The 540,947-nt window shown below is 43.5% G+C and overlaps 83 protein-coding genes, 1 long non-coding RNA gene and 1 other non-coding gene across 129 annotated transcripts in view; 40 read left to right on the top strand and 45 right to left on the bottom strand.

Annotated features, from left to right (window-relative positions):
* Stat92E (Signal transducer and transcription activator Stat92E) overlaps window positions 1–8,342 on the bottom strand; it is a 16,534-nt gene extending 8,192 nt beyond the window's left edge. For 4 of the 7 annotated variants that reach the window (XR_001770636.3, XR_011445353.1, XR_011445354.1 and 1 more), the window contains exon 1: window positions 8,150–8,342. The gene's annotated coding sequence lies outside the window, so the exon portion shown is untranslated. Of the gene's footprint in view, window positions 1–7,197; window positions 7,557–8,149 lie in introns of those variants that run through there. The other 3 variants (XR_011445356.1, XR_001770635.3, XR_011445355.1) reach the window with 3 other exon arrangements.
* Window positions 8,343–8,653: 311 nt separating this feature from the next.
* Window positions 8,654–13,727, bottom strand: DPCoAC (dephosphocoenzyme A carrier). The gene is made up of 6 exons (XM_017164747.3): window positions 13,552–13,727; window positions 10,617–10,850; window positions 10,026–10,329; window positions 9,695–9,960; window positions 9,446–9,632; window positions 8,654–9,383 (listed from the first exon to the last, which is right to left on the bottom strand). Exons 2-6 carry the CDS (start codon window positions 10,825–10,827, stop codon window positions 9,230–9,232), a joined length of 1,122 nt encoding a protein of 373 aa, XP_017020236.1. The 5' UTR covers window positions 10,828–10,850; window positions 13,552–13,727; the 3' UTR covers window positions 8,654–9,229.
* Window positions 13,728–13,975: 248 nt separating this feature from the next.
* Window positions 13,976–15,584, top strand: LOC108072984 (uncharacterized). Its single transcript, XM_017164431.3, has 3 exons — window positions 13,976–14,372; window positions 14,437–14,983; window positions 15,044–15,584. Exons 1-3 carry the CDS (start codon window positions 14,179–14,181, stop codon window positions 15,359–15,361), a joined length of 1,059 nt encoding a protein of 352 aa, XP_017019920.1. The 5' UTR covers window positions 13,976–14,178; the 3' UTR covers window positions 15,362–15,584.
* Window positions 15,524–15,972, bottom strand: LOC108073056 (uncharacterized). The gene is made up of 2 exons (XM_017164527.3): window positions 15,736–15,972; window positions 15,524–15,674 (listed from the first exon to the last, which is right to left on the bottom strand). Exons 1-2 carry the CDS (start codon window positions 15,883–15,885, stop codon window positions 15,600–15,602), a joined length of 225 nt encoding a protein of 74 aa, XP_017020016.1. The 5' UTR covers window positions 15,886–15,972; the 3' UTR covers window positions 15,524–15,599.
* Window positions 15,973–16,789: 817 nt separating this feature from the next.
* On the top strand, window positions 16,790–28,436 carry LOC108072968 (fatty-acid amide hydrolase 2). Its single transcript, XM_017164405.3, has 5 exons — window positions 16,790–17,154; window positions 17,268–17,322; window positions 22,221–22,401; window positions 26,132–26,179; window positions 26,491–28,436. Coding segments are annotated over exons 1-5 (1,683 nt in total). The 5' UTR covers window positions 16,790–17,153; the 3' UTR covers window positions 27,889–28,436.
* On the bottom strand, window positions 18,102–19,875 carry LOC108072976 (succinate--hydroxymethylglutarate CoA-transferase). Its single transcript, XM_017164417.3, has one exon. It carries the CDS (start codon window positions 19,582–19,584, stop codon window positions 18,244–18,246), a length of 1,341 nt encoding a protein of 446 aa, XP_017019906.1. The 5' UTR covers window positions 19,585–19,875; the 3' UTR covers window positions 18,102–18,243.
* A 3,332-nt stretch (window positions 28,437–31,768) lies between the features above and the next one.
* Window positions 31,769–33,323, bottom strand: TFAM (mitochondrial transcription factor A). Of its 3 annotated transcripts, none has more exons than XM_017164451.3 (3): window positions 33,021–33,318; window positions 32,358–32,954; window positions 31,769–32,148 (listed from the first exon to the last, which is right to left on the bottom strand). In XM_017164451.3, the coding sequence occupies exons 1-3, from the start codon at window positions 33,086–33,088 to the stop codon at window positions 32,022–32,024; spliced, it is 792 nt and encodes a 263-aa protein (XP_017019940.1). In that variant the 5' UTR covers window positions 33,089–33,318; the 3' UTR covers window positions 31,769–32,021. The 3 variants fall into 3 exon arrangements, with proteins under 3 accessions (XP_017019940.1, XP_017019949.1, XP_017019932.1); XM_017164460.3 differs by having other exon boundaries at window positions 32,358–32,936; window positions 33,021–33,316; XM_017164443.3 differs by having other exon boundaries at window positions 32,358–33,323.
* A 107-nt stretch (window positions 33,324–33,430) lies between these two features.
* Window positions 33,431–34,562, top strand: LOC108073011 (esterase CG5412). The gene is made up of 2 exons (XM_017164472.3): window positions 33,431–33,992; window positions 34,052–34,562. Exons 1-2 carry the CDS (start codon window positions 33,545–33,547, stop codon window positions 34,447–34,449), a joined length of 846 nt encoding a protein of 281 aa, XP_017019961.1. The 5' UTR covers window positions 33,431–33,544; the 3' UTR covers window positions 34,450–34,562.
* Window positions 34,563–34,674: 112 nt separating this feature from the next.
* On the bottom strand, window positions 34,675–36,572 carry EloB (elongin B). The gene is made up of 4 exons (XM_017164514.3): window positions 36,054–36,572; window positions 35,730–35,823; window positions 35,478–35,622; window positions 34,675–35,296 (listed from the first exon to the last, which is right to left on the bottom strand). Exons 1-4 carry the CDS (start codon window positions 36,054–36,056, stop codon window positions 35,182–35,184), a joined length of 357 nt encoding a protein of 118 aa, XP_017020003.1. The 5' UTR covers window positions 36,057–36,572; the 3' UTR covers window positions 34,675–35,181.
* Window positions 36,573–36,627: 55 nt separating this feature from the next.
* Window positions 36,628–37,347, top strand: Srp14 (signal recognition particle 14). Its single transcript, XM_017164503.3, has 4 exons — window positions 36,628–36,763; window positions 36,820–36,892; window positions 36,961–37,061; window positions 37,121–37,347. Exons 1-4 carry the CDS (start codon window positions 36,740–36,742, stop codon window positions 37,250–37,252), a joined length of 330 nt encoding a protein of 109 aa, XP_017019992.1. The 5' UTR covers window positions 36,628–36,739; the 3' UTR covers window positions 37,253–37,347.
* A 10-nt stretch (window positions 37,348–37,357) lies between these two features.
* Window positions 37,358–40,054, bottom strand: LOC108073021 (uncharacterized). Of its 3 annotated transcripts, none has more exons than XM_070286359.1 (4): window positions 39,583–40,054; window positions 38,010–38,136; window positions 37,686–37,954; window positions 37,358–37,632 (listed from the first exon to the last, which is right to left on the bottom strand). In XM_070286359.1, the coding sequence occupies exons 2-4, from the start codon at window positions 38,066–38,068 to the stop codon at window positions 37,358–37,360; spliced, it is 603 nt and encodes a 200-aa protein (XP_070142460.1). In that variant the 5' UTR covers window positions 38,069–38,136; window positions 39,583–40,054. The 3 variants fall into 3 exon arrangements, with proteins under 3 accessions (XP_070142460.1, XP_017019972.2, XP_017019980.1); XM_017164483.3 differs by having other exon boundaries at window positions 37,686–37,959; window positions 39,583–40,048; XM_017164491.3 differs by lacking the exon at window positions 39,583–40,054 and having other exon boundaries at window positions 38,010–38,152.
* Window positions 40,055–46,403: 6,349 nt separating this feature from the next.
* sqz (squeeze) lies at window positions 46,404–53,375 on the bottom strand. Its single transcript, XM_017164691.3, has 3 exons — window positions 52,521–53,375; window positions 48,442–49,060; window positions 46,404–48,326 (listed from the first exon to the last, which is right to left on the bottom strand). Exons 2-3 carry the CDS (start codon window positions 48,826–48,828, stop codon window positions 47,067–47,069), a joined length of 1,647 nt encoding a protein of 548 aa, XP_017020180.1. The 5' UTR covers window positions 48,829–49,060; window positions 52,521–53,375; the 3' UTR covers window positions 46,404–47,066.
* Window positions 53,376–54,489: 1,114 nt separating this feature from the next.
* Nsun5 (Nop2/Sun-like domain containing protein 5) lies at window positions 54,490–56,706 on the top strand. The gene is made up of 4 exons (XM_017164587.3): window positions 54,490–54,647; window positions 54,714–54,963; window positions 55,639–56,136; window positions 56,192–56,706. The coding sequence occupies exons 1-4, from the start codon at window positions 54,525–54,527 to the stop codon at window positions 56,620–56,622; spliced, it is 1,302 nt and encodes a 433-aa protein (XP_017020076.1). The 5' UTR covers window positions 54,490–54,524; the 3' UTR covers window positions 56,623–56,706.
* On the top strand, window positions 54,959–55,602 carry LOC108073126 (uncharacterized). Its single transcript, XM_017164628.3, has one exon. The coding sequence runs from the start codon at window positions 55,005–55,007 to the stop codon at window positions 55,386–55,388; it is 384 nt and encodes a 127-aa protein (XP_017020117.1). The 5' UTR covers window positions 54,959–55,004; the 3' UTR covers window positions 55,389–55,602.
* nanos lies at window positions 56,651–59,656 on the bottom strand. Of its 2 annotated transcripts, XM_017164606.3 has the most exons (4): window positions 59,371–59,655; window positions 58,902–59,313; window positions 57,886–58,367; window positions 56,651–57,819 (listed from the first exon to the last, which is right to left on the bottom strand). In XM_017164606.3, exons 1-4 carry the CDS (start codon window positions 59,404–59,406, stop codon window positions 57,556–57,558), a joined length of 1,194 nt encoding a protein of 397 aa, XP_017020095.1. In that variant the 5' UTR covers window positions 59,407–59,655; the 3' UTR covers window positions 56,651–57,555. The 2 variants fall into 2 exon arrangements, with proteins under 2 accessions (XP_017020095.1, XP_017020087.1); XM_017164598.3 differs by having other exon boundaries at window positions 58,902–59,656.
* On the top strand, window positions 56,960–61,928 carry LOC108073078 (mitochondrial import inner membrane translocase subunit TIM44). 2 transcript variants are annotated; one of them, XM_017164556.3, is made up of 4 exons: window positions 56,960–57,265; window positions 60,369–60,458; window positions 60,522–61,062; window positions 61,126–61,928. In XM_017164556.3, exons 1-4 carry the CDS (start codon window positions 57,164–57,166, stop codon window positions 61,788–61,790), a joined length of 1,398 nt encoding a protein of 465 aa, XP_017020045.1. In that variant the 5' UTR covers window positions 56,960–57,163; the 3' UTR covers window positions 61,791–61,928. The 2 variants fall into 2 exon arrangements, with proteins under 2 accessions (XP_017020045.1, XP_017020065.1); XM_017164576.3 differs by lacking the exon at window positions 56,960–57,265 and adding an exon at window positions 59,909–60,252.
* Window positions 61,929–63,919: 1,991 nt separating this feature from the next.
* LOC108073118 (uncharacterized) lies at window positions 63,920–69,813 on the top strand. The gene is made up of 4 exons (XM_017164616.3): window positions 63,920–64,260; window positions 66,576–66,706; window positions 68,828–69,228; window positions 69,294–69,813. The coding sequence occupies exons 1-4, from the start codon at window positions 64,203–64,205 to the stop codon at window positions 69,418–69,420; spliced, it is 717 nt and encodes a 238-aa protein (XP_017020105.1). The 5' UTR covers window positions 63,920–64,202; the 3' UTR covers window positions 69,421–69,813.
* A 463-nt stretch (window positions 69,814–70,276) lies between these two features.
* Window positions 70,277–77,752, top strand: Ppcs (phosphopantothenoylcysteine synthetase). The gene is made up of 5 exons (XM_017164679.3): window positions 70,277–71,014; window positions 72,244–72,687; window positions 76,847–77,032; window positions 77,136–77,273; window positions 77,333–77,752. Exons 1-5 carry the CDS (start codon window positions 70,889–70,891, stop codon window positions 77,378–77,380), a joined length of 942 nt encoding a protein of 313 aa, XP_017020168.1. The 5' UTR covers window positions 70,277–70,888; the 3' UTR covers window positions 77,381–77,752.
* Window positions 77,753–79,817: 2,065 nt separating this feature from the next.
* Window positions 79,818–82,181, bottom strand: LOC108073159 (Cytochrome P450 12a4). Its single transcript, XM_017164669.2, has 4 exons — window positions 82,063–82,181; window positions 81,409–81,899; window positions 80,901–81,348; window positions 79,818–80,843 (listed from the first exon to the last, which is right to left on the bottom strand). Exons 1-4 carry the CDS (start codon window positions 82,135–82,137, stop codon window positions 80,244–80,246), a joined length of 1,614 nt encoding a protein of 537 aa, XP_017020158.1. The 5' UTR covers window positions 82,138–82,181; the 3' UTR covers window positions 79,818–80,243.
* A 434-nt stretch (window positions 82,182–82,615) lies between these two features.
* Window positions 82,616–85,095, bottom strand: Cyp12a5 (Cytochrome P450 12a5). Its single transcript, XM_017164661.3, has 4 exons — window positions 84,991–85,095; window positions 84,313–84,803; window positions 83,802–84,249; window positions 82,616–83,744 (listed from the first exon to the last, which is right to left on the bottom strand). Exons 1-4 carry the CDS (start codon window positions 85,060–85,062, stop codon window positions 83,145–83,147), a joined length of 1,611 nt encoding a protein of 536 aa, XP_017020150.1. The 5' UTR covers window positions 85,063–85,095; the 3' UTR covers window positions 82,616–83,144.
* Window positions 85,096–86,192: 1,097 nt separating this feature from the next.
* On the bottom strand, window positions 86,193–124,420 carry LOC108073135 (streptococcal hemagglutinin). 3 transcript variants are annotated; one of them, XM_017164640.3, is made up of 8 exons: window positions 123,781–124,420; window positions 106,434–106,494; window positions 91,204–94,446; window positions 88,450–89,157; window positions 88,239–88,384; window positions 88,040–88,177; window positions 87,200–87,966; window positions 86,193–87,139 (listed from the first exon to the last, which is right to left on the bottom strand). In XM_017164640.3, the coding sequence occupies exons 3-8, from the start codon at window positions 94,394–94,396 to the stop codon at window positions 86,719–86,721; spliced, it is 5,373 nt and encodes a 1,790-aa protein (XP_017020129.1). In that variant the 5' UTR covers window positions 94,397–94,446; window positions 106,434–106,494; window positions 123,781–124,420; the 3' UTR covers window positions 86,193–86,718. The 3 variants fall into 3 exon arrangements, with proteins under 3 accessions (XP_017020129.1, XP_070142383.1, XP_017020138.1); XM_070286282.1 differs by lacking the exon at window positions 123,781–124,420 and having other exon boundaries at window positions 106,434–106,529; XM_017164649.2 differs by lacking the exons at window positions 106,434–106,494; window positions 123,781–124,420 and adding an exon at window positions 94,569–94,690.
* An 844-nt stretch (window positions 124,421–125,264) lies between these two features.
* VhaAC39-2 (Vacuolar H[+] ATPase AC39 subunit 2) lies at window positions 125,265–126,594 on the bottom strand. Its single transcript, XM_017164705.3, has 2 exons — window positions 125,791–126,594; window positions 125,265–125,733 (listed from the first exon to the last, which is right to left on the bottom strand). The coding sequence occupies exons 1-2, from the start codon at window positions 126,474–126,476 to the stop codon at window positions 125,364–125,366; spliced, it is 1,056 nt and encodes a 351-aa protein (XP_017020194.1). The 5' UTR covers window positions 126,477–126,594; the 3' UTR covers window positions 125,265–125,363.
* A 33-nt stretch (window positions 126,595–126,627) lies between these two features.
* ATPsynD (ATP synthase, subunit D) lies at window positions 126,628–127,753 on the bottom strand. 3 transcript variants are annotated; one of them, XM_017164725.2, is made up of 2 exons: window positions 127,687–127,753; window positions 126,628–127,310 (listed from the first exon to the last, which is right to left on the bottom strand). In XM_017164725.2, exon 2 carries the CDS (start codon window positions 127,293–127,295, stop codon window positions 126,759–126,761), a length of 537 nt encoding a protein of 178 aa, XP_017020214.1. In that variant the 5' UTR covers window positions 127,296–127,310; window positions 127,687–127,753; the 3' UTR covers window positions 126,628–126,758. The 3 variants fall into 3 exon arrangements, with proteins under 3 accessions (XP_017020214.1, XP_017020206.1, XP_017020224.1); XM_017164717.2 differs by having other exon boundaries at window positions 127,646–127,717; XM_017164735.3 differs by lacking the exon at window positions 127,687–127,753 and adding an exon at window positions 127,612–127,628.
* Window positions 127,754–127,976: 223 nt separating this feature from the next.
* On the top strand, window positions 127,977–128,514 carry mRpL55 (mitochondrial ribosomal protein L55). Its single transcript, XM_017164307.3, has 2 exons — window positions 127,977–128,244; window positions 128,299–128,514. The coding sequence occupies exons 1-2, from the start codon at window positions 128,068–128,070 to the stop codon at window positions 128,446–128,448; spliced, it is 327 nt and encodes a 108-aa protein (XP_017019796.1). The 5' UTR covers window positions 127,977–128,067; the 3' UTR covers window positions 128,449–128,514.
* A 1,047-nt stretch (window positions 128,515–129,561) lies between these two features.
* On the top strand, window positions 129,562–179,022 carry cdi (center divider). Of its 2 annotated transcripts, none has more exons than XM_017164536.3 (8): window positions 129,562–130,109; window positions 135,923–136,795; window positions 164,019–164,140; window positions 173,650–173,848; window positions 173,909–173,994; window positions 174,056–174,311; window positions 174,377–176,175; window positions 176,549–179,022. In XM_017164536.3, exons 2-8 carry the CDS (start codon window positions 136,376–136,378, stop codon window positions 177,378–177,380), a joined length of 3,714 nt encoding a protein of 1,237 aa, XP_017020025.1. In that variant the 5' UTR covers window positions 129,562–130,109; window positions 135,923–136,375; the 3' UTR covers window positions 177,381–179,022. The 2 variants fall into 2 exon arrangements, with proteins under 2 accessions (XP_017020025.1, XP_041630446.1); XM_041774512.2 differs by lacking the exon at window positions 176,549–179,022 and adding an exon at window positions 176,344–176,400.
* Window positions 179,023–189,049: 10,027 nt separating this feature from the next.
* On the bottom strand, window positions 189,050–200,598 carry LOC108084629 (uncharacterized). Its single transcript, XM_017180918.2, has 3 exons — window positions 200,297–200,598; window positions 191,521–193,995; window positions 189,050–191,465 (listed from the first exon to the last, which is right to left on the bottom strand). Exons 2-3 carry the CDS (start codon window positions 193,984–193,986, stop codon window positions 189,381–189,383), a joined length of 4,551 nt encoding a protein of 1,516 aa, XP_017036407.1. The 5' UTR covers window positions 193,987–193,995; window positions 200,297–200,598; the 3' UTR covers window positions 189,050–189,380.
* A 1,114-nt stretch (window positions 200,599–201,712) lies between these two features.
* LOC108084540 (uncharacterized) lies at window positions 201,713–202,640 on the bottom strand. The gene is made up of 2 exons (XR_011445374.1): window positions 202,207–202,640; window positions 201,713–202,151 (listed from the first exon to the last, which is right to left on the bottom strand). It is a non-coding gene; the product is annotated as an uncharacterized lncRNA (long non-coding RNA).
* An 888-nt stretch (window positions 202,641–203,528) lies between these two features.
* LOC108084531 (coiled-coil domain-containing protein 124) lies at window positions 203,529–204,503 on the bottom strand. Its single transcript, XM_017180768.3, has 2 exons — window positions 203,965–204,503; window positions 203,529–203,889 (listed from the first exon to the last, which is right to left on the bottom strand). The coding sequence occupies exons 1-2, from the start codon at window positions 204,420–204,422 to the stop codon at window positions 203,703–203,705; spliced, it is 645 nt and encodes a 214-aa protein (XP_017036257.1). The 5' UTR covers window positions 204,423–204,503; the 3' UTR covers window positions 203,529–203,702.
* Window positions 204,504–204,616: 113 nt separating this feature from the next.
* Prp18 (pre-mRNA processing factor 18) lies at window positions 204,617–205,870 on the top strand. The gene has a single exon (XM_017180912.3). It carries the CDS (start codon window positions 204,817–204,819, stop codon window positions 205,837–205,839), a length of 1,023 nt encoding a protein of 340 aa, XP_017036401.1. The 5' UTR covers window positions 204,617–204,816; the 3' UTR covers window positions 205,840–205,870.
* Window positions 205,841–207,061, bottom strand: P5cr (Pyrroline 5-carboyxlate reductase). The gene is made up of 2 exons (XM_017180913.3): window positions 206,069–207,061; window positions 205,841–206,009 (listed from the first exon to the last, which is right to left on the bottom strand). Exons 1-2 carry the CDS (start codon window positions 206,845–206,847, stop codon window positions 205,946–205,948), a joined length of 843 nt encoding a protein of 280 aa, XP_017036402.1. The 5' UTR covers window positions 206,848–207,061; the 3' UTR covers window positions 205,841–205,945.
* Window positions 207,062–207,414: 353 nt separating this feature from the next.
* GatA (glutamyl-tRNA(Gln) amidotransferase subunit A, mitochondrial) lies at window positions 207,415–210,227 on the top strand. The gene is made up of 4 exons (XM_017180904.2): window positions 207,415–207,571; window positions 207,625–207,872; window positions 207,934–208,176; window positions 209,183–210,227. Exons 1-4 carry the CDS (start codon window positions 207,539–207,541, stop codon window positions 210,183–210,185), a joined length of 1,527 nt encoding a protein of 508 aa, XP_017036393.1. The 5' UTR covers window positions 207,415–207,538; the 3' UTR covers window positions 210,186–210,227.
* NP15.6 (NADH dehydrogenase [ubiquinone] 1 beta subcomplex subunit NP15.6) lies at window positions 208,296–208,990 on the bottom strand. The gene has a single exon (XM_017180906.3). It carries the CDS (start codon window positions 208,863–208,865, stop codon window positions 208,404–208,406), a length of 462 nt encoding a protein of 153 aa, XP_017036395.1. The 5' UTR covers window positions 208,866–208,990; the 3' UTR covers window positions 208,296–208,403.
* LOC108084619 (F-box/WD repeat-containing protein lin-23) lies at window positions 210,205–211,553 on the bottom strand. Its single transcript, XM_017180905.3, has 4 exons — window positions 211,519–211,553; window positions 211,227–211,441; window positions 210,607–211,155; window positions 210,205–210,541 (listed from the first exon to the last, which is right to left on the bottom strand). The coding sequence occupies exons 2-4, from the start codon at window positions 211,341–211,343 to the stop codon at window positions 210,314–210,316; spliced, it is 894 nt and encodes a 297-aa protein (XP_017036394.1). The 5' UTR covers window positions 211,344–211,441; window positions 211,519–211,553; the 3' UTR covers window positions 210,205–210,313.
* Window positions 211,554–211,686: 133 nt separating this feature from the next.
* On the top strand, window positions 211,687–213,210 carry LOC108084546 (WD repeat-containing protein 91). The gene is made up of 3 exons (XM_017180794.3): window positions 211,687–212,008; window positions 212,070–212,210; window positions 212,274–213,210. Exons 1-3 carry the CDS (start codon window positions 211,765–211,767, stop codon window positions 212,861–212,863), a joined length of 975 nt encoding a protein of 324 aa, XP_017036283.1. The 5' UTR covers window positions 211,687–211,764; the 3' UTR covers window positions 212,864–213,210.
* On the bottom strand, window positions 213,188–253,030 carry gukh (NHS actin remodeling regulator GUK-holder). 3 transcript variants are annotated; one of them, XM_017180792.3, is made up of 6 exons: window positions 251,931–253,030; window positions 226,662–227,029; window positions 223,947–224,287; window positions 222,537–222,818; window positions 217,114–219,911; window positions 213,188–214,754 (listed from the first exon to the last, which is right to left on the bottom strand). In XM_017180792.3, exons 1-6 carry the CDS (start codon window positions 252,550–252,552, stop codon window positions 213,649–213,651), a joined length of 5,517 nt encoding a protein of 1,838 aa, XP_017036281.1. In that variant the 5' UTR covers window positions 252,553–253,030; the 3' UTR covers window positions 213,188–213,648. The 3 variants fall into 3 exon arrangements, with proteins under 3 accessions (XP_017036281.1, XP_017036282.1, XP_070142281.1); XM_070286180.1 differs by lacking the exon at window positions 213,188–214,754 and adding an exon at window positions 214,777–216,745 and having other exon boundaries at window positions 216,779–219,911; XM_017180793.2 differs by lacking the exon at window positions 217,114–219,911 and having other exon boundaries at window positions 214,587–214,754.
* A 199-nt stretch (window positions 253,031–253,229) lies between these two features.
* Window positions 253,230–254,303, bottom strand: LOC108084580 (very long chain fatty acid elongase F). Its single transcript, XM_017180854.3, has 2 exons — window positions 254,018–254,303; window positions 253,230–253,963 (listed from the first exon to the last, which is right to left on the bottom strand). Exons 1-2 carry the CDS (start codon window positions 254,231–254,233, stop codon window positions 253,415–253,417), a joined length of 765 nt encoding a protein of 254 aa, XP_017036343.1. The 5' UTR covers window positions 254,234–254,303; the 3' UTR covers window positions 253,230–253,414.
* A 91-nt stretch (window positions 254,304–254,394) lies between these two features.
* Ndc1 (Nuclear division cycle 1) lies at window positions 254,395–256,458 on the top strand. The gene is made up of 2 exons (XM_017180850.3): window positions 254,395–254,918; window positions 254,984–256,458. The coding sequence occupies exons 1-2, from the start codon at window positions 254,521–254,523 to the stop codon at window positions 256,323–256,325; spliced, it is 1,740 nt and encodes a 579-aa protein (XP_017036339.1). The 5' UTR covers window positions 254,395–254,520; the 3' UTR covers window positions 256,326–256,458.
* Window positions 256,363–257,648, bottom strand: LOC108084581 (putative OPA3-like protein CG13603). Its single transcript, XM_017180855.3, has 4 exons — window positions 257,452–257,648; window positions 257,224–257,392; window positions 257,021–257,163; window positions 256,363–256,960 (listed from the first exon to the last, which is right to left on the bottom strand). Exons 1-4 carry the CDS (start codon window positions 257,591–257,593, stop codon window positions 256,656–256,658), a joined length of 759 nt encoding a protein of 252 aa, XP_017036344.1. The 5' UTR covers window positions 257,594–257,648; the 3' UTR covers window positions 256,363–256,655.
* Window positions 257,649–257,803: 155 nt separating this feature from the next.
* Window positions 257,804–258,403, bottom strand: LOC108084583 (putative OPA3-like protein CG43998). Its single transcript, XM_017180857.3, has 2 exons — window positions 258,093–258,403; window positions 257,804–258,032 (listed from the first exon to the last, which is right to left on the bottom strand). Exons 1-2 carry the CDS (start codon window positions 258,401–258,403, stop codon window positions 257,882–257,884), a joined length of 462 nt encoding a protein of 153 aa, XP_017036346.1. The 3' UTR covers window positions 257,804–257,881.
* A 67-nt stretch (window positions 258,404–258,470) lies between these two features.
* LOC108084582 (putative OPA3-like protein CG13603) lies at window positions 258,471–259,208 on the bottom strand. The gene is made up of 3 exons (XM_017180856.3): window positions 258,925–259,208; window positions 258,701–258,869; window positions 258,471–258,642 (listed from the first exon to the last, which is right to left on the bottom strand). Exons 1-3 carry the CDS (start codon window positions 259,064–259,066, stop codon window positions 258,471–258,473), a joined length of 483 nt encoding a protein of 160 aa, XP_017036345.1. The 5' UTR covers window positions 259,067–259,208.
* A 25-nt stretch (window positions 259,209–259,233) lies between these two features.
* LOC108084586 (uncharacterized) lies at window positions 259,234–259,903 on the top strand. Its single transcript, XM_017180859.3, has 2 exons — window positions 259,234–259,393; window positions 259,491–259,903. Exons 1-2 carry the CDS (start codon window positions 259,304–259,306, stop codon window positions 259,824–259,826), a joined length of 426 nt encoding a protein of 141 aa, XP_017036348.1. The 5' UTR covers window positions 259,234–259,303; the 3' UTR covers window positions 259,827–259,903.
* On the bottom strand, window positions 259,823–261,427 carry Rpt2 (26S proteasome regulatory subunit Rpt2). The gene is made up of 2 exons (XM_017180852.3): window positions 261,272–261,427; window positions 259,823–261,213 (listed from the first exon to the last, which is right to left on the bottom strand). The coding sequence occupies exons 1-2, from the start codon at window positions 261,272–261,274 to the stop codon at window positions 259,897–259,899; spliced, it is 1,320 nt and encodes a 439-aa protein (XP_017036341.1). The 5' UTR covers window positions 261,275–261,427; the 3' UTR covers window positions 259,823–259,896.
* Window positions 261,428–261,453: 26 nt separating this feature from the next.
* On the top strand, window positions 261,454–262,526 carry LOC108084579 (uncharacterized). Its single transcript, XM_017180853.3, has 2 exons — window positions 261,454–261,831; window positions 261,891–262,526. The coding sequence occupies exons 1-2, from the start codon at window positions 261,550–261,552 to the stop codon at window positions 262,476–262,478; spliced, it is 870 nt and encodes a 289-aa protein (XP_017036342.1). The 5' UTR covers window positions 261,454–261,549; the 3' UTR covers window positions 262,479–262,526.
* A 20-nt stretch (window positions 262,527–262,546) lies between these two features.
* RpS19b (Ribosomal protein S19b) lies at window positions 262,547–263,758 on the bottom strand. The gene is made up of 2 exons (XM_017180858.3): window positions 263,453–263,758; window positions 262,547–263,393 (listed from the first exon to the last, which is right to left on the bottom strand). Exons 1-2 carry the CDS (start codon window positions 263,756–263,758, stop codon window positions 263,244–263,246), a joined length of 456 nt encoding a protein of 151 aa, XP_017036347.1. The 3' UTR covers window positions 262,547–263,243.
* A 636-nt stretch (window positions 263,759–264,394) lies between these two features.
* LOC108084596 (uncharacterized) lies at window positions 264,395–267,561 on the top strand. Its single transcript, XM_017180871.2, has 5 exons — window positions 264,395–264,660; window positions 264,751–264,924; window positions 265,202–265,570; window positions 265,682–265,950; window positions 266,985–267,561. The coding sequence occupies exons 1-5, from the start codon at window positions 264,627–264,629 to the stop codon at window positions 267,252–267,254; spliced, it is 1,116 nt and encodes a 371-aa protein (XP_017036360.1). The 5' UTR covers window positions 264,395–264,626; the 3' UTR covers window positions 267,255–267,561.
* Window positions 267,548–274,658, bottom strand: Gdh (glutamate dehydrogenase, mitochondrial). 2 transcript variants are annotated; one of them, XM_017180867.3, is made up of 6 exons: window positions 274,158–274,658; window positions 269,772–270,206; window positions 269,390–269,709; window positions 269,101–269,305; window positions 268,692–268,730; window positions 267,548–268,238 (listed from the first exon to the last, which is right to left on the bottom strand). In XM_017180867.3, the coding sequence occupies exons 1-6, from the start codon at window positions 274,570–274,572 to the stop codon at window positions 267,967–267,969; spliced, it is 1,686 nt and encodes a 561-aa protein (XP_017036356.1). In that variant the 5' UTR covers window positions 274,573–274,658; the 3' UTR covers window positions 267,548–267,966. The 2 variants fall into 2 exon arrangements, with proteins under 2 accessions (XP_017036356.1, XP_017036357.1); XM_017180868.3 differs by lacking the exon at window positions 268,692–268,730 and having other exon boundaries at window positions 274,158–274,657.
* Window positions 274,659–275,697: 1,039 nt separating this feature from the next.
* On the bottom strand, window positions 275,698–281,085 carry LOC108084593 (putative fatty acyl-CoA reductase CG5065). Of its 2 annotated transcripts, none has more exons than XM_017180869.3 (6): window positions 280,974–281,085; window positions 278,836–279,071; window positions 277,060–277,454; window positions 276,753–276,862; window positions 276,233–276,683; window positions 275,698–276,168 (listed from the first exon to the last, which is right to left on the bottom strand). In XM_017180869.3, exons 2-6 carry the CDS (start codon window positions 279,055–279,057, stop codon window positions 275,751–275,753), a joined length of 1,596 nt encoding a protein of 531 aa, XP_017036358.1. In that variant the 5' UTR covers window positions 279,058–279,071; window positions 280,974–281,085; the 3' UTR covers window positions 275,698–275,750. The 2 variants fall into 2 exon arrangements, with proteins under 2 accessions (XP_017036358.1, XP_017036359.1); XM_017180870.3 differs by lacking the exon at window positions 280,974–281,085 and adding an exon at window positions 280,827–280,902.
* Window positions 281,086–286,079: 4,994 nt separating this feature from the next.
* GluProRS (Glutamyl-prolyl-tRNA synthetase) lies at window positions 286,080–292,911 on the bottom strand. Its single transcript, XM_017180817.3, has 6 exons — window positions 292,754–292,911; window positions 291,662–292,579; window positions 291,429–291,600; window positions 290,307–291,372; window positions 287,359–289,206; window positions 286,080–287,293 (listed from the first exon to the last, which is right to left on the bottom strand). The coding sequence occupies exons 1-6, from the start codon at window positions 292,794–292,796 to the stop codon at window positions 286,205–286,207; spliced, it is 5,136 nt and encodes a 1,711-aa protein (XP_017036306.2). The 5' UTR covers window positions 292,797–292,911; the 3' UTR covers window positions 286,080–286,204.
* A 429-nt stretch (window positions 292,912–293,340) lies between these two features.
* Window positions 293,341–297,357, top strand: AP-1sigma (AP-1 complex subunit sigma-2). Of its 3 annotated transcripts, none has more exons than XM_017180908.3 (5): window positions 293,341–293,499; window positions 293,742–293,920; window positions 293,985–294,093; window positions 294,160–294,297; window positions 295,674–296,477. In XM_017180908.3, the coding sequence occupies exons 1-5, from the start codon at window positions 293,497–293,499 to the stop codon at window positions 295,716–295,718; spliced, it is 474 nt and encodes a 157-aa protein (XP_017036397.1). In that variant the 5' UTR covers window positions 293,341–293,496; the 3' UTR covers window positions 295,719–296,477. The 3 variants fall into 3 exon arrangements, with proteins under 3 accessions (XP_017036397.1, XP_070143629.1, XP_017036396.1); XM_070287528.1 differs by lacking the exon at window positions 295,674–296,477 and adding an exon at window positions 295,216–295,656; XM_017180907.3 differs by lacking the exon at window positions 295,674–296,477 and adding an exon at window positions 296,899–297,357 and having other exon boundaries at window positions 293,342–293,499.
* A 151-nt stretch (window positions 297,358–297,508) lies between these two features.
* LOC108084573 (diacylglycerol kinase theta) lies at window positions 297,509–319,365 on the top strand. Of its 2 annotated transcripts, XM_070287526.1 has the most exons (18): window positions 297,509–298,361; window positions 301,126–302,091; window positions 308,607–308,686; window positions 308,749–308,851; window positions 309,310–309,416; window positions 309,490–309,574; window positions 309,643–309,843; window positions 310,519–312,081; window positions 313,102–313,383; window positions 313,457–313,886; window positions 313,949–314,270; window positions 314,334–314,563; window positions 314,633–314,781; window positions 314,873–315,154; window positions 315,851–316,136; window positions 316,204–316,360; window positions 316,437–316,544; window positions 318,202–319,365. In XM_070287526.1, the coding sequence occupies exons 2-18, from the start codon at window positions 301,980–301,982 to the stop codon at window positions 318,454–318,456; spliced, it is 4,752 nt and encodes a 1,583-aa protein (XP_070143627.1). In that variant the 5' UTR covers window positions 297,509–298,361; window positions 301,126–301,979; the 3' UTR covers window positions 318,457–319,365. The 2 variants fall into 2 exon arrangements, with proteins under 2 accessions (XP_070143627.1, XP_070143628.1); XM_070287527.1 differs by lacking the exon at window positions 310,519–312,081 and having other exon boundaries at window positions 297,612–298,361; window positions 314,873–315,052; window positions 318,202–319,358.
* A 4,985-nt stretch (window positions 319,366–324,350) lies between these two features.
* Window positions 324,351–325,640, bottom strand: LOC108084571 (transmembrane protein 179). The gene is made up of 4 exons (XM_017180838.3): window positions 325,449–325,640; window positions 325,243–325,386; window positions 324,922–325,165; window positions 324,351–324,862 (listed from the first exon to the last, which is right to left on the bottom strand). The coding sequence occupies exons 1-4, from the start codon at window positions 325,556–325,558 to the stop codon at window positions 324,659–324,661; spliced, it is 702 nt and encodes a 233-aa protein (XP_017036327.1). The 5' UTR covers window positions 325,559–325,640; the 3' UTR covers window positions 324,351–324,658.
* Window positions 325,639–327,874, top strand: LOC108084570 (uncharacterized protein CG5902). 2 transcript variants are annotated; one of them, XM_017180834.2, is made up of 3 exons: window positions 325,639–325,764; window positions 326,113–326,339; window positions 326,402–327,874. In XM_017180834.2, the coding sequence occupies exon 3, from the start codon at window positions 326,595–326,597 to the stop codon at window positions 327,339–327,341; it is 747 nt and encodes a 248-aa protein (XP_017036323.1). In that variant the 5' UTR covers window positions 325,639–325,764; window positions 326,113–326,339; window positions 326,402–326,594; the 3' UTR covers window positions 327,342–327,874. The 2 variants fall into 2 exon arrangements, with proteins under 2 accessions (XP_017036323.1, XP_017036324.1); XM_017180835.2 differs by lacking the exon at window positions 325,639–325,764 and adding an exon at window positions 325,779–326,037.
* Window positions 327,875–327,927: 53 nt separating this feature from the next.
* Window positions 327,928–332,195, bottom strand: Epp (Ecdysteroid phosphate phosphatase). Of its 4 annotated transcripts, none has more exons than XM_017180831.3 (8): window positions 331,961–332,195; window positions 331,577–331,817; window positions 331,324–331,519; window positions 331,039–331,140; window positions 330,302–330,471; window positions 329,927–330,239; window positions 328,832–329,713; window positions 327,928–328,765 (listed from the first exon to the last, which is right to left on the bottom strand). In XM_017180831.3, exons 1-8 carry the CDS (start codon window positions 332,071–332,073, stop codon window positions 328,527–328,529), a joined length of 2,256 nt encoding a protein of 751 aa, XP_017036320.1. In that variant the 5' UTR covers window positions 332,074–332,195; the 3' UTR covers window positions 327,928–328,526. The 4 variants fall into 4 exon arrangements, with proteins under 4 accessions (XP_017036320.1, XP_017036319.1, XP_017036322.1 ...); XM_017180830.3 differs by having other exon boundaries at window positions 329,912–330,239; window positions 331,961–332,194; XM_017180833.3 differs by lacking the exon at window positions 331,039–331,140 and having other exon boundaries at window positions 331,961–332,193.
* A 60-nt stretch (window positions 332,196–332,255) lies between these two features.
* On the top strand, window positions 332,256–334,827 carry Rab7 (RAS oncogene family member Rab7). The gene is made up of 4 exons (XM_017180839.3): window positions 332,256–332,411; window positions 333,149–333,395; window positions 333,466–333,822; window positions 333,896–334,827. The coding sequence occupies exons 2-4, from the start codon at window positions 333,216–333,218 to the stop codon at window positions 333,980–333,982; spliced, it is 624 nt and encodes a 207-aa protein (XP_017036328.1). The 5' UTR covers window positions 332,256–332,411; window positions 333,149–333,215; the 3' UTR covers window positions 333,983–334,827.
* Window positions 334,828–334,950: 123 nt separating this feature from the next.
* LOC108084567 (actin maturation protease) lies at window positions 334,951–336,838 on the top strand. The gene is made up of 4 exons (XM_017180827.3): window positions 334,951–335,252; window positions 335,320–335,567; window positions 336,399–336,495; window positions 336,546–336,838. Exons 1-4 carry the CDS (start codon window positions 335,019–335,021, stop codon window positions 336,765–336,767), a joined length of 801 nt encoding a protein of 266 aa, XP_017036316.1. The 5' UTR covers window positions 334,951–335,018; the 3' UTR covers window positions 336,768–336,838.
* Window positions 335,675–336,313, top strand: LSm3 (U6 snRNA-associated Sm-like protein LSm3). Its single transcript, XM_017180829.3, has 3 exons — window positions 335,675–335,834; window positions 335,888–336,001; window positions 336,059–336,313. The coding sequence occupies exons 1-3, from the start codon at window positions 335,814–335,816 to the stop codon at window positions 336,233–336,235; spliced, it is 312 nt and encodes a 103-aa protein (XP_017036318.1). The 5' UTR covers window positions 335,675–335,813; the 3' UTR covers window positions 336,236–336,313.
* An 819-nt stretch (window positions 336,839–337,657) lies between the features above and the next one.
* On the bottom strand, window positions 337,658–375,272 carry KrT95D (phosphofurin acidic cluster sorting protein KrT95D). Of its 3 annotated transcripts, XM_017180823.2 has the most exons (12): window positions 375,126–375,272; window positions 373,458–374,000; window positions 353,433–353,777; window positions 353,076–353,323; window positions 345,282–345,571; window positions 343,023–343,380; window positions 341,765–341,890; window positions 339,417–340,032; window positions 338,870–339,353; window positions 338,243–338,807; window positions 338,065–338,181; window positions 337,658–338,002 (listed from the first exon to the last, which is right to left on the bottom strand). In XM_017180823.2, the coding sequence occupies exons 2-12, from the start codon at window positions 373,727–373,729 to the stop codon at window positions 337,872–337,874; spliced, it is 3,552 nt and encodes a 1,183-aa protein (XP_017036312.1). In that variant the 5' UTR covers window positions 373,730–374,000; window positions 375,126–375,272; the 3' UTR covers window positions 337,658–337,871. The 3 variants fall into 3 exon arrangements, with proteins under 3 accessions (XP_017036312.1, XP_017036314.1, XP_017036315.1); XM_017180825.2 differs by lacking the exon at window positions 341,765–341,890 and having other exon boundaries at window positions 375,126–375,271; XM_017180826.3 differs by lacking the exons at window positions 353,076–353,323; window positions 353,433–353,777; window positions 373,458–374,000; window positions 375,126–375,272 and adding an exon at window positions 346,087–346,277.
* Window positions 375,273–375,570: 298 nt separating this feature from the next.
* Mettl3 (methyltransferase like 3) lies at window positions 375,571–377,711 on the top strand. Its single transcript, XM_017180876.3, has 3 exons — window positions 375,571–375,790; window positions 375,854–376,147; window positions 376,200–377,711. Exons 1-3 carry the CDS (start codon window positions 375,652–375,654, stop codon window positions 377,597–377,599), a joined length of 1,833 nt encoding a protein of 610 aa, XP_017036365.1. The 5' UTR covers window positions 375,571–375,651; the 3' UTR covers window positions 377,600–377,711.
* Window positions 377,712–378,364: 653 nt separating this feature from the next.
* On the bottom strand, window positions 378,365–381,947 carry Miro (mitochondrial Rho GTPase). 3 transcript variants are annotated; one of them, XM_017180872.3, is made up of 4 exons: window positions 381,002–381,947; window positions 379,536–380,740; window positions 379,264–379,326; window positions 378,365–379,037 (listed from the first exon to the last, which is right to left on the bottom strand). In XM_017180872.3, exons 1-4 carry the CDS (start codon window positions 381,623–381,625, stop codon window positions 378,902–378,904), a joined length of 2,028 nt encoding a protein of 675 aa, XP_017036361.1. In that variant the 5' UTR covers window positions 381,626–381,947; the 3' UTR covers window positions 378,365–378,901. The 3 variants fall into 3 exon arrangements, with proteins under 3 accessions (XP_017036361.1, XP_017036362.1, XP_017036364.1); XM_017180873.3 differs by having other exon boundaries at window positions 379,288–379,326; window positions 381,002–381,946; XM_017180875.3 differs by lacking the exon at window positions 379,264–379,326.
* A 338-nt stretch (window positions 381,948–382,285) lies between these two features.
* spas (spastin) lies at window positions 382,286–386,843 on the top strand. Of its 2 annotated transcripts, XM_017180893.3 has the most exons (6): window positions 382,302–383,467; window positions 383,898–384,068; window positions 384,236–384,439; window positions 384,658–384,824; window positions 385,127–385,385; window positions 385,452–386,843. In XM_017180893.3, the coding sequence occupies exons 1-6, from the start codon at window positions 382,711–382,713 to the stop codon at window positions 386,195–386,197; spliced, it is 2,304 nt and encodes a 767-aa protein (XP_017036382.1). In that variant the 5' UTR covers window positions 382,302–382,710; the 3' UTR covers window positions 386,198–386,843. The 2 variants fall into 2 exon arrangements, with proteins under 2 accessions (XP_017036383.1, XP_017036382.1); XM_017180894.3 differs by lacking the exon at window positions 384,236–384,439 and having other exon boundaries at window positions 382,286–383,467.
* A 1,213-nt stretch (window positions 386,844–388,056) lies between these two features.
* Window positions 388,057–393,451, bottom strand: Rox8 (TIA1 cytotoxic granule associated RNA binding protein Rox8). 2 transcript variants are annotated; one of them, XM_017180802.3, is made up of 5 exons: window positions 393,313–393,451; window positions 390,647–391,672; window positions 389,439–390,356; window positions 389,284–389,377; window positions 388,057–389,207 (listed from the first exon to the last, which is right to left on the bottom strand). In XM_017180802.3, the coding sequence occupies exons 2-5, from the start codon at window positions 390,872–390,874 to the stop codon at window positions 389,044–389,046; spliced, it is 1,404 nt and encodes a 467-aa protein (XP_017036291.1). In that variant the 5' UTR covers window positions 390,875–391,672; window positions 393,313–393,451; the 3' UTR covers window positions 388,057–389,043. The 2 variants fall into 2 exon arrangements, with proteins under 2 accessions (XP_017036291.1, XP_041630503.1); XM_041774569.2 differs by lacking the exon at window positions 393,313–393,451 and adding an exon at window positions 393,171–393,304.
* Window positions 393,452–393,499: 48 nt separating this feature from the next.
* LOC108084556 (splicing regulator SDE2) lies at window positions 393,500–394,572 on the top strand. The gene is made up of 2 exons (XM_017180808.3): window positions 393,500–393,755; window positions 393,827–394,572. Exons 1-2 carry the CDS (start codon window positions 393,660–393,662, stop codon window positions 394,436–394,438), a joined length of 708 nt encoding a protein of 235 aa, XP_017036297.1. The 5' UTR covers window positions 393,500–393,659; the 3' UTR covers window positions 394,439–394,572.
* Atg6 (Beclin-1-like Atg6) lies at window positions 394,453–396,091 on the bottom strand. 2 transcript variants are annotated; one of them, XM_017180807.3, is made up of 3 exons: window positions 395,824–396,091; window positions 394,722–395,769; window positions 394,453–394,657 (listed from the first exon to the last, which is right to left on the bottom strand). In XM_017180807.3, exons 1-3 carry the CDS (start codon window positions 395,936–395,938, stop codon window positions 394,552–394,554), a joined length of 1,269 nt encoding a protein of 422 aa, XP_017036296.1. In that variant the 5' UTR covers window positions 395,939–396,091; the 3' UTR covers window positions 394,453–394,551. The 2 variants fall into 2 exon arrangements, with proteins under 2 accessions (XP_017036296.1, XP_041630504.1); XM_041774570.2 differs by having other exon boundaries at window positions 394,722–396,091.
* Window positions 396,092–396,165: 74 nt separating this feature from the next.
* Pisd (phosphatidylserine decarboxylase) lies at window positions 396,166–399,028 on the top strand. 4 transcript variants are annotated; one of them, XM_017180806.2, is made up of 2 exons: window positions 396,166–396,307; window positions 397,174–399,028. In XM_017180806.2, exon 2 carries the CDS (start codon window positions 397,452–397,454, stop codon window positions 398,805–398,807), a length of 1,356 nt encoding a protein of 451 aa, XP_017036295.1. In that variant the 5' UTR covers window positions 396,166–396,307; window positions 397,174–397,451; the 3' UTR covers window positions 398,808–399,028. The 4 variants fall into 4 exon arrangements, with proteins under 4 accessions (XP_017036295.1, XP_070142403.1, XP_070142402.1 ...); XM_070286302.1 differs by having other exon boundaries at window positions 396,170–396,307; window positions 397,248–399,028; XM_070286301.1 differs by having other exon boundaries at window positions 396,173–396,307; window positions 397,099–399,028.
* A 444-nt stretch (window positions 399,029–399,472) lies between these two features.
* On the top strand, window positions 399,473–400,509 carry LOC108084557 (rhodanese domain-containing protein CG4456-like). Of its 2 annotated transcripts, XM_017180810.2 has the most exons (3): window positions 399,514–399,624; window positions 399,690–399,856; window positions 399,910–400,509. In XM_017180810.2, the coding sequence occupies exon 3, from the start codon at window positions 399,961–399,963 to the stop codon at window positions 400,429–400,431; it is 471 nt and encodes a 156-aa protein (XP_017036299.1). In that variant the 5' UTR covers window positions 399,514–399,624; window positions 399,690–399,856; window positions 399,910–399,960; the 3' UTR covers window positions 400,432–400,509. The 2 variants fall into 2 exon arrangements, with proteins under 2 accessions (XP_017036301.1, XP_017036299.1); XM_017180812.2 differs by lacking the exon at window positions 399,690–399,856 and having other exon boundaries at window positions 399,473–399,624; window positions 400,043–400,509.
* A 242-nt stretch (window positions 400,510–400,751) lies between these two features.
* On the top strand, window positions 400,752–401,412 carry LOC108084558 (rhodanese domain-containing protein CG4456-like). The gene has a single exon (XM_017180813.2). The coding sequence runs from the start codon at window positions 400,849–400,851 to the stop codon at window positions 401,338–401,340; it is 492 nt and encodes a 163-aa protein (XP_017036302.1). The 5' UTR covers window positions 400,752–400,848; the 3' UTR covers window positions 401,341–401,412.
* Window positions 401,413–401,501: 89 nt separating this feature from the next.
* LOC108084525 (heat shock protein 68-like) lies at window positions 401,502–403,786 on the bottom strand. Its single transcript, XM_041774568.2, has one exon. The coding sequence runs from the start codon at window positions 403,665–403,667 to the stop codon at window positions 401,664–401,666; it is 2,004 nt and encodes a 667-aa protein (XP_041630502.1). The 5' UTR covers window positions 403,668–403,786; the 3' UTR covers window positions 401,502–401,663.
* A 1,641-nt stretch (window positions 403,787–405,427) lies between these two features.
* Window positions 405,428–407,688, top strand: LOC108084560 (heat shock protein 68). Its single transcript, XM_017180815.3, has one exon. It carries the CDS (start codon window positions 405,543–405,545, stop codon window positions 407,571–407,573), a length of 2,031 nt encoding a protein of 676 aa, XP_017036304.1. The 5' UTR covers window positions 405,428–405,542; the 3' UTR covers window positions 407,574–407,688.
* A 241-nt stretch (window positions 407,689–407,929) lies between these two features.
* On the top strand, window positions 407,930–412,360 carry SMC1 (structural maintenance of chromosomes 1). The gene is made up of 9 exons (XM_017180814.3): window positions 407,930–408,446; window positions 408,501–408,649; window positions 408,709–408,877; window positions 408,935–410,527; window positions 410,598–410,853; window positions 410,907–411,321; window positions 411,379–411,882; window positions 411,963–412,140; window positions 412,206–412,360. Exons 1-9 carry the CDS (start codon window positions 408,048–408,050, stop codon window positions 412,266–412,268), a joined length of 3,726 nt encoding a protein of 1,241 aa, XP_017036303.1. The 5' UTR covers window positions 407,930–408,047; the 3' UTR covers window positions 412,269–412,360.
* Window positions 412,361–414,239: 1,879 nt separating this feature from the next.
* Window positions 414,240–462,737, bottom strand: eIF4EHP (eukaryotic translation initiation factor 4E homologous protein). 4 transcript variants are annotated; one of them, XM_017180781.2, is made up of 4 exons: window positions 462,221–462,732; window positions 460,512–460,971; window positions 415,587–415,735; window positions 414,240–415,080 (listed from the first exon to the last, which is right to left on the bottom strand). In XM_017180781.2, exons 1-4 carry the CDS (start codon window positions 462,256–462,258, stop codon window positions 415,056–415,058), a joined length of 672 nt encoding a protein of 223 aa, XP_017036270.1. In that variant the 5' UTR covers window positions 462,259–462,732; the 3' UTR covers window positions 414,240–415,055. The 4 variants fall into 4 exon arrangements, 3 of the variants coding, with proteins under 3 accessions (XP_017036270.1, XP_070142851.1, XP_017036271.1); XM_070286750.1 differs by lacking the exon at window positions 414,240–415,080 and adding an exon at window positions 415,116–415,322 and having other exon boundaries at window positions 462,221–462,734; XR_011445168.1 differs by lacking the exons at window positions 414,240–415,080; window positions 415,587–415,735 and adding exons at window positions 417,938–419,754; window positions 454,595–455,338 and having other exon boundaries at window positions 462,221–462,737.
* On the bottom strand, window positions 417,938–459,606 carry Syx1A (Syntaxin 1A). Its single transcript, XM_070286749.1, has 3 exons — window positions 456,938–459,606; window positions 454,595–455,338; window positions 417,938–419,754 (listed from the first exon to the last, which is right to left on the bottom strand). Exons 1-2 carry the CDS (start codon window positions 457,807–457,809, stop codon window positions 455,320–455,322), a joined length of 891 nt encoding a protein of 296 aa, XP_070142850.1. The 5' UTR covers window positions 457,810–459,606; the 3' UTR covers window positions 417,938–419,754; window positions 454,595–455,319.
* Window positions 462,738–463,055: 318 nt separating the features above from the next.
* LOC108084614 (ADP-ribosylation factor-like protein 6-interacting protein 4) lies at window positions 463,056–463,738 on the top strand. The gene is made up of 2 exons (XM_017180899.3): window positions 463,056–463,308; window positions 463,387–463,738. The coding sequence occupies exons 1-2, from the start codon at window positions 463,110–463,112 to the stop codon at window positions 463,626–463,628; spliced, it is 441 nt and encodes a 146-aa protein (XP_017036388.1). The 5' UTR covers window positions 463,056–463,109; the 3' UTR covers window positions 463,629–463,738.
* LOC108084613 (E3 ubiquitin-protein ligase RNFT1) lies at window positions 463,654–466,490 on the bottom strand. Its single transcript, XM_017180898.3, has 3 exons — window positions 464,619–466,490; window positions 464,072–464,287; window positions 463,654–464,009 (listed from the first exon to the last, which is right to left on the bottom strand). Exons 1-3 carry the CDS (start codon window positions 466,230–466,232, stop codon window positions 463,776–463,778), a joined length of 2,064 nt encoding a protein of 687 aa, XP_017036387.1. The 5' UTR covers window positions 466,233–466,490; the 3' UTR covers window positions 463,654–463,775.
* Window positions 466,491–467,030: 540 nt separating this feature from the next.
* On the top strand, window positions 467,031–467,114 carry TRNAL-UAA (transfer RNA leucine (anticodon UAA)). Its single transcript has one exon. It is a non-coding gene; the product is annotated as a tRNA-Leu (tRNA).
* A 1,504-nt stretch (window positions 467,115–468,618) lies between these two features.
* LOC108084622 (uncharacterized) lies at window positions 468,619–470,761 on the bottom strand. The gene has a single exon (XM_017180910.3). The coding sequence runs from the start codon at window positions 470,595–470,597 to the stop codon at window positions 468,957–468,959; it is 1,641 nt and encodes a 546-aa protein (XP_017036399.1). The 5' UTR covers window positions 470,598–470,761; the 3' UTR covers window positions 468,619–468,956.
* A 3,539-nt stretch (window positions 470,762–474,300) lies between these two features.
* Window positions 474,301–484,241, top strand: Root (ciliary rootlet coiled-coil, rootletin). 2 transcript variants are annotated; one of them, XM_070287141.1, is made up of 9 exons: window positions 474,301–474,445; window positions 476,255–476,752; window positions 476,819–478,087; window positions 479,134–479,285; window positions 479,343–480,719; window positions 480,780–480,955; window positions 481,017–483,433; window positions 483,498–483,673; window positions 483,738–484,241. In XM_070287141.1, exons 2-9 carry the CDS (start codon window positions 476,255–476,257, stop codon window positions 483,799–483,801), a joined length of 6,129 nt encoding a protein of 2,042 aa, XP_070143242.1. In that variant the 5' UTR covers window positions 474,301–474,445; the 3' UTR covers window positions 483,802–484,241. The 2 variants fall into 2 exon arrangements, with proteins under 2 accessions (XP_070143242.1, XP_017036309.1); XM_017180820.2 differs by lacking the exons at window positions 474,301–474,445; window positions 476,255–476,752; window positions 476,819–478,087 and adding an exon at window positions 478,496–478,564.
* On the bottom strand, window positions 484,081–486,312 carry GatB (glutamyl-tRNA(Gln) amidotransferase subunit B, mitochondrial). Its single transcript, XM_017180822.3, has 8 exons — window positions 486,156–486,312; window positions 485,954–486,098; window positions 485,780–485,893; window positions 485,408–485,723; window positions 484,929–485,353; window positions 484,729–484,865; window positions 484,550–484,673; window positions 484,081–484,485 (listed from the first exon to the last, which is right to left on the bottom strand). Exons 1-8 carry the CDS (start codon window positions 486,215–486,217, stop codon window positions 484,258–484,260), a joined length of 1,551 nt encoding a protein of 516 aa, XP_017036311.1. The 5' UTR covers window positions 486,218–486,312; the 3' UTR covers window positions 484,081–484,257.
* Window positions 486,313–486,342: 30 nt separating this feature from the next.
* On the top strand, window positions 486,343–490,794 carry Tsc1 (tuberous sclerosis 1 protein hamartin). Its single transcript, XM_017180821.3, has 7 exons — window positions 486,343–486,470; window positions 486,554–486,784; window positions 486,855–487,111; window positions 487,180–489,493; window positions 489,556–489,713; window positions 489,873–490,002; window positions 490,066–490,794. The coding sequence occupies exons 2-7, from the start codon at window positions 486,691–486,693 to the stop codon at window positions 490,476–490,478; spliced, it is 3,366 nt and encodes a 1,121-aa protein (XP_017036310.1). The 5' UTR covers window positions 486,343–486,470; window positions 486,554–486,690; the 3' UTR covers window positions 490,479–490,794.
* Window positions 490,795–490,932: 138 nt separating this feature from the next.
* On the top strand, window positions 490,933–493,804 carry Sec10 (Exocyst complex component Sec10). The gene is made up of 6 exons (XM_017180901.3): window positions 490,933–491,084; window positions 491,145–492,049; window positions 492,112–492,699; window positions 492,756–492,945; window positions 493,150–493,467; window positions 493,531–493,804. Exons 1-6 carry the CDS (start codon window positions 491,052–491,054, stop codon window positions 493,627–493,629), a joined length of 2,133 nt encoding a protein of 710 aa, XP_017036390.1. The 5' UTR covers window positions 490,933–491,051; the 3' UTR covers window positions 493,630–493,804.
* Window positions 493,805–494,080: 276 nt separating this feature from the next.
* On the top strand, window positions 494,081–498,292 carry Npc2f (Niemann-Pick type C-2f). Its single transcript, XM_017180902.3, has 4 exons — window positions 494,081–494,465; window positions 496,435–496,542; window positions 497,281–497,450; window positions 498,157–498,292. The coding sequence occupies exons 1-4, from the start codon at window positions 494,318–494,320 to the stop codon at window positions 498,241–498,243; spliced, it is 513 nt and encodes a 170-aa protein (XP_017036391.1). The 5' UTR covers window positions 494,081–494,317; the 3' UTR covers window positions 498,244–498,292.
* Window positions 498,293–499,237: 945 nt separating this feature from the next.
* Kal1 (Kallmann syndrome 1) lies at window positions 499,238–506,258 on the top strand. Its single transcript, XM_017180916.3, has 7 exons — window positions 499,238–499,378; window positions 503,823–504,485; window positions 504,545–504,663; window positions 504,855–505,048; window positions 505,119–505,495; window positions 505,564–505,630; window positions 505,983–506,258. The coding sequence occupies exons 2-7, from the start codon at window positions 503,854–503,856 to the stop codon at window positions 506,157–506,159; spliced, it is 1,566 nt and encodes a 521-aa protein (XP_017036405.1). The 5' UTR covers window positions 499,238–499,378; window positions 503,823–503,853; the 3' UTR covers window positions 506,160–506,258.
* Window positions 499,359–513,426, top strand: LOC108084534 (luciferin 4-monooxygenase-like). Of its 2 annotated transcripts, none has more exons than XM_070286858.1 (3): window positions 499,359–499,378; window positions 511,734–512,411; window positions 512,463–513,426. In XM_070286858.1, the coding sequence occupies exons 2-3, from the start codon at window positions 511,741–511,743 to the stop codon at window positions 513,424–513,426; spliced, it is 1,635 nt and encodes a 544-aa protein (XP_070142959.1). In that variant the 5' UTR covers window positions 499,359–499,378; window positions 511,734–511,740. The 2 variants fall into 2 exon arrangements, with proteins under 2 accessions (XP_070142959.1, XP_017036259.1); XM_017180770.3 differs by lacking the exon at window positions 499,359–499,378 and adding an exon at window positions 511,332–511,399.
* Slimp (Seryl-tRNA synthetase-like insect mitochondrial protein) lies at window positions 506,231–507,710 on the bottom strand. The gene has a single exon (XM_017180917.2). It carries the CDS (start codon window positions 507,668–507,670, stop codon window positions 506,285–506,287), a length of 1,386 nt encoding a protein of 461 aa, XP_017036406.1. The 5' UTR covers window positions 507,671–507,710; the 3' UTR covers window positions 506,231–506,284.
* On the bottom strand, window positions 507,852–509,107 carry p38c (p38c MAP kinase). The gene has a single exon (XM_017180769.3). It carries the CDS (start codon window positions 509,082–509,084, stop codon window positions 507,990–507,992), a length of 1,095 nt encoding a protein of 364 aa, XP_017036258.1. The 5' UTR covers window positions 509,085–509,107; the 3' UTR covers window positions 507,852–507,989.
* Window positions 509,353–510,900, bottom strand: p38a (p38a MAP kinase). The gene is made up of 2 exons (XM_017180763.2): window positions 510,766–510,900; window positions 509,353–510,699 (listed from the first exon to the last, which is right to left on the bottom strand). Exon 2 carries the CDS (start codon window positions 510,621–510,623, stop codon window positions 509,523–509,525), a length of 1,101 nt encoding a protein of 366 aa, XP_017036252.1. The 5' UTR covers window positions 510,624–510,699; window positions 510,766–510,900; the 3' UTR covers window positions 509,353–509,522.
* Window positions 513,427–540,947: the final 27,521 nt, after the last annotated feature.

The following is a 540,947-nucleotide window of genomic DNA, read 5'->3' as shown; positions in this document are numbered from 1 at the left end:
GGGTTATCAATGCCAGGCATAGGGGACTGCTTGTCAACAAAAAGAATAGCCTCGGGCGCGTGTTTTGATTGCTCGGATCGATTCCGCCGGCTTTAAGCTGAATTCTCCCTGATCCCCACCAGTCAGCCAGCCAGTCCAGTCCTGATCCCAGTTGGGTTATCGGAGAAGAGCAGAAGCTGTCAGGTGGGGCAATCGAGCAGACTGTTTACAAACAAACTCTGATCGGAGCAGCAACAATATTAAATCTGTGACATCGGGGGGATCGCTTTTCAATCAAAACAATAATATTAAATCGCGGGGAAAAACAAACAATTAAATGTTATATTTTAATAATGGGAATGATTAACCGGGAGACTTTACCGATCGATCGAAGGAACTCAACTGAAGGCTTTGCCAATTTCATTTGTGGCTTTTATACCGCCCACCTTCGCGACTGTGATAAGGCCGAAACGTGAATGGCCAAGAAGGCAAGAATGATATGAAAATTACGCTGAAGTAGTTAGAATAATCTGGGTTTGTTGGAAATTCAGCATATTCCATATATTTACCATGTTCCGATAAGGCGATGACCAAAAGGCATCGATGAATCAATTGCCGTGAAAGATTGCGTATGGATTAGGTGGAAAACTCATAGCACTTATCAGGACAATTTACAAACTTTAAATAGCGCCTTCTTCTAGTGCTTCTAGGAAAAGCTAATAGAGTAGAAACTTTTGCTTAGCAGGAACTGAAAAAACCCCAAATAGTTGCCAAAACACAAAGAGAAAAATGTGTTCTGCTCATAAACTCATAATATTATACTATTATGAAATTCGGCTAATGGCATTATTATGCAAATTCCGGCACAGTGACTCTTCGAGGGTCGTATAATTGGGTAACGCAGGCGTATATTATCAGCGAAAATAACCGACCGAAAGCCATAATTAAAGTTACCAAAAAAATGCATGGATGGATGGCGCCCTTGTCGACTTTCCTCTGGGACCGAGGAAATCCCACCAGCACTCCATATCACACCAGCTGTGGACGACGCGAGTCGTAGTCATAGGGGACCGTAACTACATACACATACGGACATCCACTAAGCCAAGGGAATGCTCTTTCTGAAACAAAGCTCTTTCTGGAGTAATTTTATGATAAAAGTCGGAGCCCTAGCTAAGGGAAACCATCTATAGTATGCTTTTAAACAAGGCATAAATCAGAACCAAGCTGATACCAAGCTAAAAACTTTCTGTGGATCGTTTGGCTTGTTGTTCTGTTGCCCCGAAATCAAATCCAGTTTTGGTTTCGCTATCCGCACGAGCAGCAGAGAGCTTAATGAAAGCAAAACAAAACAAAATAAAAAAAAAACAAAGGTAGACGCTATAAAAAATATGTTGTGCGGCCTTTTTAAGTTTTCAGCATGGACGCTAAAAGCGTTAAATATCTTCGACAACAAAGACTCACTGCAAAAAAAATAGCAACTACAACTAAGAAAAATAATAAAATATGTAACTCTACTATTTGCAAACTATATAATTACATACTTCTTTAGTTAAATTTTAAGTTAAATCTAAGTTTAAAATCAAGAGCTTCCTCTAATCGATTTTAATAGCATTATTATTATTGCACAAAACCCAAACACATTTGTGTTTATGCTGGGGTAACCTTAAACAAAACGCATTTTGAATTAGATTCTCCGAAAAAGTTGTAAGATAAATACCAGCGAAATAGGTCAAGCGAAAATGATTTCAAATTACGAATCACAAAAGAAGCCATTTTTTATAACAAAGCATCTTTTTCTTCGATTTTATGCCATGAATGAGCCAAGATACAACATCGGTTGGATTTGTGTTTACCGCAAAAGCCGCGATAACTGGTAGCCCCAGCACATACGCGATTTATAGCGCAGCAATACGAGGGCGCAGATATATTTACTTAGTTGCAGCCGTACACGGCAGATAGAGAGTGTTATTTATACCCAGTTGTAAATGTACACGCACATGTCCAATCCAAAAGGGCATCATGGAGGGGTAATTTGCCACTGGCTGGCCTCAGAGGGTTAAAAACGTGTATACAGCAGAGACCCCAAAGCACGTCACACAAAACACAAATGTGTAACGAAGCTTTTATTTTTTTTTTTTTTTCATTTCTTTTTAAACGTATGTATATAAATTCATTTCGATCTCGCGTCGGCGAAAATGTTTTCAGTTGCAAAACTTGAATTTGCATTGACGTCTGGCCTTTTGGTGAGTATTCGGAGAATCGGCGATTATCCCAATAGCTTATATCGTAGCATTCTCAGTGTCAAAAGAGGCTAGCAAATCGACTTCTTTCCGCCCGGAAATAATAAATAATGAAATGTTACAAATCTATTGGTATTTAAATATATTAAATTGATAAAATATAGATAAGGCAAATTTAAATTCTGAGAAAATTCGGGAATGTGCTCAGCTAACGCTTGCCTCAGTCTAATCTGTATCAGCGAATTTTTGCCACCATGTTGCAATTGCCCATGTGATGCAGCCAGCAACCTTGAAGTGCAATGAAAGTGGTTTGGAAAAGCGAACTGGTTGGGCGGCTTTTGTACATCCGTTTGGGTTGGCCGGGGCGGGGGGCGGTGGTATGTAAAGCAGATCCAAGAAAAATATAAGTCAATAGGGGAAAACCCGGAGTGCCTAGCAATCTCCATTGGCAATTGGGTGCCAATTGTTATGGCATACACACATGTTCGTCTATTAAACCGTTTGTTTGTCGGTATGTATCTGTATCTGTATCTGTATCTGAATCTGAATCTGTATCGTTAAATGTATTTGTATATCTGTGTATCTATGCTTGTATACGTATCTGTATCTCAACGAGCTTCGCTGCCGGCCAGCTGCCCACACAGAAATTGTTTTTGCTGCCGCCAGCGGCAAACAAAAAGCGAATCGCAAACAAACAGAGAGGCAGAGGTGCAGAGAGAAAGAAAGGGAGAAGAATAACAAAACAGGCGAATTGCACATTTAGCCGTGTGATTAATGCTGAGCCAGAAAATAAAAGCCGAATAGGCGCGTCTTAGATAAGCGTTTGACTCGATGACTCATGGCCAACAAAAGCCAAATGCCAAAAACCAGGCAGATCTTATCCCACACGCCAAGCCACTTTGTTTATCTTTCTATGTACGTAGTATATATCTGGGATAAACAACAATCTGCAGATACAGATTGGATATAATCCCCCAAGGTGGTATTATAGTAGGCCATACAGACGAATTTTGGCGTATTGCCACAGCGAAAATTCTGGAAAACGTGTTATCTGCAGCAAAGTGGGCGTATAAACAAGATAGAGCCAGATAGATATAGAGGAGATCCCAATTTTCATGCGAACTGAAAAGCTCCAAGGAATCCAAATGCCGCTAGTGGAAAGTTTTATGGCAGCAACCATACCAACTCGGCACTGATAAGTCAGCTCGAAGTTAAGTACATATCATAAAGCTAGAGACTACAAGGTGGCACAGTGATACCTGAGGGCAATCGGACGCTACCTAATCAAGCAACAGTTAAGGTATAAGAGTGCATGAAACAACTAAATTCAATTACTACGAAAAATCAATTAAGATTAACTTTATTGTTACCTTTAAGTTTAAAAAAGGATAGAGTATTTTAAGAAGAGCAAGCTAATAATTCTTTCAAATATTTAAAACTAAAAATGTTATACAATAACGGCAAACGATAGAATGATTAAATGGTATTGAGATTACCTAAAATCTGATCAAAATGTGTATTTAATTGCTTCAGTGATCGTATATCATTTATCAGAACAAGTAATTTCCTCAAATCTAATCTTTTGAAATCTAGGTGCACTGCTTCTTAGAAGTAGATTGAAGGAGTTTCTATACAAGTCAAGATAACAATAAATTTGTATTACTAATGGAATTACCTTTGGGTAAATCTTTTGATATATTATATAGAATTCTAAACCGTAGATAATTATAGAATTTACAGTTGGATGCTAAGTTTAACTTTATTTGAAGTATTCAAAATAAAACAATGTATTCTTAGTACTATTCTAAATTTAAAAAATTAAAAAACTAACTTTGGAATGCACTAATTTTTATTAGGTTAGAATTTCTATAATTCGTAAAGTTTGAAATTACTCCTTTAGGATTTACAAAATGGTGGCATACATTGCATGTTAGGGCCCTGCTTTAATTTTCACGGTACCTTAGTAGATTCTAACTTCTGTCCAAAACAGAAACTTCCAAGTTTCAGAGCGTCCTCGGTTCTGTTATTCTTCGCTGTCCGCCTTTTGCTCTTTTTGCTTTCTGCTGCTTCGACATTTGTGCCAGCCGCACATTTCGTATTATCTTATTCAATTTTTTATAAACAACGCAGACACACTCGCATACACTGGCACACACAACCGCCTTGTGGTATTTGTTTTTGCACTCATAAAAGTTTAATAAGCATGCCTCAGTGTTCGGCCCCGCCGGTTGTTGTGTGGGTACACGTCGTACGTCGTACGTCGTTCGTCGACAATGGACCCCGCTTCACCGTCACTGCAGCTACGGCCCCAACGACTCGAAGAACCCCAACAACCCCAGAGATGCCGCCTCCCCTAGTGCTCTTCACCCCGCCAAGTGTTATTTAAGTAATCATTTATCGTTGCTGCCTGCCTGACATTTTGCACAATGTTTGTCGGCTATCGCTTCCCATGCTGAGGGGCACTGGAACATTGAGCGAGGTATATTCGGCTTGTTACCAGTTGCCAGACTCATTTATTGTTTCCCCAGAATCCAGTCTTATCACCTGAACCAAAGGGTTTTCGTCAGAGTATGGGATTAAGCTAAAATGCCAGGAGGCTGGGAATTTTGCTTGTGTCTTATCAGTTGCTTGCATATAGATTCTGCAGAACTTCAATTAGCGATGCATTTGTGCATTAATAAATTGATTTTTAGAAATTTATTTGTACATTTTTGCGCAATATATTGCCCCTGACGACATTCAGTGATTTAAGATTGGCATGTGTCGAAGCTTTAGCCAAGGAGGTCAGCTAGGTTATCAAAGTCATACATTAATGGGGGACAACGCTATATTTTTTTGAGAAGCTCTATAAGTTTCTTAGAATTTTACTTATTTTTCGAAGCATTTTTGTGAGATTTCTAAACATCAAAAGTCTTATCAGTAGATTGGCACAAAACCTATTATGCCTTAGTGACGAACTTAATGACAACTGATCTGTCAATTGACGTTTCAAAGATTGTTTCCATGAACAGAAAACTAAGAACTGTCTAAATTATGGGTTTTTTAATGGTTTTTTTTTTTTTTATGAATGAAAAGACTAATAAAGCACAAAAGAACACTATAACTATATATTAACTATTTCGAAAATGGTTTCTGCCTGAGTTAGTTAAATTTCTGAATTTTCTGCCTTGCGAGTCAGAGCTTAGGGCAACTTTGCTTTAAAGGAAATTCACGTTCCTGGTTGTCAAAAATAATATTGATTTAGAAAATTATTTACTAAAATAATAGGGTATCACTGGGTGTCTTCTGTCTGTTTTATTCGCATTGTCATATCAAAAGAGGAAAGTTATTTCCTAGACACCACAAACACTCGAAATCGGCTGATGTTTGAGTGTTATATTTTTGCTTCTGCCAGATTTATTCTAGCTCTAGAGCGAGCACAGGGCCAACGACTATCAATACAGGAGAGCATTAAACGGACCTCCCCGATAAGCGGGCGTAAAAAGTGTAAGTACAGTAGATTGGCCACCCCAATCAACGGTTGCCTGTAAATATTGTCTATCGTGTAGTATAGCTGGGGACTGCTCCATTTACAATTAAATGCAACGCAATAAGCTGCTTTTTGATAAGGAGGTGGGAATGTAACCAAGTAAATAAGGGGGAAGAGAGGTGTGGGCGATAAGGAGCAACTCTGCAATTGCCTTTGAAGAGACTGTTTCGCATAATCGCAAATTAATTAGCAATTCCTAACCTAAGGTTCAGAAATAACTCAAGGCGATTGGATTTGTGGCGATAAAACGTTTACGCATATGCTGGGATTATAACATCAAGGAAGGAAATATTGAGATTTCGAATCGAATTGGTATCATGCAGTATAATAATTTTGAATAATGAAACTATATATACATAAATATTTAAGCATACAAAATATAAGAATTTCAAGTTAAAACTTTTGAAATTTTTGGTAATATACGTTCTCAAACCTTGAGATCTTAACAAATTTAGTTATTAAATCGATCTTAACCCTCTATAAATAATATATCTCCCGACTAGTAAGCTATATATTAGGTTAATAATAAGCTATATATTAATTCATAGCGCGTTCGCTTTTGCGATTTATCAAATGTTAAACGCAACCTGCGGCCAAAGGCGTTTAACCTTAGCGTCGCTGACAATCGTAATTTGTCCGAAATGGTTAAAGGCAGCCGCGTTATAGCCAAGTTATGTCCAAGAAGTCGTCAGTGTGAGCAGCGAACGAATAAAGAGGTGAAGAAGGAGAATGAGGAGGAGGACGCGGAGGTGATAAAGGAGGGGATGTGGGGGAGCAGGAGGAGCGGCGGCGGTGGCGGCCAACGACAGCGAGCAAGATAAAAGTGTTGAGCGCGCAGAAGTCAGCGACGTACAACACAATATGTTTGTATGAAAGCAAGAGTAGCATGTGAATATGAGATTGTTAAGGGGTGGGAGCAGGACGGGGAGCCCTAACGGGGCACGGACACAGAGGAAGGGAGACAGAGACGGAGAGAGCGAGAGCGGCTAATATACTCGATAGCTGTGTTGTTGCTGTTATTTGTGCTATTGCACTCGAAATTCTTGTTGCCTTTGTTTTTATGGATTTTCCAGGAAATAACCATGAACGAAAAAGAATAAGAAACAGGAGCGCGGAAAAACAACAACAACAAGAGGGCGCAACACATGTGTGTTTGCATTAGCGTATGTGTGTATGTGCATAAATAAGGCCTCAAGTGGAAACACATGATGGCTGCATTTGATTCTTGGCTAAAATGCAAAGACCCTTCGTCGCCCTAACCTTCGAGAAGCCTTCTATGGGAACCCGATCACCCATCCACCCACCAGCCCTACGCCCACACACATCGTGTTGCGCAGCAAAGAAGTGCAGTGGAGTCCACGTCCTTCCCCAGGCAAACACTCACGCACACACAGCAAACTGCCCCCCATGTTTTTGCTCTTTTTTTCTTCTCTATTTTCCATTTACCTTTGGTACACAAACACCAACGCACAACAAAGTGTAAACACACACGGCTGGTGTTTGTATTGGTTCGTTCGCTGCCGCCGCTGCTGTTGCTCTTCGATAATTTGTTATGTATTTGCCGTTTTATTTTTAAATCGCGCTCACACACACGCCGCGCGAGACACGCACACGGCACTCGCACTCATACACGTACGCCCACGCCCTCGTACTTAAAGGAACGCGTCCCGAATCCTGGCTTTGAAGGTAAATTCAAACTGGAAGCAAGTCCCAGTCTTGTGCACTTGCAGGGAAAAAATACAACTGTTGCGCACCCGAAACAGCCTCCGCTTCTAAAATCACCTTTTAAATTGAGCAACAAATACAAACTGATTCAAAGTGTGCGCTAGAGGTGGACGTCGATGAAATAAAATCGATAAGCCGATGCTTTTGGTATTTCCTTGTTGGTCACACTAATCTCAGTTCTGTTAACGTGTATGTTATCTTGCGAAATATTTGGCTTATTCAACACTGGAAAAACTAAAACTATAAAATATGAATTGTTTATAAAAGGAATTTGCGTTTCTGAGAATTGGTGTTAATAAATAATGGGATTTACATGTGCAGTTTTGGCGGCTGCTATTGACGATATTTTGTTTTCGACTTGGGACGGATAAGTTTATTACATTTAATTTATCCACTGCGTCCTTTATGTCAAGGTTAACAATTTACAAGAGTGCATGTGTGCTTCTGCGCTTTTATGTACTCTGAAAATTGCGATAAAGAGACTTTCAAGTTCAAGTTCACCTGTTGTGCGCAGCAACAGGCGACCCATCCCATCGGTATCCTGCCCCCAAGGATGCGGGGCGGTGGGCGTGGGCGATAGCAACAGGGGGGCATTGGAAGACCTCTCCCACCCGCAAAATCAATAGGCCTTAAATAATTAATTTTTTCCACTCTTGATCCAAAGAAGACTCACCTTTCCGACTGCTTATTGGTTATGGCCCTCTGCTGCAGGTGGAAAACGTTGGCACCACTTCAGCGAATGCAAAGACCGCATGCAGTACGCGACCGTGTTGGTGGCGATTGCAACACAACTTTACTTTAATATCACTAAAACAATTAAAATAATTTGTTTTCTTTTTTTGCGAATCGAGTGCTTGCGGCAGAGTGACCGTAGCTGAAGCGCTTAAATGCTAGCCATCGAAAAAATACCGAAATGCAGGGCTGGGAATACAAAAATACCAGAAATGTTAGTTTAACAGAACTCTGTTTACTAAAAATAAAATTTGGCAACACTGGATAACTAGAGCTTTTTAAAATGTTCGTTAAAGGATCGAAAATTTGATTTAACATGTTGGATTTTACAATTTTAACCAATTTAAAAATAATAATTGGTTCTACATTTCGATTAAACATTTTTTTTAAGATTCTGGTTCCAACAGTTTTTTTTTTTTTTTAATTTTTCCCAAAAAGCCACCGCTTTAAACAATTTTGTAAATTTATTTTAATAATAAAAAACACACTAACATACAATAATTACAGTAGTATATGCATAAGATGATTTCGCTGGTGAACACCCATAAATTCATGGCAATTTTTACAGTCGAAGCATATTGACATCGAGAGGGGGAAGGAAACATACACAATATACAAAATGTTCAATTAATTCAATATTCTAGGAGTAGACGAGTGGCGTGGTAATAGGGTTAAGTTATTGTCCAAATAACGCCTTTGAAAACGAACTGGAGCTCGCGGAATCGGGATCTAGGGAGTAGTGGCGAGTCCAAATTTTTTATTGGCTTATATACTTTCGGCTTAAAGCGATAATAAATCCATTATGGTTAATAACAAAAGGTAAGCGCTTCCGGGTGCATTATTCTCCTATCGCCTGTCTTCTCTCACAACTAACGTCTAAAAATATCTAACAATTAGAGCATGTCGTCGGTGATGCACTCCTCCTCTCCTATTCCATCGATTATGATGAGACTTAAGAACAAAGCAGTGCGTTTTTGGTGTGTTTTGTGGTGGATGGGACTGGGTGGTGGTTACATATGGGCTACTGCTCGACTCGACCGCGCTTCAGATGCGACAGCTCCATTAGCCAGGCCTTGATTAGATCGTAAGTGGAGAAGCTAATGCCCACCGCAATGGGGCCCTTGATCCAGTTCATGCTAAGTCCCTTGTAGAAGCCATTCTTAATACCCTCCTCGCTGGAAATCGAAAAAGTATAAATTAATTCAACTCTTTACGCTATAATACCACTCTCACGCACCGATAGATCTTTACGAGCGTCTCCAGGATGGTGGGGTAGCGATCTCCGTTGGCCGTGTTCACTCGCATCGTCTGCATTCTTCGCCGCACAATGTCCAGCGGATAACTAGCCGTTTGACCGGCGGCACCTGCTGCAGCCCCGAAAACCAGCGAGACCAGAGTATTGTGTTTATTGCTGCCAACCATTTCTGGAAGCAAAACAAAAAGCTTATTAATTTAAGTCAAGTAAGTGAAACATATGAATCCTCACCATAGTACTCCCGTTTAAGCGTCTCGTACGTGAAGAAGGAAGTTCCCGCATATGGAATCACACCTAGGACTGTGGCCCAATAACCACGATACAAGGTTCGCGGACCCTCCTCCACCCAGATGTTGGTAAAGACCTGACGCAGCGTTCGATAGCCCGTATACCGATCTGTGACAGCCATGCGGGCTCGAGCCAAATCCAGAGGATACGTCAGCGATTGCGAGGTGATGCCCGCCAGCGAACCCGCCAGGAAGCGACGACCCTTGGTGCTGGAACAAGAAGGAACCAACTTAGTACTTATACTCTACACTTCCAGCAGAAAGCCAACACTTACTTGGATCCATCCTTGTCCACGTGCAGGATGCGGCGCCACTGCTCGTGCGCCGTAAACTGAATGGCTGCATAGGGTACAATCCGGGCCATGGTGGCCGAGTTCCCTCGCCACAAGGCCAGCACGCCCTCCTTTTCATAGGTGTTTTGCAGGTAGCGCAGTGATGCGCCGAAAGAGAAGGGAATATCGTTTCGGATCTGGAAGTTGATCTTGGTGCGGTCCAGCGGAGCAATGACCGTTTTGGCCAGTGCACCCGCCGCCGCTCCGGAAACCAGGCTGATCACGACCTGGTCGATTTTCTGGCGGACTTGAAAGGAAACAAAGAGGAGCGATTAATGCAGAGTCACGCATGTGATTTAAATACTAATGACTTCATTTTTTAAATTATTTATTTCTTTGTACAATTTTATATTTAAATTGTATTCATTGAAAACCATAAAGTGCACGAAATGCTAACCATTACAAGCATATAATGGGAGATAATGATACAGTTACAACAACAGTTGGGCTTTGATTTGATGGTAATAATTTGTAATTACAAATTAACGATACAAAGATACTAATACTGAGTTAAACATCTTTCTAATTACTTACTGGGCGTGACTGTAATGGCGGGTGTGGTATTGGCTACTTCTGCTGCGGACACTGTTGCTGTTGCTGCTGAGTGAGTGCGCAATGTGTCCGCATCCCCCACGTCCGACGATGGCGGTGTCCCTGCAGCTGTCGTGGCCACCGTGCTCGAGAGCTGACTACCCGTTGACTTGATGGACATGGCGATGTTGGGCTTCTCCAGGAGACGGCTCATGGCAGACTCTGGCTCTGGGGAACCTAAAATCAATTTGAATATCAATTCGAGCTGGCTATATTGAGGGCTTATCGCGACAGCTGATAAGAGACCAATATGGCCGAAAACTAATCGAAATCTATCCGCAAATTGCTTTGCGTTTATAAGTCTTCGCCGGCAGAGACATTATATGATATGTGGGGCACACATAAAGAGACAGCATAGGTCAAAGTAATAGTTAAGTATAACTATTTTGTTCTTTAGAATATTATTACCCTAAGAAAGCCGAAAGTAAAGAAGGTTTAGGTTAAGGTTCCTCATTATCAATATTCAGACTATTATAATCAAATCCTTAATAATAAACCATCTCTAGTTTCTTATATAAAAATCTCTTTATCAATATATTTATTTAATAGTTCGTATTAATATTCAAACTAAACTGTGTTAAACAAATAATTAGAAAGTAATTTGCCATTTATTTTAGTTTTTATTTAGCAAGTTCATAATCTAGGTAAGAGTTCAGGTTGGCCTTTGTTATTACTTTTGTTCGGTTTGTTATCAACTTTGAAATTCGGGTGAAAAAGATGTCTGTGAGCACTGATTAACACCTGAAGTAAACAACATTACCTGACCTGATACAAAAGGGTACAATTTAATAATAAAAACTTGATTTTCAGTGTTTATTGTTATGTGCAAACAGCTGTATTTATGGAGCCCAGCAATCTAATGTTGGAGCAAGTGTGTTTGTTGATAACACAAATAATTTCGCAAGTCCATGCAAATTTTCATCTCTCACAATTGTTTCGTAATTGCAAAAAGCATTTCGACCCAATTTGGCATAGGTTCAGAAATAGGCACTTTAATTGCTTTGAGCAGGAGTTCTATCTACCGGCTGCCCCTTTAGAACTTGGCAATTGAACTTTGCTTGGGACAGGCCGAGTCGAGTCATGCTGCTAAAGTTGGTCAGCGAGGCCCAAGTTCTCCGCTTAATCAGCTGGAATTGATAAGTTAGTGGCCGGGCAGCCAACTGCGTCTTACGATAGATAGGAGATGGATCGTTCTGGGTTGGCTCCGGCTCCCCACTTGCTGTTCGTTCGCACCAGCAACTGGTTTGTGTTCGCCGCTCATTATAAAAAGCAAACAGCACTGAATTATCAGCGGTTCGAGCATATGAGTATATAAAGCCGCCACCTGTCTTTGTATGGCACACACCTCCAAAACAATTATCATGCCGAATATTGGAAACGGCAACGGACCCCGCGAAATGCGAACAGAAACACGTGTGCTCTGGGGGGGCGCCTAAGGTGAGCGCTACTGGTTAGTTTGGTTGGCGGAGTCAATATGCTTTCTGGGCTACGGGCACTTTTCCAAGTTTACCAGCTGATCGGGGCTAAAATTAAACGCATTTCATTGAGCAGTCGACGACGCAAGCAGGGAAACCGTTAAGAGCGAGAGCATTCATCATCAACGCAATAGAAAATGAATAGAAAAGCCGCGGCCTTGAACGTGATTGCGGCCATACTTAGATTCTCAGACAGTACAGTGGTCATTGGTAAGAGGGATAAATGTTTAAGAAATATACGTTTACAATATATAATATAATTATTTAATATTATAGTATGTAAAATTTATGATATTATCAAAAAAGAAAAAATTGTAATAGTTCGGAACTTTCGTCGTTAATGATTTTACTTATCGATTGTTCACTATATATTAAAAAAATATAAATTTATCTGCTCTACTTTCACATTAAGAATTTAACTTTAAATAATGATTACTAGTATTTTAATAAAAATGTTTCACTGTCTCAACTTCCTTGTAGTTGTCACTATCTTGACATGTTTATCTCCAAAAATGTAACAAATATTCCACATTTTGTGTTTGGATAACTTAAGCTCTCACGTAGTGGTGCCGGTTATATACTTTTTTCCGATAAGAACAAAAGTAACTGGGATTATAGGCAGTGTAAACCGCTTTGTGACCACTGTGCGTGCACTGGATGCTGTTGTTGCCGGCGCTGAATAAACGTAAACAAGCTCGTTAGGCGTGTGTTTGTTTGTGAGTTTTATTTGTCGCTTTTTGCACTCAGTCAAGGTTGAGGATCCAGTTGATCCAGCATACATGCTTATATTTATATGGCTGTAATGTTTCTTCTTTCCATTTTGGTTCTAGCATTGAAATTTGTTTGTCCGCTGGTCTATAAATAGACTTTAATAGGCGAGGGAGGGGAAGGGTGGCAGATAGTGGGCTCGAACGTGGAGATTGGACTTTGTACCCGGCAGCGAAAAACAACTGGAGGCAATGCAAATTGAGGTAAATAATAAAGAAATTTCATACATATGCAACTTGGCAGGAACTACTGGCACTGGAATACATTGGAAATAATTCGATTTTTTTGTTGTTTACAATTCCAAGCTGAAAGTCTGGTTAGTTGTTTACAATTCCAAAGTCGGGCTACGTGACTTAATTCTGATTGGAGTTGAGCCAAGGAAGAACAGCTGTTGCTCAGCTAGCCCAGTTGTTGTTGTGTTTGTATCAATGGAGGAACAGAGACAGACATGCTGCCGCCCTTCGCCCTTCTCCTTCTCCCACCTTTGCTTTTTGCACATTGCCTCTTTGATATTTTATCAATTAGCGCTCTTGTTTACGCCGAATTAAGCGGTTGCAACATCCCCAGCACTCACACATGGACACCTTATATAATTGGGCAAAACGAGAAAAACAAATTGTAGCACACACACGCACCTTTTTGTTTTTGTTAGCACTGATTCTTTTTCGGCCACTCTTTCGCTCCAATAATACAACAATAACACCGAACCGCTGCTGCTCGCTCTCGCGGACTTTGAAACACTTGCTTCGTGCTCGCACCGTACTATTCTTTTTTCATTCGCTCAAACAATAAAAACAATAACAAAATGAGACCGTTGTCTAGAATTGCAAAAATAATTATGGTGTGGCTGTATTTTTGACTGAATCCAGGTTTAAAACTTTGATAAAACGAAAGGTGCGAAACTTTGCTTTAAACAAAAGCGTAATCAAACAGCGCGATAATTAAAAAAAATTTTGTTGATGTAAAGTGACGTTAAACGAAAACTGTGTGATGTACTTAATTGTAATGATCCTGTAATACGTTTATTTTCCTATTCTGACATTGAATAATTACCGTTAGCAAGAGAACGTGACAACATAGCGTAATATCACGTAAGCTGGTTGGCCAGATCGACAAAAAAGTCTCGATAGCGTCATCCCATTCGCTACCACCCCCGCAATGAAAGCGATCTGGCAATCTGGCGGGCTGCCGCAGCCAACTTCACGGGAGACGCACCGAAAACAAAACAGAAAATTGAGGGAATCAAAGAAAAAACACTCAAAATGAACGTCGATCTGCGATCGTACTCGCGTCACTGGTTAACCGAGTTCATCGAGCAGTACCAGGAGGAGGAGTGCCTCTGGCAGCCAAAGCACAATGACTACAGCAACCACGCAGCGCGCAACAAATCTTACGATCGACTGGTGGAGAAACTTAAGGAAGTGGAGCCGAATCCGGATCGGGCGATGGTCGTGAGGTATGTGTCTGGTAACCCAAATCCTTTGGCTTCGCAGGGGGTAACTTTGTTTTTTGCCGCGCAGGAAAATCAATTCGCTACGCTCTGCTTTTCGGCGCGAATTCCGCAAGACGAGCAGCAAAAACGACTACGAAACCCGTTTGTGGTACTACGACAAGCTGCTATTTATCGCCGAGCACAAACCCAAGCGCCACGAGCTGGGCAGCAAGCCCAAGCGGGAGCTGCAGATCAGCTTCGACGACGAGGAGTCCATGGAGTTCGAGGAAGAATCGCATCACACAACCACACAGTCGCAGCACATCGACAGCATTGTGCCCGCGTCCTCAGACGAAGTGGAGGAGATCCCAGCCACGGCCAGCAACGTGGTGGTTAGCAGTCAGGGTGCCACCCTCAGCACCATATCAGTGACTCCAGCGGAATGCGTGGCTCTCGTCAAGAGCGAGGAGCATCAGGCTCACGAAGCGGCGGCGGCTGCAGCACAGGCGCACCAGCAGCTTGTGGCACATGCGGCGGCTCAGACTTCCATAGCGGCGGCGGCGACACAGGGTCATGCCGTCAAGGTTCTGGAGATCACATCACTGGACTCGAACTCCCAGCGCGAGATCCAACAGGTTGGAAAATCGCAAGTGTAATGGAAGTTCCTAACTTAATGAAACCCTCTTCCTCTTCAGGCTGTCAACTCCCTGGAACAGCACCAGCAGCAGATGCACCTTCAGCAGGCCAACGGGCACACCCAGATGCCCACCATCCAGATAGGACGCGATCATTACCAGCCACTGTTTGGCAACGCCAGCACGACCGCATACACCACGACGGCGCCAACGTCACATCGGCACGATGATGAGTACGACGCCATTGGCGTGAATGTGGCCAGCAAGCTGCGCGCCATCAATCCCACGCAGCGGATCATCGCCGAGAAGCTGATCAGCGATGTCCTGTTCAATGCCCAGCTGGACAACCTCACCGTGAACTCAGCCCTCACGCAGTAATCTCAATTGTATTTAAAGTTAGTAAAGTAGAAGTTTCTGTGTCTGTCTTAAGTAGCCTGCAAAGTGTAGTTTCTGTGTCTGTACTAATCTTTTTAGTCGGTCTGTGTCTCGTCCCCCAAACCTGGCCGGCATTTGCCGCCTGGCCAGTAGTTGATTGTACCATACCGTTTACATGTAGTTTTAATTTATCTATGCAATAAATATATTGTATTTCTTAAGCTCATCCCAAGGTGTATCGTCATTCCGTCGAATTGCCGCTAGCCTTTGTACTCGCTGTCGCTCCCGTCAGCTTGTTCCACGCAAATTTGGCGAACTGCAAGAGGATGCGGTGTTAGAGGATCTCCTCCAGCTTGGGAATCTAAGTATGTACGTACTGTAACCGGCGGCAGGTCTATCTGTTCCGATTCCGTGACCAGTTTTCGGTTATTCTGCATGTAGCTCCAGCCCAGGTGGATGCCCACCAGGCTGGGTATCATCACGATGGCCACGAGGTTGCGCGACACGAACGAGGGCTGCTTGGGCATTTTAAAAAAGATAAATTAGTAAAACTTAAATATTATTTAACAGCAGATCAAAACATTGGTAGAGTGACCAAACTGGGAAAATTAAAGATGCTGCCTCACTGTCTTACTTCGCTTGCCCAAGTTGGCAGGGCCGTGCCAACTGCTACTTGTTTGAATCAAGTTTTTATCTTTTTCCAAGCCTGGTTCAAAGTCCACGTCTTTTTGGGAATAATAATGGGAATCTTAGATGACTTTGATTTTTTTTTGTATAGGCTTACAGCTGCGGTTGGCTGTGGAAGATAGGGATCTGTCATTACCTCGTTGCGGTTTGGTGGCTTTGATAACAAAGTATAGAGTGAGACGAACAGAATAGTTAAATTACACCGTGGAAAATGGAATACTCGTAGAGTATATTAACTATTACGTTGATTTGGTTTCAAGTCAAACGTTAAATGAGGGCAAATACCTTTGAATAGGTATAAGAAAAGCTTAAATTACGCGAAATAAATCATAATAATAAACCTTTAATGATAACTAACTATTATTGGTCAATATGGATTTTTATTTGAAATTAATAAATTAAATTTAATAAAATAGTTTTTGGGAATTTAAAACTCTAATTTAAAAACCTCGCTCTGGTCACACTTCTTTGGCAGAATAAGGGGTACTTGAGCATGGGCGTAGGGGCAATGGATAGCAACCAATTTTCAGCACAGATTCTATTTATCACTTTTAATAACATATGCAACTTAATATTTTAAATTATAATTAAGGTAAGTCCGAATGTTGGTAAAAATAAATATTATTTAAATCCTAATACCGCTTCTCTGAGCTCCCCAATCACACTGCTGACTACGCCCATGTAACTAACTGTTAATTGACTAGCCATTGCGCCTTCTAACTAATATATTCCTTATATTCTTAGCCATTAAGTGCGAAATCCACACCTGCGGCGGAGGCGGGGACTGGGACTTGGCTGGAGGAGCTTCACCTAGAGATTCGGATGCGGTCTATGCACTTTGCACACAAACACGGCGCACACACCGCAGCAACAAAAGCAAACACACGGCCCGCAATCTGTTATTGACGCCGACGTTGTTGTTATTTTTTTCGGCAGCACTTGCAGTGACAACTACAACAATGACGCCAACACCGACAAGAATAGCCGGACGCCGCTCCGTTCGGATTTAGTTTTAGTTGTACCTTCTCGGCGCTCGGACGCGCCTCAAAGTAACCAGCAGAGTGTCATTTGATTTCCATTTAAATCTGTTTATTTTGATTCATTTACAAGTGAGTTTTGTTATTGGTTTTGCCAGTTCCTTTATTATTTCACCACCTTCCTTCCTCCTCCTTGTCCTTTTTGTTCTCCTTCTGTTGCTGCACCTGATCCTTGCATTGGCCAGTGCTTAAATCGATACTTACCGTGTTGCTGCTGCACCTGGAGGAGCTGTTGCTCAGGTAAGCCAAGCGTTCGTGTCCATCTTGCGAGACGCTGTACTTCTCGTCATGCCGATACACGCACAGATACGCCACCCAGCCCACCGCGTTCAGCATAACAAACAGAATCAGGGCGAGGAAGGTCGCAATTATCACCTTTTGTCGACGGCTACGTTGTCTCCAGGGTATGTGCTGGAAGCTGGACTGGGGCCAGCACAGAATAGGAATGGGATTTGGAATCAGGATCAGTGAAGTTGAAGAGTGATGATAACTCCGGCTTACCGGCATGTACAGTGCGGAGAGCCTTTTACAGCAGCAGCACATGTCGATTTCAGGGTTTTGTGGGAACAGAAACATCATTGTTTGCTATTCTCCCCACAGATATCTCGATAGAGATTGTAGCCTAAGCTTGGGTTTCAAAATCTCTTCTACTATATATAAAAATCTCTGGTGTCTGAAATATTTTTTTTTAGTGACAATTCTTGTGATGGGATTCAGAACACCTCAAGATTGTTTTAAACTATTACCTAACCGTGGTTAATCTTTTGAGGCCTAAGACCTTAGACCTGCTGTAAAATATTTCACTTTAATGAATAATAAAATTAGTTAGGCTTAGTATTTGAGGTATAACCTTTGTCAGCCCAGTCTTCAAACCTAACAGGAACGAATTAAAAAAGATAATTACAGTATTACCTAACAGTCAATTAGCTGAATAATAGAATCATCTCAACTTAAACATTTAAACAATGAAGATACACAAATATGCTTAGTACAAAGATTATATATTTGGTAAAGCGTATAAGATTTTTAATGATTATTATTAATAATATTAGATTTTCCTAAGGTTTTCAAAGGAAAAACAACTGAGATTTGTCCATAATTACATTTTATATTTTACCTTTACCTCTAAAAACATTGTAGATAAAAGGAACACTGCCTGACTCACTCGATAATGTCATCTTCCCTTAGCTTGGCTATCTCCTCCCGGCCGTAACCCAATAGTTCCCCCAGCACTTCATCCGTGTGCTGTCCCCGCATTGGTGGAGCTGTCCGGGCATCGTTGCGAGCTTCGCTAAAAACGACTGGTGGACCGACTACCTTCACAAAGTCATCTTTCGGGTGCGGCAAGGTCTTGACCAGACCAATAGCCTGGATGTGCTCGTCCTCGAACACCTGACCAATGTTGTTTACGGGTCCCACGGGAAAGGGTGCCCCCTCGAAAACCTTCATCCAGTTGTGGGCAGTGTCCTTGGAGAGGATTTTCTCCAAGATCGAAACAATCTCCTCACGATTCTGGACACGATCCTTGTTGGTCTTGAATTTCGGATCCTCGGACAAGTGTTCCACCTGCAAGCGTCGGCACAGATCCTTGAACTGAGCATCGCTTCCGGCGCCGAGTGTGAGATACCCATCCTTTGCCTTGAAAGCCTGATACGGGACAATGCTGGAGTGGGCGGTGCCCCATCGCTTAGCTTCGGTTCCAGCATTCAAGTAATTGCTGCCCACATTAATGAGCAGCGAGCAGCAGGTGGAGAGGAGGTCCACATCAATCTTCTGGCCGCGTTGTGTGCGCGTCCGCTGATAGAGAGCTGCCAGGATGGCGCCGTGGGCGTACAGTCCAGTGGAAATGTCCGTCACGGCCACGCCCACCTTGCTGGGCGGTCCATCGCGCTCCCCTGTGATGTGCAGCAGGCCGCCAACGGAAGAAGCTATTACATCGTATCCCGGCCGCTTGGCATACGGCCCCACAGAGCCATAGCCGGTCAGAGAGCAATAAATCAACTTGGGATTTACCTTACGCAGCTGCTCGTAGCCCAAGCCGTAACGATCCAAAGTGCCGGGTACATAGTTCTCCACCAGCACATCGCTCATCTCGGCCAGCTTATGAAGCATTTTCGTGCCTCGCTTCAGGTCGATGCAAACGCTCCGCTTGTTGCGATTGGGCGCCAGAAAGTAGGCTGCATCCTGGCTATGCTCCAGAAAGGGTGGACCCCACTTGCGGGCCTCGTCGCCATAGTGAGGCCGCTCCACCTTGATGACCTCCGCCCCAAGATCCGCCAGCACCATGGTGCAATAGGGGCCGGCGATAATGCGCGTGAGGTCCAAAATCCGGATACCCTGCAGCGGGTGACGTTCGTCGACGCTATCATTGCTGCTTTTGTTGTTGTTGTTGTTGTTGTTGTTATCATCGCCAGCAGCGGCTGCAAAGTTTCTCAAGCTCTGGCGGCCGCTAGCTCCGTAATTAACCAAACCCCGGCCAAGCCGCAAACGCTGTGACAACATGGTGCTCAGTGGTTCTCGCTTGGTGTTATTGTTGTTGTTCTGCCAGATGGGGTCAACTTATCTCTGGCGGACTATCTATGCGTGGCGCTGCCGGGGTGTGGAAAGTTTTGCGACCCAACTTGATCCGCGGGCACTTTTATCGTCACTGACAATGGCCCTCCATCCAAAAGTAGTTCGAAGCTTACGGTCTTATCTCTTAGGCGGCTCTCTTAAAGACTCTTACAGAAGAGTGGAAGCTTTTGACTATCTTTTAACTTGGCGATAAAACAAGTCTCAACTCTCCCAAAAAAAAAATAAACAAAAATAGTACACAGAAACGCTTTTCTTGAACTCACCTTGGGGAGTTTCCCCCGAATCCTTTCCGATTCGTAAGGGGAATCGCCAGCTGAACAAGCTCTGGGGTTAATAATCCGCGATGCTATGTCATTAAAGCCATTATCATGCCTCTTTGTTTTGTTCTCTGTGCCCTGATTATATCACCCAGCCTGACATCTGGGATTGCGTGATCTCGAACTGGGCGTTTTGGCCACCTAAGCGATCCGGCTAAGAGGCGGCTGAAAGGCGCTTATTATTCTAACAAAACAACACGCGCATTTCGCTTGTCTTGGAAAACTGACCAGCTAAGAGAGTCGGTGCCTAATGTGGGGCAATTATACCCTAATGACCAGCAAAACACAATTAAAAAGCAATTTTTGTGTCGAAACTGGATAACCAACGCCTGAATGCTCACTATAAGTGTCAGACGGATCAGTGATCATGCCATAGCAACTTGCCATGTTCTCTAAACGCCAACATTAGTGATTTTAATTGAGGGATCTGTACTAACTAGCAACTGATTCCTCAATTAAGATGAATGCAGAGAAAATTGAATTTATTCAAATTAACGGGGATATTTGTTTTATTGAGGGTTTAATGATATTTATATTTTAAAAGTGTACTTTTTACTATTTTAAATTAGGTAACTATGTGAGGATTTGAGGCTGTAATAAGTAGTTAATAGGAAAAGTAAAAAAGTTTTAAAATAATAATATTAATAACAGATTTTTTAAAGGATTCCTATAGGAAAAGGATCTCCTTGACATATTATTAGACTTGAAAATATTTTCAACACCTTCAGTCACCTTAGCTCAAATACCTTTTCATTTTCCTTTGTTCTTCAGCAAAGAACACTTTGACTAAATCAAAGCAAAATCGGCTGCCAAGACTAGAGATATTAACTAGGACAATGTAAACACTTCTCCAGAGTCTTAGGGTTTGACAGAAAGCTGTATATAATTCAGGAATTAAGTCTCTTACAGCTGCCCTTATTATGAAAGAACATAAAGTAAAAACTTTATGTAAGCTGTTCCTTGACTCCGTTTCATTCTCTGTGTGTATGTTAACTAACCTGTTACCAAGTCATTAAATTGGGTTCAAGGTTCTACTAAGTTCCTTGTAAATGTTTTTCAAGCTCTGGGCTTTCCCCCGGAAACCCCGCCTCGTGTTGGGCATTCGCGAGTCAATGTTTGTTTTCCGAATGACGCTGCAGTTTGGGGCGGCGATGGATGATCTCAGGCTAAGCTGGAACACGAGTTAGCATACATTCGGAATTGCTAGTGCCCGATGTGAACCCATAACCCATTGACGTTCACCGATTTGTGTAATTAATGCCCGGAGGTCCTCATCCCTTTGTTAACGGTTGTAAACAAGACGCTTGTCATATTCTACAATCACATCTAGATGCAATTTTAATTGCAATTATGGGGAGATCAAGAGTTCAGGCTTATTAATTGTTGCTCGGTCTGTGACGCACTTGATCCATTTCCTTAGGGCCAACTCTGGGAATCACAGCTTAAAGCAGCGGCTTAAGAGAGCCACTCCATGCAAAAGAGAAAGAGCGAAGCTTCGAAGTGAGCTTCGAGGAGAGAGAGCAGTGCTTTAAATACTCTGTGCCAAGCTGTTCGAGCGTTTATTTACTCAGCTCGACTCGTTCGCGTCGGTTCGCCTCGTGCAGATCCGCCAGATACAGATACGAATACAGAGACAGTAGAGCCACCGATTCGAAACCGATTGCGATCCCAAACTCAGGCACTCGGTGAGCGTGTGTGATAAGGCTTAAGCTTGTGGAGTGCAACAAAATGAAAGCCGGCCACAGGCTGCGCATGCGTCGGCAGCGCCCCAACCCAAGTTCTCCGCGAGTGCCCGTCGTCGTCGTCCATCCCGCCGCAGACACGCCTGCCCTCTATTAGCCGTCGTCCGGTGGTGGCCAATGCAGCCAAGAAAGCCATTGCTACTGCTACTGCCCCCCTCGACTATTAGCCAACAATCTCTGACCAAAAGCATCTCGCCGCAGGCCGAGCCGAGCTCCGTGCTGCTCCATTGCTGAATTGTGCAAGCGAAAAGTCGCTGCAGTCGCCGCTGCTGCTGCTGCTGCTGCGGATTGCGAACTGCTGACTGCGGACTGCGAATTGCAGATTGCACAATCCTGGCAACCTGTTGGCTGCTGTGTGCTGAGTGCAGTGTCTACCGTCGTCGCTTAGTGCCGTGTGTGTGGTGTTGTGGGGCGTATCTGGTCGATACGCAGATATATTTCGATAGTTTCCTTCCCGCCCGCGTCAACCGAAAACCGTCAAAATTGCTGTGCTACTCTGTTCCAGGATCCTGGGGTACATCATGCGCCGCTTCCTGCGCTCGGCCATGATCGTCTTCAGCTGGTTCGTTGTCCCCTACAGCCGCTACACCAACATCAAGGTGATGCGGCGCAAGCTGCCGCCCATCCGTAGCCACCTGCTCGAGATTCCCGCCGTCGACCTGGCCAAGCTGATTCGCACGAGAAAGGTGAGTAAACAGTAATACACACATACACCTAACTGCATTTATTCCCAGCTCCATTCCCCCAAATACTCACACACAAAATTGGGTCACTTACGCAAAAGATACGGCCTGGCCGAAATCTTGCCAAATCAATAGAAAGAGAGATTGACTGTTTGGCGCCATAGCCGTGATTGTTGCCACATTTCTTATAGACACTCTGTGGCAATCAGCTCCAGCACGGGACTCCTTGGGTGTTGTCGGGAAAGTGTGAAACCTCTGCCTCCAGCCAATGACATTAGTTTCCATTTTTCGTTGAGATGCGGGCAATGGCCCCTTACATTTCAATAAGACAAAAAACTGGGCAATAAAAATTTCGAGGAGTAAAGGTTAAGGCCAGTTGGCAAAGGGTTAACTGCCCTTATGAGCGTATTAAATTGCTTTAAGCAGAAATAAAGAACCATATCTAATTTTTAGGTAAAGATTTGTGGATTTTACTAGAGAATTAATTTTTACATAAAAAAGTTTAAGATTTCTAAATACTTTAAATTATGTTTACAAAAATTTGACTTTGATTTTAAGTATTTAGTTTTTTTTTGTAATTAAAACACAGTTAATTAAGTCCAAGTACTGTTTTGTGTAATTAAAAGGTCACATTTGCCTGAGATTACAGCAATTGTCTTGATTATATGTGATATACCGAAGTGTCTCAAGTTTATAAGCTTTATAAAAATCTATATGTCAGTAAACAAACCCCCAAAAAGTGCCCAATCATTCCGCTTTGTATACATTTTCTTGTCCAATCAATTAAAACTTGCAAAACGGCTTGAAAAAATTCCTCTTGTGAAATTAGCAAAAACTTCAAACTACAGATTTTAAAGCCTAATCCTGTTTTTAATGCGTCACTTCAGAAAACATAACACATAGCATTATATGACCCTAAGATGAAATCAAAATCAATTTGGGTTTTTTTTCGCCATTTCTACTTTGTTTACGTCGCAAGGCGGGGGCACTTGAGTCGGCAATTGGCCCACAACAGAGGGATATATAGACGCGAGGCATTGAAGAAACCAGCCAGACAGCGCGGGTTAGTCATCTAAAAAATATTAACCAAGCACTTTTTTATGATGCGAGCAGAAATTTCGCAAACCAAATCTCAAAATACATACATTATTCACACACACAAGATGGTAACGAAGGCCTAGACTGGGTCTTGTCGTCTGTTTATCGGAGCTTTATCGCAGAGCGTATCCATATCCCAAGAGATCCGAGGTGGTCCCATCCATTACATGCCTGCTTGTAGCTCTGGGTTTCTGTGTAACTCCGAGATGTGCAAGATTATGGTGTGAGGTCACCACTTGACAGACCTTATCGGATCACCCTCTGTTGGGTTTTATCGCATTTGCTGCATGCACTTGGCTTGGCTTAAATTTGATTGCACGTTCGTTGGTCTGAAGTACAAAAATTTAATTTTTTTAAATATTTTTTTGTGGCTTTTTTAACGGCTTTTGTCTTCTTTCGGCAAGCGTCATGTATGGTGCGTATGACTGCTAAATATTATTATTTTAATTACGCCTTTTTTATAAGTTTTTTTTTCCAGCTTAATTGCTGGCTTGTTTCATTGTCATAGGTTAAGCAGCGTTACCTCACTTCGAGCCAAGCCAAGCTAAGCGTAATGATTTTGTAATTGGCATTATATCAGAACCAGTGTATGTATACTCGATATCTGTGGGGATATTAAAAGATAATCACTGGTTGTTGTGCGCTTAAGAAAGTGGCATCGCTGGGCTAATTGGTCCTGTCCGCCGCAGTCTCTAAATTGGATTTATTAAGTCTTTGTCTCAGAGTGGGCAGCTCGGAGGTTCAAAGACCGCCGGACTAGGTACTAGATGTGTAAGCTCACATGAAATTTGTACGTACTTGAATCGCACAATTCGTGTTTCGTTTTCATTTTCGTTTTTTTTTTTTTTGGTCGGTTTGTTTTGCTTTTGCTTTGAGAGCTCCAAGTCTTTTTAGCACGTACTTCAGCATACAGCGTATATATAGTAGCATCGGCGAAACTGTGTCTGTGTGTCGCGATTTCTTTATGCCATATAGTGGTGCCACAACATCCATACACACACACACTCTTGCCGAGATCTTTTCCACTTGGCAAACATCGATCGCTGCTGGGATGGTATCGGAGTCGCAAGCTTTTCGGTCGCTGATTTCGCTCAGAGCCCTTCTACTCCCCGCGAAACCCTTGTTGCATGTTGCCTTACACTGTGTTTACCTGTTCTCCGCCTGCCTCTGATTTATTATTACACTGGAAGTCATTGAAAAAGTCAAGTAGCCTTAATTTTAATTATACATACACACATACGCTGCTGGTGCATCATTTGTGAGTTGCATTCGCCTGCGCTTAAAGGCAAAGTAAGGCAATTTGTGTCTCAATTCAGGCAGCACTCGGCATTGAAGGCCTTCTGCCTCGGATTACCCGTATTAACTGGGGAGATCTTGAGAGATCTCAAGTTCAGAGGTTAGACTCTAGCTTTTGTGGTCTGAATTGGTTACGAAAAAAAAGGTGAAGTTCATGGCTTTTACATTGATTGATAGCTTAGTAAAGGCCTGAATGCTGAGCTCTAGACTCTGTTTGATTGATATGTGGTTCCCACCATCAATTAACTAATAGAATCTTGCCATTATTGCCGCTGAGAGTGGGAATGTAATTAATTATAATATTATATTAGCTACCGCTTGCAAGAGAGCTTATTTTGACACTGCATTTTAATTATTATTGATGAGTTCAGATCAGTTCCCAGAAATGTGACTCAGAAGGGATCTAAGTGATTGATGCATACGTGCTTTGATCTATTGATGGCTTTATTATTGTGATAAATCATCCTTATTAAAAGGCTTTCTTTATTTTCATTAATTTATTTAATTCCAAAATGTGTTTATTTAGAGGCATTCTCCGCTTGTTGGGAAAATTTAATGGATTACGTGATTGACTCTATGGATTAGCTATTGTGGGGTTTATTATTTGCTTGCTGTTTTAATTATATATATCAAATTTCATAAAGAAATGCATTATAAGGAAACAGGCCTTTGTTTTCTTCTTATTTTATTTAAGGTGAATCGATTTGTACCTGATTAATCAGATTGATTCATATATTGTTGTGTTATTACAATTATTTCTACAATTATCAACCATAAATTCTTATGCCTTAACTAGTTTGTTTTGTTTAATTTAATTGTTAATTTGTTTTAGATAAATACCTTTTGTTAAAGCTCAATTTATTAAGATCTGAATAGTTCCTGCATCAATGCGGAAATTCAATACACTTGATTGATATATCCCCATTCAAGACATTACCCTGACCGTCCCCCCATTCATACTTGACTTTAGGAATGTCTCTTTATTTTCCCCCTGAACTCGAAATAGTTTATTCTCTACCCCTATGCATATATTTATACATATATCGTTTGGACATTACTCATACGACAAGGGGCCGCTGATCGTTGATCGCTGATCACTGATCGAAAAAGTGCACGCGTCACGAATGCAAGCTGACCGCTGTTGGCTTTGTCTTTTTATTGATTTTAATTTAACATAAATTGCCTCTGCCTCAGTGACACTGCCACTGTCCCGCGTCTCAATAGACGAGAATTGCCTGGCTGGGCCCTGGGAATCGGGGTGGAATGTGAGCTCTCTGGGCGGAATGCCGTGAAAACTGCGGAAATAATCGAAACATTCTTCTTGGCTTTCCATTTCCAGATTAAAAGCGAAGAAGTGGTGGAAGCGTACATCGAGCGATGTCGACAGGTGAGTTTGAATATGAAACCAATTAAGACCTTTCATTAGAGTATAAAATCACAAAAAATCATTTTAATTAATTAAAATTATAGCATGCACTTAAATAAAGTAAAGTAACTGGCAGCTAGATATATATTTTGTATATAATCTCTGCTATTTTTGAGGTCGTTGAACTTTGCTGAGGAGTTCTATAAGATCAGAGATTTATACCTGACTTTATATTACAAGTTTTTGTGCATTCCTTTAAAAATGATTTTATTATGAAAAATTAAATATAATGTATTTAAAATTGAACTTATGTTTTTGTGTTCTCCCTCCAGGTAAATCCCCTGATCAATGCGATTGTTCAGGACCGCTTCGAGGAGGCTCTGGAGGAGGCTCGCGAAATAGACAACGTGATTGCCATGGGCATCAACAGCGTGGAGTCTATGGAGGAGCACACTCCCCTGCTGGGCATCCCGGTTACCGTCAAGGAGAGCATAGCCGTCAAGGGGATGACCAATCAGGCGGGTCGCGTCTTCAAGACGCCGCAAATAGCCAAGTCCGATGCACCGGTGGTAGAGCAGATCAAGCGCAGCGGTGGCATTATCCTGCTGGTGTCCAACACACCAGAGCTTTGCCTGCTCTGGGAGACGTACAACAATGTTACGGGCCAGACGAAGAATCCGTATGACCTAAAGCGCACGCCTGGAGGATCGTCTGGCGGCGAGGCTGCTCTCCTGGCTAGCGGTGCCTCCCTGCTGGGCCTCACCTCGGACATAGGTGGATCTTCCCGCCTGCCCGCCATGTTCAGTGGCATTTGGGGCCACAAACCCACGCCTTATGCCGTCTCCTTCCGGGGCCATCACCCGACGAGTGACTTTCCGAAGTGGGGCGACTTCTTCACCATTGCACCGATGACCCGCTACGCCAAGGATTTACCATTGCTGCTCAAGTGCATGAGCGATCCCACGGGTCCAAAGCTGACGCTGGATCGGGCGATCAGTGTTAATGGCATCCGGTTCTTTTTCATGGACAACGACGGTCCATCGGGGATGATGCGGCCGCTCAGCAGGGATCTGCATGCGGCCATCAATCGTGTGGCTAGCGACTTCAACGCCAAGCGGGTGAATATCCGCAAGATGAAGTGGTCGCTGGACATTTCGCTGTCGGCGATGCTGACCATGAAGAACATCGAGACCATCTACCACAAGACGGAGGAGGGTGAGCAGCCAAAGACCGTGTGCAAGGAGACGGTCAAGTACTTCTTCGGATGCTCGGACAGCATTCTGCCGTCGGTGATCTTCGGTCACCTGCAGAACTTCATGAAAATCATACCGAACTCACGCCACAAGCACCTGGCCAGCATAATCGAGGCGCTCAAGACTGAATTCAAAGAGATGCTGGGCAACGACGGCGTCTTCCTCTACCCGACCTTCCCCAACACGGCGCACCAGCACTACCAGATCTATCACAAGCTCCTCGAGCCCATGTACATGGCCATCTTCAATACGCTGGGCCTGCCGGTGACCAATTGCATGATCGGCCTGGACAGGCGCAATCTGCCCATGGGTATCCAGGTGGTGGCCAATCCCGGCCAAGATCATCTGTGCCTGGCAGTGGCGCGTGAAATGGAGCGCCGCTATGGCGGCTGGGTGCGTCCGCCGTCGGAGGAGAGTCACAGCAACAGCAACAGTAGCAACAGCAGCGGCACCGGAAGCAGTAAACAGCGTGGCTAGCTGGGATCTTCACCTGGAATGGCTTTATCCCGTGCTTCGTCGTGATTCTTGTGTACTTTGTTTTGTTTTTTTTTTAGCTAATTGTACGGTCGATCAGTTAGGGAATTTCGGTGAGACTTTGTAGCGATTTTAGTCAAATCACTGTTATCCGGATCCGGTTGAATGAAAGTAAGGAATCCCTGAAGAAACCTCTGTATCTTATCCACACACATCACACACTGGAGCTAAAGAGTTCTCCCCGTTCGCAATTGAATTGAATCCTTTTGTTTCCTGTCTCGCATCCATCTTTCCCACATTGTATTAAATTATTGTCGAGAACTCCGAGCTTGTGCATTGTATTTGTATTCGTAATCGTATTCGTATTATCTGTACCTATACCATATATGTAAATATTCGTCTAGTAACTAAGTGTTAGGTTTATGTCGTCGCGTCCGGCAAGATCGTAAAATATCCAGTATGTGTAATGTATCATCTCTTTTTCGTACAAACTCTTACGACTCTTGCAAAAAGAACCAAATTCGTTGAATAAATACATACGTAACTGAAAATATTAACCGAAATTTCAACTTGTGTGGCGCAACGCTGCCGAAAAGCAGTTGGCCTCCACTCGCAGCCGCTTAGCTGAGCACCAGGGCGGGCGGAGGGGAGGAGGAGAACGAGGCGGAGGTCCGAGTCGAGTGCATTGAAATTGGGCTCACCTGAGCAGCGGCGGCGAACCCGAAGACAAAAAATAAAACAAGTATTAGACAGCAACTAGAGACAATACACGCTCGGGTACATGTACCACTTAAGGGGGGGGTAAGGTTAATTCGGTGCAAAAATGCCCACTTTTCAAAAAAATGTTGTGGCGAAACGGCTAAAGCTAGCTTAACGAATTAAATACCATATAATAACACAACATTTGAACAGTTTGTGATAAATTTTGTATTGAAAAATATTTAGAGGTAGAGGAGTTATAGGGAATCTCCCGAGTCGCCTCCAAAAAAAGTTGGTTTGCGGTGTACATCCTAACTGTCCACAGAATCATCCGATCTACAAAAATTATACCTCATTCGTTAAAGGATAAGTGTCCCGAGGTATTCTCGAAGCGTTTTTATTTTTAAAATTTTTTCCCTATTTTTTATCAAAATTTGAAGTCAAAACCCCGATTTTTGACTAAAAAATTAAGTTAATTTGTTAAATAAAAAATATAAGAAAATTAAAAATTAAAAAAAGCTCGACGAGAATACCTGTAGAATTATCTAAAGAAGTTATGTTCCAAATTTCAAACCGATTGGTTCAGTATATTTTTAGTTATCGTGTACACCGATTTTCAAAATGGCATTTTTCAGGAGAGCGCTTTAAACTTTGTGATTCTCATGCATTGAACACCTACCGACCTTCGTTCAGCTCCGCATAACTTCGTCAATTTTACTATGATTGATGTAAAACTTGGACACAATATTCTTAAAATATTGAACTTTTAAAATAAAAAATAAAAAAAAATTTACGAAAAAAAAAATTAAATACCTTACCCCCCCCTTAATAAATGGTTCCACCTGGCTGCCTCCCCTTGGATTGGAGAATCTTACGGGTGCACAACAACACGGAGACCAACACATTTTAGATGGATTTGGAACTGAGTATGATTTTTGGCCTAGAAACTAGGAAACTTCTTAAAGTTTAAACTTTATAGTTAGTATATTTTTGGAATATATTTGAGACTTAAATCAAACCAAGATCGAATTTACTAGATTATTGTATGAAAAAAGGTTTTAAATAACTTCTAGACCTAAATATTTTAGTTGGTTTTGGAACTGAGTATGATTTTTGGCATAGAAACTACAAACTAGGAAACTTCTTAAAGTTAAAATTGTACAGGAAGTTAATTTTATCCTATACATTAGAGTAAAAAAAATAAGCAATATTTTAAATGGCCGATTGTTCCTATGACAACTATATAGTCAACAGAGCTGACCTGTTCTTACTCTTGTATACTTGGAAAAAAGAAGACGATTCGCTAGGTTTTATTCAGATAACTGAGACTCGTTAGCAAATATTTTTCAATGCGAAACCAATATGTTCCAATATATTCGACTAAAAAACATAATCTCTCTTAGAAGGGTATTCTATCAGCCTTTAAATGAAGTTTTAACTTATAGAACTTCCTCTACACTTGCCAACTAAATCACAAAACCGGGGAAACCACAAATCTATGGGCGACTTAAAGGCCTTAATCGTGCTCAACCCGTCTCCCAGCTGCCTCTATTGGCCGTCTAATGCATTTTTGTCATTCGAAATGCCGAATTTTGTGCACATTTTATTGGCCAGGCTAAGAGGCGTATTAGGAGTTGTGTTTGGAATTCATTCGTTTTGTTTTCGCTGTTTGTTTCTATTGCAAAAAAAAAAATAGATATATATATATACCCGTGTGCGTGTGCAGTGCTTGGTTTTCGGATTTCGGAGTAGCAGTTGCTAGCAGTAGCCCAAGGTTGCGCCAAAATGGCTTGCGCAATTCCGCTGCTGGCGGCCCGAACGTGGTGTTTTGGCCAGAAGCACGGAGGTAACTCGGATTCTTACCCAAGAATGTGGCGGTCGTTGGCGTTTCGAAGTGCTCTGGCCAATGCCAGGCCAATAATGCTCTATTGCTGCCACGAAAATTAGGTGAAAACATTTTCATTAGTTTAGAGCACAAAACCCAGGCGGCATGACGAAAATTATGGAAATCTCAAGACAAGTATGTATATACACATATGATGCGAATGGCCTACCTGTTGAGCTGCATGAGGGGTTTACTGGAAGACAGAGCCTCTCTTTTTCGGCGGCCTTTTCTGCTCTCCCACTGGCTACCTGAGATATTTTGAGCGTTCTCCGGAGAGCCGAAATTGTTTCAAAATTTAGCTCAAAGAGGCACTGGAAATCGGAACACCGGGCCTGGAAAACACAGGTGAGGAGTAGAGGAAGTTTACAATAGAAAATATTATGTTGGGATTATGTGAATATTTCTGTATAATTTTAAAGCATAAAAACTGAAATTTGGAGACATTGTAATCCGAATTTTTATAAATTTTATCATGTTTATATACATAAAACCCTTAAATTAAACTTATCTTATATTAGTTTCATATTCAAAAGTTAATTGTTCAATGCCTTTTCCTGTAAATAATGGAAAAGTTTTTATATTAAAAGAAAATTGCTTTTAAAATAATTATTTTCCGCTTGGGAATTCTTATCTCCTTAACCTATTAGACCCGAAACGTGGCCCCAAAAGTGGGGCTCTGTGCCCATACTCCGTCCCTGATTAAGCACTCAAACGGTTATCGCCGAATTCCCCGAAGTCAGCAATATTTCAGAGCGATATAGAGAGGGAGAGCGCTGACCAAAGCAGCGGAAATATCATTCCAGCCAGGCCAGACCGGACCCAGCCATACTCCGGCCTCGGAGCGATGCGTTCATTTGGAAACTGAAGCGAGAGGCGAGCGGTTGTGTTCGCTCCGCAGCTTAAATCCCACTGTAGTTCCAGTCGAAGGCTGACTGTACCCATTACATATAGCTTTGATATAACCTTTGTAATCTGCGCATTTGAGGTGACAAATTTAACGCATATTTGTTTACCGTGATCTACGCAGAGAGATTAAAACTGTGTCGATTACCGTGTTAAATCAACTAGAAATCAAGTGTGATGTTAACCCCGTAAGACTCAGACACGTGTTTGTCCAAAGAAGACCCCATTCTTTGGTCAGCTCGCCTAGAAACTTGGAAACGGCCAATGCCACGTGCCTGCTCCACACGCAGCGTGTTGACAAAGGCCAGAAATTGTACAATACATTAGGTTAGTTTAGGGTTTTACAGAAAAAAATGCCCCTTTTATCGGTTGAAAACATGCACATGGCTTTGAAAATATTGAAAACTGTCTTTATATTTAATGCTGAAGCTATTTACATAGTCCAGAAAGTGACAAAAGTTACTCTTGGTAAACTTAGCAGCAGGAACAGAGAAATATAAGTTATACTTAAGCGGGCGAGCATTTATTCTATAATGCCTAACCTTAACAAATTTGCGATGAGAGCGAGGGAAACGTAGGAAAAACAAAATGAAGAATGAAATTATATGTATGTGATGGCGGAGGGCTGGTGCCAAGCAGCTACATAGCCCTATTTCTCTTTGGCAACGTGCGACTTGCGGCTCTTGGGCTCTGGCGGATCGATTAGATTGCCATGACGCACAACGTCGATGTGGCCCAGGCGTATCATCTTCTCCTCCCACACGGAAATAGCTTTTCTGCAAGGAAAATATGAATATTGGTTACAAGTTGTGGTTGCTTTTGGTCAATTTTAAACAAAAAATTAGTTTAAATATGTTGTCTAGAGATTTCTTTCTGCGTTAGAAAATGTGGTTATTCCAGAAAAACGTTCTTAAGTCTTCTTTTAAACTAAATAGCAATAAATATTCCCATTTTAAGACGCTTATTCCCAAAAATCCCTACGCACCTGTAGATCTCCAACTCCTTGCGCGACTCCTGCATGTAGGACTCCTTCTCCGAGTCCGTAAAACGCGTCCACTTGGCCGTCGTCTTCTGGTGCCACTCGCGGTAGGTCTGCTTGGGGCCCTGCGGCGAGTTGGTGCGCTCACTGGCAATGAAGCGCAGGAAGGCGGAGGCAGGCTTCTTGGGACGACCAAGCTCTTTGACTCGCTTGCGCAGCTGCCGGCGCTCCTTGGCATCGACAAGGTCCTGCTTGAGCTGCTTGATCTCCGCCCGCTGATCGTCCGTAAGCGTGGCATCGTACTTGGTGCGTTGCTCCACATATACCTCCTGGTCCTTCTTGTACTCGGCCTGCAGGCGTTCCTTTAGCTTGGCGTCCGCATCTGACCAGCTCTTGGACAGCTGTCGCACTACCTCGATGGTGGTGATCTTCGGATTGGCGGCCACCAGCTTGGGACGCTGCTCGCGCATGAAGCGGAAGTAGGGGGTCAGCGGCTTCTTGGGCCTCGGCGGCAGGCCCACCTGCTCCTCCAGCGTTTTCGACTGCACCGCCGGACTGTGGCTGATGCCGGCGGCTGCCAAAGGCCTGTTGGGTGTGAGTGGTCTGTTGTCGGTGTCATTGGGTGGAGGAGGACCAAAGCCGGAGGCCTGCTCCTGGGCTACAACTTGCCTGACTTTGCTCATCAGCGAACCGAAGAGGCTGCCGCGCGCGGACTGTAGCGTTGTGGTGAAGATCATTCTCTGGCTGGTGCTCCGCAAAGGTTCAATATCCAGCGATGTCGAAAGGAAAAGCTCGGAAAACTTGTTGCATTTACCAAAAATAAGTTTTACGTAAAAAATGCGGCTTTTCTGGCTAGAGTTGCCACATAGTGCGTTTATTTATTAAGGCGCTGCCAACCTGTACAATAGTTTTTGGTATTTTTTAGCAAAACTAGACAAATAAATAAATTAAATTAAATAAACAACCAATTCTTTGAATTAAAATTACACAAATATTTGATAAAGTAGAAAACTAAACATCAACTGGCTGTCAATCACATGTGTAATAACAGATTTTGCGGCAGACAGTTTGCTGTATATTTTGGTATTCTTTCGGTGCTGGGTATATTTTAACGGTCGGTCACACTTCGGCACCCTCTCCTATTGTTTTTCATAGTTTTAATTAAAAAATCTAAGATAAATCCCGCCGCCAGGATGACCAACAACGATGCAGCAGTCGAGGCTGCTGGCTCCAGTGGTGCCGGAGGAAGCAAGCAGCAAACCAAGCTGGAAATCACAGAAAAGGTGCGCGTGCTCTGCCTGCATGGCTACCGGCAGAACGGAGATGCCTTCAAAAACAAGCTCGGCTCCTTCCGCAAGTTTGCCTCCAAGTATGCCGAGTTCGTCTTCATTACGGCGCCGCACGTGGCCGCAGCCCTGGAATCGGCGGCAGAACCTGTGCCGGAGCAGCGTAGCTGGTGGGCCAACAAGGACGACGGCACCTTCAAGGGCACTAACAGGGGTGGACCGGCTTTTGGTTTCCAGGAGAGCCTGCGTTGCGTGGAGGAGGCGTGGCGGACACAGGGACCGTTCCAGGGACTGTTGGGTTTCTCGCAAGGTGCCTGCTTCGTGGGTCTGATATGTGGACTGGCCAAAAAGAAGCGTAAGTTGTAATAAAGAGTAAAAACTAAGACGACTTATACTGCTGTTTTTCCCCCATAGTAACCTCCATTCGGCCGGAATTTGCTGTGCTCGCCTCGGGCTTCCTCTCCGGCAGTTTGGTGCACATGAGCGCCTACGAAGAGCCCATCAGTATACCCACGCTCCACATATACGGCCAAACGGATGAGATTATACCCAAGCAGATGAGTGAATCGCTGGCCGCTCAGTTCAAGAACGTCGAGGTTCTCGAGCACAGTGGCGGTCACTACTTTCCCGCTACGGCGCAGCAGAAGCAGACGTTCATTAACTTCTTCCAGGATCGGCTGCAGGAGTACCTCGAGCACCAGGAGCTGCAGCAGAGCGGCAACGCCTCGTTTGTTGATGAGGACGGCGGTGGCAGTGATGCCAACGACGCGGAGGTGGCCACCATGACTGCGGATCTGGATGAGAGTGATTAGCTTGATGGCGGGGGGTTTCTTTGTTTGTTTTTAATAATAATTAAATCTTATTATTACAAAAATAATGATTTGATTATAAATTATAATATAATTAGATCCCAATATTCATTAAATATTCACCGTATTTCTCTCTGCTTACGAAGGATCGTGCCGGGAAATCCGGTTATGGGCTTGCGGTGTCGGGAATTGAAATTTCTGCAGCATGCGGCATATTTCGCACATTACTTTGTTTTTATGACTGTGTATTTTTCAACAAATTCGTATAAATTCCATAAAAAAGAAACAAACAAGAGTGGGGGTAAAGTTAAAGCCGAATATTATAGATCCCATTCCAAAGTACAATTTGTTGTTGTGTTAGAATCATAGTGAATTGTTCCTTGCTATAAACAACGAAAAAATGCATATTTAGCTATTGCGGCTGCAGTTGTTGCTGTTTTGCGTTCTGACCAGTCGGACTCGAAGATATTCGCAGCCCAATTCGAAGGAATCGAGCACGGATATCGCCCTTCCGTTCGGCATTTCATTTCATTAATTTTTCGTTTGCGGGGGACAAAAGCGAGCGACAGTAGGATTGAGTCTCTGGATATTTAGCGGATTTAGTTTGTCTCGTTTTGCCACACACTTCCTGTGGCATAGTCGATGCGGCTGCTTCTGCTGCTGCTTTTGATGATGTGGTTGCTGCTGTTTATTGTTTTCGTAGGGGTGATTGACTGACTGACTCTGACTGCTCCTTTATGCAACTTGCTCCTGTCCGTTCGAGGCCTCTTGGTTTTTCATCACTTCAGGTAAGTCTGGTGGTGCCGAGTATGGTGACATGTCCAGTGTCTCAAAATCGCCCACTTCGTTTCTGCAAGGCAAAAAAAAAGGTCATTAGGATCGTGTGCCCAGTTAGCATCTGCCTGCAACCCATTGAACGGGACACGTGCCGGCTGCGAGCTGCGTCCGCTAGATAACCCGCGCAGCTCTAGCTGCTTATCAGCTCAGTCTCAGTCTCAGAGCAGCAGCAACAACAACAAACGCTCGCTCACCTGAATGTCAAGCCCAGCTGCGCCGGAGACTGCGCCTTGGCCGTGGACACCGTCACGCCGTAGTCCTGCAACGTGCTGTCGTCCTCCATAACATCGTTGTCCTGATTGTATAACCGCTGGTCCACGGGCTGCACCTTCAGTATGCCTGCGGGAGTAAGCCAATCATGGAATTACCCAATATTGCCAATCTATAAATAGGGGAACACGCACACTCAGCCACCGGCTGGCTGACCGTCGGCTCACCGCACTCACCTTCAATCATTCGCTTCAGTTCGGCCACTGTTGTGTTCTCCTTGGCGTCCGTGAAGATGGTGGTCTTCTGTCGCCTGATCATAAGAAACACGTCCTGCAAGGGGAGTGGGAGAGGGAGAAGTGCGTGTGAGTGAGCGTTTCATTTTGCTTCGGTCAAAGTTCAGTGCTGGCGTGTGAGTGTGTTACGCTGGATCACCGAGCACTTGCTGCCGGTGGCTTTAGTTTCCACGGGCAGTAAGGCTATTCCAGGGACACACCGATAGGTTGGTTTCAGCCTGGCCTGATCACCGAGGTGACCGGCTTGGAGCGTTGCAAATTGCTCACCATGTTGCCGAGTTTGTGGCGCTGACTGGAGCTTCGTCGAGCACTGGATTGATGTGGTGGCGAGCCAGGGGCTGAGTGGGGCTAATTCACACGCTAGTGCTGATGACGGCGTGGGCGGCGCTTCCTTTGGCTGGCGCGGATTTCGAGCGGCTGGAATTTTCCTCTTCGCTTGCACCACCGCTGCTGCCGATTTCGGGCTGCTGCTGCTGCTGCTCTTGTGGTGGCGACGGACGCGGGCACGGGTGTTCGGAGAGCGCGGATAGTGGTCCGGCGTGTGTGCAACAGCTTCCTCGGTTGCCCCGCACTTGTAGGTTTTCGTAGTTTTACGATTTTTTCTCGCCTTTTTCCTTGCTGCTGCTTTCTCAACCAATCATTTGGTGGTGCTGCCAACTCGATCCGAAGGCGATTTGTTATCGATATGGAAAACAAAGGGGTTTTGTTTAAAAGGTACTAATTTCGGCATTGGTTGCCATGGCAAATATTAATTAGAAAGCAAACGTTTTTCTTGTATGATACTTTTAAGCTAATTTTTTAAATATATTCCACAAATGGTTTTCGCTTGGTTTTCTTCTAGAATTGTAAGGCTTTTGGCAGCCCTGGTTGGCTCTACGGAAAATGTCCTAAAAAATCCAGGCTTAACTGTCAGTGTCACTTCGCCCATTTCTCTCTTTTTTATTTGCCACGAAATGGTTTTGCTGGACAATTCCAACGTAAATAAACCGAAAACAACTGCTTTAAATAGAAAATTAACCGTTTCTAATTGCAGTTCATCCTGCGCCTGGAGAAGATCGCCAATGCGGCGAAGAAGGACTCCTCCTTTACGTTAACATTCAAGCGCTGTGAGTAGAGCTCCCCATTAATGGCATCGTGTCCGAGGAAAACAACAATAATAATAATATGTTTTCAGATGATGGCCACGACAAGCCCGTGCCCAGAGCCGGCAGACCGCCATTGCCCAAGCCAGCTACCTACATGTGCCTAATTCGAGCCCAGTCCAAGTCGCAGAAGGTAACACCGCCCCGGTTCCACCTTGAAATACCTTTGCTATATCCCAATGTTTCTTGCAGATTTCCACCGTCGTGCGCCAGGAGGATGTGCCCACAATGATGGGCATGTACTCGCAGTTCATGAAGAGCAAAATGGATGGCCTGAAGCGCGTGAAGAAGGTGAAAAGCAAGGCCAAGGCGACGAAGGGATAGTGTGTGGGGCTGGGAATATGAGTTCGTGGGTCTTAGGTAGATTTTATTTGACTGTTACCAGGTCTTTCGTTTTAAATGCATAATTTTCTACAACACTCTCGGCTTTTATTTAATCGGCTTGTAGAGATCTTTCTGCTGGCAGAGATCAAGCAGCCACTTGGGCAACTCTTTCTGCCGCAGTCCGTAGATGTGCTTCGGTCTTATCAGGTGAGCGAGAGCGTAAAGATCCTCATTTAATGGCGCTCCATCCAGAAGTCCTTCGTCTACATACATTACATCGATTCCCTGGCCAAGGCCCCGATGAAAGGATAAATTGCCTTTGGGCAGGAAGTCCAAGACGCCTGAAAGGCGGTCTACAATGAGAGCTCTCGTGTGGCCATCTAAAAAGAAGACCCCGTTAGTTTACTGGACATGATTTCAGGGAAAAACTAACTCTCTATGTAGTATAGGTGCATTTCCAAGGCATCTTTGCTTTTTCCCACTGGTATCAAGGTGACTGTGATCTCGGTTTCACCATGCTCTATTTTCGTGGGCTTATTGGGCCTCAACGTTTTCAATGTGCAGTTCGCAAATTTGGAGCTTTTAAAAGTATTCTGCAGTCTCAGACAACAGAGATCCGCCTCCGATCCAACGACGACTTTAGACCATTTTTCAGGAACAACATGATCTTTAAAGGCGACAGACGACAGGAGCAGTGCTCCACTGTGCTGGAGAATTAATTTAATTTATTGTTTTCAATAAATTATTGAATCCTCACCTCCTCAAAGGGACCATATTTCTTTCCAGGCTCCAATATAAGGGGCTGTCCCAGGTCATTTAAAAACATTATCCGCCAAATGTCCTTTTTTTTTAGAAATTCACTGAGTTGGTGTGAACAATGCTGGCTGACGGAGAAATCCAATTTGCGGCGAAAATAGTATCACTTACGGTAACACTGTTTCGCCGCTGAAAGAACTTCGCCGTTGAGTTTGAAACAACGCGAGTAATTTTAAAAAAGCAAAGCCATGATAAAAATATATAATTAATAATTATTATTTATATATACACTACAGTGCGTTAACTTTTCCGAATTATATAATGGCACGATTATCATTGATTTGTATGTTTATTATATACCCTTGTACGATTAACAATGCAAAAGATTCAGGATACCTTCGGGACCCGTTTTAAAACAGAGACCAAGAAGCCCCTACAAGTTCTTGGGATATTAGAGAAATTAACTTGACTAAAAATCGATTTAGTTTTTTAACTATTTATAGTTAATTAACACAATTCCGGGGCGTTCTATATAGTTTTTTTTAAAATAAATTGTATAATAATTAATTTATTTATTAATAAATATATAAATCATTATATATAATAATTAATTTATTTATTAATAAATATATAAATTAATTATTATTAATTACTAAATGTTACTAAAATCTTTTTAAATGAAACTTCACAGATGGTATTCTTCGGATTTTTATTTGTAAGTCGTTACGGGCCCGATCGGATTACTATATCACATATGTAGATGCCATATGAACGATTGAAAAATTTTTAGAACAAAAATTATAGCTTCGCTTTTTTATACCCTTGCAGGGTATTATAATTTCAGTCAGAAGTTTGCAACGCAGTGAAGGAGACGTTTCCGACCCTATAAAGTATATATATTCTTGATCAGCATCAACAGGGGAATCTTTCTAGATATGCCAGGAAGAAATCGATTTTTTTTTGACCATTTTTGCAAAATTTTATAAGGGGTTATTAAAATTATCATAAAAATGTTTGATTTTGATAAAAAATTGAATTTTCAAATGTCAAATTTTAAAATGAAGTATGCAGATTTATTAACTGTAGGAAATCTTGCACAGAACAGTTTTCCGATTTAAAATTAATGCTCTTTTGGCCGAGTTATGATATTTTTAATTTAAAAAAAATCAAGAAGTTTTTTAATACAAAATAATATTTTTCTAAGTCAAGAAATCATTTCCGACCCCATAAACCATATATATTCTTGATCAGCATCAACAGGGGAATCTTTCTAGACATGTCCGGAAGAAATCGATTTTTTGGCCATTTTTGCGAAATTTGATAAGGGGTTACATCATTAAAATTAGCAAAAATTGTCAAAAATTTTAATTTCTTAAAATTTTAAATTTGGTATGCAATTTTTTTTGGCTTATAAAAACTAACACAAAACCGCTTTCCGAATCGAATTTAATGGATTTTTGGCTTTTTTATGATATATTTTAATTTTAACCTGCAAGGGTATACAAACTTTGGCTGGCCAAAGTTAGCTTTCTTTCTTGTTTTTTATTATTTTAGTAATACATTAGAATACATACATATATAGTTCCCTAACAAGCATCTGCCCCTTCTGCAACATCTCGGCGATAAACATCCAGCATATTCTAAAAGACTGCACTGCACTTTCCCTAATTAGAACATTATCCTTTTCCCACGATAACCCAATCCATCTCCTTGCGAATCAAACAGCAGCGAACACTAAGAAAGTCGACTTCTTTCTACACATAACATAAATACTTCAACAATTTATTAATACACAGTCGGAAGGCACAGCAACTAATAATTTACTCATGTAAATAAGTTAACTCTTAGTTTTTAACCATTAGTTAGCTTTATATAAATAAAATTTATAAAATATATCAATACAACAAATTAAGATATAAAAAAAGTTGAAAATAAAGACTGAAATCAAAGTAAAAAAAGAAACTCATCATCCAAAGAAATATAAACGACAGCCTCTACTTTAGCTTTTAACATCTTGCTTTTATAAAATTTAATTTAAAGTATAACCCAAGGGCTGCTAGGTTTCTTTATAAAATATTCTACATTTAATTTACAGTCAATTTCCACTGGGCTACCTATCTAACTTATTTAACTAAATAAGTAAGTAAGTATTTTAAAAAGTAAGAAAGCTATTTCAAGTTCCAGGACTAGATTCATAATTATAAGTGCTCTGGATAAGCTGGGATGTGCTAAAAGATATCTATTCTCAAGACCCTTACCTTGGTGTTAGCCCGTATTTGCAAGAAAGACTTACAGATTCCAAAAAGCAATCGCGAGTGCCAACCGGTTTGGCTAGAAGCCGAATCTTCACTTAAATTGCGTACACACAAAAAACAACAAATACAGAAGGTAACTACAAATTTAATTCATTTGGCTGAGAACAAAAATAACCAATAGAAAAAAAGAATTAAATGCTTAATGTTCGGCTCCTCTCTTCCACTTTACGCTTTTATTTTTTTGTCTTCGTCAACAATTGGCACACGATCAATCATTATGTCGCTTCTACCAAAAAATTTTACTTGCCAAAAAAAAAATCAGCGGTGTGGTTTGGATAATACCCTCTGAAATAAAAAGCTTGGGATTGTCTTTGTTTGAAAATACTTTTTCCAAGGTACAACCATTGGCGAATACTGTGAATATGATCCCCAAATTCAACTCCCACTAATGGCCCACAGGTAAACGTTTCGTAAAAAAAAATTGGTTTTGGCACAAGTCAACCTGTTTGCAAAAGCACAGGTGAAGGGGGAATCGATCTTTGCCCATCTCTTGTACCAGTAATTAAGTAACTTAATTAATTTCACGCAAAAACAAAGCTAACAAAAAAGTTGCCTGGCTTTTGCAAAATTTCTATTTCAGCGACGGAATATATTTTGCATAATTTTACGTTCGCCGTATACATATTATAGAATTTGATGGATATTATTTTGCTTATCTCCTGAAAGGGTATAATTTGATTAATTTTCTGCGCGAAGCTTGGCATATTTCGGGGCTTAGTTCATTTCGTTTTGCTTTGTGATGAATTTGGCTATCTGATTTTAAATCTTAAACTAAAGTGTTTTTATTACGAAAAAAATTTAATCGGGCATTAAGCCATTAATAAGAAGGTGTTGCGGAAAAGGCAAGTGATAAAATAAATATGGGAATTAATTTTTAAAGTAAAGTTGGAAGACCAAGTAGTCTGAAAAGACTTTAAAAAATTTCTGAAAGTATCTTCTCTACATTTTTGTATCCTTTTTAGTTTACACAGCTGCTCTGGTTCATAATGCCCTTTCAGAAGATTTAAATTATAATAATTAAAATTATTACTTGTGACTAATGAGCAAATATTGATTTAGAATTCTGCCAAAGGCGTTTCAAATCGATAGAGACAATGCTGAAATATGCAAAATAGATCAACAAATAACCCAAGGAAAAAGGATTCATCCTTAGGAGGACTAGAGAGAGGTCTTTACTCCCTGCAGGGGGATCTTGGGTTGTTTACCTAGCCGGCTGACCCAGATGAGCGTCTTTGCAGCTCACAGGACACACCTTGGTCCTGCGCATTAACAGAAATTTCAGAAAAAAAAAACGTAATTTAAATAATTTACGTATTTTTCTGTTTCAAAGAGTATACGATTTTTTTTTTTCGTTTAGACCTCGTTTTTTTACGGAGGATAAATGAAAAATGATGTTTGACCCTGTCCTGCTTGGCGACGCACCCTTCTGCCTTGATCACGTATGCAAATGCGAGACGTTGTCCCGGAACCGTGCATAGCTCTCTCGGGTTCTCTCAACCCTTTGGGCGTCCGATCCGCGAACGTGTTGTGCATAAATTAAGGCATCCTTTCGTCCTCTTTTGTCCTCTCGCCCTTGGCGGTTCGCGCAAGGAAACGCTTCCGCATGGAAATGAGGTAAAAAATCCGGATTTTTTTACTCCTTGTCTTCTGGGCCCGTCTGTCGTCCTTGTGCTCGAGTCCTTTCATTATCCTTGATCGTCACCCTGAGCCTCGAGAGCCCTGTGTGTGTGTGTGTCTTGGGCTGTGGGTAGCCTACAAAAAAAAAAAATCGTGAGAAAATTTCCAGCGCCAAATATTCAAATTAGGTAACCAAATGCCGCTCGTTGCATACTTTTTTGGGTGATTTTTTATGTCATCCTAAAGGAAAAAAAAATCCCGGACTGTGAGCTCATCCTTGCAGCCCTTATTGTTGGGCTCTGCAGTTTTTTAACCCATTTTTTTTCCTTTTTGTATTTTTTGGTCCCTAATTTTTTATGCTTGACTACCGAAAAAAGTCGTTTATAATTGCATCGAGTTCAGCTTTTTTGCCGCGTATTTTTTCACTATTTTTAAAATGTTCAAATCCCGTGTGACAAGTTTTTTTTTGGTCGTTCGTTTTGATTGTAGTTCTTGTAGTAGCCGTTTTTTATCCAAATTTTTTGTGGGTACTTTTTTTGTCATGAGAGTCGAAAAAAGCAGCTTCCCGACAAAGGGCGGTGCGAAAATGGTAATTAAATGTTTGTTAGTGCGTCATTTCATGGCGGCATCCAGCTCGCAATGTCCTTTATTTCAATTACGCAGTTAACATTAAGTTTTTTGCCATTTTATTTTTTTTTGTATTTAACACGTGTTGGTTGTCAAGGATTTATTTTGGAAATCGTAACAATTTGAAGGGGGATACAAGCTAGGGTTTGGTTCGAGTAATTGTAAACATTGTTAAGTGCTTGATAAGCTTAAAAAAATTGATTGTTCATGAAAAAAAACTTTATAATTGGATTTTGAATTTAATAAACTTACGATTTATATAATATGTAAAAAAACAAGGTCGTGAGAGCATGATGTAAGTAAAAATATTGTTTGGAATCATAAAAATATATTAAGTAGGGTGTAGTCCGATATCTTGAAATAGCTTAATATAAAATATAATATTTTATTTATCATATTTCATTATTTTAGAAAGCAGAAATGATAATGACAATGAAGGAACTACCATCTGTGAGGTATTACTCAACCTTCATCCAACATATGTTGATCTTTTATAATGAAATACTATCTCGAACAAGAAATATTTATCAGACAACTAAAAGCAAGGAAGTGAAACTCAATATGTAAAACACTCACAGAATGCATTAAGTAAATGGAATCGCATTTGGGATGCTGAAAGTCAAACAAATGCAAATATGCATTAACCACTAGAGCCTTCAAATCGTCTTCGATTTACTCATAAAATTCGCAATCAAAACGCTTAATTAAAATGCCTGCAAACCTTCCTTTTTTTTGGCAATGTGCCAATATTCGCTTAAGTATCAATTACGAAACAATCGAAATGATAAAGGGGAAATCAATCCAAACACAGGAACGGCCCAGAAAAAGAAACCTCAACCTCAACAATAGGGCCATAGAGTGTGCCCTCCAGTTTTGGGTGTGCGAATATCCATTCAGATCAAAGGGTGCAAATATGGTTATAAGAATAGCTAACGAAAATCGCATCAAATTTCACAATATCGCACCTTATTAGAATCGAACAATACGTTGGTATCACAATTGGCAAGGAGCTCAGTGTGTCTATCGACTGAGAAAGGATGAAATGCAAATGCCACAGGAACAAGAAGTTATGGGAAAAACATACACACCTTCGTGCCATTCTCTTTCGAACTGTTCAAAGCCCAGGCTAATCGGTGGAGTGTATCCGCATATTGTGTGCATTGTATAATAATTTCATAAATAGTTTATCCAAAAGAATCGCTGAATGGCGAACCGACTAAATGCCATACCGGGGAACGGGTTGCACGAGAGAAAGAATCCCTCTTCGAGTCCCTTTCAGTTGCTAAGAAGAACGAGTCCTTCTCTGGGGTGAAAGGTTTTTTTATTTCGGCGGATGTTTTGTGTGCAACCCCTGATGATGATCGGTTCCTACTATCTCTCTTTCCCTTGCTTTGGGTGTGTGTTTTGATTTCGGGTCTGGAGTTTAGAAACCATAAATCTATTGATGGCTTTGATGACGCCTTTCTGCAGGCACCAAAATGATCTCTTGGCATTGAAACTGCATAGACAATATTCAAATGAAAGTAGTTTTGCATAATGCCCTTTTCGAAAACTGATAAATGAAGTAAAATGCACTGAGAGAAAAGCTGAAGAGGTAGTTACATATTAAGGTTTTTTTTATAAAATTTTAGTCAGCCTTTGATAATGTTTTAGAAAATGGTTTTTAAACTTGAAATCAAGTAGGAAGAGGAAAATCTATAATGAGTTCTTGTTTAGTTAATGATTACAATTTGAAAGGTTATTTGAATCGAATAATTTGAGCACATATTTCATCTTTAATTTAAACTCTGTTTGCAGGGTAATGAATAAAAAATAACAGATTAATTTTGTAATATTTCTAGAGTTGTCTTAAGCTCTTTTTTTTAGTGCCCACTCGGGAGGTCTTCCTAGACAGATGCCACTCTCAGGGAAGAGCTGCCTGTCTGGCCTCGGGCACTGCATTCTAATTATCATATCGATCAAGCTGCAAGTAAAAGTGACAGTCCCAGGACCAAGAACCCAGCCGGGACATAGTCCTCATTTTTTTCTCATAGTTAGCATAACAAAGCCTGATGAGACTCTTCCAACGGGAACGAAATCGTGATGATTTCAGCACCCAAAGACAAGACAGACCCGTAAGAAAGGGAAAAGGAGACGGAGAAGAGCCACCCCAAAGATCGGGGACAATAACCACCAAACAATCCCATGATCATTAGTGCATCTATAATAATGCGCATTGATATGCTAATCGCGCGTAGACAGGACTTCGATGCCTTGAATGCTCCTCTATGATCGATGGCGATGGCTGGCAGAAATCAAATCATTTATCAATTAAATTATTGGCAAACATTGGGTTGCAGAGCCCTCAAAAAAAGGAAAAGGGTTCGCTGATGTGCTAAAAAGATTCCTTGCCCCCTTCGCCTTATTTTTGCATTGTGGAAGCCTTTGTTTTGCATTTTGCACAACTGCCAAATGATCGATTATCGATCGCAAAATCCCTTTTATCCCTGGGCTTTGTCCTTTGCGGTGTGTTTGCCAATTCTACTTTGATGATTTGTTGGTTTCTTGTCAGCGATCCTTGTAGCTGGCTCAAGGGTGTCCTGCCCTTTTTTGTTTTCTTTTTTTTTTTTGCCAAAGGATCGTGCCGAATTTTGGCAAAGACACCGATCTTTGTTGACAAACAAAGAATCCTTTTAGCGAGTTTATGTCTCTATCAACCTCTTTGTTGGCTGCCCTAACTCCTTTTGTGGGTGTCTATTTATTTCCAACAATCGCTATTGTTATGAGCTATTTAGGAGATTTTATTTCGTTTTTATTAGCGGCATAAAAAGATCATAAAAGCAGTTTTTTTTTTTTCTTTCTTTTTTTGTTTATTTAACAAAATTTGCTGCTATTTATAATCCCATTCAAACGCTGCGCTAAGCACATACAGAGGGAGTCAAGAAAAAAAAAGCGATATAAAGAGAGAAAATATAATATAATGAATACAAAAACACCTGTTAACAACTTAAACTGGTTTTGTGTGGGATTTTTAAATTTATTGTTTTATTAATTAGCTATGAAATTCGTTTTTGCTTGAAGATATTTCAGATAAACCCTAAACAGTTGGTCATATAACTTGGATATCAGCTTACTAATCCGTCAAAGGTCTTAAGATATCTGTAACTCCATCACCCTTCAGTGTAAAAATCTCCAAGTTCAGTAATTTCTTAAGTAGATCGAACTCTTCCGACTTCAAGTTGCAAGTCGTGCAGAGTGAAGAAGTCTTGAAAATTTTAAGCGACGCTGAGCTAGTTTTTTTATATCAGGTAAAAATACCCGCGTATATGCAAAACACATCGAAAAGAACTCAAGACAAAATCCAATCCAGTAAAATGAATCATTCTCATTAATCTCCCAGTCGATGGGCCGACCAAAAAGTTTCAAGACTCAATCAGTCATCAATCATTAATCGCCATTCGAGCGCAGCCAAGCATTTTGATTCGAGGGAACCTACATATCTGACAGAGCACTTTTTTGGCGAGGCCAACCCCCCCTAAGAACTACGCCAGTGTCACGTCTTGGGCCAAGCGACCGAGGCAGCTGCCAGCGGCGAGAAGAGACTCAAAGATAAGCCTCGATCCGATTTCCCTGTGGATACTCCGATTATATGGGGTGAACATAAATCTCTTATGTCGCCTCTCTCTGTGGCACAAAAGGAGTTCCTTCTTCTTGAGGCTGCTAAGCGGATTAGGTTGCAGTTTTCTGGATCGTTGCATATTCGTACCGCTAATTAAAATGCTAATCCTGCGGCTGAATTAGAAAATGAATGTCTAGTTTTATTTTATAAATAATTTCCAAATTTATTAGGGTTTGAATTTTACACTTTCAAATCGATTTCTCACTTTCAGCTTGCCTAACAGGTAGAAAATATCCTTAAGATACTAATTGGTTGATAAATTAGAAAGTATCTAAAGTAGGTTTACAATACAGCACACATTTACATACATCTATGTACAATCTAGGATATATATATTATGTACTTGGTACGTCTGCTTATACTAAAACTGTGATCTATTCAAATTAAGCTCATTCGAACAGTTCAGAGTTTTACTTTACATATTGCTTAGTGATAAATCTAAAAGGGAATTGGGAAATATAAATATCGTATAGAAAATCCTGAGTTGACCTAGATGAAATATTCTTGAAATCGCAGAGGCATGAAGCTAAAGCATTGCAGTTGGTTTCCTCTTCGGTCTTGGGCAGTGATAAGAGTTGTTCTTTGCTTCTGGCTGAATCGTATACAACATTAAGGTGTTTTTGGATATGTGAAAAGTTTGGGCTTAGGAAAACCAGCTGCAATGCTATGCTCCACTGCCAATTTGCGCCTAACTAACTTCTAACTTACTGTTAGTTCTATCGTTTCAATTGGTTTGGGTTCGAGGATTAATTTAGTGTAACCTCGAGTCCAAACCAGTTTAAACGGAAGCCTTAAACTAGTGTCATCGTTGCTGCCTCTTTTGGCCACGAACCGGCCTGTACTATTGCGCCTTCTCCTTGGCCGCATTCACGGCACTCAGGCCCAGGGTGAGGTGATCGCCTGCGATGAGGCCCGCCGCTCCTGGCTGGTGGGCATAGTTCCGGATCTGATGCAGCGAAATGAGCTGAGTGGGAAAGGCGGCAGCTGCCGCAGCCGCATTTTGCTGATAAAGATATGCGGCAGTGGCCGCCGGCGGCCCGCGATGTTGCTGGAGATGAGGAGGCGGCGGTGGTGGTGCCACTGTGGCTGCCAGTGGAGTAAAAGCCGACGATCCGGGCCCAGGCGACGGCTGGTGTTGCGCCGGATGTTGTTGTTGCTGCTGCTGCTGCTGTTGCTGCTGAAGGTGATGCTGTGGCGTGGACTGTCGCAGGACAAGATCCTCGCCTGCGGCCTCCTCATGCGGACTGTGCGAGTGACCGGGCGTGTCCGCCAATCTCTGATGATGCTGCTGCAGCAGTTCCTGTTGCTGCTGCTGATGCTGTTGCTGCAGGGAGGCAAAGTTCCCGTAAGGCTGACCGGTGGCCTGCGGCAACTGTTGCTGTATGGCCTCCGCCAGCGAGGCCGCCGCACTGTCCGCCCCCATCTTGGCCCAGTAAGCAGCGTTAACGTCATTCATTGCCTGGCGTTGCAGATTCAAACCAATGCCGCCGGTCGGAACATGTTGCTGGTGGGCGGCTGTCACCTGGGTTGTGGGCCGATGCTGCTGCTTCTCCGCCTTTTCGGCGTGCTTCTGCAAATGCTTTTGCAGATAGGTCTCCTGCGTATAGGACTTGCCACACAAACTGCAAATGTGCGTCTTCAGGTGCTTGGAGTCCTTGTGCTTGGGTATGTGCTCCAACAGGGTCATCTCGTCGCCAAAGCACTTGTAGCAGGAGTTGCACTTGAACGGTTTGTCCGTCTGATGGCAGCGGGAGTGCGACTGCAGGTTCGAGAGCTGAGAGAAGGCCTTCGGGCAGCCGGCATGCCGGCATTTGTACGGTTTGTGCCCTGTGTGCGTTCGGATGTGCTGCTGGAGGTGCGACAGCTGCGTGAACTTCCTCTGGCAGATCTCACAGCGGTACGGCTTGATACCTAGATGAATCCGCGTGTGCTGCGACAGGTACGAAGAGTTGGCAAAGGACTTGCTGCACGAGGCACACTTGTATGGCTTTGTCTGGTCACCGTCGCTCCGTCGGCCCTCCTCCTCCGGCGAGGAGCCGTTACTGCCGCTTCCACTGCCGTTGCTCATCTGTTGACGCGCCGGCGATCTACTCGGATCATACTGGAAAGAAACGAGAAGTAAGTTCAGATAAGTTTATATTTTAATTGGGTTCTTGGTGCTGTTGGAAAGGGATTTGGGATTTGAAGACTTGACTGAATTTCTCTAAGGGACTCACCTTTTGCTCCGGCTGCTCGTGGGGCGTGGGCGGTGAGTTAGGTGGACTGTAACTAGACTTCACTTGCTGCTGGTGATGCTGCTGCTGCTGTTGTTGGTGATGCAAATGTTGCTGTTGCTGCTGCTGTTGGGGATCGGGTTGTTGCTGCTGTTGTTGTTGTTGCTGCTCCATAACTAAATGCTGCTGCTGATGCTGCACCAGACCGCTTTTCAGCGAATAGTCCAGCCGTTCGGCAACATTCTGGCGGAACTCAGTAATGTTGAAGGGCTTGTACTCGTGGACCAATTGGGCCGTGGTCAGATGACCCAAAGATCTCAGCTGGTCGATGGAGCGGTGCAGGTAATCGCCGCTTGGGACGCCGTTCGGCGCCGTCGGCAGTTCGGCCATAAGCGTCGGCTGGTGGCCGCCAAGGGTTAGCGGGCGGTAGGCGATGGTGCGAGCGTCCAGTTTGGGGGCGTGGTCGTCGAAGGGTCTAAGCCGATCGAGCGGTGTGACGAGTGCGAGCGGAATGGTATGGAGGGAATGGGAATGGAACAGCGGTGCTCGTCGCCGTCGTCGTCGTCGTCGGCAAGTCGACACTCCACTACTGCGGGCTTACACAACTGGTCGCTGGTTTGTGCTGAAAGTACAGAAATATTGTAATTCTTGAATCCAGTAAATTGTGCCTAGTCGGCACAAGTGCTTAAACTACTTTTCGATTCCGCTTCGCGCTCCCTTCGCCTCTTCGCCACTTCCCCACATGGCCTCCTCGCCCTTCCCTTCACCGCTTTGCGGGGTACATTAATTTCTGCACATTAACATAAATGTGCATGAATTAATTAATTGTTTGTGAATTAAACGTGCTGCGCTCTGGAACAAAAGTCCAGCAGCACAAGCAGAGCCGTAAAAGAAATAGCAAGCAGCAACCCAGTAAAAAAGTTGCGAGTGTGGCGCAAAAAGCGAAAAGAATTAATAACAATGCCGGGGCAAAAAACAATAAGTCAACGGAAAAAAGTCACAAGATAAACAAAAAAGGCGCTTGCGGCCAAAAATTGTTGGTGACAACAAGATGGAAAGCGAAATGGATTCTTCGTTTTTCGTTCTGCTTGAAGAATCGAAAAATCGCAATCGCGGTTACCGCGGCTCGGCGGTGATGATGGCCTGGCAAAAAAAAGTCAGGGGCGCCAACGGAACGTGTCAACAACCTCGAGAACTCGACCCAAACGCAGCTGCTGCAACTACACACATCTCAGACAATTTTTGGGGCGTTGCAGCAGTTCTTCCAATGGACCAATGCTGTTGGCGTAGCTTTAATATTTAGCTTGTAGTTGGTAATGTGATTGGCCAGAGATACCGCCAAGATGCAGCTTTCACAGTGAAATGCGAGTAAATTGAATTCTTACGTTATCCTGCCAGTAATATTTTTAATCTATAACAATGCTATTTGTTTTTTTTTTTTTCTTGCAAATTAAAACAGTAAGTACATTTAGAGATTTATAATCGTAGTATATTTAATAGGCTCTATAAATATAATTATTTTATAACATTTTAAAAAATTTTCATTTCATTTCAAATATTGTGCTGCATTAAGCACTTACATAAGTATATTTGGAATTTGTTCAGATACTATTACGTTATCATTTCTAACCATTAAGATACAACAAAAAGACCTATATATTGATAACGGCTTTTACAAAAACAAAGTGTACTCTATTAAATCCGTCTAATGGTCTAAATAAGAGGTCATGCACCCACAATTACCAGTTGTGAAGTAAGATTTAGGGGTTCGTTTCTTTAAGCCGTGAATAAATAGGTACTATGTATGGCTCTTACATATAAAGAGGATCGTAAATATGCTAAAGCCACCCACATTAATATTTTGTGAATAGAATTAACAAAAAGTTTAATTAAAATTACATTAAATAGGAAATAAACATCACAGCTTTAAACTGTAGCATTTCATGAATTGTTTTATATGAAATGTTAGAAAAGTTTCAAGATAAATCGAATGTCAAATAAGTAGAATTTGTGATTAATAAATAAAAACAGCAAAAATACAAAATTTGTCTAAGTGTAAACTTTTGAGGAAATAACCATTTTTGTGTTAGTTTAAAATTATATTTACAATCATTTTATGTCCATTCAAAAAATATATAGGTGCAATTAAATAACTTCAATAAATAATATTGTAATACAATTATTTTAATATTTAATATTCGTAAAAACAATTTTTTTTTATAATTTAATGGAAATGCATTGGACTATCTTTAAGGAAAACGTTTAGATCATGATAAATATTATTACTTATAAAAATGCATAGTTAATTCATTATTGATGGGCACTATATAAAGTCCATACAAAGTGTTTCATAAAATTATTTAACTCTTTCTTGGTGTTATTGCTTTATGGAGATAAATCGCCTCAATAGTCTTATGTAAATCCCCGAAAGTTTAATGCGCCACATTGATTACGACCTTTTGGTCGGGTGGGTGTTGACGTCAGAGGTAAATTCAGATTTTTTTTTTTGTTTTTTGGGCTGCGATTTGTTGTTGTTGCCTGGCCAAAATAACCGGTTTTTTTAGTTGTTGTTGCTGACGTTGGACAATTGAACACTAGGAAAAATGTAAAGGGAAGAAGAGGAATGACAAGGTAATGGTTAATGTAAAAAAGGACTCGCTTGTTGCGCACATTGGGAGCGACAAACATGTTTGCTGGTCAAACAATCGCAAGTAAAAACACCAAACAGCGAAAGTGGGGATAAAAAAAACAACAAATAAACAGACGAAAACGAAACAGAACAACCATCGTGTAACTACAGATCCAGAAACACGGAAAATTGGCCACTCAACCTGATAAAAATGCAAATGGGAAATACAAAAAAAAAAAATTGAAACGCAATCGGTCAGCCCCGAAAAAAATTGGGGGAAAAAAAGAGAAGCCCAAAAAGCATATAAATAAAATGGTATACACAAAAAACCAACACACACACTGGCACAGCAACATGGGCCACAAAAAACGAATCAACGAAAATTAATTGAGCGCAAGCAGCTGAAAACAAAAGAGAGCAAAAGAGCGAGCAAGAGCACAACATAAACAAACGCCGGACTCTCTCTCCCCCTATCCAACTATCTCTTTCTCGCTCTTGCTCAGTTGGGGACATGTGTGCGAAAAAAAGCAGCGAATATTTGATGAATACAAAAAAAGTGGAAGATAAAAAAAAAGACACCGACACACAAACATACAAAAAAAAACCGCCACCGAATGAATGGGGAACGAACAATAAAAGTCAAAAAGAAGCGACAAAGCGGACGGTCAAATAATTGTGTCCGTTTTGCGAAATTGTTTTTTGAAAATATTCTACCTTAATGACGTGTTAATAGTCAAAATTGATTAACAAAAAAATATTATTACAAAACGGGCATTAAACAAAAATGTAACTTATGTTACAGTGGGCCAGTTTACTCAAGATTTGTGTTACCTTTAAAATAAAACTATTTAACGACACGGTAGCTTTCTAACTTATTTCACCTAGTACAAAAATTGCAAGTTTTTAAGAAAAAATAGGTCATTAATACTAATTTGAAATATTTGAAAAATGAAACGATCCCAATGTTTCTTAAAAATAAATAAATGAATAAATACAAAAAGTAACATAACAAATTATGAATAAAAAAATAAGCAGCTAATATTTGTTTAATTTAATCACAAGAGTCAGTAAGAACACTTCTATCAGTAATGTATTTCTAAGAATCGAGTATAGAGTTTCAGAAACTTTGTGTGTTAATTTATTCTATTTATTTTCGAGGCTTGCAAACAAATCCCGTTCTTAGGATTTTCACATACTTATTAATCCTTTACAAAATTTAAGAACTTTAAATTTACTTTTCCAAGTCAACGAAACATTCCCAAAAAAAAAACCTAGATTAACTCATATTTTCTACATTTAGAAAATCTTTTTAAGATGATATAATCAAGATAGCAGAATTAAAAAGAGTTTTCGGGAACATATCCCACCGTACGATGAGCGCGGGAAGCAGAGCGCTTCAGTTTGTTTGTCCAATAAGGCAAATAAATAAAACATATGTTGTGAAAGTACTAACCAATTTAAAGGAGCCCTTTGTGTGTCGGCCAGTGGCTGACGCTGATGCAGTTATTGCCCTCCTCTATCGGCCAACTTTTGTTGATATTTTAGCCGTTAATGCACGAGCACGTGTTCGCTGCCGGATTGTGGGTGAACGAGCGGAGGGGGGTTCGCACACACAACACACACACCCGCGCGCTCAGGTAAGTTGTTTGTGGTTTGCGGCACTCTATTTTTGTACGTTTGTTTGTTTGTTTTCGGCGCCCCTGCGATTGATTTATTTTCCGCAAATTAGCGAATCTAGTGGGGATTTGCGTAGTTTCTGCGTTCTTTTTTTTGGTCGGGCCTCTCTTTCGAAGAGACTCTCGAGTAGCAACAAGAAAAAATGGCCGCGCACGCCAAAAATACACACACACCGACACCAACGCACGCACACACAGCCAGGACCAGAGTTCTGGCAAGTTTCTGTTTTTTCTGCACTTGTGCTTTTGGCCCGTTTTTTGCCAGGCTTTTTTTTTCGGCCACCGAATGGGATTAATTGCAATTACAACTAGCACGTGGGGCGAAGGGGGCTGGGCGGCGCTGGAATGGCGGGGTAATCCGCACAAGCTCTTCGGTTGTTTACGTCGCGGGCAGCAACAAAAAGCAGAAGCAGAACGAAACGGAACTCGCAATAAGAAGAGCAAGAATGAACCGTTCGTTCGGCAGCGCGGTGAAAATTCGACTGAAAAAAAATCACAGCCGAAGCGAGTTTTTTCAAACAGGCGGAGGCAGGGAGAGCGCGATGAGTGAGCGAGATGGGGTGGCGGGCGTTCTCGTGCTCTCTCGCACACATGATGAAAAAAGGCTTGTTTATGTTTTTTATGTGTGCACTTTTTGTGTGCTCTCTTAGTGTGCTCGCTCTCGCGTTCGTTCGTTCTCTTCGGCTCTGGCTTCGAATTCCGGTTTTTTGTTCCCGGCTCTGTTTTTTTTGTGTAATTTTTGGAGAGCTCCTTTTTTTTGAATACCGAATTTAATTGGGCCAAATGTTGGCGAGAGCGGCGCAAAGGAAATAAAAAACAAGAAAGGAATCTAACTTCGGATAGCCGAAGTTTCTATACCCTTGCAGTTAGCAATTTTATCATCAAAAAATTTACCTAGTTCGGTAAAATAAAAAACCTAAAAAGAGAAGTATAACACATTTTAAGGTAAAATCACCAAACTTTTGCTGATAATCCTAGACTTTTATATACTAATCGTTTTTTTGTTGTGTTTTGGACTCATCCAAATTGCAAAATTTGAACGGAAACGATGATTAAAAATTAATTAGCATAAAATAATATTCAAACCTGGCTTAAACTCAACCGAAATAATTTCCGATTGTTATAACATTAACAAAACAAACAATCTATGTATATTTTTTAATATTGTTGCAATCGTTTGAATGGCTTTTTGAAATATAGAAGACTCTTTAAAATATGAGACAAGTTTTTGTTATATTTTTAATAGCTAATGATTAAAGAACTGAATTTTATAAGTTATTATAAATATTAAAATTTTTGTTGCTTATATCGATCGCTGTATTTATTTATTTTTTTTTTTTTTTGCCTTCATGCAAATCTTGCAATCTTTAAACTTTTTGTAAGCTTCCCTAAATAAACTCTAATTACACCCAAGATACACATTACGTTGCGTTTTTAAATTGCGCGCTTTTCGTCCGGACTTCCTAAATGTTGCACAGATGGTCACACTGTCGGCAAATTGGCCTTCGTAGCGTTTATTTGCCCTTTACATGCCTTTTAATAGGTTTTCAGTGAAAATTTAAATCCATGCAGGCCTCTAAAGGTTGTGCACAGGACGTAGGTTGTAAAAAATTATGCAGGGCGGCGACAAAAGAGTAAAACCGGCGGTTTTCTAAAAGAGTACGGCAACGCCAATGTCAATTAGCCATATCAGTGTGGCCAGTTGCGTTGGAGGCGAAATTCCTAACTTTTTCTGACGAACTCTAGCATTATAAACACAAAACCTGACGCACGTGACGAAAATGAGTAAATTCAACCATTCCGTAAAAGTTCCAACACAATACAAGGCGACGGCGAAAATTCTGAAGACGGCCCTGGATAAACAGAAGTCCATAAAGTCCCTGATTTTCGAGGAGAAGCATGCAGTGAGTCCTGGGAGCGAACGGGCGGTAGAACACCCGAATAACGCATGTTTTTCTCCCCAATCACAGCGTGTTCGGAGCTTGCAGGCGGTACTGAAACATTACAGCGACAACCGCGGCGCCGTGGACAACGCCATCGAGGAGACAGGACTCCTGAAGGACAACCCCAATCTGGATGCCTGTTTGGCCAAGGTTCTAGTCACCGAACTGATTTTTGGGCGAAAGCAGCTCAACGGAGAGAGCAGGCCGGTGCAGACAGTGCGGAGTTATCAGGAGAAGCTACAGCAGGCTATCACCGGCTCCGGAATCCAGAAAAAAGGCAGGTTCACCGATCCACTTGCAGTATTAGCCGGCTGAGTTATGGCCAAAAAGAACAAGAAGCTACAACAGGTGGAGGCTGTCGCAAATACGCCTGCGAGCTTTGAGCCTGAACCTCCGGTAAAGTCCCGTCCCCAAGAGGAGGACACTAGTGCCGAGGTGTTCCTATGGCTACTGGCTTACAGTGTCTTGATGTTCACCTTGCCTTTTTTGGGTTTTTACGGCGTGCGCAGCTGGCTGCAGGAATCTTTTCCCCATTTGGACGTCTTCACGGTCAACTGCTGGTCTGTTCTCACGGCAGTTTTGGTCGTTAATCTAGTGGTGGCCATGTATGTGCTGAAGGCGTTCCGCGAGAAATCTCCACCGCCCTTAGAGCAAGTGGAGGAGGATGAGGATGAGGTGGACGAGTCCAAAAAGGAACAGTAACCAAAATGAGATGAAAGTTATATAACCCAAGATCTACCAATAACTACCATTGAGATCAACCTTATTCCGAAATGTTCACCCTAAAATCAACCAATCTTTTAGAGACTTTTGTGTGCTTAAAGGCAACGTGTGGAGGAGCATCTGAACCTCGAAAAGGATCATTAACTTAGTTAAAAACTACTTTAAATAAACCAACCTATGACACACTTTTAAACGATGCTTTCATTTGTCTTTTCATCCGCCAAAACAGAACCTAATCCCCGCTATGTACGCATCAATACCAATCTACTCAGTCTGTCGGAGGCCCTGGAGTACCTGGCTGGAGAGGAGTGGCGGCGCAAGGAGCTGCCAGCGGATGCCAGTTACGCAGATTTCCTCAACGCCATCAGGGCCTTGGAGGAGGATGAGTTCATGACGGATTTGCATGTGGAATGCGTGCTGATTTTTCATCCCAAGTGGGCCCACTACTGGGCCGGTCATGACTTTGTGCATGCCAAGAAGTTTATACTGCAGAACAAGGCCACCTGCTTGGCCGCTGAGCTCTTGGCTCCTCCAACAGGATCCACGGTGCTGGACATGTGCGCAGCGCCTGGAATGAAGACATTGCACATATGCAACGTGATGCAGAATAAAGGTCGCATCTACGCGGTGGAGCAGTCCAAGGAGCGATATAAGGCGCTGTGCGACATAACCAACGAGGCTGGTTGCGAAATTGTGACACCTATTCTGGGCGATGCTCTGACCATGAGTGAGTTATTGCCAGTTGAGATACGTATAAAAACTAATCTGTTCAATCCCTGCAGCTGCGGAACGCTGTCCGGACGTGGAGTACATTCTCGTGGATCCCAGTTGCTCTGGCAATGGAATGCAGAGTCGCATCAGCGTGTGCGACGAGCAGAAGGATGACAAGCGACTGTATAAACTGGCTGGGTTACAGATCAAGATCCTGTCGCACGCTATGAGCGCCTTTCCCAACGTGAAGCGGATCGCCTATTGCACTTGCTCGCTGTGGAAAGAGGAAAATGAGCAAGTGGTGCAGCGTTGCCTGCAGCTGAATCCATCCTTCAAGCTGTTGAGCTGCAAGAAGGCGCTGCGCAACAAGTGGCAGAATGTGGGCGACAAGGAATATGCCAAGATTGGCAAGAATTGCCTCTACTGCTTGCCGGATAGCGATTTGACCGATGGCATTTTCCTGGCCCTCTTTGAGAAGCGACGAGACGGAGATGAGGATTAGAAAAAACACAATTTATAAGCTTAGAACGTAAGGGAAATTAGATTTTTATTACATTTCCTTCAACTTCATTATGTACATCATTACAAAAAAATAAAAAATTATAGTTATAAAAAAAATGATAAGCTCAAAAGTAATTTTGATTTGGTGATTCGTTGGCAATTACATTTTTGAAAATTGAGACGGGGTGAGAACAAAATCTAATAAATATATATTTTACTTATATAAAGATATGAATGTGTTTGGAATGTATATAAGCGATACAAGTAGTAAAAAAATGATTTTGATTTATCAAAATATTAAGAAATGTCAAAAAATAAAAAAACTTTCACAATGAAAATGTTAGTGTCGCCGAATTGATCGAAAGTGTTCCTTGCTCTTTCCTTTACCAGGCTTCAATTTAAATTGTTATATTATATTATGATTGGCAGTTCGATATTCAAAGTGCTCTCTCTTATTTCAAAATTTTAGTACACACTGTATTCCAATTACAGATACATATACCGAAATCGTGTCGGCCTGAAACGAACAACATACGATTAAAATGTTTAAGAAATTTTGTAGGCCGGCAGTTCCTTCCATTAACTTTCGGATCGCGAGATGTTTTTATCGACCACGACGACGATTGAACAAATATTATGATATCGTGAGTACCTTCTATTACAAATTTTTGTTTCTTTTCACAGAAACGAACATTTTTTTGTATACTTTTTGCTTAAACTTTGAGTGATGAGTTGATGACTACTATACTATGGAAATATAGGCACGAGACAAGTTTAAAAACTTTATAAAATCGAACGCGCCAGGCGCTATGTTGTTGTGTATTAAGTCTAGCACTGCATCCAGCTTCGATCGGAACGCGTATATATATTTCAGTTTATATAAACGCTGCAAAAGCTGCCAGAGCCTCTGCTCCTGCTGGACTGCTCGTAGCATCTAGACCTTCATTTGCTGCTTGTAGTAGCCACTCTTGGTTAAGCGAAAGGACTCTGCCTTAATCGCATCCTCCATGGTAATAATCGGCTTCTTGGGGCAGTATTTAATGGTATGTGCCGAGTCCCCAGATGCCCCACATATGGGGCACACGTAGGTGCGCAATTTTGGGCACAGCACTCGGTTGAAGCTGTCCCGCACTGTGTGGCTATTGACCACCGCCTCCGGCTCGTTATTGTTCTCACAGAACACGCAGTGGCGGCTGATCTGTACGAGTGTAGTTAAACGTATTACATTTTAAATGTTTTTGTTCGTTAAGAATTATGATCTCACCTCTTTGGCCTTGTTGTTAAAGCGCTTGTGCATCTTGTTCGCATTGTTGGTATTGAGGCTACTTCCGTTCCGCACTTGTTCCGGCTGCAGTGGCAATCCCAGATTCACTCCCACCCCTAAATGGGGAGACATGGGTGCCGTGGCCTGTGCTTGTAGTCCCGATACGCTGGTAGCGACAGGCATATAGGACATGTGACGCCATACATTGTTCAGCTGCTCCCTGTAGGTTTGCAGCCAGTGGGCGGTGAGTGGTGCCGATAGCGGCATCACAATCCCATTGGCCGGCGGCTGGGGATTGCGCCCAAGGGGCAGGTGCATCTGCTGCTGCTGCTGCTGTTGTTGCTGCTGCTGCTGCACCGCCGGAGGTGGCGTCTGGGCGGCCGGCGGAGTAGTGGCGTACGAGAAGCGGTTGATGTCGTCGCTCACATAGCCGTTGGTCGCAAACTCCTGCATCGCATCCTGCATGGTGCAAGCCGCGTCTTCTGCAAGTTGATAATTTCTCAGTATTACTTCCGCATTGATCAGCGACATTTTGATTCTTAGTACGAAATTTTCACATTCAAATCATGCAAGAACTGGCTTAAATCTATTTCCAACAATACACGAATAAGCAAGAGAGTAAAGCGCAATCGCAACAGACCGCGAAAGAAACGGTAAAACGAATTTCTTGAGTGTTGAAAAATTGATGCGCAAAAGTGTTGCAGAGTTCAATGGCCGGGGGGCATCGGCTTAGGAAGAATAAGGAAAACAAGAGGATAAGGGTCTAAAACAAAATAAAAATTAAACAACAAAAACAAAGAAAATTACAGAAATAGTCAACAGGTTGACTTAAACTCGCCATTTTGTTTACAAATATACTTTTCAGAGTCATTGCACCTTTAACTAAAGCCCCTCAATCTACGCCCATGATCATTGCCTAACTGTAGTTGGACATCAAGACATCTCTTTCTCGCCCGCTAAGTTTTGTACTTAGTTGTCCGCGGCGCCATTTTGGTGTTCCCCCTCTCGTTTCTTACCTGCTGCGCCCGGGGTCAAATGTGCGAATCTTTTTAAAGATCGAGCAATCTCGTCCTGCTGTTGGTGATTTGCATTGGCAGCCGCCGCCGATGCCGCCAGCGCCAACTGGTGCTGCGCCAAAGCCAGTTGTTGTTGCTGTTGCTGGAGCAGCAGATGGTAGTGGTACTGCCGCTGGAGCAGTAAAGTATTGGCCGCGGCGGCGCTGTCAGCCAGCAGAGGGAAGTGCGTCGTCTGCGCAGTCGGTTCGGGGGTCAGCGGTGTCAGGGGGGTACTTGGCGGACTGAGCGAGGCCGACGAAATGGACGGGGTGGGCGGCAGGCTGCTGTTTCCTCCGCCACTGGTGTCCAAATAGATGTTCTGCAGACCCAGCAAGTTGAGTCCTCCTCTGCTGTGGAAAGCAGCAAAGTTGTCCTGGAAAGGAGCATCGTCAGCGGGGGAATATTCCCACCCGGTATGGGGGGCACTCACGGATGCGGCGTTGCCTTCCAGATTGCTGCGAAACATGGCTGACGTTCAAAGGGGCGCACAAATTTACCGTAGCGGCGCACTCAGCTTTCAACAGTTCCACGAATAACCAAGCGGAGTTTTACTTTATGAAGTATTCTTGTTACTTCTTTACTCTGCACGTTTAGGCTAGGTTTCAGGGAATTCGGGGTCAGGACGCGATATAAAAAAAATAGAATAAGTCCCGGAGACAAAGCAGAACGGAATAAAGTTTTCAGATTTCGATGCAAAGCTGTGCGCGCCAAGTAACGGTTGTTGGCTACAGGTGGCATGAGATCGATAAAAGCTATTAGAAATATCGATATTTTAATTTTTCGCTAAAATAAAATAAAAAATAAAATAAATAGTTCATAAAATAAATCCCAATATCTGGTTTAAAGAAATAACCATTTATAACATTTTATTAGATAAAGTTCTTCGTTTTGATACCAGCATTAAACCCCTTGAAATCAGCGCATTGCATATAAATACAAAAACACAGCAAGTGAGCTCTACTTATCAACGAAAAAATATAAACATATCCCCAAACGAATCACCAACACGCCACACGCGTCGTCTCAACCAGTGTCCATTGCAGACAAATTTAAAAATCGCGCACACCGACGATACCGCGTGAGACTATCGGATTACCGACCAATCGAACAATTGAACAATCGAATGCGCGCCAACGATCTAAAGACGTTGTGCAACACCGGCGCGCGCTTAACGGAAGAGAACAGCTGACTGCTGATACGTGCGTGGTTCGCGGCAGGAATTACATAAAGTTTTGAGCTTCTGACGCGATACTCGCGAACATTCGCCACCGGTCGAAACCCCAGCAAAAGGTCACCAGTCACCGCCACCATGGTAATTTCACTCATCATTCGAGCTTTGCGGCGGCCACCAGCAACGAACTCCCCTTACCATACATGTGCCCAATTTTCGAGGTTAAACCTTCGTCTAAATGATTTTTCTCATTGCAGTACAGAGTTGTTGCTATTGCGCGGGAGCGCGCTGGCCTCTTCACGTGCCAGCAGTTTACGCAAACCCCGCAGCAGCAGCAGCACCAGCAGGTGAGCCTCCGGCTGGTTAATCTCCACGGGGCGCTCGGGTTAAGTCAGCCTTTCACCCCGCAGCCACGATTTTACAGCCAGCAGGCAGGGCGCAGGCCCGGCTTCTTCTCGCAGTTCATCGACAACATGCGCTCGGAGATGGATAAGAGCAAGGAGATCAAGGACAACATTCGCAAATTCCGGGAGGAGGCCCAGAAGCTTGAGGAGTCCGACGCCTTGAAGTCGGCGCGACAAAAGTTCAACATTGTCGAGTCGGAGGCGCAGAAGTCGTCGAGCAAGCTGAAGGAGCAGCTGGACGCCATCAAGGATAAGGTGGGCGACGTTCTCGATGATGCCAGCAAGTCGGATCTGGCCAAGAAGGTTACCGAGGAGTTGTCGAAGAAGGCCAAGGGCGTTAGCGACACGATATCGGACACTAGCGGCAAGCTGGGCCAGTCCGGTGCCTTCCAGGCCATCTCTAACACGACGACGATCATCAAGAAGGAGATGGACATGACGAGCATAGAGAATCGCGTCTATCGGCCACCTGCCCAGCTGCGTAAGCGCGTCCAGCTGGACATGAGCGACAGCGATCGCGTTGTAGAACCCAACACGGAAGCAACTGGTTAGTAAGAGAGGTCAAAGTTCAATGGAATATAAATTACTGATTCCCACCATCACTTTTCAGGTATGGAGCTGCACAAGGACTCCAAGTTCTACGAGTCATGGGAGAACTTCAAGAACAACAACACGTACGTGAACAAGGTGCTCGACTGGAAGGTGAAATACGACGAGTCGGATAACCCCATGATCCGTGCCTCCCGCCTGCTAACCGACAAAGTTTCCGACGTGATGGGCGGCCTATTCTCAAAGACGGAGCTCTCCGAGACGATGACAGAGCTCGTCAAAATCGATCCGAGCTTTGATCAGAAGGAGTTCCTTCGAGACTGCGAAACGGACTTCATTCCCAACATACTGGAGGCAATTGTTCGGGGCGATTTGGAGATATTGAAGGACTGGTGCTTCGAGAGCACATACAACATTATCGCCACGCCCATTACGACGGCAAAGAAGGCCGGCCTGTATCTGGACTCGAAGATCCTTGACATCGAGAACATCGAGCTGGCCATGGGCAAGGTGATGGAGCAGGGCCCTGTACTGATTATTACGTTCCAGGCGCAGCAAATCATGTGCGTCCGGGACCAAAAGGCCCAGGTGGTCGAGGGCGATCCGGAGAAGGTGATGCGGGTGCACTACGTCTGGGTGCTGTGTCGCGATCGCAACGAACTCAACCCGAAGGCGGCATGGCGGTTGTTGGAGCTGGCCGCCAACAGTCAGGAGCAATTTGTTTAGCGCGCGCGCTATTGCCAAGCCCATATGTTTTTTTTAACGAGCAGTTTAAGTTTCCCGCATTCACCACTACAAAAACGAACGAAAAAGATCACTGGACACTGAGCTTTGACGATGAAATGACCACGAACTCGACGACGATGACCCGCAGGACTCTATCCAAATGTGTGTACAAAGGTTTCGCTTTCGATTGCTTTGAAAGTTTTGTCCGCTTCTAGTCGACTGCGTCCGCCCGGCAGGGGCTGCTGGTCGGTCCCGCGAACTTTATCCCCCCGAATCACCGGACCGGGCGCAGCAGTCTGCCGGCACGGCTCGTCCCCTTTCAAAAAGGACGCCTCCGGTCGGCCGTTCCTTGCGGCCACGCCCCGCACCGGCCCACGTCCGACATCGTTCGCGAACGGTGCGGGTGGTGGCCATCGGGATCGTGGTTCTCCGCTGGTGTCTTGGCCAAATCCAAATCATTGAAGCTTAACGTGCAAGCGCCCTATGCCGTCGCAGGCATAGGCATAGAATCAGTAGTGAGCATAAGACAAATTGTTGAGTATAGAAGTTGTGTTTAGGTATTTTAAGACCCCAGACCCCCCCGCATCATCCCGATCCTTATCCCGATCCCCCCGTCCCTTGTAAATACGGAATTCGCCCTGGTTAGCTTGGGCATCGGCAAATTGACTGTACACACGGAATCCAAAGAGTTGTACTGACGTCCCCAAAACGCCGAACTCAAAATGTCTAGAAAAAAAATAAAAATCTTCAATATTTTTAGATATAGTCGACCGATAAAGCAACTGGTGAATTCTTGAGATTTAAGTGTTATTCCCTTACCCTGTCACAGACATCCAGGTCTATGCTTGCTCATTGGGCAACCGTAGGCGCCACCTAGAATGTGTAGAAAATAAAAAAACTCCAATACTTTTACGAATCTGCTTAAACTTATTTTAACATTTGGAATTTTTCGATGATGAGTAAGTAGTCTTTGAAATAATATATGTAGCTCCCGAAGGCAAAAGATTAAAAATGTTATATTACAAGTTGAGCAACTTATAAAAGTAATTTACATATTAATAAGAACATTGCATATTGATTTTTATCTACAGATACAAAAATATTCATATGTGTTAATGAATATGTACATATATTTTTGGACATTTTCATGTATTTTGTTTTGGTTTATTGGAATTCAAAAATGTTTAAGAACTAATCAACGTTTTGAAAATAAAAATATTACATTTTCAAGTTTTCATGAATGATTTATTCTTTTAGGGGTTTAATTAAGTAGTATGTTTAGCTTCATTTATTTAAATTAGGAAAATATAGTACTTATTGAGGAATTAAATTTTTTAACCTTCAGAACCTTTACAGAATTAGGTTTTAAAACTTAAAAAAAAAAATCAAACAATTCTTAAAGTCTTTATTTAAAAAAAAAAAAATGATCTTACTTTTACCTCACCGTTTTTTAATTGACAAAAAAAAATATTTAAAAGAACAGCCATTATGAAAAACTTTTTACATATAAAATATAAACTAGAAATCTAAATTCGTACAGTTAAAAAAAATTTATATCTAGAAAATAGGGATATTTTTACAGTAGGATACATTTTCTTACAATTTGAGTACCCTCAACTGTTCATGTAATGTAATGTAATTCAGCCCTGCTACAATAACAGTTACTGCCTCGAACCTTAATCGGTTAACCCAGCAAACTTAACATCGAACCGAGAGCTTTGGCAACTCAAAAGAGGTCAAATATCAATCAAATATTTTTTAACGAATTATTGTAAATATGTATACTTATATGATTTTTATATCTATTAATTTAGGTTTTACTCAAAGGAAGATCCACAAATCGTCCTTCAACAAACCCTAGGAAATGTACATACATAGACTCATTAACAGGTAGTTTAATATAAACATAAATACATATTATGTAAAATATTAAATAAAACTGGCTTACATTATATTTAATTAGAAAGCTCTTTAAAAGTAACAAATTTGTTGTGATCAAACAAAAAATATAATAATAAATAAATAAATAAATAAACAAATCACGATATTTTGTGTCATAAGCAAATAAATATAATAAGAAATCTGATCATTTGTAAATATCAAAATACGATCGATCCACATACTTTTTGAATATCTGACAACCCTACAACTCAACCTAACTGAGCAAAACTTCGTGATTCGCCGCTCAAATTTCATTTCAGTCCGAAAGCTTGCCGCGACAGCAACGTACAAAACACGGCTGGCGGAACAACAAATAAATTCTCGTAAAAAAAATTGCTAACACCCGATCAACGCTTATTCACCTGGCAAAAAATACACCAGCGATCGAGGGGCGCGTAACTTGTGCGTGTGTGATAAGAGAAGCAAATAAAGGAAGTGACGGAACCCGCATATATCCAACAGAATCGTGAAATGGGCACCACAAAGAGTTTGGCATTGCTACTGCTGATGGTACTGCTTCTGGCCGAGTGTAAGTACCTCCACCGCCATGTGTATCCGCAGTGACAACAACGCAAGCCATAAAAGATAGATAACCGAGCAGAGCCAAGGCGAGCCCGATCTCGATATTTCCACTTCTGCAGGGAAACTAGTTTCGAGCGCAGCTGGATGAGATGGCGATGACGATGGCGATGGAGATGGAGGAGCCGCCACTCGGCTAGACAGTTAACAGTTTACGGTTCACCCTTTTTGCCTTAATAAGTGGCCTGCCAAGAGCAAAGAGCCAAGAGCCAAGACCAGGCCCGGTTCGGTTCGTTTTGCCTTTGTAAGCCAGGTTTACGGGGCATAAATATGGGGGCTTTATTGTTGGGGAGACCGCCTGCCGTCCTCGTCGTCGTCCATCAAGGTTCCCGTCGCCGCCAAGTCGCAAAATTAAATTGCAAGACTTTAATTCCACTGGGGGACTCCAGCTGGCTCACATTGCAGATAAGATTTCGCCAGGGCTTTTTTCCTGCTATATGGTTACATGATTGATACGCAGTTATGGTACCAGGAACAGTTGTGGTTAAAATAATGGGTTTTTTCTTTAAGTGTTTATGAGGGAAAATAAACATTAAGGACTTTAGAGACACCCTGAATTACCTTTGAAATTTTAAAATGGATTAGAATAGATCAAGATTAATTTAAAATATTGAACCATCTTATCCATTATCTTTATTAAACAATTATGTTGTAGAATAAATAATTATTTTGAATCGTTATGCAATAAATGATCCAAAATATTGATCTAATCTAGGAAATTATTAATTTTGAGATTATTAAGATTTATGTACCCCAAACCAGGATTTATATTCAAATAATCTTAATAAAAAGTCTGAGAAGTAATATTTTTGTGAGAAGAAATGAAAACTTCATTGAAAAATCAACAAAAATCCAAATTATGTACCTCAAATAAGGATTAATGTTAAAAAAATGTTAATAAAGAATAAGAAAGTTATTATTTTTGTAAGAAAAAATGAAACTTTATTAAAAAATAAGCAAAAGTCCAGCAAAACACTTCAATAAAAATGTTTTCTTATAGGTAGCAAGCCATTCCTTCATCAGTATCTTAACTATCTATATACATATACATAAATGTATATCTTAATATGCTAATTACGCTTACTAAAAGTTAAATTAGTAGACGCTTTTCTGGAACAAACAATAACCAACATCTTTCTTGAATTCTTTTATGACACGTCTACACGCTTTTCGCATAAAACGAATGCATTTTCATTATTTATTATCTGAGTATATTAGTTTATAACGAATTGCCAAAAGATACACCCGGTCTTAGGTGAGAGATTATGAGGTGTCAGGTTCTTATAAGCAGAGCATTAAGTTATATTATTTCCCCTAAAGATGTGAGTCCCAGGTGTTAACTGATAAGACAAACTCTGGACGCTTCTTTGGCAGTTGTCAAAAAAAGTGGATCAAGTCTTCACTGGGACAAGGCTTTAACCATTGTCACGTACTGAGAAATCGAAAAACTGGTGGACTTATGAATGTCAATTGCAATGAAATGCAAGATATTGCCGCCATATCATGTGCTTTTAGTGGAATTTTTTGTTTGTTTGTTGGGAGCTTCCCAGCCAGCAGCATGCTATTTCGACGCGATTTATGCGAATCGCATGGTGATTCCATCGGCATTGGCAAAATCGTTGGTGGCATTAGAAATGTGTGCTTGTTGCTTGGTTTTGTGCTATATAGTATATATGAACAGGTTTGATAAATACCACATAGAGACCCACAAAAATACAGTACAGCTGAGGCAGGCGTTATAGAGATCATTTATGAATTTAAAATAAAATAATGAAAAGTACAATTTCTTTGGCCTAACGTTATTTTATTTCTTTGCCAAAATAGTTGTAAAACTTTATCCTTTTCAGTCACCTATATTCTCTTAATTAAACTCATTTATGCTATTATTTTGAACGCAATTGTGCTAATTTATGCCTGCTTTTTAAGCTCCAACACGCTTTCGTTTTGTTTGCCAAAAAGCATTGCCCAAGAATCCGTGTCAACTGATAAAATGACCGGGGGGAATAGCGATCCGTATTGTCTGGGTCTGGTTCTGAATAAAATCAGAGTTCGTAACTGCGACTGCGAGAGATAAGCAAACATATCTTAGCGTGTGTTTTTTACTGGCTGAAAGGTGCTAGTCTCGGCACAAATATTTGCGATTCCCCTGAAATGTAGGAAGATCTGCGGCGTTCAGGTAGCCCGATAAGCTGTAACCAAATACAACCGGCTAATTCAACCGAACTCATTATCTCTGATTTTCTGGTTAATTGCTTTCTCTTTTAGCCCGAGCCAAGCCCTCGCAGGATTTAACGGAGTTAAGTGATCTGAGAGGAAAAGGAGCTGAAGCCGGAGCAGCAGCAGGAGGAGTCAGAGCTACAGGAGATGTGTCCAAAAATAAGACAGCTGTCGTAAAGGTGAGTTGGCCAAAAAGAATCAAAGCCACACAAGGGGGAGTAACTGGGCCAGGCTAAGGACCGGACAAAGCCACTCAGCCTGAGACTGACTGACGCACATGGAGTAACGAACGCCGGTTGAGTGAAATATGAGCCAGTGCATTCATTTTTTTTTTTTTTTTGGTTTATTTTTACACCAAGAACCGGAAATTTACGCTTTAAAAATGTTTATTTATTTTCACTTTGATTAAATGCAAAAGCCACAAGAAGACACGCGCGGCGTTTGCCTTTTAAGGCTCCCAAGAAATGCTAAATGAGGAAAAGAAAAAGCGCACGCAATGAAACTTTGCATAAAATTTAAGAAACCCCAAGCGTTGAGGGTTTAGTCACGAAATTCCACGGAGCCGGGGGGGTTATAATTGAGACAAAAAAGAGACTCCCAAAGTGCTTAGGTAGGTGAGTCATTCCATGGAATTCTAGGTAATTCCTCGGCTGCCGTGACGTCTCTGGGAGCTCGGAGCTTCGTGATCTCCAATCTCCACTGGAAAATCCCCCCTTTGTCGCTGAGCAGATTAGGCTGATTACGAGATATTGGAGATCTCGATCTCGTGCTTGTCACCTTTTTATAAACCTATCAGTTGTATCCATTGTTGGTTGTAAAAACAAATCGAGCAGTTACACGAGAAATTAAGTGCTTGCCTGCCGTTGGAGACAGAGTCAGAAACCAGTCACGTAGTCGTAAGATATTGTTACTGCCAATTACAGAGTTCACATCAAGAGACCCCTTCAGTCATCGAGGTCAGGCAATCTCCCAAGATTTGCTGTGTAAATAAACACAGCAGTGAGAGTGATCTTGCCAGTGATCTCTTACCTTAAAAACATCTTACTAATTAGCATTATTTTTGTGGAAAAAGATGGGTAAACAGATTAGGCCAGATAAGTGGTGACCTCTCTGATAACGTCGAACAACAACAGCTGTAGGTTGAGCGAACTTCAGCTGCGTTTCACAATTGTCGTCTCAGGTGTGTTTGGCCATCGAAAGTGTATCTTTCAGTATGTTATCACCTCAAGTTGGGTAATTGAGATATATGAAAGGTGAGACCGGGCTTTAAAATGATGATTAATGTGCGCAGAGAGAAGTTTGAGTTTGGCTTACGAAAAGTGTTGAAATGTTTAGTCTATGAGTCATAGCAAGTCCAATTTCCTGATGGGTAATATTATTTATAATTGTTGCCAGCCAACTTTTAGACATAATTGTGTACTTGAATAAAGAATTGAGTGTTTAAAATTAAAAAATAAGATATTTAATTGTAATACCTTCCTCTACAAATTTCCTAAAATTAGGTTTGTAGTTTCCATTAAGAATTTAAGGTTTAGAGTTAGTTAAAGCGGATATTTAGTCGAAATACTACTTAATATATTTCCCCTAACAAGTTTAAAAACTTTAAAGTAAATAAATTTCAACTGCCTACCTACTGAGTTATTTATATTCTTTTTAATGGTTCCACCAGTCGTATGCGTTATTTCAAGCTTCATGGTTTTTACTAAATTCAAATACTTTGTCATCTGAACTCCTTAGACCCACTTACTATAGAGATAAACAATTGTTTCAAAAGTAAAAAATGAAATTTGTCAACTGGCTCGTTAAGTTTTTTTTATTACACTCTTAAAGGTTTTTATGGTGCCTAAAGTATAGTACTGTGAAAGTCTCTTCAATATCTATTATTGTTATGTCTTCACTGCAAACTTAGAGCCAAAAATGAATACTTTCGTCTAGCACCTGTCTTTTAAAAGTGTTATGGGTTACTTTTTATGTCTAACTGGCCGAGGGATGACCTCAATAGTTGATGAGCCACTGGAAAACAGTTGCTAAAAAACCGTCCACCCACTTTCAAATGTGTTTGTTACCAAATTCGGCATAGAACTTGCATAGAATCACGTGCCAGGGGGAAATCAATTACTCAACTGCCAAGCGAAAGCCGCATCGATGACAAGACCCGCCTTTTATTTGGTGACGTTTGTACACTGCAAACAAATAGGTTTAGTTTTGAAAGCAGACTATTGATTAGAACTTTATTCTCAAATAAATTTCCATGTATTGTTTAAATATATTTAATAATTTTATTTATTTTTCCCTTCCAGGATACCGCCTTGGACTCCGATTCAGCTGAGGAATCGGAGGAATTGCCACGGCAGGCGTATCCCCACCGTGACGAGGATCAACTGAACTCGGCCACTAATCTGGTGCTAGCCCACAACTACAAGTACGATGTGGAGATCCTGGAATCAGGAGACGAGGACGACGAGCACGATAGCGGCTCTAATGACTCAGAGGATCTGGAGGAGCGTTTCAAGGGGCGCGGTGTGGTTTTCAGTACGGACACAGACACTTTTGCCTCTGAAAATATCGAAATGACGCCGGTGGACGTGCAGGCGGATGCTGTCAGCGAGGGTCACGTGCTGCTTGGCATTGTGGTGATGGCACTGGCCTTGGTCTCCCTGGCTTTGTACGCCGGCCTGGTCATATGGCGCTCGCACCTGGAGTAAGTCTTAACCTAAGCTAATTGTTCTAATTTTCGCAGTGCTAATTTTTTTTGCCAACTTTTAGGCAACGGTATGGAATGCGCGAGCGACTGGTGAACCGGGATCTCGAAGAGGAGGAGGCAGCCGGCATCGACGACGTCGATTATCATGTCTACGCCCCGACAACGACGCCGGCCACGCCCCGGGCGTAGTCCGGGCGCAAATCTGGTCCGATTTGATCCGATGCAGTGTGTGTTTACGCGACCTGGACCTGGCAGCGGATTAAAGTGCGCACTCACGACTCGTATCCAGATGGAGAGAACGGGCAGAGGAGCCGGCGCACTCGTCTAATGAATGCCATAAATTTCCACGACAAGCTGAAAAGCATTCCACTTCCCAATTGCACTTTAAACGGCGATACTAAAGGTCGCCCGCCATTACCGCCGATTTCTTAGTAGCTGGCGCAGTTGACAGCGCCAATTAGTTAATAAGTTTCTGTGATATTGTTCTAGAGATTCTTTTGTACGTCCCTTGCACTAACAATATGCATAGAGCCAAGCGTTTGTAATCGATAATAAAACAACTATATGTTAATTTGAACCAAACGTGTTAAGATTCGAGCTTATTTACCTTTTAAACGGGTTCAGATATGGCATATTAAGCCTGAAATATGAATAATAAAAGTCACTGGTCGGCCAGATTCTCTATAATTAAGTTTATACACTTCTTTTAAATTTAAATTCAATTAAATGCGCGCCTTTTATAAGCTTCCAACACTGAAAGCTAACCTGAACCGCAGCCAACTTTGCTTTTACTGATTCAACAGAGCCACTAAATTGTGAACTAGTTCATGAAACTCTAAATTAGGCCAAATACCTCACTGCTGACTGGAAACACAGGAAATGTTATTCTTTACATAGTCCCTAATACTAACTAATTAGTTTCTCAGGTATTTTACCCCTGTCATACGTTGTTTACGTTGTTGACAAGCAACAAGTATGCTGCAGCAGCCGGAACCAGTTGCCCACCGCCCCCACTCGGTCGCTGACCAACACTGCCATCAGCTGTTTCGTGTGTCTTGCGTGTTTTTTTTTTGTGGCCTGCACTTTGAACCTGCTACAGCCTCGTTTCGTGCGAATAAAGATACGAATTTAAGTGCGCCTGTCCGCATTCCGGTTCGTCCTCAACCGTAGTCCGTCGCATTTTTCGGTTTAGACTCCCGCGGAACTCGCTGCCGTGTGCACGTTAGTAGCATTTTAAGCTCTGCGCCAGCTTTCTCGTTTGGCTCTCTCCGGAAAGAGCGCCTCCGTTCCGTTCCGCCGCCCCGCTTCCTTCGCGCGCCGTGCTCTCTCCGCTGTCTACAACTCCATTGATAAGCAGCAGAGCCATCCCCCGTCCCCAACCCACTAGGCCCACGCTTCGGTTTTTAATAAAGTTCGGCTTAAAAAAGAAATAAAATAAAACAAAACAACAAACAAGTCCAAAAAGCCAAATCAATCAATTAAAAAAATACGTGCGTGTGGCGAAATTAATTTGGTTTGCTTGCCGTTCCATCGGCTGTGTGTTTATTAATTAGCAGTGCATAGTTTCCGGCGGAAGGCTGCCGCTTTCCGTTTTTTGCGAGCTTCCGTTTACGCGGCCAATTAGCAGCAGCAGTAGCAGCACCAAAGGATTGTTAAAATGACGCACTGGGAGGACTTTTACAACACGCACCTGCCGCCCGCAGACTTTGAGGACAATCGCTCCCTCTTGAAGGAGTTCTGCGAGCGCCACAACACGCTCCAAAACCGCATCGTCCTTGTCACGGTAAGCTGGGAATCCGTTTCTGAGTTGGGTTCTGTTAAGAAATCTTGTCAGCAAATGCTGATTTGGGGTCAGCGACAAGGGTTAAGCTGACCCCGCCAACTGGTGAAAGCTTTAATGGGGAACGCGAGGTGTTCTCCGGGCTTTAAAAGCGGGAATTATGTGCATAAATTAAACTCAGAAGTTAAATGTATACAAACGGTGTTTACATAAATTTCTAGGCAGCTTAAAATTTGTAAAGGGAAGGAAACAATATTACATAAATGTTTAAATTACAAAATTGTAAGCGTATACGAAAAGCCTTACATTGTTGCTATTTTAACGAAACTGCTAAGACTTTTAAAGGCATACATTACACTTTTTCTATTTGTTTAAAATATTTACTTTGTTTCGTAAAAAATGTATAGAATTTTAACAAGTCAATACCAAAATACCAATTTTAATTTGATGAAATTTTATAAATTTGCATTCCTGTAATTGGATTTTTTTTTTTAAATTGAATTCAAATACATCTTTGCTCTCTTTTTGTTTGCCCAAACAACGAATACTGAGAATTTTGCAGTAAAATTGGTTTATCAATCAACTAAAAATACATATTTAACTTAAACAAGGTCATGATAAACTAGAAATATTCAAGGTTTACTTAGGTACTAGGTGAAAAAAAATATTAAAGTCACAGGGAATATCTGCAAGTAAGCGAAAATTTGGAAAATATATTGGGTCTTCTGCATTTTACATCTTGGTCCCTTAATCCTTTTATGATTTATGCCAAAGTTGAGCAATAAATTCTTAAATACGAGTATTACTTTGAATGATTTATGGCCAATGTAAGGAGATTAATCTGAATCAAATGATTAACTACCTTAGAGGAAATATCGCTGCCAATATATGTATTTATCTGTCTCTTTTCCAAGCCATTGATTTTGCCCCAGGACAGACACAGTCAAAGGAATGTATGTAAAGCTCATATGTTTGCTAAATAAATCAATTAAGTTGGATACCTTACAGTGTTGTCAGGGTTTTCCGGGCTTAAATCGGTTAAACGATTTATTGCAGTTAAATTCCAGCTGTTGCATACTTTGGGGCATAAGTAAATATTAAAGAATTATTTATGGGTCTATAAAATGGCTGATTTCACACATAATAAGCTTATAGATAGTTAATTGCATACTCCCTCTGGCTTAAACTTTAATTTCTCTTTAAAATAACTCTTCTACCCCTTTCATTTCCAGTCCGGCGGCACAACAGTTCCCCTTGAGCACAACACGGTGCGATTTGTGGACAACTTTAGCGCCGGCACGCGTGGCTCTGCTTCGGCAGAATACTTCCTGGACCACGATTATGCCGTGATCTTCATGCACCGCCACAAGTCGCTGGAACCCTTTACGCGCCACTTTACCGGTCAACAGTTCTTCGACATGCTGGACATTGCAGACAATAGCCTAAGCTCGACGATAGCCATCAAGCCGGACTCGGTGGACGTATTCGCTCCGGTTCTGGCCAAGTATAAGATTGCCCGCGAGACGCAGATGATCCTGTACGTGAACTTTACCAGCGTGGTGGACTACATGTGGCTGCTGCGCGCCGCCTGCGAGTGCCTGGCTGCCTTCGAGCAGCGAGCAGTGCTCTATCTGGCGGCGGCCGTATCCGATTTTTACATACCCGAGGACATGATGGTAAGTTGAGAGTCCGGAGTTCGGATTATGTGGGATGTTCGAAGTGGGGCGGCCATGTGGGAAATCTCGTAATTGATTGCGCTTGTCAGTGGGCGAGTGCGGAGTGAGTGGAAATTGGTTTTTATCGATTCTCAAAGCTGCACAGAAACAAAAAAAAACAAAAGTCGTAGGGAAATAGAAAGACATGGGTGTTACAGAAATAACTAGGGTTTTTAAAATACCTAAAAAGGTGTCCAAAATTAGGCTTTAAAAGTTTATATTGTAAAGAGAAACAAATTTACACTGAATTAGTTACCATAAAAATAAAATCGCTTAATTTTTTACAGATTTTTAAGAGTTTTAAAAACCTTAGTAAAAATAAGAAAAGTATAATAAATTCTTTAAAGAGAAAGACATCAAGCTTACCTCAATGATTTAACAGAAATAAATTCTAAAAATACTATTTATGGCTCTTGATAGTTTTTCACTGTGTGCACTGCCCTTGAGCCTGGCGCTCCATTCGATTCCCAGTTGTTGAGGATGTCCCCGGTCTGCCCGTGACACATTTCCTCTCCACATTATTGACGTTCGACTGGGCTAAGTCAACTATGGTGGTTGCTACTGATGCCCTAGTTCCACCATCTCCTGCTGCTGGCCACAGGAGCCTTATCACAGGCTGTCAGTGTCACTCGCAACGGCCTTGTGGCCTTGTCCGCCAGCCAGCAGCCTTAACATTGTCATCGTATAATTTGATTTGCATAATTTCGCTTGTTACCGTGTTTCTGTGCTACGCTTCACTTGGATTCGTGCCACCTACGCCACCAACGCTGGCGCTCCCTTCGTTTTTCTAGTATCCCTTCACCTTTAACCACCGCCCACCCAACCCATCAATCCATCCATTCATTCAGTCTTATATATCGAGTGGGTGGGTGGGCTGGCTGGCTGGCTGGTGGTGTTTACTTGTCACAATCCCCACGCTTCAGCCCCCCGAGCAGTCTGTCACCTGACTTGTTGGCGCATATTCAGGAGGAGCAGGAGCGACAGGATGGGTAGGAGCAGCGGGAAAAGGCTTTCAAGTGCATCAAATGTCCATTGGTGGGGCGTGAATGGCTCTGGCTGACAGCCCTCTTTATTTACCTGCCCGTTTGCATTTGCATACCATCCCACATGCACTTTGTATGAACATACGGCTGGGGTCAAAGAAATAAAAAGAAACAAATCTACTACTATTTTATAGGTTGCCTTGACTTATTTGAATTTTGACAGAAAATAGTAGTAGATAATCAAACCAAAAAAGCGGTTTTATTCGTTTATTAAATCCAATAAAATGTCCTCATGAAAACGCTTTAAACCGAAATTAAAGAATACAATGAACAATAGATTCAATGAATATTTAAAATTAGTTCCATATAAGATTTAATTCTCAGAATTGTTTTTTCATCACAGAAATGTTGAAAATTTTGGGAGTTTCAACTTTGGCGTCGAATTCCAAAGACATGGGCAATGGTCCACGATTGGGACTATTTTTTAGTAGTGCTGTGATGTATTGAGAGTAGGTCCTACCAAAAATAATAAAGGTAAGTCCAATTATATAGGCCACGTAATTCAAAATGTCGGCAAACATAGGTTTTTTGTATTCTTAGGTATACCGCGGAACCTGTAGGTGATGGAAAATAATTTTGTATGGGACTTTTACTCAGGAGCACCCAAATATCATGGAAAACTTGAAATGGTTCGTGGAAATTTCACAAAGTTTAATTTTGTGTTCCTGTGTAATAGGTTTAAATTGAGAAAGAAACTACTGCTTAATAGCTGTGGATATTTTTACATTTTTTAAATAAAATAGGGACCTCTTAAAATCATTCAATATTTTTTACAAAATAAGCCGAAAAGCTCAAAATATCTCAACTATCTAACTATTTAATATTAATTTGAAATATATATTAAATAACCTTTTAGAACGGAACTGTCCGTCAAGGGTTCCTATTTAGCTCTTGAAAACATAAAAACAAACTATAGTATCCTGGTAATTTCCCAGATTTGCTCCCTTTTTTTTATCGCCATCTTAAGTGCTAATATCTTGGCCTGTATCTGTATATAACATAGTAGATGCTATGGCTGGTAAACACGAGAAACTTTTCCAGCCAACCGCCTGAGCCTGATTGTGATTCCGATGCCGATGCCGAGCATCGTCGTAGTAGCATTTCCCACGCCCTGTTTCCGCTCAACTCGTGCATTTCCCGTTCGCCATTCTGCTCAAGACACTCGCCCATTTTGTCTCAGAACATGCTCGTCCGTGTGTGTGTGTGCTTGGTGGGCGTTCATGGGTGTTAGCCACAAATCGTCCGCTCACTTGATTAAATTGTTTGAAGCTCTCACAACGGCAGCCAGTAACCTTTGGCGGAAAGGCAGAAGAAAATGCCGAAAATGCCCTAAATGGCGAGAATGGCCTGTTGATGTTTATGCACGTGTCTAGCCCAAAATATATGCGCATATTTGTGGCCTCGTCTTTGGTAAGAGCTGCCTGGAGGAAGTCTTATTCCCGGGGCTACACGAATTGCCTGCAAATCGATTTGGATTTGCATAATAACCACTTGGCACTGTATAAATAGAAGCAGTCAAGCTGGCTGCAACTACCTTTGAGTTAGAGCTGCTGCTCTTTGACTACTTGTGCTTCAAGGACTTTATATTTCTTGCTTTGTACTGAAAAGTAGGCTACTAAAATCTATTTTTCCCCATTAACAAAAGTTTCCCTTTGGCGAATTGAAAACTCATCCAGCCAGCTCCGTGGGGCTTCAGGCCAAGCCAAGGTCAGCATTCAAGCCAGGCTGAATTCCAACAAGTCAAACCACAGTCGAGACACGTTTCCCGAAGCCACTTGCCAAAAGTTTGTCGCCGCTAACATACATACATATATAAACGAGTGTGGGTGTGTGTATTGGGGGGCACTTCAAGGGAAGACGATACTAAAAATTCAATTTCACAATCGCATCATCACGAAGACGACGACGACGCACACGCCCTCGAGAGAACAAGGCCTAAAAGCCTTTACAAATTTATGCAAGGACCCACTACACTATACACAATTTGAATTAATTTGGGACAAAGCGGTAGGGAGACCAAAAGCAAATTGTAATAAGTAAAAACAAACAGAGAATTAAAAGAGTAAACTTTCGAGGCAGGCAGGACAAAAAGGCGACGTGCCGAAATCCGCAAATCAAATCAAAAGATTTTACAAGAGCACGCATCAACGCACAGCACACAGAGACTACTACAGCTGGGCCCTAGTTGCTGGAGGGAAAGGAAAAAGAGGAGGAAAGCGAATTCAATGTCAACAGCTGCTAGCATTTCCCAGCAAAACCGAGAGCCACAAAACTTTTTTTCCCTGCAAAAAGCTTAAAGTCCCTTCCTTTCTCTTTTAGATTCGACTTCTTCCCTTCGCTTGTTTCGTTGTCGACTTAATGCCTTGAGCTAAATTTTTCATTTCTCCTCTCAATGCACAATGTCGTCGTCCCCCCGGCTACTTAGGCGTGGTCTGTCGTCTGGCCTGTCCATCCGTATTGTCCTGGACAAAGGCGGTCCCGGATAAATGAGACTGGTCAGCCAGCAGCTTAGAGCAGCTTACGGGCAGTTAATGAGAATGGAAGCGCTCAACAAGTTGTTCTCTTAGTGGGTGGCCCACGCGGCGTATGTGCAATATAAATATACGTATTTTGAAAGGCTTTAAAAAAGAGCCTTGTGGTGGAGAATGTGCAGCCAGGCGTTGCCTTTAGCTCATTACGGCTGAGTTATGCTTTCAATTAGTTGTAATTCATATGCCACGTGGCGGCAGCACTGAAAAGGGAGAAGGAAATAAGAAAAAAAAGGAAATAACCAGCCCTGGCCTTTCATTTTGCCGTCAGTCTGTCTGTCTGTTTGTCTCTCTGTTTATTTTGCAAGGACACTTTGCTGCCCGAGAGAGTGGCTGTGACTGTGTGTTTGTGCTGCATTGTGTGTGCGGTGGCTTCGTCCTTTCCATTTAAGAGGATGTTGTGCTATACGTCGGTGGCTTTTGTGGCCAACGAACCAGCGAGCCATATTACATCGTGTATACGCATCGTGGGCGCGGAGCTCATCATTCCATTAAAAACACTAACCGCTGTCAACATTGGATTTCATCTCTCTTTCTTTCCCTTCGCAGCCCACCCACAAAATGCAATCGGGCGACGGAGCGCCGACGATTTCACTGCAGCTGGTGCCAAAAATGCTAGCACCCCTCGCCAGCCTGTGGGTACCGCACGCCTTTGTGGTATCCTTTAAGCTGGAAACGGACGAAAGCCTATTGATTGTGAAGGCACGTGACAGCCTCAACAAATACAAGCACAAGGTGAGCGCGGGGTAGGGTGGACTACAACCACAACCAGAACTCTGTAATTCTAATTTCTTCCGCTTCCGCTTTCGTCTCCAAATCCTCATCCTCCATCCTTTAGCTGGTCATTGCCAATGTGCTGCAGACACGCAAGCATCGCGTGGTGTTCGTCACGCCCACGGACTCCTATGAGCTGCACTTGAGCCGCGAACAGACGCTGCAGGGGCTAGAGATCGAGGAGCCCATTGTGGCCGATGTGGTAAGTGACGGGGTTAATTCTCTGGGAATACAAATCCTTTGTGACCTTCCTTTTTTCAGGTGCAAAAGCATGGCGAATTCATCAGTAATGCCCAGCAGCGTCAATGACCGTTGTCTATGCGCCGCCGTCAGACTCAGCCGCAGCAGCATCCGCATCAACATCAACACCATCTGCAGCAGCAGCAACTCCATCAACAGCTGGTTACTGACGACGACGACGACGACGAGGCTGGTGATCTGGATTTGGATCGGGATCCTTATGGCGTGACCAGTTCGCATTATTGTCGCGTGCTCAATCCGGGCACGCCAAGCTTTGCCCGCAAATATTGAGCAGGGACTAGGATAGTCGATACGGTGAATATAGAGGTGGTTTGCATATTCCTCAACGTTTTGGTGGATCTATTTATGGTCACGCCTCATAATTGATGTGGCCACACTCTATTGTTTTCATACATATACATATATATATATATTAGTTAATGTATTTTCTGTTTATTGTTGTCGCAAGAAATGATGTCACTTGTATGTATACGCCGTGCCGCGGTCTCCCATCCTTGTTTCCTTTGTCCCTTTTGTTTAGCGGCACGTTTATGTCATCGAGTATACGCCACCGCGTGTTGCGCAGACATCAATAAGCGATTTTGATTTATGTACGTACGGAAGAGCTTATGATTTCCTATATATATATTTAATGCAGCATCGATCGGGCTTTGTGGAAATTAAATCCCCCAAAAGGGACGTGTTTGAAATGTGTTTAAAAGTGTAGAAAGCTGCATGCAATGGCAATTTGCTGTCCCTGGACAGGCGACGCGACAATTGATTTGCCTGTTTTGCATATATATAGTATATATAAAGCAGGGTCTGTCTAATGTCCTTGCCGGTTGAAATTTATGGCGGCTCAAGCCTTGGCGCTTGTCTGTCCCAAGCAGGTCAAGTGCCAGCCCGGCAAAGGTCAGCTTAAAGCACCTCAAATTGAGTTTCAAAGCGTTGTAACACAAACCTAATTAACACACACATACACCGACAACACACTCCTTTACCCGAAACTGAGTTATTTCTTGGCAGGCTGTCCGTATCCTCAGGGTCCTTTTGGCCGACGCCGCCACTGCCGCCTCTGCACATTTTTATTGCACGTTATGCTGTGTTTTCCTTCCCCCTAAACTGGCCTGCGGTGACGGGGGCTGTTTCGTATCCTCCTTTCCATGGAGTTGTAACCACTTCCGTCCCGCCCGCATTTGTGGTTTTGTGCTTTGTGCAGCCCCGAGAACTATACAGTGTTTTTGCGCCCTTTTTTTTTTCTGGGTGGAAAAAAATTTGAATTTTTTCCCAGGCCGTTTTGTGGGGGCTGGCCGGGGTCTTTTGTTTGTGCCTGCATCAAATTAAATTTTATTGCGCTCGCACGCACCGCAAACACTGGGAAAAAACGTGGCAACAGATACGAAACGAGCAGCACAATCACACTTGTGGCTTAGGATTTAAGCCAGGCTCCGTTTTCCGTTTCCGTTTTCATACGTTTTCACTTTCATTTTCTTGGCTGCGAGGCTTTTATTGCCACACCTACACACACACACACCCCGGCGCACATATCAAGTCTCCCTCGTGCTGAATTCTGCCTCGTATCGATTGCGCATTAAAGTATAAACATAAAAATTCAGTTTGCCAACAAGAGTTGCGTACAATAAAATATGTATAACTAGCCAAGAGGTGGTGGTTGGACAAGGACTCCTCCTTGGGATGGTCCCGACCGAGGGAGCCAGATGATATTTGCCTTAATTGGCAAACAGTGTATGTTTTTTTATTCCCGTTTTCTGTGAGCTTAAACCACGAGGATATTTGCCAATAGCAGTGAATTAACAAAGAAAATACTATATAAACGATGAGTATTCAGACCTTGGAGAAAATCTCTTCATATCCCCGACTTAGGACTGAATTCCAATTGATTTTTAGCAAGCAACTTACAACTTCTTACTTGATCATTAATCTCTCTAACCGAAAAAAGCAAGTACTTTTCGTCTAAATAAATTATGATAACCAAGAGCGGACTATAAGGAAAACCCAAGTGAACCAATTTGTTAAAGTTTCAATATCCAATTCGGACCAAACACATACGATAAATCGAACAACTTAATTGATATAGTAAACATATATATATATATACAATATATCTCTATGTATACCTTCAAGAAAGAAAACAAAAAGAAACCGAGGAATTTCCATTGAATATTTACTCTCTACAAAAAGCATTTTGCCAGTCAAGCTAGATAACTATTTTATTGTTGAAATTGGCCTAAAAAAAATCTTAAACTTAAAAATAATGCAGTTATAGTTGCTGCATCCTGCCCCTGTCCTTGCCCCTCTCTCTAACCGGAATCCAAGAGCTGTTAACTGTGTAAAACCGTTGTAAAATGTTTACCACAAATGTACCATATATAAGTATATATATATACCTTATTGAGTGTACTCATCTATACATACATCTACAAAAGATACATTAAATATATATATATTTGAGTGTGTATTAAACTGGAAATGAAATAGCTTTAAATGTGTAGATAAACTCAAGTGTTTTATTTCTTATCTTCGGGGATTTGGGGCTTAGTTTTTCTATATATACAATATAAAATATAAAAGGAGGAATCTCTGATGCGAAAGTATACATTATCGACAATAAAATTAATGTTGCTGAACCAGTTGATATGTTGCCAGCGTCTATGGATGTTTGTCAACATGTTCCTAGCAACATTGGCCTAGCAACATGTTCTTTGTGTTTTTCGCCATATTGAAGGCTAGTTTCAATATATATAAAATATTACACAATTTACAGGAAAATTACTCGTTTTTATTATTAACGAAATATCACATAGTTATAGTTATCCCTTTTTTAAAACCTGTACAAGGTAATTTCTTAATTATTACTTTACTTTCGATCTTTACAAACTGTAAATGCCCTTTGTGATTATATATTAATTATTTAATTCTGCAAATCGGTAAACTTAAACTTGAGCGGTATGTTCGGAAGATTGATTAGGGCAGACTTGAAGGCGTTCTCCGTGGGATAATTGAACTCCACCTTGAAGTTGCGAATGATTCGGGCAATGCCCAGCTCCAGTTCCATCTCCACAATGCGCTTCCCAACACACATCCGGGGTCCAAATCCAAAAGGCAGGAACACGAAGGGATTCTTGGACTTGAGCTCATTGGCTGGGCACTTGGACTGGTCATCCTTAGGGGTGCGTAGCCAGCGCTCAGGCAGGAATTCGGAAGCTTGTGGGAAGTATTCATCGTCGGTGAGCGGATGCAGCGGAACTATGGATATATAGGTGCCGGCAGGCACTTGATAGCCACTAAGAACACTGTCCTTGGCAAGGACACGGGCATTTCCAACGATAAGTGGGCGGACACGTTGCGACTCCTTGATGCAGGCACGCAGATACGGGACATTCTTCATCGAGGCCTCAGTGAACTCCGAGTCCTTTTGGGGCAGCACCTTCATCACCTCCTCTCGCAGCTTTTCTTGCTTTTCCGGATTTTCGGCGAGGCACAGCAGCAGGGCAGCAAAGGTGCTCGAAGTCTGGATAAAAGCATGAGTTATATTCGGAATCTAGAGATCCCTCAACCAAATACTCACCGTATCCACTCCGGCCATCAGCATGTCCATGGCCATTACGGTGGCCACCTTTTTGTTCACCTTTAGGAGTTTCTCCAGGACACTTTGTTCGTTCTCCGGCCGCACCACTCCCTCCTTGGCCTCCTTCTCCAGGCGCACGATCGCCTCCTCCACATAGGCCGATGTCACCTCCTGGATGCCATCGAGGGCGGTCAACAAACGCTTCAACTTTGGTGTCTTGATGTACCGCCACGGCGAGGGCTTCATCTCAAGGTCAGCGGCTACTATGAAGAATTCATCCAGGTAGTGGAAAAGCCTGAGGGCTTCACTCTCCTTGTTCACATCCTTGAGCAATCCCAGCTGCTTGTCCAGGGCCACCACAGACACAGACTCGAGGGTCCACCGGTTGACGGTGTCTATGAAATCATCGGGCACCTCCAACGTATTGGTATCTCTGGTTTCCCTAATGCTAATCCAGGAAGATGTTGTATTAGGAACTTTAAGTTTATAAGATTAAAGAGGTACCAACCGTTGCACAAACTCCTGATTAACCAGGGACATCTTCTTGTAGTACATCCTCACATTCTTGGGTTGCATGAGGACCGGATTCACCGTGGTGCGGAAGTCACCCCAGGACTTTCCTTGCGAGGGAATGATGCCAACGACGCCGTCGTAGAAGTCTTTCTGGTACACCTCGCGATGATAGCGCAGGGTGTCGTTGCCGGGACGATGGGGCCACACGCCCTCGTTGCGAAAGACCACCTCAAAGTCCTCCGGATTGTGGGTGCTCAGGAAGGCGGGGCCTCCCATCATGCCGGGCATGAAGAATATTTCCCCATAATCCCGTCTCATGCTCTTAAAAATATCCATCAATTCCATATTTTTGTATTTGCCGCCGGGCATGGACATTTTCATCATCAAAGACACCATGTTTATGCGGGGGATTTCCTCAAATGGCTTGGCCTGCAGCCATTCGGAATCTCCCCTGGCCTCAGCTGTGGCCACATTGGTTTGCCAACGCTATTAAAAATTTAATAATAATTATTATTATATTTTATGTATAAGAATTTGTTCTATGTATTTCTAATTTCTTTTAGCAGATATTATAAAAAGTTCACACCACTTGATACGCCCGCCTGATAGTTCTCTAGATTAATTGTTTATATTTAAAAAAATTATTTACCTTCTGATTGCCGAGCGAGAGAGCCGCTTTTTGCGACTGAATTAATGCTGATAGTCCACTGCGCACTTTCAACATTTTTGCAATGTCTACGAACTTGTCTCGTTCACCGCCAAAACAAAACTGTGTGCTCCCGCAGGCGGTCGTTCCTAATAATTACTTGATTTTCCTAAGGCTGTGAGAGCTTTGCGGCTTAATTGGACGATAACAACCTACACCAGCAGAGAGATAGCCGTCCGTCCAGCAGAGAGAAAATGAACTAAACAGGTTTGCGAGAACTGAAACACTTAATTTATTAAAACATGAGAGCATTCCTGCTCAGAGAAGCGGTGGGGTGGTATCATATAAATTGTAGCTACAAAGAACACACATAGAACTGTGTCATATTTTTTATCTGCCCCTAAAAAACATTCACCCACACAAGAGCTTAATAAACTCGAAACAAATTAAATGCTAGATTGTCGCATCGTATCGGTCAGTGTCAATGGCATTGAAAACTAAATGTTGTCAGCATGACAAGCAAGTAGTCCAGAGGTTGGGCAAACAAGTAATAAAATACATATATATACATTTATTTAGAAAATACAATAAACAGAACATTTAGCTACAATTTCTATAATGTTATAGCTTGCAGAATTTATTATTTGATTTATTTAATTTATTTACAAGTCTAATATAACTTATCCAATTTATCCAAGTTCTCCTGTTCTTCCTTTCGTTTAACCTATAAATACCTTGATTTCAGATACTATAAGAGTAGAGTTCTCTACTTGGTGATTGTTGTGCAACATCGAAATGTTGCCAGCAACAATAGATGTTGTTCCACATATTCTTAGCAACATTTTCATGTTAAGTTAAAGCTTTTAAACAAAAACACCCTTTTAGTAAAAATAAAAATTAAAATATGTTATTTAGTCCGGATTTTAATTTAATGCACTGAAAGAAATTGCTTCCTTAATAGTTGGATCTCACTTAAGGCATAATATATTAACAATTCTATAAACTTAACAATAAAAAAAATATACTATTCACACACCTATCTTATCACAACAGAAAATATCAAAATCCATTCAAAATTGTTTCAATTAGTTGGGTAAATCGGTGAACTTAAACTTAAGCGGTATGTTGGGTAGATTGACTAGAGCCGAGCGGAAGGCATTCTTGGTAGAATGGTTAAACTCCACAGAGAAGTGCCGCAGGAGTCGGGCAATGCCCAGTTCCAGTTCCATCTCCACGATGCGCTTGCCCACGCACATCCGGGGTCCGAATCCAAAAGGCAGGAACACGAAGGGATTCTTGGTCTTCAGATCATTTGCTGGACAGCCGCCGGCAGAATCGTTGGCATTTCGCAGCCAGCGCTCGGGTAGGAAATCGGAGGCTTTTGGGAAGTACTCCTCACTGGTCAGAGAACCTATGGGAACCATGGACACATAGGTACCAGCCGGAACCCGATAGCCACTAACTACCGAATCCCTGGACAAGCCGCGAGCGTTTCCGACCACCAGGGGATAGATCCGCTGGGATTCCTTAATGCAGGCACGAAGATATGGGACATTCTTCATGGAGGCCTCGGTGAACTCGGAATCCTTTTCGGGCAGCACCTTCATCACCTCCTCTCGCAGTTTTTCCTGCTTCTCCGGGTTCTTGGCAAGACAGAGCAGCAGGGCAGTAAAGGTGCTTGATGTCTGCATAAACGTACAAGTTGATTTAGGATTCTAGAGATTCTATAACCAAATACTCACCGTATCCACTCCAGCCATCAGCATATCCATGGCCATTACGGTGGCCACCTTTTTGTCCACCTTTAGGAGCTTCTCCAGGACACTTTGTTCGTTCTCTGGACGCACCACTCCCTCCTTGGCCTCATTTTCCAGTCGCTGGATCGCCTCCTCCACATAGGCCAATGTGATGTCCTGAAGGCCGTCCATGGCCGCCAACATTTTCTTCAGCTTAGGGGTCTTGATGTAACGCCAGAGCGATGGCTTCATCTCCAGATCGGCTGACAGCACAAAGAAATCCTCCAGGTGCTTGAAAAGCTTAATGGCCTCGCTGTCCTTGCCTTCCTCCGTGAGCAAACCCAGCTGCTTGTCGAGGGCCACCACAGACACCGACTCGAGTGTCCAGCGATTGATCGTGTCTATAAAGTCACCAGGAACCTCCTGAGTGCTGGGATCCCTTATGTTCTTAATACTAAAAATAGGATATTAAATTGAGTTGAAAACTTTAAACTCTATTTTATTAAAAGAGTCTTACCGCTGCACAAATGCCTGATTGACCTGGGACATCTTCTTGAAGTACAACCTTACGTTCTTGGGCTGCATGAGTACGGGATTCACAATGGATCTAAAGTCGCCCCAGGGTTTGCCCTGCGAGGGAATGACACCCTCTACGCCCTGGAAGAAGTCCTTTCGGTGCACTGTTCGATGGTAGCGCAGGGTATCGCTGCCAGGCCGGAAGGGCCACACGCCTTCGTTACGGAAGACCACCTCGAAGTCCTTCGGATTGTGAGTCATGAGAAAGGCGGGGCTGCCCAGCATGCCGCCCATGAAGAATACATCACCATAATCCTCTCGCATGGCCTTGAACATCTCCATCAATTCGAGATTTTTGTACTTGCCACCGGGCAGGGCGATTTTAGCGAATAGGGAAAGCATATTGGCCCGTGGTATCTCCTCGAAAGGCTTGGCCTGCAGCCATTCCGGATCGTCTCTGGTTTCAGCGGCAGCCGCATTCGTCTGCCAACGCTGGAATGTATCATAAACATAAGTTTTTCCCACAGCCATATGGTTTTTTGAATAATTTTTTCGAAAGAGCAAGTCGATGTAAGTAATTCTTATGGGGGAAAAATTATTATCTCATAGTTTTATTTGAATTTCCGAACAAACTCCTAGTTTTTATAGCTTTTGTCTGCATAAAAAATATGTTGTTTACCTGTTGACTGGTGGAAAAGAATGCCGCTCTTTGCGACTGAATAATATATAGACCGATCCGCCCTTTCAGCATTTTTGCCACGCTATGAACTTTGCTCGCTCTCGGCCAAAGTGAAACTAACTCATACCAGTGCTGGGGTCTATTAGTTTTATATTCCTAAGGCCGGCGGCACTTTCCTGCTAATTTCGGCGATAACAAATTAAATACAGAGAACGAGAGAGGGAGCGCCAAACAGGTTCCCGAGAGCTTTGCAAACAAAATCATATGGCAAACAACACTCATTCAATAACACAAAAAACTTACGAATAATATGAGGGCACATCGATAGGAATATACTTCTTACTCTGGGTCTTGTCTGTAAATTTTTAAAATTATATAATAAATAAAATCAAATCTAAGAACTATTCAAACTAGATTCTAAGAAGGCTTAATACAATTTCCCATCAGTATCCAATGTTCCATGTTCAACATTCAACATATTCAAGTTGGGAATTTATTTAGAATTATTTTTAACTTATATACCCCGACTCTTATCATATAAATTAAGCGGTATTATCGCTAGTATTATTGGTCAGTTCCTTTGGCATAGGTTCAAAAATATTGGGACGCAAAAAATGAGAGAATATATTGGGAATACATATATATGTATATTGCGCCAATAGTATTTTATCTAATCAGCTGTGAATGAGTTTGCACCAAACTTTTGACTGTGGCAAACAATTTCGTGACTGCGAGGATACCATTGCATCAGACTGATGGCACCTGGTAATAGGCAATTGTTTACTTTGTAGAAACTATAAAAAATACAACTAAGAAAGAAAGCTACAGTTGATAGTACCTAGCCTTGAATTACCTGGTATTTAAAGCTCAGTGAGTTAAATTAATTAGTTCTTGAACATGACCATTAATCTCTAATTTACTTGGTATTCAATCTAACCTGACGGAATGCTCAGAAATATGTTGCTAAGAAAATGTTGTTAAGAAAATGTTGCTAAGAAAATATGGCTAGCAACATGGTGAACAAACATTTGAGGCAGTATCAACATCTTGAAGTTTCAGAGATACTTTATTATCCAATTAATCCCATTATTAACCAATTTTACTCAAATTTTAAAAGCACAATTACTAAAGACTATTTATATAGTATTTATAAACTTTATACAGAAATTCACAATACCCTAGGAGTACAAACCACAATCAAGTGCTTATAGGTTTCCATTTATTTAGACTGTATTTTGTTTAGGTTTACCATATATATTTATATGTATAAGTATTTGTTCAAACACCAAAGAGTTTTGTTTCGTTTTGCTAATCAAATTGTTGGCATACTCTCTCATATATAATAGTTGATTGCAATCCGATAAAGTATACAAACGTATGTACGCTTACAGGAAAGTATAAATATATTCGTTTATATTAGGTGACTTACAAGTAGATTACAAATTAATTAAAGTTGCACAAATCGCTTGATATAGGCATATATTTTTACATGACAATTTCCGCGCGAAACAATTTGGCACGCTGGGCAAAGATATATAGATATATATATATTATATATATGTATTTTATGCGTAAATGGGGCGATTGAGAATATATTTATATATGTTTCATTCGTTGACGCTATGGACTAAGTGTCTATGACAGTTTCGTATTCGTATAGTATGGTTAAGATAATTCCTTTAGCCTTGTGTTGTGTTCGGGTTTAACTAGAAGAACATCTATCTGGAACTAATCCTGGCTGGCCGGTCCGCTGGCAGCTGCCTGCTGCTGGTAGCTGCACACGATCTTGGCCGCATCGTTCATCATCTTGGCCGTGGAGCGGACGAGGAACATCAGATGACACTCGTCGTACACGGTCAACTCCACCCGGGTGCGCACTAGTCCGTGAAGCACCGTGGCCCTTTCCAGATCCAGCCAGCGTTGCAGAGCCAGTTCCCGCTCCTTCACAGAACCCGTGAGCGCCACATCCGAGGGACCCCACAGCACAAACTCCAGCACGGCCTTGGCCTTGGACAGCGACTCGGCTCGCTCCTGCTGAAGGATGTCCGCCAGAACGGGCGTGATCTTGGTGGCGGGCAGCATGTCGGTCAGCGCGGAGTGGGCGCACTTGCACAGCGTGCCCATGGGCTCATCATCGTCGTTGTTGTTGCTACGAAAATATAAATTCTATTAGTAAAATTTCTCGACTTCAAAGTGGGTTTCAACTCACCCCTGCAGCACACAGAGACGTGCCTGGGCATCCTTGTTGTCCATGTCCTTGGACAGTACCACATTGGACAAACTAAGCGGCGTCTCCTCGATCGCCTTGGCCTGCAGGTTCTTCATTCCATTGACCAGCTGCAGCATTATGAAGGCCACCTCCCGCGTCATTACATCATCGAATGCGGGCATGGCATTGGCATTGCTGCAACCATCCTCTCCAGAGCCTGTAATGCTCGGCGATTCCTCGTTCAGGGTGCTCAGATTCTGTACGGAGACCACGTTCCGTAGATTTCCGGCGCTCGAGCCATTACCATCCTTCAGGCCACTGAGATTGGGAATGGAGCCGCGGAAGTTGAAGTTGCTCTTGTCCAGCACCTGCGACTTGCCCTTGAGTATTGCTCCGATCGACTGCAGTGTCTCCAGCTGCAGTCTGGGCAGCACCGAGATGGTGGCCTGCAACAGGGTCACCTCGGTGGAGGGCATCAGTGGCAGCTGGTAGCTGGGCACCAAATCGCAGAACTCGGTCACTGGATTGAGCACATCACTTACTCCGCCGGTCAGCTGGCTCAGCTCGCCACCCACGCCGCCCAACTGGTTACAGTCGGCGGACAGGGCCAGGGTCACCGGCGATGAGCTCCACAGTGCTGCATGGAAGGCCTTCTTGCCCACCACAAAGGCCTGGGCGCCCTCCAGTATGGAGAAGTCCTCGTAGCGCAAGTTGATGGCATTGGCCAGAGGACGCAGGGCTGTTGGCACCACGGGAGTTTGCTGGAGCTTTGATTTGAAAGAGAGAGAGATATATATATATAAGTTAGTCTTATTCCTGGTTTGGATTTTGGTAACTCACCTGATCGAGCACTTGGGCTAGGGCCTCGTGATTGGCCACCACCACGGCGGTGTAGTTGTCCTCGATGGTCTTGTGCACGACACTGCGTCCCTTGCGCATGCGCAAACGATTCGTGGCCTTGCTGCGGTTCTTATTGCCCTAAAAATCAAAATTAAAGTTAAAGTATATATCTTCCAAGTATATGTCTTGTATAATCCACCTGTGGCATGCCCCAGACGCTGTCGTTGATGTCCGTTGCCACATCGCCGCCTGCCTCGCTGCCGTAATAGCTATACGGAGCATAGATGTCGAACTCGCCCACCTCACTGCCGGCATACGAGGCGGAGATGATGCGTGGAATGTTCGCTGAAAAATTATACAAAATTAAAATGAAGAATATATATAGATTATCTATCAGATCTTAGACCTACCCAAACTATTGTTCAATCCATAGTTCCGCACTGGACCATATTCGCTGCGCGTATAGCTGGCAATGGAGGCCGTGTCTGAGTAGATGTTGTTGTTGTTGATATTGCGCCTCGTGGCCTGGGTTAATCTCTGACCAGCCACGGAAGCCAGATCTAGATTGCTGCGCGTTGGCGGCGGCGGAGGCGTTGAAGTGGAGGCAGAAGTGGGCGTGGCTGGGCCATTAGCCGTGGTCGGCGGCGGCGAACCCATCTTCACAAACTCGTACATATTTTCATAGTCGCGCTTGTCCTTCAGGTAACTATCAATGGTGCTGTTGATCTTGCGCACTGAATCCTTCAGGCTGCTCCTCTGGGCTGTGTCCGTGGCATCTCCAGAGTTCGAACGCTGCTCAAAGATCTCCAGTTTGCTGGAAATGGACATCTTCGGCTCGCTCTTCTTTTGCGGCATGGTCCGCTCAAAGGTGCTGGTCCGGCTGTTGGCCGAAGATGCGGACTTTCCAGAAGCTTCTGGCTGGAGTCCAGAGCCGGTGGCAGTTGGCTTAGACAATTCCTTGCCCTGATCCGTAGCTACATTCTCACCGTTTGACGAGCAAATGGAGATAGTGTCGGTAAGGACACCGCGCTTGCGCACCAGTTCCAGCTGAGCCTCACGCTCCCGCATGCTGGCAGTGCGCTCCGGCTTGCGCGGGGCGATTGAGGAGCGGATTTCTCCTGGAAAAAGAGGAGGGAAAATGGAAATTAATGAAGGGAAAATAGGAGTTCATCGTGAGAGGGTCATGTAACCTGTCATTTAACTAAAGACTTTCAAGTATTGTCTGTTCTTAAGTTTAATAAATAAACCTATTTTTAAAAGTACTTTGCATAAAAAATGAAGTATTAATAAAATAGGGAAGCGCTACTGAGTAAATTATATCATATTATCATCAGGATCATTAGATCATATTATCGAGGAAGTAATATGGTAAGTCCTTTAAATATATTTAGAATATACAACTAGAATATACAACTAGACTTTTATACTACTGTTTGTATAGATTTTTAATATATTAATAATGGAATTTTTATGTATAAAATAACTTAATTCTAAACCTAATTTCGGAATCTTTTACATCTCAAAAATCTCCTAGAAAATAATTTTTTAACTGTGAACTTTCCTATTTCATATTATAATTATACAATATATTATACAAATATTTATTTAACTTATTCTACTTATTAGGAACTTGCCAGCTTTTAGTTATTTATCATGAACTGCTTAAATAGCCGATAAAAGTATCTATTTTTCAAGGCGATAAAGAGTTCTCATCTCTCTCTTTTTCTCTAACCTGTCTTAGCCTTAATTTATTCATGAGATTTCCCACCAGGCTGTCCTCAAATTTGCTTGGCCTTCATGGGGCCATGCCAAATGTTTGCCAGGCGCCAGAGAGTGGTGTGTTAAAGCCAACACAGCTCACCTGTCCGGGTAGAAGTTGGACAACCTGCGAGTACTAATTGCGATTTTGACCCAAATTCGTGCCAAATTACAATTCGCACTGGCGGCTGGTCGGTTAGGTTGAATGTGTTTGCTCTCTCTCTGGTGGATCTGGGATGCGAGATGTCTAACAAATGGTTCTTGCTTTGGTCGTGCCTCTGGATTGCCAGTTACCAGGTTCCAGGTGCAGCAGCAAGAGCAGCAGGTGTAACAAGTTCTGGCCATAGTTGACCGCAAAGTGTCAGGCCGAAAGAAATGGGTCTCTGGTCCAGTATTTTCACCAGGTCTACAGTTTTCCAGTTCTCTAGCTCTCGGTTCTATTCCTGCTCTGGCTAAACCAGCTAACCCGCAAAAACCAGCAACATGTGGTTACCTCATTGGCCTGGCCTGGTCGCTTGGCTTATTTTCATTTCGATTTGTTTTCATCTGGCCAACAAACTATTTTGCTCTCTGGCTTTGGCCACTTAACCCAGTTCGAGCAAGCTGCGGCTCATCACACTCGTTTGGATGCGGCGGATATGGTCATGAGTGGCCTGAGTTACCTGTATCCCCGCGCTTGTACCTCCGTTATATTGATTAAAATGCGTAACTTGTTCTGCGTTTGGATTCGGGTTCTAGCCGAGTTGTTGCTCTCGCCATTTACGGTGATTTTATTCGTGTTCTTGTTTCGCTTGTGGCCCCTTCCGATTGGAGTCAACGAGTCAACGAAGTGGGTGAAGTGCCCGGAGACCCTTCAGACCCACATATATCTTTGTAACATACAGACATGAGCTGGCTGTTTTTCTGAAGGTCGCCCTGAATTTTTGTATTTTTTTTTTTTTGAGGCGCTGTCAGGGAACGTGATTTGCTTACGCTTTCTTTTGGAATGCGATCGCTCAGGGGGAGAAATTTCTGGCGGGAGATGAGGGAGGACCCACGCCCACACCTCACGGATTTGGGTCAATGGAAACGAGATTGAAACTAGCTTTCAAGATTGGCGGAATTTCGCTAACATAAAATGCCAACTTCTAGGTGACCCAAACAAAAAGGAGTACGGGTATGAGAGCGAATTTTAATAAAAGAAACGTTGGCTGAAGTCTTTACATTCATGACTCACAATAAAGCCTAGTTGTTTGACCTTTGACTAACAAAAATGTATAATATTTCAAAGAATTAGCGAGTTAATTAGACATACTTTATGAAATTTAAGATTCTTTTTGAGTTATTTATGGGTATCAAGGATATCCCCAATTATAAGTGCCAAAATATTTTAATAATAAACAAGATAATTCCTCTCTTTAACTTACCCAAATTGGCATAGACATTGTCGGCCTTCAGCTTGACGGATCCGGAACCATTGCCCGAAGCCAGGACTGTGGACTCCACGCTGCTGGCACTCAATGTGGCCGTCAGTTCCGTCTTCTGCTTGCGCCGCAGCTCGGCACTCTTGGGCGGCGGAGGACGCGCCGGTTTGTTGGCCTCATGGGCGCGCTGTCCCTCGCTGGCACTGGAGCGTAGCGGCGGAGCTGGTGGCTTCGCTGTGACCACGGCCACGGTCTGAGCCGACACAGAGTCACTAGTCTTGGTGATGTCCTTCACCACCTCCACGGCTGTGGGATTGATGTCAATGGGATGGATAATCACCAGGCGAGGCTTGCCAGAGGCACTGCCCTCCTCCGTGCCAGTGCAGATTTCCGTGTAAATACTCGACTCTTTCTTGTTAAGAGATTCTCCGGACTTGGCGCCACTGCCACTGTTGCTGCCCATGCGCAAAAACTTCTTGATGGAGAATTTAGACTTTTGCTTCTGCGGCGGCGAGGCCGAGGGCGACGACGACTTCTTGTCGAGACCAGCTGCGGCCAGGCACTCCTCCGACATGGACAGGTGACGCTGATTACGGGGCGTTGGCTCTGGCGTCATCGGTTGCTTCAAGCTCAGCACCGAGCTGGCAGACTGCAGCTGCAGCTGCTTGGCGGCATTGGCACGCTGCATCACGAAGGTGTTGAGGCTGCGGAATTTGGGATTGATCACGGCCCGCTCTCGCTTGTCCTTCTCCCGGATGACCGGTGCTGCTCCGGCCGCCGGGAGGGCGGCTTTCCTGGTGTACAGACTGCTATTGTTGGCAGAAGGTGAGCCTGTCACTGTGGCAGATCCTGAGACTGCTCCTGGAGCAGCTCCAACGGGTGCTGATTTATCTCCGGATGGTGAATCACTCGAGCCCGGTGACGTGGTCTTTTCCGCTGGCTTTGCGGCCGCTTTCGTAGCCTGCTCGAACTCAACTACCAGACTGTAGTCCCGCTCCGGCGTGGGCGGAGCGCTCAGCTTCGGCTCCGGCGGCGGATTCGGGGCCTTGCCCTTTTTCAGCTTGGCCTCGTCAGCGGCTAGACTCTCTTTGGCCAAGAGCAGACTCTCGCTGGACTTGGAGATGGCCGACTGCAGCTGGCTGATGAACTGCTGCTCGGCGCAACTGGGCTGTCGCTTGCCCAGAAAGCTCTTCAGCGGCGAGTGGTTACTGGAGTTGGTGCCGGAGACGGAGCTGGAATTGCTGCTGTTGGTCACCAGTGGCTTCACTGGTAGCTCTGGCTTCTTGAGGCCATGCAAGAACGAGGGCCGGGCATCGATTTTCATTGGCGGCGGCGGTGACTTGGGCAAGGCGGGTAGCACCTGCTGCTCTGGCTGCTCCTTCTGCTGCTGCTTCAGCTCCAGGCTGTTGTCCGGATCGGCGCTGCCATCGGGCTCACCGTGGAGCTCTCGACTTTTGACTGCCGGCTTGGCCCCCGCCTGATCTCCCACTTGGATGTCCTCGTAGTCCGAGTTGTTGGTGCTCGCACTGAGTTTCTTCTCCACCAGAAGCTGCTGGTTAGCCGCTCCCTTGGCTGCGCCCAGGTTCTTGTACTCACTGCCCAAGCTGATGCCGATCCCCGAGTCCGACTCGCTGCGGATCATGTTGTAGGCATTCTCCTCGTCGGAGCTCCCATCAAAGCTGCTGCCCGTGGAGTCGAGAGCATCATCCGAGCTGCACTTGGTCACGATCAGGCCATCGGAGGTGATCTTGCTGGTCATGAAGTTGCCCTCGTGCAGGTTGTAGCTGGCTGCCCGCGTCTTCGAGCTGAGCAGCATGTCCGTGATGTACTGCGAGCTGGAGTAGTGCGAGTTCCCAGAGGCATCCGTCTGGGCGGCAGTGGCCACGCCCACCTGCTCCGAGTACTTGCCGTCGGGCAGGTTCTCGTAGCTCAGCTGAGTCTCCACCACGTCGTAGTAGGCGGACACCCCGTTCTCCGTGTCCGAGCAGTTGCTGTCAGTGTCCGAGTACTTGTGGCACACGTTCACCTTGGGTTTGGTCTGGTCCCGGGTGATGGGTGCATTCCGTGCGATGGGCTTCTTAAGGTCAAGAAATGGCTTCGGCGCGTCACTCAGGGCACTCAGCTCAAACTTGATTTTGTTGCTGGTGCCGGTAACGTGGCTGCTAACGCCTCCACTTCCGCTGGCAGAGGCTCCGCTAGTGGTTCCGGTCTCGCTCTGCTTGTGGTTCTGCTCTAGTGTCTCGGAGATCTCGTCCAGCAGGGACTTCTCCATGGCCCGCTCAATGGGTGGACTGTCCTTGCCATCTCGCGAGGATGTGGTTGTGGCCACTGTGCTGGCTGCTACTGTGGTTTTGCTGCTCTTGGTCATGGTCAGCGTGGGCGTCAAGGTGGTAGTCACTTTTTTGGTGACACTGGCTGTTCCTGTACTGGTGGTGGTGGTGCTGCTGCTGCTCTTGATGGCGGTTGTGGTCACGGTAGCAAGCTTGGCCTTGGCTGGCGTTGCTCCTGCAGAGGAAGTGACTGCTGTGGCGCTGGTACTCTTAGCAGCAGTGGAGGCAGCACTCTTTCCTAGGGGCTCCCCGAAGGGCATCACATTGATCGTGAGGGTTTGCTTCTTGCCCTCCTTGTCCACCTGCGGAGCCCCCAGCTTTAGAGCAGCAAAGGACTTTTTGATATTGTCCTCGGCATCACCCAGCAGGTTGCCATTGTTCATGTTGAAGTCAGTGTTGGCCCGAGTGATCCTCTTGAGTTCCACTGTCTCCTCATCATCCGTCTCCGTGATGGCCATGTCGTCGTGCTCATTGCCCAGGTTCATAAAATCGTGATCATCGTCGTCGTCATCATCGTCTGACCACTCGCCCCCATAGCCAATGATCTCGTGCAGCTGCTTGGGAAAGCACACCTTGCCAGTCTTGGAGCTCCCAGACTTGCTTGAGCTGGAGCTGGAGCCGGAGCCTGAGCTGGAGCTGGTCAGTCTCACGCCAAAGGCCTTCTTGATGATGCTCTTGGCCGGCGTCTTGTGTTTGTTGGGATAATCTGTCTTCACTTGACTCTCAGCCTTGTGGCTACTGCCACCGGACTTGGAGGCGGCTGCTGCGGCGGCTGCCTTATGCTCGTCCTTGGATTTGAAGCAGTTCGAACAGAGGTCCTTCTTCCAGGCATTCTGGGTGAAGTGCGCACAGATGGAGGACGACATCGTGGAGGCTTCTCGTTGCTCGTTGTCGACGAACAGCCTTAGGCCATATTCTGTAATGGAAAAAGCAGTCGTGAGTTATGGCTTACAGATGATGATGGTGATGACGCGATGGTTAGTTCATAAACCTAAACTTTCGTTTGCAAAAAAAAAACAAGAAATTGCGCAATCTCACTTAAGTTAACTTAACTTTCCCTGCCTGCAACACAATTTCTGGCCTGGCTTCTGCCGCATGACTCAATATTGATTGAGTGGAGAAGCTGGGCCTTCTGGTTGTGGCCAAATCATGGGCACAGACTGCCATTTGGTCAGGCGGCCGGCTTATCAATCAATCTTCATCTTGATAATGGAATTATTGAAATTTAACCAACGATGATGATGTGGCTGCCTGCTCCCTCTCTGGGAAATTGCTTTCTGCTGGGGATTTGGTGGCTCGATAGTTTGGCACTGGGAGTGCACTGTGACAGCCACATAATTAACTCTGATTGTCAAGCATTCGACAGGCGGCGGCGGAGGCCCTCGATTGCCGTTGGGTAATCGCAGCTGCCACCGCACTTGGCAGATTGTGTTGTTTACTTTGTTTTTCCATGAAAATGACTTTCTAAATGCAACAACCCAACCCCAAGCTGCACATGCTGTTGGTGCATGTTGACTCTGTCACAGTTGGTGTTCAGCGAAAAACCAAGGAAGTTCCACAAATCAAAAGGCGGACGGACGGACAAACTCATTTATGGCTTTGGAAGTGACTGCTTTATTTGGCCAGAGCGACGGTAGAGCTTCTAGAAATGATTCAAAGGCAAACTGGTTTCCTTCTAAGGAGTTAAACCATAAATTTTGATAATTTCCTAAACAAAAATAGAGAACGATTTGTAATTCCGTGAAATTTCCTGTGTAGAACTTTATTGGGGTTAATTTAATGAGTGTAGTAGTTTCAGAGATCTTTAATGGACAGCTTTTTATTCTTCCAAAAACTTAATGGAGCTTTGATGATTACTAATTTTTTGAATGTGAAACGGAACACTAGTTGTTTACACTGAAAATAAACTTAAGGGAACGCAAGAGTAAAGCAGATCTGATTGGAATACTTTTATTTTATATTTTAACATTAAGAATTTATTCTAAGTCTATCAACTTTAATTCAATGTAAAATAGTTTTCATGAAAAAAACTAGTCTAGTATTTAATAAGCTAAGTTTTTTTTGCTGAAAAATACCTCTAATATTAAAACAACTGTACTTCCTAGTAAGAGCAATATAAGTTACAAAATCTTATAAAGAAATTTTCATTCCTACACATTTTTTCTCCGTGCTTATAATGATCTGTATACCGTTCTTTAACGCCTCCCAAAATTCTCACTTCTAGATTCTTGTACTCTTTCTTGTGATTATTCCAGAGGGCATATCATTCGGGAAGATCACATTACACTTTACCAATTTATGACTGTTTAGCCGGAAGATCTTCTGCCAGATTACCAAACCCAACGCTTCTTTTGGGTGTTTCTTCCGAAACACTTCACACAACGAACCGAAAGCCAAACAATGTAACGATTTTGAGGTCTTTAAGCCATTAACTTCCCCATATGGCGGCCAGCATTGGGACGCAAGTGTGTCACATTGGCCAAAACACGTAGTTAAGGTGCCTAATTGGGAAAGTGTTGCTGGTGCGGTGATGATGTTGCTGCGACAACACCCACAGCGGAGCAACAATGGAGATGACAACAGCAGCCGGCACAGCAACAGCAACAATAACACTTTTTGACAGCTTTCGGTTAACATTTATCAACGCCAGCAGAGCGCCAAGGAAAGTTGACCCATTGTTAACCCATTGTTGCCGGCGTGCTCGACTTTTGTTGCTATTTTGCTGGTTCAGAGATGAGAATTTGTACTTTTTAGAGACTAAGAGTAATAATGTCAAGCATATTCTGTAGAAAAATCTCATCTAATTATTTTTAAGAATTAATATTCCTTTTTATTAGTAACATTGTCGCTAAACTATTGGTACTTCGAACCGGATAAGAAGGGCGGTCGGGCTAAAATCACAATTAGTCGTTAAACCAAGTATTTTGTATTGCATTTTGGCAAGAAGCTTTTTCTAAACATTGTTTATATTATATTAATTTAATAATCTAAAACCTTTTTGAGTATTTTTGAATGGTTTTTAAATACATTTTTTGGCAGCACTATTGCCGTTGTTGCTGCTCTTGCTTCTGTTGCTGCTGGCTGTGGCACGCTTGATTTCTGCATCTGCATCTGCTGGTAGATTTGCAGTTTTGGGTCAGCGTTTTGACTTGACGTTAATATGCATAAATCTCGGCTTTGTGCAACTCGGTCGCAGAAACAATTGGCATCGCATGGAATGGGGGATGAGGGAAGGGTGCCTCTCGGCCTAGCTATAGCGAATTGCATAACTGCGCGGGCTAAATGTTGCTACCGTGTTTCTGTGCTTTTTGTATTTCTTTTTTTTTGCCCGCATTGTTACACATAAATTTTAGCCTCTGCTCGCGGTTTTCGTTACCGTTTGTTTTTCTCTCCTCGGCAGCCGCTGCTTTTTGTTAATTGTTTGCATTTTTTCTTTCACTCATTTGCATTCGATTGCGGCATCGATTGGCCATTTATTTATGGCCACAACAAACAGCATAAAAACCAGGCGAGAGAGTTGTGCCCATTCTCATGGAAAGCAAGTGGAGCGGCGATCTCAGAAGGAGGAGCATTGAGCGAAAAACATACACAATTGAGTGAAACGAAGGCGATTTGGAAAACTGTCAAAGGCATAAAAGAAATGCAGAAAATGCCCAACAAATTGTACAGCCCATTTGACCATATAAAAGCAGTTTTTGCCAAGATGAAGATGGTTGTGTGGCATCGTCTTCCACTCGAATTGGAATGCAGCAGCAACATCGCCGCCAGTCGACAATCGGACAACATATCTCTAAGCTATTTTTTTCAAGTTTGGCTTGAGCTGTTTGCTGTGGCATCAGGAATGCTGTTTCCCCCGGTGAGATTGGATGGCCGGCGAAAAGAGAGATATCAGAGGCGTGTTGCAGCAAAAGTGTTACACAAATAAATCTACATAAATTGACCGAAAGCAAGCACTAAACTCCCGAACAGGACGCGCCATCAGCTCGTTAGCCATGTTTGCTGTCCATCTAAGGCGGAATGGATCACCTGGCAAATGGTAGGATTGTCTTGTCCTGTCCGTGGGCGTTACAAATTAATTGATGCCTCCGTGTGGATCTGGATTTGCATTTTGCATATATAAACAATCGATACCCGCGAAAATGGCCGTTAACGAAACCCGTTTCCATTCGTTACGGCGGCAACCCATTTTGTTGTTTTGCATTCTGGCGGCGCTCTCTACTATATATATATATTTGCCTTAATCTCTGATCGGATCGGATATTGTGTATGCCGCAAAACACAGTTAGCTTGACCGCAGGCGGCAGTCGGTCGAATGAGGCCAACAGGTTTTTTTTTATTATTTTTTGGCCAACAGCAAGGCAAAAGTTCTGCAGACTATTCTAGCCATCATCATATCCTAGTTCTAGTCGCGTGGAATAAAAAGTATGCTGCCTTTGGGATGAGGTTTGTAAGCTTAAGAATAACGAAGTTTATGAACTTAAGAAATTAATTTAAAAAAAGTTTAGGATATAGAGAAAAGCAATGACCTCTTTATCTTATTCCGTTTTAATATTAATTATATGAAAGTCAAGGTTTGGAGAGGCTTTACATCCTAAAAGCCTTAATAAATTAAGAAAAATTTAGAAACAGGCAGGATTTGACTTTCTTTTAAATATATATCTAGTTTTATAAATATTTAAAAATAGATTTAAGTTTTCTTAACTTAAGAAGTAATTAGATCATTTCATCACAATACAAATGCAATTGGTTGTTTAAAAAGTCTGTTTCTTTTTTATCACAAAAACTCCATAGGAAACTTCTCTACCGATCGGATTTCCACATTTTCCTGTATATTTTATGTATATAAATTGTATATTATATATATTTTTATAATCAAAACTGTTCCTCTACCTCTTTTCTTAATAATATTTGCCTCAGTTAGCTACCATTTTTTTTGTAGAGAGAGAAAAGGCATCCACGGAATTCGGGTGCTAAAGAAAAAGTAGGTTAAAATCGCGCTTGACTCACGGCTCACAATCGGTCGAAACCGCAGCAGAAGAAGTATTTCCAGAACCGAATTTAAATTTAATCACCTGGTGTTGATTCCCATTAAAGTTGCGCACAAAAACAGGAAAGCGAAAAGCGCAAACACGAAATTGAAACGATGTGAAGCGCGAGATGCGATGAGATGGCCATGGCCGGAGATGATGCTGATTCTGTATGGTTTTGTGGGGGGAAAGGCGAGGTTCTCTCTGATTCCCGATGAGCTTTGTTCCACATTTGCACGTGAGATTTATGCGTGGCTCTGCTCCGGCCACTGGGGGAATGGCCCCTTCTGGTGTTTATTTATACATTTATCGTTATGTGCGTACGCACATATTAATGGATCTATATGTAAATGTACGGCAGTCCCTCAGTCACCTGCGTTCCGAGATTATGCAAAGCAGGAGGAGGAACGGAATGCTCTTTGGCCTGTTTACATCCGCTGCCGTCGAGTTATGCGATGAAGTTTTTGGCTGAAAGAATTTGCAATGGGTTGGGCCCGAAAGCCCGCACGAACGGATGTTGTGGGCGATTCAGCCAAAGCCAAAGCCAAATCCAAAATGTCAACTATTCGCTCCGGGCCTTTAAAGGCAAAGCTGCCAATTAGGCTTTGGGGGAGAGCTCAGCATCAAAAGGTGGATTGGCTAATCCGGCCATAAGCCATAAGCCATAAGCTGGCAACTGAGCCAACAAGAGCAGGAGTTCAAAGTTCAAGTTCAAGTCGGTGGCCCGCACTTGCTGCAACATGAGCCGCTGCTGCTAATGCTGCTCTCATGCATTTGGTTAAGGCCTCATTAAGCTTTCAAATGTAATCAGCTGCTTATTGGTAGCTCTCCAAGTGTGGGAAAGTCAAACATTGTGAGCAGCAATAAATTATGCGGATTGAAATTCAAATATCATACACTGAGAAATTAATCAAATTTAAAGAAATATGATTTGGAATGATGTTCAGTACCATGATAGAATTATACAAGGTAGTCCACTCGGCAAAATCATAGTCCCCTGATGTAAGTGCGAGTGAAATAGCATTCAATAGTTAGTGTGAGTGAAATGGCAACATAGTGCTTCGATTAACCCGTACACGGTGCATGGGGCTAAAAGTTTCCTTAGTTATGACAAGAGTTGTATTGTTTATAATTTTATATTTATAAGTTTTGAATTTGACATAATTCTTTGTTTTTGTTGTTTAACAGCCATTCTCTTGTTTAAGCTTTTAATTCCAAAGTATATGCGTATCTTAAAATAAATAATAAATAATAATACATATAATAAAATAATAAATATAAATTCGAGTTGATTTATTTTGTTTTTAAATGTCGATGATGGTTTCATCAGACCTCCATGCGAAACCTCATCTACGTATGTAAATGTAATTTTTTTCTTGGCCACTTAAGGGTTAAAGCTCTGAAAAAAAAAACCGTCCACACACAACCTTTCAGTTCGACAAGCAGGCCATGCACTGACATTAATGGACCAAAACCCGAACGACTTCGGCAGTCGAGTGGACTACCTTGTATAATTCTATCATGTTCAGTACATGGGAAACTTACATATGTAGTTACTCAATGACTTGACTTCAAAATATATACAAAAATCTACAAATATTGACTTCACATTCCTAATAACTTCTTTCAGTGTTCACTATTCAATGCCAAGCCAAATATCAAATAGTGACTGCTGTTCATATGTATGCCAAATATTTATACGTTTCCCTGTTCACACGCTCAGGCAAAACACACAGAAGTTTAGTGCGGAGATTGTTTAATTAAAGCCAAGTCAAAGTTGCCATTAACTTGGCTAGATGTTGCTGTGGCTGCTGCTGTGCTTTTCGAGAACTTGCCGGATGTTGGTGCAGGCAGCAGGGCAATTTTGTCAACAGGTAATACAACAAACTTGTGCGACCACAATAATAACAACAAGAAAGGCAGCAGCAACAATAATAGCAGCAACACTAGCAGCAACTACAATACTAGCAGCAGCAACATCAACATCCCAGCTGCAATTAAAATGTGAAGAAGTTGTTAGTTGCTCGGCAAGCGCGTGAGTGGAAATTACTAATGTTTTACACAGCTGCGATTAAAACGCAAAGATTGGTTACGCTTTTGTTTTTCTAGAAGCTGTTAACTGGGACTCTTTGAACCCAGCATGAAGATTATATCTTTAAAACTTTATACGAATTTAAGCGCCGCTTAAATCTCTCAGATTTCACAGCTCATATGGCATTAGGCGGCCACCCAAGACCCGACTTGATTTCCTGATGTCTTGACACATTCTGCCAATGGTCTCCGAGTCTACTCCAAGTCACTTGTTCCGCTGTCAATTATGTTGAGTAACGAGCCCGGGCTCTGGCTGTCAATACCGCAGCCTGTCATGCCCCTGGGCTATCCGGGAGCGGCAGCATATCATGTCGGGTTAATTGAAGTCGCGTTGCCAAAACTCGCTAAGCCGATAAACCGATGAGCCCCTAAGCAGTGTTTATTTTTAGCAGCCAGTTGATTACATAGAAATGTTTTATGTTCATTTTCGCCAAGGAAATTCCAGGAAAATGCGCATGGGCGAGGAGGCGCAGGAGATGGCGGAGCTGCTTTAATCAAGCAAACTCTGCAAATGGATGGCGTACAGTGAGGGTGCCCAGCGCCAGCACCCACATCATTCTTTCACTTGGAAAAAATTCGCAGAATATTTGGAAAAATGTATAAAGAAATTTAGGAAATAAATTCAAGAAGAATTTTCTATTATGTTATTTATTTGGGTTCTTTTTAAATTAACTTAACATTTCTTAAGAATTTTGATAGAACACAAGCTATTAAGAATACAGAAATAATTTTAAAATTGAACTTTAATATTGTTGAAAAAATCCATGAGAGTAATCTTCACATGAATCAAAGAATTTTTATGAAAATAAATTAAGACTGCATCATTTTTCTAATTGAGAAAAGGGTTTCTCTGTCAACAGAATCTCTATGAAAATATTCTGACCTCTAAAAGTTGTTAACAGAATTTAAGACAAATTAATAAATTTAAAATTAATAAATACCCAAGCTTATATAACCTTTTAATATTATTCCGGATATATTTTTTCAAGTGTAATTCTGTATTGCAGAATATAAATAAGGCATAAAGTTCGGAGGAGGCATGGGTGCCCGACTAAAAGAAACATGTATTTCAAGGTTAGGTTCCCATGTCGTCTTCGTTTTCATTTGCTGTTGCGTGACGCAGACAAAGACTACAGAGACCAAGGCGGCGCTGAGAAGGAAGCTGAGGAGAAGGCACCTCCATCTCCACTCCTCCAACGGAAATTGCAGAAAAGAAACCGGCAAGCCAGCAACAAGAGAGTGCAAATTAATAAATGAAACGCATCCATTGATGCAACTGTTGCCAGGGGACCAAGTTAATGCCGCAGCCTGTTGCTTGTTCTTTTCTTGCTCCTTTTTTTATTTATTTTTTTTGCCAGCACGCACATGTGTTGCCGCAACAGCTTGCTTAATTACAAAAAAAGTACTAAGTACATCGCCTCTCGAAATGTGTCGTACTGGATTTCAACTTTGTATTCCTCCGTTTCCCCGGAACAACAGCTGGAGATCGTAACTTTTTTACCCCCTGTTCTCCTCTCGTCGTTGCTTAATTTTTAATAACTTGCCATTAAAATATTTTACGATTTTTCGGGTCCACAGTTAGTTAATGACGGCGAGTGGTTGTGGTGGACAAGAACTTTTCCATTTGGGGACACATGCGATAAAACGAGGCGAAAAACCTGTTGCGTGGGATAGTTTTTGGTTTCAGGTCAGGCCACAATTCCCCCAATTTGCTGGCCAATTTGTTGCCTGTCAGGAGTTGCAAGTTGCAACAAGACAGCTAGCAATGCTGTAGCTGTGGCAACTGCCATGACTCATGCGGCAGGGACACACTTTTTGTTTAAATGCGGTTTCCACACACAGCTGCTGCTGCTGTTGCTGCTTTTTTTGGGGCTTCGTCTGCGGATTTGGCAATGAGATCTTGACCAGAACAATAAACGCCCAAAAGGCAGAACAATTGCTGCCTCTGTTGTGCCTCCACCACCACCACCACCTGTTTGCCCCGAAATGGGTTTCGGGCCAACTCATTCCGGTCGCGGTCTCCTACGTCCCATTGGTGAATTATGAATGCCTGCTTGTGCTTGACTTTTATTGCACAATTAGAATATGAAATAGCAAATACAAAATGCAAACCATTCGCCAGCCGAGCTTGAGTCAGAGAACAAGTGAGGTGAGGCAGCAAACACGGCTTGTCGAAGTCTAGCAATTGCCTAAGTAGAGAATCCGGGGAGTGAAGGGTTTGCCGCTGTAATTGTATGCCAAAGGTCAACATCTGTATTGAATTTGGTTATTCGGAAAAGCGAAATACTGCCGAAAACAAATAAAGTTCATACAAAGCCACAACAGGTTATATATATGTATATGGAGTTAGCTCAAAATTTGATGTATGTATTCTTGATGACGTTTAACCACTCAATACTCATTGAATTGATCTCTTGAAATGCCATTGGAATACTTCTTGTTGGCAGAGTGATGGTACCCACTGGTTATTAAGCACAAATTGCTTGCAACGTTTGGTAAAACAATGGCCTGCACATATTACGTATACGCACTGTTGCAAGGCCAAACAATGTCTGGGTAGAGACAAAAGACAGGGGGGCAAACACACACACACACATGCTGGATGGAGTGGCAGCTGCCGCAATTGCTCTTGTGGCTGCCGTTAGGTTTTAGTCGTTGCAAGTTGCCAGTTGCACGTTGCACGTTGCACGTTGCAAGTGTTGTCAGCTGGCGCGATGAGAAACAAAAGAAAGTCAGTAAACCACTGCAGGGCCTCCTGGCCAAGTTCAAAGTTCAATGGAAGAGCCAACAAAAGAGAGCAACAGCAGCAGCAACATGTTGACAGCGACAAGCAATTAGCCAAGTTAGCAGGAAAGGTTGGCGGGCTCAACTGCACGAATCAATTTGCATTCGCATTCGCGTTTGCCGCGTTTTGTCTTTGGGCATTGAACCTGCAGCATCAGCCAAGTTGCATTAAATAATCATAAATAACCCTTTTTTTTGTTGAACCAACGTCTAAGGGAGGCAGTGGTTTTCCTCCTTTTGTGTGTTGGCCGTAGAAAGTGCAGCGGACTCTTGGCTCTTGGGAAATTAAATCAATTGAACCGGCTGGTTGTGCTGGTTGGGCTTTGAACCTGGCTTAATTAATCGAAAGTTTGGTCAGCAAAATTGAATTGAATTTGCAGCAGGGACACGCCCCAGTACAATATTATTTGCTTCTGTTGTTTGACATTTAATTGGCATTAATTACCCCAGCAACGCCTCACCATGTCCCCCGATCATGGCCACAACTTTCACTGTTTCGCCTACACCAAAATTGGTAAGGCGGGGAGAGTGAGTGTGCCTGGCCAACTGCAATTGACAGTTTCAATTGAACCGTTCGAGCGGAGTCTGGGGCTAGTTGGGGAACTTATCGCGGCGCTCCATCCAGTGGCAGCTATACCAAAAAACCCATTATCATTTTGACAGGCAACAGCCATTAGACAGAAGCGGTCTTAGCTACACTCGAAAAAAACTATTGTTTTGAATCCAAGAAAGGTTCATTTGTAGTTTGTTTTTTTATAGGTACCTTGGTGTATAGCTTATATCATACATAAGCAAACTTCACTCAGCTTGTACATATCGCTGTATTTAATGTAATATTTTTTCCATATATATTAAATTCAAGAAGAATTAAGCAGTATTAAATATTAATTTCAATGAACTTCATTACGTTTCTATAAATTCCTCATATATGAGTTATAACTGGTCAAGGGATTACTGTCATACAATCAATGAATATTATAAGCCCTTTACATACACTCAATATAAAGCATAATTCAATTATTAATTTTAAATAAATAAAGGATTGCATAGAGGAAAAGACAAGTAAGCCCAGACTAGTTTTAATGTCTAAATAGATTCATTTATATTCATTTATTTATTCCCCAGAGAAGCCAAGCTCTGGATATAATTTTGTTTATTTGCTTTGCCTTTTCACTACCTAACTTAGGCTGATTAATTTCAAATTAATCACCGATAAATGTACAGATACCCAATAAGTTTTCATTATTAATAGGATTACCTAATGGCAAACATTCTTAACTTGTTCCCCTATAAGTTATACGCTTATACCCAGCATTTAATATCTTCTCTTAGCGAATTGTTTATGCAAATTCCTTATAAACACTTTCCAAGTCATTACCTTTTATCTCCTCGTGTTGTGGGATTACCTAATGCTTTCCCTATTAAAGCTTGCAGATATATGTATGTATATAAAAACTTTAAAAGCATTGTGTTTTGGCTTTAGTTTTGGTATGTGCAATATATTATGCACCATTTTCAAAACCATTACCTTTCATCACCTGGAGTTATGGGGGAAAATACTATATATGCTGCAGCTGATTGAGAACGTTGCATGCCAGCGGCTCATTTAGCCCAATTAACATTAGCTGGGCCAACACAGTTTAGCACCTAATGGAAGGCCAGAAATGCCGACAGAATAAGGCCAAAATGCGCTCGTTAATTAATAAACAGTTCCGCCACATAAACGGTGCCACAAATCAGCGGGGCAGCGGCTGTACATCGGACATCAGATAGCACATAATGTGGTGTGTGGTGTTGGTTGCCACACACGTGTGCAACATGTCACCTGGGGGAATGGAATGGACGGCGACTGGAATCGGAATTGTGCCACATGACATGCAACATTTACGAGCATGTTGCTGCCGCTGTCGCTGCTGAGATTTCCATGCGAGTTCCCCGAGTGGGAGTTGTCGTTGCGTCGCAAAAAATACACCAAATTCCTGAAAACAAATTCCCCCGTCAGATGGGAATCAGCGGGGCAGCAGGCTAAGGTAAGTGGAGTGACGAGGAGATGAGTACGGCAACATCAGATAACTGGATAAATTTGTCTGGCTTTGTCTTCGCCGAGTCGTCGTCGAGTCGTCTCGTCTCGAGTGTAATTTTGTTAGAAATGGAAAGTTTTATTGTTCGCCATCAGTCGAAAGCAAATCTCTGAGACTAAACGCTGTCGAATGCAGCCCGGCAGCTGCCATTTCTTCTGCGTCTTCCTCAGTTTCGTTTTCTTCTCATTTTATATACAATATTTGGTTTTTTTGTTTTGGAAAAGTAAATCTGAAAATCTGTTCAGTTGTGACCGCGGACAGCGGTTGCTTCTGTCTTCATCATCAACAATGGAGTGGCATTTCTGCCGCTTCTACAGCTTTTATGGTCGAGTTGTACAATAAATATGGTATGAAATTAGATTTATCTTTGCATTATAGGATATATGTATATAGTGGAGAGACCTGAAAACTAGCCTTCTAGCACAATGGAAAGTTTCTCAAGCTTTAAGTTTCTGGCCCAAAACAATCCAATTTTCGCAGCGAAAGCGATTTTCTGAAGCCGAGTTCGTTGGCATTTGGCATTCGCATAATTTCTGCGTCACTTAACATACACACACACATGGCTTTTGCCAATTATAGTCGATAATTAAAGGCCAACACTGGCAGCAACAGTTTGGCAGGCGTTTAGGACAACTTGCCGTGTTGCCAAAGCCATTGTTCAACAGGTTGCCAGTTGCATTGGCAATCTTCTGCATGCCATTTCCTGGTCCCTCCACCCCCACTAAGACACCTGACAACACCTTGTTAGCCGCCTCGAATTACCAGTGTTTTATGCAGCCTGGGAGCCTGCAACTCCTCCTCCAATTGGCATGCCAATTGGCCCCACAACGAAAGTGTAAATTATGGAAAATACCAACGAGCTTACCAAGTTACATTTTGCGTTACGCATTTCTGCACACTGTGTGAATTTCCCCGCTTACCTGCTTGAACTTTGGCTCCTTCGTGTGGTTTTCCTCAGCTTCTAATTTGGATTTTTACAATCTGCAAGATAAATGAGAGGTTTTAGTTAGTATTAATGCTTTTGCAAACACTACTAAGGTTTATATTAAAGCCTACTGGTCTATACATTTTACTTGTATTTCTGAGCACAGTCTTAATTCTATCCTAACTTAGCATTCTTTTTAATAGTAATTTATTATTTTACAAATCTGATTTATGCAACCCCTTACCCGTCCAAATGTTAAGCAATTGTCGGGAAAATAACATAAAAATTGTGACCGCTGGACTGCAGTTCAATGGCCTGTGGGCGCGCATGCAAAATTAGCCAATTTCGCTTCGCGTAACTCAAAATCGAATTACAAAACGGCGCCACCTTAACTCCCTCTTCCACCTCCACGGGCAGCAGTTTTTGGCCAACCAATGACCCGAATTCAATGCACGTCGAAAGCTCGTATTTTATGAGCTGCAGTTGGCCGGCCAACTCACCGCCCCCTTTACGTGGCTAGCAAAATGGTTGGCATTTCGGGGCATTTAATCGCCGGCAAAATCGCGACTGGCTGAAATCGAGCTCTGCATAAGCTACAAAATATTTATTGTCATTCTCTTGTCTTGGCCGGTTTGGCTTGGCTTGGCTTGTTTTGACTTGGCCAGAACAAGTTGCAGCCGGTTTTAAATGCACTCGAGCGGGAGGTGACTGCGGCGGAGGCGAAGGCGGCGACTTAAGCGATAAAGGAGAGCTGCGCTGCTCCATCAAGGTTAACCTGGCCAACTTGGCTGGCTTTTATGGCGCACTTGTCCGTTCTTTTCTTGGGTTACCGGGCACTGGCAGGCAGACTGGCTGAATTCTATTGTCAATTAGCACCAAGTGATAAAAAGTGACCGCTGCAAGGTCGCCCCTGAGAGTGATCAGACCTGAATATGGCGGAGTTAATATTTATTAGCATATTTAGCGAGTAAAAAAGACCAATTAAATGGGATCAGAGATGCGGGGGCGTATAGAAAAATTTATGAACAAAGCACGGACAGGGGATTAGTTGGAATATTTATTACAGCTGTGGATAATTGTATATTATTTTATTTTAATTAAGATTTTAAAGCATGATTAGGATATTTTATGAGAACTTTTAATAAATTATTTGTGGGTGTTAGGGAAAGGTTTGTTTTATAAGAGAATGTACTAATCAACCCAAACAAAGCACTCAACAATTGTCAAACTGCTAGACCCTTTTGGTAATGATAAGACTACGAAAGCATGTCTTTATTCATAATTTTCTGTGCTTTTGGATACTTTTAGAATCTTCCAGCTAAAGAAAGATACTAATATGCAATGAATATGAATATTTCTTAGTCCTGCATTAAAAATATGGCTTTATTCCTTACTTAGTTTATAAATGCTTGCCATATCTATTGATTTTTCAGCGCTTTCTTAACCCTCTGCTGCCCACTGTAGACTGCCAACATAAAGCCAATCTTAACCGCACCCCTGGGAGCACTTGTTGTTTCTGCTTACAGCCATTGAATGCAAATTGCATGCAGCATTATAATGTGGCTTATCGATTCCGATTCGAAAGTGGCTTTTAATTAACTTCTCAGCAGCGCCCCGAGCAGCAGCCACAGTTCAGCTGTCAATCTGCACCGATTTCATATACATATACTACCAAGCTTTATTGTTTGTATATATATTCTTAATGGAGTTAGTGAGAGAAATTCTGCTGCTGCCTGCTGTTGGCTAATTAAATTGAAATTGGCAAGACCGCACTTGCGTTGGACTTGTGAGTTAGCCCGAAAATGGTAATTGAAGCAAACACAACTGCGTTAACCTGGTCTTTCAGCGGAATTTCAGAGACTGGCCAAGAGCGGGGGGAGGAGCAGCTGGGAGCTGGAGCGGAAGCGGGAGTGATAATAAAACAACACCGAAGGTCATTACTGGAAAAACGGGTTTTTCTAGCCAAGCTCCCAGCTCTGCAGCTTGAAGTGAGTAAGCATTTAGCATTAAAATACCGTTGGGATTATGGCGTTTGAATATGCATGGGCGAAGCAGACCCGGGTCCCCCTGTGGAATCTCTCCCCTCTTTTCCACTGCCTTCATAACAAGTTCAACGCGTTAAAAGCAGCTCCAGTTGCTGTTTTGCCGCAGTTGCAGTTGCATCTGCATAAATTATGCACCCAGAGCCATTTGCAAATTGTCATTCATCGTTGGGGACAGACGGACGGCAACCAGCGGCGACATCTCCGGAGATGATGACGCTGATGGAGATGGAGATGACGGTGGAGATGGCTCTGGCTCTGGCTCTGGCTCCGGCTTTGAGCCCACGCCAGGTTAACGCCTCGTTCGCAGCTCTGGCTGGTAATGGCCAGCGGGGAGATGGTGGCGCAGATGCCATTAAAGGTCAACTGTTGCAGTTACGACTAGATAAGATTGAAACTGAACCGGAAAGAGACTGGCAGAAAAATAAAATAAAATAGAAACGAAAAGCAAAGAGAAGAAATGTAATAATGAAATTTTGCTCGGCTTGTTATGAACTTCTGAACCCAAATGAACCCCAGAGAATAATGGCAAGTCATCAACGAATTTAAGCAATTCAATAATAATAATAAAGTCTGTTTCTTGACTTCTTTATTGATGAACTTCTTCTTAAAAGGCATTTTGGCATTTCTGTGAATACCAGTGAGTTTTTTGGCTTCATCTTTTGCATAAATTTAAGGTAAACGTTAAGGGAAAATATAGGGATTAGCGAACTCTTGGTTAAATGTGATATTTTCTTGAACTTATGATTTAAATTAGCTTAAATTCAACCTATTTCTGAAGCCTTTTCCAACAAATTTTCTTTACATTTTTGTTCTGCTTAATTATTTTATTTAAGTCTATATTCGTGTCTTGTTATTTAATTGCAAATTTTATTTTATATTTACTAAAGTTTTTTGAAATAAATTCTCTTCTTCTTAAACTGTTTTCCCCAGTATTTGTCTTGTTTAGGCCCCTTGGAATTCCTCTAACCCCCAAAAACTTTTACATAAGTCACAGATGCCAACGTCTTCTCGCTGGCTTTTATTTGGCTATAACTGTAAGTGTCATCAGAAAGCAGTTAACCGGTTCTAAAACTTCCTCTGCAAGGCAGAGAGCCAGAGGCTTAGACAAAAAGGGGAACTCCTAGCTGTGCCATTGATTAAGACTAGTGGAACCTCATCTTACCGGCTTATAACTTGGCTTGGAGGTATCCATCCATCCCCATTAGCTGCCGCTTATGACACCTTTTTTGTGTGTGGCTAGCTACCAAACCCGTTGCCGTTCTCTTCTAACTGTTAGGTGACCAGGGTCTCCTAGTTCCCCATGCGATTCAAATGCAGATGAGTTGGTGTCTCCCCATCATCGCCGCTGCAACTGCAACTGCAATAGCAACTTTGGCTGCCACTGCAACTTTCTACTTCGCTCAATCGAATGCTTCAATGGAGCAGAAAACTTTTGGTGGCATCTCTCGGCCCGCTTCCAAGTCCCGAAATGAAGTTGAGTTGAAGACAATTTACTCAAGCATTGACATTGCAACTTCTGCAGCAACGGTAGGCTTTCCACTCGAGTGGCATGCAAATTGGTTACATCTTGTATATATTTACAAAGATATATACATAATATTTTGGGGCCGATAACCAGAGCAACTTAATTGCCGCTTAGCCGCACAATTAATTTGTCAAAAGAAATAACGAAAAATTCGCGGCCTGCCAAGAGCAGAGGCTGGGGGTAATCTGTCAAGGCTGGCTTCGTGGCAGGTGGCGCAACTTTCACCTTGACCGAAACTCGATCTGAGAGCCAAGTTGCACTGCAGAGCCGGAGCCGGAGTCAGAGTCTAAGCCAGGAGGCCAGCATCATTAAATTCGGCACATTTAATTAGACATTTTGCAGATGCTGCCGCCGTGCTTTATTCGTATTCAGAATCCAAGCCCGAGTCCGAACAAAGAACTTCCCTTCACTGTCCATCACGCTTTGTCCGTCTTTACTTTTTTAGATTTGCTGCGATTTTTATTTTGCTTCTCTTTTTTTTGGTAATTTGCATTTCTAAGCTTGGCCAAATTGGACAAAGAGGCATTGAGGAGTCTTTCGCATTTTTGTGCGCTGTTAATTAGCCGCGAGAAGCGTAATGCGCATAATGGCTATTAAAAGATATATAACTCTGGATACAGGAATGTGTAGAAAGGAGAGTTGGGAATATGGTTGGGAATATCGTACGCGGTTGTAAACAAAAGAAGTGAGCCAAGTGAGCTCAATGATTGATCGAAGGTTGAATGACCTTTTAGAGTCCAAGATCCAGTCGGGGCCAGAACATAATTATGAGCTTATAAATAAAATAGACCTACACGCCGAGGGCAGAACCTAATTAACAGATACATGCCAACTCTCTCGCATATGTATATACAGTGATGACGCGCAGCGTGCGTGGCCGCCAGTGGAAACCTCTCATTTTGGCCACACAATCTCCGCCAACTCAATTAAAGTCGAAAAGCAAAAGTACCGAAATATTTCAGTTTCGTTGGCCAGCCAAGCATGCCAAAAAAAAGGGGCTAAGTATATATACATACGGTATGTAAGTTCAGGTAAAGATACCAAGCTGTAAAAACGCATTTCTTGAACATTTAAATTAGCCCCGACTACGGCTAAAGGTTAGCTTTCTTCTCCGTCATATCTTTATGACAATCCTTAGTTGCAATCATCTGTTTTTGGGGAGTGCAGCCATAAATCACATGATCATGCAGCACGTGTGTGTGCTTAGTCCCCCAAAATGGGTGGGTTTTACAGCACTGAGAGGAATATTGTTAAAGAAGAATTCAATTTTAGATATCTTTTAGGAAATAAAATGTTTAAATAGAGGTTATTTTTTAAATCAAATGATAGAGAGATAATTAAAAGGGATTTAGATGGATTAAACAACTGAATAAAAGGTTTTTTGTCACTTTATTGATAACTTTAATACTCCTGAATACTAATTTTAATAATAGAGTTCTCAAATTTAGTTTTTCTTTCTTCTTATTATTATTTCTTCAATATTTTTAAAGTTAATTTTACTTTTATGCCGTACCTCCTACATTAATAATTTAAATAAAACACATTTCCAGTGCATACCAAGTCCAATCAAAGCGCTTTCGCTGGGTGAGAAAACGGCCTGCAGGAAAACGCATATACATGCATTTTCATAGCATTTCCATCGCATTTCCAGCATTTGTGGGGGAGAGAACACACAATGGCATGCTGATGATGATCGCTCCTCACTTATGCGCTTCCTAAACATCGGTAGCAATAGCGAAGGGGCTTGAGCTGGGCTGCATTCGCCGCTGCATTTTACATATATAATTAGACTTGGTGTGCGTACCCCTTGTGGCTATTATTAGGCTCTCTCTCACCTCCCTCTAGAGTAGCCTTAAGTGATCAGTTCCGCTTGCACTGAAGATCGTATCCCTCTTCCTATTCCAGATATACCCGTGCCCAGTCGCATATATTATATATACATACAATATATGTATATTCTCCATAAAGTGCAGCCGCCATAAAATGGGAGACAATTGCCTAATAAAAACGAACCAAGAGCCAGAGCCGCCGCCCCGTATGCATCATGCATCTTTTCTGTAAAGAGAAAATGTCACCTTGTCCGGGGCATTATGCAATTCACGTAATCGCCATCGTAATTGACTGCATCCTGCAGATTTCCTTCTCGCCGTGCATAAGTGATAACATTTCGATTAGCAGCCAGTTGGCGTTTAGCCCGACAAACAAGTCAATCTGGATTCAGCGTCTTTAATCAATTCTGTTCTGCCGCGGAAAACAAATTGGCCAGAGATTTGTGTCTGTTTTTCTTTTTATGCACCACTCGAGTGCTCTGATAAATGAGATCATAGTCGTAAAATATAAAACAGATGGCGGATTTTGTCACACAAACTATGTCTTTGGAATTATGTGAATTCTGTCTATAATTTCCATAACTTTAAGTTAAATCTTCAAGATTTTTTGTAAGTGAATTTAAGTTTAACATACAGTTTCAGCTTATTTTTATGCTTTCGAATGTGAGTTGGTTAAGATTTAACTTTAACTAACACAAATTTCCCTTCTTAATTTGAGGATTTTTAATAAATTTCCCTTTGATCAGTCTTGAAAATAGTTTGGATAACATTTTCTGGTTTCGTTCAGGGATTTTCTTTTGATTTTTCCTCTGTTCTTTATGCTTATGAGGGAAATTAGAAAACATGAGGATATTTTGCAAGTTAAAACTGCAACAGGTTTGTAAATTCATTAAGCACAACTTAAATGAAATTTAGAATGTTTTCGATAGATATCAATTAATATACAAACAAATTATGATTGATTATCAAAAAGCCTTAGCTTTAAGTCATAGGAAGTGGGGTTCCCCATCATAGCCCTGCTTAAACAGCTCTTCAGCCCCTTCTATAGCTTATTACCGTAGATGACACTCACTTGTATCGATGTCTTTTGGCTATTTTTGGCCTAGGGCATAAGCACTATCAACCGGCTTTCATTGCCAGTGTTGCTTTATTTTTTGCAGTGTTTGTTTACTCAACGCCACTTAACATTGGCCCCAACATGCGCTTTAACATTGAGTTAACAGCGCCCACGCGTGCCATCTCTTTCTCCGCGGATGGCCTTAGCCTTCGTGGTAATTGTCCAAAGTAAATAAGCCCCAGTCGGAGCCGCATTCAAATAACTATGAATGTTAAATGCTGGCCAGCGGCAATATGAAGCATTGACCATTTTTTTTTTTGCCACAAACACCGCGTGCCTCGGGCTGAGGTTAATGGGCCGCTGGCATGATACCAGCAGCTCCCAAATCTCAAATCTCAGTTACGGTCTCAGTTTTCCAGTAGCCGGGGCTTATTTGATTGCACCTTTATCGCCGGACTCACCCCTTGACCTCGTCGCATTGCAAAATGTTCCGTTTTTTCTCTGTTTAATATGAGTATTTCTCTTTTTCCACAGTTTGGCTTCTTGGGAGCCGGCAACTTGTTGCCTCTCCTCTTGGCCGTATTTTCAGCGGCTGTTCGATAGCTGTACAAACCGGTCAAGAGCGAGACATAAAACGCTCCGCTGCCGAGCATAAAAAAGCATAAAAAAAGCGCACAAAAGCCGTTGTTCGGCGATAATGAAGTGGAGTCCCGCAGTCAAAGACAAAAACTATAGCTTGGCCTGAACTCTCTCGGTCATTGGCTGATGCCGATGACGATGATGATGATGATCATCGTAGATGAACGATGTATTGTACATGTGCATATTCATGAATATCATTGGGAATATTGCGAAATTCCATAAATGACCTCTAGTTGGGCTGCCAAAAGCCTTCCCCTTGATAATGCCCAGCCATTGTTTATTGTTTTTCCCCTCTGTTTGGTTGGCTTTTCCCGCTAACATGTGCGTCTCCGTTGCCTTGTGCTTGAAAATGTGAAAATATTTTGATTGTTTGGCCTTTTTGCCAGGGGAAATGTGAAAAACGCCTCGAACTGCACGCATGCAAGGCAGGCCAATCAATCGAGAGCATTCCTCCACTGAGCAAGAAAACTGGATACTAGTCGGACTTTAAATTAATTTTTTATATTTTTAAATAAAATATTAAATAAAATTAGTAGCAACCCTGAAACTCCTTGTTTAATTTAATGTAATGAAGATCCTCTGGAGATTTTTTAATATCTTCAAACACATACAATGTATATTAATCTCTCTTGTAAAAGATACAATAAACAAATTAATGGCAAGTACCGGTGACAGTTTTTCTCGATGTATCCCAGGGACAACCTCGAGTAGCTCCAAGTGCATAATTGCAGTCGATGGCCTGAATGGATGACTCCAACTCCGACTCCAACTGCGGCAAAGGGCCAAATGCATTAAGTGCAGTAAACGAGGCAGGGCAAGATAGAAAAAAACCCGATGAAGATGATGCTAATGGCCAGCCTGGGTCGCATTCCCTCCAGTGGCAATTGAAAACACTCAAGTGCCGCCGGCTACCGAGATGATCCCCATCCCGTGCTGGCTTCCCTTCCAACTGCAACCCAATCCGGCAGAGAAGCCCTCGTCATCGAGGTCGTTCATCTGCCGGAGGAGAAGGAGTGGGAATCCAAGACAGAATCATTTGCAATCTACGCTTCTGTCACTCATTGGGTGCTCAGTGCTCAGTTTTGCATCAGTTAGTCTCCACGGGGATGTGGGTCTATGGGTCCATGGCTGATGTCATAATAATGAGCAGGAAGTTCGAAGAAAAATACACCCAAATCGGCTTATGTCGGGCGTTATGTGAGCAGCAGCCACAAAGTAAATTAAAAAAATAAATGAAAATAAATAAAAAACGCAGGAGGGAGAGCTGCTCTCGCACACTAAGCCCAAATCGAGATTCATGAATGCAGCTGTATCTTTAAGATACTTTCGGTGCGTTAATTAAATTTCAAGCCAAAGTTGGGCGTTTTTTCCAGCCATATAACACTTGCATAATTTCCAGTTGTCGCTCTCAATTACAAACTGCTCTAATTGCAACAAATCAGTTTTGATTGCTTAAATGCTGCGAATTAGCCACACCAAAAGGTAATAGACGAAAAACGAAATTGGTTTAAATTTAATGCGTTTGATTAATTACAAAATATTTGTTTCAGCTGGCTCTAAGTTCATTCGACAAGCTCAGCGTGGCAAAAAAAAAACGGAAGCCAAAGTCTATTGAGTTTCATCAAAGATTCGTTAGTTTCGACGCTCTCGGAATTGAGGAAGTCGGCGGATATTGTAAAGTTTCCTACATGCGGCAAGAGCAAACAAGTTTTCAATATTTAATTGCTCAACTTGGTAATTGTGCCTAATTGTTGGGTAAACAAAAGTGAGCAACAGGCCGGAGCTGACTCAATATTATGCTTGGGCGTTGCATTTGGCCATGTTTCAGATACAGAGGAGCGTTGGCAGAGTTTGCTTGAATAATAGGCGGCTTATATTATGCGGAGAATAAAGTTTCCAGAGTTTAAACTAATTTTCCAACATGCTGCCACTGCTTGAATTGTAATCAAAAAGTTATATATGACCCTGACCCCAAACGAAACTTGGTAATTATTTACCACCCCAGACTGCCTGCCATAAATCAACGCATTTTGCACATTTTTGAAATGGAAAATTACTCCATGTTAGCCGGCACTCACACCCACAGGCGGAGGATTGCAGTCGAGAACATGGAAAACATTTCCATGTGCCACTTAAAACGACTTTCAAAATGTTTTCACTTGCCACAATGAGAGCAAACACCCACAAAGCACCGAGAGAAAAGGCTAATAACTAAAAGATTAGGGATTATAAAATAAAAGAAGCTTTAAAAAGTTACCAGACGCTCTGGAATCTTCTAAAACCAAAATTTTCAAACTATCAATCAATAACTTAAGCCCTCTTTAAGGCGCTTATACAAGTTTAAGAACGAATGTTAAGGCCTAAGCTTACAAATAATAATTATACTTTTATATAGTTTATTTTACAGTATCAATAAAACAAATCATTTACTAAACCTTTGGTGCTGATTTAACATTTTTATCCTTGTGGATTTCAATGATAAATTGATTTTAACGTTACTATATCATGGCTTGAAGTTAGTTGCTTATAAATTATAATATATATTTCTTAATATATAATTACATGATTTTCTTCCTGTGCCAAGCCTCATTTGAAATAAGCTAGAAGCGGCAACAAAGCCAAAAAAGTTTGCTAGCCCAAAGTCCAAGACCGAATTCCAGGCCAAGAACACCACCATTACAACTGCAGCTGGGACTGGGATTGGGGCTTTGCCTCTGGCTCTGCTTCTGGTTCTGGTTTTTCCTCTACCTTGGTGGAAAGTCGAGTGCAAGCCGCAGTCCGGAATTATGCCAGGGAAATTCGCCAACGCCATCGGACGCCTTGCGATTCATGCTCGAGTGCTGCACGTGCCGCCAGAGGGATTTGGAAGGCATTCACTAAATCACGAATTTGATGTTCGATTTGGAGCGTTTTGGAAATGCCAAAGTAGAGCCGAGCGGAGCATCTATAACTTAAGCGACCGGAGACGTGACTCTGGAGGATTTACTCACACGCCGGACCATAAATCTTTGATCCTCGATTGGATCTGGAGCGGCGCAACGATTGCCAAGCCAATCGAAGCTGTTTTTCTCATTGATTAAGCGCGCTTTTATTGACGTCCATTGCCGTCCATCACATCACTCTCTCCGCGAAATCGTGGCCAGCAATTATTAGCCATTACCATGCAGGCCAGTTCAGTCCAACTCCAGCCCAGCACATTCACCAGGCGGCAGCTAGCTATTGAAGCCGGAACTGGTACGACTCCGAGGTGGACTTCGCCGACTCCGATCGGGCCATATAAACAAGGAAATCTGGCCGGCAGAGCATGGCTCAATGGCTGGTAATTATGCGAATAAATATTGCATTGTGGCAACACGGCAAGTGCAACACTTACCCGCATTAATTCAATTTTCTGTGAGGCAAGAACCTTTATGGTTCGAGTTGGCTAATATAAACGAACTGATATCTCCGCAAATTGGCAGCTGTTTTCGGCCAATTAACACAACTTGGCTAAGAAATCGACGGGGCAATCGGAAATTCTAACGAAAACCAAACCTGACCACAAAACCTGATTGCGTTTAGTCATCGCACATTGTGGCGAAAATCATAATGAGCCGCCGAGCTGTTGACAAGTTGCTGGGTTTTCGTTTCGTTTTTTGTTTAATTTTATATTTTTTCTTTGCAGCTCGATGAAATCACCCAGACCTCGACCCAAGTTGACCACAATTCAAGGCCATAAATGCCGGAGTAAATGCGATTTGGCAAGACCGTTTCAGCCACAATTGAAAGTGATTTCTGATAGATAGCTCATCTGTCAAGGGGTTACCTTATTCAGTGCACCAGCAGTAGCAGCATCTGAGGTTTCCCAAGCCGAGACGCACATTATGCAACTGTCCCATCCTCCGGACAAAGATGCATTCATAAAGCATTACCACATATATCTCCTCAACTATGTCGCACGATTGACAGCTCATTTTTTATTATTTATTATTTACGACAATCGCTGGTGACCTGACCCACATGGCGGATGAGCTTTTGGGGCTCGCACTCGCCACTCACTAACACCACTTGGCCATTAGGCGGCCATTAAGGCTGGCCAAGATGGAGATTGGGATCGCGCTGGGCCCGCGGGTCAGCTAGAAGCGCCTTACTGTTCTTCTTGATTGACATGCTTAGCACTCTGTGGATGTTGTATCCGTATCTTTGTATCTGTATCTGCGACCACGCAGCCAACCTCATTTACAGTTGCTCCTAGCCGCTCAATGGGCGCTTTGTTGTTGCCTGGCTTTTCTTCCGCTTTCAACGGTTCATAATTGAAATTATAATTCAATTTGCCCGCCGCACACTTTGCTTTTCAATTATTAGAAAATGTCTGGAGTTGAGAGAGAGGCAGGGAAGTGAAGAGTTGAGAGTGAGGAGCGATTGCAGTTGCAGATACATTAATCATCTGACGAATGCAGATGAACACTGGAAACAAAAGGGTAAACTGGTCACGATAATAACGAATTTTCAAGTAGCTTTTGGGGATTTTGAAATGGAAAAAAGAAGTTGAGTTTCAGTAAGAAAATGAAAATATACAAAGGGTATATTTTTATATTTTAATATTGATTAAATATTATTATTCCCCATTTTTTATTATATTAAAAATATACATAAACTTTCAAATTTTCTCCCTGTGCAGTTACAAATACCTTGGATAGCGTGCCATCCGCTGCGCATGCGCATATAAATTTTCCAATTTGATTGCGAATCCTTCGCTGATACGTATTTCCATTTCATGTCCACATAAATACGGCAAGTGAGTGTAGGAGAAAATATCTCTATAAAAAATCCAACTTTACGCTGCCGTGTCGTGTCGCCTCGTTCGCAATTAAGAACGCTTTCATTTTTCATTTTCCACCTTCTTGCCTTTCCTTACCGCCACGGCTTTTCGGCACGCCGAAGCAGGGAATTACTTTTACTGAATATAATTGAATTAGCATTAGGCATTCCACCAGCTGGCTTTAATGGTTAATGGCCTTCCCTTGTAGATCGGCAGCTCTGAGATATAGATATGTATGCGAGAAATATTTATTTATTAGCTGCTTGAATATCTTTCCTAATTGAAATCCCTTCCGTCTGCTTTTCTGGGACGCAGATAAATTGTAAAACTAATTCAAACTTTTTCTCCCTTCGCCAACAAAAATAGAAATGAAAAATTGGGAACTTGAAATGTGTCTTATGTGTGTGTGTTTCCAACCAAAATCAAGGCGCACTTGAGAATGCTTTCACATTTTTCCCCCCATAAATAAGAAGTGCTGCAGCTCCCTCTTTATTTTTATTTTGTTCCCTCTCGGCTGATAAAGCAATAATGAGGGTCAGCCTTGTCTCTGGGGTTGCTGCCTCAATTATTTACAATTTCGTAGTGGTATTGATTTGCCGGGGGAGCAAAGTCCAACCTAGAGAGCCACAACTCCAATTATTGGCCTTTATCAGTTAATTATGGGGCAGAGAGGCAGAGGCAATGGCTTTGACCTCCTCCTCTATGGGTCACAGACGACTCCGAATCTGATGTAACTCGCCGGGGTCTGCTCTGCTTTCGCTGCACGCGTTTTGCATGCGTTGTTTAAAGCGTTTTAAAAACTTTTTAAAAACAAAACTGACTTACGCAAGAATCGCGTTTAGGTGGGGCGTCGTCGTTGCCAGTAGAAAGTGCCGCTCGACGACACATTTGTGGCATAAATTAAGTCATTTACTTTGATGGCCATCCGTTGCCAAAACAGGTGGCCAAAACACCTGAAGAGCCGCCTGCAATTTGCCATTCCCCCCATTCAAACTTTGTGTTTACTGCAGATATCCAAGAGTGTCATCTACTTTTGATTCATTCGCCGTCTGCTGTTTGTTTTTCTTTCTTTTAACAATTAATTGTTATGCGTTTTTAAGCCCACAGACAATATCTTATATAAGTATATATCATCACATGTTTGCATTGCACACTTTACAGTTTGCTTGCGTTTTTTCGCTTTTGTTTGCATTTTATACATTTTGGCGTTAATTTTTTCGGTTTTTTTTTCGAGTTTGGCAAAGAAAAAGAAAAACTTTCTCCCGCCGCCGCCTGTCGTGCCAACTCTTGACGCACAAAAAAAGCAGAAGACATATAGAGATAGAGGCAAAAAATTAACAACAAGCCGATGATTTACTGGCAAAAACCAAAGAAATGATCATTGGTGGGCATTTCGAGTTATTTATTTACCTTGCCAAAGAGCACAAGAAAACGAAAATGAAAAATAGAAGCAAAGGTGTCAGAGGAAATTGAACTTTTAGCACTCGGAAGCAGCCATAAATAAATACGAAAAGACAGTGTCATCTTTGCGAAAATGCTGGTGGCAAATAATAAAAGTAAGCTCTTTAAATTAACAAAAGAATAATTGTTTATTTGGTTTATTTTTTGTAAAGGAGAATAAGTAATTCTTTGGGGCTTTAAGTTCTTTTTGGATATTTTCTTTTGTATTTAAAGATGTGATTAACTGATTTATAAAAGCAATCATAAGTTGAATGCTTTATTTTGTACATAAATATGTTTGCCTTTTAGCTTGTTTATATTTTACAACCTTCTTTTTAGGTTAAAAATTAAATAAATTGTCTAAAACCTTATTATATCTTATCATTATCATTATCAAACCAAACCTAAAGTTTGTATCTTAGAGTCTCAGATACAAATTTATCTGCAATTGTTATTTATTAATGAAAACCCACCCGAAAGCTGCGATAAATCAGCCCGAACAGGGTCAACTGATAAGGACCAGTCCCCGAGAAACACCGCTGGACTCCGACCTGAACCCAAACCCAAACCCAGACCTCCTCAGAACTGAGTCCCAGACGGAGCTGTCATATCTCATGGCTGGCAGCTCGTCGCTTCCAATCAATCACGTTTCGGTTATCGCCTCACTCGGCATGAGAGGAACACCGAGACGAGACGAGACGAAATGATGTTGGTGAAAAATATGGAAAACAAAGGGCAGGGAAATCCATGACCACAGACAGTTTAATCTGCAGTGTTTCGATTATTATGCAAACAGCAATGAAAGCTGGCAATTTAAGGCACCTATTTGGTAAACAATGAGCAGCGGCGGATTGTAATAGAAAAAAATACATAAACAAAAAAACCTAGTGCGTGCCTTGAAAATGCCGAGTATAGTAGGGGGAAAAGTGGAAAGTTTCCCGGGTCTCGCTGGCTGCATAATTGTTTAGTGGAGTGGGGCTTGTTTCTTTTTAAATTTAACTGCGTAACCCCACACAGACACCCCTCCGAAAAAAAAACACCTGCGGGGCACCCACCACCCTCCTCCCCCTCGAAAAGTTCGTGCCAAAATGCAGTTTTCCATTTACAAACTTCTTATTTGCTCAGTTGATTTGCCTTTTGTTTGGTTTTGCTTCTTGTCTTGGTTTGTTTGCGTTTGGCACGTTGCTAATAAAGCAACTATGCGCCATGCAGAAAAATCTCGAAAAAAAATTGCATAAAGCGAATAAAAAGCGCAGCAAATGAAATGCTCATATTTGTGCCATTCGGTTCGAACGAGTTTTTGTGAAAGTACGACGGCTATCTAGCGGATAGTTAATACGAAATTTACAGCCGCCCCCTGTCGCTGTCCACCGCGGCCACTTTGGGGCACGACTGCACTCGATTCCAGCCAGAGAGAGAGGCGTGGCTATGGGATGGGCTGCCAAAGCGCCAAAGCAAACCGTTACACGGTGAAAAATTATTGGATAATTTATTTAAATATTTAAAAATAAATATTAAGACTGGGAAAACAAGTATCTTTTAATTAAAAGTGTAACCTAAGAGCGTTTTTAAATAATATTAATATATTTATCAATATGTTGACAATGACTAACACTTGGCTTGGATAAAGTTATCTAAGTGAGGACTTTTAGAGAAAGAAACTAGGTATGTATATCCCTTAATTAATCCATTTCTTCTTTCTTTTCTTTTTTTCTTATTTATTTTTAAAAATCAAAATTGTTATCTAATAAATCTTTATAAATTCCTAGTCCCGTGTATTATCATTTATTATTTTTTTGCCAAAATCAAAACAAGTATCTAATAAATCTTGAAAAATGTATGATAATTTATCCCCGTGTAAGCAACCAAACCCCGTGGCGTTGGAACACGTTTCTCTGTGGCAATTTTAGTTTAGCCTTTTTTTCTGTTGCTGCAGTCTCCGTCCGTCTGTCTCCTTTTGCACTTTATTGACAATTTCTTTTTTGTTTTCTCGAACGTGCGTAGCTATTGTCGCCGATGGTGGAAAACCACACTACACACACAAACACAAGGCACAACATAACACACACATTTTCAAAACCGGCCACCGGCTGCGTCGCATCGCATTCAAGCGTTGACAGGCCCGTAATGAAATGCGAATTTCATTCATGGCAATTGGTTATAAGTTACGTCTTGGACGGGCGGCGTTGGTCAACAACATCCCGGAGAAGCTGAAAGCCAGGGTAATTAAGAAGCAACTTTAAGGGAAATGCTTACACTTGAAATCAGTGCTTAATTACGGATATTCATAAGGAAAAACAAAGATCTAAAGATCTAAGTTCAATCAAATTAATTTAAGAAAATCATAAAACTTCAACTTTTAATTAAAAATATACACAAAAAAGGTTTTTATAAATATCTGCAGAAACCAGCCTTAACTTAGCTATTAATTACTCACAAACTGGTTTTAAAAAGGCAACAACTTAGGTGTTAATTTAATGAATTAAAAGACCATCTCTTAGAATAATTTGGAACAAATGGTCTCAATTCTTCCGTCAAATCTAGAAGGAACAATCCAATGTTTTCCAAAAATACATTTGAGTTAAATTAAAAGCAGGAAACAGAATAGAAAATCAGTTTGCAGTTACTTGCCAGAACTTTGAGTCATTTGGGAATTTACAATATCCGATCGATGGCGGATTTGAGTCATATGCAACGGAGACGTTGTCACCTGGCAGATCGGTCAAAGCTTAATTACCTAACGCAGATCGAATTACCGATCAACACATTCCTAAGACTTCCCAGGCAACTCGTATTTATTTATTTTTTTATTTATAACTGAAATCCAAGACGCTTACAGGTACAAATATTGCTTTTGCCGAAATAAAAAATAAAACCCACACACAAAGGCCGGATATCGAATAACATATATAAAATACTTAAGGTTGAGTTTTTGTGAACATTTCCGCTGGAAAGTTGCAGAAAAGATTGAGTATTTAAGTAAAAATAAAAATACGTTCCAAATTATCCGCTAGGTGTTTATGCAAACGACCGCACAAAAACAAAAATTAAAAAACAACGAAAGCAAGGCAAAAATCGTTGCTTTAACGCAAAAATTTCACAGAGTCAGCGGCGGTCATAGCAGAGCTTAGCGAAAACCAGCAACAAAGCAGCAAAAATATGCCAGACGAGTAATAATTATCCAAAGAAATTATAGCCCCCCTGCGTGTGTCTGAGAGTGTGTACCTGCTGCAGTGCTGAGCTGCGAAACTGCGAAACTGAGAAGGTGCCCCAAAGGTGCTAAAAGTTATGCTGCTCGCAGACAGCAGCAGCTGAAAGCGGATTATGAAATATGGAATCCATGGAGCCCAAAAACGGGAGGGACCCAAGAAGCGATTAAAGATAAGGTTAGGATATGCCCGTGGTACACGCACATTTCAGGGGGTACCGTATTTGGCAGTCTTTTGGAACTCCTACGTAGGTTAAAGTATGATTTTCATTAAGATTTAAGTTTTAAATACGAACTGTTTGTACGGAAAATTATATATGGAATTTTAAGATTTAGGATTATTAAGATAAGTCAACTATAGCTTTAACAACATGATTTATATTCGTTTTGATTCGTTTTTTTGATAACTTTAAAATTGAAAATCATTCGAAGTCAAATTATTTCTTTCAATTATTCATTTTTAGACATTGGAAATAATAAAATATATTCTAATTTTTGTGTTATTAACAAAGATCACACTAACGAAATTTCCTTAGATTTAAGCTTAACAAATCATAAAATTCTGTAACCAAAGATGAAGAAATTCGAGTACCCGGTATTCTCTAGTCGCAAAACTTAGCCACCGCTTCTAACTGGCTTTGGTCGATCGTGGCAATAGCCACAACCGCCTGCTAACTCGTTTGCAGATTGAGGTAAGGCCAAAGCTAAAGGGAAAACTGGGAATGCAAAAGGCTCCTCTCTACTCATGAACCTCGGCTCCAAGATGATGTATAGAGCTGCGATGGTGTAACTTACCCGGGTTGTTTGCAATCCGTATTTGCTGGCTGAGAAGATGGAGATGATGAAGCTGCTGCTGCTGCTGCTGCGGTTTCCACAGTTGGTCGGGGGCGTTCCAAGGTATCGTTATCGCGAATGCGTTTTCAGTCAACTTTTTGTTTGAGGCGTTTTCAGCTATGTTTCGATTTCGTTTACGATTTGATTTTTTTCTTGAGGGGACAGGGCACTACTTCACTTGGTAGAAAAAAACTTGAATTCCCATGAATCACTTGCACGTTGTGTTATTTCCTCGGCATTATTTGCTTGTTAATTGGTTTCGTTGTTGCTGAATATCGGTCGCAGTATTATTCTCCTATATTTTGTTTGTTTGCTTGTTATTTTTGTTTGGCCGTTGTTGGGTCGTTTAGAAAGTGGGTTACAACTGACAGAGGAGACAGAGCGCGTCTTGGTTTACGCCTTATGCAAATTACAGATATTTGGATTCGATTCGGGATGTGTTTCGGCCAGAGGCAAACGTGGTGGCAAACTTGGTTCAACTTTGTATATTCTCCAGCGATGGAGCCACAGAGATACAGATACAGATCGCACTCCGTTCGCTGCGTTTAGCGCTACAACTTGAGATTCCGCTTGAGACGTTTGCACTCCAACTCGATTCAAAAGCAACTGATCGCTCAGACCGAGCAACCGAACGATCATCCCCGGCGAACACCACGTTAGGACAAGTTTCTGCCTGCGCCGCCTGAAGGTGCACGATCAGGTGAGATGCCGAGAGAGACAAAGAGAGCGAGACCGCCAAGATCGGAACGAGATTTATAAGACGGGCTTGAAGCTTTTTAACGGATTTTTGCAGCACAGAAGAGAGAGCTGAAGAACTCTCTCCGAAGAATAGAGTGCCCGTACGCGCATTTTTGAATAAACTCAACGGGACAGTGTTGCAAGATGAAAAGATCTTAGTCGAGATTTCCACCTTAAATATATTGCTTTTTTTTATTTTTTAATTTAATTTAAAAAAAAGAACAAGCCAAAGAATAAAAATATGTGATTAAAAAAAAGTTAATTCCGTATAAGCAAATGTATTCTATGTATCCTTTTAGCGATTCAACTAATGATTAAATCGGAAAGATTTTCACCTAAAAAGTTTTGATCTATCATTTTTTAATTTAAATTTATACAAAAAAGAATAAGAAATATATGATTTAAATAAAAAAATATATTAAAAAGAAAGATTATTAAGTATTTGAAAACGTTTTCTATGTATTTATTTTTATTCAATATTATCTAATGATTAGAATTGGATATAAAATCCTTTTTCAACCGGAAATTTATAACAATTTTCATTTAGGAAAGTGCCAAACCTTTATGATCGCCATAACAATTCTTGGTTTTCAAAAATTTTTTTTAAATATTAATTTTATATTATCCCAGGCTTAAACCATTAAGAAATAGATTTTTAACTATTTTAAACCCTTCTTATCAATCAAAACAATAACCAAATGTACAAATTAAGGGTACAGAATATTCATGAATTTCAATTTAAATGATTAAACCTAAAATCTCGCGTAAATTTGCAGTTAAAATTCAAAATTCATGCCACAGCTTGACTAATGGTCCAAGGGAATGGGAATATAGTAGTTGACCTTGTTCGTCTGGCGCTGCGAGATGCACTCGCTGATCCAGACGATGTTGCGGCACTCCAGCTGCTTCAGCTTGATGAACGAGTAGAAGATGCCAAAGTGATACTGCTGCAGAAACGAGCTGGCGTTCTTCTTGGCCTCCAGAATGAGGAAGCGGTCCTCCAGCGTTATCATGCCGTCGGTGTCCCGGTCAAAGATATCAAACAACTTGCCATATCCCTCGTACATATTGCACACGTCCCGTATCTTATCGGCATCGGCAGCAAAGGCCAAGTGATCCAGGGCCACCACTGGCAGGGAGCCACAGGTGGGAAACATCTTCATACGGTGGGCCGGTCTGGGAACTCGGGTTGAGTTAGATGTCCCCAAAGAGTACCAAGAGCACAACCCTTACCTGATGTCGCTGCCTATCGCATTTACGGCTATGGTGATGGCCCGGCGGTCGGCCTCGAAAGCCAGCAAATTGGTCATCACTTCGCCTGTGCTGCCGCCCAGCCCGCGGCAGTAAGAGTGGAAACCCTCTAGATAGGCCCGGTACAGGCTGGCCCGCACGATCTCCACGTCAATTTCATGCAGCTTCTCCCGGGGCATATCCGGCGGAATAAACTTGGCGATAGGCGTATCGATGAGCACAACGTCGAAGAGCTCCGACAAGTCCGTAACCAGCTCGATGGCCGCCAGCTGGTCAAAGAGGCCCAGCGGGTGGCACATCTTCAGCAGACGCTTCATGGGCCGCCGGTTGTTCAAGCCTGCGATCAGCATTGCGATGTTGTCGATCATGTACGGATAGCGGATATACTCCAGAAATGTGGTCAGCGGCTCTGACGAGTGGCAGAGTATGTAGTCATACTGCTGCATCAGGCGGTCCTGCAACCTCGAGTTGATCAGACCCACACTCGGCTCGCCGTGCCCGCCGGCGAAAATGTTGCCGTAGTCGGTGCCATTGATGCTGATCATCACGTCCTCGAGGCTCTCGCACTGCGTCAGGTTGAGGTAGTCAGAGTTCTTAAGCATACCGTTCTTAAAGCCCCGCGTGAGGCCCTCAAGGTAGCCCCACTCAATATTGAACATCATCGACATATTTGGCGGATACAGAGGAAGCTTAAGTCTAGAAATGTTTACTCCACTTTGGGATGCTGATACTACTGATTCGACTCAGATTGATGGATTTGTGTTGGGTGTCTTGGGTTAACTAAATGTCGAGCTAATGGTCCATAAGACAGACAAAACCTTCATCATTTGAAATGAATTTAATTTGGGTAATTATTTACTTCGTGGTTTACATTTCGAATCGACAAACGACCAGCGACCAGGAACCACCTCTCAGCAGTTCGGTCCATCGCTCTCAAAGCTGTCCAACGCTTAGTGGTGTCCCTGAGCCTCGGCCTCCAGCTGCTCCTTGGACTTGTAGCCAACCTGCTCCTCGGGGGTGTGGGGCCAGAACGAGGGCCTGTTGATGGGGTCCAGGGCGCTGTCGGGGAAGGCATCGCGGTAGTCCTCCATGGTCATCTGGTCGTAGGGCAGCAGCGACTTCAGGTGAGCAATCTCCTTCTGGTAGCTCTGGATGCGTTGCTCGGAGGCCTTCTTATACGAGTCAATCTCGCTCTGCGACTCCTTGATCTGGGCATCCACCTGCGAGGACACCTTGTCCTGGGGATAGGGCACCTTCAGGGCCTCGTACTGCTTCTGGAAACTGTCGACCAGTCCGGCGACGGGGACCAGCTTCTTGTAGTTGGCCCAGTCGATCTGGGGCGGGCTCTCAGGGTTGGCCAGCACGGCGCGCACATAGATGTCCGACTTGGTCTTGAAGGCGCCGAAGCTGCTCTTCTGGTTGGCGGGCACGCGCTCGGCAAGAGCGGACCAGTTGATCGAGGATTGGGCGATGCGGCGGGCGGCCATTCTGCAGCACAAGAGCTGTGAAACAACAACAAAAACGGGTATGAGGTTAGGTTTGTTATGAGAAAATAAAGGGAACCCTTCGGGAACTGGAGTGGTCTCAATCGCTGCTTAATTTAATGCTTGGTTTGCATTAAATCGTGAGTGGTTCTCAAAGTAACCAGGCGCAGTCGTAGGGAAAATTATGCCTGCAAAAATTATGTAATTTTTTTTGGCCTGCCGCAGGTGCAGATATCTGCATAACAACAACACGGTTCTCCTGGCTGTCGTTCCACTCCAGCAGTGAACCTAGTATCCTCCGGCGACCCCAAACATTTACTTTTTATATTTTAAAGGCCTTTCAAGCAACGTACTTATATTTTTACGAGAAAATAAATTTCAGCCCAGAACTTACACTTTGAGTACAACTAGTGTGACCAGAGTCCTATTTCAGCTTAACCTATGATTTTCCCCATCTCGGCAGGGTCACACAGAGGGGAGTGTGTTTGGACATGGTTCGTGTCAAAATAGAGCAAGGATATTCGGGCTTTTCCTTTATTTTCGGTGCTTTGAGGCCGATACCATGAATAAAAAATATCAATATTGTTGGGGAGCACCAAGAAGTCTTAGAATTACCGGGGAAACTCTTAAGAAAGCTAATTGCGGGACAATGTAATCGATAATCGGTTAAAGCTTCGATTGCTTTGGTCACACTATCAGCTGCTTTCCAAAAACATTGCTCGCGTGCCCTTAAAATTTACTTAAAAACGTTTATTTACGAAAATAATTAATTAAAATGTTGCTGAAACAATTGCCGCTAGCCGTGCAGCAATTGCGCTGCCTTTCCTCAGCAACAGCGGCGGTCACCAGGCTCCACCGTTCCGTTTACTGCCGAATGTACCCCACTGTAGTCGTCCAGCCCGATGGATCCACGATAAACATACGCTACCACGAACCGAGGAAAATAATCAAGGTAAAAGGAATAACCGGCAATGCTGGACTGTGATTAATACTCTTGAAATTACAGCTTCCCTTGGATCTGAGCACCCTGTCCGAAGCGGAGAGGAAGTCCCGGATGGAGGCTCGCAAGCCGCGCAAGAAGGTCAAGATCATGGAGGAGGTGGAGGACAACTTCAACGCCAAGAAGTACATGAAGTACATAAAGAAAAACAAGTAGCTGGCGTCCATTTCAGTGCAATTTATTGTTAAATAAAAACATAAACATTGTTATGTAAGTCTGGCATTTTTCGTGAATTTTTTAATGTAGGAAATAGTCAAGCAATCTTCGTGAAACTTTGGGGATAGTTAAAAGTGGAATCGGAGATAATAACAAAATTTCGTTATAAACAATATTTTACAAAATGGCGGACCTATGGAATATATGCCGTAGTGCCTCGAGCTTTGAGTTGCCGTGCTATGGACACGATTGAGCTCGTAATTCCTGTCCGAAATCCGTAAACTAAATTTTTTTGTATTCATTACACCTTTATCTTCTATTTGAACCTAAAAAACCAAAAAGAAATCAAGACAAAAAAAATAAATAAAGACGTTTAAAGTTTTTGATGCGCCCACATCCCCCCTTAAAACTAACTTCACCACGCTCTCCACTCTGGTTCGAAACTACACTAGCACTTTTGCTGCATTGGGCAGCACTGCTCGCTCATGAACGACAACATGGGTAGCACTGGTGCGCTGACAGAAAATTAAAGTTGATTTTTTTAAATTAAATAATTTGATAAAAAAAAACGTCCGCTATCCAAAATAAAAAAAGATTTTTGATTTACGCGCCAATTATCCGATGAAAACTCACAAGCCTTAGAGATGAGAAAGAAATTTCAGCTTTTTGGGATTTTTTAGGAGTAGCCAATTTTTAGAGATTTTTCCACTTTTTCATTATTTTCTGAGCAAAACAAGCTGTATTACCAAAAAATAAAGCTGGAAAAAATGGAATTCCAACAAATAATTTTAAGAAAATAAAATGTATAAAATGTATTAAAATTATTATTTTCTAAAACAGCTGGAATTCCCGTTGTCCGCTTGATCAATATTTTTCCCGCAAACACACTAAAAAAAGCTAAATTTGACGGGAAAAGGAGGAAGTGACATCACTGGTCGCAACACGGTCACACGTTCGCTCATATTAAATTCCATAGACAAAATTCTGTTAGCTCCCGTTTTAACAGAAAATTCTGTTAACCTGCCGAATTCACATTTTACTTGGTCGGTCACACTAAAAAAGCAAAATTTGACGGGAAAAAGAGGAAGTGACACACGGTCACTCTAATCGAGAAAGCAGAATTCGGGAGTTGGGTGCGCGTCGCTCGGACAAACAATTGTTAATTTGTGGACGCTTTTTCGCGAGTGCAGACATAAGTAAAGCCAAGATGTCTTCGGCTGCATTCCAAACTAGATAATTGGCCAAGGCTACCATTCAAGTGCAGCTGCAACGGCTGAAAAGTGTCGCCCTGCGTCGGCGGAGAAATGTTGAATGGGCAGCAGCGTCGCGTCTAACAAAAAGCAAAAAAAAAAAAAAACAAGTACACACATCCGACATCCGAATGCACATAAACAAGACGAGACACCAAACACAAAATCGAGTGAAAACCTATTTTAAAACCAAAAGCTATATTTATTTTGTTGACGCTCAGGATTTTCTGCTGCGAGTGCGTGCGCGTGTGAGTGCAAAAGTGCTGGTGTGTGGGCTGTGCATACCACGGCGAATAACTGCAATTGCAATAGAGAGCAGACACATACACACACACATAATTGGATTATGGCCGCACGGCAATAAGAACAGAACGAGGCAGCGAAAGGGGAGCAGTCGCCAAAACAAAACTGGTAAATAAATAAATAGTCTAACTAAGAATCGGCTAAAATGCAGAATTAGTGGATTAGCTGGTAGCTCAAGAGTGTTCGGTGCGTTTCCCAAGCTGGTGTTCGTGCTTGCGTTTGTGTCTGTGTGCGGAAGCAGCCTAGAGATGGGGGCCTGACCTTAGTTCTCACACACTGCCTGCCGTAAGTTTCCACCCGCTATTGTAATCGAGCTGAAAAAATCCGGAAAACTTAAAATAATAGAACGGCCACAAATATGTATTAGTTTCTACAGGTGAAACTGTCACAACATATAACAGTAAAATTGGTAGTCGTAATAATATCCATGCATTTACTTTTAAATACTATTTTTAAGTAAAATATCTGATCACCAGATACATGGAATGCCTTCAATTTATGGGCAATAATAACAGCTTTATTGGAAAGCGTGTGATGTTTGAGTTTTGAAGGTCAGAGAGTTTTAAAATTTAAGCTTTATTGCATTTAATCATTTTATCAGGGGCAGTAGTTTTGCTTATCATTATGAATCTGAGAAATGGTTCAATAAAGTCCTTTGTCTTTGTTTTGTTGCCAGCAGTAACAAAACAATTTTATTTATATTTCCCTAACTTTTTAATGTTTCTGACAAGGTCAGAATTTTAATTAAGAAATAAGTATAATAGAAATGTAAACAGTTCTTTGAGACGAACCTGTTATCATCGCTCCGATGCACTCAATCTCAATTTGGCTCATCTCTAGCACGTGCGTGTGTGTGCGTGCGACTGGAATTTGAAATTGGAAATGGGGAAGGTCTGTCTGGTGCTGCAAAGGGGAGCGTAAATATTTTCGTAAGCAGCGGAAATGTAAAAATAACACCAACACATTTGCAACTTATGACGAAGATGCTTCCGATGTTTGTGTTTTCCAATCTTGCTGGCTGCCTCTTTAGTTTTCCTTTTTCCCTTTTCCCTTGTACGTTATTCCGTTTTTTCCAATGCAGCGGAAAGACAGTTTTCCACGTAAAATGCAAATGCCGCGACAGATGTTCCGGTCGTTATTATGAATCGGGATCGGGAGCTACCGCGGCTCCCAATTCGAAGGCATCTCTTCCACTTGGACATCTTTTTCCACTAAAGTGCAGCTGCCCGATTGGGATTTTGCCGGTTTGGTGGTTGTAGTTTGCTACTGCTGCATTTTGTGGTGTTTTTTTTGTTTTCGATTGTCGGTTTTGGTCGCTGTGGTGTTTATTTGAAATTAACAATAAACTCCCCCGTACTTCCGCCCTTGGCAGCCGGCTGTTAATGCTGTCCAAGCTAATTTGCTCTGTGCCCGCATCGGGGGGAGAAAATAAAATAAATAAAATATAAAAGAAAGGAAAATAAAACACACCATCGACCGGTGCCATTTGTTCTCATTCCCGTCCACCCTTCGGTGGCTGTTGTTGTTTGGTTTTTGCACCTCCTTCGGCTGCATTCATCAAGTGTTTTGTTTTTGCCCGATCTTCTTGTAGGACTTGCACTTGAGGCTGAAAATAAACCCACTTTTTTGTTGGTGTCGCTCTATTTTGATTCATTCGCGTTTAAAGTTCATCTACGCTGGGCGCTAGTTTTATTTTTGGTGATTATTTTCTCAGGCATAGTTCGTCGATCGATGGGCGGCACGTGAGTATCCCGCCTCCCGAACCAAAACGGCTGCCAATTAGTCTCTAAATGCCTAAATGGCGCAGTAATCGTTGGAAACTTAGAGGTACAGTCAAACTTTTGTGGTCTGATTAGAAGATTTTTACCTCAAAAGACCAACAAATTACTAACCGCTTTTAGATTTGTTTAGTTTTACTCAGAATTCTAATTTAAGGTAAAAACAGCTTTAAAGACTAATTAGCCTATGTCAAATTGTTGTTTAAGTTATGGAAGCGGCACTGTATCTTAGTCAAGACCGTTCTTTGGCGAAAGAAAGTGAAATTTCTTTTGCTCATTAAGCTTATCTTAGGCTTTCAGCCCTCGACAGTCCCAGCATTCCATTCCATTTGAATTTATATATATAGATTTACGTATTTCTCTTCGCTTTCCATTTCGTTGCGTTTTCGGGTATGAATCACTTGTTTTAGGGCCCCGAAAAAACTTCGATAAACCCTCACACCTTCGATAGGCTTGGAATTTATTCAAAATACACAAATTTACATAGATTCTTTTTGTTTTATAAGCAGGCATATACGGCGGATGCAGGCAGCACCTCCCGATTGAATGAGTTGCTAGTTTTCCGAGTGTGGGTGTGTGTTTGGGTATCTTTGTATCTTTCGGATAGCCAGCGATACGATACCGGGGCACATAGGCGTATAAGAATTTATGAGCGCGACAACGACATGAATTTCATTCGGTCTTTGTTGTTTCTGTGAGCCCGAGAGTGTGCCATGTCCCATTTTCCACTTCTTTTTGTTGTTCTTTGATAATTCTGCCCGGCCTCCTTCGCGTCTCATCATCTCTTTGTTTATAGAAATTTCTGACTTGGCTTCTATTCGCCGTCCTCGTCTTGGTGCACGTCTTGGTCTTTTGTTTTTCTTTCTACATGAAGTGGCATTTTTTGTGCCGCTGACCAACTTTCCTTTTCATTAACGCTTTTTTCGGGGCACTTCCTGAACGCATCACCATCAGTTCTTGCGGCATTAAGCACCCTACTTGAACGTGTCTGCTGAGAAAATCATTTCCAATTTCATAACCAAGATTTATGGGTCTTTAATGGCCGAGTGTAGAGTGTGTATATATTGCACACACTTCTGCTACTACGGGCACGCGCCTACGTAGGTTGATGATGATGATGCCTACGACGACGACGACGACGACCCTTGGCCCCATAAAAATGCAACTTGATCTCGACATAGCAACATAGCCACCGCAGTCTGTGTCGGCAGCGGTTTATTGACTCGAAACCTTGTGGCGGTTAACGGTTCAGCGTTCGATTTGGAGAATGCCTTAAACGCCATAAAAATCTAATAGAGATAAGTGGTGTGCTGAAATTAATTTCATTGGTTTCTCCAGCACATCATTTAGCAACAAGCCCACACAAATTTCTAAATAAAAACTTTGTACCGCGTATCTTAGATGTAGGTTTGTTGATGTTTTTTAGATTTCAATGGGATATTATTACTTTAAATAAATTATAAACAATACAAGTCCCTTTTAAAAATTCTTGATACAATTGAATAGTTTATTTTTATTAGCATAAGTACATATATGATCGTTGTGGTAATATCTTAATGTAATGTGAGGGAATTTTCTATATTACTATTCTAGCAACGCTCCAGTAAACACGCCCATCTTTGTATACCACTTTGAATTAGTTCAGGCCATTTAATCTTCGTGTCACTGCTGACACCGCCTAAATCTTCAGGTTGCAGCATTCCATTGCTGGGCGCTCTTCATCTATTTTCCATATGTTTGGCAATAGCCACGGATGCGGACTGACCTTTGTTTGGCTGGCATTCCTATTAAAACATAAATATTTTGATGCTTTGCCTGTGGTTTTCCACACGAGATAAATAGTTTGGAACGTGATGGGGAAAATATATGTATGCAAGAGATGAATAAAAGCGGCGGCATGGTGTTGTGCTTTTGGTGTCTTCTTGATAGACTCGATGAATCTGCTCACCCAAATCGTATTTCCCTCCGAAAATCGTTGCTTTAGGGGGCCTTGACTTAGTTTGCGGAGCGTGCTAAACGCATTTTTGTGGGCCGCGGAACGGATTTCCCTTGATCTCCATCGGTAGCACTCTCTCCTCAGCGAGCGCGCGCGCTTCTTCAAAATATTTGAGCTTAATGTTTACTATATTTCTTTTTTACAACAATATTTAACTTGGCAACTCATTAGGTTTTATGGGAACTTTCACAACTGGCTGTGAAGATAGCTAGCACGTATTCATTTCATAGCCGAAACGAGATAATTTGACAAAGACCCGCCCGTAATTGGACAACTGTCGTCGTCGGGGGCGTGGTTCAAAAACGATCCTTGGGTAATCGTGCGGCAGGTTGGCATTAAATCGACTTTCCGCTGCAACTCTTCAGGTTGTCATGGCGCCTAATGAAGTGTAGCACTTTTTCCCCGTCTTGGCCAAAAGCTTTCGTTGTTGCCTATTGGCAGCGGTTAGCCGCAATTGACCCTAATTATGGCCCGCTGCCGGGCCGGCTTTAACTTCAGCTCGTTGTTGTGTATTTGGACAGATTTCGCAAAGAAGGAAAGACACACAAAAAGCAAACAACTGAGAGAAAAATCTCAATTCGCATAACTTCCCCGTTTGCCAGAGTGCAAAAATGTGCTTAGTAATTTGTGTTTTATTTTGGTTTTGGTTTTGACTTTGGAAAAGTGAGAGCTTGCCATGGCTTGGTGTGTTCGGCGCTATCATTATCATTATGTCGAAATTTGGTGTAATTATTTTGTTATAGTTTTAATTGTGAGCTGGCTCTTTTCTCTTATCTGCCATGATCCCCTTTGGGCCACTCGCATGATCCTTTACGAGCCAATTTTTTTGCTGGCTGATTTTATTTGGCGTCGCCCAAAACCCATTTCGCTGTATCTTATCGCTGAATATATATGGTTGCCTTGATAAGGAATGGCAAATCAAAAAATTCCAACCTGTTGCCGTTGTTCTCCGGTATTATTAGAGCAGCAAAATATTTGGTTATATCATTTCCCAACTTATCTCTGGCGTCAAACCGGCGAGTGGTTCGCGGTGTGGGGTGTGTGCTTCAAGGGCGGGAACCCTTAATAGGTTCCCCGGTGCTCTCTAGGCTCTCTAGAAGGCTCCTTCAACTTTGCTTCTCAAGCTCGAGGCCAAGGCTGCAGTAGTCGTGTTTATCTCACTTGTATTTGCTGATGAACTGAACTCTTTTGGCCCCGTAAGCCCCCGCTGATGAGACAACAACAAAAACAAAAACAAGCGACGACACTTGGCAAAATGATAACCAAATTGCCGCTAAATTACATTGTTTGTTATACAGAGCGAAGAAGGCAAAAGCGGGCAACAGTCTGTAGGTTGCTGAAAATGTTCGTGTTCGTGTGTTTTTATCGCACTTGAACACAGGCGCTATCAAGTACATATGGCATAGTGCTTGTGGCTATCACCGCCACAGCCCGGCTGATAAGCCGTGGGCCATCAAACGCACAACTCCGCCAATCGGCGTCGACTTTGACCCTGAATATTTATTAGCAAATGCGAGCAGGCTCGATTAACTCATTCCTGTTAGTTTAGCGGTGTTTGCTAATCCGCAGTGCCTACGGAAACTGGATTCATAAATATAACTGTGGAGGCCTCAAATACTCCAACGATTTCTGGGTACCCTAATCTGAATGTATATTTAGTTCAAGCCTATCAACTTGTTTGGAAAAAAATACTCTACTTAATCTTCTAGAGTTCCGAATAAGTTATTGGACATCTCTGATTCCACATAAGGTACTGATATACTATAGCTCTAAAATTTCCTCTACATATTAGGCTTTTGAGTTAATTTAAATGGTTTTTTGCTGAGAAATTAATACCCTAAACTTGTAATATTCCTTAGTTTGTCTTGACGAATATTTATTGCCGACACTTGGATATACTACTTTCTGTGGCGCGTGACAACGGAATATTAAGTGAATTCTTTGAAGTTTTATTTTTTTAATTTGCTTGCACCCCATAAAATGAGAATAAACAGAGAAATGTTGATCACGCGCCGCTCCGTCAGTTTCGCAAACAGATATACGCACACTTATATATTTAGACGTGTTTATTTACATTTCATTAGAGCGACGGAATTGATTGAATTTTATTAACTTGTATTTTTTGTTTGCTTGCCGCTTTTTTTCAGACTTCCAACTGCGAGCGCTTCCAGTGCAGCTTCCACAAGTGCAACGTGCCAAGAATCGAAGGACTATCCATTAACCATTCCAAATACCGATAAGATACAAGCAAACCAAGTACACAAGTCTCTTTTATCGAGCAAAACGACAGTGATTGATATATAGTTGCCACATTTTTTTTATGTATTTGTTTAAAAATTTTGCTGCGTTCAGTAAATAAGTCGAGATTCGTTCCTTGGCGTTAATCGGTTACCCATAGTGTTATCGTTAACAAGACCATGTGGTAACCCACTAATCTTACACGATTCGTTCAGTTTCCCGTGACAAGCAGGCAGGGCAAGATCGCCCAACATCAAATACTTAAAATATTAAATACTAAATAGCCAAAACCAAGCACTAGACAACCCGGACACACACATCTCATCCAGATACGACAGCAACATACGTCGTAGCTGATAAACATGAGCCTGAATCAGCACAGTGGACCCGGCCCACCGTCGGAGAGCTGCGGCCTAGCAGTGGACCAGGTGGATTCCTCGGGCCACTCAGCCCCATCTCCCTTTGTCTGGCCGAGCACAGCGGGTTTGTGCAGCAGCACCACCACCTCAGCATCACCACCAAGTGCAACGTATAGGGGAGGAGCAGGCGACACAGCGAGTGGAGATGGAAGTGCAGAAACTGCTATCCACAATGGAGGAGGGATTGCGAACGGTATCGCGAACGGTCTGCCGCCAGCGCCCGTGTCGCGGGCTATATCATCGGATCGCCTGGTTACCGGCATATCGTGCCGGGCTCTGCGCACCGCCGTCTCAGCATTATATAGCGTTGATGATTTTGTTAAGGAGAAAATCGGATCGGGCTTCTTCTCGGAGGTTTACAAGGTAAGTCCAGCACTTGTGAATATGATTACATAGCTTTTATAAGGTTATAATAATAAGATATGGTTTCTTGGGTAATCATTGTGGCAGATAAATCAATGATTGATAGTGTGTGATATTTATCTTTGTGTAATCACTAGTACTGTCATGTGTCGTTGTTAAAATCAAGTGTACTTGTCGTTGTTCCCACAATAATTGAGCATCACACTCTTTGATGGCACTTTCATTTTCGCAACAGTAACAGTAAGAGTAAGAGTAAGAGCAACACCCGCCAACAAAGATAACAATGCCAGGCAAATGCGATTATTTACACAATTTTAATTAAACTTTAAAATTTTTGTAATTACTCAATAGGTATTGTGGCCGTTGCTCAGCTCTCGGTTCGGTTTTGTTCGGCCCGGCTCATCATTCATTATCATCATCCGACCGAAATTGCAAAACAATGGCCCAGACCACACCGCACCAGAGCAGAGCACAGCAGAGCTGGCTTAAATCCAAACCCATTGCCACTGCAGCTTAGCTGGGAGTTGTAAAATTCCGAGCGGCTCATGAAAAACGCATTCGGACTGCAGTGAAACCGTGTGTAAAAATTAATAGCGTTTAGCTTCAGTCTCGGCCCAGCACTTAAGAGTGTAAGCCGCTTTGTGTTGGGTGTTATATTTTGTTTTTTTTTTTCGGGCATTTTGGCCATGTCGCTCACAGCTCGGAACGGTTGTTGGCCCCGGTGTTTAAAATTAATAAGTTGCAACAGATGCGGTGCATACATATGACGATGCATTCGGGGGGCGTTTGAGGCACTCGGCATTCGATGGGATGGCCCAGAGCACAGAGTCTGACATTAGGGCTTTCCAATTACGTAGGAATTAGTGATGGTTAGGTGCTTATGCAATCAACGGTGACATTGGGGCGGCCCAAGAGTACTTGGCCTCTACGATAGATACATAGATAGATGGATGGAAGGGCCTACGATTCGAAATGGAAATTGCTATTGAAATTGAATTCAATGTGACACACTCACATTTCTATTTCTGAATGAATTGACAACTCTTTCTTGACTTTCTCATCTATATCTCCCAGATATATGTCTGAATGGATGGATAAAAGAAAACGGTTTCACTTTCATTTTCGTTTTTAAGTGATATTTACACATTTTTCTATATGTTCATATATGTTTATTATGTTTCATGGGGCATTATTCGGTTATTTGTTGCCATTATTTTCCCCAGCTTTCCCATCAACGGCAACAATGATTGTGAGTCGCCACCTCCTCCTCCCTTACTTGCAATTATTTTTCAGTTGTTTAATGAAAGCGCTCAAATAATGCCTCGGCTAAATGGAAATCTCCTCCATTCACTGGAGCAGCACAAAGCTATCCTAGGCTCCTATATCTATTCATGTGCGCACATTCTAATGCCGCAAATCGCATGCGAGCGGCTCGTATCTTATGGATACTTGTGTCGGCGGTGAATGACCGACCTGGGCTTCTACCTTTCCGGGGACGACTACCTGCTGATTTGCATAACAGCTCGCCATTCACTACCTCTAGCTTTCTTCAGAGAATAAATTGCTGGCGTGCATCCCGTCGAAGAAGATAAACTCCAGGCCACAACGGCCTGTTTATTTGCGTGTGAAGTGCGTTCGATTCCATTCCATTTTCAATTCGAATCGATTGCATTTCCGCATTGTAATGCGCCAGCTGCCAGCAATTAATGGCAGCAGCAGCGGCAGCAGCCGTGGAAAAACTTCACTTCACCCCTTCCGCCTTAAATAATTGAAAGCCAGAACCCCAGCCAGATCCAGAGCCGCGATCATTCGGTTAAAGTTAATTGAATTGCCAATAAATTCAAATCAATATCTGCCTAATGACACCACCAATTTGTGGGTTCAGCGGCGTCAAGTGCACGCCTGGATTTCCATCCGCAGTGCCACACTTTTGCCCCCAAATTCCCACTCTTTCTTCTCGTGAAGGGGAAGATGTATTTCGAAATGAAGAATCTCCTCGAGATTTATTATTGGCCCTGGCTTCTCAATTGCGTGTCAAGGCAGCCGAGAAAGATATCAAATGGCGCCGATGAGAAGAAGGAGGAGGGCCGATTGGAATTTCCACTTTGATTAAAACTCTTTCACAATTTCCCATCCATTTCCATCTATTGCGTGCAACGGATGCAATCCGTAGAAGCTGGCGGATCTTAACCTCGCACATATGGGGTTAATCAGGCGGCGGGAAAGTATGGAGCTGGAGAAATTACTAAATTGAATTGGCCAGATTTCCACCAGCTCGGTGTCGCTGCGAGATGTTAATCGGACAGGAACCGTTTTAGAGTGTTAAAGCAAAATCAAAATCACAAAAATAATTCTCTTAAATCATGTCGTATAAGGAAACTGCCAAGCCAACACACAATTTGTTTGGACATAAATCAGGAAAGACTTTTTTTTTTTTATTATTTATGTTTTCAGTTTGAAAATTTTTTAAAGTTAGTAAGTGGGCCAAAAGCAACGGTGAATGCATAACGCCATGCTAAAGTAGACGGCACTCAAGCAGAATGGGAGTAGAGTAGAGTAGCGCAGAGTGCTTAGTATTTATTTGATAACTACAGTAGACACAATGCACCCTGGTGCCGGCACCTGCCTTCCTATGAGCACAAATTGCGAGCTGTCAGCGAAGACAAAGGGGATCGCCACGCGAGCTGCAATTTGTTTCACTCCTCTCGGCATTAAATTTATTATGTAAAATGATATGTATTTGGCCAAAAGGAGAACTCGATCCAAGCGAGTTGAAAGTCTAGCTTTTGTTTGGTGTGGGTGGTGGGTGGTTTTGACCCAAGGCGGCCGAGTGAAAGTTCTGAGCTGCAATTGGAGATGCCAAGCTGAAGGAACTGGGAAATTGGGTTAGACGATGGCAATTAGATTAGGGCCAGGCGAAATTGTTCCAGATGTTCCAGCAACGAATGGCGACTGTGACTGCAAAGTGAATGTAACTCCATCTCCATCCAAATCCAACGGGCATCCTGTTGAGCGCTCTCTTGACCAGCTACAGTTTTGTGACCAAAAAGCAACATCGCCTGGCCACAATCCAATCCACAGCCAATTGACATTGCTCCGCTCTGCTCCGGCAGCGGCGAATGGAGTCAAGTCGTCGTCGGAATCGTTGCGAATTGATGAAAGTAAACATTTAAGTAGAACTAAATAAGTTGATGTTGAGATGGTGGCATTCGATGGACGACGGATGGCTTGCAGCCTGCTGCAATTTCTCTTCTTTTTCTTTCTATTTTGTTTTCTTTTCTTTTCTGTTGCCCCCCATCTCTATGCAGAGTTGCCGTGTTGCGCTTTGTATCTTTTTGCATTTCGCATTGCAACCGTGTTGATGTTCACGCGAAATTGATTGCCATAAATTATGCAAAGTTGCATTCTCGTTGTTGTTGCTGGCCGCTCGACGGTCGGTGAATTGGTGCGCGGCGGCATTTAGAAACTGCAACTGCAACTGCTGCAACATCTGCATCTTAGTCCGGGGAGTGGTTAGTTTGTTTCCTCCGTTGGAACTACCATGTGCTAGGTATTAGGGGTGTTGGAAAATATTCGATTGATCGATATTTGATACAAAGACTGATATATAAATCAATGTTTTATCGCAACATCAACATCAAAATTCGGTTAAATATGTTTTTAACGTTAATAATACTATGTATTAGGATGTCCGAAAAATATCAAAATATCGATTGATTTTTGTAACATTAAGTTGATATAATCAATAAATCAATAATCGATAGGATTTCGTTTTTGAAATATTTTATAATATATTGATATTTTTTTCGATATTTATTTTATTTTCAAACTACTTCCATAGGAAATTACAAAAAAAAAGTATATAGACGATTTTCCTGCTATATTTAGACTAGAAATTAAATTGCCGGGTATTTAATGGTCTGAACCCTCATCTCTCGCAATCCTCTCGTGGGGTTTTTCCCTCTTTTTTCTTCCTCTGAGGCAGCGCACACATTTTCCATCTTCGATTTGCTGCTGCCGCCTTACCATTTCGCTAGCAATTTTTCAAATGATTTTGATCTTTTGCTGCTGTTGTTGCCTGTCCGCTGACTGTTTGTTACTTTTTGTTGGCCAGACAACATTCGGTTACAGTTACTTTTGATGTGCATGCAAATGTTTACACAAAAAGCAACATCCCAGCGAACAAACAGCATCCAAACTTTTGGCTCTCTCGAAGGAGAAGCAGGCCTAATGAACTCTGATGCGCCCCAATTAATTTCCCAGAGGTTTTATTGCAATTTGCCCCCACGGTTGCTGCGCTTGATTAATAATAGTACAAAGTACAAAGCTTATAATAAAATTCGCTAAGCTCGGACTGCTTGCCTCCAGGCCTATAAATCTGAGAAATTGAAATTCAATTTTGCATAACAAGAGGCATTGTCTTTGGGGATTCGGGAAAAAAGTAAAAGTGCTTAACGCACTAATCAGGCAGCAAACAGAAAAACATTGATTTTGAATAACAAAAGCCCGGGAAAAGAAAACCAAAGTATTTTTGCACCCTTTTCAAAACTATAAATAATAAACAAAAAATTGCAAACAAAACAAGTTATGTAAGGGGCCGAAAATAGCGCTAAAAATATTTACCGTAAACACTTAACAATGAACGCGCAACGAAAATATTTGATTTCCTTTCAAGCATCTCCGCGAATTGCTATGCAGCTAATTAAGTTATAATACTTAACGAGCCGCAAATCGCAAATTGCCAATCTCGTTGCTCACTACAACTCACATTTGGTGGCTGGGATCGCCCACGTAGAAAACTCTCGTGTTGTTTCGCTTTTTTATTTTTGGTAATGGCGCCGAGAACGAGTTCGGCTACTGACGCCGCCTCCGATTTGGTCAATTTGAATGTGATACATAATAAAACCATGTTAATGCGATAATTGATTGGAGTCGACGGCGTCGTAAATACGATTTCAAAATATGCAAATATTTACCTCTATTTTGGAGTGGGCAGCGAAGCATTTCATTCATTAATAGATTTATTGAATGCTCATTGCTGAGGTCTTAGTCACTGCCTTGTTACTTAACTTTATGAAATACTACAGATACTAATTTCGCCATAGCATTGATAAGGAAAGGCAATCAGTTAATTATTTATTTGCACAAGCAGGCCAAAAGGACAGGTAATTTATTAGATCAGCCTTCAATTAATTGCGATATATTATGCAAGCCAAATTTGTCAAGAAATTATCTTCAAACATTTACCAAAAGTGTACGAAAGGCACTTGAAGGTTCGCTTCATTAGTTGCACAAACATCAAATATTTTAAATATTTCTTCTTTGATTTTCACCGCAGCTGTGCTGTGTATTTATCTTCGTAAATTTTCGGGAAAAGTCATGCAAATCCCAGGTTTATCCACCCCAAGGGCTCTGGGTGAATAATCGAATTCAATTAGTTGACTCTTGTATAATTTATAAATAATTTCACTCCTCCGCCTGTTGTCGGGGATGCGTCATGCACATTAAATGTTCATGCATTAGGAAGAGATTTGTTGCTTTTTTATATTTAGTTTGCAAGTTTGCCATTTTTCTTGTTGTCTTGTGAGGCATTTTCACGCCTGGCCATAAACAATTTGAAATTATAAATGCAAATATATACGTGTGCCGTTCGTTCGGGGCACCAGCTAGCTCCATAAAGTGCATGATAAATAATAAACTAAGAGTAAATGCCAGCTGGGCAGAGGCCCAGCAAAACTAAGGTCCCCGAGAAAGCAAAAACAAACGTTGCCGAAGATGGCAAATCATAAATTCTAATAAGACTTGCCGCCGCCAGCACAGGACAGGTAGTGGGGAGCAGCCACTCTGCCATATGTCATCCGCCAGGGAAATAATGTCCGGGCCCTAATGCGTCTAACGAGCTGCTGCATTTTTAAAGAGACCAAGAGGGGAGAATTTGAGAATTTCGAGAGGGTAGAGGAGGGTAGACGCTGAGGAACGGCGATGATTTTCATATTAGGGCCCATAAAATGCGACATTTGTGTGCGGACAGGCGACGGCGAACCGAGTGGGTGAACTAGTTCAATGAATTCCCGTGGTAGTTTAGAGGCTTTACAAAGCCTTAAAGTTTTAGCAAAGAATTTAATGCAAATGCTGTAAGCATTCAACTCATTAAAATGTGTGCAGTTGGTCTTTTCCTGGCTTTGGCTTTTGATTATTGTGAACACAGGAGTACCCGCCGTGGAGTGGATGTCTCTTCACCACTTTTTGAATAGTGTGAACACCAGCGAGCCAGCATCGTTAGGGGCCCTGGCTTGCTGGTTGGTTCAAGGAACCAAAGCCCACAACTCCATTTAGATCCAGTTAGATACTGTGCCGGGGAAGCCGCCAATCAGCAAGTCAAAATGCGCTAGGAATGCATCGGCGGTGTCTGTATCTAAGAGTACCTGAGTGCGGACCAAAGTGCGCTTGTATGTGGGTTAAGCCGAAGAGGCCGTGGAGCAGCCCACAGACTACTCTGTGTCCCAATCTTGGGAGTGAGACACCGACTCTGACTCTGATTCCGACTCGGAGTCTGGGGCTAAGGCTCGGCCTGAGTGAGTGACTCCCATAACCAAGAGCGAGGTGCAGCAACGTGCAATTACGCGCACAACTTGCGTGCAGAAATATTTTTGGATTCATTCACCTCTGAGGAGGCAAGGCGAGGCGAGGAGTGGACTAGAGTGGAGTGGAGTGGAAGATACCGAGAAGAAGATATTTTTATATCCCGCGAGGGGGTGGAGATCGACCAATGGAGGGCCCCTTGGGACGTCCTTGCACTTTGTTTTGCCTCTTAACTGTGGCATAGATGGCATTCCAGCGTACGATGATGATGATGAGGATGATGGCGATGCCTCGGATGCAGATGCTGCTCGCCCACGTCTTTCTGCGGACTCTGAGTGGCTATTTTTATTGATCTCGGGACGCCAGGCCCCCGCCAAACGTCGCGTGCCTTTGCTCTTTATATTCGCTGTCGTTGAATGTGTGCCAAATATTTCACGTTGATTTTTGAGTGAGTCAAAAAAATGTAATAAATACTACAGGCATCCTCAGAGAACACATCCGTTTGGCTATTTACGTCGGCGTTGGTTTCATTTGCTCAACTTTAGCGGTAATTCGTCTCGTAATTTTTGAATCTGAATCGGAATCTTTTCGTTTCTGCCGTTTCATTTCACGCTGCTTGACGTTGCCTTAATTTGTGGGGACTCGCTTTGTTTAGCACCGCGATCGCTGTATATACACATATACTGCATGCTTATATTTCCTATTTTGCAAGATCTTTTGACGCCGATGATTCAGCCTTCATATATTCTCGGGCATTTCCTTTGGGTCCCGCATATTTTGGCCATAAAACATCGAAGCCAACCGCACAAACCTTCTGCGAAGGGTTTCGTCGTTGTCTCAGTTGTGACCTTGCAATCCATTTGGGTTATTTTTTCTTGCCTTTCCCACATACTCGAATCGAGTCGACTCGTAACATGTGTTCAGCAAACTGTTTGTCTTGTCACATTTGCGCAATAATTACAAACTGTTTGGAATTGAAATGTTTGCGCACGGCCAACAAAACTCCCACATAATTCACGTGGCGTGCGACGAGACAAACCAAAAAAAAGACAAGAAGAAATAAAATAAATAAAACAAGAAACCGCATTCAAAGACGAATGCGGGCCCCAACAAAACCGCTGATGGCTAAAAATTCAAAGAAAATAAAAGCCAAGGGAGCTGGCTCATCGATGATCTGCCTTCTCGGGAATGAAATCGAAGTAGTAAAAGCGGCCAGCAAAGTTGAGTTCTCATGATTTATGGGCGCCCATGGATCAGCTCTTATTTCTTCGTCCGCCGCTAGCTGCAATTCATTAGCCAAATGGCCATATAAATCTGCCCATGACTAGCCAAAGCCCGAGCTATGGCAACCCTCTGCAAAACCCTGGAGCAGTGAGTGCACTGCAGCAGTTTGGCTCTCCTGTTGTCGTCTTTTGGCCAAAACTACTTAAATTAACTTTTGCAATTCGCGTGTCAATGATGACAGGCAACGCAAGAAGCAGCAGTCTCAAGGGGCAGGGGCACTGAGATACGTAGATAGACTCGAGCCGGGACTTGGTCTTGGACTTGGTCCGACCCCAGCTGGCACTCGAACGCTCCTACAGAGCTGCGCCCTATCCAACTGTCCAATCGAGCGTGTCCAGTCCTCGAGGTTCTGGGCAATATTAGCACGACATGATAAATATTTCAATGCCAAGAGCGAAGCTATTAAACCAGGAACCCCGACCAGAGCGAGCCAAACCGATCTGAGCCGAGCTGAATGCCGTGCCCTATTCGAATGCCTTAGTCCAGGTCTGCAAATGAGTTGCTTCGTCGCTGGACTTTACATTGAGCGAAATAACTTGGTACTGAGAAAGCAGAGTAAATTCTTGAATCTTGAAATGAAATTCTTTTGTTTAAGGTGGATAGAAGGAAGATTTGGGGAAATTTAAACTAAAAAGGTTCCATTATTTTGTTATTTAGAATTCCCTAAAGGTGGTGGATTGATTTCTCAAACATTTTTTTCACAGTCCATCCTAGTGCGAGTCCATTTATTGTCTCCCCTATTCCAAGGGTCCCGCCCCCTTTGCCTGGCCAAGCCCTCAAACTTTTCGCAACTGACCAACAGTTTTCAGCTCGTCGTGTATCGGAGTTTGTTGTGCGCTCTGTGTGTGTGTTTTATATTTCATTTTTGCCGTGCTGGTTGTGCCAACCCTCGCAGACTGTTTAATTAAAATTTCCTTTTTATGTGCTCTCTATTCGACAACTTTGCATAGACGTCTGGCCGGGGCGGGGTCTAATTAAAAAGTGAAATTGTAATTTAAAACGGCCAGGACTTGGTAACTCGAACTTTAAGGGGTTGCTATTGGATTAAAGTTGCAACCTAGCTGCAGGCCGTGATGTGCACTAATTAAAGCAAAACTTTCGCTTGAAAATTAATTAGCTTTCCCGGCGCCCTACAGACCCAATGCACTGAGCCGGGTCGGGTCGGGTTGGCCCCGAAGGGAGAGCCAAAGTGAAACTGCAGCCGATAGTCGGGAGCTCCCTTTAATTTTTTCTATTTTCGGGCTTTCCTTGGCCACAGATCTGCAGATGTGGTATCGCGGTTCGGTGGAAAAGCGCCGCCATTGCAACAGCTGCAGCAGCAACATGGTCATGGTCAAAGCACCAGCGAGTCCCAATTTTGATTTTATTTATTTGCAATGAGATAAAAAACAAAATCGTTCGTTAGAGCCAAACCGAGACTGGATCGGGGTGTGAGAGACAATGAACAATTCAAATATAATCATCATAAATCACGATTTAGTTTCGCTTTTTGCTTTGTTTTGCTACGTGGGTGCCAGACGACGACCCACGAATGGGAGATATAGGAGGTGGTGGACCCTCTTGCATTTCTTCTTATTGTCTTCAAAAGTTGGTCAACGTATATACTATATAGGGTCATATGATTGCAGTCTAAGATATAGGCGTTTCCCACACTGGTTCAGTGTTCAAGTTCAAATCGAACGGGGAAAATCCAAAATCATTTCTGAAATTAAAAAAAAAATGTAGTTTACGATTTTAAAATATATAAAATAATACATTTTTTTTTTTCTTAATATGTTAGACTTAGAGTTAGGTCTTCATTGTTAGTACCTTGCGCTGACTACAGAAAATAGTAACGATTTTAAATCGATGAACATCGATAACATTCCAGCTTTATCTTACGCTTCATCTTATAGAATAAAAACAAGAGCAAAATCTTAAGATTTTTATGTTTCTGTCAGCTTATGTACAGATATTTTTAAGCTCAGAATCGACAAGATGTAACTAGCTTCTTCGCCATCCCTAAGTCGGGCTAATTCAGTGGCAACATTGTTGCAGCGACAATGTTGCAAGGCTGGCAGGTTGGCGGCGCGAAATCGTAATTAACTTAATCTGCTCTCCTCCTGCTGCATAAAGATGCTGCATTCGCCATGGCCTGCTGTGCTGTCCTCCTCGGCTTTGTCAGTCTGCGACGCGTCAGTTCTTTATGGGCCATGCAAATATCGAGAGAGGTAGAGGGGGTATTATTTAAGCAAGTGCAATCTATAAATCGCAATTTAAATATAGATTGTGGCATACTTTATGGTTGCTCCTCGCTCCACATTCCCCAGCGTAAACAGCGAAACAGTCGCAAATTAACTTATCTTTTCTGGGCGTATACAAACAGGCAATTAAGCCAAAAGGAAAACTTTGCGCCAGGTGAGCCTCATATCGAAAAAATTTCAATTAACTGGTGGCCACGTGACCGTTAAGTCGTCTAAATGCAATTAACAGTGGAATTGGGAGTGGGAGTGGAAGTGGGTTGGGAGTTGAGTAAGTCAATTAACAATATTTTTCGGCCTTAAACATCTGTCTGTGCAAACAATGAGAATCCATGAAATTGCGAGCACAATGCAGGAAGTACACACAACGAGACTCGTCGCACAAAAGCCCAGCACGATTGCCCTAGACCGCGGCAGAAGAGTATATCCCTGGATAAAGTGGCTTTATGTAGTCACCTCCTTCCCCTTTAAATCCCCCTGATATACGCACAATGGTCTATGGCCTCGTCCCCCTGTCAGTGGAATTACAAACGATCTTGGCGGCTGACCATGTCACTGAACTCCAGGGGCGCCTTTGTACGCACTCGCATCGCTTCGAAAAGAAAGCACTCTCCCCCAACGATTTCCAGTGAACTAAAGCCAACTACACAAGCCGAGAACCGATCGAGGGGAGACCCTACGTATTTATTTGAAAAATGCCTGCCAGCTGAAGTGGAAAAAATGCCCAAAAAATGAGACGACATTCGGTCGAAACGGAGAGATAGTATCGCACAGAGCCGGAGTTGGAGTCGAAGCCAGAGTCCGCGACACGGCAATCGATCGACTGTCGCTCGATCGTAATTAATTATGGTTTATCCAGGGGCCCAAAGCTATCCATCAACGGCATGTAAATAAAATCGCCGGCTTTTCTACAAGTTTTCTACAAATCACTTGAACTAAATATACCCTTCGGTGCGGTCAAGCGCGGCAGTTAGGGGAAGTCGGCGACATGTATTTTCGAATATCTTTTTATTGAACTGCCCCGCCTGGGGCGGCTGGTTGGCTTTTCATGGTCAGTTTGGTTTTGGCTCGCGGCATGAAAACAAACAAACGAATGGATGGAATGAATGAATGGAAAAACATATCTAAAAAGAGCCGGCAAAGGTCTCCTTTGGCGTCTTAAATTGGCGTGACAATTGTCCATTTGGTTAAACAGCGAAGCGTTTCTATTTGTGCTGCAAATTTGTTGAGGCAAATTGATTGGGTGAAACTCTTATTCGCGGCTTTGGAAATCCACCAAAAGAGTATCTATCCCATGGATCTGATCTAGGTATCGCGTATCCCATATCCAAATGGAGTCTCTGAGTGGCACTTAAATAGAACTAAACACTCGACCAGCTGTCATAACTCAATTGTCTTTGAGTGTCACTGGGGGCCAGACAGTTTCAAAATTGAAAAATTTCTATCTTCCAAGTGCTTCTTTCCCCCAAAGAACGCTATGTATATGTATATCTATTCCTCAACCCTTTCTCCCTTTTCTTTCAACCTCCAATCATTTGTGTAGTGACTCAAGTGCGTACTTTCGGAGCTCTCCTTATTTCCTATTGTGTCTGGGCAGAGATAAATATATATTTATTGCCGATATGTGAACTGCGTCATGCCACCAGCAGCGTTTCATCAGCAGCGGGCTATGGCGCAAAATGAATGAAACAAAACAAGGGGTATTAATATGCAAATAAACTATTCCGACAATAGTTAAATGACAGCCATAATGGTCACACCCCCATATAGATACTATCTTCCCTCATCAATCCCTGGCACAAAGAATGTCTCGAGGCGAGAAGGAGACATAAAGAAAATAAATAAAAACCATAATGCTCATTCCCACGCATCCATTGCCGATTTCCAGTGTATATATCATGAATACTATCGAAGTTTTCTAATATATTCCTTTGTTCCTCAATTCCTCAATTGAGAGCCATCAAAGAACGGCGACCGCCGCCTCAACTAACCGATACGGAGCGGAGCGAGCTTCCCGTTCGCGGGCAGAGCTCTAATTAAATTTAAATTTCCGCCAAATGGCCTGATAGTCGCAATAGGGGTCAGGGCAGCAAATGCATTTAACAGGCTGCCACCCAAGCACTGCCTGCGATGGCCGCAGTTTCAGTTCGTGTTTGGTCTTTGTCTTGGGTGATGCCTCTGCTTGATATCTCTTGCGAGCTGAAAGCCCAACCGATCCTCCACTGAGGAAAAGCCCAAGACCTACATAGACTTTGCTCTTCTCAACTCTAAAGTAAACACTTCAGAAACCCTTAGAGTTTCTTGCTGTGCACTATCTTTCCATTCGATCCCGTATGTATCTGTATCTAGACGCTGGCAGGCTCTTTTAATTAGCAGCAGCTGAGTTCAGGAACACTGGACGCGGGCACTTCTATGGCCGCTTTCAGTGGCAAGGAGAAACCCTAAATAGAGGCACTGGTGAATGGCATGACATAGAGCTGAATCCCCCATCCAGTCACAGATAAGCTGCAGTTGCGCAGCTTTTGGGCAGGCAAAGAAAATGGTAATGGATGTGGATGTGGAAATGGAAATGGAAATGGCACAACCAAATCGCATTGTATGCAGCTGCAGCACCAGAGCTTCTGATCCCATCCAGCGGAAGCCAAAGCAAAAGCCAGAATCCGAATCAGAAGCACAATGAGCTATCGTTGCCACTGCCGCAGCAGCAGCAGAAGAAGATAAACAATGACAAGTTGCACTCGACGCTTTTGCGGAGATGCAACTTGGAATGGGAGTGGGTATGAGCATGGTACAAACAGGGACTTCTCTCTCTCTCTCTTTGGCTGCATAATCAAATGCCAGTCAAACAAACAGAATCACAACCAAAAACCTGAGCTCGCCCAGGGGAGTCAGTTAGCCAGCGGGCCCAGGATCACATCAAATGCCATCACCGCACACATTGTGCACTCCCCAAACCAGGTTCAAGATTAATGAAGGGCGCTGCCAGCAACAAGTTGTGCTGGTGGTTGTCTTGCACTGCGGGAAATGACATTATCATACAGAAATCTATAAAATAATGCAAGACAGAATGTTGAATTATCTTGAATATATTTCAGACCATAAAACAGCAAGTAAAAAAAAAAAAAAAATTATAATAAAATCGAGTTTTAAGATTATAAAGTTAACACTTTTGAATTTAACCCAGTTAATGGGTAACTCTTATTTTCCTGTGCATTCATAGACCCAGACAGTGCTGACCACAGATGGCGGGCTGTCTGGGTGGGTTTCTGTGTGGTTCTCGTCGTCTTCCAATGGTGGTGGTGGGTTCCCGTGTCCGTCCGTGTCAACTGCAGTGGCAAATATGGTGACAAACGACACTAAAGCTTGCACAGCCTGCTGCCTAATGGAGGAATACACTGCAAACTGTACTGCGAGTAAAGCAATTTATCGATTTAAGGCTGCTGCAAGGCAATTGTTTCGGGAAAATTGATTAGAAAATATCAGCCATTAAGCAAGGGAGCGCGCGCAGGTTGGGTCCACTTGAGCAGCTCATAACTTCCGCATTTTCAGAACTACACTATGTAGTAGGCATTGCTCTAGGGAGGATGGCCAATCAAAAAGCCATTGCCAGTTGTTAGTTGAAACGTGACCGACCGGCTGCTGGCTCACTCGATTGAGGAGGAGCTGTGGAGGAGAAAGAGGAGCTGGAGGATGAGAGGTCGGCCCGGCCGGGAATGGCCGCCCAAAAACGAACAGCTACCAACACGATATCATCCTACCAAATAGGCAACGACCGGGCGGCCAAAAGCCAGTTGGTAATATCTGCTTTTAGCAGATACTCGAATCAAATTGAATTGAATTGAATGGAGTCGCATGGAATTGACTGTTGAGCGTTTAAGCGTTTGTTTAACTGCTCAACTGGTTGATCCATCCGATGTCGTGGGTTCAATGCACTTGGCTATCTGCAGTGGCAATGGCTTTTCAGCGAACTGCTGCTGTCTTCCGAATACCGAAATCATCGTTATGATGAGGATACTGGCAATAGTTCAGCTCGGATCTCACATCCCAGCTATCTGTCGCTGAGTTTTGCGATTGGCTGGGCGTTTAAGCGCGTTCGTTCAATACGTGTAAATTGTGTGCATTCGCATTCATTCATAAAAATTCTGACACAAGGCCTTGAGCATGTTGCCCCACGACGATTGCTGTTGCCCTGCCTCCATCCGCTGTGGAGTTGATTCATCGCCAGCGACGCTGCACCCTGGGTCGAGTCAACCTAGAAAATGATAAGAGTATTTATAGACTTGGTCTTAATGATATTAAGAATGAAATTTACAATATATATATCAAAGAAGGGTTGCACTCTTAAGTAAAATAAAGATACAAATATCTGTAACACCTTCTGGCAACATTTATCTTTATCTAGATGTTGCGCAACATGTTCCTAGCGACATTATTGGTTTCATCTGCCTTTAGCACTGTTTTATTTAAGTTTATAAAGAATTTAGGATAGTTAGACAACGCGATTTAGTCATAGGATTTAGTTACCGGATATCTTATTCTTTTCTATTTGTTTTCAATACTTTCTAGTCGATCACAGATGAATAAGAAGATTTAGAATCGAATTATTGCACTGCTCACATAATGTCCGGAAAGCTACATTTTAGGATTTTTAATGCTCTATATTTTTTTAAGTAAATACACACGATCCGTGACACTGTACGCCGCGGGCAACGCATGTCAACGGCGTTGTCACTCTTATTGTTGTTGTTGCTGCTTGCCGCTGTCGTTGCGATATGCATTTCATAGTTTTGCATTGATTCATTTCGGAGAGCTTCGGGCAGACGCCGGCGATCCAAGCACATTAGTAATATATGACCGCCATATTATTACTACTTTTTGTTGCTGTTGGTTATTGTTTCCTTTTTTGAGTCTCGAAATGCTGCACCCAACGACGGTGCTCATTTAAATTTGTCACGGCGCCAAGAGCCGCGGAAAATGATTGTATTTTGGCTGCATTTCTAAGCCCTGGCTGAGACTCGCTCGTTTTGTGGGGCAACAAACGCATCTGACGGCTTGACGGCTTGATGGCTGCTCCCAGCAAATGCCCCCAAAAAGAGGTATGAAATTAAATAAATTTAAAAAGAAACAAATAAGATTGCGGCGGCGGCGGCGGCGTCATCATCGCTGTGCCTCCATTCAAATTCGTACACGTTCAGGTAGATATATATGTTGTGCAACTTTATTATTATTGTTTATTTTGTGAACGCATTGGAAAAACACAGCAGAAAAACCGAAAAATAATGAGCAACATTTTTCGTGGCAGGGTGCGGCTGGGTTAAATAAATTTCTATATATATGTGTGTATATACTTTTAACGAGTCGCCAAATGGGCCTGGGAAAACAGAGCTCTATTTGTTCTAATTGATTGCGAGTTTACTCTTAGTTAGTGAGTTCCACTGGTGTTTGTTTGTCTTTATGTTTGCTTTTTGTGAAGGATATCCGAATGGAACTACTCACACTCGGCTGCTGGTTGTCACCAACTTTCAATTAACGAACTGACAGGCAAATGCATTCCCGCTCGGGGTTCAATGCACTTTCTGCGAGGGTGAGTCGTACACACTCACACACTGTGTTGACACACGACCGGCTGCCTCGCTGATTTAGCCTTGAAATAGTTGACATGTCGCAGGCATTTCTTTATGTACTCCCATCCAACTATCCAACCATTCAACCATTCATACCCCTCCGCGGCAATGAAGTAATAAAAACAGAGAGGAGGGGGCGAGTTGTAAAAGTTGAACGACGGGCGACAAGGCAAGATGCTATGCAGATGGTGCTGCTGCTGCTGCTGCTGCTCTTTTTGTATCTATATCTCTGTATCTTTTTTGAGCTGCGGCTCCGATTCAGTGTCAAGCTTTCTTTGCCATTATTTTCGATATGTATTTGCTGCAATTTGCCAAAAGAGTTGAAATACTTTAGAGACAAAGCCCGGCTAAAAATATGGTGTGGAAAAATATGAAACAAAGCAATTATAATGCAAACTTTCTTTTCGGAGTCGAGTACTACATACACGCGACAACGGAACATCGAAAAGCATCCGAGGAATGGCACTCCTGCGTAGGTTTTTCCAATACAAAGTAATTTATTGCCCTCGTGTTTATGAATTAAACTGCCGGGGAAGCCGGAGATTTTTGTCGGAAAAAAGTTTTCTCACATTTGAGACGTGAAAAACGTAATGAAATTAAAGCGAGGCTTGTCTGGCTTGGCCAATTTCAGATGTGCAGCCAACTGTTGTGGGCCATGTCTTCTTTGTTTGTTTGTTTTCGCCTTGGCCAAGTGCGATTATTCATTTTTGTGTGCCTATATAGCTGCATTTCACTTTTGTGTACCGCACTCGATGCGCAAACGATGCGTAATTAAATTGTTTATTGTGTTTCTTTATGTTTCTGTTTTTCTCCTCTGCTTTCTTTATATGGAGCGCGTTTGTTTTTTGTGTTTGTTTGTTTATAATATAATTTATGCGCACAATTTAATTATCAAAAGTAGATTGTTCAGTACAGTTTATGGATAGGCTAAGTTCATTGCCACATACAGTATTAATAAACACTTTATTCCCTCTCTGTTTTCAGGTAAGCACTCATACATTGTTCCTTATTGCCAAATCCTTGGAATTAATTGCCCGAAAGTTGCTAGTGTGGCAGGTAACTGAGATCAGCAGGTAAATCACACGTTCGATCGGCTCCGGTTGTGCGTGAGAAATTTCCTATAAATATTTGCGACAATTAAAAAGCTATTTCAGCAAAATGCCCAGCTCAAGTATGTGCTGCCCATGGCTCACTCACCTCCTAAACGAGCCACTGATTGATAGACTTTAGCTCGAAACGCCACCAATCGATCCAGTCCAACTGGTTTCTGCACTCAGAACAAAAATTTGGATCGAAGTTGTAAATTTCAATAGATTTTTGATATCAGATAGCACAGTTTGCATATTTTATTTTAATTTCTAGTCAACTTATCTAAATAACTTGGATTATAAATAGCAGGAATTCACAAGGTTGTGTATTCTATTTTAAAGGAACCTTTATGTAGTTTTAAGATAAGCATTTTACGAATGTATAATTGTTTTTTGCGTCTTTTTCAAATGAATCATTAAACATGCAGCACAGCACTGCTTTGAGTCTGAAGATTAAGAATACAAATCCTGATATAAGAGTATTTATAGAAGGTTTGTTGGCCTTGTCCGGAATAATTCCAGCTAATAACACCACTCTAATAACAATATATAAGTAATTCTCTATACTCTGTAAGAATCAGTTGAGCATTTTATAACTAAAAGTAACTAGAAATTGTTTAAAACTATCTTCCTTTTAGAAGTAAAGTTAGCTAGCTTTGGGGATTCGTTTCCCAAATCTAAGACCCGCTTTCCCTCCGTGTAATACGATCCGGCTCCGATTAGAACGAGTTGGGTGCTGGCGATGTTCGATGTCCGACGTTGGTCGATGGCGTTGACGTTGGGCGACACGTGTAGCCGCCGTCCAGTCCAGCCCACTTGACATGAGTTGCACACAGACAGAGTCCCCACTCTAGTCGGGAGCAGCTGCCGGGCTCTTCCTTCCATCATACGGACTGGCTACTGTGACCAGCAGAGGCAGCATGTGGCTGGCACTACATCAAGGGCAGACGGCTCATAGGCAAGAAGCCGAGACGTCGCCACGATCTCAATGGAGAGAAGAGTTTGGTGTACGGCCTCCGTTTGGCTTGGCTGGCATTCCTTGGTGTCGTCTCACTGAGAGAACAAACGCCGCCGCCGCCAATCCTCGGCAGCGGCATGCCACATTTAAAATGTAAACGCCAATTGATTATTAACGCGCCAAACCAATTACATTTCGTACCCGATCGCACTTAACAAGCCGACAAAGTTCAGCTTTTTGCCGGGTATGGAAATTGCGTGGCCCTCGAATGGGGAGTCTTTGTGCCAGAATGTCTCCCTGGACTCTCTCTTTTTTTATACCCTTACAAACATCTGGGTGTATCCGAGGTCCTAAAGCACTTTTCTGTGTTGTTTCAAGTCGTCTTGAGCTACAGCTTTAAGGTTAATTAATCTTAGGCTCAAGCTTACGCAGGGTTCTATAAAAGCCTATCCTATAACAAGATGTATAACTACATACATTTGAAATTTTCTCCTGGTTACAATCACACTCTCTTCGCTCAAAAGAGCTTAAAGTCAGCTCTAGAACCAGCAACAAACAATCTTGTGTAAAGTGTAACGAGTTTGTAACATATCTTGTTGTTATATTGACCTTCCTTCTTCCTTAAACAGTTTTGAATGTTAGGGTATTACCACCTTCGACCAGCTTTCCCCCCATCTAGTTTCGTACATTTTCGCTAGCCAAATAGGGAGACCAAAACCCTTTCGCCTGGCATCTCCTGCTAATCGCCAGCAGCATGCCAGTGCCAGTGGTCCCTTTTATGGGCAACATGCGACTGGGACCGAGGCGTCTTGATTGGATCTCCCTGGCTTAGTTGCCTGGGGGCTGGGACTCCGGTGAAAAGGAGGCGACTGGGACGCACGACAAACAACCGCCGCCGCCGCCGCCGATGGCGAGTGCGTCGTCGCACTTTGTGAAAAGCATTGGAAACGGAAGTGCTCGTGGTTGTCATTTAGTGAAAACGGGTGGGGAGAGGGGAATCCAGCGGAAAGCGTGCGTCGTTGTCGTCTGGACTTTATGTTGATTTTAATCGCAGGGACGTGTCACAACTGGCCAAATGCATCGCCTCATCCGATCTGGGTGCACATCCAAATCCACTTGAGGGAGGGATTTCTAATTTAATTGACGGTGGTGACTGATGTCTGCGATTTGAGGCGTGCGATAAAAGCAATTAAATCGTATGACTTACTACTCGGTGCGCATATTTGATCAAAGAGGTATATAGTGTGGTGGAGTGTCCAGAAAGGGATAGACAGCAGGCGCCGTCACCAAACAGAGAATAGGAAAATAAAGAACCCTCTCGTCTTAATATAAAAGTAAATTTCCCAGCCAAAAGACTTCTGCCATCAATTGGCAATTCGATCAATTTGGCTCTAAGGTCAAATAATGCCGTATCGCACCCCTAATCCTCCCTGCTGACGTACCAGTGTACTTGAAAAACGCACTGGGAGCATGAGAAGCCAGCGGTTCTGTTTTTTCCTTCCACTTCCACCTATCGATTGCCAGTCGCCACATCCAATTAACAGTTTGCTACTGTCTTGTGTGCGGTTTTTCTTTTTATTTTATTTCATTTCTGGTATTTAGCACAGTTTGCTGAACGCGGCTTGTTGTCGATACTGCTGCTGCTGCTGCTGACAAGACGTCATTAATTGATTTTGTGTTACATTTATCCACTTAATTGAAGATTAAATTATAACTCATAAAGAGCAAACAAGATATCGGGCTCATGTTTTGTATGTTTCGAGTTTTTAATTAGCAAAAGAATTTATAGAATCATTAAAACAATAATGTTTTCGATGGGATCGCTGACTTTGAGAGTGTATATTACCATTTAATTGAGCGATCTAGTTTTTAGCTCGTTCCACGTAAGATACTTAGTTAATTAATTACCGTTAAAATCATAGTAAACTCTTATAGATAGTAATAGTCGTAAAAAAAATGCACACACTTCCCAGTTGTAGGTGGTTTTTTTTATGCATATAAAAGCCGTTATAGCTGTTGATTGCATCATGCCAGCAGATATAAAAAAGTGCACTTGGCTTTATTTTAATTTAATTTATGAGCTTATCTCCGCATGACTCAGGCAATAAAAAGTCAACCATGTGAGTAGAGAGTATATCTAACACTTTCTAAGGTTATCCCGTTAAAGCTTAACTGGCAGAGTTTTTGCGGAACTACCTTGGGATACGTTCACATATATATTTCCCCCTTGGAACCGAATATTAGGGAAAACGAAATAGCTAAAAAAAAAAGCACCGTAACCGTAGCCAGCTCCTATGCAATCGTTCCATGAGTACGCGTATCTACGATCTAAGATCGCTGAAATAGTGCTCACCTATCTGTATCTGTGGCCCAATACGACGTCGCCTTAATGACGCTGCTTGTTTTAGGTGCGTCGCTGCGACTGTGTGTTTGCTTAACCCATTTATTATGTCTTTTGCCATGCCATTGATGCAAAAGTAAATAAGTTAAGCGGCTTTTAATTTTATTATTGTGCCGTATAGCACAGCGAGGTAATGTACACAAATAGAGGTGAAGTGCGACAGAGATAGTGCCGGCAAGGCACTATAAATCAGTCTAATATATATATTGTTAGGCGAATTATTAAGTCATTACCTATAGAGAGAGATTGCCTTCCCATGGAGCACATTTCAGCACAGCATTCCTCAACCACCGCCGACGACGATGATTGATACCCCAAAGAATACAAATAATTATGACCTTCGGTTTCGAGTCTGCTCTCGCTCTGCGGCTTTCAATCGTGGCAGGGGGTCGGTCGGTCGGTCGGTCGTCTACTGGGCCCTGGAGAGAGGGAAGCATGCAGCCGGGCTAGCCCATAAACAAATCAGGTTCAAACCAATCCAAATCGAAATCCAAATCCAAAGAATGTCTTGTCGTCGTGCCGCCGCCTCACCTAAGCAAACACCACTATTATTCTGTAGCCACAACACGGGCACGTCGTCCACCTCGATTCCAGTTTATTAATTTTTCGAGGAGTGGGGCAGAGAGGAGCCTACACGAACGAACCCCATTCCCGATCGGGTCTGTAACCAGCCGAGTCATCCCACATGATGGCCGGATTGTTCCTATTGTGACATTGTGTTATAATTCAATATGTAGAACGTGTGTTCGATTTTGAATGTTTTTTATGGTCGTCGTGTAATCGTAAAGTTCGCTGTCGTTCGATGTCATTAAAGGCGAGTCCTAGATCGTGAGAATGGCATTACTGGAGTGGAATGGAATCGTTTGGAATGGGATGTGACATAACACGGGACATTAAACTATGACTAGTATATATATACTAAAGCGAACGTGCAATGAACTGTTGAAGGTGATCCCGAAGGCTGATAGTGCGACGAGGCCTCCTCCTTGTCAGATTTGAGTCGATTATTATGCAATGTTTGTTATTATTACTTTACGCTGGCTGATAAATCCAACTCACCGCGAGATGTGCTGCGCCAGGCCTGGCAGTTTCCGCATGCTCGCCGAGCTCTGAGGCTTTCGGTATGCGTTAATTGTCCCCGCCTCCTCCCTCGCTTTTCAATTTGATATCGAATTTCCATGTTGCCTACAACTAACAGCTAATAATTGCTGTTGTTTAAAAATTGCCAGCACCCACCCACCAACACCACCACCACCTCATCCGCCTCCCACTAAAAGTTGTGCAATATGCGTGAGTTGTTGCTGGTTGGTGCAGTTGCAGCTGTTGCTTCCTGCCACGGCAACATCCACCGGCAACAACAGCATTTTACTTGTTAAATTATTTGCTCAACACGAAATAAAATTTTGTTAAACATTTGCTGCAAAGGAAAAGGTGAAACAACACAAGCAGCAGGAGCTACAAAAGCGACGGCAGCAACCGCCAAAAAAACAAAAGCAAAAAACATTTGCATAACTGCGCCAAAGCTTCCGTTAACAATTAAAAACACACACAAGAGTCAGGCCAAAAGACAACAATAATCTTCCAAGACCGAGTTGGAGTCCAAGTCCATACGTCGGAACAAGTTCAATAAAAGGTTGCATAAATCCGCAACTGTATCTCGATAATCTGCCGCTTGCCACATCTCCCGCAAAAATTCTTTGATTTGCGCCACTCAAACGGACACTTCCTGGTTGCAGTCCGCCCACTGAATCCACCAAATCCACCGGGGAAAAGTGATGGTGTGAATGCACAAGGTGCAACGCCAGCAATTCCGCTCGTTTCACATGAAAACCAAATTCGAAATCGCTTAAAACGGCACTTGAGCTCATATGGTTTTCGCCGCTTCGTTGTTAACGACTCTGTTTGTGGCCAAAAACACATAATATGTTGATGGAGATGGAGATAGAGTTATATATCTTGGCTATTTGGGGGCTGGCTGCACGGCCGTAGCTTTATCTGCAATTGTTTTCCGCTATTGCCTCCACTATAAATGTTTATGGATCACTAGCCTGGCGGCTTATTAATTCCCCAGAAACCCGAATCCTCCCATTGATGCATCTTTATGATGGCACGCCCTTGGGTGTTTGAACTTTCCATTGCTGGCTGGCTTTGCGATAAGATTGGCCCGAAAAACTCGCCTGTTAACTGATTAGATTACCCATTAAATTATAATCCCAATAACGCTACGCGTCGGTTTATTTATATATGGCCCCCTCGATAATGGTCAGAGCTTGATGAGGTCTAAATATATATCAAGACAATACGTCAATCCCGTTGTCAGGGTTAATTTTGGCAAGACGGAACATCTTAATTTGCAATGATGAACTCGGACTCGACTTTCGCGTGGCGTGCAGCAACCCGGCTGGAGTCCCCATTAAACCCGTTCCGTGCGCCATGCAAATAGCCAAACAAAGTCACCTGTCTCTCCATTGGCTCGTTATAACTGACCATAGCAATAAAGGCCATTTAGAGCGGCCCCTGACGCCCAAAACAACTAAACTGAAAAGCAGCCAGTCAGGCAGTTGGCTAGAAATGAAGACGGCGCGTAAGAAGAAAGCAAACTGGGTTAAATTCCATTCAAAAGCCGGCTCAGAGAGCGCTCAACTCTCAGCTGCGCCAGCTCCCAGTTCCCAGCTCCCAGCTGGTTCTATTTCTGCTTCTCTTGGCTTTGCGGGAATGGGAATGGCCAGAAAAGTTGGTGGCAGCAACACCTCTCGCCTAATATTTGTCTTACATGGTTTTAGCCGACATTTGTCGTGCGTATTTCTGGGTTTGCACAGCGGCGTGAAAAACGCGCCCCGCCGGAGTGTGCCAGAACACGTTTTGGCCAGACTCTGTCGTCGTCGTCGTCGCCGTTCCTCCTCCTCCTCCTCCTGTCACTGCTGACATTGTACCGCTAACTGGTGTTGCCCCAACACGCTGCCATGTGAAAGATGATTGACCAGGCTGGGTTGGCTTCGCTTGCCTCTTCGGTGAATGAAGAAAAAACCCAACTGTAAATCGCATTAAGTATTTGTTAACCAGCAAAACGAAACGCAGCAGCCGCGTGGAAATAGCTGGAATATTTTCACCGATCACCGATCAGCAGGCAGCAGCCGGTGCAATCGAGTCCGCGGATCGAATGTCACACGTGTGCCCCACGCCGCGTCCGTTTGGCTGGAACGCGTTTTTCGGCCAGCAAATACATGTAACAGCCTGGCCCCAACCGAGCGGGTTTTTCCGCTGCTTACAGTTTGCATTTTTTGTACTCTAACCCAGGGGTATTTTAATTGCAGTCATCAATTTGAAGAGATGACTGGCTAATTGCTATATAAAGTCCTAGATGCTGTGGTGTAATCACAAATTTGAGCCTTATAGTTGTAGTAAAAATAAGAGAACTATAACTTTAAGCTTTTAAAGAACCAAATATCCAAATAGAAAGATTCTTCTTGTCTATGATATGTGAAGATAACTTGTAGTAGTATATCCTGTAAGGGTATTCCTTATTCAACTACCAACTCAGCTTCCTTTCCCACTTTTTTTTGGCCACACTTTTTTGCCGGCTAAAATGTCAGTGTGAGGCTCTCGCTTCAAGTGGACAACGACAACGACGCCGACGACTGGTTTCGGCCAAAAGCCTGGCCTTTTGGTCAAAAAGGATGTTTTTTTCGGCGAGGTGGTGCGGCAACTTTCGTTGTTGTTTTGTTTCCGCAACCGCCACCATTTTATTGCTGTTATTTTCATTTTTGCCTTGCAACTGAAAGTGAAAATACGAGTATTTACGGCTAAAGCCAGGAGATTTGTTTGCATGCAGAGATGCTGCCTGCCCGTTGACATAACCATCGATGCCTCTCAGCTGGCCATTGAAACTGGTTAAGTAATAATGATTTCATGTGTTTCATTTGAATGTGCAGAACGAGTGGCTTCACTCACTCTCTCTTCCTTCCCCTGTCACTGTTATTGACAGTTTTTCCGGGCGGAACTTCTTGGCTCTGAGTATCTGCGCATTATTTAAACTGTAAACGAATATTTAAAAGCCTTTCCATGCTTTTTAAATAAGCAAACAGAACAAAGAAGTTCATAATGGTTCGACGACTGTGTGTGGCTTATAAACTTATACATACATATATATTCTTCATAAGTAATTTCTTGTTTACGCTGACCGATTGTTTATCAATCGTTTGGATTTGGGGTCAAATTATAAGATGGAACCGATGGAAGGTGTGAATTGATGGAAGAGAAGGGGAACCTCGGGATTTGAAAAGCTTTTTAGAACCTACGCTACTCCCAACTCACTTTTCCCACACACGACGATCTGGGTTGGAGATTTCTTTCACTTCGGACACCTTCGTTTTCGGATTTCGCCGGTAATTGATTATTTTGGAAGCCCATCGATGCCGCTGTCCGTTGTTTGCGGCGGCAATTCTTTTCTCACGTCACTGCCGGCCGGCCTAAACGCTTTTCAATAAGAGCTAGCTCCGGCGGCCCCTTTGAATCTTTGAAGCCGGCCGCCAAGCACAAGATCAATCCGCACCAGACTGTGTCTGGATGCAGCGGTGAGTTCTCTCTTTTGGCACAGATGCAGGCCGAAGGCAGGCTAGGAACATGGACGTGCCACTTTTTGGTCGAAGTCGGAGCACTCGCTTTGTCCGCGGCACGAACGTTCGACGGTTCGAACATTTTTGGATAAATACACGTAGTTTGCTGGAACTGCCTCTTTTCATCTGCAGCGCTCATTAAGCGCTTCTAAAGCATTCTAAAATGCATTTAATGGTTTAATTGTCCGGACAAACACTCGACGGGGAGTGGTCTCTACTTTTGACGGATGTCGAGGGTTTGGCTGTGACACTCTGTAAGTCGGAGGGATACATTTAATGCAAATCAATTTGGCAAACACACAAAGCATTATGTTTGTGTTTTTTAGGCATTACTGGTCACGCACAGCGCACAATTAATTTGGCAATTAAAGAAATACAGTGGAGATTCTTCAAGTTTACTGATGAGGAACTTGCTGAAAATAACCAATAATTAACTTGAAATTAATTGTGTGAATCAGCGGCAACATTAAGTGCTTTAATTGCAAAGAATTGTCTTCATAAATGCCTAGCGAATTTCCCTTAATCTATCTCGCAATTTCTAAGCATCCAAAAATGTCGTTCTACTTATAGAAGTCGTACCGTAAAATCAATATGATGAATAGCAATTTAAATGGGAACTTACCTTACTTCAATAAACTCTCGGGGCCTCTATCCGGCTGGGTGTGTCCGCATTATGAGGCGATTTGATTGCGGAAAACACACATGAAATATTAAGTATAAGTATATTGAAAGCTCTCTTTGAGTGGCAGATAAGCAAATGAGCGGCTGACATGAGGAGCTGTCCAAAAATAAAGTGACACCGAGCGGAAATCGAATTCTGAGCCAAGTTAAGAATCTTGGGGGCACCTTCCTCCACCTCCTCTCCACTCTCCTCGATTGCCAGACGGATGGAGTAAACAACTCATGACTGCAGACCGCCGTGAATTGGACTTTGGCCGCGGGGCGTGAGCAAATAGCAAATAGCAACTGGCAACTGGCAATAGCAACTTCATAAATTTGTTAACACCGACGCAAAGGCAGCAGCAGCAGGCAGGCCGGCTGGCAGCCAGCACAAAGCCGAAATGAGCTAAAAGCGCAACAGGACAATAAAGAATGACAATGACTTGGTTACGACTCTTGGAACCCGACGGCGTCGTGTGTGTCACCCACGCACACGTGTCCCCAGGCCCCATTTCCATACCCAAACCCAGGCCCAAACCCATATCCCGCCAGCATATCAACTTACTCACCCACCAGACCATACCATACTACATGGCGAAGATCGGCGGATCTGGGATCTCGAAAGAGACTTAATTTGCTGCCATTAGCAGAGAGCCGAGAAATTCGCGGCCGAGGAATAGAAGTGTCTGCTGTTTGTCTTCACTGCGGCATAAAAATAGAATAAAAATAAAACTGGAGACGAAGACGAACACAAGTTGCCATTGTCGTAGCTATACGTGTATGTCTTGCCAACCTCTCTCGGGGCTATTTATTTAAGTGAATTGTGAATAATGTTGTCTGGCGCCAAGTGGCAATCCCGGCTCAGACGGACCGTCGGTTGCTCATTTTAAACTGCGAAAAGGCGCTCTTAAATCAAAAGGATGTCCTCAAGCCAAGACCATAGAAATAGCAAAACATGAAGTCAGGAATTGTGTTTATTATTACTAAGTTAGAGGGAGGATAAAAAAAATCTACGAGATTACAAAAAAATAGCTTGAAATCCTTTTAGAAAAACTTACGAATAACCATAACAGATTTAGCTTTAATCTTTAAGCTAGTTGGAAAATAATATCTAGTTTTTATTATAGATTTGTTGCTAGCAAATGTTATCTCATTTTAGAAAAGAAATACTAATTAAATTATTATTATTAACATTCCTATAATTCCTGTATTTTTCCTGCTTAAAATATAAACTTAATTTCCGTCAGTGTAGAAGATGCAGCAGCACCTACGTGGAAATTACACGGACCTTCCGGCCTTAACCCTTAACCCCTTGGTGGGCAGACCCCACCCTAACCCAAACCACTCACAAGACAAATTCAATTAACAATTTTAATTGTGATTGCAGACAGCTTTTCCCTCTAACTAACCACCAGACCAGCGTCCAATTGGATTGGTCCAAGCGCGCAGACAGACGGGTTTATTGATTTTTCATTTGGTCTGTACAAATCCATGGAAACCGCTTTGCCGGTTGTCTCACTTGTTTCAATGCAATTATTTGCCTTGCAACTTTCCAAGCGAACTTGACCCTGGAAAGCGATAAAAATAAATGAAAATACCTGATTTTAGTTGGTCAAGTGTCCTCCCAATTTACACGTACGTCGCCTGCTCTTGAGTTGTCACGAAGCAACAGGCAGAACGATTTATGGATCTGCCGCTTACTATAGTTTCTATATATGTACAAATTCATGTTTCTGATTTTGGCAATGTTTTTTTGTTACTGTTTTCCAGGTCACACACCGAACTACCGGCGAGGTGATGGTGCTGAAGATGAATCAGTTGCGGGCTAATCGACCCAACATGCTGCGGGAGGTGCAGCTGCTCAACAAGCTCTCACATCCGAATATACTGAGGTGAGTTGGGAAATCCTAGTTAGATATAAATAACTGATATAACGGGTCAGAATATTGCAATATTTCAATAACAAGTAAACAAATGCACAACTGATGCAGCTCCGACTAATGGGTCAATGTCATGCGGGGTTGAGTCATCTTCCTTGGGTTTTAATTGCAAACTCAACTTGAATGTATGAAAGATTGCGACTCTAAATGCCTCGTATGTAAATTTATATGTATATTCCCTCAGCTCTGGATGATCATGTGCTCGGTTTGTGTTTACGCATTCAGTTCGCACGTCGCCGCGAATTGACCATTCATTATACATTTCGGGGGGATTACGTAAACAATTTAATGGGTTCATCGCGCGGGGTCTCTTTATCTCGGATTCTACGCAAATAATGTTCATGTTGTCTGTCAGATTCAATTCAGTTTCGCATATTTAACACACAATTTGTGTACTTGCTCTGGCATCATCAGAATAACTGACCTATGCTAAAGCTGAAACAACATTCATATATGGTTCATATATAGTAGTAGTGATTCACCGAGGTCTGCCGCAAGTTCTGACTGCTGACTAAACTGACATCATTATTATGGACTCGATTATTATTATTTTTATTGAAAGTAAACTTATTTAAGGCAATGTGCTTTGAACAAATATTTGCGGTTTACCGAAACGAAATGGTTGTTTGTTTATTTGCCATTCTTTTTATTTATTTCAACTGGCATTTTTAAAGAGTTCCAGTTCGAGTTCGAGTTCGTGTTTGAGTGCGAGTTCAAGACCAAACACACATTTCCGATGCCCGTGGCTGCCACCGAAAGGTCAAGTTCAGGAGCTGCTGTAGTGGCAACTGCTGCTGCTGTAATTACCTTGGCAGTGACCAGGTGTGTTCGAGGGGCGGCGGAGGCTATTGGCTGTCTGGTGGACCCTCTCACGGGTCACACTGAAACTGCTGATGTAATTGCGAGGTCTGAAACAATGTGTCTGGGGACGCCAACGACGACGACGACTAGATATAATTGCCAAGCTGCGTAGCTTACTCACTTCACTGGTTGTTTTTCGGATTCATTTGTGCCTTTTCGTGATTTGCTTGCCTCATCCTCACGTGACTGCACGCAACAGTGAAGCGACTTCAATTGTATGCACTTCCCAGGGACTTTTATTTTTTGCTGTTTTCTATTTTAGTTATTTTTTTCCTCCCCTCCAAGCCGATCCACCTTGCTACGCCCATCTTTTCCTGCAATCCCATGAATATGCAAACTCTGGCTTAGACCTCTCTGCATTTCGGCCCCGCCCTTTCATTTACAATGTTAACACCCCGAAAATGGGGAAGAAACATGTCTTTTATTAGTTGCCATTCTTCGTAGCCTGCAGCTACTCAAACTTTAACCTCACATAATCCCAAAGAGATTCCGCTATGATGGCGGCAATCCCACCTAGACTATATCCCCTCCCAGAGTCCAGAACTCACCTGACTTTTATGACGTCTGTCATCGCTGTCCGGGGTATTAAATGCAACGGATTCCGCTGATTAAATGCCCTGGCCAACTCATTTTGCTGTGTGTGCCCGGCTCGCTGAGAGATGGATTTGGGTCAGCGGAACGGCCAGGCACCAGAAATAACAAATAACAACCTCGCCGGCGACTGCAGCTGCCAACTTTTCTTTATTCGTGGGGGCATTAAATGAAAATTCTGAAAAAACTCCAGAGTCCGGAATGCAGCTATGGCGCCAGCGGGTCGACTGGATACTGGATAGTGAAATTAAAATGCAGCCACACGCATATAGTTCTCTGTTTTATGGCAGAACACAGCTAGTACGTATATAATACTTCTGGCTAATAAATATGACACTGGAATATAAGAGGTTTAATTGGGAATAATTATAATCATTAGAAAGAAGGGTTAGAAAAAGGTTTGACTAATAGAGGCTCTTTGTTTAGCATCGTTTTCATTTCCCTCAGTGCACCCATATGGGTATAGTTCCACCCGATTGAACTTAGCTTAGATCCGCAATCCTCGATCCGCGATTGTGACTTTATCAGTGACGTGGATCGCTAAACACTCCGCTCCCAGCTCGGCTAGATGACTGACTGACTGACTGCCTAGATGCCTGACTGACTGGCAGTTAGTTAGGCGCTGCTCTTGTTGGCGGGCATGTTTAATGATGCCTAACGATCGCGGCTGTCGGCTAACTGTCAAATTTTAACAGCTACACCGCTGGGCGTCCATGCGGGCCACTGCATCGCTTCATCGCTGTTACCACCGCCTCCCATGGCGGATCACAGCGCCCCATCGCCATCTCCGGCTGGCAGAGTCCGGCTAATGAAGCCTATTGATTGGCTGTGTACCGTTGCATCCTCCTCGCTTCAGAGAGGCGGGCAGGGCAGTGCAGCCGAGCGTCAATAGAACTAATCTTGGGTAATTGAAACCGCCTTTCTAGCCGGCAGCATGCCGAGTGTGCCAGAGTTCCCATATATATAGCATATATGCTATGTTCGCCCACACCCGAATCAGTGACTTATTGGCCACGAAACGTAAACCGAAACTCACACACTCCCCGGCCAGGTTGGGTGGGTATATGTACTGCACTTTTTATGGGCTTATCAGGCGCCTGCCTTACTACGGAATGTCGCACAATGAAAACAGGCAGCCACATCCAGCTAGTCAGGCAGCCGACTCCGCTCTGCCCTCCAGTGGGAAACGGTGTAGCACACAACCCACTCACCCACATGGGTGTCGCCGCTCCCAGGCCACCGCCAAACTGACAGATAGTCACTCCACTTACCTGGCAGCACTGTGCACTGCAGAGAACATTGGATCACTTATATGTTTTGTATTATTTATTTAAATATAATATGTTAGGTAGGATATAAATCCTTATTGATATACTATCAGAACCTGGCTTAATTATGGGAATAAATATAAAGTTTTCTTGATATGATCATGGAGTCCTTAATGTAAGCAAGATTTTCAATAATTTTTATAGAATTTGTCTAAAATCATAATTTAAACAATCACTGAAATGTAGCATGTAAACAGTGATGACAATGGGGCACCGGGTTCTCCACACTTTTATTTTTATTTGTATTTTTTCTTTCTCTTTATTATTAACTCCACTTGTAGTAAGTGCGATGCATGGGGAAAGAAAAACATGCTGCCGTTGGCTCAGAGCCATTTAAACGCTCATTTAACGCGACTAAGCCCGCGTAAGACATGTCACAGTTCTTGGCCCGACTCATTACGGGCACAAACAATGGCAGAAATTCCGCAAGAGCTAAAAGTGCTGCTGTTTCTGCTGCTGTGGCGGCACTTGATCTGGCTGCGATGCTAAGCAGGTGATAAGTTGTGGGCAAATGTTGACAAATTGTTGGCATGCAAATGTGTGTTGTGTGTGAGCGCGGGTTAACGACTTCACTGAGGTGTTGCTGGAGTCAAAATCTCACGCTTTTAACCCCGTTTCTGGGATGAGGGCGGTGCTACATTGCACCACCGATAAGCCCGGCGTTGGCGTCAGGCTGCATTGCAACTGAGGTCAGATTGCACTTAATTGAATGTGTCGATAGCTCGATCCACTCATCTTGTGATGACTGAAGGTCGTTGTATATATATGCCTTTCAGTATGTGATATGTGATGTGCCTGCCACAAGCCGCCTTTTTCAACGCCGCCGCACTGCACATTGTTGTCTCGGCCATTATTTGTCTTGGCTTGATTTGTGTGTGCCGCCGTCGCCATGTCCGTTCCCTCCGTTCATAATATGCTTGCCAATAAACTGAAATCGCTGGCCTTGAGGCGAACGGCGGGCGCCCAGTGGCGCATTTTGTCTGTGTCTTCGCTGCTACTGCCTGTGGGGCTAATGAAAAGATTGCCGAGAATGAGCAGAAATCGTTGACAATTTAATGAGAATTTCATTGTGCAAGATGGGCCAAATTGGTCATTCATGAATCGCAAATCCGCGCCTCTTAAGCATTTAATGGGGAATTCGACTTGTGGCCAAATTGAGTCCTTCATTTCCAGTTTCTAGAGTGGAGTCTCCTCGACTTTGACAAGTTGCAGCAGCAACATGGCATCGCCAAGAAGCCGAAAGAGAGCGTGTCATGATTGCGGCCACATAAACATTTCTTTTTATTGCCTAATGGATACACGACGACTGCCAGACTGGTTGGCTACTACTCGTACTCGTTTGTGTACCTGCAGCAGCGCACTTTTATCAGCTCAGCTGATACAGCTCCGTGTCTGCTCGCCTCGGCTTACAGCCGGCTCCTGCCATCGCCGATCGCTTGTCAATCGATTCGTATGGGAGTATGCCCGGGTATCAGTAATTGACGCTGCTCCAAGAAAGCTAAATTGGGTTAATTTCTGATTGATGATCGGCAACACAACATCATGGCCTGGTAAAATGTCGCGAGCAATTTCATTAGGCAGCTAGCTGCTGCATTCGCCCGAGATCAGGTTGTTCGATCTGGATTGGATCGAATTGACGTCAATAGCTATTGCTAAGGCTGATTTGCAGTGTTTACTCAGCATTTGCATCACGGATTTTGAGTGGCTATTTATAGTAAGCAGGTGCTGGCTATATTTAAATGGGTAAAAATTAACCCGATTTTAGGATTATTTTGAAACATTCCTATAATTAATAATTAAAAGGAAAATAGTACCAAAAATAATTCTATTTTAAAGGAATTCTTTTTAGGATCTCTATGATCTGAAAAAAATATTTAAATTAATTTTCAATTTTGTGTGGAGAAATCATATTGCAATATTAGGAATAGTTGTCCAGTATTTATCAAAAATCTTAATTATTCAAGCTTAATTTCTTTGTGTGTACCCTTTTTATAGAAAACGCAAAATTAGGAATTCATAAAGCCTACAATTATCGATGCCTCATCTATGTATTCATGGGGGGTTTGTGCTTTTTGGCATATACCTATGTTTTTATTCGAATTGCCAACTGGCGAACTGAACTCACTGACCCAAAATTGGGGCGGGAGGCACTTTATTTATTTCTTATACATATATTTTGGTAATGCTTTATGTCTCAGCCCAACAAAACCAAGAAAAAAAAAAATAAAAGAAAATCAACTACAAAACAACGCAGTGCGACGCACTGGCGAGTCATTGAACCCGCTGTGTGTTACATTGTGATGTCTTTGTAAGTGCTAACACATGTAAGAAGCACAATACGAATATAAAAAAGCAGAGCAGTGAAGGATTGTGCTGATGGGGCCACCGAAAAAGTGAGTAATATGCGCGAGTATCTGGCAGATGCATAATGCCCAGATGCAGATACAGATTGGAATTTAATGAGCTACACGGCATTCCATCCCGTTGTCAGTTGCTTGCCGCTGCCATGTAACAAGTTTCTTTACAGCAATTAATCACTCAAAAGCTAACTGCATCAGTTGGGATTTAGTTTGTATCGAAGCGATAAATCGTGCGATATTTGTCCGCATAAATCACACTTGGTAATTGTCAACTTCCGCATGAAAAAATAAAGCCATCAAATGGTAAACCATCGTCTGCTGTCCCATAAAGCATCTCTCACCCAACGGACAAACGGGGTGGCGGCTTTTGGCCAACATTCACTTCCAATTTGCGTTTGCGTTTGGCCATTGTCTCTGTCCGTTTCGTACGAAATTATGTCATCAACTTTCAATCAATTTCAATACACTTCAATCAATTTTGCACAACAAAGAGCGCGTAGAGGAGCATTAGATATTCAGATTTATGCAACACCCATACATGCGCTTTCTTTTTGCTTTTTTGTCGACTGCAGCAACGTTTTCTTTTTTCTTGTTTTTTTGTGTTCCACTATTTTGGCTCGGAAATCGGGAAATCGCAATATCGGTCAGCGGCTGAAACAAGAAGAGGAAGCTGCTGCTGCTGCTTCTGCGAGAGGCTGTAAGTTGCAGCTGCAATCTGCATAATTTTCGCATCACGTTTTGCATATTTTTCTAATTGAAAAGCAAATTCAATCATTTCATTTCGAAATGTGCGCTCTGTTGCTGCTCGACTGCCGAATGGTAATTGCAGTTGGCAGCGTTTAGGAGCGTTTATAACGCCCATTGCCACGCCCCCGGCCTGCTCCACTGCCACCGTCTCGTTGGGCTTGGATTTGGGACTGGGTTTTGGGTCTGGGCCTGGTCTTGGGCCTGGCTTATTTGTTGTTTGCCCAAAAGCAAACTTTGTTTGCTTTGTGTCAACCTTTTAACCCCCGATCGTGCCGCCGCTGCCGCTTGCAATTTCAGTTGCAGTTTCCCCTGATGTTGTGGTAATAATTTTCAATTAAGCGCCAAATGCTTTTATGCTCCAGTTTGATTTGCCAACAAACCAACCACAGCAGTTGCAACACCCAGCAACTTGCAAGTGAAAGAATTCCGAGCGGTACTTTGCATTTTATTAGCCCGGCCAGCGGCAGTTAGCGGCTCTGGACGATGGATCCGTCTGCGCAAAGTCTGGGAAACCAATTGGCGCAGTCTCTCCATCTCCATCTCCGAGAGAAACGTGCAAACGTGTCAATTTATGGTTTTCATTGCGACTTGCAAGAGAAATGCCGAATGCCGGCTGCCAACGACAGCGACGAAGCCGTTTTCCCGGGAAAACTGCTGTAATATGCTCGTAGCAAATACTGTAACACCCATAGCGAGCCGGAAAAGACAAAAAAAAAAAAAGAAGCGAAATAGAAAACCTAAACTCCACCTAAACTGAGAACAATGCTAAAGACCAGCAAGAGGTTTATAGCCGCTTGAGTAGTTCCTCCAGCTTCCTGCTCGCTATGAAGAGCCCTCAACTGTGCATTCGTTTCCTGGAGGATAGAGGCGACACCTTTGCCTAGAGCTTCTGGACCAAAAACTGATTTGCATCTGCAGCCAGTTCTTCTCGGTGTCACTGAACCTACAGAGTACAAGGCTTTGTTTACGCTTTTGGATAATTAATAAATCTTATCGCGTTCCGAAAATAACATCGTTTGCACCCTGGCTGGCTGATGAATGCGAAATAAATTAATTGCCCAATTAGCAAAGTACTTTTCGTGCTTTTCGGTAGCAACTTTCATTTATTTTTTTGCTTGCCTTATTTGTTTACTCTTTGGGTTTGCAATAAAAAAGATCTTGTTTCCAAATTAAATCCCTTCTGTGAGCGCATCTCAAACCCAAAATCCGCGTTGAGTTGAGAGTGCGGCTTAAAGCGCACATTAAAGGCGTTTACGGGCGGCAAAGCCGATTAATGTAAGCCGCTAATGGGCAGGAAAAGGGATCGGGATTGGGAACGGGGATGGGGCAGGCACTCGCTCGAGGCGCTAATCGTGCATCACGCAGGGAAATAAATTGAATTAGAACCGTAAATACCATGCAAATGGATGTGCTGCAGCCTGCACCCACGGTCACGAGAAGGAGAAGCCTTGAAGCACGAAGGTGTGTGTTTGTGCCCACTACTCGAGAGTAGGATGTAACTCAGACGACGGCTTTCAACACCTGGAATCGAGGGCCTGGCCGCTGTGGGTCTTGCGTCTTTTGTGATAACTTCATTTCACATCCGAGCCAGAGCCCCGAGCCCTTGGGCTGTCTGAAGGGCTGACATGTGTCTGCCACACACTGGCGTGGCATCTATCATGCATCTCAAAAGGGTCATCCCCTTCTGGCCAAGACACTTCCAATCTTGTTTTATTTTTTTGTGCAGCGTAATAGCGTTTTGTTAACAGCCAAACTTGCCTCAGCTGGATTTTGAGGATCTCTGGATATTCCAGAGATATTTCTAAGTAAACTTGTTTATTTAAATAATTAATTTAGAGCAGTATTCAACATGGCAATGGTATTTACTGCGTTATTTCTACCCCAACAAGAATTTTTTATGGTTAGAGCTTGCCTTCCTATAACCTGAGGCCAAGTGTCCAAGTTTGATTGCCGCAATGCCGCTGGTTTACCAAGCTGGTTTCAATTAAGCTGCTTTGCATTGAAGGGTGGTGGGTGGCACTGATTATATCTGGCTGCTGTGATTCCTGACGCCGCATATCACGCAAGTCAATAAACCCCGGCGGAAGGCGATGCAACAGGTGGTCCTGGCAAGACCAACCCCTTTTCAGGTAGTATGTTAATGCGCCGAGACCCCTGGGTAATAATGGGAACAAGCACATGGCTGGGTGTGGTGGATGGGCTGAAGGCGGGTGGCCATAACATTTGATTGCCCTGACGCACCCCGGAGACAGGCAGCCCTGTCGAGGCCTCATTGACAGCCGGAGTGAAAGGTGTCCGGGGCGACAGGTTGCGTGCTCAAAGCAATTATTTCCGCTGCTCGGCGTTTGCGAAATTTATTAAGGACTTGATGCGCTGCGGTTAACCTAATGAAATTAATTTTTACTATAAGTGAAAATTAATGGCCCAATCGGCCATCTGGGTTAACATAAATCAAAGCTGCCAAAGGCCACTTGACTTCTTCTTATACAATAGTTAAGAACCGCAAAACTGCATGACGGGCAAAAGATATAGCTTATCTGGCACACGACGACGAATACGCAAAGTTTCGTACAATTTGGCAAATGCTTTGGGCCATGGCTTTAAACGGGGACTGGCCGGCAAATGGAGCATGTGCCCGAGATAAGCCCAATCGTCCGATTAGGCCAGTGCGAAGAGAACCCTTATCGAACAGGCATTGGTATTGAACACCTGCACGGGACCAGAGTCACATGCGCCAATCGGTTGCGAATAGCTTCTATATTTACATATACATATTTTCAGAAGTAGGAGCCAGAGTTTCATGTATGGAAATTCTTTACATTTCCTTTATAAGTTTATTATTTGTATTAGTTTATATATTTCTGAATCTTGGCATATTTTCTGGCTTAAGGTGTCTAGTTACAAGCTTGTTTTATATGTTCCAGCCAACTTAGTTTACACAGAGTTCATTGTCACCTGAAAGCATCGCTCTCAGAGGCCCGTCTGGCTGTCGTTGTTAACCTTCTTTACCTGACTGCACACACTTCCTCTGTTAAAGAAGGAGTTGGCGGTAGGCAGACGCATGCGTTGCCAGTCTCTTAATAAGCTTACAGTTCCGGTTCCCAAGCCTGGTGACCTCAGCTTGTCCTGCAGCCGCCCCTCTAACTTCTAGCTGAGCCTCTTAACATAGGCTGGGGAGATAGAGTCATTGACATTGCCGTCTGAGTAGGAAGCGGAGATGATGAGGACTTGGGAAGTGGCTCCTTTGTTCTTTAAGTCCTGGGGGACGCCACTCCATAGGTCTGGACCTGACCAGTAGTCAAGGGAAAACTTTCTCTTTTTATTGCGTGCATCGGGGCATCGAAACGCTAATTTATTTTGCAGCGAATCAAGGCTGAAACAATGCTAACCAAAACCCAGTCGATGGGGGGTGGCTGATTGCATGTCGACCGGCGATAAGCAAGGTGGGGAATCGGGGAATCGGAGAGTTGCAGTGCCTGTCAACTTGGGTGATTGAAAGTGAAACTTATTCGGGGTAAACTTAGTTTCTTTGCAGTGGAAAACTTGTGCTAACCGTCCGTTTTCCTTCTTTCAGCTTCATGGGCGTCTGTGTGCAGGAGGGCCAACTGCACGCCCTCACCGAGTACATCAACGGCGGCTCCCTGGAGCAGCTGCTGGCCAACAAGGAGGTGGTGCTTAGCGCCACGCAGAAGATAAGACTGGCGCTGGGTATAGCGCGCGGCATGGCCTACGTCCACGATGCCGGCATCTTCCACAGAGATCTGACGAGCAAGGTGAGTGCTTTCTGCTGATTAGCATCATTTTCAGCTGATTAATTCATGTTTTCCCTGCAGAATGTACTTATTCGCAATCTGGCCAACGATCAGTATGAAGCCGTTGTGGGTGACTTTGGCCTGGCCGCAAATATACCCGAGAAAACGTAAGTGGCTCCTCTGACAACAGAACATAACACTCATCTATATCCTTTTACTCATTTGTAGGAGAAAGTCACGCCTCGAGACCGTCGGCTCACCGTATTGGGTCAGTCCGGAGTGCCTGAAGGGCCAGTGGTATGACCAGACGAGCGACGTCTTCTCCTTCGGCATCATCCAGTGCGAGATCATTGCCCGCATCGAAGCGGATCCGGACCTGATGCCGCGCACTGCACCGTTTGGCCTGGACTACCTGGCCTTTGTCGAGTTGTGTCCCATGGACACACCCCCCGTGTTTCTCCGCCTGGCCTTCTACTGCTGCCTGGTAAGTGAATCATCATCCCCTTAGCTTGAAGATTTACCAATTCTAATCCTCTCTTTCGCTTGCAGTACGACCCTAAGAGCCGGCCCACTTTCCATGATGCCACAAAAAAGCTAACGCTGCTCCTGGAGAAGTACGAGCACGAGTCGTCGGCGGGAGCTAGTCCACTTAGCTCCTTAGAGCTGATCAACTGCTCGCCGGGAGGCAGTGATTCGGAGAATACTACGGCAATAGCAACGCCCCGCACTTTGGCGGAGCCCACGGTGGCCACCATATGCACGGCCCCGGCAGGCACTTTGACACCGCGCCACCTGCGAGAGGTGGACGAGGAGGGATTCCGTTTCCCTAGTAAAAAGTGCGCCTCGGCTGCGTTACCAGGAACGCCTAATGGATCCGCCGGTAGCAGTGGCTTCGACGATCACATACAGCAATCGCGGGTACGGCGCGCCACCCAGAAACTGGAAGCCGAGATCCTGCTGCATCGTCGCTCTCTGAGCGAGAACATCATCCACTTTCCCATGCATACGTCGCCAAGCGACAAGGCGCGGTGTCACCAGATGCAGCGCCAGCGCTCTTCCACGCACTCCCCGACGCCTCCGAGGCAGCTGGCTTCGGTTCAGTTACCCGCCACGGCGATTCCGGAACCCCCGCCTCTCCCTAAGCCAATTCCCGCAGTCCTTACGTTGCGCAAAGTGGGCGAAACGATGTGCTTAAAGGATCCGCAGTACAAGCCGACGACTGGCAAGGATCACAATGGCTCGAAACCGAATCCGTTCGAAGCGCTGGCACAGCTTCGAGGCGTCAAGAAGATCCTGGACGCCAATCCAAAGACTTATGCAGCAGGTGTTGGGGATCTGTTCAGCTCTTGCTTCGAGACATTGGCACCGTTCTTCAAGGAGCTGGCCGCTATGCAGAGCAAGGCGGCGGTCCAGGGGGGTGGACTCCAGGATGAGGGAGTTTCCACAACGGCAGCCGCAACCACGGCAGCTACACCCAGTGAACCAAAGAGCCTGCCGGTTTCGCCGCATCTGACGCGCAAGTACAGCGCCATAGAGCTGCGGCTGCCCCAGCGGATCAGCAATGCTGCACCAGCGAGCAATCCGCCAGCAGCAGCAGCAGCATTGCCGCCGGATGAGGACGACTGCGATGACTGTAACTCAGAGGGCGAGGATCCTGATGGCGGTGGGAACTGTGCGGATGCAGAGTCCAGCAGCGATGACAGCGCCGTGCGCCCAGCTACCGTGCCAACTGTCCGTAAATACAGAGCGAATTCCCTGTACACGCACCCGCTCTTTCGGGGCACCACCCCTGGCACTAGTAGTGGCCTGAAGAGCGCCAGCACCGGCGAGTTCGAGAGTCCGGCTCTGCTGAAGGCCAGCGCCTCCACGGTCACGTTGACGGCCTCCACAGCTGGGGCATCCAATTCCTGCGAGGATCTGACTGACAGCGCCAAGAAATCCAAAGAACAAACTAATTCCAGTGCGGTAGCAGCGGCCACGGTGGCCTTGGTGTCACCCACTCCGCGCTTGACGGAGACCCCGGCCTCCGTATCCTCCTGCACGGATCTGGACCTGGACGAAGTGAAGAACACCTGCGATTTGAGCGAGCTAAAGAACTCGTGCGAGCAGCTGCCACTGAAGGCGAACCTCACGCGACGCGACTCCATCGAGAGCGGCTTCTTCTCGTGCTTCAACGAGGAGTCGGATGCGGCGATAACCAACAGCAGCTTCGGCCGCCAGCTGAACGGGATGGGCTCGTTGGGGTTTGGTTGCGGCGGCGGGGGCAGCAGTAGCAGCAACTGTTGCTACGAGCAGTTGAAGGCGCAGCTGTTGCTCGACACAGGTGGCAGCGCCAACAGTGAACTCAAGTGAGTATATGACTTTTAAGGACACGTAGAGACCCATAAACCATTGCATTATCAAGAATAAACTGCATTGTCCTGTTGAAACTCGATTAGAAACCTTTTTTTGTATGAAACGTAGAACTAGAAAACTCTTGCTTAAACCGTTGAGTGAAATAATTACCAAATATTCAGGTTAAACGCCACCTTGGGCCGTGCCATACATATTGATCCCTAAACGCCAAAAATAAAGTAAGTGATTCCCATATTCAATAAAAACTACCCTAAATGGCAGATAAATCCCTTTACTTGAATAAAGATAATTATAGGAACCAACCCGAAAATCCCTGAAGTATATTCCTGATCGCCTCATACTGACCAAGATCTCCTTATCTTCCAGCGATAAACTTGCGAGTCTGTGTCGCTGCTGCTACTACGCCACCTCCACATCGAATGCCGCCGTTACTGCTGCCGCTGCCGCGGCCCAACAGCAACATCAGAGTCATCTGCTCAACGACACCTCCTCGACAGCGTCCCCGTCTGTGCTGCTAATCGACAACGATCCTGCTGTAATTGGAGGAAACACCTCGTCGTCCACAGCCCTGGACTCGATGGACGACCTAGACGCCGATATTGTGGCTTCGCGGCCAACACACCAACGACGTTACACCTGCCACCACGCCCTGCTCAGCGGCAACGGCAGCGATCCCCAGATGGCCGCCACGGCGGGTCTGATCAATCGATTGGCCCTGGACTCGGAGATTCACACGCTGCTGCAACGCCACCCGTTCGCAACGAACCAGCTTCTGTACTGCAAGAACCGCACCTCGTCCATCTACACGGACAGTTCCGACGACATCAGCAGCCTGGCCGGCTCCGATTCCCTGCTGTGGGACGAGCGCTCCTTCACGGCGCTGCCCAGCACACGATCGGCGCAGATAGCCAAGATAGTGGAGTATTTCGAGCGGAAGCGGCAGGACTCCTCGCCGCCATCGATGCACCATCGCAACGGCAATGGAACGGTGGCCGCTGCCGTGGCTGCTTCGGCGCTGGGGTCCAACTACCTGTCGTATGAGGCGCGTCGCTACTCGGACTTCAAGCGCCACCTAAACACGGATGGCCTGTGCTTCGACCTGGACAAGAAGCCGGCGCAGCAGCGGATGATGGTGTGCGAGGGAGCCGTCAAATCAAAGCTGCCCATTTTTGATAAAAAGAAGCAGCAGGGCGGCTAGCGAAAAGACCACACCGGATTCAATTAACACTTACAATTCATAAATTTTTTTTTTTGTTCAGTGCCCCGGCAACATTACTGGATTCTGTAAACTTTATACCCTTATATCCTTTCACTGCGGAAAGCAGCCCTTGGTAGGTGTGAATGAAGATGTAATGGCGAATTTGATTGCCCAAAAAATTGTGTTAGTTAGCATATAAACAACAAGTGTACTTTAGTTTATATTTATTTCCTTACCGTCAGTGTGTATAGGGCGCAATTGCAAATAAGCCAAAACTGTTCTACTAAGAATTAAGCATGCCCGTCTAGCCGTAAGAGAAACCAATTCGTTTTTATTGTGTCCAATTATCATTTAAATGCGAATGCATAAACGAAACATAATCATATGTCGTACTGGTTCCTAGTCCCTAAAATGTACATCGCTAGAAACATACTATGCTAAATTAGTGAGTATGCTGGAGTAAGACCGATCGCGGAAAGTATTTATTCTAATTATTTAAACCTGTCGCTGGTATACTCCTATGGAAATGGCATAGCTATTCGTAACGATAGATTTACACATACGATTACCGCTCTATTTATTTGATTTTGTCCAACCGCTGTATAAAACGATTATGTTTAAATTACAATACAAAAATATATATATATATGATATACATAAAATGGCATATTGCAATACATACATTTTACCTGTAGCGATTAATTACCTTGTAAGGTTACATACATAGACTTATCCACTTGAGGTTGTAAGACTTAAAACCCCAACCCCTGCTTCCCCTTCGAAAATTGTACAGACGAACACCCCCTATCATATTGGCCAATCCCAGTGGGCATAGTTACGGCATAGGACTTTAGCTTAGTTCCTTTATTTACAAAACATGTGGTTATCTGCACTACAAATAAATACATTTGTATACAAACATGCATCAGAGCCAGCCGATCGCTGAACAATTGATGGTTTTAAACGAGTGTATTACCATTCGACTTGATTTCTGTTTTACTTTATGGACTTTGGCTGCAATTAGACTTCAATTATAACACATATTGCAAGAGCAAGGCGAAGACTGAGCCACCGTTTTTCAATTGGCTAGTAGTTTCCACTATACTAACGTTAGGACAAAATATACATACACATATTGTAGGTCGGAGAATCATTAGGAATATTTTACTTTACCAACGTAGCGACACTGTCTGTTCAACAGAAGCAATGGATTAGGGAGAAGATTTATGTGGCAACTGTAAATAAAGTACGGTGTGTACATACGAATTCTGGCAGTATAAGTAGCTGATATTGTTGAGATATATAAGAAGTCGTCCATTCGAGCATAACACGTCAACCTCATCATCACATCGTCTTGTTAAATGGGCTCTAAGCAAAGCCAAAACATTAGAGAATCATGAATTACAAATTCACTTCCGGTTGCCAATCAAACATTTTAATGCACTTACCAATGTAGGTCTATCACGAACATAAGTATTCTATTATATATATTATTATCAACATTGAAATCGCAGTCCATCCCAGGCAAACATATGAACGAAATCAGTTTCGGTTTTTAACTGTCACCAAATCGAAAGCAAATAATTTTGTAAAACTGAATTGTACTCGTTTAATAAACATACTGATATAGAAAAAACCCTTTAATTTTGAGAATATTATGGGAAAAATACTACAAATTGAAGTGTAAGTACATTTTCTGTGGGATATTGACTTCATGCTAAGCCTAAAAGTATGCAACTCAAATTATATCTTCTATAAACCTCCAAACGTGTAAAATGTAAAGAGAAGTCGTATGTCAAACTTATCAATTTGCATTTTCAATTTGATTTAATTTAATTTTTTTTTAATAGGAGCCAGAACATAGATTTATTTAACCCCCGTATTTGAATTCATAAATTTGATAATTTCCCGCCAAAGAAGAAAATACATTGTTCACTGCCAAATTTGAATTTTATTTAATTTAGGGTTTCCTTAATAAAAACAATAAAATACATTAAATTTAAAATTCAAAATTCAAAGCCGTCATTTTCCCAAAAAAGCCGGCAGTCATCAAGCGGTAACTTTAACGCTTCTCTCAAAACGATTGTGCTCAATTTTTTGAAGTTAGTTGTTGTCCTAAGTGTTTTGAAAAAATTACATTTCAAATAAACAAAATAGCATAGCGTCGCTTGGATTTAATTTTGATACAAATTTATAATACCAGGTAATATAGGAAACACACTAGACCTCATCAGGTCCTTATATTAGGCGAACCACAGCCATTCAAATTTTTTATAATTTTATAGCTTTTTTTTTTATTACCTATTTAAAACAAGAAAGAAAGCTAACTTTGGCCAGCCAAAGTTTGTATACCCTTGCAGGTAACAATTCAAATATATCAAAACTAAGCCAAAAATGCATTAATTTCGATTCGGAAAGCAGTTTTGTGTTCGTTTTTAATAATTTAAAAAAACTGCATACCAAATTTAAAATTTTAAGAAATCAAAATTTTTGGCAATTTTCTAATTTTAATGATGTAACCCCTTATCAAATTTCGCAAAAATGGCCAAAAAATCGATTTCTTTCGGACATGTCTAGAAAGATTCGCATGTTAATGCTGATCAAGAATATATATGGTTTATGGGATCGGAAATGATTCCTTGACTTAGAAAAATATTATTTTGTATTATAAAATCTGATTTTTTATATTAAAAAACTTCTTAATTATTTTAAATTAACAAGAAAGGAAGCTAACTTCGGCATGCCGTTGCAGATTGGTTTTGATGTTTATATTATAGATTTAACTGCTGAAAACACTCACAAAACAGAGCTTCATTAAATTTTACCTATACTTATTATGTTTACAGTTTGACAGTTTCAGTTTTACATTCCCAGCTTTACATATTTTATACATTTACCGATCGCTTCTATGGCAGCTATATGATATAGTTGTCCGATTTTTATAAAATATATACCAAAATTCTAGAATAATAAAAAAAAGCTTATATCTGAGAGTAGATAAACATACGTTGAAAAACTACGAAGCTATAATTTTTATACCCTTGCAGGGTATTTTATTTCCAGTCCGAAGCTCATTACGTATTGAAGGAGTCATTTCCGACCCCATAAACCATATATATTCTTGAACAGCATTAGCAGGCACATCTTTCTGGCTAAGTCCGGAAGAAAAAAATTTTTAATCAATTTTTTCAAAATTTTATAAGGGGTTACATCATTAAAATTCTCAAAATTTGATAAAATTTTCAATTTCTAACTAAGTATGCAGATTTGTTAACCTTATAAAAACTAACATAACACCGCTTTCCGAATGCAAATTAAGGCATTTTTGACAGAGTTATGCATTTTTTAGTTTTTAATTTGCTATTTTTCTCTGTTCAATTATAGACTTTCCATCGTCATTGCCATCGCCATCGCTCCTAGTCATCAGTATCAGTAGACCTGACACCCACCCTGGACAAGAATCAAGGGAAAGGACCAACGACACACGCAAAAGGATGGTGGATAAGGGGTGGGAATGGAGGAATAGGGATCAGGAATCAGGTATAAGGAGAGAGCACCGACAGTCAGGTCTGCCGGCTCCTTTTACAACAAGAGCAACGAACACAACAAGCAACATTTTAATTTTAAAATACTTTATTTTATTCTATGTTAATGAACCTAAATAAAAACAATTAAATACATTATTTTATATTATTTTGTTTTATTTTATTTTACCTATATAAGAACAATGAAATGAGCATCACTGGTAGTAAGTGAGATGGCATTTTAATGCAAAATAGCTAGATGAGCATCACTGGCAGTTAGTGAAATGCCATTTTCTCCCAATAATGCAAAAAGCTAGATGCGCATCACTGCCGTTAAGCCTGGTTTTATAGCCTCCCAATATGGCAAAATAGCTAGATGAGCATCACTGGCCCATACAGCCCGATTTTATTGCCCCCAATATTGCAAAATATAGCCAGATGAGCATCACTTATGCACATGCGCATCACTGATGCAAGTGAGCAAAGTTTCTAAAATTTGGCCGCTTTCCAAACTGGGGTAACAGGCGAACAGAAACCAGCAGCAAGCAACTGAAAACTGGTATAAACGGTTATAAAAACTTTTGGGCAAAAATAATAATTGGTATAAACTGTTATACTTCATTTTATGCATTTATACCTATTTGTTGCCGACAACAACAGCTTATGGCAACAACAACCTTTTAACAACAACATCCCTACAGCAGCCCATCCAAATTTCTGAACATTTCCATGCAAATTGCCCGTTTCCCAAATTGGGGTAACAGGCGAACAGAAATCAGCAGCAAGCAACTGAAAACTGGTATAAACTGTTATAAAAAGTCCAAGTTTCGAACCATTTAGGAGCCGGCGCAAGTAAGCAGAGACTCAAACCTTTTGAATCCAAATTTAGGTGTTATTTTACAACTGCACCTGGTCACACTGAAACCGATCGTCGTTAAATTCAAATTCAAATTTTTCAGTTAAATTCAAATTCAAATTTGGCAGTTAAATTTAAATTCAAGTTTGGCAGTTAAAATATTTTAAAAAATTTTAAAAATTCTACATTTGAATTTGAATTTAACTGCCAAACTTGAATTTAAATTTAACTGCCAAATTTGAATTTGAATTTAACTGAAAAATTTGAATTTGAATTTAACGACGATCGGTTTCAGTGTGACCAGGTGCAGTTGTAAAATAACACCTAAATTTGGATTCAAAAGGTTTGAGTCTCTGCTTACTTGCGCCGGCTCCTAAATGGTTCGAAACTTGGACTTTTTATAACAGTTTATACCAGTTTTCAGTTGCTTGCTGCTGATTTCTGTTTGCCTGTTACCCCAATTTGGGAAACGGGAAATTTGCATGGAAATGTTCGGAAATTTGGATGGGCTGCTGTAGGGATGTTGTTTTTAAACGGTTGTTGTTGCCATAAGCTGTTGTTGTCGGCAACAAATAGGTATAAATGCATAAAATGAAGTATAACAGTTTATACCAATTATTATTTTTGCCCAAAAGTTTTTATAACAGTTTAAACCAGTTTTCAGTTGCTTGCTGCTGGTTTCTGTTCGCCTGTTACCCCAGTTTGGAAAGCGGCCAAATTTTAGAAATTTTGCTCACTTGCATCAGTGATGCGCATGTGCATAAGTGATGCTCATCTGGCTATATTTTGCAATATTGGGGCAATAAAATCGGGCTGTATGGGGCAGTGATGCTCATCTAGCTATTTTGCCATATTGGGAGGCTATAAAACCAGGCTTAACGGCAGTGATGCGTGTATTAACCCGGTTTTTCACACTAATAACACAAATTGTTACGTATGTTTTCTCGCTTTATTCTCACACCTTTGCTTCACCGAATAATACTGCCTTAGCTTTTATATTGACAGTTCGAGCATAAATGTAAATCCAAAGCCCACTTGATGAGCTCTCTCGGAAGTACAGGTTCCTACATCCCTTCCTTATTGACGAGCTTCAGCTTCAGCCCTTTCTTTGGAATCCGATGTCGCCTCAGTAGTCGCTTCCATTTCCTTAGATATCTCCCGTATCCTGAAGTTGGAGGGCTGCAGAACATCACCTGTACTCCTGGATTGTGAAGAGTGATCGCCGGTATCAGCTGGTAACTGTAATGGTGGAATCTTTTTCACATGGCTCACGTTTCTTGTCAAGGTCTTGGCTCCACCCGCTATTCTTACAATATCTCCCTCTCTTCCTTCTACGACGTATTCAGTGATGTCAAAATTCGGTGTAAGTTTGTGAGGTAATATTACATTTAAGAAAAACCTTGTCGCCTACTTTAACATCAATCTCCCTAGCCCCTCTCCTCTGGTCGGCATATTCTTTCCCTTTCTGTTTGTTTACTAAATCCCGGTCTCTTTCTGCTGAATCACTGTATTCTCCTATCAAATCCTGAACTCCCGGGATTTTGTCTCTTATCACTCGATTGAACATCAATTCTGTTGGTGCAGACCCTGTGGTTCCATGGGGAGTAACATTATACATCATAACAAATGATTGAATTTCTTCCTTGAGGTTAAACTTGTTGGTGTACGCAATTTTCAGCCTTTTCACTAACGATCTGTTCATGTTCTCAACTTCCCCATTAGCTTGAGGCCAATAAGGTGGCGATGTTACTTGCTCTATTCCGCATTGCTTACAATATTCTTTAAATTCTGTACTGACATATTGTCTTCCATTGTCAGTTTTTAACTTTTTAGCATAACCTAATCTGGAGAAAATTTCTTTCATGGCTCTGATTAACGAAATTGATGAGATCGATTTAAGAAATTGGTATTCCATATACCTGGAGTAATAGTCGATGAAAACTAAAATGTGTTCGTGGTTTGGCAATGGTCCCAAAACGTCGGTAGCTACATAAATCCATGGACCCTCTGGAAATGTTGTTCGCTTCATCGCGGTGGGGTTTAAGACTTGTGATACCATTATGCAATCTCTGCAGGATTTGACAAATTTCTCCGCATCTCTATCTATTTGTGGCTACCATACCTTGGACCGTAATCGCCGTTTCATAGCCGACTCGCCTGGATGACCTTCGTGTGCCAACATTAAGATCGCATGTCTTAACGACGATGGAATGACTATGCGGGTTCCTCGCATCATTATGGATCCAATTAATGAGAGTTCATGTCTGAACGGAAACAGACTGTTTGAAGATGATGCGTTCCACGATTCATCCTGCAGGCACGACATTGCATCTACTATCTCTTCGTCGAGAGTACTTTTCTCTGCAATTTTAGTTATAGTCATAGACGACGGAGTCGCGTTTTCAACTACATGTAGAATGCTATGTTCGCCTTTCATGTCGTAGCAATATCCTGGGTTTATTTTACATAGTCGCGAAAAAGTATCCGCAATGTTCTCCTTTCCAGCTTTATACTTGACTACGAATTTGAAAGCTTGGAGGCGGAGGAGCCATCTTTCGATCCTTCCGGTGGCTTCGAAGATGGTTTGAAAATGGTCTCCAGTGGCTTATGATCGGTTATCAGTTCAAACTCTAAACCCGCTAGATAGTAGAAAAATTGTTCTACTGTTCACACTAATGATAGACCTTCCTTTTCGGTCTGTGAATAGCGCTTTTCGACATCTGTCAGACTTCGACTAGCAAAGGATTTTATTTTCGGCACCCTGTCTCCATGAAATTGTAGCAAAACAGCTCCTAATGCAACCGGGCTTGCGTCAGCAATTAGCTGTGTTTTGTGCTTTGGATCGAAGTACTGCAATTATGGAATATCCGCTAGGCATGATTTGAGTCTGTCAAACGCATCCTGTTCCTCAACGCCCCAGATGAACTTTTCATCCTTTCTGAGCAGTCGTCGCAGCGAGTCAGTTTTATTTGCTAAATCTGGGATAAACTTTCCCACATATGTTACTAGCCCTAGAAAACTCCGGGTCTCTTCCTTGTTCTTTGGAGGACGAAAAGATTTAATTGTGTTAATCTTCTCTGGATCGGCCTCAATGCCTTGGCTCGATAATATGTGTCCCAAAAAGGTCAGTTTAGAGGCTTTGTAGACACATTTCTTTTCATTTAATACCGCATTGTTTTCTTTTAGAATGCCGGAAACTCTTTCCAATGCCGCATCATGCTCATCCTCAGTTTTTCCAAAAACGATAATGTCATCGATATAATTTAGGACATTCGTGGCTGCTGACAGTATTTGCTCAAGTCTCCTCTGGAAAATCTCTGGCGCCGAGTTGACTCCAAACATCAATCGCTTATAACGAAATAGTCCTAAAGGAGTTATGAACGTTGTTATTTCTCGACTTTCCTCGTCTAACTCGAGTTGGTGGTATGCATCCTTGAGGTCCAGCCTTGAGAAATATCTAGCATCTTTAAGTAGAGTTATGAACGCTTCAAATGTCGGTAAAGGATAATTTTCCCTCAGAATGGCTTGGTTTGCTCGCCGCATATCCAGGCATAATCGGATGTCCCCATTCTCTTTAAAAACCAGAACCATTGGCGAAATCCAGGCACTGGGTCCATTTACAGGTTCAATGATATTTCATTCAGTGCATCCTGGATTTTATCGCGAACCTTGTCTTCCAGCGCGACTGGTATCCTTCGCATGGGTTGTTGTACTGGCTTTATGTTATGATTTATTGCCAATTTGACTCTGTCAACTTTCCGACTTTGTCGGAAAAACTGATACTTCCTGGATATGGTTCACCTGCAGTCCCAGCCGTAGTACATTCAACTTAATGGCCGTTTCTCTTCCCAGCAATGACTGCTTCCCTTTTTCAATGACGAAAAAGGAGGCAATCATTTCCGCTTGTTTACCAACAGAAATTGATGCCTCAAATACGCAAATTACATTTAATATTTGGTCTGAAGCATAACCTTTGAACTGGTTCTGTGAGTTTGGGCGAACGTTGAAAATTGTGGCTTCGTTCCATTTTAGGATGACCTAGTCGTCTTGACAGATGAGATTATAGCGAGAACCAGAATCAATAATCATAGATATGTCTGTCCCACCAATCCGGTATTTAATCCATTCTTCTTGATCTTCGCAATTGATTTTGAAACAATTCTCCGTCTTTGACCTTTTTGTTGAGGAAAATGTTTCGTCTTGGCTTCTCGATCTCGGTTGAAAATGTCCCCTTTTTAACTTCGTTCTACATTTACGTCCAAAATGGCCAAGGCGACCGCAACGATTACATTTCGACTGTCGAGCTGGACAAGTTGAGCAGTCATCTTTGTGGTCAACACGTCCACATCTCCCGCATTCGGAATTTCGCTGTGGTTTACTTGTTGAGACATTATTTACCGGCTCCGCTGTATTCCTTGTCATCATCGCAGATTCCTTTTTTATTTCCTCGTCAATTTGACAAGCCTCAATTACTTCATCCAATGAGTGTTCTTTCTCTAATAGTTTTCTTTTTAGGTCGCCCGACGCCCATGCATCGATTACTTTGTCTTTAAGGCAAATTTCTTCCATCTCAGCTTTTGTTGAACCAAACTCGCACTTCTTAATTTGTTGTCTAAGACGCAGTACAAATTTTGCAAAGTTCTCGTCATCAGATAGAGTCAAACTCCTGAACATATGCCTTTCGAAGGACGAGTTTTTCTTTGGGGAGAAAAACGCTGTTAACTTGTCTACCAATACCTGGAATACATTGTTTTGTTCAACTTCGTTGAATTCGACCAAAGCGTCGGGTAGTGAAAACGCTACTGCTTGTAGTTGCGTTCCACCTAGATGGAGTAGTTTCGTCCTCTTTTTCTTGGCCGCAGTAATCTCCTCTGATTCCACGTAGATGTGGAATGCTCTCAACCATTTCTCCCACTCGCTACAAAGCAGTGCTTTGTCAATGCTTTCGCACAAGAATGGTTTAATGAATTCCGCGTTCATCTGAAATAAATTTTAAATTTCTTTCACTTAATCAGTTCCTTTAACATGCATATATTTATATGTACATACGTTGACCAACATTGATCAACATTTATACACATGTATCTGCCTTCTGGCTACTGCCCTTATTTTAGTTTTCCTTTCTTTTATTTTACCGTCTCTGACATTTGTCAGCTTAGTGGGTGCTTGTCTGTCTCTACTGCCCCTGACCTTGGTCAGCTTAGTGAGTGTGTGTGTGTGGCTAACTGCCTCTGAAAACTTCTTTTCAGATTATTTTTTTTTTTTTTTATTTCTTTTTTTTTATTTAACTGTCTCTGACTTTTGTCAGCTTAGTTTGTGGCTAACTGCCTCTGATCTTTGTCAGATAATTCTTCACATTTTTTTTTTTTTATTTAACAGCCTTTGACTTTTGTCAGCTTAGTTTGTGGCTAACTGCCTCTGATCTTTATCAGATAATTCTTCACATTTTAGCGCCTCTACATTTTAATTTTCTTCCACATGTATGTATATCATGTATACCGTGTATTCTCTTTATTTTTTAATAAAAAAAAATTTTTTCAAAAACCTCCTTTGATTGCATTTCACTCATCTTTAATTTCTTTACATATGTCAGGACACATTTGCATATTCACATATTCATGCATACCTACGTGACAAATGCTGTGCCTAAAAGGATGATGCAATTGAAATTTTTTTTTTTTTTTTTTTTCGTTTAATAATTTATACACTTTCACTATTTTGTGTTTATTTACCTCGTCGCCAATGTATTAACCCGGTTTTTCACACTAATAACACAAATTGTTACGTATGTTTTCTCGCTTTATTCTCACACCTTTGCTTCACCGAATAATACTGCCTTAGCTTTTATATTGACAGTTCGAGCATAAATGTAAATCCAAAGCCCACTTGATGAGCTCTCTCGGAAGTACAGGTTCCTACAATGCGCATCTAGCTTTTTGCATTATTGGGAGAAAATGGCATTTCACTAACTGCCAGTGATGCTCATCTAGCTATTTTGCATTAAAATGCCATCTCACTTACTACCAGTGATGCTCATTTCATTGTTCTTATATAGGTAAAATAAAATAAAACAAAATAATATAAAATAATGTATTTAATTGTTTTTATTTAGGTTCATTAACATAGAATAAAATAAAGTATTTTAAAATTAAAATGTTGCTTGTTGTGTTCGTTGCTCTTGTTGTAAAAGGAGCCGGCAGACCTGACTGTCGGTGCTCTCTCCTTATACCTGATTCCTGATCCCTATTCCTCCATTCCCACCCCTTATCCACCATCCTTTTGCGTGTGTCGTTGGTCCTTTCCCTTGATTCTTGTCCAGGGTGGGTGTCAGGTCTACTGATACTGATGACTAGGAGCGATGGCGATGGCAATGACGATGGAAAGTCTATAATTGAACAGAGAAAAATAGCAAATTAAAAACTAAAAAATGCATAACTCTGTCAAAAATGCCTTAATTTGCATTCGGAAAGCGGTGTTATGTTAGTTTTTATAAGGTTAACAAATCTGCATACTTAGTTAGAAATTGAAAATTTTATCAAATTTTGAGAATTTTAATGATGTAACCCCTTATAAAATTTTCAAAAAATTGATTAAAAATTTTTTTCTTCCGGACTTAGCCAGAAAGATGTGCCTGCTAATGCTGTTCAAGAATATATATGGTTTATGGGGTCGGAAATGACTCCTTCAATGCGTAATGAGCTTCGGACTGGAAATAAAATACCCTGCAAGGGTATACAAATTATACATAGCTTCGTTGTTTTTCAACGTATGTTTATCTACTCTCAGATATAAGCTTTTTTTATTGTTCTAGAATTTTGGTATAAATTTTATAAAAATCTGACAACTCTATCATATAGCTGCCATAGAAGCGATCGGTAAATGTATAAAATATGTAAAGCTGGGAATGTAAAACTGAAACATCAAACTGTAAACATAATAAGTATAGGTAAAATTTAATGAAACTCTGTTTTGTGAGTGTTTTCAGCAGTTAAATCTATAATATAAACATCGAAACCAATCTGCAAGGGTATACAAACTTCGGCGTGCCGAAGATAGCTTCCTTTCTTGTTTTATTTTATTTAAATGTAGTTTTCGTAAATAAGAACTAGAAAATAAATTAGTTTGCCAAATTTTAAACTGCAAGGTATACAAACATTAAAGGCCCATCCAGAAACTAAATTAATTAAAGATAGAAAACTAAACAACATATATCAGAATTAAGTTTATTTTGCATTGTTTTCTATGGTACAATATAGTCTGGTAAACAGAGAGTACTATTTTTAGGCTTGTGTTAAATTGATTACAAAAAAGCTTTTATCTCATTTCCGACGATTCGGGAGTCCAATGAGAAAGTTTTAAGCTTCCAAATTTCAAATCAGACTCGCAAAAGTCGCTGTGATTGCGGGATGTGGATTGTCATTGGTGGCTGCGTGGGTCTGTGTATCTGGGTGGAGAGCTTACTAACTATAAGCTGTAGAACAGAACTAGATTACCACATGGTCTACCTCTCTAAGCGGGGGCATTCGTCTCCCCGCTGTCTCATGAACTTTGAATAAATAATACAAACTAAATTGGACTAAACTAGTGTGGGTGCGTGTGGGGTAATCTCCTTGCTCCGCCTTAGCTAAGCGTCAGGCTCCGGGGACCCATGCGAGGCACATTCCTGGGCCCGGCCTGGGCCTGGGGCTTTGGCAGCTCGGCGGACTTTCGGGCTCCTTCCTCCTCGTCCTCATCCCCGAAGAGTAGCGCCGCCAGGCTCGTCTCGAAGCTGGATTTCTTGCGTTGCGTGGGCTTCGTACTGACCACTGGGGCCTTGGTGGATGATGTTGTGCCGTCCGATTTCGTTATTCCGGGTTGATGAGTCGTCGATGTCGTTGAGCTTGTTGATGAGGTGGAAGATGATGTGCTAGAGCTACTACTGAGGGGAGCAGCGGACGTGGAAGGCTTTGCTGTGGTGCCCACCAGCGGCAGGGCCAGTGGCTGATTGGAGGCAGCATTCTTGGCGCCAGCTATCTCTTCCTGCTCCACCTGCTCCACGTGCTTGTAGCCTGGTGGATAAATGGGCTTGAATCCACCCTGCAACTGTGGCTGGAAGCTGTCCAGCTCAGAGTTCTTCTCCGCCGTCAGCGGACTCGCAGTGGGCTGCTCCTCCTCCACTTTTTTGTCATCCGGGGTCCCGACATCAGCCCGGTTTATGTTGTTCTTCTCATAGATTGCCTGATCTGTGGTCGAGGGCAAGATGTTCCAGTTACTCGGGGCCGCCGGGTTGATGGCCGCAGCTCCACTAGCTCCGCCCAGGCTCAAACTGGGGTAGAAGGGCGCCATGAAGTCCTTCTCGAAGTTCTGGCCGCGCAGATCAAAGTCACTGCTCAAGCCCTCCTCCGTCTGGGTATCCTGACGGATCTCGTTGATCACCGACGTGGCCAAATTGATGTTGGAGAACTTTTGGCCCTGATCCTGACGATATGGACTCGGCTCCGTGGGCGTATATGCAATGGCTATGGGCGTTTCCGTTCCAGTGCCAAGGGCTCCAGTGATGATTCTGGGAGCGATGAGTACTCCAGGAACAGCACCCTGCGACTCTGGGTTGAGTTCTGAGTACGAGGGATCTGGCTTCTCGATGGGATAGGGGAACTTCTCCTTGGGCACCTGCTGCGCCTTGTTCTGCTGCTGCAGCGACTGCGGCTTCTTGTTCTTCAGGATCGGCTCCTGCGGCTGGTCGCGGATCACGGAGAATGGAGTGTTCTGGTACTCGGCCGGCGCTGAAGGTGCCTCTCCCTCCGGCTGACCCTTCTCCGATCCCTTCATGGGAAACACGACGTACAGTCCGCTGGGGTCCAACTTCTGCTGGCTGAGCTTGGAGGCCTCCGCTTCCTGTGGATCGTTGTCGGCCGTGACCTGGATTTCGCCGGCGCCCGTGTCATCGCCGGGCAGACTCACGGCTTTCTTCTGCGATTGCAGCATCTGCAGCGTCACCACGGGTTCCAGTTTCGTCTCTTCCACGCTCTTGCGATCCTTGCCGGGGGTCACAGGCTGTGGCGGATCGTTGATCACCAGATCCTCCTCCTCGAAATCAGCTGCTGCTTCAGCGTCTATGGTCTTGTAGGGCTCTCCGCCTGCCGAAGGAGCGTGGCGCTCGGCGGGATAACCATCAACGGATCTCAGTGGACCAGGACCGTGAGGTCGGCGAGGATACATGTGGTCAGGAAGGTAGGGCACGTTCTGGCCTCCGTATGGGGGCAGCCTGTAGACCCTTCTGTTCAAATCTCCCCCCGGACTAGGTCCTACGGGATACTCCGAGATGCGGTTCATGGGATATCTCTTCTGCAGCATCTGCTGCTGCAGCTGCTGCTGGTGCAGGGGCTGGCGACGATGGGCAAACTGTGGCGGCACGGAGGGATTGTAAGGACGCTTAGGACCACCCTGCTGGGGCAGCCGGATGTTGCCTGCTTCCTGCTTCAACGCCGGCGGATGACCGCTGGAGATTTTAGCGTTCGGTCGGAACTGCGGCAGAATGTTGGGCAGGTTGCTGGGACGCGGACGGTTCTGGGGCTTCCGGTTAAACTCGTTGTAGAAGGCTGCTGGAGGTCGCTTGCCTGGAGTGGGTGGTGCTTGGGGCACTTGCTGCGTGGTTGGGTATCGTGGCGGAGGCTCCATGTCGCGGGAAGGCAGCTCGCCAAGCCCAGGTTGCTGAGCAGGGAATTTCTAGGAAGATAAGTGGAGATTAATACAAGTTACAACCTCATAAAAAGGGACTCACCAATGGTGGTTTCTGCTGACTCAGGTTGAGCACTTCATGCTGCTGTATCTGCACGCTGCCGGGAGCTGCTTCATCCTTGACCTTGGGGAAAACAACTGGATTGGAGTTCTGGATCTGCTGCAGGCTGAGAGGCTGGGCATGGCCATTGATGTGTGGTCCAGCCGGCGGGCCTGGCATCACAGCTGAGGAGGATAGCTCCACGGACTCTTCACCCTGGGCGGGAAACCGAATGTTTGTGGAGACCAGGAGCTCCTTGGTTTCATCTACGTGTGCGTCCACTGCCGGCGGCGTAGTCTGAGGCTGATGTGGCGTCGGGGGAGGCGGAGGTGGATAAGCCTGGTTGATCGGTTCCGGCTTGGCCGCAGGCTTCTTGGATGGCCGCTTGTTGGAGCCGATCAGGGGCAGCTGCTGGTACGGACTGGGAGCCTCCGGCGGTGGCTCTTGGTAGGAAGCAGCTCCAGGTGTTCCTGGTGTGCCAGCATTACCGTTCTGATGGAAGTTGGAGTTCTGCTGCAGACTCGGCATCTGCTGGTAGCTGGTGGGCACCGCTGGCTCCTTGATAGGGCGCTTGATGTTGCCGATGTCCTCGTTGATCACCTGACCGTACTGCACACCCGGCGTGTCCTTGGCAAACATCGTCTCCTTCTCCACGCTTGGGTGGCCCACGCTCACCTGCTGCACCTGGCTGCCGAGCACAAAGGAGGCCGACTGCTGGCCCGGAGATATGACCACGTTGTTGATCTTGCCCGGCGCTGGTCGGTACTGCATCACGTTGGGCTGCTGCACCTGGTAGGACACGTACTCGTTGCTGTAGTTCTCCTGACTGCCGGAGATCACCTTCTGGTCGTTGGCATTAGCTGGTCGCTGCTGCTGCTGTTGTGATCCTGGCTGCTGCATGGCGAAGGGGGATGGCTTGGAGGGAGCAATAGGCTCAATGAGGTTGCCCTGGGCATCGAATCCCTGGTTCTGCTGGTAGTTGTGCGCCACATTGGACTCTTCCTCGGCCAGGCTGTTGAATATATCGCTGAGGGTCATTGGGGGCTTGGGGGGAGTCGGTCGCTGTGGCTGGTTGGGGGGCTGAGGCTGGGGCAGGGGCTGCTGCTGATGATGTTGCTGCTGCTCATGCTGCTGTTTTTCCAGTTGCTGCTGGTATGGGTGCTTCTGCTTTTCCAGTTGCTGCTTCTCTAGTTGCTGCTGGTATTGTTGCTGCTGGTATTGCTGCTGCTGCTGCTGCTCTTGATATTGCTGCTGTTGCAACAGTTGCTGTTGATGCTGCAGCTGCTGCTGCTGCTTCTCCAGTTGCTGCTCCTCGGCCTGCGTGTTCTTTTGGCCCAGCGTGTGGTAAACATCCGCTGGATCCAGGTTGTGAATACCAGTTCCAGCTCCAGGAATGGGACTAAAAGCGGGCGGCGGCGTCGGACCTTCGGTGAAAACCACTGGCGGGCTCGTGCTTGAGGTGGTGTACATCTTGGTGGTTGTGGCTGGCTCTGTAGGAAAGATGGCGGCCTGCGGCGTGGCGTGGTGGGTGGTAAAGGCAACATCGCTGCTGCTAGGAGTGGGCCGGGGAGACTGAGGTGTCTTCAATGGACGCTGCTCCTCCTGGGTGAGCAGGGGCCTGGCCGTAGAGCTGGGTACGGTGGGGCTGTACTTCTTGGTGGGCACAAACTTCCTGCGGGTGGTACTGGTACGCGGCGGTTGGGGCGTCGTGGAGGCCGTGTGCACTGGAATAGGCCGGCGCGAGGTAGTGGTATACTTGGCCGCGGGACTCGTTGGCTCTGCAGTTGTGGTCGTGGTGGTGCTCACCGGTCTCCTCGAGGGCGGCAGAGTTCCCCGAGTGGTTGTCGTTGTAGTTGTTGTAGTAGTTGTGGACGTAGTGGAGCTGCTGCCGGGATAGTAAGCCCCGGCCGTAGGCGTCACTGCAGTGAGCTTGGTGGTGGGCACCGTGAAGAAGTTGGAGCTGTGGTAATTGGGCGGGGGTGGCGTGACTGGAGCCACCACGGAAGTGGGCTTCTTGTTGGTGATGTAGTTCTTGTTGCTGCCCTGGTACTTCAAGTTGGCGTACGAACTGGAGACCAGGGGATAGACGAACTTCGATGAGGAGTACTTTACGGGCAGGTTGAGGAAATCATGGATGTTGGGCGAACTGGCTCCGCTCAGCACGATCTTCTCGTTGGGATCCAAGACCTCATTGGCCTCCGGCTGGATACCCGCAGGCTTTTTGGCACTAAAGTCCAGCTGTCCGGACACAGGATCCTGACGGGGATAATAGGGCTTTCCCTCGTTGAAAATCTGATTGGGGAGCACATAGCTGGTAGAGATGACGTCCTCCTCGCCGGACCCATCGGCATTTCGCGCCTCCAGGGGCAGCAGAGCCGAGGGAGTCTCCGTGGTTGGTTCTCCGCTCGCAGAAGCTGCTGCCACACACAGCAGCAGGAGAAGCAACGCGAAGCTGCGACTGCCTCCCATTTCGATTGGCTAAAACGAGAGAGAGGAGGAGAGTTAGAGGTTTCAATAGCAGACCTTCCGCCCATTCCCAAACCACTCTTCATTTCAAAGACTGCGCAAGGCCGCTGTCACTTCAAAGCTTTGACAGCGGACCACTTCCACGTTTATGGTGCGAAAATTGCAGCCACTTGCTGCTGCTGCTTCGAATACCGATGGCAGCCTCTCAGCCTCTGCAATTTGTCACCGAACCGAGCACCGTAGGTTGCTTTAATTGAGACATGACCGTGTCCCCGCTTCTTGGCGAGAAGTGTTTTGTTTTGGCCAAAACAAAGAGTGCAGTACCATTCCGCCAGCGCGTTATGAGCAAAGATCAGCCGTCGCGGCAGTGTCGCTTACAATTAACTCAACTACATTCAACTGGTGCACTCCAAATTTGGCGCTGACACTGCTCTGAGCCGAGTGACTGGATTGGATTGCTATGATTTTCATAAAAAGCAGCTGCAGCAGAAGCCGCACCAACGGCGGCTAGAGTTGCAGTCGGGCCAGCGAACAAATAAAAGGAAAAAGTGAAATTTGACCAAATGTGAGCAGCCAGTTTTTGCAGAGCGAGTGGAAAACCCGTCTGGGAGTTGTGGCTTGTTGTGGTTATGTCAAGCGAGCCAAATGCCAACCAGCTAGCCAGTCAGCCAGCCGCTGGCCTGGCCTGGCCTGGCCTGGCCAAGAGTCTTGGCTATTGTCTAACGCTCGTCTTCGATATTCTGCTGGCACGGAAAGAGCCGAAATCGAAGGGGCTTTCGATTCAATTCGATGCGATTCGATTCGCTTCGTCTTCTGCCGCTACAGAAATTCACTTTCAAAAACACAGTTCAACTTTCATTCAATCAAAAAATACATCGATAATGTCACCCAGCCGAAATACCCAACGCTAATTATGACTGACTGACTCACTGGCTGAGCGCGGAGCGCGTCAATGTCAAAAGCGGCAGCCACTTGCTGCTCCAAAGTCAAGGAGCGCGCCTCATTATGCGCCTAATCGCAGCGGCCTGTCAATCAAGTGGCGTAGAAATTTATTCAAAGAGAGCCGGGGGTTGGGGAGATGTCGGGCAGCAAGAATCCCAAATGAAAGTGCAATTGCGGCAATTGCCAGAGTGGTGCCATTGGTGGTGTCTCCAAATTGCCGCGCTTATTATTATGGTCTAGATTTCCTCTCGATTGCATGCGGTCTGTGCCGCACGAAACAATTGCGGGTAATCTTGGATCTGGAGTCCCGCAGTCTCGGAGTCTGGCCGTTTACCAACTTTCATTCCAATTGTCAATGAATTGGCCAACAATTGTGCTTTCTGTTCTGCGATGTTCTGGGATGTTATGCAAATGCTGGAACGCTGGTTCCGCTGAATTTAGCCAAGCCCCAGTCCCAATTCATTTGGCCAAGTAGAACTGGTGCCAGCAGACTGGCTAACTGGCCAACCGGCTAACTGGGTAATTGGGTCACAATTTGGGAACTTGTTTGCTCTTCCCATCAGTTTTTAATGTCCGCAGCATACACAAGTCGTCGGACAACACGTTCGCTTTTATCAGTATGCTAATAAAAAAGAACACAACCTGAAGCTGGAGAAGAAGCTCAACCAGAAGCTGGAGAAGAAGCCGAGGCCATTGAGTGGAGTGGAGCGTCCTGCTTGTGTGCAACTTGTGGGAAAGCACGCGTCAAACGAAAGACTTAAGACACAAACTTCTTGTCAACGGCACAGCTTTGGGTATGCGAACGCGATTTTCATTGCACATTCAAGCCATGAGCTGGACCTGATTGCCACTTTCCATTGTGGCCGTCGCCGAAGGCATTTCTGGGCGGCCGCCACTGCATTTTCATTTTCATAATTCACGCATCTGGGTCACTGTGCTAATTGTTTGTAATTATTATTCAATATGTGAGGCACGGCTTTCTTGCTGCCTGTTCGGCCGTAGAAAGTGCTAATTTAATTAAATTTAAATATGGAAACGAGTTCCCAGCCGGCACATTCCAAGCCACTCCTGGGTTCAACGAACCCCCAAAACTGACCCAGTTCCTCGACGCAGACACTTCCTTTGGCGGATTAAGCCTGTCTGCTGCCACCTTTACTTTCACATTACACAATTCACCGCGGTCCCTGGGATTAACTCATTTCGCTCGCTGCGATTCCCACAATTATGCTGCTGGTTGTGTCGCCGAAGAAGCCACCGACACCCCGAAAGTCGCACGTCTATTACGGACCACCGCAATTAGGTGTAATTTTTAATGGCTCCGGAATAGTAACAATCAAAAGCGTGGTAAACATAATTACGACGAAAAAACGAAACACATAATAACGAAAATGGTTAATCCCCCCCTACAGCCAGCTATGTTGACAAAAAGCAGTTCGAGCAGCGAGTCATTAGTTAGACCCAGACCCAGACCCTAAGACGCGGCTTTAAACTGTTGCTGGAGCAAAAGCCAGGCCAAGAGCAAGCGATTTGGTCGGCGCTTTCCTACGTTTCTTATTTCTTTTCAATGGCAATGCCAGCGGCAGCTGCAACTTTCACTTTTGGCAGCCAAAAATTTCTCGCTCAGCTTCTGAGTGCTGCTCCGGTGGTGCGGTGAGAAGTGGACTGTGGTGCGGCGCCAGAGAGAATTATTTATGGCTTACCGAATTTATGCCTCAACTTTAACTTTAACCGCAGAGCAAAAGAAACGCACTCGCCGTGTGCCGCCGAGCAGCCAAACCAGAACGGTAGGACGGGACGCAAAATAAAAACAATTAAAATCAGTGAAATTTTTTCGTTTGGAAGTATGAGGCAACTGGGCAAGGCAAGGCAAGGCAACCTTCTTGCAGCGGCTGTCGAAGAGCTGGCCGCCGGTCCGGCTCACGTTTTTTCTTTCTGTTGATTTTTTGTGTGAATCAGCCAGGCAGATACCAGAGACCAGGCCCCAGACTTCAGACTGCCAGACCCCCAGACCCCAGACCCCAGAGGAGGTACCACAAAATAAACCAACAGCGGCGGGAGAGGGGCAGAAAGCCGTGTACGTAGCGTTGCCTGACCCCGTTAACGATCATTGGACAAACAGTCGATGGCGATGGCGATGGCGAGTGCCAGAGTGCGGCTGGAATGTGGACGAAGCCGGGTCTTGGGCTTGGAAACCCTATGCTTATTCGGTGCCGACGATTCCAGAGGTACTTAAATGCACTTTAAAATAGTGTTTCTTTCTTTTTAACTAAAGTAAACTGCAGGAAATGTACATATGTAGATACCCTTTCAGGATAATATAATTTGAGTCAGAAGCTAGTAACGCAAGGAAGGAGTCATCTCCGCCCCATAAATCATATATATTCTTGATCAGCATCAACAACCGAATCGTTTTAGCATGGTCGAAGGAATTTTTTTTCCCATTTTGTAAGAATTCTATAAGGGTACAGTTAAAATTTTTTAAAATTGGCAAAAATGTTTAATTTCTAGAAATATTTACTTCAGAAGTTTATTTATTTTAGTTCAAGAAATACTCTTGCAAGAACATGCCTTTTCTGACTGTTTTTAGATTAAAATTTATAAAATCGAAAGAATTTTTCTGAAAAATAAAGTTTAACAATAATTTTCATCTTTTGTTTTAAATTATATATTATTTTTTAACGCTTAAAGCTTTCAAAATAAATGTAGACCCATTTTTGCTCTGTGCACGATTAGAGATTTTCCCTGACCTTAGGCAGTTTCCATTTTGATGGCCTTTAGGTATTTCCCTTTCCTCCGAAATCGCCGCTGTATTAGTCACTCGAATTAATTTGCATTTCTTTCTGGCGAAAAACGAACAGGCAAAACAAAACAAGGCGAGAAATTTCACTTTTTAAGGTGCGTAATCGCTCTTGGCCACACACAATCACACTCGTTAAATCTGCGCGGCTTGTGGGCCGGCTGGCTGGTTGTTAACAAATCTCGGCAAGTGCACACACCTGGGGCCATCTCGTGAATCATTCGAGTGGTGCAATCAGCTCGAGCGAATTCCCGAAAGTCGAGAGGAAATCCGTGTGGCCCCCAATCGGATTTCCGCTCGGATTTCTCGCCCAGACTCATAGGCACTCGTAGAAAGTGACGCCCACATACATATGCTAAGCGGCGATTAGCATATAGAAATGAATAACCCCAATGGCCAAATCGAGAGGAATTCCTTCGCCAGAAGAAACACATACAAATAAGCTCCATAGAGAGCGAATAACTAAAAAATCAATAAACCGAAATAGCCGCCGAGCGCTAAGCGTCTAAGAAATGGCAATGAAAGTCAAGGCAACGTGCCTGAAATCTTAATTATAATAATGCGCACATTCGCAGGTTCTTCAAAGTGAAATGGTGAAATTTCAGCTTGCCAGAGTGTGAAGTTCAAGCCGAGAGCACTTCGAATGCCACACACACACACCGTACACACTCTAGGCACACTCTCGAAAACTCGAATTTGCTGCCATTTTATTAGTTTTAATGAAGTCGACGACGGCGAGTCGAAATTTACAACGACTTATGGCACAAAGCGAGGAAATTATGCGCTGCACACATGCGCCGTCGCGGACGATATGGATTTTACAATGGAATTGCTATTATTAAAGTACTGTCCGAGCAATCAAATGGCAACGGCTGCGGTTGGGGCTGGGGCTGGGGCTGAAGTGCTGATTTGAAGAAAAAGCGTACAGAAAAGCACCAGCAGAAAAGCATTGAGTGACAGCCATAGTTGAAGCTGCCCGAAACTCCCCAGGTGCACAGGAAAAATATACATAAATATAGTAAAATATTTGCATATCACATCATGATCTTGAAGGTCAAGAGGTGTTTTTCTTACACTTTTTCTATGAATATGTCGTTTTATTTACAAATTTAAAAGTTAATTTGAAAATTTTCTATTCATTTATTTTGCGATTAAATTAATTGTAAATTTCCTCTTGTTTAATAATAATAAAGCATAAAGCTATGTCTTAGCTACTCAACTCTACCAAAGACTTCACTTTTTTCACAGTGCTTTTCAGAAAACTAGGCACGAGCTGCGGGCAACCACTATGTGGTCGGTCTGTAAATAAAAAGGAAAGTGCCGAGGATGGCCGATGTCCAAGACAAATTCGGAGAGCAAGCGATAAGGCAGATAAGCGAGCGATGATTGACTATGTTCGCGGCTGGATGGATGTATCCCATTTGCAGAATCGCCGCACGTCGCCTACCTGGGCAGCCAATAAATCTTTCAAGGCTGTCAGTGCGTTTTCGGTGACGGAGTATGACTTCCCTGGGAAGGAGGACGCGGTGGAGGAACCCAGCCCCCATAAAAGGCCAGATCTCGAGGGGAAGCTAGAGCTAGTAGCTCGTAGGTAATTCGGTCTAGGCCCGCTGCCTGCCGCCTCTTTATGGTCACTTGGCTTTTTGGGTTGCTAATGCAATTGCAATACGAGTGGCTGCAGCAGCGCTGGAAATCGCTATTGGCTGCCACGCGTGCCATCCAGTAAATGGGTTGGCTCCAAGTTCTGTTTCTGTTCTCTGCGTCCGCTTACAGCTTATAGCCGAGCATATAGCAAATATGTATGTTGATTCTGGCTCGCTGGCCAATTTGGGTCGCTGACGATGGCTATAAATCAGGCGGAGCACTCCTTAGTGGCCGATTGGGAACATTGCCATGCTGCTGCGACCTTTTGGGAAAGTAATAAATTAGCTAACGGTTGCCCGCCAATTGATCTCGTTATCTCCTCGCCTGTGTATATTGAATAATCCCCGGCCCAGCGGCCACATAACAAACAAAGCGCCGACACGCAAACGCCAGCCATCGGCAGCTCATTTAAAGTGTGAATTCATTACCAGAATTCAATTACTGTGCACTTTACATAACGCCAGCCAGACAGGCAGCCAGCGGTGGTCGATGAACCTCAGCTACATATTCGTCAGGCAGAATGCGAAATCGCGGAAACAAGTTAACGTCAATTAACATGTAGTCCACGATTTGTGGGTCAACCGAATTTGATGGGCAGGAAAGTAAGCCAGAGCGAGATCTGTTCTGAGGTAAAAAGCCGTCGTACATAATTGTTCTCTGGCAAAAAGCGGGTAACGATGGCTTTTTGCCGACCAGCCAAGTGCAGCAGCAGTTCCAAGGGTCGGCGACAAAAAGCCAAGTGGCAAGTGAAGCAGCGAAACAAAAGACTTAGGGCACGAACTCGTGTGGGCTTGCCCTGATTTCCAGCTCGGGTGGCCAGCAGCAGTATGTTTTTGTCTTTTGCCCCGCCAAATGCAGCATGCTAATTAGCTGCAACTGCAACCGTAATGGCCAAGTGGCATTCCCAACCGCCTGACCCACAATTCTTACCCGCAAGCTGCCTGAATAGCCGATGATATCCTTGGCTGAATACTCCGCTATTTGAGTTTGTTTTTGAGAATCAATAAAGTTCACACAGGCACTCACAGCGCGAGAGAGAGAAGGAAACAAAGACACCACACTGTGCACACACACGAATTACCGTTGTTGCGATTTCCGCTGACTTTGCCGTACAAAATTCAATTCGATTTTCCAAACACGTCCGTCGTCTCTCGCACTTTTCTTTTCTCTCGGCTCGCGATCAATATTGGCTTTCTGGCATTTGCATTTCCCTCTCACAAACAATGTGAAGACCACGACGCGTCCGCTGCCTTCGAAGGCCTGGCACTGAATGAGAAGTTGCGCGGCGACAAAAGAAATTTTTATTAAAAAGAAAGCACAGTCAGCCACAGGTAACAGGTAACATCAGCAGCAACGGCCAAGAGAGCTGAAAACGGTTAACAGAGCCACTGGCTGTTACCCGGCAACTGGTGGTGCTGGTGGAAGTTCAAAAATCGAATCTGCTGCAGTGGAACATTTTAATTGTTGGATGCAGTCCAGGCATTTATGGGCCGCTTCCGAGTAAGCACTTATAGCGATAACGGGCCAATGGCCAGCGATAAGAAAGTGAGATTAAAAGCCATTTAAAGCAAGATGTCTTAATCATGAAAGTTGGTAAGTTTACTATAATTACAGGTCTCTAAAAAAACATCATAGTAGTGGCAAGAACTTATTATATAGTTTAGGATTTGTTTTCTTAACAACTTTAGTAAGTACTTCCCATATCAAGACCCACGGATCAAAAAGACATAATTATACCTACTTTGTTATACCCTTGCAGTCAGAAGTTTGCAACGCAGTGAAGGAGACGTTTCCGACCCTATAAAGTATATATATTCTTGATCAGCATCAACAGGGGAATCTTTTTAGATATGTCCGGAAGAAATCAATTTTTTTGCCATTTTTGCAAAATTTTATAAGGGGTTACATCATTAAAATTTTTGATTTTGATAAAAAATTTAATTTTTAAAATTTTTAAATGAAGTATGCAGATTTATTAACTGTAGAAAATCTTGCACAGAACAGTTTTCCGATTTAAAATTAATGCTCTTTTGGCCGAGTTATGATATTTTTAATTTAAAAAAAAATCAAGAAGTTTTTTAATATAAAAAATCCGATTTTATAATACAGAATAAACCCATAAACCATATATATTCTTGATCAGCATTAACATGCGAATCTTTTTAGACATGTCCGAAAGAAATCGATTTTTTGGCCATTTTTGCGAAATTTGATAAGGGGTAACATCATTAAAATTAGCAAATATTGCCAAATATTTTGATTTCTTAAAATTTTAAATTTGGTATGCAGTTTTTTTAAATTAATAAAAACTAACACAAAACTGCTTTCCGAATCGAAATTAATGCATTTTTGGCTTAGGTATGATATATTTTAATTGTTACCTGCAAGGGTATACTTTGGCTGGCCAAAGTTAGCTTTCTTTCTTGTTTTTATTTATTTATGTAAGATTTTATTCATTTAAGAACTAGTACGATCCGATATCACAGATTACTGAATTTCCTTATTTTCAAAGTATTTCGTTCATTTATCTGTTGCTTCTTAAGGTCCTATGACTTTCTTTGGTCCTTGGATTTAAACTGAATTTTATATATGGTAAATGTCCAACGATGAGCCAGAAATCAGTGAATTCGGGAAGTTGTGGAGAATCCTGAAGCTGAAGAGCACTTTTTGCCTGCTTTAAGAGAACGATTCCGGGGCTGTTTGTGAAGCCTGAAGAGATTGGTTAGCCTTCGAAATACTAGTTTTAAGCAACCGGAGTTGGTTTTCTGCAGCCACCGAGGGTTTCCTAATCGTAAAGTATTTTAGTGCTAATATCAAAGCTAACTTGACCACACGCTTACCAACTGACGGAGGTTCTGGCTTGAACGTCTTATTGGCAGATTGCCCCACCGTGTCGCTCATAGGTGGGTCAATCGCCCGTAAGACCCCACGATGAGGTTCCCCTGGCGCAGACTCATCCACGTCCAGGCAATGCTCTGAAACATCGCTAAGCGAGCGCATTGTCGCGGCTTGTTCTTTCAAAATCCTCGGTGGATTATCCAGGGCATCGCTGCTTGCGGCCGCAATTATATCTTCGTAGAGCTTAACCAAGTCCCTAACACTTACTGTGGCCATCGTTCTACCTATATAAATCCTCAAATAAATTTTAAAACTTAAAACCGTTGGAAAATAGAAAGACTGTTAATTTGTACAACAATGTCTATATAAACTGATCTATGGATGGAAAGTGTTGACAAGTATAGCCCTGGCTATTGGGATACTTATTTGGTAGCATTTTTGAGCAGAGCACAGAGATCTTGGATCTTGGATCATCTCATAGAAGAAGAAGCGAAGGCAAAGCCTCAAGAAGGAGCGACCCGTAGGGATCTTTCTCCTTGTTTTCCATCTGAAGCTTCCCATCATCTTCACCATCATCAACCTCATCTTCTTCCTCAATTCTCCGGAAAAAGTTATCTACTCTCTTATAATTGCAGAGATAAAAGCAAATTTAATGCCCAAAAAGAGGTGCATAATGACTGTAAGCACATATTTAACTAGCTGATGTTACGAGCTACAGCAAAATATTTTGGTGGCTTACAAAACGCCACCAAACTTCCAAGCAGCAAACAGTGAAAGCGGAAGCACTTATTATTCTCTCTATTTTGCACCACAGAGTAAAAAATAAAGTAATGGACAAAACGCTGAAACGACAATGGCAATCAAAGCAATACATATAATTACTTCATTCACAAAACGCAACCGGAATCGGATCAGGGCCACAAACTCTCTGGAAGCACTGGCAAATACCGAAGATGGGCATTAAATAAGCGAAGGAAAGCGGTCTTCGTTTATCACTTTCAGACTTGAGACCCTCCCTTAGGGCTATGTTTATTCGACCGATTTTGGTATAATTTTGTTGATATATTGCATAATCAAAGGTAATTTCTCTTTCATACATACATATGCTGGTGGAGATCAGACTCAGAAAGAAGCGACTCCATCAATTCTTCATAGAAGCCCCAGAGATCTTAAGATACGAAGAACACCCATTTGACCAGCCATTTATTATGGCTCAATCAAGCTGAGATCAAAAGCTAACTAGCTTTGAGCTACATATTTTCTAGCCTCGATCCAATGATTAATTAGAGGAGTTACGATTCCACAAATAGCATTAGTTTAAATGTTTTTAAATGGGCCTAAATAAATAAATAATTTATTCTGCACACAACTTTCGGTATAAACTAAAATTCTGCGTAGAGTTCAAAGTCATTGTTGTCTTTGCTGCTAGGCAGCAAACAGTCACTAGAGTACGCACACTCGTCGATGGGGGCGATGGAAATCCAGAGTCCGTTGTCGCTTAGCGCGCTTGGTTGAAGGGATTGTCAGGAGACTTGTTCCACTCCTTCATTAGCAGCTGCTTCCACTGGGACATGCGGAGCGAGGGATTCTCGGCTTTGATGCGGGGCAGATTGTTGGCTTCGAAGGTCTTGTAGGCAGCTCGCATTCGCTTTTCCGGATGCTTGTCGTCTTCGTTGTCGTTTACACTGGAAGATAAGATTGCATATAAATGTGGGATGCATTTGAACGAAGCTATTAGTGGCTGCTCCTTGAGTACTCACCTCAGCACTACCAGAGCCTCGTCAATGTTGGTGGCCACATCGGTGTCGGCCATGGAGCGATTCAGGTTCTCCTCTACGACGTTGTTCTGGACAACTACACGCGTGGCAGCCGGCTTGTTAGCCTCGTTGATCGCCTCGATAACGCGCTGCTTCTTCTCCATCTCCTCGAGAATCTGCTGGCGGTTGATCTTGGCCAGCGGCTGCTTGCGCTGCGTGTTGATGGAGCTCATCTCTTGGTCGAGCAGAGCCTTAGCCTCGGCCTTCCGCTTGGCGGCATCCGCTTTTTTGCGCTCCTCCTCATCCTTGCGCTGTTGCTTCTTGGCAAGATTCTTGTCGTCGTCGTGCCACAGGCGGTCCTCCGCCTCCTTGGCCTTTTTGTCCTGCGTGGCCTTCTTCGTGGCTTCCTTGCGCTCGCGGGCCTCCACCGCCTTCGAGTTGATTCCCATTTTCTTTGGCATTTTTAATCCAAAAATTTATTTCTAAATAATTTGTCTATTTGCTTATTGATTTGGGGCCAGTGTGACCAGGGATAAAATTGTTAAAGGCTGTATCATTTATACACACACTAATTAAGTTTGTTTTTGTTCCACAAACTAAAAAATATTTTATTCTCGTATCTTTGTATAAAGTACAAAACGAATGTAATTACCTAAACTTATTAAATATTGTTTTCTGTTCTTTTATGAGCCGTGTTCATACAATTCTCATGTAATAACTAAACGACAGCGCTATAAATTTGTCCGCTGGTGTATTTCCGTGGCTAATATCTTCCGCAGCCTGGTCACACTCCACAACGCATTGCATTTTGTTTTGTTTGTTTGCAACACATTGTTATTGACCAATTCGAGCAAAATGGATATCTTGAAAGCCGAAATAGCCCGCAAACGCAAGCTGCTTGAACAGAAGCAGTTGGTAGACGACAAGAAGAAGTACTTCAGACGCGGCGACCTGAATGCCAAGGACACGGAGGAGGTGCTCCAGAAGGTGGGCTACAAGAAGCAAGAGTCCGTTGAGGCCCAGGGACAGACCACCGAAGGCGCCTACAGCTTCGTTGCCGACGGCCAGAATATCCTGCCACGCACAGAGGTCATCCGGCGACTGAGGGAGCGCGGAGAACCCATCCTGATATTCGGCGAAACTGAACCAGAAGCCTTCGACAGACTGCGACAGTGCGAGATCTCGCAGCCAGAGGCGAACCGCGGCTTCCGCAATGACTTCCAGGAAGCCATGGAGCAGGTGGATGCCGCCTACTTACAAGAGATGTTTGCCAACACACCGACCGCCAAGGAGGACAAGAAGTCGGACTTTGCCGAGCTGGACGAGTCCGTATCGTGGGAGAGCATACAAACGATGGCCCAGAAGATGGGTCGCAACAAGGAGTACGACATGGACGTGATAATCACGCTGCTCACCTTCCTGCTCAAGCTGTGGAATGACCAGATCGCCAACTATAGCAAGCATGAGAAGATGTCTACCAAGGTGAAGATGACGCGGGTCATATACACGCAGACCAAGGAGTACGTAAAGCCGCTGTTCCGCAAGTTGAAGCACCACACTCTGCCGGAGGACATCCTGGACAGTCTGCGCGACATCTGCAAGCACCTGCTCAACCGCAACTACATCACCGCCAGCGACGCCTACCTGGAGATGGCCATTGGCAACGCTCCGTGGCCCATCGGCGTGACCATGGTGGGTATCCATGCTCGTACTGGTCGCGAGAAGATCTTCTCCAAGAACGTGGCCCACGTGATGAACGACGAGACGCAGCGCAAGTACATCCAGGGTCTCAAGCGACTGATGACCAAGTGCCAGGAGTACTTTCCCACAGATCCCTCGAAGTGCGTTGAGTATGTCAGCAAGAAAGATCGCGAATAAATTGAAGCTTTACATTAGTAGTAATATAATATCAACACGAAGCGTTTTCTATTAACAATATTAAGTGTAGAGAGCCAAAGATGGGAAGCTGGAGACCGGGAGCGCTTCATTTCTTTCCGAGTTCAGCGGACCGCTGACAAGATTTCTCCACTGCATTTATCAACGTAGCTCTAAAAGAAGGATATATTATTTTCCAGATTGAAAAACTAAAGAAGGTAAATTATAGAACCTCAGGTTTCCCTTTTCCAGCTCATGAACGCCCACGATGGTGGAACCTCCGGGTGAGCACACCTCGTCCCGTAGCACAGCCGGATGCTTGCCGGTCATGAGCACGGTCTTGGCTGCTCCCAGCAGAGTTTGAGCTGCGAATTGCAGAGCCATCTGCCGGGGCACCCCCTGCTTTACAGCGCCGTCAGCCAAAGCCTCGATGATGGTGTAGACGAAGGCCGGACCGCAACCGGCCACTCCGGTGACGGCGTCGATCATAGTCTCGGGCACTTGCTGGGCCAGCCCCAAAGCGTTGAGCATGAGATGAATTTTCTCGAGGTCGTGGTGTGTGACCCGCGCGTTGCCCGTGTACACGGTGCAGCCCTCGCCCACCTGCATGGATGTGTTGGGCATGGTGCGAATCACCTTCAGGCCGGAGTTCTGCATGAAGGCGAACTGTTCCTCCAGCGTTTGAAGGGTGGTGCCAGCCAGTACCGAGACAATTAGCTTGTTGGCGTCCTTGGCGGAAGGCACGTGCTTGAACTTCAGCTGCGCCGCGCAGGGGGCGAGCATGTGCGGCTTGACGCAGATGAAGACTATGTCTGTGTGCTCCAGCACCAGGTTGTTGTCGTCACTGGTGTCGGCGCCCAGGTCCCTCCAGCGCTGCAGATTCTCGATGTGCGGACCCGAGACCACCACCTGGCTGGCCTTGACGATCCCGCAACGGACGAGGCCGGAGCCGATGGCAAAGGCCATGTTTCCGCCCCCGATAAAACCGATCCGCTCGTCCAGCTTGGCCATGTTTCAGCTACTAAAGGTTCTAGGAATGCCGGTGGCCGCTCTTCAAAAGCACTGTAGATGTCTCCAACCGCTTGATTGATGTTAGATAACTTTAAAGTCTAGTGGCGCTTGTCCTATTGTTAATAAATGCGCTTCACTGGATTTTTATCGCTCCTCTAATCAATAACAGCTGCTGGGCGCATGGGTGTAGTTTGAAACAATTGTTTTGTGGGGCCTAAAAGTTACTGGGATGTCAGGGGTGTAGCTAAATTAATTAAAAAGGGGTTGAGAAAGGGTCTTATTTCTTTCTTTGCTTGCAACGCTTTGAAAAAGTCGTTTCCGACCCTATGTAGAAAAAATTATGCATAAAATTTGATTCAATTTTTGAAAGTTTTATAAAGGGTCAGGTTCAACTTTAAAATTTGTAAGAACTCACATAAATTTTAATTTTTAAACTTAAAAAGCAGATTTATTATGCCAATAATAACTAACATAAGCCACTTTCAGAATTTAAATTAATGCCTTGTTGGCTAAGTTATGCTAATTTTAATTAAACCCCTTTGTACCGCCCATGAGCTTCAGTGTGACCAGATATTAAGTATAAGAATCCCAAATAAGCTTAACAATTGTGCTGATTGAATTTATTTGTTATGAATTCTTCCGGGGATAGCTCAAGAAACGGGTTAATTAACTCGTAATTATTATCATAAAAATGCGGAGACACTTGCAGTGGAGCATCAAGCAGGTGGTTTAATACATAATCAAGCCAAAACTGTTATAAAACTGCTTATATTTCAGTTAACGGCCAATTACGCGGAAGGTCAGTGCTCTCCTCGCCGGGTGACAGAACAGGCTCTGGAGGATGCGCTCAAACTAAAGACACTAAACGCCTTTATACGGCTCACTCCTGAACAGGCCCTCCAGCAGGCGCAGGAATCCGAGGGACGCTATCAGAATAAGAAGCCTTTTGGTTCCCTGGACGGAGTAACCATTGCTGTCAAGGATAATTTTTGCACTCAAGATGTGCATACTACCTGTGCCTCGCGGTAGGAATACAAGGGATTTTCTCTAATACGTATTTAAGCTCATTATAATTTTCCCTTTTAGGATGCTCCAGGACTTTGTGCCTCCCTATGATGCCACCGTCTGCTCCCGGCTGAAGCAATCCGGCGCAGTACTTTTGGGAAAGACCAACATGGATCAGTTTGCCATGGGCGCCGGCACCGTGGACTCGCTGTACGGTCCCACTAAGAACATCTGGAGCGAGGACCTCGATCAGGACCACTGGCGCATTGCTGGAGGCAGCTCCGGAGGCTCTGCATCCGCTGTGGCCGCTGGACTGTGCTATGCGTGAGTACCTTTATGTGAGCATCAGCTTGTTTACGTTTTTCCCCCTAACCTCAATCGCGTCAGAAACGAAAAGTTTCATATTTACTTGATTTTATGCACCAAAAGATGTAAAGCCAGCATTTTACACGCCGAGACTTGCAGTTTATTAACGGACGGGCCGCACAACACCGCTCTGGCCGCCAGCCGCATTCATATTACATAACAGACTAAGATAGAGCACTAAATGTTTAGATGATGATTTCTGTGTCGGCGAGATCATCGTCCGAGGGCAGCGAGATGCTGGCAGGGTCCACGTAGTCGGGGCTGACCAAATCAACGCCGGCCTGCTCACGGCGGCGCAGCTCAAGGAAGCCTTCGCGCTGGGCCCAGTCGCGGAACTGGGTGTCGGGCAGGTAGGCCCAGTAAAAGGTTCCCCACACGAGGCACAGTGTCACGGTGACGAAGAACGTCGACTTGGTTGCCTTGCGATCCTCGGCCTGGTCCTTGTAGTCGAAGCCATAGCTCTGCCAGTTCTTGGGGCTGGGATTGGCGAAGTCCTCCGTGGTGACCGAGGTGGGGGCTACAATGGTCTCATCTTTCTTTGGCGATGTCTTGATGCTGCGGCTGGCGCGCAGAGTGGCCGCCTGGCTGGCCACCAGGGAACGCTGCAGCGCCACGGCGCGGCTGGTCAGACGAAAGAGCGCAGACATCGCTTTGGGGGACAAATTAGTTCGCAATTTTCGTAAATAATCAAGTTTTCCTCGTTCGCACAAATCTCTGACAGAGTGGCCGTTCGTCGCCTGCTATCAGCTGTGCGTCAGTGCTGCCCATTCACTGTCTTCCAACTGTGGATTTTTTTTATACCATGGATGACTTGGTATTTTTAACGAAACTTTGTATTTAAAAATATTTTATTTTTTAAATCAAGACGGTTATTTATTTTAACATATTCATTATTATTTCTACAATATTTTGTCATTTTTTGGCGTACATTTCAAATATGAATCCATTCGCCTTTCTATTTCAGCGCAATTGGCTCCGATACAGGGGGATCCACCCGAAATCCGGCCTCCTACTGTGGCGTGGTAGGCTTAAAGCCCACCTACGGCTTGGTTTCCCGCCATGGTCTCATCCCGCTAGTCAACTCAATGGATGTGCCTGGAATTTTCGCTCGCTCCGTTAGCGACTGCCTTGAGGTCCTCAACGCAGTGGCTGGACCGGATCGGCTGGACTCCACTACCATCAGACAGCCATACACAAAGTTGCACTTGCCGGAAGTAGACAAAATAGACCTGAGCTCAGTGCGAATCGGAATACCAAAGGAATACCACTGTCAGGGCCTCTCCTCCGAGGTGCTGGAGACGTGGTCCAAGGTGGCCGATCTCCTGGAGTGCGCCGGCGCCTCTGTGCGCCAGGTCTCGCTCCCAAACACGGCGGCCAGTATTTTCGTGTACTCTATCCTCAACCAGTGCGAGGTGGCCAGCAACATGGCCCGTTACGACGGTATTGAGTACGGCCATCGGGCCTCCGATGAGCGCAGCACGGAGCAGTTGTACGCACTGTCCCGGGCTGAGGGCTTCAATGAAGTGGTAAAGACGCGCATTCTTACGGGAAACTTCCTTTTGCTGCGCAGGAACTACGACCACTACTTCGAGAAGGCGCTGAGGGTGCGCCGCCTGATCGCCGAGGACTTTGCCAAAGTGTTTCAGTCCTCTCCCTCCGATGACCGTGTGGACATCCTGCTCACCCCGACGACTCTGACCGAGGCTCCGCTCTATAAGGATTTTGCCTCCCTGACCAACAGGGACCAGTGCGCTGTGCAGGACTTTTGCACGCAGCCGGCCAACATGGCAGGCATTCCCGCCGTGTCCATACCTATTCGCCTCTCCCGAACGGGCTTGCCCCTGAGCCTGCAGCTGATGAGCAACAGCCTCAACGAGCAGCTACTGCTCTCAGTGGCGAGCTGGATCGAGGCTCAGGTAGGATTTGACAGCCTGGAACACAAGCAAGAGTGTAGGTCCAAGGCATAAAAGAAACTGCTTTTCTTTAATAAATACTGTTAAACATTTAAAGGACTATCATTTTACTGAGATAAACAGTGAGGCTTGAGGGAGCTCTGATTATACCGCTTAAAACAATTTAAAAACTAAAATTGAGGCTATACGAACTTGGCAGCACGTATTAATCCGTCGCTGGTGGCAATATACACCATGTTGTTGTCACCACAGCATACGCTATTTACGACACTGCCCACATCCACCTCGCCTAAAGCTTTTGGTTGTGTGGATCCTAGGTCGGTCCAGCCCTTGACCTTCTTGTCGTAGCCGCCGGAGTACAAGAATGCCTCGTCCCCGCAAATGGAGGTCACAATCCACTCGTGGCAGTTCTGAAACAAATGTGCAGATCCACTTATTATCCCTCATTAAGCACTCACCTCATTAATGGACTTACCGGCATTTGCCATATATGTGCATATTTCTTCTGTGGCAGGTTATTCACCAGCTGAAGGCCCATTCCCGAGCGATCGGGGAAGGCTAGGAAGCTCCGATTTCCATCTACCAGCGGGCCGAGCAGTAGGAGGGGCGACTTGCCTGGGATCACAGCCTTGTTAGTGTACTTTCCAGACTTTCCTATGCTAACTGAAGACACCACCACGTCCAGGTCGCGCACAGTATAGATGAGCTTCTGCTCCCCGGCCAGGGACTTGACCTCCTCCACCAGATTGTACTTGAAGAGCATGCGATCGTTGCTCCAGGTGGTCACCACACCTTTATCATCGCCTGTGTATAGGACTGAGCCGTCGCAGTACATGGCCTGGATGGCGTCGTCACATCGGAAGAGCTCCTGCACGGCAGCGTCTCTGTAAGGCGGCAGCATGAATCGCACCTGGCCGTCGCAGCTGCTTGAGTAGACCTTTCCGTGCTGGTTGATGGCCATGCAGTAGATGTACGCCTCATGGGCATTTACGGTGGCCAGCAGCTGCAGTTCCGGCGACCAGATCTGCAAGGGGGACAGACAGTTGGATTGAAGGGACCACCCCGTAGCAGAGCGAGGAAGCGCGATATACCCACTCGGATTTTACCGTCGGCGCCGCCGGAAAACAGCTGGCCATTGAAGTACGCCACACAGGTAGCATCCCCCTCATGCCCCTCTGGGGACGTGTGCTCGATGCGAGCGTTGTTGGCCATTTAACGAATGGGAGCGAACTAAGCGATGCCCAACTAATGGTTTCCTTAGTCTTCCGACATGTTCGTTTAAATATAGCATGGAAGTGCTCTCTGGTAAGCTAAAAATAATCTCCAAGAACATTGGGTGGGATAAGTAACATCACATTAATATACTACTACTATATAATTCACTTACCTTTTAAATTGCTAAGAATATTTATTAAATTTAGTTTAATTGTTTAATGAAATAATAAGGCATCTAAACAAATATAAACATTACCGTTATTTATATAAATCAATTTACAAAATTCAAAAGTTCGTTCCGTTAAATATACCGCAATTCAAATTTAATAAATATACTAAAACACCTTTGGGTAGTTCGGTCACTCTGCCACTTTACTAACAATCACAACATTAGGAAAATTTAGATTGCAACGAAGAAATGGCTCAAGTGGCTTTTTTGGACAACCTGCTCAGGGAATACCTGGTTTTCCGTGGATTCTCCAGCACGCTGAAGGCCCTCGACTTGGAGCAGCGCACGGAGAAGGACCAGCACTTCAGAGCGGAGCGGATTCTGGAGCAGTTTAACAATGCCATTCAATCCTACGACCTGCAGGCTGTTCGCAGTCTATGGCTTCACTTGGACAACAATCTGTTCTCTAAGCTGGAACATACATACGCCGTGGGTAAGGTTTCGATTTTCTCGAATCTCAAGCGAAACGACTAACCTTTGGCTAATCGCTCCAGCTGTAAAGAAGCTGGAAAACAGCCTCCTGAAGTACTACCTGGTGACGGCCTACAGCAACAACCGAGCAGACAAGGTGTCGGAGTTCTTCAACAAGATGGCAGGCGAGCTGCAGCAGCAAAGCGAGTGGAAGGATTGGTTCTGTAGGCTGAGATGCATGACTCCCCAGGCCAACGCCCATTTCACGTGATTCGTTTCCTTTTTAGACTTCCCCTTCTGCCGAAATGCCGAGGAGTCGCCCACCTTCGCTCTGTTCTTCACGAAGCAATGGCAGGACACATTGCTTCTCTCCCTACGTAACTTTCTGACCACCGTCTACCAATGCCTGCCGCAGCCAACGTTTGTTCGCGCGGAGCAGGAGGCAGCCCTTATGCAGCGGCTTAGCGACGACAACACTGGCCTTCGCACCCGCCTTCTCCAAATGCAACAGGAGATGCACCAACTATCCCAGCAGCAGCAGCAGTCGGGAACTGCAGCAACGGGCGCTGGTTCGCTTGGTGGCGATGGCGCCTCACGGCGACGCAGCGTCTATCGTCCCCAGCAGAGCCTTAGCGACATTTTGCCCTTCGACATCAGTCCACCTGGCCACATCGTAGACGACTTTTGTATCATCGCCTCCGAGGCGAACAGCGTGAGCCAGGCCAGCGATGCTCAGGCCCGAGGCCTCAAGCTACTGATACGGAATATAGGATCAGGAAGCTCACCCGTTTTGCCACGCAAGGATCAAGCTGCTAGTTCCTTGGGCGACAAGTCCACCAAGCGGAGGTCCGGCAGTGTGGGACGTAGCTGGATTTAAACAGAAATAGACTGTTTCGCAGGGGTTAACCGAAAGCGAGCGTGGATTTTTATCATTATTTATTCCATTACATTTTGCAGTTCCGGTGGCTTTGAGTTTGTTCGAAGCCAAAAAGGCTGAAACATGTAACTTACCAAATCGGTATGGAATGGCACCTTATATTTAAGGAATTTGTGAGCCAAAAAAGTGTAATACTTACATTCCTTTATAATAAATGCACAAAAAGCTAAAAAACAAATATTAAACTAAATCTAAATGAAACTATATCTACTATATACAAATGTAGAAAAATCCACCCTCCCCTTTAATAAGAAGTTCCAAGCATTTCCAATTATGTTATCCAATGTGTGTTTATTTTTTAAGCGATTTTCTTTAGTTCTTTAGACGTACGTACAAGTGTTTGCACCACGAAAACAAGGGGCAATGCAATGCGTGTTGTAGCGTAATACAATAGTTGCAATAAATAACGTAAAATTACAAATAAATATGTAGATTGTATGGTAGGTGTACAGACGATTCGTATTCGTGTATAAAACATCTCCGTTTATACAAGCAGCACAAGTTAAAAAATACAGTTTATTGTATAAGGGCGTTATGTATAAGTATATATAGTGATATATGTATATGTATATGTTGCATAAAGTAGCATCGCTTCTGACTCGTCGTCGTCGGTTCCGTTCGTCAATAAATGCAGTTTCGGCTTGGCTACGGAAGGGAATTGCTCTTTTCTCGATTATGGTATCGTTTCTTATGGAATATGTATTCTCCTTTGGGTTAGACCCGCTCTACAATGCCGTCTCAAATGAGGGCAGCGGCGGTGTACTCGCCACCGGAGCCGCCACGTACTTGTTGCCCTCACCGCTGGCTCCCGCTGCTACGCCGGCTCCTCCGTTCGTCCTGGCAAAGCTGGGTTTCAGTTCGCCCCGCATGAAGTTGTTCTCCTCGGTTTGCAGAAAGAAGTTTCTCTTCAAATCGAAGCTGGAGAGGACAGCCGTCTCCTTCGCCTCGGAGCTGGCCCGCGATCCGCCGCTGGTGTTGGAGTGGTCCTCCTCGCTGTTCGCCTCCATTATCGTGCTAGACATGATGTCCGTTCGCGGCGGGGCCGCTGCAGCAGCCACCACATTTACGGGACCGCGCATCTTGGGCGCAAAGGTCTTGGAGGGCGATCCAAACTGGCCCTGGCGAAGCATCCGGCGATTAGCGAACGTCTTGGGAGACCCACTTAGGTCCAGCAGCTTTAGGCTGCTGTTTATCGTGGGCTTTCCTGCACCCGCCGCAACCACCTTCTGACCAGCTCCAGTGGGCTTCACAGCGGGCGTGATTGTGGCTGGGACCGGGGAGGAGGACTTCTTCAGCAGCTCCACGGCGGAGACCTTCCTCTGAACAGGACTCGCCTTGGCGGACTTGGCCAGCAGCAGCTTCTTGAAGTCCATCAGCGTGGTCTTACTCTGGCCAATGCGATCCGCGCAGGTGTTGAGTCGCTCGGGGGCGTCATCGCTCCAGTTGCGCGACGGCTGCTTCATGGGGGGCACCTGAGTGCTCTCTAGTTCTCCGCTCCGCGTGGGCGTGGAGGTGAGGAAGGCCCCGCTGCGGTTCCTTGGCACAATTGGCGATATGTTGCTCCGGTTGCCATCGGCTGCTACTGCTGGCGCCGCCGCCGTAGCAACGGGTCGGGGCAGGCGGTCGGCCCTGCGAATGGGCGTGGCATAGAGGTCATCCCGGCAGATTACCCCACCAGCAGTGGGCTGTACCTTGGGCTGGCTCCGCCTACTCTGCAGCGTCCAGTAGATGGGCGCACTGCGCTGGAAGGGCGTGGCAGTGTCATCTCCCTGTGGCTCTGTGCTCGGTGCTGGCTGCACTTGCTCATAGATATTAGAGAAACGTTGATACCCTGGGAGAGGAAGATATAGAAGAAGGAGACGGGGATTAGCCACTGGCAGGGAACAGTCTGGGACTCCACTCTTTCTTTCTTTCGATTAGTAAGCGGTTTCAAGTGCGGATGGTTAGGGCAGGACTCGGCTATCGAGAAGCGTTCAACATAGCAAGCAGTTCCATACGTACCTGTGCGATGACATTACCTGGAAATCCCCCGAGCCCGAGCGAGTATTTACATATGGCTGGTTGGGGTGCAGTGCGAGTGTGGTTGTGGATGCTTGGATGCTTTTGGATGGAATGGCTTGACTATGAGTGCGGGGATGCCGTAACCACGAACCACAAACCAAATGCCAATGATAATGTCAATGCCGAATTTTCGTTTCTTTTCGTTTTATTCTCTTTTTGTTTAAACACTACTTACGATTGAGTTTCGTTATGGAATGTGAGGGTTGAACTTAGCCGAGAACTTAACTGCTTGGGCGCCATGTGCTAATCTTTCAAGCCACTACGGGGGGTTAGTTAGCTGGAGGAGGAGGAGGAGCGTGCAAAAAACTACTACTACGATGCTGTAACATGAACAAACACACAAGCACAGGCTGGGTTAGGGATCAATCGGCATAGAAGTCTTTTGCACGCCTCACAACCATCCGTCCACAGATCGCGAATAATCAATTGCAAAGCGGTTTCATAACTCAAAAAATTAGCAACACAGGCGTGGGCTAAACCTAAGATTAAGTACAAATCGTGGTAATTATGGGTATTGAGTATATGTGTCGGTGTACAAGACGTGTGAACGGTGCAAAAAACTATACAGAATGTACATCAATTTCATGTTGTGTTGGTTTATGTTAATTACAATTAGTTACAGACGTATTTATGGGTAAACAAGAACAAGTAGTAACATTTATTAATCACTAAAACTAAGGTTAAGGACAAAACACACACAAAAAAAGAGTTAAGTACATAAATTACAAAACAAAAGGTTTAAAATCTTGTTTATACACACAGCTTGATTGAAATAATAGTGGTTTAGAAATGAGTCAAGTCTCTGGTTAAAAATCTCGAGCTTCAGTCTGTATAAACAGTGGGTTTACTATTTGTTAACTGTTTTATTTCTGGCAAGCCAGCTGGCGTAGCAGTCGGAGGAGCAAGACTTTGAGCAGCATATCTAGTGTGTGGGCGGAGCTCCAGCTTGGACATTGAACCCCGGAATAGACCTCCTTTCGGCCCATTGAACACGCACGCCTGCGGCCAAGTGCAGGCAACTTTAATGAGGTGGCGGCTCAAGGATCTGAGCCGTGTCAGTCTGGGCAATTAGGCGCCCAACTACCATATCTCCGTCACCTCGAATTTCTGTAGGATGCGCTGACGACGGTTGCCGTTCTCGTCGCTGGGCAGAATAATCTTAAACGGGCGCAACAGCACGCTGTCCACAAAGGACTTGTGGTACTTGGCTGGCAGGGACAAAGACGGGGCCTCCTCCTCCTCGGACTCGTCCGAGGAGGCGTGCTCGTCTGGCTTTTGTTCAGCCGAAGGAGCTTCTTGCAGCAGGGCGGGCGAGTCATCGAAGTTCTCTAGCGACTTGTTCTTTAGATACGAGGAATCGTCGCCGCTGCTGGTGAGAGACAGCGAGAACTCGTCCACCAGCCGCTCAAAAGACTTGGCTATCCGCCGCTCTGTCACCCCGCCGCCAGGTGAGGCGGCGGGCAGGTTGCTCAGGTTGCGCAAGCGGAGGGAACTTGTTGCGTGCTGCATCGGGGGCATTGCACCCGAAGTAGGTGCTCTCTCGGCCCCGAACGACGCGGAGAGATTCTCCTTGTTCATCTCCAGCTTCAGCTCGTCGTTGGCCAGCCGGTAGCTGTTGTTGCGCTTGAGGGCGGCCCGCGGCTGGCCGGGATTGCCAGCATTGCTGGCGAAGTGCAGCGCAATTGGGTCAATCGATAGAGGGTGGGTGTGCACGGGGGCATTGCCACTTACTTTCGCCCTCGGCGGCAGGGGTGGCACTTGCTCCCCAGCATCCCCATCACAATCGCCCCCCACCAACTCGGTGGGTGGAATCACATCCCCCAAACGGTTAGTTTCCATTTCAGCAACCCTCACTTTCGACTCGCAATCTTTGGGGCCCTGACGGTGCTGATGCTGCTCCCTTACACTTGATATGCTGCCCCCTGACTTGCTGACTACATGGTTATTGGGGGTGCTCTTGGATGCGGCTGCTGCTGTTAGAGTTGCTGTGCTGACAGTGTTGCAAAGTAGCGTGTTATTTACAAGGGAGCGGGACGTGATTGAGGATGTGGTTTTGGGTTCGGGTTGGGTCTTGGTTGGGCAAGCGAAGGGGCAGCTGCTGACGGCTGACGGTTGCTGCTCGGGCTTACCTTCTTCGCCGGAGTGGCCCGAGGCCGATGAGGAGGAACTGGTGGCCGTGGAGCCGGTGGATGAGTTGGACTTGCCCGAGGGCGAGGGCATCATCAGGCTGGCCACGGGCGCGGCAATGGTTTCGTAAAAGGGATTGGTGCGGTTGGCCAGGAGCTGCTTCTGCTCCTGGTAGCTGCTCGCCGTTGCTCCGTTAGTGGCCTGATAGGCGGCCATGCCGTTGCCGCCGCCGCTGTTGTTCCTACTGAGCGGGCTCTTGGCCACAATGGGCCTCACATTGGCCACCTTTCGGTTGCCAGCGAGTAGTCCACCGCCGCTGAGCAGAAGGAGCTTGGCGCTCTTAGTGGTGGCTAGTATGGGTCCTGCTTCGGTTGATGCTGCTCCTGTTGATGCTGTTGCTCCTGTCGATGCTGCTGCACTTTCTGCACTGAGAAGCGCACTTTCGGTTTCCTTCACGTACGGCCCAGGTGCGAAGGTGGTGTGTGCACCCTTGCGCCTTTTCAAACTGTCGGAGTCGTACACGACCCTCCCCTCGGCGTTCGGGCGCAGCCGACGGCTGGCCGAGACGAGCGGCTTCTCCTCGCTAAGCTCGCCGATTTCCGCGTACATCGGCACCCCATCCCCGCCGGCTGAGCTGGAATGCTGCTGCCTGCCGAGCGGCGGTGGTGGTTGCTGTGAGCGGGCGACAGCTGCCGGCTCTGTGGCTGGCAGCTGTGCGCAGGCCTCGCTCTCGCGGCTCTCCTGGCTCTCCGCCGGAGATCTGGCCGAGACTGCATGCCGACGCAAGTGCTGGGGCAGCTCGTTCAGCGACACGTACTCGGAGACGGCGGGCTCGACGGCACGGCGCGTAACTATGTCATTGGAATAGTAAATGCCCATTCCCGTGGCGGTTGCCTTGGGCCGTCGATGGTGGTTGTTGTTGTTGTTGCTGATGTCGGCTATCGTGACGTACTCGCCAGCCAGGTCGTAAAGCTCGTCGTCATTCACAGCACTCGCGTTGGCGGGCTTGGGCTTGGGCGGCACCTGGACCTGGAGCTGGTTCTTTGAGGGCGAGCTTTTGCCCGGAACCAGTTTCACGCGCAGCTTCTCAAACATGCCGCTAAGGGCTTTCGTGGGCGTCTGCTTCAGCTCGTTGAGGTTGTGGTCCTTGCTGTTTGTCGGCGTCTTCTGCTCGGGCTCATCGTCGCCGTCCTGCTCATGGTCCACCTCGATGGTGAGGCTGGTCAGCGTCCGATTGGGATCCATGGTCTGGTGCTCGTCGTCGTCGCTGGTCGTAGGGGTGATTATGCACATGGAGGGTATCCGCTTGGAGCTGATGGCCGTCTTCTGCTTAATCCGCTCAATGCGCTCCACGCCCTCCAGATCGGAGCTCTCCGAGAACTCCAGCTGCTGCTGCTGATCCTGCTCCAGTTGCTGATCCTCCTTGGTCTCCAGCTCGGTGCCTCCGTTCTTGGCCGGCGACATCTTTACATTCCGCTTGATCGTGCCGGTGCGCTCCAGGGTGCTGCCGATGGTGCTACTGCTGTAGCTCCTCTCCAGCGTGCTGCTACTGGCACTGGTGCTCTGGCTTCGGCTCTGGCCACTGTGCTTGCCCAGCGAGCTGCTCCGCTCGGGCACATCCGGCCCGGCGGCTGCTCCGCTCAGTAGGGCCGTACACACGGTGCCCGCCGAACTGGTCGTGGTGGAGGTGGATCCCCTGCCGAACAGCTCATACTCGCTCTCTGCGTTGAGCACCGTCTGGTTGGACTGGCTGCCGAAGGAGTAGCTGCTGGTGTGCAGGCTCGCCTGAAGCGGCGTGCCCGGCATTGGCGACGGTTCCTCCTCCTTCAGGGTGCGCAGGCCGCTGTCCATGTGGAAGGAGGTGTAGTAGCCCTCGGTGTCGCAGCTGTAGGCGGAGCTGGTCTCATCGTCCAGGTGGCCCGGATAGGCTCCGGCCTCTGCCTGCAGCTCCGGAGTGGCTGTGCCCTCGCTGGTGACGCTGCTCGAGGCGGAGGTGTTCAGGAAACGGCGTCGGCTCAGCATGGACGAGGGCGGGCCACTGCTAGCTCCTCCGCCGCCCGGCTGAAAGCTGGACACATTTAGCGATGTGCTCGAGGCACTCGACTTGGGCTGCATGGTGATCTCGCTGCCGATGGAGGCGCGGCCCGACTCCGAGCTGGCACTCCAGTTGCCGCTCGAGGAGTGGGGCTGCTCCTCCTTGCCGGCCAGAGCGTGGAGACCGTTGCGCCGCTGCCTGTTCAGCGTGGCAGTCTCCCGCATCTTCACGTGCGCTGCCGCTCCGAGCGGACCGGAAGCGGTGGCGGAGGAGAGCTGCAGCCTGCCCCTCAGCTGACCACTGCTGGACACACTCATGCTCTTCTCTGAGGAGGAATACGAGGGCTTTCGTTCGTGCGAAAACCGAGATTCACTCTTCTGGGCCACCAAATGGTGCACCACACACTCGTCGTCGATGTCCCGCTTGGGCGCCTCTCCCGCTGGCGATCCATGCTCCGCCTTCTCCGCCGAACTGTTCTGCGAGCTGCAGCCGCTGGTGTCCAGCTGGTCGCCCAGCTCGCCGGCGCGCTGCATAAACTTGAAACGGTTGCGGCCCCACTGCTTCAGGGAGTTGAGCCGGGTGAGCGTGCTCTTGCCCTTGTCGTAGGGCAAGGCAGCAGATTCCTTTTTTAAGATGTCGCTGGACTTGCTGCGTCCGAACTTCTTGGACTTCTTGGCGTCTGAAGAGGCAGCGGCGGCGGTGGCAGCCTGGTGCACCGGCGCCACCGGCGATGTGGCATTCGAGGCGTTCTTGGACTCCCCGTTGCTGTATTACATGGTGGAATAATTCGGGTGTTTTTTGGATATTTTTTGTGCAAATGTTTGGTGTTTTTTTTAGGAGAGAACATAAAAAAGAAAATATGTTTGGTATTCGGTTAGCATTTTGGTAATGATGAATGGATGAGACAGATGTGGTATGTGGGGGAATGAGGCAGAGACACAGATAAGAGATTCGTAGATTCTAAGATTCTGAGATTCAGAGTGTAGTACACACTGCCTTCCTCTATGGAAATTATTGTGAGCGATTTTCAGATCTGATTTTTGGTTTATGTTTCTGGTTCTGGTTAATTTCACGCACGCACACTCAGATGCATACACACACACACGAGCAATGGAACAACAACAGTCAGTGTGGAAATTAATTAATGGCACAGTTCAAAGTTTAATTTTCCCGAATACATTTATATTTTTCATTTTCCGAGGCTGCTGCTCCGTGGATTATTAGTGGCGATTACAACAACATCTAAATATTCGAGTGTACGAGTGGGTATTTCTCCCAGAATTCTTCCCCCCAAAAAAGCATGCGGGGAGGTACCGAGCGAGGGATGGAGGGGCCAATATTGGCGATAAGAATTCGACTCATTTCGATTCTGGGCCAGTAAACAAGTTGAATCAAGGGGATTTGTTGGGAGTGGGAGGCCCAAAGTGCAGTCATTGCTAAAAGATTTCCACTGAATCTCAATTTTTGTACACAGCGAGAAAGGGTTTGGGAACTAACGGTTAAAAATTGGATTTACAAGTAACTTTTAATGTACTAATTAAATTATATAATTATAATATTTTCATTATTACCATAGAAAATAGATATTTTACGAATCTGTGATAATTTTCTGTTTATCTAAATTAAGACATGAACAATGTAGAATTTTTAATTAAGCCCAAAATGCCAAAATGAATTAAAAAATTTAAGAAATTAAATTTTTTGTAAATTTTTGACAATTTTAACGATGTAACCTTTTGCAAAACAAGGCTAGATCGACTCTGTTTTTGATGCTGATCAAGAAATACGTATGATTTATAGGGTCGGAAATGACTCCATCAAAACCCAAAATATTACATTTAATAAAATTAACATTAAGATGTAACTTTTTTTATTTAAGAATTTAAAATTAAAAAAAAAGTTTTTAAAGTGATTATAAATACCATATCACTTCTGGGACATCGCTTGTTAGTAAACAACTTCCTACCCTTTTCTCTATGTGTACTAAAAAAAATCACGAAATGCACTTACAGTTTGACAACTACTGGACGGGGGCTCAAAGTTTTCGCTTTGCTCCGCATTTTCGACTGCTGATCGCACAGATATTGAACAGCATTGACATAATGGGGCATACATACGTACACATAGCGTGGAGTGAGTGTGTGGCTGAGTTAGGGTTTCATGTTGCCTATATATGTTGTATGTGGAGCGCAGTCAAATGGAATGACGCCGTCTCCGAGCTCGGGACTGGGCTTGAGTTGCAGTCGAAGACGGAGCTGGTGGGCAGACGCCAACCAGAGCCAAGAAGCAGGGCCAACAAAACAAAATAAGATTTATGAAACTTTTAGCAAAAGGCGTCGTGTGTGCCATTTGAAAAGGCACAGGAAAAGGCATCGAGGCCCGAACAAAAACATCTCGACGGTGCTGCTATCGTGCCTGGGCAAATCCTATGGAGACACAGCCAGCCTCTCGCATGATTTATGCTGATGATGCGCAGGCAGCGGCAGCGGCGGCGGTAGGGAAATGCCCGAGAGTGGGCCGAATGACTGACTGACGGGCGACCGGCGACCGACTTGACTTAACTTGGCCAAAAAGGCGGCATGTTGCACTGCGGTTGCCTGGTTGTTGCCCTCGCTGTGTTGTTGCTGCAACAAATGTTGCCAAGCTGTGTGGGTGGTTCGAGGCCAGGATGTATCTATGCACGCGGGGGTGACTGTCTCGGATGGATCATGAGGTGTACGTGAGGTGTGCTTGTATGTGTATGGGATGAATGTACTTTGTTCAGGAATTTGATAGTTTTTGATAGGTAGATAGATACATAATGTGGCGCTGAAAATCGATTAATTTGTTAGGCTGTTTTTGCAGACTCGCTTCGTTAAGGCTTTTTCGAAAACAATTTCGCAAAAGAGGCAGCTGAAAGTATTTAAATTTTGCTAAGTTTTCTAATTACGTACGGCTAGTAACACAATTTATTTACAATTCTTTTTGTACAACATTCAATTTTAGTTTGTAATTTAGACACATTCGATTGTGGCATGCATTTGTGCTGCTATTTGGCAAACAATATAGATATAGTATATATACGGCAGGTAGTTAATGGGCAGATCACAGCTCTGATTTGTACAGTCCGCTAGGCGTTTGTTTAAACAATAAAAGGCGCAATTAAAATACACGAAAACTAGGAAACGAAGAAAACTAAACAGCATAACAAATCGCTCAGCTGACGTGGCTGATCACAATAATCTCGTAAGAAAATGCAAGTGGGAGTACGATATATGGAATCCGCGCAGATATGGGCGGAATGTATGTACAGTAGGCTTAGTATGGCTTATGTACACAGTTCGGAAGGCGAACGAAAGTGGGGGAGAAGTAACGGGGGGGTGGAGATTGGCGAAAGACTCTTGTACATACCCATTGGCCGCGTCCTGGATCTCCTTCTGATCGATCCCGGCTATCGTGTTCCGCCGCTTGCCACGCACCTTGCGCGACCTTGACCGCCGGCTGACCGTCTGCACATTGTCGTCCAGGTTGTTGCCCTCCGCCTGGCCCCCGTTCTCCGGCGAGGCACTGCTCGAGGAGCCGGCGGCGGTGGCGGTTCCAGCCGCATAGCATCCGCTGGTTGACTTGCGCGCCGCACACATCCGCTGGAAGTGCTTGCCGCTGGTGTTCACCGAAATCACTTCGGCGGGGTATCTGTTGTGGGTGGGATAATGCAAAGATCTTAGTTTGGTGGCGCAATTAATCATGCTTATTGGGTAAACTTAAGAGGTGGGGATTATTTTTTATAAGAATAAACCATTTTCCAACGATAAATATACTTCAAAAACTCTTTAAATCTGTCATTTTTGCTTACTTTCTTAGTTGGTTTAAGTAGTGGGTATATTAGGGATTTATGTCTTCTAAATAGTTCTAAGTAGATGGGGATATAAACTGGTTGAGTAGATAGGAATAGTAATATATACCTATTATTGACACCCCCCTTTTAATTCAAATGCAAATACATTTTCCTCAGTGCTAGTATACATGTATGCATATATTTTTTGTGGCCAGATCGATTTACAGGGGGAATGCGAGCCTCACACAGTTTGGAGTGCACTTTTGTGGTTATCCAAACAACAATTTGTTTACGCTTTAATACGCCAGCCACATATTTCGTGCTCCAAATCGGTGGAGCGTGAACACGGCTCTCGTCTGTGGCTGCTCCATTTCGGAGTCGAATCCAACAAATGAGCCATGGAGCCGGGACAGCAGCCACGTCGGCGGGGCGTGCCCCAGGGCCAATGAATGGGCCAATGGATTGGCTGCATCGGGGGGCCAAATGGACAGGGCGAGGGGTCGGCGACACTTGCATAATTGTGCGGCCGCGTTGTAAATATTCATACGTAATTGAATTAATTTATTTAAACTTTTTTTCGCCCGATGCGCTCGCTGAGCAAACATCTCGTGCCCCGAAACGCAGACAATCGAACGTTGAAAAATTGTATAACAAAAACAAACAGCCGTTTTTATGGCTATTCTTTTTGTGCGTCATGAAACACAAAGCAAACAAACAATAGTTGCCGCGAGATTTGCATAAAAAACGCATTAAAACAGTGTTTTTGAATTTAAGCAAAATAGAATTTAAGCAAAGAAGAAGGAAATAGAGACCAGACACAGTGTTTTGAAAACGGTTGATAAAGAGAAGTATACTTAGAGCTTAGTTTAGTTTACACACTTTTAGAAGTTCCCCAAGATATACATAGAATTGTGCTTATACTTGGCAATTAGTTGGTAAAATAACTAATTACTTAAATTTCATTTTCTTACATAAATAATACTCACTTTAAGGCAATCTGTTTGGTTTGTTCCTCGGGTGAAGGCAAGCGATGGTTCAAAGGCACATCTTTATTGATATCGTTGGGCAGCTGGTGCTGGGGCTGGCGATGGTGGCTGTGGGAATGGGAGCTGTCCGCCGCCTGGCTCAGATTCTGCGCGTATAGGGCGTCGACGGCATCGGCGGAGAGGACGGACGGAGAGAGGGCGGGCGTGAGGACGCCATTATCCCCAATGACCAGCGAGGTGCTCACCGAGGTGTCCACGTGATGCATGCAATCCGGCGTGACGGTGACATCACCCAGCGCCTCGCTGGATGTCCACTTTCGCAGATCCTCGATGGCAGCGGGCTGAAAGTGGAACGAGCAAATGGAAAAAAAGAGTTAAAACATTGGGTTAATTAAGCATTTGGCATGCAAAAATATATATTGTGTTATGTTCCGGCGATATGTATGCTTCATGTTGCCCAGGGCCTATAACAGGTCGGTCCTTAATTAGTCGCCCAGGAGGTAGGTAGGCCACCTGTCACGAACATCCCTTTATGAGAAATGCGAGCTGCCACTCTGCGCCATGTTTGCGCAAACACACTCTCTATGCTTTCCGCAAATGGCGGCGGGACATGCGATTTTTAAATCTTCCGAAAATGTGGCAGGATGTGTGGGGCGAGCACGCGCTCGACAGAGCTCCGTTACCGAATCGAAATTCAATCAGTCTAATTAAAAACAATAAAGGCAAGCAGACAGCGGGGCCAGCTAGATAGGGTAGCATTAAAAAAGGGCAATGGACGAGCTGCTCTGGTCTAGTTTCGAATCAAGGTTCAATGATTTTTCAGTGTTCATTTCGCTGTCTGTTGGAAAACATTCCCCAGATTCGAAATTGTCTGACGTTCTTAAGTGAATTACGCGCATAAAGAAAAAGCGCAATCGTTTCATTTGATTTTCGGTATCCAAGGCTCGAATCAATTGTAGCAATTGAACAATATCTGCGGGATGGGGCCACAAGAAAATTCCCAGCCACCCACACCACCGAAATCTACATAAAAAGGCACTTGAGCTAGATTTCCAATGGCCAAAGTGAGGCAGCTCGGACCGTAAAAACAGCCAGAATCCGGATTTGGATCTGGGTCTGGGTCTGGGTCTGGGCTCTTTCTCCTTTTCCTCAGAAGCAGCTAAATTTCTTTGGCAGCAGCGGGGCCACAGTGGCCAACTTTTAACGATAAAATATTTGCACATAAATGTCGAGCCGTATATAATAATGCAATTTAAGTGCCGTCAACAACAGCCACCCAGCCATGGGCCCGTCGTTCCTGACCATCTTGCAGATAGTTGCTGCCGTAGCCAATAAACCGCAGAGCGCTAATGGCCAGGCCGACGTCCAAGATACTCCTCTGCGTCTCCTCTCTCGGCGATCTCTTTGGGGTGTATCAGAGCGGAATGCTGCGGCTAACTAGCGTCAAACGCAATGCGAAAAGGATTAAAAGTCACTTTATTAAGGAGCAGACGACAGAAGGATGGCAATGGACCTGGAGCTAAAGCTGGAGCCAGCCGTCAAATGGAATTGGGGACTGGGAACTAGTGGTGTGAGGCGGTTTGGCGACAGTCGACTGCGATTGACAGCCGACGTTGTTTTTGCCAAAACAAGTTTGGCAACCTATTGAACAGGGATCCGAGATGTGGCTGCTCTTGCTCCAGCCATCCTCGTCGTCGTCTGCAGCTATTGGCCATTGGCAGTTGTCTGTGCCCGCTGGCTGTTTGTCTTTGCACAGCTTATCTAATGGCCTGGCTAAAAGATAAACAAGAGACGACAAAGACGCGGACGAGGACGCCGGCTAAATGGGACGACTGTGAAGCGCGTTAGCTCAAATTAACTGCAATTTTCTGATATGAGCTCAAAGAGCTGGCGACGTGCAATGGAAAATAAATGAAATGAAATCCGGAATACTTATATATCCTTTTCAATTGAAGAAAACAGAGCTCGTTGACTAAGAAAATCTGTTGTGTTCAAAAGGATAAAGAGGTTGAGACAAGGTTCTGATACTCTTAAAGTATTCCTATCGCTTTGTAACCCTTTAAAATTCCCCAAAGTATGTCTAATTAAGAGTTCCCAATAAAACTGTCACGATTCAATGGATTTATGCCAGCCAAGTGCCGGCTGTAAGTAGTTCCCAACTGCCGCCTCATAGTTTGCAAAGCCACAATGGCGTGGGACGTCGGTTGTTGAGCAATTAAAGCGAGCCAACTAACTCGAAATGATTTGCTGCGGCCGCTGATGGAGTCATGCCACGAGCGGCTGCTCCTAGTTGGCCATTAGCAGATGCCTGATGGAGCTGGGACTGTGTGTGGTCTCTGTTTGCTCGTTCCACACGTTCCTGGCTCCTCATCATCATCATCACCACCAGCTCCGAGCGGCAGCCATGACAATGATTGGGTGCCGTGCGGCTTTGTGGAGCAAATGCTGGGACGACAGTTGGCCGGCAGAAGAAGGGGGTTTTGGCATTAGCTTTCGGAGGCAACACAGCTGGCGATGGGATGGGATGGAATGGAATGGGTGGTGGCAGCCACACACGACGAGGTCGTCATAGTTTGCGGTCCAGTCTGGTTTATTATTTATGCATAACGCATAACTTCAAGCATAACTCCAAGAGACGTCTAACGGTGGCCAGTTACCCGGGAGCAGTAAGCAGTTACCTGGCAACCAGTAGTTACCCCCGTTCCCTGTACTCACCAAACGTATCTCGATCTCGGCATCGATGCGCGTCCGAAGCTTGCGGTTGGCATTGCCGAACTCGGACACGCACAGCAGCTGATCCTCCGCCGAAGCGGATCCATTGAGCTGCAGGATCTCGTGATCGCTGGACAGCACCTCGCCGTTGAAGGAGATGGATCTTGGAGGGGTCAAGGCCTGAGAGTGGGCCAGAGAGGCCAGGGCTCCAGCCGTGGCAATGGCAGGCGCCGGCAGCTCCTTGCCGGCCTCCGTGTACAGCTGGCGCACGCTCAGAGGCCGGGTATCGCCGGTGAAGAGCTGCTCCTGGAATGACTTGTCAGTCTCGAAGTGCTGCTTGCGCTGTGCAAAGGTGAGCAGGTCGCTTTCAGCTGAGGGAGAAAGTAGAAAAGGGAAATGGTAATGAGTTATGTGTTTTTAGCTAAGAAACTATTAAAAGATAATTAAATAAGAAGAAACATTAATCTCAAAATGGAAACTGCACCATTAATATGGTTCCTAGTGCCTACTTACAGCCTAAACACATTTCTTTAATAATAACTACAGTTTCCCAGCTATGCTTTCCCCTCTCTGATGCCTGGTTATCTGCATTCAATGCCCCAGAACGAGATCACAGGCGGCTTTCATCTCTCGCCGTTTAATTCGAGCATCGATCACTATCATCAGCAGATAATCAAAGAGCTTTTCATGTAATCTAATAGAAACAGCATGCCCGGAACACAGCCCAGCCCAGCTGCGTGTTGGCTGCTGCTGCTCCTCTTCTGGATTTTCCCCCGAGAAAATGGCCAGGCCCAGTCCCAGCACAGCGACTCCCATCGATTCGGTTTCAATTTAGCCCACATGGCGATCGCTGCCGCTTGTGCAATCTGTAAACAAAGGAAGCAAAGGCAACGCGATGCCGATGCCGCAAATAAATCAACGCGAAAATTAATAGAGTGGAAAAATCGCCACAAAACCAAGGACACGGCATAAAAAACTCTGAGTTATCGTTACGAGCCGCAGAGAGGGAGGGGAAAAAAGAAAACGAATGCCATGAAAAATTGTAATTAACTTTAATAACCCGGCCACATGCCATGGGAGGGAGCTGGGCAGCTCCTCTCGCTGCATATTTAATTCTCATGACAGTGGTGGCCAGTTTCTAGGGAGGAGCAGGGGACCGTTTGTCTTTCTGGCTGTCTGCACATTTTGCATTTAATAGGCCGCCATGTGGACTTGGTCGGTAATGAAAACAAAGCCCGAGGAGCTACAGCCACTACCAGGAAGCAACAACAGGAGCAGAGGCAGCCACTCGTAGATTAACAAGCCCAGAGCAAAGACACTTGACGCAGATGGAGATGGCGATGCCAACTGGGAAGGGAGCTTATAGTCATAGTCGTAGTCGTAGTCGGAGACGGAGACGGAGACTAGGCTGGACCGCTGCCAGGCACTGGAGATGGGCTAGAGAAACGGCGGCAACCTAGCGCTAAATTCAGGCAATTTTATGGCAACGGGGCCGCATTTTGACGTTCAGTGCGCCACTGGAAGACGCATGGGTCTGGTTCCAGGGACAGGGACAGGCAGCAGTGCCAACAGCCTCATCCCCCATTGGCAATTTCAAGTGCGCAGACATTGGCACGCACAGAATGCAAAGTTCCCAACCGAACTGACCCCTGTCTGTCTCAAAGTGCCCAAAATAAAGTGCAGAAAAAATGTGACTGACTGAAAAACAGGCTCTTCTCTAGCACTCCCCGTTAATTTCGACCAAATGCGAAATTCAATTAGGCATACTCTCAGGTGCAACTGTGGCTCCGGCTCCTCTCCTGCCAAAACGGAAGCTGACAGCAGCCGTCGCCGGAAATGGCAAATTAACTTGGCAAAATTATTTTTCCTCAAAATATTTACTGCCTCTAGAGGAGGAGGAGCCGAAGGGCAAGGAGGCGTCGTCACGTCTGGGTGACGTTGGCCATGGCCATGCCGTTGCACATTATTTATGACTCATGTACAAGAATGTCATGGCACATGAATATATATATATATATATATATATATATATATATATATATATACATGTATATATATGGATGAATGTCTATGTACACAGCTCCAGATTGCAATCGGTCCCGGGCGGTATTATTCGACGAGCTGGCCACAAATCCCGTCTGCAGATTGCCTTAAACTATTTCAACACCGGACCAAGAGCAGGACCAGGACTAGGCCCCAGCGAGATCATAGCCAAGCCAAGCCAAGCCGGTCCAGGCCACAACCACAGCAGCCATGGTAATACAAGGCAAGAGAGCCCTCTATATGGCCGTAATCCACTTTTATGGCGATTTAGCCGTTATCCAACGACAATTGTCAAACATGTTAGCAGTGATTTGTGGTTAACTCCGGTTCTCTCGAAGATGGGATACCCTCGGAAACAGGAATATTATATTTACTATGCATTATAGTAAAATTTAGGTTGATAAATTACATATATATAATAATAAGGCTTTAAAATAATACCAATTTATCTTAATAAATTAGATAATATCTAGTGTTTTCATGTATTTCCCCCTTTCCCCCTTTCTTAACCCTTTCTAAACGCCATAAAACCCCTTTTAGAACCCTATAAAAGTAGCTCAAACCCCTTAAAAAATAACTCAGTAAGTAATTTATCAAGAGCCAGATGTATTTGCATATCTGGTATAGTTAAGAGGCAGCTTTGCATGCCCCAAGGAGGTGTGATCCATGTGCGGGTATCGTATCCCATTACCAGGCGGTTTGTAACTTGGCGCCTGCCTTCTGTTGACATCTCTCGATTGTCATGTCAAACGCGATGAAATTTATAGGAGGCCGCAAATCAAAGTGCCCCCGCCTTGCTCCTCCCTGGTAATCCACCAGAGGCGATGATGTGCGCCAGATGGAAAACCAATAAGCCCGGAGCCAATATATCAAAAGTGCATTTGCCAGGGCCCAAGCATATATTGACACGTATGCTCTGCTATGCTATGTGACTCCATCCGAAGCCGCAAATAAATGAGATGGAGTAGGTGGGGGAAATGGGATTTGCACAAGATGTTGGCCAGGCTAACCAAGCGAGGAACCAGCTGGGCCATCACCGACTGACTCCAGTCCAAAAGTCGGAGGATAGCTGACTCGTTTAGAATTTAGCCTGGCCATAAATTGGCACCGCGGCTACGTGCTGCATGTTCATAGAAGCTGTGCTGCCACGTCGCTAGCTACATCCACAGTCACCTCGACTGCGGTGTATCTGGCAGATACAATCTGTCATAGACTAACGCGTTCCGTAGCATAATTTGCGCGAAACGAGTTCTTGGCGTACGGAAAGAGGGCTCCTCTCTACGTGCACCGAGTCGATGGCGATAATGTCTTGGCAATAAATGATTTATAAGCCATCCACGGCGATTGCCGTTGCGCTGCCTTAATTACGCTGATTGCACCAGGTTAGAGTTCGTTGGCCCCACTTTTCGCTCGAGCTCTCAGTTCTTAGTTCTCAGTTCCCAGTTCTCTTGGTTCTTCGTTTGCCAGTTCCCTAGCCGAAAACAATTGCATCGAGTGGCGGCAGCCAGCGGAGGCTCCTTCAATCAGTTGACTGCCCACTTTAATTTAATTATTTAAAGAGAAAACAATTGCAGGCGCAGAGAGTCCGACGAGGGAAATTAAAGTCTGCCCTTGGCCCTCCAAATCTGGCCGGCAGCCAGACACGAACCGTGGACAGCGCCATCCGTCGAGGAGGCATCCGGGTTATCTGGGTATCCGCGCTACGAGCTTCCAGATCCCAGCTAGGGTCGTGCTGTGCGTAAGTGTCGTAATGGCATTTAAAGCAATTACGGGTCACATTTGGGTCCGGCCTCCGGAGAGGACAGCGGGAAACAGAGGTCCTGCGACATCCGATGCGATAAAGGCGAAGACGAAGGTAATATGCACTTTAAGGGTATATTTTGGTGTTTATTTAAAAATAAAATTAAATTAAAATTATATTTAAATAAAATACCTCTCCTGTAATCAGTATCAGACAAAATTTTCTTGGGAATGTCGTCCATTTAAACTTGACCCCAACATTTAAAACCACGATGATTCCTTTTAGGTCTACCTAATGCATTATGTTTGGCATACCTCAAGGGTTAATTTATCAAAAGAGCCAAAGAAAAAACACTTTACATTTTTTATAAAGCTCAACCATTTAGCTTGCCTTTGGAAAAACTGAGCCCTTATCGCCGGCGACTCTCAGCATTCAGCTCTGTGATGATTTATGGGGCAAAGATTTTGTCAGGCGGAGGAACCCAGAGAGCTGAAATCTGAAAGCTTAAAGCGTGATAATCCAACCAAAATGTACGCTGTACATAACTGCAAAATAAACAAATATATTTTGGTAAATTCACGCATACGCAACGATGAGCTGGAGCTGCTTACATACAGATGTGGTGGTGGTAGTCACATGTGCTTTATGGCCAAAAGTTTTTGCGCTCGCCGGCATGTTATTTCGGATTGTATTTTAGCAAATTTTCGGCAAGCCGACAAAAGAGCCACGGCCACATTTTGGGGCGCCACAAGCGCATAAATTGTAAAGCCAGCAGCTAGACAAATTTATGCAATGCCCCGGGGGTGGGTCTGGAGAGGGAGCAGTGGCAGTAGCAGGATTCCTCTACCCAAAGCAATCAACGGGCAAATGTTGCACGTAATGCGACAGTAAAAATGTTGCCAGCAATCCCAGAAAAGCAGCAAAACAAAACACAAAACAAAAGCCATCGCGAACTGTTGACAGAAATGGCAAATAAAATTGGTTTCGCTTTTTGCTCTCTTCCGCCTGGAAATCTCATTAAACGGGCTGCTAAGTCCCATATGCGTATACCCGCCACCTTGTCTCACGTTACTTCATGTTGCTGCTTATATATTATTTTTGGCGAAGAGGCCAGCTCCCAGCTGCACTATTAAAACTGATTTATGCTCCCCTTAACCTCTCAGCTGCCTCTATCTCGGGGAAAGCTGACTGACACACCCGCGCCTCGAACGCATTGCCAATAAAAATGGGCGAGTCACGTGATTCTGATTCGCCAAGCCCATGGCCATAAAAGGTAAATGCGGTTGACAGGCGAAGGATGAGATCCCGGAGCAGGAGCAGGAGAAGCAGGAGAAAGTGAGTAAGCGGGCCAGGACTAATGATCTGAATTATGTGCGAGAGGGCAAATGCTTTTCATTAGGTCCGCCCGATGGCAGATAACGCACGATTCATAGGGCTTAAAGGGGATTAAAGTGCCATGTCATATCCTTTTCGAGACCAGGCAAAAATAGTTACCGATTTGGGACAGTGTCTGTGGCCTAGAAGTATATAATCCACAGCTTAAAGGTAATCTTCAATGTCGGATTATATTTATAGGGATTATTACTTTAAAAACTATTTAGCAAGGATATAAATCTAAGCGGTACTTTAAACATATTTAATTTGTTGTAAATCTAAGTCTGGAAACAGAGAAAAAGAGAAATAGAGCTTCCCCTTTAAAATTATCTGTCATATTTAAACTCTTTACCAAGTCTACCTTAGTAATTGTTCTTTAATTTATAATGATTTCTAGGAATACTATGTTATCTACTATTTATTATTCAGACTTCTAGGAAAGTGACTCCACACTTTTGTAAAATTAATACCGCGATGATTAAGTTTTTGCTATAACTCAGCCATCCCGCCCCCACCCACATAATCGATGACGGCGGTTGGCCGCAGTCTTAATTAAGTTCGTTTTTCATCGGATGGCTTTTATTTAAATTAATTGACCCCAGCACTTGTCGTGATAGCAATTAGCGTATTTTTTTTTGTTTTTCTGCCCGTTTTGCGCTCCAATTACAGAGACTTTCGGGCTCTTGGCTTGATTAAGTAAGACTTGACTTCCGCCAGGGCTTAATTATAGGCCGTCGCTGACTTGATGACTTTACGGCCATGTAAAGTAATTAAACGAAAACGTAAAATTTGCTGCTAAACATTTGAGTGCCGCCCCCGCACTGTGTGCCTCCCGCCCCTCGGGGTTCGATTTCAATCATGAGCCGTGTCTATCAATCGATTTTACAGCCCCGGGGCGAACATAAACCCAGCGGCAGACGAGACTGTCTACTGGAAATTGAATGAAAAATGCATCTCACCAAATGCCACTCTTCACTGTTTGGTTTTCCCAGTTGCAGTTGCTGTTGTTGCGGCCAATAAATTTAAGTGACATGCGTTTTTCAGCGAGTACCCGCGGGATAAGTTTACTTAAAATTCCATTGCCATCGGCTACGGGCTCCCCGATCAGCGCGACTGATATCATTAAGGGCCACGGCCACAGCCACACATCCTCATCCTCATCCGGAGTGGCGGAAACAAAAATAAATGCAGCCAGCAGCAGTTTTATTGGGTTTTGTGTCTAAAATTAAAAGTGAATGCCCAAAAATGTTCGAGGTTCGACGATTTTTCACGTCCCTTCGCCGCCAGATGTTTGCCGCGGGGAAGATTTACTCGGCGCAACCACTTTAGCGCAGATCTGCGCCTTTCCACCCGCGCCGTAGCGACATTTTCCCGGCTCCGACTCTGGCTCCTGCTCCCCTTATTTTTAACAGCTCATTTGCCGCCGGTGGCACCTTTTATTTTTGGAGATTTTCCTATGAGGAGTAGGAGTCGGGAGTCCCTCCTTTGCGGCTTATTCAAATATTATGGATAGATGTGCTGCGCACATAAAAAGCAGGGGGATTATGGCCAATGTTTGACTTGAACTTGAAAAAGAGGAGGGTTGGGGGAGAGGAAGTGAAAGCGGCGCATCCGGTTCGGGTTCAGGTTCATGTCCTGGACCTATCCCATTCCCAGGGCCCAAGATGCTAAGTAAGTCGTTTTCTTTTTGTGTGTCTTTTCTGGTGTGTCTTTGTGTCTCGGAACTATCCTACAAATCGAGCTAGGAAAACAAATTGCCGACTCCCGCGCTCTCCGCCAGAGTCCAGGGCGGCTGAGAGTGCTTCAATTGGAAGTGGTTATATGGTTATATGGCTATATGGCTCTGTGGGCATTCGGCTAAAGCTGTAGCATGGCCCCGGGCCAGAGCAATTGAGTTAGCATTGAATACAATTGAAAGACACTCGGTCGGAGGAGAGGCTGAGACCCAAAACGGGTTTCGCCGTTTCGTGGAAGAGTCTCAAGTCGACTTGACTTGAGTTCGAGGGCCGTCTTGTAAGTGCCCCCCGTTGAGGCACATGGAAGGTATCGATCAGAGATGGATTCCTATTTGCTATTCATTGGAAATGAAGGGAGATTTACATATTGCCGAGTACCAGCCTTGAACCCAGGCATGCCGAGCTCTTGCAGCCTGAGAACCTGACTGGAAAGGCTGGGCCAACAGAAGCTACCAAAATGATTGCTTGTATGACACGATAAATAATTGAGTTAATGGTTAGTTAGGGTTTTGGCCTACCTCCTAACAACTTATAAGTCTGAGTCCCATAAGTCACAAAGTATGATGGGAGCCGCGTTTATTTTGTTTTTAATGATCTCCCACCTAAAGTGTCTTGCCTGCCTACTGGTTGGGCTATTAACACTTTCCCAGACTTTTATGCACTCACTATTTCCGCTTTAATGGCTTCCATATACATAGAGTTTATTACTCAGCCCATCAAAGCCAGCTTCCTGGTTACCACATGCGCCAACTTTTGCTAATTGGCCCGAAAGAAGAGCTCAGATATAAGGCTACCAGCTCCGGCAATTGAAACATAATTCGCACTTGCATTTGCATCTGAATTTATGCAAGCTGTCGGCTCGGCTCATGAAAACTAATTAAATGCTTAGCCGGCGTGACATGAGCCCGCGATTGTCCCTGGATCTTTGGTATGCACCAGCACTTGGCCAGAAGTGGCCAGGGCCTGCCTCCAGCTCCTGCAACTCTGCCTGCCTTCCAGCTTTATGTGTCTGGCAGAGAGAGAGTTCAAGCAGGCGGCGTAATGCATTTTGCATTAACATTTTTTCACTCCATCCCGGCCAGGAGCCGGGAACAATGCTAAGAGCCTACAGGGACACTTTAGCCGTGGCCAACACCGTGTGCGAATGCCAGCCAGCCAGTCTGACTTTCCGAGAGGGAAAGGGGACACCGACGAGGTATTAAATCCAGCCAGGGCTTCTTCGCTCGCTGTTTATTTTATTCGGAAAAGTTTCAGCATTTTTTCTTTCCTGACACGTGCTAAAAGTTAAGAGACGGAACTTTGCTGCGACAACGCCCCGGCGGAGACAGCAGGAAATGCTGCAAACATTTGGCAACACTCGGCCCGATGAACCGCCAGCCAAAGGTGCTCAGGGCAGGAGGGGAAGTCGGGCTAAGAGCACAACAAACAACAAGCCGGCGATACAGGGGGAACAAAAAAAAAAACGAGAAAGGAGGAAATATTCCCCTAAAAACAAAACGACAGGCGAACATTTCCCAGGCAGGTAGCGAGCAGGAACCGCGCAGGAGCAAGAAGAGTCCTTCGGAACAAACAGGCACTCACATCTACCCTAAAGGAACTCAGTTCCTCTGTTTCTGCCTGGGAACGTGCATTCCTGTGAATGAAACCCAAGGCAATGCCACTCGCTCACTCACTCCCCGCTCATCATTCATTTCTCATATGGCTGATTTTTATGGTTTCCTGCGACCCCTTCAAGACGTTCGATCCTGCGAACGGGCAAGAAGCCCTGCCGGCGATTGAATTACACTCATTTCGCATCCTTGCAGCCCTCCTTGAGCCTTGTGTCAATGTCAGCAGTCCTCGAGGGGTTCCGAATAAATATTTGCATTCGCAGAGGCATCATCCATGCGGAGTGGGGTTCGGGTTAGGTGATAACCATGGCTACTGCACTGCCACCCGAGCCGCTAATTGTCCCGACAACATCGTCATGATGGTGCAACATTCCAAAGGGGCAAACACAAATTGCCAAACTGTCAACGAACATTTTTAGAAAGTCTACAACAAGCGCAAAGCTCTGTGCTCCATGCTCCATGCTGAACCTATGAACTCCACCGCTCTGTGGCCGGAGGAGATATGATTGCGAGGATCCCGAGGCAGATCCGATGTCCGCCGGCCTCTCAGGTGACAATTTGGCCAGAGCTAGTCGAGCGCCTAACAGCGAAACCACATCGGATCTAGTTACCCTCTTGGCCGGCGGCAGCAATGTGCCAGTTCGATCTCGGCCAGCTCCTCTTCTCCGCCAGCTGCTGCGGTTAATTAAACTCAGCTTCGGGCCTTGGATGCACGTACCGTCGAACGAAACCCAAGCAAGCGAGCGACATCGACAACAATTTGTTTATTAGAAAGTTCCCCGATGATGGGCCTCGCGGGGAAGATACTCGTACTAGTGGAGCAGATACTCGCTGCCAGAACAAGGATGAAGTGAAAACCAGCTTTAAACTTGATTAATTAAGGTTGTTTATTCGTGGAAATCTATAAAGGAGTTTATAGTTTCTGGAGCTTAATCTTCCTTGGAAAGTAAATAACTTTATAGGGATTAGAATCTCCGATAGTCTGTAAGCTTTTCCCACTTGCTACACTCTGCTCAATGCACAAGAATTTGCGAAAGTTGTTTTTCCACATCGCCACCTCCATCGTGGAGGAGTTTGCTATGGAGAATAATGTCAAGATTGTGGCCGAGGACTCCTCCGCAGATGCTCGGGCGGCGATTAGCCGAATGTGGCTGGCAAGGTGTTGGCCGGTTGGGTCTCCGGGCCAAGTCTGGCCAAGTGAAAGGCACAACACTGCTCACGGTTTTAGCCCCAAGCCCGACAACGTTATTTGTCTCAGAGCAGCCGCAGCCTGGTGGAGCTGGGGGCTCAAATTGTGTCAACTTTCCCAAAAATTTGTCGAGAATGCGAATGCGGCTTTGATTTGCATAGGGAAACTATGAGTCTGGGGTCAAATGTTCATCGCTTGCCATTAAATGCAGACGACAATGTCGAGATAATCGGCAGACAGGGAAATAGAGACAGGAAGATGGCGATACAGAGAACTGGGAATGGCAGCAGGAAGCCAGCCACGAAGATGCCTTCGCTCCCCAGACGACTATCAAGCGCTAGAGACCTGCAGTTTAAGGTGTCTGTTTAGGTGCGTTGACAGTCGAGATGGGCACGAGATGGCTGCCGCTAGGGATGCTATGCCAAGATGCCTTTTAACTGGGAGTTGCGAGTAGAGAGGCCCGTTTAGCGCTAATCTCTTGCAGGCAAACCCATCCTCGTGGCTCCTTCTCCAACTCCTTTTCCACGTCTGACTGCCACACGAGTGCTGGGTCCTTGAGACACCACAAACTTGTGGCAAGCTCTCCTCCGGCTGGAGAGCACAAGAGTTGGGGCTGCAAGACAAACCTTTGTCTTTGACGCAGCGCTATCTCAAACATAATTATTGCCTCATTATGCCACGATGGTGTCGTTAATGTCTTCGGCAAACAGCGCATCCAATGGGAAGGCAAACAGCGCTGCGTTAATAATGAAATTGTAAATAAATTGTAAACATTTCGACTGCGCCAAGCGCAAATATTTGCCCCTCAACTTGCCAGCGAGTGTATCTGTATCTGTTGTCTGTTTTAATCTTTGGCTTTGACACATACATTTTCAATTTTATGTTTCTGGTTTCCCTGTTTTTCTCAGTTCTCTGCCTTTTTTCGATGGGCCGCGCTCTAGGCTGTCAACACTTTGACAATTTTCCCTTCGGACAGGAAACAAACAAACAATAAACGACAGGCGCAACTGATAAACCCGAAACCGAGACCGAGTTCCATTGAAGCGTTTTTCACATAAAAATATTGAAAAAATTGGAAATTAACCCGAAAAAGCCATAATGGCTTTTAAAATATCATTCTCTTGGTGGCTGCGATAAGAGCCTGTGTGGTTTGATGGCTGCATTAGCCACGGTTTGCTGTTGTTTATGGAAATGCTGGGCCATAAAAAAGGCGGCTCTGGAAACTCGATTCACTGGGGAAACCAGTTATTTATTATTCGATTTGTTCGCGTTTTATTATCACCTGTAACGGTGAGCAAATCAAATGCTGATCAAAGTGCCGATAAGACCACACACACACTAACTATATATCGCACTTATCGCCAAAGGTCACATGGCCACAGTGTCAACATAATCTCTAATATAAAACAGATTGCAGAACGGAATCAATGGCACTAAGCTCTCCAAAAGGCGACTTGTCAGCAAACTCGCCGAGTTGAAATGAAGAAATTAATTTTGATTTATTAGCCCAAACATGTCTACCAGCATGTGAGCTCATATATGGGAGGTAAATGAGCATTTTCCCCAATTTCTCCAAAGGGAAACCGTTGCAATGCGTGCTGCTGGCTCACTCACCCCCTTTCGAGTTGTTCGTTTCAATTAATTATTTGTTGCATTGCGTTTTCATTGGATATTATGACATTTTTATGTTTCCCCCCGGGGCCTGGAGTTGGGGCCAACTTATTGAAACATAAATTAGGCAACACATGTCCATAAAACATCGGCAGTCACTTGTCATATCAGCGAACTGCTCGAAATTTACGACTCGCTTGCCACTTTGACACCAACAGGATATATACACATGTGAGGATGGTAAGTGTGTGGGACGAGGGCTGGACCACGGCTGATAAGGACACTTGAAACCGGCCCTTAATGTCGCTTTTAATGGCATTTCCCTCGACCGTCTCTAATACCAAATCAATTTTCAAGCGCATAAATCAGCGCCGATTCGGGGGAAAATCAATAAAGGAAATAAAGAAAAGAAAAACGAGGAGCAGAGAAGCTGGAAAGCTAAGAGTAAAATGCAGCCGATAAAGCGTAGCATCTATTAGTAATAAAACAAACATTAGCAGAGTGGACCATAAATTTTGGTCGCTTCCAAAGAGAAATCCCAAATTGGAAAATGTAAATCAAGACGATAAGATAATTAATGAAAATTAAGAGATTCCCTATAATATCCCGCCATTAAATAACCGGAATACTTAGAGGCTTTAGGCTGAGGTTAAGGCACAGTCTTATATAGGTCAATTGATGCCAATTATATATAGTTAAACCAAATTGGAGTGCTCCAGATCCGGGGATTTCCTTACTAATTCCCTGGGCGCGCATTTTCGGCTCCACAGCTTCTCGAATTTCTCTCTGGCTCGTCGTTGTAGTTCACACGTTGCTGTTGAAATCCAACAGATCCATCATTCGCCATTGTGTCTGGCATCAAAGAAAACATTTTCCCAGGGCGTTAGATAACCCAAGAAACAAATTTCCAGCGCTGTTCTCTCTCTCTCTCTCTGTGTGTGTTTCCCAACCATTTTTGCCGCCACATAAAAAGCAATTCATGCATCTTGAAGACGGCTCACCCTTTGGGCTCCCCTCCATTTTCGGTTCCACTAAATCAATGCCAACGAATCTTGGACATCTTTGCCGTCGCAGCTTCTCGCCGATCTCCACCAAATTGCCAACACAGCCTACAGTCTCATAATAATTAAGAACAAATTCATTTACACTCTCAAACGCCGCCAGAGGAGGGAGACGGAGGACCTTTGATTTTTTGGATATTCTGGGTGGAGCTGGGGGCGAGCGTGTGTTGTGTATTGTTGGACTTGACATGTTTTGAACGCAGGGAATTTATTTATTGTGGATGTGAAATGCATTTAGTATCGCACATAAAAAAGCGACAAACAAGCAGGCGGAACGGGGGCGGTGGCAGGCAGCCCACAACAGATCGAATAGCACGGTGAGAAAAGTCATTATCATTTATAATTCTTTGAAAAAATGTTTCATATGTGTTTATAATTCCCAAGTTACTTCTCCGTGTAAAAAAAAAAAACGTAGAATGCAGTTCTCGATTAAACATTATTTTCAAGGCTTTTTAACTTATTAAGGCAAACTCTATGGTGCTACTAAAAGTTGCTTTATATGATTTTGATTTTCAAAATATTTTCTACATCAATTTTAATGTTTTTCTCAGTGCTTGAGTCCACGCAGATTGCCGCTGAAGCGCAACAACAGCTGTCGCGGCCTGTGGGGATTTCGATTGTAGCACTTTTGATGCGCCGGGTTTATTGAACTCCCTGCGTTCCTTCACCACCCTTATTCCCCTTGCTCCTCCAAGAAGCAATTGCAAAACAATGCAAACTCCCTTCGCAATGCCGTTTCTCGTTGTAAGCATAAATGGGTCAGCGGGCTCATTAAAATTGAAGCCGTGAACTTTCGCTGATCTCTGGCGTTTGCCTTTGCGTTCGCGTTCGCTTATTGCCACAATTTGTTGCGTTCAGACTGCTTAAGCGGCATTTAACGGCAACATTAATGCAGCGCACGCACTTCATAGCCGGACTCCTCCCTATTTTCCAGCCCATAAACGGGGGCTAAACTGCTCATTAGACTGGCATTGTGCGCACTCTTCGATTTCGAATCGAATGGAAACGCCAGGTTGCATTTCCGGTTGTGACAGTTCGCGTTCGCATTCGAGTTCAAGTCTTTTCACCAAGCGCCACTCACCGGATGTGCCAAGTGGCAGGGGCTCGTCATCGTAAAAATCATAAAAAGAGAAGGAAGCACGGAGGGAAATTCCAAACAATATTCAATGCTAACTCAAAATTAGGGCAAACTCTACAAGAGCCGAGGGTTGAACGGCGGCGGGATTTATCCCGAGTTGATTATTGTGTTCTGCTGCATTGTTGAGCAATTATGCGGCACTTCCTCCCAACGCGAAGCCATTCGTTGACACTCACGAGTGTGCCGGCTGCTGCGAAATCCTCCCTCCCATTGAATTACCACCCAGAGCAGAGCATAACCACACAGCTGTTTGACCCACTGCGGATTTAATGGGCAGAGAGAGGTTCCGCTTCCGCATCCGTAACTCTCTTTACGACCCATCGATGTGCGGCCTGGAACAAAAGCACCCAATTGACGGATGGTCTTGTAAACAAAGAGCAACAGCTTGGAATTGTGTATGTTACTGTTTCATTTAGTGACTCTACTCGGGGGTATCCCCTTTCAACTATTGTATACACATATCGTTCGATTTATACATCTTTTCGATAAACAAGCTGCCAGATCAAGACTGTCTATCCCGGCACGTCTTTCGTTGCCATATCCGTCGTGGGTTATAACATAATTTACGTCTCTTCCGCTCGGCGGCTTAGCAGCCATCAGTTTCCAGTTCCATGGCCGCACAAAAATGCGGCTGGCCAACTCCAGCTCCAGCTGGAGTCTCTTCTCTGCCTGCCTTCTCGATTGCCCTGTAATGTCAGGGCATTGTAATTGCATTTCGTGCTGAACTTCTGGTCCTACACCGCAGACAAGTCATCCCGAAAACGAAAACTCCACGACTTTGGCTCTGGCTGTGGAGCTTTTTCTGCGGTTGCCGGCTTGTATCTCTGTATCTTTGTATCTTTGCATCACTGTATCTGGGCACCCCAGTATCTGTGGCTCCACAATGTAGCCAATATCTAAGCGTCGGCATCTTTGGTGGCCGACGCCATCATCGTTGCGAGCCAGAGTCAGAGTCGAAGTCAGAGTCATATTCGGTTTCAGAGTCAAAGCCTCTCTGTCCCTGGTCTTTTTTTTTTCTCTAGATTTCAATCTGCCAGCTTGGGTTTTAATCGCTCTGGGATTGGTTTTCCTGAACTTTATGGAACCTTGAATCGACTGAGCCCGGTATGAGGCCGGAATGAAACCGCAACATATGCCCATTTGCCAACCTATCGAGCTGGGAGATCTCGGCTCACATCTGTCCGCCTGGCCCACGTGTCTTGTGTGTGTAACTAAGCACTATATATAGCTGTATCTGCTGGAGCGACTCCGAATGTATCTCTATCTGGTTTTCGGCTTAAGAGCATTAGACAGGGGCTGCAACCCCTAATAGCATAACGCCTCATGACGACCCTCCAGCTGCCCCTGGTCCCTGCCATTCTCATCATCTCAAGTGCCTGGCTGGATTTTCGGGGCATGGACAATCTAATTACCGCTTTCAGTGTGCATTTAGCGTAAATGATAGCCGAAGGCGTTTTCACTCCCGCAATAACGCACTCCGTCCCGCACACACACATGTGCCCCATTAAGCCGGAGGGCAGGAGGAAGTTACGCCCGAGCAAGTTCCACCGGCTTCCAAAAAACCAAAAGCCCACCTGCCTCCGTTTGAGCTTTTCTTCTCTGTTGTTTTGTTGTTTTTTATGTGGAGCTTGCAGTGCGTGGCCTCCCACTGCCACTCGGGCCGGAGTTTAACTCCGGATTCCGGCTGCAAATGGGGCAGCCATGACTGGGCATCTTAATGGAAATGGAGTTGCCGCCGCTGGGGCAGGTCCCACGCACTCGTCGGCCCGATCAACTGCAGCTTCCAGAGACCCAAAACTGACTGACTGGCAGTCAATCCGGTTGACGGCATGACGCGGCTTAATTGGCCATTACGAGGCGGCTGCATAAGAGGCTCTCGTCTTGCGCAAGTCCCACTCCCCGGGAGAATCGCTCGCTGGCGCGTTTCAGGTTTTTCCTCGCTTATGGAAAATGATTTTTACCGTTGCAGGCTATACGCTTTGTCTATATGCAAATCAAGTGAAAGCCAGAGCGGCTCTTTCCCAAAATCCCCCCACAATATCAGTGGACACTTCATTGAACTCTCGGCCAGAATTTGGGTCAATGTACTCCACCAAATAGAATTCCCTCGCCATTATAAAAGCCCTTCAGTCCTCATTTTGGACCAAGAAAAAGTGAGATGAAGCCAAGACAGCTCTTGACCCGAAAGCCAGTTGCAAAGGATTTAGATTTGGATTTGGATTGGCATTGTTTGCGCTTCATGTCGCATGCCGCCGGCTCCTCCTCTCGCTACAGTTGTTAACATGAAAAGATAAACATCGGAAATGATGTCAGTCGTCAAGCTGGCAGTGCCCAGCCTCTCGCTGCCTTGTATCTGGCGGTTCCAGCCTTCCATCGCTCCATCTTTATCGCCACGCATGTTCCCCCCAGAATCATGTAAAACTTACACAACGAAAAGCACAAAAAAAAGGCAGACAAGAAGCTGCTGAAAAAGCTGAGCCCCTTTCGGTAGTTTCAGCTGTTACATGCACGGCAATCAGAGCAACGTGTTTCTGTTTCCCATCTAATGAATTGCGACTGGCGAGGGACTGGCTCCGGAGTTCCATTGTCGTCGTCGGGCTTGCCAGCGCTCCCAGACATCGTTTAGCGGGCTAAATGCCGCACTTTCAGTTGGAACTGGAGAACTAACCGCGGTGGCAAAACACATACACAAAGCGATGAATAAAAGATAAAGAGCGGCGAATTAGATCACGCAATGGTGCCAGAGAACGTGAACAGAGCCAGGTAGCGTAAAGTACATCCAGGGGATGCAGTCGCAGCCAAGGGATTTCCTGCTCCGAAGGTGACAACACAAAAGGCTGGATTTATCTGCTAACATTTACATAACGGATTATTAATAAACTGTGTAGCCATTGATATCTTGAAATCTATTTAGCGATTGGAAAGGGAAAGAATGTGAAAACGAATTACAATAAACTTTTTAAGTATCTTATAATAGAGGAGAATCTCTTTATAAACAATAAATAAAGAAAATAATTTCCAGCTATCACAACTGATAGGTAGAGTATCAATAAACCCTCTTCCTCGAGACCGAACATGGAAATAATCTGTGTAAAATCTATGCTAAAGCAGCAGATTCCACAAATACTTAAGGTATTACTATAGGATTTTCTTAGCACACACTTGAAATCAATATCTTTAGCCATAAACAACATATTTATAGCCTCGGCCAGTGCCAAGTATTACAACACTGCTAGCCGTCCAACACCTTGGACTCCTCCATCGTATCACAGAAGTAGGTGTGTGTAAACAAGGGAGGAAGATAAGATATCTGGGACGCGGCCAAGAACACTCCATTATATCGTAGTCAACAATAGAATCTAATGCAGTATTGGCAAGGTCGGGAAGGGAGGCGATTTATAGAGTTTCCCTAGCAGCTGCTCTTCGATTTCCCATTTCGATTTTCCCTGCAATTATGGCTTAGGAACTAAAACCCTTTACACACCCCAGGATCCTGTGATTAATTTGCATATGACATGAGCCTGAGATCTGATCAACGCATCAGTTGTGCCCAGCCCTTCCTCGCTTCCCTTAACTTTACCTATAATATACCTTTGGGCTGGGAGGGGAAACTTGTTTTTATGCCGCAAACAAAGCAATTTTCGCACTGACGCTTCCTCCATCCAGGTGAGCAAGGACCCCTTTCCCCTTGGCAGGGTTGAATTATGAATGCAGTCCGGCGAGGGGTTGAAGAACGGGTTGCATACAACATGGCAACATGGTCGCAGTCGTAGCATTCCTTATTTTGGGCAGGACGTTCTCTTTGGCTCGCTTGCTCTCTCGCAGTTTGCGGTTTACGATGGCCGGAACGAATGCTTACCTGGGCCAAAAATAGAGAAAGAAAAACCCGGCCGTAAAAACAAGGTGCAGGAGACGGAGACAGGGTCAGAAGCAGCGGCGGTTCTTGGCTCATCTGTCGCCTGGCATTGCGTGATGTTTGCCAGATGAATGAGAGTGAAAAATGAAACACGAGTTGCCGTTGCAATCAGTCGTCCGGAAATCAGCACAGACAGGAACACAGGCAGTCAAAGTATCCTGGGGAGCGGTTAGCGACCGAGGAAGACTTCCAGGCGGGACAGGCACACACAGACACACAGACAGACAGACAGACAGACATTAAGGCCGCATTATGAGACCCGCAATGGGCGACAAAGTGTTTCCATTTCCCTTCTTGCCGGCTCGGCTTCCTCTTCCTCCCTCGGCTTTCCCCTGCCCGCTCTGCAATTTGTTTGCGGCAAACACACATTTACAGCTGCGGCAAAAAAAATAGCACCATGACATATATTTTTCTTCATTGATTATTTGTTTTATAACTATTCATATATTTAACTTGTTTAAGGCTTTTATTTTTACTTTAGGCTCTAATTTATCGAAATACACTGCAAGTGTCGTCGATAATAACATGAAATTGAAATATTTACATTATGAATGTGAACGTTGAACATTTTAGGCGGCAACAAAAATAGCACTATTTCAAAAATAACTTAAGAAAACGAAAAAAAACGAAAAAAAATACGGGAAGTTCTGGAATATTTGTATTCATTTGTATTCCTTATCGATATAGTGTATTAATATTTCGTTGTAAAAGCTTTGGCAGCAATGACAGCAGCACAACGTCTCGGCATAGAATTGACCAAGTTTTGACACCTTTCCCGTGGAATACTGCGCCATGATTCTTGAATGGTGGCCCAGAGCTCCTGATTAATCCTTGGTTTTGCATTGGAAACATATTTTTTTACATCAGACCAAAGATTCTCTATCGGGTTTAAGTCTGGAGACTGAGCAGGCCAATCCATTAGGTGAAGGGATCTGTCTTGAAACCACTTAGGAGCTTTCTTGCTGGTATGTTTAGGGTCGTTATCCTGTTGGAAGACCCACAACAACGGTATTTCGTATTCTGCATAAGACAGCATCACTGTTAGCAAAATATCGCAATAGACATGTTGATCCATAATACCTTTTATCCAATGTATTGGACCCACTCCGTAATAAGAAAAGCATGCCCAAACCATGATACTCGTTCCACCGTGTTTTATGGTCTTGCAGGTGAAACTTGGGCGGTATTCCGAATTGGGGGGTCGCCGTACATAGGATCGAGATCCTCTTCCTCCAAATAGCACGATTTTGCTTTCATCCGACCATAGGATGTTTGGGCATGCTTTTCTTATTACGGAGTGGGTCCAATACATTGGATAAAAGGTATTATGGATCAACATGTCTATTGCGATATTTTGCTAACAGTGATGCTGTCTTATGCAGAATACGAAATACCGTTGTTGTGGGTCTTCCAACAGGATAACGACCCTAAACATACCAGCAAGAAAGCTCCTAAGTGGTTTCAAGACAGATCCCTTCACCTAATGGATTGGCCTGCTCAGTCTCCAGACTTAAACCCGATAGAGAATCTTTGGTCTGATGTAAAAAAATATGTTTCCAATGCAAAACCAAGGATTAATCAGGAGCTCTGGGCCACCATTCAAGAATCATGGCGCAGTATTCCACGGGAAAGGTGTCAAAACTTGGTCAATTCTATGCCGAGACGTTGTGCTGCTGTCATTGCTGCCAAAGCTTTTACAACGAAATATTAATACACTATATCGATAAGGAATACAAATGAATACAAATATTCCAGAACTTCCCGTATTTTTTTTCGTTTTTTTTCGTTTTCTTAAGTTATTTTTGAAATAGTGCTATTTTTGTTGCCGCCTAAAATGTTCAACGTTCACATTCTTAATGTAAATATTTCAATTTCATGTTATTATCGACGACACTTGCAGTGTATTTCGATAAATTAGAGCCTAAAGTAAAAATAAAAGCCTTAAACAAGTTAAATATATGAATAGTTATAAAACAATTAATCAATAATGAAAAATATATGTCATGGTGCTATTTTTTTTGCCGCAACTGTACGTAATGCCATGCCAAGGTCTGCTTGCTGGCTGGACCTTAAAGCTGTCCTGACCGAAAACAACAACAAAAAACGGCAGGAAAGCACTTGAAGTTCTTGCGCTGAAATTCCGAGAAACAAGTTGGACTTGGAGGCAAAGAATATGCACAGAGAGAAAAGAAAACCCAGAGGTATTTGCCTTTTAACTATTTTTTAACAAAAGATTCTGAAGAAATGCCTTAATTTGGTCAGAGTTTCTCTGCGTGTAGATGCTGCTGAGAAATTCCAATGGTAATGCAAGGTAATGGTCTTCCCAGGGTGTGCGATGGTTCCTGGACCTTCTCCTCCTCCTGCTGCACCTCCCTTGGCCTGCCCTGCCCCTTGATTAGAGCCGCTGTTTACCTGTGCCAGCGATGCTGGGTACCAGTACAGGTTTGTGGAACGAATCTATAACCTGAGATCGCACGCTGACTGTCTGAACGTATGACTGGTCTGTGTTTTCCGCTTTCCTACGGCCCGCAGATGGAATTTCCAACGCACAATTTGCCACTCGCTTTCCCCGCCCCGCTTTTGTTCTTAACGCCCACGTTTATCCCATTGTCTGCAGTCGCATTTTTTTGGTATTTGCAAACACGTTTTTGGCTTGGCGAAATTAAATGTAAATGCCATCAAAAGTATGGAGAAGATTGAGGCGAGAAAGGTGGCCCCAAGGGACCAACCATTCACATTCAGATTAGAAAGTCGTGCCCCGGCCAGAAATGCGGGTGCAGCGTTACCAAAGGTGTTTATGAGCCGTCGTTGAACTTGAAAACCGCCGAAGAGACCCGATACCCGATACACGTCAGTTGGAAAAAGGCTTTTAACGACGCCCTTCAACCGCCGTGCCGCTTCCCGAGGCTATTAATCAAGGCAGCACGAATCGCATCCGCTGCACCACTGCGACACTATCGAAGCACCATACGGATTTACAGCCCACGGCGCTGCATATACATAACGTATATATATACATAAATACCGCTTAAGGGCACACAACAGACAAAGCCCAGACAGACACATTAATTTCGAGTCATTCGCCCATTCACGGGGCTGTTAAGAATCAAAAATTGAGAATCAAACAAGGCGCTGCGCTTCAAATCCGATCGTCTTCGATCTTCCACCAGGTGGAAGAGGAGGGACAGGCACACATTGGAGTGGCTCCACAGTTGTGGGGGCAATCAACAATGGAGAGGGGAGCAGGGAGTGGGCAGTGGGGAATGGGGCTCGTTCAGTCGTCGAACGCATAGCTTAAAGTTCAATGACTGACGCGTTGCGTTCTTGTTCTGGCTGCGGTTGTCGTCGCTTTGCAGTTCCTCTCAGAGTTAGAGTTGGAGTTGCTGTGACTGCATAGGAATCCATCAGCAGGCAACTTTGACTCGAACCCCATTTATATTGGCCATTCGACTTGGTCTTGTGCCTTTGCTCTTGGTTTTGGTTTTGGTCTTGGTTCTCTTCGCCTGGCTAGCCAAACGTGCAAAAATGCGGCAGCGATCGACAATCAATCCTACAGATTCCAGACGCAGCTTCGCTTCTTCTTTGCTGCCACTCGAGGAGGCACGCAACAAGCCATTTTTTTGCATGCCTCTTCACCGCGTGGCCTTAAGTGGCTGCTTTACTTGCGGCCAAGTTGAGCAAACAAAAGCCGAACAAATCTGGCCAAGAGTGTTATCTAAGAGCGAGAGGAACATGCCGACTTGCCAGAGTAAATACATTTTGTATTTCTGGAGCTTGAAACAACTGAAGCGAAGAACTCTTTGCTTTTTACAAGGTTTATTAAAATCTGTATGGGACTATATAGAGCTAGAATGGAGCCATAGCGAAGCTATATTTGACTTATTTAAATGAGATCCTGGATAAACTGTGTATTTGAGAAAACACAACATGGTTAAATGAGATTTTAGGAGTCATAGCTGCATAGAAAATTAAAGTGAGTCAAAGCCCTCAAACTGGGCATCCCTGCTCAATGGTAATTTTAAGAAATATTATATTAATATATAACATATCGGGTCGGAACAGCCCAAGAAATCGGAACCTGGGCCTTGGACTGCAACTAAAGCTGAGACTTCGACTTCGACTTTGACTTCGCCTAAGAATTCATCCTGGCCGCCAATGTTTACATGCACACGATGACAGACGCGTCTATTTATCTGTATCTGAATCTGGTTGGCTGGACTGGGACTGGGACTGGTTGTGTTTGGTTGGTTTACATTTCGGTTTTGCGCTTCGAGTGAGAGAAAAATGTTGGGAAAATAAACAAGAGCTCCGCCTCGGCGAGAATGCCAGCCGCAAGTGAAGTGGAGTGGAGTGGATTGGCCCCAAAAAACCCAAACAGAAACCGAGTCAGAAACGGAAAATAAAAGGGGGCCCTGGGGCAGTCTTTGGCTGCAGCGATCAAATGCTCATCAGCGCACTTGAAAAATAATGCGTTTGCCGTTTAAGACAAAAAAAATAAGAGCCGACGCAATGCAGTTATATCTGCGGCTGTGGCTGTATCTGTATCTGCTGCGAGTACAAGAACGAGTGCCAGTATGTATCTTTTTGTACATTTTCGAGGCATTTTCATAGCTGGCTGTGTTTTTCGTTGGCTTGTTTGTTTAGTTTTCGAGGCAGCCCAGCACAGCGCACACAGATACGCACGCAGACACTCGCACGCAATGTTGCAGGTGGGAACAGGTTTTTCGTTTGGTCTTTAGTTTTCGTTTTTCGGTTTCGTGTGTCTTTTTTCGTGTGTGTATGTTTGGATGCGGGCCGTATCTCTTTTGGCCTTAGCCAGCAACTGGCAACAACTTGCGCGTTATTTATGCCCCCACTGTGTGGCCGTAATTACGAATTTCGTATTTCCTGCTGGAAAGAATCCACGGGCATGTGTATCTCTGCTCATCTAAGCAACCTAGGCCCACGCACATGTGTCCTCCGGCTGGAGTCAAGTTCCCAGTAAGAGACCACTGCCCAGTAAGTGCGTAAGTGGACAGCGGCGAGTGGTGCTCTTCAAAGAAGCCTCCTCCTTTTGCGAAAAGCGCCTGCTGCGCCCATGCCAGTCACGTACAACTGCAACATGTTGCCCGGCAATATGGCCGATCCGATCGATGGTTGGATATATAGTAAGTGCGTTAGTTCCTTGGTTACCCTTGGTACGGCGGTAAAAGGCCTACAACGAATGGGAATTACCCTCGACGGCTGGTTGGCTGCTCCTCACGCTTGGTTGCCCTCGTATATAAAATTCAGCCAAGAGCCACTTTTCCGAGTGGTGGTTAGCATTCGCCACAAATGGCGCGATGTAATGGCATTTCTAATATGGACACATTAATGGCCCCGGGGCACACAGGTGAGAGGGAGGGGCGGGCACATGGAGTTTGAGGGGATGAAAATTGCAAAATTTCAAAATTAACAACCAACAACAGCTGGGGAGAAAATAATAGTTCTTGAAAACCAAATGTTCACACAACAGACTAAGGAAATAAATGTTTTCGATGAGAATTACTAAGGGGAAATAGCTATTATATAAAACCATTTATACTTTTGTTAATTGAGGTGCTGTTTATGTTTAATTATTGTTATGGTATTTCTAAAATGGTAATGGGAAAATTAATATATATTTTTGCCATAAAAATTTCATTATTATAATGGGAAAACAAAGATGTTAAGCGATTAAAATCTATTTTTGCAAACGTAAATAAACTAAATTTAGATTATTTTTAAGAACGATATGTAATTATTGTCTGTTTTAACTTCAATTTATATTAAGCTTTATTTATTTTACCCTCGTTTTCAAATTTTCTTGTAACTTTAATGCTGAGATAAGTTCGCTGGATTGTGAAACTTATTATCATATACAGCTTAAAGAAATACATTAGTAAATGGTCTAAACTTTTAAAAAATATTTTAAACTGTTGCTAAAACATGCCTTTATATTTGATGTTTCTCATAGCTCTATTATTTCGCTCACAATTGTTGCACATATGCAGAAGCCAGAGAGTGCCTCTGCTCTTGTTTTTCCCGGGCTTCATACCTGAGCAATTAGTGCGACGTTTCCACTGCACATGCAGTAGCCCAAAGAGCAGCGGCAGCTGCTGTTCGGCTCGCCACTTGGGCAGCTGACAAGGAGCTGAAGGGGCAGAGCTCTTGCAAAATGACAGCTGACAATGGATTGCCACGTTCTGCCTCTCTGGCTGAAAAAGGCAGCGGCTAAGTGCACAATAATAATAACAACGACCAGAGCCAAGCGAAAAAGCTGCAGTCAGCGTCGCCAGACTGGCGTCGAGATTTCATAAAATTATTGAACGTTTTCAGGCGAATAACAAAATTTGGGGTGCCAGCGAAAAGGCAAAAAGGCGATAAACTGCAAGAGAAGCAATACGGATAGCCGGCCGAGAGATTACCCAATGGAAAATCGGCTTTTCGCATATCAAGCAGTTTGACAGCCACTGCAGATAACCTGTTGCTGCTGCCTGCCACAGTTGCCATTTACCAGTTGCCACACAAATGGCCATTCGTGTTGGCCGGTATTTAACACAAGGTCGCGAAAACAATGAGCCAAACGACTTTAGACCGCTTATCTAAGCGCTGCACTCAGTCTCTCGGCTCCTCGGTAATTGTAGAAGCCTCCGCTGGACGCCGCCAAGAAGCTAATTGCATGGACAGGCACTGGCGACGACCCAGCCAGCTCCACCCACAAATCCAACTCTGAATAATAGCACAGGGGCGAGGGGAGCTTGCTGCGAAGGCGACAAAGTAAACAAGGTGTTAATTTCCACTGCTCCGCTTGGTATTATTCCCTCGTTTCCTTTTCAATTGAGAGATGCTCTGGATAAAGGGTATGGCGACTATAATTGCCAGTTTGTCACGATAAAAGGCAGGGACTTTGTAGTAGACTGAAAGGGACACTTTTTCATTGCATAAAAAAAAATAACAGGCATCATAAGAGGAGGTATCTCTTTTCGATGTTGCTACTTTTTAAGTACTTTTCTCTTTTTAGTTATATTTCTTTGAAAATAAAACTCAGTGTTCCTAAATGACATTACTCGGATTTCATTCCATATTTCTCTATTAAAATGATTTAGAAAAGAAATTCGTGCCAAATAATAAAATATATATGCAAATCTTAAGTTTGAAAAAAATATGCTTTAATCAGTCTTTTTTGTTCAATTGTATTATTATTTTTTTGTAGACAAATAAGTCTTTATAAAGAAAGCGTTGTGACCTAAATAAATCAACAAAAGAATCAGTTATAGTATTCATGAGTTTGGAATTAGAATATTGACAATGAAACGAAAAGATTTTTAATGGCAAAAAAAGATTCCACGAAAAGCAATGAAATGTAATTAGAATATACAAAACAATGATGGAAAAATATAAATTCTTACACTTAATTTATGTGCAGAACCTAACTTTGTGACACATTTATCAACTTTTTTAATAAAACCCTTTGCAATGCACTTTAGGTTAGGGTACAAGGGGCCCCGCCTTTACATCTTTCAATTATACACTTTTTTTGCTCTTTCCTTTTGCGCCTTTGCAAATTGAATTCCCTCGCGAGCTGCGAAAGCAGATAAGATTGGAGCACGTTCGTCGGCCCCGCTCCCCGCTCCCTGCTTCCTGGTCCCTGCTCCCAGACAGCCACCCACACAGAAGCAGGGCCACGCATACAAAGCGGCAGCAGCAGATGACAGGCGATAAGCACAAGCCGCTCGTGATAACGCACTTGACTTTGTCGCGAATCGTGCGGGGAATATGCGCCGCTCCCACTCGTCACGGATGGGATTACTCCCCGGATTAGTAAAGAGTTGGATGGTGATGGATGTACTTACGAACTGTGACCGTTTTCGGGTCGTAGGCACAGACGCGTCGCTCCACCGCCGCAATCTTGCGCTGCACGCGGCCCGCCCGCTCGCCCACCGCCTGCAGGTCCCGCTGCAGGTCGTCGAAGATGTCGCTGGCGATGAGCACCAGGCTGGCCAGCTGCCGCAGGGCGTTGCTCAGCGTAATGTTGCTGATCGAGTCGAACTCGTGGCCGGACACCACCTTGGAGGAGCCGGCGGTGGGCGATTGCGGGGCACTGGCGATCCGGGCCAGTGCAGGCCGCTGCTGGCTGGGATGCCGCGAATTGGGCAGGGACTGCGATTGGTGGCGCGTGGGCGATGTGGACAGGAACTCGACGTGCTGCTTCAGCTTCTTCATGGGTGCCGGAGCTGGAGGCAGGGGCTGCTGCTGCAGCTGCTCATCCTCCCCGTTGTGGCTGTGGTGCACCAGGACCCGGGTGAGCGAAGTGGGCGAGCCATCTGCATCTCCGTCCGGCGACTGCTTGTTTATGCAATTGTTGTTCCGGCACTTGCCCGGCGTGCAGTGGAAGCGGCCGGCGGCATGGCCCAAGCTGGCCGCCGTGGCCTGGGCCACATTGACGGGCTGTACCACGCGCTGGACGAAGGGCATCTCTCTGGGTCGGGCGATTACTAGCTGCACCTCATTCGCTCAGCTTCGCTACCGCTAGCCGGCACCAAAAAAAATAGTGATAATCCAAGCTAAACACACACGCGCACACACAGACGCCGAGTCGTCGGGCCGAACCAAAAACTGGTCGGACAACTTCTGGACTTGAATCCTCCGCGGTCGCAGCCTCCACTAGCTATTGTCTCCCGATTTCGGCATAAATTCCTTTGCCCGGTTCTCACGCGCGAACGCAAACACACAAACTAGTTTAATTTCAACTGGTTTATTGTATTGGGCTCCTTTTCGGCTACTGCCCAGCCTCGTACATCGCGCAATTAGCAGCCGCACTCGGAATATTGCCAGGTGATTAGTGCGATTTTATGGCCCGGCCGCCACCGTTACGCGTCGTTCGAAAGGTGTGTTGCCGGCTTCAGAAATCGACGGTCCGCGCACGTCGTCGTTCGCCGGTTTCAAAAATAAATATAGCAGGCTCAGTGTGGCCAGATGAATACACTCGGCTTTACCCCTAAAAAAATAATCTCAAACAAACGGTCACGCTGAATGACATATTTCAGACGCTTGCGTAAGGTCACTCTTGCAAAACTTTTAAAGCTAATTACGGTTTTTCAAACTAACGATTGGTTTTCGCTATTTATGTGTTTCAGGAATAATAAGACCAGTTTTAGGGACGCAATTTTGGAAATACAATATAATACAGCTCTCCAAAAACTAGTTTGCTGCCAACAAAGATAATGCAAAAAGAGCAAATAAACAGTGCTCTCTAGATATTATGCCAATATAACATCTTAATTAAATCAATAAAAGTTAATGTAACAAAATCAGTGAAAAATGTACAAACACAGGCTCAATTCTCCTTTTGCTTAGAATTCCGCATATAACACTGGACATAAAAGTTGGTAAACATGATTAACATGATCGCGGAGGAGCAGCTGTACAAAAAGGTCATTCCCTGTGATGTCTGGCACTCGGGCTGGGCGGCAGTATAGGCGCAATGGGCGAACATGAGGATGAACTGCAACATCTGGAGCAGTGTGAGATACCGCTTCCAGGGCACAGCACTGCCCGCGATGGCCGAGTAATAGTAGCAGTACATGACCACGTGCACGATGACGTTTAAGAAACAAAGCAAAAACAAGTGTCCTCCATAGCCATGGAAACGAATGATTAAGTATCCTGCAGACGGCATCAGGACGTGGTGGAACACATGCAGATAGGTTATCTGACGATACTTCTTGCGGAGCACAATGAAAAAGGTGTCCAGCAGGTCCACGATCTTGTTGATGTAGTAAGCGTAAGCAATGGTGCGTTCCCAGTTCTTCAGGGGGTGATCCTGCGGCAAAACTTTCATACACTTGAAATTGTATGGCCGGAACACGAACAGGAAATAGAATCCCTAGAACAAAATGTGATCAGTAAACTTTGCGGTAAAATGTGGCTCCAAACTTACTGGCAAGAGCATCGCTATATTGTAGAGTATCTGAATCATATTGTAGCACTTCAGAACACCATTTAGCTTATACGCTTCCCGGTGCTTCATGAACTTCCTGCCGCCCTTGAAGATCACTAGCAAGTAGCCCGTGATAATGATCAAAATGGGGACGGGTCCGGTGGCCAACGGCAGCTGCTTGGAGTCGACATAGGGAGTCCGGAATATTTCGAACATGTTAGCTCTAAGATTCTCAGATACACAGTGAATTATAGGACTGCTCACCACTTAAGCTTTAACTGGACGTTTAAATCATGGTTTTGTAGAAATATTTTGTAACGGGTTCTGATTTAAACCAGCCGTTAGGGACACTCTTCCAAGGGAGAGTATTTTTGCCTACCACATACGGTCACACTGTGCATGTGCAACAAAACGCGCGCGTAGCCGGCAATTGGCAAATATTGCAATAAATCGCGAAATTTAAAAAGAAATACGCTTAAGACCGGTGAAATAGTCGCCCAAAGATGTCCGCCAGCTCCTCCAGCAACGCCTGCAAGCTGCTCCTGCTTGGTCGCGGTATGCGCGCCACACTCCTGTGCGTGGCCATTCAGTTCCTCCTGCTGACTGTCTTCCTGCTGTCGGTGAACTTCACGCTGCTGCATCCGCTCGCCTGGGTGACCGGAACGCTGGGCCTGGTGGCCAGCTGGTACACCTGGTTCGCCAGCATCCCGCTGGTGATCGCCGTCGTTCTCTACGGGGTCTCTCTCTGTCAGCAGCACCTCTGGGAGCGTCCGTACTGCCCCACGCGCTACCGCTGGCTCCTGAACCACGGACCGCGCAAGCTGCTTTTCTTGGCCGCTCATATCTTGGTTGGATTCCTAACCGCGTGGCTCTACACGGGATATCTGCACACGGACTATCAGTGAGTTTAATTGGACGCTTGGAAAAACGAGAAAACTTACCAGGAAATTTCCTTTAAACCTGCAGGCATCTTCGGTACAAGTGCTACGGCCAAGACTGCGTGAGCGCTTACCATGTGTACCTGCTGGGCATGGGCATTACCGCCGGAATCTGCTACTTCGCCTCCGTCCACATGCGCCACGAGGTCTCCATTGAGTTCCCCATCGTGGAGCAGTCCCGCGGCGAGAGGCTCCGCGAACTCCTGTACGCCAGCCTGTCTCGATCCCTGTTCAGATCGCTGTTGCCCACGATTAGCTATACCTTGGCATTTTGGCTGTTAGGACCCCTAGTGTGCCGCAAACTGAGCCACTTCCTGTCGGTGGACCTGGACGAGCGACTGGAGGGTTTTTTCGGTGTGGCCACCAATGTCCGTCTCCTCTTCTACGGCTGGTTGCTAACTGCCCAGATTCTGAGCAATATGCACCTAATGCACTGCTTCTACGGCATGCTGCTGTCGGAGGACATTCCCCTGGTAGTGGCCAAGCAGCGAGCGCCCTTTGTCCACGAACAGGAGGTGACCGTGGTGGCGGGACTTGGGGTTTTTAACGTTTACGTAGTACAATGCCTGGCTGCTCACTACTTCTACAAGTTGGCCTGGCGTAAGGATTCCACACAGCGGGCCGAGATTTACCAGCTCACAGAGCCGGGCAACCGGCCGGCGAACTGGCGAGCGCTCTGCGATCAGTGCCTGAGCATCCTGGGCAGCTTCACAGAGGAACTAACAGAGTCTATGCAAAAGATCAGCGTGCTTAAGGGCGCCCAGAGCTTGCCCGTACCACCCAAAACCATCGAGTCCACCAATGCTAGCTTGATGGCCGAGAAGTTGCTCCTGCGGCAGTACAACCAGATGCACGGCATTCGGCCAATTGTGTCGCCAGCCCAGGAAGCAGCAGTTGAACGGCCGGTCAACGGCATCCGCCATGTGCCCAACTGGTGTGAGCGTGTGTCCACACAGATTGAGGGAGTGTTGCAGCGTCTGTTGAAGCGAGTCCCCGGCATCGTTTACTTCTTCAATGAGCAGGAAGGAGCCAAGACAGCCTACCTGCTGACCAATTCGCTGCCGGTGGTGTACATATCGCAGGCTTTGGCGCAGGTTTGCGTAGCCTCGCTTAAGGAGGATCGCTATGGGGTGGTCCAGAACGATCTGCCGGCCATCATCAAGGCCTTGAACAAGCTTCAAGGCGAGCTGCAGAAGCTGAGCAGCGTGATAGGAAGCCTGCGGGCGCCCAGCACTGCATTCAACGTCCTTCATTGCGCTGTGCGCCGTAGTTTGTACAACATTTGCAACTCCTTCGGCGACTACCTGGGGGATCTGCTGCCGCCCGGCGAGGAGGTGAGGCAGCTGCAGGATCTCATCTACCAGGAGTAGATTCCTACGTCACCCCCCATCACACACACACACACACTTCATCTTGTAACATGTTTTGCATCTCTTTCTTTAGTTGTTGTCTGCGGTAACAATAAAAATTTATAAATACAACTACAAATGTACAATAGTTAAATACACCTATTGACTGTTTAACTTATGAAGTACGTAATGAATAACACGCGATTTGATCATAACTAGCACTGATGAAATGGTCTGCAAGGTGAATGTGTACAAGCCGCTCTCTCCCGCGGAAGAGAGAAGCACTCACTGTTCCTCCATGGCCATTGCGAACATAAGCAGGGCCACATCCTGCTCCAGCCTTCGGTTGGGTCATGCTTCGGCTTTCACTGGCAGTGAGATCGCAGCGGTGGCTGCCTCGCCGAGCGACTGCTCCAGTTCCACGGCCACCTCGTCCAGGTGCTTTAATGCCTCCTTGGCCTTGCGATTGCGGCCGTCCACGAAGATCTGCGTCTCCAGGAAGTTCAGGGCACGGAAGGCCATGCCACCGAGTGGGTCGTAAAAGCCTTCATAGGTCTTTGGGTTTCTGGCACCCGCGCTCTGATCCGGCGTGTTGGGATCGAAGGGCACATACTCCAGTATAGGTTCCTTGTGCCACCGGAAGATGTTTCGCGAATCTGAGGATTAGGGAAGCTTTAGGAATCTCCGACAACTTAAAAGGTTAGTTGCTAAGCTACCTAGGTCAGCCATCACACGCGTCATCTCGCGAATCTGGGCATCCTGTCGCTCCAAACGGAAGTTCATCTCCGTCAGCATGTTGGTAAGCTCCATCTTCTCCGCCTGCATCTGTTCGTTCTTCTTGTTCTCCTTGATGCTTTGACTAGAAGCAGCCAGGGATTATTACAGCTGAAGTCAACTCCAAGGTTCGCCCTATACTAACCGTGAGTACTCAAAGATGAGCAGACCGGCGCCGATGGTGAAGATGATGAACTCGCCCAGCAGATTGGCTCCCAGCTCAATGGCCATCGCCTCGTTCAGCGGCGGCACATTTACACGTCCGCCCATGTTCAGCGCCCACATCTTGGTCTTCACCTCCACCCAATTGTAGACTGCAAAGATATGGAGGGGTTTAATCGCGGCTAAAGCACTAATCTCCTTAAATACTTACACTGCGCCGGCGGCATGCATATGTACTTCCTGAAGAAGGGACTCGACTTGGCGTTGGACTTGATCACATTGGCTATCGGCTTGCTGATCTGCTTGATGGCCAAGACACCAAGCTTGGCCGCAGGGAAGACGCCGATTACCATTGTTTTTTTTTTAACCAAAAATTATTACAAAATATGCATGCAGTGTGCCCGTAGCACGAGCTTTCGATTATACCAAAGCTCTGAAAAAATGCACTAAAGCGTGTAAGATACCAGTTATATTTAAATTTCTCGATTCCCTTTTTTATATGAACATTTGTATATTTATTGGAAAGCTATAGGTAAATATAACTCCCAAAATGAAATCTCAAATTCTCAAGGACTGAAAAATATATTTTGAATTATAAGAGTGGTAACCTAAAAGGGATAACAAAAATTTCATATAACTTTTTAAGTTTTGTTGCCATTCAAAACCGCCCTAATATAGGAAATGTCTTTATCCTGTTGCTCGAGATCTGCACTAATGCCGTCCAGTTGCTCAAACAGAACTCTCCTCTGCTCCATCTCCTCCTGGAGCTTCTTCCGCGTCTTTAACTGCTGCCTAAAACAAAAGAACTAAGATGAAACCGGGCGAGTACAAATGAACTGGGTTACGTCCAACCGGGAGAACTCATGGACGATCAATCCCCCACCAATGATAAACACAATGACTTCGCTGAGCATATCAGTGCCAAGTTGGGTTGCTATCGCGGAAGGGAGAGGCGGAACCCTCTTTGGTTGCTTCAGTCGCAGCATCTGCATCTTCCAGCGAACCTCAAATTTGTTGTAGAGCTGCGCCGGCGGGATGATGATGTAGCGCCGGACGTGGGGATTGTGTTTGCCGGCCCACATTAGAAGATTGCCGATGGGCTTGCTGACCCTCTTCAATCCATGTACAAAGATTTTCCCCAATGGAAAGCTTCCTATCACCATTGTCCCGAAACTTTAAATTTTGAAAAAACTCAAGGCAGCTGAAGTTTCGTAGACGACTTGGTTTCAGTTATGAACAGCGCCAGTCATATGATCTATCCTGGCTTCCTACCAACATCTTTAGCCGCCTAATTTCCTGGCTCTGAGAGGCTACCTTCTCGGAAAGGTTTTTAATTTTCGTATCTAATTGCTCTCGAACAAGTCTGTTTTCTTCCTGCTTAGATTTCTCTTTTCTGTTCTGCCTAAGAAATGGAGATCATTTATTTAGTTTATTATATAAAGAAATAAATAATTATAAACCTGGAAAACTCCGCCACCAAAGCAAGACAACCTATGAGGAATATACACATCTCGCCCAGCAGGTCTCCGCCCATTTCAATGGACATCGCGTGGTTCAGAGGTGGAACAAAACGCGGCTGCCTCATCCCCAGCATCCACATCCTTGAGCGCACAGAGATATTGTTGTATACTGGAAATTAATGTCAGGCTATCAGACCGTGGCAATTGTCCCACAAAGTACTCACATTGGGCTGGAGGGGCGACAACCAGAGCTTTGAAGGCCGGATTCCTTGTAGCCCTACGTTTTATCAGATTGCTAATGGGTTTGGCAATGTGCCTAACACCTAATAATCCTAATTTTACTATGGGGAAGGTGCCGACTACCATTCTAGAAGCTGTATAACTAAAATCTCTTGGACCTAACGTGCTAATCGAGCAACTTTAATTTTCCTTATCCCTTTTTTTTCGATTCGTGGAAACCGTTAGGCAAGGTTTTTTAAAAAAGGTAACGTTTTCTTAGCTTTTACTGTATAAAAAAGGTTATTTTGGCATTACGTACACGGCCACACTGTTCAGCTCTATAGTTTTGGATTTGTTAATACTTTAACACACTTCATCAACAAAATGTCGGCGCCTGAAAGCTCTGATGAGGAAACAGACTTCAAAGTGGTTTCCTCTACCAATTATCAGCGTGTCCAGGATAAAGTAGCCAAGGTATTATTCAAATATGCTTCTCGATGCTGCCAACTGTCTCGGGAAATCAGCTGGACTCCTGGCCATTATCCGAATTAAAATGCACCCTATCTTCCAGATAAGCTACGCAGATGGCATAGCCGATGGTCGGGAAAAGGTGTTTCAGGACAGCTTCGATCAGGGCTACGAGGATGGTCTTAAAACGGCCTTGAAACTGGCCAAACTTAGCGCCTTCTATGAAACCCTTCAAGAACATGCGGAACGAGAGGCCTATCAGATCCTTAAGCTCGCAGATCCCGCAGCCAAGGAGCACTTCAAGTATTTAGAACACCAAGGAGCACCTCTGAGCGTTGTGAGGGAGAAGCAAAGGACCTACTTGGACGACCTGATAGGACAATGTGCACAGGCTCTCCCAGCAACTACAAATTTATTCGCATCGGGCTCCTCTAGTTAGTGTTAATGTGGTTTAATGGATTTTTTTGGGAATTATCAAAATTAACTGAAAATATAGATCCTTTTGCGACTTATAAATACAGGCCCTCGGGCGTGCCCTCCTTCTTCCGGTAGAGGACGCTCTCCTTCGACTTCTTAAAGTCCTCGTTGGTCACCTTCATGCGGCGCTCACGCAGCGCCATGAGGCCTGCCTCCGTGCAAATAGCCTTGATATCGGCGCCGGAGAGATCATCCTTGGCCATGATCAGTTCGCTGAGGTTCACGTCCTCGGCCAGGGTCATGCGCGAGGTGTGGATGGTAAAAATGCGGCGCTTGGTCTTCTCGTCGGGCAGCGGGAACTCAATCTTGCGATCAATACGACCGGGACGAATTAGCGCCGGATCCAGGGTCTCAATACGGTTGGTGGCCATGATCACCTTGACGTCTCCGCGCGAATCGAAGCCATCCAGTTGGTTGAGCAGCTCCAGCATAGTACGCTGGATCTCACGCTCGCCACCAGAGTTCGAATCGTAGCGCTTTGTACCCACAGCGTCGATTTCGTCGATGAACACAATGGAGGGTGCGTGCTCCTCGGCCACGCGGAAGAGCTCTCGCACCAACTTGGGCCCGTCACCCAGGTACTTCTGGATCAGCTCAGAGCCCACCACACGCAGGAACGTCGCCGAGGTTTGGTTGGCCACCGCCTTAGCCAGCAGGGTCTTTCCTGTGCCCGGGGGACCGTAGAGAATGACACCCTTGGGCGGCTTGATGCCCATCTCCTCGTAGTATTCGGGATGTGTCAACGGCAGCTCGACGGACTCCTTGATCTCCTGGATCTGAGTGTCAAGTCCACCGATGTCTGCGTACGTCTCTTGCGGCGCCTTCTCCAGCTTCATCACCGTGACCATGGGGTCAGTGTCGTCGCTGAGCACTCCCACCACAGCGTGCACCTTGTGGTTGAGCAGCACGGAGCAGCCCGGCTCCAGCTGGTCCTTGTCCACGAAGGACAGAATGCTCACGTAGTGCTCGGAGCCCACAGACGTCGACACGATGGCGTGGTTGTCGTCGATGATCTCCTCCAGATTGCCCACAGACATGGGTGTGCCGCGCAGGTCGTCCACCTTGGAGCGCTCCTCCTCGTTCTTCTCGTCCTGGGGCTTCAGGCGCTCCTGGTTGCGGATGAACTCGTCCTCCATCATGAGGTAGTCCTTGATCCGCTCCAGCTTCAGCAGCTTCAATCGGCAGCGGGTGTGGGGCGTCACCTGGGGCAGCTTCATGGCCGCATCTGGACCCTTTGCGCGACGCTTCTTCTTGCCGACGCGGGTCGGGATCGGGGGCTCGTACTTCTTCTTTTTGTCCTTGTCATCCTTCTTGTCGCCAGCGCCCCCTTGGGCCGATTGGTTTTGTCCCTGCAAGGCGAGGATTAGCGGTTAGCAGTTAGTTGCGTCCCACCCAGTTTCTCCTTACCATTTTGCTTCTGTGCTGCAACTAGTTTCCACAACCTTTAACAATCTTTCTGACTTTTTTTGTCGGCAACACAAAAACAGAATTTCTACTAGTCATAAGCGAAGCGAAGTTGGCTGCGGCTACCTTACCGTATCTGTGAATCGGACGCTCTGGCAGCACTCTGACTGCTTATCGATAACAGCGAAAACAGTCTGGCAACGTCGGATTTGTTTGTTTATTGTTTGGTTTCTGCCGCGAATTACTGAAAATATTTAAATTGCTGCTATTAAAGCTAATCAATGGAACAAAATGCCAAGAACATCGATATCAAACTCGACACCGGCGACGTTTTGACTACCGGCACTGCAGCGGAGTTTGTGAACGGCATCCTGGACTTCCTGCTATATCAGCGACGCCAGATTCCCTTCGTCTACAAAACGTACAAGTATTATGTGGAGAAGTGGTCCGATGCGGAGGAATTGGGGCAAGCGCCGGATCAGGGGTCGTTTGCCAACTATCAGCTCAACCAGCAGCGGTCCAAGGCGAAGGCCACCAAGGAGTCCATCAGCGACATGCGAGAGGTGCGTACAAGACGTCGAGATACGAGATTTGCTTACCTGACACATGCCCTTACCTGCAGCTCATAAGACAAGCCTTCAGGACGTCCGCCGTGAAAAGCCTACGGTTTCTGTTCGGCACCAATACCTTCATGCCCTCGGAGGCGTACACCCTGCACATCCCCCACGAGTCCATATCAAGGTCTCACTACTGCGAGCACCATGCCTTGCCTGAAGGTCGTATCAACCAGGCGCTGCTCCGCCTTCTAACCTGCGAGGATCTGTACACGCTCTTCTCCACGGAACTGAATGCCACCAATGTGTTTCTGGAACTGGAGCTGTTCACCCCCTCGGAAACCCCGCAGGATGCGACTAATCTTATACCCAAAGCTGTTCTGAGTCGCCTTCCGCGCAGCTGCAAGAATATACACTTGCACCTCTTACACAGCAGTGAGCACCCATTAACCGACTTGCGATGCTGCCAACAGATGGAAATTTACGAGGATCTTGGCCTGCTCAAACTGGACACATCTGAAGACGACTGCAGCACGACTAGCGTTTATGCAGAGCCATCATCCAAGGAGTCCAGCGGCTGGTGGCAATCTGAGGTCATAGTGCGTGGATTTAGGACTCCGCCCAACCAAAAATCCGGTGACTTGTGGACTAGCTAGCATTTGTAGTTATATAAGACCTTTTCTATATACCAACTTTGTGCGGTTTCCAAGAATAAAGTGTGAAATGAATTTTAATGCTGCGTATTTAATGTTTTTATTTCATTTAACATACAATATAAGGATATAAAACGTATTCCCTCGTTTGGATTTGTGTTTGTCATATAATGATTATATTAAAGTGTATTTTAGGTCTTTGTGGTGGTTTGAATATTATTCAGGCAAAAGATTCGTATCGTATTATTATGTTTTAGAGAGCGTATATCGTATTGTATTCATTATACAATATAAGGATGTATAACGCATTGTGTCTTATGCTTTTTCTGTTCATAGTTTTTTCAGCATTTTAGTGTAGTTTTGATATTATTCAGGCAAATGATTCGTATCGTATCGTATTGTTGTCATGTTTTAGAGAGCATATATCGTATCGTATAATTATCGTAAGTTTCAGTATCGTATCGTAATTTTAACGTGTTCCACGTATCGTATCCTATGCATGCTGCTGTGAAAAATGTATCGAATTAAGTACATTTCCCATAAGTGAGTCTTAAAACTATTTATATTCGTTTTTTTCTTTGTCTTCCACTTGCAAGTTCATAAGCTCGTCGTTTTTTGAGCTTAGTAATCCCAGTTATGCGAGTTTTATCATTCAAAAAACACATCGTATTTAGTGTGTTTGAAAAGTGTGTCTATCAATCCAGCGTATGTTTTATACTCATCTTTTTTCAGCCTTTTGAAAAGTACTAAACTTCTTTTCGGCGCCATTTAAGTTAAGGCCTCCTTGTTGGCGTTGCGCTGCTTGACCACAATCTGGTTGGCAATGCGGTCCATGTCGCGTTGGCCCTTCGAGGTAAGCTTGCGTCCCCCGTCAGGATGCTTCTCCACCATGCGAGCTGCCTCCAAAGCTTGGAGAGCCTGTGGAGGAGATGAGTCTGAATTAATTCTACCCTGGTTATGAACACACTTAGCAGTACCTTGCGGATGCAACCATCCGAGGAGCGGCAGTAGTGCGACGGATGTGTCCCGTTGCGCTTGCGCCCGCCGTAGACCTTGGTAAAGGCAGCCACTCCAGATGGGCTGCGTATGTAAAGGTGGCGCATGATGGAGGCGCAGCGTGTGAAGAACCAATCGGCCTCAGTGGGAGCGGTCTCCTTGAACTTGCCCGTCTTGATGAACTCGGCCTGAACGGGCACCACAACTTTTCCCGATTTTTTTAGGAAAGATGCCAAAGCTTTGGTCACAACGTGCTGGTCCAAGTCCTTGACTGTGACTCCCGGCATCTTGTTGTCTGTATTATTTAAGATTCTATTCACTGATGACTCTGATAATTCAAGATTCAAGTTTTCCTTACCTTTTTTGAGAACTTCAAAAAAAGTCCCGAATTCAATGGCGGACTTGGTCAAAATGGACAGTTAGTAAGCAGTATTTTTTTCTGATCAAAAAATCTGGATTATCTAAAATTAACAGCTAAAAAAAAGCCCAATTCAAAGAAAAAAAAAACTAAAAAAAAAGCTACTTTTTAGAAACTAATTTTAAATTAAATTAAATTTTAAATTTAAATTTAAAAATATTAAAAAAACACACACAAATGTAAACAATAATACACTTTAAAAATAGACTAATTTTCTTTAAATTCTTAATTTTTATTTATATTTTTTAGTTTCCATTTATAAATAGTATTTATTTAATTAATAGACAGCAAGAGGAAACGTTCGTGTTAAAATGTCAAAACTAATCTTACACGCTTACAGAATAACAGTGTCAAATTTGTTAGTTAACATTAGTTTGGGGTCGAATTCTCATGTAGAATGTAAGTTCACAGAATTGAGCGTAAATTTTGCCTAGAGAGAGTAACATCACTGTTAGTCACAGGAAATCCTATCGATACCACGAAGAATTGCAATGTATCGATGTGTGCAGGACTGCTATCGATGTACTCGTGAAATTTACGAATTTTGCTAAAAAAAAATTTAAAATCGGACCGCCCAAGTGTGACCAGTTATTTTTATCCGCTTTAAGGGGTATTTTTGCTGCGTCCCACCACAGTCATACCATAAAAACAGCCAAACAACAAAAAACCGTTCCACCCGCAAACAAATAATTCGCCCTGACTTGACTCATTCCTGTTGAATTTGTCGCGACTGCAGCATGTCTGAGAAGCCGACTGTTTTGATTTTGGGTGGTAAGTCAGTCGGCTGCACAGCCTCCGATAGCGGCGCCGCCCCACCCCCCTGACATCCGTTTATCAGTGCATCGCTCTTGTGCCCCGCAGGCTGCGGCTTTATCGGACGCAACTTGGCCACTTATCTGCTGGAGAATGAACTGGCGCAGGAAATACGGATTGCCGATAAGACCCCTCCCCAGATGGCCTGGCTGAACGAGGAGCAGGCGCGGATCTTCGACAGCGACCGAGTGGAGTTCTGCAGCGCCAACCTAATAAATGCCGGTAGGTAGAATCGCTGCGTTAGGGTGACTCGCTCCGGGAAGGATGTGGAAAAGTTGTGGTGAAATCATATCCGTAAAAGAAAAGAAGAAGTAACATAATATCCTAACAAGTGATTAAACATTTTATATATTTAAAAAATATAGTAATGTTTTAAAAAAGAATAAACTGTCTTCGCAGACAGAGAGTACAAAGATCACCCATCCTCACGAAGCGAGGCACCCTAGTAACGTTGCACCTCCAAACAGGTTCTAGAACTCTCCTCTTTGTGTTGCTGCAGCCTCTTGCAAGGCGGCCTTTGCACCACACCCCACGACAGGCAGGGCCTGGGACATCGTCATCAACTGCGCGGCCGAGACGCGTGCCAACCAGGACGATGCTGTCTACAAGGAGGGCATCCTTAAGCTCAGCGTGAACTGTGCAAACGAGGCAGCCGCTCAGCGTGTGCGGCGCTACGTGGAGCTCAGCTCCGGTTGTGTGAATAGCAGTGAGAAGACGCCGCTGAAGGAGGACTGCAAGCTGGAGCCCTGGACGGGCGTGGCCCGGCAGAAGCTGAAGGTGGAGAAGGAGCTGGCGAACATGGAAGATCTCAGCTATACGGTTGTCCGCTTGCCCGTGGTCTATGGCATTGGCGATAAGCGCTACTTGAGTGAGTTGTTGTTCGTTGTCGATAGCCGATAATTGATGTAATTGTCAGGCGGGCAAAACCCGAGCTAATGACCACCCAACCACCACCCATCCCGTTCCGTTTCGTTCACAGTGCCGCGCATTATAATCGCTGCCATTTACAAATACCTCAACGAGACAATGAAGCTGCTGTGGAACGATGCCATGCGTCTGAATACGGTGCACGTATCGGATGTGTGTGCCGCCATTTGGCAATTGGCGCAGAGCCCCAAGACCGCCGGGCAGGTGTACAATATAGCCGATGATTCAGCTTCTACGCAGGGCAGTATTAGCAACCTGTTGGTGGATATTTTCGACATCAATGTGGACTATTTTGGCATTGTCATGTCGAATTTGACTAAGGTAACTAATAATAATAACACCGGGCAACAATATATACGACTGGACTGGTTATAAATAGCTGGAATTTCACTTTGTTTATTGGATTGAAAGAAGATTAACCAGTTCCAGAAATTCCTTGTTAAAGATAGAAAGTCTTAAGTAGCTTACTCATTTAATTCTTGCAAACATTCCCAAAATATTTGCCGTAAACTGGGCTTGAACTTGAAGATTAGAATTCTGTTTAAGCGAGGGGCATGATTAATTCGGTGCAAAATTAGCCACTTTTCAGAAATGTATTGTGACGAAACGGCTTAATGAATTTAATATTATACAATAACACATTGTTTAAACAATTTTGTGTTACATTTTGTATTGAAAAACATTTAGACGTGTAGGGGTAATAGGGAATCTCCCGAGCAGACTTAAAAAAAGTTGGTTTGCCCACAGAATCATCCGATATCTGAGAAGGATAATTGTCCCGAGGTACTTACGTGGCGATTTTATTTTTTACATTTTTCCGTTTTTTTTTATTTAAATTTAAAGTAAAAATCCCGAATTTCGACTAAAAACTTAAGTTACTTTGTTAAATAAAAAATATAATAAAATTATAATTTAAAAAAGCCTCACGTAAATACCTGCAAAATTAGCGAAAGAAGTTATGTGCCAAATTTAAAAACATTTTGTTCAGTAGATTTTGAGTTATCGTGTACACCGATTTTCAAAATGTGATTTTTGATAATAAAACAGCAAAAGACCTTCGTTCAACTCTGCATAACTTCGTCAATTTTGCTGTTATCGATGTAAAACTTTGACACAATATTCTTAAGATATTGAGCTTTTATAATACAAAATAAAAGCACATTACATATACTAGTCATCTTATGGCTTCGGCATGCGTCTTCGCTTAGCGTTTTTGCATGCTAGCAGCCAGTTTCGGGTCTTTCCCACTGTGTGTGTTCCAAACACTGATTTAATTACATCATAACCTTACTCCGCATTGCAGAGGGTAACCAACTGAAAGCCCACTAATTATTCAATTCGTTCTTTTGTCCCAGCTTTATCCCACGGACACTGTTGGCGAGATCAACGACAAGCATATGGCTCCCTGGGCCGAGATTTGCCAACGCAATGGCATTGACAACACCCCGCTGACACCCTACCTCGACGAGGAGCAGCTCCACCACAAGCATCTCTACTTGGACAACACGAAGCTGAAAGACTTTGGCTACGTGCTGCAGCATCCGAAGCTCACGCGGGAGCTGCTCATGGAGATGATAAACGACTATGTGAAGCAGGAGTTGTTTCCCAAGTCTCTAGTTCTCTGATACGCCACCACACCTCCCTCTCGTGAGGTTGCACCAAGTTGACACGCACTCAGACCGGAGTAGCTAGTAAGCAGAAAGATTAGTTTTTAACGATTACTCCTCTTCCACTTTTGTATACGATACGGACACCCATGTACGCTGGGCTGTATCCCTCGGTCTTTTGCCACTAAAGTGTACTTATAGTATTATATATTATATATTTTTGATACATTCCAATCGATCAATCCATGTATATCGTAGTTTATTGCGTATATCAATGAGACCCAGCTCCCGATTGACAATTAAAGCTGCACTTGTTTAGAGTTTAGTTTTCTGTATATTTGATTATTTTAAATGTTACGGCAACGGAGCGATCGTACGATAAACGTAACTGTGACTTGACGGTACGAGACGTTGCGATACATAATTGAAAATGCAATTGCTTCACTTTTAGACGCTCGATGAACTTACAAATTAGAGAAAATCAACAATAATAAGCTCGCAACTTGTTTAACTTAATACGAAACACGGGCGAAAGTGGGTTTTGTTAAAAGAGTAATCCCAGCGGCCAGCTCCAATTGCCGTAGAATTACGCTTCTTGCATATCGGTTTTGTGACATATTCCTCTACATAAGACGGCGGTGCATGGAGCAGTAGCAATAGTTATGCTCTTGAGTTCTTCGATTGCTTAATTAACTAGTTAAGAGTCTGGGGGCTAATCAGCACACTCGGCTTAGAAGGCCAGGCCGGCATCACGGTATGTGGTGAAGATCTTCTCGATGGAGTTGACGTAGGCAGCGGTTCTGAGGTCCAGTCCCAGGTTGTACTTCATGGCCGTCTTCATGATGGCGCGCGCGGAACGCTCCATGGTGTAGTCCAGGCCGGAGTGGACGATATCCTTCTCGGAGGCGCCGGAGATGCGCTTCTGGAACGACTCGGAGGGGGTCACGGGGATGCGACCGCCCACGCGGCCGAAGCGACGCTCCAGGGACTCTTGCACGGATTCTGCAGGAAGACAGAGCGGAGTGGGGGATACAAGAACGAACAAAGCAATTAGTCGAGAGTGCCACACATGCTCCTAGGCTAACAGATACGGATATATCACAAGGATTAATGCCACCAAAGAACTACAGAGATTGGGGTTAGATAGATCGGTTTAAAGCATCGGATTTCTGGGTTCCAAGTATTAGTTGCTCTGGTTCTGATGATATTGAGATGGTAATGCATAAAGAGATTAAACCAAATATACACGAGTACAAAACATAACAGACAAAAATTGATTCAAAGCTCGGGACTAACTACAATAATGTTTCAGGGTTATAAATGGGCTGAGGGGGTTTTCTTTTTTACGAATGCGATTTATCAATGTGTAAGATTATTCATTCGGTTTTGGTTTGTTTTTGAGATCGATAAATGGGTGGAAGGGAAACAAAAAGAATTATTAATAATAAAATGTACCGTCGTTAATGATTCTTTCAATTGACTGTTGGACTGAGGCTACAGTTGGCGATAGAGAAACGGAAAAAAGAAGAAGATAAACAACGAATTACTTAGATGATACTTCAAATTAAATCCTAGAGAGTTTTGGTTTGGTGTCGGTGGATAGGATCGAAAGGTAAAGATAAAGATAATCGAGATTTGGAAGAAGGAGAACCAAGATAAAAATCTTAACCAATCTGGGAAGAGCAAATGCTGGGCAGAGCAAGCGCTATTCTTTGTCTCGGGTTTCGTATTTTCTAAATCATAGCATAAGAATTAATTCCATAAACCGATTAATGAAATGGCATGAGATCAATGAGCCGAGAAAGATAGATAGATAGATGGAAAGATAGATAGAGAAGGTAAAGAATACGGATATAGAACTTACCGAGCAGGTGGTAGTTGGACTCGCGCTCATACTTGAAGGTCAGGCGACCGTACGAGACATGGTTCAGGTTCTTCAGCCACTCGAAGAAGGACACGGTGACACCACCGGCATTGATATACAGATCGGGGATGACCAGGATGTTGCGTTCGATCAGGATCTTGTCGGCAGCAGGGGTGGTGGGGCCGTTGGCAGCCTCGGCAATGATCTAAAAGGTTGAGAATGTTCAAGGTTCAGATATTTACTCATCATTTTGAAGGTTATCAGATCGAACTCATGGAAGCTCCCTTACCTTAGCTTGGATTCGGTTGGCATTCTCGCTGGTGATGACCTTCTCGACGGCAGCTGGAATGAAGATGTCGCACTTCTCGAACATGAGGTTCTCGCCCTCGTAGGGCTTGGCGTTCTGGTAGCCCACAATGGTGCCGTGCTCGTTCTTGTAATCCTCCAGCAGCTTGGGGTCGATGCCCTCCGGGTTGAACAGGGTTCCGTCGTGCTCGATGACACCGATGCAGGTGGCGCCGGCGCGGGTCAGGTAGCGGGTGGTGTGCAGGCCCACGTTACCGAAGCCCTGGACAATGAAGGTCTTGCCGCCCCAGCCAGGAGTGGTGCCTGCGTATGAAGATTGATTATGAGACCATAAAAATTACCAAATGGGCTAAAGCGCTACTCACCGATCTGGCTCATGTAGTTGGCCTCGTTGATGAAGTTCTCCAGGCCGTGGAACACACCGCGACCGGTGGCCGAGACGCGTCCGTGGATACCGCCCTGGTTGATGGGCTTGCCGGTGACACAGGCATGGGCGTTGATGTCCAGATGGCCGATGGTCTTGGCATAGGTGTCGGCAATCCAGGACATCTCGCGCTCGCCAGTGCCCATGTCGGGGGCTGGCACATCGACGCCGGGTCCAATGAATCCCTTCTTGGCCAGCTCAAGGGTGAAGCGGCGGGTGATCTTCTCCAGCTCGTGCTCGGAGTACTCCTTGGGGTTGATCTTCAGGCCAGCCTTGGCGCCGCCGAAGGGCACATCCACGCAGGCGCACTTGAAGGTCATCAGGGCGGACAGGGCTTTGACCTCATCGCGTGACACGTCCAACGAGAAGCGGATACCTGCCGGGCGAAAAAAGGGCGGAGAGGTTGCATAAGTGCATTACGTATACGACAGGTGTACAGAACTGGGCGGCGACCTTGCTGCTGCTGCAGCTTTCATTTTTGGCCTACATCCAACTGACGAGTGCCAGAAATAGACGGAAACTACACGAATTCCTCGCGGAAAGCAAAAGTTTTCCTCGAATCAATGATACACTCAACATTTTCTGGCTGGCTTTTTCGAGCACGTGAGCCCTCTAGAAAATAGCTGCATCTGGCAGAGGTGGGGAAACCTTTCCACTTCTACCTATGGCGCAACAGTTTCAAGAACAAGACCCACAATAAAACCTGTTGGCTCTTATCTTTATTTGCTTGGCACATTTAATTCGTTGATATCTTTAAGGAAGTTTAGATTAGATAACCCCCGACAATTCGGTTTCAGTTTGTTACGTGTAATTCGAATTTAATAAGCGTGTTCCCATTGTAAAAGCCCGAAAGATCAAAGAGTACCTGGTTTATGGATCGATATATGGTGCCTTATGGTGAGGAACAAGTTCCATTTGAAGGCCCAACGGGTTGAGTTCAAAGAATTAATGATTTCCCCGTTCGTGGGACGAGCCCCCGAAAAACAAGACTATAAAATACAAATTAGCTTAGTTCTTGCCTAGTTGTTCCGATTAAATTTTATGTTGTGTTGCTAAGCCGAAAATAAAGACAATATCAGTGGAAGTGAGTTCTTGGCTTTATCAACTGCGGTGTGAATATTCGATGGGGCTCGGCAACTGGAAACAATAAACAAAAATACGATGAGTCCACGAATTTGCAAATTACAAATCATTGAGCTGACTGGGGTTTATTTTTAGTACAAACTTGTCTGGGTTTATAGTGATTTTCCATGTTTCGCAAAGGAAAGAAATTTATATTGTAGAGGTAAACATGTAAACAACCTAAAAATATGTTGTTTTGGTGGGATTTTTAATATCTAATTCCTTCAAGACAAACAGAACTATTTGGTTTCTTGAAAATGGAATAATAAATATGAAATATCTTTAAACAATATCGAAAAAATTACTATAAACTAAAGATTTATCAAGCAACAAACAGTTTTTTAGCCCAATAAACATCATAAAAGGCCATCTTCCGATATCTTCGAGTCGGAACTCGGTAACTCGAGCTTTCTGTTGAGCCGGCAAATCGAATCGAAACCAAACTGCAAACCAGAATCGAGCTGGGAATGGGTGCTTGTGCTGACTTGACTGTACCCAAACCGCTTGACGACAGCGATGACGACGACGCCCTCTCTATTTCTTTTCGCTTATGTTTACCATAAAACACACAAAAAGTACAAAAACAGCCGAGTGGAGAACACAAACAGCAAACGGCAGAGGCAGAAATGTGAAATGCCAGAAGTCCGGCAGCAACCGGCTTTATCAAGCGACTTGTTTTCGTTTTGTTTTTTTTCGGCTAGAAGCATTTGAAAACTCATAAAGACTAGACCCAGGGCGAGAAAAATACAGAAAATTAATCTATTAATGTCTCCACAGCACGGGCTCAGGCGCTTATATAATCAGTGTGCGATAACAACACATTTGGGGGGCTCGATCGTGTGTATTATATAGCCACGTCTATACCGCCATATATATATATGTATATACCCCATTGGCAACAGGCGGTGGGGCGATCTTTCTTCCAAACCGGTTGCCTCAGCCGGTCAGCTGACCAGCGAATTCTACGCCATATGATTAGAATGCCGAGTGCAAAAGCTGTGAAATCTCTTTTCCAAAGGCAGGGGCCTTGAGGCAATCTCAATGTTGGGATAAGATACGGACGGAAATGACGCATTTGAGAGGAACGCACCCCCAGCTGAGATCAGGCGTTCCATCGTGATCGACTACTTGACAACTTGGCCAAACTAGATCTAGAACTTTGGAGGTAAGCCCTGGCCACTTGGGGGAGACACGATTGACACAGATTTGCATATAGTACTAACGACGTTTCGAGTACAACTCTCGAGGAAAACGCGTTTGTCAATAAGATAACTGCCAAGTACTTGTGGGAAATGCTATTTACTCGCCGATGTGTGCTTATGTGCAAACACTTGTCGTGACAACTGTACGTATTTACATATTTAGTGGCGATAGGGACTATCAGTACTGTTGAACTGTATTTATACTTTGCTGATTTCCCCTTACAACGGAATCCAGGGCTTGTTCATCGCTTATGATGACTTGTCGTGGGGCAATTAATGATCAGACCCTTTGATTCAGTTCATTGGCATAGAAAGTACACAATGGGACCAGATCGAATCTGTCCCCTCCGAATAGTCCCCTCTAATGGGTACAGTGGGCTGCGTACAGCATGTGACTGGATGCGTCATATTTACTCGCTTCAATGGGAATATTTTTTGGCACAACGTGACTGTCACGTGAACAAAAGCCCAGATCTGACGGATCAGACACCCCGAGAGCAAATTGAAACCAGTTTTTCAGACGCACACACAAAAAACAGCTTTCAGAATGAAATAAAACGAAACGAAGTTCGCGGCGAGGCGGCTTTCAAAAAGGCAATTTAGCCGAAATTCGAGACCAGACCAGAGGAACGGGGGACTCTGAATGTGCGCAGAATGTATTAAACAATTAACAGTTAACTGGCAGATGCATCAGCAGGAATTAGCATTAATTAGAGCATGGCCAGAGCCAAAATGGTAGCCATTAAACACCGAGATCCGACGATACTAGGTAAATAAACAAACTAGGCAACTTTTAGCACCTCCAAAATAGCAGAGAACCATATTTAAGTGAATCATTAACAAGAGTCTCCTAGTAACAGTTTGTTTACAACTATTGGGGGACAATGCCAAAAGCCACATGATCCGCGGAATCGAATCGGGAATCGAAAACGAGATCATAAAGGCCGGGGACCAAGGAGCGTGGCAATAATCGTAAACAACAAATTGTAGGGGCAGGGCATTTTTCGGCTGTTTTTGTTTTTCTATTTTTGCGCATAACCAAGGTCAAAAGATAAGCTTTCCTTGTCAAGTATTTTTTACTTTTTTTCGGGGATTGATAAGCAAACTGAACTGATTCTATAATTAATTATGCGAGACACGAAATTCGGAGCAAACAATTCCCCATTTCCACTGCCTGACAACAAAGGGGCGTACTTTATGCCTTCTCTTTTCTCGCCCCACTGTGCGGCGACGGCGACGCCGTTCTCATTTCAATTAGAAAGCAAAACAAAATAGAAGCACAAGCACAAAATTTCATTAAAAATAGCACCCGAGCCAAAGGAAAAACATAAAACAAAGACAGGCGAGAAAAAGAGCTAAAAGAAATCGAAATAAATTTGCCAGCTCGAAAATTATAAAAATGTGCGAAAAACAAGGCGACCGACCGAGACATCTGTGGTGCTTTTTTTAAGGAAAGGTGCCAGTGGCACACTTGAAGGGTTTGGAAATCAAATGGAGGCACATGTAACTGCGGTCTGACCCTTATGCAACCCCAGAAAGGGAGGCAATGCCCGCCCAGTAGGAGGGAGGCCGGTCGCAATAACGTAAACAAAACAGGCGGCAGAACATGCGCAAAGTCAGGGGGAGGGGTTGTCTGCTCTCGGTTACATAACTCGGAAAAGGCAAGACATAATGGGCGGAAAAACCAAAGGAAAAATCGATTTTGCAACGAGCAACAAACGGCTGTTTAAGGGGGCACGGAAATGGGGCTTAACATCGGCAAATTTTGGCCCAGAGAATGAAATATTATTCAATGGGTAAGAATAAAGCTCATGAGTTGAGGAATTTCTTCAAGAATTTATACTCATAAGTTGAATAATTTGTTAGCTCAAAAATCTACCATAAATAAAGATACTTTTAATATGTTAAGGGAACTTTCCTGCCACAACTAAGGCTGCCTCAAAACCAAGCTAGTCTTGGGGACTTCCCCTCCACCGAATTTCACAACCCCTCAGAGTACTTGCCTCCCTTGGTGGGCGTCTTGTGGGTGCTGTGCTGGGCCCTGTAGCCGGTGATCATCTCGTAGTTGCCAGCATCGCGGCGCAGGGGGAAGGCGATCTCGATGATGTGGTCGCATGGCTGCATCAGCATGAGGATGCCCTTAACCTTCTGCTTCTTCTCGTCGCGGGTCAGCTTGCCCTTCATGTCGTCCACCAGCGACTCCTCGGCGATCTGGCAGCCGCGGTGGAAGAAGTACTCGACCATGTCGAAGAAGCGCGGATCCTTGGCAGTGGGCACATCCTTGAGGCGGTCGGGAATCTGGTGCTCGGAGGCATAGCCGCGCGAGTGCATCACTGCGGTGGGCAGGGCCTTGGCCAGCGTGGTCAGCTCCTGCTGGCGCATGGCGCCCTGGCGGGCCAGACTCTTCAGGTGATACATGCTGCTTCTGGGTTCTAGCTGGGTTCCTCCGCTGCTCAACAACCGCTCACTACTCGACGCCGCACCGAATTGAACGTTTTCGGCCTTTTTCTCGCCATTTCTTTAATTCCCACTCGCCCTGCGCCGACGTCGCCAGAGCTTTCGGCCGCTCCATGGGGTGATGAGCGCCCATAGAAGCTACTTTTTGAAAAAATAAGCTTTACCATAAGCTAAACTGGCAACACTGATGGTAGAACTCGTTGTAAAAATATCGCTTAACTGTTCGGAACTTTGAAAGATATTTTATCTTTTAAAATATCTGCTTAAATAAAAGAACATTAAAATACTGCCATTTAAATTTTATATTGTTAAAAAGAACTGTTAAAAATTTAAAAAATGTCTAGAAGTAAAGTTGTTTAAATATATTTGATGAGCAAAATTCTTTTTGCGAATTTGCCCAATGAAATAATTATTTAAATATATAACGAATTTACAATAATTTTGTTTAGTTTAGAAAACAATACTATGCTATAAGTATTAGTTGTTAGTTTATTACTTATTTTAAATCTTTTTTTTTTTTTTTAATATCGATATAATTGTTAATATGTGCAACAATTTCTCTTAAAAAATAAGCATGAAGTGCCCGCTTGGAACGCCTGATGTCACGGATATTCGTTGCCAGGGAGAGATTAGGAGGCGACAGGTGTTATCGGTCTGCGTTCACGTTTTTCTTTGACACGCAGATTAGACTTGGATTTATTATCTGGAGCAGAGTGTCGAAAGTTGGTAATTGATATTGTGCCTATATTGCTTAATAATACTCACATCAAAACAGAAAGTTATACACTTTGTTTTATTAAAATAGGAAACGTATCTGATCGTATATAAGAAAATGCAGTCTAAAGATCATGAAATAATGACAAAGTTGTAAGAATGCAAATAAATTAATTATTGGCTTCGCATATTTAGCTAAAAACCAAATTTTTCTTAGGGGAAATTTAAATAACGATTGTTTTTAACGCTCCTCTAGTGCTGGTTAAGCTTGGTTAAAAGCTTTGGGACAGTGTTGGTGAACTTACGCATAAAGCTCAAATTTGTTCCCAACGGTCAAAATTCAAATTCAAAAAGAAACTCGAAGTTTTCTTAAAAAAAAACAATATTTTGTGGACTATATTTGAAGAACATAATTATAAACGGACTTATGCGTGTACTGTGCTGTTTCGATCGTGGTAAATGCTGCTTAGCGAGGACCGAATGAACGCGTCGCTTCGCTCCACGAAGCCATCCAAGTGGGACCACAGGAACCAGAAGAGCAGGCCCCAGAACAGCACCTTGCTCACCCAGTCCAGGATGTAGAGGCGCCGCAGCACCTTGCGAGCATGCGGCAGGGTGGCCTCGCTCTCCCCCAGGATGTAGGTGCGCATGCCCACGATGTAGTTGCTGATGTACGTCTCCCAGTTCACCTGACTCACTGAGGTGTCGAAAAAGACCTGGTCGACGTCGTTCAGCTGACTGCTCATCTCCTGGAAGCGCTCGTTCCGGAACTCCCACTCCTTGGTTGTGTAATACTGCAGCAGCTTCAGGCCCATCGACACCTTGCGCTGTACGTTCACCAAGCTGAAAGAAGAGGACCATTCTTTACTTATCCCTATTCAGTTTAACTTTTAAAGAGTCCACTTACAATGGCTTGTGGCCGAAGATGAGCAGCCAAAAGTCGATGAAGTAGGCGGGCAGATAGTGGAAGAAGATCACGCAGAAGAGGTGATGGTAGTAGTTCTTCTTTATCGAACCGCCCGGATACCACAGGGCGAAGCTGAGCGGGGTCTCGTAGAAGAAGCGGCGGCCCGTCTCGATGCTGTCGCCCCAGGACATGAGGGCCTTGCTGGAGATGCACAGGTTGCAGAATTCCACGCCGGTCTGCTTTTCACCCTTCTCCTCACTGGCCTTGCCGCGCTGATAGCCGCACAGGATCATGCCATTGATGGCCTTGTCCACCGGTATCACCGTGGAGGCGTATTCCGGGTTGCAGTGCATGGACCGGATCACACCGCGTGCGGCTCCAATCATGAGGCCAGTGGGTCCATTCACTCCCTCAATCCAGCCAGGCAATGGCTCGTGGATGGCGGCCGTCACTGCAAATGGTTTTATTTTTTTTTTTTGTTAATAAAGCAATTAACCGGGCCAGACACTTGGCTACGTACCGATCGAGGGCCGTGTGATGATTATGGGCAGCTTACTGTTGTATCTGCAAATTAAATCTTCTGACAGCGCCTTGCTGTAAGCGTACGTGTTCGGCAAGCCGTTTAATAATCTGGAAACAAAAGAGTCCACGGAACTGGTTATTGGGTGCCAAGGTGCCAGGAAAATGAATTTGTTCTAAATTATTAATCATAAAGAATTATTAGTATGGGGTTCTTGAAGGATTTTCCTGTACTATTTCTGTTCTTATTTTATATTATTATTTATATTAATTATACAGAATTTTATTTATAATAAAAATCCACCTACTTGGGAGTGATCTCTGCCAGCGCAGCATCATCCATGGTCTCCACCATTTCTATTATGGAGAATGGGTTCTGTGGTGCCGGGTAGGCGCGTTCCTCCAGCACGCTCTCGTTGCACTGGCAATAGGAGGTGGACACATGGACCAGCGCCTGCAGGTGGCTCATACGCTCGGCCAGGCGCAGCACCTTCAGGGTGCCCACCACATTCATCATAACCATTGGCCGCAGCGGCTGGTCGAAGCGCACATTGGCCGCACAGTGGAACAGCACCTCGACGTTGGAGGCGAGTGTGTTGGTGTCATTGGCGCTCAGGCCAAGGTCCGGCTCCAGCAGATCGCCCTTTACCACTCGCACCTTGTCCACGATGTCGGGATTCTTCTCCAGCAGCTTGCTAAATATCTGCAATGGTCAATGGTTGGTAGTTGTAGTTGGGATTCGGGGGGCGGTACCGCAAGAGAGCGTCATTAGTTAAGTGTCATGGCGTTTTGAATTGCAGCTCGGAGTCGGAGTTTCGGATTCGGATTGCTTTGCGGTTGGCTAGAATCACCTAATGGGCCATGTCACAGGTTTAAGCGCCGTCTTAACGTCCAACAATTAAGAGTCATTGTAATTTTTGGATTTTTTTAACCAATAATGATCACCTTGACTTATAAACACCATGGATGTGGATGTGTATATAGCTGTGGCTGCGGCTTTGGCCGTTACTGTGAGTGGGTTGGCTTTGTTGGCTTTACGTACGTAAAACCAGACTTTTGTGCGATAATTTTGGTAATTTGGCGGAGGGCATGTTCGGAATATTAGCTGGGCAGCTTCGGTTACATTTTATGACGCATCATTATATAGAACTCGTACTTCAGATTATGTACGAGCGCTTGTCAAGCTTGAAAATTTCAAGTGGAAATTATGGCCGTTGAGTAAGGTCAGTGTAATGGCACTCGTTTATGGTTTCGGCTAAATTTTAATAGACTCTTACGGACAACTTATATATAAGAGTAAAATTTCAAAGGGAGTATTTATTGGAAATAATAAAGAACAGGTTTACCTGGGTGTTTTCTCAGTGATGTTCTTATAGAATGAAAAAAGAGCATAGGCCATAAATATAGGAGGAACCATGAAAACAGGTATCTCTTGGGAAAGGATTTAAATTAAGACTGGAGTAGCTCTGAGAAATAAAGATCGTGAAGCTTTTTGGGAAATAAAAACAGAAAAGCAATTAAATTTAATTAATTAAATCTATGAGTAACAAGTTTTTGCGAAATTTCGAAAACAAAGAATATGGCATTTAAAAGTCTAAAACTTTACTAAGTAAATATAGTAAATTATGAAATCTTTCAGCTTTATCGTGGTTTTTCTAACTAACGCAACAATAATTTCGCAAAGGTCGTGTTGCAACCCATAATTGCTAAATTGAGTTTGTAAAAACCCCTCCAAATCAATATGTTTTCTTGGCTTAAGTATTGCTTTTATAGAAATGCCGAATAGCCGCAGATTATCGTTATTATTTGTAATAACCTGGTATTTACTACAGACACACTCAGCTGATGCAGCACTAAGATTCCCCCAGAGCTTCCCAGAAATTCAATGCACTCGAATGCAGTGAGCATTTCCATTAAGCATACGACACGTGGTCTAGCGGAGGGAGGTACTCCAAGTAGACGCTAATTAAGCTGCTTATGGGTGGGCCTTGTTTACGAGTCATAAATGATTGAAATTACGGCACTTAAAAATGGAATGTTTGATTTCCGCTTGAGAAGGGAGAATTCCCAATGGGTAAACTCACCACACACTTGAAGTACTGCTCCTTGCGAACGCTGGGATCAACTCCCTTTTTGGTGCGTATCAACAAATAAATGACGTTTAGGTCCCCGCAGCTACGCAGGAGTTTCTCCACCAGAACCTTGCCCATAAATCCGGTGGCTCCGGTAATCAGGATGGTTTTGTTGGCATAGAACTTGGCAATCTCAGACTCGCCGCATTCGGCATCGCTCCGTAGTATATCCATAGTTTATCAGCGATCTGTAACATATTAAAATTAAAAAATATCTTTATCTGGACATATTTTTCTTAAATAATGAATTTTATGAATAAGAGAGTAATTACTTATTAATATCTGCTTTATTGTAAGTATATAATTATAGTTGACTGACATATCATCAGTTTTTCTAAAGCCAAGACCGGAACCGTCGATACACCCCCAAGTTCTTGAAAATAATTGCCTATATTTAGGAACGCAATACTATTTAAAAAGGCCTAATTCTTACGCAAAGTTAAGGGCCAAAACCTGTCTAAATTGGCCAAAAGAAGCGGCAACGCGGTGGCGTTACAACCTTTTTATTTTCAAGATCGCATTGTTGGCCATTTGTTTGTCTAACCTACTCCGGCGAAGATTCTTGTTCAATGTCAGCGCCGGATACTGATGAAATACGATGGCACAGCTGTGCAGAGAGACAACAGTGGACAGTAATGTTGACCAACCGCGTGTAATTGCCGTGGCCAATTGGGATTGGGATTTTCGGAGTTGCCTCCCCACTCCTCTGGGTGAAGTGCCCATGCCCGAGCCCCCACTTTACAGCTTCCCATCACACCTCGCACATCATCATCATCAGTTTATGTTGGTAAACAGCGACAAGTTTAAAGACCTGTTAGCGACCACCGTTTGTCTGTTTGCCTATCACATTTGGAAAGTGTTTGCGCCGCAATGGGTTAATGTCTGTCTTATTGCTTTATTTTGTGTTGTTTTTTTTTATATTTTTAGGTCTCGAGTGTGTGCATTAGTCTTAAGCAATCAGAGTGCGGGTGGAAGTCCAAGCAATTAGCCAAGTGGAGATGGCCGGGGTTAAAGTGTAGTGTTTACTCCGTGCATTACATGCCTCTGCATTGCATTCTGGTTTAATGACCATTTTAATTAGGGGATTTTTTTGGGGGGCTTTAATGCATAAAGTTAAGGAGCTCATAACAGCATTACAAGGCGGAAATCCCCTTAGGATTAAGGGTAAGATGGAGAGCTATGGGTAAAAGCACGAAATAAACAATGGGAAGTACAAAAACGTGTATTTCAAAGGGGTTTTCTTTTTTGTTATATGATATTGATTAATTTAAAAATTATACCAATACGTTAACGTAAATTATGCAGTTTTAGTTATACACGAGAGTTCTGAAAGCTTAAAAAACAATTTAAGCATTTGCCACACTCCCTAGGTATTGCCCTGAATAATTATTTCACAAAAGGCAGACAAAGCTTAAGTTTAAATTCAAATGTAGATTTACAAAGATTTCTTTCAGAATATTTTGACAATTTTCAAGATCTAAATCGTTTTAAAGTAGAATTTTTACTATAAAATGTATATTTCTATAAGCTTTTATTTCTTTCACAATAATTTGTATATTGCGTAAACCCAATCGAAATAAACTTGGTTTACACAGGAAAAGTTTCCTTTAACAAAATGTATTTTGCCATAGCTTTTGCATTATGCATGAGCCAAAAACACAAAGAGGTATTTCCTTTGGTGTCCATTCATTTTCTTGCGTTGGCCAAACAAAAGACTTAAGACACGAACTGGCAGGTCTATGTGATTCTGATGCCTGCATTCGTTTCCATTTACATTGCATTAGATTTTCATCAGCTTGTCATTGTTAGAGTTATAGTTTTCCCCACTATGGCACACACACATCATTTCACGCCTCCTTTTCGAACGAATTTTATCACGTAACTCGGGAGGCACGCAAATTATGACATTCGCACACTTTTCGCTTGCAACTACAATTATTTACTTTGGATTTCTTTCGGTTATTTCGGCGTAAATTGCAAGGGTAAACACACACAGGTACACACACTGGGCCAAAGGTCACACACTGGGGTAACCATTTAAAATGGCCTATTGGGCCCCTATTAGCACCTCGCTCCCAGGCCCAACTCACTTCTCAGGCCTGTGTTTTGGTGACGGTGACTGGCGAATCTTTAGCGTGGAGTGGCTTGGCGTGGAGAGGAATAGTGTTGACGGTCTCGAATTGATTCGGTTGAAAACTCAGCGGCAACTGAATTGAAAGCGGGCAATTGGCTTGAAGTTATACTCGGGCTCAAAAGGAAACTCGGCGCTGCTGCCGGCGCAGCGTCGCGACGCTGCTTGGCCAGCACACACACGAAGGCGCCGCTCGCTGGCGTTCTGTGAACGTGTGCGCGGCCAGGTGTGTTCGTGCGTCTGCTTTCCGGGTTGCAGTTACCCGTAAGATGAACTAGCCCTCAGACAACGGCCTACAAAAACCCGAAAACAAAATACAAATAAAAGAAATCACTGACCATTACACTCGAATTGAAGCCAATTAAACGGCACTTAAAGATCTTCAAGTCGAGCAAGGGCACTGCTAGTGGCTCCCGGGCTCCAAGACAACCTGGCAACCCTAGTCAAAGTCCAATGCAAAAATGCCCCCTTGGCTGCAAAAAGTACAAATAAAAAAAAAAACAGGAGCCCGGCCAATCCAAGGCCAGCCACTTGAGGTGGCCCTAAAAAACTGCATGTCATCCATGGCAGCGAAACAGATGCATGAAGACAGTGGAGCTTCCTCTAATCAAGAAGTAGGTCATCTAGGACTAGAATTAATTCTAATATATGTATATTCTATAGTGACGATAGATAAATCTTACTAATCAGCTTTATTTATTTCTTTTTTTATTCTATCGTCACATGGCGACCGTGAAAGGACGCTTACGTACAATCCTAGGATGATATTTTAGAGTTACTAATCTAATATCTAGAGTGTTACGATGTTTTTTAATTTGTGGCATATAATTTCGATAGTACAAAATGAAAGAACTTCTATATTGTTTACTTGTAAAAATGTAATATATAAAAAACGTACGATAAAGTTATTGTATTAAAAAACTAATCTAAAACAATTTTTATTTCGGTGCGGAACAAATATTTATATATTAGTATTTATTTTTTAATCGAATTTTTGGTTTTATTCCAATTTTCAGGAATTACTTAGATGTTCAGTCATCTTTTTTGAATCTCTACTGTACTCAAAATTCAGACAACTGACACACACAGTCACACTTGATCGCTTAAGTGCATTCATGCAATTTTCGGCTGTAGAAGAGATTTTTTCCTCTTTGGGGGAACCTGATCCACGGCTGCTGCCAGCGGTGATAATGGCCAGGCAGGTGAGTTGGTTAGCTGGCCGAAGTAAAGGAGGAAGAGGAGAAGGAACAGGATCGCCTGGGGATTTCACAATCTGGTAAACAACAAAGCCCAAAGATGTCATGATGAGACGACCTTGAAATATGGTTCAGTACTGATTCAGCATCGTCTCCGTTACGTTTTTGTTTTTTATTTTCTTTCGCCTGGTTTGTTGGCCTATGGGCCTTGCGGTTAATAACAGGCTTCACGTAGTTCCATTTCATTTCCCTTTCCTTTGATGACATAATTTGTTTTGGCAGCCCCAACAACCACAGCTCTCGGCGAACGCCCCTGATGCCCACCAAAATTCGTAGTTCCACTCTAATTGGTTCTGTAAACGCGAGGAAACTGTCTCGTCACCTAGCTCGGCTATCTGCGAATTGCACGACTAAGCCGAGCTGGAGCTTCCCAGTTCCCAGCTGGTCGCTCTGCTTCTAATCAAGCGGAAGAGGCTTAGTCACACACGTGGCTAACCATCCGAAAACTGCCATGAAATGGTCACTGGTCATTGCCTCTTGGAGCTGTGTCGAAACGTCTTTAGAGACTCCAACTAAATCCTGTTATGTTGCCATTTTATAACCAGATGCCAATCCTACTTTGTAGATCCAGCTGGAGTCTCTCAATACCTTTAACCTTTTTTACTTTTCTGTGAATTCTTCTCTTGATAAAGAAACATATTTATTAAAGAACTTTTAAGTTTCCGATTTGTGCCAATGTATTTCAAAAATTATCATATCAATAACATCATTACTAGTTGTGAGATTTAAGCTTAAATAAATAAATCTATAACAACAATAAGTCTATAAAGTTATTCAAATTGAGCCTTAAAATTAATTTTAAAAAATTTTAAAAGAATTATTTTATAAATAGTCCGAAATCTATTAATAATTCTGAAATAAAACGTAATATGTCTTGGATACAACCTAAAAAAAATGTGAGAATTAAGCTAACATATTAATCTATTTGTTTATTTATTTAGAAAAAATGATGAAGATGACGAAATTTATTTAATTTAATTTTTATAATTTCAAAACAAAAATTTTCCATAAATAAACTTTAATCAATTAATAATTATATGAAAAAACGGATTATATTTTTGTTTTCGTTTAAACTAAATGTGAGAATTAAGCTAAAAATATCTAATTGTTTATTCATTAGAAAATTTGATTAAATTACTTTGAAGTGTTGGATAGATGAAAGAATAGAATACATACATGTTCTAGGAGAATTTCCAAAATATATAATTCATAATTCTTGGTTTTTTTTATTCAAATTTATTCAAAGAAATATGTGAAAATCCATGTGGTCTTCACAATTAATTATTTGTGAGGCTATTAAAATACGATTCCTTAGAATAATACCTATATTTCCCATTCTTATTATAAACTACATATATTTATTTGCAGTACCGAATGCTGTGATACATACCTCTTTATTTTATACAGACTCCGCTCTGGTATTCTCTAAATTCAGCCCTATTTGTCTCTGAAATCACACCTTCACTTCTCTCTTCTTAATATATTTCGACTGTGTGCATTTCCGATGAATAATCCGGCAATTATAAACAGGTTGCCTATAGTGCATTGTACATATATCTGCAGTGTGCTTTCAATCAGTCGCGGATCATTATGCAATTTTTTTTAGCAATTGATTACACCGAGAGTGGGTTGGAGTCTGGGAGTTTTGCACGGAATTAAATGGATTTGCAAGAGTTTAACCCTCTTGGCCGGGATCGAATTGTTGGCCCGTCGCTATAAATCAAACATAATTGCAAATCTCGGGTCCCGGCTGCTGCTGGCTAGCTAACACAGCCGCTACTGGATACTATGAATAACACTAAATATTTGCTATTTGTCCGAGATTCGATTAACAGCTAAGTAGAACACACACAAAGGCTTGACCTGAGTCAACAGAGCAGCTTATACTTATACCCTCACTGCATACACAACCATGTGAGTTGGGGAGCTGCACATTCCAGAAACGCATTCCAAGTGATTTTATAAAAATTATATAAATATATATATAGTTTTTTAGAGAAATATTTATTAACTTTTATTTTAAAAAATAGAAAATACTCTAGAAAATATTCTGAAAATTCAAAAATATCATCGACAAAGAAAATATGTCTCAGATGTTTTAGGAGGAAGACATCTTGCCCCCCTAATGAAGGTCCTCTTCTATGCTTCTTCAGTCAAAATTATTTTTTTTGCAAAATACCTACTCAGCAAAGCCTGCTACATATTTTTGAAAAGATCTTTGTGTTTTTTATGCAGAATATCTAGAAATTCAACCTGCAAAAGTTCGTTCTTGTAACTAAACAAATATCGTACTAACAAATAATAATAGATATCCTACTCCTACCATTCCGTTCTTGATATGTACTATTTTTCAGTAGCCTCGTCAAAGCTACTCCCGAAGCAGCTATTTGTGAAACACATTGTGCACTTATTTGTTTATCACAGCTTGGAGAGGTCGGCTTGGCATTTCTCATTCTGTTGTTGATGTTTACGCATATATATATTCAGATATCGGCGCACGCAATATTATCCACGTATCCGTTGCCTTTTGCATTCACCGCAGCGTGGGCTCGGCCATTAGTTTTCCATTTAAAACAAGTCGACGCCAACGACGACTGCTGACGTAGATATATGCTTAATTAGCTGGACTCACTCTCACCTGGCTGAAAGTAAATTCCTAACCTCGGGTTCTAGTCATACTATTTGTGACAATTATATTATTTATCATTAATCTGGACAATGTTTATAATTGCACCAGCCAGAACATTTAAATGCCTTGGGCTCTTGGGATCTGTTGAGATTGATTTGTATTTGTATCGATTCCTAGATCTGGTTAGGTTTCCTGCCCGCTTTGGGAGCGTTTAAGATGGAATCCACAGATTGCGGCTGATGAAAAATTATCCATTTATTGAAATGGAGCTAACTTTAAGCACTAACCATACAACATATGTTGTATGGTTAGTGCTTTAAGCCTGCTGTTAATTGGAGATACTTATTAAATGATCTGTTCAGTGGTTCTAGGGGTATATTTAATTCTGGGGCAGAGAGATATTACTTTTTAACAAAATGTATTATATATATTGAGCGTGTTTTTCCGCGATATATCAAAATAGATCTACGATTTAAGCATTAAAATTTTCAATTTAATTTAATTTATTATCCTAGTGCAGCAAGTTTACACTTATAATTGTAGCACTAGTAACATACTGAGTATTTCAAATTCCGATAAAATATATGTAGCTACCTCAAACTTCAAGTTAGTTTACAATTCCAATCTATTTAATTGGCGGGCGATAGGTTTGATGCCTTATTAAACAGTCAACTAATCAATCCACTTTGCAAAGAATTGTATTAATAATTAATGCAAGAGAAACGGAACCACACAAAGTATCATAGCATAGCAAATATAATTAGAGTTTTACAGAAAGACAAAGGGCTAAGTAGCTTGAAAAATTATTCGAAATTGGCGCTACAAATCAGTCCTACTTAAGACAGGTCAACCAAGACAAGAGATCGGAATTGTACAATCAGAACCCCAGCCTAGTGTTACACAAAGCAAATATAATTAGAGTTTTAGAGAGAAAATTAGCTATGTTAAGACAAAGGTTAATTAGCTTGTCAAATGAATAGAATTCCCACTGCAAATAAGTTCTACTTGGGACAGGTCAACCAAGTCAAGAGATCGGAATTGTACAAGCCGAACCCCAGCCTAGTGTTAAAATGACATCTGTATTAGCCGTAATTTCAACATTTACTATTTAATTATTTATTAATCTCAGTATTCAACAGTTTAAATTGGCATTTATAAAGCAGTTATCAGAGGAAACAAATGTTTTTTAAATTAAATTTATTTGAATTCAATCGATTGAAACGAATATTAAGGTCCTTGCAAAATCAGAGTACATATCTTAAAGTACGAAGCCAGGCTTCCTCCTCTTCCTTCCTTTCCATTCCCTTAGTAGCTTCGTCCGAAGAGAGTGTAGAACTTGGGCTTGTTCGTGCAGCCGGGATTGATGCACTTATCGCTGGCCGAAATGGCGGCCGGCTGTTCGAAGGGGATGCACAGTGACTTGGCACCCATGGCCGGTGCTCCGGGCTCGGCCTCCTCTCCGCGGGCACTGTCCGCCTTGATCTTGTCCTCGCAGCTGATCTCGCCACAGAAGGGGGCCAAAAGGATGTTCTTCTGCTCGAGGAAGCCGCAGAAGTCGGCCCAGTTGGTCACGGTCTTGGTGTGACTGGTCATATCCAGCTGCGCCTTGGCCAGCATACTCTCGTGGATCGTCTCGAGCAAGGAGGGTATCTTCTTCTCAACATCGGCCAGGGGGATGGTGATCTTCTCGCCGGTGTCACGTCGTACGGCCACCAATTGCTGGGCCTTCAGGTCCTTGGGACCCACTTCCAGACGCAGCGGCACTCCCTTAAGTTCCCAATGATTGAACTTCCAGCCAGGAGAGTAGTTGTCACGGTAGTCACCCTCGCAACGGACTCCTCCGCCGCTCAGGCGCTTCTCCAGCTGCTTGCATGCGTCCAGGAGCTGCGCCCGCTCATCGTCCTTGGTGTTCACGGTGATGCCGCAGGGTACAACAATGGCCTGGATGCAGGCAACGTGTGGGGGCAGCACCAAGCCCTGGTTGTCCGCATGCACCATGATCATAACGCCAATAGTACGCGTGGTTATACCCCAGGAGTTCTGGTAGACGTACTTCTTCTGCTGCGTCTCGGGGTCCTCATACACGATTTCGAACATCTTGGAGAAGTTCTGGCCCAGGTGATGGCTGGTCGCACCCTGGATGGCGCGTCCGGAGGCTGAGATAAAGGCTTCCACGGTGGTGGTGTAGTCACCGCCCGCGAACTTCTCCTTCTCGGTCTTGCGGCCCTTGACCACGGGAATGGCCAACAGGTGGGTGTAGACCAAGGCATACAGATCTAGGATATCCAGCACTTCCTTATCGGCCTCCTCCTTTCCGGCGAATGCAGTGTGTCCCTCCTGCCAGAGGAACTCGCGGGTGCGTAGGAACGGAGTTGGCTGCTTGAATTCCCAGCGCTGAAAATAAAAAAAAAAAATTTTAGAAACAATATATTTAAGGAATGCATTTCAGATTTACTCACCACAACATTGTTCCACTGATTGAGACGAATAGGCAAATCCCTGTACGACTGTATCCACTTGGCATAGGCGGGATACATGACGGTCTCGGAGGTGGGGCGCACGGCAATGGGCTCGGCCAGATCCGAGTCTCCGGACTTGGTCACCCAGGCCACCTCCGGAGCGAAATCGGCGATGTGCGTCTTCTCCTTCTCGAGCACCGCCTTCGACACAAAGATGGGGAAGTAGCACTCCTTGACGCCCATGCGCGTGATTTCGGCATCAAACCAAGTTTTGATAGCCTTCCAGATGGCAAAGGACCAGTGACGTAGGATGTAGCAGCCGGACACATCATAGTATTCGATCATCTCGCCCTTGGTGATCACCTGCGAGTACCAGTCGGGCAGGTTCTCCTCCTTGGTGGCCTCGAGACCCAAACGGGTCTGTTTCTTCACGGCGCCAGAGGCATCGGCAGCTGGCTCTTTCTTTGCCGGCTTGGCAGGCTTTGGCTGCGCTTCCTTAGGGGCCTTCTTCGCAGATCCTCCTCCGCTGCCGCCACCACCACTTCCTCGTCCGGCCACAGGGAAATCGGTGCCCGTGACTTCCTTGTACTTGGCTTTGAGAGCCAGCAGCTTGGCCACCTCGGCATCAATCACTTCCTTGGCCGCCTTGCTGCCCTTGGCCGCACGCACCTTCTCCCCCTGGGCATTGATCTCCTGGGTGAGTTCATCCTTGGCGGGGGATGCCATCTCTACGGGACTTGCTTCCTTCTTAACGGCAGTTGGTTCCGCCTTAGCGTCTGGGGTCCAGTCCTTGCCGCTCAGCGTCTTGTACTCTGCCTTGAGAGCCAACAGAGTCTTCACCTCTGGCTCAATGACGTTCTTGGCAGCCTTGGCCGACTTCAGTTGACGGATTTTATCGCCTTGGGCCTGGATCTTGGCCAAAACACCGACTACGTCGCTGCCAGAATCTCCGCCAGTGAGATCGACAACGGCTACTGGAGTAGGTGCCACAGTGCCTGGCTTCCACTCCTGACCAGTCAGGGATTTATAGTCGGTTTTCAGGGCCAGCAAAAGCTTGACTTCGGCCTCCACCAGGGATTTCTCAGATTTGGCCGACTTCAGTTGACGGATCTTATCGCCCTGCTGCGCGATCTTGTCAAGCAATGCGTGCACAGCACCGGCAGGAGCTGGATCCGCGTTTTTTTCCTGCTTGACCTTTGGGGGAGCCGCTGCTGCTGTTGCAGCTGGAGCTGGAGCTGTGGTGCCGGGCTTCCAGTCGCTGCCAGTGGCTGCCTTGTAGTCCGCCTTCAAGCCGAGCAGCGTTTTTACAGCAGCATCAACGGTGGCCTTATCGGCTTTAGCTGCCTTCAGTTCACGAACCTTGTCGCCCTGGGCAGTGATTTGGCTGAGGATCTGAGCGACCGAATCGTTGGCAGTCGTGGCAGTGGGGGCGGTCGGCACAGTGCCGGGTTTCCAATCCTGGCCAAAAAGGGATTTGTACTGAGCTTTCAGTTCTAGGAGCGTCTTAACAGCGGCGTCTATCTCTGGCTTGGCAGCCTTCTTTCCCTTCAGGTCTCTTACTAGATCTCCCTGCTTCACTATGCTGGCATTAACGGAAGCTGCGTCGTTGGAGGAAGCAGTGGGAGCGGTAGCAGGTGCAGCTGCAGGAGTTTGTCCTGGTTTCCAGTCCTTGCCTGTGGCTGCTTTGTAGTCAGCTTTCAGGGAGAGCAGTTTTTTTACCTCAGCGTCGACTTGATCCTTGGCTGCCTTCTTGGACTTCAGATCACGCACCACATCGCCTTGCTGGCAAATTTGTTTGTCCAATTCAGAAGCCTTGTCGTTGGATTTAGCAGGTGAGGATGCCTTTTTCTGCAATGATTAGACGTTGTATTAAATAAATTAGCAAAGTTTTAGGTCAATGCAACGTCATCAGCTTTTAATTAAAATTTGTATTTTCTTATTGGCTACGTCAGCAAGGGCGACACATGCATTATTAAAAGCCTCTTCTTCTCGAATCTCTTACAGCAAAGGAAAAGAGCCCGAAACGAAAACGATACGCACGCTTGGTGGTTCAGCAAACAACTGGTTTTCGGCCCAAAACTGAAGATTGTGGCCAAGCAACGCGGCACTTCATTAAGAGAAAGGGAAAGAGCCACTGAGCGAGGGTAAAGAGACCGCTTTTAAACAGCTGATTGGGCTGTTTATATGTAAGTATGTTTATGTTAAAATGTGTTAAACAAGAAGATAAGGGGATGTGCTTTCATTTAAGACGTATTGAAAATACTCTACCCACTATAAATCTTGGAAAGGGAAATATATGTTTAGTGGGAAGTTATCAACTTAGTAAAGGAGATTATGCGGTCCTACAAAGTGATCAGTATTAGCAATGTCACTGCGTTGAAATAATAATAATTTAACTAAATTAGAATACACAGAATGGGGTATACAAATCAGCTTATCAAGAAATTATATATAGATAGACCAAAGACACTAGAATTCTAAGAATTAATTAAGAATTAAGAATTTTAATGTCTTTGGATAAACAATAACAATTGAGTTATTATAAAGTACTGTTCTTGCCCTTAAAAATCAGTTTTTTTAATTTGGAAAATTTGTTATTGGTCCCGAAATTTAGTCTCTTGAATTTATATCAATATTTTTCCATATATTTTTGAGTGTGTCGAATTGAATGTATTATTTTCAAATTTTAAAAAAAGATTTTGAAGCGCAAAAAAAGTTTTTTATAATAACTTAAAGATAGATTAAACAAAATCGTATTCAAGTTAAATACACCTCAATAGTACCCAAAAAACCGTACATTTGGCACTTTTTTGAAAATTTCTAAGCCCGGATTCAAGTTTAGCTAATCAAAAACCTTCGGAAAAGTTTATTCTGGTTCTTGGTTCTGACATTTTTTCAAATTTTGTTCACCTGTGTTATAATTTAAAAAAAAGCTAAGCTCAACTTACCGCAGTCTTGGCATCCGCCGGCGCATTGATCTTTAGGCCCGACGTGGGCACATCCTTGGTGTGTCCATCCGGAATTGAGAACAGGATAATGGGCGAGGTAACACCCGAGTAGGGACTTGGCGGGGCATAGGCATTGTCCACCTTGAAGAAGCCACGACGCTGCAACTGAATAATATCGCCCTTCTTGCATTTCTTAAGTTCGGGATCGCCCAGCATGGCCACCTCATCGCGAGTCTTGTGCCCAATGTACTGTTTAAAGTCCTCGTCCTTGCCCAGAACAGCCTTGCTGATGATGTTGTCGAAGTAAACGCAGAACGTTGGCGGATAGGCAGAGGCATCGTCTTCCACAGCCAGCCAGGTTAGCTTCAGGGTCTTCTTGAAGTCCTTGTTGTCCAGATTGAGAGCCGCGTCCACAGAGGTGATGTTGCCCGCAGTATCCTTGTGAACCTTCTTGATCAGAATGTTGCCCCAGTTGATGAAGGTGGCATTCTCACCCTCCTTGAGGGCCTCGGCATCCACGTAGTCGATGTAGATACGGGGACCCAGCAGGACAGTCTTCTTGCCCAGCGACTCGTCCTTGGGATGAACGGATACCTGGATCTTCTCGACCTTGGCACCAGCCACATTAACGATCACCCGCCTCTCCTTCTCTAAGGCCGTGTAGCGGGGAGCAATGGGATCAATGACCTTCTTGTTGAACGCCCAGATCTTGTCCCAGTTCATGAAGACAACCGACTTGCTGCTGCCCTGGGCGATGATAAACTCCTTCAAGCCCTCCACGGTCATGCCGCGTCGAATGATGCCGCGCACTGTGGGAAAGCGAGGATCGTCCCAGCCATCAACCAGGCCAGATTCCACAAACCAGGTTAGCTTCCGCTTCGATAGCACTGTGTTGGTCATGTTCAAGCGACTGTACTCCCAGATGTAGGGTTTCCGCAGCTTCAAAGCATCGATGAACCAGTAGAACTGATCGTCGCGATCGTGGTACTCCATGGTGCGCAGCGTGTGGGTCACATTCTCAATGGCGTCCACAATGGGACAGGCAAAGTCGTACGTGGGATAGACCCTGCAAATAATTAAGAATTATATAAAATGTTTGCATCGTTAGTTTTTTAAGCTCACTTGTATTTTGTTCCCGTGCGGGGATGTGGCTCATTCTTGCAGCGATAGATGGTGGGATCGCGCATGCAGCCGTTGGGCGAGGACATGTCGATCTTTGCGCGCACGCAACACTTCTGGCCGCTCTCCGAGCCCTTCAGCATCTCCTGCCACAGCGAAAGATTCTTTTCAACGGCTAAAAGGGAAAATTAATCGATTTTAGCTAAGACTGTAAAGAACATAAGAGATAAACTTACAGTTGGATCGATTGGCCGACTCGACGCGCTGTTCGCGCTCCAGCTTCATCTGCTCTGGCGGCGTGTCGTCCACGTAGGCCTTGCTTTCCTTGATCAGCTGGACGCAGTAGTCCAGCATCAGGTCAAAGTAGTTGGAGGTGTGCGTAAACAGGTCTGGCTTAATCTGCAGCTGCTCCAGATCTCCGAGAATGACGTTCTCGAACTCAACGGTCTCCTTGGCAGGATTCGTGTCATCGAAGCGCATGATGAGGGTGCCCTGGAAGGCCAAGGCGTAGTACTGGTTCAACAGCGCCGCCTTGGCGTGGCCAATGTGCAAGTATCCGGAGGCCTCTGGCGGGAAACGGACCACCACCTTGCCCATCTCCGCTCCGGGCAGTTCCACGAACTTGCCCTCCTGCTTGCGCTCGCCACTCTTGGCCGGCGTCTGCTCCTTGGAGGCCTGCGGGCTCCTCTTAACGCGCGCTCCCTCGGGCAGCGATTGGAGGACCTTCTGGATCAGCGGCTGGGCGGTGATGAGGTCATACCAGCGCTGAACGTGTTGCGGGATGCCCTTGGAAGCCAGGAACTCGTAGCGCGAATGCATCTCGTTGAACAGTGCAAAATCGGCAATGGTCAGCTTATTGGCCACCAAATAAGTGACCGGGGCAATGGACTTGTCCAGGAACGACAGCGCCCAGGAGATGTCATCCTCGCAGGTCAGCGAGAACGAGAGCCAGTGGTCGATCTGTGTCCGCTCAATGGCCGTCTCTCCGTACAACTTGTAGTCGGGAGCGGAGCGCGCAAGAGCGCGGAGCACGTCGTTGTTGGAGTGGCACACCAGCAGGCGGCCGTCGGGAAACTGCAGCGAGGTCTCCTCCTTGCTCCACACAATCTCCACGGGCACGGTGCCATTGATAAGGAGCGCCGTCGCCAAGCCACCTACAATCGTAAATGAGTCAATTAATATCACACGGTGCGATACGAAACTGATGCAATATCACTGGATTCATGATAAATTGTGTACATAAATAGACCGCCGGATATAACCTCACAACCTGCAGACATCTTCCGGGCAAAGAAGGTCACTGCAGCCGGCCGCCGCTCTTAACTTACTTATGGGTGGGTTGTTGAGGTTCGCTTTGAGCTTTATCGACATGGTCGCTGAGTCTGGACGTTGCAATTTCGCTTGCAATTTCTAAATTCGAGTGATGAAAATTCCTCGCCTCAAAAACGGCACGAGTACCGCCAGCTGCTACGTATAATAGAGATGGGACAAGTTGCCTGCAATTGCATGCCGATAGTTCGCTGTGAAAGACAACTATCGCACAGTTGCAAGTACAGGGGAGCTCGATATTGGCTGATTTATAATAAATTATATTGTTATTAATAATATTAATTTAATTTAAGCATAAATAAATTCGTAATGTAAAAGAATAATATCTTTAGGCTTGTAAAAATGTATTATATATTAAGCTTAACTATATCTGTAGGCTTTACTGTAATCCACACAAGTTAAAATTGTTTTCAACTAAAATATATTCAATTAAAGTTATAATGAATAATGCTTCAGTTATTTCAATATATTTTTGATATAAAGCAATTTAAGAAGAGTATATATAATATATATTAATTATTATTATTAATATATATTAATAATGGACCCCTTAGGCAGTGTCTACTGTGTTATTCATTCAAACCAAGTTTGCCATTCGCCCTCACACGTCGACAGGTGCAGTGCGAATGACAGCACTCCAAGAAGAAGACTTTTCTGTGCTCATTGAAAATTAAGTTTTTCGTTTATATTTTGCACACTAGTCCACGAAAACACTTAAACACATAGAGGAAAAGCATTGGCAATGGTAAGGCTCATAAGAGTTTAAGTGAAATTGTGATCTATTTGCGTATTGGAAGCGAGACTTTGTGTTGACGATGCGGTGGCCAGGTGAAAATACGTGTGTGTGCGTGTGAGCCAGTGTGGGTGCGCTCGATGACTGTGTCAGTGGAAATTGGGGCTTCCGTGGCCCTCAAAGATATGAAAAATTGATTAGGCCCGCTAAAGTAAAGCACATTCCCGGCTAACGAAGATGCTCTCCGATTCCAGATGCTGTTCATGCTGCTGTTCAGTCGGCAGGGCAAGCTGCGTCTTCAGAAGTGGTACATGGCCTATCCGGACAAGGTGAAAAAGAAGATTACCCGGGAGCTGGTCACCACGATACTGGCCCGCAAGCCCAAGATGTGCTCCTTCCTAGAGTGGAAGGACTGCAAAATTGTCTACAAGAGGTGAGTGGATATAATTCTCCAAGCTCTAGTTGTACCACAACCATGGCTTACGGCTTCTTTTCAGGTATGCCAGCTTGTATTTCTGCTGCGCCATCGAGCAGAACGACAACGAGCTGCTGACACTGGAGATCATCCATCGCTACGTCGAGCTGTTGGATAAGTACTTTGGCAGCGTAAGTGAACACGTTTAACGACCTACACAGGCCCTTAAATGACTAAACGTCACATCTTTTTGATAGGTGTGTGAGCTGGACATAATCTTCAACTTTGAAAAGGCGTACTTTATCCTGGACGAGCTGCTCATTGGCGGCGAGATCCAGGAGACGTCCAAGAAGAACGTACTTAAGGCAATCGCCTCGCAGGATCTGCTCCAAGAGGTCAGTACACCCGAGACATATGATCTGTAATGCCTAAACGGTTGTGTCACTCTCTATACCTATGCCGGATATTGTTAATTGTTTTACATATATATTTATTCAACTCGCTGGTTTTTAGTTTCGTTACCTCGTTCGTTAGTGTTTGTTCGCATCTATATATTTTTTATATGCCTATCTATAACGTCAAAAATGTCATACCTCATGCGCATATCACGGATTTCTCTTTATACTTTATAATCTACTCTTACCTTACCTACTTCTCGTTCTTGTTTCTCTAATTTGTGCAATCGAAACTAATAACTAAACACCTCTAACCACCCTCGAAGCAAGAAGAGTTCTTTTACTCGCTGCAATAGAACCTAAGTCCAGTGTGCGTGTGTGTGTGTGTACTCGCAGCTGAATTGTCATTAACTTTAAGTTCTGAATCTAAAACACCCTAGCCCGCACACACGCACAACAGTCAAAAAGCGAATTGTTTATTTGTCATTGCATGCCGTCTTGAGTTGCGAAACTTGCCAACACGTCTCGAAAGCGAATTGTGAATTGTGAGAACTTACCTGGAATTATTTGAAGATCGCCACAGTATTGAACTTGCCATAGATGATGCTGTGCAGTAAACTATAAACCTAATTAACTTTGTTTGCCATCCGTTGTAGTACAATTTGTAGTCTTTTTTAGTTTCCTTACCCGATTTGTAGTGAGATCTCCCGATCTTTAGTTGGCTTGATTACTTTGCATGACCTTTGTAGCCGAATTACTAACTAGATACGACGATATATACTTGCCATACCATATATAACATATTTTTAAATGTGTAACCCATGTACCCTTTCTCTTGTTATTATTAACGCTTACCCTACCCGCCACTGCATAAATCGATGTTAACACAACTACTACCACCACCAACAACAACCACAGGACTTCAATGAGTATCTCAACTAAATGATAAAAAAAAAAAAAGAAAACATAAAGCCATCCCAAAGAACCAGTGTAAAGAACATATAAAGTAATATCCCCTATCTGCAAAGGGTCTTAGTAGTGGAGTGTCGATAGGTCAGATCAGTCAAACCACCGCCCAGCTGTACATAATATGTCTGTGTAAATTGCCCAGCTTCCATTTCCCAGCCTTCCCCGCGCTGCGCTGTGATGTTCATCCATATATGTACCTATTATATGCATTACGTGTTCCCAAGTTGTGCCGTAAATGAAAGAAATGCAAAACAAGATTGAAATTGGTTTCTTTTTTGGACACATTCAACTACTCACACTTACACCTACTACTTGTACTACCACCAAACACCACTACTACTACTACTACTTTCTTTCCTTCTATTCTACTCTTCTCGTTCTTATTGTTCTTATTCTCTGTACTCCAGGACGAAGCCGTTGAGGGCACTTTAAGAGACATTGGACTCCTCTAAAGAACTAGAACACCGTAGAACTTATGTAGTTGATATTACACGCACACCCAGATACCACAAGCACACCACACACTTATACACCCCAGAAACTGCTCAGGCGACAATGCGTGCTGCACTTGGCACTTACCAACACTGCTCTATCCACTTCGCAATACCATAGTGTGTGTTTTGGCTGTTGTACAGCACTGAGACGCTAATTAAAATCAAGTAAACCAAGAAAGCAGCGTGAGGCTAGAAGCAATAAATCCCACTAGATAGTAAACTCCGAGCATCTGGCATTCGGTTTTCCATGCACACACTTTCGCAAAAACCACACAAACACATAGATAAATAGATCCAGCAAAGTTCATGCAAAACAAGCCAACCCAACCTCACGTACTTAGTTCCATCCGGGGTTTCCTCAACTCAATTAATATTCTTCTTCCTATATCTACATTAAAAAAAATCGAAAGATCATTCCAATCAATCACCAAAATGGGCAATAACTAATTTAGTTAGTGGGGAGATATATGCAATACTATTCTTACCATAGAAACATGTAAGCTTTAATGTTGAAATATAAAAGAGAATGATTAATCATTGAAAATTGTAATAATCATGCCTTAGTGGTAACCGAATAAAGTCTAGTTTATGTATATCTACAATTATATGTATGTTTATGTATGTGTGTTGTACGTTTTAGCCAAATTTTCCGTGTTTTGTAAAGAACAAAAAAATCAAATAATAAAAAATTATTTTCCAAAAAATGCAAAATATAAATGTACTATGTATCTTATGCTATATGTATGCCTAGTATGATAATGGTAAGACCGTGAGCTGGTGATCGTCAGTTTGTATTTAACGTAATTGTGTATTCTTCCTTAATTAATTATTTATGACTGTTGTTTTGCTGTTTTCACTGCTCTGTTGTTTGACTGCTCTGACCTAGTCTCCACTGATCTGACCTCTACCCTCTGAACTCTGCTCTCCACTCTCCAATCTATCCCCTCTGTCTGGCTTAGTGCACCCGTTTGGTGTCCCTTTGTTTTTTAGTTGTTTGCCTCTTATAACCCGTTTTCCATAGCCTATTTTTGTGGGTTAGTTCCTGTGTCGAAGCTTTTATTTGGTTTGCCTGTCGTTATCCTCCGAGCAAAGTAAAGTATAGATCACGTAACTGAAGCTAAGCATTCTCCCGTTCCAGGACGAAACCCCGCAGAGTTTCTTCGACGATCATGGACTGGGCTAAGTTGGCTCTTAAGTAATGAAGCCCAAGAAAGACATTATCTATTGTACCCATTTAAAGTCGCCTTAATTTTAATCGTATGCGTGCATTTGTATTCAACTTAACCCAAAAGTATATTCGGTTCTACTATTATTATTATTATTCAACCATCCTGTGTGTCAGCATAAAGTTCGTGTATAGGAGTGCTGTTAAACCTTCTCCTAAGTTCGCTTGGCAAATGCAATTTGCAACACATTTTACTTAAACTCTACAAAAGCAGCAATATCGGTTGCTCATACACATTCGTACTTGTAAAGAATAACCTAGAGATAAGCAAATCAAAACGATTTATCGACGGTGTGCTCAACTCTATAGCTTTAAGTTAAAAGCCCTATATAAATATATGGAAATTGCTGTATCCAAAGTATCCAACACAAAGCTCTTTACTTTCTTTGGTGCTTCTTATATGAAGTTTGTTCAGAGTAAGTTTTTATAACGTTTGAAACTGGAATAGTAGTCATTATATTTCGTAAATAAATTATTTAATATTGTATTAAAGGCTTCTTCTGAACTAAAGTTCAGATTTTGGAAATAAAGAATTGTCTTTTAAATAACGGTTTCTTTTTATGCCACCAAGCGATCTGGTCACATTTATTTTGGAGACCAGTTGGCAGCTTTGCCCCCAACAAATTGTTGATTTCATTTTTATTTGGGGGGCGAGAGAGAGAGCTAGAAATGGAGAGAGCCGCATTGAGAGCGACGGCACAAGCGCTGGCATCCTGCCTGAGAGACAGAGAGCGGCACTGAGAGAGAGACGGCAGCGGGAGATCCCTTAAATTTCCCCCTGTTTGTTGTTGGCCCACACGACACGGCAACTCAACACACCGCAGAGGGAGAGGGCGCCATTGGCCCCCAGGCCCGGCAGCGAGTGCGAGAGGGATGGCCGGATGAGGGAGCCAGGCGGAGGAGCATCGATGGCGAACGAGAGCTGCGAGTAGGCTGTGGACTCGGACCTGGCGTCAGAGCGCACCATCGTCTTCAGCGGAGCACACACAGCAGCTAGGTGTGCTCTTCCGTACGTAACGGTTGCGGATTTTCACTGGACTTTCACAACCACAGGCAGCACAGGAAAATTTTCACACACACTGGCAGCAGCGGCGCAAGAAAGCAAGAAAACTGCCTGAAAACTCGCCAAAACTCTGGCGAAACGTTCATTAATTCGCAGCCCCTTGCTGCAAAGTGCTGTGGAAACTTTCCTAAAAAAAAGAAAATAAAAACGAAAAGAAAAGTGCGTGAAGTGCGGGGGAAATCGAATGGAAAAATGGCCAGCCAAAAACAACGCCAAAACCAAACCCAAGCGAAATGAAAACCAAAATCTCGGCGGCGGCAGCAGTGTGAAAAGTCGAAAAGTGTGCAAAATTTTGCAGCTTCAAAAATATATGGTACATAAAATTTCGCTCTCTCTTTCTCCCTCACTCTCTCCAAGTGAGCGCGGGTGTGTGTGTTAGTGTGTGTGCGTGAAAATTACGTTGTCATATGTGCCAAGTGCTGACTTTTCCAGGCTCCAACTTTCCTGGCTCCGACTTTCCCCGATTATTAACTCCTTCGAGTGTTTGCCAAAGTAAAAAGGCAAGGCCACTCGAACACCTCTGGCTAAATACGTATATGGACTTACAAATATATTAAAGGACACGGATAGGTGTGCGTGCGAGTGCGGGTGCGAGTAAGAGTGTGTGTGTGGCAAGGAATCAAGCCGCGCCAGCCAGAAAGAAAGAAAAAAATTCTCTATCTATTGCGATTTGCTCATGCGGCCCGAAAAGAGCGAAGCGCGCAGCATTGGCCAGCAAGCAGCAGAGGATGCGGGGATGAAAAAGCCAGGGGGTGGGACGGGGGAGTGGAAAGTGGGCGCCACCATGGCCCCAGTGGGTGCGAAGTGCGGCTGCTTTGTCTACGGTGTGTACACATACACAGCCTCCGAAAGCTATATATCGTACTTTTCGGCCCCCCATTAGCATCCATAATTTCGTTGCTCTTCTGGCTACCAAAACAATAATTTCCCAAAGAAAAAAAAGAGAAGCCGCTAAGTTTTCAACACCCCAGAAAGAAAAACCAAAGCCCTCACCCCACCCACACCTTGCCTTGGCAGCATTTGTTGCAAAAATCTTGCTCGTTGTGATTTATCCTTAAACTTGGCCACTTTCGTTGAACCGCTGTGGTGGAGTTGGGTTTTCGCTGCGAGTGGTGTCCTGTGTGGTGAGTTTTCTCTGGGCACCTCCCATTGCGCATGTCGCGCGCCTGGAGGCCAGGATATATGGACAAGGGACACGGACATTCCACGTCGTCAGGCTGGCTCCACACACACAGTTGCGGGCCAAATAGTAGTACTTGCTCCCAAAGCCAAGTCCAAGTTCAAAACTCTTTGCTGCAAGTTTTCGCAACAAATCGCATTCCATAACGAGGTTAAAGGCAAAAAGTGGCTATAATCCAATGAGAAGGGTCTCAGTTCAAGTTCAGAGTAGTGTCTTGGGAAGAATTAATATATAGATAGGACTGAATATCCAAAATGTTGTGTAGAAGGATATGTAGCTTTGGACTAATTTTCTTGAAAATTCGTCTAAAAGTTCACAGTGATGTCAGAACAATGTCCAAAAAACCCCACATTAGATCAGTATAAATATTCGAAAGCCTAAGACAGGAATGGCTTAGACTTTAAAGATTTAGGATTAAATTCACGTTGCTCTAATCAATTAAGTCACCTAGCAATGGTAACAATTTGTAAAAGTTTGTATCAGATATTTGAGTTATTCTTTGTTATTCATCCGCTATGATGCTTTTACTACTATAATTTTTGTATTCCTCCAAATAGAGTCAGTCGAACTGAATATAAATCCATCACTAATCCGGGAAATAAAGAAAGTAATGGAATATAGATATAGTCCATAAAATTCGAAATGATAACTAATCTAGTTTCCTGATCAAAATGTTATGGACCAAAGTCTAAAATCTTTCACAGAACTTTGAGTTAAAATTGTATAATAGGTAATTCTTTTGACTAAAACTTATTATTTAGCTCATATATAAAACATGCTAGAATAGCACCAACTCTGCAGCAGATTAGCATATACCTTTTCTGAAATATCACAGAGAGGGAGACAATGACCGGATTTATATCCTGTATTGCTATTATCTTGTCCTTAACTGTTCGCATATACACAGATGCACACTGTGGATTTGTGTGTTTTCCGTTAGCTGTCGTTTATTGTCATCAAGTTGAAAACTTCAAGTGTCGTTACCTTTGTTTCCGTCTATTATTAGGACCTGTATGATATAATATTTGACTGGATTGTCCTTGGCCATCCCCGCTCTTGGCAGGAGGGGCAGGATGATGGTGTGGGTGAAGGGAAGTTGGGAAAGTGGGTAACTGGGTAGCGCTGGTAATTGGTTCATCATCGCAGAACATGTTGCATACTCGTGGGCGCCGCGGTTGTGGAAATTAATGGATTGGCGTTTTGGAGGCATGAAAATGAAGCGAAAGGAAAATCCACAATGCAGTTCACTCTCTTCCTCTCTGCCTTCACTCTCTCTTCTGTCTCGGCCTCTTACTCGTTACTCTCTTTACCCCAGCGGTACACGCTGTTGATATCATATTTTTGCCACTTCTATTATTATATTGATGTCTACTACTTTTTTATGGTGCTCCAAGAATACTGGGAACTTTTTTAGCCAACTCACCACGCATGACGCGTGCCTCTCTCCCCATCTCTTTTGCGCAGTCCGCGCTCTCGCTCTAGCTCTTTCTTTCTCTCTCTGTAGCCTTCCCCGTGGAAACTCCCGCTCTTGTGGATTTTATTATCGGGAAACGCTTTCCCTTCTGCCTTTGGTTTTTTTTCGGCTCTGCTGTTTTATTTGGGGGGTGCGGCGCCCACGTATCAGCGCAGGAAAGCGGAAAGTGGAAAGGCGAAAGGAAAGCAACGGAAAGCGAAGCGAAGAGAGAGCCAAGTCGAAGAAAAACATTTTCCGAGCTGCTGCTGCTGCTGCCGTCGTAGTAAAGTGAAGACCGCCCGCCGAGTGAAGTGTGCCTACGTGTGTGCAGTGCCATATAGAAAAAATACAAGCAAAACAACAAGAAATACATGAAATGGCACACATAAATGCAAATAACGAAAAATATACATATTTAAAATGCCAATTTTGTTTTTTGTTCAGTGCAGCGCTAGAAATTGTAAATAATTAACAGTATAAACTCACCACCAAATAACCGAAAATCCGAACGCTTAACTGAAATCGAAGATGCACAAGTCTAAGAAAGTATAATTATGCATAGCCACTATGTATATAACAGCCAAAAACGATTGTTAAATTAAACTAAAAAAAGAAAGGAAAAAACAAGTAGCCCTCGACCAGCCCGAGAACCGAGCCCGGCAAGCAAATGTCCGGATAAGGGAGCCGCCACCTGACCAATGGATGAAAATGCAGCCGTCGTCGTCACTTTCGTCGTCGTCGTACTCCATTTCGCATCGCTTTTGTCAGCAGCAACAGGAACAGCAGCCGGAGCCAGAGCACCCAGAGCAGCAGGATCAGAAGGATCAGCAGCAGTCCAGGCTGGCCGGATTTTCACCCTACCACGCCCACGCCAAGTGCACGCCCTCGGTCGGTACGGCAGCGCTGCCACAGCTGGCCTCGACGCCCGTACCGGCAGCAGGCGCCTAGGTTGCCCAACCAAAAGATTCCCACTTCGAAATAGCCCATCTACGCAGCAGCCACAGATATTGCCACTGCTGCAACTGCACCTGCAACATATACTGCAGTTCTGACTGCCGCAGCAACAGATATCGCAGCTGCCACTGCGCAATAGCAACTGAAATTGCAGCTGCAACGGCCACGGCAACGGTCACTTGGAGGAGGAGTCCAGCGCACAAGTCAGCACCAAGACATACGCACATAGCAGTAGCCGCACTAACCACAGGAGAAGGATAAAGCAGAGGCAAAATCGAAACCGAAACCGAAACTGAGACAGGAACCGGAAGCGGAAGGACGGGCAGCGGACACAGGCAAACAAAATGGCGGATGGTGGGCATTCATTCGTGAAGAAGACATTTCATAAGCCAACATACTGTCACCACTGCTCGGATCTGCTCTGGGGCCTCATCCAGCAAGGATATATTTGCGAGGGTGAGTACCAAAGATCATATAATAATAAGTGTAAGTTCGTTAAGTGGGGTTCGCATTTGGAATATTTAAATATTATTCAATATCAGTTCTCATTATCCCACCAAATTCGCGATTATAGCTTAGCGTCTTGTTTTTGAACAGCTTATTAAAGATATTAATGTTTGGTAGCTCTAGGTCTCATAGGCACTGAGATCTTTTGACGGACACACCAACACGGAAAATCAACTCTGTTGGGTACGCTGATTAAGTATATGCATAGTTTTTGGGGTCAGAGATGCATCCATCTTGCCTGTTAAGTTTTAATAGATTTATCGGTAGGCACTTGGCTATTACACTGAGTTTTTGGTATAGAAATTCCACGTATCCCTTTTGGCATCTACCAAAAATTTTATTTTTTCATAGATCCACTTTATGGACTGCAAAAATCATCCTCCCCCTTGCCCGCGAATCAGGTTTTAATTTTGCTAACGCGGCAGCAATAGAAATAAGTTGTAATTAATGAGCACTAAATACAACAGAGAAAAGGCAAAACGCAAATCATCGAACATCTCTCACAGCAGCGGCTGATGTAAAAATACATTTCGTCTGGTTTTGAAAATACTTTCAAAATTGCCATAAAATTTGAATGGAAAAGCGTCAGTCCCCGAAGATCCCTATGCCGATGTTGATGCCGCTGGGGAGGTTGTTATAACAAAGACCAGCAGCACGGGCATTACAGGAAAACATAAACACAGATTTTAAAATAACGTTAAGTAGATTTTTATTACGTTTTGGTTAGCTTTTAAAAGTACTTCGAGTACTCCCTTATAAAGAGGTTGGGTGATACACTTTTATATGAAAAACCTCAAAAAATTAGCATTGGAAAAGCATGAAAATTAATATCTTCTTAAGTTATCCTAATTGAATAAGATTGTATCCAATTTGACGAGTGAACGGCAGTTCAACGTCATCGCCACATGACCAAAAGTGTAAAGATCGCACGTCGGTCGGGACAAATTCAGGAGGGGTAATGCTTAGCATACAGTGTAGTGTAGCCTATATAGTATAGTTATAGTATGGAATAGGGGCAGCATCATCGGGCTATTTGTGGCCGAGAAGTGTGCGCGTTTGAACTTTTCCAAATTGTGCGGCTGTTGGCCGTGTCTGCCGTGACGTGAGCAAGAGCGCCAACGACGTCATAGACAGCACCGATTCGACATGCTACTTGTACATATATGTATGTATTCGTATGTGCCATTGCCATGGAAATCTATAAAACAGAGCACATCACTCGCCCCACAGCACAATTTATGCCAAACAGGCAACCCAAGGCGATTCGGATCGAATTGAATCGAACAGAAACAGAACAGAAATGGCTGATATAGGTCCACGGAACCGAGAAGGAGGGGCATCTGACTCTCCCAACGGGAAGCGTGTTAAGCGCCTCGCATCGTGATGAATCTTCCTGCTTTACTCTGTTTATTTGTGCAATTTCGTTCATGGGATTTGTTGGTTTTGTTATGGCTATTATTATAATTATCGCGAATCACGCTTGCCATTTCATGTAGCATCGGTGTTTATAGTTTTGCGGAAAGTGCGCGCCTTTTGCCACAAATACGTTGCTTTAAAGTCTATTATTCGTTCACCAAAATTAACACTATTTGCACTCTGCTAAGAGCATATGGCAGGGAAATAATCTTTAGGAGCATGAGTTGACAAAATTAACAGGAATGTAGAACACCTATGTATGTAGAACACCTATGTATGTTTTATTCCAACTTTTGGTGCAATAATTTCCATACATAAGATATCTGTAGATGGAAAATCTAAGGGTGAATCATCCAAATGCGATGCAATAATGTTTGGTAGTCGCTCAACGCTTTTGGGAAATGCAACTAAATAAAAATTATTTAAAATGTACAAAATTAAAAAGTATAAATTCCATATTCTAAAAGCCACTGCTTTTTCCTATTTTTATCTCAAGTTATTTACAACTTTTTGGTCTTCTGCGATGGACCGTGAATTGTGGCTCTGTTCGGTTTAATGGCTAGTGTTAAAGATCATTAAAGATTCTGCTCTGAATGAACAAAAAATTGAGTGTAGCGGCCAGCCAGAGAGTCCATAAATGCACTCATTTGTGTCATTCCACAGCTAAATTTATTGCCCGCAAGCGAGAAAAACAGACAGACAGATTTCCCGCATTTTCGTGTTGTTTTCGTTGTGCTTGCATTTGACATTTTCAGTGAATTTTGCCACTGTGTTAATCGCTGGCAAAACATGTCATATTTATGTATATTGAGTATGCATATATGCATATCTTACTTATGTATGTGATGTGTGCTCTGGGTGAAATAGCAAGCTGAAATCGTGTTATTTGTGTTGCATACCCTCGAGGGCGTCGCTCTTTGGCCGCACATCACGTATACGCCACGTTGGTCTGAATCGAAAGGGAAATATAAGCAGGGATAGAGCGGAAGGCCGCTTCGCAGTGTTTCCCTAGTAAAGCTGCATATTTAATTAGCTAAAGCCGAAGCTGGAGCTATGGCTCTCCGGTTCACATAGAACCAGAACGGAATCGGAGCTCCCGCGCTCTCTGATCCCCCGAATGTAGGTCAAATGCGAAGTGCACTCTCGTGTAGCATAGGCCGCAGGCAACTTTCAATCGGGTTTCCAGGGTGGACTGCATCCGAGCAGCAGGTGCGCAACCAAATCAAATTGAATGCATGGCCTGTGAGTGGTTTGCAGGGTGGTATGGGCTGGGGACGGTAACTACAAGCCGGCAGGAGTGCCGAATCTGAATCCGAGCGAGGTGCCCCGGCCGATAGCGGCAGCAGCGAAGGGCTAAAAGTGCGTCATCAATGGCCGCCATGGAAAATGACGACGATGGCAAACCGAGAGGGGAGCAAGGGGGGATAATGCTTAAATGGAGGACGGAATAAAAGGGGGGATTCGCCTAGTTAATTGCTTCATTGTCGACGCTGTTCATTCATAACCAAAGTGAATGGCCAACAGCGCGAACAACCTTAAAACAAGATAAAATAATACTCTTTATAATACTTGAGCCATAGTGGAATAAGCTTACAAGTATTAATAGGCAACGGGGTATTAAGTTTTTAAATATTTAGAGAATATTTTTCTAATATCATTGAGCTCAAAACATTTATTTATTTACCCACTGGGTTGCAAGGTCAAGAAATTACATTTAAATTTTATTTGGGCTAAAAAAGAACATAACTAAAAGTTCAGTTAAGCGTTTAGTAATAATTTAAGTAATAGTTAATTAATTTTAATATTTAACTACAAACTGGTACACTTTTTCGCAGTATTCTTTCGTCATAAAGAGTATAAAGAACAGATTTTCGGGGTCGTCAGTTTGGCTGGCATATCGCACGGAAAGCGGCGCGGAGAACGGGGGGAATCAAGAGAACGATAAAGAGGAAGGGCACTGCTGACGTTGCAGGCAAGCCGGAAAAAATCTGCTCTCCAGTCAAGAGCGTGTCCGACCAAAATGAAATTAAACCATAATCCAAAATAATGCTACTCAAGCAGTGCTTCCGGGGCCAAGCAGTGCATAAGAGCAATAAAATGGCGTCAAAGTCCTGTTGCTTCGCTTAATAGTAACAGTAATTCGCAATTATGTTGATCTTGCTCATATATTACAAAACTTCATAACATTTTAGCAATATATTGCAACATGCAGCAACAACATTTTTGTTGCCAATTTCCTGTCACTGCCCCTGAAGCTATCTGGAAATTATGTTTCCATCAGGAAAAAAGATTGCTGTGGAATTTAATTCGGCCGTCCGAAAAGACCAGACACAGATTTTAGCGGGAGCTGGACAGAGAAACACTTGAAAACCCGTGGATAAAATATAAATACTAAGCTAACAGGTCGAAAAAGTATAATGCATTTTAGTGATTAATTTTGTTTATACTCTAAACGAATGTGAGCGAATATAAATACCCTTTTACTTTAGTAAAAAAAGGTTTTATCTTGTGCCAAAGAATGAATTTATATGATTTATGCGTGCCTCATATGCGTCATCTAACTGTTTCTCCGAGATTATGTGTGTATGCTTGTTTATTATTAAGCATGTCCAGCTATTTTTAATTCAACGTTGTTCTTCCTCTTCGGCTTTTGGTTCGTTTACTTCGACTGCTTCTTTGACCGTTATTCTCCTAGTGCGCTACTTCCTCTTTGTCATTCGTTTGCTGTGTATGTTACGGCTACACCTCAATTGAATTGTATAACTCTCCTCTGGGCAAATATCAATTTTAATTGTGCTTCCTCTTCCACGCACTACGCATGTCAACTTGTGCGTATTCAATTGTCCCTAGCCTCCGATTCCTCCTGCCGCTCCTGCTCCTCCTTCTGGTTTGTCCTCTTTCTCCTATTGCTTCTCCTTCTACCACTCCTTTGTGCATACATGTGTATATGTGTGTGGATGTATTGGTGTTCGCTTTAAATTTGGCTTTGTGATACTGCTTCTTCTTCGTCCTCTCCCACTTGATTCTCTTTTGTTATTGTTGGCTTTATTGGCCTGGCCAAAAGGGAGAAGGGAAAATAAAAACGAAGCGAGGCAAAAGTAAAAGTGTGTTGAGTTTCCAACCTCAAATTCCCCACACACGCACACACACAAGGAAAACGCAAAGAAAAGCATTTCGTAAATTTCCCCATGCGTTGGCGTCGCTGCTTCTGTCTGCTTATGCTTATCTACACAAAAAGAGAGGGATAAAGGGAAAGAGAAATAAAGAAAGCACACACATTTTTGGTATACATAATGCAGGCATGCAACAAAGTGGAAAATACCTAAAAAGAAATGTACAGATCTTAGCTGCTGAGCGCCACAGGGCGTATACGTGCTCAGCTGTTGCTTCTGCAATTCCACCACCCTTACCTCCCCCCAACCCTCTATTTTTACGGCAAGTGCAACAACCGCCACAGCCAACAACAAGAAGACCGAGGACTCCTCTTGCAAATAACTCAAGCTAGACAGAGATGGCTAGCTAAACTCGAGACCTACAGTTATGTTTTACATTCCCAAATGCAACTGCAGTTGAGCGTCACGTTTGTCCTTCTCTTTCTTCTTCCCCTTCTGCATTTGCTTGGCTGCTGCTTGCACCTACTTGACGGCTGCCCGCTGTTTTATTTATAAAACGGGCCAAAAAACCAAAGCACATTCACGAGTTCATTCATGACGTCAGCACAGCGCCTCAGGTCAGCGGCCTAGTTTTCTACTGCTGCTGCTGCCGCCTCCTCCTCCCCTCGACACGGTGCACACACAGAGATAATTATGCATTTACATACAGACGACGCGCGTCTGTTTGCCCATTTGTTATGTGTGCAGCGCCCCAAGTGTTGCCTATGTGTAAATACGTAAGTTTTACGCCAGGATAAAAATAGAACTATGATATCTATGTTAAGTCGAAGCACGAAATGCGAGCATATGTATGTACATATTTATGTTATTTATGTTCGTTTCAATACAAAAGGGAGACTGAGGATGCGATTATTCAAAGAATTAATACAAATTATTTAATTTGCATTCAAAATAGTTCAGGCTTGGCAATATCAATCCATATTTCATATTTTAAGCAACATGGTTTAAATATTGGTGTTTATTAAAAACAGTCTTAAACAAAATAAAATATTGCATACAATTTAAAGTCTTTGGAATTATATCATTTTTTATAATTATAATAAAAGAAATCGAGTTATTTGGTCTATGGACCTTTTTTTTTGTGCAACAGGATTTTACTTTTCAATCAGGTGGCGAGGAAAAGAGACAGAGAGCAGCTAGCTCAAAAGCGCGGGAGGGAGAAAAGCAGTCGAGCTTTGTCCATTGCCAGTCCCTCACTCTTTCTTCCCTCTCTCTCTGCGTCACCTTGGCTTGGCCACTTAGCTCGCTGCACGCCACTTGTGTGCTCTGGCCCCGTCCCCCTTAGTTGCCCTGCAGGGAACTTCAATGAATGCACCGTTGTCCGTGAACTCGGCCACCATGAATGGCATGCGAGCTCCCAATGACGCGGTGACTTTGCGGTTGCACCAAGGGGCTTACTAGGGCGATGAGAGCAGTACTCTCACTGGAATACGCATTTTCAACTGAAATAATATATATGTACGTGTATTTGAATAAAATTCATTAAATGTGATTCAATTAATACCATGTAATGGAAATAAGTTTAAAAAAAATTTATTTATATACATTTTTCGATGGAAAATATTACGTATACGTAATGACTGTATCCCCTTAGATAGGCTATTTACATTAGGATACTATTAAAAATATTCAAATTTCAGTTCATAGAGATATTTAATTTTTTACAACAATTTTGAACCTAAACACTGGATGGGTTTGATTTTAGTTTTAACAAAAAGTTATGAAATATTACGTATACGCAACGAAACCTTTGACTGTTCCACTTAGATAAACGTGAACTGCATTGTGATCCCTTTTGAAATAACTTGAAAACTTTTGCCGACATGTTGCATAACCACATCTTTTTTTCCCCTCTCTCTACCTTGCCGCTTGCAGTTTGCAACTTTATCATTCACGAACGATGTGTCAGCAGCGTGGTAACGCCCTGTTCCGGCATCGCTCCATGCATTATAAAGGTACGTAGTCGCAATCGCAGGATGAACGTAGCTGTCATGTGTCCATGTGTCATTCCCCACAGAATCCCGTGGCCCATTGTTGGTCCGAGCCAACTCATCACAAGAGAAAATTCTGCACAGTCTGCCGTAAGCGATTGGATGAAACGCCAGCGGTGCATTGTTTAGGTAAGTGACACTATATATGTATATGTGTGTGTCCCAGTCCTTGACGCCTCTTCTCCTCCAACTGCGTGTCAGTCACGTCAGTTCACCTATTGAGCGGCAATCCATTGTTAGAACCATCAAGCGCATGATGTGTGCCCCACAGAGGTAGAAAATTGATTTTTAACTGCGATTGAGTTTGGTTTTCCATTAAGATAAACTTAAGTGTATTTTATTAGATTGTTTATGATATGTTAAAGCATAAAACAAGAAGCAGAAACAGAAGCATTAACACATATAGCACTCTTATTAAAAGCAAATTAATTAATTAAATAATTAAATTCTGAAAATTTCTGTTATCTTGATCCAGAAAAGTATGCTATGGTTTATTGAAAACAAATTACAGCCAGGAAAATTTTCCCACAATAAATATTACCAGCTTTTCTATTATTTTAAATATTTCACATAATTTTTTATCCCAGTCTGCGAATATTTCGCGCATATTGAGTGCCAAGATTTTGCGGTGCCCGATTGTACCGAAAATGCCACATATGTGCCGGGCAAGGAGCTGCTTAATGTGAAGCATCAGGTAAGTACACCTAACTTCTCTCTCTTTAGAGGATTACAACCAAGACTAACTATATATTAATCTCGACCAACAGCATCACTGGCGAGAGGGCAATCTTCCATCAACGTCCAAGTGCGCGTACTGTAAGAAAACATGTTGGTCCTCGGAATGTCTCACTGGTGAGTTGTTCGCCCTTGAATCCTTATCTCTCCCTCTGGCTAATTATGCTTCTCAATCTTATTTACAGGATACCGCTGCGAGTGGTGCGGCATGACAACCCATGCCGGATGTCGCGTGTACCTGCCAACCGAATGTAATTTTGGTATTCTACAACCTATCTACTTACCTCCGCACTCAGTCTCGATTCCGCGCACCGAAGTGCCCATCGAGGCCATCATCGGCGTCCAGGTCAAATCGAAAACGACGCTCGTGCGCGATTACTCGTGTCGTAAGTACATGGTCTTGCCCCCATAGTGATAAACGCAGAAGCCCAGGAACCCAGGCGCCCAGCCTCTTAATAGGCCAGGTCCTGCACTGAAGCGAGTAGAGTCCCATCAAAGGTGGATCGAGGTCCTTTTGGAATAATTATATTTCAATTGAAAGACAATCTTCAGTCAAGTTTTATAATAACATAAATATCTTGATATCTTCCTCTATACTCACCTTCGAAAAGACTCTCTCTCGCTGAGTGTGGACTGGTCCACATCCGTTCTCGATGGTCACTCACCCTCTATATAGCGATTTAGCAATACTCACCCCAAATATCCCCAAAAACATAAAGTTGCTATCGATGTTGTGTTGTGTGCACACTCTGAAAAACCAGAACTCCAACGATCAGCAATCAGACATCGCTCAAGCTCATCCAGCTCATTCAGATCATGGCAGACCACTCTTTCACTCCCACCAACAACACCACCACCACTTCACAACCGATGATTTCCTCGATTTTTCCCCGTTCCCTGGATTCTATACTCTTTTGATTTTTGATTTACTTTTCGTTTCGTTTTTTCTTTTCTTTTCTTTTCTTTTCTTTCTCTCTTGGGTTTTTTCACAAACTGTTTCCGTTTCCGGCGTTCCTTAACGCTGTGTTTGTCTGTGTGTGTGTCTGTGGGCGCCCCGGCAGCCAGTCCGGATTTGAGTGCCGGCTCCGGAGCGGCCAGCTGCTCCCCGATCCCTGGAACGGGACCGGGATCGGCGGGAGCAATAACTGGGCTGGGCCTGAAGGAGCTGCTCGAGCTCCACAGGCAGCGGCGAGAGCAATCGAAACAACATTTTCTCCTTTCCACGCCGCCCACGCCCACCTCCTGTGGCTCCCACTCGCTCTGCCACTCGCCGACGCCCTCCTTCCTCACAGTGGGTGAGACCAGCAATGAGGCGGACCAGGATCAGGATCGGGATCAGCCGGAGGAGGAGCTGGAGGAGGAGAACACGGAGCAGGACAGCGCCCTGCAGCTGACCACTTCCACCTCGAATGTGATGTGCGCCAGTAACCTGCAGAAATCACCCTCGGCCAACTCCTCGCTGCACCTGCTCTACACGAGCCTCTTCCGGAAACTCGGCCAGGGCAAGCGCCGGCGGAAACGGGGATCTAGCGGCGGTGGCATCTCGCCCAGCGAGGATGAGGACGACGTGGACGGCGGAGTCTGTGATATTAGCGGCGGCGATCTCAGCGACGACTACGACCACTGTGACGTGGCCCTGCGCCGGAGATCGCTGCGCTCGCGTCAGCCACGTGATGTCAGCGAGACAGACTACCACGGCGACGCCGAGGCGGAGGCGGAGGGCGAGACGGCGCCTAGGGAAAGCTGCTATGAGACCTCGGACACCGGCGGGGAGCTGACCAACACCGACGACCTCGACAGCAGCCTCAACCTGATCAGCAACCTTAGCTATAATAGTAGTAATAATAGTAACGCGTCCGCCTCCGCCTCCAATGCCCCTAGAGGAGCCAGCACCACAATCGCCCCCGCCAGCACCACTGCCCCGGGAAAGTCCGGACATGCCTTGAGCGTCCACCCAGGACGACCGCAACCCAAGACTGGGGCTCCGGCCCAGGCCAAGCCCAAGCCCAAGCCCATACTCATGCCCAAGCACAAGGCGCAGGGCAAGGGCGGCTCCCTTAGCTCCCCGCTTTCCAACTCCAACTCCAGCGATTGTTCTTCGGCCTCGCCCTCGGCCCCGGCGACGCTGCTGCAGCTATCGCCGGTGGGCAGGAGCAAGTCCTTCCAGGAGTCGGCCGGTGTCACTGCCGTTTCGCGATACAAGAAGTACGGACGCGGCCTGTTCCAGCGCCGGCGCTCCAAGAGATCGCCCAAGAACGCTGCGGTGCCCGCGGGTACCAAGAGCAACTACAGCCTGGACAGGCTATCGCAAAACATCGAGATAACCATCCAGGACGAGGACGGCAACTACCAGCCGTACGACGACAATTTCCATATGCTGGCGCGCCGCCTGGACGCGACCGATGTGGACGACGACGTGGGCTTCGACGATCTCTACCTGGACGACCGGCCCAGCGGGGCTAGCGACGACCTGGCCTTTGCCGGCGACATCAGCGACGGTGGGGCCAGCAGCCGGTCGCGGGCCAGCGACGCCAGTGATGGCCATGTCCTTGGCCGGCTGCTCCGACAGGTGCGGCAAGGTCTCTCCGTCGGCTGGCGCAAGCCGCGCTACCAGAAGCGCAGAGGTGACTAGTCCACGTACTCCTTACCCTTTTCTCTCTCTCTCTCTCTCTCTCTATTTGTCTCTCTGTCCCCCGTCCCTGCTAACAGAATTGGGGCCAAGAATGCGAATGGGGACGCGGCACGCTCTCGATCGGTTCGGTCTTGGTTTCGACTGGTCCTTAGTTTGCGCTAACCCCCTCTGTTTTGGTTTTGGTTTCGTTACGCCCGTTCCTTTTACGTTGAGCCACCAAGCCACTGAGTCCCACTAATCGCTAACCATCGACCACTAATCATCCGCACCATTCCGCCCCACATTGCAAGCCACTAATCATTAACACCGCATAATCGCATGCCAGCACTCGGAAAAATAACCCAAGAGTGATCCGAATTAGCCTTTAGTCTTGAAATGGTTAACTATTCTTTATTATAATAACGCAATTTAGACTTAATTTAAACCCATGAATATTTAATTTAATTTTTTAACCAGGATTATCTATACTATTTAGTAGGAATCAGGTGTCACAGAAATCACTTTATGTTAAAAAATTAATTAAAAATACGCCATAAAGTATGAAATTAAATATGTCCTTGAAATCTTTGTAGTTATTATTTCTTAATATAAGGTCGAATGACATATGTTTTAATAAACAAGAAGAATTCTCAATATTAAAGCGAAAAGCTGTTTTTAGGGCAATTTTAGGTAAACATTTTTATTTATGTAGCTTTGTATCTTTAATGTGATTAAAAAGCAACAGCTATTTCGGATCCTTCTAACTAAGAAATATTAAATATCAATATTACATATATTAATATTAATACAAAATTTTGTAGCTGGAAAAAATTATATTTTTTTTTTAATATTTTAATACATCTAGCTATTTAATAAATTAACTGTTCCGATTACGTCTTGCATTTTTTCCGAGTGGCAACTAAGTAACTAACACCAGGCCGAGGCCGCTTTTGTTTTTACTAATAAAAATATGTCTGTCCACCTGAGGAACTGGCCAGATACTAACCCAGACATTTCTATGTGTGACCTCCAGCACGCAGCATATCCGAGGAGTTCAGTAGCGGCGACACACCCCGTTTCAAGGATGAGGAATCCGCCAGCAAGACCGAATCCGGACATGGACCCAGCAGCGGAGGAGGCAGCGGTGGCGGGGGAGGTGGAACCGGAGCAGGTGGCTCCTCCACGGGGGGAGCGTCAACTTCCGCTGCCGGTGGCTCCTCCAGCCATTACAGGCCTGATTCCGCTGGTCACAAGTCGGACAAGTCAGAGAAGGATCGCGAGAAGAAGGAGAAGGAGCGCGAAGAGAAGGACATAGGTGAGATGAAGGGAACTCATTTGGAAAATATAATACTTTACATACTAAGCAAAATCCATATCCACTTCCACAGAGATGATCAAGGTGTTCGATGGCAACAACTCATTCCGACGCCAGCAGTACCGTGTGATCATCGTGCAGCGCACATACACGCTGGAGCAGCTGCTGACCACCGCGCTGCGGGCATTCCACATCACGCGCGATCCGCAGGCCTTCTACCTGACCGATCTGTATGCGCCCGCCGGCATGGAGGACGCCCCGATGCTGGACCCCACGCCCGTGCTCAGCCTGACGCACCTGGAGGGCAAGCGGCCGGCCATGTACCTCCGCTTCCACGATCGCGACCGGGGCCATGTGCGCGTCTATCCCGGCAAGCTGCAGTGCTCGATGCTGGAGGATCCCTATGTCAGTGTTCCTGTAGATAATAGCACAGTTATTAAGGATTTGATTCGCGATGCCCTGGACAAGTTCGGCCTACAGGATAACCAAATACAGGACTACAGGTGCGTATAGTGTCCCATGGTCTTATGATCTCGTATCTTAACGCTTATATTCCCAATCCCAGGTGCTCGGAGGTGCTGCTCGATCGCGGCGTGACCGAGCGTATCTTGTCGTGGAACGAACGACCCTGGGATATTATGAAGCAACTGGGCAAGGACTCCATACGCCAGATGGAGCTAATGCGCTTCTACATGCAGCACAAGCAGGATCCGCACGGTCCCAACATCGCTCTATTCGTGGGCAACCTGCCCACGGGTCTGTCGCAGCGGAACTACGAGCAGATCCTCAACAAGTACGTGACCGACGAGAACAAGTTCATCAGCATTGGACCCATCTACTACGAGTACGGGTCCGTGGTGCTTACATTCGAGGACTCCCAGAAGGCGGTGGGTCTTTTAGCATCCAGTTTCCCAAGGGAAACTCTATTTATTTGTTAAATTGTCTTGCAGGTTCGTGCCTTCTACAATCTCCGCGAGACGATCATCGAGGACAAGAAGCTGCTGGTGCTGCTCCTGCCGAACATCGAGCCCAGCATGGTGCCCTCCGACGTGAGGCCACTGCTGGTCTTTGTCAACGTGAAGTCCGGCGGCTGTCAGGGCTTGGAGCTGATCTCCAGCTTCAGAAAACTGCTAAATCCCTATCAAGTCTTCGATCTGGACAATGGCGGTCCTCTGCCTGGGTATGGAACATGAATGCAAACCAATCCCCATGCCTGCTTTTCTAAACTAGTTTTCTTTCATATTTCCAGCTTGTACGTGTTCCGACAGATAACCAACTACAAGATCCTGGTTTGCGGTGGCGACGGAACCATCGGTTGGGTGTTGCAGTGCCTGGACAACGTGGGACAGGACTCGGAGTGCTCCAGTCCGCCTTGCGCCATTGTTCCCCTCGGAACTGGTGAGTAGATTGCTTCTCGAACTCGATGTATTTAGTATTTAGTGTCACATAATTAACATAATCTCACTTCCCAAACCATAATCCCGTTTAGGCAATGATTTGGCTCGCGTTTTGTGCTGGGGATCTGGTTATACCGGCGGCGAGGATCCGCTAAATCTACTGCGCGACGTCATCGAGGCGGAGGAGATCCGACTCGATCGCTGGACGGTTGTCTTCCATCCGGAGGACAAGCCCGAGGAGCCGGCCATGAAGGCGCCCTCGCAAACAACCGGTAAGAAGAAGAAGGCACACCAAGCACACCTATCGCAATCGCAATCGCAACAAACCAATCAGCATCATCAATTACCGGCTCTGACATCGAGTGATATATCAGGTCATTTGGTGTTTTCAAAACTTCGTTCGTGTGTTCTTTCTCTACGTTACATTACATAGTGCCTAATCCTAACCAGACCTAGCCCAAGTGCCACTCCCAGTCCCATTGCCAGCCCCAATTCCTTTAATAAAACCAATCCTTTGTGTTGTAATTAAATCTATGCCACGACCCAATCCTTTTCCGGCTGTAAAAATCGCCAAAGCAATCTCTGAACAAAAGCCAAAGTTGTAACATATGAAACGCCTAGTACATATGGAAGTATCTTTAAGCAGAAGTTATTAGTTTTCATAATTATTTATTTATTTATTTTATTTAATGAAAATCCATGTTACAGCTGATAATAAATCTAAGCTGATTACTTACCTACCAAGGTTATTTGTAAAGTAAATACAAAAAAAAAGCTTCCTAAAAGTCCCTCTTATACAAAAACCCCACCCCAGTCTTGGTATCTGATGATAAATGCTGTTTAGTTTTAATGTGTACAGAGTTACTTCCTAGGCTATATCCGCATGCATGAGGTAATGTATGACCTGACTAGTCCAGACACCAGTGGGACTCCCCGGATCTTTGGGTAAACTAATCAAATCAAACCTCGATGTTGTCAGTTGAATGTTCGGTGTCAAGTGTCTCTTTGTGTGATCCCAATGGACAATAAATTGAACCTACCAACTAATGATCACTTGGTGTTCCATCCAGGTGGTGCCCAAAACGAGGACAACTCACAGATCTTCGTGATGAACAACTACTTCGGCATCGGCATCGATGCGGACCTCTGCCTGGACTTCCACAATGCGCGCGAGGAGAACCCCAACCAGTTCAACTCTCGCCTACGAAACAAGGGCTACTACGTCAAGATGGGACTGCGCAAGATCGTGGGCCGCAAGGCGGTCAAGGATCTGCAGAAGGAACTGCGGCTGGAGGTGGACGGAAAGATTGTCGATCTACCACCGGTCGATGGCATCATCATCTTAAATATTTTGAGGTGAGCTGAGACTGCCATAGAAGATTATTTCATATTGTTATTAACTCCACAATCCCCTCTTTTACAGCTGGGGAAGCGGCGCCAATCCATGGGGACCCGACAAGGACGACCAGTTCTCCACGCCCAACCACTACGATGGCATGCTGGAGGTAGTGGGCGTCACCGGCGTGGTCCACTTGGGTCAAATCCAATCCGGAATTCGGACGGCCATGCGCATAGCTCAGGTGGGCAACGAAAAAAACTCTTTTTTTTAAATAAAAACTTTCTATAATTTGTAAATTGTAAATTTTTAACCCACAGGGTGGGCACATCAAGATACATCTGAACACCGACATGCCCGTTCAGGTGGACGGTGAGCCCTGGATCCAGAGTCCCGGCGATGTTGTCGTCCTCAAGTCGGCCCTCAAGGTAAGTGGCTCCCTTTGGATTTTCAATTTCTTTCGAATTTTATATTTGAAACTTAAAGTTGCCTTGCATGTATTCGCTGTTCCTTTTTTCGATTGCATGCCCTGCTTCCTAACATTACCCTCATTTTGTATTTACATATACAAACATGCTCCGGTTATTACGAATAAATCTGTAATAGTTCCTAGAAGCGAGTTAAAATCTAGATTTTTATATAAGGTTGAAAAACTTGATTTAATTTTCATTCTCAATTGGCAATCCTAAAAAAATGTATACACTTAACTTTTTAGCAATTTGCAAAAACCGGAGCTTAGTAGATTATTATATATTTTTAAAAACAAAAAACTCAGCTCATATATAAGGTTATTATAGTGCACCGCCGCTTTCCTTGTATTTTTTTTTTTTTTATTATTATATTTTTTGTTTTAATTCCGATTTTTAAGCGACTCTTTTGATTTAGCGTCCACCTATCTGATTACATTAATTTTATTTGAAATTTGTACAACCCCCCACAAGAAATTCAAGCCAAAATCCACAGAGCATACATTCGACAGTTTAAATTTGGGTTTATGTAATACCCGGGCACCACAAAGGGGAACCACAACAAGGACATGATATTAGGAATGCCTATAATTTTATATCCTCAGTTCAATGGCAAAACTAAGTAAATGTTGTTAACACAAACCTAAATGGCAGTCGGTTCAGACTTAATGAGTCAGGCAGCATGAACTATAAGCGATTTATATATCAGTTGTCACGTTAATATAGCTTTTAATTAAATTCAATTAAATATGCAATATAGAGCAAATTTATATTATCAAACCAAAAATCATCCTGGTCCAAACCTGACATCGTATTTATATTAATTCTGCATTAAATCTAAATACTATGATTTTCCTTTTCGAAACACTCATTGCATTGCATACTGTTTGGAGTTTAAATCAATTTTTAAGGGCCGCTTTCCCATCTGAACTATTAAACTATTAAATTTCCGAAAAAGGTAAAGAGCAATTAAACTTGTTGATAAACCAAATCGGCTTACTCTACGTCTATAGTTTATAATATAGAGATAGAGAACTAACAGAGTTAGTTCAATTAACGGTGATTGTCTTGAAGAAAATATTCTTCTATTTAGCCTTAACTATAAAATAAAAGTCTTCCTAGCATGGAATATAATGTTCCAAATGATATATAACTTCCTTTGACCCAGGATTTACTAAGTACAAAACTGGACAATAATTTACATATAACATAAAATATGGAATCCTGAACTTTGCGAACCGATTGTCATTGAGCCAAGGGCAAAACAACTAAAACCAGTAAATTTTGTATGCGTGTGTGTTGGATATGCGTGTTTTGTATGTTAAATTTGTAATTTGTCCCCTGGTAAATCTTCCCGCCCGATGTGTCGTAATTACCTTAGTAGAGCACACAACACCCAAAAAACCCTGAGCCACCCTCTAACCATGTAAAATAGCCACGTTTTTCTGCATTTTTCATTTGTTGGCAGCTCAAAAAAACAAAATAAGTTAAATGAAAACTAATGAAATCAGAAAAGAAAACATAAACAAAAACTTTGTAGTTCTCTGTTCGATGTGTGTGCGTGTGCGTATGTGTATGTCGGATTTGACAATGTGTGTGATTTCTATGCTACATCTAGGCCACGATGCTGAAGAAGACGAAGAGCAAGCGCCGCCTCACGGAGCCGCACATCTCGCCGGCGGTGCTCAGTCTCTCGGTGGCGCAGCAGGGATCGGGATCGGGACTGGGAGCGGGATCTGTGTCTGTATCGGGATCCCCGCAATCCCAGTCACAGCAGCAACTGCAGCAGCAGCAGCAACAATCGCAGCTGGCCGAAAATGGGGAGAAGGAGGCTTCGATGGCTTCGCTGCCCGCCGGCTTCGGCAGCACCTAGAGCTTGGCCAGCGGCCTGCGATATTGGTTCTCCTGTTTCTACCCATAAAACCAACCAAAGAAACCCCAAAAAACAAAACTCCATAAGCCATGAACAGATCAACAGCCTTAAGCCTGAAAATTGTAATCAGATATCGAAAATTTTAGCAAGATAAAAACTCCAATGCGCGCAAGCGAATGAAACTAATCTTCCAAAAGTCAGAACAAAAAAAAAATAGCATTAACCAAAGCCAAAAGTAATGAAATTAAATATAAAAACAAATAGCTGTAAATAATAGTTGGTGCTGTCGAGCTCTGAGAACCACCCACCCACCACCCACCAAAACACCTCTGCACCGGAAGAACTGTGACCACCGCAATTGAACTTGAACTAGCTAACTAAAGCAACACTACACCCACAAACATCACACCACACCACACCACAGCAAGCCTAGCGCTCCTAGAAAATGTCTACAGTTTTAAATTAATTTTTATGCAATCATTTACCTTGATTTTCCTTTGAAGGCAGTCCAATTTGGACTTTTCCGTTACCATTTTATATGCAAATGCAAGCTTTCGTAATCCATCATACAGTATCGAAATATGTATAACCGAAAACATTTAGTTGATTGAGTTCCTCCGTTACATTTTGCCTGATTTTTCAAGCTAGCTTTTGAACAAGAACCTATAACGAATTTAATCTAAGGCAATCGATTTATTTCCTTGCGTTAACTCTATCTTTTCTTACTCTCTTTTTTCTCTCCTACCGAATATATTGAACAAAATACACAACTTTACACGAATACGAAACAAAAATCTAACTCTATGATAACAAATATTTTAAAACTAATTTTAAATGCAATGCGGACAACGCTTAAATTGTTTTTCAAATTCCCAAATGTCTTTCTCTCTCTCTCTCTCGCTGTCTGAAACGATGAAAACGAAACAGGCGACCATGTTGAAAAAGAACAAGCTGAAAATGAAACGCCGGAACACGGAGCCCACTATGATGGTGGCCGGCTCAGCCGCTCCCCCGTTGTCACTGGCCCTGCCGCCTAGCGTAGGCGAAGTGGGCTTGGCCGGTGGGGAGGCGGGAGCTGGAGCGGGACTAGGCGCCGAGGGCGACGGCGGCGGCGGTACAAACAACACGGATTTCTGAATATGGTACAGCGAGCGTCTGATTTAACGTGCTAATTCCACAACCACCCCAGACACACCCACCCACGACAAGCCCACCCGATCCCATCCCACCCAAAAGCAGCAGCAGGACCAAGAGCAGAAGCGGAATTAGAACCAGAAACAGGAGCAGTAGCAGTTGGCAACAGTTAGCAGTAGGAGTAGCAGAAGCCATCATCTCCACACCACCAAACCTTAGAGAGAGAGAGAGCAGGCAACTCGAGAATCAAAAGCTGTAATCAAAATTACTTGTATAAAGCGAACAGTCCCGCACTTAGCAAATCGATTTGAGCGGATCGGATCCGTTCCGATCGTCAGTTAGCAGTCAGCATCCTCCAGCCTGAATCCACGTCTGAAATCAGTACGTTAAACTCAAACTGCTCGAACCAACCTCGTCAGAGGGCAGGAAACCAAAGAAAAATAAAGAAATTAAACAATAGATTGAAGGAAGTGTAAGAGCAAGAGGAGATTTTATTCCATACACTCAGCAATAGTCTGGCCAAAGTTGTATCAAATTCAAGTTCAATTATGTTCCTTCTCGTTTCGTTCCTATTTAAGCAGCAGCTGAAACCGATTAGTGATACCGTTAAACAGAGAGCAGCGCAAGCAGTGCAAAAGAAGCAGGGCGATCGAACCGATAAACCGGAAATGAAGCGCAAGCAGTAGAAAAAGAAACAGGAAAAATGAAACATAAGCCTAAAACACAAAAACCAAAAACAAAAAAACCGAAAAAAAAAAAACAAAGCTAGAGAAACCCAAAAAAACATAACAAAAGTACAAAATTGTTGAAAAATTGTTTGTTATAACTAAATGAAGACGCTAGAAACCAAGTAAAAGTAAATCCCACAATTATGACAAAGCAAAGAAAGCTAGTTGCGTTCGGCAGAGAACCTGAGAGTTCCAGCGAGAACCAACTGGGAAAAACAAAATACACACACCAGCCAGGTCACGATGCGAACGTACAGCAGATGCGGGAAAATTCACGCGAATCTTTTTCTCAACGCTTGATTCGATGAGATACGAAAAAGCTGCAAATTGCATAGTTGGCTAACTACTACTACTAATTGGACGCAACATTGGAAATTTCGAGAGCCCGAGGGCGTGCCTAGCATGTCCCGGGACCACTGAAACACGGAAAAAAGGGAATAACCCCTTGGATTGTGCAATTGGTGTGGATTTTCTCCGCTGCTGTGCGTTCAACAAAAGAAAAAGAAAAAAAAAACATGAAAAAGATAAAGAAAATATAGGAAAATGCATTTTCAAGCGTAGGCAAACGCCATCGCCAGGAATGGCGCTGCGCAAGTATTTCACCTGCATTTGTCTAGGGAAACCAACTTATTTCGGATGACAAAGTCCGAAAAGGAAGCAGCAAGCTGAAAGATGCGAGAATCCGAAAACTACAATTTCAACTTTAAAACGCTTATAAAGAAAACAATTTTTGAAAGTTTTATAACTAATTTTACATTACGTCTTATGTGAATGATTGGCAGTTAGTTGCCATCATGGCCGGAGGGGCCAGGAAAGAGTCAAGTGCGGACCCCCCGCCCCAGCGGTTATCCGTCTGCGCACTTGGCCCGTTCCTGGCACACAACACTAAGCGACGACGCGGCGCGACTGAGTGCGGGGATATCCGGAGCCGGACTAGCCGCTGGCGACCGTTAACACCGAGCGGGACGCACCCAGGCGCGACCGGCCGCCCACACAAAAGCCACACAATGCCGAAAAGGACACGCCACGAACAGACCGAGTTTTTCCCGCAACAGCTACTAGCACTGCCGTGAAGGGTCACGGAAATCGCATGGCAGTGCCCACCAAAATCCAATCCCGAGCCCCTCTGTTGGCCCCGCCTCCCGGCCCCAGATTTGCGGCCCTGGGCGGTGGGGTGGCGGCAGCGGGGCGCGTTTGAGCTTAACTCACCAGCTTGCGTTCAGCAAACCTCCTCGACCGGCTGCGATTACGGGGCTCAATGCGGGGGGTTAATCGGAGCACACAAACTCGACCGATTTCCGTGAATGCGTCCCTGCCGCTGACAGGGATCGGAGACGGCGCCCCAAGGGCCCCCAGCTGGCGGCCGTGCAATGGATCGACGAAAATACACGCGCCAGAGCCACATTTTTTTACGTTTGACATTTCGCGAAAATCTTGCTTTCCGAATTCGAGACACACCTGAATGATCCCAAATTGCGTGGCTGCCAGCGCCAGTGGCCAGCGGCGCCGCCATCCGAACCACCTTCCAGGATGCCTTATCCAACGATGGCATGGCCTGGACCGATTAGCCCCCAGCAAATTGAAACGCAGCCCGCAGGAGGTTTGGATTAAATAATGCCTCATTTCGTACAAACAGACACCGCAACAAGAACACACTGCACATCGTTTTTTATCCACCTTGCGTTATGTTTTTTAATTGTATTTAAACGAAAAACAAAAAGAAAAAGAAACCAAAACCGAAAGGAAGTTAGTGTAAGTTTAAAAGAAAATTACTATAATATGCTATTCAAAGAAATCCAAAACATAATTACCAACAAAAGAAAAGAAAAACCAAAAATACCAACAACTAAAAATACTAATTATAGTACATACATTGATGTAGTGTTTAGTTATAAGAGAACCAAAAACCAAAGCCAACTCAAGCCACATAAAATTGTTTCATGAATGCCAGAAAACAGAAAAGAAACCGAAAACCAAAGAATCCAAACGCAGTCGTAGATGCAGATGCAGATACAGATACAGATACAGTGTCCTGTATTGAAGAAAGAGATTCATAAATGTACAAGTAACTATTTTTCTCTATACCAACAAAAAAATAAATCTCCACCATTTTTGCTCCACAACTGAGACAACTCGATGCAGGCAAAGATTGAATTTTGGGAACGAAAGCACCGCACGGATGCTAACCGAGAATCTTTATGAAATTGTTAATTGAATTGTAACAGACTACGCAAGCAAATACGGAATTTAATATATAAAATGTACAATAGCATCGCTTTAAAGTCTATAAGAACATTTTGTTGCAATGCAAACGTGAAATCCAAAAACCCAAATCCGTTGGCATTACGACACACATTCGAATGACATCAACAAACAACAAGAACAACACACAAAACAAACAGAAATAACTGCAAAATAAATGTAACTGATATAACAGATTTTTTATTGTTTAATTGGAGATTCTTCAATGGGTCTTTAAATAACAAAGAAGTAAGTATTGCGCAATTATTTGTATATTTTATTTTCAATCAAAAGGTTGCAAAACCCTATAAATCTTATCTGTAGATATATCCTGGTTCAGCATCAACATCCAAGTTCATACAGTCATGTCTGCCAAGTTCTCAATTTTTCTACATTTTAAAATTGTTAAAGAGTAAAATAAAGTATTCGTTTTTGTACTTTTTCAGTGTTTTATAATTTTAATCAGAATCTTGCAAAGCAGTAAAGAAGGAGTTATTTTCAACCCTAAAAATCATAGTATATTCTTGATCAGCATCAACAGCCGAGTCGAACTGGTCATGCTCTGGTAGAAAAAGAAATGTACTCATTTTTATTAAATTATATAAGAGGTCGTTATAATTTTTAAAATTAAAATTAAAATTTCAAAAATGTGAATTACTTAAAAATCAGTGGAAAACTGGTGGGGAATATTCCTTTCTAGTTTAATATAAAGGCTGATTTGTTAAGCTAATAACTAATATAGAAAAGGTTTCCTATTTTGAATGAATGCATTTTTGAAGAAGTTTTGATCAAATTCAAAGTTTTAAATTTAAAAGGTATACTAATGCTTTCTTTTTTGTTTTTATATATGTACTATATACATATATTTTCAGATAATGTTTAGTAAAATTTACTTATGTTTTAAGAATTCTTTAGATACACAATAGAATGATACAGAAACTGTTTATGGTACTCCATAAAGTATTTATCGAATTAAAATTTCTATAGTAGGTAAAAAGGTATAAATATACCAGAGATATCAATCTATATTAGTTTTTTAACCGTACCCCAGCTCCTTTTACCTAAACGAATTATTTTAATATTTATAATTATACCCTTGCAGAGTATTATAATTTCAGTCAGAAGTTTGCAACGCAGTGAAGGAGACGTTTCCGACCCTATAAAGTATATATATCCTTGATCAGCATAAACAGGGGAATCATTCTAGACATGTCCGGAAGAAATCGATTTTTTGGCCATTTTTGCAAAATTTTATAAGGGGTTACATCATTAAAATTTTTGATTTTGATAAAAAATTGAATTTTCAAAATTTTTAAATGAAGTATGCAGATTTATTAACTGTAGAAAATCTTGCACAGAACAGTTTTCCGATTTAAAATTAATGCTCTTTTGGCCGAGTTATGATATTTTTAATTTAAAAAAAATCAAGAATTTTCTAATATAAAAAATCAGATTTTATAATACAAAATAATATTTTTCTAAGTCAAGGAATCATTTCTGACCCCATAAACCATATATATTCTTGATCAGCATTAACATGCGAATCTTTCTAGACCTGTCCGGAAGAAATCGATTTTTTGGCCATTTTTGCGAAATTTGATAAGGGGTTACATCATAAAATTAGCAAAAATGGCCAAAAATTTTGATTTCTTATAATTTTAAATTTGGTAAGCAGTTTTTTTAAATTAATAAAAACTAACACAAAACTGCTTTCCGAATCGAAATTAATGCATTTTTGGCGTAGTTATGATATATTTTAATTGTTACCTGCAAGGGTATACAAACTTTGGCTGGCCAATTTTAGCTTTCTTTCTTGTTTTATTTTACTATGAGTAACATGGAATATTCGATTAAATACATACAATACAATATATACAATACATATCACGTAAAGTTGGCTTAATCATAGCTCTAATATCTTTAGTAAGTGCTCAAACATTAGCTTTTAGACTGCGCTACATATAAAGGTTGTGCCGCTGCTGGGTTTCCGCCTCGATGATAAGGACGAGGACCAAATGACAAACAATGATTATAACGCACACCATGAGGAAAACGTAGAGAATTACGAATTGCTGGCTATTACTGACGACAAACGCCAACTATTTGTTCTGCTCGGAGTCGGACGAGATGTTGGAGGCGATGGGGGGAGTTGACCTTCCGTCGTACTGCTGCTGATTCACCAGACGCTGGCGCTCCAAGTACATGGATACCTTGATGTTGCGCACCTGATGGTTGTCGATGAGCTTTAACAGTGCAATGACGCCGATGCCCACGGAAATAGCAAACGATCCCCAGGCACCAAACTAAAAGTAACAAAGGTAAACAGTTAAAAGGATTTTGAGAAACTGCTTCACTGCCTCACCTGAGTAGTGCCCATTTCAATATAGAAGCCAGAAGTGTTAATCTTTTCGGTGTCGCCGCGAATGATGTTCTGGCCGGCAGAAATCGCGCAGGATGGGAAGCGCTCGGTCATGCCGTCGCACCAAACGATAAAGCCCAGCGTGATGAATATGGCTGACAAAATGGACATGGCCAGCATCCAGATGCCCAAGACCACATCAATGAACAGCGCTATAAACGAGGCCTCCTCCTTCATGCGTGCATATCTAAGGCAAAGAGATTAGATTAGATTTAAAGTTTAATAAAAGCAGTCCCAGAGGAACGGAGCTTCGCAGGTACATACCGATATATCTGCACCACCGAGATGACGAGCAGGAAAACTCCCGTGATTAACGGGAAATTGCAGAAGCCAGTCGAGGCCCACTGGACGTCGAACATGCCGTCCTCCTCTCGCCATTTGCCAGTCGTAAAGAGAAGACAGTGTCCGCTGCGGGTATATTAAAAGTTTATTAATTCACAGGGGGCAAAAACTGCGCACTTGATCCCTACCAGAATTGGTCGAGGTTGATGAACAGCGGCACAACGATACACAGCGAAAGGATGAACAGGATGACATGGCCAGCGATCTGGCTGAGCTGCAGCACGTTGGCCAGGGCCATTTTGTGTTTTCACCCAAAAATAATAATAAAACAATTCTAGGGGAAAACTGGGTTGTTGCGCCTATCGATAAGTAGTGTTGGAAGGTGCCAGAACTGCATCGATAGACGCCTTCCGATAAATAACGGAGGCCCTGGCCGTGGAACGCCCATCTCTAGTTTGCCCTGAACTCGTAAAAAAGTGTAAAATTTGTTTACATTAATAAAAGGTAAAATAGAGTACTTAAAAGGCACCTGACGTGCCCGAATATCCCTATATTGGCCACCCAAAACTAAGAACCGTGTGCATGCTTAAGAGCGTGGGCCTTGCTCAGCGCGGGGGTGGGGGAACTGGCAATGCGAACAAAGAGCAATTAAAGCGATAGGGGGCAGTGAGACAGAGACAGCGAGAACTGCAGTGCTCGCCTGCTTTCTCCTCCGTCTCTCCGCCACTCTTTCCCCCGCATTCCGCATTCCGATAGAGGCCTGTTGTGAAACGAAAGGTGAAGATCGCTCGGGCGAAGTGGAGACCCCGTGAAAAAAGGCACTCCCCCAATCCTCCATTCCCTTGTTCACAGACGCAGCAGAAGCAGCGGCGGCAGCGGACCAGCGGACAGCAGTTCGATGAAGTGCTTATGAGCTCTAGCTAAGCAGCAGGACGGCAGCCAAGGAACACGGAGACGCGACGGATCGGGGTCCGGACCTGGAACTGGATCACGAGGTGCAAGGTGCTAGGAGCTAGGCTTTACGTCAAAATCAACGGACACTGGAGAGCAGCAGGTGACCTAGTTTTGCCCAGCAGAGGGTAAGCGATCGCCCCTACTGGCCGTTGGCGATACTCACACCCCCCCTCCCATATCCTTCCAGGACGATCCCACACTTGGATTAGAGGACGCTTGGCTGGCGTTTCTGTGCAACTCCTTCCTGGGGCTGTTCTGTTGTGTTATTATTGATCTAGGAGCATCAACGTGCACTGCCATTAGCTATAACCTTAATATACACTCATCGTAGCCATCGTAGCCTACCTAACGTAATTAGCATACTTGACTTAACGAGCAGCATGTCCAACTCCCACTACAACAACTACCAGCAGCAGCAGCCGCACTCCAGCAATGGGGACAACGGCGAGTACCAGCACCAGCAGATGGTGCACCAGCCGCAGCGGGGGTTCTCCAACGGCCACGGCGGCGGCGGCATGAAGAGCGTGGCGGTGCCGGATATGTGCCTCTTTTGCTTCGAGGTGCTCGACTGCGAGCTGAACAACGTGGACGGGCCGGCTATGCCGATGTTCAGCAACGACGCCTATCCGCTGTTCGTCACCTGGAAGATTGGGCGCGACAAGCGGCTGCGCGGCTGCATTGGCACCTTTAGCGCCATGGAGCTGCATCATGGTCTGCGGGAGTACGCCCTGACCAGCGCCTTTAAGGACTCTCGCTTCGCTCCCATTTCACGCGACGAGCTGCCACGGCTGACGGTCTCAGTGTCGATCCTGCAGAATTTTGAGGAGGCACAGGGTCACTTGGACTGGCAGCTGGGTGTGCATGGGATCCGCATAGAGTTCCTTACGGAACGCGGTTGCAAGCGGACGGCCACCTACCTGCCGCAGGTGGCCACCGAACAGGGCTGGGATCAGCTGCAGACCATCGATTCGCTGCTGCGCAAGGGCGGCTATCGGGCGGCCATCACCCAGGAGATGCGAAAGTCTATCAAGTTGACGCGCTACCGCTCGCAGGAGATCCAGATGCACTACAAGGAGTACCGGGAGCATCAGGAACGGCGCGCCCAGTTCGGAAAAGTGCAGTGCTAACAATTGGACAGGCCGCCGGCAAGGCGATGATCCTGGCTGAGGGCAAGCCTGCTGGCCATCGTCCTCGTGCTGCTGCTTGCCTTTGAGTTCGTCCCAGCATGGCGGCCGTTCGCCTGAGCCAACAGCTGTGCATCTCCTCCGCTGGCAATTTGACGCCCTCTGCTGATCTTCATCTTCTTTGAAACGTTGGGCGTACGTGAATTGATCGCCCTTTAATTACGTTTATGTAACTTTTAAATGCTTAACATACTTAAGCGGCAGCGGGACTTCTTTCCGACGAAGCGCCTTGCTGGTTTTTCTTTTAAATCAAACCCAGACACAAACTAAACAAAGCAAGCATATAGTATATATAGGTTATATATTACCGAATCCATATACAATACAAAACGCAGCAGATATGCAATTCAAGTAATACGTTCAGCAATTATATATATTAATAGATTTAACAACTAAACCAATTACATTACTAATTCTAATTATATTCGCATTAAATAAAGGCCGACCCCTTCCGAGTCGCACAAGACAATGCCAAATGTTGCCTCCTTCCTCTGGGGGATCGCGAAAGCGAAATACATACTCAGTGGAGTACAAGATAATGTGTGTAAATAGTTTATTGTTCCATTATGTTGTGCGTTGTTACATGGGCCAGTTTGTACTTCTATATCTAGTCGATAATATCGATATATGTATGTGTGTTTTGTGTGTTTTGGGGCTTTCCGTACGCTGGATATATATTTAGGTAGCTAACAAAATGCAGCTGCGCTACGCAGCAAGGCTAATCGAGTGCTCCAAACAACTAAGCTAGTAACAGCAAGTTAAACTGGGGCTAAAGCGGAGAGCAAGCGCTCAATAACTATAATTACTGGCATATATTCAATATATATATATAGTGGATAGATCGCATTGGCTGCAATAAAGTATGTGTCCAGAGGCAAGCTAAGTTAATTATTGTTTAATATGATGGATTTGACCATATATCTGTACCAATCAACGCAACTAAAATCGCTTCTTTCGCCTATAACTTCACTTTTAATGGCAGTTTCAAGCACCTTAGTTAAGCGTCCATGCCTGAGCAGCAAATCATAGAACTTTCAGTTACCTAAACATCAATTTACGTATATTCCGTTCCATCGAACCACTTTTCGCGTCTCAGTGCTTGCAAAGAAACTGCTCCAAACACTGGCACTAGGTGGTCGACAGGGCATTCCACTCGAAGCGCGGATTCTTCGAGTGCGTCACCGGCAGGCACTCGGGCTCCACCAGCTTCCAGACGCCATCCACCTGCTCTACCGTGGCCAGGCTGCAGTACGGGATCTTGTGAATGACCTGACGCAGTTCGTTCGTGCTGCGAGGTGCGCCGCCGGTCAACTGGCGAGAGCATGTGTCCAGTGTGGTCGCATGGGCCACAACCAAAATATTTCCAGCTGGAGGGAGGGGGGAATACAAGAATGAGTGCATCTATAGGGAAACCTCTTCAGGGAGCCACTCACTTGTCTGCTCTAGCAGCTGCTGGATAACGTCGTGGTTGCGCTCGTAAAACTGCTCCGTGGACTCCTTGAGGCGAACGGTCAGGTCGGAAGACGGCTGCACAGGCTCGTAGTCCAGATCGACATTGTACTTGGCCTCGACCAGCTCGTTCTTGGTCAACCAGTCGGGCACCCCACTGGGATACCAGGCCATCCACTCGAATAGGCCCGGCTCCACCTTGATCTTGTGCTTGCCCGTGAGCTTGAGCCCCTCCAGGGCACTGGTGCAGGTCTGGATGCAGCGGTACGAGGGCGAACAGTAGACATGGTCGATCTGCACCTGGGCCTCCAGCAGGGCCTGGCCAATAAGATTGGCCTGGTACACGCCAACATTGGTCAGCGGCGAGTCATTCTGCCAGCCTTCGGGGCTATTCTTTCGGCGTGGCAGAGCCTTGGGCATATTCAGATCCTTTCGCATGTAGTTACCGAACTCATCGAAGCAGTACGGAATCCACGTGCCAAAAGTAAAGTCCACACGCTCGCCATGCCTCATAATGTAGATTTTTCGGTTCTTGGCGTGCGAGGCATCCATGGAACCCGGGTGCAGCGAGTGGTCGGAGTGGACACTGAGTGTGTCGTCTGGACGCGGCGGCTGAGCGGCCGGCGGTTCCACCATGATCTCGTCCACCGGCTGCTTGGATATGGAAGTGGAGCAGGAGGACATATTGGTCGTAATCTCAATTGTGGGCGTATTTGGATTGTGTTGATGGGTCAGGTTGTGGCTGTTGAGCAGCTGCACGGAGGGAAGTTCCAAGCAGGGCTTCAGGGTCTGTCGCAAATATTTCTCAACACTTTGCTCGGATTCCTCAAAAGATGACCCCTCAATTATCTCGGGATGAGCTGTATCTACAAAAAAAAAAGATAAATTTGTGACATTTTAATAAAATATAACTTGGTCGACATAAAATTAAAGCTTTTAATTAGCTTTTGAATATTAAGTAAGAGAGTAATTGAGTCAGAATGATATGACGTAGAATGACTGGGTAATTTTCCTGATAACACCAGCCACAACTGCTCAGTTCTAATCAAGAATTGATAGCCTACCCTGCTGCAACTCACGCTGGCGCTCCTCGGGCTCCGTCGATATGCTGCGCCCGTCCACAATGTCCAGATCTTCAGCTGAGGTCAGCGAAGATGCCACGCTCTTCGACAGCTGCACCACTCGATGCAAAGTCCAGGCGTCCGACTCGGCCGTACGCTCGGTGTAGTTGACTGGCAGGTGACCCGTGCTACCAGTTAGCCAGGAAATACCCTCTGCCCAGCCGTCACTGGAGCTGTCCACCACGTCGCTGTTTAGGTAGATATAGTCGCCGATCCGGAGCTCAAGCTCATCCGTCTCGTGCGGGTTGTGTGGATATACGACCTTCTGGACCTGCAAAGAAAGCAATTCGGAATTAGAACTCATCGCGAGAGGTGGCTGTAGAGCGCTCTAACTTGTTTGGTGGCGAGCCGCGGATCGCGGGAATATAGGCGCAGTTCCCAATTGGAGGCGCAGCTGGCGTCTAGTGTTTCCACGAGTGCTTTCAGTGCATTAAACTGTGCCTGCGGGAACTGGTAGGCGAGCGTCAGGTGCAGGCTCTTTACGTGTGGCTCGAGTGAGATGGCTACGGGGAGTCAGAGTCGGAGATAGAAGCTATTAGTGACCGGTCGCTGGTTGGGACGGCCCATTACTGACTACAACCGAGAGCGGGTCAAGCTGCTTATAAGCGCTTTTGTGTCTAGGGTGACTCGATATTTCGATAAGGAATGTAATCATAAAATTTATAATCGCAAAATGTAATCTTTAGGTAAAGCCCAACGTCATACTTATCAGAATTTGGATGTTTGGCCTTGAAATAATTATAATTCAATTATATTTCAAATAATTTTTAGGCAGTCCAACATCCGATTCCGAGTGAATTTCAAAAGTATGAAAGAAAGCAAGAAAGGAACCAATCAAATCGACCCACCTTAGTACATAAAGCTCTTACCGCGAATAACAAACTACAATTAGCAGCGTCACGACGAGTTCCGTCAAAATTAGTAAATTATCTACTAAAGCGAGGGGTTAGGCATGCATCGAGTGATAAGAGGGTGCTCGGGTGAGTGGGTTTCTATTGAATGGGCTAGCAGATAAGCAGATGAGGCCCATTTTCTGAAATCAATGGTTCTAGGCTAGGCTATTGGCTTACATCGACTGCTGCGTGGAATGCAGCGAGTGCCCGAGGAAACAGCTCCGCACCACGGGAAGCAGGCCACAATGGCGTCCAATTGTTCGTAGGTGTCGCTTATGACTGTGCAGCGTTCCAATTCCGAGGATTAGTGGGTAGCAGGTAGCAGGAAGAGAGTAGAATATAACATAACCGTAAGCCACTCCGAAACTTGGGGAAAACCGTTAACCGAATCAAACAGAAACGTGTGAAAGGTAAACCAAAAAACAACCCAAAGAGAGTGCGCAACCAACAGAGGGGGCATACTTGAGTTGGACACCTCCTTGACGTACTGCAGGGCCAGTCGCTTCAGATAGTTGGCGTCCTCTTCGGACACAAAGAAGCCCATAAAGTTCTGGCTCATGTACGGCTCCAGTTTGAGCGGACGATCCAGCAGAGCGCCAGTCATGTCCACCACCTGCTTAAGGGCCTTCGACAACTGCAGCGAACATTCATCTGGAGCCTGCAAAAAGGTCGAAGGGGGTCAATTTCGGCTAGGAAAATTCTACCAAAAGATTACCTTAAAAAAAGAGACCAGCGTTATGTGGGGCACGTAATTGTGGGCTCCGTTCCAGCCGCACATTTGTCGCGACTTGGCCCAAAACTCCTCCAGCTGCTGGAGAAACGGGCCCGTGGGGCAGGCGTAGATAATGTACTCCCTGGGTGCGCACTCGTCCAGCGTGGCATCGTTGACATGGGCCAGAAGCCAGTCGGAGGCAATCTGAACGCCTCGATTGCCCGTCGAAGCCAGGGCTTTCTCCCTACGGGCGTAGAAAAAAATCAATAATCATCTTCCCTCGACCTGCGACCTCTTCTGCTGGCCGACATCTAACCGGGCCAGCCTCTATTGAAGAGGGGATTGGTCTGGATTACTGCCATCCGAAAGGACGCAGTTAATACTCACGCCCTGTGCCTGGGAAAGCCCATTTGGAGCAATGTTTGGAGCGGCGTCAGATGTTGCTTAGAAATGCAGATCCGCGTTGGCGTCTGACTCTTGCGCGGCGGTAGCGTGGCCATGTCGATTCTTGGCTCCTCCTTATGCCCCAGGGTCCAGCGTGTGGCAGCGTTAGGTCCCTAACGGTATTGTCAATAGTTTTCAGTGATAATTTCAACAAAAATAGGATACGTTAATTGGGCTGATAAAACAGTGTTGGCTAGCGCCACAGATAGAGCCAGACTTATCGATGGGTCTCGCGCAACACCTACCGATGTTGTGCAATCGATTGGCCATTAGTGATGAGCGATTCTCCTGGCGAGACAACAACAAAATTCACTGCGTAATTAATTGAGTATTTTCGTAAAATCGAGACGAACCACAAAGAAACAACTCGAAGACTGTTCGATTAGTGTTCATAGTAAGTGCCAGTGCGAGGAAAAAATTGTGAAAAACGAAGCTGCAGTGCCCAAAAAGGTGTTACGCAGCAGGCAAAAACTACACACGGAAAATGCCATTGGAGGGGCTCCATCGAACATACACACGAATGTACACACAAAGGCCCACGCACACCGACGCGTGCTCCGCCGTAATGGTGTGCTGGCTGTGTGTATTTGTGTGTGCTGTGGTGCACAAAAACAAGTTGTTCGTAGGCTACATGGAGGGGTAGCGGGTGGCATCAGCCTTTTCGGCCATTTCGCACTAATTTCAATTGCTGCCACACGGTCACTCCCCCTCCAGGCTCAGGCGAGGAAGTCTGGAAATGGGCGTTTTCCCTGTTTGACCGTTGTCGCTGGTGGTGTCCGTTCATCTATTACTCGGAGTGACCTCGGTCTTTGTTTGTGGCTCTTGCTCACTTTCTCCGCAGCTTCGCCAGCTAATAAGCAGTGATCACGCTTTATCGCCCCTATGCGGGCCAGCCAAACCTCCCCCCTCCGCTTATCACTGTACTGCGATCACTCATTGTGTACTGCACAGGATGACTCATGGGTTTGCGCGTTTATCACCGCGTTGAATGGATCAGTGCCTCGCACTGTTGTCCGTCCCATCATGCACTGACCAACCCAGCTGTTGCCACGCCGAGTGGCTATTTCCTTTCCCCCTTGTAATCGCATTAGGTACTGGTATTTTTAACAAGCAAATCGATTCTACTTGCAGCAAGCGCCAAAATCCAAACGAAGGAACCATCGCATACGAGTAAACCAGCCCCCCAACATACATAGCAATGGCCAGCCGCAAGAAATCACTCCTGAAAGTCATCATTCTGGGTGACAGCAGCGTGGGCAAGACCTCGCTTATGAACCAGTATGTAAACAAACGCTTCTCCAACCAATACAAAGCCACGATCGGAGCTGATTTCTGCACGAAAGAGGTGGTTGTCAACGACCGAGTTGTCACAATGCAGGTAAGTTCGCAAGAGTCTTCCATTTCCGCCCATTATAATAAGACGCCAAATATTTGCAATTTACGTGCAGATCTGGGACACTGCTGGCCAGGAACGCTTCCAGTCGCTCGGTGTGGCCTTCTACCGCGGCGCCGACTGCTGTGTGCTCGTCTACGACGTGACGGCGCCCAACTCATTCAAGAATCTCGACTCCTGGCGCGACGAGTTTTTAATACAGGCCAGTCCACGTGATCCCGAGCACTTCCCCTTCGTGGTGCTAGGAAACAAAGTGGACCTGGACAACCGTCAGGTGTCCACGCGTCGGGCACAACAGTGGTGCCAATCGAAGAACGACATACCCTACTACGAGACGTCCGCCAAGGAGGGCATCAACGTGGAGATGGCGTTTCAGATCATAGCCAAGAATGCGCTCGAGTTGGAGGCGGAGGTGCGTATCAGCAGCATCAGTTCCTTTTTGCTTTCAGACCTTTTAAGTGTAACGCTTTAATATTTGGTTTTAGGCTGAGGTCATCAACGATTTCCCCGATCAGATCACCTTGGGCCCACAATCCAATCGTCCTTCGAACCCTGACAACTGTCAGTGCTAATGCAATAGCAGACGCAGCACGGATGATTACACAATCTATATTATTAAATAATATTTCCAACATAATAATATGAACATGAGAAGCAAGCAACTCGGTGGACGACAATGGAGGAGTGTTCTATGTTTAAGTAAAACAATTTCAGCAACAGCATAGTAATTAATTAACAGATAGGATGCAAAGATCAGATTCAGACTCAACATGGGCAGACGCATCAGACTCTAGGCAAGGCCTCTGGCAAGGGCTTTAACCACAATATACTGGAAACCAAACAAAACTACAACTCAACCGTTTAATAAGTAAAAATCAGTGCTCTGTGTGCTCTCGTATTTAACAATTCATGTTTATAAACGCCCGCCTTCTCCCTAGTACTATTTTTGCCATTTAATTAGTAAAATTTTGCACGCAACCGCTGCTGGCTTTGCAACAACAACAGCAACAACATTGAGTATACAAGTATCTTCGAAGCAAAAAACGAAAACAAAACAAAAAAAATCTTGTGATTGTAAATTTAATAAAGAAAACTAACCTTTTTTAAATGTAATTAACGACAAATTTTTCCGCACTATCGAATCCTGATCGGCTCAGATCCAAATACCTACTAAATGCCCTTGCAAGACATTCGAGTGTGAATTTTGATTAGTTAATTACGTTACTCGTATAGTATATCATATAACTATAAATAGTATTCCATGTAAAATTGCTCCTTGTTTTTCGGTAAAACATATATGTAAATTGCCTATATCTGGTATGTACTTTATTCCACTGATTTATTTTCATGCTTTTGGTTTAATTTACGCAATAAACAATGAAGAGTTTACAATAAATCATATACAATTAAGCTAAAATGGGGAGTTTCTTTTTTACTTTTGGGTTAGAAGTAGCTTTACCACTGTGCGGCAGTTACAAACTAGCGATGACAAATATGCCAACAGTGATTTATCGATTATCGATATCAGGTCAATGTTAATTGTTTATATTTGGCCCAAACAGCTGAGTCTGTTAATTAGCCAAGTTAATTTATTTATTTTCGGTAACAATGTCACACAATTCACCTGTGGCCGCTCCACCGCCACCTCCGGCGCCTCCCCTAAAAGTCACTCCCGTGACACCGGTTGTGGCCAGAGAACGGCAAGTTGTCAAAATAACCAGTGACGAGTGCAGTTGGGCCTGGGAATACCCGGAGCTACAGAAAGGATGCTATCTCAGCCGCGTGTGCCAGTATAATCCACCGAAACACTGCCAGTACTACTCCGTATCCAGCACATTGCAAGTGAGTTCTGGACTGCAGGGAGTTATACATAGTTTTCAAGGATTTAGTTTTGATGTATAATATGTAGGTTGGCCCGACCTGCGGTTTGACAGCCCTGAGCATTTTGCTAGGAGGACATCCCACAGTCGCCAATCTTCTAGAGGATGCCATTGCCCAGGAATTTACTATAAATGGAGAACTTTTTAGTGCTCAGTATTTGTTTGAGCTGACGCGAAAACACTTGCCAGGACCTGGAGCAAGCCAGCTGCACCAGGGTCATTTAAGTTGCAAAAAAGTCAAGGATCTGCTGAACGCTGGGGGCTGTCTGCTAGTGCCGTATCCTTTTTAAAAGTAGCTCCCTGATTTGAGTTTAAACCAAGTCAAAGTTCGGGTTTCCCGCATTTCTACCCCCGTTTGCGCCTAACATTTACGGTAGACCGGTTAACAGCACGCTGTTATCAGCAAGTGCTGCTAAAGTCGCGCATGTTTAGTGTTAAAAATTAAAAATAAGCCGACTGAATTTTGCAAAATATTGCAATTTATTGCTTATTTCTAAACAAAACGTTAAAATTTCTTGATAAAATGGCCACCGAAGAGGAACAGGTAAGTGGAAGCTGTAAATAACAAAGAAAGCCCGCTAATTCCTCAACTTGCAGCTTAGCCAGGTAATTTTGCCGGTGAAGGAGCCCCTGGATCTCATCCGGCTGAGCTTGGATGAGAAGGTGTACGTGAAGATGCGCAACGAGCGGGAGCTGCGAGGACGCCTCCATGTAAGTTCGAGAAGTGTGCATTCCTTTGCCATTCCTTTAAAATAACACTGTTGGCAGGCCTTCGATCAGCATCTGAACATGGTTTTGGGCGACGCCGAGGAGACGGTGACCACGGTGGAGATCGACGAGGAGACCTACGAGGAGGTGTACAAGACCGCGAAGCGCACCATTCCCATGCTGTTTGTGCGAGGCGACGGCGTCATTCTGGTGTCGCCGCCCATGAGAGTAGGCTAGCGCGAGTGCTTCAGTTTTAAGTGTATTCACACCTGCATTTATACGAATTGTATCTGTATAGGTTAATAAATGTCCTAAAAAAAATCGTTTTTCTCTTGTTAAGAATCCATAGGCTTTATCCTTGCTGGTTATCCTTGAATCATTTATGTTTTTCTCCCAAAAGTTACGATGCTGATGTAAACCATGCCCCCTGTTTGAAGTCGGGACACCGAGCTCATTGGGCTCTCATTGTGGGCTTCCTGGTGGACGTAGAGGATAATGTAAGCTCCCTGTAAGAGTACTTCTTCTATTCACTGATCTTCCCCCGCAGTACTTTGTCTTGGCCCGCCATGGCAAGACCCACAATCTGGCCGTTTGGTCTTTGGACGCGCTGAGCGAAAGCAATGCCAATTTAAGGGAATTCGCCCAGCCCAAAGGATATCCGGACAATGACTTCCTGCAGCCACCGGGTGGCATATGCGGCCCCCTGGGCCTCAACGAGCGCTCTATTCTAGTCAATGGCCTGCCCCAGCAGGTGCTTCATGTGCGCTGACCACACACTTGTGTTCAATAAAGAGACCAAAAATTGTCGTATTTAACTTTAATATATATTTAATAGTACAATTATAAATACACACACGCCTTATAATACTTCCACTTTGCTCAACGCAATCTACGCACCATGATCGTCGCTCCTCCCTCTCATTCTCATAATTTCTCATTTCTCACGCAGTGTTTCGTGTTTAATCGGTTCGCAATTACTACGGGGAAACGAATGCGAATTTCAGGGGGTGGGGGAGGCGTATATATAGAATATAATATAGTACATCGATGATATATCGAACTATCTTCAGCTAAGCGGCTGCTGTCTGTATATAGATTTATGTATACATGTATAAATATTCGCTTCACACTTGGAAATTTCACAAAATCACAACAATAAGAGTAGTACACATGGTTTGTATATGGTTCAGATAAGATAGGCATACTATATCCTTTAAATAGTAAATGTATTGTATATAATTTCACACACAGATATTTTTCCGACTTTAGGTAGTTACATAGACGACGGGCTTGGTTAAATATGTCAGGATTTTCTTAATTAGCCTTAGCAATGCTGCGCACATAACATTTAGATACGTTTGATAGGTAGTTGGGCCCAGCCAGAAAGCAACGATTTTGAGATCATGTGGGGCCTACTGCTTCTGGCTGGCGGGAGGATATACAATACGCTATAACATGCCGAAGGGCAAGAGCAACGGGTCCATCGAAATTCTCGAAATGGAAACTACTACATGTTTTGATACGCGTTGTTCGTACGTTTATAATTACTTTAAGCATATATTTAAGCTGTGTAGATGTGGGGTACAGTGTCTGTTTGTCTGTTTTCTGTCGCCGATTAATTCACAATATCGAGTGCGGAAATGAACTTAAATGAAATCGTTACAGGCTAAACTCTTGTTTATTAACTAAAAATTTACAAATACTAATTATATAAATATAAATTATCATTCTTTTTTGTTTTAAATATATATTTATTGCCGCGCAAGTGACTGGCTCCGGCTCCCCTGCTTTGTGTATCTGTGTCCTTTTGTAAGGAGGAGGAGGAGGGTGAGTCGGGTCCAAATCGTCGCATGAGCTCGGGGTTTTAAAATGACTAGGATAGTTCGGCACAGGACATGGGTGTGCAGCCGATGAGCGCAATGGGGAAGTTCTTGACATGCGTCTGCCATTGCGACGATACCTGGAAGAACTTGACGCCCGTCCACTCGGTGCCATCAATGTACACTGCCAAGTAAAAGGGGATATTAGTGGAATCGAAGCCTCCAGGAACTGTGGAAAACACTTACCTCTTAGTGGCACTGGATGCGATTGCTTGGGTGAGCAAATCAGGCGTGCCACACCCTCCACGCACTGCTCCTTCTCGAGATCACGCTCCTTATCCTTTTTCTTGCCCAAACGCATAACTACAAGGGAAAGCAAATAGCAATGATTAAGGGTAATTTCCGAATTGTGGCGACTACTCACTTTGCTTCTGCTTCTTCTCCTTGGTGGCGAAACTAACAGTCAGTCCATTGAACATATCACCCAATTGCTGTGCATGCTGTGGCAGACGCCACACCTGCAGGTTCCTAAACGTACTCTTAATGCTATTTTTGCCGCCGGCATCGCTGCCTTTGGACGTGCTGCCCTTCGACTCTTTGGCATGTCCCTCGCCCGGCCTCACCAGTGGCCAGTAGTCCACCTGCAGCTCCACCGCCTCGGCTGCTGCCAGAGCTCCGCTGAAGGTTTGCTGCTGCAGTGAGGAGGGAGTACTCAGGGACTCACTGGTATTTCGCTCCCGGTGCGAGGAAGCCGATGACGGCGGTGTCTGCAGCGGCGGCGAGATGCGTCCCATGCTCTGCTGCTGCTGGGGCGGAGATCCAGACAACACAACGCCATGCATATTCGGCGAGCTCTGGCTGCCAATCGGGATGATGGCCGTGCTGGAGGCGGATGCAGAGCCCAGTCCGCTGCCCGTGGCATTGGAGCCACCAGCATTCTCCTCAAGATCCAGCGAGGCCTGTGTGTCAAGATAACCAATGCGAACATCCTGCAAAAGGAAACCATTGCGATTACACCATGGACATATTAATAGTTTCATCTCGGGCTTACGCTGACGAACGGCACAAAGATCTGGCAGGAGTCCTCGTCCTTGTAGTTGACCATGGCCTCGGCGATGGGTATCTGGGTGCAAGGTCCGGCCGCATGCAGGTAACGCTGGATGCGCTGCACCAATTCCGCGATATCTGACTTCGCTACACCCGCCGCATCGGCCAGGTTTGCCGTCAGGGCCGTGGCATTCACTGTGGTCACCGCACTGACCGCCGCCGCCGTGGCCGCTGCCCGCTCGCACAGCTGCGCCCAGTTGTCCGAGCCGAACATTGCCGCATAGGCCTGATCCATCTGGCTGAGATGTCGCGCCACACTGCCGCAGGTGCCACCGACAGGCACAAGGTAAAATCGTAGGTGATTAAGCCAGTCTGGCGGCCGCACTCCCATCAGCTCCACGTAGTGCCGTAGGGTGGCTCCCTGCAACCAGTCCCCGCCAATGAGCAGCACCTTGACCGTATGCGGCGGCTTGGCATTCGAGTTGCAACTGAGGAATGCCAATAAACAATTAGAGCAACCATTCCATCTCCCAATATCAGGCAATACTTACTACTTTTGAATTTTGGCCATGAGCGCCTGCAGCACCGCCTTCACCTCGGCCGTGTTCTGGGGCACGAAGGCCGGCTTGAAGGAATTCGCAAAGAGCGTGACCAGTTTGGCCAGCAAAACGCTGCCGCCCAGCGCCTCTGGTGGACTGATTATGGTCACCACCTCCGGTATGGCGCTGTCCTCGCCGGCGAACACGCGACTCAGCTGGTCGAGCAGCAGCTTGCGTGGCTCCACGTTGGTGGGCGACAGGCAAGTCTCCAGCATGGATCTGGGCTCTGCACTCAGGCTTAATGTGTGCTTCCGTTTGCCGCCACCCGAGGCGCTAACGCTGACACTGGAACTGTTGCCACCACCGCCGCTTCCCATGATTCCTGGCGTATTGCTGGATGTCCGGAACAGCCGCGATCTCTTCTCTGTCTGGGCAGGAGTTATCACACTGCCGCTACCCAAGCTGGCAGCCACCGAGCTAACCGGAGTGAGTTGCTGTTGATGCTGCATCTGCATCTGCTGCAGTCGCATATAATCCTTGTCCCGCGGCGGACTGTTTTGCGGATCCGAGTTCTGTCCATCCGTATAGCCGGCATTTCCCTCGTTCCCGGAGCTGTCATTGCCGCGATCTGTGAGGAGCATAAAATGGAGAAATGGGGCAAGTTAACCAGATGTATATTCGAGTAACAGGCAAGCCAAGGTAGGGGTCAATATAATAGCAGGTGGAAATGGAGGTGTGAAAGCTGAAGAAAGATCATAGTTTGAAAGGCAATTTATAAATAATTTTTTTGTCAGAGTCGCCTTAGAAACTTCTTCTTTCCACATTTCCAGAAACAGCACTATTACACTGACCCCAGTGGGGGACGGGGGCTGTGAGGGAGGGGGTGAGTCTAGGGGGACAGAGACATGCGGACGAGACCAAACAAGACAAGATAAACAGAATCGTGAGACGGTATGGCGGCCACAAATAATAGGTCCCGAAAATAGAACGCGCTTGACAAGAGGGGGTTTCCCCAGTCCAAGGAGCCGAGAGAGAACCGGGTGTAAATAATAATAAAAATAAAAACGCGGACCGAAAATATATAATTTAAGCTTTCTTTTATTGTATGACCATGAGAATGTGGGGTGGGGCAAGTGGCCATATTTTCCAGAGGCCGAAATTTCCGGCTTCAAAGCCATGCACCGATTAATCAAAAAGAAAAGTAAGAAAAACTCACAGCACGACAAGTGTAGTGAAAGTGACGGGAAAAAGGGGGGAAAACTGGGCGGAAAACAAACAAAAATCCTGGGGTTTATCAATTGGAGGGCCCTGATTAGGGGTGGTGTTCTTTCTCGGGGGACTGACGTCTTTGAGGGGGCTAATTGGAAAACAGCTTCGAGTGCGTCGAAGGTTCAATTGTCATGCCGCACACTCGCACATAGCACACAAGTCTCACACATGTTAAGGACGATAAGGTTTATTTTTAAGGCAGCCCAGACATGCAATGCAAACGATCAATGGACTGACGCACAAATCAAAGATTCCCCTCCCCTTGGGAGCATGCAAGAGTGCCGTCGAGCTCTTCGCTTTTGAATTCTGAACGGCGGCGGATGGTGGGGTGCAACTAAGCTACATACATAGGTACAAAGCATACATTTAAGTTTTCGGTGTGTCCTATAGTGACATTGTGTGTGTCTTTGTGTAACTGTATGCATGTGTGGGCAGTGCGTGTGAGTAAGGCAAGGCAAGGAATCAAAGGATCAAAGAGGGGCATGAACCACCTTGAAATCGAAACAAAATTTCTAGTTCCCCGAAAACCTTTTTAATTTGTAAATTTATCTTACCAAAAAATGTGAATTTTTATTTATAGATCTCTTAATTATGATCTGTTTAAATGTTAGTTTAATACTTTTTAGTATAAACTTAATTATTTCAAGGAATATATTGCCTATTTTTGGGTACATTCTTAATTGTTTTTAAATCCTTCTGATGCATCCATAAAAATATATAAATTCTATAAGCATTTAAATAAATTATTTTATATAACCCCAACTTTAAAACTTTCGATTTCGTAAACATTTCAAGGTGGCGAAGACCCGACAATACAAAAAGAATGACAAGTAAACGTTTCTTAGCTTTTTTGAATGGTAAAAGTATCTGAATGGGTGGAGGATTCCTTTTATTTATTTACAAACTGGACTGTTCTAAGTAATTATTCTCAAACACATCGGTGTTGTGGTATCATTTCGGTGATTATTTTGGGGATATGCAATGGGGGGTTGTTGTGTGTTCTATATAATTTTGATTGGGTTGGGTGGGGTATATATATATATTCTTTTTGGGTTTTCAATTTTCGATTTTTTGCTGTAATGTACACAGACCTGGTGTTGTTGCCGAATTGTTATTGTTTGTTAAATGAATGCATTTTTGGTTTTTGTTATTTTCAAGATTGTAAGATGAATTGGTCAATTGGTCGCTCTTATCCGATGATCGGCGCTCAGAGTTGCCTGCAAGAGAGATTTGTTCAAGCCATGCAAAAATGTTTCTTCTGTTTGCTGTTGTTGTTTTGTTTTGTTTTATAAGTAATAGTACAGTTAAGTAGTTAAAGTAAAGGTAATCAAAATCGCTCAATTTTACGCTAAGCACAACTAAGGATATATTCGCTTATCAAAAATACTTGACTTATGATCTACGGAACACAGTTGACAGTTGAACACAAGAGTTATTGTTGCTCTGCAGTTTTGCCGGTAAAGGAGGACGACGAGGGGGAGGAAAAGCACAAGGGCGTGAACCCCCTCTTTCACGTTTTGCTGCTATGATGGCAACGGTCAGCAGGACAATTAACTGTCTCCCCATCTCCGTCCTTCATTTTTCACAAGCAAAACAATTTGTCCTGTTTTTTCAACTGTGTGTCTGTGTTGTGTGTGCCGTGTTGTGTATGCGTGTGTGAGAGTGTGTAGCATTCCTTTCCGCAACTTTTCCTTATTTTTATTTTTGTGTTTTTTAACCTTGACCCAAACTGTCAACAATGGCAATAAAAGCAGACCAGCAGACAACGCTTGAAAAAATAGGCAAAAATAAAACCTTCACTGTAAGAAATCTATGTAATGCGAAAAAACAAGTCAAATATAATATGTGTCATATTTTTATTTTTAACTTTCTATATTATTTAAATCATTAAGGGTTTTTACGTAAAATAAACTATTAAAAAAGGAACAGATACTAAAAAAAAGAGATAAAAACCTCCCGAAAAAGCTGAATTTTCTTTATATATTTTTAATTGTTTTAAAGAGTTTTAATTAAAATTTTTAAATATTTTACCAAAGATAACAAGTTCTAGAAATAGCCTTATCTAGGAAGTTTCTGTTTATTAATATTGATATTCCAAGCTATACTACCTAAAACTGAAGATTTGTTAAAATGTTGTGTGTTTACCGTGGTTTTAATATAATAACGTAAGGCAATGTAACGCAACGCAACGCCCACAAACTCATACACAACGCAACGCAATTAGAAAGCCAAACATAATTCATAGAGCAAAAGTCGTTTAGTCAAAACTCCAGTTAATAATACATCAACGCAATGCAACCCGACCATCCCTTGTCCAGTGCTTTATATCTGCTCTTGCTCCCCACTCACCTGCAGTCCCAATTCCGGTCCCTCCGCCCGCCAAGTGCCCGAGATCTCCGCCGCCGCCATCGGCGCCATTGCCGGTGATGCTGTCGTGCAACATTATCCGCGAATTCGTGAAAAACGGACGCAGCGAGGGTTTCGGCGTGGAGCCCACCGAAATGCTGTCCATGTCCGGGCCAGAGTCATCGCCCTCGCAGCAGGACAGTGACTCTAGCTCCTGGAAGAGTGCATCCAAGTCCCTCTCACCGCGCAGTGCTGCCGTGCCCCGATGGCCGGACTCGCCCTCCAGCTCCTCGCTCACCTTGAAGCGCTTGAGCAGGGCCACAATCTTTTGCTTGAAGTTCCGCTGCTGCAACGAGATCGTCTGGAGAGAAAATATGTAATTATTATTTACAGGAAATTGATTGGATATTAAGGCATTTATTATCAACAAAATATATTCGTATGTATCATAATATTGGCTTTTCTATGCACATCCCCTGTTGCTTTTAATTCATCTTAATTACCCCTGGCTTTAGTTTTAAAGGTTGCTCATTGGCCATTAAAAAAAATCTCAAGGACTGCCGGCGCTTGATGACGACTGAAGCTGTTAAAATTTATGCATCGTTCTTTTTTAATTGCCCAGCTCTCTCTCTTTCTCTCCCTCCTTTGTTTGTTTTATTTCCATTTCTCTGCTGCGGCTGTCATTAGGCATGTTTTTATCTACGGCAGACATTCAAAATGATCCTGCGATAAAAAGCCAGCAGCAACAGCAGCAGCAGAGAAAAAACAAAGCCAAAGCCATGGCAATAAAAGCCGCAGGCTAATTTTACACCTGTGCTGCGGATGTTGCCAGGTGCGTGAAGAGTAGAGGAGAGGAATGGGACGAGGTAAAAGTCCATAATTGGCCCAAACAGCTGAGCAGAAAAGGCAGCCAAGGCGCTGTATAAATATTTAAGCATTAGGCTTAAGAAAATTGTCCCTGTTGTTATTAGGACTCATACTTCAAAGGGAAATATCTCATAAATAACTCAGGGGTATTGTAATTATAATAATTACAATAAGTTGGGAGAAAAGGCTTAAACGGGCACTTTGTTTTGAATATGAGAGTATCTTTTATATATATAAATTTCCTGCTGCAGATCTAAGCCCAACTCCCATCTATTGTCATGCGGAAACTCGTGAGTTTCCTTTTTTAGATCGCAGCCCACACAACAACGGCACACTCTCTCTATGAATCCATCCACGGCCCCGATATAGCCCTGAGATATAGTTATAGCATCGAAACTATGCCACCGGGCGAATCTAAGCAAATTGCGTCGAGTAAGCCACCGACACGCCAAGGCCGCCGCCCCAACAATTGTCAACTATTTGCCACAGAAATTCTTGGCCACCACGATTTGCTTTTTTTCGGTTTGGTGGGGCACTGTACTGTATATATATCTATGTCTACTCTATTTGCATACTATAAGGGATACATTTTTAATATATATTTGTGGGCTGTGACTCTTTGTTCTCTACCTATCTGTATCTGTATCTGTAGCTGCATGCGGATCTGGGTTAGCAGCAAGGAACTGACAAAATTTCGCAATTGGCAAATGCCGAAGCAAGAATGAGGAGATAGTATAAAGGTTCTAATCATGCAACAGACAAGGCCAGGAGACTAGAGCGGTCTAGGTCTAAATGGGAATAATATGGTAATGACCGATAAATTGATTATTTCTGGGAAATTCCGGACAAATACTAGGGAAATGAAAAGAAGATAGTTGTTTATGCCATTATTATGTGGGTAAGTGCCCGAGTCAATTCCATCTGTAGAAGGAATATTATTTATTTTGCTAGTTGTTTATGGTAGTTTTAGGTATAGTTTTAACCTTTTTATAAAATCTACAATAAGATTTATTGGCTTAAAGTTTTAAGACTGCATAAATTTATCTAGCTCTGCCCTTTCTTTTTGCCTAATTATTATTGGCTTTACAGATGTTAATTAAAAATATTTTCGATCGTTAAGTTCCCGCGTTCCTAGCTACTTTAATGAATGGTTACGGGTCCGCTTGTGTTTGTTTGTAATCTATATAGATAGCTGCGTACTAAGTGCTATTTATTCACTTTGCATAATGAATTTTAGAGCCGCCAAATCGAAAAGTTTCCCGGTCTGCTGACGTGTTGCCACGCAATTATACCGGCCTAGCCATAATGTAGATATACTTTCTCGGGTGTGCGACAATTTTCGGGGGTCACAGCTGGCCGGGATTACACGATTCTGTCTAGTGACTAGTGACTCACCCGGCTAAACTTGGCCCGTGACGAGCTCTTGTCCTTCATCTCGAACTCGCTATCGCTATCAACCCCCACGCCTGGATGGTGCTGGATGCTGCCGGGATGGTGGCCAACTAGAGCGCAGTCCTCGATACCGGAGCGCTGCAGCTTGTTGCGATACTTGCGCATATCATGTTTGGCCGGATGGCTGTAGTCCCGCGGATCCCGGATCAGGCCCAGCTCGTTGGCCTCGTCGTTGAATTCTCCGGAGCTAAACTCGGCCTCCTCGTCCTCGTCGGAATACTCAGCAACGCGATCTGCGAAATGATAACGAGATGTTTTTATTTACTTTTTGTTGTTTTTAGGGATAAGTAATGTTATACGATAAATATTCTTGGCACTGAATAAAAGTAAGCTGAATGCTGCGAGGCAGCCGCTTTTTGCGTCGTTACTATTAACTGTTTTCGGTTTGGGAGAATTTCTTTTACTATAAAGAAGGATTAAATGTCTTGTTTTTACGTTACTTTGTCGATTTTTTTGTTACACTTTTTATTTAAGAGTGATATCTAAAGAAAAACCAATGTTTTCTGTTAATAATGTATAAGGTTAAAAATGTAAAAATCACTGAATATGTTAATTTTATTTATTTCATTTAGGAAACATATTGTTTTGAAAAGAAGTCTTTTAAATTAAATTTATTTACTTTATATTCAGCCAACTTTTGTTATATTTTCACATTCACTATATTTTTTGGAATTCTAATTCCACGGCTCGCAACTTTAAACTTTGTTTTTTTACGAACTAAATCTGATTAAAGCCAAAAAAAACACACCGCTATTTTGTTGTTGATGTTTTCGCTTTGTTAATTAATCACAGATAGCAACGGTTGACTGTTTATTTAACTGTTGTTGCTGCTTTTGTTTCAACTACGCCTGATTTATGTGTTCATCTCCCGCATTATTATTATTTCGCTTTCTTTCTTTCGTTTAGTTGACGCCTCTTCTTCGCCGCGCGCCGTATGTGTGAGCCGCTTAGCGCTTGTTGGGGAAATGAATGAATTGCTCGGTGCCCCACACGTTTTGTGTACTTGGGGTGCACAGTGGGCAGAAAAGGCAAGAATCGGGGCCAAACTTTAGACAGAAAGATCTTTGATTGAACTCAGTCAAGATATTGATTGCGGAGAATGGTAATGTTTAAAACTGATAATATTAAAAGGTTTTGTAGTAGTTTAAGTTAGTACTATTATTAATTGTTGTTGTATTGTATTGTTGTATTATTTAAACACTCGCTCTGGACGTCCCACTGTGCCTTGAACAAAAGAGAGAGTGGGCCAAGAGCGGGTTGAGAGTGGGAGAGAGCCAAAGCCCCAACAACACCTGCCAGAGATTGAGCGAGTGAGCGGGGAAACTAGCGCATGGAGAGAGGCAATGAGCTGCTTGCGCACACACCGAAATTACTCAAATCAATATGAGCAATTGAAGGAGGGACAGGCAAACGTGCGCTTCAATATATTTCATTATATCTGCACCCACACACACTAGCACACTCACGTTATCTACATGTGGCTCTCGGTGCGATGTTACTAAACAAGTGTCAAAAGCTCACAGGCATGGGAACTGCTCATTAAAGCTATTTTTACGCCTCGATTCGGGCAATTGAACTGTGCTGCCGAAAGAGGGTGTAAATGTGAAGGGGGTGTAAAGTGCGAGAGGAGAGTGCACGGGAGGTGCTTCCCAAATGGGAATTACTTATGGGCGCCGGCCTTTCGCCACCCACTCATCGATTACCCACATAACGTATTAGGTTATTGAATTGGAATTCTCTTGTTTTTTGTGCTCTTGGAATTCTAATCAAGACTTGTTTATTTTCTAGTTGATCGCGGGCATTAATTCTTGAAAATATATAAGCCAATTCTTCGCACCGAGTACTAAAAAAGAAAAAGGTAAAGATCAAACAATTTTGAAAAGATCCTGAGTCGTGTGAACTAGTTCTCGGAAATACAGGCACACATGCGTTCATATCGAACAATTACATTGTTTTGCGATAAGATTTGTGTCATCGCATTCTGTTGTCACTTGTTGCACTCCGTTTCCCATTCCCAGCCCCATATTTACTCCCATTCCAGTTTATTTTCGAAAAAAAAAAACGAAAAAGAAAACCGGCTACTACTTCCACTCCCGTTTTCAGCCCATTTCAATTACGATTCTCATCTGTTTCTTATACCCAGTACTTAAAAATTACGGGGTTATACGGTACTCTGACTCAAAAGTACCTTAAATATTTCTATGTTACTCTGTACTTTATAGTCGTTAGTAATCAAAGAAATCTTATCAAGTTGTTTTTTTTTATTTGTGAGTCCTCCACCAGGCACCCGATAAAAAGAACTCAGCTCTGACGTTTTAAAAGAATATATCGTTTATCTTAGTTAAGCCTATATGTACGTAAAGTTCTTATCTATCTATATAATAAAATGTATATTGATAGGAACCAGGAAGGGGAAGTTTTCTCAGGTTATCTTACTAAATTTTAAACTTAATGATTAAATTGAAATCCTAAAAATAAAGTATATTCATTAATTAGCACGATGTTTAGGTGTGCTTAATGTCCACCCCCAACTGTTTATTCTCGGAAAAAATACATTATTTAGCTCTGAAAAAGAAGGTATCTCCTCTTCGAGGCAATTCAAGCATATAGTACCTTTTGCTACTTGCTTTGTTTGTTTATTTGCTCGCATGTTTTGCCGTCGTTATCATTTAGCCAACGCAATTCACCGGCCGGTTTCTGTAGTCTCTAGTCTGTGTTGTCTGCTTTTCTTTTTTTCTCTGTCTCTATTTTGTTTTTGGGGAGTGGGGTAGCTGTTAGTGGGTGTCAGTGGAAGCGGTACGTCGCCGGGTCTCTCCTGAACTGATATCTTCGGATCCATCCCAAAGGCAGGCGGCGGACTTGTATATGTGGGTACAGAGCAAACTCCGGTTAAGTGTAACTTTTGACAGCCTCGAAGCCGTTAAGTGATAAGTACGCGAGGGGAATGATTAAAAAGCGGCCAGAATAGGTAAAAACAACACAACGGCCAAGGAAAAGGGAGATATAATGGAGTGCTTGGGAAAAACTGCTGGCAGCTATGATTAATTGGGGCCAAAGCAGAAGCTGCATTCTGGCTTATTGACCATTATTTCTTGCCCCCATTCATCTTATCTCTTCTTTGCGTGTTGTCTTCAAAAAAAAGAAGAGAAACCATTACAGAAAACTTTATAAGGTGCAACCGACTATAGAATATCCATTACTGACTAGGCTCTCTAAAAAGGCTTCAATCTCTTACAAGTTTGATGATTGCAGGGGTCGAAAGTGAGTGAGTCTGATAGAGATAGCTGAAAGATCCACTACGATCTAGTCTATATAGCCTGTATGATTTGCTAGGTTTTAGCAGAAAGCTGTAACGCATATGGGAATTGTTTATTGTTTAACTTCTTTGCTGCAATTACGCAGACAAGTTAATGATGTCTCCACGGCATTGTTTTCCTTTTAACCCGTCAGTCGACTCGGTTTTCTATTCCTTTATAATTGCATGCAATTCGTAAACACCTTAATAACCGTCTACCCGTCTCGGGACACATTGTCTGCTCTTCCAGGAAGGCGACTATATAGAGCACGCACACACTCTCCTTTGTCATTTTGGTCCAAGGAATTTCCACGAAAAGTGCTTTTTCCAAGAGCGAGGGGGCCATAGAAACCATGTAAACAAAGCGAGAGGGAGGCACAATAATATCAGACAAAGTGTTGCCCAAAGCAACGGAAGATGTGTCATGGGCAAAGCCCACAACTCAACACAGTTCACCTCAGCCTCCTCGTACACGATACACCACCCAGCCGGCACCTCGCACGTTCATCCCACGCTCGGCTGGTGCCACGCTGCGTATGAGTAATGAAAACCGTACTGAAAAGCGACGAGCGACATTGATTTAGTGTCTACCGCTCTCCATATCCATGCGGGAGGTCAGATAAACCACAAACAACAGCAACAGCTGTATGCCCAGCAATAGCACAGAAAATTAAAATCGATTTGGAGCAATTTTTGCGATACTTTCCTCGAAATAATCTCTATTTACGGATCATCAATTGTCCATCCCACACAAGTGTAATTTTCACTTAAATAAAAATCAACTCGAAGTGAATATTGAAGGAAATGTCTAATTACTATTGTCTAATTTATGCTGAGATAATGGAATTATTAGACCATTTATTATAGCTAGATAGTGATAACTTGGCTAAAAATATGAAAATAAACAAGCTATGGCTAAGAAAAAACACTATATACCCTTGAATCAACGATAAAGAGCCGGGTAAACAACAGACAAGAGCAATAGAAAACTGGCACAAAAAGGCAATACATTGGTTTGACCTTGGCCAGCACACGAATCTTGTCATTAGATGACAGCCGATGGACGGGGCAAGAAGGGGAGGTGCCTCCAGAGGCTGGAGGCGATGATAATAAGGGGGGGATATCAACAGAAGTGAACAATGTGGATACTCTCGACATAATTCACGCATTTCGCCATTAACCACTCAATGGTTTGGGGAAGGCAAAAAAGCTATATAGGGGGACGAGCACTCACTATCTACTATACTATATAAAGATATATTATATATACATAGGGGTGGCTGGTCGGTCATTAGAGGTGCAGAACATCCTGCCTTGTCTGTCAGTCTCCCCTGCTCCCTTCCACAGCGCCAGTTCTTCGCAGCGTTTATCTCTGGCACTCAAGGACAAATGACTTAATTCCTGTCGTTGCGGCAACGGCAACGACAACGGCACAAAAAAAAAAGCTGTCGGAGCTGTCATCAGCAGAAGCTTCACAAGTACAAGAATACGAGCAGGAGCAGGAGAAGCTGGAGGATCCTGCAGCCGCAGGCTAAGCAGGACATGGGCGTGGTTTTATCCTCTACATAAATTATAATACCTTAATCGAAGTAAGAGAAAAACAGATGGGGACAGGGAAAGAGACATTTTATGATTGATTCGTTTTGGTTCAATATCTTATTTCTGGAAGGCCTCAAATAAGAAAAAGGATTTACGAAATGTCAGAGGTATACATAGAAGGTACAGTATTAAGAAGTCTAATTATAATGTGTAGCATACTTTCAGATGCCTTTTCGTGTGATTTAAACCCCCCCTTGAACTCATTTGTTAAAATGCATATTTGTATAGTCCTTTTTAAAGCTCCTAATAGGGTAATCCCCTTAGGTTAATTCCTATGAACAATAAATGGACCAAACACTCTCTTTTTGAAGTCATTAAACATTTATGCGCACTTATGCATATTCATTGGAGTGATTTCTTTTAATCCTTTCCAATTTCCAGAAACTGGGGAACTATCCTACACAGGCCTCTTGTTTTTCTGTTTGTAACGCCACTACAGCTTATGGCCATGGAAAATTCATCAGCCCAACACAGCGCACGCTTAAAAGTCCCACCCACAAACAAGTTCCGCTGCCTCGCTGAAGGAGCGTCCTGCGACTGCTAATGGTGCCTGACTCGGCCCGGCACCTGCGGGCATGGATGCGAACGGGTGCGGGCTCGAGCTGGGGTTTGGGTTGGGGATTGGGAGTGGAAGTGGGCGGTAACTGGGCGAAACATATTCAACAAGCAGCCACGACAACAACGGCAACCAGGCCTGCGGCAATCAGGCGCACACCTAGGCACCACACAGAGAGAAAAATATTTACAAGGATATGCTAAATTATTCTAAATTATAATGAACATTTTTATAAATGACAGTTCTCCTAATAATTAAAAAAAATATTCTAAATTCACTTTTTATTTCTTTTTGTGCACTCTGTTTTCCCGCAAACAGCAAGAACCAGAACGGAATGTCATCAGCAGCGTTTTTGGAGGCCGGACCGCATAAAGAGAAAATCAATACACCAAATTGAGGTTGAGGCAAAAAGGTTTTCCTCGCATTCCCCATGCTCTTTCGGCTCTCCCTGCTCTCGGTTCTGCTTTTGAATTCCATTTTTGCAAATTAGAAAGCGAGACCCAAAGTAATTTAACAGAGCTGTCTGTGTCTGCACGCTCCTCCTGTCCACCTCCTCCTCCTCCTGTACTCCCTATATACATAGGTCCATTTAGCTCGGGTTCAAGTGCTGACCCTCACTATGCATGTGAAGAACTGGGCCTGACACTGTCACTGCCACCAAATGGATTGAAACGGAGCCAAATTCTCGGTCGCTGGCCCCTTGCCAACGAACTTCTGATGGCCACTAGTCACCAGTCCATCTCACTCATCCCCAGAAGTAGGGATATCCCTGGCCAATCCTCCTCGGGTGAGGCCAAAAAGTGTGCGAAATGAATAGCGACAACGGCATGATTTATGCCAAATGGACCTTGGTTTATAGATGGCAATGGGTGGGAATTTGGTAATAGAAACTAGCAAACAAGTGAAATTATAACTGGAAATAAAGTTTTATGATTTTTTTTCAATATCAACGTAGGTTAAAGCACCTATAAATGGTTAAGAGCCCCAAAAATACCCTATTAAATCCTATAAACCATCGAAAGGGTAACCTAATGTGGGCTTGTTAGTTCCCCCCTTACCACCTCTCTGATCTGTATGCGGGCCATTAGAAACTGCAAAGTTTTTGGGCCAAAAAGAAAATCACGTCGCAGAGATTCAATTTTGCATGTCATACATATTTCATCAGCCCGGTTGAGTTGGAAGCCAGGTGAAGCAGGTGAAGCCGTGCAATGGGTTTGACCTTTACCTTGGCCCTGACCAAGTGACGTGGCAGCAGTGCAAATCTCTATGCCAGCAGCAGGAGCTCTACTCAACTCTGACTGCCCTTTTCCATCTCATCTTAAATTGCCACTCCCTGTATTAACCCCCTCCATGTCCCTTTTGCTTTCCCAGTTCCTAAGGGCTATACCAGATGTTGCCAATGGGAAACCGCATGGTAAATGAGTTTCCTCCACTCGCTGCTCAACGCTATTTTCATAATTGAATTTCCTCTCGGCGGCGCTCGACAAGCCCGCTCTTTTCGGTTCGCACGCTATTCTCTTGTCAAACAGAAATAGCTGAAAAATATAATTTCAATTAGATTGCCATGGATGAGGATGAGGAGGCCTCTGTTGCCATGTGGGGGCCGCCTTTCGGTAGTAGTAGTAGAAGTCATGGTGAAATTTCATGGCATAAATTCGAAAATGCGTGTGCGAGGGGGAATACTCTGTAGCTGCTGTTGCTGCTGCTGACGTCACTCCTGGCCACCTAATGCCCCCACCATCCACGAGAATTGTTTCACAAGCAATTACCATAAACATCAGCCCAAAATTGGGAGCATCATCTGATCTACGGATGCCAGAGGGACAGCCACTCATCCGTCATGAAGTGGAGCAGCAGCAGCATCGCTCCAGTCTCCTGGCCCCTCCACTTGGGCCATTAATTGCCCAGTTTGCGTCATTAGCACTTCTCTAATCTGGACTGGGTCTTGGGGTTGCCTCGTGGGTCCATTTATTTGTATTTTATGTATTTGGCAATAAATTCTTTAGCACTATTCAGGGTTCAGGGAGTGCTCATCGAAGTGGATACACTCCAAGGGACACGGGACAGCATAGCCAGCGAAATAAGCAAAACTATGAACTGCCTTTGACCTTTGTTAATTACGAGAAACTAAGGACTTTGTTTAAATTAAATTAGCTTAACTCTGCGATAATTGAATGCGTATTCCCTGATATAAATTTAGTTTTTGAAGTTATTTTAACTTTACAGAATATATGTATATATTTTCTTCTGGCTTAATATATTCTAAGAACCCTTCTTTTCGACTCACCTGCCAGCAGGACGCTATTGTTGTTCTTATTGTCATGGTCAACTGGAATGGAGGAGACGCGCTCGGCCCGAAGGCAAGCGACCACAGTGCCCGGCCTGCCGTTCTTTCCGGAAGCCGTCAGCTCAATAATCATGTCCATCGACTTCTGCAGCACCGCATCCATCCGGATGATGCCCTCGGCCAGGGTCTTGTAGCCCAGAATGGTGCGTGATTTGTATTTCTTGCGGCGTTGCAGCAAAATAACCAGTCTGTAAATATATTTATAAATATATTTATATATAAGGCAACTTAATCCGATTTAATTGAATTCAAGAGTGTGAAACTAGAGCTTCAGTGAAGTGGAATCACAGCACTTACCTATTTCCATCTCTCTTGATGAAGTGCGGATACTGCAGACTAAAGTGCAAGTCCAGCTCGGTTTCCGTCAAGGGCACAGCCACGCCTAGACCGCCTCCAGTGCCCGCACTGCCGGGCGTTAAGCCCCCAACTATACCTGCTCCTGCTCCTCCCCCAATTCCGCCTGCTAGAGGTGAATTGCCCTGGAGCGAGGCGGAGGACGTCAATGCAGTGCCATTGATGGGAATCTCATGACTGCGCAGCGTTCGCTTGGAGCTTTGCATCTTCACTGCCAGCGACAGCGAGGTGGTGTCCCCTGGTAGAGGTGTTAGAATGGACAGCCGTGTTATTGTCAGCGAGCAGAGTCTGAAAGGGAGAGTCGGATGAGATTCTTGGATTAGTTTGAAAATCAATATTAAAAAAAAAAAATAGGATTATTACACGTAATGCAGAAGAGCTTGCAGCATTACACATTTTCTTACTGGGAATTAGTTTATATTTACAAGGTTTGGTAGATATTAACAAGAGAATGTTTTACATAAATGTAAATTAATTTTGAACCTAAACAACATTACTTAATTTACAATTACATCTTTTACAAAGATACAAAAAACTTTCAGTCTTTCGAAATTTTAAAGATTTTAAAAATACAATCTTCCAAGAATTGGTTAACCCTTATTAAGATGTAATAAATCATTTTGTAATTGAGTCGCAAACAAAGAGAAATCACAAAGAAATCGGTGCCTTTACCTAATCTTTAAAGATAAGCTATCAATTTACAATTTAATAATATCACAAACAAGAAAGGAAGCTAACTTCGGCACGCCGAAGTTTGTATACCCTTGCAGATTGGTTTCGATGTTTATATTATAGATTTAAATGCTGAAAACACTCACAAAACAGAGTTTCATTACATTTTACCTATACTTATTATGTTTACAGTTTGACAGTTACAGTTTTACATTCCCAGTTTTACATTTTCTCTACATCTACCGATCGGTTTATATGGCAGCTATATGATATAGTTGTCCGATTTTTATGAAATTTATACCATAATTCTAGAATAATAAAAAAATATTATATCTCAGAGTAGATAAACATACGTTGAAAAACAACGAAACTATAATTTTTTTTCCTATTTATTTCTCGACCGTTCCTATGGCAGCTATATCATATAGTCGTCCGATTTTGATAAAATTTTTACCAAAATTCTGAAATAATATAGAATGGCCATATCTAAAAAATGGTGCAAAAATGTTGAAAAACAGCAAAGTTATAAATTTTTTTCTAGAAATATATCGAACATTTGTATGGCAGCTATATGATATAGTCGTCCGATCCGGCCCGTTCCGACATATATAGCAGTGAGAGCATATAGAAGACTATATGCAAAGTTTCATTCAGATAGCTTTAAAACTGAGGGACTAGTTTGCGTAGAAACGGACAGACGGACGGACGGACGGACGGACAGACGGACAGACGGACAGACGGACAGACGGACAGACGGACATGGCTAGATCGACTCGGCTGTTGATACTGATCAAGAATATATATACTTTATAGGGTCGGAAAGGTCTCCTTCACTGCGTTGCAAACTTCTGACTGAAATTATAATACCCTGCAAGGGTATAATAAAAGGACTATTCATTGAGCTTTAAAAACAAAGAAAGAAAATGCAGTTAATGACAACATGAGCTCTTTAATGAGCTCTTCAATTTTTGTTAACAATTACTACTTCATTTTTGTAAACAATGCACTTGGTTGGAAAAAAAAATCTAATAAAATAAAATTGAAATGGGGGAAAAATCTCGTTAAAATGCATTTCCAATGCACTGAACAATCGATCATCGAAATCTAAGCAAGAAAACAATTTCACGCCAAGAGATTTTCGCCTGCAAACGCCTAGGAAAGCGAAATGGAAAGGAGGGAAAATCAAAAGTAAAATGCAATCAAGTAGAAAACAAAAGTTGTGTAATGGAAAAAAAGGAAAAACTAAATAAAGGAGGAAAACACATGCATGCCAAATGCTGAAAGAGTCTCGAACAAAAATCGGAAAGAAAAAGACATTAAAATTAAAGTTTTCTCTCGCTTTTCAATGGAAATTCTCTCTCGTAGTTTTCCACATGGCAAAAAGTCAGATGTAATGACCATTATAATCGCTTATAACTAAGCCATAAAGGAAATTGGATTTCAGTTTTTGTTGGACTTTATTTTTTTTGCACTGTCACAAAGCGCGGCAAGGCGGCAACCAGCCGACAATGTAATGTTTTTTGGCAGCACAAGACAAAGTCCAGACTTTGCCGTTGGCCAGATATATATAAACGTCTATAGGGGTATGGGTATAAATAATTTATTTCCTGATTAATTTCTGCCTCGTAATGCCCCGCAGATTACGTTTACGCACTCCAAGCTCCTGGCCGCAGCAGTCTTTTGTTGAAACTGCTCACTCATCGGGTCAAATCAGAGAAAAACGGGGTGGAGCTGGGTGATCTGGGAGCACGGGTGCATCATCTGCCATTCATACGCAAGATATCCGGCTTGACGGAGTGTGAAAGATATGCAAATGTCCCTCTGCCGAAGCTCATGACCGGATGACTTGCCCTGCAGCACGAGGCTGGACAATGGGCAAGCCACAATGGAGATGGAATGCCTGTGGGGTCTGGATCGGGGTCGAAGCTATGCCCTTATCCATTGATTGCCAGACAATGGCACCCGCTAATTGAATTCCACAGGGCCACCGATTATCCAGAGACACCGTAAACAATAACTATCTTTTAAAATAAAGAAAGAAATGTTTACAGGATAAAAGAACCTTGGAAATGTCTAGCCGTTGATGTATTTAAAAAGAAAACTGTCTTACATTTTAGGAACAATTTTATGCCCCAATATAAACTTTGTTTTTGATTTTTTAGATTATATTTTTGAAAGCTATATATTATTATTATTATCATATTAATATTAATATTTTCTTTTCGGTGCAGCTGCAAACTGAAAGCGCATGGCCTGGAATGTCGCAGGGGCCAAGTTCGGATTCGTCGTCGACGTTGGCATCGCGCAATTAACTTCTTAATTAATAATTCAAAACATTCGTTTCGTTGCTTCATGCAAATTTCATTGAAGGGGAGCTAAAGTGGAGGTGGATATTTTCTGGGTGACAAGACGAGGCCAGCTTTTATGGGTAGTGCCGAGTTCACCCAATTTAAAGACCTCTTTTAATGATTTGCGTCGAGGAAAATAAAAATATTTTAACCCTATAAACACGAAATGTTATTAATTTTTTATGTTCCATTAACTTGTTAACATCGGCTTGATAATAAAATGTAAGCACTTAAATGTAAATGCATCTTCCCCTTTACCAAAATCAAATAAATACTAGGCAGCTATATAGTTATTTATAGGTATATTTCCGTATTTGGATACCGCTTCCCAAGTGCCATAAATAAATCATTAACTTTATCACGTTTAACACACAGAATTTCAATTATATTCCCCAAGTGTGATCAGCATTGGGTATTGGTTCTTCAAGTGACTAACAATGTCATGACTGTCGCTTCTAATCGCCCGGATCAGTCTTTCATATAGATATATATATATATGAGTATATCAACTCAATTTGATTTGCATGCACTTGACATCTTGCACGGCATGTTCCCATTGTTTGTTAAAAATAAGTTGACATTTTATTGTTGTTCTCGTCTCGTGTGTATTTTTAAATGTTTTGTAAAAGGCAACCAAAACAGAAATCGAGGGGCGCGTTTGGCTTGCTTGTTGATTTCTTGCATTATTCGATTTTTTATTATTGCTTGACTTTTACAAGGAGCGCTCGTGTGGGTGAACATTCGTTAGAAGTTATTTAGTGAGCTTGCAAAAACAAAATCTACACATCGTTGGGCGTCTTAGGTTTCGATCTTCAAACTTGTAACCAACCATGAACTAAACTAATCTTAAACTAACCTAATGTAAATAATCAGCTAAAATCACTAATAAAGCCTTAATTTTTTTGCTTTTATTAGTTATCGGTATTGATTGTCCACTGTAGTTGATATTTGTTTTCGTCTGGGCAATGTCATTGACTGGTCGCGAGTTGGGAGCAAACAATGCTTCGATTTCAGCTTTTAAAATCGTTGGGTTTTTTCTTACTTTTTTTTTTTTTTTTTTTTGCGATTTTGGCATTACGTTTGTTGACCAATTTCTTGTTGTTTTACTTTTTTTTTTTGATTGCTTTTCCTTTCAGACTTTTTACCTTTTTTTGTGGCTGAACTTATATTATTGTTGTTGTGGGGGGGTTCATGAATGACACACGTCGAATGCTGCCGGAAAGCATTTTCTTATTTTTCGCTTTTATTCGCGTCTTTATCTCCCCAAGTGGCCTCTGCATCCATCTTTCTTTTTCCCCGCCGTCCGACGGACCAGTTCATTGTACTCGAATAATGTTTCCATTGTTGTGAAGGAGGGAGCCTCTTTTGATAAATGGTTACTGAGGTAGCGGACATCGGACATTGGACGGGCGTATGAATTATGGTCCAGGGTTGAGAGGCCGAAGCAGATTTCCCTCTCGGCAGACTCAGAAAAACACCTTAGTAGGTTGTCTTAATAGGAAATCGGGACAATTACCCGGTTAAGTATTACTTACTTAATCAACAGCGGCGGTTATAAATAGTACAAATACTAGAGCGATAGCGAGCTTGTACTTTTGATAAGCGCCGAAGAACCCTCCGGCATCCGAACAAAATTGCAACTGATTAAGGCGAAAAAAGTAGAATATATGGCGAAATGAAAACGCTGCATCATAACAAATTGAGACTGCAAAACGCCTCAATCCAAATAAAGAGCAAGCGAGGGAGATAGTTAGAGAGAGATAGAGATCCAAGGAGAAGAACGAGACCGAAACTATGTCACTGTGGCACCAAGAAAGAGATGGAAGCACCAGATCTCTCAGATCACAGATCATTTCGCTGATCTCCGACGGTCCGGTCCAGAGCTTCAATTAATGCTAAATATTTTGCTTGACATTTTCGAGTGCTGGATTCCAGAAATTGCAATTTATTTTGATGAATGAGTCTTTTTGTTTCTTCACAAAAAATAGTACATGAGTTGAAACTTTTGTGTGTTATTATAGGATTTTGTAAATTAAGTTAAAAAAGTTTCAACAGGGTCAGGTAAAGTAAAGATAATACAAGACATTAGATAACCAATACCTTTTCTTATTGTTTTTACCAAGTTAAAAGCTATTGCTCATGGCAAGTATGAAATCATTTAGAAACCCATAACGTAGTCTTGATGAGACAATTACTTTTTGCTGAAATAAACCTGAATCACTCCAGAACAGACAACTGAGTGTGTTCACCGGGGATTTATATGGATGTTATAAGTGTGTCAACCTACAAGCCAACACCTATTTACTGCGATGCGATCAGTAGCAGCAGCACCTTTGACATCAATTCCAGCAATAAAACGACACTGGGCGCCAAAAACATTGCCTCAAACATTGCGTGATCGCGTTTTTACTTAACTTTCCCAGACCAGTGAGCTAATTTCTCGATTTCCCTGTAGATGATGAGTGTTGTTTTGTAAGTTGGAGGCTGTTAACACCCCAGGAGAGATGGGCAGTTTGTTAACATGCTAATTTGCTGTTTTGTTTCCGGCGCTAACCGACTAGCTGCCTATTACCATTGCAGTAGGTACACTCGCGTGTGGCAGTTACTGTCCCGGGACCGATGGGTGTTATGATTCACCGCGATGTTATGATATAGTCAGTCGGCGGGGGCTGGTTACTGCTCTATGCAAATTGCATTTCATTTCCTGCAGCGACAACGAGCCGTAGACAACAAAGACCTGACCGCATGACAAAGAGAGACCTGCTCTGCACTGCTCGTCGTTGCTCAAGGACGTCGTCATCCGCACTGGGCACAGTCAAGATGTCAAGCTGCGAAAGAACAGCTCGACAAATCAGCAAATCGCTGTCGTACTGGTATCATAACGACAAGTGGGCAAACCAGTACGAGGGCCCCGGGTCGAATGAGTGATACCCCCAAGCGTATGAGTGATATCCGACATGTGAGTGATACTCGGCGTATGAGTGATGCCAGGAGGCGTTATTGTGTGGAGTAAGGCAGCAAGGTATCAACCTCTACAAGTTCAATCTCTTTCCAACATAAAATAGTATATAACTCCAGGGAACCCGAGTCCCGTATGGATAGACCCTTGTGTACCTCCTAAAAAGCCCCATCCAGACACCATTCAAGGGCTGCCCCATCATCTAAGCTAGTTTATGTCATTTTGTCGCGACTTATGGGCAACTTTTACGGTTTCATTTAAGCGTGTTTTATTCGGTGTCCTTTATTATTTCCATATCCATTTCCATTTCCATGTCCATTTCGCCTGGGAGCTGTTTGGTTGAGTTTTGGCAAGGATTGCGATTGCGAGCATGAGTCATGAACGCAGGACTGGTTAAATGAATTTAAGGCACGATACGGGGAAACCGGTTTCAACCGACCGACGGCGAGAGGCAGTGGCTAGTGGGCGGACGACTGTGGGCAAGAAGTGGCTCCTTGGGGGCGTTTAATTAGGGTGTTCCGAAAGTTTCCAGCCTAGGCATTACGTGGCGCCGGCCTGTCGCCTCGACTTGGCTTGGGTCATTGCATTATTGATCAACTGCATGCCGAATGCGTTTGCTCGGCTGCTCCGTTGTCCAGGCTACTTATGCATGCCAACAACTAAACTATAAGGGAAACTCAAGGGAAAGAAACTCAAGGCAAGGGAATGAGATCTGATCGTTTGCTTAGTTAATTTATGCGAGAATTACGCAGGCCCGGACTGACAAACTGACAGAGTGACAGAATGACAGACTAAGTGAGAGGAAACAATGCCCGGAAACGGACAGAGCCCAAACAATAGAAACCAAAGGCGGCCTGCAATTGAATTCGGAATGTTAAATGGGAATGTTTTTTGAGGTCTGACTCGGAGAGCCAAAGCTCTAAACGCTGCCCATTCAAATTCGAATAACCGAATGTGTGTTGATTTTGGGGCAGTAGCCAGGGATTGAATCCGGACAATACCCTGTATGGGCATGCTCAAAAAGAAAATATTAATATAAACGGTGGTATCTATCTATGATAATATCATTATAGATAATATTATAATATCATTGTGATATAATTTCATTATTATATAATATCATGGTGATGATGAGGACCCTATATGAAGGCATAGAATTTAAATTCTGCTACCATAGTCCAATCAGAACCATTTATTTAGCTAAATTGTTTATAATTTATTACTTATTAATTGTCCCAAAAATGTGATAACAGAAATTTTTTGTTTGATAAATTATGTAATAAAGAATTGACAGTATTTTATACCCTAGTCACTGAAGTAATTTTTACTTAGAAATACAGTTTTTCTAAGATTTTTAATACATTCCAGAATATGTTTAACTGTATTTAGGCAATTAAAACCCGTTGGATTCCAATGTAAAATAAGCGATAAGAAAGTCTAAGATGTGTTTAAATTTGATTTGCTTTAAATTTCCAGCCAAATCCCTAATTACTATAGTTGACAAATGATATTTATATTATAATTTAAGAAACACACAAGCTTTGGTAAATCTTCACGCAATGAAAAATAAATAAAGATCAAGTTATAAAGCCATTCATTAAGTGAAAATAAATCTTAAATATTTATAAATTTTGTTTGTATTTCATTCTAAATATAGTTTTGGTGTACATAGTTTATATAGTTTAGGTGTTCAATATATATTTTATAACACTTCAAAGTAGTAATAAAACAGTAACTATTATGACAGTTTATCGAACCAAAAGTTCAGTAACCCCTCTCGACACGCTGGGTATGAAAATCGATGTAACTAGCGTTCGTAATTTGCAGCAATTATCAACTAAATTGCACTTTACGTTTTCGTTCTCCAAGTAACAACAACAACAAACGGAGGCAACGTCACACGGCAAAGTTGAAGGTGGGTGTGGTTCCTACTGTTAAAAAAACCCCCTTTTCTCCCACCTTAACCCATGGCTAGCAGCGGGGAAAGGTCACTGCGGTTCATTCACTCCCAGAACCACACATCGAATAGGAGACACACGGGGGAACTTATATGGTCTATCAATTATTGAGAAGCGAAAAAATGGAAATACAGAAATAGTTTAAGTGGCCACAGAGCCACACAACCTTCTTCTCCGCTCTCCCTTCTTGATTCTATATTTTCCATTTTCTTGTTTTTGATTTCTATAAATATTGTAAACATCGATTGAATTCCAACAACGACGACTAGGAATGCAGTCGATGAGCCGTAATTATTTTCACACCTTTTTTCGCTTTTCCACTTTGAGCGCCTGAATCATTCATGAGGTGCGGATAACGCGCTTGGCGCGGAAACTCTAAACCGTCGGAAAATGGTGGGCGAAATGCAGCGCCACGCGAATGTAAGTTGACCTAGGACAGGTCAGCGATTTAGGAATTATATAGTAGTGATTCAACGTAAATTAAAAGCCGAGTGCACAAACTGGCTGGGTTGCAATATGTTTTATTAGATGTAAATTCAAGTTAGCAAACAGGTTCAAGTGGAGATTAAATATATTAATAAATATGCAACAACTGTTTATCATCAAAGCCTGCGATATATACATTCAATTGTTCAGTAAACCACTGGCTTCTCTCACACCCCATTAACTGAACAATGCACTTACATCATTTAATAAGAGGTTGTAAATACAGAGTAATAAAAATGTTTATATATTTATGGATGCTATCAAAAAGGAAGGTCTTGCTTGAGATATTTTCCACTAGGGAGTACCTCTTGGGCATCCTCTTTGAGTTCCCACTCTTAATTGAAAACCAACAGTTCGGGCAATTAACAATTTTCAGCATGACCACGCACGTTGGCTACTTTTTGACTGCAGCCATGAGGAAGTTCATCGTAAACCTGCAGATTTCCTGCAGTTTTTCTCGGCTTAATGGCAGCATAATATGCTTGTGAAATAATTGGCTCTAACTTGGCGATTTCACCGAAACACACTCATTATCTTGTTGGCTAATTCGAGTACTCTTTATTTTTTGTATTTTTTGGGTGCTTTGCACTTGAGCCTTAATTGGAGAGGTTATGACGTGGCCTTTATGAGGTAATTAGCTGACATATAACACCATCTATATGGCTTTGTGTGCGGGGGTTGATATAAGCCGCTCATGAGCTTCCACTTCACAAAATTTTCGACTCCTATAGATGGTGACTCAGTTCATTGTTCATTTAAATTTGTTTTTCATATGTTTCTCGTTTTAAATATTTCTGCGCGTTGTCGTTCCAATTGAGCGAACGCCGCCTCTCAGTAGAATATTTAACGAGCAATCGTGTGACATCTACCTATTATTATTTATTGTTTTTATTTATTTGAACATATTCCAAGTCGACGCACAATTCGTTAATGACCCATATATCGTATGACCCTCTCGATGTGTCTCAACCACATCTCGATTTTTTCTCGATTTTCCCTTAGTCCACCCCACCCCTCGGAGCACTGCTGCGGCTTCGACTTCATGGTTAGAAAAGCAATTTGCCACTGCCACTCGATTGATTGCATAAGGTATTGATGCCATAAGCCGCTCCAAGCGTTCGCATCCATCACACGCAGACGCTGTTGAAGGGGGAGAGTCCTTCGAAAGGGTTTAAGCCATATATAAGACACTAAGATGTGCTATATATGCTAAAAATAACCATCTATAAGTCCCTCAAAGGGTTCAACAACACTCAAAATACAAATGTAAGCTTTTTATACAAGTATTTCGTTGTTTGGTGGCGAGCTCATAGAAATATATTGCTGATATCGTTACGGGTACAGCAAAAACTATTTAAAATTCTTCTAATCAAGTTAAACTTTTTTGTATTCCCTTTCCCTTATTTAATATTGCATTCATCACATCAAACGTTTAACACAATAATTCAACATTTCAACATCTTGGCCATAGTCAAAGTGTGTCAAATAGCACCCGAGACAAATTTTATAATAAACTAAAATGTGTAATAAATAAAAAGCCACCTAGAGCTTGACGCAAATTGTGTTATTTTTGATACGCCTATTTAAAGTGTTATAAATAAGTTTAAAATGTGCTCTCCCAACCTCAGAATATAAACAGAATTCGAATCTAAAAAGCAACCTACACCTTGTCTAATCCGAAAGCGAATGTTTGATGGGCAAGTGGCACATCGGAAACACCAGAAACTGACATAAATCCCCAGGAAAATGTGAGAGACCGGCAAGGTAAACAGTGGCGAGGCAAAAGCGATTTAAGCGACATTTTCCAAGAGTCAACATACAAAAAGCGAGCCAAACGATACCACGTCGAGTTAATGGCCTTAGAAGCCGCACCCAGAATCGAAATTCTTAAAGTGTTCGCTGCTGGAGAGAGTGTAAGGCAATCCAATAAAATTAACTAGCGACTGGCACTATCTCTGGTTGGGATTACGGACCCTTCAACCTCTCTGAACCCCCTCCCAGACCCGATAAAACCAAATTGGACGCAGCGTGTGGTCCGAAAACCCAGCAGGATCCACATAGAAGCCAACCCAACACGGCAACACCTTCCAGCTTGCTGTTTGTTGGCCGCCCATCTCTCATTTTAATTGCATTTTCCCGAGGCAATACTTCAGTTTACAGTGCGTTGTGCAACTGTAACAACACCAGAAACAGGACACCCCTCCCCCTCCCTCTCTCTGGTAATCAAATATTAAAGCCCTGCAATTTATTTATTTATTTGCATGAGATATACATAGTTCAATTACAACACAGCTTAACCCAATTACAAGAGAACTTAATTGCTTTTTAATAAATTGAACTTTCAATCGTCTTTTGATGATTGTTTTGATTTAATAAATTTAATAGAATAACCTTAAATATTTAATAATTTTTCCATACACCACCTTGGTTAAAACTCACTTAAAAAAAAATATAAATATATATAGCATTCTTCCACCGAAACCCACTGTATAAACCATAAAATAAAAATTATGATCTGTTAGATCGTGCTCTCGGACTTATGAATACTTTTCTTTTGTTTACAGTCAAGTTGAAATATAAGAGAGATAGATACAGGCAGATCCAGATCTATATCTAGGCAACATGCCATGAGATATAAACAAAGAAAGCCTTTTTGTTTATTTCACACACACGCACAGCGGCCGCAAAAGGAAGAATTCCTCAGAAATATTCAATTTTTTAATTGCCCAGTTTCCGAAATATATGTAGATGTTCAATGAATTCCTCACCGACATTCTCTATTCGAAGGGGAAGTCGTTGGTCGGTGAATTGCCAAATATATGAGTCAGATTGCATGGGAATATAGGCCAGTCTTATCAGTTCCATAATAACAGGGAAATGTGATATCAGACCTTGGAAGGCCTTGCATTTCAAAGAGTTTACCTACTATTTTTCAAGTTAAACTAAAAGACGCAATTGGAAGAAACTTAAATTATACAAACAATAACGAGTTTGCCAAGTAATTCACAGTTTCAAACATAAATATTTTTATTTAACGTGGATTACAAGCTTAAGCTGACTCGAAACTGATTAGTCTTGACGAAGACAACAAAGAAGCCACCAAGTATTTCGACTTTCAATTATAATTTCTCGTTAACGAAAGGAGATTACGCAAATCGGTTTAAATACTTCTTTGCCTGACGAAAGCCAGGCCAAAAGCCAAAAGTAGCTCAGCTCCTACGTAGAAATAAAGCTTGAGCAGAAGCCGAAACCGCAGGCAACCACAAGCCGCTGCCACCATGCCCCCTAAAACCACCCACAAGACCTGGGAGCCACAGCCACAAACTGTGTCAAGTGACTCGCAGAGAAGCTGCTGCTACTTGCTACTTGCTACTGCTGCCCCCGGCAAAGTTCAACATTGCCAAAGTTTTTATGTTAATACTCGGGCCATAAACTACTTTTCTCATATTTATTAACGAGAATCATCTCTGCCGGAATTCGTGTCAAGAGCCGGGGCTCTTTTCACTGGGTTCCACTTAAAAATTCAACAGCTCGGCCGCTCCGATTCCATAATTGTCGCACAAAAATGGCAACACACAAATCGTTCAACTGTTTCTTTGACCGAAGCAAACCGAAAATAGATATAGATACATATAATGGAACCTTTCACTTTCCAATTGCTGTGGCTTTCTTCCAATGACTCACCCAAAAACCACTTTTGCCGTTTGGCGTTTTCCGTTTTCCGTTTGCCGGCACGAGACCGAAAAAACTCGTTAAAACCAATTCGAGCGGATTTGAGTCTTTGGATCGAGAGATTCAGATTGACTGACCCTCAACGCGTCGATCGATTTACACTTTCGGCTTAATCAATGTGTTTTGTATTTGCATTCCTCTTTATTCCACTTTTGGGCTAACCACTCTGGTCAACATCAGATCGCGCGTATACGTAATAATACCAATGGCTGTGAATGGGATTACCTCACACAGTGAATAGAGGGGGTCGTTGTTGTTAGGTTAATTGAAGATCCATTTGTTGTGGGACACCGATAAGCCGCATAAAATATATTTTATAGAGCTGACTTTATCAGCCATTCGATTCGGTTAGATGTGTCAATTATCATTGGATACAATACAATATATGAGTGGCTTTTGTTATCGCGAGCACTCAATTAAGTATTTGTTGATTAAAGATCCGAAATGATATAATTTCTTAAAATTTTGCAGCAAAAATAGGCAGATTTGAAATTCATTTAAGTCTTGAAATTAACTAAAAAGGTTTGAAATACTATCGACTTTTTAGATCTCATACGCTATATAAGAAAATTAACAATAAAAAGGAAACACTTAATTTCCCAATCTTTCCCCAAACTCGATAACCACGTTACTCGACTGCAATGTAGATGCACCCTTACCTCACATCCAATCGATATTTTCACTTTGCTTCTATCTACGTCCGTGGAGAGGTTTGTTTAATAATTAAATAACCCCGGCTTTATCTAATCGCCAACACTATCGCAAGCCCATCAATTGTCTTGCGCATAGAGGATAGTAATTGTCCGATTAGATTGGTTACTCTTGTACCATTATATATATCGTTCTTTTGTAACAACATTGTACTCTGCTGCTCTTGAATAGCCCTAAATCTTTGCGTGTGAGTATCTCTCGGTCTTTGTGTCAAAATGAAATGCTGGCTTATAGTGCATGGGAACAAAAGCTGGGAACCATGGCCATGAAAATGAGAACCCAGTCAGAGGAAACCACTCCAGGTTTAGGAAACTCCGACTGTTTCATATTCTCCCATGACTGCAAACCTGCCTGCCTGCCCCGCCAACGCCTTCTTCGGCTGCCACTGCTAGCTTCTCCTTCCTGGACAACGGCGACGTGTACTCTGTATGCTAATAAATTGCACTTTTATGAACAGCTTTCGATGGGAGGCACTATCTGCAGCTGGCTTGCTAGTTACTACAGCGAAACTTAACTAACTAGAATGCGATATAAGGTTTCAAAGAAATTTAAGCAGGAAAACGCTAGTTAGTCACGCAGAGATCTCATGATATTAAAAATCAATTAAAAGATAAAATGTCAACTAACTAATTACTTTTCGAAAGTGGGTGTTCTCTTAGCTTCGTTAGTTTCCAGAAGTTTTTGAAATTAGATTAAACCCAGGCCATGTCTTGATAGTTTCAACTCAAGAGGAGTGTCCACTGTACCCACTCCATAGTACACATGCAGATCGGCGAGCTGGAGAGCTGAAAGGGGTGCCGACTCGAGCCCAGCTAACGATTTATGCAGCTGACATCCGCAGCTCGTTTGGCCTGTCTGCCTTTTGGCCAACATGGAGCTAGGGTTCGCGGGGAGCGGTAGAGCGGAAGTCTTCGCCAACTTGCTCGTTGTTTGCGCCTGTTATTGCAGTTTGTTGTTGCTCCCGTTCCTGGTCTTCGTCGTAGTCGTACTTGTCGTGCTCGTGCCTGTGTGCTGGTGTTGTTGGAACTCCACTTGGGCGCAGGTTGCCGGGCGAGTCAACAAACTTGACGTTGACATGCCTGGACAATGTCGTGGTACTCCACGTTTCCACCGACGCCTTCGTCGCCGTCGCCGTCTCGAACTTGGACTCGAGTGCAAACAAAATGGGGAAAATGGAAAATCCAGTGCAGGCGGCAGAAGCAGTTCGACCAAACGCTGGATGGATGAGTCAACGCTCGGTAAAAAGCTGGACAGGAGAAACGGCAAGAACAACAGGCCTTGTTTGTTGTCGCGGAAATGAATTTTGCTTTGTTTGGTTTCAGGATACCAACAGATTAAAGTTGGGATATAAAATACTTTGGTTGACGGCAGGTCTTTGGGGTTCCTTCTAAGGGTTCCTAGGTCCTAAAAAGTCTTAACTTAAAAATAAAGCGAAAGAGCAGGAATTCAGTCGATTTTATTTTAACTTATTTTAGAAGCAAGAAAACACTGTTTGTCCAGCTGGCTTAATCCCCACATGACTTGGTCAAACACAGATTCCCATAGCTTGGCTACTGATGCTGTCGTACATTTAATTTAATTGACTTGCCTGCTGCACTTTTCCATGGGACCTATCCCCTCCTCGACAAGAGATTTGCCAGCTGTGGGCATTAACACGCCACCAAGTCGAGATCGCGGCTAATGCGCTTAGAAGCGGCGGCGATGCCATCACATGGAGGCGGAAAAGCAGGCAGGCTAAATCTCCCCCAGCTGCACTTTAGAGAATTTAGGTCGAGGCTCCGCGAGGGGGTTCTCTCCATCACCGAAAGGGGGAATTTGGGTCAGCGGTGAACGCAACAGGAAATCGATTGGGTTTGGGTTTCAGTTTGGGTTTTGGGTTCAATTTCGGTCTAACCACAGCCCATATAGTTTAGAAACTCGAGTGCCACTGCTGAATTGACCACTTTCTTTTCTCATCTCATTCTTTTATATGTTTTTCCAGAGTTTCAGAGTTTATGGGGCATGATTGCTAGGGTTTTTCTGCCCCGCCCACAAGACAATCTGCTCCCACACACAGAAACACCTCTGAATAGCTGAACCATCGGTCATGGCCAGCGGGCCCAGCTGCTGTTGATTCGTTGCCGGTAATCTACGTGATGCACAGATGGCAGCAGCAGAAGCAGCATCATCAGCAGCAACAAAGTCAGCAGAGTACGGAAAATCCCATTAAAAGTGCACCCAGAATCAATTTGAAAAGCTATCAGCATAAATTGGAGTGTACCCTGGGCAAGCCACTGCAGGTAGGGCATATATATTTTATATATAAAGTATATATAGAACGAAAAGAGCTTATACTTCAGTTGACATAACATTTCGGCAATATGTATAAACAATAAAAATGAAAAATACTGCAGCAAAATACGGCCAAAACGGAAAAGAATTCAATTTGTCAATCACTCACACTGATGCATGTGGCAGTGGCAGATGCAGGCACAGCATCAGATACACAGATACAGCTACACGCGCAGATACATGTGATGCTGATGATGATGCTCTAGATATTGTTTTGGGTTTGTGCAAATAAGAGAACGAATGAACGAAAAAAAAAGTTCAAGGCTGGCGTTTCGTGGGCAACACGCGCTACGGCGAAAAAAATCGAGAAAAAAAATATTCAGACAACTGCTGTCGCTTGTCGCGATATAAATTCTACTTATAGATACAGATACAAGACCCCCGAAAGCCCCGCTGCTGCTGCTAACCGTGAACAGCTGGCGCGATCGGCAGGCGCAGATACAAATTGGATCTGGGAAATATGTCACCGACCGGCGGCTATTTTCGTTGGCTCTAAATTATTTTCTAGTAAAAACATTGGCGCAGTTTATAAATTACACGAAAATTATAAGGAAAAGAGCAAAGATTGTTTATCAAAAAATATTGGCAAGCTGTTTTCGCATTTATTTATAAACAACAAGAGCTCCTAGGCGCTTAAAAATAAACTGAGACCACTGAGACCAGCGAGGAAAGAGTTCCCTAATGGAGTATCATATCCATCAATCAATCCATCACTTCCTTGCTGCAAACACACGAAAAAATGTGAAAATTTCTTGTTGTAAAAATAAATCGAAGCGAACTGCAAATAACGAAAAACTACCAACAAATAACAAATTAACCGTACCGAACCTATCCCAAGTGCACTTTTATTGCGTGTGCTTGTTTGCCGCCGCCGCTAAATAAATTATTTTCTAAATGGCTGAAAATGCATTTCAATTTTCAGGTAACCACAGATAGAAATTACCAACTGAACAAGCGGAAAAACTCACAGATAAGCGAGGGACTTGTAAAAGGAGAGGATTACAGGGCGGACAAGCTGGTTAAATTTAGGATTTGTTTGCTTTTTCAAAAAAAAAAAAAAAACAAAAAAAAAACAAGTAAATAGTTTTCCCGAAAATGTGTAGAAAAATCCATTGGATTGAAGTGTCCTTTTTTTCGATAACAGAAAGATAATAAAGGAGACTATTGCAAGAAAGAAACTTACCAAGACATGGATTTAGTTAAAAAAATAAATAAGACCCAATTTTATAATGTTTCTAATATTATTTTTAAAATTATAAAAAGAGTAATTTGACAAATGTCTTTACTTCTGGCATAGAAAATAACAAGCTCAACTGTGCAAGAGTTTCGAAAAAAAATTACGTTCTTTGTCAGTAAGCATTGCAAGTACACTACCTTAAAAACTATAGTGGAAACCATACCATATGCATTGGTTTTAGTTTTCGATCCCTATCAAACATAAGCAAAATAAATATAAAGGTTAAAGCTGGTTGTTAATACCGTATATTTAAGTAGCTGCACTTAGCTTTTGAACTCTTATTAAATAAATGTCTGCTCCCAAAAAAAATGGGATATAAGGTAAAAACAAAACAGTCACGAAGCTAAATTAGCTTTGCCTCCCTCCCCACCATCACCGAATTGTTAATCAGAATGGAAAAAGTTTCATTTACTAACATCTTCCGAAGGGAGACAACAAATGAACAGCGAAGCTGTCTTCTCAGTCTCAGTTCGAGGCGAATCAGGCAAATTAAAACGAGGCACAGAGAGCAAAACTTCGCCAAGGATAATTTGCTACGCCTCGAACTTGAATGCATTTCAGACCCTGACTTTGGCCCCGCATGAGAGCGTATGCCCTTTTCTCTGATTTGATGCGAGTTTGATTGCTCAGAGGAGGAGGATGAGGGTCGGGTCAGGCGAGTGTCGGATGAATCAGCCGGGTCAGACGGATGGATACCCGGGAGCAGACGGGTCACGTACGGCTGGCAAATGTCAGAATCGTCGGCCAACCGCAAGGAAAACTTGCGCTAATGCCGCGTGAGCCCTAATCAAAGTCTGGATATGCTCTACGTGCCGCATTGGGGCGCAGATAAAATCAACATAAAGACACAATTTGCCCAACCAGAGGAAAATATGGTATACTATCAACTCACAAAAGAAGGAAATAGGAAATGAGCTGCCAGTTGACAAGCTGTGACGACACACGAGCGTGGAGCCACAAAACTATAAATTAAATTTGCTTTCAGCTGCAATTAGCCAAAATGACATTCTTAATTAGCCAAGGGGAAAATACCGTCTTTACTGTCTCGGCAAAGGGTGAAAGTATCTCTACTCCCACCCTTCCTCTCTCGCACCGTAAGAAGAGTTCAAAGTTGGTGACTGAAAAATTCCCAATTTTGCTTGCTTAGCTTCAGTTTCTAATTATAAGCCAGCCAAGCGGGCGCATAATTATAAACAAACAAAGCGAAAGCAAAACAACGACGATGGAAAACTCAAACCCAAACTCAAAATGTATCCCAAAAGATAAAACATAGACGATGGCAGCAGCAGCACCAGCCCGTCGTCCCCTCTTCTTCGGCGGTTTATGACCTTTCAGCAAACAAAAAAGCGGCACCAAAATAGGTGTGAGGAGCGAAAAAAAAAGACGCCGGAGGAGCCCATTTGGCCTTGGCCATCAAATATTTAGTAAATACTTTTTCAGCGGCTGCTGCTCATGCCTCTGCACAGAGAGAAAATATTATTATTTAAGCCAAGAAGCATACAATATCTCAGGACTTTTCATATTTAAGGTAAAATTTTTATATATTGTTCAATTTTTTTCCCCGTGGACGTTATAAAGGCCGTTGACTACTTAAATTTTAATTCCTCTTCCACTTGGCCAGCTTGCTTATCGCTTTTGAGAGCTCTTAAAATACACAAAAGCGATTAAACCCGGCGAAAACTGCGCCTAATTTCTAATTTCTGCGACGCAATGGGGAGTCTGTCCCAATTATAGATTAATCTTTGTCCGGAGTCAACACCATCGGACTCTGCTGACTCACCGGCATGCAAATAAGCCAGAGAACGCTTATCAGCCGGGCCAGAAGAGCGGCAGAAGAACCCCGAAGAACAACGACCCAAGATTGGACATTACTCATCTCGTTCGGGGTTACTGGGACAAAGGCATGACACAAGACGTGGGGAATGGCAGAAAGTAGCAACACAAAGCAAACAAGTTTATTTGCAAAAAAGATCGTCGTCAAAAGATAGCGTCTAGAAAATATTTTAGCTAAAGATTGCACAAAAAATAGAATTTCTATAATTTATGAATGAATATTGGTGGGGCTTATCACATCTTCCTGCGGTATATATCGAATATTAAAGTGCTTCTCGAACGCCAAAGGTTTGGTTTGGTTTTGTAATTTAATTTTCTTTAAAATATTTGTAAAAGTAAATATTTATCTACTTAATTGTTATTTTTTCAGCCGATCAACGATAAGTATTCATAATTTCTTACATTCATTGCGAAATTCCCGATGATCTTAAGTTACATTTCAAAAGCAAGAAAGCTGCTTTTGCTCAACTCCAAGAAATATGGGTTTGTCACAATCTCTTAGGTACATTATGTATTTCATTCTGACTTTAAGCCCCAACGTCTTATCGCTAACATCCTTATTGGGTTAGGTTAGGCTTAGAGCTTCACCAGATTTGTTATCATGGCCATACTATTTTCTACTTTGATTTGTTTACTACACTATTGGTGAGAGGGGTCAAGAACACAACACTATATAATCTATTTATTTCACTCTTTTCAGATTAAACATTAGTTTTAGTTTAGGTTTCGGGTTTCAAATGCTTATTACCGTGACTACAATTTGAGTTTGATGGATGCCCATCAATAAAAGTCTGCTTTGCGTGAGACAATAGCCAAGACTGTTAAGTAACAATTTCTTTGCTTGTTATTTTTGTTGGCTTAAAATAGCAAGAAAATGAAATAAAAAGCAAACCCAATAAACAAAGTTATATTGGCAGAAAAGCAACAAAACATAAACAAAATGCTATAAAAATTGTGTAACCCTAAAGTTCAATCCTTTTACCCCTTTTATGATTTCAATTTTTACGCCGAGGATCGTAACTTAAGAACCTTTTAACTATGTATTATAAGGCTGTAATACTTAAGTACCTAATACCATCTCAAAAAAGAATATTTGTTTTAAAGTCACGACATCTGTGTAAATATGGTATGTATACAATATTTGTTTTAAAGAAGGTTAAATAGAGTATAGTGTATTGAACTTGAAGTTTTTAAGATGTTTTGTGAGTAATTGCATAATTGTAGACTTTCTATATTTGTACAAGCTCTAAATTCTGTCATAAAGAAACCCTTTTTTTATCTGGTTAAGTTTAATCTTTACGTCACACCAGTTTGTTTTAGTCGATGCTTTCGATGCTTTAATATGCAAAAATTCTATTTTAAACCGATAAGCCCCAAAAACAGCCTTTTTATGTTATTTGAATTGCCAAATACTTTTATAGGGATTCTTTTGGCCCCACAATTTCGCTAGGAAACTTATAAATAAAAGCCAGCTTTGCCAGTCGGTTAAATAACAGTTACCGCTCTTGCTTTTGTTTATTTTTGTTTTTTTTTTTTGTATTATTGTTGTTGTGTATTTTGCTCGAAATAAAAATAGCACGGTAAGAAAACAACAAAAACAAATTGGCAGAAAGGCAACAAAAACTTGCCCTGGCTTTGCCTTTGCTTTTGCCACCGCCGCTATCGTTGGCGTAGCATTATGTAAAATTTGTTTACACTCACCTTGGGATGCAATTGGGCGGCGTTCGGTCCACCTCCCAGGCGGCGAACAGCTTCATGGGCACCGGTTTCTGGCCATTGGCTCCGGCGATCCCTCCTAGGGCTGCCGCGGATCCGCCAAAGTTGGTAACACCGCCACCTCCGCCGCCGCCACTGCCACCGCCTCCGCTGCCTGGCATGTTGAGCGGTCCACTGCCGGCGCCACTGGCGTTCCCGGTGCCGCTGATAACGGCGAATTTATCCACTAACTTGGACGACTTGTCGACCATCTTCATGGTGTGCTTGTGTTTGGCTGTTTGGGCTCGCTTTTGTTTCTTGTGGTTTAGCGAGCTGTGTTCTGTTTCCACAACACTTGCGATTTAATGTTTATTCGTTTCTCCAGCAGCAAGCACATAGTTTTCCGATAGTTTCTGCCCTCACAAAATATATGTGTACTTTTTTTGACGAAAGTTTCAAGTTTTGAATTTTTGGTTCTCCGATTGAAAGGCCGCCAATACCAACACACACCTACAAATGCACGCACGCTGGGGAAGGGCGTGTCGCCGCCTTAAAAGTGAACCAAAAAACGGTACGTTGTAGTATACACAGAGAAAAACGTGGGGGAGACGGGCGGGCGAGGGAGAGTAGTTGTTGGGGCTGCTGCTGCAACTGCAAAATTCACTCGCACACCGAATCAATATACGCGGCGAATCTGTTGCGGATTAGGGCTGCTCGGATTGGGGCTCGGGTTGCGCGCGGGCTCGGTTTCCGTTTCGGAGGCTGCTGCTTCTGCAGCCGTGTGGGTCGCGTCGAAACTGCCGCGATGGAACCGTCATGCTCCAAAGTAAAAGTGCGAATGTCGCGCTATAAATCTCGCCCCAAACGTTGGGGCTCTCTATTGCGCGCTCTCTCTCTAGCTCGCTCGCTCGTCGCCAACTAGAGCTGGGAAACTATCGATGGTACTATCGAGGTATCGACTTTTTCCTTTTTTTGAGCCACCATCGATAGTTTTTTATCACTATCGATAGTACGGGACTATTTTTATATCTCTGCTTTGTTGCTGAAATTTAGTAAGAAAAATGCAAACAAATATATATATATATGTATATATATATTTTTTTTTTATAATAAAAATGTATTCTAAATTAACTTAAATTGGAGTTGGTGGTGAAAAATATTAACTGAATCTCAAAAGAAAGGGTGCGTCTACGCCACGTCTTCAGAGTCTAAGCGTATGTTTAGCAATGGTAATACAATTTTATTTGTGCAAAGTTGCTTGGATAGAATATTTATGTTAATTACTTAGTCAAAACATATTGAATAGTATTATAATTCTATTTGAAATTGCTATAACTTTAATTTGCAAAAAGAATCGTAAAAAAACGATACTATCGATAGTATCGAATTTTCGTTTTCAAAACATCGAAAATATCGAATGGTGTCACTATCGATAGTTTCCCAGCTCTATCGCCAACAACAATGTGTGCAAATGCTATGCGCACACACATACACTTGATTTTCGCAAATCCCCTGCTGGCCGTGTGTGTGCGCGCACTTATGCTTTGCTCTCTCTCTCTCGCGCGCGCATAAACAAAAAGGAAAACGCCACGAATTTCGGGGAGTGTGAGCAAGCGGCCCAAGAACAACAACTCTCTCTTCAGCACTCGCGCGGTTTTTGGCGGGGTTAATTACTTCTGATCCGCTAACTGTGCGGCACAATTTGTTTACATTTATAGCGTTTTTTATCAATTATTTATGGGGCTTAAACACGTTTTATTGGTTTTATTTGTTGTGGAGCAGCGACACAGCTTCCGATTTGGGCAATGGGGAGCAGTATGACCAGGTGCTGAGAGGTGATAAATACTGAAACCGAATATACCAACGCGGAACAAGATGAAATTGGTGTTCAGAAATTATACCCTTGCAGGGAATTACCATTTAAGTCAGAAGTTTGCAACGTAATGTCTTGTTTAAAAAATACAGGCATTAAAAATTATTCATTTTTTTATGATGGAATTGCAAAAAATATCGGCGATGTATCGGCGGTATATTTAGCCGGACAGGGAACGGCCCAATGTGCGGTATAAACTATAAAAAGACCTTTTTAGTATTAAGTAGTTTTTTTTCTGTTTGCTGCCACGGTCACACGAGCTCTTTGTAAAAAAAAAAAACTCGACTTTGTTTACTATTTTGTTTACCGGCAATTAAACGCTCAATAATGGCCGATGTGTGGGACATAAAATCACTGAAGACGAAGCGGAACACGCTTCGCGAGAAGCTGGAGAAACGGAAGAAGGAGCGCATCGAGATACTCTCGGACATTCAGGAGGACCTCACGAATCCCAAGAAGGAACTCGGTAGGCGCCGGTGGCAATGGCAACAAGTTGAATCCCTTAAGCATCGCTCTGATTTAATTACAGTTGAGGCAGACCTGGAAGTGCAGAAGGAGGTGCTGCAGTCGCTCAGTGCCTGCTCCCTGGCCCTGCCCATTGTGTCCACCCAGGTTGTAGAGAAGATTCCTGGCAGCACCTTGGAGATGGTCAACTTTATACTGGGAAAACTAGCCAGCCGGGGTGCAATCGGCATACGGAACGTGACCATCGGGACGGAGACCGGTTGCGAGATCATCTCGGTTCAGCCGAAAGAGCTGAAGGAGATTCTGGACGACACCAACGACACCTGTCAGCAAAGAGAAGAGGAGGCGAAAAGAAAAAGTGAGTGTAGTGTCTTTCTTAGGGTAAAGGTTTTAACCCCCCTTTTTAACAGTGGCCGATCTGGCGGAGAACGAGGATGAGGATCAGCCGCAGGAAAAGACTCCAAAACTGGACACCAGTGCGACGCGCAAGGAATCCACCAGCCTTGACGCCCCCGACGACATCATGATGCTTTTATCCATGCCCTCAACACGCGAGAAGCAAAGCAAGCAGGTGGGCGAGGAGATCCTGGAGCTGCTTACGAAGCCCACAGCCAAGGAGCGATCCGTGGCGGAGAAGTTTAAATCGCATGGCGGAGCGCAGGTCATGGAGTTCTGCTCCCACGGCACCAAGGTTGAGTGCCTTAAGGCTCAGCAGGCCACCGCCGAAATGGCCGCTAAAAAGAAACAGGAGCGCAGGGACGACAAGGATCTACGCACGGATGTAGAGGCGGGGACCAGCAGTAGCGGAAAGTTGCCAAAATCTGCAGACTCCGTAGCTGAGGATGGTGAGATAATCCCCGAGGTGATCGAGGTCGAATCGCAGGAATCTACCGATGGCAGCGATACCTCCGGTAGCGAGACAACAGACAAGTGCACCAAGCTCCACTTCAAAAAAATCATTCAGGCGCACACGGACGAGTCGCTTGGGGATTGTAGCTTTCTCAACACCTGCTTCCACATGGCCACCTGCAAGTACGTTCACTACGAGGTGGACACCCTGCCGCATATCAACACCAACAAGCCGACGGATGTTAAGACGAAGCTAAGCCTCAAGCGCAGCATCGACTCCAGCTGCACGCTGTATCCGCCGCAATGGATTCAATGCGATCTGCGCTTCCTGGACATGACAGTTCTGGGCAAGTTTGCGGTGGTCATGGCTGATCCGCCCTGGGATATCCACATGGAGCTACCCTACGGCACAATGTCGGATGATGAAATGCGAGCCTTGGGTGTGCCCGCTCTTCAGGACGACGGACTAATCTTCCTTTGGGTCACAGGCAGAGCCATGGAGCTAGGCCGCGACTGCCTCAAGCTGTGGGGCTACGAACGTGTGGACGAGCTCATTTGGGTGAAGACCAACCAGCTGCAACGGATTATACGCACGGGACGCACTGGTCATTGGCTTAACCACGGCAAGGAGCACTGCCTAGTGGGCATGAAGGGGAATCCCACTAATCTGAACCGGGGCCTCGACTGTGACGTGATCGTGGCCGAGGTGCGGGCCACCTCGCACAAGCCGGACGAGATCTATGGCATCATCGAGCGCCTCAGTCCTGGCACCCGAAAAATCGAGCTGTTCGGCCGTCCCCACAATATCCAACCAAACTGGATAACGCTGGGCAATCAGCTGGACGGCATTCGGCTGGTGGATCCCGAGCTGATCACACAGTTCCAAAAGCGATATCCCGATGGCAATTGCATGTCCCCAGCAACGGCAAGTGCAGCGGCCATTAACGGAATTCAGAAGTAAGATTTAAGGCAATATTATTTGTACTGTATTTGAAGAACTCCGGACAAGAGAGTCACTTCTACAGACTCCGATTAAATAAGGTAAATTATAATAATTAAAGCTTTTTTACGAACTAGGGGCTTATATTTTAATGTCAGATGTTACGTTAAAGCAGATGGACCTCAAATATCACTGGGAGCTCTAATAGTAGAAATTAAAGTCCACAATGATTTCTGTGGCACCACTGATAATTAAGTCGATATGAATGCTTAGTTGTTGATTGAATTACCAGGTATTAGAAAGTTGAATCAAAATAAAATAGGTAAAGAGTATTACGAAAAAACACACAGGCACACAAAATTCGAAAACAAAAAGTCTCGGAACCAAGAACCTGAATTATTTTGTTTACGAAGGAGTTAGATGCGTTGAACTTGAATTCGGACTGAGAAAACTTCCTGTATGTCAGGAAAAGTGCAAAAAATAAAGTCTTAGGTTACTTCTTAGGTGCTCTTACTTCTGTTTAATTTTTGGTTTTTAACGATACATTACCCTCATCATAAAATACTGTTCTTGACTTAAAAATCCGTATTTGTTGAAAAATACCTAAAAACCCTTATTTTCTGCCCTTTTAAGTTCAATATTCTTAGACCGGCTTTGAGTTCAGCGTATCAAAAGCTATCGAAAAAGTATATTCCTGTTCTAGGTTCTAAAAAATTGTATAACTATGCTGATCATATATCCTTAGTTTCCCCCTTTAGCCACATAAATAGAGTTACTCCACCGCAATTTGCTATATGTAAATCCACATAAATAGTTTTATTGCTCATAAGTTAAGGGGCTTTGCGCGTATTTACAAAAGTGCGATATTCACCGAATCGGCGATTGTTCTAGATGTAGAACTACTTATGCACACGTACGGGCTATAAAGGACCCACAACGTGTACATACATACGTATGACGATCAGCTATGCACGTTTTCTGCTGTTTCGGTTACTCGGTTATAATAACTTAAGAATTATCAGAGAGTGAGTACATGGTTTAAGTTAGGGGAATACAATACGTATAGAAATGCAACGTACACAATGTGTGCTTGACTGGCCAGTCGCCATTCAGTGTCCTGCTTCTGTCTCCGATCCCTGGGAGTGCTCCTCGCAAATGTATTTACATGTCAGGAATACGAGAACACCGGCATGTGTCCCATTTATCATTGTTTGCTTCGCGTTTTTTGACACTAAATTTGGATTTACAGTAGCAAGCAAAACGGTAATCAATGTTACATAAATTTAATAAACATTAACGTGTCTGTAAATATAGTTTATTCTTCTAGCGGGAGTGCCCGCTAACCGAACTGATGGTCTTTAGCACAAGGAATCCCAGCATTGTGGCCGCTGCTACGCCCAGTCCAGCCTTCCACCACAGCCTCGGATCGTCTGTCATGAGGCCAAACTGCCTCAAGTGGCTGCGGTTGAGCATGTGAAAGAGAAAGGGTGGAGTTAGAAAAGGTTGAAAGCAGGAAAAACATTTAATTGGTTTAGGGGTAAGACTAAGGATTGTCGCACACCACGTTAATTAAGCGGGGATGGAGCTCATTGGTCACTGTGGCGGATGGAATCAACAAGTAACAATAACAAACAGATAGAATGCTGACATTAGTAACGAGTTCAGTTTGAAATGGTAACACTTACGCCGACTCCCACAGCTGTACCAACCTGTGCTTGTAGAACAGTATCCAGGCGGCCTGGAATCGCCTGCAGCCATAAAATCCAAGAAGCCATCGACGTGCACATAAACATCACAACAAAACAGAAAAACAGACACCAACCAAGACACAGAAAAAAAAGGGGAGAAGAGAAGAGATAAGAAGATATTAGGTAACCATTAATCTAGGATGTGACCCGAATGTTAGATGCCGTCTAGAACTACCGCCGATTGTGGACTATTTCTGGGGTTTACTCACGGAAAAGCGGCCATGGTCGCCAGCTTCGTATACAGTTCTTTTTTGTTGGTCTTCAGGCTGAACAGGTGTGGCGGCAGCAGCTTGTACTTCTCACAGAACTCCGACGGCTGCATCAGATAGTCTTGCCGGCGCTCGTCCATGTCGCACTTGGTGCCCACTATCATGACCGGAATCTTGCTCTCCGCGTAGTATTTGATGTAGATCCGGGCAACGTACTCGAAGGAGCGGGGATTGGAGGAGTCGAAGACCAGACAGGCCACATCGCAGTTGACTTCTTGGGGCTGGAGGGGATCGAGAGCGTGCCGCACATCAATGTCGCGCAGGATGAGATGCTTCTCCTGGCCGTACACCTGAACCGAGTTGATGCAGTGAACCACATTGGTTTTGAATTCCTTCCCAATCAGCTTGTGCATTTCCTCGACCAGGAAGCCACGACACAGGCCCGTCTTTCCGGATCCTTTGGGCCCAATCACATGACACTTGTACACGGACCTGCTGCTTTGGCGCTTGGCCAAATCGATGCGACGCTCCCGGGTCACGTGTATGGCCGCCAACTGGCTGTCGTTCTCATGGACATTAAAGCCCAGGTAGGCCAGATACTCCATGGTCTTTACCACATCGATAAGCGTCATCAGGGTCCAGCGGCAGAGCCAACCATGCAGGGTCACCCAACCAGTGGTCTCATTGATGGGGCAGGACTTGCGTATATCCGTCGAGTAGGACCACGGCGATGCCGGGCACGTGCTGAACAGCATCTTGTGCTCCTCGGGTGACAAGGCCCCATCTCCATCGCGATCGTAGCGCTCGAACACGGCGATGAGGAACTGCTGTCCACGGTGAGACAGTTCCGTGCTGCTGCCAGGCGGAATTTTCAGTGGGGGCCGTAAATACTCCTGGCACATCTCCAACTGGTCGTTGTAGCCAAATCGCCGCAATACCGCCCAGGTGGTCTCGTTCCTTCCCCGCTGGATGAACAGGCAGTGCAGGAAGAGGAAGCCCTTCAATGTGACCGCGTCGTTGTAGATGCCATCGGGCACGTTCTTTTGTATTACGGCCTTCACCTCATCGAGGATCTGGGGCTGCAGCGGCGTATTAAAGCAGCGCCTTTGAAACAGATTTAGCTCGTAGTCGTTCAGCAGATTGTCGCCGTCAATATCGCAGATTTTGAAGATGCGCACCAACGACTTCTTGCAGGCCGGGGTTAGCTAAGTGAGGAAGGAAATGTTTTAAGTTCTGGTGAAATAGAGAAGTTGAAGGGTTCGATTTGCTTAGAGGAATGTCTAAGGACTGGTCTACCTTTAAATGTCCTTCAACACAATCTTCAAGCTTTTTCACTCTATATATATACCTATAGACCTTTTATCGCCACTGTGATAATACCTATAAATGGACAAAGATAACACAGTGACGACCTATGAGCTGCTACCTCCACCAAATCGACCCGAATACCTCGCTGCAGCACTTACCTCCTGTTCATCCATCACGTAGAGCGGCGAAGTCGGGTGCAGCACGGCCTTCTGGGCGTAGTAGAACATCTCCGAGATGTTGTGCAGCGTCTTGGCAGAGCACTCTACGCAACTTTCGATCTCGGGGTAATCCTCCATAATGGCCAGTACGCTGTCCATGGTGGAATACTCGATCAAGTCGACCTTATTGCCCACCAGGACAATGGGCTTCCGCAAGGGCTCCCGGTCTGCATCGCCCTCGGCCTCAGCCTCTGCTTCAGTGTCTCCCTCGCCGTCCAAGGAGGGATTGCATTTGGCGCGTATAAGCGGCAGCCAGTGTGAGGTGATCCGGTCCAGAGAGTCATCGTCGTTCGCCGCATACACAATGCAAACCACGTGCGCCTTATTGATCTCGACGCCAAGGGCATCCTCCGACTGCTCCACACTCGAGAAGTCGACGATGCTTGTGGGCACCTGCTCCGGCGTAACATTGGCTGGAATGGTGATCTCCTCGGCGCGAGGCGGCACCTCCTCGGGATACTCCTCGCTGACCAGCGAAAGAATCAGAGACGTCTTGCCCACCCCGGCGTCACCCACGAGCAGTATCCGCACATTCTTGCGCTGTGACGCCGTGTACTGTCCCATTCCGACTGCCCTGCGAGTGGGATGTGCCTCTCGTGGTCTCCTGGTCACTGTATCCGCAATGGTGCTCGTTTCGGGCAAGTATCCGAGATTTTGTTATGCAAAAACGCAAAAAAACAACCAAGAGAGAGATGGGGATGGCAGCTGATGTATCAAGGTTGTGCTATCGGCTATCGGGTAACGGTTATCGCAACCCAAGATGGGGCTGCCAGACCAGCGGTAGCAATGTCCAACAAAATCAACAATTAATAACTTCAGAAAATTTAAACAGCATTTAAAAAGCTGATTAGACCTAGACTGTGAACCTTAGAAAAATAGGAACCAAGTTTATTTCGAAATCAAATCCAAAATAAATGTCTGGCAACTAAGGCGGCAGCTGGTTTTGTAAGCGAGATGGCAGTCTAGCTTTTTCCGCCAAAACAAGCTTTTTATTTAGGATTTTTTATTTTTTAAATTTATTGTTTTGGATTAAAATTTTGCCAACTGATAATATTGTCCTGATAAGGAAACAAATTGTTCTTCTGTAATAATATAATTAATGTTATTAAATTTAAATTTGATGTAAAACAGCGGACCAATAAATGCTACTCACTCTTAGCAGTATTGTGAATAATAGTTAATAGATAATAATAACAGTTAAACTGCCTTGTAACTATACCGAAATGATTGTTTAAAATTTAAATTTAAAATCATCTCAACAAGTATTTCCGTTATTTATCACATTTAAACATAGCTATTTTTCTAGCCAGTTCGCTAAGCCCACCGAATTTGGTAATCCAAAGGCGGCAGCACTGATGGAGACAAGCTTCATTTTTCTACGTCGGTTGAAAGAAGTGAAGAAAAAGTCAATTCTCGACTCGGATATCAGAGAAATGAGCAATTGCACCCGCGACGGGAAGTAGTTGAAGCGTCTCCGTCGTTTATTTGTTTTATGTGGCGTCGATTCCAGCGCGTGCCACCGTCCTATTCGTTTATTTGCGTGCTTAATAGTTTTAGAGCAGAACTTCCCCTGCAAAGGGGAGTGGAGTGCTGTGTGGAGAAAGGGGGCGCGGAGTGCTGAACGCGCAGACAGCGCGGAATCGATATCGATGGTACGCACCAAAAACCAGTCCTCCTCCTCCAGCGCCAGCAGCAGTAGCACCAAATCGCCAATCAAGTCCAGCGCCGGAGCCGGATCGGGGGGCGCCAGCGGACGCCAGTCCACGCACCGCTCCTCGAGCGCCTCCAACGTAGCCGCCGCCGCCGCCGCAGCAGCCGGAGCTACCTCGTCTGGCGCCGCCTCGTCAAATCGTAGAACGACGCCGGGTAGCTCGCCCGACGGCGACGACGACACCACCACCACCGATGACCTGACCCCCACCTCGTGCTCCCCGCGCAGCGGCCACCACCACCACCAGTACATTGGCTCTTCGTCCTCCGTGCACAAGCAGAACCTTTACGTTGTCTCGTTCCCCATCATCTTCCTCTTCAACGTACTACGCTCGCTGATTTATCAGCTGTTCTGTATCTTTCGCTACTTGTACGGAGCGAGCACAAAGGTGATTTACCGCCCGCACCGCCGCGACTGCAACATCGAGATCGTGGTGCAGAACTCCAAAGAGCAGCAGCAGCAGTCGCTCAACCATCCGCTAGAACTCAACGGGGAAAGAGTTGGCCAGGAGCAGCAGTTGTCCAATCAGCCACAGCGCTACCGCGCCATTCAACCGCTTGAAATGTCTGCCAATCGTCCCGGTGGTGGATACTCGCCCGGCCCCGGTGATCCGCTACTGGCCAAGCAGAAGCACCACCATCGCCGGGCCTTTGAGTACATCTCCAAGGCGCTCAAGATCGACGAAGAGAATGAAGGTGAGCCTAAGTTTTCGCCCCGTACTTCGAGTGTCGATGCTCAATGAGTCATCGCCCGCTGGCCGCTTTTGTTGTCTGTTGAGTGTGAGAATCAATAAACCGAAACGCGCGCACAAAGGATGCCCCGAATACGAAGCCGGGGGATTGGGGGAGTTGAGTTGTGCCTTGTGCCTTGATGGACATCTATTGACTTGCTGACAATCCTTCAACGCTTTTAGTACCTGGCACTCTTGGGGCTCAAGGGTATATTTCTGGTTTTTAATAGTAAAGAACATGAAGTGAATAGAGAACCAAGGAAAGGCAAAAAGAGGCATCCTTCCTTTATAGAGTATATTATTTGAATAACAAATTTTATTTTTATAATTTAAAAAGACTTTAAAACAGGGTATGCCATGGTCGACTATAGCTTCATTTCTGGTTTCTTTTGCAGGTCACAAGGAGCTGGCCATTGAGCTCTACCGGAAGGGCATCAAGGAACTGGAGGATGGCATCGCCGTAGACTGCTGGAGTGGTCGCGGGGATGTGTGGGATCGGGCTCAACGGCTGCACGACAAGATGCAGACAAATCTTTCGATGGCTCGAGACCGACTTCACTTTCTGGGTAAGTGGCTGGACTGTCGACAAATCTCTCCTCTGCCCCGAAACGTAGGTTTGAGTTATCCCATTTTTATTTTTGATTTTTTTCATTTTGCACGTTTCTATCCTGCTTTTTTGTTGTTTTGCCTTGGTTTTGTCCACATTGTGCCGTGCGTTCCATTCGACGCGCAGCACTGCGTGAGGAGGATATCCGATTGCAGCGGCTCTCCTTGAAGGAGAAGCAGAAGGAGCACAAGCAGCAGGCTCAGAGCCAGCCGCAAAAGTTCAAAGAACCCATGCTGGCGGGAATGAGCAACAACGAGACCGCGAAGTCCAGGGTGCGCAGCAGCGGCTACGGTCCAAAACCCACACCCACCGTCAGTGTCCAGCCCAGCGGTAAGTTCCTCACTAGCTCACAAACGCACCCAACCAAGATCTTCACCACCCAGCAACGCCCACAGCAACGAACAAAAGCCGATCATCATCGATTCAATCACTCACTTGGCACTTGATTTGTTTACCTTCTTAATTTCGCTTGCCCGAATTTGTAGCTTGAGAAGGCCTGCTCCTTATATTATCCTTCTCTGATCTAGGCTTTCCTTTCTCTTCCCCAGCTTCGGGCCGCAAGCTGACCATCGGAACCAAGCGGCCCGGCAATTTGGCCGTTGCCAATAAGTCACAAACGTTACCGCGCAATCTTGGCTCCAAGACGTCCGTTGGCGCTGTCCAAAGGCAACCGGCCAAGACGGCTGCCACGCCCCCTGCCGTACGGCGCCAGTTTGTGAGTATCTACTAGATATAAATATAATATAAGAGATATATGTATGTTTAAAAAATCGCCACTCAACTTCCGAAAGCTCAGAACTTGAGTCGATGTAAACAATTATCTTTTCTGCTGTCTCGTGGATATCAAATTGTCTGTGTATTGTCTGCATATAAAGATTATTTAACAATCATTATAAACAAAAAAGGATATTCAAATTAGACCCTAAATACCTTTAACTCTGTCTCTTAATCTTTGTCAAATCCTTTTTGGTCCTCCTAAGAGTTCAAATGTTATTCATCACTCCTTCTCTTCTGCAGTCATCGGGTCGCAATACTCCGCCCCTGCGCTCCCGAACTCCCATAAACAATAACGGTCCCAGCAGCAGTGGCAGTGGCGCCAGCACTCCCGTCGTAAGTGTCAAGGGCGTGGAGCAGAAACTGGTGCAGCTTATTCTCGACGAGATTGTCGAGGGCGGGGCCAAGGTGGAGTGGACGGACATTGCGGGCCAGGAGGTGGCCAAGCAGGCCCTACAGGAGATGGTCATACTGCCGTCCGTTCGACCTGAGCTCTTTACAGGCAAGTTTTTTTCTATTAACAATTGAGTTGCTTTTCCTACAATCCTGCTTCTTCTTTGCTGAATAGGTCTTCGTGCTCCTGCCAAGGGATTGCTGCTTTTCGGTCCACCCGGTAATGGCAAGACCTTGCTGGCGCGTGCCGTGGCCACCGAATGTAGCGCTACATTCCTAAACATCTCGGCGGCCTCGCTGACCAGCAAGTATGTGGGTGATGGCGAAAAGCTGGTGAGGGCTCTGTTTGCTGTGGCCCGACACATGCAGCCCTCGATCATCTTCATCGACGAGGTGGACTCGCTGCTCTCGGAGCGAAGCAGCAGTGAGCACGAGGCGTCGCGCCGCTTGAAGACCGAGTTCCTGGTGGAGTTCGACGGGCTGCCGGGAAATCCGGATGGTGATCGCATTGTGGTGCTGGCCGCCACCAATCGACCGCAGGAACTGGACGAAGCCGCCCTGCGACGGTTTACTAAGCGCGTCTATGTCGCACTGCCCGACGAGCAGACCCGCGAGCTGCTCCTCAACCGCCTGCTGCAGAAGCAGGGCAGTCCGCTGGACACGGAGGCTTTGCGCCGGCTAGCCAAGATCACCGATGGTTACTCGGGATCCGATTTGACGGCTCTGGCCAAGGACGCGGCTCTGGAGCCCATTCGCGAGTTGAATGTGGAGCAGGTGAAGTGCCTGGACATCAGTGCGATGCGGGCGATCACTGAGCAGGACTTTCACAACTCGCTGAAGCGCATCCGGCGTTCGGTGGCCCCGCAGAGCCTTAATTCCTATGAGAAGTGGTCGCAGGACTACGGCGACATTACAATCTAGTCGGGCCAGCTGTGATGTGAGTTTCAGAAAGTTCACTAGTTTTCTCATCATGTGACCCCATTTAAGGATCGGTTCCATCCCGTAGTCTTATCCTTTTACCAAACATTGTAAGCAAAAGCAGTTGTGAGTTATTTAATATGATTTCAGTGTGCTTTAGACTAAGAATATTTTGTATTTTCCTTACGTTTTACCGTCATGTCCCTGTGATGTGATCCTTGTCATGCGGCTCTCCATTACCGTTATACTCATTTAACCTTAGAATAACCATACTGACTAGCGGAGTTGCGAGTTTAGTAACACGACTAGTTAGGCCCGATGTCCACTTGGGGTTAGTATTGAAGGCATTCCATTTAGTTTGGCTTTTTTCTGTTTACAACAGTCTGTATAACCACTTCCAGTGTATTCTTAAATCAATAGAGCGTATTTTTGTTGTACATTCAGTGACCCATCTACGAAAGCTATATGTAATCTAGTCGTAAGCGTAGTTGTAAGACCGAAGAGAGATACATTTACCAGCCCAGAGTCAGATTTAAGTTTTAATGGTTATCACTCCTCCGTATCGATATAGACTAGACTTAGTTCCTTTGTTTTCAATCTATGTATGTACCTACGGCCATAAATACAATCGTCTCCGAATCATCACCTATTCATACCTATGTTATACTGCCATAGTTGCCTATGGCTCAGGTCTTATCTTAGATCTGTCAGAAACATCTCGACACCTCCGCCCGTCGCTTATCGCGGTACTTGGAAACAGCTTATACGCAGCTCGCCGCCCACCCGGATTTTGAGTTCGATGACTAGTTACTAAACACGGATCCATTCAAAATAAATGCATATAAAGTATCTGTCTGAAAATAAAGCTATAGAATACGCTAAATAAAATCAATTTCAACCGACATCTATAGTGCATCCTTAATTAGCGGTAGTTTGTGGATGAAAAAGCATTGGAATTCATCAGGATTATCCTTATTTCATATGTAGTTTTTTAAACTTTCTTCTACGGACTTTGTGTTTGTATTTTTATACTTTGGCAGGGTATTCTAATTTCGGTCAGAAACTAGAAACGCTCACTGCGTTATTTTAGAACCCTTAAGTTATATATATCGTTTTAGCCTACTTCTTCTAAATTTGATTAAATTTTCAAAATTAGCAAATAATTTATTTTCTTAAAATTTTAAATTTATGCAGGTTTTATTAGCCCAGAAAAAAATAGTATAGAAATGCTTTCCGAATTGAATTTGATGCTTTTTTTACTTGGTTATTATAATTTGTAAGCTTTAATTTTCCTAAAAAAAATATTACTTTAGGTTATGAATACAAATTAAAATTTTAATACTTTTTTGAGGGTTTACAAACATTGTCTTTCCGAACTAAGCTTCCTTTCCTGTTAACTTACCTTTCACATTTTCATGATTTTTCATTCAAATAATTACACAGATTCTTGATAGATTATAAAAAAAAAAAAAAAACATAAAAACCTGTCGTGATGGATCCTTTAGAACATTAAAAAACGCGGTATTACCGAACGTTAAGGTGCTTGAAAAACTGTCTATGGAGCACAAAAATAAGAGGTAAATATTTTCATCTCTGGAAACCTAAATATTCTTAGTAAATAAAAATTCCATACGCAATTCTCGCAAAATGTTCGGAAACAGACTCAGAATAAAATATGCAGGTCCCAGATAAGTAAAATTTTAATATACTAATTATAACCTTCATTCTGTAGACTTTTGAAAATATTTTAGTTCCTTAAAGTTAAAAGAATGGAAAAACATAGAATTACATTAAAAATTTTTGTTTCCCTTGCTTTTTTTTTTTTGAGTAAAATTTATGTTGAGTTTTATAAAGAAACTAAGTTTCGTTCGTTTTCTCACTTGTTTTATATATTTTTTTGTTTCTTTATTTTACATTTTACATATTTATATCGCATTTCGTTTTTCACATTGGAAATACACAATATGTATGCCCAAATTTACAATCTCTTATTGACTAAATTTGTTTTTCCTCGCGTGTTTTGCTTTCTCGTCTTGCTTGTGGCTTTCCTTTGCTTTGCTTTTCTTTCATCCTAATTTTTTGCATCCGTTCCCTTCTTCGTTGACACATGTTCCACATAGTTACAATTACAATTTGCTTTGTCACGTTCTGGTTTCGATTGTGTTCTGTTCCACTCTCAACTTGCTCTGTTCTGTTGTCGCGTATTTTTTGCCTTTTCTCTATTTGCTGTCCGATGTTTCTCACTTGATTTTTTTTTTTTTTTTTAAATTTGTTTTTTAGTTTTCCATTCGGTTTATTTTGTTTCCGTCTCGTTTATATCGCCTATTGATGCTTAAACTTAAAATCATTAAATTATTTTAACACATACTTAAGATTGGATTAGATTGTTACAGCTACCCGCCCATCGCCCGGAGCTTTCAGTTGATGTTTCAGTTGTCGCTGCCAGCGTGGTTCACTTGAAGAGTTCCACGCGCACCGCCTCGACCATCGGCTGGGGGACCTGACCCGACCCTCTGCCAATGCTTCCGCTTCCGTCCGCCGCAATCACTCGCAACCGTAGCCACAATACCGACCTGGACAAGCGTCCATCTTTAATTTTCCGCTGCCTCTCTGCTGCCGTTAATGTTGATGTGGTTGCTATCGGGTAGAATCATGAGGGGCAGCTCCACCTTGGCTGGGACTACCCGGTATTCTAGGTAGCCTAAACGTGTGTAATGAGCTTGCAGCTCCTGAAGATGCTGCAGCTGCGGCAGATGGGGCAGTTGTGGCAGCTGTGGCGGTTGTGGCTGCGGCTGAGGGCGACTGCCCGGATGCTGCAGACGACGTCGAAGCTGGCGTCACATCTCAGCTCATTGGGTCTGGTATTGTGGCATTGCAGCACTGTACATCATTTGGGGGGCAAGTGAACCGTTCGCTGCTGCGGCCGCTGAAGCTGCGGCGGCCGTAACGCCGGGCACCACAGTTCCGGGCACACCCCATGCTACATTTGGCGGCACCATGCGATAGCCGGCAGCTGAAAATGGGTAACACGAGATTAGGCAATGCTCAACTCAAGGATTTGGACGCCTGGATGTCTCAGGCACACTTACGAACGCCTCCCGCTTGCTGAGCACTGGTGGTGTAGGCGTAGGGATAGTAGCCCTGCTGCATGTACTGCGCCTGCATCTGGGTTGTGGGATAGGCCTGCGAATATTCCAAAATATACATCCATCGTGGAGCAATATTTAAGACAACAAATTCTCACCGCTGGGGGATACCAGTAGCTCATGTGCTGGTAGCCATAAGGGTATTGCGCCGCTGTGGCGGCTGCGAGCTGGGGAGTCATCATTTGGCCGGGTATCGCCGCTCCAGTGGCAGCGGCAATCTGTTGCTGCGTCATCATCTGACCGGGCATGCCCGCTCCAGCGGCGGCCGCCGCATTTGCCGCTGCCACAGCCGCCACGTTAGCCGAGGCTGCTGCCGCGGCTGCGGCGTTGAGGTTGTTAGCCGAGTTGTCGCCGCCGTTTTCCTTGCCCCAGAAGCACTTGACCAGGTTTCCGTGGACTTCGCTGTTGTGCGTGTGCTCGATAGCGCGGGCCGCTGCCTCCTTGGTAACGAACTTTATAAACGAGAAGCCCTTGTCCTTAAAAACGCGCACGTCCTGGATGGGGCCGAACTGGACGAAGTGCTTATGCATCAGATCGTCGCTGATGACGTTCGGCGGGAAGCCGCCGCAGTATACGGTAGTGTTGGTGGGGCTCGATTGATTGTACACCTCCTCGAAAGTGTGGCGCTGACTTCCCTTCACTCCGGAACCGTTGCCACCGGGACCACCGCCCATGCCGCCGCCCTGGCCACCACCCTTAGACGGCTCGCGCGGCGGCGGTAACTTGCGCGTGGACCAATTGGTGCGTATCGATCGCGACCCGATCCACTGGCCGTTCATCGCCTGGATGGCGTTCTCCGCCTCCGCCTTCTTAACAAACGACACGAAGGCATAGCCCTTGGACTTCATAGTGTGCGGATCGCGCACAATGCGGCAGTTGGAGATCTCGCCGAACGGGGCGAATGCTTCCCGCAGCGTCTCCGTCTCGATCTCGGGACTAAGGTCGCCCACGAATATGTGATGATGCGAGCTGATGTCTGTCTTGGGCTGATTGCCGGGACTGGTTGCCCAGTTGACCTGCGAAAATTATAAATGGTCAATAAATGCTAATTAATTATTGTGCGTAATGAAACTACTCCCCCCAACTCGTGTCATTTCGAACAATTAGTGAAAGACCTTTAACGCCTTAAAAAATGATCGCAGTAGTGAGGTATGATTATTGTAGAAAAAAAAATGTTTGTAGTAAGTGAAATAGTTACGTTACAAGTTGCCTTTTCTATTAGAAAGGTCCTCCTTGCTGTTCAGTTAAAAGCATTTTGGGTAGAAGCTCGCTTCATGTTACAAACCCCCGAATATTTCCCACTCACCTTGATTTCCTTCTCGAGGAAGAGGCGCTTGTTCATGGCGGTCAGGGCTGTGGTGGCTGCCTGATAGTTGGAATATTCGATAAAGGCGTACGGATCATTTCCCGGCTCTCTGATTATTTTGCAGCTTTTGACGGGGCCCATGGTTCCGAAGAGGGCGATGAGCAGGTCCTCGGAAACGGAGCTGTCCAGATTGCCCACATAAAGGGTCTTCGGCTGTGACTCGTCCATGGCTGGCGGATGTCTGGGATCTACACTAGGTTCTTGCACTCTGCTGAACTCGGCACTTTCTATATTCTAGGACCCGGCACTTAGACTGGCGTCCGCATCAATCGGAAGGAGTGCGGTATTCGAAACACTCTCACTTGTTGGGTTCCTATCTAATAGCTTGCATGTACAAAATGGGCTTAAATACGTTGATTGCGGTCTAAAGAGTGCGCTAGTTGCTAACAAAGAACTGGTCTAGAATTTTGAAACTATTCGATAGTCTATACTACGAACTCACTCTCGTCTTGGCTGGGATCTTTTATTTGGATTATATAAATTATATATGCTGTATCTCTGAGGTTCGTCGTTTATATTGCTTTGCTTTCGTTCCTAATCTGGCGCCTAATTGAAAATTTTGTTAAACATCTATATGTATATATATGTATAAATATATCTGTCCTAACTAATCGCTAATGGAGTGTTTTGGAATATACGATTTGTCGCAATCTATGCTCATATGGATATAACACCGTTTTACTTTGGGGAGGCTGGATCTGGATCTGGGGATTCCCTGCGTGCCTTTGGGGTACTTGGTACTGCTCGTCGATCCCTTGATTCTCTTATTATAAATAAGTTGTCCGTTCAATATACAGGATTGTATAAATGTATTTTTGAATACTTTAGTTGCAGTTGTTGCTACGGTTCCTATATCTCTGCTTTTGTTGTTGTACAAAAATTAGTTGGCTATATAAGGGTTCGCAGGTTAACTGTGATTAGTTGTTGCAGTTTTTGGGTTTCGAAGCTGATCCCTGGGAATCACTGCTGCAAAAAAGAAAGACACAAAATTAGAAAATTAACTTGTAAACAAAAATTTTCCATATTTGTATGCAAATAATAAATTAAATAATTGAATTGACTTGTTTATTGCAAAATCCTTCAAAGGGATATAAATACAAGATCGCTCTACGGACTTTCGTTTGTAATATTTCCGTAAATATGCGACAGCCCTGCTTGAAATTTCGGTTTATTGTTGGAGGGCTTGTAATATTCGGGATAGTGGGACAAGGTCTAACAGCACATGATCGGTGGAGGCATTAGCTAGGCAAATGATATGGATATAAATGGAGCTCGCTCCCAACGCTGCGCTACCGCTCCCGCTGTCTCAGCGAGGAACAAAGAGCCACCGAAGGCGGCAAAGCAGTGCAGGGACACGCACACACGTGCGCACGCTCCCTCACACGCACACACTTACGCGTGCAGAGAGTAAGAGAGGGTGAGAAAGAGAGAGGCTGGCCGCTTTTATAACAAAGCAAATCGCCAACAATTGACAAAAGCCATTCATTCGCAACGAATTTGCGGGTCTGACAAAATGATTTAGTTTATAATTAATAATGGCCCGTATTCTGTGGTGCACTTTACCCGAATTCTAAGAGGAACAGCGCACACTCACGCATACACGAAAATAGGGCGAACGACAAAACGAAAATCAACCAGAAGATGAATGACCGTCGATAACATGGAGAAAGAGGAGGGAAATTTGCGAAACCGGCGGACGCACGGTTGCATTAGATTTTTTTCCGTCTCTGTCGGTTGCGTTCCAATTCCTAATTCTTACGGCAAAATCAAATTTCAATTTGCATGGCACTAAACTTGATTTTGATTATTTCTGCGGCGGCGGTGGCGGCGCTAGAAAATGTCAGTCAAAGTCACAGAACAGAACAGAATAGAAGAGACGGCGAAAAGGGAACGGGAATCGGGGGATGGCGGGGTGGTTTTTGTTGCTCATTTGCTGCTGCTTATTTTCTTCGTCTCTTTTCGCACACTCACTCACTCACACAGACGCACCCACATACACACACGGACACAGAGAGGCGTCTTGCGCTGGTCTTTTTGTTTGCGTTTTGCTCACATGAGTCGCCACTTTTCTTCGCTTTTTTCGGTTTTGGTTATTGAGCATTTAAAACTAATGCCAATACTAACACCAATGCAATTTGAATGTGGGACTTTTCATTGCCTTTTCAGCTTGCCGCTTCCATCCATCCCGTCTATATATGTATGTATGTATGTATCTCGCTCGGTTTTGTGCTGCCATCTTTTTATGCCGCTCCCCTCTCCCTTCCGCACCACACCCCCGCACGCCCGCGCCCCAAACGCGATGCCGAAAGCTGGGATTAACATTAAACGCGGCTAAGTACAATATTCCTGTCCCATTGTTAGACACTGCCCAGAATTCATGATTTCGCAGCCAAAATCCGCACTCTCTTCGCTCGACATTTTATGCGCTCCGCTCTCTGTGACGTGGCTGCGGTTGTAAATTTACCGCTTTTTACATGCGCTGCACTCTTTTCGCACACTTCACTGCCCGGCCAATATTAGCCGCTACCGGTTTCTATCAAATTTGCACAATTTTCGTTGGGTTTACTGTTTAAAAATGTACGATAAACACGTCGCTGAAATTTTACCTTCGTCGTCTAAAATGCGAACTAATTAATGAGACTTTGTGTGCGAGAGGACGGTGCTGCCAACTCGCTCATAAAGAAAAACGCAATGGCGGCAATCTGAGAAATACGCTAAAAACAAGCAAAGCACCAGGATTTTGGTAGGCATTAAATAACGCAGGCCTATAATAGAATGTCTGAACGGAATATTAAGCTAGATCAATTACGAATTTTAGAAATTTAGGTAATTTTAGTCAATTTATCGAAAAGAGGGCAACCCTGGCACCATCGATAAACGCTTGCATCACCGCTTTCTCTTTCTAACACACGCAGCTGCACCATCACAAAACGGAATAAAGAAGAACGTAGAAATGGTCATTAATATTTTTATAAACAGTAAACATTTAATTACCTGCGCGGACGACAGCGATTATGATGAACTATGCAGCCGGATCGAGAAGCACACGGTGAGTGCGGGACTTTACTGCCTGAATTTCAAGATGTTGCTTATTTATGTTTGTGGTTAATCGTTTTCCAGAACCTCCAGTCCGAGGATTATTACCTGATAAGCAATGGCAAACTCCTAAAGGACAAGCTCCTCACTCACGGAAATGTACACTGCATCCTCCGCCAGGTGGGTGGCAAGGGTGGGTTCGGTTCCATGCTTAGAGCCATTGGCGCTCAAATAGAGAAGACCACCAATCGCGAGGCCTGCCGTGATTTGAGCGGGCGCCGATTGAGGGACATCAACGAGGAGAAGCGGGTGCGCGCCTGGCTGGACAAGCAAGGCGAGCGAGAACGTGAGGCCGAGGAGCGCAAGAAGCGAAAGATCGAGAAGCTCCTGGCCGTGCCCAAACACGACTTCAAGGATGACGAGTACGAAGAGGCTAGGGCTAATCTCACCGAGAAGGTGAACGACGCCTTCGAGGAGGGACTAAAGAACGCAGAGGAGATCAGCAAAGAAAAGCAGGCTGCCCAGGACGAACCCTCTACCAGTGGCGGCACCAAGCGGAAATCTCCCACCGAAGACAAGGCAAAGGCCAAAAAGAAGAAAAAGGGAGCCCTCTGGATTGGCGATGATATCTCCGGTTCCGACTCTGACACAGACGACAGTGAAGAAGAGTCGAAGAAAAAGGCCATCAAGAACTAGTAGCGACAACCGCATTTAAAATTTGAATGATTCAGATTTAATAGTTTTAAAATTAATACTATGCACTAAGAGTAGGATTAATATGTAGGTATTTGTAAAAATAAACGATTGCCTCACGGCGACACAAACTGCGAGGAGACCCAGGCCAGTCCCCACTTCAGGTTCGTCAGCATGAACTTTAAAGCCTTCGTCCACTGCTCCTCCGAGTTGAACTGGATCCTGCAATAAATTGGGGGGTCCCATGTTAATGAAAATTTTCATAAAAAATTATGGCAAGCCTTACTTGATCGAGTAGGAATTTCCCGTGGAGGGGTCGATAATTTTGCCCTTGTCCATTTTGTAGGGCAGTAGGAATTCGGTGTCTCGCTTCTCCACCTCCTTTTGAAACTGGGTGAGGCAGTCGAGGAAGGCCACCATGGCAGCATCGAACTTCGTGTCCCAGAAGAACTTGAAGCCGCCGCTGCCGTAGAGCGGCAGCTCCCGGTTTTCGCCGAGCACCTCAACGTACGAGTGATTGCCGAACGGCACCACGCGGTACCGCTCGAACGTAAGCCCGATCTTGCGAGCCAGTGCGGACAGCAGGAGCACCGTCTGGCCCCAAGCGGCATTGATCTCAGACCAGTCCACAGAAACGGAGGGCAGGCGGCCCAGCCGGAAGTTATTGATGGTGCCAAAGTGGCCGGCGTGCCATATGTGAAAGGTGATGTTGAAGATGTTGGTGTCGCGCAGCTTGTCCAGCTGCTGCCGCGAGTATGCGATCTGACTTTCTAGGCTGCGTTTATCGTCCTCGGTGAGCATCAGTTCACGCCTGTGCTTGGTGTACTCTCGCCAGTAGCTCTCCTCCTGCTCGTGCAGCTGCTCCCTCTCCAGCTCCTCCTGTGCAATAGCTTCGTTAAGCGATTGTTCCTCCTCCTTGAGCTCGGCCAGCTGCGAGAGCAACTGCTGCTCGCTGCGCTTCAGTTCGTCCAACTCTTTGTCCAAAGCATCCACGTTTGGCGCCTCCCGCTGCTGTTCTAGCTCGTCGAGATACGTCTTATACACATCCCACTCGTCCTCGGCGATGCGCAGCTCTCGGTCCATGATCTCCAGCATGGAATCGGCACACTCCTCGCAGAGCGGATGATCGATTTCAGAGTTGGAGGACAGGCAGTCAAAGAGCTCGGCCTTCAGCTTGAAGGCGGCGCTCATCTTCTTACTGTCCCGGCCATCGGACACCAGCATAAACCCAGTGCCATTGATAGAGTCCGTGAGCCTGTAGGGAGGGACGAAGTGGTCGAAGCTGCTGGCGTCCTGCGGGTCCAAGGTGTTTCCATTGTCCCCGTAGATGGGCACTGAAAAGTATGATTCATTAGACCATGAGCATTTCCAGTATGCTTTTTTCCTACGCGATAACTCCGCCATGGCATGAACACTGATCTTCTCCAGCTGCTCGTCCAGCACGATGGGCTGCAGACAGCGCTGGCAGGCGAAGGAAACCGCGTGTTTCTCCGCCTCGCTCATTGTGGCAGCTATATGTGGTCCTGGTCCTGCGAACCGTGCATTCAAAGGGAATATAAACTATTTTTTCCGAGAGTGAGAAAACACAAATAATTGATCAGCTGTTTGCAGCTGCTGCCAGAGTTGCCACCCCTGCACGAATCGGCAACGGAAGCAACGGCGTCCACGGCGCAGTTAATCGGACAGAAAATGTCAACCATCAACAAGCGGAGAGAAAAGAACGTTTAAAACCAGTTTTAAAACAAAAACATTGCCCCAAGAGTGTCCGGAGGAGAGGCTTAAGCGTGCCGTGGAGCCGCAGGCCTTGACCACTATTGTTGCTGATAAGCCGTTGCGAGAGAAGTCGAGTGGTTTCGCTTTTATTTTGTTTTGGTAAGCGGAAAGCATATGAGACGCAGTGCCGTCGCCAGTGCTGCCAGCCTGGCTTGTCGCTGATAGCCTAGTTTAGCTTATTTCCCGCTGTCTTTCTGTAGGTTAGTTTTCCCAATTCCGATTTTATTTATTTGTTGATCCTTTTTAATACGATTAAAACATTGTTTAATTGATTGAATGTACTTTTAAAAATGTCAGGATAAGAAATATATGAACAGAGTTAATATTAGAATTTTGTCTCAAAAGACTTGATTAGAATTAAAGAAAATAATGCATAATGATTTGTGTGCTTCAACTTTTAACCTTTAAAGAACCCAACAATCTCTTAATTTCTTAATCAACTATTTTATTTTGATGTTGCGAAGCCAAAAGACACAGCATATTTGAAGCTTGCTACGTCAATGGAATTATTTGTCATTAAAAGCATGATTGAAAGATTAAAATTTTATAATATGACGTATTTTAGACCACCTCTTGTGGAAAGTGTTAGAGGTTAAGGACATTGGGTTCCGCAATCTAAAGTTCAGCTTCAGCTTCAAAGATAAGAGCATGGAAAGAATTGAGCCATTAGTTTAAATATTAATCTTGCTAAAAAAAGGTTAGCTGGGAATTTCAGATTGGTTTTCTCCTTTTCTTTAAGTACTTTTGTTATCAAGATTTGAGTATTTGAGAAATTAATCTAGCTTTATTTGAGACTAAACACGATCAGCAGCGAGCAGGGGCTGTGGGCAGCACTGGCGCTGGTCACATTGCCGCCTCTTCGGTTTCGACAGCCCATGGAAAACTTTCAGTCTCTTGCAGGCAGCACAACGATTCGGAAGCAACCAATTGAAACCTCCACTATTCCTTGCTCCTCCCCCACTTAGACTTCCGACTGAAAGTGCCGCCACCGTCCGAGTCCCCATCGCATGACAGTGTTTTGATTTGCATCTGTTCCTAGGCAGCAGTAGCCGGATTTGCGGGATCCAGTCACATAAAGGCCCCCCCAAATTGCGCTGCGGAGATTAAACAACAGAAGCGAAGACCGACCGACCGACCGACCGACCAGTTCCCGGTTCCACACACATCGTGCCATTTTTATCTGGCATACAGACGTGATTACGTGATTAGAGCAGCGGGGGCTGTCGCAACAGCGGCTACAACAATGGTTTCCTACTTCGTACCTCGTGGTCGTTTCCTGCTCAAGGCCGGCAATCTCAGGCAGGTGGTGCAGCAGCAGCATCAGCCTACCCAGCTCCAGCTCCAGGCTATCAAGGGTCCCCAGGGACCTCAGGCGCAGAACGGCAGCTTGCCGGTGGTGCGTCACTTTCGTCAGTTCTCCTCGAATGCCGCCTCCAAGGAGGCTCCGCTCCACCACCGACGACCGCCGCTGCACAAGCAGCAACAGACACCGAATCCCAGCCAGGATGTGGCCCAGCTCCGACGTAACGTACTCTCCCGTTGGACCGGCTTCCTTCTGCGTTGGGCACCCATGGGCATTTGTGTGTTCGGGGCCATCGAATGGCAGCTGCAGAAGAAGCGCTGCGAACGGGACGGCATGCCCAGGACTGCCTCCGAGTTGCAGTCGCGCATCTACTGCTCCCTGCCGTTGCGCATTCTCAGTCGCTGCTGGGGCTGGCTGGCCGCTTGTTACCTGCCGCCCACCCTGCGTCCATATGTCTACGGCTGGTACTCCAACACGTTTAATGTGAATCTGTCGGAGGCCCAGTATCCCGAGTACGAGCACTACAACAGCCTAGCGGAGTTCTTCACACGCCCGCTCAGGGAAGGCGCACGCACTATTGACCAGAACGCTCCCGTCGTGTCACCCGCCGATGGTAAGGTCCTGCACTTCGGCAGTGCCTCGGACTCGCTAATCGAGCAGGTGAAAGGCGTCAACTACAGCATCGAGGACTTTCTGGGACCCTTGCAGACACTAGAACAGGCCAACTCTGGTGAGTCCTATGCCCAGGCTCTGAAGAAGAAGAGCGACGGTTCCACGGAGCTGTACCAATGTGTGATATACTTGGCCCCCGGGGACTACCACCGATTCCACTCTCCCACCACCTGGCAGCCCACCATCCGTCGGCATTTTTCCGGCGAACTGCTCTCCGTGAGCCCCAAGGTGGCTGGCTGGCTACCCGGCCTGTTCTGCCTTAACGAACGCGTTCTGTACATGGGCCAATGGAAGCACGGTTTCTTCTCCTATACCGCCGTGGGCGCCACCAACGTGGGCTCTGTGGAGATCTACATGGATGCCGAGCTGAAGACCAACCGCTGGACAGGTTTCAACGTGGGCAAGCACCCGCCCAGCACCTACGAATATGACGAGCTCGCTTTGGACCAGGCACCCCAAGGAGCGCCCAAGGAGTTCGGTAAGGGTGAGCTTGTGGGCCAGTTCAACATGGGTAGTACCATAGTCCTGCTCTTCGAGGCGCCCAAGAACTTTAAGTTCGACATCGTCGCGGGCCAGAAGATCCGCGTAGGCGAGTCGCTCGGCCATATTGCCGGCTCCCCTTGAGGTGGCGCCGCATCCTGTACCGAATCAGTGCAAAGTCCTGTAACCCATTTGTTCACATCACTCGTTGTATTAGCATTAGACGCTCGTGTCCTAGGCAAATGTATTTTGTGAACAACGTCCTGCGAAGCTAACACTGTGTATTGTTGCCATTTCTCTGTAGTCCGTAAGCCATATTTTTTACAATAAAAAGTCGAAATATATTTGAGAACAAACAAAAACAACCACGGAAGGCAATTAAGTGATTCTCGGCACGCGCTCCCTAACTAGAGCAGCGATTGTTGAGGTGGGCTGGCTAGGAGGTCTTATCAGGATCACCTTTGATAAGCAACGCTACCACAACCGAACCGCCGAGTCGTTGAACCCCCGTGGGGAGAAGAACCCAGGAAGACTACGTCTGTGGCCGGCCGGTTGTCTTATCGGTGCGAACTGACCGCAAGGGGGACTTCCATACCCTTCCCGGATGGTAAACACGCCACCGGAACCCGAAATCAAAAACCTTTCGGGGTAGACAAGCGCGTGCCGCTCCGCCACGATGATGAAGATGCTCTCGTTCGCACACCCTGACAAGTGTTTACTTGAGCTCTGCGAATCCGGGATCGCAATCCATTCCGCTTAATTGATTCAATCAAGCCCAGCCCAGGCCGGCGGGAGCCATGTTCGTTGAACTTATCAGGCTGACGGTGACGGGTGTGATTTGGCGAAGCGATTGGGCCACAGGCCTTGACATACACTTCACGTTGTCGGAGAGTGATGTTTTGGTTGCCCGACCTGGCAACAGATTTTCGCTCAGCTCTGATCTGCGTCAGCAAACATTAGGGTAGGTATTAGGTATATTATATATTTATAATTAGGTATTGTATTCTGTGGGTGCATCTTAAAAAGCTTCAGCTGGTCTTAAGGAGAACCACCTCCAACCACCTGGCTGGTACGGAGAGGGTGGCACGGTGACGAGAAGGCACTTTCCATTGCAGGACATTGGCCCAATACTTATGTAGTTAATTTGTATTTCTACAAATCCTAGTTCTAGATTTTTGTCTGGAAGAGTATATGTATGTATGTACATCGCATCTGCTGGCAATAATATCGTAGTAATCTGGTATAGGCAAAGAAAATTATTTGGAAAGTTTAAAAATTACAAATTAATGAAAAAAAGATGCTGCTACAACGCTTTTTGATGGCTTCAAGAGCACACTTGGCCAAGAAGCCACAAATACTAACTTTGATTTTCCATAAAGGTAACATGAAACGCTTCTTTGGTAGACAAGAACCGACTGCCATTGAACTTGTGGACTACGAATATGTCAAGAAGTTGCCGTGTGAACCACAGAAGCTACTTGTCGATGTCCGGGAGCCGAACGAGCTGGAGGAAAGTGGCCAAATTCCCACTAGCATCAACATTCCGCTGGCTCAGGTATGCCAGGAGCTGGTAGCCAGTAAGCAGATCTTCGAGTGCAACTACGGCCGAAAGAGGCCTGAGCTGGACACCGAGATCATTTTCCACTGCAGGAGTGGTAAACGGAGCTTACAAGCGGCGGAAGTCGCCGTCGCCTTGGGCTTTCGGAATGTCAAGAACTACGAGGGATCCTGGCTGGACTGGGCCAAGAATGAGGGTCTAAGCAGTTGAAAAACAAATTCATTCAAAACAAAAACTTACCACATTTAATATTACTTTATTTCACCACATAAATTTCCCTAAAAACTACCCAATGGTCTGGCAACAGCTGTGAGCCGGCATTCATTTGTTGTTCTTTGCGATTTTGTGTGATAATTGTTATTTATTATGGAATTTGTTGATTAATCTCAAAGCTTGATGGCCTTAAGAGAGAGGTTTTGAGTCGATAAAAAATTAATTAATTCAAAGCAAGAAATCACCACATTAAAAATGACTTAATTTCCCTACTTAAATTTCCCTTTAAATTATCCATTGGTCTGGCAACCCTCTGTCTAACAGCTGTGAGCCGGCATCCATTTGTTGTTCTTTGCGACTTTACGTAATAATTGTTATATTTTGTGGAATTTATTGATTACTCTCAAACGTAATATGCTTGTGAAACACTATATGATGGCCTTAACGGTCTCAAGGACCCTGGCTCCTCTCCGTGGGACCATGTATCCACAAAGGCTTACACTGATCCCGGAAAGAAATCTCTTGCAGCGTCTCTATAGCAGCAAAGGACCTGCTTCCATTGGAATCGTGGACTACGACGTGGTCAAGAAGCTGCCCAGCGAACCGCAAAAACTCCTAATTGATGTCCGCGAGCCGGAGGAGCTAAAGGAGACTGGTCAAATACCCTCCAGCATAAACATTCCCCTCGGCGTAGTCAGCCAGGAGTTGGCCGCCACCGCACAGGACTTCAAGTCCAAGTACGGCAGAGAGAAGCCGCAGCCGGACACTGAGATCATCTTCCATTGCAAGATCGGCAAGCGTAGCCTTAAGGCTGCTGAGTCCGCCGCCGCCTTGGGCTTCCGGAATGTCAAGAACTACGAGGGTTCTTGGTTGGATTGGGCGAAGAGGGAAGGCCTGCCCAAGTAGGTTAACAAGAAAGTCAGAACAAATACTGTTTAAAAACAAAACTCCTTCTTTAATAAAAAAATTTTTAGATTATTTATGAGTCGTGCAATCAGCGCAGGGAAACCCGTTCAATCCCTGAAATGCTGTTTCATATCCCCAAAATCCCATTTTAAATATCAAACTTTTTTTTTCTGTATTCAACAGATCAATTTATTTATGCCTACTGAGTAGCATATTCTAACTAAAATAAACTTAATATTTGGTTTAGAGGATTTTCGGTTGAGATCTACATAAGAGGCTTCTTTCTTTAATATGTACACTAGACTTATGTAGGATGCTGGCACTTAGTCCACCTCCTCGACGGTGGGGCCCTTGCCGAAGCCGTTGGGAGCCTTCTGCCCGTCTCCACCTGCACCTCCCTGCTGGTGCATCTTGGTCATGATGGGGCTGCAGAACTTGGTCAGCTCCTGCAGCTTGTGCTCGAACTCCTCCTTGTCGGCGGTGGTGTTGCCGTCCAGCCAGCGCACCGTCTCGTTGCAGCGTTCCAGCACACTGCTCTTGTCCTCCGCACTGATGCGGTCCCCGCCCTGCTCAGCTGCCTCCTTGACTCCGAACACGTAGCTCTCCAGCTGGTTGCGGGCGGCGATTCTCTGGCGGTGCTGCTCGTCTTCCTCGGCGTACTTCTCGGCCTCGCTGAGCATGCGGTCGATGTCCGCCTGCGAGAGTCGGCCCTTGTCGTTCTTGATGGTGATGTTCTTGGCGTTGCCGGTGCCCTGCTCCTTGGCGGTCACGTTCAGGATGCCGTTCGCGTCCAGGTCGAAGGTAACGTCGATCTTCGGCACTCCTCGCGGGGCCGGAGGGATTCCAGTCAGGTTGAAGGTGCCCAGAACATTGTTGTCCTTGGTGAGGGCTCGCTCGCCCTCAAACACCTGGATGGTCACCGCCGGCTGGTTGTCCGCGTAGGTGGTGAAGGTCTTGGACTGCTTGCAGGGGATGCGACTGTTGCGCTCGATCAGCTTGGTCATCACGCCGCCGGCGGTCTCGATTCCGAGCGAGAGGGGAGCCACGTCCACTAGCAGAACATCCTTGATCTGGCTGCTCTCGTCGCCCGAGAGGATGGCCGCCTGGATGGCAGCCCCGTAGGCCACAGCCTCGTCGGGGTTGATGGACAGGTTCAGACTCTTGCCGTTAAAGAAGCTCTGCAGCAGGCTCTGCACCTTGGGGATGCGCGTCGAGCCACCGACCAGGACAATGTCGTGGATTTGCCCCTTGTCCATCTTTGCGTCGTTCAGCGCCTTCTCCACTGGCTGTAGGGTGTTGCGGAAGAGGTCGCCGCACAGCTCCTCGAACCGTGCCCTGCTTATCTTGGTGTAGAAGTCATGGCCCTCGAACAGGGCGTCCACCTCGATGGACGCCTCTGTGCTGGAGGAGAGGGTACGCTTGGCCCGCTCAGCCGCGGTGCGGAGGCGTCGCAGGGCCCGCGGGTTGGTGCGCAGGTCCTTCTTGAACTTACGCTTAAACTCCTCTGCAAAGTGGTTGACCAGCCTGTTGTCGAAGTCCTCACCGCCCAGATGCGTGTCTCCGGCAGTGGACCGCACCTCGAACAGGGATCCCTCGTCGATGGTCAGGATGGAGACGTCGAAGGTGCCACCTCCCAGATCGAAGATGAGCACGTTGCGCTCTCCCTTGAGGTTCTTGTCCAGCCCGTAGGCCAGCGCGGCCGCTGTGGGCTCGTTGATGATGCGGAGCACATTCAGGCCGGCGATGGCACCGGCGTCCTTGGTGGCCTGGCGCTGGGAGTCGTTGAAGTAAGCGGGCACTGTGATGACTGCGTCCCGAATAGAAGTGCCCAGGAAGGCCTCGGCCGTCTCCTTCATCTTTGTGAGCACCATCGAGCTGATCTCCTCCGGGGCGAAGCGCTTCTCCTCGCCCTTAAACTCGACACTCATCTTGGGCTTGCCGCCGTCGTTGGTCACGCGGAAGGGCCAGTGCTTTATGTCCTCCTGGATCTTGGGGTCGTCGAAACGCCGGCCAATTAGCCGCTTGGCGTCGAAAACGCTGTTCTTGGGGTTCATCGCCACCTGGTTCTTGGCGGCGTCTCCGATTAGGCGCTCAGAGTCCGTGAAAGCCACGTAGCTGGGCGTGGTGCGGTTGCCCTGGTCGTTCGCAATGATCTCCACCTTGCCGTGCTGGAAGACGCCCACGCAGGAGTACGTGGTGCCCAGATCGATTCCGATAGCTGGCATCTTGGCTGTTGTGTGTGTTCTTCTTTCTGGATGGTTAATATGTGGATAGCGGATCTCTTTCTCGTTGTGCTCCTTGCTCTTGGTTCTGGATTCACTTTTCATACACTTTTCAATTTCAATTTTCAAATGTCTCTCTTGGCTGATTTTCAGCTTTCGCTTGTGTGTCGCTTGCTTGAAGTTTTCACTTTGGCTGTTTGATTTCAAATGTGCCGGGTGGAAATTTGCGCCGCTATTTATACCCGGCCGCCGTGAGGGGAAATTTCGAGATTTCCCTGCCAGAAGAGTGCAGAAGGTTCGAGGCGCTTCGCGTGAGTGCGAGCGAGGCAACCATAGGGGGTTGCTCGCAGGGGAAAGTGCGTGGAGGAAAGGAGTGGAAAGTTCTGGAACAACCGAGGCACTGGGACACCTTTTGCATTGCCGTAGGTCAGCGCTGGCCAGTAGCCATATAACGATACTGAGTATATTTTTGGCACTTACATATTAAAAATTGAATATAGAAAGCTTATTTTTAGATCGGTGAGCTTATTCACTGCGATCACTTTAATTGCTTTATTGACGTCTGCACGATATTTATATTTCAACATTTTCTTCCAACTTCCCCTAATGTTGAAAATTGAATTAATTGTACTAAATGATTAATATAATCAATACAAAGATATACTTTATTTACAGCTTGTACATTATTATTCACAGGGATTTTTTCATTCCAAAACTTTGTTACAAAATTAATTTATAATATTGATTATTTATAATATTGATTTTCGATATTGTTATCCAAAAACTTTTTTTTCAATACAATTTAAAAATATTAAATGTGAATTCCAGACATATAATGCGTAAAAATTGAACTTATATTAAAAATGTATTACTTTAAGCTGCCAATTTTTTAATTCCAATTTAAAAAGACGAAAAGTTTCCTAGAAAACTAATTAGTTTCACCGCCACATTGGAAATCGAATAATAAATAAAGAATTGGTTCCCAAGAAAATACATACATTTAATCGCCAATTTGGAGTTTGAATTTAAAAAAACGACATAGTCCCAAGAATATAAATTATTTTAAATTTAAGAATATCATTTAATATAATAATTTAAGAATATAATTTATTTTAAAAAAATAAAATAAAATAAACATCGACCATCTTGGAACACGGACGTGTTTACTTTTACTCCGCATTAAATCTATTTTATAAATCGATGCAAAAGATGCAAAAAAAAACTGTGATGTCAAAAGAAACCTATGTACATATGTATGTATGTACATATGTATATGAGTATATTCTGATTCGCCAATAAAATTCTGAGCAAAATTGTGTTCTCATTGCAAATATGGTACTTAAAATGGAGGAAAAATATAAAATTAAAAAGACATATATAATTTCGAAAGCTTGCCAAAATCTGATGAGCTTCGTTTCACACATTAAATAATAAACAAATAAAAGGTTTGTTTTGAAAAGAAAGCATGCAAACAAACAGAACTCAAGTCTGTGCACATATTGTGTGTATTTTCAAAATTGTGCACGCGTCAATATGGCTAATAAACAACCACTGATGACTAAACCACCATCTAAAAATAAGCTTTCCTTATTCAATTTTTAATATGTAAGTGCCAAAAATATATTCAGTATCGTTATATGGCTACTGGCCAGCGCTGACCTACGCCAATTCAAAAGGTGTCCCAGTGCCTCTGTTGTTCCAGAACTTTCCACTCCTTTCCTTCACGCACTTTCCCCTGCGAGCAACCCCCTATGGTTGCCTCGCTCGCACTCACGCGAAGCGCCTCGAACCTTCTGCACTCTTCTGGCAGGGAAATCTCGAAATTTCCCCTCACGGCGGCCGGGTATAAATAGCGGCGCAAATTTCCACCCGGCACATTTGAAATCAAACAGCCAAAGTGAAAACTTCAAGCAAGCGACACACAAGCGAAAGCTGAAAATCAGCCAAGAGAGACATTTGAAAATTGAAATTGAAAAGTGTATGAAAAGTGAATCCAGAACCAAGAGCAAGGAGCACAACGAGAAAGAGATCCGCTATCCACATATTAACCATCCAGAAAGAAGAACACACACAACAGCCAAGATGCCAGCTATCGGAATCGATCTGGGCACCACGTACTCCTGCGTGGGCGTCTTCCAGCACGGCAAGGTGGAGATCATTGCGAACGACCAGGGCAACCGCACCACGCCCAGCTACGTGGCTTTCACGGACTCTGAGCGCCTAATCGGAGACGCCGCCAAGAACCAGGTGGCGATGAACCCCAAGAACAGCGTTTTCGACGCCAAGCGGCTAATTGGCCGGCGTTTCGACGACCCCAAGATCCAGGAGGACATAAAGCACTGGCCCTTCCGCGTGACCAACGACGGCGGCAAGCCCAAGATGAGTGTCGAGTTTAAGGGCGAGGAGAAGCGCTTCGCCCCGGAGGAGATCAGCTCGATGGTGCTCACAAAGATGAAGGAGACGGCCGAGGCCTTCCTGGGCACTTCTATTCGGGACGCAGTCATCACAGTGCCCGCTTACTTCAACGACTCCCAGCGCCAGGCCACCAAGGACGCCGGTGCCATCGCCGGCCTGAATGTGCTCCGCATCATCAACGAGCCCACAGCGGCCGCGCTGGCCTACGGGCTGGACAAGAACCTCAAGGGAGAGCGCAACGTGCTCATCTTCGATCTGGGAGGTGGCACCTTCGACGTCTCCATCCTGACCATCGACGAGGGATCCCTGTTCGAGGTGCGGTCCACTGCCGGAGACACGCATCTGGGCGGTGAGGACTTCGACAACAGGCTGGTCAACCACTTTGCAGAGGAGTTTAAGCGTAAGTTCAAGAAGGACCTGCGCACCAACCCGCGGGCCCTGCGACGCCTCCGCACCGCGGCTGAGCGGGCCAAGCGTACCCTCTCCTCCAGCACAGAGGCGTCCATCGAGGTGGACGCCCTGTTCGAGGGCCATGACTTCTACACCAAGATAAGCAGGGCACGGTTCGAGGAGCTGTGCGGCGACCTCTTCCGCAACACCCTACAGCCAGTGGAGAAGGCGCTGAACGACGCAAAGATGGACAAGGGGCAGATCCACGACATTGTCCTGGTCGGTGGCTCGACGCGCATCCCCAAGGTGCAGAGCCTGCTGCAGAGCTTCTTTAACGGCAAGAGTCTGAACCTGTCCATCAACCCCGACGAGGCTGTGGCCTACGGGGCTGCCATCCAGGCGGCCATCCTCTCGGGCGACGAGAGCAGCCAGATCAAGGATGTTCTGCTAGTGGACGTGGCTCCCCTCTCGCTCGGAATCGAGACCGCCGGCGGCGTGATGACCAAGCTGATCGAGCGCAACAGTCGCATCCCCTGCAAGCAGTCCAAGACCTTCACCACCTACGCGGACAACCAGCCGGCGGTGACCATCCAGGTGTTTGAGGGCGAGCGAGCCCTCACCAAGGACAACAATGTTCTGGGCACCTTCAACCTGACTGGAATCCCTCCGGCCCCGCGAGGAGTGCCGAAGATCGACGTTACCTTCGACCTGGACGCGAACGGCATCCTGAACGTGACCGCCAAGGAGCAGGGCACCGGCAACGCCAAGAACATCACCATCAAGAACGACAAGGGCCGACTCTCGCAGGCGGACATCGACCGCATGCTCAGCGAGGCTGAGAAGTACGCTGAGGAAGATGAGCAGCACCGCCAGCGAATCGCCGCCCGCAACCAGCTGGAGAGCTACGTGTTCGGAGTCAAGGAGGCAGCTGAGCAGGGCGGGGACCGCATCAGTGCAGAGGACAAGAGCAGTGTGCTGGAACGCTGCAACGAGACGGTGCGCTGGCTGGACGGCAACACCACCGCCGACAAGGAGGAGTTCGAGCACAAGCTGCAGGAGCTGACCAAGTTCTGCAGCCCCATCATGACCAAGATGCACCAGCAGGGAGCTTCCAACGGCCAACAAGGGGCTCCCAACTGTGGCCAGCAGGCAGGTGGATTCGGCAGCGGGGGCTACAAGGGTCCCAATGTCGAGGAGGTGGACTAAGTGCCATATTCTGAATTACTCAGTATTAATTGAATCTCAGCCAAAAACCTTTATTTTAGTTAGTAATACTGATTTTTATTCAATAAATATTATTTATGTCTAGAAAATATAAAAACATGTATTTTATTCAATGCTCGGGGAGTAGTTATGTTTGTACATACATATGTAATTATTTGAGATATCTTGTAAGGATCTCTGCAAAATTGTTATTGGGGAAACTGCAACTTTTTACTTATAACATTTGTTTGTAAACAAAAGCGACTGATTGCGATAGTTTGCGTGCTTCGGGAGAATCGATATGTGAACAATCGATACCTCGACTGTTAAACCGATTAATCGTTGCAACGTTTTAGCGATATTTTTCACACCTTACCATCTCCAGTTGCGCGTCTTTTCTGTTTTTTTGGTGAAAAAACTTAATTTCCGCGCTTTTAGTGTTACATTTCGTGGGTTTTTGGCCAGCCAAACGCGAGAATGGTCGACGACGACGATGAAGTGGGGTTGCGGATGGCGGCGGCACCCGTACGCAAGCCGGACGACGAGACGGCCTTTCTGCAGTACATCGAGATGGAGAACTTCAAGTCCTACCGCGGCCACATAGTCGTGGGTCCTCTAAAGCAGTTTAACGCGGTCATCGGGCCCAACGGATCCGGCAAATCCAACTTCATGGACGCCATCAGCTTCGTGATGGGCGAGAAGACCAGCAGTTTGCGTGTAAAGCGCCTAAACGACCTGATCCATGGCTCCTCCATTGGCAAGCCAGTGTCCCGCAGCTGCTATGTGACGGCCAAGTTTGTGCTGAACGGGGAGAAGCAAATGGACTTCCAGCGGGCCGTCATCAGCGGCTCCTCGGAGTACCGCATTAACGGAGAGGTGTGTAATAGAAGCTAAAGAATGCCAGATGGCTAAATAATGTCTTCATTTCAGAGTGTTTCGAGCAGCACGTACCTGAACAAGCTGGAAAAGATTGGCATCAATGTGAAGGCCAAAAATTTCCTGGTGTTCCAGGGAGCCGTGGAAAATATAGCCATGAAGACACCCAAAGAGCGCACGGCGTTGTTTGAGGAAATTAGCGGGTAACCAATTCCTGGCTTGAAATCATCCATGATTACGACTCAATCCTCTCGTTTTGCAGCTCTGGCTTGCTTAAAGACGATTACAATCGCCTCAAGCAGGAAATGATTGTGGCCGAGGAGGAGACGCAGTTCACCTACCAAAAAAAGAAGGGCATTGCGGCGGAACGAAAAGAGGCCAAGCACGAGAAGATGGAAGCTGATCGCTACACTCGCCTGCAAAACGAATATGTAAGCATCCTCGTTCTCACATTTATTTCATATCTAAATCCATGATTCCTTCCCCAGAATGAGAAACAAGTTGAGTATCAACTGTTCAGACTCTTCCACGTGGAGAAGGACATCCAGAAGTACATCGCCGACTTGGAGATCAAGCAGCAGGACGTGAAGGCAGTGGAGCAGCGCAAGGAGGCCGCCGATGAAGTGCTGCGCGAGAAGAAGAAGGACGCCGGGAAGATAACTCGGGACCTGGCCAAGATCGAGCAGGAGATACGCGAGTTTGAAACCCAGATGAACAAACGGCGGCCGCTGTACATTAAGGCCAAGGAAAAGGTTACACACTGCAAGAAGAAGCTGGCCTCGCTGCAAAAGACCCTGGAGACGGCCCGCGAGGCAGACAATGCCCACCAGTCGGACATCCGGAAGCTGGAAAAGCAGCTGGCCGATGTGGAGGCCCTAAAGAAGCGCTTCGAGGACGAGATCGAGAACGAATCCCAGCGCCGGGGCAAGAGCGTCAACATGGAGGAGGGTCTCGTGCAGGAGTACGATCGCCTGAAGCAGGAGGCGGAGGCCACGGCAACCCAGTACCGGTCCGAGCTGGACTCTGTGAACCGAGAGCAAAAGTCCGAGCAGGACACGCTTGACGGCGAGACCAATCGCCGGGCCTCCGTTGAGGAGTCCTTCAAGAAACTCACCCTGCAGCGCGAGGAAGCTGTAAAGCGCCGCGACAAGCTGATGGATCACATCAAGTCCTCGCAGGCGGCACTGGAGGAGCAGAATCGCATTAAGGACGAGCTGCGTCGAGATGTGGGCAGTTCCAAGGAGAAGATTGCCGAGAAGCAACGCGAATTGGAGAACGTGCGCGATCAACTGGGCGACGCCAAGAGCGACAAGCATGAGGATGCTCGGCGCAAGAAAAAGCAGGAGGTGGTGGAGCTATTCAAGAAACAGGTTCCCGGGGTGTACGACCGCATGATCAACATGTGCCAGCCAACACACAAGCGCTACAATGTGGCCGTCACCAAGGTGCTGGGCAAATTCATGGAGGCCATCATTGTGGATACTGAGAAGACGGCGCGTCACTGCATTCAGATCTTGAAAGAGCAAATGCTGGAGGTGGAGACTTTCCTGCCCCTCGACTACCTGCAGGTGAAGCCTTTGAAAGAGCGTCTCCGCAACATCAGTGATCCGCGCAACGTGCGATTGGTCTTCGATGTGCTGAAGTTTGAGCCCCAGGAGATCGAGCGGGCCGTGCTCTTTGCCACCGGTAATGCCCTCGTTTGCGAGACACCCGAGGACGCCATGAAGGTCGCCTATGAGATTGACCGTTCGCGGTTCGATGCCTTGGCCCTGGACGGAACATTCTACCAGAAATCGGGTCTCATATCCGGCGGCAGTCACGATTTAGCACGCAAGGCCAAGCGCTGGGACGAGAAGCATATGGCGCAACTAAAGATGCAGAAGGAACGCCTCAACGAGGAGCTCAAGGAGCTGGTCAAAAAGTCGCGCAAGCAAAGTGAGCTCGCCACCGTAGAGTCGCAGATCAAGGGCCTAGAGAACCGGCTCAAGTACAGCATGGTCGACTTGGAGTCATCCAAGAAGTCGATAGGACAGTACGACAGCCAGTTGAAGCAGGTTCAGACCCAACTGGACGATTTCGGGGTGAGTTAACCATAACCAAATCCCAGGATTTTCTTGATAATCCAAATTCTATATTCTCTTTCTTCCACAGCCCAAGATCAACGAGATCGAGCGGCGCATGCAGAATCGCGAGGAGCATATCCAGGAAATCAAGGAGAACATGAACAATGTCGAGGACAAAGTATATGCAGCCTTTTGCCGCCGTTTGGGTGTGAAGAATATCCGCCAGTATGAGGAGAGGGAGCTGGTTATGCAGCAGGAGCGAGCACGCAAGCGGGCCGAGTTTGAGCAGCAAATGGATTCCATAAACTCGCAGCTGGACTTCGAGAAGCAAAAGGATACGCGAAGTAAGTACTTCTAGCTATAAAAAGAGTGCCAGACGTTAATTATATTCTCGCAGAAAACGTTGAGCGTTGGGAGAGGAGCGTGCAGGACGAGGAGGATGCCTTGGAGGGCCTCAAAACGGCCGAGGCCCGCTATCTGAAGGAAATGGATGAGGACAAGGAGAAAATGGAGAAGTTCAAGCAGGAGAAGCAGGCCAAGAAACAGGCCGTTGACGACATGGAGGAGGACATCTCCAAGGCGCGCAAGGATGTGGCCAACTTGGCCAAAGAGATCCACAACGTGGGCAGCCAGATGTCGTCGGTGGAGTCCAAGATTGAGGCTAAGAAAAACGAACGCCAGAACATACTGCTGCAAGCCAAGACCGATTGCATTGTGGTGCCCCTGTTGCGCGGATCGCTGGACGATGCAGTGCGACAGAGCGACGCGGACATGACCGGCCCATCCACGTCAGCCATGGCAATGGAGCCCATGTAAGTTTCTTTAAATTCCAACCATTGACAATTCATTATTAACTTATTACTAATTAGCATCGAGGTGGACTACGGATCGCTGCCACGAGAGTTTACCAAGCTCAAAGATGACTCCGCTTTCAAGAAGGCCAACGAACAATTGCAAAAGGATCTGCAAAGTAAGCTGGACGTCCTCGAGCGGATACAGACGCCAAACATGAAGGCCATGCAGAAACTCGATGCCGTCACGGAAAAGGTGCAGTCCACCAACGAGGAGTTCGAGAATGCCAGACGCAAGGCCAAGAAGGCCAAGGCGGCCTTCGAGAGGGTGAAGAACGAGCGATCCTCACGCTTCGTGGCATGCTGCCAGCACATCTCCGATGCCATTGACGGCATCTACAAGAAGCTGGCTCGCAATGAGGCAGCACAGGCCTATATTGGACCCGATAATCCCGAGGAGCCCTATCTGGATGGTATCAACTACAATTGTGTGGCGCCCGGCAAACGTTTCCAGCCGATGAGCAACTTGAGCGGTGGTGAGAAAACCATAGCGGCCCTAGCTCTGCTCTTCTCCACTCACAGGTGAGATCATAAACATTAAAATATATTCAAATTCGAAATATATTTATTGATTCATTGGTGAAATCTTCCCCCTTCCCTAGCTTTCAACCAGCGCCGTTCTTTGTGCTCGACGAGATCGATGCCGCCTTGGACAACACAAACATCGGCAAGGTCGCCTCGTACATAAGGGATCATCAGACCAATCTGCAGACCATTGTCATCTCCTTGAAGGAGGAGTTTTATGGCCATGCAGATGCCCTCGTGGGCATAACGCCAGGGGTAAGTTGTGACAACAATGTTGTGGCTTAACAATTTATAATTATTGAATTCATCTTGACTTGCAGGAAGGCGATTGTCTTGTATCAAATGTTTACATAATCGACCTGACCATGTTCGAGGACAAGTAAACCACAAAATGTAGTATTAAGCCTAAGATATAAAAAACAGTAATGCCCCCACACTTTCCCTTTAAAAAAACCAATAAATGTAAAATATCTATGGTGTTCCTATTTTAATAGAAGCTGCTTGGAGATTTGGTTTAATTATACTCCACCTCTACTGTCATGAGCAACATGTATTTAACTGGAAAATCATTATACCCTTGCATCGTATTAAAATTTAAATTAGGAGCTAGTTACGCAAGAAAAAAATGGATTTCGATTTCCTTTTGCCATTTTTTTATCCCCTCGCAGGGTATTATAAATTCAGTCAGAAGTTTGCAACGCAGTGAAAGAGACGTTTCCGACCCTATAAAGTATATATATTCTTGATCAGCATCAACAGGGGAATCTTTCTAGATATGTCAGGAAGAAATCGATTTTTTGCCATTTTTGCATTTTTGATTTTGATAAAAAATTTAATTTTCGAAATTAATTTAAATGAAGTATGCAGATTTATTAACTGTAGAAAATCTTGCACAGCACAGTTTTCCGATTTAAAATTAATGCTTTTTTGGCCGAGTTATGATATTTTTAATTTTAAAAAATCAATAAGTTTTTTAATATAAAAAATTCGATTTTATAATACAAAATAATATTTTTCTAAGTCAAGGAATCATTTTCGACCCCATAAACCATATATATTCTTGATCTGCATCAACAGGGGAATCATTCTAGACATGTTCGGAAGAAATCGATATTTTGGCCATTTTTGCGAAATTTGATAAGGGGTTACATCATTAAAATGGCCAAAAATTTTGATTTCTTAAAATTTTAAATTTGGTATGCAGTTTTTTTAAATTAATAAAAACTAACACAAAACTGCTTTCCGAATCGAAATTAATGCATTTTTGGCTTAGTTATGATATATTTTAATTGTTACCTGCAAGGGTATACAAACTTTGGCTGGCCAAAGTTAGCTTTCTTTCTTGTTTAAACATTTTATTAGGAGTTTATCGTTAGGGCTATCGTTAAAATTCTCAAAAATCGAAAATAAAATTGATTTTTAAAATTTTAAATTTAGTATAAAGATTGGTTAACCTAGAAAAAAAACATAGCATCGAAAAGTTTTCCGAATTAGATTTGAAATGTTCGAAAATTTTTTAAAAATTTGGATAAATATCTATTTAAATAATTCAAATATTCTTCTTGAAGGGTATTATGATTTTCTTCTTTTTTTTGTTAGGCTTGACTTTTGTTCTTTACTTGTAGGGCAGAAAAATACTTTTTTTCAAAATTGGGCAAAAAAAAAAAACTAATTTAGTAAGCAGATTTATTAATCTTATAAAATCTAAGTCACAACAGCTTTCCGAAATAAATGCATTGTTGGCTTAGTTATTGTATTATTAATGTTTAATTTATAATGTATTATACAAAATGATGGATAAATATACATTTTAATACCAATTTGATTGTATTATACTTTCAATCAGAAGCATTTTATTATTTGTATAAATATTTTGTATGTCTCCTGTTAGTTTTTCTCTCCTTTTGACCAAAATGGCTCGATTCTTAATGCTGCAAGAGTATACAAACTTCGGCGTGCTGAAGTTAGCTTCATTTCCTGTTCTCAATTTGTAATACTTAATGATAAGCTATTTATTTAATCAACCTAGTCCCGGATATCCACCGTACATATATACCCAAAATTGAATTATACAGATCCTTGCCAACTTTGTTGAGCCTTTAACTTTATCCGTCTGCTATACTTACCAACAGGAATGAAAAAGAAAAAGCAACAGAACAATCCAGTAGTAATATGTATGGAAAATAGTTTCTGCAACTTTCAATAGTTTCCTTTATTTGGGCTTGCGTTGGTTGTACTGTACTGGAGGAAGAGTTTACGGGAGAGATAAATATTTGAATGTGGTGTTCGATTGGCGGTAGTGGTGGAGTGGTCTTGCGGGTGTGCTTGGCATATGTAAAACAACTTGGTTTCGCTTTTAGTTTCAGTTTTTAGTTTCTTCTTTCTCTTTTTTTTCACGTAAAAAACTTTTGTATTTCTTCAAGAACAAAAACAATTTGATTATTCAGTTTCAGGGTTTTATCATTAATTAAAAAAATAATCATTGCAAACAGATAAATACAGTATCGGCTAGTTAGTGTAAGTGTCAGTTTCATTGATTCATTAACTTGTGTGTGTGTATTATGTTGTGTTGTGTTGGCTGCCGGCCGGCTATGGCTATAATCGATAAGGCTACAATACAATGTCTCGCCTGCGGGAGAGATGGTCCAATCTTCTTCTCGGGGAGGTTAAGTATAGGGTAATACGAAATAAAGTTAGAGAAAGATAAATACAGCCAGATTGGAGAGGCATCTGTTTCAGGCAGTAGTTGGGGGACTTGATTTTTTAATTAGGAAGGAATGCCTAATGTAAACTTTATACATACAAACTAAAATATTTATGGCGTTTCATATATACACACACTTTGTAAGCTGATTAAAATACAAAGATTTGTCTTATTGGCGCTTAAATATTAATTTGTCTCGCTGTGGATGAAGTCCTGGGTCTCGTTGTGTATGCGGCGGCTTTCGAGGTTTCGGGATTCGGGTTTCGTGTGTCGGGTAACGGGTAACGGGTAACGGGTTAAGGATGGGCTGACGATGGTTCCCTTCTTGTGCTTCTGCTGTCTGTGGCTGTTTGTTGTGTCGATGAATTTGTGGCTGTTTCTCCTGCTTTCACTAGCGACTTATATATTATCTGTTTGTGTAATTATTGTTTTTGTTTTTCTTTTGTTTATAGTTATTCACTGAATTTCAGCTTTTCAAGGGGCCTTTATTACTGGAAAATAAGAAAAAAGAAGAATATTATTGATAGTGATTTACTTTGTTGCCTCTTCTGCCCAATAAGAAAACGAGCCAACTGGCCTCCATCAACGAGGACAGACAGAATCATTATTAACCATTTTCAGACACTATTCTTGCTTTTCTTGAATTGAACGAGATATAGTATAAAATCGGTTTCGGTTACGAAAATTCCAAACCATGCGATTTCGTCGCCTGGTCTGCGTATGAAACAGGGGCCTGCGTATGGTACAGGGAAGTATTTTGATTACAATTTAATAAAATAAATATTGTGTAAATTATTGCAAGATGTCATATTTTAAGATTTACTCAACATAACCATTAATTGAAGCCAAAATGTAGATTAGAAATGAATTAGAAATGTATATCGAAAATATCGTAAATATATCGAAATTTAAAATATTTAAAAGTCTCAGAAAAAATGTTTTTTTAATTTAATTGCCGTGTTTTTGAAAAAGTTCGATATATTAAAGTGATACTTACATTGAAACATATTTAAGGCTATCACAGTGTATCTTATATTCCATTGCCGTTGTTAGAGGTATATTTAATATCCTGCGTAACGTATCACGGATACGTGTTGTACTGGTCATATCAGTGGCAGTCCGGTTCCATACTGATAAGCTATCCTCCTGTGGGCGAAACAAATGGTAAGTATACGGTAAAGAGAAATATGATCCCTGGAAACCTGGGAAACCGTGCCACATCAAGCTGTAACCCCGAAACTTTGGAAATAAATAAGAAGCAGGCTCTTTTTTTTTGTTTAATAATTTTTATTTCTCAATCAATATGTAAGGAAATCATTTCACGTCTGACCAATTGGAAATGAAAAAATAATAATAATCATGGTAATAAGAAACACACTTGATATTAACACAAAGGCAAATCTAATTTCTTAATTTAAGTTTTGTTTTTGTTTTTCATTTCGATTTGGGTTACTTGTCTGGTTTTCTTTTATTTTCACTTGTTTGCTGTTACTTTGCACATTTCTCTTTCGTCGGCTGCCTCTGTTCCGTGATTTTCTTTTGCTGCATTTATCGTTTTTGTTTTTTTCTTCATTTAATTTTTATTAATTGTATCCTTTTTTTATGTATAAGACTAACACTTAAGTATAATGTTTGGTTTTCATTATTTTTCATAATTAACTAAATTGTCTAAGGAGAGAAAAAATATATGTAATATGCCATTTTTTTTGTTGCGGTTTTGTTTGTTTTTAATTTTTAATGTTTTTTTTTTGTTGGTTTTGTTTTATTTTGTTATTATATTATTTAAACATTTTTTAACAATTATGAGTATTTTCTCAAAAACTTGACTTTCTCGACCGCTTTTGATGCAGTTCCTAGCACGGCTTGCTTTCGTGTGGTATCTATAGGTTGTATGTTGTGTTTTGTATCTGCTGAATTTTGATTTCCCTTTAGGTAGGCTTTACTGTGCTTACTGGTTGGTGGTGGTGTTCGAGTGCACACAAAACTGAATTGTTTTTGCCACTAAATTTTGCTGCTCGCCTTCGCTTCGTTTATAAATGGATCGTTATATGTACCGACGACTTGTTCGTTATGTTCGCATATATAATGTATATAATCCGTTTATATATGTTTAGGTGTGTTTATATTTGTATGTATGTATGTAGCTTTATTTCTGTGTGGCTGTGGCTGTGTCAGTGTGAGTGTTTCAGTTTTGGTTTTGCTTTTGTTTTAAACGCTTGTTAAATTGCACATTGATATTTTAATATTTTGTAAATATTAAACGTTTACTTCGTTTTTCTTCTGTTCGCTAAATTATTTGGACTATCTTTTCTGTATATATATTTGTATGTATGTATAATTATATATATATTTATATATATGCTAATTTGTAACTATAATTAAAATATATGTATAAATATTTATTTGTTAGTTTTTGACTTTCTTCCTCTTCATCGGATTTTTATTCTTCTTTCATATCGTTTATCGTTTATCGTTTATCGTACGTGGAAATATATCGTTATTGCTTCTTGAATATACATATGTGAATCCCGTTAAGTTTTTACTTGCTCGCATTCGTCCCTTATTGTGTTCGAGTGTGTGTGTGTGTGTGATTGTGTTTGTGTTCCCTTCCCGCGTTTGTCCTCGCATTGGTTTCCTGTCGCTTGTTATTGCCATCAGTTTTGGTTGCCGATTTCGCTGATTGCTGAGTAAAAATGCTTCGATATGCCTGGAATTATTGTTGCAATTGCTGCTCCCAATGCACGACAATACATCCATCCATCCGTCCACCAAAAATAGTCAATATATCTCTGTCCCGCTCCCGCTCCCTGTGGACCGTAGCCACGACTGCAAACACTGCAAGTGTGTCTGTGTGAGAGTGAGTCTGCTTGTGTCTGTTGCTGACCTCTTCTAAAGGCTGCTGCTTGCAAGTTGGCGGTGGCAACCCTAGGCAATGGGAGTTGCTTGTGAAGCTCCGTTCCATTCCACTCATTCCTTCTCCAATTTCACTGTTCTCTTGTTTTTGTTGTTTTTTTTTTTGTTGCTTTATGAATTTTATTCAATTTTAAAGTACAATTGCACGAGTGTTTATTTCTGCACTCGTTACTATTTTAATTTTTTTTTTTTAAGATTTCTGTCGGTCGTTATGGAAATTGATTTGATTTTTTACTAATTTTTTCATATATAGAGTTGTATATATATGCGTAAGTATATAAATATTCCAAATTATGTTAATTTTAAAATTCTAAGTTTTATTAATTGAACTTTTGCGCTTAAATTTTAGCAATTCATTTGTTTATGCATTTTGTTAATCGTTTACTCTTCATATCATTCCGGTCTGACGTATCGAAAATGATAAAATGAAACAAATTATAGAAAAAATATATATAATTGTCTGTATTTATTGCGGAGCGAAAACTTAAAAGTAAATTAGACACAAACTAAATCTAAACATATAAATAACAAGACAACTAAACATAGAATAGAACCTAGAAACTTCTTTATCATTATTATTTTGTTTATACTCGTTTAGGGTTTCGTTTTTTGAGCTTGAGGATCGAAGAGACTCAAAATATTATATCTTCGTTATATGTATGTTTTCTCATTTAAATTTCATTTGGTTTGGTGGAAAAGTGGAAGAAATGCGATTCAAGTAGAAAAACTAAAATGTCTTCTTCCCATACTTCCAGAAATACGTATTATTTTGTAAGTTAATTCTGCTTCATCCTTTTTTTCGGTCATATTTTACAAACATTTCGTGTCTGAGCGGAGAGGGGAGCGTGCTTTTATACAAGTTTAAAACGAACACATTCACTTAGATATAGAGAATATAACCATTAGTGTGTGGGTTGCCCCCCTCCCCAGGGGTACTGCATATAATAGAGATATATATTGATCTGAGAAAGAATGCTGGCTAATTAGAAGAACACCAAGGCCTCGGCTTGGGTAGTTTGGTTGCTGGATTAAGGCCCAAAAATTTGTCTGTTTGAAGCCAAGCAAGCTCTTCTTGCCTTTACATAGAAGAAGATAATAATATATAGCACACACATAAGTAACTGAAAGATATCGAAATGTGGGTTGGTTTCTACGCCTTTGCTTTTATATACGCACAACATTTACATAGAATTTGTAATTTCTTTATATGTATAATTAGGTATATATATATTTAGGTATATATAGGGTAATCTAAGTTTGAAAAATCATTTTACATATTCATTTGAAGTAGAAAAACGCATTTTATCTCGTGTATACAGCAAAGTTCTTTAGTTTCATTTTTATTTTTGTTTTCCTTGGTTTTTCTATGCTTTAATTATTATTTAAATTTAATTCGAAAAATCTACTTAGTGAAATTTGTTACGTTGGTTAACAATTTGTCATAGTTTTTGTAGTTTCCATTTTGTTTTTGCTGGTTGCCTTTATCGATTGATTTATATATATAACATCACATTATAATAATTACTAATTAATAGATTTTCATCCGCTGCTCGGTTCGTCTCGATACATTTAATTTAATAATCGTTAATCATTGCATTTGCTTGATGCAGACAAATGTGAAATTTCGTAATAAATATTGGGTTTTGTTTACAATTTTGTCGTTTCTTTGTTGGGGTTTTCTCCAGAGTTCCCCTCGAGACAAAAATCAACGCAGACCATAATAATAATTATAATGACTATTTACATGGAAAATCTAACGAATCGTCGTGTCAACTCGGAATTAGCTTCTGTTCTGTGTGTGTGTATCAAGTGTCTGACTGTGGCTGTGGCTCTCTACATTCGCTTCTAAGTGGTAAATGCTAAATGGTAACATGGCAACACGTGCTAGCCCTTCCTCCACTCCCCCCAAAGGGTTGGCCCCCTTGTGGGTGTGGGGAAATTAAATTAGGGCCAGTCGGGAGAAGAAGATCCTTCTGGCTCTGCCTCATTTACAGCAAATAAACTTGATGGAATTTAATTTGTGTGAACGCCGAAAATGCTCTGCCACTCGTGGGTTCCATTAATTTTCCAGGACCAGAACCAGCAACAGCACCAAGACTCCTCCAGGCTTGTCTTCTTAATTAGAGCCACCTATTTTTGGCTGCCGGAGAGATGAGAGGTGGTTTCCTCCCGTCCAGGCGGCGGCTAGGCTACGTGACTCCTGGGCTCCTCCGCTCATTTGTATGCATTGCGCGGCTGTGTTTTGTTTTTATCTAGAGCGAGAAATGTAGAGAAAAGTGTTAAATGATTATCAACCGGAGCCGAGGCACTGGCAAAATGGTTATACTCTCTCTACCCGTAGGGGAATCCGATGCAAGGCAAAGTCGTGTCCTGGCCGATTGGGAACGAGCGACAAACGAGAAAGGGAAGCATGAATCGGAAGCTGACCACATTTTGTGATCCAAGTGTGTCTCCCAGTTTCTAGAAAATTCCATTTCCATTTATTTTTATAGATCTAGATTCTAAAATAATATAATTTCTTTCTTTCCTGATTTCACATGATATTGTTTTCCATGCAACAGGAAGTTGAGCTCGTGCCACACCCGCGTTTACAGAAACCTGGCCTTGTGGGTTGCCCCTCCCAATGAACACAAACACCACCTACGTCCACGTTTACGTCCACATCGTTCTCATTGAGCCTTGGCATTGTCTCTGGCCGAAGGTCAGATGTTGGATCCACCGAACGACCGCAGGACGAACGACTTAGTCGGCCTCGAATGCTTTTTGCATGCGTGTGCGCCACTCAAGTGGCTCATTATGACCAGCTGCTCACACACACAACACACACACACTCACCGCAAATAAACACACACCCCCCGAAAGCACACACAGAGACAGCATTCATCGCCTACTTGAAGAGCGGCGCGTGTTAGAATTTCATTAGAACGATGGCACACAACCACAAAAAGAGAGAAAAAAAAATAGCATTTCTATTTATTTAATTTGGCTTTAGGCAACCAAGACGAAACCATCAGAGAAACAGAAGCCACGAGTCCTTGTCGTCTGGCTGATGACATCAGCTAGAATCGCGAAATCCCGCCACCCACTGACCCCATCATCATAGACCACCAGCTCCGCAAGCATCCCTCTTGATTGGACAAATGCACTGAGCAAAATGCAAAAAGTACCAAACATCATTAAGCTTGTATTCCAATCAAAACAATCCTGACTTAAAAATCCACTAATCCACCTAAAACTGCTGCCAATTCGGAAAATAGCTACTTTTCTTTATGGTAGCCTTTGCTAAACCTACTTAGCGTATAATATTATTGGAAATAAGTCACTTTACATTATTCTCACTGTGGCAATCGCGTAATTTACGTCACTGCATTGGCTCGCAGTTTTTTTCCCCTCTTTTTTTTTGGCCTGACCCCCACGAAATGCTTAAAAATAGTTGCCACCCACACGGCCGCCTTTCACTTGATCTCTCTGCCGTCGCTAGAAGGGTCAGCCAGCAGACGGGCAATGAAAGTAACAGCATTAAAGTCAATCATTTATCAATATTGCACAGCCAGAGACATTAAACTTTCGAGCATCGCTCATTATCACAGTTCAGGTGAGACTGTTGCAGCAGTTGGGTGGATTTATAGCACGACCTTGACACATAACTGGGTTAAGTATTCAATTATTTTATGACTGGGGCTCTCGCTCATCACGGCTGCCTGCCAGTCTTGCTCTTAGCTTAGTTCCATGGATGGATGTGGTTAGCAAAACACCACATTTCCGTTTCCTTGAACCCTCGTGTGGTTTCCATTTGAGTTTAGTTTTAATGCTAAGGGCTCGTTCGGGAAGTTTCTGAGTGTCCTTAAGGGAGGCCCTGGCATTAAAATTCAGTTATGTTTGGGAACTGAACTCATGTCAAGTAACAGGGAACATGGTTAGGCATTCTGAAAATTCATTATGAGTGGAAAATAGACAAAATACCATTGCCTTTGGAAGTTCATAGGAATTCAAAGTATTTATTTTGTTGAAATTATTTAACGATTTATCTCTGGAAAGGATCTTTATGTGCCAATGCTTAATTGCAACTGGGCTCAAAGGCTACTATGCGCTAGCCTCAGGACTTGAATTTCGCATCCGTAAAGTTAATAAATCCCACAAAGACGGGATAATTTGCTGCTGTTTGCCATTGGCCCCGATAACCGAAAACCGGAGGACAATCACGTATATATCGTACACACAGTCCGTGTGGATGTGTGGGAGGAAATGATATACATAAATCGCACAGAATCAATTTGAAATGTCAGAAGGCAACGGCTGATGCTAGGCAAGGCCTGAAATAGCAACAGAGCAAATTGAATTGAACGAAAGCCAACGGGGGAACGGGTGGCAGGGATGCTGGGTAGGAGGAGGAGGAGAGGGACACCACCTACGACGGCTGGCACTTAAAATCCGAGTGACGTGCCGGGCCCGAATGGGTCGTAAAAGCCAACGCAACGACAAAAGCTGAGAAACGGAGGAGGAGCCGAGACCGAATCCTTACCCGGCCGAGTCCCTCCACCACCGATAACCCCGCTGCTGGCCATTGCCATTTTCAATGCCGCCATTGACGCGACTGACTTTGACATGACAGTTTAATTGAGGGACAGCTCTCCTAGCCAACTGGAGGGCTAAGGACACTCCCAGCCAGATGAAACAAAAGGGAGCACTGAGCGCGCTCGAAAAATATGCAAATTAGTTTGTCTCCCAGTGAGACAACCAGCGATTGGAGATTGAAGCGGAGCGGAACTGTTTGCCTTTTTACCCCAGCTCCAGTTCCAGCTACAGATCCTTTGGGAAGGCGAGGAGCATGGGTGGAGAGCTCAGCCCTTGACTACATTTAAAATTTATGATTTCACTTGGGTAGAAAATGTGAACCAACTGAGCGGAGTAGAGCTGGAGCAGGAAAGTTTCGTTCCAAAAGAAAGGACAAACTAGTTCCCTTATCATAAAACATGTTTTTCCTGATAAATATATCTTTTATCTCTCTTTTATGATTTCTGTGGACCCATGTGCTAAAGTTAACGTTAAAAAACCTTTAATTTAAATCTAATAACCCTGAAAAGGTTTGAAAAGTGGCTGAACTATACACCTAAACAAATTTGTTTTCATACTTTAAGACACCTTTTAAAAGCGTTATTAAACCTCTTGTTATTTCTGGATCACCCAATATAATATTTTCAATAATTAATCCCAATGCCTAGTAGAAAGAACTAGTTCCCCGAAGACGCCAACTCGAGCGAATTGATTTCCAAGGGACAGCTAGATAAACGGCCCGCCAAAATCCCTTGAAAATGTAAATCGTCATGGCTGTTTGGCTCTCTTGCCCCTGTCCCCCAGCTAAATTTAACTTAAATTTGTTTTGTGGAATTGTAAACAAAAAGGCAGCTGGAAACGCTGGCATTGGACTTGGCTTGGCTTTTGTGTCGCGGCGAAGGGAAGTTAATCGGTCAACTTCAGGCGGGCAATCGAGCAACAAGAATAAAGGATAGGGTCGACTCGGGTCCGCCAAAAGGCTGAGCAGAGCCGAGGCTGAGGGGGCGATAATGTTGGGAATTTTGATGGTCATCCATCAGAACAACGGGATAGCGATGGGGCGGCACGGCATTAGGACAGAGCGACCGCAAGAGCAAATTGCCTGGGCGAGATCTGACGGGACGGGGGACACGTGCTAAACACCAACCGTGCCGCTCACTCGCTCACCTCCAAACTCGGCGCATGCTGGGGATTTGTGGTTCGCTTCCTCGTCTCCGACCTTTCACTGGGCGAAACTGGTAATAGGTAACTGACTGACTAGTGGGTGCCGGGTGGCGAGCTCCGATGCAGGTGCTGGTGGTGGTGGTGGTGGCTTTGGGATTCCATCACAATTTATGTGGTTCGCTTACGCAAATCCTCTGCTCAAATGCTGACCATCGCCAGCCGGAGGGCTGTACGGGGGCGGATGCATGGGTAATGCAGCATGTAACTCAATCAGGGGCGTGGCCGACCACACCCACACACATCCTGGGTGTGTGAATGTGTGGGGGTCTGCGGGTGGCTGGCATTAAATTGAACCATCAAGGACTCTCCCTATTTCTCTTGCACTCTGCAAATTGTATACGACAGTTGACAATGGGTTAAGGTGGTGAAGAAGGAAGGGATATGGCACATTACTGCTGATGCTGCTGCTGGCATTCTGTGTTGATAATTCAGCTTTTATCCTTTAAAATGCGGTGAAAGTTCTAGTGAAAAAATCTAAGCGAATTGCTTGATATATAATGCAGGTGAAAATTCAGAGAAAAACGTTTTATCAGGAACTTCACATGAGCAACCAAAAGGTATTCGTATTTATTTTGCTTCTAAGAAATATATAAAACCTGAAAAAAAAAACTTTGCTTTACTTTAAGTAAATTGAGTTTCTGCAGAAATTAATAACAATTTCTTTGAACAAGTATTGTTTTTATCAGAACTTCCTCTTTTTTCTGTTGTTCAGAACACCTTTTGACATCTCTAGTGACTGCAATTGCCGCACGACCACAAATGCAGCGATGCACTCTGTCGCTCACACATGGAAATTAGGCCAGAGGCAGGTACGTTGTCCTCATCGGCGGCAGCATCCTCATCATCCTCATTCAGATTACCATCATCATTACACATTCCGAATAGCGAGGAGAATGTGGATGGATTTACATACATTTCTGTATGCAGTGCCTGCCATGGAGGGACAATCACATAATGGCCATAAGTGATGAGTTACCCAGCCCACTGTGTCCCCTGTTCTTCCTCTGCTCCTCCTGCACCTGCTTTATCCTCCATTCTCCATTACCGTTAAAATGTATTGCCTGCTTATAGGCGCGTGCGGTTAAGTGACAGCCAAAGCGGATGGCGATGGATCGAGAGGGATGGGGGAATGTTGACTTGGACAAACAACTGGCTGAGAGTACAGCTTACCCCGGAAGGCCACAGAGAGTAGGTATTGCCTAGCAATGCAAAAAGTATTGCATATTACAAAGGAATGCCTAATTAAATATCAGTGGATTTGAAATCAATTAAAAGGGCGTTAAAAATTATGCAATACAATTTAACATAACTACCGTTGGGGAAATAATTAGTTTTAAATTGATAACAAGGTTTATTTATACCTACTTTTTGGGGGCCTACTTGAAAAACATTAACTGTATTCGCTTGAATATATATTCTTCACTTATTTCATTAGAAACTTGTTTTAGCTTATGTTACACCCTGTGTATGCATAACTCATTGTATCTCATATGCTTCTTCGTATCAAACTTTATCAAAATCACTTGCTTAGGTAAAGTTTTGGTATCTGCTTCTCGGATTACCACTGTACTCGAGTTGTACTTGGGCAACTTCTTGTTTGGCTGGCAAAGTGGCAGAGGAACCAAACAGCAGATAAGATAGCCGGAGCAACATTGGCGGCGGGTATAAAAACTATCTGACAACAATGGTTCCTGTCAGTGGCACACTCCGCACTCCGTACACTGTACCACCCCACCTTTCTCCCATCGCCTGTGTAAACCAATTTTAACGGTTTAACTTACAGCTTATGCAGGGTCCTACGTGTATTATGCGCGTGTGGGTGTGTGTGTCGGCATTAAGCGTTTGTCCATGTTTGTTTACAATGCTTTTATGTTTGCACAAATGACGTCGCCCGTCGCCCAAGCTCGGACACACGGTCTGGTTGGGGATGTGGCTCCCAATATGAAGCTAGGACGCCCAGGAACTGTTGCCAAGTCAAGCGTTTCCTCTGGCTCTGCCTAAATTTATGCATGAAATCGAGACAGGAAGAGGGACAGTGGAATAGAAGGAAAAGGGAGCGGTTGGAGCACAGCAGTGTGTGTGTTTCTGACTTATTGTTATGCTGCCACTGTGCCCAATTTATGACTCGAGGTCGGAGAGACAAGCGACATTCTGAAAGCCACCCCAACCTAGGACCCCCAGTTGCCCCTTAAAAAATAAGAGGAAAAGAAAAGATAACCCGTGTGGGGCGGGAATACTCCCTCTCTTGTGGCCCTGGATAGAACAAATTCCATGCTAAATGGAATTTAAACAGTAAAAAAGAGGACACTAAAGTCTCTGGCAAGTTTCTTGTTCAATAATTATTGCCTACTTCTTGGCGATTGCTCAAAGGAAATAAACTAGAGAACTTTTATAAATAGATTTGAATATCATACTAAGAGAGTGATCTTGTTGAAATTGAAATGTCAAACATATATTTAACCCAATAAGAGAAATTAAAGCAAACTGGCAAAGCTTTTTTCTCTATGTGCAGGGCCTGAAAAGTTTCATGGCTCCCAAAAACCTACGGCACACATAAATACATGGTCTTAGGGCCTGGGACCCGACCCGCTCGTTTCATCAACTCGAGCATAACGGCAAACGCACAAGGAGAGACTTGGTCCTAGCTGGTGACAGCTTCGGAGATCGAGGGGAACTGAGGCGTACTATAGGATGGGGACGAAGGCACTTGGGATTAAACTGGCAGCGACTTAACTCGGCTGCTAAAGTTGAGGATTTTGAATGCCTGATGAAGTGGCGGCGGACGCCGGAGAGAGATGGCGGCGCGGAGGCGTCTCCTTAGCCTTAGCCGTCTCATCCCAGTTCCTCTAACCCCGCCGCGTCGTACGCCTTCATTAAAAGCTGCCAACTTATGCGATTTGATTTAAGCTCCTACGCTGTGCTTTTCTATAGATGGTATATATAGAAATATATATATAAGCCAAGGGTTTTGGCGTGGGCGGTGAGTGTTGTGGCTCGTTGAGTCTAGTTCAAGTGCGTGGCTCTTCTAAATTTAACCGAGTTAAATTTAATTGGAAATTTGAGTCAACTTTTACCCAGAAAAAATTAAATGTAATTAGAAATTTATCAGGCATTTCGCTTAGTTCAGTTTCTCATGTTTCACCAAGTTGCAAATACTTGTATCTGGAGCTTGTAAAACACCAAGGAAACCTAGCATGAGATTGAATATATATATTTTATAATTAAAACAAAGAAACTGAAAACAATGTAGCCCCAGGGGGAAATAAAGTGCAAGCCTCACTAGCTCTCTTTTCAATTCCTGCTTTGTTATATAAATATTTTTTTTGCACAGAATATTGATTGAATAATTTAATTTACTGGCAATGAATGCAAATGACATAAATCGATTTCAGAGATTTTGCAGTTTTTATTAACGACAACGACAGAAACGAGGCCCAAGGAGCTCCTGAAATATGCAGCACTAAATGTAAATTTGCTTTTTGTGAGCATTAGCACACTGCCAAAAAAAAAAAAAACAAGGAGGGAGTTGGTAATGGTAATAGCAGTCAGTGTGTGTGTGTGTACGTGCGTGTTGTCAAGTGTTTGTTTGTTTAGCCTGCGACAATAAACAACAACAATAAGGAATGCCAAGAGAAGGCCAAATGAGCAGGCACAGCAGAAAACGCCACAGAAACAACCGCAAAAGCGGGAATGGGCAGGGACAGGAGCCGCAGGAGCAACAGCAGCGAGGCTCCTTGTTGTCAAGTGGAGTTTAATTTATGTTCAGCCCTGAACGAACACCACCACCACCACCCACTGTGCACACACAAACACACACACACCCCGTCGCAACAGCCCTTCTTCTACTCCAGCTCCTGGCTGGCCGGCCACCACCTGACGCCATATTGGAGGCGCCTGCCAGCTTCAAGTTTGGCCTGGCCCTGCCTCGCTTTCGGCGCTAACTTAATTTCCATTTCCAAATTTAGCACGTCTCGCTCCCTCTTTTTTGTTCCCACTTTTTCGCCACCGAAGAAAATTGGTCCCAAAAGCGACAAGTACAGAAAACACTCAGTTAAAGGACAAGAATTAACATAAAATATTGTATATCTTATCGAAAACCTAATATTTAAAAATCAAGAACAATTTATAAAGTCTACACATTTTACTGATCTATAAAAAATGTATAGATAAGACTGATTTTTCCAGCTAGTCCTTAATTTTCTGCATGTAAACTTTGTCAAGTTGCGTGTTAAATGCAAGATTCCAATAAACACAAAGACCAAGATGGCGACTTACCCAAAAAAAGCGAAAAAAAGGCATCGAAATTGAGTAACTAAAATCCATCTCAGTGGAAACAAAACAAAGAAAGAAAAATGAACAAAAAGCAAGCGAAACTTAGAGAATGTTGATCGTAAAAAGTTTCTGGTGAAAAACTGGAGAAACTTTCATTAGACACTGGGCGAAGAAGGAAATTTCTTAAGTTGCTTGGCGGCACAAACACACTTAACCGTCCATAAAAAGGCAGCGGAAATGAAGACCGCATTGACGTAATCAATGGAAAAAACAAGATCGTGAATAGGAAAATTTAAGCTAGGTTTCATGGTTAACAGCAATCACTAAAGATGTGACCGATATAGGCTGTCTTTTTACGTTGAGTCACACCCAGTATTCCAGGGAACCTTTCACCGGCACTCTGCATAATTGCATCAATGCTAAAACGCAGATTGGTGTCGCTGTCTCCTGCCTCTGTTTGTGGAAACGACGATCAAGTGACTGATTAGTCCATGGGATTCATGCCACAAAATTTTTGTCTAAGCCTTGGTCGTCCTCGTCGGCTATATACGTGGTTCATTGTCCTTTTGTTGAGGCATTAAGCTTACACACACACACTGGGATCGTTGACAATAGCTGAAGGGAATGGGCCTGGCCTGGAGTGCCTGTTTTAAGCACAAAGACCAATTATTTTGGCTGGTGGAAGGTGGAAATGCAGTGGGAAATTCAGCAGCAGGTATGGCTCAATTACCCGAGGACAATGTGCTCAACTGCATAGAACTAAGACCTAGGAAAGCGAGCTGAAGCACATATACACACACGACGAGGGTTAAGAAAAAAGGGTTGATTTTTGTTATGAAAAATTATAAATCAGAATGAGGTTTGGGAATGACCTAATATAGTTAAAATGAGACCAAGCCAGAATAATATTTAAAAACCTTTTTAATCATGTGAAAAAGTGACTTCTTCACACCTCAGAGTCACAAAAAATATATACGAGAAACTATATATATTTCCATTTAAAATTCATTGATTTTTAAATAAAGAATTTATATCCCTATTTTGGAGCTATCGCCTAAATCCTCTTCCCTCAACAAGTTCCATATACTATACCATATTACATTCCCCCCTCTTTTGATGGTTTGACAAGCAATTTTTCAGTTTGAGTTTGGTTTTACGATGTGTACACAACGTACAATCGCAATCTGTGCCCCGAATTGGGGTCCGCACCTATTAGGGCTCCCTGGGCAGGGTGAAGAGGAGCTTTGCCTGCCTTACTGCCGCCTTATATGGCCCGACTATAGTCATCGGGTCGTGTACACATGTTAGCCGCACGTATTTACAACATTTTTTGTTTTGTTCCAGCTTCTGCGACGCCTTCTTTTTATTTGAGGCCAAGCTGTTGCTATTTGCCCTGCTGCGACTATGCCGCTTGCCATGCAAACAGCGTCACGTATTATATAAGCAACAGAACTATACAGACTTAGATATATGTATACACACACCAAATAGAAGCATGTAGTGGTGAAGAACAAAAGAGGGAATCTTTACAACGACATTGCGAAATAAATTCTGCCCAACTAAAATCCAAAGGGAGTTGGCCTCCTGACCTCCCCAAGCCCCAGTCTCTGCAAACCCCTTACAACCCCTATTTTGCATGCAATCCGCCGATCGGGGCTAATGCAATCAAGTGGGCGTGGTCAGCAAACAGCAGAGGCAAAAAAAATCGATGCCTCGTCACGCAGGAAGACTCTTTTTTTTTTCCTCTCAATTTTTTTTATTGTTGTTTGCTGCCCAGTCACCGCAAACAAATTGAAATGCAAACTATACAAAATTGTCGCTAAAAATGACGGCTGCCGGGGGTCTGTTCCGTCCGCAGATTTTGATAACGAATATTGTTAGAGGTTTTATGTAGAAAATTAAACAATTACCAAGAGGATGCTTTATAGAAATACATTTTGGATAGTGATTTTGCCCATCAAGATTATTGGAAATCATTTTATCATCTAGTTTTTTAAATAAAGTTAAGGACTTTTTTAACGAATTAAATAATAGTTATTGCTGTATCTCTGTTTTTATATTATAGAGAGAGCATGACATAGCTCTTACCAACAGAAAAAGTAACCTATATACAACTCTACACATAGATACAACCAATTTAAAGCTGTCAAGCAAACAGAAAACGTGCAAACAAGCACTGTGCCAGCCAGATCTCATCTCATGCACGTGATGGATGCTGTGTTTGCACTGCACTTTAATTGAGTCGCTCGGCGGTCAGCTGCACCAGAGGTGTGTAACACTGACAGAATAAACCAAGAAAACTACACGCCAAAAGAAATCAAATACCTCATAGAGTGAGACCCTCTGAAAGATGACAAAAACTTGAAAGATATATTTCTTTAGTCAGCTTCTAAAAGGTAAATCCATCACCATTTCTATTCGTAATATAAATTGCAATATAATTGCAAATACTTGTCATGTTGTCTGTTTACTTTGTTGAGACAAAGTGTCGACCAATTTAAAAGTCACATCACTGACTGTGAATAATTCATGGCGAAAATGTGTCACTCAGTCAACTTTCTGTTCATCAAAGCGTAAAAATAGTGATAGAAGTGAAAACAAAAAAAGCCAACAGACCAGCAACAGAGATAGCAGAATTTGGCGTTTTAACGTACATTTTTATAGGAAAAAGATAGGGAATTATGGTATTACTGCAGAAGTAGTTGAGATAATTTATTAAATCATAGAATATTATTAAGAAATTATACATTAAATTAATTTTTTTTTAGGCAGAGGAATATAATATTTAATTATATATATTTGAGAAACATCATACAGTGTATGCCTTAGGAAGACGCTACTGCTGATGATGATGTAAAGGAGGAAATATACTCTACTATAATGACAAGGTCGACTAGTTGTCATCATTCATGAATACATCACCATCACGCGCGCTCTCATTTATGCAGCGTTTATTTACTCGCACAAATGGGAGGCGGGGCAGGCGGTAAATATTTCATGGCAACAGCACTGCGCTGCTTTCACTCATTTTTCGCATTGTTTGCAGATGGCAAGACGAAGGGTGCGAAGGGATTATTAAAATAAGACTGCAAATATGCCCCCGCGTTGGCGTGAAATTGCACGAAACAAATACAAAGGGAAGTTGCCATTAAAAACAGAGAAAAACTACCACAAATTGCAATCAACGGACGCGCTCCACAAAGGAATTCGAGTGAGTCAGACAAATGCCAAAGGGATTACGCAGAAAATTCGGAGACAATTGTGCTGGTATTCAGCAAAGAACAAGAAAAAAGTTAATGTCCATTTCAGAGTCAATTTCCATAAAATGTGGAAGGCTTAAAATAGCTACGGATTAAATGTGAAAATTATAATTTGATGGGAAAAGTACTTGGGAATCGGTGTACTGCATTGTACCCACACATTTGCTGTATCATTTTCAGCCACTGCAATTATTTGCATATTTCAATCGATTCGTGCAACCACAATTACACTGAAAATAATTATTGTAGTAAGCAATGAGCTCTGAAAAAGCTTTTAATAATCAAACAGTAATGAGAAATTTAATTTCACAGATTAATACTTGTTTTCAGTTAAACTCTATTGAAAATTCTCTTGCAACTTGAGTCCTTGTAAGAACTTTATTTTGATCTAAAGCTGGATACTGAGCTAACTTCCTTTGTTAATAAATAATCATACAGATTCAGATCCCTTATTTTAATATCTTAATTTGTTATCGATTTCAGCATTGTCCCTCATTTATATTTCCCGCAGTGTACCCACATAGCGTGACTTGCAACTCGTTGTAGAGACAACAAATATATCGCATCTAGTTAAATGTAATTACACTGACTAGAGTCAATTGGCGGCGGTCACCAAAAATGCTTTGGGAATGAGTGAAAATGATTCACCGGAAGGCGACCATTAACACAGTAATAGGTGTGAATATTTAAAGGGCAACCAATAAAAAAAAAAAAAAAAAAACTGGCAGAATTACAAAACAATATTTAACACGTTTGACGTCATAGGAGGATATTTGGCTTAATAAAAGCCAAAGAACACACACAAATTCCATAAATTATTATCGCTGCAAGAACAGATGCACAAACAATCGATAAATTGCAAATAAAAACACTCGCTAACAAAAGCAAAACACTTTTTTTAATAAATAATAGTGCGATAAATTATTCACGAGTCAGAGGATCACAATGTGACCCACTGAAAACAAATTGAAAATTCGTATTAGTCTCTTATTTTAAGCTGAACGGGTTTCCGGTCTCTATTTGAAATGCGTTGAACAAAGGGAATGCATTATTTATGAATAAGCTAGGGGAGAGCGAGTCAATTAAAAGTTTGAAATGATTTAACAAAGTTTTATATGTGAATATAAATATACGATGAGCTCTTTCACTAAAAATACCAGTAGTTCAAAAGTTTTCGATCAATAAAACGTAAAAAGAAGTGGTAGAAAAGTTATGCAAGAAGAAATATTTGAAACTCAACTAATTGATTTTAAGAGGCTCTGTGTAATTTATAGGTTTTATTGGACCAATCATACTAGTTAGGGTTTAAAATGAGTTAAAACTATTGAGAGATGTTAATAGAGACAATTCAACAAGCTATTCCTTATTTTGAAGAAATCTACCTTATTGAAAGCCATAATTTCTAACCTTACTAGCATCCATTACTTGGAGAGCTTCATATATCGTCAAGTGTTTATATGCTGGCCAAGAGTGCGTTCCAAATGTCTAACAATTGTTAAACAAACGCAAACATTTCATGGTTTTTGCCACATGCCCCATCAATAGATGGCCTACGGTGGGGTGGGAGTGGGAGTGGGGAGAGGGCTTGGGTGGCGGGAATGCTTGGACTGTGGATGAGGTCACGTCTGGTTGCGTTGGCATCACGCACATTTGACATGCACACACAACATTCTTCGATATACACCCATATACGCGTGTTGTGTGCATTTATGTATATATAAATATACATAGATACACACATATATACGTGTTTTTTGCGCTATATTTTTGGGTATCTTACATAACGAGTGCAATTCCAATTCCAATTGGTAGCTTAATTTACATTCGCGTCTGTTAATATTCTTAATGAATTGCTATTGATTTTTTTTAGCCTTTTTATTCTCACTTCCCGTTCAATATGCAAATCTTTGTTGTTCATTTCAATTATGGTAAATTATATATGCCATTTAAGCTGCATAACTATGGGGATTGCCTCGTCTTTGGTGTCCTTGACACGCAGTTGTATGTACACATGTACATGTTGCAACTACATTTACAGCCACAGTTGATGCTGCTGCAACTGTAACATTCGGTGGCTGTCGCAAACTCTTGCGGCTTAAATGCGGCTGACATGTAAGTGTCAACAGTTTGCGGGCTAGAAAGATACTAGTTTTCATGGCTCACACATCACGAACACGCATACGCAGTGTGTTCCCAGGCAAATCTTAGTTGCTGACAGATTGTTGATGTTCTATGCTCACATTGGATTTTAATTTGCTGCAACACTGATTGCAGATGCACAAATAAAGCAAATATATGTAAATTTCATAGAAATAACGTATACGCAATGTGGCATGAAGCAAATCAAACTTTATAAATGATTGTTTTATTGATTTGAATAAGAGTAATAAATAATCCCATGTTAAACAAGGCTTTGTTTATATAAAATCGAAGTAGTTTTATTTGTGGTATGACAGAAAAGGCAAGATTTGATTACGCAAAATATCATGTATACGCAGTGTAGTCCTTTTCCAGTCCAACTCTTTCAAACAGTAAATAGAATTTCTATTTAAATAAAAGCATTATTGTAACGCTTTTTGTTATGACAGGAATGGTTTAAAATGTTTTGTTCCATCTTAAACTGACATTTTGACAAATAGTTGGGTATGTCTATTCGTAAATGATATATGTATGTGTATGTGTATCTTTTAGGTTTCGAAAGGTAAATAAGGAATGTTCCTAGGCTGCCATCATTAAAGCCTGCACACAGACAGAGAGACCTACCACACAGGCGCAGAAAAGTCAGTAAAATTAATGACATAAAAATCGCATTAACCCATATTTGCACTAAAAACGACGATGGCAAAAACGAATCAAATTACATGAGCGGCGCAAAAGGCAGACAAAAGCAGTCCGTCCGATGCCCGCTCTTTCCCCTCCTCCCTCGCACTTTGTGGCCCCGCTCAGCAACCCCGATATCCGTGATATCTTATCAACGCAAGTCGTGCACAGAATGTAACGGAAACGGAAAGTAAATGGCAGCCCATTTAAAAGGAATGGCGGCGGCGGCAATGATGGGAGGTTCCCTCACCCGGAGAGGGAATTGAAAACTGTATATCTGTGTGTGTGTGTTGCTCCAGGGCTCCGTGTGTGCGTGAGGGCCCCGAAAAATCATTGAAAATATATGAAATCTGTTGCCTACTTATGGGTGCTCATTTAATTTGCAACCTCTCGCAGGATGTGTGTGCGCGTGCATACGTGCCCGTGTGTGTGTGTGTGTGTGTCTGTGGCAGGAGCAACAGACAGGATGAGCGCGAAACGTGCGGAAATTTGCAGCTGTCCCATAAATATAAATAATTACACAAATTAGCGAAAGTTGTTTATTTAATGAATTTTACATTGCTTGCAGGAAAATTGCGTGTCAGTGTCGTTTCCCGGCAATTTTCCCACCTGAAGGGAGGGCGATAAAAACCTGGTTTAGATTATGAAAACATATTTGCATTGTCAGAGCAGAGCAATTTTGGCTTTTTGCCTGCAAATTTAATTATTTCAATTCACTAACCGCATTTTAGCATTTATTTTAAATGGTTTTCCGGCAACAGCAAGGTGATAAATTGTTGTTGAATATATTTGTGGCAATTTCGACGACGGCACTGCGACAACGTTCCAAACTGCATCCAATTTTCGGCTTCAAACTCCGTGTAAATGAAAAGAAAACTATGCAAATTTGACGCACACACAACCGATTTCCCACCAGGATGAGGAGAGGGAGAGAGCCAAACCTGTTCAAGGTCCAAGTCACAAGGACAACACAGAAGCGAGGCAATATTTTCAGTTTTTTTCTTATTTTTTTTTCTCGTTCTTTTGGCCATCTGCTTTATGTCAAGGATGCAGAAATGCAGAAAAAGGCAAGCAATTCAGCCAAGCGATCAAACATTGTTCGGCGATATAAAAGGAACATCGAAAATTACAACCAGACAAGCAGAAAATCCATCGATTGATTCACCCGGATGGGTGAGTACCACCCACCCACCGCAAATGTTTGTCACCCGCCAAAGTTCCTTATTTGCTCTGAAATTTATTAAGGTTGTCGTACACTGTCTCCCTGGGCGGGCTGGCTAGGGGATCTGGAGAGGATTTTATGGACCTGCCGAGTGATTTTTAACGCAGTTGCAGCAAGGACATTGCAGACATGGCAGCTGCTGTGGCAGTGTGTGACAGGATGCTGCGACAGTGCCAGCAGCAGTTGCGATCGGATAACGGATACCCAAACACACCCATAAGCACACACGCCAGGCACACCCACGGCCAGAGCTGACAAAGTTATACGAAAAGGGAAACTTTCAATGGGGTTTCCTTTAAATTGTGGCAAGCAAGTGAGTTTTACAAGTTTAATTGTTCAAACAGACAAAGTTTGTGCATTCTTCGGATTTGCGTTTCAAGAATTTAAAGGGAAATTGTTGAAGAATTTCGGGTATATTACCAATATCATAACAAGTCTTTTAATTAAAGTGACAAAACATACTAATCATTTATAATTAAGAAACCAGTACAGGATTAGATTATTTGCCTTGAATCAATTCATAAATTTCACCCTGAAAGCCTGGCCATCTGTCTCCTCATTTAACTCTTGGAAAAGTGCAGAGTTTTGTCATCTTGGTAACATGTTGCAGGCTGCTTCAGTTTAAGGGAAAGCAAAACGGAAATTAATTGATTTTCAAGCTCATCGCCAGCATGACGACAACGACGACGACGATGATCTAAAATCCTCTGGAATTAATGGAAAACCACTCACAAAATTAATTACCGACAAATGGCCAAAGTGGATAGAGGAGAGAGGGAGAAAGAGACTGGCTTTTCGCATTGAAATTCAAAATTGTTTCACATGGCCTAGAGGGGTGGGGAAGCAGCCCCACAATGGCAAACTTTTGCGGCCAAAATGAGAGATGTTTATCCCACCCCGTGCACCCCCCATTGCATCCTATCTGTTGCAAAATGGTTTTTGCTTTTCATCGCAATCTCCTTTGGTTTTTGGCTGCTTTTCGGAGCTTTTCTCCTACTTTTTATTAGAAAAATGCAATGCAACAGCAAACTTTTTCCGCAGCGCCTTTCTGTTCATTTTTGGGAGAAAATAACATTTTTTTTAACAGCACGTGGCTGCCACATGAATTTATAGTAATCTCCTCGGGCTGTTTTCCTAGCTTGCTTGGGGTTTTTTGTACAGGACGTCGTGTTGTGTCAGAAATGTGTTTTCCATGCACTTTCACCCCAGTCTACGTGAAATATGAGCATTAATATAATGCAAATCGATGCAGACACGCCCGAAAATACACAAACACGGCCGCAGGCGAGAAAAATTGCCAGTACACACAGCATAAAAAGGAGTCGGAGGGACATGATAAATGGGCGAAATGAATGGAAAAATAATATAAAAATACTGAGAGAGTTTAAAGACATCTATATTTGCCAGTACAGTTCTTAAAAGCTCTTCTAGTGTTTTTTTTTTTTTTTTTTTTAACAAACTCTTCCACTTTTATCAGTTTGTGAATGACTTTGAACTCTTTTTTGGTGCCACTTGAAACTCTTATCGGTCTCAACTCTATTTACAGATAAGACTAAACAAATATTTACTACAAACATGGTTAGCTTATAGTACTAAAGCTAATGCTTGTCTCTGGCAACCTTTTTGACCTTCATCTTCTCCGCCTCCTCCTTTCCTATCTAGTTCCATTCACAACCCTTAAGCACTCGTCGTCGGGACTAGAATTACTCATGAACCAAGTATTTCCCACTTGGATTTCCATTTCAATTTCATTAAGCTGCAAATCTTATCGGCGGGCAGCCATTATCATTATTGCCGCTGCCCGGCTGGCAAATTCACTTGTATTCCGGATCCAAATTGGCAGATAACTCACACAACGACTGATTGGGGGAGCAGCGTTCGTTGTGCTTGATAAAAAAAGAATCAAAATCGCAGAAAAATAAACCCGAGTAGCGAATATAAATCAAAGTTAGGGACTGCCAAAAGGAAGTGGCGATCCCCCGTCCGATGCTGATATGAGAAATGTCAAATTCGAGGCAGGGAGAGGGCCTCTGCCCGAGAGACAATTTATTCCAGGGTGTGGCTTCGGCATCAGGTGATGGGAAAGAAATTGCCAATAAATTGGGCAGACATTAGGCCAAGCACCTAGCTCGTTCGTTCGTTCTTTGGCTAAAAGAAAATGGGGGAAAAGTGCTAAAAGTGGTGATGGTGGAAAAGTTTAACAAATTTATGACTATTCATTAGGCTGCATTTTGAGAAGAAAAAGAGCCAAGGGAGAAGGACGAGCATTTTTCATAGCCTTCATTATGCGATTCTCTCTTCTTTGTGTAAGACGTAAATTGTTGCTAATTAGCAAACAACTTGAAACACACACATACAGAAAGGGATTTATCAAGGCAAGACCGACCACGCCCACACAGCTAATTGTATAGTCAAAAGCGATTGCACAGGGCGAGGTCAACGTCATGGAATTTCTTGGCCACATAAACCCAAGAAAGCTAGCTGCCACAATCTACCTTAGGGGGAAATGTGCATATAGAGTTGGATATATGCGAATATATATCTAGACACTGGAGTACACTGAAGAAACAATTTATTTAGTTGTTACCGTAAGCACTGGCCCGATTCAGTAAGCTTACAAGAAATGTATCTCAAGTCTGGAATATTTCGATTTTTTTTCTCTGCATCCACCAAACAAGGATAAGCACACACCACATGTGTGTGTGTAAACACTGTTGCCTTGGCTGAACTCCTAAATAAATCAAAATGTTTTATCGAAGCAAAAACAACGCCAAGAAGACGCCGAGAGACAAAGGAAAGCTGCAAAGGAAAAACTGCGAGCTGCGACGACTATCTTTACACTCGCATTTGGGGGAGAAAAAAGCAAGCCCAGCCAAAACTTGACAAATTTCCCATTTGACTTGACTAATTTGAAGATTTATTTATGCATCAGCAAACAAAAGGAAAAGAAAATCCACAGAAACGCAAATAGAATTGGCCTTGTGTCTCTCGAGCCGAAATGGGGCTTAAATTGTTACTGGGAGAGAACGAACAGGTAGTATCCTTAGCACATATCCTCGACGCACAAATTATGCGCATATATATGTATACTTTACGACAAGCCACGGGAATATCATTATTATTGTTATTAAGCCCGTTTATTGGCTGTATATGTAAGTGTGTTTTTCATAGCCATTTTTTCATTAAATTTATTCAATGCATTTGTAATTGTTGCCCCCATTATTAATTTGAATTTATTTAAATTAAATATTGATTGCATATTTTATTGTTCTCAAACAGATATTATAACTCTCATAAATAATCGGATTAATTTCTATCAATTTAGGCAATTAAGTTGCTCAATAAAGCAACCCTGCGGGCCAAACATGTCGTATGTGTAAGGTGCAATTTAAATTTAAGTTGGCCCAATGGCGACTTGAGTAATCTGAAAAGGAATTTGAAATTGAATTTAAACACTTAACTTCCAATGAATTCTTGATAAATAAACACATTAATTTCCATCGATTGGTGCACTTCTCAGGCATGTGTCCACGTCTCGTATGCGTAATACACAATTTACGTTGGAATTTTCAACATAATTAAACTTAAGCCTAATGCCAAAAGAGAAATGAAATACTTTGTATTTGCCTTTCAAGTTTTTTTTTGATTAATTATGATTGTTATTAGAGAGTGAAAAACAGAGGCAGGAACAACAACTGGCAAATGTAATTACAAGACAAATTTACAAGGAAATTCCTGGGCGGCAGGATATGCCACTCCTACGCTCCCCTCTCGCTCTCTCTCTTTGTCGGAGGCTGCCCTTTTTGACAGTTAATTTATGTGGAAAGTTACAAGTGCGCCTCGAGCGGCGAACTTTGAGTTTTCCTTTCTTTTTTCTGAAACAAAAACAACAACCACTGTCGAGTCAAAGGTCAGGCTTCTGTTTTCCGAAAAGGAAGCGGAGTTGCAGTCGTCGCCGAAATGTAGGCAACACTTTTTCGGAGGCCCCTTTATCCGCCGAAGCGAGTCGAAAAAGTTGAGGCATAATCAGGGCAACAGGGAAAAGGGTTTTCTCTCTCAAAAATTATACGCATCTCCCAGTTTTAGTCCCGTTGCGAGATTTACGATGGGTCAGTGTAGGAAAGTTTTATTGTTTTTCCTTCCTAACCCCAATCAAAGTGGCTCGTGGCAGGGAACGAGCGAATTGATTGCTTCATTAAACTGGCGCCAAGTGTGTATCGACAATGGCAGCAGCTAATCAAATTTTATATATGACCCAATAAAGCATGTCAGACATCATATCCGCGAAGGAACCAAATGTTTTGAAGATGCCTTTTATGATGGGGGTTTTTTTTTTTGCCAAAACAATTCAAAAACAACAAATAAAATTGGATAACTTTGGTAAACAGGATCATTTTTCAATACTCTATCTAAAAGTGGGCATTGGTATTTGGCTTTGGTTATTAAGTAACTAATAATGCGTTAATTATTTCATACATTTTAATGTAGCATTTCTATTTAGTGTTAATATATTCGATATTTTTATGGTATTATTCACTTTAAGCTTATCCGAAAAAAAGCATAGAGTCATTATCTTTAGGTAACACGTTATGTATCTTATTTATTTATAAAGGCAATAATCATTTATAATATAATATTGATTATTTCTTTTTTCACATTCTGTAAGCTTAAATTTCCGATCTTGAAACATGCAAATGTAGATTTTTGTTTTTTTCCTCCTAGGTTTATAGCCCACAAAATTAAATATTCTCGCTTTTTACCCCTAGTAAAACCATATAATTCTCAACTTCATATTCGCAGCAACCCTCCGGAAAGTCTTAACTCTTTCTGCTATAAAAGGTTCAATTTGTATGTACACATCTGACTATAAAATATTATGCGAACAAAGTAAATGTAATGCAAATTGAGTTCCCTTTGGCAGATACTCGCTAGTCAAAGTATCTGTCCAAGAATCGCTGTGTATTCCGCTCCCACAACAGGAGGAGGGTTCCCAAAACGGAATTTTCGTGGTGTTCTGTTGCCAGGGCAAGGTCGTCCCACTTTGCTGGATTTTTATGGCATGCACACGTCAGCAGTGAACAATAACAACAAGTCTTAAGAAAATGTTGCCTCAAAAAAGGAAAATGTATATATGTATTTATTATTAGCTATGACTTTTGTGCGTGTGTTTGGTGTCCGTTGTGAGTCACAACATTTTTTTCGAAGGGCGAAGGAGGAGGCGGCGCCGGCGACGCAGTTATAAAAACCCAATGCGATAATTGTTAAGGAAAAATGCTTTCCCTCTTTTTCTCGTCCTGGGTCTTTTTGCCTGTTGTTTTTGTGGTCGGTGCGTGTGGCAGACCTAGGCTAGCATAAAATGGCCAAAAGCGGAAAGCCAGGGGGAACACGAGAGGGAGGGGTAAACCGTTTTTATTGCCCTTGCCGAGTAGCAACGAGAAAGTGGCGTTGTCAGCAGCACCAGCAGAAACGGCCAAAGAGATTTTCCCCCGTCCGAGGACCCCAAAACCAAATTAAAGACTCGGGCCTCTTGAAATGAAAGAATCAGAATGGGAAAATATTGCCAGGAGTAAAGAAGAGCTGAGAAAACAAACAGGACGTGAGCCAGATAAGAAAACAGTAGATGAAGCTACAGGGTCGAAATCAAGCTGCAAATGTTTGATTAAAAGAAAGCCCAAACTAAGCCGTCCCTTTGGGAAAAGGTTTAAGTTTATTACGGGAATTTATCACAAATTAAATGTTTGCCTAAAAAATAAATGAAAAGTCTTAAATCTCTTTAAGACACTTAATTATAAGAGCGTCAGCCCGAAAGTACAAAAACTTGCTATTAATCATTATTAATATATTTAATATATTCCATAATATTTTTAATTTTTCTCAATTTTGGGGGACGTGTTTTTGGCACCTTTCTTAGGGCGAATTTTTAAATATACGGATGAAAAACAAAAATAGTTAAACTACAACTGAATCTACCGAGTACAACAGCAAATACATTTTCAAGATTTATCGTTCCCCTCTCTAAATTAAAACAAATTGGCAAGTCAAAGTCAAGGCAGAACGTTAATCATGATTGACATGGTAACAAGGCGCCACCCTTGGCGTCTCCACCCGCCGCTGGTATATTGCCTCAAAGACTTATAACGAATGCAAATGCAATAAAAAGCGCCGCGAGATCTAGAAAATTGTTTGCACGCCAATTTAATTTATTAATTTAGCTAAGGAGCCCCAAAACAGCCACAACAACACAAAACAATGGGGAAGAACGCTACAAATAATACGAATAAATAGATAAGCCAATAAGGAGAGACGACGGCTCTGAAATATGAATCTCTTCGCATTTCATTTATCTTTGCGGGCGTGTTGGTTGGCGTTTTTTATTCAGATATTTTCGTATTCCGTTTTATGTGCCTGCAAATTTGATTAAATGGCTTATACAAGCGAACCGCCACAAGCGAACTCTTGGGCCTCTGATAGATGCAAAGGGAATAATATTTGGAGAGTATTTTTCGCTGAAATGTCACACAAAAATATGAAAAATTCCCACAAACTGAAGTAGTCTTCACGGACGATTATCCTGTCTTAAGTGTAACTCATAATGCTCTCGGCTTTCCTTCGCTTTTCCCCCATTCCCCGACTGCAAAGGACATAAGCGCCGTGGAATTGTGCTTTTAATGATGGCGTTGACGGCCCCCGCCGTCGTTTATTGTAAATGATGCACAAATGCCGCTTTAGGGTAATGGACATTATCGTCATCGTCATCGCCATCATCATCGTCCTCGTTCTCCGCCTCCCCCTTGACCTTACTCCAAATTTGTGCTGCACTTGGAAGCAACTTTATGGCACTCTTCAAGCCCTGAATTCCATTTGGCCCAAATTAACGTCGAGCATAAATTTTGTGCCAAGCAAACGAGACAAACTAACAAACAATAAAAGCAGAGAGCTCGAGCTTATTTCGTTCTGCAGCAGCTGCTGCTGCTGCAACTGCGATTAGCATTAACAATTCCATTACGAGCAGAAACGGCTAAAAGAAAAACATCCAGCTCCCTCAACTCGAGAAGCTCCGAAAAGCCTTTGTTGACAGGAAAAGGTCTGCCTGAAAAATAAGAAGAAAGTGCTCCCGCACAAAAAGTGTAAGACAGAGAAAGTCTGTGCTTAATGCTCAAAGGGGTTGACAACTCTGGATAAGATTTTAGCTGAACTGTATTATGTGTAAGAGGAGCTTTGACTCAATAAAGCCTTACTACTTACTTAATACTTGGTCTTACTTAGCCTTGATAGAGTTCAGGATCTCACTTTTTGATTGCTTTAGTTTTTTAGTTAGAATGACTATTTATATTTTCCCACCCGAAGCAGTATCTATGATGATTGAGGCATCTTTCTATTATAAACAATAATAGAAAACTCCTTGAAAACCTATTTTTCTCCTTCAACATCCTCTGTCACGGAAATGATTATAAATTGGCCTGGCATGAAAATAACTTCCGAGCACTAAGCCCTTAGAATGATTCAGATTTTGGGATTCATTCACTGCCGTGTATCAAGTGATTCCGGAGCCGAGTATGCGAGCCATTTATAATGACAAAATGAATGAGACACCACCACCGTAGGGGAGGCCGTGCCGTTTCGGTTGCCTGTTCATATCGGGCCATTTGTAAATTTACATTTGCTGACAACTGAAAGTCATTTGGCAGCAGCAGCGAGAAAGCTCATAAAAATCGGGCAGAACCACAATAGCATTATTTCAATGCCGTCATCGCCCCGCAGCACATTATCAAAACCGAGCAAAGGCGAAATAAACAAACAAAAAAACACACAGAAACAAAAAGCAAACTAAGTCTTAGGTGACAGACAATAAAGAAAAAGTCGTTAAACAATTTGATATGCCCTGGCCTTGAAGAGCGAGCTGAAAAACATTAACGCAATGAAGGTGACAGAGGAAAACGGGAAAGAAGAGACAGCACAACTTTTGGCCAAAAGCAGCGGCTCCAAACCGGGTCTATGACATAAAACAGTGCGCCTAGCTTTATGTTTTTGGTTTTGTTTTTTATTTTAATTTTCTGTACTCTTCATGGTGTGTGTGTGCTTTCTCAGTCTCGAAATAAATGCAAATTAAGAAGACCAACAAAAATGGTTAAAAGATAAGCAATGACAACGCCAGCGACTGTAACCGCCCGGGGCTCACCCAAAAAAAAAAAAAAAAAAAACAAAAAATGAACTTCCAATTTCAAGAGAAATTTCATTATGTAATGCGCGACCCCGCAGGGAAAGAGGAAACCTCCGAGCTGGCGGGGGAGCGGAGAAGCAGGTGGCCAATATACCGTGGCCAGGTGGGCCAACTTCACCTGAGCTCTGAGCACACTGCCTCCGTTATAAGGAGAGTTCAACAAACTGGGTCGGGTCTTGGCTCCTCGTTGGGTAAATTCTGGACGGGTTGTTGGTCGGCCTGTGGTAATACATTTTTCTCGGGGATGTAGATGTATTGAAAAGTTTTGCAACTTGTACTTACATTCGACACACTAATGTTCGTTAGTCTCCAAGTTTAAATATATATTTCGAAGCCGTTTCTAAAATGTATAATTAACTTGAGTTTAATTGTATTTAAATACCTTTAACAAGAAATCATACTACCCGTATGTTTTTAGAGAACCAACTCATACGCATATTAATAGCACAACAACAATCCTTCGTAATCACCGATTTCAGCTGATTTAATCAATGTCAGGGAGCACAGGTAACTTAATATCCCGTGCAAACTTTACTCAGGACTGTGTGGGCGCCTCGAAAGGGAGCCGGCTTAACGGGTCAATCATCCCAGTTCAACTCCGTACACTATCTGGCATCAGCCATCCATCTATCAATCAATCAATTGCAGTTTACATATTGACATGCAATCCACAATGCGGCAGCTGCTCCAATCAAATGGGGGCGTGATCCATATATCATATGTATATGTAGCTATGGATTCCCAACCCAACTTATGGCGGGGTGGCTTCGTCAACCGACACAACATTATGTTGCACACAACATGGCGCTTGGTTTGATTAATTCCAATGGCACAGCGGCCCCCGGGCAAATAAAAATAAATTTAGTGCCAAAAGTAATTGTGCCCAAAGGACACACGGCCGCAGAGAAGAGAAACGGCAATAGGAGCAAGAATGGCAGCAGCAAGCGCAGCAAAAATAATTACAAGTCATGAACACAGATAGCTAAAATGACGCGACGGAAAAGGCTACAAAAATTTCCGACAACTTTCAGTGGGGTGACAAAACAGGGAGGGTACTATATAGTACTGCTGCTGCACCCTTACTGCTCGCACTTGTGGGTTAAAGATTGAGTATGTGTGTGTGCGCAGAAAAAGTTTTCCGAGTATGCTTGTCACTGAGAAATATTTTCTTAATACCTGTAGATATTAAAATATTTCACGAAAAGCAACATGAATTCAGCTCACAAAAATCCCCAATTTTAAAAATTACATAATATTATTATTTGATAAGGTAACATTACTTTAAATTTATTATTTTATTATATATGTATAATAAAATAACTGTGAGGTGAACGTATCATGGAAAATTACCTTAAATGCAGAAAATATTCTCAGAATCAATAGACTTTCCCGCCTTTAATCTCAGTGTAAGGTTGTGTGGGGACTTGTATCTATCCTGAGGCCATTTGGCAGCCAGAGAAGCAAAGAGCAAAGCTGGGTCTCGCAATGTTGGGAAAACTAATTAATAGCGCATTTTATTTTGTGCCTGCCCCAAAAGGCAAAAGGAAACAGTGTTGCCATCCCACTCTGTTCGCTTCTCCCCTGCCCTCTCTCCCTCTTTGTATATGACAAATAATGTTGAAATTAAATGATATGCCTGCAGCGATAAGTGAGTGTTGTGTTCTATCTGCTTTTATGGGATAATGCCAGGGAGTCGTAATCTCCAGCCAAATCCGAAGCCACATTAGTGCCGAAAGACCACAGCAATTCAGAATGTGGGGCATCCGGTAAGGGGGTGGCGAACGACAAGGCGAATGAGAAGGTCGCATCGATTTGGCTGACCAGTAATGCGATTGTCTGAGAGTTCAGGACACCCTCAGCCACCCACGCAATATACGGGCCAGTTAAGTGCCGGCGATTCAAATAAATTGGCAAACTTAACAACCAACTTGAACAATCGCAGATGGAATAAATCCCTATAATTTTAAGTGGTTAAGTTCTGTTGTCTATTAAATAATATAAAATAATTGCTTCGAGCAATTATACTTCGGTAGATAAGCTTAAATATATACAATTAAAGTTCGAACTTCGAATAATACATTTTAAATATGTTTTTAAAAATAATAAAATCCGTAGCCTTCGAATATTTTCTATTTTCATTTTCGAGCTTATAAAATCATGCAGAAATACAAATAGTTATTTAAACAAAATTCTATATAAAAAAGTGAACATTGTCACCATGGCGTATGAGTGATAATTTGTGTTTTTACAAGCCCTTTAGCTCTGAATAAAAAACTGTGTTTTTTTTTTGCCACTATTGCTGTACGCTTTAAGGGTTTGAGGGAGTGCTTAAAATATTTATGTTTAATTAAAAAGTTCATGTTTTCATCACCTTTATCAAGTTTGTTAAAAACTCTAACACGTGCTCCACAATTTTTTTCCCCCATCCTACTCTTTCTACCCCATACGATAAAAAAAAGGGGAAAAAACAACGGTACAGAGGCAAAAAGCAAAACAAAAAAAAAGCGGTAACCAAAATTCAAACACACGCAAAAGCAAAAGGACACGAGCGTGGGTTGGGGGTGAATTAGCGATTGCGGGTTAGCCGAGGTGAGTTTGCCCCGAGGTGAGCTTGGGGGGAGTTTTGGCTGAGGTGGAATAGCTATGCTTATGACAAAGTTATTTTGCGTGAGGCGGGTTTCAGTTTCAGTTTCCGCCTCTTTCTTTCTGTCTTTTTTGCCCCCATGTCTGTTGTTTCTTTTGTGTGTGTGTGTGTGTGTGCATGTAGTTGTATACCGTGTGGAAATTAACACAGTGCCACATAAAATGACAATTGAAAAGCCCAAAGAGAGCGGGAGAGGAGAGAGTGACTGAGCCGAAAAGAGAGCGCCTTGCGCAGGGAGAACCAAAATACTGTAGCCTAACTCATGGGGATGCGTGTGTGCGCGAGTGTGTGTGTGCGGCTTTTGATTTGGCACAGCTGCGACGCAAGCAGCGCTGGTTTTGTATTTGTTGTTGTTGCAGCCACTTGGACCCTTGGGAGCTATTCTTCAGCCGACGCCTCTGCCGCAGCCGCTGCCTGTCGCCGCGTCGCTGTTAAAAATAGCAAGCGAAATGGATTAGTTGCCTAAGCCCCAAAGCAAAGGAAGGAAGAGCCGTACGAAAAGGAAACGCAAAACGGCAAAACGGATGAGAAAAAAGAGCGAAGTGCGGAGAGGCCAAGTGGGCGCATGTGTGCGAGTAGGTGTCTGTGTGTGACTTGTTTGTGCCATTTTTGCTTCACTCATTTGGTTTTTTTCGGCGATTTGCTTTGTTGTATGCCTGTGCGTGTGTGCTGGTGTTGGTGTTTGTTGTGTACAGTTCTGTTTGACATTGTGACCGACTGAAAATGACGACGACGATGATGATGATGCTGTTGCTGCCGTCTTGCTCCGTCAGCCCCACTCTTTACTTCCATATGCACCTCCCGGCGTTACTTGTTTCTTTCTCTCTCGCTAACTCTTTTGGCCTCACATGTGAATGAATTTTACAACATGGTAACGGTAACGGCATTTAGGGAGAGCGCAAGTAGAAAGCCTTTAAGGCCCCCGTCGAAATATAAGCATGCAAAAGCAACAGTAAAATATGACGTAAGCCACAAGCCAAAAGTTACTTTCGTATCAACGCACTCGAAAAAAAATTAAGTTAAAAGCAATTACCATAAAAACTGTTTAATAAAAAGAGAGTGCAACAATTACCAAATACAATTAGTGCAATTCAAACAACATTTTACGTACATTTCTGTTTAAAAATATTTTCCGTTTTAGCCAGTCTCTTTCAAATTATAGATTTCCGAAATGTTTTTTTTATATAACTTAATTTTAATCTCTTAATTTTGTTGCTTTCCCAACTAGCTTGCGAGTAGGCCGTAATAATGTCATAACTTTTTTTTTCAAGTGTACTCCTAATTCTGAGATCCCAAAAGAAAGCTGACACACACATCATGTTTTGACCACCCAAGCTCCCATCCTTTTGACCACCTTGTTGTTCACTTTTTGTATTTTACGCACAAAGAACTCGAAGGAAGACAGGAAGGAAGTCGACACAGGCATGTCCCTGCTGCCGGCTGCTGCCACGCCCACCGGAAGGAAACGCCTTGGACAAATTGTCCCACAAGTCGAGCAGCAGAAAGACTATGGACTAAGGGCTAAGGAGACGACCGACCAAAGCTACACAGACATGCCAGCAGAAAAGAAAAAATTACTTAAAATATAACTTTTATATACAACGAACAAGGAAGAAGGTACACAAAATGTGGCCTGTAAAAACTGTGTGCCTTTTATGGGAATCCTTGTGGTTACGAGGATAATGAGGCGTATACGCAATGCGGACGAAATGGGATTTAAAGCGAAGTTCCAGGGTAGATTGTAGATGGTCTTGAAAATTTGATATTTTGATGATCATTTCTAGAAAATGAAAAATTCTAATAAATTAAAAAATAACATGTTTTGTATCTCTCTTCCTAGCAATACAGTCCAAAACTTCGATAGTATGACATCATAATTCACCACTTGAACCATAGTTACCCATTGCAGTAGAAAAATGTTTCTTAATAACATGGACGCGTAAAAGCATTCCATGGTCAGCCCGAAATCGCTCGAGGACAGCTCGTAAAAGCCTTTCCCACAAGGCTACACAGCAGGACGAGCCTGTGGTCGATAGGAGCAGCAGCAAACGCAGTGAATGGGGATGGAGAATGATGAAACGGATATGGCTTATTGCCCGAGGATAATCGCATTGCAAGAGAACAGCGCTCGGCAATTAATTAATACCCGAGAGCCGTTTATCTTTGGATTCAACAATTTAATATTCAAATGCAATCTAATTAGCTCCATGTTTCTCGTGCAGAAATTGGCTTTGACATTTCAGGGCCACTGGAAACCGCAGAGAGATGTTCAAGTTAAATGGGCCAGTGGCGGGTTAGAGGTACAACAATGAAGACATTAACACCCGTTGCATGAATGCAATCCGCATTTCATTTTATCGTACAATCCCAGGACCCGACCCGCTGCTCTCAAGCCAGAATCCCCAAAGTGTGCGGGCAAAGTGTGTGCGCAATTCCCCGAGCAAAGGATGGAGAATTCGAGCGCTGAAGTGGGCGGTGCTTGGGAGGTGTTGCATATCCAAAAGATACGATAATGAAATCTCCCAGCTTCATGTCGAGGGTGGTAAGCTGTTGAAGCTTTTGTGGGGCAATCAGAAGATGTTGAGGGAATATGGGGGCGAATGTACATATGTATAAGGAATGAGACTAAGTTTTGGCGATACCCTAGTCCGCGTTTTGAAAGGAACGCAGTAAAAAAGTTCTTTATTATTTTCTAGATCATGCGTTTTACGCCTTATAATTACCAACCAGCTTGTTTGCAAACAGTCGGCAGCAAAGCCGGTGGTAAAATGTATTTTGTTTCTATAAAAAACAGTGAATATTTATGTAAGACGTTCACCAACTTAGAGCATAAAAGAAACACTAACAGAGTTAGGAAAAGCAAGTGAAATTCAAACAGGGGAAAAAATTGCTTTGGAGTTAGGGTAACAGAATATATGAATGTACATAAGCAACTGGCGACTGCACACTGAAAGGTTATGTCAGCAATTGAATCAGCCAAAGAACCATAAGAAATGCGCTCTCTCTCACTCTTTCTCTGTCTCTTTTAGTCTTGATGCTGCTTTCTACTGATTTCCGCGATGCGGTTTAGTTAATGTTGCTGTCTCTGCTTTCACTGTCTCTGTCACTGGAATACCCTCCTGTATGCATTACACGCTTTGCGAAAGGAGCTGTGTACCAAGCTGAGAGCAACAGAGAGAAGAGAGAAACAAGTGAAGGGCAAAAGGCAAAAGTTGGAATTATGTCAAATGAAATTATGTGCACGCCTTGAAGTATGCAACTGCAATTTTCATGTTTTTCCGTTTACAGTATTTCTGCAAGTCAGAACTTTTTATAGTATTTCTGTCAGAAGTTGTCTCTTTAATCTATAAACCTAATTTCTCCAACCTAGGGTTTTAAAAAGGCTTCTGAACAGAAAGGACTTGAAGATTCTACTATGTATTTTTTTGTGAATGTTAAAACGAAGTTGCCAGGGAGAATTTCTAGCTCTCCGGCAATCCTTCTTATTTGCTTAGGGGTAACAATGTCAAGCCCATTTGTCAGTGACTTGCAGGAGTTGATGATGCCTTTTGCGTTGGGATTGTGGGTTTTCTTACCACTTTGTCAGCCACGGAGTGAGTGCTTTCCCCCTGAGGAGATTCTGGAGCCTGCCAGTCTGGGATCCTGGCCAGATGTGCTAGGCCACTGTTGCATTTCCACCAGGACAGTTATCCTGTTTTTTTTTTCTTTGCTTTTTTGGTTGCTATGCTTCCGCTCTTGTTGCTTTTCAGTTCATACATATATCCCTTCACCAGGACCTCTCTTAGCCTTGTCTTTCACAACAGTAATTACTCGGCGCCTTTTCGTTGATTGCAATTCCCGGGTTCAGGCTCTTTCATTCCCCCATTCCACGTTTTTTTTTACCTGCGAAGATGAAAATTTTTGCACTTGCAAGTAGAATTTCGTGAACAAGTCAATTAGTGGCAGGTGGAGAGGAGAAAGCAAAAATAGGGCAGGTTGAGCGTAAGGTAAGTTGGGTGTTTCGAAGGTGGCAAAAGGTGCCAATCAACGCTCAAAATAAAATTACGCAAAACTCGTTTCCAGTTCAGGCTTGTTCCCGGAAAGTTTAAACACAATAAAAAGTTTGTTCAACGTTAAATTGTTCACTATAATAAACTGAAAATGAAGCTCTCAGTGAGAAGTAAGCTAGGGTACACTCCAAAGAGAGAAAATGCGTTACATAAACTTTAAAGTCAGGGAAACACTTTTTTATTTTAAATTATATAGTTTTGCTTTAATTTGTTTAATGAACCTAGAAAAGGTTTAAATGCTTTCAGCCATTTCTAGCTCGAACAAGTTCATTTAATTAAAGGTACAACCATCGACGTAACCATTAATATTTATGGTCTCAACCTTTTCACTCTTTCTTTCTTTGCTGGCTCACGCTTGGTTAAATGGCAATTCTTCGTATTTGGAGCCAACTTAAAAAGGAAATTGAAGATGAAGCGAAGCGCATGGAATTTAAATGTGAGAATTTCAGTTTTCTTTTCATTTTTTTTAAATTTCTCTGTTGGTAGGGGTGAAAAATAACAACAACAAAGGGGCCAAACCAAGCGAATATGAAAATTCGCCAGAGGCCTGGCTCAACCTTGGAAATGTTGTTGTTTTCGTCGTTTTTCCTCTTTTGTTTTTTGTTTTTCTCTTTTTGTGTGTTGCTGCAGCAGCATTAAATACACATATAATTTGCCAAAAAAAAAACAAAGAGAAAAGAAGGGCAGGTGGGTGTGGTCATGAGCCAGGCGTATCTGACGCTGTTCTTGTCCTTTTGGGAGTACATAAAAGCATAAAAGTAGGCGAATGAACTCTTTTCGCAAAACGAGGCAGGAAGAACTAAAAAAAAAGGGTCAAGCCACATATACTAAAGGACCTTTGGGTAGACCCTTGGGCTAACACCGAATCCGAGTTAACTTGGTCTTATTAGTGGTTTCCGATTTTTAAAACATTTTTCCAAAAATAAGGGTTTGTTAAACCACAAATTGCCTTATTTTATGAATTGTAAAACTCATTAATAACTTTGGACATAATATTTCAAACAATGTTTGCCAATATTTATAGAGGAAAATGATTTCAAAAGATTACATATATGTTACCATATTCACAAAATAAATGTAATTATGTTATTAATTATTTTATAAAATTCATTGTATTAAAAGTTTGGTGGAAATTTAATCATGTTTTGGACATACATTTTATAGCCATTTTATATATGTGTTTTACGTACAAAATTCTAAATTAATTCTGCTGGCATAACAAAATCTACGCCCCCAAATCGTGCATGTGTGTAGCCTCCATTTAGATGGCCCCCTTGGGTCACATTGTATCCGCCCATTCAACTCTTTCCCACTTCTCGCAGCACACACCTCTGAACTCTCAACTCATTCGACTACGTGCCATGAAATTTGTTTTCAATTAACAAATTGTTTAGAAGCGACGACGAAAATCGATGGCTAAACCTTTCTCCACCCCCGGGGGTGGGCTTGGGTTTTAAGGAAAAACGATTCCAAAATATATTCGCTTCTTTGCCCAAAGAAAAATATACTACGATAAATCAATTTAAAAACATCACAGCGTGGTAAAAATCTACTCAATATAAAAAATCATCAGGTTTTTAGTCGGTAAATTCTCAAGTTCATTTATCTATAGATAAATTTCAGGAATTCCGCCTGCATCGGACGAGAGAATTCAGGACACGGGATGCCGGATGCTTCCTCTTCCTTTATGCATAGCAAATTCCTACATGGTTAAAGCAAGTTGCGTCAAAAGGAACGAGGAAACTTTCCCCCCGGCAAATCAAAAAGTTTTCAAGAGACGAAAAGAAGCTCTGTTGAGAGAATCTTGGCAGACAAGCAAGTTTCAACAGTTAACATGACAATGGCGATTCTAAAAAACTTTGCACAACCCAGATGAGATAAAGTACCTCGTCTCACTCAAGTTTACATAGATATTTCCATGTGTATTTACGGTATATTCATACGTTCGTAAGGCTGGCACTTAGCTGCGAATCAATAAATCAAACGGCAGGCTGGCGGCTAACAACAAATACTATATATATGGTCATAAGCCGGTAAAATTTGTGACTCACCGGACAAAGTTGAAACACAAAAAATAAAAAAAAAATAAAATGAGAAAAAACAGCGAAAAAACACCAAAAACTCCCACAAATGTATGTAATAAGTATAAGACATCCATAAAAACCTCGCTAACCTCGCTACAAAGAAAGAAAAAAAATTACTATTTGGATTTGGCAAGCAATCAAAATAATAGATAGATAGACAGCCAAGTCAGTAAATAACAAGAAAAGCTCAGAAGCAAGTGATGAAATAGATAAATATATAAATTGAATTCATGACTCGTAGATATTTACTGCAGGGGGCATGGTACTACAGCAGTGTCATCAAACTGTGCTTAAAAAAGATATACAAAAAATGTTAAAGTCACACAAAGCAATACCTTAAATTTATTTCCATCAATAAAAACAATCAAGCTTTTATTAAAAGTATATTCTTTTAGCAGTTTTAAAGTCTTGAAGCTTGTTTTGTATTAATAGGAGATATTATATTCTAATCTAAAAATCATACGGTGTATTTATTCTACAGAAAATATAACATCTTCCAGAGACCAATATACCCTTTTGAGGAAGGGTAGTCAATGCTGCGGGCATTTCCAACACATGAAGGCTTGAGAACAAAAAGGCAAACAAAAGCCATGTGATAGAGCTCACACAACAAGGTAAAAAGGCAAAGAGACATGCAAAAAAAAATGTTATATGAGAATGCAAGAGGGGAGTTTTTAATTGCATTCGCATGAGTGCAGGCAGTACTACTTCGATTCTCTCTATTTATGCGGGCTGGAAAAAACAAAGTCCCGCTGCTGTCTACTATTTTGTTATCAAAGCCAACTGATAGGCTTTTTATCAAGGGATAACAACACACACAATCTGATGATTCATTGGCTAGTCTGATGATTCACCTCATTCACTTGTCTGGCCAATAAATCGTTTTATAATAACTAATTGAGGAGAAATGTAAATACATTTTTATCGCCCTCGCGTCATCAAGGAAAGTCGAAATGTCGTTGTGGGTGGATATAACTACAGTATATGCAGCATATATTCAATAAGTATAGAGTTTATGGTATACTTTTAAGGTCCTTTGACATATTTATATGTAGATTTCAGTGCTAGAATTAACTTCCAGAGCTATAAATTTGGATAAACCTTGTATGAGAACGTAAACACTTATTCTTGCCTCATCTTAATCACGATAATGTATCGCTTACAATTTATGTCGCGATTATTTCAGCATCATTAACTGAAAAGACAGCTTATCCGGATTATATTTTTTATCAGTGCATTCGCACATGATAAATTGGAGAATGGGTCGCCAGCTGTGTAAAGGGAGGTATCGTCAAAGGTCGCTCTGGGTGACAACGATGACTCAATTCAAAGCCCACAGCACATTCACAACATTACGAATCGGGGGAGGCGCGAACTCTGCATGTTCGACTCACATTAGAGGGGCGATAGACAGTCATACGCAGCCGACTCTCATTCAGAATACGCCGCTGACAGGAAGCGATGGGGAAACGAAAAGAAATGAAATGATACATGATAAACGGCGTATAATATAGGAGAAACTTTTACAGATAATGCTTTCAAATTAAACACGCAACTGACACGATACCGTGCTCTTCTGCAGGGGTCATCGTTTAAAAAAAGAACAAGACAAAAGACTAATGAATCAAATGGCATGGAAAAGGTGCCTATGGAAAAATGGTCGACTTTAATTCGTGATATAAAATGAATTAGCAAAAAAAAAAAAAAAAAAAACACTGATGCTTTTTATCAAAATGAAATAGCCTTCGCTAATTAAAGCTTTAAGAATTTGTTAAAAAAAAAAAACAAAAAGTGACTCGATTCCTATGAGATCATCAAAAGTAAGATGCCTTTGTTATAAATAACAAATGAAGAAAAGAAGGCAAAGTGAGAAAATAAGTGCCATAACTTTATTCGAATATATTTGCATGACGAAGCTGCGACATTTTTGCAACATTGGTAATTGATGACAAATTGAATTCTCCAATCAAACATCAATCGCAGTGTATAAATAATGTATTAATGGGAAAAGAGAACTTTTTATAGAACTCTTAATAATTATTGTACCATAAATATTCATTATCTCGCCAATTGTGCATATCCCATTTAGTTAAGAGAGAGAATGTGTGTATTAATTGAGGCTTTTTATAATGTCGGAGAGATGACAAGAGCCGAACAATATATATACATATAGAAGTGAAAGCGACAAGGAAGAGGAAAAATGGAATGGATTATTTCTTTCCATACTATAAGGAGCACGGTAGTTGGGGAGTACATTTGGAATAATTAATTAAAAGTTATTTTTTCGTTTTAAGTAAAATCACAAGATTTTTCTTAATCTAAGCATAGAAAAATATGGTACCAACACAGATTAAGCCCCAAGGAAGTTGTTTACTACACAAAAATACAAATTACGATATATGTTTCTTTTCCGTAAACCCAATATACCCATTTATACCCCTCCACTATTGGGTATAATTAGCTTTACTTTGTTTTGCCAAGATCTTGTTTAACGCTGCCTCTCTGTGTCGCCGCTTCACACTCTCGAAACTCTAAATGTCACAACAACACAAAGGGCACGAAATTCATTAATAGAAGTGGGCGGAGGAATATCAAAGGGGCGTTGTAGAGAAGGACACGAAACTCGACCTTCGACAATTATTCAAGTCACGCGGGGAAACCCTGGGTGTAGAGAGAGTATTAGCGGGAATTGCCGCCTATAGAAATAATTTCAAAATACTAAATAATTATTTCGTTACTCACCTCAGCGCATCGGGATGGAGCATTGCAGCTGTATTAGTTCTTGCTGTGAAAACTGTGAAAAGCTGGAAAACTGGAGCGCGGACTGGAACTTCCCGGAGACTGAGAGCGTGGCAGGGCGGAGGAGTCGCGTTATATTTATTTTCGATTTGTATTTTCTTTTCTGGTTGGGGCTTTAGATTGCATTTTGTGGTTTAAATTAAATTGCAGCTTGATTGATTGACATAATACGAAGTTGGCGTCGAAATTCGTTCGTTTTTAAAGCGACTTTCGTTTCGTTTTCTTTTCACTAGACGCGGTGTTAACTGGGTGTTGTTATTGTTGCTGTGGCTATTATTGTTGTAGTGGAAACGTGCTGATTGTTGCTGTTGTCGTAGCAGTTTTTTTTTGTTGTTTCTTTTTGCATTGAAAAAGATCAAAAGGTAAATGAACGGAAAAAAGACGTGCAGTGCTGCATTGAGGTGTGATCAAAAATCAGAACGGAAATTCTCCAATTCGCGCAGTTCGTTTCTTGGTGAGTTTCTCTATTATCGACATTATTGGTGGTGCATTAACAAATTGCATTTCCTACTTAAAAGCGAAAGCATTTCTTCGTGTATTTATCTTAAATCACAATTTACATAATATAATTCTCAAAAAACTCATACAGATTACGCTCGGTATTATAATAGAATTATTTAGCATTTCTCTTGGACTCTGTATGCAGATTATAGGCCATGATGAGCATGCTACTTGCTGGCTTGGATACTGTGTAAAGTGCACCCAAGTGTATGGTGAGTGCGTAAAGGTCGATTTGATTCACATATTATTAAATTGTTAATGTTTGTTAAATTGATTTCAAGAGCAGCATGCCATAGAATATTTTTGGTGTTTGGATTAGGTATGGAGAATATTTGAATTTGATTCCGATTGTTAGTTTTGGTTTTATTTTTTGAGGATATGTGAAAGAAAGGAAAATAAATTAGGTTAATAAAGGAAAGAAAAAAGGTTTAAAAGTGTGTGTGTGAGAGTGTAGTTGTGCTGGATGTACTGTGTGAGCGTGAAATGAAATCATATCTAAAAACTCAACTCGAACTTATGGCAGGCGAAAAACTAGTTTGTAGGGAAGTCAGTTTAAAAAAAATAAGAGGAAATCATAACAAAAAAAAAAACTTGTTTTATTGTTTGCGCAATACCAACAAAACCTATAATAAACAACAAAAACTGAATAATCAACTTTGAGTTTAAACGGTTTACCGATTAATTTGAGTCTGTGAGTGAATTGTTTACTCTGTTAAGTCAGCATTCCGTCAACTTCCTCAACTGTTAGAGATTCGTTTCGGTTTCTGTTTATTTGCCTCGCATTATGAACTTCTTTATTGAGAGAATGTTTGAGAGTTAGCTATTTATCTAGTTTCATAATTGTATATATATATGCTGTGTGTGTTTTGTATAATTTAGTTATATATATATTTATATATGCATTCAATAAATATGAACATGTTAAGTAAATAGCATTATAGTAAATAGTCAATATAGTTATTATCTAGCATAATAAACAATCTTTTTATAATAAATATTCAAAAGTTAACTAGAGCTTTGTTGCATCCTTCCCTTCTTTTTCTTTATCATCATCAGTGGGTGAGTGTGGGTGAGTATGGGGCTACTTTAAGTGAGAGTTTTTAACAGGACAAACTAAACTAGTTAAACAAACAAAAACTAAATGCATTTTCCAAGTCGGAAAAACGATTTTCTTCTTGCAACCATTCTCCTTTCTCTTTTTTTTTTTTTTTTTGTTTCTTGCAAAGCATTAGCAGTGAGTGTATGTGAGAGTGTTCCTTTCTTTTTATTATAATTTTTTTTTTTAATTTTTTATTTTTTTTGCTTCGCATTATAACAATAATCAATAAAATTTCATGTTTTTCTTTGTTTGCAATTACTTTTTTTAGAGTCGTGTATTTTTTTTACCTCTTTTCGTTTGTTTTACATTTTGAATTAGCATTTCGTTTTATTTACTTAATGTTCTGATAGCTAACTTCTTTTTTTGCGTGTGTATATAAGGGTTTAGACTCTGGAGACTCTTTTGTTTGTATATAACCGAACTAACCATACATATTTCTCTATATATATTAGCTATAATTGGTGTAATCCGAGCCCTGCTAATCATGTGTGTGTCTGTCTTCACTGGTTGCGATCTCTTACAGTTTAAGTTTTTCGATTTTTTATCTTTTTCTCTGGGTGGGTTGCGCAACATCCTATAAAGGGGTTCTTTACTCAATGATATTGGGGTGTGTGTGTGTGTGTGTGTGTATGTTGTGGGGGGATGTGGGTGTGTCTGGCATATAAGTAATTGCATTCGAGATTTACATGAAATAACTGCTAACATATGAGGCCGCTAAGATGCCCAGCACAGTGAGGCAGATCAGTATCATGATCTTCTTTCGGCGGGCTTTGCTCTGGTACTTGAGCGCCTTCTTGGTATCCTGAGTTGCCGTCTGCACATAGTCCATAGCGTGCTCCACATGGTACTCAATGCGATCGATCATTTCGCCCTGCGACTCCACCAACATGGCCATGTCCATGAACATGTCGTGCAGCTCCTTAATCGATGTCTCCAGCTTCATGATGTCCTGGTGCCGGGCCTCGATATCCGCCAGCGTCTGTTTCGCCTGCTGCGTCTCCATGATGATGCCCTGCGTGAACACCGACGAGTTGCCCTCCTCCAGCATCTTCTCCAGTTCATCGTCGTTTGTCGGCCGGCCGGTGATCTCCAGCTGGCGCTGTATCCTTCCCTTGCAGCGCTCTCGGTAGTCGGTCTGGGTGCGATTGTATTCCGTCATCACCTCGACAAACTTTCGCGACAGCGTCGAGTGCTGCGTCTTGCGGATACGCAGATCCGCCGACGACTTGTTCTGCTGCTCCTCCTGCTCGATATTCTGCTCGATGCCCTTGAGCTTGCCCCGCACCCGATTGGCGTTCTTCTTGATGTCGGCCATCAGATCCTCCAGCTCCTGCTTGGTCTTCTCGTCCGTTTGCGGGGCGGACAGGATGGCCGAGTGCTTCTTCTTCACCTCCTCGACATTATCCTGCACTTTGTCGATCATACCGCGAATCTCCTCCACCTGGGCGAAGAAATCGTCCATGTACGAGTCATGGCCATCCACATTGACGGCCACCTCCGTCTCCTCCTCATCGTCGGATTGGGCGGCATGGAGAGCGGCTAATCTGTCCTTAGTCATCGTTGTGTCTGGTTTTTAATTTGGGGGTTTTGGTGGCTTTCACTGTTTTTCGATTCTGGTAGGATATGGGCGAGTCTTGGGGGTTTTCCTCCTTGAAAGTAATCCGTTTTTTAGAGTTTCTTTGGGGACTTTTGATTTTGTAGTTTTGTGTTTCGTGTTTTTTGTTATTTTATCTCTGGGTTTCTTCGTTGATGTTTTTTATGGAGGTTTACGTAAGCTTTTGTTGCGCGGTTTCACAGATTGCGTTTTGCGATTAGCAGTTAAACGTTAACGCACACTAATACACACACATATAAACCACACACGTGTAAGCGCGCGCGGAGTTTATTATTCGCTTTTGCAGCTTGCTTTTTAACTTGTTTGCACGTTTTTCCCACTGCAAAGTGAGAGAGATAAAGAGGAATCTCTTTATTGATTTTCCACCTCTCTCTTTTCTGGTTTAATTTTAGTATCTTTTACTAAACGGGCACTATTTTTGCTGCAATTTTTGTTTGATATTATTATTCCTTATTGTGTGTGTGTCGTTATTTCGCCGTTGGTATGCGAAAGGGATGGGGGAGACGGAGAAGGCAAAGAGAGCGCGTGGTTGCGGGCGGCAGCAGCGACGTCGACGGCGACGACGGCAGAGGCAGTGGCAGAGCACCTCTTCAATGCCAGCAGCTAAAAAGCTAAAGCTGCTGCTGAATTAATTTTTTGCTTCGTTATTTCTTGTGACTCACGGCGCGGCGAGATTGCTGCTTTTTTAAAAACAATATATAATTTGAAGCTTTTTTCTTTCGATTTGGTTTGTTTCACTTTCGCACACACACACTGACGAGTCGCACGCACAGGCACAGTTACACGCACGCGATAAACGATTTTCGGCAGTGGGAGAGGCTCCCGAAAATCTCTTAAAATGGGCAAAAAAATCGATTTCTGCGCAAAGCTCCAATTCTGCCGTCTGCTTTTGCTTCAGCTTGTGCTGCTGATACTACTGCTGCTTCCTCTTCTTCGCGGGGGGTGCTACGGTGGGCGTTATTTGTTCTTTCTCTCCTTTTGCTCGCCGTTTATTTTCGTTTGTTGCGTACGCGTCGTCGTCGGCGGCTCCGGTGGTTAGAGTGAGACGCACGACCGACCACCTCTCTCGCACTCGCACTAGCACAGGCTGCCTTGGGTGTCACACGAGTTGTTGTTGCCTATGGATTTCTACCCGCACATTGCTAAAAGGCAAACTCTTCGCATTGATTTGCAGAATTAATGATTTATCGAAGTTTCTTTACTTGGCAGGAAACCCAAAAACCATTTCGTGTTATTTTTTCCCGGCGACTGCAATATTTTCGTTCATATATTGTCCGATGCGAACCGACACGAAGCGCGGGTGAAAAGAGAATGATGAATGAATGGGTGAAAAGAGAGTGCAGAGAACGCAGTGTTGCCAGATAAAAAATTTGGCATTTCCCTAAAAAATCTCAAAAAGTTTAAATTTTCCCCTAAAAAATCCCATTGTCCCCCTAAATTTGAACAAAAAAAATTAACTTCAATTTTTTTAATTAGTACTACATTTTTTAACAGTATTTAAATAATACACGGTGTCTAAAAGCTCCTAGGACCGTCAAGAAGCCCCTAAATCTAGCGGATGGCATTAAAAAAAGCTAGATTTGACGGGAAATAGGCGTATGTGGCATCATTTGTTGTTTACTACTAATTTTCGTCTGAGACTCGAACCATTGAAATTTTCATTTTAAAACAAATTAAATTAAAAACATTTTTTAAGTGGATTTATCTTATGTTAGTACTTAATTTTAAAATAATACATTCTTTCAAAAAGTCCCTAAACTTCTAAACTTTTCCCCTTAAAATTCAAAAAACCTTTAAATTCATGGGAACACTGACTATTAAAAATTTTTGAATTGCAATTAGTGTTTTTACTTTGAAAATCTCAGATAATAAAAAAAACTTTTTAATTTTAAAGAATTGCGAGAAATATAAAGAAAATTAAAATCTGGTTAATTTGAATCAGTATAAAATATTTGAAATGGTAATGTTTTAATTGGTTAGTTAAGTTTCAATTATTAATTTTTCTTATGGCGGCACCTAAGCCTTACATATTTATAACTATTTTTTGTGTTTTTCATGTTCATTTTAAAAAATACTGGCACAAATCACGTCGAGTTGGGGCTAAAAATGCCAGCACGTTAGCTCCATTACGTCAGCCCTACAACAACAATAACAACAGCTAGCACTGGTTTGTTTGTGGATTCCATTTGTTTTTGCATCGCGAAACCAAGTTGGCAGTCTCAGCGCGCATTTTTGAAAAAGCTATCTATGGCTGATCGCGAATTATACCGATATGGGTCGAAATCGCGAATTTCCGGCGAATCATCGGTTACCATCCTAGATTTTTAAGGGGAATTCGCCGAATTTGACCTTCACAACACTGCCTTGATCGTAACAGAAGAGTGAAGACGTGAAGTTTTGCCAATCTGCAGAAATCGGGCTATATATATACCACAGTGATATAGAAGGATCTTTGGAAATCCCGGCATTTTTTAGCTTGCGGACTATATTATTCTGTCACTTTTTAGAGCGGCATTTTAGTGTAGAGGTGACTTTAGACGTGACAGGATACAAAATATTACTTGGTTTTCGTTCTTCCCATCACGGTTTCCACAGATTACAGATAAAAAGTGCGGTAAAAAGTAAGGAAAAGTAGTCGAACTCACCGGGTACTTTGTCTGCAGAACGATCCCGCATATCTCGTCGCCGACGAGAAACTGCTCGCCGAGCATCGCCATACACACATTCTCCCAGGCCCGTTCTATCTTGTTCTTGCGCAGCCGTATCACCCATTGGCCGCCCTTGCTGTTGGCCGGATCCTCCCACATCGGCTTAATGCCCTGCTTGAAAAGGCTGAGCTCCCGGAAGGGCTTTAAGGCGGTGGGCCGGATGAGGTGCGAGTAGAGCGACCACCATTGCTGCACGCTGGCGCACCGGCCGACCACGTGCAGCGACTTGCTGTAGTCGGCGGCCGCCCGCTGCGTCCCCTTGCGCGAGAACCAGAGGCAGTATGTGTGCTGCAGACGATTCTCACCGGGCCCGACTTCCAGCGGCGGCAACTTGTCCACATCTATCTCGTTCTCCACATCGCTGTCGTCGCTGTCCACGACGTCTGGCCAGATTTTACTAAAACGGGCGCGCATGTCACGACAAAAAAACAGCTTTTGATTAGTATGTCAAGGGTTAGAACTCAACTTCACACTTGCCAAATCCATTACCTCAATCACCCAATTCTCTAGGCCCGACAGCCCGCACATTACATCAAGCAGCAAACCCAACATTCCCTACCATCATGAAGCTGTCTATTATTACGCTGGACCGGCGCACGATCAAGCTGGAGATGAGTGACTCGGAGAACGTACGCACGCTGAAGCAGCGCTTGAGCGACATGCCCGAGGTGGCCATGCCCGCGGAAAGCCTGCAGCTGATCTACGCCGGCCGGATCATGGACGATGAGTTGCCCCTGAGCAACTATAAGATAGCTGAGGACAAAAACATCGTGCTGATGGGCAAAAAGATTGTCCCTCCGGCCGAGCCAAAGGAGCAGAAGTTGGAGCGTGAGCGAAATCCAGAGCCTGTGCCTGTCATTCCTTCTACTCCTCCGCCAGCTGCCGGTTCCATTCAAGCGCTGAGCCAGCCGACGGTGGCTCTCCCATCGGTGGCTCCTACCGAACAGCGAGTGCGCGATCTCATGGACATGGGCTACGGCGAGCAGGAGGTGCGAGACGCCTTGCGGGCCAGCTTCAATCATCCTGAGCGGGCAATAGAGTATTTGATCAACGGAATTCCCCCTCAGACTGCCGCAGATACACAGATTGCGACGGCCCAGCCTACCGGGGATCCACAGCATATGGTGGCTTCGCCAGCATTAGCCCGTGTGCGCCAAATGATACGAGATGATCCGCGCCTTTTGGACCAGATCCTGGCCCATTTGGCCGAAACGGAGCCTGAGGCCTTCGAGTTCATTCGCAACCATCAGGCGGAGTTCTTAGCCCTGATCCAGGGCAGCGAGGATGAGACCGCCGGCGACACCGTTCAGGTGAACCTAACGACTGACGAGGCCGCTGCTGTGGGACGTCTGGAGGCGTTGGGATTTCACCGCGCCTTAGCCGTGCAGGCATACCTAGCCTGTGACAAGAACGAAGAGATGGCCGCCATGATCCTGTTCAATCAGGCCGAGGAGGAGGAGGAGGAGGGCCATGATCAGGAGCAGTTGCCCTAAATAAAGCGAGAAAGCGCACGTAAACGGTGCCCAGAACATAACCTAACAATCGCGCCCAGATGTGTGCGAGATGTTGGCCCCGTTTGTTGGGTACGACAGCGGGCGGACGGGCGGGTGATTAGTGGGTGGCGGCAGGAGGTGTTCTCCACTTACGACTCGTACTGCTTGCTGGCTACTTTCTCCATGCTCATCCTGTAGTGGCTTCTGCGTCTCCTGGTGCTGCTGACTGGGGCTGATGCTGCCTGCTGCTTGCTGGTTGCTGCTCTCGCCGTGGCTGTCGCTGCCTTTGGCTGTGTGGATGCTGCTGCTCCAATGGGACGGAGGAACGGTGCGTTCCAATTGCTGCCGCTGCTGCTTCTTCTGGCGGAATTCGTCGTTCGCTTTTGGCCTCAGAGCTCTCCTTTGGCTGCGCGCGTATGTGTGCGTGCGTGTGTGTGTGCGGGGTTTTTTGGTGGAATCTCAGCGCTGGGCGATTTTTGGGCCGCCGCTTCTTTGGGGGTGAGCGGTTCGCTTGGGGCCGCTCTTTGGTTAACAAATGTGCTATTTAAGGGTATCCAGTTGTTATTGTTGTTGTTGCTTGGCTTATTTTACGGCTTATTTCGCTTATTTTTGCTGCAGTTTTGACGTTTCTTTTTGTACACACAACATGCGCTGATTGGGTTCCACTTGCCTTCCACATTCCACGCGGCGCTGTCAAATCGGTGCAGTGTTGGTAGGTCGACTCAGTGTTTGGGCATTAATCAATACTGTCCTCGGCGCAGTTGCACACCCTTCAACGGAGAGTATATACATTTTGTTGATGCTTGCTTGGTTAATTTATTTAAATTTTTAATTTAAATTTACTATTTCTAGGTTCCCTAATAAAGAAATCAATATTATTAATTTTCCAAAGATTTTACCATAACATTTTTAAACGTTGTCCGCGGCATACCACCCCAAGCTGCAGTTGAATGATTTTACAGGGTATCAGCCTATCGACTTTTTCTGTCACCCTCCAGTTTTTTCGTTTCTCGGTTTGTTTACGTTCTGGACGCCGCTGAAAATGGGCAAGAGTGAGAAAAAATCAAAGAAAAAGCATAAGGAAAAGCGCAAGGAGTTTAAGGCGAAGCACAAATCCTCCAAGTCCAAATCGAAGAAGCACAGCCGACGGAAGCAGGAATCACCTCCTCCCGCAGCTCCACCGACGCGACTAGAGCAGGCGGAGAGTAGCAGCGAGCTGGAGGACTTTGCCATACCAATAGGTCCGTAAGAACCCCCACTAACTAATTCTTTGTCGTTTGCGTGTGCTTGCTGAACACTCTACCCCACAACAATTCAAGCACTGATGAACAGCAAATCGCACGCACCCGAAACGCCGGAGGAGTACCAGCGACGCCAGAGCCAGATCCGTCGCGAGGTGGACCCCGTTACCGGGCGCACGCGCCTTATCAAGGGCGACAGTGAGGTGCTGGAAGAGATCGTGACCAAGGAGCGTCACACTGATATTAACAAGAAGGCCACTCGCGGCGATGGCGAGTATTACGAGGCCCGATCTCTGGAAGCCGCCCGGCGACGCAAGTGAAGATAAAGCAATAACCAAAGCCACATTTCTTTGTCTTTTTAGTAATATAATTAATAACTGTCAGCTTAATTAAACAAAAATGTTAGCTCCGACTATATGTACACGCGAAATCATCCGTGGAAATTTCAATTCTTTCGGGGTGCTGAGCTAGTACAACTGATGGAAGAAGGTGGTGCTGCCGTCCTGCCAGGCGGGATCGTCGCTGACCTTGGCTCGGCACATGGGGCAGGTCTGCTCGCGCTTGAACCAGGTCTGCACGCACTCATCACAGAAGATGTGGCCGCACTCCAGCACGATGGGTGTGTTGAAGGCGTCATGGCAGATGGGGCACAGGGCGCCCGCGGCATCCAGTTCGTCTTTGGTCGGCGGCCGCTCAGAGTCCTGCATGGAATTCAATTGCTCGTTAATTGATGATGCGTACAATTTTTTATTTTTATCCTTACAATATTCTTCCTGAATGTCACAATCGCCTTGCGCAGCGACTTGCCGCGCTCCACCAGCTCGAAGACCTTGGCGCCCAGATACAGGGCGGAAAATAGGCCACCGGACACCACCTCCAGGCCCGAATAGGACTCGTAGAGAAACAGGAACCATTGGGTAATGGGTGCCGTGGCCCGGTAGAACTGCGAAATGTACTCCACCAGCACATAAAGTCGGGCCTGCGAATGGGAATATTTGTAAACATATATTATTAGGGGAATCACAGTAATCGAAACAAAGAGCTCTGGAAGAAGGGATCATAAATAAATAAGCAATTAGTTCTGCTTAATCACTATACTGAAAATGCAACTGCCGAAATATCGAGTTCTATGGAAAGTTCGCAGAAATAAAAAATCCTGAATTGCAGTCAATCGGAACATATATTAATGCGTCATTGTGGCTAATCAAAACAGTGAATACCACCACAAACGTATAATATATGTTTGCTCTGCGATAAAAGGAATTGCAGCAACATTAAACTAAAGATTAAGTAACAATCCCATGACTCACCCGCACTTTGAGGCGCATTAGGGGATGCGGCAACATGGTGATTCCCAGTTTTATCAGCATAGTAAGCAGCTTGAGGATGAGATCGCTCACAGCAATGTAGTAGAGCATCATGCCTAGGGGAATCACCAGATTCTTATTGTTATTATCTGCCGATGAAGACGATGACGATGTGGGACCGTCCGGCAGCTCGTCTCCTACATTGGAGAGCCCCGTGTGGAAAGGCCTTGTGGTGGCATCCCCTCTAAAGTAATCCCTGGGTGGCGGCACAATTAGACCGAATGGATTCGGCGGAGCACCGGCCAGGAACAGACGAACCGTGACCACCACTGCAATCAGGCAGGCGTCCCTCACCATGACAGCGTAGTTCTTTTGAGCAAGTCGGGCCACCTGGTTCCGCACCGATCGGTTCACATTGTACATCACCGTTTGAAGGACCAGGAGATCCACAATGCCCAGAAGATGGTCGTGTATGAACTTGATGAGCAGTATAAAGATCAGCGGCAGATAGCGCACAAAGTGGCTTAGGATCTGCACTACCATGTCGTCGGAAATGAGATGCTCGTCCTCAGCCTGATGCTCATGGGGCTCAGGCGGGCCATTGGCTCCCGCTCCGATGTTCCCGCCGCCTCCTCCGTTCTCACTACCACTGCCATCGCCGTTGCCAAGTTCCAGGCTATTATTTGCCTCGTTTTCCTCAAATGCCACCGGATTGCTGTGTAGTCCAATGACGCTGGCATTGTGCCGGCTCCCATTAAGGCCGTGGTGATTGTGCCGCATCTCTCCCTCGCGCAGGGAGATGCTCCTGCCCATAGCTGCGCTGGGTCCCGCTGCAGCTCCCGTTCCCACGCGGCCAAAGCGAAGCGGTGAACTGACGGGCTCCGACACAGGCTGTTGCTGCTGGCCGAGCAGTATGTGTGCGTTGTCCTCGGGAACAGCGGCTCGAAATGGAACGGCAGGCGATGTAGCTGCCACTGCAGCTGCAGCAGCCGCTGCGGCCGGATACCTGAAGTTGGAATGTGTGATAAAGGAGCGCAGAGCCTCCGTGGACGGTGCCGTGGAAAGCGAGAAGACGTCGTTGAGGTTGACACGCCAAAAGCCCAGCTGTCGCACACTAGCTGCTGTACCGGGTGAAGCTCCTGGGACAGCTCCAGGGTCAGCTCCTCCTCCGATGGGCGGCTCCTCCAAGCTGCCAGCATTGGCGCTCATGCTGCGGGACTGTTGCAGCCGACGGTTCATCTGTGTTGTCGCCCGTACTGGCGAGCTGCTGTTGCTGGCCGGTGTGTACGATCGCTGGCGGGCCAGGAAGGAGGACAGGATGTTACCGTGGCGGGAGGCAGCACCACTCAGGCTGCTGCTGCGCGCCGTGGGCACCGGGCCGTGATCCAGGCTGATGCTGGTGTTGGCCATTCCCCCACCAACTCCGCCACCGCCCCCTGCAGAGGTCATCGACGAGGAGGAGGCGGGTAGCAGGTAGTCGTGTTCCGCAGTAGTTGACTCATTGTCGTCGCTCTCGATGCTGATGGACACGCCTGCCGCTCCGCTCCCGTCCTGGTGGCCACCGCCTCCGCCCCCTCCTCCGACTCCGCCTCCGCCTCGGTAGGGATCTTTGTTCATCGCCGATAGTATCCGTGTTATTTTCCAGAATTTACACTTTTGAGAACAAGTAGTGTGACCGCAGTGCGACTGCCAAGTATTCTATTTAAAACGCCAGAGCGGATTTCCTCGTCCACAACAACTGGTCGTGGTATTAGCGCTGCCAGAGTATTGGAGAAAATCGCTCTATTACGTTATTTTCAGAGCCCAACGTCACCTGATACGGTTGAGTAGCCTCGAGCTGGGTGCACTGCCTCAAAATACATGTAGAAGATCTACTAATCTAGATCTAACTCTAGCAAGTACTGATTAGGTAGACTCCATTAAAATACTACAAAGAGGTTGTTGGAGTTGAGCGGTATGGCAGCGCCTGTGTTGACATCTTACATAGGGCGCGCTCTTTGAAAGCCTTTTAATTTTTATCTATATTTTCCTTAAAAAACTACAATAAAGCTGCATATAAAAAGTGTTAAAAATAGAAAACATATAAGATATAAACATTAAAATTTTACTCAAGTGCATAAATAAAATAATTATTATTGTTTGTTTTGAAATGTTAATATTTAGTTAATATATTATTGGTACAGTATACACTCAAAATATGAACCTTATGATTATTAGTTATAAGCTGTAACTGTAGGTTTAAAAATACATTTGACATCAAATTAAGGAGGTTTATAGTAATATTTAGTATTTTTAATTTTACTTAAACTAAAAACTATTTTTAATTATATTCAAAATATAAATAAAAAGGCTAATATAAATATCTACATTCAGAAATTAACATAAGATTGGCATCTTTTTCACTTCTTTCACATAGCCAGGTTGGCCGAGCGGTCTAAGGCGCCAGATTTAAGCTCTGGTTCTCGTGAGAGAGCGTGGGTTCGAACCCCACACCTGGCAGATGAAGGGAAATCTTATTTTTCTCGTTTCTTCACTTTTTTTATAATTCTAAAACAATTTGAATCAGGATTTCTTCCTATATAACAAATATTTTTCACTAATGCCTTTGCATAGTTTTTACTCTAAATTTACGAGACCTTAAAAGAATAAATATTGTTTTTATTTAATATCCTTTATACATATATGCATCTAAATATGTTATTCAAGTGAATGCTAACCGATTCCCAAAACAGTAATATACAATAAGTAAATTAGCTTTTAAATGTATATTTATTTTGTGTGACTTAAAGGCCAATCGAAATGAATTTATTTTAAGCAACCTAGTCTCTAAATTGACACGCTTGAAGAAGCATTTCTACCCCATAAATTATGCAAATAATTTTTAAATTTTTTCCTTGGCTTGCGGTTGTGGGCCACCCTTGTGTGCACCTACCTATGTCCTGGCCCATTGATAAGGATAAGATGGAAATGGCTCAGTTAACCAGCCAGCCAACCGCAATTAAGCTGACCCAAAGCCGTTGCCTGGCAACGCTAGCGTCGTCCGTCCACAACAACACCGAGCCTGGTTCCAGGATAAGAAAAACGTGGTCAAAACCACCACCGCGTCAACGGTTGCAGGCACCACCAAAACACACCAAGGAGAAACCCTTGCCGCTGGTCGGGTCAGTTCAGTTCGTGGCCATAAACAAAGAGCACCCGAGAAAAGTGAAAATATTTAGTATTAGTAATCAAATGTGGCTGCAAAATATAAATCAAGCTGAAATGGGTAATTTAAATATAAATATATTCAAGCGTATAAACATTTAAAGTGTCCACTAACTGGAAGATAGGTCAGGAAGTGTATATGTTTTCTGTGCAAAGTTCAAGATATATTAAAATATTTTATATAAAATGAATACAATTAGATTTCAGTCTCAATAATTGTATTTAACAATTATAAACAGTGCCACGCCAAGAATAGAATCAAGTTTATAACGAACTTTAAAGGGGGGTACACTTTATGTATCCTTAATTAAAATTGTCCAAAAACAAAGGAACCAAGGAACAAGAAAATAATACAAAGTGTATTAAATCTAATTGCAAAAATCTTTTGCTGGTGTATAATAAATGTAATAAAAATAAAAATAAATAATTAAGTACTTGTATATTAGTTTAAAAAAACTGGTTAAACGAAAAAAAAAACAAGTTTTTTAAATATCTACAGATTTTTCTCACTTATCAAGTTATACTTTTTTAAAGGAAGTGAAGAAAAAAAATATTCTAATTATCTTATCCTAAGATATATATCCAGAGATTCATATATAATAATTATACCAAGTTCTAAGTACTTTTTCAGGTTGAATATTATCAATGTAATATTAATGAAAGTGTTATATAATTACTGCATACATGTTTGTATATCCTTAGAAACAAATCATCGTATATGGGATCAACCAAAACCAAGGACAAATCATTGCCAATTGAAATAAAACCCAAACCCAAAGAAACCAAGTCAAATGGTCAATTAAATTATAAATATTATTTATTGTACAGTATAAGTATAGACGAATATAGTGTGTGTTGGTGTGGTTGTATGTATGGTACATGTTTTTTTTTTTTTAACGAGCCTAATCTTCTTAGATGGATGTTGAACCCCATTGGCGTAAACAAAAAAAAAGAAATAGTATAAAATGCAAAAATATATACTATAAGCTCTATATATATTGTTATATATATTTTCCATTATTGATCAGTCTGTGTAATCTCTCTCGCTGGCCCCACCCTGCTCCCTGCTCCGTGCTCCCGTGCCTGTTGCTCCCCATCCTCGGATGCAGTGGCTCCCCTCTCTCCCTCCTTGTCCGTTCAATGAACCGGCACCGTGATGCGGGGCGATAAACTTTTGGCTGTGGCGCGATTCCGGCGCTGCAAAAACAGCTTCACGTTCTCGAGCGGCAGCTGGAAGTGATAGTAGGCGCAGTACGGCAGCGGGTCCCAGTAGGCGAACAGCGCCTCCCGCTTGTCCAGGGCCGTCGTTGAAGTACTCCGCTCCAGCGCCGACCAGCTCCAATTGGGCAGCTCATCCTCGGGCAGCCCCCGTCGGTGGATGCACTTCATGGCGCGGCACAGGAGTTGGGCATGTGATCGATTGTGGCATATGTAGGGCAGGGCCACGCCCAGCCGCGTGCCCAGCGGCACAAACTGTCCACCATGGGCGGGACTCTTGACCAGGCGGAAGCTGATGTGTCCATTGATGGGCCTCTGGAAGCGCACCTTGGCGAAGAAGGAGCGCAGCCAGAGCTCGATTTGGGCCTCGTCATCGCGGGGCACGGGTATAAGGTTCTTGGTGTGATGCTCCACACGGCAGCTCACGTTGGCCACAACCCGCGAGTCCTTGACGGTGGTGCAGGTCACGTAGTGGTGGTAGCCCGGCTGATCCCTTACCACAAGCCACGGCTGTCGTTCGCTTATCTCGTGTTGGTTCAGCTTCAGTTCTGCCCTCCGGTTGGGCAATATATACTTGTGCCGTTCGAGCACTCCTTGCATTCCGGCGGCCATCAGGATGTTCCTGTAGCTGCCCACGAAGCCGCTCTCGTAGATCTGCTGCAGCTGTCGGGGCGCCGTTAGGACAACATGAGCTGGCAGGGCCATCTGTTGCTGCTCGCATCTCTGGAAGAGCTGCAGACAATCGTCCAGCTGCTGAGTCTCCTGTATTCCCGGAATAAAGCTGGCGCAGCCTAGCACCTCCAGGTGCGGTCTGGCCAGGGCGTCGTAGTAGGCCGGACTGGTGGCGCAGACGGGTATGTAGACCGCCGGCCGCTCCTTCTTAACGATGTGGCACAAGGCGGCTATGTACTGGTCGGGATTGTTGGCCGTGGGCCGGGGCACCACGTAAAACTTGTCCACCGCCGTGGAGAAGCGGGCCAGGCCGAATAGTCCTTCGAATTCGAACACCACCACGCGGGCACCGGAACCGTAAAAGTTTCTAGCCAAATGAAGCGTCTGGATGGTGCTGCCGCAGCTCAGGAGAATGGTCTTCTGACGCTGCACCGTGCCCAGCTCCTCCTCACCGCTCAGCAGCCACTTGACCAGGGCGATGGGCACTCGCAGCAGTTTCCAGAAGATCCAGAGCAGGGCGGACAGCCAGAAGCTGGGAGCCGCTATGGATAGCGGTATGTAAAGAACGTATCTCAGGATGGTCAGCACCAGACGCATCAGCAGCTGGGGGCCAAAGAGCAGCACCCGAGTCCCGAGGCTAGGCTGCGGCGGAGCCTGCGTCTGGAACTGGCTTCGCAGGAGACTGCCGTCCGCCGTTCGCTGGCGTCGCAGGGTCACAAAGTGCCGATGCGGGGTCTGCGCGTCCTTGTCCTCCTCCTCCTCCGATTGACTGGGATGCTCTGGTATTAGGTCCAGGGAATTGATGCGCCGGAACTTGGAGCGCGAGGCCTGGCGGAGTTGCCGGGCATGCTCCTGGCGCAGCAGCAGATCGTCCAAAGTCTGCGACATTTTCTCTTCACTCTTCACTCTCTCTCGCACACAACACACTCTCTCGTGGAGTCGCGTATTCCTGCGTGTAATCTTCGCCGTATAATCTCCGCCGTATAATCACCGATAATCGTCGCCGTGCTGTTGCTGGCAAAATCCGAACTGTGACTAAAGCGCGTTTTAAATAGGAGCTATACTTTAAACCTACGGGATGCAGCCGGGCCGTGCCGCGTTGATAACCCGCCCCAGGCACATGCCCATTGGCTGGGATCGGCCAATACATGCCAGCACCTATGCCATTGCATGTGTACACAAGGAGAAAACACGAAAGATTTAGTTATATGATCAGATAAATTTCAGTCAAGTATCTATTTTATCATCAAATACCGCTTAATATCCCCCAAAAATAATTTATTAATTACAAATAATCTTAGATTTATTTTAAAATATATGATTAGTAATTGTTTACCTAATTTCTTTGTGTGTTGTATTTTGTCATCTTAATGTTAGCTAATTGCGTTGTTACATGTCTCGGTCCCAAGTCTAAGCCATTCTACAAATATTTTTGTAATAATCCTTAGCTGTTAGGAAACTGATTAATAAAGAATATATTAATGCTTCGTTCAATCAAGAATATGTTATAATCCAGTTGACAACATTGTTGCCAGTGTAGAAAACCCCATACGGCTAGTCTCAAATGTATTGAGTTTTTATAAACGTTTACCTTTAGTGCTTCTTTATCGCGCCGATTAGTTTATTGAACTGTTTTTATTTCGGCTGGAAATAGATTTGAGACATAGTGACCATGATTAAATTGTAAGAACTTATCACTATCGGGGCGAGACATTCAGACAATCAAGCAAACTATTGACTCAAAAGTGACCTTAACAATGATGATTTGCTAGAATTTCTGGTAGGTCAGTATCAATATTTTTGGCAAGGCGAGAATTATAGTTGTCAAGCTGAATTTATTATATAAACAACTGAGAAATTCCTTATATATTTTTTAGAAATCGGGATCAGTAAAGTCAAGCTTTCTACCTATTGTGATTCCCAGTGTAGTAGCAGTAATTAGCTACCGCACTTATAAACACTTATATATGCCTGATCAGTGTGCAAGTATTGGTGATGTTGTCGCCAACTCTCCTCCTGCTGATCATCCGCTCTCCTCCTCCTTAGTCTCGTCCTCCTCTGCATTTGCCGGGTCCGCTGTCTGTGATCTTTGGCGATCGTTGTATAAATCATCACAGCTCCGAGCCCAGAGATTGCGGATTGAAGGTTTCATTAGCGCTCTGAATGGGCGCCCGTTGTCAAGGGAAGGCGGCGATAGAATTGGGGAAATCTCGCGCTCTCGGTATCCCTGGCTGAGATCTGCGGAGGAGAGTTGCGCCATCGATTCCGAGTGCGACTGCAGTGCAGGTCCCAGAGCCCGATTAGTGGGAGAGTGGGACTTTGATCCCAAGGTATACTCAATCCCATTTCTGCCCCCGACTGATAAGCGGGTCTGACTATGAACCCACCGCTCGCCGGAGTGCGACAGTCAGGCAGGCAAACTTATGCTGGAAATATAATCTCACACCTACACATAGTATAGACCTTATGGCATCGGGCCCAGATTAAAAACTGAAAGTGAAGCAAACAAACACCTTAATGGCAATCCAATCTTCGGACTTTGAGAGTCTGAGTCTGGACACATAGTTGTCGCGGCGGAGCTGGAAGCTCCGCATACCTATGAATATAATGTGATCTGTTTGCACGAGTTTTATAAAAGTCACCCTGTGTACCTGGCACTCTGATATTACCGCCCCAAGGTCGCTGGCCAGGTTAAAGCGGGGCCTGATAAGGGCGGCGTTATATATTTAAATATCATCGTTCCAGGCGGTGGCTCAGGCTTTTTTCGTGGCCATTTTTTGTCGTTGTTGAGCCATAGAAATAGCTTGTGTCTCACCTATTTGTGCCTGCTCGCCCGTGTATTATATATTATTACTGCACACACATGCAGTTCTCTGATATGGACGACGGCGGCGATAACCCCGTAGTTCCCGTTCTCCATCGCAGTAGAATTCGCAGAGCAACCTGTGCCAGGAAACATCTTGACATTTGCCTTCGGCGAAGGCTATTGAAATGCTTTCCTCTCTGGGCATTACGTGGCTGCAGATAATGCCAAGTTGATCTGCATTATTCGGGTTTTCGAAATCGGGGAATTTGTGGTATTTGTTGGATTTAATATTATTGCATCAGGGAGGCTTTCTTGGTAGTTTGCTGTGGGATATTTTCAAAGGGTTGAACTTATTCATAGAACCTAATTTATATTCACCGCAAATAAATCATGAAAAGGGTTAATCGCATCGACAGAGTCGCCTCCCGTACCTGCTCGATTTATGGCTTGGCTCGTTGACTTATTAAAAGCAGTTAGGCATGAACCATGTGACCAGCAGTGGGACTTGCACCGCCTTCAGTGCCACCAAGTCAGCAACCACCAACGCCCAACGCCAGCTGCACTTGAAGAAATAACTTGACAAGTTGGTTTTTTCTGCGAAAAATTAAAAGGAATTAAATTTAAAAAAAAATTAAATATGCAACCCGTTAGACATGGCCAATAAATAGTCTCAAATACAAGAAAATATTTGTAAAAAAGTCGATGCATATGTGTTTACGTAAATGAAGATAGAAATATGCTGAGCTACATTTTCTATTGTCACTAAGCTATAGTACCCTTGAATCATATAGGTTCCGGGTTTAAGAAGGCCAAGTCGGTCATCGTTTTAAGGTATCCTGAAATTTTATTAAAAAGTATTAAGTGTAAGTATTCCACATTATTTAAACAAAAAAATTTAAGTATCTTTTAAAATTCTAGAGAGACACCCTATAGACTCTGAAATCGACAACAAAATGATATATCTACAGCTCTTCTAGACCAACCTGTATAGTTTCCCGGAAGGTGTTAAATTTCAGACTAAACTAAATTTAATATCAATGTAGAATAGAGTATATTTTTATAGCTGGTTAAAATCGAAGTGTATTTAATATATAAATTAAAATGATAGAAAAATACAAATACCCTCAAACTCTACCCATCGGAAAGTAAACAATGCTTTGGTTTTATTTAATATTAAATAAAATAACGCTACACTTGCTTTTTCTCCGTGTACCCCATCGATATCGCCCCGATTTGACCGACCGCATTCGGAATATGCTTCGAGACACGATTTGCATTTGTTGCTCGCTCGCACGCCAAACATAATTGTGAGCTCCTCTTTCCGTAATCAATTGCGGTTGCCGCTGGTAACCAGGAATTTGTTAATTCAATGTTTATTCCGTCCCAGGCCCCCCCTGCCGCCTGGGATTTCTGCAGCGCGGAAAGTTGCAGTCCCCAGACGGGGAACAGGCCCTAATGGCGGTTAGTTCGAAAGGGGATTCCTTGCGACTTGCCCAGCGCTCCTTACGCTTCCTTTCCTTGCTTGAAAAGTTTGGCTTTGGCGCTCAGTTGGCTCAGTTCCGCGGGCCCAGACAGTTGTTCCGGTTCGATCCCATCCAGTTATAGGCACTGATTAACTTTCCCTCCTGGAGGAGCGTTAGTTGCGTTTAGTGCTTCCGCATTCCGCAAATTTGTGTCAATTGCCACCAGGCAGGACACGTTAGTCTTGTGGTGGAGTAGCAGTGGAGTCGCAGGCCTCGAGGCCCAGGATTCCGTGATAACTTGATGAGTATTCAATTGGAGCTCAATCAGTTAACAACAGTGACTGGTGCGCGTGGTCTTAATTCAAGTGAAAAGTAAAACAATAAGAACACAAAGAAAGGTGTTGACAGTACTTAAACTTAAAGTGGGATAAGGAGATACTATATAAAAATATCAGCTTTAGTGAAAAGTAAGTGTTAAAAAATAAGTGAAATTACTTGAAGCTAATTATTTTATTTAACTAACTTTAATATGCACAAAGTTGTACCACTAATTCATCAATTAAGAATATTTAACATTAAAAGGATGAGAAAAAGGTGAAACAACTGCAAATCCAAGCCTGCTTTATGTCTTTGCAGGGTATTTGTGTCTTCTGGGCATTAAGACATATTAAAGTTTATTACTTGGCTTATCTTTCTTTTTTAACTTTTATGAAAACTTATAATATAAATACCCTTCAACAACAGACTAGGTTTTGAGGAAATAAGATTATACAATTAAGATAACAACGAAACTTTCTAAAACCTAAATCTATAAGAACAACTACAGATGAACTATGTTTTTTAAGAATTAAAATTTAAAGTGTTAAGGCTTATGAGGTTAGTTAGATTGATTATCAGAAAATATTTTAAAAACTATTACTCCTCCTCTAGATCCGAAATCTCTAAGAGGAATTCCAGATGGTATTAGTATATTGTCCCTATGTTTTTCTAAGAAAATTTACAGTTTTAAGGCTTATGAGCTTAGTTAGATACATTCCAAAAACTATTACTCCTCCCCCGAGCTATATTTAGCTTGGCCAAACTTAAAGATTGATTCCCAATCCCTCTGCCCCCTCGAATGAACTGCGACGACCTCCATTTGACTGAAGCCACGATGATAAGTAGTAAATCTGGAACTAAAATAGAAAGTACAAGCTCCTTGTCGCGCGGATTGCATGCCAAAATCTAGTCGCTGGCACTATCAAGAATATTATTATTATATTTTTTATGGTTTGCATAAACACAAATGGCAAAATGGGGGCGGCATTGGGTGGTATGGGAAGAGCAGCATAAGGAGCTAAAAATTAGGAGACGCATTCGTGTCAAAGGAAGTTTCAACAACGGCGGAACGCCGGAAATGTTGTTTATTAAAATAAATACGAGGACAAGGATATTATTATGAGTTTTCGGGAGGGCAGACTTTGGGGGTGCAGGACTGCAGGATTGCAGGAGGATGGAGTGGGGGTACGTGGGGAATCGGGGGTGGTAAACACAAACACTTGCTGTCCTGGTGACAGACTGTGCAATGCGTGTTCTCCGGAGCAGGGGCTGGGACCCGGAAAAACTATTTCCTCAAGTGGGACCCCCAAAAAAAATATCATTCCAAAGTATGGAAGGAACGCAAAGAAGTCCTGCCACTGGGCGGGATCCTTCGAGCTTGTTTATTTGCGAGGAACATCGCCAACTCGGGTTCAGCTGTCATGACGACTGGCTCCCAGGGCCCGGAACAAGTTAATAAATCAATTTGGACTAACTTATCGAGTCGCTTTGGAGCGTAGGCGAGGCGCCAAACTTTTACCCATAAAGTTTCCGCTTCGTAATACCCTCAGATCGCTGGGCTTAAAGGGTTTACTGGATCATAGGGCGGTTAAGATATATATTTGTCTGATGAAGATTATAAGTACAAGATTTGTTTGTACTTTAAAATATTTTTAATGTAATTTATTATATTTATGTAACTTTTTAAGCTTTGAACATCCTTGCTTCAAGGGCCTTAACTGGGTTTAAGGACAAAAATCCAAACTCACTAAGCTAGAACTTAACTTTCTATGATATATATATACCCTGAGCTCACTCTTGAACTACAAAGGGTTAATGGGTAAGGCAAAGTCTTAACCCTAAGCCAAAACAGTTCAACTTATTGCCGCTGCACGCAATGCAAAGCCACAAAACACAGCAATTTCATCGAAGGAAACAAATCAAATTCACTCTCTGCCTTCCCACAACTCCTCCCACAGATGCAGGCGTATCGCGATAACTTCAAGCAAACGCCCTGCCCATCGGCCGTCGACCTTCAGACGGCGGCGTCGGTACCACCATCCGCACCCACCGCTTCGCGCCTGCCCTTCTCGCGTGGACAACGTGGGCGTGACCCCTCGGCCAGTGCCGCCTCCGTTGCCGGCTCAGGCGTCCTCACGCCCAGGATGATGAGTCCGGGTCCGCCAGGTGGCGGTGGAGGAGGTGGGGTAGGCGGTGGCGATCCTTCGGCTCTGCTGCGCCAGAACCAGGAGCTGCGCCAGCGGCTGGCGGACGAGTCGCACAGCTATCGTCGCCGTCTGGACACCTACAAGCAGGCGCAGCATAACCAGGCGAATCTGGTCAGCCGGCTGCAGTCGAAGATCCAGCAGTATCGCCAGCGATGCAGCGACCTGGAGGAGCGCATGCACGAGACCATCAAGCCAACGACCGGGACGGGACCAAAGCTAACCACGGGTCCGACGACCAGTCAGGTTCTGGTGAGTACCGGAAATTCTCTTTCTTTAAGGGACCCTCGTGAAGTCGTCATTTTTATCTTGTTTTAGTGTTCTACTTCCCTGACGCTGGGCCAGAGCAGTTTGCCCTGCAGCTCCTCCTTGGATTCGCCGCCGCCCAGCTGTAGCCGGGACTATGTTCACGACGATGTCCTTGCCTCCGGCGGTGGTGGCGGCACTGCCGATCTGTGCCGCAAGCTGGAGGAGGAGCATCAGCGCTGCGAGCAGATCCTGGCCCAGAACAGTGCGCTACGCCAGCAGCTGGAGGAGTCCAATCGCACCAACGAGGCTCTGACCAACGACCTTCAGAAGCTGACCAACGACTGGGCGGGCTTGCGCGATGAGCTGCTGATCAAGGAGGACGAGTTCAAGGAGGAGGAGCAGGCTTTCAAGGACTACTACAACAGCGAGCACAACCGACTACTGAAGATGTGGCGCGAGGTGGTGGCGGTCAAGAGGTCCTTCAAGGAGATGCAGACGGCCATGAAGGCAGAGGTGGCCAAGATGGGCCAGGAGATCAACTGCGTGGGCAAGGACATTAGCGGCTCCAATGCAGCGGTAGCCTTTGCCCACCAGCAGGCCAAGCGAGCGGCGGACGAGGAGCTCAAGCAGTCCCAGCGCAGCAACGACGAGCTGCAGAACCAGCTCGCCACGCTGAAGGTGCAGTACGAGAGCGCCCGCCACGAGATCATGGAGCGCGATCAGCGGCTGTTGGAGCTGATGAATCAGCTTAAGAAGCTGGAGGACCGCTGCGCGCAGGCGGAGTCCCAGGCCGCTCTGGCCAGTCGCTACAGCGACGAGATCGAGCGTCTTAACAATTCCATGCGCGAGATTGCGCAGGCTGTTGTTCAAGACGCTGAGATCGCAGATCGCGAGGCAGACGCCGAGGTCACCGGTGGGGCCATGCAGCACATGCATCTGTCGCGTGACGCCGCCGCTGGAGCAGGTTCGGGAAGCACCGCCGGCGGCGGGAAATCCCCGCGGCGCAACTCGACACGCGCCTCACAGGCTTTTGCCGAGGGCACCATCTCAGCCGTGCAGGCGGCGCTCCATAAGTACCAGCTGGCCCTCCACGACATGCAGGTGAAGTTCCAGCACTCCAGCGAGACGCTGCGAACCACCAAGACGCAGTTGGACACCAGCGAGGGCACCAAGCAGCTGCTGACCACCAAGATGCAGCAGCTTACTGAGAAGCTGGACGCCAGCAACTCAAAGCTTTCGGAGCTGCTGCAGGAGCGGGAGAGTCTGCAGAGGGGCCTGGACGATGTCCGCACCCAGAAGCAGCAGTCCGAGATGGGACGGGCCGATATCAACAGCGCGGTGAGTACAGTCTGGGGATGATCTAGGAGTTTTCCAGGGGTTTATAGAGCTCGGTCGAAGGTTCAGACATACAATAAAAGATCAGCTTGTAAGATTTACATTTCATATAAAGATTTATTAAAGATTCTATGGTTTTCTTAAAATTTATAATTAATTTTCCTTGATGACTCAATAGACTTCCCATTTTATTTTGCTCAGTGTGGATGTCAAGGAGGATTGGGGGCGGATCAGTTATAGCTCGATTAGTCTCCGTCTGAGACTGATTACGCCGCAGATTGTATATTATAATTAATAATAACGCTTTCAACTTAAATCCGGGGTGATGCCATGTCTGCGATGAGTTACAAATTATGCCCGTGGCGATTGCATTTGTAGACAGCGTGAACGCCGTAGAAATGGGATTCTTAAGTTCATAAGCACTCGGGATATCGCTAAATGGGTTTGCAGGAATACGGAAAAGTACTGGCGATAGCTAAGGTAGTAAAATGTAAAAGGATATTCTAGAAACTGAAGTTTAAACCTTTAGAGAAGCCTACAAAAAAATTAAACAGAAAAGCTTTCCGAATTGCAATTAATGCATTTTTAGTCCGATTCCATGATCTTATGGCAACTGCAAGGGTATAGAAAAATGGCTTTCCGAATTAAGTTAACTTTCCAGTTTAAAAAGGATAGGAAAGTATTCATATCTAAATATACGAAAAATTATTAGAAATAATCTAATCAAATCGCTCAATTATATAAACCATAGATACATATATGTTAATTTAAAACTCGACTATATTCTAAGATCCCACACAGATCTATATAGCAAGATTTGTCCAGGCGCATGTCAAACATATTGAGAAAGTGTGCACAAAACTCTTGCTGACTTTGTAGAAACTATTTAAAAGTGCTGATAAAGCGTAAATTCCAGACTACTTAGTTACTTAATCATTTTATTTAAGGCTAAGCTCTTGATTAAACTTAGGTTTCCAGGTTTGATTTTAAAGCAAAAGTAATTTAAATTAGATGTGTAAATAACCCCAAACCCCTTTCACTTCCTTCAGTTTGAGAATCTAAGCGGAGACTATGAGAAGCTCCAGTTGAGCAATGGAAAACTGCAGAAACGTATCGATTCCATGGAGGAGGATAAGAAGGCCGTGGAGCTGGAAATCCAGCGCATTCTAAAGGACAAAAACATTACCGAACTAAACTTGAGGTAAGAGCTTTAATTCCCAGACCAACGAAGACCGCTAAGCCCTTTATATGCCAACAGATCCGAGGAGGATCGCAGCAGTCGCCTGAGGGAGGAGACCATCTCCCTTCGCGAGGAGCTGAACAGGGTGAGCCTAAACCGAGATCTACTGGAACAGCAGCGCATCGAGTCGGATAACCTTATCAATCTGCTCGAGAAGCAAAAGTCCGACTTGGAGTACGATCTGGACAAGCTGCTGCTGGAGAAGTGCGATCTGCAGGAGAAGCACGAGAAGCTATCCAGCAACAGTTGCTCCACCACTGACGAGCTGAAGAGCGTGCAATGCTGCCTGCAGGAGGCACAGGAGGAGCGCAAGAAGCTGCGACTCCAGTCCGCCGACCAGTGCACCGAGATCGGAGAGCTTAAGAAGGAGCTGGCGGTGCTGGACAAGGCAAGGCTGGAGCTGGAGACGGATAACCTGTCTGCCGGCGAGAAGCTCAAGTGCCTGCAGCTGGAGAAGGAAAAGATCCTGCAGGATCTGGCCTGCGTCACACGAGATCGCGGCGACATCCACAACCAACTTACGGCCATGTGTCGCAAGAAAGAGGCCTTAAACGAGGAGCTGATGCGGACTCGCCAGCGCTTGGAGCAAACCACCGAGACGAACAGTCGCCTGAACAGGAACCTCGAGGAAATGGTCAAGGATGTGGAGGAGAAGCAGGTGGTCATCGATCTGCACGAGAAGGATACCCATCGCCTGAACGAGCTATTGGCTGCTCTGCGTTCAGAGAAGGAGTCTCTCGAGTCAGTGCTCTTCGATACGAACACCTCCCTGGAGGCCACTGAGGAGCGTCGCAGCCAATTGGAGCGCGATCTCCAGGAGGCCTTGGTGCGGGAAGAGTCCTTAAAGAACCATGTGGCCCGGCTGCAGAAGGATCTCGAGCAATGCCAACGGAAGGCACAGGAAACCAAGACGCACCTCATCAACGTAGCCCGTGCCGCCGAGAGTGACTTCAACCAAAAGATTGCCAACCTCCAAGCTGCTGCTGAGGATGCGGCCAAGAGACATGGTGAGGAAGTGCTCCAGCTGAGGACAGCCCTCGAGAAGCGGATGCAGCAGGCTCTACAGGCCCTGCAAACGGCCAAGGATGACGAGATCGAAAAATTGCAGGAGCGTTTGGCTACTTTACAGGCCCATCTCGAGAGCCTTGTCCAGCAGCACGAGGAAGCCCTTATTCGGGCTGAGAGCGAGAAGCAGCAGGCCTTGTTGATTGCCCATCGAGACAAGCAGGCGGTGGCCGAGCGTCTGGAGGCCGTATCCAGGGATCTAAAGACCGAGCAGGAGGCCCTCGATCGCAGCCGGCGAGAAGCCAACGCCAGAGATGAGAAACAGAGGGCGGGAATTGCCCAGCTCAAGGATGAGATCGTGCAGATGCGCACCAAGGAGGAGGAGCACAGGTAAGTGCCATTGCCCCCTAGGATTTTTGGATATGGAGAATCATAGTGCATCTTCCACAGGATTAAACTAGAGGAATGCATCCGCAAACAAGAGCTGCAGCTCAGTAGCATCCGGGAGGAGAGGGACACCCTATGCCGGGTCAGTGAGGAGCTGAAGATGGAGATCCGGCTGAAGGAGGACAAGATGGAGGGCACCAACAACGAGTTGCAGGACGCCCTGCGAAAATCTAAGGAGGGTGAGTACAATTGCACCATCTCCTAATTCCCTATCTAAATGGAAATCTTCTTTTCCTCCAGCTGAGGGCTTCATCGACAGTCTGCGTAAGGAGTTGACGGACAGCCGCCGGCAACTGGCGGACAGCAACATTGAGCGGGACAAGTACTCAGGCAGCAACAAGGAGCTGCGCGACCATGTCAAGCGAGTGGAGAGCGCCAAGCGGGAGCAGGCGCGCGCCATCGAGGAGGCCCTGCAGAAGATCAGCAACCTGGAGGACTCAAAGAACTCCCTGGAGAACGAGCGCACTCGGCTGAGCACCATACTTAAGGAGACGGAGAATCACTTTACAAAGACCACCCAGGATCTAAATGCCACAAAGGCCCAGCTGCAAAAGGCTCAGGTGGAGTTTGCCCAGAAGGACGAGGGCGGCAAGGAGCTGCAGTGCAAGTTGGTCGCCGAAGTGGAGCTGAAAGAGCGGGCCCAGCAGGAGCTCTGCCAAATTAAGAAGCAGTTGTCCGACCTGGAGGCCAATCTCTGTGCTACGCGCCAGGAGTTGGGACGGGCTCGCTGTCAGAACAACCAGGAGGAGCACCGCTTCCATGCGCGCGAGCAAGAGCTGGCCCAGCGCCTGGAGGAGGGTCGCGGCCGGGAGAAACGGCTAGAGGATCAGAAGCACAACCTGGAGGTCTGCTTGGCAGATGCCACCCAGCAGATCCAGGAGTTGAAGGCCCGCCTGGGCGGAGCCGAAGGACGCATTCGTGCTCTGGATGAGCAGCTGTCCTGTGTGGAGCTGCACAAGCGGGACACGGAACAGAAGCTCTCCTCGGTGGTACACACGCTCCGAAGAATCGCCGGAATCCAGGTGGACGGCAGTGTAAATCTCTCCCACCGCTTGCTAAGTCCCTCGAGGAGATTCAGTCCCTCCCGCAGCTGCGGAGACTACGATAACAGGAGCACTTCACAGTGTCCCGATGGACCCATCGATGTCGACCCAGACCTGGTGAGGAAGGGAGTCCGAAACCTGATGCACCAGGTGGCTCAGCTGGAGCGCGAGAAGGACGACTACAAGTCCCAACTGGGTGCAGCCAAAAAGCAGCTACAAGATGCTGCCGAACAGCAGGTGAAGTGCGATGCCAAGCTGGGCAAGTTGCAGGCCATGTTGAGAAACCTCCAGGAGGAAAAGAGCAACCTGGAAACGGACCGTAAGATGAAGATCTCCGCTATCCAGGCACTGGAGGAGAAGCTAAAACACCGTAACGACGAGCTGATGATGCTGCGGGAGCGCTTGGCCCAAACGGAGATGCAGCTGGCGGCCACCTCGGAGGAGAATGCCCAGAACGAGGATCGTCTGGAGAAGAGTCGCCAACAGTGCTCCAAGTTGGAGAATGACAAGCGCCAGCTGCAGGAGGAACTGGCCAAGGTGGAGGGCAGGGCCAGTAAACTTGATCTCCAGCGAGTGGCCATGGAGGGCGACCTCACACGTCTCCAAATGGCGCTCCAAGAGAAGGACTGCAGCATCCGTCAGATGGCCGAGCGACTGGAGAACCAAAATAGGGCCATGACACAACTGGAAGATCGCTGCACTGCCCTCAAGTCCACCGTGGATCAGCTAAAGGAGCGCCTCCAGAAGGCCGCCGTGGGCGAAACCCAGCTGAGAGGCGAACTAAAGACCCTGCAAAAGGAGCTCTCCGAGCAGGGTCACTGCGCCCAGACCAACGAGGACAAGGTGAAGCTGCTGCAGAAGTCCCTGCAGACCACCGAGAACGAAAAGCGTATCCTTACCGAGCGGCTGGACAGCGCCCAGACCAATCTCAATGAACTGCGCCGTAGCCAGCAGGCCCAGCTGGATGGCAACCAGCGGCTGCAGGAGCAGGTCACCGACCTGGAAGTGCAGCGCTCCGCCCTAGAGTCGCAGCTGCGCATCGCCAAGTGGAACCAGGAGAGCGGCGGCGACAAGCCCCTGACCAACGGAAATGGAGGCGGAGGTGGCGAAGAGGAGCTCAGCAGGCAGCTGAAATCCACGCAGCGGGAGCGGTCAGAGTTAAGAAGCAAGCTGCAGACATTGCAGGACAAGGTGAAGCAGCTGGAGTGCGAGCGGAAGAGCAAATTCTCCGGCGGAAACGCGTACGATCGAGCCGAGAAGAGCAACTCCTACTACGGAGGAGCAAACGATTCAGGGGAATTCGATTCCAATCGATACGATGGGGCCGGAGGCAATGGGGGCACCGTTGGCGGAGGCTCCTTCAATTGTGGCCTAGATCACAGTGTGATCGAGCAGGAGACGCGCGATCTTCGCCTCAAAGTACGACGCCTGGAGACGCTGCTGGCGGAGAAGGAGTCAGAGTTGGCGCGTTGCAAGGCGCGGATGAACGACAGCACCAAGTGTGTGGATGGCATGGACTCGGATCGCTACCGCAGTGCCCAGATGCACGCGGAGAAGCTGCTCGATGCCAGGGAGCAGTCGCACCGCCAGCAGGTTCTACGGCTGGAGAATCAGGTGAGCATTTGGAACAATAATAACAATGAGGATGCACTCTAACAAAGCTCAAATTCTATGACAGATCTCCATGCTGCGCGAGCAGTTGGCTCAGGAGGCCAAGCGGCGACAGCAGTATATACTGCGCAGCTCGAAGGCCAATCGGGAGATGCAGCACCTGAGGAGCACTCTGGGGGATTCCCTGAGGAATGTGTCCCAGCATCCGGTGGATGCCCACCTCCTGGAGAGCGAGAGTCGGCGGTGAGTAAGGGTGGTGGGGGGTAGCCTTATTATACTCTTTACATTAATTAATGACCTCTTTCAGCCTCGATTCGGCTGTCTCTATGAGTCTGCCGCCCTCCAGCTGCCGGGACTACGATCGCGACTAGAGAGAGCAAATTTTGGTTAAACTTGATCCCGCCAAGAAGAAGACGTAACGCTCACTGCCACCTGCATTTATTTAGAGAGGCCTCTTGGACCTTCATTCGTTCTCGTTTGCCTTAGTACAATTCCAGCTGTTCATTGTCTGCCCCGATAGACAATCGAATATAGTGCGTTCCATTCAGTCGCATTCGATGCCATCTATATCCAACTATACGCATTAAAGGGTCACAAGTTCCGATTCTCCCTGCTGCGAGGGAGAACACCGAACTATATATCTCATCACGATCAGTTGCATTTACATTTATTGGCCGGAAACACCGAAACTAGTCAGCACGAAACAAAGCCACTAAGCCCTAACCTTAGCCATATCTAATCCTATATACAGTGCAAGTTTTATAAAATATATATATACAAGAGAATAACACACCTCCAATGAACACAGTAACTATCCAGACGATTTCCTATTTCTTGGCGGACTTTAGCTGATTTTCCAGGCACTCTACGACCATCTTCATGTTGGCCTTTTGCTTCGAGAGCTTGGCCACTTCGCCCACGATGGCGAAAAGAGCCTTGGCCTTGCCCTTTTGGTACTGCTGGGCAGCCTTGGCCTGGTTGGCAATCGCCTGCCGGCAGAGCTCCTCGATGGCCTCAGGATTGCATATCTGCTGCAGGTTGTTGATTTCAATGAGCTAAAAGAGAGCCGTGGAAACTCATTAGGAAATAATTCGCTTTAAGTGGATTCTTTGGACCCACCTCACTGACTTTAGCTGCGGGGTTCTGCTGCTGAAGTTCTATGAGCTGGCGAGCAGCTTGAATATTTATCTGCTCCGAGTGTAGGCAGCTTAGGATATCCCTCAAATCATCAGCCTTAATGGAGCTGAAACGCAAGGATATATTGATTAATCGTACTTTAGTAAGTTATTATGTGTTACCAATCCTCCACATCCAGGTTTAGCTTGTTGCAGTAGGTCAGCAAGTCGTTGATGAGGAAATTGTAAATGACTTTGTTAGGCAGTTGGCTCAAGCTGCGGCTGATGCTCAGGAAATGATCGAGGAGAACAGGTTCGTTCTGAAAAACACAGAAAAATAGTTCTGAAAAGATATAGCCGTTGTATATACCATATATACGCACCACCAAAATAATAGAAGTATCTGCATTCAAATTGTACTGTTCCATCAGGCGTTGTCGCGTGTCCTCTGGCAGTTCAGGTATCTCCTCGCTGAGCGCAGCCACCGATAGCAGATCTTCAGTGGACTTTGATCCTGGCTTGAGGTTCACATGGAGCGGTGGGAGATTGGGCTCCGGCATGAATCGGTAATCCTGCAGCACCTCCTTGTCACGCATGGCCACTGTGCGCCTATTCTCCGCATCCCAGGATCGCGTCTCATTGGTGATTAATCCGCCATTGGCCACCGTTTCCAGCTGTCGGTTTATTTCGTACGTGATGGCCTGCGAAATGCTGCGAACCGAGCCAATGTTCTTGACTTCGGTGCGCACGCCCAGTGGTTCGCCTTCCTGGTGAATGGATATGTTGGCATCCACACGAAGGGCACCCTCTATAGAAAGCAGGGAGTTAGTAAAATGGAGGATAAGAGAGAGGATTAAAGTACCTTCCATCTTGCAGCTGCAGGTCTGCAGACGTCTCAGTATCAGCATCAGTTCCTTGACCAACGAGGCAGCCTCCTCACCCGTTTCCAGATCCGGGGCAAACACCAGCTCCATCAACGGCAGTCCAGCTCGATTGAGATCAACCAGACTTCGCTTGAGCTGCTCGTCATGCAGGGACTTTCCGCTGTCCTGCTCCAGTTGCAGTTGGAGAAGTTTCACGCTTTTGTAGTAAACTTTTTTCCCGGGCGTTATCACTGGAAAGCTCATGATGCCATCGTTAGCCAGGGCAGCTCTTTGCTGGGTAATTTGGTAGCCGTTCTGGAAAGTACATTAAACATTAAAATATTGCTTTAATATAAACTCCTGTTAGTTACCGGCAAATCCGCATAGAAGTAATGCTTGCGATCGAACATGGAGACCTCATTCACCCGGCAGCCCAGCGCTAAAGCAGTTTTGATGCCGGATTCCACACACTTTCGGTTGAGCACCTAGAAACATACGAACTAAAGAGTGACTCGGAAAGCTTGTCTTGAGAACGAGTTCCTTACCGGCAAGGTTCCCGGTATGGAGGCATCGAAATAAGCCACGGACGAGTTCAGCGGTGCCCCAAATGAGGTTCCACTGCCGGAGAAGAGCTTTGACACACTGGCAATCTGTGCGTGCACCTCCAGGCCCAGAACGCTCTTCCATTTCCTGAAATAAGAGAGCCTAACTAGTACACATAGTAACTCAAAGTATAGGTTAAATTACCGCTTGGGAATGGTGGCCAACTTGGGCTGCGTACCGAGCCGCCGGATTATTGAATAATACATTTATTTGATTAAATCGCCGGGCGATAATACAATCAGCTGTTTTGCCAGTGCCAGTGCTGCCAGAGTCCTGAACTTATCGGTTTGCGATTTTCTTTTGAAAGTTTTCGCAAACAGCTGATTTTGTTTTGATTGAACCGGTGGTGCCAGAGTTTCGCGAACTATCGATTTCGATAACAGCAAAAGGAATATCACAAAAAAAGTAACCTTTTTCACTTTCAAGACAAAACATGTAAAAAAGATGAGACTAGCAGAGGTAAGTGCATCAAAACCTCCATTAAACCGTGGAGACACGTACCACGCTTTGGAAATTTCAATGCCAGCGCTGTTGTTTCCCAGTTGACAGCGACCAAGACGAGAAAAAGCACACGCAGCTCTGCAGAAGACAACCACGACGACGACGAAGACGACTGAGTGGAGCGGCAGGACAAGGAGTAGAGGTGGAGTAGAAAATAACAGATTACAGCGATACCGCCATGGACATTGAGAAGATAATCGGCGACCTGGAGTCAAACATAACGCTGGAGAACGAGGAGGCCAAGCGGAAGCTAGTGGAGCTGTTTACGCAGAGTGAGTGCTTGTGAACTCAAGCTGTGGATCACTATTCCACCATTCCACATCCGAATCCCTCTCTTCGCAGACAAAGACCAGTGGGTGGTGCAGTTTATGCTAGACTACTTCTACAAAACCGGATCTCAGCGCATTCTGGAGGTGCTGGTCAAGGCTCAGACCCCGCACGATGGCTACATCTTCGATCGGCTGGACGACTGCCTCAAGCAGTCGCAGCACCGGGTGCAGAGCCTCCACATATTCTGCTTCGTTGTGCGCCATCATCCCACCTGGCTGTACAAGATCGAGAAGCACCGGCTCATCAAGAGCATTTTCAAGCTGCTCACGGTGAGTTTTGCGGGCGGGCGAGGGTTCTAATTAATTCCGGCCAGATATTCACAACCATCCCCTTGCAGCACGAGAAAGAGATAGTACCGCTGATGAGCGCCCTGCTGTGCATAATTACCCTGCTGCCGATCATCCCAAATTCGGTTCCTAACTTTCTTAACGACTTATTCGACGTATTCGGTCATCTGGCCTCGTGGAAACTACAGAACACCAACAAGCTGCCCGACGAGAAGCTGGTCCACTTGCAGTTGGGCCTGCAGATGCTGTTCCACCGCCTGTACGGCATGTATCCATGCAGCTTCATGGCCTATTTGGGGGAGTTCATCAAGCGGGGCAGCGGCGGCAGCATTTTCCAGCACACGATCAAGCCGCTGTTGGACACGGTCCGCGTGCACCCCATGCTGCTTACGGCCACGCCTGAAACGGAGCTGAACAATACGCGCTGGAAGGAGATGGAACCGCATGATGTGGTCATGGAGTGCGCCAATCTGTCCCTGCCCGTCCTGCTGCCCGAGGCGAACAACGGCGATGACGGCGGCAGCTATGCGTATCCACTGACCCCCGGCTACAGTCGCATGAACTCCACCACCTCGGCTACCAATACGGACTACAGCTACCAGCTGAGGGACTTCCAGCATTCGAGGAACGACCGCTTCAATTCGTCGGGCGGGGAACTGGGTCCGATTTGGAGTCCGCACAACGAGATCACCTCCTCTAGCAGTGCCATCCCGCTGACGCCCACCACATCGTTCATTCTACCCCTTCAGCCGGCGATGAATTCGCAGCTGATGGTGGGCATGACCGGCTCCTCGCCGCCCGAAGCCGCTGTGGAGGCCACGCCGGAGACAACGCCGATGAAGGATCTGAGGGAGCTGAAGCAGCCGCACGGCCTGGTTAACTCTCATGCGGTTAGGGCTATCTTTACCACGAGCCAGCCGTCGTCACCCATGCGCAAGGATCAGCAAAATCAGTTCAGTTTCCCCGACGTCAGCCGGGAGGCAGAGGAGGGCACTGCCAGCACGTTCCTGGAGGTCACCAGGGTGACCATGTACGAGCGTCGGCTCCAGCAGGTCATCCAGGACAGGCACAATGTGGAGCGAGCGGCCAACGCTAACGCACCATTCCCCAGTAGCCTGCCGGAAATCAACTCTGAGCTCGGCGGCGGCTCGCCGGTGGTCGCCGCCGTGTGCGGCGAGTGCAACGAGACGGATCGCAGTCTGTGCAGCGTGGGCGGACTTCACATGCCCACCAGCCGATCAATGCACCAACTGGCCAAGGGACTGAAGCGTCGAAACCGCATGGCCAGCTACAGTGGCAACGGGACTTGTGCCGACATCGGCGGCGGGAGCAGCACCACGGCGGCCAAGAAGGCCACCTGGAGTGTGGAGGCAGAGAACCCCATCCGAAGGGCCAAGTCCTGCTCGGCACTGGCGGGACTGCAGCAACATATGGAGGAAACCGACGACGATGAGGCCGATTGCCTAGGCCAGAGGCAAGGGACTGAGAATGGGAAGACGCAAAAGACTGGCAGCCGCCTGCAGAGGAGCGGCCGGATCCTGGCCATAGCAGCACCCAAGGAGCCGCCCAGGATCTTCACGCACGCCTCTACCCAGACGGTGGATGGTGTGGCGAGCGCTCCGGCGCAGTACGAAAATTGGCTGATTGAACTTCTGCTGGAGTGCAAGGAGCAGCGGAACAGCTACGAGCGCAGCCTTCTGTACCCGCAGGACATCCTGGACGAGTACATTAAGCACGCGGTCAAGGCAAAGGAGAGCTTCGACGCCGAGCAAGGACAACTGATGTGCCTGCAGCTGGCATACGAGAGCTACCGGCGCTCCGTTCACGCCGAGCGAAATCGCCGCCTCATGGGTCGGAGCAGGGACAAGCGCAGCCTGGAGATGGAGGCCGATCGACTGAGGGAGCAGCTCAAGAACTTTGACGCGAAGAACAAGGATCTGGCCGGCAAGATGGATCAGGCCATGCGGCTTGCCAACGAGCGCCAGAATAGCCACCAGGAGGAAATGGCCGATATGCGGGCCAAGTACCAGCACGAGCTCGAGGAAAAGAAGTGCCTGCGGCAGGCCAACGACGACCTGCAGACTCGCCTCACCACCGAGGTGGCTCGCCACAAGGAGATGAACTACGAGTTGGAGTCGCTCCGCGGCCAAGTCTTCAGCCTGGGCACCGAACTGCAGCACGCCCAGCAGCAGGCCGACGTGGGACAGCAGTGCAAGCAAGAGCTGGCACGCCTGGAGGCCGAGTTCATTATTATGGGCGAGGTGCAGGTGCGTTGCCGCGACCGCCTGGCCGAGATTGACAATTTTAGGGCGCGCGACGAGGAGCTGCAGATGCTCCAAGAGAGCAGCCATCTGGAACTGAAAGGTGCTTTCATTGCCTGTGTTTATACTTCTCGAATGTTTATCAAAAATCATTTATTTATTCAGATCTGAGGCACAGCCTGGATGAGAAGACATCACAGCTGGAGAGCATGAAGCACAAGATCAGCGACCTGCAGACCCAGCTGGCCAACAGCGAGAAGGCCATGACGGAGCAGAAGCGACTCCTTAGCACTGTGAAGGATGAGTACGAGGAAAAGTTCAAGGTGGGTTTGGCTTGTCTTCCCTATCTCAGTTGAGCTGTTCTTTATACTTAAGCTTTTAATTAGTATTTATTGAGCATTAAACGACTGTCAGATGTTATTTTTTAAATGCAAAACTTAGCAAAATTAAGTAGTAATTTCTTTATTTATTTTCTTTTGCAGTCTGTGAACAAGAAATATGACGTGCAGAAGAAGATCATCATGCAGATGGAGGAGAAGCTGATGATGATGCTTCAGCAGCCGCATGGCGGAGTTGGCCACAACACCTGTTCCCCGGACACGGACAGAACTGGTGAGTGCTGTGGGGCTGCTTTCAAAATGCCTCAAGGTATATATTCCTTTTCTTTAACCCTAGACATTGCCTCATCCATGGAGCGAAACTCCCCGTTATCGACCTCGCTGGCCTCTAGCGAAAGTTTGTCGGCCAGCCTGCGCTCCACGGAGCTGAAGAACCTGCACCAGCTGGTGGACACGCCCTCGATGCCGGAGGTGCTGAGCAGCATGGCTGCCGGCGCCCCCTTCGAGGACAGCGCGCGTTTGCCGGCCGTGGATTTGGCCACCTCGGCCAGCACCGCCAGTGCCATCAACATTGTTCCGCACGCCATGGAGCTGCCCTCCACTTCCCACACGCTCACCCACCCACATCCGCATCCTCATCTCCACCTGCAGCAGCAGCAACAGGAGCAGCAGCAGCTGCAACTGCAACAGTCATTGCTGGGCCAGGAGCAGCAGATGCAGACGCAGGCGCAGTTTGTAAGAAAAAACTAGCTTTCCTTTGCTAAACAAATGTCTAAAAGAAAAATCCACGCAAATCTAAAAAAAAAACAAAAAAAAAGTAAGAGCAAAGATTAAAGTTCTTGGTTTTTCACATATTTTCATATTCAGTTCCAAACTGTAACTAAGGTTTAATAAATCGCTGACTCCACGCAATAATTATAAAGGTTATACAAAAAATATTAATGTTTGAAATTTTAACTTGTTTAGCACATTGCAATTTGTTGTAAAAAAAAAAAAAAGGTTTTGATACGAGGCAATAAGTAAGGCGCGCATTCATAATATAATAAACATTTAATTAAGATCAGCAAGCATAAACAATTGTTTCAATTCTCCTAATTAAAGCAGCTTGGCGATTATATAACAAGCGCCAAATATTTAAATTTATTTTCCCAAAGAGAGTAAACAAAAACATAAACAAAACCAAAGGGCATTGCCAGCAGCGAAAAACTGGGCAAGGTGGCAACGCCAATCCAAACAGCTGACTGCGGGCAACAATAAGAAGAAGAAAAAGCAGCCGAAAACTCCCACAAATCGAATCATCAAAAGTCTAAGAAAATCGTTATAATGCTGTCCCAATACATGGAGGAGTTTGAACAGGTGGGTTGCCGATACTCCTAATATATGCCATAACCTAATCCCACAACCCATCGTAAGCAGGAGCCCTTTGAGGTGGGGGAATTCATTGAACGCCTAACCTGGCGCACCAATAATGAGCTGCAAAACAGCGAAGATTTTAGTCCTGTGGCCCTCCACGACACCTTCATCCAGACGATCAAGGACCTAAAGATCCTGCAGGAGAAGCAGCAGAGCAAGTGCGAGCGGCTCGAGGAGTCGCTGCGCCAGGAGAAGGAGTCGCACGCCAAGAAGATAGCCAAGCTGCAAGAACGCCACCAGACAGCCATCGATTGGTTCGGCCAGCTGGACGAGAAGATTAACTCGGTGGCTGGCAAGATCATGCATCTGGGCGAGCAGCTAGAGAACGTAAACACCCCGCGCAGTCGCTCGGTGGAGGCCCAGAAGTTGCTCAACTTTATGGCCGAGTTTCTGGCCGCCGGACCCGTGATTGTCAACGATATATTCACAGATGCCGCCCGCCTGAGCGAGGCAGCCGACGTCATCCAGAAGCTATATGCAATCTCTCAGGATCTGCCACCCGGGAACTTCGCCGAGTCCAAGCGGAAGATCGAAAAAAAGTACGATGAAGTGGAGCGGCGGCTGATCGAAGAGTTTGCCGCCGCCCAGAAGAGCGAGGACATTGAGCGCATGAAGACCCTCGCCCAGATCCTGTCCCAGTTTAAGGGCTACACGCAATGCGTGGACGCGTACATCGAACAGAGTCAGATGCAGCCGTACAGCGGCAAGGACATCTTCATCGGCATCGTTCCACTGTGCAAGCACCACTACGAGATCATCCAGAAGGTGTTTGCCAATCCGCAGCAGGTCATGTCCAAGTTCATATTGAACATTTACCAGCTGAAGCTGCACCAGTACGCTATGACCAAGCTGGAGGACAAGAAGGACGAGGAGAAGTACCTGCGCACTCTCTACGAGTTGTACTCACGGTAAGCTTTCAGTGGAATATATCCTCTAAAGAGTCTCTTATATATTTGAAGTTACGCCTTAGCACACTGAAGCTCTCCACTGATTTGCAAGTCTACATGTCCACCATCGACGATGACTTGCTGCAGAAGTTGACGCAGCAGATCTTCATGAAGCATCTTGCCGGTTATGCCGAAATGGAGACAAAATGCCTCACGGCCAAGTGCTCTACGGAGCTGGAGAAGTTTTACGCCAGCAAGAAACACCAGAAGACGCAGACCACCAAGGGCTTTCGACGCAACATGGAGGTGTTGATAGCAACGCGAGCCAACATTAATATTGCCGCCATCGAGGATTACGGCGGGGAGACGTTCCTCTCAGAGGAACTAGCCATCAACATGCTGCAGGAGGCAAAGGCCTCCCTTAAGCGCTGCCGGCTTCTGTCCAACGAAACCGAGCTTCCCGGCAATGCCATCAAGCTGAACGACATCTTGCTGCGTTTTCTGATGCACGAGCACGTGGATTATGCCCTCGAGTTGGGCCTGCAGGCAGTGCCCCTGGCCGAGGGCAGAATCTTTCCTCAGCTGTACTTCTTCGACGTGGTCCAGAAGACAAACATCATTGTCCATCTGCTGGACAAGCTGTGTCACACCTCGGTTATACCTTGTGTGAGGTGGGTGTGCCACTTATTCTATAAGTATATAAATTATTTGATTTTATATTGTGTAGTAATACCTCAAAGTACTCGGACTACGTGTTCAAGAAGCGTATTTTAATGGAGCAAATTGAGACGAAGTTGGACCAGGGTCTGGACCGTTCCATCAGCGCAGTTATTGGCTGGGTCAAGGTCTATCTGCAGTATGAACAAAAGAAGACCGACTACAAGCCGGAGACGGATGTGGACACCATTTCCTCGGCGGTAAGTTAATATATTAGGGGGGAGGTAAGGTAATTTTTCGTTATTTTTGGTTTTTAATTTTTATAACAATTTAAAGAATTATGTTAAATATTAAATGAAAATTGGCTCGAGAGATTTCCTATAACTTCAAGACCTCTAAATATTTTTTAATACAAAATTGAGAAAAAAATAAATTAAAATTAAATTTATTGTGACCACCTATAGGCCTGCCTTCAAGTCGTTCAGAATCTACAGCCGGTGATAACGCAGATCAAAAAATGCGTGGATGGCGAGAATCTGCAGAATGTCCTGACCGAATTTGGAACGCGACTGCATCGGATCATCTATGATCACCTGCAGACCATGCAGTTCAACACCGCCGGCGCCATGTGTGCAATATGCGATGTAAACGAGTATCGCAAATGCATCCGCGACCTGGATAGTCCATTGGTGACGCAACTTTTCGACATTCTTCATGCTTTGTGCAATCTTTTGCTGGTGAAACCGCAAAATCTCCAAGAGGTTTGCACGGGCGATACACTGGTGAGTGTCTTGGCCGTCGAGTGTCTAACCTTTTCACTTTATCCGAATCCAATACCATTGTAGAACTATCTAGACAAATCGGTGGTGCGGCAATTCATTCAGCTGCGCACTGATTTCCGGATCATCAAGAACACCAACTATCTGAAGGGGATTATTGAGTGAGGAGGAGGAGAAGACGGACTGAATGACTCACATTCCGAAATTTTCCACCTCGTGCGCTGTCTGCGGATTGGATTGATATATTGGCGAGGACATTATCTAATAATATTTAATTACGCGACACCCTCTGTTTTCTAACTTTCAATTAAAGTCGATGGGCTGATTTCTTTTATCTACACATTGCCAAAGTACTACTTGATTTGGGTTGCGGCTCTCGCGTGTCCGCCGCCACCCCAACCACCCATTCCCTGACCCACACAAGCCCCCCAAAGACGACGTCATGGACATTCCCACCTATCCAAATCTCCGGAATCGAATCCTTATCAGTCGGAGTGAGAGTCAGCGTTAGTTGCTCCAATCGACTTCCCAATCAATAAATCAGAGTTTATTGCTTAAGGCCCCCGAAGTATTTATTTATTTACGTTTGCCAGGAGAGCTCGGGCTGCCAGTGCTCTCCGACCAGCTACTTCGGAGGGTCTCACTAGTCTCGGTGTCAGTCACCTGTTAACCGCCAAGCCAAACGTATCGCGAAAAAAGCGTAGCCAGCCCGTGATCCTCATTATTGATCGGTCTCCTTTGTTATTGTTATTGATATTGATATTTTTGAAGCTATTTGCACACCTACGCGAAACGCGTTTGTCCGATATTCTAATCGAACCGGGAATCAAGATCTCTAAGATTTGATAAAGCCATGCGCGGCGCCCTCATGGGTTACTACCTAAAAATACTCTTGGCCATTTGTGCCGTCCACGAACTGGCCGGAGGAGTGATCCGATCCACCACAGATGCCGCCTACAAGAAGTATCTGTCCATAAAATCTCTGCCTTTCGAAGACTGCGGTGAGTAGATCACAGGAGTTCAATTGGATTGGTTTTTTACAACACGAAGGGAACGAATCCTTGGTGTCTGATATATACTGATGATGATTTTTATCGTATATTTCCATGGATAACGCTCTTAAGTATAAATTATTTCTTTCCCTTGATGAAATACATTTGCCCAGCGAACATCTGAAATGATCTTCACTAGTTTTTATACTTCCATGATCTCGCCCTCACCGACCACCATCTTCTCTCCACTAACGAAGAATAACCCACTTTCTATGAGTGACTCCTAAATGTTTTTCATAATTTGTAGCGTCATCGAGTAAGTATTAGCGATCAGATCATAATCAAACCCATTGTAAATACCATAATCAAGTGGATTTGACTGCTGCTTCCGTGAACACAATTACAGATTTTGAAAAATAAATTATAACGATCGTAAAGTGTATTTTCCCGATTGTGTCGCTGACGCTGACAAGTCTTTAATTTAGCGTTAAATGATAAATACGATTTATGATATATTACCCCAATTAATCAATGGAAAAGTACAATCAGGATCTAATTTTAAAATTGGGCAGATTGCTGGGAACACCAGAAAATGATCTGTATGCATAATAAATTATATGATCGATAGGAAAAAGAGCAACTCGGTTGACACAAACTCTTATCAATAATATTATAATACTGATTTACGGGCACCAATTAATGAGCGTAACGCACTCTGCAGATGTCTTAGGCTCAATTTTACAAATCTATTTTTAATTTAATCACACCTATGTAGTTTTTAGAGCATTTAAGCTTCACCATTCAACAATTCAAACAAACTTTTAATTGTATTCTCGTTTCCTTTTACGGCTTTTGATTAAAAGAAGTATTTATGGACTAGACTCAGTAAATCAATGATTTATGTTCTAGACTTAACGAAGTGTAAACAAAAGTTATTACGCCCGAACGGGGGGATTACCTTGCTGTTGAGAGGATAGTAATCAAATAAAGAAATTAATTAACAGAATAGTGTTAGTATACACCAGAACATGGTTCAATTTAAAGATAGAAACTGTTTTAAGGCCTTGAAAAGTGCACTTGGTCATAGATTATAGATTATTCCGAAATATGAATAGCTGTGTGTGCGCGTCTGTGTGGATCGCAGATAACTCGGCTTAGTTGCTGGGAAAGTTTGTTTTAAAGATAGGCTCTTAGTTTGTTGCCATGTTGTAGGTTGTAGGTGGTGGAGGCAAGGCATGAACAATGTCACGTACCCACTGGGGCTATAGTTTTTACTTAGGATTAGCATTAAAGGGACAATATCCACGTATAGATTCTTGCAGGGTATTATTATTTCTGTCAGAAGCTAGTAATGCAGTGAAGGGGTGATTACTCGCCCTACAGATCATATATATTCTTGATTACCATCAATGGCGAGTCTTTCTCAAAAATTTAAAGTTGAAAAAAATTGTTTTTGCAAATTTATTAACCTTCTAAAAACTAACATAGAATTGCTTCCTGAATTAAATTGTATGCTTTTTTGGCTTCGTTATATTTTTAAACTTCGATTTCCCTGATATATCCTAAATGGGTATTATGATTTTATTTAGTGAAGAACTCATTTGCGACCCTATAAATCGTTCCTTTCATTTATCATTTATTTTGTTATTATCCTAGTGTGACAAATGAATCTTATGGATAAATATTTAAACTTTAATATCCCTTTAAGGATATAAAAATAGCAGTCAGAAGAATTTTAATATGAAATGAATAAGTGTTAATATATTACTATTGGCTTTTTTTTTTACCAAAATGGATCCATTCTGAAACTGAAACTTTGGAAGTTAGCTACCTTTCTTAGTTTTTATGGTAAAATTTGTATCAGATCATCAAAGTTTAAAATTGTGTGCTATATCTTTTTTCATTGATTAACAATTTCTTTGACAATGTTCGAAATTATCACTGATCTTTTTCGCGCTGGGTTTTGTGATTCTTTCAGGTTCTTTGTACCAGGTCAGCTACCTGGAGATCGAGAGTTGTACGACGGTGCCTTGCTCCATGGCCCGGAATGCGATCATTAAGGTTACCGTGCGCTTCGATGATAACGGTAAGTGCTCGCGAATTAACGCACTGATAACGCCACAGATCCGTGCATTCCCCTATTTCCGCGGAGAAAGTGCGAAGAGGGAGAGAGCAAAAGTCAGTGGGAACGGGAGCCGAAAATAGATCTATTTGCGATCAGGTGTACGATGGATGTTTGGGGGGACAGGTAGAACCCCCAGAGGCACTCACTCAGACGTATTCGGTTGTAGGCAGCCACTGCTGCGTGCTCAAATAATACTGGCCATAATGATTAGCACCTGCCGTAAATATAATTGATTCAAGATTGTAAATCAACGAAATTTTGCCAATTTTCCTGTTTGTTTTGTTCGTCTCGATGTGTGCGGTGGCTACTATGTACTACTGTTTGTTCCAATGCAGTCGTTGCGATTGCAGCCCGGGGCCCCGACCCAATGCCGTTCCATAAATCCAATAATTAATGGTTAATGATATTTTGATGAGTCAGCAGAAATGGAGACGAAATCGAAACGATTGATCGATCTCAGCTGGAATCGAAAATCTTGAGTACGTTGCCGCCGATAGAAACAAAGATTGGCCATTTATTGGTTTTTAAATGGAGCATGCAAAAAGATTCCATCTTATTTGGAGTTTGGAGTTTGATAAACAATCTATGGAACCCCTGAGGGGAAAAATATATTGCCTAAGAGTTCTATCAGTGACGGTATATTTCCCTTTGGAATTTCACTAATTATTTTTATAATTATTTTCTTAACCTTCACAACAGGCAATGGCGTCTCCTTTCTGAAGCACGAAGTCCGCTGGGTGTTCAATTACATCAAGACACAGGCCGCCATAAGCCCCGATCCCTGCGACGGGGATCATGGATGTATAGAGAGTGCCAGTGACGGCAAGGCCTATTGGGCCAACATCTTTGTGAATGAAACTTTGCCGGTGGTGAGTAGAAAACACAGGATTCCAAAAATGGTTTTTATAGGTTTGTCAGTGCGTAAAGTCCTTGATATATAATATTATGCCTATTATAATCTTAAATAACATAAAACAAAGGATATAATAGCTTATGGTGGCAATAATAAATTTCAAGTTGGTTTTAAATTAGTTTCAAATTATTGAGAAACTCTAAGTGGATTTATTTTTCAACAATTTTTGTAATTTCCTTTATGAAAGAAAAAAAATTTAATAAATCGTGCAAGGCTTAAGGAATCTTCTTTTTAATATACTTAAAGTTAAAAATTAACAAGCTAATCGCACAATGTATTACATTTGAAAATATTTTCAATTAACTAACAAGCTAAGGATATTATATGTATATTTGTAAAGCTAAATTAATTAATCAATTTTTTTTTATCCATTTAAAAGCTAAAATATAGATTCAATCGTACTTTATCTGTGCAGATCATTTGTATGTACATCTATATAATTACATTTTAAAATAGTTTAACATAGATAAAAAGCTAATTATATTTGGTTTTTTTTTTTTTTTTTTTTTTTTTGGTAATTAGTTTTAATTTAATAATTATAATTAGCTAAGGATATTTTGTCTTTTGTGAATCGAAAATAATTAGGAAATCTTTTTATCTTATCAAAAGCCAAAAAAAAGACTCAATCTTAATAAAACTGAAATATTTTATTTCTATTGCAGATGAGGGGCAGCATGCTGTGGGAATCCAAGGATGCCAACAATCAGAACCTAATCTGCTTTCAGGTTCCCGTTGTAATCACAGTGTAAATTCATATGTAATCACGAAAATAAAGTAATTGGTGCATGCAAAACAACAGACCGGCTTGTATCTGTGTGGGGGAGTGGGAGTATCCGTGTGAGTATATGCATCCTTTAATGAAATTTTGAATGAAAACAAGGGAGGCGCGGCACCGTAGTAGAATGGGAGAGAAAGCGAGACAGCAGCGCGATCTCTGTTTTGGCACGCATACGGACTGCGAGAGCAACAGAGAGGGCCAAAGAGCCAGTGGAGCACTGCACAGTGGTAAAAATAAACACTTTGCTTAATTTTATTTATTTCTCAAAATTTGGCTTAAATAACTATTCTATTATTGAGCAGAATAAATATTGAATTGAAACATTTACCGCTTGCAGTACATTATATAATTCCCAACTGGGTCTAGCTGCAAGCTATGTAGATAGTGATGACAATTGTGGCAATGTCAGATATATGTAGCTATAGTGAATGTTAATACATTGAAGATGTTTTTAATTTTATGATTTTCAAAACAATTTTAAATTAGTTATATTTTTAGCTCAATAAGATAAAAAACAAATTTAAAAAAAACTACAACTTGTAAACTTAACTTAGGGTAAGTAAATAAATGAATTTAACTTTAAAGCTTTTAGCAAATCTTTTTTTGAAAAGTTTAAGTTTTTAAATTTAATATTTTAATCAAAGTTAACTCATTTTATATTTGGTTTCAATTAATGGATATTTATTTAAAACCACCAGATCCAGGTAATTCGACCAGTGTACACTGCCTGCCTCAGAGAGCGGCGAACGGAGCGGGAGACTGGGAATGGAATGGGAGCCCGAGCCCTGCAGGCCGTTCAGTGTGTCACTCTCTCTTGGCTGCAGCGCAACGGTCGCACGAAAAGAGCTCCCACTTTGGTTTCGGTTTCGGTTCGGATCGGTTTGGGTTTGGATTCCAAGTTCGCAGCTCCAAGCTCCTAGCTCCCAAGTTCCCAGGAGCGGAAATCGGATCAGGGCGACGAATTAAGAATTAAAGTGGCAGCAGGCAATCATCAAAGAAGGCGCTCTAGCTGCGTAGGTGTACGAGATCGCGAAACGCGGACCGCGCGGATCGCGGAGTGGAGCCAGTGCATCCGAAAGTGTTTCCCCGAAAGTGTTTCCATTATTGTGAGTACCTATAAATGCTTCGCACTACTCGCCATTTGTGCGATTCCGTCGGCGTAAAATGAGATTGCCTTCGGGGCTAATTGCGGATGCGTAAGGATGATGCGGGCGGGGTGCCAGCGGCGGAGCGGGATGGCGATGGGTAACGGGTGACAAGCCGCACCAATGTGCAGTGGTCACACGGGAAAGCTCCCAACGCCGGACACTTGAGGCACCGGCCTTTTCTTTTGCTATTCAAATCAGAAAGAAGCCTATAAACGCACTGAGAAAACTTAAGAAAACCTAATAATAATAATTAATTAAGTGGAAGATTACTTTAATGTTGATTTCGGAGAGTGTAATAAGTAAATCTGCTGTGAAAGAAATTCTGAATTCTCCTTTCTAAGCTTTGAGTTTAGATTACTTTCCTCATCAAGACTTCAAGTCCCACTGCAATCTGTTTTGATTACTCATATTTGGAATGCCCTAAAAGTAATCAAAGGTTCCTTTTATTCTTAAGTGTATTCTTTTTGTACTCACTTCCGAAATACCCACAAGCATTCAATTAAAGGTCGATTTTTTTAGATACATTTCCAACTATCCCCTGAGGTCTATCATATTCCTTTGCTATACTTAACACTACCTACGCATCGGAAGTACAACTATGAATGTGCACACGGCAAATGTAATCGGTGGACCTTGAGAAAGGCTTCAGGTTGAGCTACAGAACCTGACATAGAACATGACACCCGCCATGGGCAGTGCTTCCACATCCTACTCGGATGCGCTCCGGTTGAGCTCAAGCTTGTGCTCATGCCCAGCTGGGTGCTTGAACCCCATAAATGGGCTTCCATTTGGACTTAAATGGCATAATATGATCCCGGCACATGGCCACTTGCCAATATAGGGACCGAACCTGAGCTTCTAACAAGTGGAATATCAGCATCTCAAATATGAATATAACGCAAAAGAACCTTTTTGGGAAATAGCCTCGAAATTTCATTCTCACATTTCTGAAGGTCTTTGTAAGGAAGGATATTCTTGTATTAAAATTAGATTTTCAAATGAAAGCGGAAAGTACTTTTTCTTAACAAAATAGAAAAGAAAACTTAAGCGTTTTGAAAGCAACTATTTTGCTATTTTAATGTTATTGTTAATTTCTCTTTTATTTAATTTCACTTCGAATTCCAAGCGTAGTTTAATAACAAAAGTAATCGTTCCATTTCTTTGCCCAATTATTGATGAGAAGTTATTTTTTAAAACGCTGACTTCCCTCTGACTCACATTTTATTTTCATGCTTTCCCGCCGCCATTTGAGAAGGGAACAGCACGATTTCTTTTATTTCGCCACAGTAAACAATCAGTGGATATTTACATTACGGATAACTGTGATTCAGCAATGATCGTGGCCGATAATGGAACCCTTCTCCCCAGCACAGATCGTCGAACTTCTCAATTTGATCTCTCTGCACCCGAAATGGATGGTGGCTCGACCTCGCCTCGTCTTCTTCGGGGTGTTTTGTTACACACTCCTCTTACTCCTGCCGGAGTTTGCCCTCTTTCAACGTTAACTTTTATTTATTTTATTTTTTGTTTTATTTTTTTTTTTTTCACTACCGATGCACTTGGTCCGAAGCCGAGGCAACAATGCGATGACGTTGCTGCTGTTGGTCAAAGTGTTAAACGATTTGCATCATATTACACACAGTTGGTGCTGCTGCTTTGAGGTCGCCTTGCTGTTGCTGGGTCTGCACTGCTGGTCCGCTGCTGGCCATTGTCGCCGGGCCTCGTGCTTTTGCTATTGTACTAAGTCCCGAGCGGAGTGTAGGGGAAGGAGGCAGCTGGAGGATGGAGATGGAAATGAAGGTGGAGAAGGAGGAGGAGCTGCAACGGGAGGCAAAACAAAAGCAACAGCAGCAACCACCAACGATTTATCACAGCAACGACGTCAACGACGAAATCGATCCGGATCTTAGTGCCCCTCATCGTCATCCCCATACCCAACTCCATCTGTGCTGCCCTCCTTAGCAACTCCCCTGTGCATGCACTGCGAAAAAATATTCCAACTATATGAAGCGCATTTGAGCAAGTATCTTGATCTCGAGGTAGTTTTGCCTTTTTTATATTCGATATAAGAATTTTGAATGGATAAAACTCAGATTTAATTGGAATACAACCTACAAAAGGAGGAGAAGATAGGAAATCTTAAAGATCCTTAAAGTATATTTTCTATGGTACTCAAATAAAATTTATTTAAAGTCTGAAGATTTTTATAAATTGCAAATTTTAGCATACAAGTTTTACACCTACATTTCTATGCTTGACGATTATAGAGTTCTTTTTAAAATATTAGAAGAAATATTTGCTCTGTGCATCGTTGCTGTGTGCTATATGTGCTCGCCAAGTGCCTTTCCGCCTTTGTGTGCGTGGAAGCATAACAAGTAATTTTGAATTTTTGAATCGTTAAAAGCAATTAATCGCCTCTACGCAACGGCAGCCAGCTTGGCTGCAACGACCGGCGCGATCCTCGGCCCGACTGTCTCATCAGCGTCAGCCGTAGAACCCATTCATCTGGAAGAGTCGTGGTCGCGATCCGCATGCTGCTGCATCCCCATCCCCATCGCCATCTATATCACCATCCCATTCCCGATCCCCGATCCACGAAACCCCAGCATTGCCGACGCTTTACTGCCCAATTTTGTTGCAAATTTTTCGTTCCGCGGAACTTGGTGCATTTCATCTCGTCTGCTCTTAGTGATCGTCGCAGTCGCCGCTTCATCTTCTTGCGTCGATCGTCGCGCACATTCATTTGTCGCTTAATGTCCCTCAGTTAGGCCGCCCCGGGCCAGTCAGTCCCCGCTGCCTCTCCTGGCATCACAGGCTCCTCCTTCGCCCCCGAGTTGATCGCATCCCAGTCGAAGTGGCAGTCCGTCACAGCGCCGGTCAGGCTAATAGGACAAACTTTGGTTTAATTTAAATAATCAAGCTCTTTCCTAATTATTTAATTATTTTCTTATAATTAAAGTAAAAATGTCCAAGTAACTTCTTTAGGACTCCATAAGGACTTCCATGGGTCCGACAATGGGTTTATCCCATTACTTCATTTATATTTTAAGAAGTACACAATAACTTCAGTCCTACCTTTCTGATCCCAACTGTGGGATATACGGGAGCTACGGCATGGCATCTGCCTCCTGGCTGCCACTGCACCACTTCTCCACTCGACTGCTCCCAGAGTGTCTGTATCGCCTTGGTATGTGCGGCATCTGCTGGCTAGGCTTCTGTGATGTGATCTGATGAAGCTGGTGGTGGTGGTGGTGCTGCTGCCCCTGTGGATGTGGTGACATCCACTTGCAGCTCTCGCACATTCGTCGTATTCGTATTTTTCTCGATTTTGTTTTCGCTGCCTGCACATTCACACGCAGTCGAACAGCAACAAAAACAGCATAAACCGTCGACCATCGACCATACCATAAAACATTAGTTTCCCATTTGCGTGCTAAATACCCTACATGGATTCGCGCCGAGCACATTGCTCATGGCCAGGGTAAACAGTTGCAAAGGGTTCCAAAAGGCATCTGGGCAGGCAGGGCTTCCGAGAAATTGTCGATGCAAAATGATGCTGGAAAGAGTTAAGCCAGTATTTGGAAAGGTGCGAAGATTACTACACTCAAAAAAAGGATTTCAAATTAAGTTATTAGCTTACACATGTTTTATATATTTAAAGCCTAGAAATTGTTTTCATAATAAAAGGATTCGCTTATGGCTATAGCTTTAAACTTGGAGAATTATTATTGTTTTCAAAAAGTGATGGAAGGACCATTAACTAATATTATTTCGATAGAAAATAGTAGCAAATTGCTTAAACTTAAAAAAATAAAAGGATTTGGTTTAAGAGGTGGAATAAATGGTTTCAAGATTAAATATTTAGTAAGGATATATTTATTGCACATATTGAATTAGAATTCTCTACAGAAACTGGCTGCACGCTGCTTAATTAATGCCTAATTAGGCCAAATACATTATATAAATGGCCATATCGAATGTAGGGCATCAGGGAGTCATCTTGGGAGCAACGAGATCGTCCGTCCATCCGTCCAATGCTCTTGTGGCACGCACTATGATGCGCGCTTTGAAGTCCTGTCAAGCACTTGAGATACATTTATGTATTTTTTTGCATTTTCATTGCCTCGACTTCGGGATCAGGCCGGGGGCCGAGGCCGGGCGGCACACAAATGCGAGGAATGATTAGTTAGTTGGTCATGCAAAATGGGTGAAACCGGTTCGGTTCTCACCGCGATCGAACATCGGAGGCATTGGGATCAGAACGGGGACAGAACAAAGCGGGCGATCCTTCAGCATAATCAACGGGCGGCTGCTGCTGATGATCGGCACAAATTACGAACGCACGGAATGTCCAGAAACCGAGAGCAGAGCTGATCACCTGACGCATGATGATCATTTGCAGATTGCACACACCGAGGATCGGATCGGTTCAGATGGGCAGCATGCAAGCGGCGCTGCTGGCGCTGCTCCTACTAGGCCAGTGGTCCTCCGGCACCACCTCTTTCTCTGGGTCCTCCTCCTCATCCACGTTCAACCAGCTGCAACGACAGAGGGTGGCGCACTGGTTCCGGGATAGCAACGATGTCAAGGATAAAATTCTGGAGCTGCAGTGCTTGGCGCGATGTGGCGGTGAGCCTACGATCAGCGAACGCGAGCAATGCCTGGACCAGTGCATCCAGGACTTGTTGCTGGGCCCCAGGGCTGGCAGCTGTCCCAAAATCGGAAGGCAGACGCGTCTGAGGCTCTCCTGCCTGGACAACTGCCAGTACGACCATGAGTGCCCCGAGGTGCAAAAGTGCTGCGCCTCGAGCTGCGGTCCCATGTGCGTGGAGCCCCTGGGCGTGAGAAACAACACACAGTTGCCACCGATTCCCAAGATCCTGTACTTCAAAAGGTCCCGTGGTCATGGCGTGGAGCTGAAGATCGAGTCCTCGCTGCTGGTCTACTATTTTCACGTGGAGGTGCGCTCTCACATTGGACGGCACTTTGCGCCCCGCAAACTCGGTCCCTGGCAGTGGCAGAAGGTGGAGAAGATCATGGAGGAGAACATTGGACACAGCAAGCAGTAGGTTGAACTTATTATACGATCTTAGTATCCCACTATTCCCTATACTCCATCCACAGCACGTACGTCTTCTTTCACATGCGGCCGGGACGCTGGTACGAGGTCCGTGTGGCGGCCGTTAACGCCCTTGGGTTCCGCGGATACTCACAGCACAGCGATGCCTTCCCCTCGTCGGGCAGTAAGTAACAAGATTAATAAATTAATGAAATCATTTAATAAGCGGGAGCGCGACCTAAAAATTAAAAATGCTGCAGGCAGTATGGGGAGACTTTTCCCAGTTTTAATTTTTAAACATAATAATGCAATTGTAATTTGAAAATCCGACTGTCCTGGAGTTAATTTCTTTAAATCGTAAATCGTACCCCTCAGACCCCAAGCCACCCAAGGCCCCAAACGATTCGCAGATAGTCGCGAAGCAGTTCGACGGCCGGTACATGAACGTAAAGCTGGTGTGGTGTCCCTCCAAGTCGAATCTGCCCGTGGAGAAGTACAAGATCAGTTGGTCGCTCTATGTGAACAGTGCGGAGGCCTCGATGATTACCCTCGATACCTACGTAAAGGACGTGAGTGGCCCGTTTTCTTCACCCAAAAAAAAAAGGAAGGCCCATTTCTATTAGCTGACTATGCTTACAGACCCACCAATTCGAGATCAAAAAGCTGCTGCCAAACTCCTCGTATTACATCCAGGTGCAGGCCATCTCCTACATAGGATCTCGACGCCTCAAGTCCGACAAGAGATCGCTGCTATTCAACACGACGATCCACTCGCTGGAGCCGTTCGCCCCGCTCCAATGCTCTGGGAGCGGGTACAAGCGCAGGTACCATCACATTGGCTCCATTAGCTCCAGCAGCAGCACGGAACGACTGGCGACGACAGCGGCAGCAGTTGGCCTCAATGAGGTTTCGCCGCGGACAACGGAGGCCGAGTCGGCCTATGAAGTACGTTTCCGGTTGAACCGGAAGTACGGCATGATTGTGCAGATTCTGGGCTTCCAGCCACACAAGGAGAAGTAATTATTAAGTAAACAAGTTGCCAAAGTCCAGAAATTACATGCCGCTATCCCCTATCCCACTGCAGGGTCTATGAACTGTGTCCCCAGGAGACGAACTGCGAGCAGCGCGAGTTCCGGGCGATTCGAGCCAAAGTAAGTAATGTAATACCCGTCATGGCAATGGTGATGGGAGCCACGAGCCACACGTCGAGCTGCCGGCTCTTGGTTCGTGCCTATCGGCTGGACCACCGGGCAAGGGCAAATCGATGGAACATCGTTGACCGTGGGGGATTTGTTAATAAGGCGAACTCATGTTTCCTTAGTTTGACACGGAAAACATGCCTGAAAAGCGACCAGTACGTGGCGAAGAGCCAATCAAATCCAGGGCCAGTGGGCGAGGAAATGGGTTAGAGCCTAGGTGCAGACTATACACTCAATAGGAATGATTCGGCAATTAATTTGAATCAATCATTATTAACTTTCTTCCCTGCCCTTATGCTTACAGAGGGATCCGCTGGAGTTTAGCAAACTCAAGTACAACACCACATATGTGCTGAGGGTGCCGCGGTCCAGTCCCAATTCCGTTCTGGACGACTCCAGGAACGTCTTCACCTTCACAACGCCCAAATGCGAGAACTTTCGCAGGAGCTTTTCCAAGCAACAAATCAAGTGCAACGACTAGCGAGTAACTGCAGCCCCCGGCACACCATGAGATTACACTAGATTGTAAATAATTGTATGTAAAGCTTAACTTTTACTTATTGTTAGATATAAGGACACTCAACACAATCGAACAAAGAATGTTTTCTATGCAAAGAGGTCCTTGAACTGCTGCAGGCCATTCTGTTGGGCGTCCTGGCTGGCTGGGGTCCCCGGAAGCTGACAGTCTGCCAGGTTCACGCCGTGCTCCAGAAGAGCTGCTATCAGTCGCGAGGTGTAGAGCACTGGTCCTCCGACCAGGTGTAGGAAATCGTAGTGCTTCTCACGTCGCGTGCTAAATAGGATTCGCTTGGAGACAAAGTCTCCGTAGTTGCTGATCCTTCCCACGCAAACGTAACGCTGCAGTGATGGGGCATACACCTCGATGACGGCTCGCAGGCTCTCTGCCGGGGTGAGTGCGGTTGCTGGTGCGTAAGTAATCCTAAATGGAACATCTAGCGCTTTGTAGAAATCTATGGCCAGATTTAAGATTTGCTCCATTTGGGCGTCCGCTTCGTCGGCTGTTTGTGTGGCCACAAAACTCTGCACAGCATTTGATTGTGTGGCCGTGTAGAGGCTGGGATCGGGACCATATAGTTTTGCTTCTGCTCGACTGTAGCTGCGACCACAGCACACATAGCGCAGCGGCAGGACAGAGGGATACACGCACAGCTTGGTCATGGCGCCCAGATAGCTCTCGAAGGCGGCTCCTCCCGTCAGGTAGGCTGTGTTGATCTTGTTCTGAAGATGCTCCTCGCGCACCAAATAATAGTCATCCATGGGCGAAGCATTTGCCTCCAGGAGAACGCAACGCACAAAGTCCGGATTGGCGGTTTGAATGAAGTCGCCGTGCTTTACAAAATAGCGGGCAAGGGACTGCATGGCGTTGACGTCGAAATGAGCAGCCTGCTCCATCAAGTAGTACCGGTTGTTGTCCACAAAGTGTATCAGATCTTTGTTTGCTAGATGAGATTGGGTCGTTCCAGAACTGGGCAAACTGTGCCGATAGAGCAGCTTCGCCTCGCCTCCAGTGGGACAGTGGGCATGCAGGCGATTCGGCAGATGCAGGTAGTCGTGTATGAAATCATCTTCTATGGGATAGAGTGCCTGCTTCAGTGTCTTCAAGTCGTTGCGCAACGACTTTCCACGCTCCTTAAGCTCCTCTAGCTGATCTGCGTCGGCTCCAGCCTTGGACAGCTCCTTCAGCCGTTTGGTTACCGTCTCCCGTTCCTCCGCCACCTTCGCCATTTGGTTGTGATACGTCTGGTAGCTCTGGTACTTGCCGAGCACACTTTCCACTCGAATGTCCAAGCCCCGCCCGGCGATGCTTCGCTCCAGAGATTCGCTGTCGCTAAAGGTATCCTTGAAATCAAAGTACGGCTGTAGGGTCACGTAGTTTTCGTTGGCCTTGTCCCCTGTTATGTACAGAGCAGAGATGCTCCTTCGGCTGGGAGCCGCAAGGCATCTTTTTAATGTTGTTCGCAGGCTCAACATTACTTTTTGTATTTCAATTTCAAAACAACAACAAAGGCAGCCGGTAAATAAGCCCAGTCAGCTGTTCGCAGCGTTGCCAGATCGCGTTGACTTGTTAAGGGTACTCCAAGAACTGTTATCTTTTACATGCCATTTTAGGGACTTCCCCGCAAATGTTAATCTCTAAAGTAAAAACTTTCCATTTAAATTGAATCGCTTCAAACTTTGATTTATTTCTGTTAAAAATACATTACAATTTATTTTTAAACTTATTTTGTGACAACAATTGATTTATTTTATTTAATTTTAAATGTTTCCTTTAGAAAGTCTGCTTGTACCATTACCATTGGTTTAAGGCCATAGCATAAGCTGGCGGGGGATTGAAATTTCTAATTTCATTGAGAATTAGTTCTTTCCAGCAATTTGTGGGTAAAACCATGTTCTCAAAGTTTTGATCGTACGCCGGGGCTATATCCTCAAGATGGTGGTGCGGTTCGATTAAATCCCTGAGATATGGATGGTTCATTGCCCCGTCAGCCGTAATTCGCCTGCCGGGTATCATTTCCAGCATTTTCTCCATCAAGTCCACAGCCATCGGATCGACCTGTGAGAACCTCTGCCTAAAACTGTACACTTCCCGATAGCGGTAATTTTGAACGTATTTACGGGCCCCATCATCTGCGATTCCGTTAATAAACTCTTCCGAAGGTCTGCCCATAAAGTTGAGCACAAGCTCCAGTTGATTTATTGAATGCGTGCCAGGGAAGAGCGCACGGCCCATGATAAGTTCCGCCAGAATGCAACCAACCGACCACATATCAATTGCATTTGTGTACTGATCCCAGCAGAAAAGGAGCTCGGGAGCACGGTACCACATGGTTCCCACATGGTCGCTCATAATGTCGGTCGAAAGCCTAGCCATGCCGAAATCTAGAATCCTCACATCCAAGTTATGGTTTATGGCAATGTTTCCGGGCTTCAGATCGCGATGCAAAACTCCAGCGCTATGTATATACTTAATACCCCTCAAGATCTTATACATGATCTTTTTCACCTCATTATTGCGAAGCTCCACTCTTCGCGTGAAGCAATGCAAGTCTTCGCTCATCAGGTGAGTCACCAGATACACCTGCTGAAAGTCATTCATTGTGGGGTTGGGATTTGACGACGGCGAGTGGAAGGTGTCCAGAAGGCTAATCACGTTGACATGGTCCATATGCTTGAGCAGGCGGATCTCGCGATAGACCCGCTTCGCATGGTCCGATGACTCAAACGGTCGCAGCAACTTTTTCATGGCCACATAATTAGCAGTGTCTTGCAGCCTCGCCTTGGCCACCTGTCCGAAGGAGCCGGCTCCCAGGGGACCAACAATCTCATAAATACGCGGAATCACCCACTCGTTTCCGTTCACTTGTACCCTCGCAAAACCAGCCATTTCTTTTGGATACCGTACGGTTTGACAACTCAAAGCTTAATGCAGTCGTATTAAAGAGTACCTCCTACATAAGAAAATCCTTATCTTCATATAAGTGCGCGTAGTATACATGCATGATTCAACTCCTTCCCTCTTTATGACCGGAATTGAAAAGTTAAGATAAGGGATCTCTTGATAGCAGATATATATAATTTGAAAAAAAAAAAAAATGGTTAAAAGCGGACAATAAAAACAATATAGGATTTAAACACCCTCCCACCGATAAAAATTTGTTTTTAAAAAACGAATTTATTGTGCGATTTACAGTATTAGTGGCCATAACACAAACATGGTACAAACATTTATAAACTACAAAGATTAGTCAACATTCCTTTATATCTTGCTATAAAAACAAACTTCCTGTTTAATACTTTAAGTCCTTGTTGGGCGGATCGCGTCTTACTTCACATCCTTCAAAACTTGAGCAAACGACGGCGGCGGCTTGAAGTTGGTCACCTCCTTAAAGATCAGCTCCTTCCACTTGTCCACCGGCAGATCCATGTCCTCGAAGCTGTGATCGTACGGCGGTGAGGTCTGCTCGTCGCTGGGCTCCGCGTACTTCTCGAGATACGGATGGGCCAGTGCCTCCTCGGCTGTGATCCTCTTTTCGGCGTCTAACTCGAGCATCTTCTCCAGCAGATCGATGGCCAGCGGATTGGCGTTCTCAAAAACCTTCTTGAAGCTACGCCTCTTCATGGGCGGCAGTGACTGGATGTAGGAGCGGGCGCTCTCCGAGGAGATCTTCTTCATGAAGTCGGCCGGTGGCGTGCCCAGCATCTCCATGATAAGATTGAGCTGGTGAATATGGTCGGTGCCCGGGAAAAGGGTGCGCCTGGTGATCAGCTCGGCCATGATGCAGCCCACCGACCAGATGTCTACCGTCTGGTTGTAGTGCATCCAGTTGAGCATAATCTCGGGCGCCCGGTACCATCGCGTGGCCACATAACCGGTCATCTCGTTCTCTGTTGGACGCGCCAGTCCGAAGTCCAGTATGCGCAGCTCACAGTCTTCGTTCACGGCTATGTTCGAGGGCTTGAGGTCGCGGTGAATCACCCCGGCGCTGTGGATGTACTTCAGCCCGCGGAGAATCTGGTAGACGAGGAACTGGACATGGTCGTCCGACAGGTGCTGCATCCGTATAATGTTGTTCAGGTCGGCGTCCATCAAATGCGTGACCAGGTACACTTGCTGGAAGTTCTCCAGCGACGCGTTAGGCGGATGCGGATGGAATATGTCCAGCAGTCCGATTACGTTCTCATGATCCATGTGCTTCAGCAGCCGGAGCTCCCTGTATGTCCGCTTGGCGTGAACGGCGGACTGGAAGGGACGAGCCAGTTTCTTGATGGCCACATGCATGTTGGTGCCCCGCACCAATGCCTTCGACACTTGGCCATAGGCCCCCGAACCTACGGGCTGCAGGTTCTGATACATCTCCGGGATCTCCCATTCCGTCCGGTTGATATCCAGCTTGTAGAACTTCTGGGCCTTAGAGGCGGACATATTGTGGCTCTGGAGGTTACAGGTGGCGAAGTGTGGGGACGGTAGGGCGTGTCACCCTAAAATTTTGGCACCGCACCTATCAAAAGCAAGATATGTATTAGCCACTAAACGGACTGGAAATCGAAAATACTACGCTGATTACGTTTATCTTGAGCAGTTCTACGACAACGACGGGACGGGGCTTCTGCTCCACGCCCAAGAATATCAACAACTAAGTATTGGTCTCTGGCATATTTCCTATATTTGCGCTATTACTCCACTCCGATGAGTCTTAGGAATCGGCTCGATCGGCAGCGACTCGGGTGTGCGCTGCGATCGTCAAAACTTTCATGCATATGTATGGGACATTTAGGAGATTGCTAAAGTTCATTGAACGTATGAACATGTACTATTCAAGTAATATAAGATAAATGTAAATATATAAATTATTTTGGAATTATCAGATACAAGAAGTAAATCACAGAAGTAAAACCTTAAACATATATACCCTACAAACTAAAGAGTACCGCACGTAAATAAAAATAAACACTCGGCGTTGCCAGACCGACACTTGGCGTGATTATGTGCTGCCACATCGAGGAGGGCTTTTAAAAAGAACAGCGCTGCCATATCTCTCAATACCGGTCTGGTTCCAGTGGGCTTATCACATTCCTTATCAAATTCGTTATCTCAGCATAAACGCATCCCGATGTTTGATCCTCTGCCGAAGAAAGCTCTATTAGTCTCGCACCGAAGCCGCTACCGCTCGCATCGCTCAGGAGTTAAACCTTAACTAGGTAATGTTAGTGGATCTCGGGGTAAATTACGCTCAACATAAATATGTATAGATTAGGTTTGACCTTGACCTGTGTATGCCAAAAAAATCAACAGTGAATTATGCGGGGACTACGAGATATGTCGCCTCATCCCTGAGAATTACGATCTTTGCAAAGTGGACAGGCCAACATGAAGATCTTGGATTATCCATAAATGAAGATAGTGCTTGCACCAATCGAACATGGGTTTCAGTAAAACATCTGCTGGCCGAGTCCGATTAGATAGCCACTGGACTCCGAAGAGTTTTCTTTTATTCTGGTAGATAAGAGCCTTATTTATCTGGTTTATTTTCAGTTATAACATGACTTCGACTCTCCTACCCGGTAACATCGTGTACGGCGGTTCTGTGACCGCCCAGGATGGCCAGAACTCCAGATCTTTGGGCCAGTACGTCCTGGACAAGTACAAGAGCTTCGGCGACCGAACTATGTTGGTGGATGCTGCCAAAGGTGTGGAGTACTCGGCCAGCTTCATGCACAAGTCCATTGTCCGGCTGGCCTACATTCTTCAGAAATTGGGCGTGAAACAGAACGACGTCATCGGTCTGTCCAGCGAGAACAGCGTTAACTTTGCCCTGGCCATGTTCGCCGGCTTTGCAGTGGGTGCTACAGTGGCTCCTCTTAACGTGACCTACTCGGATCGCGAGGTCGATCATGCCATCAACCTATCCAAGCCCAAGATCATATTTGCCTCCGAGCTTACTTTGGATCGAGTGGCGAAAGTGGCTAGCAAGAACAAGTTCGTCAAAGGTATCATCGCCATCAACGGCAGCTCCAAGAACTTCAAGAACATCCATGACCTCAAGGAGCTGATGGACAACGACAAGTTCAAGACCCCATCGGAGTTTACGTCCCCGCTGGCTAATAAGAACGAGGATGTGGCCCTGATTGTGTGCTCTTCGGGAACCACGGGACTGCCCAAGGGGGTGCAGATCACCCAACTAAATGTGCTAACCACCCTCGACTCACAACTGTAAGTATCTTGTCTAAATTGTAAAGATCTGAACTAATATTTTATCAACAGAAAGCCCACTGAAATACCTATGGAAGAGACAACTGTGCTAACCGTAATTCCGTGGTTCCACGCCTTCGGCTGCCTTACGCTGGTCATCTACACTTGCATGGGCTCCCGGCTAGTGTTCCTGCTGAAATTCGAGGAGAACCAGTTCTTGTCGGCGATCGAGAAGTATCGCGTGATGATGGCCTTCATGGTGCCCCCGTTGATGGTATTCCTAGCCAAGCACCCCATCGTAGACAAGTACGATCTGTCCTCGCTGATGGTTCTGCTGTGTGGAGCCGCACCACTGAGTCGCGAGACCGAGGACCAGATCAAAAAGCGTATTGGAGTACCTTTTATACGCCAGGGCTACGGACTGAGTGAGGCCACTTTGGGCGTACTGGTTCAGAACGATGATTTCTGCAAACCTGGTAGCGTCGGCATTCTTAAGGTGGGCATCTACGCCAAGGTCATCGATCCGGACACTGGCAGGATTCTAGGTGCCAACGAGCGGGGCGAACTATGCTTTAAGGGCGACGCCATCATGAAGGGATATATTGGGGATACCAAGTCCACACAGACGGCCATCAGAGATGGCTGGCTGCACACCGGTGACATTGGGTACTACGATGACGATTTCGAGTTCTTTATTGTGGACCGCATCAAGGAGCTGATCAAGTACAAGGGCTTCCAGGTGCCTCCAGCCGAGATTGAGGCTCTGCTGCTCACCCACGAGAAGATCAAGGATGCAGCAGTCATTGGCAAGCCGGACGAAGAGGCCGGCGAGCTGCCGCTGGCTTTCGTGGTGAAGCAAGCCAATGTCCAGCTGAGCGAGAATGATGTCATTCAGTTCGTGAACGAGCTCGCCTCGCCGGCCAAGCGGCTTAGGGGTGGCGTGATCTTCGTGGAAGACATTCCAAAGAACCCTAGTGGGAAGATCCTGCGTCGAGTTCTGCGCGACATGCTCAAGAAGCCAAAGTCCAAGCTGTAAGGGCAACGGATTGCTCTGCTTTTCTTGGTTTATGATTTATTATTGCTAAGCGTGTAATAAACTACAAACTGGCTTAGGTTTGTATTTACTTTTGTTTTGTTTTTCCTGTGAAAATGTTAAATTCTAAGTACTCAAGTATAAATTTAAACAAGAAAGGAAGCTAACTTCGACACGCCGAAGTTTGTATACCCTTGCAGATTGCAATTGAATCACTAAGAATCGAGCCATTCTGGTTAAATAATTGAAATTATTCGAAGTGAATTTCATGCATTTTTGGCTGAGTTATGAACATTTGAAAATGATTTTTTTTTCCCAAAATAAATCGCACAATTTTTGAAAAAATATGTAAGGGGTTCCATCATTAAAACTCTAAAAAATTGAGAAAAAATGAAATTGAAAAGAACCCTAAACGTAGTATGCAGTTTTGTTAGGCTTAGAAAAGGCAATTCTGAACAGCTTTCCGAATTGAATTTCTATATTTTTTGACTGAGTTATGAACCTTTGAAAATTAGTTATTTTCCCCAAAAATAAATCGCACCATTTTTGCAAAAATATGTAAGGGGTACCATAATTAAAATTCTAAAAAATTGAGAAAAAATGAAATTGAAAAGAACCCTAAACGTAGTATGCAGTTTTGTTAGGCTTAGAAAATGCAACTCAGAACAGCTTTCCGAATTGAATTTCTATATTTTTTGACTGAGTTATGAACCTTTGAAAATTAGTTATTTTCCCCAAAAATAAATCGCACCATTTTTGCAAAAATATGTAAGGGGTACCATCATAAAAATTCTAAAAAAATGAGAAAAAATGAAATTGAAAAGAAACCTAAACGTAGTATGCAGTTTTGTTAGGCTTAGAAAAGGCAATTCTGAACAGCTTTCCGAATTGAATTTCATGCATTTTTGGCTGAGTTATGAACATTTGAAAATTAGTTAGTTTTGCAAAATATGTAAGGGGTACTATCATTAAAATTCTAAAAAATTGAGAAAAAATGAAATTGAAAAGAACCCTAAACGTAGTATGCAGTTTTGTTAGGCTTAGAAAAGGCAATTCTGAACAGCTTTCCGAATTGAATTTCATGCATTTTTGGCTGAGTTATGAACATTTGAAAATTAGTTAGTTTTGCAAAATATGTAAGGGGTACTATCATTAAAATTCTAAAAAATTGAGAAAAAATGAAATTGAAAAGAACCCTAAACGTAGTATGCAGTTTTGTTAGGCTTAGAAAAGGCAACTCAGAACAGCTTTCCGAATTGAATTTCATGCATTTTTGGCTGAGTTATGAACCTTTGAAAATTAGTTAGTTTTGCAAAATATGTAAGGGGTACTATCATTAAAATTCTAAAAAATTGAGAAAAAATGAAATTGAAAAGAACCCTAAACGTAGTATGCAGTTTTGTTAGGCTTAGAAAAGGCAACTCAGAACAGCTTTCCGAATTGAATTTCATGCATTTTTGGCTGAGTTATGAACCTTTGAAAATTAGTTAGTTTTGCAAAATATGTAAGGGGTACTATCATTAAAATTCTAAAAAATTGAGAAAAAATGAAATTGAAAAGAACCCTAAACGTAGTATGCAGTTTTGTTAGGCTTAGAAAAGGCAACTCAGAACAGCTTTCCGAATTGAATTTCATGCATTTTTGGCTGAGTTATGAACCTTTGAAAATTAGTTAGTTTTGCAAAATATGTAAGGGGTACTACTATCATTAAAATTCTAAAAAATTGAGAAAAAATGAAATTGAAAAGAACCCTAAACGTAGTATGCAGTTTTGTTAGGCTTAGAAAAGGCAACTCAGAACAGCTTTCCGAATTGAATTTCATGCATTTTTGGCTGAGTTATGAACCTTTGAAAATTAGTTAGTTTTGCAAAATATGTAAGGGGTACTATCATTAAAATTCTAAAAAATTGAGAAAAAATGAAATTGAAAAGAACCCTAAACGTAGTATGCAGTTTTGTTAGGCTTAGAAAAGGCAATTCTGAACAGCTTTCCGAATTGAATTTCATGCATTTTTGGCTGAGTTATGAACATTTGAAAATTAGTTAGTTTTCCAAAATATGTAAGGGGTACTATCATTAAAATTCTAAAAAATTGAGAAAAAATGAAATTGAAAAGAACCCTAAACGTAGTATGCAGTTTTGTTAGGCTTAGAAAAGGCAATTCTGAACAGCTTTCCGAATTGAATTTCATGCATTTTTGGCTGAGTTATGAACATTTGAAAATTAGTTAGTTTTGCAAAATATGTAAGGGGTACTATCATTAAAATTCTAAAAAATTGAGAAAAAATGAAATTGAAAAGAACCCTAAACGTAGTATGCAGTTTTGTTAGGCTTAGAAAAGGCAACTCAGAACAGCTTTACGAATTGAATTTCATGCATTTTTGGCTGAGTTATGAACATTTGAAAAATAGTTAGTTTTGCAAAATATGTAAGGGGTACTATCATTAAAATTCTAAAAAATTGAGAAAAAATGAAATTGAAAAGAACCCTAAACGTAGTATGCAGTTTTGTTAGGCTTAGAAAAGGCAACTCAGAACAGCTTTCCGAATTGAATTTCATGCATTTTTGGCTGAGTTATGAACATTTGAAAATTAGTTAGTTTTGCAAAATATGTAAGGGGTACTATCATTAAAATTCTAAAAAATTGAGAAAAAATGAAGTTGAAAAGAACCCTAAACGTAGTATGCAGTTTTGTTAGGCTTAGAAAAGGCAACTCAGAACAGCTTTCCGAATTGAATTTCATGCATTTTTGGCTGAGTTATGAACATTTGAAAATTAGTTAGTTTTCCAAAATATGTAAGGGGTACTATCATTAAAATTCTAAAAAATTGAGAAAAAATGAAATTGAAAAGAACCCTAAACGTAGTATGCAGTTTTGTTAGGCTTAGAAAAGGCAATTCTGAACAGCTTTCCGAATTGAATTTCATGCATTTTTGGCTGAGTTATGAACATTTGAAAATTAGTTAGTTTTGCAAAATATGTAAGGGGTACTATCATTAAAATTCTAAAAAATTGAGAAAAAATGAAATTGAAAAGAACCCTAAACGTAGTATGCAGTTTTGTTAGGCTTAGAAAAGGCAACTCAGAACAGCTTTCCGAATTCAATTTCATGCATTTTTGGCTGAGTTATGAACCTTTGAAAATTAGTTAGTTTTGCAAAATATGTAAGGGGTACTATCATTAAAATTCTAAAAAATTGAGAAAAAATGAAATTGAAAAGAACCCTAAACGTAGTATGCAGTTTTGTTAGGCTTAGAAAGGGCAACTCAGAACAGCTTTCCGAATTGAATTTCATGCATTTTTGGCTGAGTTATGAACATTTGAAAATTAGTTAGTTTTGCAAAATATGTAAGGGGTACTATCATTAAAATTCTAAAAAATTGAGAAAAAATGAAATTGAAAAGAACCCTAAACGTAGTATGCAGTTTTGTTAGGCTTAGAAAAGGCAACTCAGAACAGCTTTCCGAATTGAATTTCATGCATTTTTGGCTGAGTTATGAACATTTGAAAATTAGTTAGTTTTGCAAAATATGTAAGGGGTACTATCATTAAAATTCTAAAAAATTGAGAAAAAATGAAATTGAAAAGAACCCTAAACGTAGTATGCAGTTTTGTTAGGCTTAGAAAAGGCAACTCAGAACAGCTTTCCGAATTGAATTTCATGCATTTTTGGCTGAGTTATGAACCTTTGAAAATTAGTTAGTTTTGCAAAATATGTAAGGGGTACTACTATCATTAAAATTCTAAAAAATTGAGAAAAAATGAAATTGAAAAGAACCCTAAACGTAGTATGCAGTTTTGTTAGGCTTAGAAAAGGCAACTCAGAACAGCTTTCCGAATTGAATTTCATGCATTTTTGGCTGAGTTATGAACCTTTGAAAATTAGTTAGTTTTGCAAAATATGTAAGGGGTACTACTATCATTAAAATTCTAAAAAATTGAGAAAAAATGAAATTGAAAAGAACCCTAAACGTAGTATGCAGTTTTGTTAGGCTTAGAAAAGGCAATTCTGAACAGCTTTCCGAATTGAATTTCATGCATTTTTGGCTGAGTTATGAACATTTGAAAATTAGTTAGTTTTCCAAAATATGTAAGGGGTACTATCATTAAAATTCTAAAAAATTGAGAAAAAATGAAATTGAAAAGAACCCTAAACGTAGTATGCAGTTTTGTTAGGCTTAGAAAAGGCAACTCAGAACAGCTTTCCGAATTGAATTTCATGCATTTTTGGCTGAGTTATGAACCTTTGAAAATTAGTTAGTTTTGCAAAATATGTAAGGGGTACTACTATCATTAAAATTCTAAAAAATTGAGAAAAAATGAAATTGAAAAGAACCCTAAACGTAGTATGCAGTTTTGTTAGGCTTAGAAAAGGCAACTCAGAACAGCTTTCCGAATTGAATTTCATGCATTTTTGGCTGAGTTATGAACCTTTGAAAATTAGTTAGTTTTGCAAAATATGTAAGGGGTACGTACTATCATTAAAATTCTAAAAAATTGAGAAAAAATGAAATTGAAAAGAACCCTAAACGTAGTATGCAGTTTTGTTAGGCTTAGAAAAGGCAATTCTGAACAGCTTTCCGAATTGAATTTCATGCATTTTTGGCTGAGTTATGAACATTTGAAAATTAGTTAGTTTTGCAAAATATGTAAGGGGTACTATCATTAAAATTCTAAAAAATTGAGAAAAAATGAAATTGAAAAGAACCCTAAACGTAGTATGCAGTTTTGTTAGGCTTAGAAAAGGCAACTCAGAACAGCTTTACGAATTGAATTTCATGCATTTTTGGCTGAGTTATGAACATTTGAAAATTAGTTAGTTTTGCAAAATATGTAAGGGGTACTATCATTAAAATTCTAAAAAATTGAGAAAAAATGAAATTGAAAAGAACCCTAAACGTAGTATGCAGTTTTGTTAGGCTTAGAAAAGGCAACTCAGAACAGCTTTACGAATTGAATTTCATGCATTTTTGGCTGAGTTATGAACATTTGAAAAATAGTTAGTTTTGCAAAATATGTAAGGGGTACTATCATTAAAATTCTAAAAAATTGAGAAAAAATGAAATTGAAAAGAACCCTAAACGTAGTATGCAGTTTTGTTAGGCTTAGAAAAGGCAACTCAGAACAGCTTTCCGAATTGAATTTCATGCATTTTTGGCTGAGTTATGAACATTTGAAAATTAGTTAGTTTTGCAAAATATGTAAGGGGTACTATCATTAAAATTCTAAAAAATTGAGAAAAAATGAAATTGAAAAGAACCCTAAACGTAGTATGCAGTTTTGTTAGGCTTAGAAAAGGCAACTCAGAACAGCTTTCCGAATTGAATTTCATGCATTTTTGGCTGAGTTATGAACCTTTGAAAATTAGTTAGTTTTGCAAAATATGTAAGGGGTACTACTATCATTAAAATTCTAAAAAATTGAGAAAAAATGAAATTGAAAAGAACCCTAAACGTAGTATGCAGTTTTGTTAGGCTTAGAAAAGGCAACTCAGAACAGCTTTCCGAATTGAATTTCATGCATTTTTGGCTGAGTTATGAACCTTTGAAAATTAGTTAGTTTTGCAAAATATGTAAGGGGTACGTACTATCATTAAAATTCTAAAAAATTGAGAAAAAATGAAATTGAAAAGAACCCTAAACGTAGTATGCAGTTTTGTTAGGCTTAGAAAAGGCAATTCTGAACAGCTTTCCGAATTGAATTTCATGCATTTTTGGCTGAGTTATGAACATTTGAAAATTAGTTAGTTTTGCAAAATATGTAAGGGGTACTATCATTAAAATTCTAAAAAATTGAGAAAAAATGAAATTGAAAAGAACCCTAAACGTAGTATGCAGTTTTGTTAGGCTTAGAAAAGGCAACTCAGAACAGCTTTACGAATTGAATTTCATGCATTTTTGGCTGAGTTATGAACATTTGAAAATTAGTTAGTTTTGCAAAATATGTAAGGGGTACTATCATTAAAATTCTAAAAAATTGAGAAAAAATGAAATTGAAAAGAACCCTAAACGTAGTATGCAGTTTTGTTAGGCTTAGAAAAGGCAACTCAGAACAGCTTTCCGAATTCAATTTCATGCATTTTTGGCTGAGTTATGAACCTTTGAAAATTAGTTAGTTTTGCAAAATATGTAAGGGGTACTATCATTAAAATTCTAAAAAATTGAGAAAAAATGAAATTGAAAAGAACCCTAAACGTAGTATGCAGTTTTGTTAGGCTTAGAAAAGGCAACTCAAAACAGCTTTCCGAATTGAATTTCATGCATTTTTGGCTGAGTTATGAACATTTGAAAATTAGTTAGTTTTCCAAAATATGTAAGGGGTACTATCATTAAAATTCTAAAAAATTGAGAAAAAATTAAATTGAAAAGAACCCTAAACGTAGTATGCAGTTTTGTTAGGCTTAGAAAAGGCAATTCTGAACAGCTTTCCGAATTGAATTTCATGCATTTTTGGCTGAGTTATGAACATTTGAAAATTAGTTAGTTTTGCAAAATATGTAAGGGGTACTATCATTAAAATTCTAAAAAATTGAGAAAAAATGAAATTGAAAAGAACCCTAAACGTAGTATGCAGTTTTGTTAGGCTTAGAAAAGGCAACTCAAAACAGCTTTCCGAATTGAATTTCATGCATTTTTGGCTGAGTTATGAACATTTGAAAATTAGTTAGTTTTCCAAAATATGTAAGGGGTACTATCATTAAAATTCTAAAAAATTGAGAAAAAATTAAATTGAAAAGAACCCTAAACGTAGTATGCAGTTTTGTTAGGCTTAGAAAAGGCAATTCTGAACAGCTTTCCGAATTGAATTTCATGCATTTTTGGCTGAGTTATGAACATTTGAAAATTAGTTAGTTTTGCAAAATATGTAAGGGGTACTATCATTAAAATTCTAAAAAATTGAGAAAAAATGAAATTGAAAAGAACCCTAAACGTAGTATGCAGTTTTGTTAGGCTTAGAAAAGGCAATTCTGAACAGCTTTCCGAATTGAATTTCATGCATTTTTGGCTGAGTTATGAACATTTGAAAATTAGTTAGTTTTCCAAAATATGTAAGGGGTACTATCATTAAAATTCTAAAAAATTGAGAAATAATGAAATTGAAAAGAACCCTAAACGTAGTATGCAGTTTTGTTAGGCTTAGAAAAGGCAATTCTGAACAGCTTTCCGAATTGAATTTCATGCATTTTTGGCTGAGTTATGAACATTTGAAAATTAGTTAGTTTTGCAAAATATGTAAGGGGTACTATCATTAAAATTCTAAAAAATTGAGAAAAAATGAAATTGAAAAGAACCCTAAACGTAGTATGCAGTTTTGTTAGGCTTAGAAAAGGCAACTCAGAACAGCTTTCCGAATTGAATTTCATGCATTTTTGGCTGAGTTATGAACATTTGAAAATTAGTTAGTTTTGCAAAATATGTAAGGGGTACTATCATTAAAATTCTAAAAAATTGAGAAAAAATGAAATTGAAAAGAACCCTAAACGTAGTATGCAGTTTTGTTAGGCTTAGAAAAGGCAATTCTGAACAGCTTTCCGAATTGAATTTCATGCATTTTTGGCTGAGTTATGAACATTTGAAAATTAGTTAGTTTTCCAAAATATGTAAGGGGTACTATCATTAAAATTCTAAAAAATTGAGAAAAAATGAAATTGAAAAGAACCCTAAACGTAGTATGCAGTTTTGTTAGGCTTAGAAAAGGCAACTCAGAACAGCTTTCCGAATTGAATTTCATGCATTTTTGGCTGAGTTATGAACATTTGAAAATTAGTTAGTTTTCCAAAATATGTAAGGGGTACTATCATTAAAATTCTAAAAAATTGAGAAAAAATGAAATTGAAAAGAACCCTAAACGTAGTATGCAGTTTTGTTAGGCTTAGAAAAGGCAACTCAGAACAGCTTTCCGAATTGAATTTCATGCATTTTTGGCTGAGTTATGAACATTTGAAAATTAGTTAGTTTTGCAAAATATGTAAGGGGTACTATCATTAAAATTCTAAAAAATTGAGAAAAAATGAAATTGAAAAGAACCCTAAACGTAGTATGCAGTTTTGTTAGGCTTAGAAAAGGCAACTCAGAACAGCTTTCCGAATTGAATTTCATGCATTTTTGGCTGAGTTATGAACATTTGAAAATTAGTTAGTTTTGCAAAATATGTAAGGGGTACTATCATTAAAATTCTAAAAAATTGAGAAAAAATGAAATTGAAAAGAACCCTAAACGTAGTATGCAGTTTTGTTAGGCTTAGAAAAGGCAATTCTGAACAGCTTTCCGAATTGAATTTCATGCATTTTTGGCTGAGTTATGAACATTTGAAAATTAGTTAGTTTTGCAAAATATGTAAGGGGTACTATCATTAAAATTCTAAAAAATTGAGAAAAAATGAAATTGAAAAGAACCCTAAACGTAGTATGCAGTTTTGTTAGGCTTAGAAAAGGCAATTCTGAACAGCTTTCCGAATTGAATTTCATGCATTTTTGGCTGAGTTATGAACCTTTGAAAATTAGTTATTTTTGCAAAATATGTAAGGGGTACTATCATTAAAATTCTAAAAAATTGAGAAAAAATGAAATTGAAAAGAACCCTAAACGTAGTATACAGTTTTGTTAGGCTTAGAAAAGGCAATTCTGAACAGCTTTCCGAATTGAATTTCATGCATTTTTGGCTGAGTTATGAACATTTGAAAATTAGTTAGTTTTGCAAAATATGTAAGGGGTACTATCATTAAAATTCTAAAATATTGAGAAAAAATGAAATTGAAAAGAACCCTAAACGTAGTATGCAGTTTTGTTAGGCTTAGAAAAGGCAACTCAGAACAGCTTTCCGAATTGAATTTCATGCATTTTTGGCTGAGTTATGAACATTTGAAAATTAGTTAGTTTTGCAAAATATGTAAGGGGTACTATCATTAAAATTCTAAAAAATTGAGAAAAAATGAAATTGAAAAGAACCCTAAACGTAGTATGCAGTTTTGTTAGGCTTAGAAAAGGCAACTCAGAACAGCTTTCCGAATTGAATTTCATGCATTTTTGGCTGAGTTATGAACCTTTGAAAATTAGTTAGTTTTGCAAAATATGTAAGGGGTACTATCATTAAAATTCTAAAAAATTGAGAAAAAATGAAATTGAAAAGAACCCTAAACGTAGTATGCAGTTTTGTTAGACTTAGAAAAGGCAACTCAGAACAGCTTTCCGAATTGAATTTCATGCATTTTTGGCTGAGTTATGAACCTTTGAAAATTAGTTAGTTTTGCAAAATATGTAAGGGGTACCATCATTAAAATTCTAAAAAATTGAGAAAAAATGAAATTGAAAAGAACCCTAAACGTAGTATGCAGTTTTGTTAGGCTTAGAAAAGGCAATTCTGAACAGCTTTCCGAATTGAATTTCATGCATTTTTGGCTGAGTTATGAACCTTTGAAAATTAGTTAGTTTTGCAAAATATGTAAGGGGTACCATCATTAAAATTCTAAAAAATTGAGAAAAAATGAAATTGAAAAGAACCCTAAACGTAGTATGCAGTTTTGTTAGGCTTAGAAAAGGCAACTCAGAACAGCTTTCCGAATTGAATTTCATGCATTTTTGGCTGAGTTATGAACATTTGAAAATTAGTTAGTTTTGCAAAATATGTAAGGGGTACTATCATTAAAATTCTAAAAAATTGAGAAAAAATGAAATTAAAAAGAACCCTAAACGTAGTATGCAGTTTTGTTAGGCTTAGAAAAGGCAACTCAGAACAGCTTTCCGAATTGAATTTCATGCATTTTTGGCTGAGTTATGAACATTTGAAAATTAGTTAGTTTTGCAAAATATGTAAGGGGTACTATCATTAAAATTCTAAAAAATTTAGAAAAAATGAAATTGAAAAGAACCCTAAACGTAGTATGCAGTTTTGTTAGGCTTAGAAAAGGCAATTCTGAACAGCTTTCCGAATTGAATTTCATGCATTTTTGGCTGAGTTATGAACATTTGAAAATTAGTTAGTTTTCCAAAATATGTAAGGGGTACTATCATTAAAATTCTAAAAAATTGAGAAAAAATGAAATTGAAAAGAACCCTAAACGTAGTATGCAGTTTTGTTAGGCTTAGAAAAGGCAACTCAGAACAGCTTTCCGAATTGAATTTCATGCATTTTTGGCTGAGTTATGAACATTTGAAAATTAGTTAGTTTTGCAAAATATGTAAGGGGTACTATCATTAAAATTCTAAAAAATTGAGAAAAAATGAAATTGAAAAGAACCCTAAACGTAGTATGCAGTTTTGTTAGGCTTAGAAAAGGCAATTCTGAACAGCTTTCCGAATTGAATTTCATGCATTTTTGGCTGAGTTATGAACATTTGAAAATTAGTTAGTTTTGCAAAATATGTAAGGGGTACTATCATTAAAATTCTAAAAAATTGAGAAAAAATGAAATTGAAAAGAACCCTAAACGTAGTATGCAGTTTTGTTAGGCTTAGAAAAGGCAATTCTGAACAGCTTTCCGAATTGAATTTCATGCATTTTTGGCTGAGTTATGAACATTTGAAAATTAGTTAGTTTTGCAAAATATGTAAGGGGTACTATCATTAAAATTCTAAAAAATTGAGAAAAAATGAAATTGAAAAGAACCCTAAACGTAGTATGCAGTTTTGTTAGGCTTAGAAAAGGCAATTCTGAACAGCTTTCCGAATTGAATTTCATGCATTTTTGGCTGAGTTATGAACCTTTGAAAATTAGTTAGTTTTCCAAAATATGTAAGGGGTACTAACATTAAAATTCTAAAAAATTGAGAAAAAATGAAATTGAAAAGAACCCTAAACGTAGTATGCAGTTTTGTTAGGCTTAGAAAAGGCAACTCAGAACAGCTTTCCGAATTGAATTTCATGCATTTTTGGCTGAGTTATGAACATTTGAAAATTAGTTAGTTTTGCAAAATATGTAAGGGGTACTATCATTAAAATTCTAAAAAATTGAGAAAAAATGAAATTGAAAAGAACCCTAAACGTAGTATGCAGTTTTGTTAGGCTTAGAAAAGGCAATTCTGAACAGCTTTCCGAATTGAATTTCATGCATTTTTGGCTGAGTTATGAACATTTGAAAATTAGTTAGTTTTGCAAAATATGTAAGGGGTACTATCATTAAAATTCTAAAAAATTGAGAAAAAATGAAATTGAAAAGAACCCTAAACGTAGTATGCAGTTTTGTTAGGCTTAGAAAAGGCAATTCTGAACAGCTTTCCGAATTGAATTTCATGCATTTTTGGCTGAGTTATGAACATTTGAAAATTAGTTAGTTTTGCAAAATATGTAAGGGGTACTATCATTAAAATTCTAAAAAATTGAGAAAAAATGAAATTGAAAAGAACCCTAAACGTAGTATGCAGTTTTGTTAGGCTTAGAAAAGGCAATTCTGAACAGCTTTCCGAATTGAATTTCATGCATTTTTGGCTGAGTTATGAACCTTTGAAAATTAGTTAGTTTTCCAAAATATGTAAGGGGTACTATCATTAAAATTCTAAAAAATTGAGAAAAAATGAAATTGAAAAGAACCCTAAACGTAGTATGCAGTTTTGTTAGGCTTAGAAAAGGCAACTCAGAACAGCTTTCCGAATTGAATTTCATGCATTTTTGGCTGAGTTACCTCAGTAAAATTGATATATGTGCAAATTTTGTTTTCTGTATAACTGTCGTTTTAATAGCGATAGTTTTTTTTAAGTACACACCATTTTTCCCTTATATATGCTAATATTGCTGCATACATTGTGTTGCTCTCAATTTGTAGTACCATTAGCGTAAAAAAGAACACGAAGAACTGCTTTTAATAGAAAGTTGATAAATGTGCAATACGCTTCATTTACGTTTGGAGGGCGACCCGGTCATATTCTAATGGAATAAAGTGATTAAATTTGTGATTTTATTCACTAAAAATTAATTATATTTTATATTGGGCTATTTTTAAAAGAGCTGGGTTAAAAAAAACGATACTCCATGATTAAAATCCCACGGAGAACCGAATTAACGGAAGAAGAGCAGATTAGAGTAAAAACTATGGCTGAATGTGGCGTCAAAGTGAGTGTTGTTGCTACAACAATTAATACAATAACAAATTTCCTAAAGTCATCGCAAAATTAAGCTCAGAACAACCGCAAAGGTGCAGTTCCTAAGGTTGATGGCAGTACTAAGCGCCACATTAGAGCTTGGCAACTGTAAAAAGTATGAGATACGCCCAAATTAAAACAGAATTGAAGTTGACAATAACTAGGCAAAGGGTGCAACAAGTTTGCAGAAGGGACTTGAACCTTAGATTTGAAGCAAAGGTGCTAAAACCCAAGCTATTGCGACGCCATAAAATGGCTGGACTTGACTATTATGAAAAATATTAATTTTGGGACAGCTAATTTCGTAATTTCATCTTTAGTGATGAAAAAAAGTTGAATTTAGACGGGCCTGATGTAAATCAAAAATATTGGCGAGACCTTAGGCATCCCCAGCTAACTTGCCACAGACGCAACCACGGTGGTGGATCTCTAATGGCTTGGGCTGTTTTTAACTTCTTTGGTAAATCTCCCATATGCTTTGTGCCTGTTCTAATGAATGCGCAAATATGCTCGGATCTCTTGGAAAGTGAGCTGGTACCCCTTTCGGAAGAGTTCCATCCCGAGAATATTGTTTTTCCACAGGATAACGCTCCCATACACGTTCACGGTTTCTGGAATACAAACAAAAATTTCCTTGACGCAGTGGCCAGCTATAAGTCCGGACTTAAATCCGATTGAGGATCTTTGGGGCATCCTCTCACATAAAGTTTTCGGCGGTGGAAGGCAATTTGAGAGCCTAAAAGACTTAAAGGAGGCAATAGTAAAGGAATGGGCAAATATTGATATAACCGTCCTCCAAAACTTGGTTAATTTAATGCCGAGGCAGTTGAAATTATTGGAGCAGCTAAAAGGAGACAGTATTTCATATTAAAAACACATTTAAGCAATATTACAAATGTATATAATCCTATTTTTGTCAATAACTAATTTTTGCACATATATCAATTTTCTATGAAGAATACTTTTAAATTATTATCTTAATAAGAAACAATGCATTGTTAAATATTTTCTAAGCTGATTCATTTTGTACATCTACTATCTATATAAATAAAATAAATTTAAAAATGTCACATGAAGAAGTTACAAAAAAAATAAGAAAAACACGATGCACATATATCAATTTTACTGAGGTATGAACATTTGAAAATTAGTTAGTTTTCCAAAATATGTAAGGGGTACTATCATTAAAATTCTAAAAAATTGAGAAAAAATGAAATTGAAAAGAACCCTAAACGTAGTATGCAGTTTTGTTAGGCTTAGAAAAGGCAACTCAGAACAGCTTTCCGAATTGAATTTCATGCATTTTTGGCTGAGTTATGAACATTTGAAAATTAGTTAGTTTTCCAAAATATGTAAGGGGTACTATCATTAAAATTCTAAAAAATTGAGAAAAAATGAAATTGAAAAGAACCCTAAACGTAGTATGCAGTTTTGTTAGGCTTAGAAAAGGCAATTCTGAACAGCTTTCCGAATTGAATTTCATGCATTTTTGGCTGAGTTATGAACATTTGAAAATTAGTTAGTTTTGCAAAATATGTAAGGGGTACTATCATTAAAATTCTAAAAAATTGAGAAAAAATGAAATTGAAAAGAACCCTAAACGTAGTATGCAGTTTTGTTAGGCTTAGAAAAGGCAATTCTGAACAGCTTTCCGAATTGAATTTCATGCATTTTTGGCTGAGTTATGAACATTTGAAAATTAGTTAGTTTTCCAAAATATGTAAGGGGTACTATCATTAAAATTCTAAAAAATTGAGAAAAAATGAAATTGAAAAGAACCCTAAACGTAGTATGCAGTTTTGTTAGGCTTAGAAAAGGCAATTCTGAACAGCTTTCCGAATTGAATTTCATGCATTTTTGGCTGAGTTATGAACCTTTGAAAATTAGTTAGTTTTCCAAAATATGTAAGGGGTACTATCATTAAAATTCTAAAAAATTGAGAATAAATGAAATTGAAAAGAACCCTAAACGTAGTATGCAGTTTTGTTAGGCTTAGAAAAGGCAACTCAGAACAGCTTTCCGAATTGAATTTCATGCATTTTTGGCTGAGTTATGAACATTTGAAAATTAGTTAGTTTTGCAAAATATGTAAGGGGTACTATCATTAAAATTCTAAAAAATTGAGAAAAAATGAAATTGAAAAGAACCCTAAACGTAGTATGCAGTTTTGTTAGGCTTAGAAAAGGCAATTCTGAACAGCTTTCCGAATTGAATTTCATGCATTTTTGGCTGAGTTATGAACATTTGAAAATTAGTTAGTTTTCCAAAATATGTAAGGGGTACTATCATTAAAATTCTAAAAAATTGAGAATAAATGAAATTGAAAAGAACCCTAAACGTAGTATGCAGTTTTGTTAGGCTTAGAAAAGGCAATTCTGAACAGCTTTCCGAATTGAATTTCATGCATTTTTGGCTGAGTTATGAACATTTGAAAATTAGTTAGTTTTGCAAAATATGTAAGGGGTACTATCATTAAAATTCTAAAAAATTGAGAAAAAATGAAATTGAAAAGAACCCTAAACGTACTATGCAGTTTTGTTAGGCTTAGAAAAGGCAATTCTGAACAGCTTTCCGAATTGAATTTCATGCATTTTTGGCTGAGTTATGAACATTTGAAAATTAGTTAGTTTTCCAAAATATGTAAGGGGTACTATCATTAAAATTCTAAAAAATTGAGAAAAAATGAAATTGAAAAGAACCCTAAACGTAGTATGCAGTTTTGTTAGGCTTAGAAAAGGCAATTCTGAACAGCTTTCCGAATTGAATTTCATGCATTTTTGGCTGAGTTATGAACCTTTGAAAATTAGTTAGTTTTCCAAAATATGTAAGGGGTACTATCATTAAAATTCTAAAAAATTGAGAAAAAATGAAATTGAAAAGAACCCTAAACGTAGTATGCAGTTTTGTTAGGCTTAGAAAAGGCAATTCTGAACAGCTTTCCGAATTGAATTTCATGCATTTTTGGCTGAGTTATGAACATTTGAAAATTAGTTAGTTTTGCAAAATATGTAAGGGGTACTATCATTAAAATTCTAAAAAATTGAGAAAAAATGAAATTGAAAAGAACCCTAAACGTAGTATGCAGTTTTGTTAGGCTTAGAAAAGGCAACTCAGAACAGCTTTCCGAATTGAATTTCATGCATTTTTGGCTGAGTTATGAACATTTGAAAATTAGTTAGTTTTCCAAAATATGTAAGGGGTACTATCATTAAAATTCTAAAAAATTGAGAAAAAATGAAATTGAAAAGAACCCTAAACGTAGTATGCAGTTTTGTTAGGCTTAGAAAAGGCAACTCAGAACAGCTTTCCGAATTGAATTTCATGCATTTTTGGCTGAGTTATGAACATTTGAAAATTAGTTAGTTTTGCAAAATATGTAAGGGGTACTATCATTAAAATTCTAAAAAATTGAGAAAAAATGAAATTGAAAAGAACCCTAAACGTAGTATGCAGTTTTGTTAGGCTTAGAAAAGGCAATTCTGAACAGCTTTCCGAATTGAATTTCATGCATTTTTGGCTGAGTTATGAACATTTGAAAATTAGTTAGTTTTGCAAAATATGTAAGGGGTACTATCATTAAAATTCTAAAAAATTGAGAATAAATGAAATTGAAAAGAACCCTAAACGTAGTATGCAGTTTTGTTAGGCTTAGAAAAGGCAACTCAGAACAGCTTTCCGAATTGAATTTCATGCATTTTTGGCTGAGTTATGAACATTTGAAAATTAGTTAGTTTTGCAAAATATGTAAGGGGTACTATCATTAAAATTCTAAAAAATTGAGAAAAAATGAAATTGAAAAGAACCCTAAACGTAGTATGCAGTTTTGTTAGGCTTAGAAAAGGCAATTCTGAACAGCTTTCCGAATTGAATTTCATGCATTTTTGGCTGAGTTATGAACATTTGAAAATTAGTTAGTTTTCCAAAATATGTAAGGGGTACTATCATTAAAATTCTAAAAAATTGAGAAAAAATGAAATTGAAAAGAACCCTAAACGTAGTATGCAGTTTTGTTAGGCTTAGAAAAGGCAATTCTGAACAGCTTTCCGAATTGAATTTCATGCATTTTTGGCTGAGTTATGAACATTTGAAAATTAGTTAGTTTTGCAAAATATGTAAGGGGTACTATCATTAAAATTCTAAAAAATTGAGAAAAAATGAAATTGAAAAGAACCCTAAACGTAGTATGCAGTTTTGTTAGGCTTAGAAAAGGCAACTCAGAACAGCTTTCCGAATTGAATTTCATGCATTTTTGGCTGAGTTATGAACATTTGAAAATTAGTTAGTTTTCCAAAATATGTAAGGGGTACTATCATTAAAATTCTAAAAAATTGAGAAAAAATGAAATTGAAAAGAACCCTAAACGTAGTATGCAGTTTTGTTAGGCTTAGAAAAGGCAACTCAGAACAGCTTTCCGAATTGAATTTCATGCATTTTTGGCTGAGTTATGAACATTTGAAAATTAGTTAGTTTTGCAAAATATGTAAGGGGTACTATCATTAAAATTCTAAAAAATTGAGAAAAAATGAAATTGAAAAGAACCCTAAACGTAGTATGCAGTTTTGTTAGGCTTAGAAAAGGCAACTCAGAACAGCTTTCCGAATTGAATTTCATGCATTTTTGGCTGAGTTATGAACATTTGAAAATTAGTTAGTTTTGCAAAATATGTAAGGGGTACTATCATTAAAATTCTAAAAAATTGAGAAAAAATGAAATTGAAAAGAACCCTAAACGTAGTATGCAGTTTTGTTAGGCTTAGAAAAGGCAACTCAGAACAGCTTTCCGAATTGAATTTCATGCATTTTTGGCTGAGTTATGAACATTTGAAAATTAGTTAGTTTTCCAAAATATGTAAGGGGTACTATCATTAAAATTCTAAAAAATTGAGAAAAAATGAAATTGAAAAGAACCCTAAACGTAGTATGCAGTTTTGTTAGGCTTAGAAAAGGCAACTCAGAACAGCTTTCCGAATTGAATTTCATGCATTTTTGGCTGAGTTATGAACATTTTAAAATTAGTTAGTTTTGCAAAATATGTAAGGGGTACTATCATTAAAATTCTAAAAAATTGAGAAAAAATGAAATTGAAAAGAACCCTAAACGTAGTATGCAGTTTTGTTAGGCTTAGAAAAGGCAATTCTGAACAGCTTTCCGAATTGAATTTCATGCATTTTTGGCTGAGTTATGAACATTTGAAAATTAGTTAGTTTTGCAAAATATGTAAGGGGTACTATCATTAAAATTCTAAAAAATTGAGAATAAATGAAATTGAAAAGAACCCTAAACGTAGTATGCAGTTTTGTTAGGCTTAGAAAAGGCAACTCAGAACAGCTTTCCGAATTGAATTTCATGCATTTTTGGCTGAGTTATGAACATTTGAAAATTAGTTAGTTTTGCAAAATATGTAAGGGGTACTATCATTAAAATTCTAAAAAATTGAGAAAAAATGAAATTGAAAAGAACCCTAAACGTAGTATGCAGTTTTGTTAGGCTTAGAAAAGGCAATTCTGAACAGCTTTCCGAATTGAATTTCATGCATTTTTGGCTGAGTTATGAACATTTGAAAATTAGTTAGTTTTCCAAAATATGTAAGGGGTACTATCATTAAAATTCTAAAAAATTGAGAAAAAATGAAATTGAAAAGAACCCTAAACGTAGTATGCAGTTTTGTTAGGCTTAGAAAAGGCAATTCTGAACAGCTTTCCGAATTGAATTTCATGCATTTTTGGCTGAGTTATGAACATTTGAAAATTGGTTAGTTTTGCAAAATATGTAAGGGGTACTATCATTAAAATTCTAAAAAATTGAGAAAAAATGAAATTGAAAAGAACCCTAAACGTAGTATGCAGTTTTGTTAGGCTTAGAAAAGGCAACTCAGAACAGCTTTCCGAATTGAATTTCATGCATTTTTGGCTGAGTTATGAACATTTGAAAATTAGTTAGTTTTCCAAAATATGTAAGGGGTACTATCATTAAAATTCTAAAAAATTGAGAAAAAATGAAATTGAAAAGAACCCTAAACGTAGTATGCAGTTTTGTTAGGCTTAGAAAAGGCAATTCTGAACAGCTTTCCGAATTGAATTTCATGCATTTTTGGCTGAGTTATGAACATTTGAAAATTAGTTAGTTTTGCAAAATATGTAAGGGGTACTATCATTAAAATTCTAAAAAATTGAGAATAAATGAAATTGAAAAGAACCCTAAACGTAGTATGCAGTTTTGTTAGGCTTAGAAAAGGCAACTCAGAACAGCTTTCCGAATTGAATTTCATGCATTTTTGGCTGAGTTATGAACATTTGAAAATTAGTTAGTTTTGCAAAATATGTAAGGGGTACTATCATTAAAATTCTAAAAAATTGAGAAAAAATGAAATTGAAAAGAACCCTAAACGTAGTATGCAGTTTTGTTAGGCTTAGAAAAGGCAATTCTGTTCAGCTTTCCGAATTGAATTTCATGCATTTTTGGCTGAGTTATGAACATTTGAAAATTAGTTAGTTTTGCAAAATATGTAAGGGGTACTATCATTAAAATTCTAAAAAATTGAGAAAAAATGAAATTGAAAAGAACCCTAAACGTAGTATGCAGTTTTGTTAGGCTTAGAAAAGGCAATTCTGAACAGTTTTCCGAATTGAATTTCATGCATTTTTGGCTGAGTTATGAACATTTGAAAATTAGTTAGTTTTGCAAAATATGTAAGGGGTACTATCATTAAAATTCTAAAAAATTGAGAAAAAATGAAATTGAAAAGAACCCTAAACGTAGTATGCAGTTTTGTTAGGCTTAGAAAAGGCAACTCAGAACAGCTTTCCGAATTGAATTTCATGCATTTTTGGCTGAGTTATGAACCTTTGAAAATTAGTTAGTTTTGCAAAATATGTAAGGGGTACTATCATTAAAATTCTAAAAAATTGAGAAAAAATGAAATTGAAAAGAACCCTAAACGTAGTATGCAGTTTTGTTAGACTTAGAAAAGGCAACTCAGAACAGCTTTCCGAATTGAATTTCATGCATTTTTGGCTGAGTTATGAACCTTTGAAAATTAGTTAGTTTTGCAAAATATGTAAGGGGTACCATCATTAAAATTCTAAAAAATTGAGAAAAAATGAAATTGAAAAGAACCCTAAACGTAGTATGCAGTTTTGTTAGGCTTAGAAAAGGCAATTCTGAACAGCTTTCCGAATTGAATTTCATGCATTTTTGGCTGAGTTATGAACCTTTGAAAATTAGTTAGTTTTGCAAAATATGTAAGGGGTACGTACCATCATTAAAATTCTAAAAAATTGAGAAAAAATGAAATTGAAAAGAACCCTAAACGTAGTATGCAGTTTTGTTAGGCTTAGAAAAGGCAACTCAGAACAGCTTTCCGAATTGAATTTCATGCATTTTTGGCTGAGTTATGAACCTTTGAAAATTAGTTAGTTTTGCAAAATATGTAAGGGGTACTATCATTAAAATTCTAAAAAATTGAGAAAAAATGAAATTGAAAAGAACCCTAAACGTAGTATGCAGTTTTGTTAGGCTTAGAAAAGGCAACTCAGAACAGCTTTCCGAATTGAATTTCATGCATTTTTGGCTGAGTTATGAACCTTTGAAAATTAGTTAGTTTTGCAAAATATGTAAGGGGTACTATCATTAAAATTCTAAAAAATTGAGAAAAAATGAAATTGAAAAGAACCCTAAACGTAGTATGCAGTTTTGTTAGGCTTAGAAAAGGCAACTCAGAACAGCTTTCCGAATTGAATTTCATGCATTTTTGGCTGAGTTATGAACCTTTGAAAATTAGTTAGTTTTGCAAAATATGTAAGGGGTACCATCATTAAAATTCTAAAAAATTGAGAAAAAATGAAATTGAAAAGAACCCTAAACGTAGTATGCAGTTTTGTTAGGCTTAGAAAAGGCAATTCTGAACAGCTTTCCGAATTGAATTTCATGCATTTTTGGCTGAGTTATGAACCTTTGAAAATTAGTTAGTTTTGCAAAATATGTAAGGGGTACTATCATTAAAATTCTAAAAAATTGAGAAAAAATGAAATTGAAAAGAACCCTAAACGTAGTATGCAGTTTTGTTAGGCTTAGAAAAGGCAACTCAGAACAGCTTTCCGAATTGAATTTCATGCATTTTTGGCTGAGTTATGAACCTTTGAAAATTAGTTAGTTTTGCAAAATATGTAAGGGGTACTATCATTAAAATTCTAAAAAATTGAGAAAAAATGAAATTGAAAAGAACCCTAAACGTAGTATGCAGTTTTGTTAGGCTTAGAAAAGGCAATTCTGAACAGCTTTCCGAATTGAATTTCATGCATTTTTGGCTGAGTTATGAACCTTTGAAAATTAGTTAGTTTTGCAAAATATGTAAGGGGTAAGGCTTAAAAAAGGCAACTCAGAACAGCTTTCCGAATTGAATTTCATGCATTTTTGGCTGAGTTATGAACCTTTGAAAATTAGTTAGTTTTGCAAAATATGTAAGGGGTACTTATCATTAAAATTCTAAAAAATTGAGAAAAAATGAAATTGAAAAGAACCCTAAACGTAGTATGCAGTTTTGTTAGGCTTAGAAAAGGCAACTCAGAACAGCTTTCCGAATTGAATTTCATGCATTTTTGGCTGAGTTATGAACCTTTGAAAATTAGTTATTTTTGCAAAATATGTAAGGGGTACCATCATTAAAATTCTAAAAAATTGAGAAAAAATGAAATTGAAAAGAACCCTAAACGTAGTATGCAGTTTTGTTAGGCTTAGAAAAGGCAACTCAGAACAGCTTTCCGAATTGAATTTCATGCATTTTTGGCTGAGTTATGAACCTTTGAAAATTAGTTAGTTTTGCAAAATATGTAAGGGGTACCATCATTAAAATTCTAAAAAATTGAGAAAAAATGAAATTGAAAAGAACCCTAAACGTAGTATGCAGTTTTGTTAGGCTTAGAAAAGGCAATTCTGAACAGCTTTCCGAATTGAATTTCATGCATTTTTGGCTGAGTTATGAACCTTTGAAAATTAGTTAGTTTTGCAAAATATGTAAGGGGTACCATCATTAAAATGCTAAAAAATTGAGAAAAAATGAAATTGAAAAGAACCCTAAACGTAGTATGCAGTTTTGTTAGGCTTAGAAAAGGCAACTCAGAACAGCTTTCCGAATTGAATTTCATGCATTTTTGGCTGAGTTATGAACCTTTGAAAATTAGTTAGTTTTGCAAAATATGTAAGGGGTACTATCATTAAAATTCTAAAAAATTGAGAAAAAATGAAATTGAAAAGAACCCTAAACGTAGTATGCAGTTTTGTTAGGCTTAGAAAAGGCAATTCTGAACAGCTTTCCGAATTGAATTTCATGCATTTTTGGCTGAGTTATGAACCTTTGAAAATTAGTTAGTTTTGCAAAATATGTAAGGGGTAAGGCTTAAAAAAGGCAACTCAGAACAGCTTTCCGAATTGAATTTCATGCATTTTTGGCTGAGTTATGAACCTTTGAAAATTAGTTAGTTTTGCAAAATATGTAAGGGGTACTTATCATTAAAATTCTAAAAAATTGAGAAAAAATGAAATTGAAAAGAACCCTAAACGTAGTATGCAGTTTTGTTAGGCTTAGAAAAGGCAACTCAGAACAGCTTTCCGAATTGAATTTCATGCATTTTTGGCTGAGTTATGAACCTTTGAAAATTAGTTATTTTTGCAAAATATGTAAGGGGTACCATCATTAAAATTCTAAAAAATTGAGAAAAAATGAAATTGAAAAGAACCCTAAACGTAGTATGCAGTTTTGTTAGGCTTAGAAAAGGCAACTCAGAACAGCTTTCCGAATTGAATTTCATGCATTTTTGGCTGAGTTATGAACCTTTGAAAATTAGTTATTTTCCCCAAAAATAAATCGCACCATTTTTGCACAAATATGTAAGTGGTACCATCATTAAAATTCTAAAAAATTGAGAAAAAATGAAATTGAAAAGAACCCTAAACGTAGTATGCAGTTTTGTTAGGCTTAGAAAAGGCAACTCAGAACAGCTTTCCGAATTGAATTTCATGCATTTTTGGCTGAGTTATGAACCTTTGAAAATTAGTTATTTTTGCAAAATATGTAAGGGGTACCATCATTAAAATTCTAAAAAATTGAGAAAAAATGAAATTGAAAGAACCCTAAACGTAGTATGCAGTTTTGTTAGGCTTAGAAAAGGCAATTCTGAACAGCTTTCCGAATTGAATTTCATGCATTTTTGGCTGAGTTATGAACCTTTGAAAATTAGTTATTTTTGCAAAATATGTAAGGGGTACCATCATTAAAATTCTAAAAAATTGAGAAAAAATGAAATTGAAAAGAACCCTAAACGTAGTATGCAGTTTTGTTAGGCTTAGAAAAGGCAACTCAGAACAGCTTTCCGAATTGAATTTCATGCATTTTTGGCTGAGTTATGAACATTTGAAAATTAGTTAGTTTTGCAAAATATGTAAGGGGTACTATCATTAAAATTCTAAAAAATTGAGAAAAAATGAAATTGAAAAGAACCCTAAACGTAGTATGCAGTTTTGTTAGGCTTAGAAAAGGCAACTCAGAACAGCTTTCCGAATTGAATTTCATGCATTTTTGGCTGAGTTATGAACATTTGAAAATTAGTTAGTTTTGCAAAATATGTAAGGGGTACTATCATTAAAATTCTAAAAAATTGAGAATAAATGAAATTGAAAAGAACCCTAAACGTAGTATGCAGTTTTGTTAGGCTTAGAAAAGGCAATTCTGAACAGCTTTCCGAATTGAATTTCATGCATTTTTGGCTGAGTTATGAACATTTGAAAATTAGTTAGTTTTCCAAAATATGTAAGGGGTACTATCATTAAAATTCTAAAAAATTGAGAAAAAATGAAATTGAAAAGAACCCTAAACGTAGTATGCAGTTTTGTTAGGCTTAGAAAAGGCAACTCAGAACAGCTTTCCGAATTGAATTTCATGCATTTTTGGCTGAGTTATGAACATTTGAAAATTAGTTAGTTTTCCAAAATATGTAAGGGGTACTATCATTAAAATTCTAAAAAATTGAGAAAAAATGAAATTGAAAAGAACCCTAAACGTAGTATGCAGTTTTGTTAGGCTTAGAAAAGGCAATTCTGAACAGCTTTCCGAATTGAATTTCATGCATTTTTGGCTGAGTTATGAACCTTTGAAAATTAGTTATTTTTGCAAAATATGTAAGGGGTACTATCATTAAAATTCTAAAAAATTGAGAAAAAATGAAATTGAAAAGAACCCTAAACGTAGTATACAGTTTTGTTAGGCTTAGAAAAGGCAATTCTGAACAGCTTTCCGAATTGAATTTCATGCATTTTTGGCTGAGTTATGAACATTTGAAAATTAGTTAGTTTTGCAAAATATGTAAGGGGTACTATCATTAAAATTCTAAAAAATTGAGAAAAAATGAAATTGAAAAGAACCCTAAACGTAGTATGCAGTTTTGTTAGGCTTAGAAAAGGCAACTCAGAACAGCTTTCCGAATTGAATTTCATGCATTTTTGGCTGAGTTATGAACCTTTGAAAATTAGTTATTTTTGCAAAATATGTAAGGGGTACCATCATTAAAATTCTAAAAAATTGAGAAAAAATGAAATTGAAAGAACCCTAAACGTAGTATGCAGTTTTGTTAGGCTTAGAAAAGGCAATTCTGAACAGCTTTCCGAATTGAATTTCATGCATTTTTGGCTGAGTTATGAACCTTTGAAAATTAGTTATTTTTGCAAAATATGTAAGGGGTACCATCATTAAAATTCTAAAAAATTGAGAAAAAATGAAATTGAAAAGAACCCTAAACGTAGTATGCAGTTTTGTTAGGCTTAGAAAAGGCAACTCAGAACAGCTTTCCGAATTGAATTTCATGCATTTTTGGCTGAGTTATGAACATTTGAAAATTAGTTAGTTTTGCAAAATATGTAAGGGGTACTATCATTAAAATTCTAAAAAATTGAGAAAAAATGAAATTGAAAAGAACCCTAAACGTAGTATGCAGTTTTGTTAGGCTTAGAAAAGGCAACTCAGAACAGCTTTCCGAATTGAATTTCATGCATTTTTGGCTGAGTTATGAACATTTGAAAATTAGTTAGTTTTGCAAAATATGTAAGGGGTACTATCATTAAAATTCTAAAAAATTGAGAATAAATGAAATTGAAAAGAACCCTAAACGTAGTATGCAGTTTTGTTAGGCTTAGAAAAGGCAACTCAGAACAGCTTTCCGAATTGAATTTCATGCATTTTTGGCTGAGTTATGAACATTTGAAAATTAGTTAGTTTTGCAAAATATGTAAGGGGTACTATCATTAAAATTCTAAAAAATTGAGAAAAAATGAAATTGAAAAGAACCCTAAACGTAGTATGCAGTTTTGTTAGGCTTAGAAAAGGCAATTCTGAACAGCTTTCCGAATTGAATTTCATGCATTTTTGGCTGAGTTATGAACATTTGAAAATTAGTTAGTTTTCCAAAATATGTAAGGGGTACTATCATTAAAATTCTAAAAAATTGAGAAAAAATGAAATTGAAAAGAACCCTAAACGTAGTATGCAGTTTTGTTAGGCTTAGAAAAGGCAACTCAGAACAGCTTTCCGAATTGAATTTCATGCATTTTTGGCTGAGTTATGAACATTTGAAAATTAGTTAGTTTTCCAAAATATGTAAGGGGTACTATCATTAAAATTCTAAAAAATTGAGAAAAAATGAAATTGAAAAGAACCCTAAACGTAGTATGCAGTTTTGTTAGGCTTAGAAAAGGCAATTCTGAACAGCTTTCCGAATTGAATTTCATGCATTTTTGGCTGAGTTATGAACCTTTGAAAATTAGTTATTTTTGCAAAATATGTAAGGGGTACTATCATTAAAATTCTAAAAAATTGAGAAAAAATGAAATTGAAAAGAACCCTAAACGTAGTATACAGTTTTGTTAGGCTTAGAAAAGGCAATTCTGAACAGCTTTCCGAATTGAATTTCATGCATTTTTGGCTGAGTTATGAACATTTGAAAATTAGTTAGTTTTGCAAAATATGTAAGGGGTACTATCATTAAAATTCTAAAAAATTGAGAAAAAATGAAATTGAAAAGAACCCTAAACGTAGTATGCAGTTTTGTTAGGCTTAGAAAAGGCAACTCAGAACAGCTTTCCGAATTGAATTTCATGCATTTTTGGCTGAGTTATGAACCTTTGAAAATTAGTTAGTTTTGCAAAATATGTAAGGGGTACTATCATTAAAATTCTAAAAAATTGAGAAAAAATGAAATTGAAAAGAACCCTAAACGTAGTATGCAGTTTTGTTAGGCTTAGAAAAGGCAACTCAGAACAGCTTTCCGAATTGAATTTCATGCATTTTTGGCTGAGTTATGAACATTTGAAAATTAGTTAGTTTTGCAAAATATGTAAGGGGTACTATCATTAAAATTCTAAAAAATTGAGAAAAAATGAAATTGAAAAGAACCCTAAACGTAGTATGCAGTTTTGTTAGGCTTAGAAAAGGCAACTCAGAACAGCTTTCCGAATTGAATTTCATGCATTTTTGGCTGAGTTATGAACCTTTGAAAATTAGTTAGTTTTGCAAAATATGTAAGGGGTACTATCATTAAAATTCTAAAAAATTGAGAAAAAATGAAATTGAAAAGAACCCTAAACGTAGTATGCAGTTTTGTTAGACTTAGAAAAGGCAACTCAGAACAGCTTTCCGAATTGAATTTCATGCATTTTTGGCTGAGTTATGAACCTTTGAAAATTAGTTAGTTTTGCAAAATATGTAAGGGGTACTTATCATTAAAATTCTAAAAAATTGAGAAAAAATGAAATTGAAAAGAACCCTAAACGTAGTATGCAGTTTTGTTAGGCTTAGAAAAGGCAACTCAGAACAGCTTTCCGAATTGAATTTCATGCATTTGTGGCTGAGTTATGAACCTTTGAAAATTAGTTATTTTCCCCAAAAATATATCGCACCATTTTTGCAAAATATGTAAGGGGTACCATCATTAAAATTCTAAAAAATTGAGAAAAAATGAAATTGAAAAGAACCCTAAACGTAGTATGCAGTTTTGTTAGGCTTAGAAAAGGCAACTCAGAACAGCTTTCCGAATTGAATTTCATGCATTTTTGGCTGAGTTATGAACCTTTGAAAATTAGTTAGTTTTGCAAAATATGTAAGGGGTACTATCATTAAAATTCTAAAAAATTGAGAAAAAATGAAATTGAAAAGAACCCTAAACGTAGTATGCAGTTTTGTTAGGCTTAGAAAAGGCAACTCAGAACAGCTTTCCGAATTGAATTTCATGCATTTGTGGCTGAGTTATGAACCTTTGAAAATTAGTTATTTTCCCCAAAAATATATCGCACCATTTTTGCAAAATATGTAAGGGGTACCATCATTAAAATTCTAAAAAATTGAGAAAAAATGAAATTGAAAAGAACCCTAAACGTAGTATGCAGTTTTGTTAGGCTTAGAAAAGGCAACTCAGAACAGCTTTCCGAATTGAATTTCATGCATTTTTGGCTGAGTTATGAACATTTGAAAATTAGTTAGTTTTGCAAAATATGTAAGGGGTACTATCATTAAAATTCTAAAAAATTGAGAAAAAATGAAATTGAAAAGAACCCTAAACGTAGTATGCAGTTTTGTTAGGCTTAGAAAAGGCAACTCAGAACAGCTTTCCGAATTGAATTTCATGCATTTTTGGCTGAGTTATGAACCTTTGAAAATTAGTTAGTTTTGCAAAATATGTAAGGGGTACTATCATTAAAATTCTAAAAAATTGAGAAAAAATGAAATTGAAAAGAACCCTAAACGTAGTATGCAGTTTTGTTAGGCTTAGAAAAGGCAACTCAGAACAGCTTTCCGAATTGAATTTCATGCATTTTTGGCTGAGTTATGAACATTTGAAAATTAGTTAGTTTTGCAAAATATGTAAGGGGTACTATCATTAAAATTCTAAAAAATTGAGAAAAAATGAAATTGAAAAGAACCCTAAACGTAGTATGCAGTTTTGTTAGACTTAGAAAAGGCAACTCAGAACAGCTTTCCGAATTGAATTTCATGCATTTTTGGCTGAGTTATGAACCTTTGAAAATTAGTTAGTTTTGCAAAATATGTAAGGGGTACTTATCATTAAAATTCTAAAAAATTGAGAAAAAATGAAATTGAAAAGAACCCTAAACGTAGTATGCAGTTTTGTTAGGCTTAGAAAAGGCAACTCAGAACAGCTTTCCGAATTGAATTTCATGCATTTTTGGCTGAGTTATGAACCTTTGAAAATTAGTTAGTTTTGCAAAATATGTAAGGGGTACCATCATTAAAATTCTAAAAAATTGAGAAAAAATGAAATTGAAAAGAACCCTAAACGTAGTATGCAGTTTTGTTAGGCTTAGAAAAGGCAACTCAGAACAGCTTTCCGAATTGAATTTCATGCATTTGTGGCTGAGTTATGAACCTTTGAAAATTAGTTATTTTCCCCAAAAAT

Source organism: Drosophila kikkawai, chromosome 3R (genome assembly GCF_030179895.1).
Source record: "Drosophila kikkawai strain 14028-0561.14 chromosome 3R, DkikHiC1v2, whole genome shotgun sequence".
In the NCBI taxonomy this organism is placed as follows: domain Eukaryota; kingdom Metazoa; phylum Arthropoda; class Insecta; order Diptera; family Drosophilidae; genus Drosophila; species Drosophila kikkawai.
This window is presented reverse-complemented; position numbering and strand designations above follow the sequence as displayed.

Excerpts from the sequence above, each read along its gene's own strand:
- DPCoAC (XM_017164747.3), bottom strand. The coding sequence starts at position 10,827 with ATGAGCCGTCTCCTGGAGAAGCCCAACATCGCCATGTCCATCAAGTCA. Across the intron at positions 9,961-10,025 it reads GTGGACAAGGATGGATCCAA|CACCAAGGGTCGTCGCTTCC; the intron begins GTAAGTGTTGGC and ends TTCTTGTTCCAG. Across the intron at positions 9,384-9,445 it reads ACGCTCGTAAAGATCTATCG|CGAGGAGGGTATTAAGAATG; the intron begins GTGCGTGAGAGT and ends TTCGATTTCCAG.
- LOC108072984 (XM_017164431.3), top strand. The coding sequence starts at position 14,179 with ATGAACGTCGATCTGCGATCGTACTCGCGTCACTGGTTAACCGAGTTC. Across the intron at positions 14,373-14,436 it reads GATCGGGCGATGGTCGTGAG|GAAAATCAATTCGCTACGCT; the intron begins GTATGTGTCTGG and ends TTTGCCGCGCAG. Across the intron at positions 14,984-15,043 it reads CCCAGCGCGAGATCCAACAG|GCTGTCAACTCCCTGGAACA; the intron begins GTTGGAAAATCG and ends CTTCCTCTTCAG.
- LOC108073056 (XM_017164527.3), bottom strand. The coding sequence starts at position 15,885 with ATGCCCAAGCAGCCCTCGTTCGTGTCGCGCAACCTCGTGGCCATCGTG. Across the intron at positions 15,675-15,735 it reads TAGACCTGCCGCCGGTTACA|TTCGCCAAATTTGCGTGGAA; the intron begins GTACGTACATAC and ends ATCCTCTTGCAG.
- LOC108072968 (XM_017164405.3), top strand. Across the intron at positions 22,402-26,131 it reads AGCTGATTCGCACGAGAAAG|ATTAAAAGCGAAGAAGTGGT; the intron begins GTGAGTAAACAG and ends TTCCATTTCCAG. Across the intron at positions 26,180-26,490 it reads ACATCGAGCGATGTCGACAG|GTAAATCCCCTGATCAATGC; the intron begins GTGAGTTTGAAT and ends TTCTCCCTCCAG.
- LOC108072976 (XM_017164417.3), bottom strand. The coding sequence starts at position 19,584 with ATGTTGTCACAGCGTTTGCGGCTTGGCCGGGGTTTGGTTAATTACGGA.
- TFAM (XM_017164443.3), bottom strand. The coding sequence starts at position 33,088 with ATGATCTTCACCACAACGCTACAGTCCGCGCGCGGCAGCCTCTTCGGT. Across the intron at positions 32,149-32,357 it reads AAGGAGTTGGAGATCTACAG|AAAAGCTATTTCCGTGTGGG; the intron begins GTGCGTAGGGAT and ends TTTTCCTTGCAG.
- LOC108073011 (XM_017164472.3), top strand. The coding sequence starts at position 33,545 with ATGACCAACAACGATGCAGCAGTCGAGGCTGCTGGCTCCAGTGGTGCC. Across the intron at positions 33,993-34,051 it reads TGGACTGGCCAAAAAGAAGC|TAACCTCCATTCGGCCGGAA; the intron begins GTAAGTTGTAAT and ends TTTCCCCCATAG.
- EloB (XM_017164514.3), bottom strand. Across the intron at positions 35,623-35,729 it reads ACTGAAGCGAATGATTGAAG|GCATACTGAAGGTGCAGCCC; the intron begins GTGAGTGCGGTG and ends TTACTCCCGCAG. Across the intron at positions 35,297-35,477 it reads CAGCTGGGCTTGACATTCAG|AAACGAAGTGGGCGATTTTG; the intron begins GTGAGCGAGCGT and ends TTTGCCTTGCAG.
- Srp14 (XM_017164503.3), top strand. The coding sequence starts at position 36,740 with ATGGTTTTGCTGGACAATTCCAAC. Across the intron at positions 36,893-36,960 it reads TACGTTAACATTCAAGCGCT|ATGATGGCCACGACAAGCCC; the intron begins GTGAGTAGAGCT and ends ATATGTTTTCAG. Across the intron at positions 37,062-37,120 it reads CCCAGTCCAAGTCGCAGAAG|ATTTCCACCGTCGTGCGCCA; the intron begins GTAACACCGCCC and ends TGTTTCTTGCAG.
- LOC108073021 (XM_017164483.3), bottom strand. The coding sequence starts at position 39,638 with ATGTTTATCGCCGAGATGTTGCAGAAGGGGCAGATGCTTGTTAGGGAA. Across the intron at positions 37,960-38,009 it reads AATATGGTCCCTTTGAGGAG|CACAGTGGAGCACTGCTCCT; the intron begins GTGAGGATTCAA and ends TTAATTCTCCAG. Across the intron at positions 37,633-37,685 it reads GCACCTATACTACATAGAGA|ATGGCCACACGAGAGCTCTC; the intron begins GTTAGTTTTTCC and ends TCTTCTTTTTAG.
- sqz (XM_017164691.3), bottom strand. The coding sequence starts at position 48,828 with ATGGCCGAACTGCCGACGGCGCCGAACGGCGTCCCAAGCGGCGATTAC. Across the intron at positions 48,327-48,441 it reads ACGAGCAGCCGGAGCAAAAG|TATGATCCGAGTAGATCGCC; the intron begins GTGAGTCCCTTA and ends GTTTCTTTCCAG.
- Nsun5 (XM_017164587.3), top strand. The coding sequence starts at position 54,525 with ATGAGTAAATTCAACCATTCCGTAAAAGTTCCAACACAATACAAGGCG. Across the intron at positions 54,648-54,713 it reads TTTTCGAGGAGAAGCATGCA|CGTGTTCGGAGCTTGCAGGC; the intron begins GTGAGTCCTGGG and ends CCCCAATCACAG. Across the intron at positions 54,964-55,638 it reads CTCCGGAATCCAGAAAAAAG|AACCTAATCCCCGCTATGTA; the intron begins GCAGGTTCACCG and ends CCGCCAAAACAG.
- LOC108073126 (XM_017164628.3), top strand. The coding sequence starts at position 55,005 with ATGGCCAAAAAGAACAAGAAGCTACAACAGGTGGAGGCTGTCGCAAAT.
- LOC108073078 (XM_017164556.3), top strand. The coding sequence starts at position 57,164 with ATGTTTAAGAAATTTTGTAGGCCGGCAGTTCCTTCCATTAACTTTCGG. Across the intron at positions 57,266-60,368 it reads TGAACAAATATTATGATATC|TACAGAGTTGTTGCTATTGC; the intron begins GTGAGTACCTTC and ends TTCTCATTGCAG. Across the intron at positions 61,063-61,125 it reads ACCCAACACGGAAGCAACTG|GTATGGAGCTGCACAAGGAC; the intron begins GTTAGTAAGAGA and ends ATCACTTTTCAG.
- nanos (XM_017164598.3), bottom strand. The coding sequence starts at position 59,406 with ATGTTTCGCAGCAATCTGGAAGGCAACGCCGCATCCGTGAGTGCCCCC. Across the intron at positions 58,368-58,901 it reads TTTGACCCCGGGCGCAGCAG|AAGACGCGGCTTGCACCATG; the intron begins GTAAGAAACGAG and ends ATCAACTTGCAG. Across the intron at positions 57,820-57,885 it reads TTAACAACAAGGCCAAAGAG|ATCAGCCGCCACTGCGTGTT; the intron begins GTGAGATCATAA and ends ACACTCGTACAG.
- LOC108073118 (XM_017164616.3), top strand. The coding sequence starts at position 64,203 with ATGGGCACCACAAAGAGTTTGGCATTGCTACTGCTGATGGTACTGCTT. Across the intron at positions 64,261-66,575 it reads GGTACTGCTTCTGGCCGAGT|CCCGAGCCAAGCCCTCGCAG; the intron begins GTAAGTACCTCC and ends TTTCTCTTTTAG. Across the intron at positions 66,707-68,827 it reads ATAAGACAGCTGTCGTAAAG|GATACCGCCTTGGACTCCGA; the intron begins GTGAGTTGGCCA and ends TTTCCCTTCCAG.
- Ppcs (XM_017164679.3), top strand. The coding sequence starts at position 70,889 with ATGACGCACTGGGAGGACTTTTACAACACGCACCTGCCGCCCGCAGAC. Across the intron at positions 71,015-72,243 it reads ACCGCATCGTCCTTGTCACG|TCCGGCGGCACAACAGTTCC; the intron begins GTAAGCTGGGAA and ends TTTCATTTCCAG. Across the intron at positions 77,274-77,332 it reads AGCCCATTGTGGCCGATGTG|GTGCAAAAGCATGGCGAATT; the intron begins GTAAGTGACGGG and ends TCCTTTTTTCAG.
- LOC108073159 (XM_017164669.2), bottom strand. The coding sequence starts at position 82,137 with ATGTTGAAAGTGCGCAGTGGACTATCAGCATTAATTCAGTCGCAAAAA. Across the intron at positions 81,349-81,408 it reads AATCAGGAGTTTGTGCAACG|CATTAGGGAAACCAGAGATA; the intron begins GTTGGTACCTCT and ends TTCCTGGATTAG. Across the intron at positions 80,844-80,900 it reads TGATGGCCGGAGTGGATACG|ACTTCGAGCACCTTTGCTGC; the intron begins GTGAGTATTTGG and ends GCTTTTATCCAG.
- Cyp12a5 (XM_017164661.3), bottom strand. The coding sequence starts at position 85,062 with ATGCTGAAAGGGCGGATCGGTCTATATATTATTCAGTCGCAAAGAGCG. Across the intron at positions 84,804-84,990 it reads TCTTTTCCACCAGTCAACAG|CGTTGGCAGACGAATGCGGC; the intron begins GTAAACAACATA and ends GATACATTCCAG. Across the intron at positions 84,250-84,312 it reads AATCAGGCATTTGTGCAGCG|TATTAAGAACATAAGGGATC; the intron begins GTAAGACTCTTT and ends TCCTATTTTTAG.
- LOC108073135 (XM_017164640.3), bottom strand. The coding sequence starts at position 94,396 with ATGTCGTCCTCCATCTGTGCGCACTTCACCCAGAATGCCTGGAAGAAG. Across the intron at positions 89,158-91,203 it reads CAATGTCTATGCCAATTTGG|GAGAAATCCGCTCCTCAATC; the intron begins GTAAGTTAAAGA and ends CTCTTTTTCCAG. Across the intron at positions 88,178-88,238 it reads GCGTCTGGGGCATGCCACAG|GGCAATAAGAACCGCAGCAA; the intron begins GTGGATTATACA and ends TTTGATTTTTAG.
- VhaAC39-2 (XM_017164705.3), bottom strand. The coding sequence starts at position 126,476 with ATGTCGATGATGTTCAATATTGAGTGGGGCTACCTTGAGGGCCTCACG. Across the intron at positions 125,734-125,790 it reads GCGATAGGCAGCGACATCAG|ACCGGCCCACCGTATGAAGA; the intron begins GTAAGGGTTGTG and ends CCGAGTTCCCAG.
- ATPsynD (XM_017164725.2), bottom strand. The coding sequence starts at position 127,295 with ATGGCCGCCCGCCGCATCGCCCAATCCTCGATCAACTGGTCCGCTCTT.
- mRpL55 (XM_017164307.3), top strand. The coding sequence starts at position 128,068 with ATGTTGCTGAAACAATTGCCGCTAGCCGTGCAGCAATTGCGCTGCCTT. Across the intron at positions 128,245-128,298 it reads AACCGAGGAAAATAATCAAG|CTTCCCTTGGATCTGAGCAC; the intron begins GTAAAAGGAATA and ends TTGAAATTACAG.
- cdi (XM_017164536.3), top strand. The coding sequence starts at position 136,376 with ATGAGCCTGAATCAGCACAGTGGACCCGGCCCACCGTCGGAGAGCTGC. Across the intron at positions 164,141-173,649 it reads TCACATCCGAATATACTGAG|CTTCATGGGCGTCTGTGTGC; the intron begins GTGAGTTGGGAA and ends TCCTTCTTTCAG. Across the intron at positions 176,176-176,548 it reads AGCGCCAACAGTGAACTCAA|CGATAAACTTGCGAGTCTGT; the intron begins GTGAGTATATGA and ends CTTATCTTCCAG.
- LOC108084629 (XM_017180918.2), bottom strand. The coding sequence starts at position 193,986 with ATGGGAGGCAGTCGCAGCTTCGCGTTGCTTCTCCTGCTGCTGTGTGTG. Across the intron at positions 191,466-191,520 it reads GTCAGCAGAAACCACCATTG|AAATTCCCTGCTCAGCAACC; the intron begins GTGAGTCCCTTT and ends TTATCTTCCTAG.
- LOC108084531 (XM_017180768.3), bottom strand. The coding sequence starts at position 204,422 with ATGCCAAAGAAAATGGGAATCAACTCGAAGGCGGTGGAGGCCCGCGAG. Across the intron at positions 203,890-203,964 it reads GAGGCTCTGGTAGTGCTGAG|TGTAAACGACAACGAAGACG; the intron begins GTGAGTACTCAA and ends CTTATCTTCCAG.
- Prp18 (XM_017180912.3), top strand. The coding sequence starts at position 204,817 with ATGGATATCTTGAAAGCCGAAATAGCCCGCAAACGCAAGCTGCTTGAA.
- P5cr (XM_017180913.3), bottom strand. The coding sequence starts at position 206,847 with ATGGCCAAGCTGGACGAGCGGATCGGTTTTATCGGGGGCGGAAACATG. Across the intron at positions 206,010-206,068 it reads CTGGAAAAGGGAAACCTGAG|AGCTACGTTGATAAATGCAG; the intron begins GTTCTATAATTT and ends TCCTTCTTTTAG.
- GatA (XM_017180904.2), top strand. The coding sequence starts at position 207,539 with ATGCGGAGACACTTGCAGTGGAGCATCAAGCAG. Across the intron at positions 207,873-207,933 it reads CATACTACCTGTGCCTCGCG|GATGCTCCAGGACTTTGTGC; the intron begins GTAGGAATACAA and ends TTTCCCTTTTAG. Across the intron at positions 208,177-209,182 it reads GCCGCTGGACTGTGCTATGC|CGCAATTGGCTCCGATACAG; the intron begins GTGAGTACCTTT and ends TTTCTATTTCAG.
- NP15.6 (XM_017180906.3), bottom strand. The coding sequence starts at position 208,865 with ATGTCTGCGCTCTTTCGTCTGACCAGCCGCGCCGTGGCGCTGCAGCGT.
- LOC108084619 (XM_017180905.3), bottom strand. The coding sequence starts at position 211,343 with ATGGCCAACAACGCTCGCATCGAGCACACGTCCCCAGAGGGGCATGAG. Across the intron at positions 211,156-211,226 it reads GCGCCGACGGTAAAATCCGA|ATCTGGTCGCCGGAACTGCA; the intron begins GTGGGTATATCG and ends TCCCCCTTGCAG. Across the intron at positions 210,542-210,606 it reads CACATATATGGCAAATGCCG|AACTGCCACGAGTGGATTGT; the intron begins GTAAGTCCATTA and ends CATTTGTTTCAG.
- LOC108084546 (XM_017180794.3), top strand. The coding sequence starts at position 211,765 with ATGGCTCAAGTGGCTTTTTTGGACAACCTGCTCAGGGAATACCTGGTT. Across the intron at positions 212,009-212,069 it reads GGAACATACATACGCCGTGG|CTGTAAAGAAGCTGGAAAAC; the intron begins GTAAGGTTTCGA and ends TAATCGCTCCAG. Across the intron at positions 212,211-212,273 it reads CGAGTGGAAGGATTGGTTCT|ACTTCCCCTTCTGCCGAAAT; the intron begins GTAGGCTGAGAT and ends TTTCCTTTTTAG.
- gukh (XM_017180792.3), bottom strand. The coding sequence starts at position 252,552 with ATGCCCTTCGTCCAGCGCGTGGTACAGCCCGTCAATGTGGCCCAGGCC. Across the intron at positions 224,288-226,661 it reads CCGAGATCGAGATACGTTTG|CCCGCTGCCATCGAGGATCT; the intron begins GTGAGTACAGGG and ends TTCCACTTTCAG. Across the intron at positions 219,912-222,536 it reads ATCCAGGACGCGGCCAATGG|CAACGGGGAGTCCAAGAACG; the intron begins GTATGTACAAGA and ends CATGTAATACAG.
- LOC108084580 (XM_017180854.3), bottom strand. The coding sequence starts at position 254,233 with ATGTTCGAAATATTCCGGACTCCCTATGTCGACTCCAAGCAGCTGCCG. Across the intron at positions 253,964-254,017 it reads ATATAGCGATGCTCTTGCCA|GGATTCTATTTCCTGTTCGT; the intron begins GTAAGTTTGGAG and ends ATTTTGTTCTAG.
- Ndc1 (XM_017180850.3), top strand. The coding sequence starts at position 254,521 with ATGTCCGCCAGCTCCTCCAGCAACGCCTGCAAGCTGCTCCTGCTTGGT. Across the intron at positions 254,919-254,983 it reads TATCTGCACACGGACTATCA|GCATCTTCGGTACAAGTGCT; the intron begins GTGAGTTTAATT and ends TTAAACCTGCAG.
- LOC108084581 (XM_017180855.3), bottom strand. The coding sequence starts at position 257,593 with ATGGTAATCGGCGTCTTCCCTGCGGCCAAGCTTGGTGTCTTGGCCATC. Across the intron at positions 257,164-257,223 it reads CTCATCTTTGAGTACTCACG|TCAAAGCATCAAGGAGAACA; the intron begins GTTAGTATAGGG and ends GGCTGCTTCTAG. Across the intron at positions 256,961-257,020 it reads GCGTGTGATGGCTGACCTAG|ATTCGCGAAACATCTTCCGG; the intron begins GTAGCTTAGCAA and ends CCTAATCCTCAG.
- LOC108084583 (XM_017180857.3), bottom strand. The coding sequence starts at position 258,403 with ATGGTGATAGGAAGCTTTCCATTGGGGAAAATCTTTGTACATGGATTG. Across the intron at positions 258,033-258,092 it reads ATCGTCCATGAGTTCTCCCG|GCAGCAGTTAAAGACGCGGA; the intron begins GTTGGACGTAAC and ends CTTTTGTTTTAG.
- LOC108084582 (XM_017180856.3), bottom strand. The coding sequence starts at position 259,066 with ATGGTAGTCGGCACCTTCCCCATAGTAAAATTAGGATTATTAGGTGTT. Across the intron at positions 258,870-258,924 it reads TGTCGCCCCTCCAGCCCAAT|TATACAACAATATCTCTGTG; the intron begins GTGAGTACTTTG and ends ATTAATTTCCAG. Across the intron at positions 258,643-258,700 it reads TTGGTGGCGGAGTTTTCCAG|GCAGAACAGAAAAGAGAAAT; the intron begins GTTTATAATTAT and ends TCCATTTCTTAG.
- LOC108084586 (XM_017180859.3), top strand. The coding sequence starts at position 259,304 with ATGTCGGCGCCTGAAAGCTCTGATGAGGAAACAGACTTCAAAGTGGTT. Across the intron at positions 259,394-259,490 it reads TCCAGGATAAAGTAGCCAAG|ATAAGCTACGCAGATGGCAT; the intron begins GTATTATTCAAA and ends CCTATCTTCCAG.
- LOC108084579 (XM_017180853.3), top strand. The coding sequence starts at position 261,550 with ATGGAACAAAATGCCAAGAACATCGATATCAAACTCGACACCGGCGAC. Across the intron at positions 261,832-261,890 it reads CCATCAGCGACATGCGAGAG|CTCATAAGACAAGCCTTCAG; the intron begins GTGCGTACAAGA and ends CCTTACCTGCAG.
- RpS19b (XM_017180858.3), bottom strand. The coding sequence starts at position 263,758 with ATGCCGGGAGTCACAGTCAAGGACTTGGACCAGCACGTTGTGACCAAA. Across the intron at positions 263,394-263,452 it reads CGGATGGTTGCATCCGCAAG|GCTCTCCAAGCTTTGGAGGC; the intron begins GTACTGCTAAGT and ends TCTCCTCCACAG.
- LOC108084596 (XM_017180871.2), top strand. The coding sequence starts at position 264,627 with ATGTCTGAGAAGCCGACTGTTTTGATTTTGGGTG. Across the intron at positions 264,925-265,201 it reads CGCCAACCTAATAAATGCCG|CCTCTTGCAAGGCGGCCTTT; the intron begins GTAGGTAGAATC and ends GTGTTGCTGCAG. Across the intron at positions 265,951-266,984 it reads TCATGTCGAATTTGACTAAG|CTTTATCCCACGGACACTGT; the intron begins GTAACTAATAAT and ends CTTTTGTCCCAG.
- Gdh (XM_017180867.3), bottom strand. The coding sequence starts at position 274,572 with ATGTATCACCTGAAGAGTCTGGCCCGCCAGGGCGCCATGCGCCAGCAG. Across the intron at positions 270,207-274,157 it reads CAAGACGCCCACCAAGGGAG|GTATCCGCTTCTCGTTGGAC; the intron begins GCAAGTACTCTG and ends TTCGCCCGGCAG. Across the intron at positions 268,239-268,691 it reads TGAAAGAATCATTAACGACG|AATCCGTGCAAGAGTCCCTG; the intron begins GTACATTTTATT and ends GTCTTCCTGCAG.
- LOC108084593 (XM_017180869.3), bottom strand. The coding sequence starts at position 279,057 with ATGGATATACTACGGAGCGATGCCGAATGCGGCGAGTCTGAGATTGCC. Across the intron at positions 276,863-277,059 it reads CTGGCAGAGATCACTCCCAA|ATTATTAAACGGCTTGCCGA; the intron begins GTAGGTGGATTT and ends TTTTGTTTCCAG. Across the intron at positions 276,684-276,752 it reads CATCACACGGCCCTCGATCG|TGACGGCCGCCATCCACGAG; the intron begins GTACGTAGCCAA and ends AACCATTTGCAG.
- GluProRS (XM_017180817.3), bottom strand. The coding sequence starts at position 292,796 with ATGTCGATAAAGCTCAAAGCGAACCTCAACAACCCACCCATAA. Across the intron at positions 291,601-291,661 it reads GTCGGCCAATCGATCCAACT|CCGTTGAAAAGAATCTTTCG; the intron begins GTAAGTTTATCT and ends TTTCCCTTTTAG. Across the intron at positions 287,294-287,358 it reads ATCAGTGGAACAATGTTGTG|CGCTGGGAATTCAAGCAGCC; the intron begins GTGAGTAAATCT and ends TTTTATTTTCAG.
- AP-1sigma (XM_017180907.3), top strand. Across the intron at positions 293,921-293,984 it reads TGCAAAATTGTCTACAAGAG|GTATGCCAGCTTGTATTTCT; the intron begins GTGAGTGGATAT and ends GCTTCTTTTCAG. Across the intron at positions 294,298-296,898 it reads CGCAGGATCTGCTCCAAGAG|GACGAAACCCCGCAGAGTTT; the intron begins GTCAGTACACCC and ends CTCCCGTTCCAG.
- LOC108084573 (XM_070287526.1), top strand. The coding sequence starts at position 301,980 with ATGGCGGATGGTGGGCATTCATTCGTGAAGAAGACATTTCATAAGCCA. Across the intron at positions 309,417-309,489 it reads TGCTTAATGTGAAGCATCAG|CATCACTGGCGAGAGGGCAA; the intron begins GTAAGTACACCT and ends CTCGACCAACAG. Across the intron at positions 316,361-316,436 it reads CGGCCATGCGCATAGCTCAG|GGTGGGCACATCAAGATACA; the intron begins GTGGGCAACGAA and ends TTTAACCCACAG.
- LOC108084571 (XM_017180838.3), bottom strand. The coding sequence starts at position 325,558 with ATGGCCCTGGCCAACGTGCTGCAGCTCAGCCAGATCGCTGGCCATGTC. Across the intron at positions 325,166-325,242 it reads TCGGTGGTGCAGATATATCG|ATATGCACGCATGAAGGAGG; the intron begins GTATGTACCTGC and ends TCTTTGCCTTAG. Across the intron at positions 324,863-324,921 it reads TTGAAATGGGCACTACTCAG|TTTGGTGCCTGGGGATCGTT; the intron begins GTGAGGCAGTGA and ends TGTTACTTTTAG.
- LOC108084570 (XM_017180834.2), top strand. The coding sequence starts at position 326,595 with ATGTCCAACTCCCACTACAACAACTACCAGCAGCAGCAGCCGCACTCC.
- Epp (XM_017180830.3), bottom strand. The coding sequence starts at position 332,073 with ATGGCCACGCTACCGCCGCGCAAGAGTCAGACGCCAACGCGGATCTGC. Across the intron at positions 331,141-331,323 it reads CAAGGAGGTGTCCAACTCAA|TCATAAGCGACACCTACGAA; the intron begins GTATGCCCCCTC and ends AACGCTGCACAG. Across the intron at positions 328,766-328,831 it reads GCAGCTGCTAGAGCAGACAA|CTGGAAATATTTTGGTTGTG; the intron begins GTGAGTGGCTCC and ends CCCTCCCTCCAG.
- Rab7 (XM_017180839.3), top strand. The coding sequence starts at position 333,216 with ATGGCCAGCCGCAAGAAATCACTCCTGAAAGTCATCATTCTGGGTGAC. Across the intron at positions 333,396-333,465 it reads ACCGAGTTGTCACAATGCAG|ATCTGGGACACTGCTGGCCA; the intron begins GTAAGTTCGCAA and ends ATTTACGTGCAG. Across the intron at positions 333,823-333,895 it reads CGCTCGAGTTGGAGGCGGAG|GCTGAGGTCATCAACGATTT; the intron begins GTGCGTATCAGC and ends ATTTGGTTTTAG.
- LOC108084567 (XM_017180827.3), top strand. The coding sequence starts at position 335,019 with ATGTCACACAATTCACCTGTGGCCGCTCCACCGCCACCTCCGGCGCCT. Across the intron at positions 335,253-335,319 it reads CCGTATCCAGCACATTGCAA|GTTGGCCCGACCTGCGGTTT; the intron begins GTGAGTTCTGGA and ends TATAATATGTAG. Across the intron at positions 335,568-336,398 it reads GGGGGCTGTCTGCTAGTGCC|TTACGATGCTGATGTAAACC; the intron begins GTATCCTTTTTA and ends TTCTCCCAAAAG.
- LSm3 (XM_017180829.3), top strand. The coding sequence starts at position 335,814 with ATGGCCACCGAAGAGGAACAG. Across the intron at positions 335,835-335,887 it reads TGGCCACCGAAGAGGAACAG|CTTAGCCAGGTAATTTTGCC; the intron begins GTAAGTGGAAGC and ends CTCAACTTGCAG. Across the intron at positions 336,002-336,058 it reads AGCTGCGAGGACGCCTCCAT|GCCTTCGATCAGCATCTGAA; the intron begins GTAAGTTCGAGA and ends CACTGTTGGCAG.
- KrT95D (XM_017180823.2), bottom strand. The coding sequence starts at position 373,729 with ATGAAGATGGTCGACAAGTCGTCCAAGTTAGTGGATAAATTCGCCGTT. Across the intron at positions 353,778-373,457 it reads CCGCCCAATTGCATCCCAAG|ACTCTGCTCGCTGACAATAA; the intron begins GTGAGTGTAAAC and ends TCTCCCTTTCAG. Across the intron at positions 340,033-341,764 it reads CAATTCGGCAACAACACCAG|ATCGCGGCAATGACAGCTCC; the intron begins GTCTGTGTACAT and ends TGCTCCTCACAG.
- Mettl3 (XM_017180876.3), top strand. The coding sequence starts at position 375,652 with ATGGCCGATGTGTGGGACATAAAATCACTGAAGACGAAGCGGAACACG. Across the intron at positions 375,791-375,853 it reads GAATCCCAAGAAGGAACTCG|TTGAGGCAGACCTGGAAGTG; the intron begins GTAGGCGCCGGT and ends ATTTAATTACAG. Across the intron at positions 376,148-376,199 it reads AGAGGAGGCGAAAAGAAAAA|TGGCCGATCTGGCGGAGAAC; the intron begins GTGAGTGTAGTG and ends CCTTTTTAACAG.
- Miro (XM_017180872.3), bottom strand. The coding sequence starts at position 381,625 with ATGGGACAGTACACGGCGTCACAGCGCAAGAATGTGCGGATACTGCTC. Across the intron at positions 379,327-379,535 it reads GCGACCATGGCCGCTTTTCC|GCGATTCCAGGCCGCCTGGA; the intron begins GTGAGTAAACCC and ends TTATGGCTGCAG. Across the intron at positions 379,038-379,263 it reads GTACAGCTGTGGGAGTCGGC|CCACTTGAGGCAGTTTGGCC; the intron begins GTAAGTGTTACC and ends GCTCAACCGCAG.
- spas (XM_017180893.3), top strand. The coding sequence starts at position 382,711 with ATGGTACGCACCAAAAACCAGTCCTCCTCCTCCAGCGCCAGCAGCAGT. Across the intron at positions 384,440-384,657 it reads CGTCAGTGTCCAGCCCAGCG|CTTCGGGCCGCAAGCTGACC; the intron begins GTAAGTTCCTCA and ends TCTCTTCCCCAG. Across the intron at positions 385,386-385,451 it reads TCGACCTGAGCTCTTTACAG|GTCTTCGTGCTCCTGCCAAG; the intron begins GCAAGTTTTTTT and ends TTTGCTGAATAG.
- Rox8 (XM_017180802.3), bottom strand. The coding sequence starts at position 390,874 with ATGGACGAGTCACAGCCGAAGACCCTTTATGTGGGCAATCTGGACAGC. Across the intron at positions 389,378-389,438 it reads GCTACTGGTATCCCCCAGCG|GCCTATCCCACAACCCAGAT; the intron begins GTGAGAATTTGT and ends GAATATTCGCAG. Across the intron at positions 389,208-389,283 it reads TCAGCAAGCGGGAGGCGTTC|CTGCCGGCTATCGCATGGTG; the intron begins GTAAGTGTGCCT and ends ACCCATTTTCAG.
- LOC108084556 (XM_017180808.3), top strand. The coding sequence starts at position 393,660 with ATGGTCATTAATATTTTTATAAACAGTAAACATTTAATTACCTGCGCG. Across the intron at positions 393,756-393,826 it reads GCCGGATCGAGAAGCACACG|AACCTCCAGTCCGAGGATTA; the intron begins GTGAGTGCGGGA and ends ATCGTTTTCCAG.
- Atg6 (XM_041774570.2), bottom strand. The coding sequence starts at position 395,938 with ATGAGCGAGGCGGAGAAACACGCGGTTTCCTTCGCCTGCCAGCGCTGT. Across the intron at positions 394,658-394,721 it reads GGAAATTCCTACTCGATCAA|GATCCAGTTCAACTCGGAGG; the intron begins GTAAGGCTTGCC and ends AATTTATTGCAG.
- Pisd (XM_017180806.2), top strand. The coding sequence starts at position 397,452 with ATGGTTTCCTACTTCGTACCTCGTGGTCGTTTCCTGCTCAAGGCCGGC.
- LOC108084557 (XM_017180810.2), top strand. The coding sequence starts at position 399,961 with ATGCTGCTACAACGCTTTTTGATGGCTTCAAGAGCACACTTGGCCAAG.
- LOC108084558 (XM_017180813.2), top strand. The coding sequence starts at position 400,849 with ATGCTTGTGAAACACTATATGATGGCCTTAACGGTCTCAAGGACCCTG.
- LOC108084525 (XM_041774568.2), bottom strand. The coding sequence starts at position 403,667 with ATGAAAAGTGAATCCAGAACCAAGAGCAAGGAGCACAACGAGAAAGAG.
- LOC108084560 (XM_017180815.3), top strand. The coding sequence starts at position 405,543 with ATGAAAAGTGAATCCAGAACCAAGAGCAAGGAGCACAACGAGAAAGAG.
- SMC1 (XM_017180814.3), top strand. The coding sequence starts at position 408,048 with ATGGTCGACGACGACGATGAAGTGGGGTTGCGGATGGCGGCGGCACCC. Across the intron at positions 411,883-411,962 it reads CTGCTCTTCTCCACTCACAG|CTTTCAACCAGCGCCGTTCT; the intron begins GTGAGATCATAA and ends CCCCTTCCCTAG. Across the intron at positions 412,141-412,205 it reads TCGTGGGCATAACGCCAGGG|GAAGGCGATTGTCTTGTATC; the intron begins GTAAGTTGTGAC and ends CTTGACTTGCAG.
- Syx1A (XM_070286749.1), bottom strand. The coding sequence starts at position 457,809 with ATGACTAAGGACAGATTAGCCGCTCTCCATGCCGCCCAATCCGACGAT.
- eIF4EHP (XM_070286750.1), bottom strand. The coding sequence starts at position 462,258 with ATGAGCATGGAGAAAGTAGCCAGCAAGCAGTACGAGTC. Across the intron at positions 460,972-462,220 it reads GCCAGCAAGCAGTACGAGTC|TAAAATCTGGCCAGACGTCG; the intron begins GTAAGTGGAGAA and ends CGCCCGTTTTAG. Across the intron at positions 415,323-415,586 it reads AGCCTTAAATATGTTTCAAT|GCCCCTGTTTCATACGCAGA; the intron begins GTAAGTATCACT and ends TACCATACGCAG.
- LOC108084614 (XM_017180899.3), top strand. The coding sequence starts at position 463,110 with ATGGGCAAGAGTGAGAAAAAATCAAAGAAAAAGCATAAGGAAAAGCGC. Across the intron at positions 463,309-463,386 it reads GGACTTTGCCATACCAATAG|CACTGATGAACAGCAAATCG; the intron begins GTCCGTAAGAAC and ends CAACAATTCAAG.
- LOC108084613 (XM_017180898.3), bottom strand. The coding sequence starts at position 466,232 with ATGAACAAAGATCCCTACCGAGGCGGAGGCGGAGTCGGAGGAGGGGGC. Across the intron at positions 464,288-464,618 it reads TAATGCGCCTCAAAGTGCGG|GCCCGACTTTATGTGCTGGT; the intron begins GTGAGTCATGGG and ends TCCCATTCGCAG. Across the intron at positions 464,010-464,071 it reads TGACATTCAGGAAGAATATT|GACTCTGAGCGGCCGCCGAC; the intron begins GTAAGGATAAAA and ends AATTCCATGCAG.
- LOC108084622 (XM_017180910.3), bottom strand. The coding sequence starts at position 470,597 with ATGTCGCAGACTTTGGACGATCTGCTGCTGCGCCAGGAGCATGCCCGG.
- Root (XM_070287141.1), top strand. The coding sequence starts at position 476,255 with ATGCAGGCGTATCGCGATAACTTCAAGCAAACGCCCTGCCCATCGGCC. Across the intron at positions 476,753-476,818 it reads CGACGACCAGTCAGGTTCTG|TGTTCTACTTCCCTGACGCT; the intron begins GTGAGTACCGGA and ends ATCTTGTTTTAG. Across the intron at positions 479,286-479,342 it reads ATTACCGAACTAAACTTGAG|ATCCGAGGAGGATCGCAGCA; the intron begins GTAAGAGCTTTA and ends ATATGCCAACAG.
- GatB (XM_017180822.3), bottom strand. The coding sequence starts at position 486,217 with ATGTATTATTCAATAATCCGGCGGCTCGGTACGCAGCCCAAGTTGGCC. Across the intron at positions 486,099-486,155 it reads TTGGCCACCATTCCCAAGCG|GAAATGGAAGAGCGTTCTGG; the intron begins GTAATTTAACCT and ends CTCTTATTTCAG. Across the intron at positions 485,724-485,779 it reads ACTTCTATGCGGATTTGCCG|AACGGCTACCAAATTACCCA; the intron begins GTAACTAACAGG and ends TGTACTTTCCAG.
- Tsc1 (XM_017180821.3), top strand. The coding sequence starts at position 486,691 with ATGGACATTGAGAAGATAATCGGCGACCTGGAGTCAAACATAACGCTG. Across the intron at positions 487,112-487,179 it reads GCATTTTCAAGCTGCTCACG|CACGAGAAAGAGATAGTACC; the intron begins GTGAGTTTTGCG and ends ATCCCCTTGCAG. Across the intron at positions 489,714-489,872 it reads AGTACGAGGAAAAGTTCAAG|TCTGTGAACAAGAAATATGA; the intron begins GTGGGTTTGGCT and ends TTTCTTTTGCAG.
- Sec10 (XM_017180901.3), top strand. The coding sequence starts at position 491,052 with ATGCTGTCCCAATACATGGAGGAGTTTGAACAG. Across the intron at positions 492,700-492,755 it reads TCGGTTATACCTTGTGTGAG|TAATACCTCAAAGTACTCGG; the intron begins GTGGGTGTGCCA and ends TATATTGTGTAG. Across the intron at positions 492,946-493,149 it reads TGGACACCATTTCCTCGGCG|GCCTGCCTTCAAGTCGTTCA; the intron begins GTAAGTTAATAT and ends GACCACCTATAG.
- Npc2f (XM_017180902.3), top strand. The coding sequence starts at position 494,318 with ATGCGCGGCGCCCTCATGGGTTACTACCTAAAAATACTCTTGGCCATT. Across the intron at positions 494,466-496,434 it reads TCTGCCTTTCGAAGACTGCG|GTTCTTTGTACCAGGTCAGC; the intron begins GTGAGTAGATCA and ends TGATTCTTTCAG. Across the intron at positions 497,451-498,156 it reads TGAATGAAACTTTGCCGGTG|ATGAGGGGCAGCATGCTGTG; the intron begins GTGAGTAGAAAA and ends TTTCTATTGCAG.
- Kal1 (XM_017180916.3), top strand. The coding sequence starts at position 503,854 with ATGGGCAGCATGCAAGCGGCGCTGCTGGCGCTGCTCCTACTAGGCCAG. Across the intron at positions 504,486-504,544 it reads AACATTGGACACAGCAAGCA|CACGTACGTCTTCTTTCACA; the intron begins GTAGGTTGAACT and ends CTCCATCCACAG. Across the intron at positions 504,664-504,854 it reads TGCCTTCCCCTCGTCGGGCA|ACCCCAAGCCACCCAAGGCC; the intron begins GTAAGTAACAAG and ends CGTACCCCTCAG.
- Slimp (XM_017180917.2), bottom strand. The coding sequence starts at position 507,670 with ATGTTGAGCCTGCGAACAACATTAAAAAGATGCCTTGCGGCTCCCAGC.
- p38c (XM_017180769.3), bottom strand. The coding sequence starts at position 509,084 with ATGGCTGGTTTTGCGAGGGTACAAGTGAACGGAAACGAGTGGGTGATT.
- p38a (XM_017180763.2), bottom strand. The coding sequence starts at position 510,623 with ATGTCCGCCTCTAAGGCCCAGAAGTTCTACAAGCTGGATATCAACCGG.
- LOC108084534 (XM_070286858.1), top strand. The coding sequence starts at position 511,741 with ATGACTTCGACTCTCCTACCCGGTAACATCGTGTACGGCGGTTCTGTG. Across the intron at positions 512,412-512,462 it reads ACCACCCTCGACTCACAACT|AAAGCCCACTGAAATACCTA; the intron begins GTAAGTATCTTG and ends TTTTATCAACAG.